This window comes from Rhamphochromis longiceps, linkage group LG13 (assembly GCF_057381845.1).
Source record: "Rhamphochromis longiceps isolate RC_006_pf linkage group LG13, R_longiceps_female_GT1.1, whole genome shotgun sequence".
Classification (NCBI taxonomy): domain Eukaryota; kingdom Metazoa; phylum Chordata; class Actinopteri; order Cichliformes; family Cichlidae; genus Rhamphochromis; species Rhamphochromis longiceps.
The window spans coordinates 8,847,242-9,357,826 of record NC_140569.1 but is presented as its reverse complement, the minus strand read 5'-3'; the positions used below and the strand labels follow the sequence as shown (position 1 = coordinate 9,357,826).

The following is a 510,585-nucleotide window of genomic DNA, read 5'->3' as shown; positions in this document are numbered from 1 at the left end:
AAAAGGATCATAAAAGCAGGAAGCTTACAACACAAGAAACAGATCTTTCAGATAGGATGTATCTACAATAAAACCTCCCCCAGCACAGAGTGGCTGGAGAGGTGGTCAGAGACAAAGGAATGTCTTGATCCTATAGTTTGAACTCAGACTTTACAAATTTAAGAACCACAATGACAACATTCAACAATTAGACTTAACAAACATGCATATTGTTTTCACTGTGTTTTACAGGTGATGTCATTTACCTCAATCATGAGCCGTACCAAGGCCTCTGAACACGTTTTTTTTTAACTCATTATTCTGGTCCATACTAAGTCTAGCTTCTTCAGACTTCTGCTTCAAATGTCTCCGCCTACCATTCATGGTTCACTCGGATAATTATATCTCTACTTCCCGTGGAGTGTTCTTCATTTGGCTGGATGTTGTAAAAGGGGATTGCTTTGATCCTGCAATCCTCCACCTCTGTTGTCTTCTGTGGATTTTCAGCTCTTTTTATGTTGCTGAGCTCGACTGTGTTTTCTTTTTCTTTTTTCCAGAGATTGCACCAAAACGGGGGATTTAGCCACTCATATAGTTTCCGCTAGGTCTTTGTTGGATTTACTTTATTTTTGGATGGCCTGTTTTATTTGTAATAAAATCACCCTTGACAGCATATTGTGGTTTCACAACGTCATCGCTCAGATTTTAGGAGATTACTGTGGCTTTGGCACCGTTAGGAATCAATTGTCTAATCTCAGAGAATTTGAAACATCCGTGACCACACCAACAGTCGCTGCTTACAGCTGACCATAATGGACCTTTAATGAATAAATTGTTCACTGAGATTGATTATCTATGTCAAGCAAGTTCCAACTCAGTGAAAGTTAATTTTCCCCTCATGAAATGAATTGAATCCGATGGCTGCCTTGAAGGTAGGAAATCAATCTGAGAACCTATATGGCTCTGCAATAATGTAAAGTGTATTCAATTTAGAATTAATGGGCTAAAACATGCACAACCACTAGAGTGGTGCTTTTAAACTTAAGTCTTATTCAACTCTTGAAAATGCACTAATCAATATTTTTCTCTAAAGAAGATGGATAATATAAGTGTCGTGTAAAAGAGTCACCAAACTCTACAGCTGTATGCTACTCTGTGGCTTTTGGTTAATACATGTCTGTATTCAGTTGAAGTGTGAAAATATGCACAAAAGGAAATTGTTGATTCATAGAGAAGTACTTTTTAAGCAAGAAGACTTTTGTACTGTAGAATCGTTTTACTAGCAGACATAAACAGGGCGAAGCCCCCTTTTCTGATGAATTGGGAGGATGGTCTTCCTGCACTAGTGACGGCACGATAAGGTACAGAAACTTCAGGCTCACTCCACTAACCAGAAAACAACACTATAAATCACGATGCTAGCAAGAGCCCCCCACCCACCACACACACACACACACACACACACAGAGGATTGTTGCCATGGTGAAGTGGGAAGAGACATCACCTATTACAGGGAGATGTCCGAAAGGTGTAGAAGATGAAACGTATGCCGGACGTGAGCTGCTCCCCCAACTTTCTGACCAATTATGTTAACATTCTGTTTTTATACAATAAAATACACAATACAAATGTTTACTGCTAGGGTGAGGCATGCTTTAGTCCCTTTCCATTAGTATCTACTCAGATCAACTTGCTACGTTTTTCAGGGTTTTCCATTAGGTCATAGTACCTGGTACCAGGTACTTTTTTAGTACTTGTTCAGCAAGGGTTCCAAGTGATCCAAGCAGGTACTAAAATGTGACGTGGTCAGACTGAATGCCACCATGGCTGGTCAGTAGCGTTACTTGATAAGTCATGAGAGGATATCATTCACAAAAATCAAAACTGCCTATTTTGAAACCCAGCAGCTAAGGAAATGGCTACAAAAAAACAACGCAGTGTTCCCTGGGAGTGAAGAAAAGCCACGAACTGGGCAGCAGGTATATCTTCACCTTGACCTCCATCTTTGTTGTAGTGTTTGTGTTGCATAGTGATTATGTTATGGGACGCGACATAATTAATTAATGCTATGACAACAACCACGCACATTTGGAGGTGCTAACTTGTAATGGAAATGTTGATCTGAGTCAACAGATCAAGTCAAGTCGCTCCGAGTAGGTACTAATGGAAAAGGGACCTTTGTCTCTTTTCTGAAAATTTCTGAAAATCTCTCTCCGCTTTAGCCCCTTTATTTTTTACGAATGTGTTAACCATGCCTCTGTTTCCAGGGGCAGGATCCTTTTGGGATTCCTGCTCTTCGTCCCAGCACACCTAGTGTTAATGAGCACACCTGTGATTCATTATGTGATTCCACTGCCTCTACTTAAATGGAGAGAAGCCCTTCATCCAGTGCCTGATCATCAATCATCACCTTTAATGTCCATCTGTGCTGGAAATCCTGCTATGTTTGTCTTGTGTCTTGTGAGAGTTGTTCTGTTTGTTGGGTTGCTATTTTGCAGATCTGAGCCTGTGCAGAATTAAGAGCATTTGCCTCAAAATATTGTTGCATATTTCCTGCTTGTAGATAAACTATTGAACTTTTATTCTAAAGGACCCACATTTGAGTCCACCTGCGTTAATCCCCTTGACCAAATGATATGTTTGCTCCCTTGCGATGCTCTACTTTGCCACCTTCAGTTGCTGTTTGTTTTTTCTGCCTTCAGTTTTGTATTTAATAACTGAAAGCATATTTTGGCTTACTCCTGGCTCTAACTCCTCGACAGATGTTTGTGTAACCCCTTGAATTAAAGCTGAAAGCCTCCACATAAATTACATGTTGAATGTATGAATTAAAATCCACTGTAGTAATTTGTAGAAGCAAAGTTACACAAATTGTGTCTCTGCTCAAGAAATGATGGCCCTAACTGCGTATTCCTTCCCTGAGTTTGTTACACCACCTTGAACCATGTCTTTGGTTCTTTGATCCTCTCTCCTCTATTTCTCCTTCCTTTCCCTTCTACCTTCTAGCTCTCTTTTTCTTGGCCATCTTGCTCGTCTTTCACCCTTTGGCTTGGCAGAAGTTGATCACCAAGTCCTCTTTTCTTTGATTTGCAGACACCCACACATGAACACGCACATACAAAGCATGATCTAACACATCCACTGACACAAATACACACAGAGTACACTTAGACAAACGTGCACACTCGACAGCAGGTTACCATGTGTCAGTGACTGTTCTCTGCTAAGAGGCTGTGGGCGATGTGATGATGTCGAGTTACTGTGGCGATTATCTGTTGCCTGGGCAACGCTTTCACAACAACCAAATGTAGCGTACAAGCACGGACACACGCTAACGCACACCTCTACTCAGGACTGGAGAAGGGAGACGGGAAAAGCAACATAGTCTCACTTACACAGACACACATGGAAGTCCAGACATAGGTGCTCTCAAATACACCTGTATTTACTCCCACATAATCGGAGCCTGCAAAGTGGAGTTAACGTACTTTAACAGAGAATGTTTAAGTTGGAGGCGCCTATGAAATGTTTTTCCATATAGATTCCACCAAGTTTAGATAGGTAGAGAGGCAAAAGACAAAGGTAAACATACATAGCGAGCAAGATAAGATACAGAGTTGTTTATTATGTACATGTTGTAGGTCTACAAATATCGACACATTAGTATAAATGTGTGCAATTATGCTATATCTGCTGGAAGTATGCATAAATACCACTGCCGAGGTGAACAGGTTCAGTTTCTCATCAGCAAGATTAAGCGAAACAATTAAATAAATATAAAACTCCTGTTCTCTGAAACTGCAAAATATGGTTTTGGCATTGGATTCACCCACTCAGAGCCTTTCTAGTTGATTATAATGTCAGACATTCTTATTAGGGTTGAGTAGTTCAGGAGGGGTGGGTGGTCTGGGAATGGTGTGCAATGTAAATGTTAGGATTGATACTGATCCTTTGTGTGTGTCTGTGCGTGTTTTATATTTTATTTTTATTTTTTGCAAAGATAAGGTAACTGTGTAAAATAAGACAGTAAGTCCCAGTAAACATGACTGCAATATTTTGTATAATCACAACAACCGTAACAGCACTATCCACACATTTTCCACTATTTGTCTAGATCCAGTAACACAAGTGCATCATTACTGGCCAAGCACGTGAATTATTACACTTTTTCCAAGTTCAGTTGGAGGACACCGGCGGGCATGTAATGAAATGTACAATTTTCTAGCTACAGTATAATCACTGAATTGGAAAATATAACACTTGTGTATGCAAAATTGCTCAGCCCTCTCTTTTTCCTGTGAATACCAAGATCTATGTGATGTAATATCTCGAGCTTAGCCTGTGTGCATCTGTTCCAGGATCTCTTCTTGGTCTGAAATGTACCAAATAAGCCTAAACAACCTCAATTAGCTTCTTCTCTTGTAGAGGAGCACCAGTTTTACCCTGACTCACCTCTTTACTTTATCTCAAAGAGTGAGCCCAAGATTCCTTCAGAGAATGCTCATTTCCACTGCTTGAATCTCTGATCTTTTTCTTTTAATCACTACTACATCTTGAATGTAGAACACAAACTGACCAGTAAATAGACAGCTTCACTTCCTTCAGCTTCACTTCTCACCACACCAGACCAGCCCGTCTTCTGCTCCAATCTTCTCACCTGAAGGCAAAACCTGAAGGTACTTGAACCTCTTCACTTCAGGCAGAGACTGATCTCTAGCCTGGTGTAGGCAGTAAACCCTTTTAAGATTGAGAACCGCAGCTTCAGACTTTGATGTGCTAATTCTCATCCCAGCCACTTCACAATCAGCTCCCTGAGCATGCGCTTGAAGTCATCGTTCGTCAAAACAACAGGACTACACCTTCTAACAGACAGTAAAGATGAGATCTGAGAAATGTAACAAATGATAAAGGTCAGTTCATTGAGAGACTTTTACAAAAGAGCAATATTTAAAGTTTAAAATGAGAACTGGTTACATTATTATCCTGAAAAACAACAGTAGGTTGAGTTTAGATTGTATGCAATTACCGGATTGATGTTCCTAGAAAAATAGCGAGCTCTTGATGATGACGATGATTGTAATAATGCTTGTTTCGTAGCCATTCTGTTTCTTTTCTAAATTGATGAATCAATGACACCCTCGTCCCCTGAGATATGTCCTATTTTTTGATGTTTTTATGAATACCTGGTTATAATAGCAGCATTTTACCTTGCCAATAAATGGGCCTGAACAGAGATGAACAGCTGGAAAAAGACAGTGCGCCTCAAGGATAAAAACACAGACTGACAGAGTCAGGAAAATTGATTTTGAAAAAAAAAAACGGACAGTTAAGAGCAGAGATAGAAAGTATGGAATGAAAGTTTAAAATTAAGCAAAGAGAAACAGAGAGTACAAAAACACAGTGTAAACAATAAACAGTTCATGAGAAAAGATGCTATGTGAATAATTTCACTTTTAGATGTCCTAATACTCTATAGTGTATATGAATACCCATTTGTGCTTACAAAGCCAGTCAGATTTGCATTAATTTGAATAATAAAGTCACACTAATTTGATAGCCGCTGAAAAAAGGGGGGAAAGGAAAAGAGGAGAGGAGAATAAAACAGCGAGAGAACTAAAACTAATAAGACAGCATTAGCAGAGAAGAGTCGAGTAAGTGGAACTGCAAAGTGTGACTCATCTACAGTTAGCAGGACCTAAAGCTCGCACACACAAAAACCCATTAAACACTTGTGCTACAATCTGTCATCACTATCATCTCTTATTGTCTATGTAGCTCACACGTTTTATGTAAACACAAAACTATAATCACTCTCACATTTTTATGTCCAGCACTCGTTATTTTGCCTGGATACATCTTCCTTCAATTCAGTTATACAGAGATGCATGCTCACACACTCACGCCAACACACCCACACATAGAAATCCTTACACTCTCCCTCTTGTCTTGACATTCACGCAGTGCTGCAGCTATACACCAGATAAGGGCTCCTTCCTGCAGTCTGTTCGCCCACCTACTGCATCGCAACGCCACAGTACGGAGACAGAAAGCATCTTTTCAACCTTTCCAAGCGAGACACACTTGAGGGAGAGTGCCATCTCTCCTGTGAATGTCCCCTTTTAGCGCATGGACTTCTTGTCACATACATAGACAAAGCTGTCTTGTGCAGGTGGTGGACTGGTCATTATGCTTCTGACCTTTTGAGACAGACTTAAAAGAAAGAATGCCATGTAATTTCAGCACACTTTTCTGCAAGCCAAAGGTCCAAAGTACAAAAGAGAAAAGAAAAGAAAATGCCAGTCTTTTGAAAAGATTGCCTAAAAGACTTTAATTAAGACATTTAATTAATCAATGGAAAATACATGAACATATATATATATGATATATACTTTATTACAAAGCAGAATTTGTGCCAACTGTACCACAGAAATATGTTTCCTTGGCTATAATGTTGTTAATTCATAAATCATTTCTATTCATTTCTTATCCAGGCCAGAGTTGGATACAGTACATTTACACTGTAAGCCATCACAATTCACACTGTACCAGTGTACCACCATAGGACGTGTGTGAAAGGTTTTGATTCCTGTTTTTATCCAGTTACTATAGTAGCAATCTGGAGTTTTAGTTGTTGTGCTCTTGATTTTTTTTTTAACCTCTTTTTCAGAATTAAATGTTTTTTCTGCGATCCTCTCTTTCGCTTCATTTTTCAGTTGTTCTATGCTGAGCTCAAGTTTTATGTTAGTATTTCAGTTCTGGTCCAGATATCGTTTGTATCATTTTAAATCCCTGCTCCCATTCCTGTGTTTCTTCTGTTGATTTTTGGTTTTGTTGGTGTTTTCTATCTCATCTGAATTTCAGATCGGCTAAAATAAATACTTGCTTGTAGAATTCTTCCTGTACTTTTCTCAGAAATTTGTTATTGATAACTGTTAGTGCCCTTTTGGTGTATTCAATTCTGAAATTAAAACTTTGACAATGTAGTAATCATGGGGTGTTTTTTCCTTTGTATAGTGTAACTGTCCTACTGGGAATGAACTTTAATAGGTTACCAAATGAAATAAAGTATGAGTGTAAAAAAAAAGTATCAAAAAGAAATCAAGAAAAACCTTTTGCAATCAATTATTTATTACTGTTCACAGACAAAAGGTGACCCATTAAAGAGGGTATCAACACAAAGAAAATCCAATTCAACAACAAACAAAAAAATTCAAAGCTCATATTCAGTCAAGGCTGCTGAACTTTGCGTGGTTCACAGCACTGCAGACAAGTCTGTGGAACTTACATTTTGCTTAAGCAATATTTTTTGATCTAAATAAATTAAAATAACTTAAGAACGATGGGTTATTTTATGATGCCATGATCGCAGAATTTTGATTATCAGCATTATTGGACTGAAATCTTCTCAAGGATCTCAATTCAGATCTTTGTGTTGGTACATTTCCAAGTGTCCTTCATCCTTCCATCATCCTTCTGGCTGAAATTTGGCTGATGGCCCCTCTGCTTCAACTACAGAAACAGGACAATGAGCATTGAGGTTGGGCTGTGTTCGGTGGTCAGTTGTTTTTGTAGTGCACTTAATGTAGTCTTGCTTGTTGGCATGAGAGCATTAAAGCACTCAAAAAGGCAAGTTTAGGAACAGAAGCATGTATACTTCTAAAAGTCATATGGCTGTTGCACTTTCATGGGTTTGTAGCACTGTGCTAATTGGAATTAAGGCTTTGCTCTAGCTGTGATTCTACAATACTGAGTTTCAAACGTTCCTCTCCCTGTCTTCCTCTCCTTTCCATCATCACCTTTTCCACACTTTGTACTTCATCTGTTCCTTCAGCCTGGTCTTTAAGATGTACTCCTTCACTTTTTTCGATTCCATTAGCCACCCCTGCCTTGCTTTTACATCCCAGTTCAGTTGTTAGCACTCTCAGTCTCTCACTAGCCTTGTTAAAGTAGTTTTCCAGCTCTGCCACAGGACCCTTAGCAGAGAACAGGTGATCCAAGTATGCCTGAGTGTACTGATCCGAGGTGATCAGATCCAGGTTAATTGAGGAGGGCACTGTTGTAGAGGATGTATCAAGCCCAGAGACTCTCCTTCTTTTCCCTGTTAATTTAAGACAATTCAGTTAATGCAAATCCACTGAGACTGACAAAAGTAATTTCACTACTTACTTAGACAAAATCTACCTGTCTCAGTCTCTATGGTGGACAGAGGGATGGTCACACTCTTTCCTGTCTCTCTGTCGGTCACAGTGAGTCCAGTCATGGTGCCTTCTTCTGGCACCTCACTGCAGGGGTCAGATGCTGCAGGAAAACTCCCTCGACATTTTCCAACACACACTGTTTTAGACTTATAACGCCTGGAATGAGGAAAGTGGAGAGTGACGGGTTTGCAGGAAGAATTGGGATGGAAGAAGAAAGGACAGAAAATGTCAATCAAGTGACGCATTTATCTCTGAGTTAACACCATTGCTCTAAAGTTGTTTCATAACATATACTTTATAAAATCTTAATCAATAACTTATACAAACATCAGTTTATTTCCACAGCAGTGCAAGGATGTTACAATTTGGCTTTCGTAGTTTACCCCTTTCACTTATCTTATGTAAGGGTTTCAAGCATTGCCTCTCTGGTTTCAGATTTTTTTCTACTGTAAGCAGAAAGTCTAAATGCAGCAGAAAGTTTAGAGCTACATTTTTCTGACAGCTTGATTAGCGTTTTTGTGTTTCTGCTGTCATATTTAGAGCAAGCTAGAGAGGGTGTCTCATAGCAGATAAGCAGGCACTCAGCGGCTCTAGTATCCACTGTCAGGGTGCTTGTTAGGGTTCTGCTACCGCTGAAGTGTGGTGTGTTTGCTGTGTAACAATGCCTCAAATACTTTGTGACAGGCCTGTACATTCGGCCACAGTGTCAATGACTCATGTAAACTGATGTTGTTGTTGTTTTCCTTTTTAAAGTATCATTCCAAATATGTAAGTGTTGAAGTGATTGTTAAACAGCAAGGAGGAAAAGAAGAGAAATTTCTGAAAATGCTTTCAGCCTAGTTGAGATGTTTAGTTGACACAGTCATCAGATGCAATTTCTGAACTATGCTGTGCCCAAAAGTGAAGTTTTGGAGCATCTAAAAAAAGACACAAAGTCATCACATACAGCATTCTTGGCTGGAATGTTGTTGTTGTTAAAGCAGTAAAATTCTCCTCCCTGTCTGATTGGAGCATTTAGTGTTTTACCTGTAAGCAGGCAGGATCTGTGTGAGATCTTCTTTGTATTGCTGCAGTGCTGCCCTTGCAGACAGAGGCTTAGCCTTGCTCTCAAGGCGAGCCAGGTGAACCAACATTTGGGTGTGAAAGGATGCTCCGCTGGCCCAGTGTCTCAAAGACCTGAAGGAACCAAAAAAAACACTAATTGTGAGTCCTACTTCATCTGACTGGATAGTTCTTTGTAGAGTACTTCTTTCTTTTAGTCTGCTCTATGTAGTTAGTTATTTAACTTGTCCAGTATTTTTTTTACTCTATAATATCATCCTCTACTCTACTGTATTCTCTCACCTGGAGTCACAATCTCCCCCTAGCAGACACGTCTTCAGCTGGGTGAGGGTGAGGCTGAGCTGGGCCTCAAGTCTGACAGCATCCTGGATCAGCCTGCTTTTATCATTCAAGCTGATCCTACAGCGCTTCAGGTATTCCTCCATCACCTCCTGAAGCTCCCAGACTCTCTGCTGCAGGAAGAAATTCAAAGATATATACCTCAGTGTTTTAGAAGCAATTCATTTGGTGTTGACATCCTGCAGCTTTTTACAGTTATTCTTATCACCCTTAACATACAGTATTTGTAGGAGCATGCACACAGCTGGCTGAAATGTACTGTTATAAACCAAACTAAGTAACCCAGCTGAACAGGTAATGGTTAACACATTAAACATTCCCAGTAGATTAACAGTCTTTATTCTACATTTGGATTTAGTTACATGGTGAATTGTCAGAATATTTTTTTATAATATATAGCTATAAACATCCAGTGACTTAATGGTGCATTTATTCTTGGTCAAGAAAGGTCAGCTTAAGTATGCAAAAACTGTTGCATGGGTCCGTTTTACAGAGTAATGGGATACATGTAAACCTGTATAACTTCAGTTCAGAAACTGCTCCAAGAGCCAAGATTTGAATAATACTGATCAACACAGTGGAAATACACAGAGAAAGGATATCATCATGTATTGTTTGTATTGTTTTGCTTTTTATTTTCTATTATAACTCCTTCACTAGTTCCTTTAAGGCTTTACCTGGCATGACGATGATCCTGCTGACTTCCCTTTAACACCCGACTGTTTTGCTGATGTATATGCCATATCCATAACCATAGAAACCACTAATCCCACCAAGCCCGCCAAGCGTGGCTCATCTGAGAAAGTTGACAATCGACTAATCAGGTCCCTCAGGTAGGTGGGCGCTTTGTTCCCAATGTCGTTCTGCAACTGGGTGAAAAGAACAAACTTTTATAGCCTGCTGAGTGGTAACAGAAATCCAGCACACTGTTTTATATTATCTGCGTCAATAAAATTAACAGCTGTGAACAGCACCTTCTCGTCGTGATATTGGTCTGTGTAGGCTATTATATTCATTTGTAAATTCTTTACAGTCCCAGTAGGACTCCTTTTAAGTGTCATTTTAATCGCAGGTATCAAGGCAACAGCATCGTCCTGCTCGTCTTGCTAATATTCATCTGGGCCTTATGACTGAGTGGCTTTAAAGGTGATCAGTGAGCACTTTCACACTTAACACACAACACTGTGTTTTATTTTCTCTCTCTCCGTGCTATCTCAGTTTTCTGCTTTCATGAACAGCATCACAACTTTCCAAAGCTTACTGTCGCACTTTCTTTTAAAGCTCTTTAACCTGCTGCAGTTGTTCCTGGAGGCGGTCCTGGGAGACAGAGCTGTCATCATGACTGGCTAAAAGGAGCGGATGGACGACTCCCAGGTCAGGTACTGCACCACCTTCCAGCATGGCATCGTAGAGGAGAGAGCCAATAGCGTCCTTCACTTGAGAAATTTCTTCTTCAGTTGAGAATAGCTGCCCCATGGTGTGTTTTTGTCTCTTTCTTTCTTTTGTTTTAGTGTATTTACATCAACAAACCAGAAAATATCCCAACTTTATGACAGCATCTGTGGAAGAAAAAAGAAAGGAGGATAACAAAATATTCTAAAATTAGGGGGTTTACCACACCTTGCGAATAGCTGTACAGTCTACAAAATTCAAGACACAAACAACAGATCTATTTGACTCATGAGCTGTCACAGGATTCGCAAATTACCTCCAAATATCACCGTAATGTTTCGCACTAACATTCAGCAACGTTTTGGTCCCATCTGAGCTCTCTGTTACTGCAGTGACTTGTGTTTTGGGCAGCCGACCCTTCTACTTCCTCTATGCTGCAGTCGACTGTCACCAAGACAACACACCTGCACAATATTGCTCAGCAGTAAACCTAGAGCTCCGCCTGGCGGCAGATACCTGCAAGTGCAAGCTCGATGCATCTTCAGTAGCAGTGAGTGCTCTCAATACGAGAAGGTTTTTGGTTCCTGTCAGCATTTGGTATATGGAGAACCAAGGCCTCTGAGATTGCATTACTTTTTTAGATGATATTTTAAACTGCAGGCATCATAGTGAAGTTATATGAAGGACCTCCTGAAATAAGCCGGAGGACTTTGGGAATGAATGTAATAGCTACTCTTTGTGGCAGTGTTAAACATTGAAAAAATAGGCCAAGGTCTTTCATCTTTTTTTATTGAGCTAAATGGAACAATGGCCTTGGTAGTGGTGTGATACTGACTTTTTTTTCTTTCCTTTTTTTACCTTGATGAAATATGGGGCGAGGGGATTTGGGACTTTATGTAGTGTGAGTATTATTCTTTGTTAACTGGGACAAGGGCTTGTGCGCCGTCAGGTCAGAGTTTTGTGTATACAGCTAAATTAAATGCCCCACGTGGTATTGCAGACCTTAGATCAGGTCAGTGTCTATATGTTGATCATTTAGACAACTCACCGTTCCCTTTCAGTCGATTCACTCGGTACAACACGTAAGCATGGGATATCACACCCTTGCGTGTCCTGGCTGAAGAAACCCTTATTCACGCCTTTAAGGCAGGTGACGTGTGATGACACGCGCACGGCCCCGCCCGCACATATAGCCGCTGTCATCACAGTCATCCCTCAGTTCTTACGCTCTTCACCTCGCTAAGAACACCTCTGCTGAGTTGGGCTAGCGTTGTCTGCCGACTTAAACTTAGCTTAACTGCCCCTGTTGGTGTTAGCCTCTACCACGCAGTTGGTGTGTAGGCTGCCCGCGGAGCGCTAATTTCAAGTTTTCCTCATTGTCGGCCCAATGTGCCGCCGCTGCTGCGCCGGTCGGCCACGATGACACCTCAAGTGTTCCCGCTGTTTATCATTGTTGTGCCCCAGAAAAGGTGCCTCCAAAATGTATGAATGTACATGTTTCCATGTTACAATCAATAAAGAGTGTTGTTTATTCTCAAACAATCACAAATAGGCAGCACAGGCAGCCTGCAGGCAAAATGAGCCAGGTCAGGCAGGTGATGCAGTCCCCTGCAGACACACTGGGGGGCGACAACGCCCCGCCGACGGTGCTGCCGGTCAGCCGGCTGGCTGCTCACTTTCCTCAGTGGCGCGCTTGTGCTCCCTCTCCGTGGGTGCTGCGAACCGTTGCCATCGGTTACCGGTTGCAGTTCCGGGTCAAGCCGCCTCGTTTCCAAAGAGTCGTAAACACGACTGTCAACACCGAGGCGGCCATGATGCTCATAGAGGAAAAGAGCAATGCGAGTGGTCCCCGCTTCGGAGACAGACAAAATTTGGTACAGCCGTTTTGTTGTTCCGAAAAAAAGGGGGAGGGCTTCGTCCCATCCTCAACCTGCGAGTCTTGAACACATAGCTACCTACGTACAGCTTCAAGATGCTAACACTCAGACAGCTCTTGAATGCAGTCGGCCGGGAGATTGGTTTGCAACAATCGGTCTAACAGATGCTTATTTTCATGTGGCTATACACCCAAAACACAGGCAGTTTCTGAGGTTTGCATTCGAGGGCGTAGCCTACGAATACCTAGTGCTGCCGTTCAGGCTGTCGCTCGCTCTGCGCCCCTCAGAGAGAGAGGCATCCGCATCTTAGTCTACCTAGACGACTGGGCTCTTGTAGCGTGCTCCAGAGAGCAGGCGGAGACACAGCTCAGCTGTCGCTGGTTCTGTCACACATTCAGACACTGGGGTTCTCTGTGAACTTTCAAAAGAGCTCGCTAATCCCGAGTAGGCAGATTTCTTTCCTCGGTTTGGAAATATGCTCGCTGTCCAGCCGCGCACGTTTGTCAGAGCACAGAGTGGCCACGTTTCATCGCTGCCTCGCTCAGTTTCAGCTGGGACGCAGACTGCGAGACGATATTACGCAGCCCAGCGCCAGCTGCACATCAACCACTTAGAGCTGTTAGCAGTGTTCTTAGCTCCAAAGCATTTCCGCCCAGTCCTGGAGGGCCAGCATGTCTTAGTCAGGACGGACAATTCAACAGTGGTGTCTTACATAAACAGTCAGGGAGGAACACGCTCTCTGCTGTTATGATGCAGTGTTCATTTTCTGTCTCTAAGAGCCACCCATGTCCCGGGCCACCTGAAGCTGGGGCCGGACCTTCTCTCCAGGGAGGATCCTCTGGTGAGAGAATGGAGGTTACACCCTTTAATAGTGGCTCAGATGTGGGATCTATTTGGCAATGCGCAAATAGATCTTTTAGCTTCCTGGGTAAATACTCACTGCCCCCTGTTCTTCTCCATAATCGACCACGATGCACCCTTGGGCTTGGACGCGCTAGCGCGCCAATGGCCAGACGTGCTCCTGTATGCATTTCCCCCAGTGGAAATGATATCTTCAGTTCTAGAGAGAGTGCGTCGGCATTCCCATTTCAGAGCGCTAGGGCCTGATCTACTAAAGGCTTGTACCGCCACACTCTCCCATTTCAGTGCTCTATTGTGGATGTTTTGACATTCCTGCAGGAGCTGCTGGATAAGGGCCTTTAATTTTCGACAATTAAGGTTTATTTAGCAGCTATATCTGCTTGTCATATTGGCTTTGACGGGCTGACACCAGGTGCACATTCCCTCGCCATACGTTTTCTGAAAGGGGTTCGCCGGCTGAGGCCCGTGCTTAAGTCCAGTGTCCCTGCTTGGGACTTGTCTTTGGTGCTGGAGGCCCTTTGTAGCCCCCCGTTTGAACCCATTGAGTCTGTGGATATGAAATTCCTTTCATATAAGACTGCATTACTTCTCGCTTTGGCTTCGGCAAAGCGAGAAGTAATGCAGTCCTTTTGCATCTGACGAGCAGATGAGGATGCATTCTCTTTGTCCAGTGCGTGTGCTACGCACCTACATTGAGTGCACTCAGAATGTGCGTTTATGTGACCAGCTGTTTGTCTGCTTCGCTAATTGAAATAGAGGTAGAGCTCTGTCCAAACAGAGGCTGTCCCACTGGATTATAGAAGCTATCTCACTGGCATACGGCACCAAAGGTCTTGCTTTGCCCCATGGGGTGAGAGCTCATTCCACCAGGGGGATGGCAACCTCATCTTTTTAAAGGGGGGCCTGTAGCTGATATTTGTGCGGCAGCTAGTTGGGCATCACCGCACACTTTTATGCGGTTTTATTGGTTGGATGTTACAGCCCCTTCGGTGGCTCATGCTGTCCTTTCTGCTGGGTCTACCACTCACTAAGGATGTGGTGGTCCGATTCCGGTTCGGTGGCTGCTCTGCGGGGCGTGTATATATGTCCCATACTTATGTGTTGTACCGAGTGAATCGACTGAAAGGGAACGAATAGTTATTTCTATAACTTTTGTTCCCTGAAGGAGAGGAACGAGGTACAACACAAGGTGGCCCCACTGAGCAGTGGCTATATGTGCGGGCGGGGCCATGCACGTGTCATCACACGTCACCTGCCTTAAAGGCGTGAATAAAGGTTTCTTCAGCCAGGACACGCGAGGGCGTGATATCCCATACTTATGTGTTGTACCTCATTCCTCTCCTTCAGGGAACAGAAGTTATAGACATAACTATTTGTTAGTGTGTTGGGTTGCATCATGTTATTTTGGACAAGCAGCATATGCCATTTTGGATGCTGACTTTAAATGGAGTGGCAAGCAGACACGCCTGACAGCCTCTGTTGATCTTTATAATTCAGCGTCAAAAAATAGCAGATGGTGGAAAGAATTAAAGGTCAAGGTTTTGTTTTTGTTTTGGGGGGGTGAAACACATTTTCTTTTTTTACTGACAATATCACAAATTCAAATGCTTATTGTTGAGGTCATTGGTGAGTGTTGGCCCAGTGTTTGGTGACTATATAAGTATATCAGCTTTCAAGTATGATACTTTAAAGTTGCGCTAATCATTAATTTTTGTGTTGCAATATTATCTGTATAACAGATAATTAAATATGTTTTAAGTTTTTTTTTGTATTTTGCTTCAGTCTGACCAACCCTAATCAGCCTCGTTTAAAGCTGCAGATGGCAGTTGTTTTTATCAGAAATTCTCTGATGAACTCCTGTACCTGCCCAGCACAACACAGAAAACAGACCAAATTAGTAAATGGGTGGTGAACATTCGGCAGTTGGAAAAAAAAAAGGATTCCCTCAGGAACTGATGGAGAACATTGCCAGACAGCACAATAAACCACACATGCAGAAAACAAAATCATTTTTCAGCATCCACATGTCTGCTGTCCATCGTTGCGCTCTTCCCCATCACTTCTTCTAGCTGACAGTTAGTTGCAGTCAAAGGAGCTTGCAAAGAAAAGCGTCTGGTAGGGCTGGGCGATATGACCCAAAATTCATATCTCGATATTTTTTAGCTGGATGGCGATATAAGATGTATATCTCGATTATTTTTTTTTTAAGCCATAAGTTAAGAACAAAAAGAGAGTTCTTAGTCACACTGTGTCCCAGATGTCACACGGGCACTTTTATTTACATACAGCGTAGATATTACTCAAAAATAAATTATCAGCATTTATTAAATAATCATGGTCCATAAATAAAAGAAAACATTGTTGTTTTTGTGCATAACAAAAAGCTCACAATTGTGCAGTCAAAATGTAAACTAATAGACGCTGAGCATAATAACAAAGAGACAGATTTCACAGCTGCACCACCTCTCTGAACAGGTGCCATTTGTGGTCCTTATACACACACACAGTACGTATCACTCCGCGAGGATCCTCCTCTGTAGCCGTAATTCTCCGACAATCCATCAAGCGGTGCAGCTCCGTAGCTTAGCAAAGTCATATTAAAACATTTTTTGACAGATTGCTGAGCGCTGTGTACCACATAAAATCGGTTCGCGGTCAGTAAGCACAACCAGAATTCATACATAAGGCGCACTGTCGATTTTTGAGAAAAGGAAAGGATTTTAGGCCGTGCAGCCCCTCTGGGCTGCATGTCGTTAGCGTGGTTAGCTCGTTAGCACGGTTAGCTCGCTAACACGTTGACGCCGTCCAGCCCCACGCACGGTAACTCGCTAACGGAGATTTTCCGCTTTCATCTTGTCATTGCCTGCAGGTGAAGCTATGGGGGAGGCGGAGTTGTGTTCAGTGAAGGAGAGGCGAGGCCGAGTAACGTTGCGTAGAGACAAAAGTGGACGAAAGAGAGGCAAACCTGCGGCTCCACAAGTATAATTATAACGTAACATAGACTATATCGATATAAACGATATTGTCCCATCTTATATCTCGTATGAAAATATATCGATATTTTTAAAAAAACTTGATATATCGCCCAGCCCTAGCGTCTGGACTTCTTTAAGTTGCTTGAAGACGTTTCACCTCTCATCCGAGAAGCTTCTTCAGTTCTAAGGTCAAATGGCCGAGAGTCCCAGATTTAAACCCAGTGGGAGTATCCCCCCAAAGAGGGACAAAAGGACCCCCTGATGATCCTCTAATCACCTGAGCCAAGGTGTGAAAGCGGGTGTGGGTCCCAATCAACCAGGGTTTCGGGTGAGCTCATTGTGAAACCTGGCCCCACCTTGTCATGCGAATTCCTGAGGTCAGATGGCCCAGGATGTGAGTGGGCGTTAAGGCGTCTGGGGAGGGAACTCAAAACTGGATTATAGATGGCAGAGAGTTGGTGTCGTAAACCACCGCCTCTGTTCAAAGATGGTCGCTCATAGTGGACATAGATGGCTTCTTTCACTCCTCTTTCAAAGAGGAGTGAAAGAAGCCATCTATGTAACTGTCTGTGAGAACCTTCACAGACAGTTAGTTGCAGTGTTTGCTAGCTGAGCTCTGCCGCTGTCAGAGTGCGTCTCCATCTTACTCTCTCCCCCTCATGGATTCTTGGCACACTTGCAGTCCTCTGAGAGCAGTAATTATTTATCTGCATCATAAGCAGACACACATCAGCACTTAAAACAGGCAAGAATGCACACATACATGACACATATAAGTAATGAAATTTTCATGGTCTCTATCTTTTTTACACTCTCCTCTTAAAGATCAGACTTCCTCCTGGGAGAGAGGTTAAAAGGAAAGAAAGCAGAGAGAATAAAAAGAGCGTGTGGAGAGAGAAAAAAAGGAGAAAATAAAAGATAAAGCAAAGGTGGTGCTTATAAAAGACAGGAGTTGGAGGAGCATGACAGATGGACTCCACCTACCTTAATTAAACACACACACGCAACCATGCCTGAATAGTCTGGCCTTTTAAATGACAGCTCTCTTGAAATTGCGCTGAATATTAATCATCACATGCTGAATGTGTAATTTTAGGAGATAATACCACTTGAAACTCCAATTTAGTTTTTAATTAGAAAACTGATCATTCAATCTGTGACATTTAAGTCTGTGCGAGTGTGATTATAAGTCTCTTAATATTATTATGCGTGTGTGAAGAACAGGTGTAGATTAGAAAACGTGCCTAAGCGAAGCTTCTGTATGTCTTTTCCTATGTCATCGTGTCAGAAATCCACTCATGTGGGAGTGGATTTGTGGTTTAGAGCACGGCCTTTTATGGTGCATAATTGATCATTGTGTGACTGTGCTTCATGCTGTGTCATTAGCATCCACATAATGGCTGACATCTACACACTATGCACTAACTTTTTTGGAAAACTTGTATTTTGTTTTTCCAAACTTTCAGCCACAATCATTAGACCTTACCCAGCAGATGAAGCTCCATTTTTCATATGGAGTCCATTTCTGTTCATTCATGTCAGCTGATTAATTCTCTCTGGTCCCATATGATGGTAGTGACCAGCTATGTTGCATGGTTTGCTACCATAGTACTAAGAAAAATACAGGGGGCTGACCCAGAGGGGGCAGAATCAAAGATTTCTAGGGATAAGGTGGGACAAGAAAGCAGATGATTGGCTGTGGCGACCTCTAAAATGAGTAGCTGAAAGAAATAATGCTAAAAAAAAATGTGTGAAGTGGGAAACGCTGGCGCTCGGTCTTTCATTATTTATTAAGTTAAATGAAACATAAAATATGTTTAGTGCACAGCAAATGACAGCATGTATCACCATAGAGATGCTCTGATCATATTTGTGTCTCTGGAAATTTAACACTGTAATTCTGTGCTTATTTGCAACTGTAGCTGCACTTTTTATTATTCTCCTCCTATAATGTATTGTGTTCAAGAATCCATTAATAAGGCTGGCATTATAGAGCTGTAATAAAAAGCTTTCATTTTGTATGGCATATCTAAGCACATGGGATTCCTGAGTGCATCATTTTCCCATTTCTTTCTCCCATTTAAGAGTTTCACCCTCTTTCTCCTTCCATCTGACATTTTCTGCCTCTTTTTCTTCCTTCATCTGCCTCCCTCCTTCTTCCTCACTCTTTCCTTCCTCCCATCATTTATGGAGTGTGGAGGAGAATAAAAACAAGTTTAATGTACAGTAATACATCATGCTTTGACTGGTGTAGCAGGCTGCATCCATATTGTGAAGCTGTTATAGTCACTTAGCAGCTGCGAGGCTAATTATTGCAAATGACGGCTGTTGAAAAGAGTATTAATGTCTCCTTTCTACATGGCTACATCCCCTAGTTTGGGCTGATTAAAGTAGGCACATGCTAAACTTTAAAGAGAAGGAGTGCAGTAAAGAAAAGGGGGAGAGGGTGTCTTGTTAAACCCAGTAAATCCATCTTGAACTTTAAGTGAAGGTGTCATTGAGCAAAGGCGCTCTAATCTCCATCCTGCAGTCCACAAAAGTTTAGATCTAAGGCACTTTGATGTGCTTTTATGATTTAATGAAGTGGCTTTAGCAACAGCAACTGCAAACATTTACTTCCCAAATCTTTCTATGTATGTGATACAATTTTGTTTAATATGCATACAAGAAAAAAACTGTAGGCAAATCACACTTAATGAATTCATCTAGAATAAACACTGCCGCCTTAAGTAATATTACATCAATCAAAAGTTATTCCCTTCCTCACTGTTGTTATGAAAACACATTTACTCACCATAATTTGACACTTTGTCGTGAGCATGCATCACACCGTGATAGGTTACACCAGCTTGCCAACATTTGAGGGTTTTATAGCACAAGTCAGCAGGCACAGTACTGTTCATCCAATAAAGTAAAGGGATTAAATATGTTGGGGTCATTAAAATGTCACAGGAAAAAAAGGAAGATTAAAAAGACAGAATGTCGCAAGGCACGCAGAGAAACACAGATAAGAAAGGGATTTAGAGTAAGTGTCGAAACATTTGGAAAGAGGCTCCCTCTGTATCTCCTAGATAAGAAAAATAGAGACAATTGAATGGAACCACTTACTTCTGCTGCAGGATTTTATTAGTTTTCCTCTCAACTCTCAGTGGACACCTGCTCACAGCCGCCTCCAGGTAATGTACTGCGGCAGAGGTGCGTGTAAGTAATGTGAATGCCCAAACTCATGTGGAAGAAATGTAAAATTGAAAGTGTGTGGACAAAGTGTATGGAAGTGTATGGCTCAAAATACTGACTATGCATTTTCAGTCCATCTAAAGGGAAACCCTCTGCAGAGGAGCTGAGGGAGCCAGGAACTTGTGAGTTGTGTATGTCCACTCAGGCAGCATTCATGCCTGCTCTGTAGGAAGTTTCTGTCAGAAGGAGGGGGCACAGCGAGGGGGCGGAAGATTGTGCCTCAGTGCCTCTCTCCTTCTGAGATTGTAGAAAAATTTTAATAAAAAGTGTTTGGTTTGTGCAGGTGGTCTGGTCTGTCTCTAAACAGTCCAGGCTGCACCCCGGACTGAAGTTAAGTCCTGAAGTTAAGAGCCTGCTAGAGATAAAACCATAGACGAAGAACTGGCTGCTTCGGCATTTTTCTTTTTACCTAATTGGCCTCAACTTCAGGTCCTAAAATCATATTTGCATACACCTCAGTTGTCAGTGAACATTTTAAGCCCACTCGGTCGCGACAGATGGCTGCCCCTTCCTGAGCTTGGTTCTGTTGGAGGTTTCCTCCTTATTAGGAGGGAGTTTTTCCTCCCCACTGTCGCCAAGTGCTTGCTCATAGGGGATTTTGGGGCTTTTTTTAAAACCAACCGCTGATGGGTTCACTGGCATCAAATTCAGGACTCGGCAAATACAGTGGGGCAAAAAAGTATTTAGTCAGCCACCGATTGTGCAAGTTCCCCCACTTAAAATGATGACAGAGGTCAGTAATTTGCACCAGAGGTACACTTCAACTGTGAGAGACAGAATGTGAAAAAAAATCCATGAATTCACATGGTAGGATTTGTAAAGAATTTATTCGTAAATTAGGGTGGAAAATAAGTATTTGGTCACCTCAAACAAGGAAAATCTCTGGCTCTCACAGACCTGTAACGTCTTCCTTAAGAAGCTTTTCTGTCCCCCACTCGTTACCTGTATGAATGGCACCTGTTTGAACTCATCATCTGTATAAAAGACACCTGTCCACAGCCTCAAACAGTCAGACTCCAAACTCCGCCATGGCCAAGACCAAAGAGCTTTTGAAGGACACCAGGAAAAGTATTGTAGACCTGCACCAGACTGGGAAGAGTGAATCTACAATAGGCAAGCAGCTTGGTGTGAAAAAATCAACTGTGGGAGCAATCATCAGAAAATGGAAGACATACAAGACCACTGATAATCTCCCTCGATCTGGGGCTCCACGCAAGATCTCATCCCGTGGGGTCAAAATGATCATGAGAACGGTGAGCAAAGATCCCAGAACCACACGGGGGGACCTGGTGAATGACCTGCAGAGAGCTGGGACCAAAGTAACAAAGGTCACCATCAGTAACACACTACAACGGCAGGGAATCAAATCCCGCAGTGCCAGACGTGTTCCGCTGCTGAAGCCAGTGCATGTCCAGGCCCGTCTGAAGTTTGCCAGAGAGCACATGGATGATACAGCAGAGGATTGGGAGAATGTCATGTGGTCAGATGAAACCAAAGTAGAACTTTTTGGTATAAACTCCACTCGTCGTGTTTGGAGGAAGAAGAATACTGAGTTGCATCCCAAGAACACCATACCTACTGTGAAGCATGGGGGTGGAAACATCATGCTATGGGGCTGTTTTTCTGCCAAGGGGACAGGACGACTGATCCGTGTTAAGGACAGAATGAATGGGGCCATGTATCGTGAGATTTTGAGCCAAAACCTCCTTCCATCAGTGAGAACTTTGAAGATGAAACGAGGCTGGGTCTTCCAACATGACAATGATCCAAAACACACCGCTCGGGCAACAAAGGAGTGGCTCCGTAAGAAGCATTTGAAAGTCCTGGAGTGGCCTAGCCAGTCTCCAGACCTCAACCCCATAGAAAATCTGTGGCGGGAGTTGAAAGTCCGTGTTGCTCGGCGACAGCCCCAAAACATCACTGCTCTCGAGAAGATCTGCATGGAGGAATGGGCCAAAATACCAGCTACTGTGTGTGCAAACCTGGTAAAGACCTATAGTAAACGTTTGACCTCTGTTATTGCCAACAAAGGTTATGTTACAAAGTATTGAGTTGTATTTTTGTTATTGACCAAATACTTATTTTCCACCCTGATTTACGAATAAATTCTTTACAAATCCTACCATGTGGATTCATGGATTTTTTTTTTCACATTCTGTCTCTCACAGTTGAAGTGTACCTCTGGTGCAAATTACTGACCTCTGTCATCATTTTAGGTGGGGGAACTTGCACAATCGGTGGCTGACTAAATACTTTTTTGCCCCACTGTATGTAAGTGGATGTTTCATCATCAAGTGAGGAATCGTCCATTTAAATCATATTTTCGAGTCATATTTAGTTGTATATAAATTTGATTTGTGGGGCACTAAGGCCAATCACAGACTAATTTGGACAATTAGGAAAAAATACATTTAAAAAATTGGAAAAAAAATGGATGTGCCAATGTCTCATATAGGTTTCAAATAATATACCATTTGATTTCAGCATATTTTTCTTACATTTGCAGTGCTCTTAGTGTTATATTCTTATGATTCTGTTCATTTTATGAGTACATTCTTCTGCCTTGCTTCACATCAGAGAATCGGCAATGCATTAGCCTGTCTATATACAAAAGGAAAACTACAAAAATAAAAATATACCGGTAGGTAACTTTCAGATTAGTAAAGCTATCAATGGATTCACTGTGCCCATAGTAAAAAGACTTTATTTCATATTATGTTCAAGTCAGTTGTTATCCAATTTTAAAACTATAAAATATAATAATGTCTATTTTTAGTTTACTTTGTTAATAAAGATTTTTGGGGGGATTTTCAGAAACACTAACATTATACATAGCAAAATATGAAGCAATCCTCTAACTCCCATTTACATACAGACCTGTGGCCAACCTTACAAACCATTTTGCATTTTTTCTAGCTGAGGCTTTCAAAATAGATAACTGGTGATTGTCACAGTGTAATGTGGGCAGCTGCCTGCCTAATGTAACTTAACATCTTCACAATATTTTACACAAAATGAGCAAATGTATCTTTGTTTCCTCAGCTAAAACAGCTCGGCTGCTGTAGCTGGTATTTATGTTGAGAGTGACATCTGATTTAAAAACAGGGAGCAAAAGACACTGAGTAGCATATCTGTCATCATAGAAACAATGCCATAAATGTAAGGAACAAAGGTCAAAGTCTTCATGTGTATACATACACAGACCACATGTGCATACTGTTGTCCAAATAAACTCACAGATATATATGAAAACTCAAGTTTGTGGCGTTAAATTTGTATTCTAATTTTAAAAATGTAATACACACCTATAACTTTTCCCCCTGTGCAACAGAGACCCCTGCTGGTGGGCAAACGACTGGCAACAATTAATGACATAGTTCCGTTTCCGGTGTAAACAAACAAGCCAATATGGCGGCTTTCGTAGTCAAACAAGACTCAGCAGACTGTTGCTAGTAGAGAGCGTCGCTTGTTGAGATTTGACACATTTTATAACATGGATGAACCGGGAAGTGGTGGGAATGTGGTTCGTTACTACTGCACGGCCGGTAACGGTATGGAGGCTTTTTTAATCAACGAGGTGAAGACGAAGCTAGCGGCTGAAGACGTGAGTGTTAGCTACATGCAACAACTAACAGCTACCCCCCCCCAACCCCAACCCCAAAAAAAACAAAATAAAAACCTCGGGGTCTTCATGATTTAAAAGCCTTTAAGAGACAAATATACGGACGCTCTTTGTGTGGAAAGAAAAGGGAAAAAAAGTCATAATTAACTTCTAATGTTGATATTACGAAATCTTTTTTTATTTATGTTATAGGAAATATTCAAATTTACAGCAAAGTTTTATTTAAACGTTTTAGTCAGGCTTTACGTAATTTTGTGATTGTCGCTGTCACGCGATGTAATCCGCACAGGGTTAAAGCATGCGTACAGCCTCAAATATGTACATACACTCCTTCAATAAGTGTTGGCAACAGACACATGGTTGAAGGTTGGCTGTTCCATCCAGACCGTGATCCAAAAAACACATCAAAGCTGGTTTTGGAATGGATAAAGAATGATAGAATTAAGCCTCTAGAATGGCCATCCCAAAGTCCTAACCTCAACCCTGATGGAAATTTGTGGGGTCTTTTTAAAAGTCAGGTCTATGCCAGGAAACCAACCAGTTTAAATAACCTCTACTAATTCTGACAAGAAGACTGGGCAGATATCTAATTAGAATTATGCCAGAAGCTTGTTGGCTAGCAAAAGTGCTAAGGGACATTTAATCAAATATTAGAAGGGCTAATATATATTTATTTGAGCCTGTATGTACGTTTTTGAACCTGCTTGGGTTAGAGAAAATACAAAATAAATTTAATCCTGTGCACCAATTTTTTTTTAAAAGTTGTTAAAGATGTACGCTGTACAATCACTATGGAAAAAGAACAGTTCAAAGAAATCATCAACAGTCCCAAATTGCTGCCCATGATGAGTGTATGCAAACTTCTGATCACAACTGTTAACATGATCTGAGCCAGCTGTTGTCTCAGTGTGTAGAGAAACTGTTGGCCATCCACATGAGTGGTTATCAGTGTTCAATCACTACGACCAAGCCAAAGTGGCCTTTCTCTGAAGGTTAATCTACTATAAGACGGGGTTAAAAATTAACTTTTTGATGAAAGATGTAGAAGAGCTCTTAAATGTGAATGTGGACTTTTGCATTTAGGTGTGTCAAATTCCAGGTAAAGTGTTATTCAGCTCTTCTGCAAAGATCAACAGAGTTAGTAACCTGAAGGGTGCAGAGAGACTCTTTCTTCTGTTGAAACAAGACTCGCCGGTGAGTCTGTCTGCCCACACCAGCACAGGTAGTAGCCTCAAACTAACTCCAAGAACCTATACATACAATTAATACAAAAACATAAGCAATACCATTCAGTGTTTACATACCACTTCTGAACTGACTTCTGTATCGCGTTTTTTGTAATATTTATAGCAAAGGCAGCCTCTGTGCTACAGTCCAGACTGTTGGATGACAAGAATCAGTGGACCAGTGCTGTAATGACATGGAGTCGACTGCAGGGGGAGCTGACAGGCAGCAAAAACACCATCAAAACATCAAGCCCTGCCCTGGGAGTGACAAGGAAGAGGGAGGATGAGATGAGAGGGAGTGACGAACAGAGCAGAGAGGGGGAGAAGAGCCTTGTAGAGTTTAGAAGTACAGGAGGGGAGAGGAAGGAGGAGATTGACAAACAGAGAAGTGGTGGACAAAATGGAGTATCCACAATGGCACAGAAGAGAAAGAGAGATGAGGAGGAGGAGGAGAAGGAGAGGAAAGTGGCAGCTTGGGACACAGGCATTGAGAAGACTGTAGAAAAGGGGAAGGCATGTGAGGAAGAAAGGACGAGAGAGGAAGAAGCAGAGGGGATGTTAGAGGAGTTTATCGACTGTACACATGGAGCATACGTCAATGGGGGAGGACCAGTTTGTGACCACACAGCATCCAGGCTGGAGCACCGTGGAGCAAGTAGCAGCAGGAAGATGGATGACATAGCAAAGGATTTCACTGAAGAAAGTCAGGAAAATGGTAATGCAATGGCAACATTTTATTTTTGAGACGGCTTATACATCAGTGACTTCTGAGGTTAAAGTCTTTATATATTTATGTCTCCTCGTGTTTATCTCCATATGAAGTGAAGACCACCGGAGAAAAAAATCAGACACTGCTGACAACCTGTGAGGATAAACCAGAGCTGCTTTCCTGTATCCCGGTCTCCTTCAGGATCAGCTGCAAATGTTCTGGATCTCTGTCACGATGCTTGGGCGCACAGGTAGGAAATGTTAAAGTCTGTGTCTCTGCTTCTTTTTACAGGTGTTTAACAGAAATGAAGTGCAGGGGCAGCATGATAGCTCAGTGGTTAGCATTAACTGCACCTGGGTTTAAAGTAGGTATGAGTCTTCAGTGTAAAGTCTCAAAGTTCTCACAGTGCTTTGAGCAGGTTTCTCCAAGAGCTCTAGTTTCTCCCACCACTGAAAAACACGACATGTTAATGCTACCACAACACTCACCACAACTTATGTAAGAATAAGTTATCTTAACACAAATGTTCAGAGATACGAGTTGTCATTTCTCCTCTAATAGTTTATCGGTTTAACTTACCCAGACAAAGGGTGTTGCGGCAATAATTGTTTAAAAGGATATATACTTTTAATCTCTCTATATTACTAAGTGCAATCCCTGGGATCCACATAGAAACAGACATTCATATTCAGTGGATATGTTCAAAAAAATGTTCTACTTTTGTGTGAAACAGGAGGTGAGCAGAGTGATTGGAGCAGGTCTGAGCAGACTGCTGGGCTGGAAGGCTGACTTGAAGAATCCACAGTTGGAGGTAATCAGTTGTGTTTGAAAAACAATCTGTTGGATTGCACTGATTATAAGTTCAGTTAAGTTTTGTCTTACAATAGAAATGTTTGCAATATAAATAGTCCATCTGTAGTTAATTGCTTTGCAGAGAGTCTTGCCTGTCTTTTCTGGCACTTCAGCTGTAATATTATCTATTGTTGTTGTTGTTTTTCTGTAGATAAATGTCCATTTGAGTGATGACTACTGCCTGCTCGGGATCCCACTGACCAGGTTATTGACAGTGATGTTTTACATTTAACACAGTAATATACATCGAAGTCTCAGTACAGCAACAGACCTCTTATACATTATGCAGTTCTTTTATTGTCACTGCTTATAATATGCTCTGTCTGTTACAAGTTTAGCTTACTGCTTTTTGCCATTAAGACCCACAAATGTTTAGTCAAATGACTTAAGATGAACCGGTCTCTTTAATATTATATCTGTAATTAATTTGATAAGAAGTAATAAGTTGAGTCTTCTTTCCTTCAGGTTGCCTCTTGCTAACCGGAGCTATATAAAAATCACAGGACTAAGGTCTACAACAGCCTGGGCCATGGCCTCACTGGCTCATATACAGGTGTATATACTACTGTACACACAGCTGTTCTGTGCCTGTTGCAGGTTATGGTTTGAATACTCATCATCATCATCATTTATTTATATAGCACTTTAAAACACACCTGGTAGACCAAAGTGCTGTACAATACTAATATGCACATAGTAATAAAACCAGACATAGCAATAAAATATATATATATATATATATATATATATATATCAGTTACCCACAGAGTTAGCAGCAACTGCTCAGCTGACCGAAGGGAACGAGTGGGTACATGGGGCTTCAACAAGTCAGACAAATAAACAGGTGCCAGACCATTTAGAGATTTAAAAACCAATAAAAGGACTTTAAAAGGGTCCTAAATTCAATTGGAAGCCAGTGTAGAGAGGTCAAAATCGGAGTGATGTGATCAAATTTCCTTCTGCCAGTTAAAAATTGTGCTGATGAATTCTGAAACCATGACGGAGTTATATTATTATGTGCACAAATAAGAAGGCATCATCACATCATGCAAGCAGAGCTCTTCCATTTATGTTTGTGTAGCAAAATGATTTGCCTCTAGTTTTGTTTGTGGTTTTTACTGTAAATGGGTGGCGTTCCCACTCCGGCTCAGGGAAAGGTTTTTGGCCCAGGTAGAGGTTTTACATAGGGGTGCAGGAGATTGACAGATGGAGTAGAGCTACATCTGCTGTAATGTAGGTTCTGTATCTGTCTATTGTGTATTGTAAACACCGAGCGTAAAAATGAAGCTTTTAGTTTACCCTGTTGATCTACACCTCACCTATGGCCATGAGCTCTGGGTAGCCACTGAACGAATGAGAATGCAGATACAAGTGGTGGAAATGAGTGTGACTGAGCTCTCCCTTAGAGATAGGGTGAGGACTTCCACGATTTGGGAGGTACAGCTGCTTGGAATTTGACTAGGATGCCTCCTGGGCAAGGTATTCCAGGCATGTTCTACCAGGAGGAGGCCCCGGGGTAGACCTAGAACATACTGGAGAGATTACATCTCTTAGCTGGCCTGGGAATGCCTCAGCATTCCCCCAAATGAGCTGGAGGAGGTGGCTGGGGAGAAAGAGGTCAAGACTTCTCTGCTTAAGCTGCTGCCCCCGTGACCCAGCTCCAGAGAAGCAGTAGAAAACGGATGGATAGTTTAGTTTGTTTTGCCTATTTGGAGCTGGGAAGATTTTTGATATTTACTTAATTACATGTGCTAAAGTAACAACTTTTACTGTAGCATGTGTTTTTACAAAGTGAAAGTACTTTGGCTAGTCTACCACCCCCCATCTGATCCACTTAAAGAGCCCTTAGTATGATGTTAGTTGTCTGTCACTTGGCATTCAGTGTGGTGAACCAGTCACAGTCATACTTTTTGTGGTTAACCAGCTGTATGCGCTGTATGCTGTGTTCTGTTTTCTAGCCAGGCTTCCGTGTGGTTGACCCAATGTGTGGGGTGGGGACCATCTTAATAGAAGCTGCACAGGAGCATAAGGTCAGAAAAGAAATCATGTACTGTTGATCTTTAAAGTGTAGAAATGTTTAGAAAAGTTTGTTTATGAGGTTTAAAAATCCCTGTTTCTGGGATTTTCAGGATGCCTGTTTCCTGGGTGTGGATATTGATGAAGCACAGCTGCAGAAGGCCAGTGAGAACATAGCATTTGCTGAGTTGGAAAACAGAATAAACCTGCTGAAAGCGTCGTCTCTGGGTAGGTCAGCTGCACACAAAAAGAGCAGTAAAGTAAGCTAAATATTACATTATTAATACATGTCTTACTTAATTGTATTAAACTAATGTTCTCATTTAAAAAGAGGGACAGACGTTAACTTTTTAAATCGCACCAGTTGTAAATCCAGTGCAATACAAGTGGATTTTAAGGCGCACGACAGATGGCCCTGTGTGCATGAATGAATCTAGTCATGTGTAAAATTAGCCAGACATGTGAAAATATAGATAAACATGAAAAAATTATAATGTGCACATTTCTTTGAATGTCACATATGACATGTTCAGTCTTATCAAACCTGACTGGCGTTACTTATATGAGGTTAGTCTTTATGGTATCTTAGAGTACATTTCTTTTTTTAATAGAGGAATTATATCTTGATAAGACCGACCACCATAAAGTAGCTCACATTTTCACATTTTTAAAAAGGATTAAATTATAAATTGAATTACTATAAATTAAATTTTAACTATATTACAAATTCATGTCTTTGAGAAGTTAAATATTGAATCTTAGCTCCTGAATTTTCACTGTGGATGCATGGCTGCATTTTTTGGATAGGACTCAGTGAGTGGGAGGTTAGTGTGAAGCCTGTTGTCGTATATTAAATTACCTCTAGGCTTGTTTGTCCTCCTCTGTGTGTGCAGTACTGCCTGTGCCCAGTGCCACTGTAGACGCTGTGATCTGTGACCTGCCATTTGGCAGGAAGTTTGGCTCCAGAATAGACATGGCTGCCAACTTGCCACTCATCCTGACAGAGATGGAGAGGTTTGTTCCTATGTTTGTCGGTCTCAATTGTTTCTTTTAGAATTGTTTGGCGAAACAGAAAACATTACTTGTTTTCTCTGTGAATGTGTGTGCACTGTGGATTTTTAGCTTGGGAGTCACTTTGCACATCAGTACACATCCTAAGCTGTCTTATTGTTCTGTTTTTTAGTTAGTTAGTTTTTTTTTTAATAGGAAAAACTAAATTAATGCATAGATAAAAATGTCATAGCCATTATTGGAATAAGCATTGAAAGATAGAGATGCAACTATTATAACAAATGTTTGTGTCTAGAGTTCTCCGTCCTGGTGGTATCCTGGTGCTCCTCCTGAGTCCTCAGTTGTCCTGTCTACTCAAAAAACTTCTAATACAATATGATACTGGACCAACATCTAACCCTGAAACAAAGCCTCAGACTGGGATGCAAAACTGCCCATCTTCTTCCAGATCTCCTTCTAAGAAGCAGACTTTCCAAATCCACTCTGGGGTCAAATCCTCACCAAGCCAAGAAACCAAGCTTCAACACAGTCTGCCTTTCACTGTGTCCTCATTGAAGCATCAAGCAACTTTCAGAGTCAGCTTAGGAGCAATAGATGGACTTATTCATAAATATGTCAAAACAGACTGTTGTGTTTTCAGGGATGTTATGTTTTAAGGCACTTGGTTTGATTTTCTTTGTTGCTAACATGTAAAAAAAAAAGTGGCCATGTTGAAATACCACTGTGTTTTAACCGCTCTGTAACATGTTTTGGTTTGCTTACAACTTTTTAATTGTAAATGAGATTTCCAGGTATTTAAAATATGTTTTGGAAGCAGCTGAGAAATTATTTTTGAAAGCTTACAAGTAAAGAAATTTTGATTTTCCAATCCTCCAGCAGTGCTTGACCTCTAATTTCTAAAATCCTGCCCGTGGCACTCATTCCCAAGCTCACTTATTCATTGATTATGGTTATCTTTAAAAAGCAACTCACAAATGTTGCTCAGTATCTCAACATGTTCATAAAATTGCCAGACACTGCCTTTTTTTGCATTACTTTTTAATCAAACTGTGATAAATTGTGAATTTCTTCTCAACACTTTTCAGGTTAATAACACTGGCATAGTCCCCTGCTTTTTGTTTTGCTAATGGGGGACCATTCCATGGTGACTGTATGGGTTTTTTTTTTAAGAGTTTTATGGCAGAAAATAGTTTACTTTTTAAATCAATTGTGTGTTTAACTGTTTCATTATTTGCTAACACCACTGGAAAATATGAAATATCTCTAAAACGGTAACAGGAAAAGATGGGATTGTTTTTCCCTGCATCACAGACCCCCTCACTGAATCATAAAGTTGCCATCTGCCACTGTTTAGCCCTGCTTAGCCCAGTTTTACATTAAGGGAGCCAAATAATGCAGCCATAGAGCTTAGTGTTTTTCATTCATTTCCTTTCCCCTACAGCTTCCTGTGTAAATCCCAAAATCTGACTTTATTTTCATTATATAGTGAAATCAGTGTAGGTTTGGATTATAATTTGTATTTTTTCTGCTGTTTCTTAATATGTATCCATACAAGCAACTAGTGAAGTAGTAAGCAAATAGTAATAATTTAATTGCATTTTAATTACCATATTCAACTACGAAATCCGTTTCCAAACGCATTAAAATTTAACAACACACGTCTCCCCCATCAGACACCATGGAGAGGGTACGCCATGATGTCCATTGCGCATGCCCAATGCGCAGTGGAAGCCATGTTGGAGCTACATTGGATTCAGGCTGGGATTTTCTGACGCCGTATGTTTTTCTTTAAATATCTGTTTTCGTACATTGTTGGGGTTCGTAAACCGTGCGCGATCGGCGCCGTAATCGGCAGTGGAAATGATGAACTCCAGTGTCGACCTGTCCCGGCGGAATCCACAGGAGGATTTCGAGCTGATCCAGAGGATAGGAAGCGGCACATACGGAGATGTGTACAAGGTAAAACTGCAGTGCGCAATCACATAGTTCCATTTTCGGACACAGAGTAGTTAAACACCACCAGCGTATTTACAGTCTTGTGGTCCTACAGTGGTGTTATAACAGTAACGAATCGTTTCTATAGCCATAAGTGGGCTGTTTCTAATATGCTGTTACCAGAAGGTTTTTGTTTTGATGCTTGTTGGTACAGTAATTACTGTGCTACTCATGTTATAATTCCATTGTCGGACACACAGCAACTGTTTGACTTCGCTTGTGTTTATGGTTGTTATTGTCTTGGCCTTTTTATCCATGCTTGTTTAGAGATCCGGGTTACCATTATGTTAATGTTTTCTGGCTGCTAACATGCCTGGGTTAAGACTTAGTTAACGTTTAATGTAAACCCAACGTTAATTCTTGGTTTGTTGAGCACCGATCATATTTACCTCCGTGTAAGTGAGTTGTTGCACAAATTGTGCTACGTCGACGTGCTTGTTTGTACTCGCTGGACTGTGGCTGTGGTCTAAATTGCGTTGTGAATAACAGCAGTTAATGTTAAAGAAGAAGTAGGAGTGGTTGATGCTTGTCCGGTAATAGACCTGCAGTAGCTTAGCTGTCCGACAACGGACTACTAACTTGATAGCATCAAGAAGCTAGCTGGGACGTCTTGATGCTACATGAGAAAACTGTCGCAAGTAGTGAACATGCAGTGATTTGTTACCCTTACACGAACACACACTAAAAAAGAGACTACCTGATAGTTTACTGGCTGTTTGTAGTATCGTAGAGGCTTCGCAAAACATGTTAAACCTGTCCGCGTATCCCGGACAGAGACTGACAGCTGCCTTTCCTTTGGCTAAAGCGCTCAGATCTGACCAAGCTACAACAACAACAACCGTGAAATAACCACTTCATATTGTTGTTTTTCACACTTTAACGTCAGTAGGCACTCGTCGGGTCATTTTTAAAGAACTGTGGTGCTCATTTTTATGTAGGCTGTGTAATACAGTTGGCCTCTTAGTCACTGGGCTCCACACTTTACCGAGGCCCAGTGCTGGGAACCCAAAGCCTGTAATCCAAACTGTAAGGAAGTTCCTGAATGCTGTGCAACTCCATCATAGTCTCAACGACTGTGTCATTGTTCGTTATATGTAACACAAAACAACAGCAGTAATAGCCACGTACCACAACAGAAACACAACAAGCTGGTCATGTATCATGGGAAATGATACAAAATATGACAAAGTATCCACAAATAATGCTGCAGTACATGAAAACCAATGAGAATATGTAGGACAGGATACTGTAACTCTAAAACTAAGAACCATGGACATAAAAAAGTAAACCTATCAGTCTCACCCGTTTGATCTGCCCTCTGTAGCAAATCAGTAAGGTTACAAAAGTTAACCATCTATACCCTCAGTTATGTATTTGTTTGTGTAATAGTCACTCTGTTGTGGAATTTAACTGCTGTGTGAGGGAGGCTTTTTGTGGACGGGAGATTCATTAAACACGGTAATAGGACTTGATGATGTTTGGTTAACCTCCAGGGTCTTTGTGGTAATTACAGGAATCCTAAAGACTAGAGATATTAAATGTTTCCAGTCTTTTTGAACACGCACAGTCTGTTAATTTCAATCCTAAATAGTCCATCATATGCATATTATATCCTTATTTATTTTGTGTGCGTTTTCACAAGTGCCCCTCATACCCGCCCACCGTCCGCTGCTCCTAATCTTGTTTGTTTCTAATTTAAGTTCAGTATCTTGCCTTGTTGTAGATAGGTAGGTTGGCATCTCAGACTTGATTCCCCTTCCAGGCCTGGAACAAGCAGCACATAGCTGATTAATGTGCACCAAAGTAACTTGAAAAACAGTTATAAAGGACAAAAATCACACAACTACACAACTTAAATATGGCAGAATTATGAGTTAAGTTGTAATTTCTCACTGGAAGCAGATTAATATGTTGATAAGGATGCTATACTGTAGAAACTATGATCATTATGTAGCTAAATGTCTATTTCATTGTTTCAGCAGGAATTTACTGAAAGACCTGAAACCTCTGGATGTGCTTCTAAGCACCAAGGGACATGGTAAACCTCACCGATGCCTATATTTGGTTCTACCACTGTGTGAAAAAGTGTGGCTTGGACAGGAATGTTTGAGCAGGAAATAAAGCATGAACTCTGCTAGCTTGTTTTCTCCTCTGTTTGTGGACCTGCCACTCTTTGTGTATCTGTTAGAAACTGTAGGAGGAGCATTGGCTGATGTTGAGACAGGCCTTCTGTGTAAAAGATCACAAATCTGAGCCTCACAAAAGAGAGTTTTCAGGGTGAATTTGTGGCTCAAATTTTACAAAGAGGGGAACCCGTATTTTGTGAAACCACCACCATGGTAGTTAGTAATATATGTAAAGCGAGCCATTTCAGGTCAAATAAGCACCAAGGGTTCAGGTGTTTCTCCCAAAACCCAGGTAAGGATGGAGGAAAATACCTTAAAATGGTGAACAGTCAGTAGAACTACAAGTCTCTGTGTCATATGATTAAAATGTTTACCTTCAAAGTAAGGTGACGTAAGGTAGACATAAGGGTTGTGGCACAACCCTGGGGCTGTGTAGTAAGTTGGGACAAGTGAGTATTTAATGGTGGTCAGTTTATCCGCATTTAACACCACATTATTTCCCCAGAAATAAATAACAGAAACTAGACACAGGATTGGTATTCCTGAACGCAAATCCTCCACGTATCGTTACTGGAAAACAGCCTTCCTACTCCTCTTGTATTAGAGGTGACAGTTTTGTCTGATTCACATATTAAGCTCCTTCTCACCTTCGTGGATTACACTGCCTTTTGAAAACAAAAGGTATATTCAGTGTCAACTTTCATGTTAAGAATTACCGGAACATGATAGCAGTAAACTGCACGCAGCACACTTATGTTTGCCAGTCTTGTTGGTGAGTCAAAGATAAGCCAACAGAAAAAAAAATGACATTGACAAACCGAGCTTTCTCTCACTACCATTTTTATTGATTTGCCACTTAATTCTGGGCGAGCGGTGGAGCGACTACACTCTTCTTTTTAAGTTCCACTTTATCATTTATACTGCTTCAATAAATGCAAGTATCAGCTCAATATGTTGCTCTAAAGTCATAAAAAGAAATCTGTTCCAGACGTACTACTGCTGTACCTGCCCTCACTCTATTTGCGTCAACAGACAAAGCACAGACCGAGTATTCATATGAAGGCTTATTTTGTTTGAGAATTTGAGATTGTTGTGTTCTCACGAAACACTTCAAGAATCTGCAAAATATTAGATATCATGTAAGAGGTTAGCAATGGTATTATGGCTGTTTACCTTTTTTTAAACTGATTTTGAGTCCGTTTACTAGCATGGACATCTGCATATGCCAGAGTCGACATAGTTATTTGTGTCTGGTTATTGACACTGAGAAAAGCAGAACGTTTTTTAAATGTATTGTGGGGAGAATTTGCGTTTTAAAATGGCCTTAACTTGAAACTCTGCATTAGGATGTTGGAAAACTGGCGCTGGAGGAAGTCACGCAGTTGTCAGAAAGAAGACTGCGGTGTGGTTCGAGTCCTTTTTTGAGGTTTATGTTTTGCTTTGTCTGGTTTTTACTTCCCTTGATTTAACCAGGAAAGCTTGTGCTTCTTCATTCTGTGCATTAGAAAATGATACTTAACCAAAACATTCAAATGTGATAGCAAGGGATCCTTTACAGCAGCGGCCCCCAACCTTTTTTGCGCCATGGACTGGTTTATGTCCCACAATATTTTCACGGCCTTTAAGGTGTCGCGGATAAATACAACAAAATAAAACCAGTACCGGTACCAAAAAAATAAGATGTATTCATAACACACGGGAAATGTCCCAGGGAAACCGAGTTAACGATAAAAACGATAAAAAAAATAACAATAAAAGCTGATTTAAAAACACCAAAAACCATAATTTTCACACCCGAGCCTCAATTCTCAATTCTCGTGGCCTGGTACCAAACGACCGGTCCATGGCCCGGGGGTTGGGGACCACTGCTTTACAGGCATCCATACACAATGTGTTGGGAGTGATAGGGCCCGTCTCACTACTGCCATCATCCAATGTGTGAAGATGGAGACACCAAAGGCGAGTGTGTATCTGCGACACACAGTTGAAGCTGTATTACGTGGCTTTCTTTGCACATTCACTTACTTTTTTGAAAGAATGGAAAGAATGATATCCATATTGGTTATAAATGTGACAGTAATAGTTCCCCTGCCCTGAACTTGTGTGTGTGGCACAGTTGAGTCTCCGTAGTATAGGAATGCAGGAATCTTCGCTTCCTCCATGTGTGTGTGTTCATGTCCTATTGTTTCACAGCAGTCTAACAGAGGAAGACGGTGGAGCGGTGAGCCCCAGTGCAACACATACACACAGAATAAGATGAATGTATCATCACCTGCATAGTCACGCAAGCACAGATGGCTGTAGAGTCACAATTGAAGCTGCTGGTCCACAACCATCCTGTTTTTGTCCTTGTTCCTTCAGTTGTTTTCTCACTGTGGTGGAGTATAAAGACTTCAGAGTACATACTTTCAAGCAATGCATGGTTTGTGAAGTACGTTGAAAATTTTAGTTGCTATCCTGTTAATCTACTCTGCAGGATTTTGTCTCTGCGCCACTAGTGCTGCGAAGTACCGATAACTTGCATGTTTACAGGGTAATTAATAATGCAGTGCAGTGGCAAGGAACTGGTAATAACAACACTGTGACTGTGCTGTCATGCAGCGTGGTAGATACTGTAGTTTGGTTTCCTGTTACAGTAGGTATAATACAGATGTGATACTTTCTGCTTCTGCATATATGCGAGGGTCTGAGTGATGTCAAATTTTAAGGGTGTAAATGTGGCTCTGTGAAGGCATCCACATACCAGTCAAATTGTCGTGGTAAGCCAGCACTGCCATTATGTTGCAAGAGTACTGTGGCATGGCAGCTAAGCATCCATGAGGTGTCAGTAGGTGTTAATCCTGGCCTTAATGCTGCTGAAAAATGCTAATGTTAAAAGTTTGTTGCCTGCAGTCAAGCAGGGATCACATTAAAACCAAAAAACACTGCGTTTCTGACAGTTTTGTTCACTTCCTTGCACAGCGCAAGTCAGATCATTTAGTTGGTACAGGGTCTTTTATTTTGAAATTGGACTGGATTTTCTATCTTCCTGTCAGCATCTTTTCCTATATGTAGTTGACAAAAATGGAGTAAGAAAGTGTTATTAGCTTTACAACATGGAGAGATACTTCTAGGGTGCGTCAGAAACATACAGTAGTTTGTCAGGTGGAGGCAGAACCATTATCTTCAGTGGGTGCGATCAGCTCTGTCAGCCTCATCCGAGGTACAGGACGACAGTGTATTCCTGGGATTAGTGTGTGATCAAAGATTTTCAGCGTAGACATAATTGCCTTTCTTTTAGGGAGTGCAAAATTAAAATGCTTTGTTTAACAGATGAATTCAGAGCTCTTGTGCAACACTTTGTAATCCTTGCTCTGTATAGACTGTCAAAATTGACATGTCAGTCTCCTGTTCAAAGCATTTTAACTATGTAAACAAATCAGCAGCCCACTCTGGTACACAATATCTTGAACGAGGGTGTAACCAGTTATTTAAAGTTCAGCTTAATCAGGTTAATACAGGTCCATGCACAATCCTGTAGGCTGGAGTCGATCATTTTATTTAATCCTAAATGAGTAATAAAAAGAGTCTGCCAGGATTAGCTGTTGGTTTGCACAATCCACACAGTGAGTGGTGTGACTCCAGTTGAGCACAAAAGACGTTATGGTGTGATGTGAGGAAGTCTGTGGGCCTTCCCTTGTAAAGCAGCATATTTGCTGCATTTGAACTGGAAAACTTCCACTCAGCAAGTTTTGCTCTTTTGAATTAAAGGAGCTGCTACTGTTACTTTTTGAAGTTGTTTCTTACTTGATTTGACTCTTGTGTTGCATGTTTTGTGATGCAGCTTTTATGGTTTGTATTATTTTTGTCATTTCAAATACTTGGCACTAGGGCTGTGCAATATGACCCATAATCTCATATCCAGATATAAGAATTCTGTCGTCCCGATAACGATATAAATCACAAAAATGTAACATTTTCTGTAAATTATGTGAATCTCGGGCAGCTCGTTTTGCGGGAAGTGTTTCCAGCTGCGCGTCATGTAGCTGGACTCCAGTGTTTTAACCGATGCATGAAACATAAATTTTTAGACATAAGTTGTAAAGGCCGCCGTTTTCTTTGAGTAGAAAAGCCTGTTCTAAAGTTTGAGTCTAAGGTTTATTTTTTAGTACCTGGCGGCTCTTTTTTAAATTCTCATCATCTGCTCTTTCACGTGATTCAGTTTATTTTGAAAAGTCTCAACAGGATCTTGAGCTTTATTGTGAAAGGTTTATGTGGAACATAAACAAGCGGACACGCGATGCTGTTACCGTCGTTGTTGCTAATCACAACGCATAAAAACAGGCGCTTGTCCGTAGGTAGTGTGGTTATATTACATATAAGAGAAAGAGAGAACTTTAAGAAATTAATATAGCCACTACAGTGACCATCAAAAGGATGAAAAAATATTGCCGTAAACAGTTTATTTTGCGACACCACGAAACAAACGATAGCGTAAAATGAAACGATAGACGTTTTTTTTTATCGCCATCCGATATATATCGTTATATAGAACAGCCCTACTTGGCACTTTAAATGCTTAAATTAAATCAGGGCAACATTAAAGCTAATGAAAGGCCACAATGAAAATAAAGAGAGCTAGTTATTACATTGGACTTCCAAATATGTGGCTCCTAGTCTCTTTGCTTAACTATGACACAGAAAGAAACACAAAGCGCTATTTTACCACACTTGGTTAAATGCCTTTTTGATGGCTTGAGGAGTAATACAGATTCCTGTATTCCTGGCAACAAGCTCAAGTTTTCAGATGCAATGGACTCTGTGAATTTGCCTCATCTTTAACGGAAATGTCTGTTTGGATTGGGTTCTATTTGTGCTGACTGCCACCTACACCAATTGTTTTAAATACAGCAGGGGTAATTTTACGCTCTTCAGCAGTAATATGTCACTGAAATTTATAGGCCCCTCTTTACTAAGGACTAGGAAGGCCTTAGATCTCTGTGTTGTTTGGATCATCTTGTTGATTATACTTGTGCCAGAGTACAGCGCTTTTGCTGAAGTTGTTCAGTAACTCCTGGCACCGTAATAGCAAAAGCATCAAATCCTATTTCAAGATGTGATGATATTGAGTTCTTAACCCTGGCTCGGGCTAAATGCCAAACTCCTGGAAGGAATTTTTATGTCTGTTTTGACGATCGTTGCTTGTGTTATGAATAAATGTACTTTTTCTATTACTCCACTAACACTGTTGCTGCATACACATAGTGCACATATTTATGCAGACGTTTGGGTGGGTCGGACTTACAGCGGTGTGTGAGGTGCGTGGTATGCAACTTCACAGGCTGACACTAAATGTTGATGCCAGTGATGTGAATTATACTGATAATTTGCAGCATGCATACATGGTACAACTTTGAGTGCTTAAAAAGAAAGAACGGTTGAAGTGGACTTGAAGTTCTGGGTGATTCTTTTTGTGTGTCTCAGCGCTTATGGGTGTTCTACTTGAATGAGTGGGTATTTCGTTAAAAAACAGGTGTACAAATTAAGCGCACTCAACTGCATTTGGCTTTCACCTCACCTGTCCCCGCCGCCTGGGGCCATGTGTTTGTAATGGCTCAATGACGTCGTGAATTGGACTAAACTTTGAGTAAACAAGCTATGGAGCCAAAATATGTTACTTATGGAACACCATCTTTATAAACTTAACTTGCAGACTAATCAGCAAGTTGGTAAAGTTAAATCCAAGAGTAATTGTTTAAAAATTGTGTAAGCTTTTTATGTTTTTCCAGTATGTTTAAAATGGTTCAAGCTTCATCGCTTAACCAGCAGAGGAAAAGATCATGTTTGTCTTTTAAAAAAGTAACAATCTTAAGGGAGAATTAAGATGTAAGTTGAGTAATTAATGTTAATGAGCAAACTAAAAGCAGAAACTCTTAAGTCATGAACTTGACATTACTTAATGCACTGGTTATCTTAAAGTTCAGTGAAGCGTGGTGGTAATTGGAAGGACAGCTGAAATCGCTTGGAGAAATCTTGTCAAAGGAAGTAAATGGCTAACTACTATTGTAATTGTTGCCCCGGGCCAGGCATTAACTCCAGCGCTTTTGCAGTGGAGCTGCTCAGTGGCCTTTAGCAGAAGGAGCTGATTATACTGGATCACTCTTACATGGAAGTGTGTTAGTTTTTAATGGACATTTTTTCACCCTCAAAGTTCGAAGAAATTAGACAAAGTGAAGATGAGATGGTAACTGGGTATAAGATCATAACTGCAACGAGTTTACGGAGACAGGAGGGGATGGGGATCTGAAGTGCTAATATGGAAGGTTATGCAAGGTTAAACTGTACCATACAGTATATGTATGGTACCATACAGTACAGTACCATACAGCACAGTTTACAGGAAAGAGACATGTAGACATTTAACCAAGATCTGGAGATGCCTGTCTGGGCTGAAGATCATTTAGGATAGATTGAGTAAAGTTCTAAAATCATTGTGTGTGTGTTAGTGTGGCACATCGGTTTAGCACAACTGCAACACTGTATCTGTATACAGATATTGGAGCAACATTTCTTGCAATTCAGGCTACATAATTACAAGGGAATGTCTTGCCTATTTCAGCAAGACAGTGCCACACCACATTCTTTTTGTATTACAACAGCAATGCCCAAAGCAAAAAAAAATGTCCGGGTGATGAACAGGCCTGCCTCCACCCTTGACTTACCCCACTCACTGAATAAATACAATTATTCATTATGAAAAGAGCTGAACTGAGCAGCTGATACCCTGAATCATGAAAGGAGGGGGAAACCGCTTGAGCCACAGTCTGCCACCAAAACTATGTGTATGCTTTTATGAGAATTTGTTAGATGTTTTATTCCAACACTGACTTCTTTTACTTTGTAAAATTTAGAACCACAGTGTGCTTCTGTGTTGTGGCCACTGTAATATTTCAGGAAGAAAGAGGTTTTTACTAATGTTCCTGCCTAAACTTTGGTTTTTAAACAAATGATCAAACCTTCAGGCCCTTGGCTGCAGAAAGATGGAATACCCATCAGTCAGTCCCAGCAGCAAGCCTCTAAAATTGAGTGTGGCCGTGTTTTTGCCACCAACAGAGGCACCGAGCGACCATGAGTCATCTCTGGTCTGTCTGAAGACGCTCTGTCTCTGCTCTCCACTCTGCATCCATCTCCTCCTCTCTTTGCTTCTCTTTGTCTCTCCCACCCTCCCCCCGCTTTGTTTTGATGTGGATCGGTCTTGGTTCCCCTCCTTCACTTGAATTTTTTATTTTTTTTAAATCCTATAGTTGGATAAAAATAAAATTCACGTGTCTGTGTTTTGGCATTAACATTGTTTTTTCCTGTGGTTACCCCTTAAATTTATTTTGCCATCACTATTGTGTGACCACAGTGCACACTACTGAAGTGATCTCGGTAAAGTTTGAGTCATTGTTTGTGCCACTTTGTTTTGTTTTCACTGCTCAGTTCTGTCAGCACCTTATGCTTCACAGCATCTGACACACAGTATCCTGGTGGTGATGGAATTAAACCAAGTGCAGTGCCAATGAATTCTGGGGACACACCCTTGTGGTTTCATTATAGTGCAGCTACACACCTGTAAAGTTTTGTGACTGAGTCTTGATGTTCCAGATTCCTGCCTAACAAGTCTTGACCTTTTGGCGTTCTTCTTAGTAAAGCATCCGAGCGGTTGTGGCAGCACTAATTTATTCTGCTACACAGGTGCTTGTGTCAGTGCAACAACACAATTGCAACTTCATAGTTTGGTTGTTTAAATCATCGTGTGTGTGTTGGCTTTTGCTAGTATGGTCGGGTCATGTGTCAGAATTTCAGAATTTTTTATTTTTTTTTTAAGTGGCGAGTCCCTCCCTTATGTTTCTGTCTGGCTGTACTCTGCCTTTGTGGTAGTTCTTGTGTAGGTGTCCTCAAGATCTTGTTTTGCCACAGACAGATGGACTGCCATGGTAAAACAATACCTGCTGTGATATCACAGCCAGTAAAAAGAACATTGCATTTTAAATTATTCTCATTTTGATACTTATTTTATTTTTATTTTTAAAGGGTTTTTAATTTTATAGTCTTTTTATGTTAAAATGTACACTTATTTTACTCTCCTATATAGGCTAGCTTCCCCACAAAGTGACCATTTAGGACAATAAAGAGAAAAACATACTTAATAATGTTTTATCTGTGATTGCAGCGTGCAGGGAGCATCATTTATTAGTGCAAACAAATGAAGGACATTTATCATCATTTTTCCAACGAGCTGCTGTCAGTGATGACAGACTGCCCGATTCAAAGTGCGAATCTGTGGCCACAGAGTGCCAGCAGCACCATTATAGTGCAATATCAGTACTACAGCATAAGTCAAATGTGAACACAAATCTGGAAATGTAAGTAAAAGCATATCATAACTGCTTATAAATTTAGTTTAACAATGAATAAAGTAACTTACGTTGTAGCTCTTCAGGATCTTGCATAATATTGTCTCATAATCCATTTAAATTAAAAAATATTTGCTATTTGAGATTTTGCATCCTGGGTTGAGCTTTTAACCAGCTGTTTCCGGGGTTTGGATTGGCATCATATGAACTCGTATAGCGAGCTTACGTTTGGGCCTCACATCAACAGCTGCTCATATCACATCCTCGCATCCATAGCGTGGATGTACTCTACACTGTGTTTTTGCTCAAGTACTGAAACAAGTTCGATGTTTCCACCCTTAAGCTTTTTTTTTTTTTTTTTTCTTGCATATTTTGCGCAGCACTGTTTTATGTTGAAGGTCTGTTTGAAGCCAAACGACTTACATACTACTTGAGTAGCTCCCGTTTCCTTTTTTTTTTTTTTTTTTTTTTTTGTCTTAAAGGTACTAAATCATTCTGGGAGGCTGTCACCCTGCTCTCGCCCTATGTTTGTGCTTGTGTCATTATTTTGTGTACTAGGGAATGTAAATGCATGTCGCCCTAATGTTAAATTAATATGAACTTGTGTCAAGAATCAGAATGAACGGAGATGTTGATGTCATGTTGATGGTGATGTCCCCCCACCAAGCATTAAGACTCAATAATATTCCAAAAGCCGATGTATTAGATCAATGTCACCATACTCCTAGGTTGTTCATAGTATTGAAGCTCATTTTTCCTTCCCATGTGGAATGTGCTGGACTCTTTTCCCCATTCTCTCACACATACAGTGCTGCTTCTATGTCACACAGGCCACTGGGCATTTTCTTGCCCTGAGTGAAGCACGCAATTCATGCCTCACCCAAAAGAAAAAGAATCTTTTTCCTCATGTATATTTCATATGTAATTCCTCTCTGACCCCATCAGCACTCCTGCTAAATGTAAACAACAGTCTGCTATTTATAGAAAATCTGCCTCTGTACTGTCGTTCCCCTCTTTTCTGACTTATGCCAGCTTTTCAGGAATTTAGGAAAAACAAGTCCACACATTCCTCCCCCATCCTGTTTGTGGTTTAAAGGGTTGCGAATGAGTAATGTCAGAACATTTTTTATTTGCTATACTGGCTACAAACAACTGATTTTGAAAAGTACGACACAACCACTCATGACAAAAAGGCACCAATTATATTTACCGTCAATATTTGATGGTGGCATTTTTGTGGATTCGGTGTTTCTATCAGCTTCCTCTCAGCTGATTGAAACTCATCTAATGAACATTACAGTTTTGTCTTTCTTGTGCTCTGAAGTGCAGTGAAAACAGTTAGGGTTTCTCTCTATCTGCTCTCCAGTTCTGTCACGTTGTACCTTGATGTTGCTTAAACAACTTTGCTTAATGACTGCTGTTCATGTTCAAGCCTACAATGACTCACGTTCCTTCTTGTCATACTTTAGGCTCGTAATGTAAACACAGGAGAGCTGGCTGCTATCAAAGTCATCAAACTGGAACCCGGTGAGTTACCTCATCTTTGTCTCTCTTACTTTATCTCCCTTCTTTTTTTCTCGCTGTATCCTACTCCTCATGTTTTTGAATTCCTCTTTCTACTTTATTTTCTTGCTGAATCTAGGGATGTGCGCAACCAGCTGACTAGACGTTTAAAACTCGACACCCTTGCTAGTTGGCACCGGAAATACCAGTTGGTTAAACATGTTATTATTATATTATTAAACGTACAATGACACGTACTGGTTCAGAAATGTTAGGACACCCTCTGCATTTCTGTCTTTTTTTTCTTTTCTTTTTTTAAAAAGGCAGAAAAAGACAAATAGTATATGTCTGTGAAGGTTCTCAGTCATCCAGGTCATCGTAGTCTAAGGAGCTTGGAAAGAAAAGCGTCTGGACTTCTTTAAGTTGCTTGAAGACGTTTCACCTCTCATCCGAGAAGCTTCTTCAGTTCTAGGGTCAAATGGTGGAGAGTCCCAGATTTAATCAAATAGCATACTTTCTTTTTTTCTCTCGTTTAAATGACGAGTTAGTCACCTGGCGCATCATTAGGTGTTGTCCTACTTATGCTCTCTTTCAAATCCTTTACCCCACTTTTTCTTGCTAAATAATAGTTCTTATCTTCGTGTCTATTCCTTTATATCCCCTATTTTTGCTTTATCTTACTCCTTGTCTTTCCATTCCTATATCTTGCTCTTCATCTTTGTCTATTCCCTTTTCTGCCCCTTTTTGTTGCTGTCCAGTTTGTATTTAGTGTGCGTATATATCTCTCTTTCGCTCGTAAGTCATTTTCCTTTCTATGTTTTCTCTAAGGATTCACCAACAGATTGTTATTTTAGTCTGTGAAGTTCTTCATTACAAACCTCTTTTCCATACTATGCCCTCTTACCCAGCACTCACTGATACTTGTGCTTTCCCCCCCCCCCCCCCCCCCCCTTAACTATGTCCTTTCCCTCATACAGGTTAATTTCCTTGTCTTTTTCTTGTTTAAATCGGGCATTTCATTTAGTAAGTAAAATATTTGAATAATCCAAATAGTCAGCTGTTCAGATGCCCTTTCTTTGGGTAGATAGTGAGTTTTTGTCATTTTTGACATTAAAATATTCTTTCTTTCTTTTTTTGTGGTAATAGATGTCATCTGTGCTTTTGCTTGAGTCGACCCTCCCTCTTTAAGTAGCGATGATGACACTTTAGTTCACTTTACTTTACTTTACTTTTACTGCCCAAGCGACAGTGAGGCTAGACTTAGAGGCTTTTTATAACCACCTAGCAACAAAGGTGCAACTCTCTCTCCCTCCTTAGAGAGAGGAGATCAAGCCAGGAGATCTAGAGTTCAATCTTAGAAGCAATGGAATTTTATTTGGCCTCCTGATTTCTGATGTTGTATTTTTTTTTTTTTTATTTGTTGTTTTTTACTTGCTAATACCAATTTTTGAAAATTCCAAATTTCAAATCACACCAAATACAAGGTAAAAATAAACTTTTCTTCAATGCAGAATTGTATTTTTATAACTAAATCAGTTATCAGACTTTACAGTTCCCCTAAACTGCACAAGTTACACGATCTTCACTGTTAAACATCTCTGAAAGTAAATAATAGAAAAAATAAAGGAGTTAATGTACACATAATTTACCTTTCCAAACAAAAGCAGGTGTAACAGATTTCTATAAAAACACAAATGTACGTTTCTTGCATCATTTAACTTGTTTAACTTACATCATTCACCAGATAACAGGGGAGCAACCCTTTTCTCTTTTTCTTCCACTGCTCATACCGAGGCTCATATTGAAGCTACATGCTTTGCGGTTCCATCTGCACGCCACGTAGCTTTGGCCACTTTCCTTTTGTTATCTTTGTTTTTCTTCTTCAGTTTAATTAATCATCTTCAGCTCTGTGACGATACTTAATTTAAGTTTTCATGCCAGTTCACTGATGATCTAGTTTGGCGAACTTTGCATCACCCTCACTCGCAGCGAAGAAGTCGCTAACAGCCACAGGCAGACACTAACAATGTGTGGCTGCCCGTATGAGTGTGCAATATTTGCCAGTGTCAGTTTGCACATTTTGCACATGCATGAAAGGAACTGGCTCATAATTGGACATACACGATGTTGAGCAGCTGGTTACCAGTCCAGGCTAGGAATCCTGAAAACTAGTCTCCATCTGATCAGTTGGTGCATCTGTAACTTTGAATTCATGACAGCTGATTTGTCACTAACAATATCAAGCCCAAAAAATATTGTTTGGGGGACACTGCTAGACATTACAGGACAGCTGTTAAACTATATCCTACCAATGTGTATGCTATGTATTGTTTTGTTTTTTTATAGCATGTCATGAATTCAATCTGCAGAAAGTCCTATATAAAGAAATACTGTTTACTTACTTGTTTAATTACTGTACAATTTATGATTTTGGACTGATGAACTGCTTTGCTTCAGTTTATGCTCTTCTTAGTGGTTCAGACACAAGTGCAAGAACAGTCTGTCAGAAACAGAAAATAGCAAACAAACCCAGCCATCTATTCTGTAAGTCATAACAATGCCAAGATGCATACTAAATGATCACTATAATAATATTGTGTGTGTTTTTATTGAAGGTGAGGACTTTGCAGTCGTGCAGCAGGAGATTATAATGATGAAGGACTGTAAACACTCCAACATCGTTGCCTATTTTGGCAGTTATCTCCGGTAAGAGAGTGTGTGTGTGTGTGTGCCAGATGTGGAGTGCAGTATTTTCTTATGGTTATTATTAGAGTGCATTTAATTGATATTTAAGTGACTCATATTTTTATTCGAAAAAAGTATGAGTGTCAGAGAGGAAAAACACAAGCTGGTGTAAGATAGATCGAAGGAGGCGAAGGGCTCATACCTTGTGAGTAAATGTAAACATGCACTTAGACATAGTTCTCTTTGTGTGTGTGCAGAAGAGATAAGTTATGGATCAGCATGGAGTACTGTGGAGGTGGTTCTCTGCAAGATATCTATCATGGTAAGGACACCCAGGCACAATGATTCAAACCATTTCATTTTTACTGTGATCTTTGATAGTCTCTTTTCCCCCCTCATGCCTTCTGTCTTTTTTTTAATCTAATATTCCAGTAACCGGGCCTTTGTCAGAATCACAGATAGCTTACATGTCACGGGAGACCCTACAGGTAGTGTCTACAGTACTGATAATGTGTGCCAGATTAAGATTTAAAATTTCATCATCTTTATCATGTTATTGTTGTCTTATTTTATGAGTAATAGTAACGGTAACGTCATTTGCTGTGTAATTCTATTTGCAGGGTTTATACTACCTGCACAATAAAGGCAAAATGCACAGAGACATTAAGGTGAGTTTGGAGAAAAAGGCAGTGGGCAGTGATTTGTTCATAAATAAAGTTATAGTCATGATTAATTGTTAAATCTGATTTCTGAAAATCTACATATTGGCTCTACATTTACACTTTGTGAGTAACATAGCAATCTACTTCAGCTATTAGGCTCATTTTTAGTTAATTAGGGTCATTCATTTGGTTCAGTAAGGCTGTTTTTTGCATTATTATTATCATTATTATTATTATTCTTTTACACTGGGACTAAGCTTAATAAATGCTTGGGAAACCTGTTGTTGGTGCACAACCACATATATTAAGCATGTGTTTGTTATAGGAAAAATGAATAGTCATTCCCCACTAACAGTTAAGTCAATGACAAAGCACTTTGTAACTGTTTTGCCTTTCAGATTATACTTAGTAATACTTATTATAATTAGTAGTATTATTTAAAATTTAGTTGAAGTGTAAAATTGTGTGTTTTATCCTAAAGCTCAGTATATTTTGTTTTTGTTGTTTTTTTCTTTCCTTCCCCTACAGGGAGCCAACATCCTCCTGACAGACAATGGCTATGTGAAACTAGGTGAGAGAAACACGCAAGGCCTGCAATTACCTTCTGCTTCAACAGACTGAATCTGAATGGCCTCATTTGCTGACTTGTTTTTTTTTTCTTTCTTTTTTTCTTGGCCTCTCTGCTGTTCCTCTTTCACTTTGTATTTATTTCTTTACATTCTTCCTTTTCATTACATTCCTCTAATTCTATTTCCCTTTATCCACTTTTTCCTCTCCTTTTTGTTTTTTTCTTCTTCATTATTCCTTAGCTGACTTTGGCGTATCAGCCCAGATCACAGCGACCCTAGCAAAGAGGAAGTCATTCATTGGAACACCTTACTGGTAAGTTGTTTATATTTAACCAAAAGCTTCACTGACGTTGCATAGGGGTACGCAGGTAGAACAATAAAAATAAAACCCAGCAGGACAGGGCAAGGCAAGCACTTTTCATACAGAAGCAATTCAGCAATACAGAGTGCTTTACTGAGGAAAATATGAGACAAATGCATTAAAATTATAAAAAATTAATGGAAAAAAATTACAATTATCAAAATAAAAATTAATGATTAAAATAAGGTAACAAAATTGACCTGAAAGACTTCTAACCTTGCATTTCTGGAGCCAAAAACAATTACTTGAGCCTTTTCATCGGTGAGCTAAAGGAAGTTCTGGCTGATCCACTCACTGATTTGTTGGATACATTTACTCTTCCTGTTCTGTTAGAGTGCTTTAATCCATTGGAATTGATGGCAGTTCAATACAATGCTTGCTGCTAATGGGCCAATGTTGTACACATAGGGATTTGTCAACTAATGTGTTTCTCTTCTTTATTATATTAGCTGTTCTTTAATGCAAAAGAACAAAACCCAGAAATAAATAGTACTTGTTAGTTGTAGAGAAATCATAGAGCTGCATTTGAGGTTGGGAACTTTCTGTGCTGCTGCTGGGAAATACTGTACAAAGTTCATATTCTGTTCTTGTGTGTAGTTGTGTAACCCATTTGGATAGTTGATCATTCCTCCCTCTTATATGCATCTTGTTTTCATACAGTCCTTCTGTCTTGTTTCCTTGTATAGGATGGCTCCTGAGGTAGCAGCGGTGGAGAGGAAAGGGGGTTACAACCAGTTGTGTGATATCTGGGCTGTGGGTATCACTGCAATAGAACTGGCTGAACTGCAGCCACCCATGTTCGACCTGCACCCAATGAGGTAGGAGTGTGTGCGGGCTGTGATGATGCAATAATAGTAAAGAATGTTTACAATATTATTTGGAAGATTTAATTCTTACCATGTATCTCTGCATGTATTTAATAAAAGTCAGAACCACTGACAGACATTAATGTTATTAGCTTTAGATAATTTTTGTGTGACAAGTCTAAAGGGTTACTTTACAAAATGTTGCTATATTTATGTCCTGGAGATTTTAATCTTTATTCTATTCATATATTACACTGGCTTTAGTCATTTGGAGTAGATATTGTGTATCAAATTGGCTTTATTACTGAATGCTAGGAAGGCATGTCTTTCTACACTGTTAAAGGTGATTTTTCTCATTTGTATTTCTTCTCTCCCAACAGGGCTCTGTTCTTAATGACAAAGAGTAATTTCCAGCCTCCTAAGTTGAAAGATAAAATGAAGTGGTAAGACTGTCATGCTTTTGCATATATGTTGGTCTTGCTCACATTTGCTATAGATGTAACACCCAGCTGTTTAAATGACCAGTTTTTATCATTTTACAGGGCTAAAACATTAAACCTTTTTCCTTTTTTCTAATAGGACAAATAACTTCCACCATTTTGTCAAACTGGCTCTGACCAAGAACCCAAAAAAGAGGCCCACAGCTGAGAAACTGCTGCAGGTGAGGAAAGTTTAACTTTCAGACATTACAGTCCATCTCCAATCATATTTACATGATGTAAAACAAACAAAAATGATAGGGCTTCCCAGTCAACTTTTATGTTAAGTTAGGAAACTAGCCATGCTGACAAAATTGCTCAACAGTGTTTATAAATATCAAAAGCCATTTCAGATTTGGCAGATCTCCTTTCTGAGGCGGTCTGATGGATAGCTTCCAGCTCTGCTGCTATTTTTTTTGGTTGCTTTGTGGAAATCCTATTCTGGCCACCTGCATGTGGGCTCTGCAGGTTTGTCATGAACCTAAAATGTGCATATATAAACTACTGTGTCAAACTGACCCAGTATTCAGTTTTTAAGGCGCATGCCTGAGTGAGAGCAACCACACAGCACTACCACACACTATGCAGTTTTTTGTGCAGATTTGTTGCCTGCAACTTGGTTGTTTTCTTCAAAGTGAAATTCAGGTTAAAGGGTTGCTGTTTTAACCCAATGTAGTTCCGACCAGTATCTCAAAACACACAGTGAAAAGGTTACTTGTAAAGCTACACTTTAATGTGTTGCATCACTGCCCACGAGCCATACTTTAAGGTTGAAATTGGCCAAATTTAAAACAAGATGCCCAAACAGGATGTGTGATTACACCTCAAGCAAGCAGCATTAGACTTCCAAAATAAGTCTACTAAAAAATCCACTGTTAAAAAATTAACCTTTTGCAATATTTTTTTTTCCTCATTCGATCAGTCCTCAATATCTTTTAAAACTTCTAAGTGGTCATGGTGTCATGTATTATATATGAAGCGTTCACATGTGTACTAGGTGCATTCTGTGATGTTAAAAGGTACTGTGTATAAAAGAAGCTGGAGCAACGTGATACATGATGCATGAAGCAAGATCTAAATAATGGAAGGAAAGCATAAACTTCAGTTTGCTTTGTAAGCATCATTCATCACTGTGTGCTACAGCAGTTAGGGCTGTTATTTAAACGGCATATCAATTTGTCAGCACCCTAATGAGCTGCTGGATTAGTTGCAGCTCTGCTTATTTAAGAATCACATATTACCCAGTACAGTTTATTTATTTATTTTATATTTTTTTGGTTTAAAAATGTGCCATTGGTGATGTCACCTGGATTGATTCCAACTCTTGTTTCTCTTCCAGCACCCTTTTGTTTCCCAGCCTCTCAGCAGGACGTTAGCGATTGAGCTGCTGGATAAATCCAACAACCCCGACCACAGCACCTTCAACGACTTTGACGATGACGACCCTGAGCCTGAGGTAACCTTTGACCTTCAGGATTTTCTGTTAAACCCAAAGTTTTGTCGGGCCGAGCATAAATGTGATTGTGTTTTACTCGATCATGCTTCTTTTCTTCCTCAACTTCCTTCTGTCTCCTCAGTTGTCCTTTCATTAAATTCCTTTGTCATTCACAGCTTTTTCTCTCCATGCTTACTCCCTCCTTTCTTTGTCACATGTGAGTCATCTTTCTGCTCTGTCTTTCCCTTTCTTACTCATTCCTTTTTATCCACTTCTTCTTTTGCTTCTCTCAGATTTATTTCTCATTTTCTGTTTTTGGTTCACTTTTGTTTTTCTCTTCTTCTTTTTAGCACTGCTTGTATCGCCCCACATTTTATTTTCCTCTCCTGTCTTCTATTCCCCATCCCTGATCCTCTGAATCCTTAGTTTAAGTACAGGGGTCACTTTCTTCCCATAAGTCCCGGTGCTCGACGTGCACCCCGTTTTGCAGCCCGTCGGAAGGTACTACTGTTCCTGCAGTGTCTGCACTGATGTCATTCTAACACAAACTCTTCTGACTGTAGTTTTTTTTTTTTCGGAGGGGGGGGGGGGCAGGGGGGGAATAGGACTACAGAACTGAATGAATAAAAAGTAAATTTCCAGTTCAGTTTCTGCTGGTGTTGCCGTGGAAGTCGACATTGGTATGTGAAACAGTCATTTGATAGCTTACTGTGGCGGTTTCATAGACCTTTCTGTTGACATTCAAATCAGCTGACTTTATACAACTGCATCACACAAAATTGCGTCATTATTCTTATTCTAAAATTTGCTTATATCTTATGCACATTTTACTTGAATGCTTTAAGTAATGAGATTGTTAGAGATAAAAAAACAAATTCAGCTTTGCTCCTAAACTTTAACATTTTCAGAACACAGTTGAAGTTAATGATTTAAGCCACAACTGCACAGCACTCATGTGTGAACAAAATAGAAAGATAAGGGTTGGCTATAAGGAAATTCCGGTGATTTATTACTTACTGGGTTTTACGTCATCTCTGTGTAGTTGTGAACAAATAAAAGGCCATAATAGGATAAGGTCCACTGTATTTCTCCTAATAATTTGGGAAACTCTTGTATTACAGCAGCCAAAACATTAAGTAGAATAAATCATTGGATCATTAAAATAGAATAAGATAAAACATTATGGTAAAAATGTCACAGATCCCAATTAAAAACAAAAAATAATTAAGTAAAAAACTTTAAAAAACAGCGGTAGAATAGAAATGGCTTCATAAATGTAACAAATTATAAAGTTTATATTATTTATGACTGACATATAGTGACTATAGGCAGATAAAAGTAACCTTCCAACAACAACAACTGGCGACATCGGTGAGAATCAAAGGGGAATGCAAGAAATCGGGTCAGTTTTTCACTAGCACCTCAACTTGACTCTACTTTGCTCTACTCAGTTTCAGTTGTTTTCCATTACAGTTTTATACCATTTTAATGTCTTATATGTATGCAACACAAATACAACACAACCATGGTCTAGCTCCCTCTGGATTCTGTTGTTTGCACAAATACATCTGGATCTTGTCATTGGACCAGTGTTGGTTTGTGTGTAGCCCATTTCCTTATTTGCCATGTCTAAAAAAAAAATAGCGGTATTATTCTTGCGCAGGAGTCACCCTCATGACTCATCCAGTGACATTACTTCCTCGCCTATCAGTGGCATGCAGTGTTTTGACGTCACATTTTCAGCTCAACTTGGCTTGCTTGGAAACCCGGCCAAGTCGGCACTACCACCAAACAGAAAGCCCTAAAAGTCAACTTGAGCGGTTGCTAGTGGAAAAAAGGCATAAATAGCATCACTAAGGATCTTTTCCATTCACTTCAGTTCTGTAGCACCTGGGATGATAAAGAAATGCCTAAATTCATAAAGATGGCTTCAAAAATATCACATTGTCACTCTCTCTAGAATTATGTTTTTAAGTATTAAATTCATACACAAACTCATGGAAAAAAAACCCTCCAACATGTTGATGTTTCAAATATTAGACAAAAGAAAATGTAGTGTTGTGGAAGGCCAAAAGGCTGTAGGTTGCTAAAGTGTTATAGCTATGGACGCCATCTTCACCTGTCTTTAACCTTTCAGGTATTAATCGTGGTTTGTGTCTAATGAGAATGGACTATGAGAATAATTGCAAACAAGCAAACAAAAATGTCTGTTGGAGGAGCCGAGTTCTAAATGTTGCTTTGATTGATGCATGGTCTTTTGTTGTCTTGGTTTGTCTTCCAGTGCTTCATAAGCATGCACTGAGGTTGCTGTGTCATTAGATTTCTGTGGGATGGAGTTTGGATTTTATTTTAAATTAACAATAACTGTGGTTCAAAATAAGAATGGCCAGCTGCACTCATGACATATAAAATAACTAAGTACCGTTTTCCATTTCAGCATTTAAACCCTGTTTTTCCGCTTGTATTAAGAATGTAGATCATCAGATGATGATGATGAGATACTGTGTGACAATCTCTCTGTTATAAATCTTCCAATGTAAAGAGGACTTTACAGCTTACAGGTATCCAGTGTTTGGAACCAAAAGGGTGGATGAATGTTTTTCCTCTGACTGTGTTGCTGTTGTTTGTTTTGGTTCTTGCAGTGTGTGTGTGTGTGTGTGAGACTCTCTGTTTTTGCTGTGTCATCAAATCCCACCCACAGGAAATAGCAGTGGGATTATGTTTTTGTTCTTAAACCTATTGTGATCTTTCCAAATCTAGTGCAAACCACTACACCGAGTGTCCAGAGCAGCTTTGACACTGTCTGCTCTTCTTTTTATTTCCTGATAGTCCCCGGTTCCTTATCGTATCCGCTCCACCAGCAGGAGCACCAGAGAAGGAAAAACACTGTCCGAGATGAAATGTGAGTTGCTACAAAAGGTCAATGTGAACAAATACAATGTCTTTAGTATCTTTTTCCTCCTTCTTCAATAAACTTACTCAGTATATATATCTCCCTACCTCATGATATTCCCTTTCTCCCATCCTCCCCTCTCTCTTATTTTGCCTCTCTCAGTCGATCAAGTGAAGTTTGATAGTCTTTTGGAAAAGGAGACACAACCTCATCATGAACCGGTGAGTTGATCACATTATGTTTGTATGTGTGCGAATGAGATGAGATTTGTGTGGTTGTTAATTAACCAGTACCAACTTGGCTGTCCCTCACCTAATCACACATGGCACCTCCACCAATCTATGTTTTTCTCTGTCTGTGTTGAACCAATCCTAGTTAAATATTCTAAGGTTTAGGAATGGCATGTTTCGCTAATTATTATATGGGTATAACAACAGAATTGGCAGAAATCTAATGCCCAGTTGCATATAAAATCAGATTTACAGTAACCAGCAGGCTGTTGTGAATATATCGTAAAGAGAGTAGTCCCTGGTGGATCTTGTGCTTGCTGGAGGAATTAAAAGTCCAATTTGATCTGGAATGTTTTGGGATTCACCAAACCCTGAAGGCTGTGGCTGAACAGTGTTATTGCAGTAGCTTAAAATACACAACCCAGCTGGATAAACAGCTCTATGGATTCATTTTAATGAAGTTGTAACTGTAGACCTCTTGTTATTGCTGTTTGACAAACACAGGTATGATTTGTCAGTAGTAGCTTTCTTTCGCTACTGGTTGGACAGAACTCAGTAGAATAAAAGTCGTGTTCTTGGCTTTCATTTGCATAAAATTTGTAATTTATCTTGGTCAGATTATGCTCAGTTTTGGTCAAAAAGTTAGCATAGGTTCTTTAAAAAAAATCTTTGGCTGAGCTATGATTTCTTGATATTTTTTCCCAGTATATGTTGCTCCCCGACTTCCTTTTCACCTTTTTGTCCTTTCTTGCACGTCTTCCACTGTCCCCACCCTCTTAAAGTTGTCTTTGATAGTTCACCAAAAAATCTAACCAAACCTTTATTTTGTCGTCTCTTTATCTTTTGATCTATAAATTTAGATTAATGCTATCATATTAACCTCATATGATCTGTAATTCATCTTTTATCAACAATCATTCATCTGTCCATTAAATTTCTACTCTCTTTTCAAGGGAACTCTGGCAGCTTGCATTACATTTGTCTTGTGACATGTGTAGATTTTAGCTTTTAGCTTGTAGCTCCAAGATCCATCCAGTGAGGACTGCCATGCTGTTTTAGCATTCATATTATAATATTTTGATCAAAAGAGACTCTGTGCAAGTATTTTTTTTTCTCTCTTTTTTTGCAATAGTGGCCAAAAATCAAACAGACCCATAGTAACAGAAAGTACCTCTAAAACGCTGATCACAAGTTTACGGACACTCATCATGGGCTTGAATAACTTGGTAAATTCTGGCTTTTAACATGAACTGTTCTCTTTCCAGGATGAAATGATTGTACAGCATATGTCTTTAATAACTTAACAAAGCAAGGATTGAGTGCACAAGTTTGAAATATTTTTGGATTTCTTTAATCCACACAGGTTCTAAAGTATACATACACACCCACTAATATTTGGATAAATGTCCCTTAGCAAGTCAGACCTTTTGGTATCCATCAACCGTCTTCTGGCTGAATATTTGACCATTTTTCTTGTCAAAATTGGAAGAACTCATTTAAATTACACTTTAGCAGCATGATTCAAAGAAAATGTTAATAGCCTAAACGTACCAGGACATCCATACCCATGATGAGTGAGAAATGCATGTGTGGAAATACTACCCAGAATACAGCTGGCTACCATTAGTTGTTTAATTTGTATGTAGAATGTTATGAAAAGTACCCATATTATACCCTTATTAACTTTATATTTTGTAGGCTCACATATATGCTGTTGTAGCACAGTTTATTATTTTCTCTCCATTCCAAACCTCCATCTATGTTTTAAACTCACATCTGTCTCCTCCTCTCTTGAGATTATTATTCAAATATACTCTATCCTTTTCTTGCCAAGTCAAGCACCTATTAAAAACTAAATAAAAATGGCCTTAAGCTACGTACACACTGGAAGTGATTCATAGTGACCCATAGAAATAGAATGACATTTGGCGACTTGAAGCAAATAAAGACAACTTAACTCTTGCTGAGTTGAAGTGGGCGGGACACAAGATAAACTGTTCCCAACTTCCAGGCAAGTGACTGAAGAATACCCTTGACTGACATATGACCTGGTAGTAAACTATAGAGAGTAACTTAGACAACCGGAACCTGGAATGTCTAAAAGCGATGAGCCACCAGCTTGAAAGTGATGTGCGACGAGCGAATCATTTCCAGTGTGGACACAGCTTTAACCCAAACTCATTTTTCACAAGTCATCCCTTCCCTCCATATCACCATTCCTACCTGTTCCCCACCATTATTAGTCCAGGACAGGTTAATGTATTAACTGAGGTCTCTCTCGCTCTGTCTTGCTGACCAGTGTGATTCTGAGCCCTATCTGGACTGTGTTGAGGAGCTCTACTATACAGCAAGATCTAATCTGGTAGTACACCTTTAGTCTCTCTTTGTTTCAGCCTCTCCATCTCTCCAGCTGTTGGCCCATTTATTTTCAGTCTGTCAATTTTTAACGTCATGCTTTATTTAAAATATAATTTAATTTTTTCTCTCCATCTTGCTCATTCTTAAACTCTGAAGGATGAGTCCTTGTCCTACTTTTGTCCTTTTTCAGAGCTCTGAAACTCTCGGCTGCTCGATGTCCAACCTGTATATTTGTTATTTCACATTGTTGATCCATCTCTTCTAGTCCACCCGTCTGTTACTGCCCATCTTTATCTTCTGTTTCCAGCTTCAGCTTTTGCCTCACGAGCTGGTGTTGTAGTTGTCATAGTGATTAGAGTCGTTAGTGCTATTGTTGTTGTTGTTGTTCTTATATATGCATAAAACACACAGATTGGCACACAGAGGTATAAACACAGGGAGGGACACTACAGTGGAGAGGCATGTTACTCAGCAAATGTCTAGTTGAGATGTATTGAAGAATTGTGACAGAAGGGTAGCTTTCAGGGGGGAAAAGCATATTTTGGGGAAAGTTGGCTAACTTTTCTAGTATTTTCTCCTTTTAAAATCAGATTTAACTGGACTTCTGTACATGCAGTTTTTATGTGTCAGTAACCACTGAATTAAAAGTTTGTTCTAAAGTGCTTCAAAATGACTGCCAAGATACCTGCCAAGTCGTAAGACTTACTTCAAGAAAGGCTTTAATATAGAGGAAGATATATCAGGTTCAGCAGTGGAGCTGCAGCTCTAAAGGCTGGTAGTGGTGCAGTGCCTTGCTCAAGGACATCTAAAGGAGATTTAAAATATATAAAAGGCATGTCTGCTCAAATTTATTAGCACATACACTTTTAATGTGTGTTCTATGGTACTCAATATTTCTTTTCCATATTTCTGATGTTTCCACAGAATGCGCTTCTCTCATTTGTAAAGTGTTGCTTATGTTTTTCTAACCTCTTGTAGTTAACCAGAGTAGCGAGGCCTTGTTTTTTGCTTTGTTTTTTGTCTGTTAGTATGCGTGTTTCTTTGTAGTTTCTTTGTAGCATTGGTGTTTTGTGTCTGCTCATCTGGAGTGCGCATTTCCTCTTGCATGCTTTTTGCTTTCAGGCGTAACATTCAAAAATATTTCTCTGACAAGATGCTGCATTCACATTGTGGTTTTTATGTCACCGATATCCAACCAGAATTTCATTAGTTGATTTAAATTCAGGACCGTTGTCATAGTGCTGAATTTATTGTCAGCCTGCAGAATCATAAAATCTGCACAGCTGATTCTTTATTAGCCCGCACACTCTCAAATGTGCTTTATGACAACATAACACTTTTCTTACCAAAGTTATCTAAAACATTGGTTCCCAATCCACGGTTTGCGAGTCACTTAGGCGTCCACCAATGTATCTGATAACTGCTCCAAAAAGTTACTGGTGTACTTTACTGTACTACAGATACTTTGTATTAGGGGTGTCACTAGGGCTGTTCGATATAACGATATATATCGGATGACGATATAAAAACGTCTATCGTTTCATTTTACGCTATCGTTTGTTTCGTGGTGTTGCAAAATAAACTGTTTACGGCAATATTTTTTCATCCTTTTGACGGTCACTGTAGTGGCTATATTCATTTCTTCTTTCTCTCTTTCTCTTATATTTAATATAACCACACTACGGACGGACAAGCGCCTGTTTTTATGCGTTGTGGTTAGCAACAACGACGGTAACACCATCTCGTGTCCGCTTGTTTATGTTCCATATAAACCTTTCACAATAAAGCTCAAGATCCTGTTGAGACTTTTCAAAATAAACTGAATCACGTGAAAGAGTATGCAGAGTATTTATGGATGAGAAGCAAAAAAGAGCCGCCAGGTGCTAAAAAAAATAAACCTTAGACTCAAACGTTAGAACAGGCTTTTCCCTGCAGCACGCCGTGTAATAAATACTCACAAAGAAAACGGCGGCCGTTAAACTTATGTCTAAAAATGTACAGTTTCATGCATCGGTTAAAACACTCGACTCCAGCTACATGACGCGCAGCTGGAAACACTTCCCGCAAAACGAGCTGCACGAGATTCACAGAATTTACAGAAAATGTTACATTTTTGTGATTTATATTGTTATCGTGACGATAGATGTCTTATATCGGGATATGAGATTTTGGTCATATCGCACAGCCCTAGGTGTCACTAAAAATGTGTATTGATTGTTTGATTGATTTAGAAAACAAATATGTTAGTAATGACATATAATAATATTAGAAATACGTTTGTAGTTGCTCTTTGTGCATGCTTCTGTAAAGTTATGGCTTCAGACTCTGTCATACATTTGTGTTTTTTGTCATTTTACCCAAGAAGTCAACACAAAAGAGCAAAGCTTTAGATAAACTTGACCAATAGAAGTACTGCTGTCTAGATATTGCAGAGAGACTTATTTCTATCTTGTTACTGTGACTATTTTGACAAAGATAATGAATTGAGAAAATCCAATTTTAACATTATATGCCTCCTTTAGAGGTGTTGAATGCATTTGGAAGATAAAACCTTTTCGTTTAGTCATGTTTCCAAATACAAAAATACTGTAACTGCAGTCAACAGTAGTAACAGAATGTTCAATCGAAAGGACAAGGAGCACATCACAACCACCGCACTACAATATTTTACATTAGTGAAACCTATTTAATGATAGTTAATAAAAATGATTAACGTATCTACTGTCCTGTATTTCTTGGATTGGATTTTAGTGGAGTTTGGGTTTCTGGGTTAATTCATAGCTGGTAACTTCAGTAACCGACAGCATGTTACATTTTCTGTCTTTCCCTCAACTGTTTTGTGAAATAGTGCATGTTTTCACCTGTTTGTGACCTAAAAGGAACTTGTTTCATCTAGAAAATAAGTCATTGACTCAACAACAAGTCAGTGCATGAGACCATAATGCAAAATTTTAGGGTTTCACAAGCCCAAACGACAGGGAACCACTTTTTGGAAACAACTTCTGTGTTCTATCTGTGAAGCCAGTACTAGCAAAAATTAGCAGGATGAGTAGGATGATAATGTTTCTTTTCATCATTGTTTAATGATGACATTGAAATTAGTTACTTGGTGTGCACCTAATTATTGGTCCTTTTCCTAAATGTGTCAAATGCCAGACTTGTTTTGTGGCTAACGCCCGATGATTAATATATGTAGTATTGGACCACAATGTGAGTTCAGCAAGTGTCAGCTCTGTATAACTATAAATACCCATATGCTCACCATATACATCTGTGAATGTCTGTGGTTATGAATTATACTTCAGGTGAAAGAGCTTCTTATTGTGGGTATGATTTCCAGCAGGCTGCTGTAACGGTCACCACAGCTGCTACAGTGGCAGCGTCTGCAGTCATTTGGCAACTGAAAAGGGCTTCAGTGATGGCCACAACTTTAAACGTGGTTTACTGCCTCAGTTGGCCAAGATCTACAGCACCTGTTAATATATGTATAAATGAACTATTTATGAAGGGTTATGTCACAGTTGTAATCTAATTTGTCTTGTAGGATTTGCAGCTGGAATACGGTCAAGATTCATCGCGTTTTTTGGGAGGAAACAAGTAAGTCTGGCTTGTTTATTTTCTGTTTTTAAACATTTACCTCCCCCTGGATTCTCTTCTTTCATTTCATTGTCAGTTGCAGCTATCCTTCATTTTATTTTATTTTATTTTTTAAATTTTTAATGTCTAGATTGAGCGAGGATGTAGACAATAAGAAGACTTGGAATGTGAAGAGATTTTCTGTTGTGCATTTCAAAGTCTGTGCCAACTTTATGACACTGTCTGTATGCAGCTTTCTGCTCACAAGCATGCATTGTAAGCAGAAAGCTGAGGTTCAGATAAGCACAGCAGAATGTCCTCTAGACTGGGAAGGACTAAGATTTTATTCTCGATACACAAAATCAAAACCTGGGTACTTTTGTCTTTCTTTTTATTCTGTCATTTGTGCTTTTCCGACTTGTCAAACAGGAGTCTTCTCAAATCGGTGGAGGAGGAGCTGCAGCAGAGGTGAGTTTACTCCACTTTGGCGTCCACGTTCAGTGTCTTGGATCTGCTGGTGCTCTAACCACGCCTACCCATGAGCCAATCATTGTTTAACGGCAGGACTAATGAGGCCAATCACATGCAACTAATGCTATAGTAATTACTTCAGGCTGTCTCACTGCTCTCGGCGTTTTGGATTCTGCTGGGTTTTATTTCCTCTCAGGCTTGCTTCTTGCTTTGTTCTCATTAGGAAATGGCTGCGCTTCATAGAAGCTTCCTGCAGAGCATGGCTCTCACACACACATGCACGCACACACCAACAAACATGTGCAGTCACACATATGGACATAGAGTTTTAGCCACTGGGTTTCATTTTCTATGGAGAAATTCCTCTTCACTGCTCAAAAGATAATGATTGCTATTTATGTGCTTTGCTACTTTTGGTGAGTAAGTCTGATATGAAAAATGTGTTTCACTGAACTCTAGATTAGCTTGTACATTATTAGGCATCAGGTACAAAGTTGTCTTAAATATTTCCCTTAGATGTTAAACAGCAAATCTTAATAGCAGGTCTGCTGGATGGTTGCTTTGCTGCAGGAACATGTTAGCATTATTGTCTCTAGGCTAAAACATCTAAGGCTACAAAATGTTGTGGCTTTACTTGGAACTTAACACGTCCAGGTTTTCTGTCTTTTTGGCTCCTTTATTGATCAAAGGGTTACTTAACATCTTTGAGGTTTTTACATGTATAGTCACGTTAAATAAATATGAAAAATAACCTTATCAGATGTTTTAAATTGATGAACAGCAACACGTGATGTATGATGTGTCATTATTTATTTAACAAAAACTAAGACGAAACCAGAGGAAGTGCGTGAAACACTAAGTAAACCGCATCTGGAGCCACCTTTACCACCAATAACTTGAAGCAGTTGTTTTCTGTATGACTTCATCAGTGTCTCACATCATTGTGGCCATTGTTAAGTTCATATTATTATCTTAAGGTTCTACCACAGCTTTTCAGTCAGGATTGGACTTTCACTAGGTCATTGCAACACCTTGATTTTGTTTTTTAGTCATGCTTCTGTGCTTGGGATCACTGTCCTGTTTTTTTTTTACCTAATTGTGGCCAAGCTTTACCATATTTGATTCTACAATCCTTTGGCATACCAATGAGTTCATGGTTGGCTCAATGACTGCAAGATGCCCGGGTCCTCTGGCTGCAAAATAAGCCCAGGTCATCATTGGGCATGGAAGTTTTTATGCGTTACGTTGAAGTCATGTGTTTCTTTTTTTTTGTTTTTATCTCTTCAAATGTAGAACTGTGCATTATGGCCAGACATCTACACTTTGGTCCCACCTGTCCAAAGAAAATTGGTTGGAATGTCTTGTGGTTTGTTCAGATGCAAATTTGCAAACCTAAGCTGTACTGCCATGTTTTTGTTTTGGAGGGTTTTTTTGCCAGGAGAAAGAAGAGGTTTTCTCCTGGTAACATTTTCAAACAAGCAACACTTGAGCAGTCTTTTCCTGATTGTAGTGTTATGAACTTTTGATGTTTAACATGCAGGCTGAGTGCTGTAGAACCTGAGGTGAAGCTCTTGGGGTTTCTTGCAGTTTCTCCGAGCCTTGCATGATCTGAGCTTTGGGTGAACCTGCATCCACTCCTGGGACGATTAGCAAGCTTTTAAACGTTTACTTTTTTGAAGGTGCTCATGCTTGCTTATCATCATATATTCAAGTGCATTTAATTAGTAGCACCTGGTATCTACACTCTTTTAATTGTTGTGGAAGCAGTAACGGCGTACTTAGTCCTTCACATACTGCTTTGGTATTTTGTATTAAAATTATGACATGGTTTAATATGTTATGTGTTGTTGTTCATCAGAGGTTATATTTACCCATTTTTAAGACATGCTAAGGGCCAAATTATTTTTATTATCTCCTGATATGTAAAACATTAGGATAGAGAGAGTTTCAAACAAAGGCCGGGTTTCTCTGTCCTTGGGATAATGAAAGGACTTTTACCAGTATTTGAGAATTTGATATAATATAATATATAATATGATTTAAAAGGTTACGCTTACTGTTGACGTGTGTAGATCTATAAGGACTTAATGGTTCAAACTGGACCGCTGGGTTTGAAAGTGTCTGGTTGTGGAAGTAATTAGTCCTCAGACCGTTTCTCTTGGTTGTTCAGATGAGTCATTTTGCTGATTTTTGTGGATCGCAGTAAAAATTGGGTCATGCTTTTATTTGAACCTATTCAGTCCTTTCAGATCTGCACAGGGTCAGGAGTTCAGAAGTAGTTTGTGAACCAAGCTTCACTCAGCTTTCCCTCCCCTTCCCCCTTCTTCCTCTGTCCTCTTCTGCCTCTGCCTTCTGTTGTCATCCCCTATCTCCTTTGCTTGCTCCCTTTCTCCCCTGATCACTCCTCCTTATGCCCCCTCTCCCACTCCTCCTTTGTCCTTTCTTTCCCCGCCCCCCTTCCTGTCTTCACCTCCTCTCCCAGGGGCCATGTGGCACACTTAGGGGATGATGAGGATGAGGATGATGATGGTGCAGATGATGATGAAACTCACACTCAGTAAGTTCCCTCTCAGTCTTAGAACTGGAAGCCTCTCCAAATTCTTCTTTTCCCATCTTTCCCTCACTTGTTTCAGAGGAAAGACTGAGAAGGAAGACAAGGAGTTAAGGCTTCCTACCTTTGCCAGTTTCATCCACACATCTTTATGGAGCACACCCCACCATCACGCCACATACGCCACCTGTTTGTGTGTGTGTGCCTGCTGCCTGTGTGTTGTCCACGCTTTCTTAAAGCTACTAACAGTAACCCTAACCCTAAATGTTCACCAAGAGGCTATTGATATTTCCTCATATATTCTTTCAGTAGTAGAAATGTAATAAATGGAGAAGTGTAGGTGTCACGCAAACAACACAGCATTAAAATACACTTTATAGCTAAAGATTTGACATGATCTATATGGATCGTTGAGCCTGAGTTCAGTTTCATTCTTTAGATAACTGATGCTCATGACCTTGTCCTCTTGTGTGCCGTTGTCTTGTTTTGTTCTTCACTGGCTTCGCCATCTGTGTTCCTTCTTGCTCTGTGTGTGTATGAGTGTGTGTGAGATCACACTGCCTTCTGTCTTATCTTGCCTCTATAAAACTGGAGATCTGGCATCCAGCCTCTCCCCTCAGTGTAAAAGCCAAATGTCTGCGGCAGGCCAGAGTCTTTTTCCCCCCCCTTTTTTCTAGACAGATATTTTCCACCACCGTCAGAGAGGCCTTTTGTGCTTTATATTATAGGATTTTCCCTTCAAGTCATATCCACAACACACAGTGCTGTGATTGCACAAATGAAAATAACCTGAATTCCTAAAGTGGCTGCAACCTGTTGTGCTGTAGCAGTTTCTAGCTTTTGTAGTTTCTGTTGTGGTGGGGGGGAGGGTTTTTTTTTTTCTCTCAAGGTTTTTTTTTAAGGTGTTTAAGAACGATAAAAAACAAAATCTTCTAGCCAAACAAAAAAGGAAATTTCCTCCAGACAAAGGAACAAAAATATTTAGTCCCTCAGACTCTATGTAAACAATATAGAGAAAGTGTAGCCGAGGGGTGGGCAACTCCAGGCCTCGAGTGCCGGTGCCCGGCAGGTTTTAGATGTGTCCTTCATCCAACGCAGCTGATTCAAATGGCTAAAGTTCCTCCTCAACATGTCATGAAGAACTCCAGAGGCCTGGGAATGAACTAATCATTTGATTCAGGTGTGCTGACCCAGGGTGATATCTAAAACCTGCAGGACACTGGCACTCGAGGCCTGGAGTTGCCTACCCCTGGTGTAGCCGATGCAGAAACGACTTGAACCTGCACTCTGCTGGGACTGTTCTGGTTCCAAAAAGGGCTTCCAGTTTTATACAAATCTATGGAAAAATAACACTTTTGACTCCTTTGCTTTGAGACGTTAGACATTAATTAAACTGGAGACTTGATGAAGCGTTATTAAGTTTTATTGATTAAGTATGATGTTAATTCATTAGCATTTTAGTGTGAGAAAGGATGATAAACTTGGGTGTGCTTGTCATTGACAAGTCTGTAGCCAGTGAGCGTACAGTATCCGTTGGTTTCTCAGTCTCCAGTTTAGTTTGAGAACACAAACTGTTGCTGATCACGAAAACACTCAGCTTAAGCCTTCACATCCAGACTTGACGACCAACGGATGGTCCCCAAATCAACTTAGTTACTGAGTAAAAGTTAAAGTTAGGAGCATTTGGATTACATAGACACTAAATTTTGAAAATCTTTAGTGTAGGTATCAAAAATTCGAATAGATTTTGTTTCTTTTCAAGCATCTTAAAATAATTTCAGTTGCAAATAAATTCCCTTTTGCACATCCAGCATTTTAAAGTTTTAAAGTTATGATTTCAGCTTTGTTGGTGTTTTTTGGTAAAAAAAAAAAAAAGTATCCATAACTCGAAATTTTGACTTATTAACTTGATATTTCAAGAAAAGTAGCACTGCCAAGCAGTAATCTACGTGAATGACATCATTTCCTTGTTACCCGGAAGCTGAAGCCCTCAGCTACAAATGCTACAGCTAAGCTACCAGTAAGTAAGTCATGAATGCACAAATTGCTGAGTATTTTCAACGTGGCTTCACAAATGATGAAATCCTTGTGCTGAATCACATGGCGTTACTATCAGCAAACGTACTCTCAAAAGCACCAGTTTGTTGCGATACGGTTTTGACTGCGCATTCCTCTGCGCCATATCCTTCCAGGTACAAGAAAATGACATCATTCATGTAGATTACTGATTGGTAGAGCTAACTCGAAATTTACTCAAGTTACTTTTCTCAGAATTTCGAGTTGATAAGGGAAAATAACTCGAAATTTAGAGTTGTGGATACTTTTTTATTTTTTTTTTAGTGGTGGAAACGGGCTTCCATATTTTGGTCATAATCTGATTGCATAGTCCTTATCACCAGCCTTGTGTTTAGCATCAGTGCATTCTAAGAGAGCTGCTTTCTTCCGGCTTTCTTTAGAGATAATAATAATAATAATAATGGATACTTTATTGATCCCCATGGGGAAATTACTTGTTTTTCTCTGCATTTGACCCATTCACTCAGTGAAGCAGTGGGCAGCCCACTAAGCAGGCGCCCGGGGAGCAGTGTGTAGGGACGGTACCTTGCTCAGGGGTACCTCAGGGTAGCCGTTAAGTGGATTCGAACCGCCGACCTTCCGATCATGGGGCGACCACTTTACCTACTGAGCTATCCCTATCCCTGAGATGCTTTTATGTGTACTGCACCCATGCGTGGCTTACCACCTTAAGTGAATGTGTAAACTATGTCAGTCACAGATTAGTTTTGTACTGATAAAGTTTACACTTTAAGCTTCTTTAAGGGGGGGGTAATCTTTTTCTGTGTCTCCCACTCAGCTTAAATACTGCAACTTCTTTTCTTGGTACCCCCATCTTCATTTTTCACTGTGATTGGCTCCCAGCCTCTCTCCATTCTGATTTGTGTGCTGTGATTGGTTCTTGTCCATAACTTAACTACAACATTTATAAAATGTCATGGATAAAGTCTCTGAAATTGTGCTGGTCGGAAGGCATAATTGCAATTACTCTTCTATTTCTTTTCCTTAAAAAAAAAGATTTTAAGAGGTGCTTTAAATGAGAGCAAGACACAAACTCTAATTTATTTACACTAAACATAAATTTTAATTTTAAAAGTAATACTTTTACTAAAATATTATTAAGTTTGTCAGTATCAGCGCTATCCATTCAGAGGCTTTGCACACGCTGACCCTTCTTTGTTTTACTGTTGTCTAAAGTTCTTGTCTTACTTTATATTTCGTGGTTAACCTTTAATGACCTTTCTATTATATCAGTTTGTGTGTAAGTGGCATTGGGCTGTGGTTAAACCTGTTATTTGAGCCTTTGATTTCACATTCAGTGAGCCTGCAAAATATTACATCTCATCTGATCTGGGTTCACAAATGTGTCAGCATATTTTTTCGATTATTTTTAAAACAAATCCGACAATTTTATTTTCTATTTCCAATAAAATGGTTGGGTTTGGGGTTTTTTTTTTTTTTTTTTTAGGAAAAACTCTGGATTGTAATTATGCGTTGAATGTAATAACTTAGCTTATAAATGGCTTAAAAACGGCAAGTCAAACCATAGCTTCAGTGCTAACATTCTAACATATATTTATTGTTTCCCATATATTTCCTGGTTGTAAAAAACGGCAGCTGTCTTGAGTATCTTGTCACAGATTTTTCCCTCTTATTCTTCAGTAAATCAAGCACCATCATGAGGCCAAGGGTCCCACCCCCACTTCCTCCTAAGGTAGGAAAAACCGTGTCTGTAGTTAGCAGAATTTTTGAACTAGTAGCAATTTTAGTGCTCAGAATATGTAATAAGTAACTGATTTCTTATACAATCTTTTTCTTCTTCTTCTTCTTCTTCTTAAGCCCAAATCCATCTCCTCACCCCATAATCAGACGGATCAAAAACACGACGACAGCCACTCACACAGTGAAGATGACGGTGGAGGGGGAGGGACCATCAAGCGCTGCCCAGTACCAGAGACGCCGAGCCCCGCCAAGCCCGCCTCCTATGTCCCCCCGCGTCCCCCGCCTCCGAAGCTGCCGCCCCACCGCCGCAGTAGCCTAGGTAACGAGAGCCCGAAGCTCAAAGACGTCGAAAACTCTGCCACAGAGGATGATGGGAGCTTTAGGCATTTCTGGGAGTGGCTCCACACGCCTCACACAGAGGAGGAGCTGGAGGAGGCATGGGAGGTTCTCAAGGAGGTGAAAGAGGAGCAGGAAAAACAGGAGGAAAAGAAAGAGAGTAAGAGCAGCTGATTTGGTAGCTGGGTAGTGTCCGCAGACCCTGTCGTCCCCTGCGATTGGTTGTGTGGTCTTCCATTAGTCTTTCCTTGTAGTCTGATTTATTTGTTCCATGATTCCATTAACAGTAATGCTTTTTTAAAAGTTTTTATTTGCTTTGTTTCTTCCGTTCATCAGCTCACGCTCAACATGATTGTTTGTCTCTAAAGTCATTTTTGTGAAGACTGATTGGTTCATCCAATCCAGTGATCCAAACAATCAAATGCTGCTAAACCACTCCCCCTCGCTTCTTAGGACAAAGGAAGAGGAGAAAACATAGTCCTGGCTGACTGGTCCAGTTTTGATTCTTTTAACAAAAAATTATTCTGTGCATTGTCAGCTCTCACTTTCTAAAAGCGGCCTATTAGGGTCAGTGGAGGTTAAAGGTTTTCATGAAAATGAGCTGTTGTGTTGTTAGATTTTCACGTGAGGCATGGATCCCAAAAGCTCAAATATAACTTATTTATTTTTTTACATTTTAAGTTTCCAATTTTAATCTCAAAGTAGTTTCTTAACTCTCAGAATATTAAGCCCTTCATTGTCCTCCAATTATTCTTTCCCCCCCCTTTTTTGGCCTTTAGTGGCCCTAATATGTCGTTGTAGACATTCTGACAATGAAGTGTTTTTTAGTTAAATTTGCTGTTTCATGTTTCTTTATACGAGTTTACAGATGCCAAATTATAACTGAACTTATTAAACAGTAACAGAAATGCCAAATTTTATAAAAGTTTGTAATCCCGTTTTATACTTTAGGCAAGTGACTAAATCCCCATTCTAGTGTGCCTTTTAAATGTTTGCATTGTTGTTGAGCATTTCGGGTATCTCAGTCATGCTCTGATTTTTTTTTTATTATTGTGTTATATAGTGTTACTTTGACTTGGAAGTGGATAAGTTGAGCAATTAAAATTTGCTGCCACCTATGACCTAATCTCAGGACAGGGATATGCTTCTTTGGATATTATTTTTGCCTTTTTGATTTTGCACAGAGAATGTAGATCCTGCATATTTTTAAGTTTATTTCTCTAGTTTTTTGATTGCGCTTTGGAAGCTTTTACAGTAAAGTGTTACATTTAATAAGCAGTATATGGTAGATATATTAACCATGGTGTTTTGGAAATAATAACAGTTCAGTAGATTGAAAGCATAGTGTAGAATTGCACAGTCATGCTGGAATGGTCGTGCTGTAGGCACGCTCAGGTGAAAGTTGAACTGTCTTTGACGATATGGTTATGGCTCTAATCACGACAGGAAGCAACATTCGTGCGTAGCTCAAATGGTTTTGCCGTTAACTACCTGTCATTCGCTGGTTACTCGCTGGGGTAGTAAAGGAGAGAAACTGATCAATAATTGACTGCAGTTTGTGGTGCATTCACACTCCCCCTCGATCATGACCATATTTGATCCTCTGTTTTCTTCCTGCTGGCCTGCTCCTTCCCTCCTCCCCCCCCTCTCTGCTCCCAATAGCTTGTTTTTGTTTACTCTTTAATATTAACACTCCTTGCTGTCTTTAGTCTTATAAATTAAATTGTTCTCATTAAATCAAGTGTTTTTGTAGATGCGTCATGTTTATTTTGGCTTTCTTTGTTTTCAAAGCTTCACATGCGCACACACAGTCTCTCTGTCTCTTACCCGCTCTCTCTGTTTCCTGTGTCACTCAAACACAGTAAGTTGTGTCTGTTGTGTCTGTTGTTGTTGTTGTAGGTAATGGGCTGAACTCTCCCCACAATGGCGAGAGGGCCAGCCCAGCAGAGAGGCAGTCCACCATGCCACCTAGTGTCCCCATACGGAAGGACAAGAAGGATGTTCCGGTAAGCATGCAGGAGTGGCTCAAGGACCCACAGAGGTCTTGAGGGAGGATGCAGAGTGCTGCCATTGTTAAAATTATTAATAATCGGCATAACACTGTGTGGAGAAGAAAGGCCAAGTCAGGTGAAATGTATTGGGTAGTGTTCTTGTCAGTGCAAAGCCAGTGAAGGATCCTGACCTTTGTTGCTGTTGCAGCTCTTGCTGATCATCACTGTTTTTTAAAGAAGAAGTGGAATTTGGGCATCTCCCAAGTCAATAATGGATTATAAATCAGGGGGAAAATAAATTCCATAATGTTCAACCCTTGAGAAAGTTTAGAGGAGTGCTGTATGAGAAGTTATGCACCTAGATAGCTTCATCTACATACTTGTCAAACTGAAGCACCAGATGGGTGTACTTCAAACTATGACTAATAGCTTAGTGAGCTAATTCAGCTACAATTCTTTTATTTAAAGCATGTTTTAAGTGCACTATAGACTATCTGCTGGGAGAATACATTTTATATATACAGGTTGTTATGCTCATATATATCATCCAGTCATTTTATTATTGATGTTTTTAATGTGTGTTTGTGTTTATCACTTCCTTAGAAGCCAATCAGTAATGGTCTCCCCCCAACACCCAAAGTCCATGTAAGTATGGGTCTTTTTTGCTTTGTTTGTTTGTTTTTAAGAGAAAATAATGTAGTTGAGTTAATTGGATTAGTGTTGTAAAGACTTCTTGGCATTGCGGATCTTTTTGTTCCTATACAAAAGTTTTTTTATGTGCAAAATATTAAATGAAATGAATTTACTCATTTGGAAAAAAATGGAAAACGAATCCATAAGCAAGTTAAAATATTACTTTTTAGTGTGGAGTGTCTCACTAAAGGCATTTAGATCACAAGGTCTCCGAATCCTTTAAATTAAAAAAAAATAATCTTGAACTTCTTTCTTTTTCTCCCGTTTCCAGATGGGTGCGTGTTTCTCCAAGGTGTTCAACGGCTGTCCCCTCAAGATCCACTGTGCCACTTCGTGGATCAACCCTGACACCAGAGGTAACCAACAGGAAAACACTATCAAAGTTTATTTTACAGGTGTTGTTTTCACTTTTCACTAAGCACGGATCAAATGCTCTTTTGTGCGTTTCAGACCAGTATTTGATATTCGGAGCAGAAGAGGGAATCTACACATTAAACCTCAATGAGCTACATGAGACAACAATGGAACAGGTGAGACTAGAAATCGGTAATTTAACATAATGCTATATACTTTCTGAAAACAGGGTATATTAGTTGTAATGTTATACATGTGAGATAGTCCAGTCTTTGAATCAGACTGTTTTAAATGTTCTGGCACTCTGAGATGCTCAGATTACTTTGTGTCCACCTGCAGCTCTTCCCTCGGCGGTGTACCTGGTTATATGTCATGAACAACTGTCTTCTTTCCATATCTGGTGAGTTGTCGAACATCATTATGATAGAAGTGTGTGGCACTTGACTGCCCTTATTACTTTCACCCATTTGTCTCTGAAATTGTTCTTAAATTGGATCATCGGCGCATGATTTTTGATACAATGTGTTTTATTTCTTCAAATATGCTTTTGTAGCTTGTATCGTAGGTCACTACTATTATTTCCTTTTAACTGTTTCTTCTATATCCTGTTTCATTGCAGGAAAAGCCTCTCAGCTGTACTCCCATAGTCTAAGCGGTATGTTTGAACAGGCCAGACAGTTACAGAAGTTACCAGTAGCCATTCCCACGCACAAGCTGCCTGATAAGATAATTCCCAGGTAACTCTACAACTAAAAAATCTAAGCTGTGAAATATTTATAGCCTCTGTTTCCTTGTAGTTTTTTCCCCCCTACATAAATTAAATGTCACTCCTGCTTATTTTAACTAATTTAAATATGTTTTCAATAAAACCAGAAGTTTGTGCCAGTTCAGCTCTATATTTGGATCATATTTCTTTATTATAGGAAGTTTGCTGTGTCCAATAAGATTCCAGAGACTAAAGGGTGCCAAAAGTGCTGCGTAGGTGAGTTTCTGTAAATGCTGATTTTATATTTTCTTTTGTCGAACACCTGTTTTTGTTTTTTAATTATGTTCTGTGACTAACTTTATTTAACTGTATCAAATTCGGACTCGTTGCATGAAACTACCTCGTGTTATCTTGTACTGTCCTGTGTGGTGTTTGTGCAGAACAAAAAATAGCACTGAATTATAATTTTTGTGCAAAGAGGAAAAATTCAAATGGATTCATGGTCGTTGTTGTTTTTGTGCAGTTCGTAACCCATACACAGGTCATAAGTACCTGTGTGGAGCCTTCCAGTCAAGTGTCATGCTGTTGGAGTGGGTGGAGTCAATGCAGAAGTTCATGCTCATCAAGGTCAGTTTTGAATCTCCCCAAAAATCAAGATAATGTTCATTTAATTTAAGCTCCTTTCCTAAGCACGTTTTATTACACAGTTACAAGAAAGAAAATAAGTATTTGCACACGCAAGAAATTTTTCCACAATGCTAGCAGTTTTTGTTTTCAAGATTAAAAGTTTGAAAAGACCAAGCACAGTGTTAATTTTGCTTGGCCACGAGTTCTGCAGTCCTGGCAGATCAGCTGATATTGGTGCCAGTCAGTCAGCAAATGGCTCAGCTGATTCCAGTCAAATGATTTTATGATTATATCGAAATACAACACATAGCTTTCTAAACTTTTTTTCCTTTTCTATGTAACAGACTATTGACTTCCCACTACCCTGTCCGTTGGAGGTCTTTGAAATGTTGGTGGTCCCCGAACAGACCTACCCTCTCATCTGTGTCGCAGTCAGTAAAGGAACTGAACTCAGCCAGGTGGTCCGATTTGGCACAGTCAATCCCAACTCTACCTCCTCCTGGTTCACAGAAGCAGGTGAGAACACCGCCCGGCTCTGTCAAGTTAAACCAATAACAGTTTTCTTTGGTGGGAACAGCACGAGAGCCAAAGTAATCCTCTGCCTTTTTCTCCTCCTCTGCAGAAACCCCACAGACATGTGTGATCCATGTCACTCAGCTAGAGAGAGACACGATCCTAGTCTGCCTCGACAGTGAGTCGCTAATAGATTTTAACTCATCTTACCCATTTATGATCTTTTCAGGTTCAGATTTAGAAGGTATTAACACTTATTTTATTAGTTTTACCAAACTGTTTCCTCTGTCTTTTTTTGTTTTTCCTACTACAGGGTGTATAAAGATAGTGAATCTCCAGGGTCGGTTGAAATCCAGCAGAAAGTTGTCAGCCGAGCTCACCTTCAACTTCCAGATTGAAAACATCGGTAAACAAAAACAGAAAGACTACATGGCACGGATATCTTCTAGTGGGTTACTGTTGATCTATAAACAAACCTTAATCCATATTGTTTTTCCTTGGGGTTTTTTTCTTTCCTTTTTTTATCCAGTTTGCCTCCAAGACAGTGTATTGGCGTTTTGGAGACATGGCATGCAGGGACGGAGTTTCAAGACTAATGAGGTGAGATTCATACTGAGCACATTTAAGAGTAAAACACGCCCTTCAGGTGGCCTCTGTGCGCTGTAATAATGTTTAGTCCGCAGCATCAGGGTGTCTTATTTAATCTTACTTTATTAGGATTTTGGGCCTTACTGTGGGTGCTCAATATAGCCTCAAAAAAATCACATCACAGTAATTCAAGGGATAACAGGGTGTATCAGTTTCCATTTCTACCCAATATTTATGTGGCCTTATGGATAGTATCATAATTACACATTCTTACATGGTTGCAAACCAGGATTAAATGCACATGCAGTCTGTCAAAACGCTTCACTCTGACTATCTGTCTGTTAAGCAATGACGCATCAACCGTGCTTCCAGGTCCAAACTCTGCTACTGTGTTCACTGAGGCTGTCGCCACTTTAAACTGTTGCAGTGTTTTGTCTCTTGTTTTATTTTGCACAAGTCTCTAAGAATAATCAGTGGTCATTGTCGGTCTCTGTGGGTTTTTATTAGCACTATTCATGTGCAAAATGTCTTTAAAATCACTTTTTAAAATCTTAATCCTTTATATTAAATCATTAGTGAGTATTTGGCAAAAGTCTGATGAGACATCTGAGTCAGATCATCAGTGTTTTACGGCATCATTTAGCACCTCTTCTGCTTTCTTTCATCAGATCACTCAGGAGATCTCAGACAGCACACGCATCTTCAGACTACTGGGATCAGACAGGTGAGAAACACTTACCTGCCAGCATTTCCTTACAGTTTCATACCTGTCACACACACATGGACACACATTTAGGTCTCTGTTAACACTCTCTTTAATGTCTCACCACTAAAGACATGATGACTGTAGAGAGCAAGAGGCTGAGGAAAAAGGCCTCAAACTTCCCAGGTACACTCACGGGTCGCTGGCCACAGACGGCCCAAAACTTCTGCCGCTTTCTATCAGAACTTTCAAATCCTGCTTGATGCCAGATGATGGTGATCAGGAAAATTCAGAGAGAGAAAATATGGGAATTTTTTTTGATTAAATGATGAGAGAAGAGACACCAAAATTATATCTGGTCTGATTCCTTCCTGCTTAAACTGTCAGATGCCATAAGTTCTTTCAGTTTAATGCTGGGGTTGTAGACCCTCGACAAAGCACCAAAACAGACATACTTGTGTAGAGGCTGGATCATCTTGGTGTCTGTTTTCTCATTACTGAGGCTGAGTATCTTCAAGTTGTGATGTGTGATTCTTTGGGTTGCTCTGAAAGAGTACTAACAGCTTTCTCACAGTTTTCCTCCGGGTTAGGAGAGTACTCTTAGCTTCAGAGTAAGTCATGTTTCTCTACTGCCTTTTTCCAAATAACAGGGTTTTTACAAGCTTGGACCATATCCCGTTTATTTTTTGTTTTGTTTTGTTTTAACACGCTAAAAAACCAGCTGGGCTGTTCTTTCGTCTGGGAAAGGGTGAATTGTTTTGCTACCTTGACTTGAAACTAAACTAGATGTTGTGTGTGTATGTTTTATCTCCGTGTGTGTTTTGTGTTGCAGGGTGGTGGTGCTGGAAAGCAGGCCTACGGACAACCCTACAGCCCACAGCAACCTCTACATCCTGGCAGGCCATGAAAACAGCTACTGAGACATGCACACTAACATACGTGCACATAAAACACGCTCTGTAGACATCCCAGCATTAGTACAGGAAAGGGAGCAAGCGACACACTCATCCCAACTCCACTTTTATCCCACCCAGCCTTCATCTTCTCCCCTGGCCCGACTAGCAGTGTGTCTGGGAGATGTTCATCAGTGCACATGCGGAATCCCAGTTGCAGCGTTTTATAAAGAGCTGCAGTGTTATGTGTATCAGTGAAGTGTGCGTGTGGCGTTAGAGCAGTGGGTTGTAGACCCGTTTCTGACAGTGTCAGGGTTTTAAAACTCTTGGCCTGAGGCCGCTTTAGATCGGGATAGCCAGCTGGCCCCTACCCTGGATACATCACCCTGGGAACAATGTCTAGCACGGAAATTTGACTCCAACACTACTTCTACTACTACTACTTCTACATATGCTACTAACACTACTGCTACTGCTACTGCTGTTTGCGCTAAAGCTTCACAGAAGGGCCATCTTGCACAGAAAGCCTACCCTTCTTCTTCATTGCTCCTCCTTCCTTTTTTCCTTACTTGTCCCTTTTTTTAAAAAACGACACCTTTATTTATTTTTGGCATGACATGCTTTTAACAACCAGGATGAATTTCCTTTTTTATTTGTTGTCTTTTTAAAAAATAAAAAAGAGAAAACCAACTAAAAAGCTTTGCCACTTTCCCTAGCATCAAATTCCAATACTCGTCACCACACAAGTGCTTAATTGACCTCTATTTAATTGTTGTAAATATAAGTGTAGTATTATTTTTGACAGAGACGAACACTAAAAGGGTTGTGTAGATAGGTGTGCGTATAGTTGGTCTGTACAACTGTGGAGACGAAATGCGAGACAAATAGACACGTTGCGACAGCAAATTCACTCCCTAGTTCCTTGATCATGTGACCCCTGCAGTCTCACAGACGAACATCTTTAGTAATCTGATATTACTCTTCTCATGGCTTGGACCTCAGGATCAAATTGAGCGAACACAGGACACCGATTGGCCGTTTTTCACTCTCAGCGCGTCGCTGTCATGACTTCCTGCTTGTTTTCATCACGTGACCGTCATCAGGGTGGACGAAAATGATCATTTCCGCTCGTTTCATTTTGTTTCTTCTTTTATTTTTTAATCAGAAATCTTTGTTTATTCTTCAGCAATATATATTTTTTTGCTATTTTTATTGAACCACTGGTGTTACAAATTTGCACAGAGAAAAATGTATTTCATAAACAAATGTGATGTCATTATAATATATGACCTTGTGTGTGTATGCATAGTGTGTATGTGTGTGCGCGTCTGTGTGCGTAGACATAGAATATGCACATATAAGAGTGTCATGTACAGATCTGGTCTTTAACAAGTGACAAGTTTCTGGTCACTTTATTAAAAAAAAAAAAAAAGCATCAGCAGATAAGAAAATACAAAAAGAGCTGGATATACAGTCATTTAATTATATCTGGTTAGGCTGAAATCGAATTAGCTTTTAGCCCATTGGACAGAAATAATGTGTTTACAAAGTAAAATGCAGACCTGAATCATCTGCAGCCAGCCTGCGTTCCACAGTCACACAGAGACTGAACAGAGACCCACCGCCGCTGATCACTAGAGAAAAGTTAGCCCTAGTGTTGTCTGACCAGTTAATTAGCTGGTTGCTAGGTGAAACTGGTCACAAAGAAGTACAACGCTTTTACAGATTTATTAGACCACCACCCAATGTAAGGTTTATGCCACAGCTGCTTTACTGTTTTATAAAAACTGTTACAGTTACAGTTATTTGCTCACATTCCTGAGCAGAAAAATTAGTTGTTGAATGTTTAGTTTGATTCAGTGTGCAGGCTTAAATTTGGGTATAAAAGCAATAGTTGCCTCCTTTAAAAAATGGTGTTTGCTGCGATGAAGCACAACTTAATTTGTGGATCTACCATCCAAACTATGGGTAACTGCAGCGGTGTACTAGCAACCAAAAGCAATCACAAGACGTTTTTTGTGCAGCACCCTATTTGTAACCAGTCTCGGCTAACAACAGTCTGAAATCGCCAGCATCCAAGTGATTTCCAACCGGTGAGCCACCGCTGTAACACAGGCAACTCTAAACTAAAACAACATGGCTGATAGGCTATAGTACATTTCACTACACTGAGCAATAAACAGTGGTGGGTTACCATTATCTGACCTCAGTGAAATAATGCAGTAACAATAACAGCATGTATGTGGTGTTAACAGTGCATCCACATCCAAATATATTACTCTCCATATTGTGGTATTGAGTGGTGTAGCCTGTAGCGTTATGAATAATGGTCTGCTGGTTTAAATATGGTGCAAAGGCTTGCTCAATAATCCAGTCAGACTCATTAATAGAAATTTCTGTGTAACACCTTTTTTTTCCTGTATTCCTGAGAAATATTTGCAGAAGTTTTCATTGTCAGCTGTGACTTTTTTTTAAAGACCCATATCTGTATGAGAGCTCACACTACATGCATGTAGATGCGCACTGTCTATGTAGGAGAGTCTACGTGTACCATTTAGTTTTCCAAGCTGTGACACTAGAGGTTCCTACTGAGGACACCAGTGTAGATGAACCCGAGATACCGTGCGTAATCCTGAAATCTGAGACATTTGCCTGTCGAATGGTTCACGTTCTCAAAGCTTCTCTCCGAATTTTTTTCCCCTATATTTATAGGCTAAAGCAAATAATTAAAAAATGCAGTAAATTGATCAAAATGAATATAAGCGACTCTTTATCAGATCAACACGTGACACTGAAAATTGAAAATAAAATTTATTACAGGCCGCAAATCCTGCTTCAGCAACCTTGTGGTTTTTAGTGCATCTCTGTCCCAGAGATGAGGCACAGCAGCGGCTGCAGCATTGTCTTTTAAATTTTCACGGGAAATGATTTCATCTGTCACAAGTCTGATTAAAGAGAAATCTTGCCATTCTTTGGGACTGACAGTTGAAAGTTTCACCACAGGTGGTAATCTGTTACCACCTGTAAAGAGTAAAACCACACAAACTATTCATAACGTTTTCATCCGATGTATTTGTGGACACATCTGGAATCATCTTACTAGACTCCAGTTCGCTGTAAAGCAATAGGATCAAGTGCAGAACGGTTGAACTCGGCGTGAGAATAGAAATGCTCTGCCCTTTTTCTTTCAGCAAACAATAACATGTATCGATTTTACTATAAATTGCCTGCAAAGTGCATTAGTGTCCCAGGTGATTGATTTAGCCATTAATGAATACATGTGCTTCCTGCCAACAACCGTGATTATAGACTGGGAGTCATTTCATAGCTGCAGCCAAGTCCTTTATTAAGTTATTTAAGCCAAACAAAAAAGATTAAGCCACAATAATCATATTTTTACCCTTTAAGTTATGAATTCAAGTTGATTGATTTTCCTCACTTGAGTGGTTGAAATGCCAGTGTCATCATCAACCCCGCATGACCAGCCTCTTAGCGAATCGTACTATTTTAGAGGGGAAATGAATCAAGCACTCCGAAAATATTTCACTCTTCATTTTTGTAATGCTAAAATATGTTGTTGAAACTTCCTCTGGCCATATTTAGAAAATCTACCTCGTGGTATCTAGATCAAAGAAAAAAAAAATCTAATACTAAAGACAGCCATCAGCAGCACATGAGGTTAGCGTTCAACCATGTTCTCTAAACTGGCTCTTAACTGTCTGTGTCCTTTCAGCTGATGTGTGTAAACGGAAAAAAATTCATTTAGCTGAAAATGGCTTTCTCAGTGTGAGGTTTTCTCAAAATAGCCATCTCAAATAATTCTTAAATATCTTAACACTTCTATGTATCCTCTTAGCTGCACACCCGACTTCTATAATGTTTCAACATGGCTGGAAAAAAAGGGGGGGGGGGGAGCTATTCCTGCACCCCTAACCACCTCTGCCTATTCTTTCCTGTTAAAAACATTTAAGTTTGGGAAATCTGTCTATTTAGCATAACAACAAAGTTCATGTGGGATTGAATGATGCTCTGTTTTCTTCTTTCTGCCATCATGCACACAAGCGTAATCTATAATCCTTAGAGCAGGTGCCAACATGGCCTTCCTTTGTGGGTTTTTGCTGAAATGTTAAAAGTGTGTGTTTCATAACCTCAACTGGGCCTGGATCAAATCGCATGTAGAATAAGTCACGGAGACGTTTAATGTGCTTGGAGTTGGGGATTGTTTTCTCCAACAGAAGAGATTTCCCTACCTGGTGCCCAGAGCAGATTTGCGAAAGCCGTTTGATCCGGGTCTCATCCCTATCTTAAACAAAACACAATACGTCACCTCTGTTCTGTGGCTATTTCATCACCTTTGTCTTCTGTTTTCATATTGCAATGCATATGTTATGTAATGTATATAGTGTAAAATAAAATGGGTTTGTTTTACATACTGTATAATTGCCTATATTTTGTTTCAGAAGTGTAACAGATTTATGAGATGACAGGTTAACACATTAAAAAGATGGAACTGAACCATTTGGGTCTTGGCGTGGTCATTTTGTGGTCACAATTCAGTGAAGGTCGTTTTCACTGATGACGTGGTAGGAAAGGCACTTTGTGTGGCTGACGGGGTTAAATGTGGCTGGGTGGCATGTTACAGCTTTCCAGGAACCCTCAGCAGAACAGCCATTGTTAATGTTGGAAACACCTGTGGCATTTATACTGTGACAAGTCATAAAGGATGCTAGACCTCACCCAATTGTCAGGCAGACAAGTGAAGCTTGCACAAAAACTGGGTCCCTGCAACAGGAGACTGGGCCTCATTTACTACAGTATTTGCATGAAAACATTCGTACCCTGCACAAAAAATGAGTTTGCATGCAAGTTTGGATTTATGAAGAGTGTGTGGCAGCCTATTTTGTTGTCACCACCATGCCTATGTTAGTAAGTCAGAATCATTCGTAACATATAGGCTTGATCAAGCTCCGTACAACTGATATTATCGTGGTGATGAAGTTGTAAAAGAGAAGTTCGCATCTCTAAGACAAAAAAAAAAGGAGAAAGTCTGACTGTAGAAGTTAAATAATAGTGTCTGATATTCAATGGTTAATGTGAAAAACAACCTGACAAGGAGAAAACGGGTGGAGGGCAAGGATTGTGTAAGACATTTACTGCAGTAAAAGAAAAATTTACGAAATGGTGCCAAGAAATTATTTTGTAAGCGGCCTGTACACGCAGGTTTGTGCATACAAGCTGTAAATTAGTAAATGAGGCCCAGTTACCTCAAGCATAGCAGCAAAACGTCTACATTATGGCTGAAGAATAAAGTTTCAGAATTATTGCTGGAAAGGTGGCAACAGTGAATCGTGGGATGTATTTAGTTTTTAGTGTCACCAAAGTTTGTCTTCGTAGTTTGAGATTGTCCAACTGTTGTAGAAAGTTGGGAGTGATATTACTCTGTTTTCAGACTGAGTGTTTTAATCTTAGTACTTAAAAAATTAGGGGAAAAGAACCAGATTCCACAAATTATACAGTCTGGACCTTTATTCAAAATTCTGACATTCGTCTTTCTTCACAAAACAATTCATAGAAATAATCAGCACAATGACAAAAATGTACATTACTGTCTTTCAGCAAAATGTTTAATCACGAACAAACATACACAGATTTTACCTGCTTAGTATTTGTTCTCCTGAGTATATGCAACAATGTAATTCTGGGTATTGCTTAAAATCATTAAGAAGACTGAAAGAAAGAAAGATGAGCTGGAGTGAAACTGTTTAAACGTGCGATACAACGTTTTTGTCAGGGTGGAAAAGAAAAAGGAACATGTTATAGAGGAAAGAAATGGAGTGAGACTTTTTACAGTGTGGGGCACCATTCATCACACATCTAATGTTAACTGACACAAAATTATATTGTTTTTAACCATGGAGTCCTGTTTAATTTATGTTGTTTACTGCCTGTCTTTTTGCTAGTCTTTCGCTCTACAGCTTAACATAATAACACTGAATATTAGCAAAAGAGCTCAATGTTTACTGTATAACCGCATCATATTTCCCTCAGTGTGAAGGATTTTGTAATTGAAACATAAATCAGTTGCTTATATCTGTACAGTGTTTATACAGCGTCTATAAGTTTTAAAGAAAGGAAAAACAGCCTCTATTTTCTCTCATTAGTATATATGTATGATGTACATGCATGTATTATACAGCATCTTTGTTCATGTGTCACAGTGCCTGTTTGCAGAGCAGTGCTCATACAGCTGTGCCGCGGTTCATCTCCAGCTGGACCAGTTTGGGGTTTTTCCCCGGTGACTCATATTCACCATTATTTTGACTTTCTGGTGTCTTCTCACCTCCTTTCTCCTTTTTCTCATCACTAGTTCTGTTAGGAGGAAAGAAAAGGGTTTAAATTGAATACATGTTTTTCCTTTCAATCTTGCCTTCTTTTTGGCATCTTTGTTTCTTCAAGTTAAAGAAACTGCAGTGCCAAGCCAGCCATGTGTCTAACTCCATGATGCTACACTATCTTTCTTACTTTTTCTTGAACAGTTTCTTGAAAGAGCTCCTAAAGCCTCCTTTGTCTTTGCGACTCCTCTCGCTGAAGGGGGTGTGGTTACTGTCCTCCGTCCCACTCCTCCACTTGGACTCATCGCCCCATGACTGGATTCCTGTGTCCTGATGTGGTTGAAAACAATATTTCAGTATTTACCAAGAAAATTAAGAAATAATACTAAAAATATGAATTTCATGTTGTCAGGTTCTGTGGTTTTAATGTTAAAATGTAACAGGCAATTCCTGTACAGACATGATAATAGTTCTTTAATAATAGATGTTTGCTGAAACCCACTATGCTGAGCAGTCCATGAAGATCAGGGCTCTGCTTGTCATTGTCCGCTCTGTTCGCCAAGGGAGTCTGGACCTTACGGGAGGGGGTAGAACTTCCTTTGCTGCCTTTACTGCTCTGGCGCTCCAGTTTGGCATGGCTGCCCAATCCCACCCTTTGGAGATGGTCTGATAGAGGTCCACTATCCAGACCACTCACTGTGTTCTCCATTTGCAGCCCATTCAGTGACTTAACAGCAGAGATGGCATACATGTCGATTATGAACATCTACAAAAATGATTCTTCAATATTTTTATATATCTCTTACAAATAAACTCACCTTGCTCTTACGTTGGCTGGCCTGAAGGGGGCGATGCTGATTGCGACGCATAAGAACAGCTTCGTCTGGAGAGACACAACCACGGTTGGGCAGTTTGCTATAACCATTCCCTTGGCTTCCTATGTTGCCAAAAACATCGCGGGTAGTCGACACATTTGTTGCTATTCCGTGATGTGACGCTGGGGGGGCTTTTGGGCACTTCACAAAGGCAATGTCAATGGAGGAATCAGAAGAGGCAGAAGAACAGCGGTCCAACATAGAGGTGTCATGAAAAGAGCCTCCATCTTCTTCATAGAGGTTCTCCAGCCCAGGGGGATCTGGAGGAAGGAGAAACTCTCCGAGGGCATCTGCCAGAGCAGATCCCGGCTGAACCTGGCGGAACTCTGCAGGTCTGGGAGGCAGATGATGCTGGCACAACATTGACCTCTCAGAGGGCTCACTTTCTGGGATGCTGCCAAGACCTGAAAGCAAAAAAACAAACAAACAAAAAACTGAATTGTTGACTGATGTAAAATAAGAACCAAAATGACAAGTTGGGGAAAAGGGAAGTTTGGGAAGTTTCATCATGTCCCAAAAATAAAATTACTCTGGGGAATCATCTGTCTGACGCTGAATAAAATACTGTGATAGGAGATGCCCAAATACTGCTTTGGTTTTGTATTTAGGTTTTCTTAAAGAGGATGTGGTTAAAAAAAATAATCATCAAGCCATCAAGCCCCAATCAAGCCACAAACAATGGATTTAAAACTATATAATGTAAAAGTTGACCTGGGACATCAGATAGATACCGATGAGTTTAACTCAATTGTGCCCTGGATTTTAATTTTACTTGACTCGGTTTTTTGATGAAATTGGTACTTCTTATTCAAAATGTGCACAGTGGTAAGCCAGTCGGTTGGCATGCTGACACCAGAGCATCCTGTGCGATAAACATCCTTTGTAGTGGCCCTGTGTGCTCACGTTTTGAAGCTACACTTTTAAAAAAAGTTCATGATGAAGTATGAAGTGTTGTCTGAGGATGTGTAAAAGGAAAGGTGTTAATTCCTGCTCCAAAGGGCTGCATTTGAATGCTGGGAGAGAACAAATTGAACTTGAAACATTCACTTTCCCACGCTGTAAAACTCCATGCCACTATCATTGCTCTAGTCCAATCATCTTTCTGTTCTCTTCTTCAATCAGCCTTTAAATTGCAATGCTCAACTTTCAGTCTCTCTTGCAGTCTCCTTTGTGCAATCCACCTCCTCCCCATTTCCACCTCACCAAAGCCCCCAACTTATCTTCATTACCGCCAGCATCTACACTCTGGGGGGGTCCTGCCCTTTTCCATTCTGCTGGGAATTCTTTATTTCGTTAAATCACGCTCAGTTCCTTCTAATGATCTCCTCTTATTGAACTATTTTACTGACCTGTTGGTTTGTGGTTCCGTGAGTCCAGCTCATGGCTGAAGAAAGGGAGGCGGGAGGGCCACTCTGCATCATAGCAATGAGTTTCAGTTTCTTGGTCTCGGTCCCAATCTTGGAAACGGTGCGACTGAATCTGTTCCAGGAGACACTGCTTTCTGCGCCTCACCTGGTTGGCATGTTCCCTGCAGTGAAGAAACGAAGAAATAAACTTTGTTTACAGCAGCACCCGACAGCTTTTTACAGAAGAAATCAAGAAATACTGAAAGGTTACTGGACTGGTAGGAAAACATGGCGAGTATGTAACTGCTTTTATACCTATATTTTTTAAATGAGAAAGCAATAACAAATATTAAGCATTTATGTGTGTCTGTTGCTTTCCAGGAATAATCTACTTAGCTTTAACTCTTATTCATTTATTAATGTCTAACAGAAATGTCTGAGTCATGTAAACACTACATTAAATGCCCGGTAAACTGAATACTCACAGCATTGCACTGCTGCAAGGGTACGGTGAGCCAGTGTTGCTGGCTTGAATCCCACTCTCTACTGTCTTTAACAGCTGTTTCATGGTAGACCTGCAGGGGTGCACAGCACAGAGAACATTAAGCTCCTTCACACTGAAAATGTTTTGTTTAATGTTTGTTTTAAAGTTGATATTTTTCGAAAGATGGTAATCCTGACCTCTTCACCTCCTTGCGGTTGAGCAGCAGAAGCTCCTGATTGTGCTGGAGGAGGTGGTGGTACTGTGTAGTAAAAGCCCTGAACTGCTGTATGCACACCAGCAGCAGATAGTAGTCTGGATGCTCTGCATCAGTCTGCCTAAGTAGTCCCTACACACACACACACACACACACACACACACACACACACACACACACACACACACACACACACACACACACACACACACACACACAGATAGACAATTTAAATATTCATACATCAGATTTAATCTTCAGTCGTAATAATACTGAGTTGTTAATTGTCGTTTTATTTCTGTTTCTGTTTACTGATAACCTTTTTCTGCATGGTTTCAGAGTATCATATTTGTATCAAGTTTGTGTGTTGCAGGATATGAACATATAAGGACAATTCTGGCAGTGGTGTTGATCCAACCTGTAAAAGCAGCAGGTACTCAGGGATCCTCTGAACTGGCTGAAGCAGCAGAGTGTAGAGGGAGGGTTTGGATTCATCACCTGTTATGTCACTCTGATAGCAGCACCACACAGTCAAGCACAATGCAGCACAGATGGACCAATCAGCATCAAAGGGAAAAACACAGCAGGTGTAAGGACTGTGAATTTCGTCATTTGTCTGAAGCTTTTATATAAAACAAGGCTTGAAATGAAACTTGACAGGGTTTCCAGATACTTAAGTTACCTCCACTCAAGCAATTCTGAGAGTATCTGAGAGTTAAATCAGAAATCGACAGATATGCTGGCGTTTCTTTGGTGATATGAGCTGTAAGTTTCCGGATTTTTTTTGTTTTTAGAAGTATGCTGGTATTCTTTTTCATCCTGTCCTCCCTGCTCTGCCCCGTCATGTTACATTCTGTGCTTTTAAAATTAATATCAAAACCTGTCATATTTCACATTTTTCTGTTACCTCAAGCAAGGCCGAAGACTTCATGGAGCTGGTGGCCAGCATGTTGACAACTGACAGACAGTCTGGAAGCTCCTTCAGGTAGGACACATAAAAATCCAAGAAATCACTCTGGAGGAAGAAGGAGAGATATACTGCCTGAGTTTGCATGCTCTTTATATACACTGGAGACCTTCTGCATTTCTCTCTACCTGCATTTAGTGCACGAAACACTTCCCTGCACTATCAAATCTGCACAGATTGGGGTGACAGAGTGCTGAAGGAGAGTCATGCTGAGACACACTCGTGGGGATGCAAGACTGTACAGGGAAGCTACAGCTGGGAGTACGGCCAAGTCTTTAGAGCACTGGCAGACACCTTGGAGAAGGATGAACTGAAAAAGCATCAGACTCGTGGGACACCCATCCCATAAATCCAGTTCATCTAGCAGGGAGAAAAAACACTCTCCTCCAAGAAGATCAACAGCACCCTCCTGCAGACTGCACAGGTATGGGATATGAGGGTGAACCTGGGGAATAAACTATACTTCCACCTGACAATATTCTGACAAAGGAAAGAAGATGATCCTAATAGGACTGCCAGTCCCACTGGAGGATGGATGCAAGGAAACCTCTGTGAGGAAAACCACTAATTACCATGATCAGGGCTAACAGTGCAGGATGGCAGATCTGACTGTTCTCAGCTGAAATTGTTGCAGAGGTTTTCACTGCTTGGGCTGTTGGAGAATGGTTATTGGTCTGGAAGTAGCAGGAAGAGAGTGGATGATAGCAGCACACAGGTTGGTGGTGGTGGTGGTGGGGGGAGCATCTTGCTCTAGAATCGGTGTGAGCTGGAAGCCAGGAGAACGATTGGGATAGACCTGCCAAGAAGGGGACCTTGTGCTCATTGAAGGTTGGAAACCATATGATTGGATCGTTTTATGACTGAAAGCTACAGTCACAAGTTAAGAGACTAAAGACATAAGCACTTTGCATATATGAATTTGAATGTGTTTATAACCCATCATCACACATTTTACACCTCCAACCTTCACTGTCAGATTAGTGTAAACAGTTCTTCATTGAATATATTCAACAAGGTGCTGGAGCCATTTATCAGATGTTTCGGTCTGTATTGACATGACAGCATCTCACAGTTACTGCAAATTTGTCAGCTTCTCATCTATAATGTAAACTGGATGGAGCGTTATCCTGCTAAAAGCAGCCATCAGAAGATGGTACATTGGTTATAAAAGGGTGGACATGGTCAGCAACAATTCTCAGCTGGTACTAAATCGCCCAAGGCATGCCAAGCAAATATCCCCCACACTATTACCAGACTACCAACAGCCTCAACAGTTGATACAAGGAAGGATGGATCCATGTATATATATTGTTCACCAAAAATTCTGATCCTGCATCCAAATGAAACAGCAGCAATTGAGACTCACTGTGACGATCCTGGGTCAGTGAGCCAGCGTTTTGTGTATTATTATTGTATAATTTATTTTTGGTTTGATTTCTAGTGTTTAGTATGGGTTTAGTTCTCTGCCAGTCTGTTTCCTGTTTTATTTTGAAGGTCAGTGTCTCAGGTCATTGTATTCTCTTTTGTGTCCCTCAGTCTCGTCAGGTTTGATTGCTCCCAGCCGTGCTCGCCTTGTGTGTCTCATTTTTGTGTTACTGCCTTTTGTATTTAAGCCCCGTGTTCCCCGTGCTTAGTGTCACGTCGTATCCTCATTCTGCCCTGTGTGTTTAGTTTCCAGTCCAGTTTCCAGCCCTCCTAGTTTTGTTCTGTTTTTGACGTTTGCCTGAAATAAAGCAGTGGACTTTTGAGTTTAAGTTCTTCCTCCAGGAGTCTGCATATTGGGTCCTTTTTCCTGCCTGCCGGCACACAGCCATGACACTCGTCACACCAGGCAATGTTTTTCCAGGCTTCTATTGTCTATTTTTGGTATTCTCATGTGAATTGTAGCCTTATTTTCCAATTCTCAACCGACAGACCACCACTATATATTCATCTGCTGTTTCAAAGTTTGATATGTTGTGCATTCAGAGACACATAACTTGATTGTAACAAGTTAGTATATCCTTCTTATCAACTCAAAGCAGTCTGGCCATTCTCCTCTGACCTCTGACATCAACACGGCATTTTCACCCAGAGAACTGCTGCTCACTGGATATTTTCTCTAAACCCTAGAGATGATTGTGTTGGAAAATCATAGCAGATCAGGAGTTTGTGAAATACTCAGACCAGTCTGTCTGGCACCAACAACTATACTATATACAAAGTCACATAAATCACCTTTTTTCCCAGTCTGATGCTTTCTTTGAACTTCTGCAGGTCTTGACCAATTCTAAATGCCTAAATACACTTAAAAGATTCTTATATTATTTCAAACATAGCATAGAAAAACAAACTGCGCAGGCTAAGAAAGCTGAAAAGGAAGTCCATGAAAGATAGATTCAGATAACTGATATTGAATCAACACCTTATTAGAAAAATGGAGGGAGTGCATATGTAGCATTCACTGCCTGCTGGTTTAAAAGATGTTAAGAATTCAAAGACTTTCATTTTATTTACCAGTAGATGGTGCTCACATCAAAAAGGACAATATCCACATTTCGTTTTGCGCTCTCATTCTGTGTTTACCTCTTTACTTGTAAGCCTCATGAATATATCTCCCATGATGCCTTGCCACTGGCATTTGAGCACACGTTCTTGAAGAGTATGAAGGAGCTCAAGGTGCTGCTGGATCAGAAACCTCAAAGAGCTGGGAAATGGACTAAAAGTAGAACAAAAGGCAGCAGATGTTATAAACATCAACATTCCTACAAAACGTGAGAAAACCTGCATTTGTGTCAATTAGTGTGCCATCTTGTGTGGCAGACATCTGACAGCAGGATAAGCAATTTAAAACAAATACAATCATTCACAAATAACATTTGACCCAGTTCAGCGATGGCACCATTTCACTGGCACTTTCAGTCATTGGGAGCACGTGTGCTGAAGCTAAGCAGTGATTGCATTAACAAGCTGTGTGGAGTCTCTTTAACAGAGTGTCTTTTCTGGTGTTTACAATGTGCCTTTATTTAATTTGTTTATTTCCTGTTCACCCTTCACTGCAAGCACTCAAATTAGATCAGGAATATATTCTTGCGAGTGTTGATTTGTGTGTCTCTGTGTGTGTATCAGGTAGGGGTTAGTGGTGGCTGGGACATTTCTTCTTTCCAAAAAACTGCTTTACATGTCTTTTTCTTCAATTATCAGTCTGAATCGAGCCATCTTAGGGTGTCAGCAGGCTTTACCGTTTGTCTTTGGAAGTGAGGGCTTCTGATCCGTTAAAGGAGATGTTTGCCTTCAGAAGCAGAGAAAGGTGGGACACGTAAACTCTCTCAGACTCCAGCAGCTCCAAGGCTGCTCTCTGTCTTTTATCTGCACATACAGAACACAATCTACTTTAAACTCTGAGAATAAAGAGGATTATTCTATAACCATAAAAGACAGACAACTGCAAAGGGGGCCAGGCTTACTGGCTGGCCTTTACTACCTGTGTATAATATTTTTTGTAATATGCACCTGTTATAAAACCTGCCATCAAACATAAGGCAAAAGCTGGTTAAAACACCTTTTTATATGGTCATGTATGTTGACTAAAATCCCATTTTAACAATTATATTTATATATTGAGTTTTGCTTAAATTAAAAAGAGTGGTGAAACTCCTACCCATAGTTCTGTCTGGAGGTGGTAAAATCCACCTACTTCTGCCTTTAAACTTCCTCTGACTACCAAGTAATGCATGATTCAGGATGTAAAAAGAGACTGTGGTTTAGTGGGTCCGTGCATAGATATGTGGACTACCCGCAGTAGTATGTTTATCAGCAGAAACAGGTGTATTTCTTACTTATTTCAGTCTGACTATTGGTCTCAGGACAAGATCTTTGCTGGTCCTGCTCAGACGTGGAGGCTGCAACACACAAACACTAGTATGAGCAAACTGCCTCTACGAGCCGGTCATTTTCTCGCTTACACTCTTTGCATAGTAAATGTTGAAATACACAGACTCACTCTGAGTCGACGTGGTGCTCCTCGGCGGTGACCCGCTGCTCTGCATATTGGGGAAAAAGTGCTGAATACCACTGAGCTCTGATTGGCTGGGCACACAGATGTGTTCATCACTGGATGCTGTCAGCACATCAGCCTTGGAGCTCTTTCTGCTAGTGGCCCGATCAGCACAGGTGAAGGAGAATTAAAAAGAGCGCTTATTTGACAAAGTTACATATGAAAGTTGAACTTTTTGGGTCACCATTAGGGAGCTGAGTGGGATGATTGAATAATTACTGTGAATAATTTTTATATGCGTGTACATTTATTAAAACTAGCACCTTTTTCAAAATGTTGCAGCCCTACCTGTGTGGAACTGACATCATATCTTTGTTTTCTGAGTGCAGCAGTTCTATCCTCTTCTGAACATCTCTTTGTCTGCTGGAAATGTCCCTGATGTGGAACAACGCCACATTCAGCTCCTCCTGCAAGAAGATTAAAAGGTGCCAGTAGTTTTACTTTGGTAGACTGGGAAAGTCACTATGCTGAAATGGGAAGTACCAGGGTCAGATTTTAAGGGGAGAATTTGGGATTCAAATCCAAAAGAGAGAATTTCTCGTATGCATGCACATTAAAAAAATATTAGCAACATAGTCCACGTTGAACTGCCTGTTGAAAAGAAGTGTGAGAGTCTAAAAGAGTTGCCTTCCTGCCTAATTAAATTAGTTTACAGTTCAACAGAGTCCAAGTCAGATGTTCTAAATTATGTTTCAGAGGCCACACCAAGAGTAGACTGTGTATGTGTGTGTTTTTACTGTCTAGCTTCTCCAGCACCTTAAATGTGTTGAGCGTGTTCTTGAGGCCCATTATCTTATCATCCACATCAGTCTGATGGGCCTGCAGCTTCTCTTCCAAACCGTGGTCCTTTTGACGCAGCTCGCACAGCTCCCCCAGCGCCGCCTGGAGCCCCTCGCGCAGCTCAACCATCAGACCCCACAGCTGCATCACAAGGAGCAGTTTAACATGTAATGTTTTCACCAGTGTGCTTTGCTCCAACTTTGTTACAACTTTGTTACACTTGATTCTTTGTGCTTTTGGTGCGTTTTGACTTGTTTTGTGCTGTCTTTTAAACCCTTATCATTATGTTAACCTTTCCCTGATTACATTCCATACATAGAGAAATCTTTATCTTGCTTTGTTTTTTCTCTGCTCTTCCATTCTCAGTTTTCTCATGCATAGCTGATTGAATTTACTTAACGGGCATAATTGAATCAGCTCATGGGAACATTACATGGGTTTTGCAGCTCTCTCTTGTCCTATCTTTCCATCGCTCTCTTGCTTTTCTTTTTCTCTTGGTCATGTGAAAGGCATCAAGCAGGAAACTCAATAGACCATCTGTCCTGTTTGCCTTATTGCTCTTATTCCTGTGTAATAGCTGACTATGCGTCTATACACCTGGAGGCTACAGCTCTAAGGAGTGGCTAAATAATGATTCATAGAAGCATCTGCATCTACTGCAATGCATAGATCTTAGTATTTACTCGTATCAGCTGCCAATATTGAGTTTAGTTAATCTGAATAAGAGTGTTATTTAAATAATACTTAAGAGAGCATGATGTGCTAAAGTGAACTCAATTTGGAGACTGAATTCTTATACTGTACAAGTGAGTCCTGTACTATAAATTATTCATAAAGTATTTCACATCCTCTGTGAGTAAATAAGAGCTTTTGTTAAAATGTGATGAGACCTGGTGCAAATTTAAAAGAGCCGAAACTTTATTTTAAAACTTTGTAAACAGCATTTTTCTTGTGTGCTCTGTTCACTTTTGGTAGTCCATACTCATTGTGATGAAAATGCTTCACTATCTCGGGCAATATGCTGTCTTCTGATTTGGGTTATTTGTCTGCAGAGTCCAACATTGGATAACTCACTCTTCTTGCTCTTTGTTTCACTTCATCATAAAATAAAACCAATCAAATATTCTTAAATTTAAAAAGTGTGAGGCACAGTGAGTCTAAATGCCAGCACTGGTTATGTTGATATCTTGAGCAAAATCTACTCTAGAAAGAGCACAGCGTTTGCTCAAAGTCACCAACACAAAATGTATTAAAAATGTAAAAAAAAATAAAATATAAAAGTTTTACTATTTAAAGAAACATCTTGTTGCGTCTTCTGATAAATAGTGACAGAAAGGCTCGGTTGTTAATAGACAATTTAAGTCACAAACCAAATATTATGTAATTTATTGGTAACTTGTCTAAATGAGCTTGTTCTGATTTGATAATAAAGCTGGGATTATTCATGTTTTTTTTTAGCTCACCCATTATGAGGCATAAACAAATAAATATGAAGTGTGAAGTGTTTAAAAGTTCTTGATTACCTGAGAAATCCCCTGGCTAGCTTCTTCAACATTTCCCTCTGTATCTAAGGAGAAAACATGAAAAGCTGAGTGTGGTGTCCACACAACATCTGCTAAATTTCTGTGAAAATGTTGATTGAATCCACAGACAAATCCACTGTTAAGCGTTTGTTTGTTAAGCAAGTATGGAAAAGGCATGAAAGAGGTTGCCACAAGAAAACCCCTTTTTTCCCACCACATGTAAATTAACAGTTTATTTACCTTTTCTTTCTCAGACATTTAACACATCATGTAAGATTAAGTTCAAAGAAAAAAAAAAGATTAAGTTCAAAGAATTTCTACTTGTTACATCATCGATAATTGGCATCGCTAACAGATTATTTATCACACTTATTCAGGACAAAAGACCACAGAAAACAGGTTTGGTTCATGCATCTCAAAAATTAAAGTAGAATAAATATAAATTACACAGATGATATTCTATAAAATAACAAACTTTTAATATATTTTTATATACAAGAAAAGTTGCTCCTCATATTATCTGACTCCAAAAAGTTCAGTGAGTTTCATGTTTTGTCTTGAATCATAAAATTCGGCGTAACTGTTAAATGCTCTGAATTACAGAGAATTGTGATCATGTAATTTCAACAAACTGTAAACGTCAAATGAATTTCAACCCACTCAAATAAAGTTTAAAAAAGCCTGCGCCGTGAGCTTTCTCTGTCGTGTGATTAAAGTCATTAATGTCTGCATTAAACTCTTTTCATCAACCCCAGTGTAACCTAAAGTTGTATCCACATGTGGCAACTTCAACCAATTACAGGGAAAGTAACTGCTGGTGATGCAAAGTGGGCGGGATTTAACAAGGTCCATTCACTCCAATGGACCTTTTTTCTAATAGCATTCACTTACTCAAGGGCTCTGTTCAAGGCAAGCGAATTACTACCAATAAGAGAACAGGATACCCTTGATTGACATAATGTGGTAGTAAATATATTAGAAGGTTACCTAGGTAACGGGTAATCTGAAACCTCTGCACACGGTCGACTGTAAAGCAATGCACGACAAGCAAATTGCTTCCAGCGTGGACACAGCTTAAGAGCTTGACTACCATGCCATATGTCAATCAATAGTATTCCTCACTCTCATTGGTAGTCACATTGCTGGTCTTGAAGTCTATCATGAGCCATGTTCACTTCACATCACCAGCATCTTTTCATCTGTAGTCGCTTGGTGATCACCACATTGCTGCAAATTGCTTTCAGCATCACGGCAGCTTCAGACTTAGTGTGTGAATTTATATTATTCACCGTTCAGCGTGTCTGCATTTCCTATGTTAAAGGTAAAAAAACAAAAACATTGCAGTGTGGTTCATGGCAAATATTTCATGCATTTGGGCACAGTTGATGGTTATAGAAAAGTACAATGCTTGTGTCTGTTGCGAAAATGTCACAGGTCGAGGCTACTGTCAAAACTGCACGGGGTCATACGAAACACGTTTTACATATATCATCATGCATAAATGATGAGGAGCATGAGCACAATATGAGTAACACTTCTCGTCCGTGAAAGAGCAAAACAAGGAATGTGTCCCACAATGAAGACTCTCTGTCAAATTTCCTCTGGCATTTTGAGTTTGTGCTTTTGGCTTCAGCTGTTTCAGGCCAAAAAAGTTGACGTCAACATGTTACATCAACATCTGTCCCACAGTGACCTCAACAGAAGATGCAAAAAATATTTAAATTTATTGCCATCAGGAAACCAAAAGGATTTTGTGACATTTTGATGTTGCTTCTGCACTGTATGTCTCATTTGGTAACAAGTAGCAACAACTGTCTGGATAGTAAGACATATTTTTGGTATAGCATTGGACTGCATGTTTAGTTCATCTCATACACGCTGGCTTTGTTCTCCAAACAAACCTAAATCACAGCTTGCGTTCAGCTGGTAACCAACAATCAGGACAAAAAGGTCAAAGCTGCGTTTGGTGTACTTTAGCGTTGATGTGAAACAGCAGACATTTTGGCTTGTGAAAACAGGAAACAAGCAGGAGTAATTGATAACATTAAAATCATCCACATCCCATTTAGGTAAACCCTTCTAAGGTTCTTGACCCTGCTTGAATTAAATGAAGGATAATTAAAATTATTTTTGTAGGTCACAATCTTGATGTACTGTTAAAATAAATTAAAATAACTAAATAATCCCTGTTTAATACCCATATTAAATACTTAAAAATTAAGAATTTTACAAAAATATCATAATGTTATTTATATGTGTTCACCAGGCTTTATGTTTAAGGTTTGTTTTACAACACTACTGCTGCTCATTGGTTTTTATCCCTGTATCATACATCTTTGCAGATGCAGCTGGTCCAAGAAAGGCAAAGTAGCTTTGTGGCTGGTTATGCAAATTTTGGTATCACAGCCCAGTAAATATTTCAGGACTGATTGAAATGTAAAGGAATGATGAAAAAAAAGAAGAAAATCTGATATATGCAAGGAAAAAAATCATTTTGAACTGCCAAAAATATTCTTTTTGGTTTTGCCCTGTCTTATTAGAAAAAAAAGAAAAAGAAAAACTTTACTAAGCGTTCCTTATTCTTTTATATGTCCCCATAAATTTAGTATATTAACCTGCTGGTCTGAAAACACACATAATAAAGAGGATATCTTGAATTTTGACAAGCTGTAAGTAGCAGTTTCTAGACAAAGACTAAGCATTTGGTTTTTGAAAGTAAGAATAAACTGAATATTATGAATATTAGCTGCAAATACTTGTCTGAAACATCTCTTCAGAAGTTTTTTAAATGCTCATTTTACCTTCTGTCTTCTCCTCTGTTTCTGTTTTCTCACTCTCCATGTTCAGATAATCCTGGCCAGTCTGGTACAGTGTACTTCACAGCTGTCCAGTTCTGAAGTCCCTTTTCCAGCTCTGAATGACCTCACTCTGCTTCTCTGCCTCCCTCTCTTCTGAGCAACCCTATCTCTCGCTGTGATCGTTCACTTTCTCTTGTCCAAAGCATGTGAGTCCTATGATTTCGCTTTCGTACAAAAAGGTCCTTGTCTCCAGAGAGTGGAAGGATGGAGGGGAAAGATCAGGAGGAGAGAGAGAGAGAGACATTTGTTCATCATAAAGTCACATACTGTAGCCAACTCATTAGATTTAAGGAGGCGTGACTGGTTGCTAATGAGGATAGTTTACACAGCTGCACTGAACAGAGAACGCCTGAAATGGACATTCCAGTTGTTGTGGTGCATATAGGTGCTGGAAGTAGTGTTGTAGTCTCATGCAATATATGGTCTCACTCTAGGCCAGTTCTAATAAAGTGTCTTTTCTACTCCTTTTTTAAAAGACCACTTAGGGGGAGGGCAAAAGCTTTAAACCTAAAAGTACGCTACAGTATATCTTTTATTCACTTGATTTTTAGCTCCATTTTGGTCTCAACCAACCCTTGAGGGGCTTTTTGGCTCACAAAACAGTGAGGCCTGGGAGCTTGAGGGTCCCAATATCTTTGCTGTTCCTAGGACTGTGCTCTTCTGGACAGTGATCTTTATATATTTATGTATAATATATATATAATATAATGATGGTAAATATGAGGTGAACAAATGTTGTACTTGGAAGTTAAACAGTTGTTGATGAGGTTAAAGTTTTGCATAATAAATTATTTTATGTCAACAATTTACCAATTTTACAGTTTTAACCTGATTTGTAAAAAAGATTCTATCTATCTATCTATCTATCTATCTATCTATCTATCTATCTATCTATCTATCTATCTATCTATCTATCTATCTATCTATCTATCTATCTATCTATCTATCTATCTATCTATCTATCTATCTATCTATCTATCTATCTATCTATCTATCTATCTATATTATTTTTCTTACAAATCTAGTTAAAACTGTAAAATTGGTAAATTGTTGACATAAAAAAATTATTATGCAAAACCTTAACCTCATCAACAACTTCCAAGTACAACATTTGTTCCCCTCATATTTAGCGTCACAGCTTTTTGCTGACACGAGCCTGTGTTTGTGTTCCTGTCAGCTCTGTGACATCACCGTATTGTAAGTCTGTCTTCATGACTGTCTGCTTCTTGTCACACAGAGAGTACGGTTGTCTGTCTTTTCTCTCTCGCTCTCTGTGTCGGAAACAACAAAGCCTGGAGACAAACAGCTCAGCTGCTCCTCATTTCAACAACAAACCTGTGTTTGAAGGTTACATCCTTCCCACACATCATCTGATTCTGTGGTTACATGTGAGCATGTGGACGGGGAGTGTAATGTTCATTCCTCTCTACACAGAAACAAAACAGAACTTGTTTTATTCACCAATAATTGAGTTTGGAGAAAATGCCATTTTAATGATTTGCTAACTGGACCCTAAAAATCAATTTATTTGCAGTGTCACAAAGCAAAAGTTCAAGTGTTACAAATCTCATGTTTTAATATTGAAATTGTAGTAAATCTAGTGTGTCTCCTCTGTGTGATGACAGTTAATTTGAGTAAATGTACAGAAAGTCACGCGATACAGCAGTCTGTGAAACATGTTTGGTTTTGGGGATTGGATTATGTTTTAATGCAATCTTTGATGGTTTTTATCTCGAACTTGGACAGGTTTCACGATGCTGTGATGATATCTCTGAGCCATGTTGAATTCTCCCAATTCTTTGAATCTTTGGGCTGAAGGAGGGACAATACTCGGTGTATCAATGCTCAATCAACAATCATTTATTTCCATACAATTCAACAGTCAGAGCATTACAACGTCCGGACGGGAGAGATGCTACCAGAGGGTCAGGCACATGTCTCAAAATGGTGACGGGTTGCTCAGCTTTTTATAGTCTCTAGTGGCCCCCAGCTAGTCGTAAAAGCCAAAACATCACATTTTTTCTCTGTTACAGCGCCTAAGTTATGACCTCGGCAGTTGTTTCTCTGCTTTCTGTAAGGTGGGGGTGTGGAATGTGGTCTATCTATCTCCCCTGCTATGGTTAATAATAACATGTTCCAGTCATGAGTGGTATCAAAAGTCTTCTCCACTGTAGCATTTGGCATTCCCAATAATATAACATGATACCTTAATCAAAACACAGTTAATATAGCACAGTTTTCTTGATGCAAACATCAGTAACTCAAAATCAGCAACCACAGTGTTAAGTCTGCAGTTCATACTTATGTGAAGCTAGAGTCTCCTCCTCCAGTCTCTCTTATCCTCCTGCTCCTGAAAAAACAAAACAAAACAAAGCGAAGCATCCACCCTTCTCTTGTCAGCTGGGTGAATTGTTTATGAATTGTTTATTGGCATTTACTAATCCTAAAGTGGGTGCAGTCATTGTCTCAGTATCAAGTCAGTCAAAACTTTTAGTCGTCAGTCCATCACAGTCCATTCACATGCATACCTCCATACACATTCATACCAGATGTTGCTGATAATGGAGTCTCCCGCGCAACCTATTCGAGCATCCATCACCAGCAAGATGACGTCATCATTTTAAAGGAAAACAATTCCTTGTTGTTTTTTGGGCCGGATTGACTCGGTGCAATCCTTTTAGACTCAGAACTTCTCAGTGTTCCCTATAAGTGAATTTCTCCCAAGCCAATTACAATCATGGAGAAGCACACTTTGCAACTGTTTTTGTAAGAATATTTCATAGCGCTTTAAATTTCAATCTTTCAGGCCTGGTTTAAAGAGCTGATTGTTAAATCATAAACTCACAAAATATCAACATATCACCACCGGTGGATCACACCTCTCAGATGTTTTTTCTCCAGTGCACTGTAACAAAAACGAAAACAGACATAACCAACAAAATACTACTAAAATAACACAAACTAGGGCCCGTTGCAGACATGTCCAAGCATAAAACTATCCCTCTCTCGCTTACGAGAAAGAACACAAGCCAAAGCTCACTGATAACATCAAACTAGCGCTAAACAAAACCAAACAATCAACCAGAAATTCACAGGAACATTTTGCTTCCTGCCGGGACAATATTGTGTGGGAATGAGAACCTCAGGTGCCGTAACACCTTTTGTTCCTCCTTGAATTAAAACTCAATCACAGAAAATGCCGTACTCCGACCTAAAACTTACACTATTAATTCATCATTTTCACTCTGTGCCACTGTTCCTCATCAGGGCTGTGTGAAGCACAGCAAAGAATTCAGTCAAGGCCTTGAGCCATAAACAGACATCACGCACAGACATTGTTTTCATAACCAAACCGTTTTAGAGCTTATTCCTAAAATCTACATAAATGCCTTCTAGGTGACATATAACACATTCTAAGTAATCAATGGCTCCTCATAAAAATTATGCATTGGGATGTTTGTGTGCAGCATTTTGCATATCAGCATAAGCAAAGCATTCTTCATTGCATCAGCGTGTGTGTGTGTGTGTGTGTGTGTGTATGTGGATCACTTCTCAGTGAATCAGCATTCCAATGTGTGTGTGTGTATGTGTGTGTGTATATGTGTGTGTGTGTCATTTCTCACTCACTCAACGAGTGCACGTGTTCATGTGTGTATTTCACTTCATTCTGAATCTGTGTGTTTGGAGACGTGTGTGTGTGTGTGTGTGTGTGTGTGTGTGTGTGTGTGTGTGTGTGTGTGTGTTTGTGTTCATCACTTTCCTGTTCTGGTGTTCTGGGTAAACCACGGCCTGAAGCATGCCCTGGGGTCCTGCCCCCCTCCTTTTTCAGTTTGTTTGCGACCATTGCTGCTGCTGCTCAAAATTCAGTCCGTCCTGGTTCTGACCCCAATTGGGGCAGTCCTTTCTCCAGTGTCGATGTTCACCGCAGGTGAAACCTGCATCTTCTTCTGTGTTTTTGTCCATTCTGAGGTGCCTTCTGACCTCAGTTACTCCTCCTGTCTCGGTCACGCCCTTTTTCGCCACCCGATCATCCGTGTTGGTCCATCACTGTCCTGCACAGTGTGAATGCAAAGTTATCAAGGTCAGCATTCTTTCGCTCGGCCTTACTTTTCATTCGGGCTTGGCGGGCGTCTCGTCACAGCTCTGTCAGCTGACGCAGTCTGGGAATTTTTCCCCCGTGTAGTGAAACGGGCCTTAGGTTTAGTGCTCTCCGTCTCGGCTGCATGAGATCACATTCCTGCAGGTCTGTTGACATTCTCAGGTCGTTGTTGTGGGTCCAGCTGTTGCAGCATTTGGTCAGTGTCACGTATGGGGGAGAGCAGGAGTCCAGTCAGCCTCGGCTTTCAGGGCCGGCAAAGCAGCCTGTAATTAAATATGTATAGAAAAAACAAAAACAAAACAAAACAAAAACAAACAAAAAACAAAAACAAACGAACAGGAAAATGTTGTTGTGTTGGCTGTGTTATTCAGAGGGGAGACAACGGGGCCAGGCCCTGTGTCAGCCTTCTCTCCCCCTTTTTTTTGTTTTTTGTCTCCCGATATAATCAACTCCTAACCCACCAAGTTGACAGGACAACACCGGTATATGTTAAAATTCTTAAGATCATGTTTAAAAGCCCAAAAAGGAACTTTCTTTCATTCAGTAATCACTTTTATTAATCAATCAACAGAAAACATGTCACAATTTGAATCTTTTAACCACTAAATTTGTTGTGTCTTGCCTGGTTGGTTAGACCAGTGTTCCTTTTTTTTTTTTTTTTTTTTTTTTTTTTTAGTTAAATTGTTGTCCTGCAACCCAGAGGGTTTCTTTGTCAGTAATGTATAGACTTCATCATTTAAGTATGTTAATTTTTCTTTAACCTTGCTGGAAAATCTTCACGTGTTCATGAGTGTAAGCTGTTTCTTCATTGCGTGTATGTGCATTTGTATAAAAGCAGGTTAATTTTATCTTTTCTCAAACTAGGCGTTACCTTAAAAGGAGCCTTTCTCTCAGATTTCTCTGCTTGTGTGTGTTTTTGTTTCACCTTTTTGTTGTGATGCTCCGGACGCCTTCCCAACCTCCACAAGTCCGTTGGCCCCAATTTTATGTGTTAAAACTTCTCTTAATTTCTCCTCTAATTCTCTCCTCGCTGTTGTCTTTTTCACAGCTGCTGATTCGTGCTGGGTGTGGTTCCCATTACCTATAATTTTGCTTCGGCCGCTGTGCTTGTGGGGGCAGTTGGTCCAGGTCCGCAGCTTCCTGTATTAACACACTAAGAGATTTATTTTAATTTCATTTTCATCACTTTTAAACCGATAAGCAGGCAACACGCCTACCTTGACAGCGTAAACTGTACGCCAGTCTCCCAACACATTCCTCTCTCTACTCCTCTATAATTCTCCACTGCACACCTCTTACTATCTCTCCTTTTTATTTTTATTACACCACAGAGTAATACACCCAATTATGCCCGTCTATCTCTATGTGGCTCCAAATTCCCTCTTTATTTTAATTTCACACTCGTCAGGGGACAGGCACACAACAATTTCAACCACTGAAACGAGGAATTCAACCTTTTTATATTTCTTTACTAATCTAGACTCAACGTTTGTTCGCAAAATGTGTCTTGTTCTAGTCCGGAATAAATGTGAACCCGTGATTACACGGCCGTTCCAGTGTTATTTCCGTGGCTATGCGGGGGCCCTCACCTCCCCAAGTCACCACCTCAGCACCCGGACGACGCCGGTCCTGGCCACGCGTCCACGGACAGGAGGGTCGCTACTCCATAGGCAAATGTTCCACAGGTACACTAGGCATCAACCTTTGATCCTAAAATGTGTATTTGCTCTAATGTCCTCCTAATCAAACACATCAACCGTCACTGTCACTGTGTTCACGCTTCACACTCCACACAAAAAACACACTCAGAGCGCGCCTCACTCACACTCTCACTCAGTGCGCGCTTTACCCACAAGACAGCACCCAGAGCGCGCCTCGCAGCTTCACACACACTCTCTCACCCAGAGCGCGCTTTCACACTCACCCACAACACTTTTCCTCAGCGGGAATTTTACACAGAAACCTCTGAGCTCAACTATTAGATCTTCTTAAAGCACACTGCACCATAGACCAAAATACCCCTTTCTCTGCGCTTATGACCGCCACAACGGGGCAAAGTCGCATCATAAAAGTGATGCTTGCATCCCCGAAGTTATACCCGACATCATAAACCAGGTTTTGCTCTATGTACTTCTTGGCAAGTAAAATTTTACTTTGTTTTATGACCGCAGCCCTTAAAAAAAAACTCGACTGACGCCACAAACCACCGTCAAACCTCTGTTCAATGTACTAAAATTAGCACCAACCACTACTGCACTTCACGGCCGCACCACCGGAACACGGCCATATCATAAACCAAACCTACGGACGTGTTTCGCTCTCGCGTTGCCAGCGTTCAACCGCACCGTGAAGCCAGCATCTGCTTTTCCTTAAATCAACTTCTATTTCATGGCCGGCAAGAGCCAGGACGTAACCGACACCATAAACAAACTTCAAACCTCGACTTCAATGTACTGAACTAATGGCCGCGTCTTCAGAAGAAATTCTAACGTATTATTGCTACAGAAGCCAGTATTAGACAAAATTAAATGTGGAAGGTAAAGTGGCTGCAACTAGTCCAACGTAGTATGTTATTAGTATCTCGGTAGAAGCAGTTTATTTAACACACTGGAATTCAGCCTCAACTTATGTTGTTAGTATCTTGCGCCAAAAACCAGACACCGACAAATTTACTGTGAAAATACATGTGACTCAGCGAACAGATTAATTTGGAAAGCCCAATATGCACATTTGGTATTTATAATACAACAGGCTGTGCTTACCTTTTTATTTTTGGACCGGTCCTCTGTTCACCTCGCCTCACGATCTCACCAAAGGTCAAATCTGCACCTCCTCAGCACACCAAAGATCCGGGTCACACGGCACCAAGTTGTTGAATTCTCCCAATTCTTTGAATCTTTGGGCTGAAGGAGGGACAATACTCGGTGTATCAATGCTCAATCAACAATCATTTATTTCCATACAATTCAACAGTCAGAGCATTACAACGTCCGGACGGGAGAGATGCTACCAGAGGGTCAGGCACATGTCTCAAAATGGTGACGGGTTGCTCAGCTTTTTATAGTCTCTAGTGGCCCCCAGCTAGTCGTAAAAGCCAAAACATCACATTTTTTCTCTGTTACAGCGCCTAAGTTATGACCTCGGCAGTTGTTTCTCTGCTTTCTGTAAGGTGGGGGTGTGGAATGTGGTCTATCTATCTCCCCTGTCTTTAGACACAGAGTCTCCTGCTTACAACCTTCTCTTCATGATTCAACAATTAAGCATGTCAAGAAAACAGTGTAACACATTCCCAGCAGATCAAGGATACAGAGTGATGCACATTTATCTAATGAACTAATATGTGAATATGTTCTGTTAACTCAAAAGTATAATGAGAACTAAACTACATACAGCTCACACACTCTATATTAAAGGGTATAATGTGATCTACAGCAGTATTCTAATTCAACTACTTTGATTACATATATAAGGTAACATATAATAACAGAATAATCTAATAGCCATCATCACAAGATGATCTTCTTTAGAAAAATGTTCTTTGGTATTGATCTGAAGAAATAATGTCCTCCAATTGTCATATTTATTGTGCAAGGAAACCACTTCTTCGACCTTTTCATGTTCATATGTTTTACATTAGTTTGTCTGGTGCAGGGATTACAGCACAAAAACTGGAAAACTTTTTTCAGGCACTAATAATAAGTAAGCTGTTGTGTCCAGCGTCTGACTCTAATAGAATAAGAGACTCGGTCAATGAGGAGCACGATGGAAAAAAACTCTTTAGTTATGATAACTGACTGAGGTTAGATTATTATCTGGGCAAAACAACTGCTGCACAACCTCACAAATGCTAGAATTTAATTTCTCTAACATGTGTATGCATTCATGGTAAAAAGAGAGTATGTCCTCCTTCAGTTCTAAGGTTTTTGTGTATCAGGACATATTGAAAAAAAAATCACCTGGTCCTTACCAGGTTCTAACAATATTTAAACACAACCTCAGGTGAACAGCAACATTATAGATTACCCTGTATTGTTATTTATTTGACAAAAAACAAGCCAAAATACTAGATGCACCACACAATTCAGCAGTAAAACCACATTTAGCAGCAATAACTTGAATTAACTGTTTTCTGTATGACTGTATCATGGCTGTATGACTCTTCTTTTCAATGTTGCTTCAGTTCGTTGAGACTTGCAGGCATTCATTCGTACACAGCTCTTCATACAAGTTTCACCACAGCATATCAATCAGATGAGCTCTGAACTCTCACTGAGCCATTGCAAAACATTGATTTCAGTCTTTTCTTCCTGGCGACCGTTCTAAACAAACCATTCTTGTTCAGTCTTTTTTGTCAGCCTTTTTCTAGTTCTGCAGTCATGAACTCTAACGTTTAACATGGTAACTGTTGCATGTAGTTTTTTGTAGTTTCTCTGGCCTTGGGTTGAATTTGCAAGGATGTTCACTCTTAGAAAGCTTGATTATGTGAACAATCCATCTCACTGTAGCATGATGGACTTTGAAGTGTTTAAAATGGCTTTGTAATCTTTCCCAGCTTCAGGCCTCCAAAGTGCCCAAAGTTTACTATGCATGGTCACACTTGCTAATGGTCACTTAGTCAACTGCACTTAATCATCAGCATCTGGCTGCGTCATCCTGCTTCTGTAAGGAAGCACTGTGTCATGACATGTAAAACTTTAGAATTAAAAGAGGGTGCACTTGCTTTGTTACCATGACTGCATGTGGTATATGGGAGCTTTTTATCTTGAATGAGAAGCGATTGATTTCTGGGCATCTGTGTAAAAAACACTCAAACTGAGAAATAGGTAAAAAAGTATCCAGGTTTTGAACCGGTGGTTAACAAGCTGCTCTTTTCAGTAATTGTTAATGGTTCTTCACTACACTTTAAGCATATATCTTTGTCCTTAGAGGAAGGAACTATACGGTGTATTTGCTTTCCAGAGTCCCAAGCAGGTTAATCCAGTCATACTTGCAGTTTTGGTCCTCTAAACTATTATAAACATCTTGCACTATGACAATGCCTCAAACAGTCCAAATACATGCATGATAAGTTTATTGGTGAGTCTAAATTGTGCTTTACGTGTGAAGTGCTTTAAAGTGGTTTAAGTGTATACATATTTAGCCTTAAAAGCTGGAAAAAAGCAGGAAACTGGAGTGGCTCAAGATTGGGAGTTCGCCTTGTAATTGGAAGGTTGCCGTTCAAGCCCCGGCTTGGACAGTCTTGGTCATTGTGTCCTTGGGCAAGACACTTCACCCGTTGCCTACTGGTGGTGGTCAGAGGGCCCGGTGGTGCCAGTGTTCAGCAGCTTCACCTCTGTCAGTGTGCCCAAGGGTGGCTGTGGCTACAATGTAGCTTGTGGATGACTGGATGTGTAAAGTGCTTTGGGGTCCTTAGGAACTAGTAAAGTGCTATACAAATACAGGCCATTTACCATCTAAAAAAAGTGCACCTCTCATCCAAGAGGTTTTTTCGTGTCAAAAGGTTAGTGGGTCTCAGGTTGCAGTGGAGGTTCCCTTTGAAGGTTGTCCTGAGGGTTGCTGATCCATTGTTATTTATGTGATTTATCACATGATCCATGAGCTGCAAAAAAAGGCATGTGTCGTTGCCATCACTGTGAGAATCAGTGCGAGACCTTACCAACCCCATTATTTTGGTTACTTACATAAAAAACTACAGATAAAGGTTTTGTGCCACTGACAGTAGACTATGACTAAAGTGAACAGAAGATGTAACATCATTTTTCTTAGCCTGTTTTACTGTTTTGTTAATGAAGGCCATGTGTTAAGAATAACTTATTTGTTCTTAAACAGATCATTTGGATGCTTGTTTTTTATAGGTCAGCCCTCTTGAAATCAGATTGGGGCTGTATATGGCCTATGAACCGACAACAAATCATTCAGAATTAGATTTTTATTATTAGTTTAAAGCTTTATTTAACTTAATTAATTTTTTTTAAGTCTACTTTAGATTAGTTTGCTTTCAGATTAGATTCACATTAGATGCTTGTTTCTATGTAGCTTTTATTACTTGAAAAATGTCTATTTTAGTTTAGATGTTATTTATCTTCTTCGGTATTATGATGTTTGTGTGGTATTTGTCACCAGCAAGATATAAGAAGTTCAGAGCAGGCATTACAACAAAAACACAACAATTCATGTTAACTCAGTTTGAAAAAAAAAAAAAATTAACAAATCGGACCACAGTGACAGAGACTAAAATTAAGGGCAATTCCTGTTTATTTTAATTTACATGAAGGCATTTGCGAGAGTATATGCATGTATGTTGATGTGCTCCCTGAGGGTGTTTTATTAAAACTAAACAAATCCTGAATAAATGTTCATGCCCATATTTGTAACCACCTATTCCAGCGTCATTGTGGTATTTTAAAATGCTGTATCATCAGCTTGAAACAGACTGACTTCCTCAGAGCGCCTTGATCATCTTACAGCACGTTCATTGATAACCACTGGTTATCAACAAAGAAGATAACTTAAAATTCCTGGGTAATCATTCATGTGTGGATTCAAGTACCAAAAACTGATACATAATCTGTTTTAATATTACTGTTTACTATTTGTATTTTCAGTGTTGGCAAGAGTATTTATTTTTGGAGGAAATACGACTGAAAAAGTCGACTTCCCTTTTCGATGGCTCTTAGTGTAACATCATGCATATTCAACCATGTATAAGTCGACTTGACTACATTTCTTTTTTATATTAAAAAGAAATGTCATCGTGGTGTCTAAAAATTAATCAGCCTGAAACGCACCGGCTTAAACGTTGCTTTTCTTTTTCAAAAAAACATAAAAATGAACTGATATTGTAAATAATTTATTATGTATTATTTATTTGCGAGTTTAGTCAATTATTTAATGATGTATTTGTTTATTTCAGTTTGACACTCTTGCTGAAAGTTTTTACAGCACCTCCTCAGCACCTTCACTTGAATAAAACGATCTCTTCCGGTCCGGTGATTAGCGTCACGTGACGGGTAGTTGCCGAGTCGAGCTCAGCTGACAGGCTCCAGGGAAGTTAGCTTTCAGCTTGTGATGCGGTAAAGCAATCCAACTAAAAGCTGATATTTAAAAAAAAAATGGAGCGGTACGGGTCGGACGTGGAGGTCGACGAGCAGAGGACTCCGCTGATTCGCCGGGGACGCGAAGAAGTCCAGAAAGGTGAAAGAAAAAACCAAAGCATTCAGCTAACGATGCGGGCGCTTCGGTCGTTTTGTGCAGCATATGTTTGTAAGAAGCCGCGCTGATTAACTGGGAAGAGGCAGGAAAGACACATACTAACAACCCGAACAGCACAATTTTATCGTTAAAGTGGCTGGTATGTCTGACTGTAGTGTAAACCTTAAATTTAGAGTCGTCACTAACATTATAGAAGGGTTGATTTACTGAATTCACCAGCTGAGTGTGCATTTTTAGGTGTTCATGGTATTTTGCCATCTAAGACATTTAAGTTGGTCATCCACACCTGTGTGTAAACGCAGTTTATCTTTTAATGAGCATCGGTCACGAGGTTAGGCACGTCTGCCCTGGAATCGTATCATGAGACGTGTCTCTGATATGAGTCATGTCATACCTGCATACCCACTGTCAGCTCGAAGGAAAAACGGGTTTTAATTAAATGCAGTGGTTTAGCTCTGAGAAACTGTGCATGCAGTGAACTCACAGTCCTGACAGAACTGACAGGGCAAGTTTAGGTTTGCCAAATGTAAACAGGATTTACTGAAATAAGCTCTGTATCATTTTGGATAAGTTCAGTCGGCTGGATAAAGGAGACCCATTTTAACAGTGACAGTGGTGTGTACTATCAGTCGTATCAGCAGGTAGTTGTACTATATGCAAACTAAATAGACTGATTAAATGGTGAAGTGTAGTTATGAAAATAAGGTTGTGCTACAAGTTTGAGAGCTTTAACGTTGTTGTTAGGTTTGGCTTGTCATTTACTCATTTTAAGGCTGATGGTTTAATCCCCGGTTGCTACATTCTTTCTGCCAAAGTATCCTTGGGGAACCTCCTGAATCCAGAGTAGCTTAGTTCTGAAAATAAGACTTAGAATTTTGAGATTTGATGGTATTATTAGAGTTGACTTACAGATGGGGCTGAGACAGGATACCAATGCAGAAATGTATCATGATGCCTTATCAACATACTGATGCTAGAAATTGATATTATTTATTTAAAATAAACTAATTAGAATCATTACTTAAAGGATAACCAAATTCAATTATAATAATACAAAAGCACAGCATAAAAATATGAAAGGTTTTTAAGATTTGACTTATTAGGATTATGTTGTGTTCCTTTTGTTACACGGATGTTGTGATATTGTAGTATTAATACACAGACCATACGTGCAAACAGATGATTCACACTGCTGTCGTTTCTGTCCCTCAGCTCCAGCATGCGGTTCATCACGCTACGCCCTGGCATTGCTTTCCTCTTATGGCTTCTTTGTAGTCTATTCATTGAGGGTAAACCTCAGTGTGGCGATGGTGGACATGCTCAACAACACCCACCAATCAAACACCAACCACAGTGGCACAGTGTGCCCTCGCCATTCCAACCCTGCAGTTCGCAAACACAATCACACGGTGAGCCGAAATTTGACTGCAGCTATTTAATCCCACTTTAAAGTGTGTCCTCCATAGGTTTAGTCAATTTTAATAAAGTAACAATGTAGCTTGGGAGTATGTTTGCCACCTAAAGTCTTTCTAGGTCCTGAAGTTAGATTTAAATGCAAACCAGTTATATAGACCTGTTGGATTCTCAGTGGAAGTCAGTCTTTTGGTGTATAATTTCATGTACATGTAGAGGTAACAGTTTACTGATTTTACTGATAAGATTTTAAAGTTAAGGAGTTACTATTATTTGCAGGCTCCTTATTTTTATTCATGTCTGTCTGTAGGAAAATAACATACATTAGGCAGAATTATGTGAACGGGGAAACATAGTTGGCATCCAAGACTCAGTACTTTGTAAGTCTTGAATTGACATGATATCAATATCCTAAGCCCTGAAGTCCTAAAGTTTCTAATCTATCCCCTCATAGGCCAGTGTTTACAACTGGGACTCAGAAACACAGGGATGGATCCTGGGCTCTTTTTTCTACGGGTACATCCTGACACAAGTCCCTGGGGGCTACCTGGCTGGCCGCTTTGGACCAAAATGGCTGATGGGCTTTGGGATCCTGGGGACTGTAATTTTTACACTGCTTACCCCTGTGGCTGCTGACCTGGGTGCAGGCTACCTCATTGCTGTCAGAGTGCTGGAGGGGATTGGCGAGGTAGGGGATCAGAACGAAGATGTTGAAAACGGAGCTGAATGCATTTGTGCAGACCTGTTTTATGAACCATAATCACTATCTGTGCTGCAGCCATAAGATTTGCAAATGGCAATAAAATTCATGTGACAGTCCTGAAATGGTTTCCAGGAATAGTTAAGCTAATATTTGGCTATGCTTAAGTGTCATCTGTGCACTTCTCTTAATGTTCCTGATGTGTTTGTCCTCAGGGTGTTACATTCCCAGCAATGTACACCATGTGGGCAGCCTGGGCCCCACCGCTGGAGAGGAGCCGACTTCTCACCATTTCCTACATTGGTAAGACTGCAGCAAGAGCTAGACTGTCAACATAAAGACAAATTGCACTTTTAGCCTATTTTATGCATTTTTTTTTTTAATTTCAGCCTACAGCTGATCACTTGAAAAATATTACATTAAGTAAAATATGAGCACTTGGCCACACTAACCTTTATCATGAATATTTAAGCTGCTGGGCTTAGGCTTCTCTTGCAGACCAGCATCTGTCCTTTAACTATTCATGTCCACCTGCCACTTTCTGTTTGTTCTTTCTTCAGTAGTTACACAAACCTACTTATTTTCTCTTCCCAGGAGCACAGCTGGGGACAGTAATAAGTCTTCCTGTATCTGGTGAAATCATCTTTTACCTGGACTGGACCTATGTCTTCTATATATTTGGTAATACATGTAAATTATACTATTGATAGTCGAGTTTAGGAAGATTTGTTTTAAAGGAAAAAAAAAATTCTTAGTCTCACAGTTACTTTGTGCAGTAGTTGCTCTAAGACAGGGGTCAGCAACCTTTAACACCCAAAGAGCCATTTGGACCCGGTTTCTACGGAAAAGAAAACACTGGGAGCCGCAAATACTTTTTGACATCTAAAATGAAGATAACACTGTGTATATTGTTTTTTTTACCTTATGCTTTGTATAAACAGCTATAGTGTGTTGCTTATGAAATCCATGAAGTGCTACGGAGAAAATTACATTTTATCTATGTAATGAACACATTTTTAACCCTTAAAAAATAATAACAAAAAAGAAAGTCAACTAGTTGATGGTCTCTTTTAAATGAATTAAAAAGCTGAACTTATCCATTAGCAAACAAAAACAGTGAGCCGTCATCCTTATATCGCCTTCTGGGCTATCGGAGTGTAGCGTGGCCTTGACCAGAATTTAAAAAATAATTGGAAAAAGCACTATGCTCCTAAAAAATTAAAAATAAATATTTTCAAAATATCTGCATATTTGTTTAACCTGGTTAACGTGCTTCGCGGGGCATGGCTCGCAGTGCCGCTGCAGGAGAGGCAGACGTACCTGAGTGTCATCCACAATCACGCCTCACCGGCTTGCTCTCTCTGCTGTTGCTTGTATGTGTCGGGCTGTGAGCTGGAAAGCTGCAGCCGGCTGTGCGTGTGAAAAGTGATCAATAAAGAGATGCTGAAGAGCATGTTCATGTAAACATCGTCGGGTCTGCCGTGATGTGTTTACAATCGGACTTCTGCTCCTGAACCTCTGCGCGCAGCGTCTGCTGTACGATAGGGGCTGTGCGAAGTCATTTTCATCTTTACGCAGGACTGTAAGCTGTCGTCTGTGAGGCGTGAGCGATGTTTGTTTTTAACATAGTTCATGGTGGAGAATAGCTGCTCACATATGTATGTTGATCCAAAGATCGACACTCCACAAATTAGGCATACTGGTAGGCCGCTCTCGTCAGAAGTAAATACAAATGAATCTGCCCAGGCATCATTAAATGTTGTATTTTATTCAGATATTTTTCTTTTCTTACATTTCTCCATACTTGGCCTACTGAGGGCTGAAAGTCTCGGTAAATGCACAGCGTTTCAGCGGGTATACCGGCTTCCACGAGTGTGACGCTTATTTTGAGCGACGAAAAATAATAAAATATAACTTTATTCTGATCTTGAAATACAAAAATAATCTTCCAAGTTAGAACTACAAGTTTTAAAAAAGAACTAACACAAATAAAATCCACTTCAGTTAAATACTTATAATTTATTTTTCCAAACCATGCAGAGCCGCAATATAAGGACTAAAGAGCCGCAGGTTGTCGACCCCTGCTCTAAGAGGTGTTTTGTACAAATTTTACCTCAACCTGATTTCATATTTTGTTTATGTGAGTTATTTTTAACAGATTTGTCAGTTTGTTGTTATTATTTAGAATAGCATTCTTTGATAATGGTTGGTATTGTGAATTCGTCAGTGATCAATTTGCTTAAAAACTCTGTTGAATTCACATTGCAGGTAATTTTTTAAAAATCTTGTCTTATGTAAACATGCTACAATGCCTAACACATACTGTCAGCTATGCTTAAAGAGGTTCTTACGTATCAGTCTGAACTCAAATGACTTGTTTGTTGATTAGTCAGCACTTCTTCACAGTGCTGTTTAGCAGCTGTCTCTAGCATCTGTTCCTCTTTGACAGTGGAAATAACAATTTAGAAAATGGAAAGAAGAAAATGTATGCATAAATGGAAACAATGCAGAGGTCTGATTTTTTTTTTTACTTGGAGCTTTTACTTCTACCAAACATATGTCAGATGTAAAAGTCCCTTAAGGCAAGACAGAGATAATGAGATACTCAGACTTCAGTTCAGTTTCAGGAACAGACAACCAAACCACATTCCACATATTTGCTTACTGGATAAAGGCACTCATATGATGGAGGATTTATGCTGGATGAGTGTAGGTCACCAGTGTTGCTTTGTGGTTTGCTCAGGTGCTGTCGGACTGGTGTGGTTCGTCCTGTGGGCTTTTTTCGTCTTTGACAGCCCGAATACCCATCCACGAATATCAGAGCAGGAGAGACTCTATATCACCTCCTCGCTCAAGAATGAGGTAACAGTAGTAACATGATAACAGGTTGTAAATTTTAAAAAAGAAGCAAATTCTCTTACATTAAAGAGCAGCTTTAATATACACTTATTGCATTGCTCTTAGTGCTTGCTGCAGCGTGTTTGCAGGCATTTCCAGTCCAGTCCAGTTATCTGATTCTAATGTTACATAATATCAGTGTATTTCATCATTTTACTTTCTTATCTGTTCTTGTCAAAATACCTGCCATGAATCTGCATTACTGGCACTGCGATGGTGAGCATGTAGCAGCTGGGAGCCCTAGTATGGCTGGATAGACTGCAGTGGCTTTAACCTCCTAGGACCTGGCGTCCACATATGTGGACATCACATTTTGGGTTATTTAGACCAAAATACTCAATTTTGCTCTGCAAGGGCCTGATATCCACCTACAAGGACATTATACTGCTACTGTTCTATCAAAATTTTAAACTAATATCCTCAGATGTGGCTCTTATTTTTCTTAAAAACAAAATAAGGAAAAAATTCATCTGGCATTCATCTGGCCCCAATATGCCCAAATATCAAAGAGAAATTAAAAATGCATGCTGTGGAAGAGTTCGGGTCTCAGGAGGTCAAAGCTTCATCAGCACAGCAGTGACATTTTTTGCGCAGCTTCATCTTTTCTTTAGTCTTTGGTGAACATCAAGGTTGTTGTTTCAGATGTGTTTTCGAAGAAATTCTAATGAACTTCTTCTGTTATTTCTTCATCCTACTTCTACATTCGCTTTGGTCCAGCTGTCCACCTCGGCGAGCAACATCCCCTGGCGATCCATAGTGACTTCGATGCCGCTGTTGGCCATTGTTGTGGCTCACTTCTCTTACAACTGGACCTTCTACACCCTCCTCACTCTGCTGCCAACCTACATGAGTGACATCCTGGGATTTAGCATACAGCAGGTGAGAAACCACATTAGTTTAAATCAATACCAGAGTGACTTTAAAGAGGACTTGCTCTCATTTTAAGCTGATTTTTATTAGATTTTTTTTAAATTCTGGAACTCTAGAGTATGAGTCCTAGTAAAAAAATGTATGTGTATTATTTATATGAAGCTCTTATGGAGCCTTTTGATCACAGGGATTGTAAATACATACACTAACCTCTATATCTGATACTTTAGCCATGCTTCATAGGAAAAGCCATAATTGCAATAGTAAATATTTAACAGAAAATATAGAAAAGCACGATAGATCCCCTTTAAACTTGGGACAAAAGGTTAGTTTGTTTAGAACTCCAGGGAGATGAACCAGTAAAGTAGAAATGACTAACTGCAATACTAAAACATTCAACATCCTTGGTTAATCGTTGTCTTCTGAGAGTACATGAAAAAGTAAAAAATAAAGTCTCCCAGTAATGAAATGATTGTAATTGTCTGTTCCCAACAGAATGGTTTTCTGTCGGCTCTGCCTTACTTGGGATGTGCTGTGGTCGCTGTGCTGAGCGGCCAAATTGCCGACTATCTGCGAGAAACCCGCAAATACCGCACTGTCATTGTCAGGAAGTCCTTCACCCTCATTGGTAATTCATGACAGTCACTGCTGAATCCTCGACTTTTAACTGACTGCAGGCTCTTGACATCAAAAATATTACCAGTATTGCTACTTCACAGTTGTGTTGTTTCTGTAGGGATGATTGGGCCTGCAGTGTTCCTGGTGGCAGCAGGTTATACAGGCTGTGACTACACCTTGGCTGTGACCTTCCTCACCATCTCCTCTTCTCTCGGAGGAGTGTCGGCATCTGGCTTCAACATCAACCACCTTGACATTGCTCCTTCGTAAGAATAACACCTCAGAAAACTGTTGGATGCTACTACTACTAATAATAATGATAATACTTCAGTCATTTTAATTTTGAATCATTTTCAGTGTGAAGATGAGAGATTATGGTTATAAATGTGTAATTCAGTGTATCTTCAGGTTCAGATATCTTTGACATATTGAAGTTTCCCTCTGGCCTGTTGTTATCAAGATAATAATTTTAGGCATCAACATAGCCCATGAGATAATGGAGGATATTTCTTTTTATAAATATAATTACATTTCATTATCAGTGTAGCAACATTATGTACTACATAGTGCTTTTATCGGGTTTATTACTCAGGACTTAATGTTTTTATTTGTCTCTTTAGATATGCCGGTATTCTCCTAGGAATCACCAACACCTTTGCCACCATCCCTGGCATGGTGGGACCAGTCATAGCAAGAGCTCTGACTCAGCAGGTAAGAAACATGTTCAGCAACGATGTAACTAACCAGTCCTTTTTTTTGTTTGTTTGTTTCAAAAGTAAAGTCTGGAATCTAGATTAAACATACACATAGAGTACACAGTATCTTTATAGCTGCGAGTAAAGAGGTAGTGAATGGTAGCAGTAAACTTTATTGGATTTTAATATGTAGTGTGCTGCTGCTTCATACAAAATGAGGACACTCTGGGTGTCTTGACAGATGGTATCCTTACTTTAGCATAATGCTTCATTTCCTCTGTAATTGGTTTAGTAAGTACAGGATTAAGGTGTTTAAGGTTTGGCCAATAGGGGGCACCAATAGTCCTAGAAAGGTAACTAAGTGTTACATTAGACCGGAGAAGAGCATACTACATACCTGCATGCTATGTTCAGTCAGTTAATCCAAATTATATTAAATCTGTAATCGTATGTAATCATTTTACACCATGCACGTGACAATAAAACAGCTTAGTAGTGATATTTAATCAAATAAGGCCTTTTCTGTATGTTAACACTAACTGTGCTAATGGTCCTCTAGAACACCATCGAAGAATGGCAGATTGTTTTCTACATTGCTGCTGCCATCGACGTGTTTGGGGCAATATTCTACGCTGTGTTTGGTAAAGGAACAGTGCAGTCCTGGGCTGTCCACACATCTTTTTATCATGCAGACTGAGACATGAGACCCTTTCGGGTTAAATTTTCAGATTTGTCCGGTGGGCAAGTTTCAAACATGAGCTCATTTGGTGGGTAATTTAAGGGAGAGATGTGTTCTAGCTGTATTCATCATGGTCGGATAAGTGTGTAATTGCCATGATATCTTAGAAAGATGTTCCTTAATGTGGCTGTGGGTACATGGTCTTGAAACAGATGAGCCCAATGTCGGTGATTTTAAAAAAAGAAAGTTGTAGCTGTACCTACTCAAATATATTATTTCTCAGAGGAAGAAATCAACATATGCTTTCCCAAGAAGTATCAGAGGAAGCTTTCATTATGAAGCCAAACGGGCTTGCTGGTATGTGGAGGGGGGGCAATGAGATTAGTTAGTTATGAAGCTACAGGCTGCATAACTAACTATAAAGGCCGGCTAATGTACATCAACTTTGATATTTACAGATAATAATGCATTTTAGATATTAACTCATTATAAATAAGCTATGGAAGAAAATCATTCCACTGTAGGTGGTTTTGTGGATTCAACCTGCTATACCCAATGGTTCCTTTTTACAGAAGGGACAGTTTTAAATGCCTCAGTAAATCCTTAAGTTTTACATCCAGTACACACCGATGCCCACCAAAAAATTTTTTTTTTTAAAAATCTGTTACTTTGTAGCCCATAATGAAGTGCCAGTAGGCTTTATAGTGAATTTTAAAAATCCCAAACGTTTTAAATTCAGCATTATGACTATAGTGTACACTTTTTTCAGGGATGATGCCTTAAAAATGTCTCCAAGCATTTTATCCTTTTTTCTTAGAGAAATGTACTTTTTTAAAAAATGATTACTTGTAATATGGTGCAGTGTCTTGAGCAATGTTCCCTCTAAGCTGAGCGCGTGAGCAATCGCGCACTGCTGACATGGTCTCCCCACACAGAAAATCTGTGCTGCGCACAAAAAAAAAAAAAATCCAGCCTGAATTGGAATGAAAGTAAATACATGTATTTATTTTATTTTGCTGATTTTCTATGCGCGGAGACTGTCAGCAGTGCACGATTGCTCACGCGCTCAGCTTAGAGGGAACAGTGGTCTTGAGTTTTCAGGTTCACAAGCCAACTCTTATTTGAGATAGCAGGATTTAACGTCACACGGGTTATGATCTCTCCAGTACATCTTATTAATAAAGGGACTTGGCTTTAAATTATTCCCCGAATTCTCAGGTATCTTAAATCTTACAAGGATTTAAAAGGACGTTTGTTTACTTTTAAATTTTGATTAAGCTTATCACATGGAGGCATATTTCCTCAAGTTTTAAGTGTCAGTGTGGTGATCGCCTTCTTTCAGTGTCAATGACAGATTTATTTTTTTCATCATATTTGCACACATTATACATTATGTACAATTTTCTTTCATACATAATCTCAGTTAAGAGGTAAATCCAAGCTAAGCTGTAAGGTTAACATTTTGTCTTTGAAATTTCCGAATATGTATAATGTGCCTTACTGCTTAAGTTCAAAAGGGATCAGCAATGCAGGCTCATTCTTTTGAGTTCTTTTTGTTACTGACTTCATTTATTTCAGTTGTTATTGTGCTTTGTTTGCACAGAGAATAAAGGGACTAAATTGTACTAAGTAAAAATCATTGTAAAATTCCTCTTTCAAAACATTTGAGAGAAATGTTTTAAATCGCTGTGGTATAAAGACTGTGTAAATCAGATCTTGTGTTGGGGTATTATTTCTTTATCTCCTAGAACACCTTTCACATTAACTAAGAATAATGTGGTTTTACATACTTAATAATTTTAAGTAGCTCAAAGTTGCCTAAAAACGAGCCCTATGCGACTTAATCTGCTTTCTCTCCCATCATCTGCCTCCTTCTCAACCTGGCATCTTCCTGTCACACCAACCCTCTGCGTGTCTTCCTTCACTGCACCCACAAACCTCTTCTATCCTCTACTTTTTATTTTTGCCTCTTACGTCATTTCCAAAACGCTCAGCCTGAGCTGTCCCTCTGATTATACTAATTTCTAATCCTCGTCGCTGGTAGCATCCTCTCAATCCAATTTCCTAAAAGACTCAAAAAACTTTGAGTTTTCAGCCTTGACTTGTTTTATTCTAAAGATTAGTAGATTACATTTGGGGACCAGTCATACATTTGTGAGGGTTTAGAGCAGGGAAAATGCCAGTTATACTCATGAGAAAAAACATGGGGGAAAAAATGGCAAACAAATTAGTCAGGTTAGTGCACAGGTTAACCGTTTTGTCTGCTTTTAACCCTCAATTCCTGCACCCATTAAGTCAATTCTCTATAGTCACACAATTGTCCTTAAAAGGTGATACTGCTTAACTAAATATACGTTTGCCTGGAAGTGAAAACATGGAAATATCATTTAACGCCTCTATGTTTAACTGCTATTTTTTAATGCCACTGCACTTTAACGTAATTGGCAGAGACGTTAAGCACATAACGTCTTTTAATCCAACTAGAGAGCGGCTGGAAAGGTGAGCCCTTCACCTGCTGCTTACTGCAAACCTTTAAGAGCGGAGCTGTCACTCATTCCTGATATCTCAAAGTCAACTAATGATAGCAAAGCAACAATAACGACAACTGCCTTGTTTATGTATACTATGCTAATTATTAATGAATGCAAAGTCTTGAATTTTAAATGCGCATTTTCCTTCCCTTGAAAAGCCACGATTAAGTTATGCGTCGGGAATTACCGATCATTGAAGCTTTCTGCAGACATTAAAGCGCATATTAACTCGCCGGTGTGTCCGACAATGGATGCTGATATTTGTGCCCTATAATAAACTCGTTTACGTTAACTCGTCGTTGTGATGCTGTGCAACGGCGGGTGCGCGCAATTACGCAACACCCCCGCCTGTCCTGCGAGCTATAACCGGATCAGCGTCTCCCCTCAGCCTATCCGCGCCTGCAGCCAACCTGACACCGGCCAGCTCTCAGGTACGACGCAGTACACGATATAATGCATGAAGTGGACTTTATTTTATCGATTTATTTTTTGATGCCAGCAGTCAATTATCTGGGCCTGTTTTTATTTTTAGCGGTTCTGTGTGTGGGGATACTGTGATGCAGGACAGGCGGCTGGTAGTTAATGCGCATCCAGGCTTCAGTAAGCGGGCAGATAACAGAACATGGCGGAGGGTTGACATTTCCGTTAATTCCTTCAGACATTAGATTTAGTGCAATACTTTAGATTTTTCTGAAGCTCCGCCCTCTGTTTCTATAGGTTTATTTTTTTAACCATCTTTTAGAAGTGAAAGCGCACTGCGGCAGCCGCTGTGACGTTATCTGTGAAGGATGAGTTAAACGCGCGCATGTAGATGACTGTCCTTGCCCTAAGTTCACCTGAGCAAGATCATGTGGGGATACATATTACAGTTGGATTAAGCTACTTGACGTTCAGCCTGCTGCAGAGTGCATTCAGACTAAATATGTCACACGGGTTTGGTTAAACAAAACTTCGCAGTGCATGTGTGAAGCCTAATGTTCAGGGTCATCACCCCGTCACCCCCACAGAGTCTTTAACAGTACCTGTTTCCCTTTGCGTGAACCTGTGCACAGTGCACTGCAGTGTCTGAGTAATGGCTGCTACACTGTTAGTAGACTAGACCTGACAAAATGGTGGATTCTGGCTGGGAGGGAAGCTGTACTGAGTCTGTGGCTGTGAAAAAGAGGATGGTGCTGTGAAATATCATCTGAGCTACCTGGATGTGTTGGTGCACAGAGTGGTGAGAACAGGAGAAGCATGTGGATGTGAAAGAGGAGAGCAGGGGTGTGGATGGATGGAGGGATAGAGTAAGAGAGGGAGGAGTGTTGTGTGTTCTGTGCAGTTCACTGATATCCTCCCTAGTCCTCGGAGTCTTCTGAGATGCTAAAGAAAACACGTACTGACAATCAAGAGCCTTCTTCTTAGCAAATCTGAGCCCAAGTTACTTTCACTTTACTCCTTTGAGCAGTATTTTAATGTAATTACAAATTCTTCCTGCACCAGCTGAGATTCCCACTCCAGTATTTTTCCACAGAGCCATGCAATACCTTGAATTTCTGCCAGCATAATGTTGAACCCTATGGTGTTTAATTACACAAACAAGTCTGGGCTATTTTCCACCATCAAATAATATGTTATTCACTCACAACAAGCCCATTTCACTATATGTCAGTCACAACAGCTAGTTCATCAATCCATTGCTTCCTGACTGTAACTTAACCCTGGCTTTAGCAGACAGACTGCCTCGTGACTTCTGCCAGCTCCAGTCATCATGGGAAAGGAGAAACTCCACATCAACATCGTGGTGATTGGCCACGTGGACTCTGGCAAGTCCACCACCACAGGCCACCTTATCTACAAGTGCGGAGGCATTGACAAGAGAACCATCGAGAAGTTTGAAAAGGAAGCTGCTGAGGTAAGGAGACGGGAGAGGAAGACGACCTCTTTAACTGCCCGCCGCTCTTCACATATTAAGGCAGAAGCCATGCGGATCAAATAGAAATTGACACAATAGAAGCTGTTTGAGTTTTATATAATTTAAAAGAGATTAAATTGTTTGCAAAAAAGTCTTGAAGGTTACTGTTGCTTGTGTCCCAGATGGGGAAAGGATCATTCAAGTACGCCTGGGTGCTGGACAAGCTGAAAGCTGAAAGGGAGCGTGGCATTACCATCGACATCTCACTGTGGAAGTTTGAAACTAGCAAATACTACGTGACTATCATCGATGCCCCGGGTCACAGGGACTTCATCAAGAACATGATCACCGGGACCTCTCAGGTGTGTAACATGAGGATGCTAGGCCACTATGAAGTATATTAGCTTCTGTATTGCATGTTTTAAGGTGCTTTTGCAAGCTTGTGTACACAAAGTGCATCACTTGCTATTACATTGAAGTATTTCATTTGCCATTAGTGACTATCGTAGATGTTGAATTTGGTGTAGAAATTATTACAGTACATTACATTACAGTATTAGCATCCAATAGTGGTAGTATTTCAAAGTTACTGAGGAATCCTACTAAAGCTGCATCCACTGCATTTTTAGGCAGACTGTGCTGTGCTGATTGTGGCAGCTGGCGTGGGAGAGTTCGAAGCAGGTATTTCCAAGAATGGACAGACTCGGGAGCACGCCCTCCTGGCCTACACTCTCGGAGTGAAGCAGCTCATTGTGGGAATCAACAAGATGGACTCTACGGAGCCAAACTACAGCCAGAAACGTTACGAGGAGATCGTGAAGGAAGTGAGCACCTACATCAAGAAGATTGGATACAATCCTGACACGGTTGCCTTTGTACCCATTTCCGGCTGGAACGGAGACAACATGCTTGAGCCCAGCCCTAATGTAAGTACTAAAACAAAGCATAGTTATGCAAAAGCCAGGATGTGGCCCATCATTTGAATATTCATTTGTTTGACTGGTGCCGTGGATAGAAAGCTGTAGCTCAATACAGCTCTTGGACAAACTCAAACATGATCTGTCAAAGAATCTAAAGCGAACTTTTTCTCTAATTTCCCTTTCAGCAGCTATAGATATAAATAAGAAGTATTTTTCTTCAACATGAATCATAGTGGTGTTAGCTAGGGAAAAAATAAAATGCAACTTTCTGCTAGTTAAATTAACTTCTTCATAAGATCAAGACGCGTCATTCATTCATTTAAAAAGTGACAAAAAATGTCCTGGAGGTTAAGAAACCAATAAAATGTTCTGTTATTATTTTCATTTAGAATTGAAATTATTACTGTATAAAATTGTGTATTATTATTTTTTCCTTCTTTCCTCTAGATGACATGGTTTAAGGGATGGAAAATAAATAGGAAGGAAGGTAATGCGTCAGGAACCACACTACTGGAGGCTCTGGATGCCATCCAGCCCCCCACCCGTCCAACAGACAAACCTCTACGTCTTCCCCTGCAGGATGTCTACAAGATAGGAGGCAAGTGGTGTACAAATAACATATGGATAAACTTTTAAGATACTTTGGGAATAAAGGATAGTTATGACATTTCAAAACATGGAAAACCACATACCTTTTTCAGTAGAGAACTGAAACACTTTTAGTTTGCTTTACTCTGCTTTACTCTGACCTCTTTTGCAGGAATTGGAACAGTCCCCGTAGGTCGTGTGGAAACGGGATTACTGAAGCCTGGAATGGTGGTGACATTTGCCCCTGTCAATGTGACTACCGAGGTCAAGTCTGTAGAAATGCACCATGAGGCACTGAGCGAAGCCCTACCCGGTGACAACGTTGGCTTTAACGTCAAGAACGTATCTGTCAAGGATATTCGCCGTGGCAATGTTGCTGGTGACAGCAAGAATGATCCACCACAGGAAGCTGCCAACTTTACTGCTCAGGTAGATACAAGATTTGGATGTAAAAAATCCAATTATAGTAGAACGAGCACATGACTTAAATTCATCTCCATCTAATGTCAGAACTATTTATATTCTCAATCCTCAAGGCAGATAAGAATGTGTTCAAATAAGACGACAGCAGAAAAACTAGAAATAAAAAAAAAACAAGAAAGCTTTTTTTGCGGTTATTAATAAGGCACTGATGTTGTCCCTTTGCTTTGCAGGTGATCATCCTCAACCACCCAGGCCAGATCAGCGCAGGTTATGCTCCCGTGCTGGACTGTCACACTGCTCACATTGCCTGCAAGTTTGCAGAGCTCAAAGAAAAGATTGATCGCCGCTCTGGCAAGAAGCTGGAGGACAACCCTAAATCCCTAAAATCTGGAGATGCTGCAATTGTAGATATGATCCCTGGCAAACCAATGTGTGTCGAGAGCTTCTCTGAATATCCTCCCCTTGGTGAGTTCAAGTAGTTCCTAGAGTTTCAAGAGCTTCCCTCATCAAAAGGCATCGTGGCTCCACTTTGAAGTCATGCGATATTTTATGATGAACTCAAACGTCTTTTATTCTTCTTCACTTTGCAGGTCGTTTTGCGGTGCGTGACATGCGTCAGACTGTGGCTGTCGGCGTGATTAAAGGTGTGGAGAAAAAGGTCTCCACTACTGGTAAAGTCACCAAGTCTGCCCAGAAGGCCCAGAGGAACAAATGAATGTTGTGCTACTCTGCCGACCCCAAGGTCTCCCAAGGCAGGACATCAGTCATCCAACTTCATCCTAGAATTGGCTACTTCAACTTAATAATTAAAGACTGGTTAATCATCACAATGCATCGCAAAAGCATTCGAAGGAAAGAAAAACACTTAGCTCTTTAGTCCTTGAGGCAGCACTCCTGGTTCCATTTCAGTGGTTAGATTACCATTAAGTACAGTGTAACATCAACATGTTTCAAATGTGTGCACTGTTGATTCGCGTCATGGAAACCCTATTCTGTGCTATTTAGACATCTAATAATTAGAGATACTGCAACCTATCACCTCTCTAGTTCAATGGAGTGTAGGTTCTGAACTCTTTACATGATATTATATGTTGTCCTGCTTTTAGTGTTTGTTTGCAACTATATGGCGCTCTCTAGGAGCAAGGAGTCATAACTGTGTCCTTCTGTGTAGTGGAGTAGTAGAGAATTTGTTCTGTTTAAGCTTTAAAAAGAACTTAAAACAAAAAAAGGTCAAAAATTGTCCTCCCAGGACTCTAGTCCACATGTGGACTCTTAAAGCACTTTGATTGGCATTTTGCTAATTTTGCACTTGCACTTGTAGTTTAAATTGGCATAAGCTATAGCACCTTATTGTAAGATGGCATGAGCCTCTTTGTAACATTAAACGTATTTCAACCAAAATGTGCTGCCTTTAGCAGTTTTTCCCCCCTTCTGTGTAAAGCTGTGAGAGCAACAGTTGTGTTGAAGTTTAAGATTCTTAAAATATGACACAATATCTGCAATACACCTTTCTATCCACAAGATGTAGCTATTGATATAGAAATAAAAGAGAAACTAATAAGAATTTCAAACAAAGATCAAGTTTATAAAATTGCAGGCACAGTGCTGTGTCGGCACCTTAGAAGGCTATAGCCTCACCCTATGGCCAATAGCAATCATCCAGGAAGTAATAAGCCCAGCACTCACCGAGTGATTGTGCTATTACACAATACACACAGCATAGCATACGTGAGGACTACATGCAATAGGACCTGCAGAAAAGCTTTCACTCACAGTTTACATCCGGTGAGTATACGTCAAAGGCTGAATCAACATAAGGGCAGGGTGTGGCAAAGTAAAGGGGTGTGTTCTCATACAATAAAAGGACGCACTAAGGATTAATCTTGCCAGACAAGTTTCATTCATTACACTGTCATGGCTGGGAGAGGGAAACCGCGCAAGCTAAACAGTCTCGACGCTGAGTGCACTAAAGTAAGTTTTCCTGATTTAACAGAAGGGAAGCAGAGTGAAAAACAAACGAAACAGAAACCAAAGAAAGCGGAGCAGAAAAATCCAAACAAAGCTGAAGAAAAGGTTCCTCCTGACAGTGCCAGAGGAGAATCTCAACACAGCAGAGCGCAGAGAACTTGTGCTACCAGGGCCAAGTCGACAGAACAACTTCCACTGGAGAAACTGGAGAAAAAGGAAATTCCAAAAACCACAAGAACAAAAAGATGTTCTGACAGGACAAAATCACAAGGACTTGAAGAGGAAGTAAAGCCAGAGGGTACCAGAAAAACAAATCCACGTGTTAGGAAGGCCAAACCATCAGAAATGACTGAGATACAGCTAAAAGATCCTACAGAGGATTCTGTGGACACTGTCAAAGCAAAAGCCTGTGGCACCAAGCCAAGATTAAGAGAACAACTTGATGCAAAGATGCAAAATGAGCAATATTTTGAGAAGATATCAAAGGCAGAGCAACAGACTCCAAAGAATACAAGAGAGGCTTCAGAACAGACCACAAAAACCGAAATATGTGCTGGCAAAGCCAAATCACCACCAGCAAAAGCCTGTGGTGCCAAGCCAAAAGTAGAAGTACAATCTGTTGTGCAGGATACAAAGGTTGCACCAGGAAAATCTGAGGACTTAAAAAGGAAAGACATGACCGAAGAAAAAGCTTCAACAGATTATATCCTTAAGGAAACTCTGAAAAAAATGAAAATTAAGATGATTGACAAAGTAAACGCAGCAGAAGTCATAAATGCGATAATACAAAATATAATCAATCATTTAAAACAGAATACATTAAGCTTTAATGACGTACAAGAACCCCTAAAAACAGGAAGCTACTATGAAAATCTAAAGGTAAGGTTTTACACTCTGAGTTCCCGCAATTAACTCAGGACAGGATTTGTGGTCCAATCTGATGTATGACTTGTATGTTGCACAGATTTGTAATCCCGATGAATTTGACGTCATGCTGCCCATCTTGGTTGATCGGGTGAAACTTGAACCATTTGGAATTGATGGCGCATTTTACAGTGTGGAATTAAAACGTGGCCAGAAGAATCTGGAAAGATTTCTAGAAAATGGCATTTTATCTGCTACCAAGATGCTCAGTGAGTTCAGAGAAGAAGTGAAGAAATGTGTCAAGAATTTTACTGGTGAGTATCAAAGTTTAAGTTAGTTTTAGTGAAATTTTCATTTTACAGTAAAAGAGGGCCTGAGGAGGAATTCAATTTGACAAGGCCTTTAATTTAACATGCTTATTTATCTATGCCTTCTATATTGTAACATATTAATATACAGCATCCAGTACCATAGAATGTCTGGAGTTAGGTTTTGTTTGTTCTTTCAGAATGGAAGGTGGACAAGAAGAAAAAAGGCTGTCCAGCAGTGACCCTGACCACATATGTACAATCAGTCCCAATTTCGCTGGATGTTGTTCTCTGCCTTATGGTTAAATCAAGCTGGCCGCCTTTCACAACCGAAGGCCTTAAAATAAACCACTGGCTTGGGGATAAGGCTAGGCAGGAATACAGAAAAAAGCCGTATTATCTGGTCCCAAAATATGAAGGCAAGGGTACAGTGGAAAGTGATGGGGTCCTTAATAAAGGTAGGTTTAACCTCTCTCAATTAGTGAATAATAAAAAAAAAAAAAGAATTATAATGTGATTGTGAGCCACTGAACGGAATAGATAAAGTTTTTGTTAACTGCAGTAGAAGTGAGAAAGGACACAGTATTATAAGACAACTGAATCCTGGTTAGAATGTTTGTGGCTGACATTGTTGTCAGTGTTGTGCCAAAAAGTCATTTTCAATGTTTCTGTGCGTTTTCATGTGTATTACCGTTGCTTACATTGGTAAATAAAATGTAGTCAACAGGATTTATGAAAGGGTTATATATAAAGTAATGGCATATGGTTTCAGAGGGTTTGGCAGTTATATCGTAGCTACGGTGTAGGTTTCCCACTGAAGCAGAAATCCCCTTTAACACTTGACCAATGTTACTACAGTTCAAAATGTGCAATTTTCATGATGGTATAAAAAGCTTAAAATTTCCCTGTTCTCTTCTGTCATCTCTGACATACAGATGTTTGGAGAGTTTCATTCTCTCACATTGAGAAGGCCATCCTGAAAAATCATGGATCAAAGAAGACTTGCTGTGAAAAAAGTGGAGAAAACTGCTGCAGGTTAGAACAACATGCTTATTACCAAATTGTTGCTTTCTGGTAGAAAATGAACACAATGGCAAAAAAAAATAAAAATTCGTCAAACCATTTGGTGTGTTGATGTTTGGTACTATGCAATGGACCCAGTCAGTTAGTTAGTTACATTATGTATTAAACTAGGGCTGCAGCTATCGATTATATTTGTAACGATGTATTCCATTAATTAATTTAATGGATTAATGGATTATTCCATTTATCCATCCATCCATCCATCTTCATCCGCTTTATCCGGGACCGGGTCGCGGGGGCAGCAGCCTAAGCAAAGAGGCCCAGACCTCCCTCTCCCCAGCCACCTCCTCCAGCTTATCCGGGGGAATACCAAGGCGTTCCCAGGCCAGCCGAGAGATATAATCTCTCCAGCGTGTCCTGGGTCTGCCCCGGGGCCTCCTTCCGGTGGGACATGCCTGGAACACCTCACCCAGGAGGCGCCCAGGGGGCATCCTTGTCAGATGCCCGAACCACCTCAGCTGGCTCCTTTCGATGTGGAGCAGCGGCTGCTCTACTCTGAGCCCCTCCCGGATGGCCGAACTTCTCACCCTATCTCTAAGGGAGAGGCCAGCCACCCTTCGGAGGAAGCTCATTTCCGCCGCTTGTATCCGCGATCTCGTTCTTTCGGTCACTACCCACAGCTCGTGGCCATAGGTGAGGGTAGGGACGTAGATCGACCGGTAAATTGAGAGCTTCGCTTTTACACTCAGCTCCCTCTTCACCACGACGGACCGGTGCAGCGTCCGCATTACTGCAGCTGCAGCCCCAATCCGTCTGTCGGTCTCCGGCTCCCTTCTCCCATCACTCGCGAACAAGACCCCGAGATACTTGAACTCCTCCACTTGGGGCAGGAACTCATCCCCGACCCGGAGTGGGCACTCCACCCTTTTCCGGCTGAGAACCATGGCCTCAGATTTGGAGGTGCTGATCCTCATTCCCGCTGCTTCACACTCGGCTGCGAACCGTTCCAGTGTGAGCTGGAGGCCCTCACCCGATGAAGCCAACAGAACCACATCATCTGCAAAAATCAGAGATGAGATTCTGAGGCCACCAAAGCGATTTATCCATTAAATTGATTATTCCATTAATCCAATTAAATGGATAACTACTTGTCTTATTAATGAGCAATAACAGACATTTAAAAGAGAAAACAGGTCTTTCAAAATTAACTGCTTATTAGTTTCCACTTTAGAAATTGCAAAATGTTTTGAACTGCATAAATCTGTTAAAAACAACAACAGAAAGAACAAAACCCTCTGATTGTATTTATGCACCATATTAAATTAAACATTTTAAAGAAAACATTTTCTTAAATGCAAAAATATATAAATACTTTCAAGTACTCTACAGAGTTTTATCTCCTTGACGAGGTAGATTTGTTGTGCGTTCATGTTTCCGAATTTTTGTGCATCTGTGTGCCTGCGTGTTTTAAGTGTGAGAGGTCAAGCAAAGAGCGAGTTTGTATCTGTAGGCCTTTAAAAGAGAATGTGGTGGCTGCAATGAAGGAAAGCGAGAATATCAGCATTCCATAGTTGATGGAAAGTTTGATGTATACTTTCTGTGCTGCTGAAAACAAACGTTATAATGGTGCAGGTGTTACTTAATAGTAATAATAATTCAGTGTCCAGAGTTTTATTGGCCCATGTACATTTTTATTGGCTTGTGAAAAAGTGTTTCTTTATATTCTCAAATATTAATGCAATTTAATTAACACATTATTTTATATAATTTCACCTTCAATCTGATAAATGTTGTGAAAGCCCTGAAATTAATCTGGTCTAGTAAACCTCATGTCCCCCCTTTGCTTGCTGCAGGTATTGCTTTCGTGTACGGCTGTCGTCAGCCTTCATTAAGCTGTATAATTTAAACATGGTATCAGGCTAAGTTAATAGTTTGTCTGCATGTTTTAATACAACTTCTGGAGGCTTACTGCAGAATTACGTTAAACTGTGCCAGCGTTATCATCACGGCAGCTGTTGTGTTATCGATGTTTTTGTTGAAAACTGGGGGCCTCATAGGTTTAGTGTCGGCAGACTCTGTAGTCATTCGCTGCTCCTAAATATGTTTCTATTACAGGTTTGCTTTTCGTCACAAATGCAGCTGACATGCTATCTCTAGACATTTATATCCATCCATTTATATACACATATATTTATATCTCAACTCAGGAAAGTAGGCAAGCTCAAGAAAATGTTTGATATTTTTACCTAATATGTTGTGTACATTTAATTATCCAAGGTTCCCAAAATCTCTGTATCTTTCTCCTTGCACACAGGAAGTCCTGTCTGAAACTCCTAAAGCACCTGCTACATCTGCTGAAGGAAAGGGACTCTTCATTTGACAAGTTTTGCTCTTATCATGCCAAAACTACACTCTTTCATGCCTGTTGCTTGCGAACTGATGACAGCAACTGGAGAGAATCAGACCTGAGCGATTGTTTCCAGCTGCTCCTGGACGACTTTGAACGTTACTTGGAAAATGGTGAACTATGCAACTTTTTCATTCCAAGTCAGAACCTATTCTCTGGTATTGGAAAGTGCAAATGTCTGTCCAACGCTATCAGGAAGGAACGTCTGAACGGCTTTCCTATTTTCAGGGAACAACTTAAAAATGGACATTAATGCACATCTGTAAGACTTTTGTAAGTGCTATAGTGTCTTGATGCATGCTCAATCAAATGCTGCATCCAGATGAACAGAATCTTCGAAAGTTGATTCTGTTCATCTGGAGATACCCAGATAGCAAATATCCATTGAAACAATGTTTAGTTAATATCAGTTGATTCCACTGAAACAACATCAGAATTTGATATTGAATCAATGTTGAACGCTGATGTTGATTTTCCATCATTTTTGCACCTTTGGTTACTATTGAAACAACAATAAAATCATGATTAAAAATCAGTATTAAACAGTGGTTTAATATTTGTATCAATACTAAACCACTGCAAATTACCAGCAATACTTAAACCTGCTAAAAAGACAACTGTATATGATCCACAAATAGGAAACCATTATATGCTGGACATTATCTTACAATTTGTCATGTCCATAAAAATATCCCTATAATATGAAGCATCTGGCATTATGTAATAAAAAATGACAGACATCTCTGTGTCAATAACAAAGGATCAGATGATGGATCAGATGAAAAAAATCAACATCAGTTCAACGTCTCCTTGCCATCTGGGTAGCGTTTTCAGACGCTATGAGATTTACTTACCTGGATGATTGAGCATGAATCAACACAGATGAACAGAAACAACTTTTGGGGAAGTCCTATAGTGTTTACAATGCCTCAATAATTTACAACTTTGAGTTTTGTGTTTTGCAACACATTTATAAGAAATTCTACTAGTACAACTGAGATTTAGGGGAACAGTAACTGAAGTACTAATATACTTTTATTACGTGTTTTTTTTTTTTATTATATTCTGAGTCAATCCTTAATATATCGCTTAAATGTGTTTTAATATGTCAGCTATTAATCAGCAAATTACATTATCTTTTCATTGTCCATATATATTATGTATTATATTTTTTAACTGACTTTTTTCTGAAGCCAGATGATACCTCTTATTTGTAAAATATATACCTTAGAATGGCACTCTAAGTCTGGTCGGAGCGGCACGCTTCGTTGTGCGTAACTATTTTTAAATCCATGTAGAACTACAGGTAAGCTAGCGAAATAATTTTTTTTGTATATGAAACCAGAGGAGTTGTAAATACATCTTATGCCATCAGTTTGTCCTAAGTCATGGTTTCCTTCCAAATATAGCTTTGGAAAATTTGCATAAAAAGCGCTTGCAGCAACAAAAACATGATATTCCAGAAACACGCGATCAGCTGTTCATAACACGTCCTACGTTGGAAAAGACGTCAGCGTGAACATGGCATGTCCACACCTGCCGAAACAGGAAGTGACGTCACGTTCACGGAAAATTTAGTTTGGTGTGTTTCTTTGTTTTTGTATTTTTTTTTTGTTTGTTTGTTACCTTCGGGGCCTTTATGCCTATGCTGGTGTTTTTAAAAGTCACGTTTGACTTTGTGCTTTTCTGTATCGCTTCTGGGATGCTTAGAACTCAAATTGCACTGCTGGAAATAGTTTATTTCGATGCACATGCTGGGTTTTTTTTTGCAAATTTGTATTATAATATTTTTCGTTTTTCCTGCAGTACATAATAATTGGTGTATCTCAAGAATAAAACTATGAAGACACTCAAAATAAATTTCCTGTGGTGGGAAACTATTTTGTGCAACTTTTTTGTATTTACAGTTTTGAAGGATAAACCTCTTAAATTTCTTTAACTAGAAATATATGTAAAAAACAAAAGCGATTTTCAATTTTTTTGTAGTTTATTGCACTTTTTTGGCAATTTATGTAGTTACTATTGACTAAATGCATACATGCTATTAAATGCCATATTGTATTGATGTATAGCAACTTGAAATGCTCCCAAAAATGGCACTACAGCATGTAAAAATATAAAGATAAGCTCTGGCGGACTTGGTTCTATGGTAGATCTTAAAGGGTTAACTGGGGCTGAGATAGTCAGCATCCATACACAAAACAGCAAGCCAACACAATCTGCAAAGCAAAGCAGAATTCAGCATATACTTGTTTCTACTCATTTCAGATGAGACTGAAAAATAATATCAGAATTCATAACAGAATTTTATGAAAGCACAGTTCCCATCATCTCAGCTGTTTTTTCACACTGACTGAAGAAATGTAAGCAGGAAACCAAAGTCTGCTCACAGGGCAGAAAAAAGTTGTGATTGATAAACTCACAATTTTTCATCCTGCTTATAACAAGTGCTGACAGGCTCAGTTTTTGCACTTCTATTTTAGATTTAGCTGTCAGAGTCACATAATACATCTGACTCATTAAGTTTTGAAATACACATTTTTATAGGAATGAACAGCAGTGTTTGTGCTTAGATCTTCCTTTGAATCAGATCTCCAAGTAAACCGATGTGGTCAGCAGACTAAACATCTTGAGCAAGTAATGCAGACAAGCTGTTGAGCTTAACGCAAACCATCACTTCCTGTTTGGAAAAAAATATATATTGTCAAAAGACCTGACTTTTCTCTTTTTCCATGATATTATTATTTCCCCCCCAAATTATGAGCACTTTCCCCCAAGTGTCCATGTAATTTCTGATCAATAATATAGGCAATTAAGAAAGTAGATTCAATTATTACCACAATTCTATGGTTATTTTTTCAAGGAACAAGCCAATAATTAATGCACAACATGTCATTTCTTTTTAAGATAACAATTTATTAAACTTTCCACAACCAAGAGATAACATAAAATATTCTGAATGATAACAGACTAATAAGTTTATGGCAGAGAAAAATGTGCATTTTAAATTCTTTTAAGAGAAGAAAACAATTAGGTGCAAGTTGCCAAATGATCATAGATATAATCCAGCAAGCAAACCTTTCAATAACAGAAAATAAAGAACTGAAATGCACATTAAAAAGAAATAACACAGGTAGATTGAGACCTTGCTCCAGCCTGTGGAGAAAAGGATAAGAAAATGAACATTCTCATAACCATGTGAAATACAGTAATTTGACTGTTAATTCCTGTCAGAGTAAGGTGGAGGAACATGGCGGGAAAACTTACATGGACAGCTCTGTATTAGAACCCCCAGTTTTGGCCGCGGTCTGTTCCACCATTTCTTCTCCCTCCTCCTCGCCCCTGTCCTCCCCTTGGATTGGACATTTCCTTCTCTTTCTTGTGCTTTTGATACCTTTCTGCCATAAGCAACAGCTCCTCTGGGATATCCTGCAAAAGGATTCGTTAAGACTATCAGTTTTTAGCTGGAGGGAATTTGGATGGAAGTCTTTGATAAGGTTCTTTATTACTCCGTGTCAAAAGGCTCATTATGATGGGAATCCTCCTGTGTGTTGGAGAAACTGTGGACACCAACGAGCACATCACACCCATATTATGTGGGACTGTTCTTTGCTACGGACCTACTGGAAAGACATTCATGGTACATTACAAGGCATTTTTGACTGTACATTCCCTTTGGACATGAAGACAATCTTTTTGGTTGTATACCGCAGAACTGGTCTAAAAATGATACATGTCTGTTAAGAGCTTTACTTGTTGCAAGTAAGAAATGGTCCTTGCAAGATATACCGACCTTGTCATTATGGTGGGAAATTACGCTAGAGATTTATAGGATGGAGGAGGTAACAGCTTATGTCAATGACAGGGTGGGTTGGTTCCATTTGTGTTGGGATAAGTTGGTCCTATATGCCAATACCCATAAGCCGAATCTTCTTTTCAAAGCTTGAAACCACCAACCTAGCTAACTGGTCACTCCCGACTGTTTTTCCTTTTTTTTTTCCCTTCTCTTTTCCTTTCCTTTCGTTTTGTTTTGTTTTTCCCTTGTAAATTGTGTTGATTAATGCCTGTAATCACCTTCGTGAAGTAATAGTTTAGAAATAAAGAATTTAAAAAAAAAAAAAAGAAAAAAAAAAGACTATCAGTTTGTCAGCTGTATTATAATACAAATACACATGCACAGAATTCTCAGGAATTATGTTACATTTTGAAAAAGAAAAAAAAAAAAAAAAGAGCCTACTCAATCAAAAGTGTATTTATGTCAACACAAAATATGTTTTTGCCAACCTGTCCTGCTCGCTCCATGATGGGAATTAGCTCAGGTGCCATTCTCCAGTTCTCTCTTGTCACCAGGGTCACAGCAGCACCTGAACGTCTGAAACGAAACATGCATCAACATCACAAGCTAGCATAAGCACAGCCTGGCAGTAAAGTCTGCATGCACACTCTCTTACCCTGCTCTGCCAGTGCGACCTACACGATGAACATATTCCTCGATGTTACGTGGGAAGTCAAAGTTGAAGACGTGTGTTACGTCATGGACATCCAACCCTCGAGATGCCAAATCTGTGGCCACGAGGATACGAACTCGACCTGGAAAAAGATACAACACTTATTCTGTCATAACTTCGATCCAACAGCCTTTACTTGTGGTTGTCTTTAGTTTAAAATAAGACTACCAGCTACACACAAAAATGTGTTTCCATTTTCTCTGCTAGTGCCATGCAGACTATTTTTCAAAGCACTTTTCCCTTCACGTTACATACCGTTTTTAAAGTCCTTGAGAGCTTCTTCACGGTCACACTGTTCACGGTCACCATGGAGACTCTGCACAGCCAAACCTTGAAGGCACATATCACTGGACAGGTCATCAACTCTGATGTTGAACAAAAAATGGAAACGAGCAAACACAAAGGACACGCGATTAAAGTGGGTACCAATGCTGATGTGTGTTTATCCAACTGTAACAGTGGTGAACAGCCACAACTATGAACCAACTCCGCACTTACGCAAGCTTCTTGCCAACAAAGATGATTACTTTTTCCTCCGGTTGCATGTTTCTGATGAAGTCAAACAGATACGACTTTTTCTCCTCTTCGCGAACAATCAGCACTGTTTGCTGCACCGTGTTAACAGCCTGACAAGAATAGAAACACAGGAAGCATGTAAACAGAATCCAAACGGGCATACGCTATTTAGAACTTTAAAGTAAATAACATGTCTGCCAAGAATAAATGAACAAATTCTCAACTGTCAGACATGCAAAAGTCAGACAGAAACCATCTCTCCAGTATCCAGCTAACTTTTAGTTTTTAAGTCACTAAACAACCATGTGAAATACAGTAGTTTGATTGTTGTTAATTCATCCTTCTTACCTATCCTAGCTGTATTTATTTATACTCCAGAAAGAACCATGAGGTCCAGTTCAAAACTAATGTTAACCATTCCACGGTCTAAACTTAAATCCTGTGGCAACAGAGGCTTCTCCATGGTAGGTCCCAGACTCTGGAATAGTCTGCCTCTAAATATTAGTGCTGTGCAAACCCTGGAACATTGTAAATCTTTACTGAGGATACATTTTTATGGACTGTCTTTAGCACATGTTGACCCAAGCATTTTGTTTTAACAGCCTTAGTCATTGTTGTTTTAGTTATTTGTATTGTATTATTCTTTCTTTTATATTTTTATTTCATCATTGTTGTGCATTTTACTTATTTCAATTGCATTTTAGTTTGTGAAGGATGAGCTGTTGTAAATGTGCCATATAAATAAACTTATACTTGACGACCTTATGGTGGGACAATATACAAAAAAAATAGTCAGGAGATTTAAATCACTGATTGGATTCATTTCTACTTACAGCCAAGTCCAGGGTGCCCACATAAACCATCATGGGATTCTTTAGGTAGGATTTGGCCAGTCGTCTCACACCTGTGGGCCAAGTTGCACTGAAACATGAGAAATAACGGGCATAGAAAGGTTGTTTTAATTTCCATACATACATTATATTCTACAACTCTGGATGAACACCAACCAATACTTGATAGTTTTCATGTTTAAAGTCAACCATTTAAATGCACTTGTTCCTGAATTGGATGTGTTGTGTGTTCATGTGGTCAGTTTCATCATTAACTGATGGCAAATTGTTTATACCTGGTCATGACAGTCTGTCGATCTGGACGGATGTCCAGAAGAATCTTCATAATTTGGGGTTCAAAGCCCATATCTAACATACGGTCAGCCTCGTCCAGCACCTTTTTAAAAGAGCAGTTACTAAAGACAGCGCATCTCGTTTTCACCACACACACAACATGAGTACACCAAATATACTAAATAAAACCCACGTACTATGCACCATGTGTCAGCAGCCAGTAGATTACATGTTTACAAGCCTCAAGTATACAAGTATAATTTTCTGGGCCCAAAAAAAGCCTGGTTGATTATGGTGTAAACCAGCGGTCCCCAAGCTTTTTTGCGCCACGGACCGGTTTATGCCCGACAATATTTTCACAGACCGGCCTTTAAGGTGTCGCGGATAAATACAACAAAATAAAACTAATACCAGTACTGAAAAAAAGAAGATTTATTCATAACACACGTGAAAAGACCCAGGAAAACTGACTTGACGATAAAAAAATAATGCTAAAAACCGATAAAAACCCTGAAAACCATACATTTCACCCCTGAGCCTCAACTCTCGTGGCCCGGTACCGGTCCGAGGCCCGGGGGTTGGGGACCAATGGTGTACACTGCTAGTTTAATCTATAAGACTATGGCACAAATTACTAGAAACTTATACATTATAATATAAATCCATCCATTGTACGTGCAAGTATGCCTACTAGAAAGGGATACTTTAAGTCTATCAGAAATCAATCAAATTTCACAAACAACAGTTTATCTGCATACAGACAGCTCTGATTTTACCTTCTTCTTAATTTGATAATCCTTTCGCTGGCTGCAGATTAGAAAAGTTAAAACACATTGGTAATTTTAGATTTAGTTTTAGATGTGGATCCTTGCTATGACCTGCGCAGATATTTCTACACCTATTGTTTACGCATTTAATTAGGCTTCCTGTCAAATGCTACAAGAACACTTTCATGGGCTTTTTTTCTACACTGTGGACCAACACAAGCTTTGAGGAAAGCAAACATGCATAGACATAAAGAGCTGACCAAGTAGGTTATGGAGCGGAGGTTGATGAGCTCATTCATCTGTAGGTCATTGAGGCGGCCGGGTGTAGCAATCACGATGTCCACGCCATCCCTCACTAGGTTGATCTGGCCTCTCCTATCACCTCCACCATAGATACAGATACTGAGAGAGATGCAGAAGGAACAGTCGTTATCATGCCCTCTCTACATCACATGATCATTGATTTTCATTTATTTTTAGTGACTTATGACCTTTTGTAACCCTTATAGCGGTACTTGTTGCACTCTGCTTCAATCTGCAGGGCCAGCTCTCTGGTAGGAGTTAGCACTAACATGCCTGGACCATCCCGCTCAGCTCTAGGTCTACTCAAAGGACAAAAAGATAAAGATTTAATAGAGGAAGAGGCAAAATTATTGTAGGTATCCTCTTCTGAAAGGAATTGAACAAAACAGCGCTATCTATTATTTGAGAACGTGGCGCCAGTTACACTCAGATTGTGCTAAAAATAAGGTTTTTCTACACTCACACAGGCTGCCCATCCATGTGGATGAACCCCGGCAGCAGGTAGGCCAGTGTTTTCCCTGTTCCAGTCTGAGCGATGGCTATCAGGTCCTCGCCACTCAGTAGCACTGGCCACGCTTGAGACTGAAGAAATATTAAAAACTATATTTTAAAAAGTCATCATCATATATAACTCCACATCTGGTATAAGACTAACTTTAATGTTAGCATGTGAGAAATAAAATAAATAAATAAAGATTACCCAAAATCTTTTATATGGAGACTATGCAAGAACAAAAACAACATTTTTTATGATATATATAAAAAAAAAAAAGATACGTTTTAAAATATATGTTTAGGTTAGTCGCATGTTAGAAACCTCCTGTTGAAGAGACAGAAACTGTTTATTCTGCAACTGAAAAAAACTCCAAGAACATATTGAAGCAAGTATGTATTTGTCATTACTGCAACATCATGTCAGCAGGCTTGTGCTTACATTGTTGTGCAGTGTGGAGCTATAAATAGTGATTCATTGTACAGAACTGGTTGTTCCACTACATGTAATATTGCTTTCAATCTGACCAGATTCCTACTGTGAAATGAAAGTTAAATCTGGAAATGAAAGTTAAACTTTGAAAGAGAGATGGTGTTTCATTTCCCTATGTAGCATACCATCATGAATTCTGATGTGACCCAAGTATGAAAAGAAAGTACTCCAGAAAGTACTCCATGGCGTAGGTTCAGTGTGAAGGGCGGGAAATGTTTTATTACTGTTAATAAAATTATTTATAGCTCATCTTGCCCAGTGCTTACCGGTAGGGTAAGATTGAGTTTCTGTCTGTGCCACTGCAAGGACTTTACCCTGATACTGTAAATAAAATTAAACTGAATCCCCTGTGGTGGATGAGAACAGATAACGAAATCAGTCTCTAGTGCATTCTGTGTTTATCCTTTTATTAAACGGTTACTGGCTCAGTGGCTTGCTCTCTATTTCTGCTGCCATCCCAACTACTTGCTCATTTCCATTCTCTACATCTTCCGTTGTAATAAAAATGAAATCCAGCATGACAGAGCTCACTGTAATTACATTTTGCTTATTTTATTGCGGTATACTCTTTGTTGCTTTCGTTCTGCTACGTGTACCCGAGATGTGGTAATACACAAATTTCCCCATGTTTGGATAATTTAAATCTTATCATACATTAGGTGCTCAGTCACTGAAGGATGCTTCAGGCATGTGAGAAGCAGGGTAATGTCAAAACCTCTCATTATTTATGTTTACTTTGAACAGTTTCTTTAAATTTTGATTAAAAACCCAAATATTGTCTGTTCCAAAACAAGTAACAACCTACACGGGATGCTCTAGTCACCACTGGTTGATTTTACAAATGCAGATTTAACTTTTTTCAATTAAAGATATTTGTGACCTTGAAACAACAAGCTAAACATTTCTGAGGGCCTCCGGATGTCTGGAGTTTTGATCTCCTCCATACCTGCTTCATGCCCTGGAGGACGGGGCTATGGCGGCCCACACCCTCTAACAGGTCATTACATGTAGGAATCTTTTAAAAACAAGCGCGTCCATGCTCACAGGTGTACACACGGGTGCTCACACACACACACACACAAACTACACCCTTTTTGGATCCTACCTTAAAGCACACTGTGCGCTGTCGATCTTACGTGCTGCACAATAATGTTTTACATTTAGTATTTACTGTTATATTGCCATAGATCATCATGATGTTGTTTATTCTATTGCTCTAGTCTTCTTCTGCTTGTTTTCTTTTTTTCTCAACAGGTGATCCAGGAAAAGAGGGGGGAAAAAAAAAAAAGGGGGTGATGAAGCAGATTTTCATTGTCTTTTCTCTCCCTCTCTTTTCTCCTTTTTCTTTCCCTCTCCTTCTGTTAACTTTCTTCTGAACTTTTCTTCTTGTTTTTCTTTCCCGTCCCCGAGTCCAGTCTGGCCTGATTACAATAACTTAGAATAAAAATAACTAATAAAGATCAAATAAACTATGACAATCAAGTGGGCCAGTATAGCAAAAGGCCCACTTGGGAAAGTAAATCTGTTGGGCATTTTTCTTGGCCTTCAGACAATAATTCTGATTGCTACAGTGCCAGACAGGACACACACACACACACACACACACACACACAAAAAAAAAAAAAGCATACAGCTTTAAGTGTTTAAGGTATGCGCTAACTAAAAGCAAAGACAAGATGATAGTTTATTAAATTTTTAATGAAATTTGCAGATTGTTTCAGTGGAGTTTAATAAACTCAGTCCTCTGCTCCTTGCTCGCTCAAATATAACAGTACACTGGAGTAAATTCTCTAACATCTCACACTTCTGTTTAATCAGTTTTCGGTTTGACGTTTATTCAGCTGTGTAAAAACTATAACTTTAATCTGAGCCAAACCAATTTACTCATTTTTAAGTTATCCGAGTGACTTATATATCATGTTTAACCTGAGTAGCGAAAGACTGCGGGGTCTGTGTTCGCTGTTCTTGCCGGCTCTAGTGAGCCTTGACCTCCCGGTCAGCTTGTCTCCGAAAATGTCGGAGGACTTTTGCAAATATGCGATGTCTTGATAGATTGAACAGACATTTGAAGTAAACACAACTACATTCTCGCCTGAAAATATCTTAAGTTTATTTTGTGACGCAGAAAGGGTAATATTAAAACTAAGTAGCTGCCGCCATTGCTGGAAACTGGAATTGGCTGAGCTGCGTTAATTCTGGGATGAGCTGGGCCACAAAGGATACACCCGACCAGTCTTTGAAATCTGGGGAAAAGTAGGACGCATTTGCCATTTTGAAGAGTCTTTGAATTTGGACAGCCTTCATCACATCGCTGTCACGTAATCGCCCTTTTAATGTGGCCTACGAAGGATGCAGCCCCTGAATTTGGACACAGCTACGATACCGGAGACTGCTTCTTCTTTGGCGTTTAAGGTCAGCTGCCATCCTTGTACATGCATTGCTGCCATCTTCTGTTTCAGTCTTAAATCCTACTATCCTACTGGGGCGATCGTGGCTCAAGAGTTGGCAGTTCGGCTCGGACAGTCTTGGTCGTTGTGTCCTTGGGCAAGACACTTCACCCGTTGCCTACTGGTGGTGGTCAGAGGGCCCGGTGGCGCCAGTGTCCGGCAGCCTCGCCTCTGTCAGTGCGCCCCAGGGTGGCTTTGGCTACAATGTAGCTTGCCATCACCAGTGTGTGAATGTGTGTGTGAATGGGTGAATGACTGAATGTAAGTGTAAAGCGCTTTGGGGTCCTTAGGGACTAAGTAAAGTGCTATACAAATACAGGCCATTTACCATTTACTTATTCCTGCGTCTTTCAGGATCTTAGAAAGCTTCAAACGATGCGTCGACTATTAAATTAGTCGTCAACGATTTTGATAGTTGACTAATCGTGGCAGCCCTGTTATATAGCAACTTCAGTTAGTGAGAAACTGGAAGTAAAACTTAGAATTACGTTTAACACAGTGAAAACCTTTAAAAATGAAAAGATTAGATCAAGGAACTCAATGAAAGTTGTATTGTGTGTGTGCGGAGAGAAAAAATGCAATTAGGTTTTTTTTTTCCCCCCCCTTCTTAAAAAAAAACAAAAAGAAAAGAAAACTACACATGATGCCACCTACAACCGATTTTCAGTTCTGCTTCTTGGAAAGACTACAACAGTTACTGGCTCAGTTCCAAGAATTTATAATAAAATAGGCTGAGTTCCTGTTAAAGCTGACACTAAAGTCAAACACTGGATTTACCCACAGCAGAAACAGGGCATGTCACTACAGGTGCATATGTCATTGCAACACACACACTAACAGATTTGAAAGTTTTTGTTCCCAAACCCACCTACAACACATTTACACAACATATAAGGTAAAGAATCTCCCTGGTTTACCAAGAAACATTTTACACATAAAACAAACTAAAATATTTGGTTTTACACACATCTGAGAATTCCAACAGAGAGATTTGTGCTAATTCAGATTCATCTGATTTGGCACATTCAAAATATTTATCATTACAACTTATTAATAAGTTTATAAGTTTAAATATGGTTAAACTCATAAAAAACAAACAAACAAACAAACAAAAACAAAAACTGCTATGGTGCCACGATCATACCTGGATGGGGGTTGGTTTGGTGAAGCCAACCCGGTCAATGTTTTCCATGATCTCTGGATAAAGCTCAAAGGCCTCAAGAAATGTGCGACAGGGATTGGGAATTTGCCGTTTCTCTTCTTCCTCGTTCAGGTCATCCACAAAGATATTGTTGTTCTCCTTCCTGAGGAAAAGGTGTAAACAAACATGAAAACAGATTCAAAGTACCAAGTACCATGCTAAACGCAGATGAATACCATGTGTTTGGTTCCAGGTTAAATATCAGAAACATGACAATAAATTGAATAACTGTGTATTTTTTTCCATCCTCTTTTAAAAGGTGATCAATTGTCAGTGTCAAATTTATGCCATTAGATAAAAAGCACATACAAAAATAAAAGCACAGACATTAAGGGGAAGGTGCTCCAAATTCAAAATGTACCAAATATAAAAACGCCAAGAAAGTCAGAGTGGGAGACTCCACTCAATCAAGGGCAGACTTTAGAAAGAGAATGATCACAGGCACAACCCATAAAGCCAGAGAGCAGAGTTCTAAAAAGTAGTTATTTAGATAAACCCACCACATACCCTTCTTGCTGAGGAAAAACAGTCCAACAAAAGTAATGTTACAGCAGTTTTTGGATGAAAAATCCAACCACTCGGAGACTGTCCGTCTGTATTTGAACTAGGGATGTGCGCGAGTAGTCAACTAATTGTTGCTAATGTCACCAGTGGCTACCAGACGTACTAGTCGTTTAATGTAACTGTCAACATTTTAATTGATGCCCAAATGCTGGTAAATTGTTGAGTCTTAAATTTTATGGAGCCACCTGCCACCAGGTGGAGCACTGTTGTTGAGAAATGCCACAGCTCTGTTAACCTCTGGGCCTTGCTCATGAGTGAGCGGAGCCGGGGATCAGAGGGATTGGTGCTGACCAGATGGCTTCAGTGATGCAAACGCTGTCTGTTACGGTGAAGAGAAACCTAAGTGTAAAAGCAAAGCTCTCAATTTGCTGGTCGATCTACCCTACCTACCCTCACCTATGGTCACGAGCTCTGGGTATTGACCAGAAGAACCGAAAGAATGAGATCATGGATACAAGCAGCAGAAATGAGCTTTGTTCTCAAGTTACGGCATTCATAAGATTTTCAGAAAACCTAACCTCTGACCTTAAGGTCAAGGTCACTGAGATACTCAAGATTTTAGTAGAAAGACTTCTGCTATAAATTGAGTTATCACATTCACAAACTTAGGTTACCATGCTGACAACAATACCTTAAGTCTTTTATGGCTGGTGTTATAACATCACGAAAAGCACAGAGGAGATCTTCCTTTCTGAACTGGCTTAAATTTTGTTTATACATGTAAAACCCTGTCATATGGAAGTACATGGACATATGACCAAGAACCACTAAGATTTACCTCCATTCACCAACTTCCTCTGCTGTAAGCACGGCCACACTCGGTGCCTCAGTGTAAAACTTCTTTTTGATAGGTGGGATGTCTGAAGAAAGCAAAAATATCACAAAATAAGTTTAGCTTTGGATAATTATATTTGCAAATTTATGTTTACATATTTGAGGGTAACTTAGCATTAATAAACTGTACGATTTTAGCCATTTTATAGGTATGGCACATGTGCATGGGGTTCACAATTTCCATCCCCAACACCAAAAAAAACAAAAGTCTTTAACTTTAGCGCACGGTTTAATTTCTAATCAATTATCCTACAATAATGCCAAATTAAGCTATATCAATAGCTAAATAGTTTTGAATAAGAAGTCATGTGCCCTTTTGACAAATATGATCACTTACCCTTCCACTTGAGCTCCTTATACTTCTCCTTGTTCTCCCGGATGGCGTCCCAGTCTATGGATGGACGGTCCTGGACAACATTTGCAGCCTGCAATTCAGCAGTAGACCAGACAGAGCCATTCTTTTCCCCTCCACATCTTCCTCCATACTCTTGTCCTCTGCGAGAACCTGAGAAGAAAATCCATATTTTCATAGTCATTCACTAAGAATCAAAAATTCATATCATTCATTTCAAACAGTTAACAGATCATCTGCAGAGGATTGGCTTATTTGGAAAGTTTCAGTCAGGTTTCAGAGCCCATCACAGCACAGAAACAGCTTTAGTGAAAGTTACAAGTGATCTTCTTATGGCCTCTGACAGTGGACTCATCTCTGTGCTTGTCCTGCTAGACCTCAGTGCAGCGTTCGTTACTGTTGACCATAATATTATATTAGAACGATTAGAGCACGCTGCAGGTATTACAGGTCTAATAGATGCCAATTTGTTCATCTAAATGGAGTCCTCTTCGCACACTAAGGTTAATTATGGAGTTCCACAGGGTTCAGTGCTAGGACCAATTCTGTTTACATTATAAATGCTTCCCTTAGGCAGTATCATCAGAAGACATAGCAAACATTTTCACTTTACATTTTATCCATGAAGCCAGATAACACACCTCAAATAGTTCAACTGCAGGAATGTCTTAAAGACATATAGACCTGAATGGCCTCTAATTTTCTGCTTTTAAATTCAGATAAAACTGAGGTTATTGTACTCAGCCCTGAAAATCTTAGAGATATGGTATCTAACCAAATTCTTACTCTGGATGGCATTAACTTGGCCTCCAGTAACACTGTGAGGAAGCTTGGAGTCAAGCCAGAGGTTTCTTCCTGTTAAAAGGGAGTTTTCCTTCCCGATGTCACCAAAGTGCTTGCTCATAGGGGGTCATATGATTTTTTGTATGTAGTATTGTAGGGTATACCTTACAATGTAAAGCGCCTGTTAGGTGACTGTTGTTGTGATTTGGCGCTGTATAAATAAAACTGAATTGAATTGAATGCAGTGCAGTAATGAAATGTGATACAACTGCGTATCAGCAAAAGTCAGAACCTTATGTAGCAATCTATGGGACAAAAGCTCAGGTATACATAACATCTTGCTTCAACTGACACAGGCTTCTTATTTAGGTACAACTCTCACTATGAGCAAAATAAAGGTGGAATTAAATGCTGTGAAGGAGATATTCAGATTTATGTTAATCTCAGAAATATAAAGGTTGGGTCAGACAGAAAGCAAAACAAATTCTTGTCCACTGTATTAACTTAAAATGGCTCTAATTTACAATAAAAAAAAGTATATTATGTAGTATTTGTACTAAAAACAATTTCCTTTTTTGGTGAATTAAAAAAAATGTTAGTGGAAAAAATATTAACCAAGAATCCCAAGGAAAATTGTTTTGAAAACATCATCATTTTCTAAAAGAAAAGAAATTCAAATAAATTTCACACCATTACAATATTGGGAGTTGCCCTCTGCCACCAAGTCTTCGATCATCTCTTTGGCCTTCTGCTGTGCTGCAGTGGACCCAAAAATGACTACCTCACCTTCATAACCTCCCTTGTTTATCTGAAAACACAAACAGAATAGTAACAAAGACGGTATAAGGATAACATCTTACATATTTCCTGTGCACTGAATTAGTTCTGATATTCACATTTTTAGTAAATTTGGCTGCGGGATTTTAAACTTCTCACTCGTTCTAAAAATACTACCATTTTGACTCATCTTCCCAATAAGTTTTCAATATATTTTGTGTTCAAGCCTTTTAGAAACAGAGCTAAAAACTATATCTTTTATCATTTACAGTCAGTACCAGAAGTTACCATTGGATAGCAACTTTGATGGTTTGATGGCATTTTAAACTTCATGCACTCAGATTATAAGTGTTTCTAACACTTATAATCTAGCATCTATAATCTGAGATTTGAAAATACACATGGGGGACAAAATATTAAGAACATTTTAAAATATATTGCAGTTCTGAACACCACACACACACACACACACACCATAATACAATTTTTAAGACCACTTTACCGATATTTGGCAATTTAAAATGCCTTTCCCCACCTTTCAGAGCCATGACATATTTCCCTGAATATCATTCATCTTCTTGTTTACACTCTGCTTGAATCAGCTGGTTGTTGATCATTACTAACAGAGAAGATAAACAGTACCCTCTGGTGGACAAACTATGAAACATCACTGATAACATGGTTGAAGGGCATTTCTCCTGTCTTTTCTAAAATGTTTTGATTTACTGGTTTTCATAATGCAGATAGCAACAGACTGGTAAATAGCCAATATCAGCTGATACTATCAATGGAAATCTAAATCTTTTAGGCATGTAACCTAAATAATAAAGTAGAATGATCATTTTTTAAGTTAAAAATGAGCAAAAAAATGTACACGTTTTCCCAATTTATGGCAGAACTTTATTGGATTTTAAAGGTATGGGCCCACCACACACAAACTGGTAGGTGGAAGTTGGCAACTACAATATTCCCTCAGTCTGCTTTCTTGTTCCTTCCCCAAGCCAGGTAAACCCATTTAAAGAAAACCTCTGGAAAAGGTTGACAAATCTATATTTCAGCAGTTCACTCTGAGCATGCTGACATTTTGCTCAAGCTTATGCCGAATTTGAGCTTGTTAGCGAACATGTTGAGAATAGGCTGGTAAACCTGAGATTGGCCCAATTTTTTACATAAGTTTTGAGTGTGTGCTTTGCTTCTTACTTCGGGTGTTCAGTTTTAGAAGGGAGTTTGATTTAGCGCCACAAAGGAATTTCTTAGGAAATAGGAAAGAGGAAACGCATTGTTGCCCAGGCACAGCATTGTTTGCCCTAACACCTCTCCCAACACACAAGCACCCAAGAACCCAAACGTGATACAATGAATTCATAAGAATTGGAAAAGGGGAGGGGACAGAGTGGAAAGGGGATGAAGGGAAAAGATAAGTTAATGAGAATCCATTCAAGGCTCAAAATTGTGTTTATTGTCATCAGGGCATTATCAAGTCCAAGTTAAATAACCATATCTAAACAAATTAAAAGTTCAAGCAGTTTTTGTTTTTCGCTTCTAAACTGTGATTTCCCATGATTTGTTGTACTAGTTTAACACAACATCACCAACTTGCCTTAATTCTTGCGCCAGATTTCTCTTGAAGTTCACGGATTGTGGCTCCTCCACGACCTTTTAACAGAATAAAATGTGTTTTAGAGTCTAAACCTGCAGAACCTCCAGGGTATAGGCCAACCTCATCACCTACACAGCTTCTTCGCGCGGACCCATCAAATCTAAGCTAACGCTAACAACACAACTAAATGCAGCTTTGCTAAGACTGTGAAAGACTTGTTACTGTAAATTTCATCTCCGCATTAATTCTGACAACGTACCTATTACTCTTCCAATTGAAGTAGTTTCCACTGTGATAGTCAGAGGCCGGGAAGACTCTTCTTTGCTAAACGTCGTCTGTCGTCCGGGGTCTCCACGATCACTTCCACCTCCCCACTTGTTGACCTCGGGACCCGGGCCGCTACGATTAGCTCTCCTCTCCCTTGGGGCTCCAAATTTGGTTCCATTTTTCACACCGAAAACAACATTTTCCCTTTGACGGTCATTACATGAAAATTTCCAATCGGCCGAAGCCGGTTTTGTAGCAGGTTTGTAGATAGCAACTCCGTCCTGGTCGTACTCATCCTCCCAATCAGACATTTTAAGCTTGGCTACCCAACAGCTACCTACGCACTACTTCAGTAAGCGCAATTAACGGTCGAACAGTGAATTCGCGGACGGCGCCGCGTTAACGTCCTTCCCGAAAAGTTAGTTTTTCTAAAACTTTTTCATAAATTTACATCAGACGTGGCTTAAATTGTATAGAAAATTGTGAAATTTCAGATAAAAAGAATGCCTAAGAAATATCCATTTGTTAATTACCCTACCGTTTAGAGAGTTGAAGGCTATAGATTCACAATGTTCCTTTGTCTTCTTATAAATAAGATTAAGAATTTCCACCAAAAAAGACACAAAAACAAAAAAGTTCAGATAACCTGTACTTTATTAATGAATAATAAAATTCTTTGCATTTCTCATCCAGAGAACATAGTGTGCACTTTAATAAATTAATTTCAAAGAAATAATAAAGTTAACATTATCAAGCTTTAAGGCCAGTTGTGTAATAAATTATCGTTCAAGCAATACAGAAATGGTATTATTAGCCATCAAAGCCATATAAAGTCTGTGACCAAGGCGACATAACTTAAGTGAACTGGATGCCCAACTGAAAAGCAGGAGTTTGACTTCAACTATACAATATGCATAGTCTGTAGGCAAACGAGGCCTTTATAGCTCCGTGAAGAAGAAAAAAATAATAGGAGGATTCTCAAGCAATATACCGACAGCAAAAATAGGCATGTTTTCTTTGGGAGGGGGAGGGCAACAATTGCAGTTTTTAAGGTTGTCCCATCTGTGTTTGGTGTTTTGCTTCATTGTTGCTTATGGATTTGGCCTGTTCTCATTTTTAACAAAGCTCAATCAATAGCTACAACTCAAATCTATGTCAATATTACATAAGCATAAACTACAATGTCACATTTCCAGGTCAATCTCAACAGAAACACACTGTGCTTTCATGATGACAATATATTTTATCATACCAGAACAACTTCTGCATGGTCTATAAAACACTTTAAAATCAGTCTACAAGTGTTAGCAGTTGTCATTTGTCAGAAGATAATACTCGCTATATTCTTTTATAGGATGTTAATATTCTAAGAAATGCACTTAACTCTCTGGGGATATAACAGAAAAAATGATGAATAAAAGGACACGAATAGCACAAACAATACATTTTAAGACTTCTGTGACAACATACAAAACAAATCAAAATGACTAACAAAAATGAAGATGGCTGACATAGTTTTTGTGCATAATTCTCATTTAAACACCAGTCAACCTATCTAAAAGAAAGAAAGGCAGCAATACAAACACTGTTTATTAAGACACTTTCAAGACACCAGTTTTTCAAAAATCTAACACTGAAAACATACAAGCCTCTACATCTCCTTAAAGATTAAATGTACCATAATATAAACGGTCCACTTTAGTCATTTTCGAGATAGTGACAATAAAACCCAGAATGGTTAAATATTCTAATTAGGACTGAGGTGAGTGAGGATGAAGTGCGTACCAACATCCTGGTGAAAAGAGTCCTTATATAAGCCACATATAATCTCAATCTAAGATCAGTCTTCATCAGAGAAGTCACAGAAAATATCAATGAGGTTTTTCTAGTTTGATCACAACGAATGGCCTTTAAATGTTGTAGTTTTGTCATAAAATAGTAAGTGGGTTATCCACATAAGTAGCAACAGAGGTTTTAACTTCTATCAAATTAGTTCAGATAATATTGATCATGTAGGCAGACTTTGTTCGTACCGTTTTGTTAAAAGTTTGGAGCAAACATTATTTTGACATGCAGATGGAGGTCTGAGTCACCAGGAAATGCATGAGCACTTTTGAATTACAGCTTAGACATGCAGCATCTCATGCTTGGCTGAGAAAGCCCACTTAAAAGTCTACCACAGTTCAATATTCAATACAGCTGCATCCAACTTACTGGGCTACTATCCAAACCAAGTGGGAGAAATTCCAACACTTGTTTTAAGTCAGTGCTGATAGGACATTTCTTCCCATTAGGTCTGCTGCATTCAAATTTAGTTACAGTTTGCTGACAGATTAGACCAACAATCCAACCACATCAACATTAACAAACACTTCAGCAATTGTAGGAAATGAAGAAAACGAGATTTCTGTAGTCTGCACACATGCAACCCTGGTTCAACCTTTAAGTTTTTATACTTCAGCTGTTTTTCTCACACCAGGCCTCACCCTTTATTCCCTTTATTTATATTTCGTTTTTCAAACTGTCCATGTAGTGATATGTATGAAAGCATAGAGTAAGTAAAAGATGAAATTTTAAGTTGCCAAAGACAGACAGTGAACTAGCAGAGTGAGTGACTCTCTGCTTCTTCCAAGAAAAGTTCTTAGTCAGTCTCAGCTCTTTGTCATGTTGGCCTTTCTTAGAGTAGTAGTAGTTATTGTTAATGGTCACAACTGTCAGTGTTCTGTCCCAAGTAAAAGATTAAAAAAAATGGTTCATAATAATTTAGTGATAAAATGTCATATTTCATCTGTGGTAATTTATGTTAAAAAAGAGAGTCATTTAGTTAAAAATATGTTCTATACAGTCAGCATTAGTTTTTCTGTATCTTATTTTGAAGGAGTAATCTGTGTTCGCAATGCATTGTGGGAAGCAGACGCTGCAGTCAGTCGGGAAAAGCATTGTACAGAAAACCTGCCTATCTGTGTTTAAACTTCATCTCCTGTGGCCTGAATCTTTATATACACCATCGAAAGCAATGGCTGTAAGTTTATTACATGTTCTGGTTGTTTTATATGTTTATAAGAGCTGATTTAGAGATCGTTTTGTGAATGTGTTTGTGCCAGGAATTAGCCTTATCCCAGAAGCGGATTTTGCTTAGAGCATGGTCTATTAAAACATAGCAATGATGCTAGCGATCTAATTTGCATATCAGAGGATTGTTAAAACTATTGTTTATCATTACTTAGCAGCTAAGACTAACTTTGATACATGTTTTCTGTCACTAACTATTTCTTTTGTGCATTTATTTCACAATGTCAAAGAGCTAAAGGATATTTTATTTTCTGGTTTATTTTTTAGTTTCACTCAGCACTTTCATCGAGCTATTCAAGCTACAGTTGTAAAAGATTGTAAGCCGTCGAGAAGACTGTAATAAAGGAGCAAGACGCTCAGTTTCCTGGCTCATGAAAATTGAGTTTGGCTTGCTGTTGACCTGCGTTAACATACACAGTGTATCCAACACGTAGCGATAACAGTACAGTGAAAAGCCACGTCAGCAGTTGGTGGAAGATAAAGTTTATGCCACAGCGATGGATGCCCACGGGGAGAAGGCAGAAGAAATGGCTAACTCAGGAGACAAAGCACCATCAGAGGCTAGCTCCCGATCCAAACACTCTGGCTCCAAGCGCTCATCTTCCAAGTTGTCCTCAAGGTCCAGTGTATTGGAAGCAGCCATCTTTGCAAGAGCTTCTGCTGAAGCTACAAACGCCAAAGCCTTGTACAGTAAGAGACAATTGGAAATTAAAAAGCAGCAAGCAAATCTGGAAATGGATTTACAGATGTTAGAGATAGAGAAAAAAGCTGCAGCTGCTACGGCAAAAGCAGAGGTTCTAGAAGCTGCCGCAGCTGTCGAACAAGAAAAAGGAGAAAGTTTAAAAAGTTCAGTCCCACCACAAGTTATCAGACAGAGAACTATGGAGTACGTGCAACATCAAACCCAGCTAAAGTCACATCCGGCTGAAGAAGGAACACCTCAAGTCAAACTGACAGCAAAGGCGCCATCATTCACTCCAAGGAAACCAACCTCCTCTCCACCTGTACTCTCAAAAATGTACGTAGAGGAGGAAACTTTTGACCCACCAAGAGAGTATGTCGAGCCGAACAGTCACCATGCTCCTCACAATAGTGATGCACCTATGGCTGACTTTGCTAGGTTCCTTGCACGCAGAGAGTTAATCACAACAGGGCTCTTTAAGTTTGATGACACCCCTGAAAATTTTAGAGCATGGCAGTCTTCATTCTTAAATGCAACTGGAGGCATTGATCTTACATACAGCCAGCAGTTAGATCTCCTAGTCAAGTGGCTCGGTAAAGAGTCCTCAGAGCATGTTAAAAGAATCAGGGCTGTTTATACCACTAACCCCAAAGCTGCCTTCCAGTTGTCATGGGATAGGCTGGAGGAGTGTTATGCTACACCCGAAGTAGTAGAGAATGCCCTGTTTAAAAAACTGGACAGTTTTCCTCGCCTTACAAACAGAGACAATGTTAAACTTAGGGAACTAGGAGATTTGCTCCTAGAGCTGCAGGTTGCTAAAGACGAAGCCTACCTCCCAGGCCTCGCTTACCTTGACACACCACGTGGGGTTAAGCCCATAGTGGAAAAGCTGCCTCCAGGCTTACAAGATAAATGGCTCCACACTGGTTCAAAATACAAACAAAAATATAATGTGACGTTCCCTCCATTCTCATACTTTGTAAAGTTTGTCCAAGAGGAGGCAAAAGCGAGAAACGATCCAAGTTTTGTGTCATGCAGCAGTCAACCCCTCAACAAAGGTGAGAGACCACCATTCAAACAAATTAGCTACAAATCACCTCTAACTGTAAACAGAACAGAGGTTGATACAAGTGCTTCTGCTAGTATCAGAGAGGATGATCTAACACGTTATTGTCCAGTCCACAAGAAAACGCATCCTCTAGCCAAATGTAGAGCTTTCCGGATCAAACCACTACAAGAAAGACGAAACATACTCAAAGAACACAAACGATGTTTTCGCTGTTGTTCTCCCATGCACACAATAAAGGACTGCGACCTGAAGGTCAAGTGTGAGGAGTGCCAAAGTGAAAGACATTGCTCTGCCATGCACCCTGACACGGGTCAAAAACCCCAGCCGGAAAATGCACCTGAACCAGAGCCTCAGCCTCAAGACAACACTCTACCCAAGGTAACGTCACGATGCACTGAGATCTGCGGTGAAGGCTGTCCTCCGCGTTCCTGCTCCAAGGTATGTCTAGTTCAAGTTTTCCCTAAAGGTCAACCAGAACGGTCTGTTAAGATGTACGCCATTCTTGATGATCAGAGCAATTGCTCGCTGGCGCGTCCTGAATTCTTCGAGCTATTTGGAATCAAGGATAGCCCTCTGACATACCATATGAGAACGTGTGCTGGTCTAACTCAAATGCTCGGCAGGAAAGCAGTGGGGTTCCAAATTGAGCCTGTAGGTGAAGGCCCACGTCTAGACCTTCCTCCTCTCATTGAATGTGATGAGATAGTATTTAACAGAGATGAAATACCTACACCGGAAGTCGCTCTTGCCCATGCCCACTTGAAACATCTGGCTCCTCTGATACCTAAGCACGACCCAGCTGCCCAGATTGCAGTTCTACTGGGCAGAGACATCATACAAGTCCACAAGGCACGACAACAAGTCAACGGACCCCACAATGCTCCCTTTGCTCAGCGCCTAGACCTAGGCTGGGTAATCGTGGGGGAAGTATGCCTCAATGCTCACAGGCCAACGGTCAATGCCTATAAAACCCACGTGCTCTCCAACGGACGTCCATCTCTCCTCACTCCTTGTCCTAACAGCATGAAGATCAAAGAAAAACCATGCTATGGCGGGGAGCACAAGAGTAGCTTCTTAAAACGCAGTTCGAAACCCAATGCAGCAGAAGAAAAGCTTGGAGAGAAAGTTTTTGAGCGCACAGAGTATGACAACCAGCATGCCCTGTCCTTTGAGGACGAGACCTTCCTTAAGATAATGGAAAAGGAAGTCCACCAAGATGGAAACAATAACTGGATTGCTCCTTTACCATTCAAGTCCCCTCGCTTGCCACTTCCAAATAACAGAGACCAAGCGCTGTCTAGACTCAACTCACTGAGACGCAACTTAACCAAAAACCCTCAAATGAAAGAGCAGTTCTCAGAATTTATGGACAAGCTGTTTAAAAACAACCACGCAGAGATTGCTCCACCCATTGATGATAACACTGAGTGCTGGTACCTGCCTATTTTCGGCGTATATCACCCCCAGAAGCCCGGTCAGATACGGGTGGTCTTTGACTCTAGTGCCGAGCAGTCTGGTGTGTCACTCAATTCAGTGTTATTAACGGGCCCTGATCTCAATAACACCCTCCTTGGTGTCCTGATTCGGTTTAGGAAAGAGCTCATTGCAACCACTGCTGACATTCAGCAGATGTTTTACGGGTTCCTGGTTAGACCAGACCACAGAGATTATTTGAGGTTCCTGTGGCACAAGGACAATGACTTGTCAAAAGAGGTGCAGGAGTACCGCATGCGGGTACATGTTTTTGGTAATAGTCCGTCACCAGCGGTAGCCATCTATTGCCTTCGAAGAGCCATCCAGGAAGGTGAGGCAAAGTTTGGAGCAGACACAAGACACTTTGTCGAGAGACACTTCTACGTTGATGACGGGCTGATTTCGGTTCCCACAGAGTCTGCAGCCATCGATCTACTCAGGCGCACATGTGCATCCTTAGCTGAGTCTAACCTCAAGCTCCACAAAATCGCCTCAAATAGTGTCTCAGTCATGCAAGCATTCAAGCCAGAGGATTTGGCCTCCGGTATTAAAGACTTGAGTCTCGGCGACGATGCTTTACCGGCCCAGAGAAGTCTAGGAATGTGCTGGGACATTAACACTGATTCATTTACCTTCAAGGTAGCCGTCAATGACAAACCCTATACCCGCCGCGGGGTTCTCTCAGTGATTAATAGCATCTTCGACCCCTTGGGACTAGCATCGCCAGTGACAATCAAAGGCAGACTCTTGTTACGCAAAATGTCAAATGGAGTCCAAGATTGGGATGCTTCTCTCCCCCAAGAGGAGATGGACGCATGGGAAACGTGGAAAATGTCCCTCCAAGATTTGAGCCGCCTAAGAGTGCCGCGCTGCTATGTACCAGCCTCCCTTTCCATGTCCACTTACACTGAACTGTGTGTCTTCAGTGATGCCTCAAGCTGGGCTATTGCAGCAGTAGCATATTTGAAAACAGTCAATGCAGAGGGACAATGTGAAGTCGGATTTGTGCTTGGCAAAGCAAAACTTTCACCCCAACCAGAACCGACAATACCTCGTCTTGAGCTTTGTGGAGCAGTTCTAGCGGTGGAGATGGCGGAGCTCATTCTGGATGAACTTGATCATAAACCAAACACTGTAAAATTCTACTGTGACAGCAGGGTGGTTCTTGGGTACATTTGCAATGATTCAAAGCGCTTTTATGTCTACGTACATAATCGAGTTCATCGTATACGCCAGTCCACATCCCCTGAACAGTGGCATTATGTTACATCAGAGCAAAACCCAGCTGATCTAGCAACCAGGTCAGTACCTGCATCGCAGCTCATGGACACTATGTGGTTTAAGGGACCAGACTTCCTTTACAAACTACATGAACCAGAGACGAATGAATCGTTTGAGCTGATTGAACCTGAAGTGGATGCTGAAATCCGACAAGTTAGTACCTTTGTTACTCAGATTCAGAAGAGCGGATTCACACCAGAACGCTTCCAACGCTTTTCAAGCTGGACCTCACTGGTACGTGCCATTGCTTTCTTAATTCACCAAGCTCGTTCTCACTCATCAAGCAACTCGTCAAATCATTCATGCAGGGGCTGGCATAAATGCAGAGAACCACGCACTCCAGAGGAGATGGATGCGGCCAGTAACCTCATTCTCCAGTCTGTTCAAAGGGACGCTTTTCCTGATGAGTACGCTGCTCTACAAGCCAATCAAACCATCCACGCCTCTAGCCCCATTGTAGCCCTCGACCCATTCATGGGTGAAGACCTCATCAAAGTTGGAGGTCGCCTCGAACATGCTTCATTGGACCCATCGTTAAAGAATCCAAAAATTCTGCCAAGCAAGCATCATGTGTCAAAGTTGCTTGTCCTGCACTATCATGCTAAGGTTGTGCATCAAGGAAGGCAGTTCACAGAGAGTGCAGTTAGGCAAGCTGGACTGTGGATTGTAGGCTGCAAAAGACTGGTCTCATCCATTATCCACCGTTGCGTAACATGCAAGAAACTCAGGGGGAAACTAGAGACTCAAAAAATGGCAGATCTCCCGCCTGAAAGACTTGAAACATGCCCTCCATTTTCGTATGTTGGGTTGGACGTGTTTGGCCCATGGTCAGTGGTTACTCGACGCACACGAGGTGGCGCAGCACAAAGTAAGAGGTGGGCGATACTTTTTACGTGTATGACTACAAGAGGTGTACACATCGAAGTCATTGAATCTATGGACACTTGCAGCTGCATAAATGCAATACGCAGATTCTTTGCAATAAGAGGCCCAGCCAAACAAATGCGGTCAGACAGGGGCACCAACTTCATCGCAGCAAGCGTGGAGCTTGGCATGGCACAACCAAACAAGAACCCTCCCGACATTGTCAACCATCTTCATGCCAACGGTTGCACATGGGAGTTCAACCCCCCACATGCTTCTCACATGGGGGGCGTCTGGGAAAGGATGATTGGGGTAACTCGCCGAATATTGGATTCTATGCTCTTGCACAACAAACACACCCGTCTCACACATGAGGTGCTTTGTACCCTAATGGCTGAGGTATCGTCTATAATCAATGCAAGGCCCTTGGTCCCTATTTCGACTGACCCTTCCTCACCATTCATACTCTGTCCTGCAATGATACTGACCCAAAAGCAGGGCGTTCCTTCTCCACCAGGAGACTTTTGTGGAAAAGACTTGCTCAAGAACCAATGGAAACAAGTGCAAGCACTCGCCAATGGTTTCTGGAGTCGCTGGAGAAACGAATATCTCAACACCCTCCAATCAAGGCGCAAGTGGCATGGAACACACCGCAATCTTCAGTCAGGCGACATTGTGTTGTTGAAACAAAATCAAGCACCCAGAAACGAATGGACAATGGCTATCATCACAGCCACCTTTCCAAGCAGTGATGGGAAGGTCAGAAAGGTCGAAGTGAGGACATCTTCCCAGGGAGTCTCAAAGACTTACCTGCGTCCCATTTCGGATGTTGTTGTGCTCTTAGAAAAGGAAGTGACTGATAAAAAGTAGTAGTGGCATCAGTAATGCCAGGCGGGGAGTGTTCTGTCCCAAGTAAAAGATTAAAAAAAATGGTTCATAATAATTTAGTGATAAAATGTCATATTTCATCTGTGGTAATTTATGTTAAAAAAGAGAGTCATTTAGTTAAAAATATGTTCTATACAGTCAGCATTAGTTTTTCTGTATCTTATTTTGAAGGAGTAATCTGTGTTCGCAATGCATTGTGGGAAGCAGACGCTGCAGTCAGTCGGGAAAAGCATTGTACAGAAAACCTGCCTATCTGTGTTTAAACTTCATCTCCTGTGGCCTGAATCTTTATATACACCATCGAAAGCAATGGCTGTAAGTTTATTACATGTTCTGGTTGTTTTATATGTTTATAAGAGCTGATTTAGAGATCGTTTTGTGAATGTGTTTGTGCCAGGAATTAGCCTTATCCCAGAAGCGGATTTTGCTTAGAGCATGGTCTATTAAAACATAGCAATGATGCTAGCGATCTAATTTGCATATCAGAGGATTGTTAAAACTATTGTTTATCATTACTTAGCAGCTAAGACTAACTTTGATACATGTTTTCTGTCACTAACTATTTCTTTTGTGCATTTATTTCACAATGTCAAAGAGCTAAAGGATATTTTATTTTCTGGTTTATTTTTTAGTTTCACTCAGCACTTTCATCGAGCTATTCAAGCTACAGTTGTAAAAGATTGTAAGCCGTCGAGAAGACTGTAATAAAGGAGCAAGACGCTCAGTTTCCTGGCTCATGAAAATTGAGTTTGGCTTGCTGTTGACCTGCGTTAACATACACAGTGTATCCAACACGTAGCGATAACAGTACAGTCAGAGTGTAAAAGAGTTCGGCGGATGTGCATGTACATGTGATTGCTGGTTTCACCACGTGCGTAGAAGCTGACCAATGAGTTAGAGTGAAGTAGTTCTGGCTGTGAGACAGTTATTCAGCATTCTTCTTCCATTATCCTTTAATTTGTAAAGTGAAAAGTTAGACTCGAAACTGTGTTTGCTGCTGAGTCAGACTCAGCAAAAATGTAAAATTGTTGGACAGTAACCGTTTCTCACAATGCGCCCCATTATTTGATTGGCATCTACAGCTTTTCCAACAAGTCTGGATCTAGAAATAAAATTAGGATTCCTTCCAAGATTCCTCTTCAAATTAAGCATCTTTTTCTTTAATTTATGATAGTAAATATGAAAAACTTGGTCATTTTTGTATAAAAACAAAATATTGTTTTTCCAGTAAGGTTATTTTCATTTTTGTGTATTGATTGTATATTTTGTCTTACATGAGTATGGCCACTTGCATACATACGTGTACATTCATTTACTGTATAGGCTGTAGTAATTTTAGTACCCTATGAAAAGTGTGTATGCAACTGGGAATAAAAGTGTTAGACAAAATATCAAAACATTGTTCATATAGAAAGGATTTATTTGTAAAACTTGCAACATAATCTGTTTACTGCCCTGTAAAAATATTTTAAAAAGTGGCTTCACCCACAGTGGTGTTTACATACAGTATGGAAATGTGTGTCTGTCAGTAAGTGTGGTTATGCCAGCTGTATGTGTGAGGACTGACTGAGAAACTCTGACTTTCCTTTTGGGTGAGGTGCAGCCTCCTCCACAGTCTTTAAAAGGTCTGAGGTGCTGCTTCCAGGTCCCTGTGACAGGAAGTCGAAATGTTCCTCTGATGTTTGTAATTTGCACTCTCTAATAAAGAGTTTTGTATCATCCCAGTTGTTAAGATCATCATGGGCAGTGCTGCGTTCGCTACCATTGCTGCTGCTGCTGTTGTTGAGTGCAGAGGAGAGACCAGGGGCACGGTTGGTCAAAGGTTGACTGAGGTTCTGCACAGAGATCGACTTCCCAAGACCACCTTCCCAGTCTGAAGCCCTCCCATCTGGGCTCGAAGAGAGAAGCAGCAAGGGCTTCACCTCAAGGCTCATGTGCCTCCTCCAGACCCCCTCAGCTTTCAAGCCAGGCTTCTCCCGCAGCTGAACCGTTCCCTGGCCAAAGGCTGCCTCGTTGTCACCTTCTTGGTCAGAATCCACACCGCATCCTACAACAACAGAGGGGCCAGAGCTTTCCTCGTCCACTGCCACTCCATCTGTCAGATCATCTGAGATCGGGTCAGCAGGGCATCGGAGGTGAGAGGGATGTACCATAGGGGGGAGTTGAAGAGTGAAATTCCCCGTCGAGGAAGGTGGGGGCGGCAGATCAGGGAAGTGTGCTTTTTTCGGGGTACCATTGGTGGTGACCAAAGTTGGATAAGGGCTATCAGGGGGCAGCAGAGGTGATGGGGAGAGCGAGGCTGTGGATGGTGGATAGGATGGAGGGGCTGAGTCCGGAGGAGCATCATCATCAGCTGGTGCCAGTATGAGCCGCAAGCCTCTCGGGTTGGGATTGAGAGAACGACGCATGCCGCCACTGTTGTGTCCTCCGCTTCCAACAGGCTCACCTCCCTGATGGGAGGGAAGATCCCTGCCAATGATTGAGGTTGGGTAGTCCGAGTTATGATGCTGGTTCTCCAGCTCAAACAGGGGGAGGGAGGAGAGGGTGAGTGCTGAGGGGCCTTTCTGTAGGACTTGGCGGTAAATATCCAGCAAAGAGTCCAGCTTTGATTCAATGGAAGTTACCTAGGCACAAAAGAAAAGAGAATAAGAACCAAGGCTGCAAGAGCTGAATACTATTCTGTAAATTTTCTGGGGGTTTCCAATACAGATAAATTGATACTGTTAAAAGGAAAATTTCACAGGTATTGGTCAAGAGCCCAAACAAATCACCAACAATGTGAGGTAATAAAAGTTTATGAATGCATTTTACATGCATTCTGTGTTCCTTATTTTTTTTTCTTAAACCCACCTGCCTCTCCACCTTACACACACGTCCAAGCATGCTCATGCCCTCTAGGGAGTCTCCATCTGGGTGCAGTTTGTCCCTCATTTTTTTATCCACAGGAATCTGGCCTTTTCCCAAGATCTGATCCACCCTGAGATACACACATACATTAGGATTATTATACTAGAAAATAATGACGTTGTAATATAAGAAGGCATCCCTGCTGTATTTCAGGTTATCTGCAGTCAGACAACAAACCTAAAGCAACGGAAGGCTAAGGTTAGGGTTAGTAAAAAAAAACCCACACATGGCTTGAGTGAATCAGTGCTATAGTATAAAAACAACTATGGAAAAAAAGGAGGAAAATCTATGGGAAACTCAATTTTAGGATCGGATGTAATACATTTTGTAGCAGTTTGTTTGTGTTTGCATTTTTTATTTATTTTTATTGAATATAAAGCATATTTAATAAAAAAAAAAAGCTCTGAGTGAGCTGCTTCTTGCAGTGCTTGATTTAAATTATTGTCAGATTATGTCAGAGTATTCATTCAATGGCTGTCTTTGTTCTCTGACAGTTAATTATGTTCAGTTAGTGAAGTTAATTTCCATACTTTGAGTTCCAAAGTAATGCACAGGTGCCTGTTTTCACTCAGGAAAAAATAAAAAGCACATCCAAACCGCACACAACTGCATACAAATCAGCAGCATTCAAATACAATAATGTTTCTACTCTCTGATGAAAGGAGAAAGAATGAAGTGTGGAAATACAGATGAGATCTAATGTGATGTCAGACAGCTGTGTTTGGGTTTGTTTGCATTTACTTCAAATATTTATGTGTCAGACACGGTTAATAAAAACCTTACCATGTGGATGGAGTTTAACATATTAAAATCATCAAGTTTTGGGTTAAAATAAGGAATTGAATTGTACTGGAATTTAATTTGCCTTTCAGTTATTGTCAAAACCTTCTGGTATTAAGTACATGTTCTACTGTAAACTCCAACCATCTGGTTCTGCGGGAAGGTTAATACATTTCAGATATTTTATATCTGCTCGCAGTAACCCGATTGCCACTGCTATAGCACTTATTAGCAGCTATGGCTGCATGTGGCAGGATTTTAAAGTCTAAAATTAAATTAAGTGAAATAGAATAACCCTGAGCCAGAAAGCTTCTTCATGTGGTTGCTGTAATAATAGTGTAGTGCAGGAGAGGACATATTCCTTGGCTGGGTGCGACCAGAGTCTGCTGCACTGGCCAGTCTGGAGATAGGAAAAAAACTGGATCAGGCACTTCTCTCTGACTTAACACCATGAAGCTTTAAGCACAGGTACATAAATGAACAGATACACACAGAGGTGAAGGATGGCATTTTCAAATGAATGATTTTTTGTTTATGAGGCCGCCTAATGCCGACTGAAACACAGGTCGACTGGCAAAAAATAGTATTTCTCTACAAGGTGATTCCTAAAATGCTTTTAGTCAAAAACATGGCATGTTTCAGCATGCTGTGCAGTGTGTCCTGCAATTAAGGAAACTGGACAGATAGAGGACAAAAGAAGAAGCGGTAGGCCTAAAACCATATCTACAGCAGAAGAACAACATTTAAATGTCTATCATTAACAAATAGGAAAAAAAACTGTACAAAGACCTGACACAGAACTCAAGATTTGCATCGAGCCCTTCAGTTAATCCAGCTATTGTTTGATGTTGCCTCATCAAAACCTATCTCAGTAGAAGGGTGGTAGTCAATAAGCCATTGCTAAGGAAGGGAAAAAGGGAGAAAGCAAGAACTGGTGTTATTGAGTGATGAATCCAAATGAGAAAAGTTTGATTCAAATTGTCAGCGGTCTATACTGAGGAGGTCAGGAGAGAAGAAAACACTGACTGTACACCTATTTATAAATAACGTGGTGGAGGCTCTGTCTTGATTTGGGGCTGCATTTCAGTCACTGGTGTTGGGGATCTTATCAAAACTAAATTACAAATGCAGATGAGTACCATCAGATTTTAATCCACTGTGCAATACCATGCGGAAAGCAATGGCTCAATTCATCAGCTTGACGATGATCCCAAACACACTGCTAATGCAGTCAAAGCATACCTGAAAAGAAAACCACGCACCATCATAGACTGTAGGATCATCTGGACAGAGAATAGAACTAAAGGCAGCCAACATCCAAAGAAGAGATTTGTAATGTCCTTCAAGAACCTGGAAAACTATTCCTGAAGACTGCTTTAAGAAAATACTAGAAAGTTCACCTAGAAGACTTCAGTCTGTGCTGAAGAATAACGGTGGTCATAGTAATGTGTGGCATGAAGCTATGTGTATGCCATTTTGACAGACTTTTCACCTAGAAGGCCTGTGTTTTCTATGTGTCCACTTATTAAGTCAGTGAAATGATTACTGCACCAAGATTGCTTCAAGTATTAAGATAAGTTATATTTGTACATTTGGCTGAATTAGTTCAAATACATCTAAGCATATGCAAATTCAAACTGGCTGGCAAAGTTAGTAGGGAAGCGTTTGGCAGAAGGATCAGAAAAGGGGGTGAGTCTAACCCCGGTGTCGACCGTTTCCTGCTGGTCTGGCTGTAATATAAATGCAGGGAGGGAGAGGAAAAGGTCTTTCCACGGCTGCGCAAAGGCCTTGGAGGAGGACCCACTACAGAGTCTAGTCTGGGAGAGAGAGGGAACACACATCTACACATATGTATTTAGTTTGGAAAAGAAATATGTACTTAAAAGAATGTTAAAGTTTAAAGTTAATTTATAATGATTTTCTGTGACGTGCTATATAACCTATAGCGTTAGCTCGAATTGCAGCAAAATCAACACATAGCAGCTCAGGTTATTGATACATCTATAAATTCCTTGATTTTGAAAGCAGGAACACAGAAATCTGTCAATATCAATCAATGTGCATGCCGTTTCCTGACCTGGTCTGAAGGCTCTTGATGCGACAGAGCATATCCAGGTGACCTGCAGAGTACTGCTCAATCACGTCCTTCACATCATACGGACGCAGCGTCTCCTTAAACTTCTTCTTTGCTACGTGGAACTTCATGATCCTATACATGCAAAAGACAAATACACACACAGTGATTGCTGGGAGTCAATTTAAGTGAAATCTAGGGTGTAATTACTAAACACCACCATTAGGTGGCAGCAGTAAGTTTGAGAAAACCTACAGAGAGGTTCTTGTGCTTCACTGTTGATCTTTTCTTTTTGGAGTGTAACAAAGATAACACAAAATTTCAAATACTTTCTGAAGTATCTGATGGAAAACCAGTGCGTAATGGCGAATTTGTGAAACCTGAGTGTAATTTTCTTTCTCCTTTTATTTGGTGAACAGAGCCGCTGCTGAGTAATAATATTGATCCAGGTAAGGAGATCTATGCCTCTTGGTTCATTTAGAGTCCCCAGTGGTTTCTGGTAGTTTCCCACTGCCTATTTTTCTCACTGCCTAAATGGAAGCAGCAGTGACAGATGACCCTGTGTAATAACAGCCCTGACAGAGGAGGGGGTCTCCAGCCCTCAACCCGACACCCTGGGAAAACCCTGGGATCTGGCTACCCATGGAGAATGGCCTGCTGAGTGTGCAGACCAGCCAGGGTTAGGTGGCAGCAGCATAGCTCGTAGATGGGAGTTTATCTGTGCAACTGTATGTAGATCTAGAAAGAGATGATGATGGTGATAGAGGGGTTTAATAAGCTTCATTATACAAAAGGATGATATAAAGTCTTTGCATGTAAACCCCTAAACTTGACAATAATCCAGATCAGATAAAAGAATGATTGAGTGGATACTGTTACTGAACTATCAAAAGGTTGACAGAATGATTTCATTCGCTTAAAGAGTGGATTACAAAAAGATTCCACTCAAACTGTTACATAACTGACTACTCTCCATTAGGCCACAATGATAAAATCTGGTAAATGAAAAATCTGACATAGAAAGAATACAATTGAGTTTAAGATCAATTGTAAGATACCTCAGAAATGCATAAACAAACTTATAGCAAATGCCTGGAGAAACAAATGTGAGGTTCTAAAGGGGTTGTAAGTATACTTACAACCCCTTTAACCATTTATATTAAGTGCATGTGCTTATTTTTCCATAATTCTATATAAAGATGACAACTGAACAGAAGGAAAACAAACAAACAAAAAAGCATGGAACAAAATGCAGGGATACTAGCAGTGGCAACAACTATTTGAAGATGGAAAACTGAAAATCATAATTTGGCTTTTTATCTTGTATCAATAATTCAGAGCTTTTATTAAGGGCATGCCAGGGGTTTCAGGTTTTCACACATGATTCATTGTCTTTTTATTACTGAACTATTATTGAACCCCTGCCTTAAAAAGCTGATAAATGTAAATTGTTTTAATGGTTTTTAAATGCTGAATTTATCCAGTTTTTACCTCGTCAACAATCTGTCTCTTTATTATATGGAAACAATCGAATTCATGATCTATAAAATTGAGGCAGCAAAATTTTAATTCTTAGTAAACCATAGAAAATATAGAAACTACAGCTAAGTAGGCCATTTAAAAAATACTTCATTCATATATGAAATTAGACATTTGCACAATGAAAAAAGGTGAGAAGAAGCGGTGGAGTGAGAGAGTCATCTGGTGCTAGTAGGATAAACACTTGTTCACAGGGTGCCGGTGCCAGTGAAAGAGAGCAGGCTCAGCGAGAACACATCTACACACTATATTCATGCACTATAGCAGTCATAAATACGGGTCAGTGCCGTCACATTACCAGTTGATTGGGAAGAAACTCTTGACTTTAGAGAGCACAGGAGAGGTAAAACTACTAAGATAAAAAATAAATATGTGATCAATAGCAGTATTATTAGTTCCAACATGCAGGACATATATGTAAAAGTAGACAATAAATCTACTCAACAATTTAGTTGGATTGCTGATAAAGGGTAATCTCAAACTTCATTTCAATAAACCATTATCTTTTATAACCAATTATAAATAATGGGTTTTATTATTAGCACAAACACTTTAGTTAGTCTGATTAAAAGGACTAATTTAGCATTTTGGAAAATATTCTCACTTGCATAATTGTTAAAATTAGTACAATTTAGCATTTAGCAAAGAAAAATACTAATAACATCATCCTCTTTAATTTTAGTTATTATTACCGTTACAGTTTCAGCACCAGCAGCTTGTTACACACCAAGTGTAGACTTTGGAAACCTGGTGCTTCTGTGCAAGAAACTGCAGGAACATTTTCTGGCATGTCTTGCTTCAGAAGCCAAAAAGAGCTCATTTGCCACTTTTTCATCAACAGCAAAAAAAAAAAAAAAAAAAAAAAAAAAAAAAAAATACAGCTTAAGTAAGGGTCAGCCAAATAGCATCACCAAATCCCTACTAATTGATTTTCCCTGAAATTGCTTAACATTCGATTTGAACTTGATTTTTTCCTATGCCTGCTTCTGAGAACTACTGGTATAATATTCTGAAGTCTACTAATTAGTTGACTGTTGGTCTGCTGGCGGGTCTTTGAAGTGCATGTGGTAGTATATAAAGAGTTTCAGCGTTCTGCTCTATTCGTAGTTTAATCAAATATTTCTGTTAGGTTTAGACTTTCTGATTTATTTTCTAGTGCTTCAGAATTATTTGGCACAGGGTTAGATCTTTGCATGTTGTCCTTGTACCTGTACTGCTTCTCTCCAGCTACCCCAGCGTCCCTCAGCTTCTCTGCTGGTTAAGTTAACTGGCAATTATAAATTGCATTTTCTCTTCACTTATATTTAACTTCCTATTTTTCACCTGGTTTTCTGTTCCCCACCTGCAGAGGTTCTGCAACCAACCAAAGACTCTACGCCCCACAGTTTAAGAACCACTGGTATAATATATTGCAGCCTGTAATTTAGCTAGCTATTTGTCTGTTGGCTGCTCTTTAAAGTGCATATATTAGACTAATCAGAGTTTCATGGTTTTGTTGAATTGGTTCAGACCGTTCTCATCCCCAAGGCCTCAATTAAAGCTGTTTTGTTAAAAGCTTACGTGGCTTATTAAGTCAGAAGGTGTCCTTTTGGTGGGTTGTGCTCTTATGGCATTAGTGAGATGGGGCTGTCACTCCCAACTCATCAGCAGGTTTGCCAGGAGCATATTTTAAACCAAACCCCAATCTTTTACTGAATTTAGTTTTCAGTGCCTAAGCCTAACCAACAGATGACAGTGAAAGTAACATGTAAAAAAAAGCTAAAGAGAAAAGCACAAAGGTCCCAAAAGGAAATCTGTGAGATCCTCTTTCCTTACAAACATGCAGCTGTCACTGCTCCAGCCTCCTAATCCTGACTTTGTAAGGACCATTATCTATGGTGACACTGACACAGCTGATTCTAACGCACTAAGACTCATGTATACTGCAGAGGCACAAAGACATCTCAAAAAATGGAATTATATTATACCCAGGGATCCAAATGTGCGACGTGCAACATCACTGCAATCTCCTACCCCTAACAAAATGATGTTTCCATTATTGCTGCTTTGAACTAGAGCTTAGAAATAGTTGTAGTTTCAGGGTTAAGAGTATATGATAGAAGATAAAGGTAGCCCACCTGACACCACAGATGGTTTGTGCACTGCTTTTAAAAAAGGCCTAAATTTGAAATTGTAATTTTGTTGCCATTTTTTAACTAGACAGCAAGACAACAAGTGGGTAGAGCTCGGGAGTTATCATCTTCACATTTACCAAAATATGTGATTTATTTTATCAATCTTGCCATCCAGTTCTCTAAAAAGCAATTATATATCTAAAGTGTTAAACAACAAATGAAAACAAAAGCTGTGAAAAGTGAGACGTGACTGAGTTTTGGCACCTAATGTGAGTGAAGAGGATAATGGATAAAAGCACGATTTTGGAAAGCTAACTGCAGAAGTGACCTCCCTATCTGTCTTATTTTTGTAATAGTACTCCCTATTTTCGACATTGTAAGAAAATTCAATAAAATCTTCTTGAGTGTGACTGCATATTAGCATCTGAATGTGTTTTTGCTGGTTCTTTCTTCTTCAAAAAAGAATTGCTCGCCCAAAGTCTTCAAGCAGTTTGGTGATTTGGGGTTGATTTTGATTACCTCATAAAGCACTCATAAAGTTTATTTGGAGCAGGACCTCACCTGACAGCTCTGATGACAGCCTTGAGAGGTGCTGATAGATCCTCCACAGTAACATCGCAGTGGCACCCTCGCTCATCAAAGGATTCCTCTGTGGTCATGCCTGTGTCCACTGAAAGAAACAGAGTGTTGAGTCATCAATAAATGTTGCTCTGCTGAAAGCATCTGCAGTCTTGAAACTCAAAAACCTTTTGCAACTTTCTGCAAGCTGGAAGAGAAAAGAGTCTGTGAGAATGTTTCCGAATGATACTATTTTGACTTTTAGGAGGTGAAAATCTATATTGTGTTTGGGATATTTAAGACAGGAACAAAGAAACTGACATATTTTTGCCACCTCCGCGATATAAGATGGAAGAGGAGGGTGTATATCCTTGATACTACCGATAACAATTAGAGTGGGAGATGTGGACCTGAAGAGGACTAAATAAGCATTATAAAATCATCAATTTCAAAATTCTATGGAACCTCAAGTTATAGCATTCACAAGATTTTCAGAAAACTTGACCTCTGAACTTAATCTAAAGGTCAAGGTCACTGAGATTCTAACTTGTCCAAAATTTTTAACAGATACACCTGTGGTATAAATTTGAAGCTGCTATGCTGCTTTGTTCTCGAGCTATCACATTCACAAACTTGGGTGTGGGTGGATGAGAAACCCTGGCTTGTAATTCAGTCAGGTTGTGGTCAGGACTCTGTGCAGGCCAGCCAAGTTCTTCCACACCAAACTCGCTCATCCATGTCTTTATGGACTTTGCTTTGCTCTGCTTGTTAGAACAGGATGCGACCATCATAAATGGTTACCACAAAGTTGGCAACATAAAATTGGCAAAAAATGACAACAAATTAAACTGGACATAGCAATAACAAATAATCAGCTATATTAACAATGAATTGTAATGTATGGATTTCCTCAACCAAATTTTTACCAAACTATAATTAACCACAGGGCAAAATGTTTGTTTGAGGAAATGAACAACCTTGGCACAGGAACGATGGCATAGAAACTTGGAAGAATGGATTCCACTAAATCTCTTCTAATCATATAAGTCTGAGTGCAAATGTCACACAGTCAGTTAAAAGACTGAACCTGAAAGGAGGCAGGGCAGTGATCCAAAACATATCTCGAACTACTTCACAAATTTAGGGGTAAGATAACTGGGTTTTCAAACGTGCTACAATACTGTTGAATTTATTTTACTTAACTTTTTTGGGTTATATTTAAGGTAATGTCTTGAAAGGTGTAACTCCACAGGGCATTTTACATATACTCCCATATTTCTTCCATATTTCTCTGAAAGTGTCATTTGTCAGATATTGGTTTGGTTGGTTACAGTAACATTACAAGCTCACCATCTGGGACAGCTGTACGAGGCTGGCTCTTCAACCTCAGAGACGGCCTAAACCGGGTCCGATCATTGAAGCTCCAGCTCTTCTGCACTTTGGCAGGGCTGCCGCCCATCAGTTCTGTGCTGCCCACCATCTCGTTGCCAGGGGAACAGCGTTGGCGGTCATTCATGGACGTCTGCCGACTCTTCATACTCTGACCACGAGGGCTCGCCATGCGGACCCGTTCCTTAAAGCTCAACTTCTGACTGCATGGAGGGAGAGAAGACAAGAGAGAGAGAAAATAGCAGAGGAGCAGAGAAGATGACAGCGGATATGGTGAGAAACATTCATATCAGTAGAAAGGAAAGAGGTAATATAGTAGGAAAGTAGGAAAGATGTGCGAGAGAAAAGACACGGGGGAGGGGGGGGGGTAGGAGGGACAGAAAGAATGATCAGATATAGAGAGGAAAAAGTGAAGAATGTGAGTTAAGGATTGAAGTGACAAAGAAAGAGCTTATGTGTGACACAGATTGGGGTTCAGAGAGAGACACTGGGAGAGAGACAAAAAGGGGATGCTGTCAACACCTATTTCCCCTCAGAGAGTGAGAAGAGTTCAGAGCTCAGACAAAGGGCACTGTTCTGTCTTTTCCTTTAGACCAAACATCATCCATCCAACTGACATGCCCAAAACACCAGAACAGTGCCAGACTGCCTACCAAGCCACCAAAAACAAACCCTCAGTGATCCTGAGGTGTTGTAATCGTCATTCGCAGCTGAAGCATAGTAACATTACCGTCATCACCACGGTCATTTTTAATCGACATTAAACAAATGACACCATTATTGAGAAAAAGCCTCTAAAATTTCTAGATGGTGCTTGATCTTTTATGTTTTTGGACAAAATCTTAATTTAGATTTTATTTTCTTTACTTGCAAAAAGAACAAGATTTTTCCAAGACGAATGTTGTTGCCAAATCGCTTCCAGCATGGTAATTAATAGTCACAGGTAAGTCTACTAAAACCAGTATCAAAAGGTTAATCATTAATGAGGTTTTTTGAAGCATATAACTGTTTAATGTAGTTATTTATGATCACATTTTCACTTTTATTTCTATTAAATCAAACAAACTTGGTCTTCCTCTATCACCCCAATTTTTGTCAGGCTAAATAAATACCTAATGATATCACAAACATTTAAAAATGACAAACAAAAATGAAATTCATGACATAATGTTCACATCTTTGGAAACCTTTAAGGGGCTGCTGGGTATGCAGAAAGTTCAAAATCAATGAGATGCACTGCAGCAAACTATTACTGTATGCTTCTTGGGCAAATTGATCAGCATGCAATGCAGCAGATCGATGAGAGAGATGCAAAGCTCCAGCACAATTTCCATGCCAAAAAAAATCATCTTTTTGTTCAGACCACAGTATCTCACCTGAGATTCAGTGATCAATTTACCAATTTATCTACTATTGTTTCTTGAAACTTACAGACCTGTGCAATATTACCATTCCTTTCTCTTACTTGTGTAGCAACACAATTCAGTGCTGCAATGCACAAGCTAAAACTATAAATTATCACTGAGCAATACAGTAACGATGTGATATTATACACGTACTGTTATTAATAAACAGAAATAAAAATCCAATATTGTGGACTGAGACAAATAGTTGGAGAGAAATAGATCTTTTTGTGTTATCATAGTTTCCATCATTGATTGGCATAATGATTTAAATGGGAGGTACAGCAGTAATGTAACAGTGACGTTAACAGTAAATATAGAAGAGCTACATATATGCTGTTGAGAGATAATTTAGGATAACAAGCCCAGATCCATGATTTCCTTATTTTATTAAAGTGTCTCCCTGAGAAACTAGTATAAATATCCATAATTTGCAATTAAATGAAATCAAATTAGGAAAGAGTCGTGACAAGCAGCATGCCATAATGTCAGTTTATTGAATCCTTTTAAGAACAAAAGGGGTTTCAACATGCAATTTGTTTACTGCTGCAATTTTTTTCCTTAATCATATTAAGGAAAAAAAAAATTGGTATTGCTTTTGAAAATAGTACCTTGTAAAACAAAGTCTACTTCTGCAATGACTTTAGGTGGAATTCCCTTTAATTTTTAATGCAGTAACAAAGACTTGTTTGGGATAGACAGGCAGCAGGCAGCAATAGTCAAAGAGACAAATTCCTTTATGGGATAAAAAAATAACCGGGTAAGGAAGCACTGTAAGAAGGCAGTTAAGTGGGGTTCTCTTTGTTCTCCTCCATGCCATTAGTCATTCATTCTCACAAGTTACTCTAAGGGCTAAGGGCAGGGCAGAGAGGATGCTGGGTAGTACTGTAGGTACCTCCTATATTTCCGAGAATACCTTCTGAAGAGCCTTCCATTACTTAGACCCTTACTAGAGCACAAGGGACAGATGAATGAAATGGAGGGAAAGGGATGGAGAAGAAAGGGATAAATAAGGGAGGATATTAAACCTGGAGCAGATTTCAGCTCACAGTGGAGAAATTCTCTACAGTCAATATTGATGCACAGCAAACACAGGGGCAGGGGATATAATTCAAAGAGGGATGGGAATGGGTATAACCACCTGTACTCAGTTTTCCCTCACTTTTGGGAAGACAAACATATTTACAGTACAAATCCAACAAATTTCCTGTCGGTGCCATTGTTGTTGGATCCCTGAGCTGCAGAGCTGGAGTCAGACTGGACATTTATCAGAATTTAAACTGACAGTTTATTAGTACAAAGTATGTCCAACTGAATCTATGTGCAAATACTGCATCCAATACAAGCAAACCAAATCCATATGTTCTGTCTCCTCTCCTCCGTTGTCTAAAACTTTAAATTAAAAGCTGCCATGCTTGCCAGTTTATTTGGCCCAGTTTGAAGTGAATGCTGGTTTTTCAACAGTGTTGTGGAATAAATAAATATTTTCACATGAACAGTGTCATTGCAAAGAAATGTTTTCTTATCAGGAAGGAGGTGAGTCGGCTAGAGATATAATTTCACACTTAAATGATGAGAAATAGTTCTCTGGTTAAAAATAGACAAAGGAAATGTTAGAAAAAAGACAAATTCTTTGGAAGTCTACCTACTACTATCAGTGGGATTGAGTTATACTTCACTGCACATGGAGGTATGAACACACACACACACACACTCTCACACACACCTGTCTATACGCATAACCTAATGATTAAACCGCCGTTAATCTTTATTTCATGTTTCTTTTCACTGCCAATATCCAGCACACTTATGCTCAGCATGATGCCTGCTGTAGCACTTTGTGGTGCGCCTAATGTTTACTACTGCTGGTGTTTACAAGTCTGCTTACACAAAAACCACCAGCCGTTTACCACGGCACCTACCGCCGCCAAACAGCCACAGTTGGCAGTCTGTAAAACCACTAATAACAGAGAGTGTTATGAGTTCCCTTGGTGGAGGAGAACATTTAGAAGAGAAGCAGTGTCATAAAAGTGTGCATAATTATGATTAAACGAGTGTAAATTGTTTCTAAGAAAGGAAAACCTAATTAAACACAGTCTTTTAAACAGAAGGATTTCTGGGGAATTAATGTTGTTGTGAAAGCAACAAAGCCTAATTAAATGCTATTTTGTTTAAGGATGAGAAGCACATTTGCTTGTGTGTTTGACTGAGAGTGTAAACTGTTTTTTTTATATACGTATGTGTGGTGGTGTTTTAAGTTTAAATGCCTTAAAAAGCTGCTGTCTCAACATAAGGTCCCCAAATGTTGCCAAAGAAGTGCTGCACTGTAAAAATTATACTAGCATAATTAAACTCACAAATCTTTCTCTGTCTTTTTCCCCTCTCTGAAATCCTCTATCTCCCCTCTCCTCCCTCTTTTTCAACTTTGGTCTGTCTCTTCTAGACTTGTGTTTGATGAGTTATATAAATACAATCCCAATGGAAAATGTGCGTCATGGTACAGACATGGTACAGGCTCCTGTGTTTGAAGAAGGGTGTGCGTTCATATGCACACACACACACACACAAGGGTGTGCGTTCATATGCACGCACACACACACACACACACACACACACACACACACACACACACACACACACACACACACACACACACACACACACACACACACACGGAAAAGACAATCACCATCACAGTTTATGAACTGAGATAGAAAATTGAGGTAAAAAAAATTGAAAGAAAAAGCATTCTGTTGTTTCACAAGATTGTTTGAAAGTAGCACTTGTTTGCTGAGCAATTGCTCATAATTAAAAAATTGTCTCCATTACCACACTTCTGCCTACCTGACTTTTAAATTCTGCACAGTCTCTGCACCATATGTGTGCCTGCATGTCTGTATGTGTGTGTGTGTGTGTGTGTGTGTACCATGTTTACATATCTTTATGGGGACCAAAACTTGAATACTACTACACTTGTGGGGACCAACAGTCCCTTATGGGGACAAAATGCACGTCCCCATGAGTTTGAAGGCATTTTTGAGACTCAAAATGTGGTTTTACAGTTGTTCTCAAATGCTAAAACACAAAAGCCAATCCTCTAAACCAGGGGTGGGCAACTCCAGGCCTCGAGGGCTGGTGTCCCGGCAAGTTTTAGATGTGTCCTTGAACCAACACAGCTGATTTAAATGGCTAAATTAGCTCCTCAACATGTCCTGAAGTTCTCCAGAGGCCTGGTAACGAACTAATCATGTGATTCAGGTGTGTTGACCCAAGGTGAGATCTAAAACCTGCAGGACACCGGCCCTCGAGGCCTGGAATTGCCCACCCCTGCTCTAAACCAAATGACCGGTTGTCTAAACACATTTACTAAATCTAGCCATCATTTACCAATATCATAAACACATGTCACATGAAGACACAAGTCACAGAACACAATCCTCCGTCGTCATAAATCTAAACACATCTTGCCTTGCTAAAACACAAGTTGCAAAAGAACTCTGCTCATCTTCTCAAATGAAAGCTCATGTGATGCAACATGCTTGCCACAGTCAGCAATATTTGAACACAATGAACAGACCTGGCGTCATTCATTACACACAACGACTCAAAATTGAAGACACCTGTTGCTAATGCTGTGACCACATGTATAAAAGCAAGTTCAGAGTGCACAGTATGCCGAAGATTCCAAACACACAATGGATGAAGGCAGAGTCAGGGAAGAGGAAGTCGATGCAGAGGAGGGAGAAGAGCTGGCCCTGGAAGAAGAGGAGCAGGCCAACGAGGAAGAGGAGCAGGCCAATGAGAAAGAGGAGGAGGCCAACATGGGAGAGGAGAACGTCCAGGAGGGAGTGCAAGACAACCTCGCACCATCATTACGGACGAGATGCGAGCAACAGTCATTGACCGTGTCATTGTCCATGGCATGACAATGGCTGAAGCAGGACTAAGAGTCCGTCCGAACCTGAGTAGGTTCACCGTGGCCACCATTATCAGGGCATTCAGACAACACAACAGGTATTGTACTCGTTTGCTTTCTTTGTCACAATAAAGTTTTACAAACCTGTGAAAGTAGTCTATTGGTTTCAAATCAGTTGTGACTGTATTGTAACACATGCCAATTGACAACACATGTTTCTTTCTTTAGAGTTGAAAGAATGCCACATAGAGGTGGGAGGGTTGCCATATTTACAGCAGCACAAGAAACCCTCATTGTGGATATGGTTCGTGGGAACAACCTCATCAGACTCCGGGAGATCAGAGACAAAGTCATTGCCGATAATGTCAACTTTGAGAGCATTGACGATGTCAGCTTGGCCACAATAGACCGAGTTGTCTGGTGCAAAAAGACGCGGATGAAGCAGGTCTATAGGGTTCCCTTTGAGCGCAACTCTGCGCGACACAAAGACCTACGTTACGAGTATGTGCAAGTAAGTATCCATGTTCACAGTACAGTTAGTGGACATACTGTGTTGCTCAGTGGCCTACATTACTTCTGGACAATACTGTGCTACCTGATTGACTGTTGTTCTGAACACCTGTGCACTTTCACATTTTCACAGAGGATATTACAGTTGGACGTGATGACCAGACCTCATGAGTACCTCTTCCTGGATGAGGCTGGCTTCAACCTGCAGAAACAAAGGCAAAGAGGCCGTAACATCATTGGCCAAAGAGCCATCACTGAGGTCCCTGGCCAACGGGGGGTAATATTACCCTTTGTGCGGCCATGGGTTTGGAGGGGCGGGCATGCTGTCCTTGGGTCTTACAACACCCAACGTCTCCTCACCTTCCTAGAAGAGCTAAAAGACATCCTCCTGGACCGCCAACAAGACCATCCTGGGCCCGCACATCACATTTATGTGATCATTTGGGACAATGTCCGCTTCCACAGAACAAACCAAATCAGAGAGTGGTTCACCACCAACAGTGACCACTTTTTAAACGTCTGTCTGCCACCCTACTCCCCTTTCCTGAACCGTATAGAGGAGTTCTTCTCATCGTGGAGATGGAAGGTTTATGACAGACAACCATACACAAGAGAGAACCTAAGGGCAATGGAGCTGGCCTGTGTTGACATCCCAGCGGAGGCCTTCCAAGGATGGATTTGCCATTCCAGGGCGTTTTTCCCGCGGTGCCTGGCAAGAGACAATATAGCAGGGGTGGCCAACCCGCGGCTCTCGAGCCGCATGCGGCTCTTTGCCTGGTTTCATGCGGCTCTTACGTTCATATCAAAGTTTATGTTTGTGTTTTGATTTTTTTTTATGTTGTTGTTTTAAAATGTGCGCGTTCGCTTCGCTTGAGTTCAATACGGTATTTTCATCAAATGCGCATGTGTGTGAGATGAAAATACCGCAAAGTTTCCCAGTAGGAGCAAGTTCGCCCTTAAAATGGCAGGAAAAAAATGCACAGCAAAAAGAAAATATGAAGATGAACACAGGACGTTTTTAACAGAGTGGGAGAGTTTATATTTTTTTGTTGAACGCAATGGTAAGCCATTCTGCCTTATATGTCAGACGTCATTAGCGCATTTCAAAGCTTCAAATCTTCAGCGCCACTTCAGCTCACTCCATGCTAACATCGACCAGGAATTTCCAAAAGGGACTGAACTTCGCAAGCACGAGTTGGCCACTTTGAAAAGTCAGGCAGAAAAGCAGATACAGTTTTTCCAAAAATTTACGAAGCGGTCAGAGACCATAACGCTCGCATCCTATCAGCTGGCTTGGAACATTGCACGGGCTAAAAAGCCATACAATGAAGGGGAGTTCGTTAAAAAATGCCTCAGTGATGTTGTTGAAATCTTGTCTCCTGAAAACGACAAATTAAAACGCATGGTATCAGACGTCCAACTGTCCCGCCACACTGTTGAACACAGAATATCGGACATTAACACGGCTATTGAATCACAGTTGCACTCTGACCTTCAAGCATGTGAGTATTTTAGTGTCGCATTGGATGAGAGTTGTGATATACAAGACAAGCCTCAGTTGGCAATATTTGCACGGTCTGTTTCAAACGATTGTGTGATCAAAGAAGAACTCCTGGATATTGTGCCATTAAAAGACAGAACCCGTGGCATAGATGTGAAAGAAACCATGATGGCTGCATTTGAAAAAGCAAATCTGCCCATAACGAAATTAACTGCAATAGCCACGGATGGAGCACCAGCCATGATGGGATCTGTGAACGGGCTTGTGGGGCTGTGCAAAGCTGACCAAACTATTCCTGACTTTTGGAATTTCCACTGGACAGACTGAACCTGACCCTGCAGGGTAAGTTAAAAATGCTCCCTGACCTAGTGCAAAGTGTGTTTGCGTTTGTCAACAAACTGAAGCTGTTCAAGACACATATTCAAAAGGGAGATTTAACGCATTTTCCCACTCTGCTAAAAGCCAGCGGGCAAGTCGCCAGTGCTGCCCTGAGTAAGCAAAGAGCCAGATATGCAACGCTGATTGAAAACTTGCACGAAAGCAAAAGTAAATGCTATTGTAGATTATTATATTCTTGTTTGTGGACTTGGTTGAACTGAGAGTTTGTGTGTGTGAGACAGTGCACACAATGTTCATTGTTGAAAATGACTGGCCTGTGGTTTTAGTACTGTAGGAGTCCATTTCTGTCATTATCATGTTGGTGTGTGACATTTACAATAAATCTGGCTGAGCAGAGATGTGTGTGTGTGTGTGTGTGTGTGTGTGTGTGTGTGTGTGTGTGTGTGTGTGTGTGTGTGTGTGTGTGTGTGTGTGTGAGAGAGAGAGAGAGAGAGAGAGAGAGAGAGAGAGAGAGAGAGAGGGAGGAAAGGATGGGTGATGTTCATGTGTGCCCATGCGTATGATGTGGCTCTTTGCGGTAACACAGTAAAAAAAAAAGTGGCTCTTGGTCTCTGACTGGTTGGCCACCCCTGCAATATAGCCTGCGATGTGGATGAGGTGATGTGGCCCGATGCAGCACAGCGACATGATGCCGCACAGTGATTGTGGTGTGTGTGGTGTGACTAACTTCACACCCTGATCATGTTTTCAGGAGTATTGTTGTTTGCAATAGATTCTGTTTTTGTGTTACAGTAGTGTACGTACATGCAGGATTTTCTATAGATTTATACTCACAAATCTAAATGCCTAATCCTCTGCAGAGATCTATGACGATCCGTTACTGTATGGTTTCTAAAAATATGTAATTATGAAACAAAGAACCTTCTCACAAATTGAGCATTGTGTTTTCAATTGTTTTGCTGTAGTGTGTAATGATGTGTATATTGTTTACATTTTTGAAAGCTTCAAGCTGCTCTTTTGGTGTGAAAGTTTGAGTTTTGCAGTGGAAAGGTGTGGTTGTGTTTATGTAGCTTTAGAAAAGGGTGTTGTGTTTAGACATTGGGGAACATGGTGGAAACATTTGAAATGTGTTTTAGCATTTGAGAAAAACCATAGTGTCATGGTTACAATTAGGTTATGGTTAGGCTAGAGTTAGGCATTCATTTCTGATGGTTAGGGTATGCAGGTAGGGAAAGCATTATGGCAATAAGATGTTCCGACTAAGAAATGAAAACAAGATTGTGTGTGTGTTTCGAAACCTGTCATTCAGTCTATTTCAAATTTGCTAAGTATATCGCCTGGGCCCTGAGGAATTTCAGTGTCTGTTGTTGTTTGAATTGAATTGATATACCTTTATTAGTCCCACAAGGGGAAATTTCATATTGTTGGGTTGAGTGCTAGTCTCATTTGTGACCTCTTAATTATGTCACTGTTTTAGTTCAAATCAATGAACTGCAATATATTAGCAGAATTTCCTAACAGTGAAAATAAGTAAAGGGTGACACTGCACATCTGGTTTTCTTTTATCAGAACAAATCAGCCTTGATAATCATTAACTGTCCACTATTGCTCATTACCCTTTTTATGTTGTATCATAACACTGCAGCACAGCCTCTCTTTTTGAACAGTTTTTCTCCTCTCCAATTCATCTGGGCAATATTGTACATTTAGCATATGTCAAATCAAAACTATGGCTAGATTCTGTTAAGTAATGTGAGGGCAAATAAGGGTTCAGTCATTCCATAAATCAATAAAGAAACTGAGCCTTTTGTCTCTGCCTTTTGATGTCAGCTGCAATCTGCAATAAATGTCACTAAACAAAAAAAACCATCCATTTCTTATTTGTCAACACAATCAAATGACAAACGAACTAAGACTGGAGTAAACAACCAGCTAATCCAGATAAGAGCAGAAATCAGTCTATAAAATGTGTAAGTCATTAAACAATCGTCTAAATAATCGAACAATTGTATCACATGTTAAGTTGTTTACGTGTTTGTGTCTTTGTCAGTATGAGCTGAGAGTCATACAAACCTGTAAGTAGCCTCGCCCTGCTCTTTCCTTTAAGGGTTAGTGGGGAAAAGAGGAGAAAAAGGGAGAGAAATCAGTAACCCAGCAGATTAAATGAGGATTGTAAAGATGTTGCCATTAATGGATATGGGAAGCATCAAGCCAAAAGGAGGCAAAAGGAAATAAATTTGAGTCCAATGGTTTAATTACTTTCATCACATGCAAGCAGCCATGCACCACAAGGCTAAATGTTAGGTAAAGGATAGACATGGAAATCAGAAAAGTACAGTCATGGTTTTTTAGGACTCTATGAAGTCCTGAGAAAAAACAAAGTACACCCTCACTGCTTCTACAGTAACTAAGAGGATAAGTAGCAGCCAGGTGCATGTGACTAACTGATCATCAGTAAGTGTGACCACCTCTATAAAAGAAGTATTTTGGCAGTTTCCTGATCTGGATCATTCAGCTACATGTTAACACAATGCCACAATCTTCTCAAGAGTAGATTTCAAAGCAAATTCAGCGCAGAGTTAGACCCTGCAATGATCAGCAAAAATACGCACAAAAAAGAGCTACATGTCAGACTCTACAGGCCTCAGTAAGCATGTTAAGTTACAAAAAACAGCTAAAAATCTATGGCTTATTTAAAGTGTTGCCAGAGGAAAGCCTCTTCTCTGTGAAAACATTACAACACCATGGTTTAGCTTTGCAAAGTTGCATCTTAACAAACCAAAAGACTTAAACAATTTAATTTGGAAAGACTAGGCTAAAGTGGAGCTGTTTGGCCATAATGCGAAGTGCCATGTTTGCAATAATCAAACAGCATATTACCACAAATACGTCGTACCAACTGTCAAGCATGATAGTGACCATGGCAACTCGCACTCATTGAGTTGACCATAAAGTATACCAAAGTATTCTTGAGTGAAACATGAGGATATCTGTCTGACAGATAAAGCTTACCCTAAACTGGGACACGCACCAGTGCAATGATGCCAAGCACAAAGTAAATCTATGAAATAGAAAACAATCAAGGTGCAGTCAAAGTCCACACTTCAACGTGAATGAATGATTCAATTCACATAGCGCCAAATCCCAACAACTGTCACCTGAAGGATTTTTAAACAAATGTCCACAAACCTCACAAACTGAAAAATTCTGAAAAACATGTGAGAGGCAGATGTGAATAGAAAATGATTAACTTAAGTTACTGTTTCTGAAGGTGGTTCTCTGAATCATGGGGTGTACTTTTTTTTAACAGGATTGCATACAGTCGTGTGGAACCTTTCCCCCCCCCCACAAGACTGGTTGTATACTGGCACAGCTTCAAAAATGCAGGACAAAACAAATATTAGTACATCGCAAAACTCACTCATATTCATGCCAGCTCAATATTTCTGTCTGACTTGCTGAAAGTAATGTGCTAATTTTACCCAGGCTGAATTCATAGTTTAATTAAACATCAAGTCAGCTAGAATTTGAATTAATGGCATCTCATAATCTTTGGCATCTGTTAAATTTGTGCTACAGTCCAAAAAATTTAAAAAGTACTTTCTTTCTTTTTAATGTTGAAATGACCTTTGCCTGCATTTTCTTTTAACCTGTCTGGCAGGCATTTTCAGCACTAAATATTTACAAAATGTACTCAATCATCAGACAAACTGTTAACAAAACACATCAGCAACCATATATGTTGCACACATAAGATTTGACAAATCTTATGTGTGAATCTGAGGATAGTGAAAGTTATGCCATCAGCAAAACATTCCAGAGTTTGGTATGCTTATGAAAAAAAGAACGTTACAATGATTCATAACAATGAGTTATGCAATGAAACAGCAGCCAAGGTTACACCAGAGGAGGTGAACACACACCAGGTGAGGAGGAAAAGATGAGAAGGAGGGCTGAGCAGCAGAGGCCATGATTGTAAGTCTGTAAGTTGTTACCTACTTGGCGGGGCTGCAGGTATGCAACGCCTTCAAATGAGGCTTCCAGGTAGCAATGGAAACCGAGTTCTCATCAGCAGCATAACTACGCCAGACACACTACGTGCAGAGTCAACAGGATAAATAAAGTAATGATAAATCGAACAATAAACGGAGCAAAAAAGGGGTGAGGGAGGATCATATAGGTTGGGTAGGAAGTGAGAGAAGAAAAGTGAGGAGGGAAAAAGAAAAACCTGATTAGTTTTCGGGGGGAGTGTTGATGCGGTGCGGTTGGGGGATGTTGAAGGGAGGTGGGGCAGTGATGGTGGTGGTGCTGGTGGAGGGGATACATGCCTGAGGGGGGGGAGAGCGCTTTGGTAGTGGTGCCAGGTGGCTCTGAGGTAGGGACGAGCACCGTCGGTGGAGTACATACGCCAAGCTGCCTGGGTGGGGGAGGAGCAGAGATGGACAAGACACAAACACATTCACATGTGCACACGCACGAACACACAGAAATGACACAAACTTGGTGAGGAAAAATAGACTGAGGTTTATGTGAAAACGTAACTTCCAGTTTAAAAGCCTGTAACCACCTGGCAGATATTGTGGAGGTTGTCCGTACAGACATGAAGAGTAAATTGTGTCATTTACAGTCACTGTAGTTAATTTGACATAGTTTCTCAAAGATATGAACAAAAGTGTGAAACCAGTGTTCTAATGCTATTCCATATTAACTTCTACTTAGGCAAGGAGTTTTTAAACTTTTGTCAAAGCAATGCTAAACTACAGAGACAGAGTGCAATCTGTTATATATGTCTAAAACATATCTGTATAAAATGCAAACATGGGCTGAAATGCTAACAAAAAGCATCAGGTTTGCTGGATTTCACAATATCAAAGGATTATTTTAGCACCATATGGCTATTAGCTGTAGGAAATCTAATGCTAGCTGGCCTAAGAAATATAATAAAATTAAAAATATCTTGGAGGCCTACCTTGGAGGAATATACCAGATTGTATTTGACCTATCAGTGAGAAATGTGCCTTCTACCTACATAAGCATGTTGACTCTCAGTTTTCCTATTTTTGCTTTTAATATGGTCTTTATAAAGGTCATACAGTCATTCCTGTATTTATTTTTTTTAATTTCAGCAGCTTTTAAAAAACATTTGGGTTTCTTTAACCCGTCGTAATACTTTCACACAAACATCTGCTCTTAGGCATTTATCAGTTTATTGCTGGCAGATGGAAGTGACAAGGAGACACAGCCGCCTAATACAAAGAGTGTGGAGGCTTCTTGGCATTTAGATAGATAGATATAATTTTATTTCGAACATGCAAATATAATTGAAATAACAGCAGAAAAAACAAAAAACAAAACTTAAAAATCATCAAGTTTTCATGTATATATCTATGTCTACAAAATATATGTGCTTTTAGTTTAGCATTTAGGCTAAACTAAAAGATTAGGACACCTTCTAAATTCAGTGCAGGAGAAATATTAAGTGCAACAGACTGTTTAAATTTATCTATGGAAATCGCGTGTTTGCTGGTAAAGTTATCAGCAAGTTGTAACAGTGGGGCAGGATGAGACATCAGTGTGTTTAGGGTGTTTGTCAGAGCCAGTGATGGACACAAAGTACTCTTTATACATCATCTTATTTAACTGAGCCGGTCATACAGTCTTCTATGCCAGATTAACAGTGAACCTAATTCAAAAGTAATAACTGATGAGGCCACAAGCTGTGTGCCACCTATCTTTTAAAGGTTGCTTCCTTTACATCGTCAACCATAATTTACTTGCAGCTGACTCAGCCTCCTCAAAATTGCCAGGTATGGTTACAAGATTTCAGACATGACTTGGAAAACCCAAATATAAACACTTCACACAGACAGGATGGAAAATTAACACTGACCACCTGCCAAACGCTAGTCAGTTTTGGCTGCTGATTATTATGTGGACAGTTTTTTATCATTTATAGATTCAATCTTGTTCTGAAAATTACACAAAAAGTTATTTGGCAAAACGACCATGACAGATGTTGAAATTTCGAATTGACCAGCTGTGAAGGCTTGAGGACAGTAGTAATATTCTGTTATGCACACACAGAAAATAGCGATTAAAAGCAGGGAGAGCTGCGTGAGATGAGGGGAGTGAAGCGACAGAGTAATGACGCCGTCCACATATTTAACACTTCACAGGTGCTTCCAAGTTTCCTTTTACCTGTTGAGGAAAATGTTATGAACTTGGCAGATAACAGACAGTGACCAGATACTTGATACACAGCCAGTAAAAGAGGAACAAGACCAACACACTGGATTAATTGTTCACTTAGTGGGTTATTAAGGATCAGTTGGGCTCCAACTGGATTTCGTCTATGCTAACAACAGATATTTATACATAACAAGGAGATCAGACAAAACATTGGTTTGATTTAATGAATTATTCATATAAATATTTATGAAAACTTTACCCATATCATCCGACTACTTATTTGGAAGGGAAAAGCACCCATACCATGTGTGTGCATACAGTGAGAATAAAGTGGATCCATAATGCTATGTATAAATTATTTACTCATTTATTTTCATCAGGAAGATGCTGTCAAACAGATGGCAAAGTATCTAAGAAATTGTATCTTAATGTTACCATTAATTATTCACTAAAACACATGATATGCACCGACATATGCTCTATTTAGAACATAAAGAAATTACAACGGCATTCCCTGAGCTATCAGGTTGATATTAAGACCAGACTGCTGCATGTGACCAACAGTGAAGTTTAGTTTCCATTGTTTGTATGCTTTAGATTTCCTTTGGTTTAGTTTGATTGACATATTTACATTACTATGAGATAGTTCTTTACAAGCATGACAATGATCGCTCGGTTGCTTCGTCAAACGACTGACAGCGGATATGGGACAATGAGGGAAGAAAATGCAAGACTTCTTGGCCGCATTTGTAGATATCCTTGGAAAGGGAAAGATCTTGTCAGGCTACTATGACAGTCTAGAAACCCCTTCATTAAGAAACAGATGCAAATGATGACAGACAGTTTGGGTAACAATTTAGATTTCCAGATTTCCACTTCCAAATATGCAGTTTTAAAACTGGGTCAGCAGTAGAGTTTTGGATTTAAAGTGTGAGGAAGTTTTTGTCTAGCTGTGTCTAACAGTTGGCGAACTTGATACTATCATATTATCATAACTGATACAGATTAGAACAACATTCGAAACAGCAGCGTGAGACTCAGACGTTCGAGTTTGGATTCTATTACTGACCGGAAAATTTCAGAAAGTAGTGCAAGGTAGTTCGTAAGATAGGAGAAGGTAGACAGAACAGACAAACGCCTACACAAAAACAAACACATGCAGTCTCACAAATACATGCAAAAAAGAGACACACACACATTTAGCTGCGCACTTCAGGGAACACACTCCACAGCAGATATTTATTGTTCATTAGCAAGCAATGCAGCTGGTCTTGTCTATTACAATAAGTGATAGTTTGAAGGAGCGTCCGCCCAGGGAATGATCGCCATGGAAACGGCTCATAAATCCCAGCAGTGTGTGTTGCAGTTGGACCTGAGAGTCGGCAGTGTGCCTCACACACTGTTAGTCATCACCAACTACACCTTGACAAGGCCGAGAAGAGCATAATACACACATACACACACACACTCACATTAAGTACGCTCTTAATGAAACACCCCTACAGTAATAGAAGTGATGCACACCTGCACTTCAACAAAGGGTAAAGAGTGGACACACTCATGCTTTTATTTAAAAACAGGCAAAACGGACGTGAACTACGCACAAATCCATGAACATTTTCACATAAAGGGAATTTTTTTTTCTATTCACACTGGTACTCAGCTGCTTCTACTGAAAAAAAACATCAGTCGAGGTGAGGTGTGTTTGTTCTCTGCATGTCTGAGTATCTACCTGGATGAGGCTGGCAGCTGGGTTCCTCCTTTTTTCAAAGTGCTTTTGTCGATGCTGCTCCTGCACCTTCAGGGCAAAGCCTGAACCTAGGATGCCCTATGTGGAGAAAACAAAGACACACACTGAGTTTAAACTTGAAGAAAATTCACCATAGAGAAAAAAAGCACCTGCTCTTATTTGTGTAATATGTACAGATTATTTTGAAGAAATACAGAAAGTGTAATCAGTCATTGCGCCACGATGTTTTACTCACAGCTGGCAGGGCAAAGAAGGAGATCCCCAGCAGAGCAAAACACGCTGATAATAACCGCCCCGTCCACGTCTGTGGGGTCTTGTCACCGTAGCCAATAGTTGTAAGGGTGATCTGAAAGTTCAGAGGACACTACTCAAATAATCATAGCCAACATCATTTTATTTATACAATTTAACTCACAGGATGAAGGAAATTATATTTTTGCACGCTGAAATAAAAGAGACTCAACGCTTTCATATACACAACAGATATGAACATCAAAGCATGCATCACATTCACAGTATTGTAAAAGCGTACAAGTACAAGTAGAGACTGAGATGTGCACGTTTATGTACTGTCTGCTTTTTGGTTTTACTTCCTCAAATTTAACTGATATTCTTACAAAGACTGAAAAGTGCACAGAAGCAGTTCACATTATTTTATTACATTTAACAAAAACATCTTGCCTTCAAGGTACCACATTCCTATCTACATGGCTATAGTATTATTTGTTAAACTTCATTTCAAATGAATTTCCAAATATAAGTGATATTAATAATTTTTATAATCTTCAATAACCGGTAAAGACAAGAGTTAATTACTTTCAAACAAATTTCTCAAATGCACTTATTAAACAGAATTAAAGAACACCAACATCTGCTGAATGGCACGCTGTGCATCTCCCAAATGTTCATATTTTTCCAACCAGGGAATAAAAGATTAATCAGTGTGAAGGAAAATATCCTCAGCATTTCGAAAGCTGTGTGAAATGCAGGTTCTAAATCTGTGAAACTGGCTTCTGGATCTCTGTTTTTTCACCTTAAAATTAAATGTATCTAAACTTGAGCTTTTAGCAAGTATAATACTACAGTTTTTAGTGTCTATCAGACAGAATCTTCTCCAAGGTCGCAGCATGTGTCATTCCCACAAGCCGAATAGGCCAGTCGCACCTGGCCGCAGGAGAAAATTGACTTTATTGATTGGGCCGTTTCTTGTTTGTGTGTTGTCTGTGTCCATATTTTCAAAGGAGGAAACAATGCGGTATAGCCAGCCAAGTGTGAATTTAAAGACCATTCTTCCTTGTTTTTGTATTGCAGGTGTCATTAAGGTCACAGACAAACTATGAAAAGAAATATGTCACTGCTGCAAGATCAGAGCGACAAAAGTTTTCTTTATTTTTTGCATGTGAAAAAATTATGATGGGTTTGGAATATTTTAAGAGTTAAGAGTTCATTTTAAGAGTTAATACAAATGATTCAGCTGTCATTCAATTAAGTTATGGTTATTTTAGCTGAGACTTCAGGATGTCACAAACAGGACTAAAATAATTTTAACCGGCTGTGTTTTACAGCATGCCGTGTGCCAGGTTAGTGTGCATCTCCATGTGCTCACCGTGCCCCACCACAGAGCATCAGCGTAGGTGGCAAACTCCTTGTTGAATTCTTTCTCCACCAGATAGACCAAGAAGGAGGAGAAGATCAACACCAGAAACCCTATATACCAGGCAGTCACCAGCTCCTGCAAGAAATACAGATAAAAGATCTTTATATTTTCATAAAGATGATTTCTAACCTTGTGCTGCAAACATGGTGAAAGATATTGATTGATTTTTTCTTTTGAATATAATCGCTCCCTATTGAGATTTTCACCACTCCACATAAGTCAATAAGTAACATTATTATCTTTTCCCCACTTTTCAACTTGGTTTGTGGTATGGAGAAAAAAAACAATATTTTTCAATGAAAATTTGGTCAATTTAAAGTTCACTGCACCAACAGTGAATACAGTACAAAATAAATATGAACATAAATGCATAAACAAGACGGATGGTCACAATATCAGGAGTACATGCAACTGGCAAATAAAAGAAATTACATCTGCATATAATATATCAATCAGAACAGTAATAGCATACTTTATAAAGTACCTGTGAAAATGGTGATTAAAAACTAGCACTAACAGATTGTCAGGTGCCATATAACAACTCAACAACATTGCATTGATGCTATTTTAAATAAATGTGACAGTTTCCAATTAGCTCAGTTTGCTGATGTAAAATCTCACTGCAAGTTTCAAGTCTTACAGAAGGATGTTGGCTTTGAAATGATTTATTTATTTATTTATTTATTTTTTAACAAGGTTTACGGAAATGGCGACAGGCTGCTCACATTAAATCAAAAGTGGCCCTGACGAACTGCTCTGCTGCCCTTTTAAGCAGGTGAGACTGCAGCTATATTGGAGTAGGTACTGGGGCCAGTCCAAAGAGCAGCTCAGCAGTAGAACGAGCAAGTAAAATGTCCAGTCACATTTTAGACTTCTTTGACAGCTAAAGTTACTTAATGCTTTCAAGCTTTTAAGTTAAGGTTTGTGTAAACAGTCATTCCAGTAAGTCTGATACAAAGTAGTTTAAAGCCAGCTCCACTTCAGCCGCAGAAACAGTCATAGGTTTATTTCTGTATTTGAAATAATTTAGATGATTAATTACATTTTGTATACTATATTCGTTTAATTAACATACAACAGTGATTTGTAATACACAATAAAAGAGGTGGGTTGTTAGCAAATGTAGCAACACACACCATTAGCAAACCTACAAAATCAGGCCACCTAGTGATCTAGACAAACACACACAGATCCAAACACCTCTCTATATGTTTAGTTGTAGATAGACTCCTGAAATGACTGTTAAAAAAAGCCCTACCTTACTATGTGCGTAAACTACAGATCCAAGCAGTTTCCAGGTCCCTCCCCTACGGTCCATGCGCACCATGCGCAGGATCTGAAGGAAGCGAAGGCTACGCAGCGCAGATGTGGCAAAGATGTTACCCTGGCTACCAGCTGAAACCACAGCAACTGAGGCGATAAGTACGATGATGTCTGGGGAGTAAAAGAGGGAAATTAAAGGTCATGGGTTTCACAATATTAGTAACAGGAACTGTGGTTGACTCACCTACTTTCTAAATCCATCCAACCTGCCATCCGTCACCTTTAAAACAGCTACTTATTCGCTAGAAGCTGTTGTTTTCCTTTTATTTACATGTTTACATAAGTCTTTGTTTGTCATTATATCTACAGCTTTAAGATATCATACGTATTTTGTCTCACTGAATTTCCCGAGAATATTGACGTCTTCCTTGCTTGAACACCAAAGTAAGAACTGAGAACTGCAGTCTTTTAAAAATGTGTGTTTTTATGTTCTACCCATAGCTGTGACAGTGGTAACTGTACCTGTAGTAACTAAGGGAAGACAAGTTTTATCAACATTGTTGCAACAAAAGTATAACTTCCTACTTATGAACCTGTTTATATAAGAAACTATATGTAACATCACAGGGAAGATATTAAAAGAACGCTATACAAACACAATTAAACTGTTTGGAGTTGTGAATGGCTGCATCCATAAATTGTACAGTTACATAGCAACATCTTCACACAGACCTACCTATGACACAAAACGGTTTTCTGGCAAAGCGGAGACGTCCCTGCCAGCCTCGATAGCGGCAACAACAGCCAGCACTCCATATTCGGATGATGTACTCCAGGCCAAACACTACAATCATCACAAACTCCTGCAGGATGCATACACAATAATTCACACACTTGAACCTTGTAGCATCATAAAAATAGTCAAACACCACAATCATCACAAACTCTCGCAGGACGCACACACAATAGTTCACGCTTGAACCTCGTAGCATCATAAAGATAGACTTAAAAAGTTATTCTTTCAATAGCTTTTTTCAAAAAGTCAAAAAGGTAAATCTGTAAAAAAAAAAAAAATCATCACTTACACTATAATCACTGTATATTTATGCATTTTAATGAGGGTAATTTAAAGTCACTACATGAAACAAGTTGATGTTCCTGACAGGAAAAGAAAAGGTGCAGTTAACAACATTGTTAATGACTGTTTACCATTAAGGTGAGCCAGGCCCTTGTTTGTTTGTTTTTTTCCCCATAATGCAGACTGATTCACTATTCAGACTTACAGTGATAATTCAGTGTTACAAGGCCATTAACACGGTTAATGGCTAAACTTGTGCTTTTCTTGCTTTGGTAGTAAAGATGTCTGTAATAAGAAAGACAACTTTACTGCAGATACTTTGACTCATCATAACAGGGAAAGCCTGTTTAAAGTCTACAGTGCTTCGTTTTTTGTTTTTTGTTTTTTCCAGATAAGCGACTAACAGCTGGACTAAAGCCTGCCAAAATATTTGTTTTCAAAATACTTGTTTTCATGCTGATAATTAGCCACAATTATAACAATTCTTTGAAAATATAAACTTTACTTTGGAGAATGTGGCCAATGTACTGGTCCATGTCCACATTAATGCTACAGGAGATGCTCAGCCATGGAAACCCATGATATGATGCTCCTAGTGCATTTTTTGTGTTGCTGTAAATGCCAGAGGTTTTGAAATTTCCAGTTAATGAGTCTTCAGAGCATTGGGACTTGGCGACCCTGCTCTGTAACTTCATGGCCGAGTTGCCCTGGTTCCATCAAGGCTTTAACTTTGCAATTATACCATTTCATTTGATCGTGGAATATCTAGGAGGGAGGAACCTTCACAAACTGATTATTATTGATCTGATTATTAATATCTTATTACAGTACCATGCTCCAATACTGAGCTCTTTTAAAAGATCCATTCTTTCACAAATTTTTGTAAAGGCAGACTGCATTGCTAGGTGTGTGATTCTAATCACCTTTGGGACTGAAACAATTGAATTCAAAGATTAAGAGGTGTGGCCAAACACTTTTTTCAACATACAGGGTGGGCCATTTATATGGATACACCGTAATAACATGGGATTGGTTGGTGATATTAAAGTCCTGTTTTTGGCACATTAGTATATGTGAGGGGGCAAACTCCTCAAGATGGGTGGTGACCATGGTGGCCATTTAGAAGTCGGCCATCTTGCATACAACTTCAATTCAATAAGAAGAGGGCCATGTGACTCATCAAACTTATTGGTAATGTCACAAGAAAAACAATGGTGTTCTTGGTTTCAATGTAACTTTATTCTTTCATGAGTTATTTACAAGTTTCTCTTTGTTCACAGCCATTGACATGTCGAAGAGGTTAACACGTGAGGAATGGATCGAAATTGTGTTGATATCTGGTGAACGTAGTAACCGGGTCATTGCAGCAGATTTCAACGCAAGACACCCTACGAGACCACCCATCTCCCATGCTACAGTCAGCAAACTGCTTGCTAAGTTTCGTGAAACTGGACGCAAGAAAAACTGTCACTAATGAAGAAACATCAGTGGCTGTCCTAGCTTCCTTCAGCAAGAGCCCACAGCGTAGCACTCGCCGCATGTCACTGGAGAGTGGCATTAGTCGAACATCCCTTTGGCGGATATTAGCTATACTCACAAATGGCACCCTTACAAACTCCAGCTACTGCAGCATCTCAACGAGGATGACCCAGATTGGCGCACAGAATTTGCAGAATGGGCAAAACAAAAATAGGAACAGGACCCTCAGTTCACGCAGAAGATTTTGTTCAGTTATGAGGCAAACTTTTATGTGAATGGTGAAGTTAACAAACAAAACCACCGCTATTGGTCTGACACTAACCCACATTGGATGGATCCCTCCAAGACTGTTGGACCAACAAAAGTGATGGTTTGGTGTGGTATATGAGGTACAACGATAGTGGGCCCATTCTTCATCAATGGAAACCTCAAGGCCACTGGATATTTGAAATTGCTACATGATGATGTGTTTCCCTCTTTATGCACTGAAGCTGGCACGTTCCCTGAGTTTTTCCAGCAAGATGGTGCACCACCACATTATGGGTGCCAGGTCCGAGCATAGATGAACAGTTTCCTGGAAAGTGGATTGGTCGTCGTGGGCCAGTTGAACGGCCCCCAAGGTCTCCCGATCTGACCCCCTTAGACTTTAATCTTTGGGGTCATCTGAAGGCAATTGTCTATGGTGTGAAGATACGAGATGTGCAGCACCTGAAACTACGGATACTGGATGCCTGTGCTGGCATTTCTCCTGTGGTGTTGTTTTCAGTGTGTGAAGAGTGGGAGAAGAGGGTTGCATTGACAATCCAACACAATGGGCAGCACATTGAACACATTTTATAAGTGGTCAGAAACTTGTAAATAACTCATGAAAGAATAAAGTTACGTTGAAACCAAGCACACCATTGGTTTTCTTGTGACATTACCAATAAGTTTGATGTGTCACATGGCCCTCTTCCTATTGAAAAAACAAAAGTTGTATCCAAGATGGCCGACTTCTAAATGGCCACCATGGTCACCACCCATCTTGAGGAGTTTCCCCTTTCACATATACTAATGTGCCACAAACAGGACTTTAATGTCACCAACCATTCCCATGTTATTACGGTGTATCCATATAAATGGCCCACCCTGTAGAGTATCTTGCTGTTAAGAACTTTGACATATGAAACATAAAGTCATAGTCAGCTTTTAGCTAAAATCTAAAGAGATGAACCAATAAAGGTTAAAAAAGTGACAAAACTCCAGAAGGTCACTGTGCTTACATAAAAGTGTTATAAAGTAATTACTCAGTATAACAGAGTAAGCCAACAGGATACCCCATGTTAATCAGTGAGCTTTACAAGGATTTAGAAAGTCTGCTTTTCAAATGTATGCTAACCTTAGCTATCTGCTTTCTTTTCACTTTTCTCGTGCAAGTCTCATAACTGGAAATAACTGTTCCTTTAAAAAATCGGACCAAATCCAAATAATAGGAAGAAAAAATACTGTATGCCACTACAGCTCCACTAACAAAAAGTAGTTATATAATATTGGTTATACTGTGTATAATGGTACACTGTGTGATCTGTCAGTCATCCACAGTGAGCTTCACCATGAGCACTTCATGAATATCTCTGCTGTGCAAAAAGTAAAACTGTTTTGTGTTATTTTTGCAATATCTTTTATTTTTTCATCACTATCTTAGCTGACAGATTTGTTTTCTGCTCAAGCATGTCCAAGGTACACACTGTTAAAACTGGCTGATTTAACAAACTGATTTAGACACACACACACACACACACACACACACACACACACACACACACACACACACACACACACACACACACACACACACACACACACACACACACACACACACACAGAGTTATTTTACTGCATGACTTTATCATAAAATCATATAATGTAAACCCACCTATTGAGTCCAACTATTTGTATGAGTGTGTGTGTCTGTGCATGTATGTGTCAGTGCAGGTGCATTTGTGTGTGGTTGTTTTCTTGTGTGTCCTACCAGGATGAGCAGGCAGTGCGATGAGAACTCCTGGTGAGCAGGGATGGTGGAAAACACAGAGAGAACTAGACATCCGAATACCAGGATAAACCTTTGAAGACAAAACAAACACACACACACACACACGCACACGCACACACACACGCACACACATATTAATACAAAACATATATGTGTAATAAAGGTGATTTAGATCTTTGTAAAGGTTTAGACTCGTTAGCTCAGGGATTCTCTGGAAGTGATTATTTTCCCCCCACCAGGCTACAATCTGGATTTAAACTGTTAAGAGCCTTATTAGTTTCTGACGAAACAATGTTTACAGCTTCAGCATCTTTTATTTTATTACAGCACTGTAATTTAGTGAATGGAGGGAAGGCAAATAAATGGTTATCACAGTAACAATAAGGCCTCAAAAGATTGTAAATACATTCTGTTGTTGACTAGTTATCCTAGGGTTATCCTTTAAAGGGGAGCCATTATATTAATTTCCAGCTTAATATATTTATTACTCTACTAGAGCAGGTTGGCGTGATTTCCTGTTTGAAATGAGCTGTTTCTTCCTTCTTCAATGATCCTTATCTGGTCTACAATGGCCCTTCAGTTCATTTCAAAGCCCTTTCTGGATGGATGTAAACTGCATTTCGTTGCCTTGTACTTGTGACGTGTGCAATGACAATAAAGTTGAATTCTATTCTGTTCTAATTCTATTCCGTTGTGATCTTATCTTAGTTATTGATCTTAGTTATCTTAGTTAGTGATCTATCTTAGATATATCTACTCTCACTTGTATCATGCAGAGCCAAGAATACAAAAATTGTGTGAAACTGAGCATCTAGAGCTCGCTGGTTCATAGAGATTATATAGACACTGAGCTTAGTATTTATATTTCACAGGAAAAAACCCACACAGAAACAAATAAAAAGCTAAAATATCAATATAAAGGGGGGTCACTGGAAAATCTGTATGTCAGAGCTGATATCCCACAATCTGTATGTCAATCCAAAACTGAATCCAGTCGTGAATAAAAGTATTTTGTAATTTCTTCTTTTTCTTCTTCTTCTTCTTCTTTTGGATGCTCCCTTTAGGGGTCGCCACGGCGTATCATCTGCGTCCATCTCACTCTATCCCTAGCATCCTCCCCTGCCACACCAACTTTCTGCACATCCTTGTAATTTGATTTCTGATCGTTACTGTAAAGCTTGAGTCATAATCAGAGTGGAACTGTGGGGTATGGATCTGGAATAACTCTAACGTACTCAGAGTAAAAGCTCCAATTTCTAATGCGTTGTTTCAAATGACAATATAGACTCAAACTACATCACTGGTGCCTGCAAGGAAACCACTCAGTCTCTTGTACAGTAAGTCATATGGCAACTTGGTTAATGAGCAAATACAAATTAAAATTCACAAGGCAGCTTCCAGGCAACATATGCACCGACTAGCAGTCCCAGCCTACTGTTCTTCAGAGTAACTCTGAACTGTTTTTGTTTTTTTCCAAGACGCCATCTGTCTTTCTGATATTTATGTGTTTATGGTCTCATTCCCACAGATTTTTTTAAAGGTTTCTTTTCCAGTCTTATTCCCTTTCTCATTTTCGGGACCCTCGCTCTTACTTGTCTCTTTAATATACCAAATTGTTTACTGGTCCCTCCCACACTGTTTCCCTCCTCACATCCCATCCTCCAACTGTAATCTCTCCTTCCTTCAGCCTTCTGTTTCTCTGGACGCATTTTATTTTCTCTCTTCTGGCTTCCTTGTATAATTGATGTCAGGATTTATTTTGCATGGGATCCACAAGGAATATGAAAAGTGAGGTGAATGCTCATGTGTGTACCTGGCTGCATGCTTCACAGCAGCAGAGGACTGATGGTTCGAACTTCCAGCACACATCTGTATCTGATACTGGCTCCTTGTCTAATAGCTCTTTACTGTCATGCAGACAGACAGAATGAAGAGCACATTTAAAAACAGCATCCAGTTGTGATAGAGAAGTTTGTGTGTTGTTGGTGTGTCTGTGTGTGTAACCAGAGATCGTCAGGATAACTTGTTAAGAAGTATTTAGTATTTAGTATTTATTTATTTATTGTCATTGTCAAGAACAATGAAATTGCGTTTGGGGCTTCCATACAACCCCAAAAAAAGAAGAAAATAATAAATACCCCTTAAAACCCAAGTGTACATATTTAACCCAGTGTGACTCCAATGCAATAAGACAATCCTTAGCAATAATGTTCGTAGAAATTCAGACAAAGACCTGAGAAACATGACAAAATACAACAATGCAACCCATTCAATATTATTGTACTGTGAGATATGATATCAGATATGATAGTTATCTATTTAAGAAAGAGGGGGGGGGGGGGGGGGGGGGCAGGAGGGGGAAGAGAATAAAGATATGATGCACCAATGCAGACCAGTTCATTGCTATTAAGAAGTTGGATATGGTTATTGTCCGTGAGAGGGGGGCAGAGAGTTCAGGAGCCTCACAGCCTGTGGATACAGGCTGTTGGCCAGTCTGGATGTTCTGGCCTGTATAGACCTGTACCTTCTCCCTGAGGGCAGCAGATGGAAAAGGTGGCGCGCAGGGTGATGTTGGTCCCGCAGGATACTGTGCACCCTCCTCAGACAGCGAGTGGGGAAGATATTACTGATCTCTGGCAGAAAAGTAAAAAACCAGGCATAGGTAATCCTTTAGACCTGGTCTGAAACAGGTCAGGTTTTAACATGACTTTCCTAATGATTTTTGTTAGGCGTTAGCAGTTTGGGAAGTGTCCAAGCTTGCGGTGGATCATTTCTATCTCTCTGCTCCACCTCGTTCACTGCAGTGACAACACACTCCCAGGCAATGTGTTTGGTTTTGTTTGCCAACCCACTAATTTGACCACTAAAAATGATGTGCTGACTGGCTTCAATCAGTCAGCTTATCTTTGAAAAAATGTGCTTTTCCTGTTAGGATCATGATCATTCCTAACTCAGTCCAATTCCATTTAAGAAACTAGATGGCAGGTTATGTCATTGTATCAGGACCAATCAGGACTGAGGACTCTCCCATAAAGGAAACCTACCTGTGGTTAGACTCTCACTCTCTCCTTGCTGATGACTATTTGGCACACCTGGGGTGCTGCTCTTGAGCAATTCTTTTGTTTTTAAAAGGTTTGTGGTGGGAGACAGAGGACTAGGTAATTTTCACATGTAGGTTCTTTTCTGTTAGACACAACCTAATGGTCTCTTTCCACATTTTGTACAATCTTGAATAATTTTCTTCACTTTCACAAGGACTCAAAATTATTGTGGCTGTCCCGTTACTCCCTCCGTCCAACCAGGGGTCATAACAGTGGCTGTCAAGACGCCACAATTACATTAAAACTTGACTGAAAATGAGTAACTACATGTCTTATAGAATGATGAACCCAAATGTGAACTTTTGGTTCAAATAAATATGCCTGGAGGAGATCAGTAGAGCTGGCTACAACAGTGTAAACAAAATTATGTTTTTATGAATGCAGTAAAGGATCGTCACATTTTGATCCACCATGTAATACTATTTAGAAAATATCTGCTTGGCAACAGCATCATCAATGATCCCAAACATAATGGCAGTGCAGTAACAGCATAATGATGGAAGAACACACAGTGGAGCACTATCAGTCATGAACTGCCAAGAGCAGTGAGGGATCATGATGACAGCACAAGATGCAGCAAAGATTCAAAGAAGAGATTTGGACTGTCCGTCAAGACGCCTGGAGAAGTACTCCTGAAGACTACAAAAACACTTTCTGTAAAAGCAGTGTGGGATGTTCCAGATCTCTTGTTTATGGAAGAGACCAGATCAACTTCCCTTAAATGATTGGATGGATGCATTTATGTATATGTACTTCTACCACTCCTCTCCTGTCTCATTTATGTTTACTTTATGGAGCAAAATATATCCTAGCTTGTAACACATCCTTCAAGTGTGGCTATTTAAAGAATTCTCCCTCTAATGTTGCAGCACAACATGTTTTTTCATTGCTAGAATGCTATGAATGCTTGTTTCTTTAAATTATTTATTTATTTAGGCTGGTGAGTCCTGAATTTCAGCAGGAAATTATGAATATGAAGACAAAAGAGTTTCTGAATCATGTGCACTGGTTTCAACATTTTAGAAGGTAATATCGCAGAAGTTGGCTTGTAACTTCAGAGGTAAGCAGTAGTGCTCTTCTTTGTCTTGCGATCTAGCTGACCTTTCAGCCAATCTGACACCTTTTGGAAACACAGATAGCTTCACTAAACACGCCACTCTGAAAATTGACTTACAAAAGTTTTTCAGAGATACCTAGAGTCTGCATGCAGTGGTGTATATGTAGGCCTTATTCCACACACTACGTTTTAGAAACATAAAAATGCATCACTAGCACATTAATTGCGTGTTTGCATTGGTACTCTTTGTAAGAGCATGTAATTTTAGAAGCAATGACATGTACAAATTATACTGTGATGTGATTTGAAATTGGTTAAAGAATTTTTCTCCAAAATTTCTTGACTTAATAAAGTGAAGCCTGGCTAAATTTCAGTGTCCAAATGTAATTTCTAAGGCTATTTTGTATTAGACAATTGCATATTTTCAAGATGTTTTTATTTTTCATCCTCATGTTTCAAGTATATTTTCTTTCTAATAACATTTCAGTACCAGGCTTTTAGTGAATAAATAAAATGAGTGAACGGTTTAGTGTACTGTGTGAAAATAGAGCAATGAGAGACCTTGATTACAGCCTTTGGCAAAATCAGAGTGAATAGCTCCTGCAATTTACAATCGGGGACTATATGAATAACTTTGGAAACACACGTTATTATTCTTTGATGTTTATAACAACACAAGCAGAGGCATTCTCGATGAACGCTCCACGCTATATTTACAATGGCAGCAGTTTTCATTTTTGAGGAGAGGAGATGCAAAGATCACCCATCACATCAGACAGCTCTTTACCATTTGGTGGACAGGTACTGGATCTGTGATTTCAGTCATCAGATGATTATTGTTTAGACATGCTGATGAGAAGAAGGCATGACTGCGGGTTTCTGAGTCAACCGTGTGATTATGAATAATGAAAAAAGTCTAATGAACTCTCGGCTTTCTGTGTTTAAAAGTGGCATAATTTTACATCACTCATCTGAAATCAGCATAGTATCAACATCCAGGAACAGTGTGTGTTTTCCATCTGTTGCATCTCTTGTCGGACATCGGTTGATGATGAAATTATTCAGTGGATGCAGGCAGACATGACGAACAAGGAAGAACTGATGAGAGATATAGTTGATAACAGTTCCTTGGTGAATTTGCCACTTTTTAAAAATAGCTGCACAAATAAAGTAGAAGTGCTGAGATCTGTGTAGCTCATTCTGAGAAAGCTGAGTGTGCAGCAACAAGTATGTATTCAGTACAAGTATCTCAAGCAAGGCTCTCTATTAAATATATTTTTAGTTTTCGTTAAGGCTATTGAGAAAATGCTGATACTATTGCGAATAACTTATAAAACAGATGTTTCACTTGCTGGGCCCACGTCCTTATTTTATGTTTGACAGCAATTGGTAGATAAAGGTTAAGATAAAGATAAAGGCTTGGACATGAATTGAGCTGATGTTTGGGGAAGGCCTTGAAGCTGACTGGCAGTGGCTCCCGGGCCGATCCTCATGTATTAAATAGAAGTGAAGAAGTTAAAGAATTAAAAAGGGCAGGGAGGGTGGGGCACGTAAACGAGAACGAACAGCTTGTAGAATTGGGGGAACATATATAGATGAGAACTGGAAGGAGCGTGTTTGGAGGTGTGGGCCTGCTCCTGAAATTCAAATACTTTATCTCCAAATGTTTAACAACACATTGTGAAAAACAGATCCAGTGGTTTTAAAGCAGCTACTTGTCTCAAATTATATAATTAAATTAAAAAACTTGTGATCCTGACTTTGAGAATTTAATAGATGTTGGCAGTTGACTAGCAATGCTGAAACTTGTCCTTGCTTGAAGTCATCTTCATGTAAGTGTTTGGAAAGACATATTTTTAGCATTTGCAAAATGCTCCATCGTATGGCATTTCTTGTAAAGATTGAACAGTATGCCTCTGTGTTTAGTATGAAGACTTTAATGTTACTGGCTCAGTTTAAACTAAAGAATTAGACGTGATGATACATATTTGCATAAGTACAAGTTTTCCATCACCTCATAGCTCAATATCCAACTCAGGCACAAAAGCAATATTAATTAATATCAATATTAACCTAACAGGCGATTTGTGTGTCGTCTCATATATGGTTCATATAGTTGTTGTTGCTAAAAACGTTGCTGTTTACTGACATTAGCACCAAATGTTTAGAGTCCATTCAATTTCACAGTGTTCCTCTTCAGAACATTTGTGGTGGATGTCCCAGTTTGTTAAATGTCAGCTAACTTTGTTTATTAGGTTGCTCCACTGCATGCTGGCCAACTTCTGCATCACATTGTCAGACCAACATGTGGTTAAGTTGGTGCTTGACACTCTCAGTAGAGGACTGCAGGTTTGATAGTTTGCCCCCCTTGGTGCATATGACACAGACTTATTTACTGCTGATGAACATCTGAGGAACTGCACTACTGTACACACACACACACACACACACACACACACACACACACACACACACACACACACACACACACACACACACACACACACACACACACACCGGTAGATAAAGAGCCAAAAGAGATGACAGAAAGAGATGAAAAAGCAAGATGAGGGAAAGAAGGAGGCATAGTCAGAAAGAAAGACGGAGCCAGGGTGATTCTTTGCCAGCAGTCTATTAGTTAATCCCTGTGTTTATCCAGTCGAGTGCAGTATCTTACCTGATGATGGCAGTGATAAAACATACGGTTTTATTTCTAAGCAACTACCTGACCAAACACAGCCGGGCCAAGGACATGGCGCTGCACGGCTCTACAAGCCTGTGAAAGAGTTGCAAGGCTTTCTCCATCGAGCCTTTCTCCACTAAAAGAAAAACGCAAGAAGATGTAATAGTCGATCTTTAAATCTCAGAAGTCAAATATATAGGTGGATGGAAGATACCATCTCATGTCAGGAAGTATAAGAAAGGCCTAATACAAGGGCATGAACCAAGCTTGAAGTGTAATATTCAATTCAATCGATCTACAAAGTATGTAACTTTTAATCCTGAGCTGATAGATTTAAGGGTCACATGTTCTAATATGACTCAAATAATATGTAGGAAATAAACCCTAGAAGACTTCTCAGTGATCTGTTTTGTCTTCTTTAAATGTTGCTGAACTGAACAGCCTCCAAACAATGATAGACTCTATATACAGAACTAAAGAGCACGGACTCCGGTTGCAAATAACACCACTAGTCCAAGAATGCCCTGCTAATTTCCGGGATATTTTGGCTTTACTTCTGTACAGTGGGAGGCTGCATCGTGATGCATCGTCCATCTTTATATACAGTCTGTGGGGACGACACACTCCAGCTGCATCTGCGTGCGTCATTTAATGCCAGTAACGTCAGTGACATAAAGAACTACGAGGCAATGGAGATAAACTGCTCAGCATGTGCCAGTTCACAGAGAAAATTTGATAAACCTCCCACAGTGGGCACAGCAGATGCTTTGACTGAGGAGATTTTATATTACACACACACACATCCATCTATACACATATGCAGTTTTTTTTTATCACCTCATTTTTTATTTGACAGAAATACTTCTAATATAAGACTTTTATATAATAATCATATCATATTCATATTATTTCTTTAGACATAGAGAGCTGCACCAATGTCATACAACAGAAGGAAGCTATTATTAGCATAAAATGATTGTTTATGGAAAGAGAATTGGCAAAGCCGTGCGGGTAGAGGTGTTATTTAGTTTTTGCTTTCTGTATTGATTTGACTTAGCGCACAAGTTTAGAAACAGATTTAGAGATGTCTCAACAAATTCACGACATCAATCCAAACTTTTTGTGCAAAAGGGAATTAAAGGTAACTGCACAGTTCAGATCTGCGACATCTAAATTTGGTATGTCTGAGCATCCCTCTTCACCGGTTTACCAGTGGATTAACGTGCCACATCGCCACATCTAGAAGCCATGTTACTGCAGCAAAGAGAGACAGACAGAAAGACTTCAGAGACGGGCGCAGAGAGCAAGAAAGAGCCGGACAGAAGCCAATTTTCCATGATGTGGGATGCACTGAAGATGGGTGACTGGTGCGAGAATACTCGGAAAGCTTTCAGTGCGTGCGTGCGTATGTGTGTTTTCGTTAACTAGACACAGACTGACACATTGTTGAAGAAAGCCAACAGCTAACGGGGTTCATAAAAAATACTGGCTTATACACACACACACACACACACACAGAGACACACACACACACAATACACGAGATTCCTATCAGCACCCATTTCAGCATTTAAACCACTCCAAAACTCCCGTTCACAATGCTGTGAAGCAGATGTCAGAGGCAGACAGTGAACCAGAGACCAAAGGAGAGTTCAAAAAGGAGAGAACGGTAGACAAGTTTATGTGACAAAACTGTATCCTGCATTGAAAATCATATATATATATTTATTTATTTTAAACTATTTGTTTCTCTTGAACACACAGCCTCATAAACAAGAGTGATGTCCCTACACTGACAGAGTGGGAAAGGGAAGGGGTTCAGCTTCTGTGTTTGATTTCCCTTGGACTTCGACTCAAAAGACTTCCGCAGGCACAAGCATTCTCCACTGCAACCACTGAACATCCAGGGTATGGACATTGAGGCTGTGGACAGCTACAGGTACCTTGGTGTTCATCTGAACAACAGACTGGACTGGACTCATAACTCAGACGCCCTCTACAGGAAAGGGCAGAGCAGGCTGTACCTGCTGCGGAGACTCAGGTCGTTTGGGGTGGAGGGCCCACTCCTGAAGACCTTCTATGACTCTGTGGTGGCTTCTGCTATCTTTTATGGTGTGGTCTGCTGGGGCGGCAGCATCTCTGCTGGGGACAGGAAGAGACTGAACAGGGTGATCCGAAGGGCCAGCTCTGTTCTAGGATGCCCTCTGGACCCAGTGGAGGTGGTGAGTGACAGGAGAACGGCGGCTAAGCTGTCATCCCTGTTGGACAACATCTCCCACCCCATGCAGCAGACTGTGACAGCACTGAGCAGCTCCTTCAGTGGGAGACTGCGGCACCCACGGTGTGGGACGGAGAGATTTCGCAGGTCTTTCCTCCCCACTGCTGTCAGACTCCACAACAAAGACTTTAACTGAACAAACACACACATCCACACATGTGCAATAACACTAAGTGCAATAATCTTTTCTGGCATCGTTGTATTTTTACTCAGTTGTATATAGCATTCGTATTCTATTTTTATCTTATTGTATATTTTTATTCTATTTTATTCTACTGTATATAGTATATTATTTTATTCTATTCTGTACAGCTGTGTACTGTATTTATTCTTATTGTATTCTAATTTTTGCGTCATAACTTTTGCACTGTCCACTTCCTGCTGTGACAAAACAAATTTCCCACGTGTGGGACTAATAAAGGTTATCTTATCTTATCTTATCTTATCTTAAAAGCTTTTTATCATTTGATTTCTCAGAAATCAGAGCGCACATAAACACAGGCTTATCCAAACCTCTGAGGCAAGGAAATTAGAAGCACAAATCTGCAGTTGCTGTGTAGATAAAGACTCTGAATTATCTATTTTACAATAATATCTTTGCTGGCTGTATAGATTGAGTAGATACACTTTCCTCTTTCTTGCTGTGTTCTAAAGACAGACACTTGGCTTAGCCAGCTGCATTATGCACGTTATGACAGAAAATATCACACCTTTGTGTATTTGGAAATCCACCGGGCTCAGTGGGTAGCTTTCTTTAATGCCACTTGATTATGTGCAGCATGTGCATGAAGGCTCATTACTCACACCCAGCTAGCTGAGCCCAAAGAGGACTATAATTGATCAAGTACAGGGCCTGTGCAGCTTAAATGAGCTCAGTTAAGCCAAGACTACAATATGGTTTGTCAGGAATTAAGTCTGGCTTTTTGTCTTGCAGTTTTGAATCTTGGCATTTTATGTAACTCATTTCAACAGCACATTTACTTCCTTTGTTTCTTAGACAGGACTGCAATTTAAATTTTATGACTAAAAGTTTAGTTTGACTGAGTTCATTTTTTTTCTCTTTAGCATTGTAAAACACTTTTTTGTTGCATTTGTACTTACACAATAGGCAGTAACAGGCCTTGTTGAATTTTACGTATTTATAATCACAGGATATTGTGTAGCGAAAAACAGGGCTGAGTCTAGCTTGCTATGTTTGAGGGTGCAGCTAAAATAAACCCTAGGCAACCTGGATGAGACAAAGACAGGAGGTCAGAGCAGACAACTTTGGTCCCTGTTCAGATATTCTCGTCTATTTTTAAAAATACGAGTCCTGATGAAAATAAGCGTAATAGACAAGCCATCTGAACTAAATTAAAAATAGTACCCACAGGCTTTAGAATAGAAGTCACTGCAGGAATCAACAGTTACCCATATCAGTTTGTGCTAATCAGCACAAAAACAGCTACAACAGGTAAAATGGAAATACAGTGAAATTTAGACACAGATCAAAAAAGTTGCTTGAGTTAACTGAAGTAGATCATGCTTTTGTGTATGTGCTTCTTTTGTTTCTATGTTTGTTTTTATTGCATCTCTGTGCCACATCTCTCTCTGCAGTGGGAAACTCTGGAGGTGGCAGTAAGCTGCTCACCCAATCAGACATTTGCAATCATTCTTGTGATTTTTCTGTTGCCTTTTCATATTTATTTATTTATTTTTTTACCTTTGATTTAGTAGGCAGAATGCCCTGTTTGAGTGGGTTGAGTCTTGCCCTGTCCGTAGAACAGGCTTATGTGGAAATGTGAAGAAAAATGCACTGAATGAAAATCCATCCATTCGCTACCGCTTCTCCTTTTCAGGGTCGCTGGAGCCTATCCCAGCTGTCATAGGGCGAGAGGCGGGGTACACCCTGGACAGGTCGCCAGTCTGTCGCAGGGCCAACACACAGGGACAGACAACCATTCGCACTCACATTCATTCACACATTCACAGCTAGTGGCAATTTGGATTTTCCAATTAACCTATCCCACAAGCTGCATGTCTTTGGACGGTGGGAGGAAGCCGGAGTACCCGGAGGGAACCCACGCAAACACGGGGAGAACATGCAAACTCCACACAGAAAGACCCCGGCCTGATGTTGGAATTGAACTCAGGACCTTCTTGCTGTGCGGCAACAGTGCTAACCACCGTGCCACCGTGCTGCCCGAATGAAAATCTAATAGTATATTTTTCTCCATCAGTCTTAATCCGTTTAAAACTGTTTTTTAAATACTGTAGCAGTGCAAAGCTATAACAGTAAAGTAAACAAATGTGTATAAAGTACAGAAGTGTAGCCATGTTAAAGCCAAGTTAGAGTCTGAAATATTTATACTTTTAAGGTACTTACTGGAGAATTTTATTTATATAATGTGTCAGGATACTAAGTGAGAAAGTTTGAGCCTCTGGCAAGGCTCAGTTCAACTCAGGGGCCTAATACCTAAGGTCCTCGAGCATGCGATACATTTTCATCAGTGCATATGTTAACTGAAAACTACGTCTTAAATCTGTATTCACCTTCAAAATACTGTATTTCTTGTAGTATATCACAAAACCTCTTTATGAAGAAGATGAGTTTGGTTTTAAAGGCTTAGAAATTAACAGCTCAGATGACTGACTGATAATTGAACAGTTTACTTGCATGATGAGCAAATTAAAAAGAACACAGAACAAATAAAATCAAAGCATGAAACATGCCAAAAATTGTTTGCAAAAGCACTGCTGCTCTGGAACTTTGGAACGGTGAATAAGGGAATTATTAGAGAAGTAAATCTGGGCTGTTGAATTGCTTTGGTGGAGTCAGCTCATTAGGTCAACAGATGGCCGACTGGTTCCCTTAGCACAGACATAGTGAAAACCGAACTGGAGAAGCTGACTCAGCGCAACTTATGTCAGTACAAGTGTGAGAGTTTGTACTTTATGTACACACTGCTTATAGCTTTTTGAGTTGAGTGAGTGTGCTTATGCATGCATATTTGCTATCATTTTTACACTCGGTCCAAGCACATATCCAGTGTGTCAAACACATGTATCAGACCACACAGCTCCATCTGTTCTGCTGTCTAGGCTGCAGGTTTTGAACATTAGGCGTTTTGAGTATGGGTTTCTGTTTACTTTTTTTTGTCTTCAGTGTCTGTGAAGGTTGATGTAAAAGCTCAAGAATGATGATGTGCCTTTGTGAAAACACCTAAAAAGATGTCTGCTGTCACACATTTATATAAGCGTAAGGTTCGTTATGAGGAGGCTAAACAAAAAGAATCATAACAGATAAAGAACATTTTGCTACTAAATGTCTTCATCTTTCCTGTCGTTTCTACGGTATATTTTACTGATGAGTTGAACAGTTTACTGCGATATCTCAAATTTCTGAGATTTTGCTTTCTACTTTTGCTGCTGCTTGTGATTCACTAGAGATGTGCTCCAGTTAATGCCAGTAAAATTCAATTCCTGGGTTTTTTTACTCTTTTTTTGATTAGAAATTCTTAGAGGCACCACACAAATTCTTGAACCAAAATAAAAACAGAGCAAAATGATGGGTAGATACTGCACCATTGCATGGTTTCTTATGAACCACCTCCTATGATAATTACATTTTCATCCTCATTAATATGACTACACCTTTTATTTCACGTGCTAGAACAGATATCATGATGATGATAAGTAGTCAGTGCCATGGCTGAGCATTGTAGTGTATCAATTCTCTCAACACTCTCAAAAGCAGATTCAGAAAGTCGGGGTTTTATACATTAAACCAGGGGTCACCAACACGGTGCCCGCGGGCACCAGGTCGCCCGCAAGGACCACATGAGTCGCCCGCGGGCCTGTTCTAAAAATAGCTCACCATAACAACTTACCAGTAAGCTGCATCTATTTTTATTTTTTCTTGCTATTTTTTTTTAATCACAATTGCATTGGCGTTAATTTGTTAGAGATAATATATAAAAAAAATGTTTATTATTAAATATTAGATCATGATCTAATATTTAGTGCTAGCTGGTCTCCACGGAAACAGTTGCCGTGAAGACCAGCAAAGGCAAAGGTGAGGAGATGAGGAAAACATGGCGGAAAAAAGGAAGAAAACATATAATTTTCACAGTGAATGGGAGGAAGAGTTCTTTTTTACCACTGTGAAAGATTCATGCGTGTGTCTCATTTGCGGGGCAACTGTGGCAACGGCAAAGCGGCACAACGTGGAGAGACATTTCCGAACGTGTCACACAAGCTACCATGCTAACTACCCAAAGGGCAGCACACTGCGAGCGGAAAAGGCCCGCGAATTAAAGGCAGGTTTGAGCAAACAGCAGTCTTTTTTCACGAGACCGGTGAAAAACTCTCAAAAAGCAACCGAAGCCTCATTTAGAGCTACACATTTCATGATTAAGAAAAAGAAGGCATTTTTAGACGGGGAGTATTTCAAAGAAGCAATGATGATAATTGCAAAAACTGTGCTTAAAGATGAGAAATATGGAAACGATGTAATCTCCACTCTCTCTGATGTCCAGCTGGGGGCAACTACAATTGTTAGAAGAGTGTCGGCTATGTCCGGGAACTTGGCCGATCAGTTGGATCAGGAGCTGGCAAAGTGCAGTTGGTTTAGCATCCAGTGTGACGAGTCCGTCGACAGCAGCAGTACAGCACAGCTGATGGTCTTTATCCGGATGGTATTTGATGGTTTCTCCACAAAAGAAGAACTTCTGACACTACTGCCGCTAAAGACAACAACGAAGGGAGTTGACATCTATAACGCGGTGAAGGAGTTTTTCGCGAAGAAAAAGGTACCGTTGGAAAAGCTGGTATCAGTGACTACCGACGGGGCTCCTGCTATGATCGGCCGACATACGGGATTCATCGCTCACTGTAAAGGTGACACAGAGTTCCCAAACTTCATGCATTACCACTGCATCATTCACCAGCAGGCGTTATGCGCAAAGGTGATCGGCTTCGAGCACGTCATGACTCCCGTCGTGAAGATCATAAACAGCATCCGCTCCAGAGCTAAACAGCACAGAACATTCAAGGTGCTATTGGAGGAGCTGTCAGCTGAATATGGTGACCTGCTACTACATACGGAAATCCGATGGCTCAGCAGGGGACGGATTTTGCTTCGTTTTTTGTCACTTTTGGGTGAAATCAAGGAGTTCATGCAATCCAAAGGGGAAGACACATCTCTGCTGGAGGACACTGAGTGGACACTTGACCTTGCGTTTTTAACAGACATTACTGGGAAACTGAACCATTTGAACTGTGAGCTGCAAGGCAAAGGTAAGACTGTTGCTGACATGATAAGTGCTTTAAATGGATTTAAAGCCCAGATGAACATTTTCTCTGTGCATTTACAGAGAAAAAAGGTGCTGCACTTTCCCTCTGTGCAGATGGTGCTGAAAGACAATGCTTCTGCATCTGAGACTTTTGACAAAGTTGCAGAAAAGTACACTCAAGTCATAAACCGACTTGGTCAAGAGTTTGAGAACAGGTTTTGTGACCTTGATCAGCTTGAGCCATGTGTCTCATTTGTTTCCAATCCTTTCATGAATGTGGACACAACATGCATTGCTGAGCAACTAAGTTCAATGTTCAGCTTGGATGCTGGACAGGTGGAAATCGAAATTGTAACATTGCAAAATGATGTCCACCTCAAAGCCTATCTGGGTGCACCAAACTTTTGGTGCCTTGTTGACACAGAAAAGTACAGTGGTGTGTGCACAGCAGTTATGAAGGTTGCCAGCCTGTTTGGTTCAACCTATCTTTGTGAATCAGCCTTTTCTGACATGAACTTCATCAAGAACAAACACAGAACACGCCTCTCCGATGCACATCTGCAAGACTCACTCAGAGTTGCAGTGTCAAGTTATACCCCAGATTACAACACACTGGTGAACAGCATGTAATGCCAGGTTTCCCACTAACAGACAAAGAAAGCCATATTAGATGTTCTCAGTGGCAACATTACAGTGTCATGTCAAAGTTGAATTTAATTATTGAAAAACAAATGTGTTTGTTAAGTGTAACATGTGACAATTTGCTTTAAAATGCTGCCAATTTGGTGAAAAGTTCTGTAAAATTTGAAAGTTGATTTTTTGTATGTTACATACATACAAAAATAATGTATGTAACAGTGCATGATTTGTTAAAATTTGTTAGTGGTAAGTGAAAATGTTGTAGAAGTGATCACTTCAAAATGTAAATACTTGCAGAGATATATGGAAATAAAGCGTTGCATATTGATATTTATGTTTCCTACCTTGTTTCCTAATTGCATTCTTTATAATTATGGTGAAAAATAATTAACATAATTAGTGTCCGTACATAGATGAATATCATTAATTATTAATGATAACACATAATTAAGTTAAACTGAGGAAATTTGTTATTTGAGAAGTGTGTGTCAAACTGGTAGCCCTTCACATTAATCGGTACCCAAGAAGTAGCTCTCACTTTCAAAAAGGTTGGTGACCCCTGCATTAAACCTATAGAACGATGGTAAATAAAGGCCTATTTTATTCTAACTTCTAGTGCAAGATTTATTAAACTTTACCAACAGATTATTAGCTGTTTCATAACTTGCTCAAGCTTAAGGCTCATGTTATGTGTCACTATTTTGATTGCAACACCTTAAATAACAAACAAATACCTGCCCATGGTACAGTAGTGGTTGATCTGATTGTGCTGCTGGCAAATTCATAAACGTAACCACAATGAGAAAAGTTAAAAAAGTGGTGTTAGATGTTGTTTATATAAATAGATAGATAAATCTGAGATTAAGGAACCATGTAAACCATGGATTCTCTAAAAAATAAGAATTCCACTGCACTGATTAGCACTGTTTACATGTGCTGTGGTTTAGTTACATATGTCTATAACTTGCACCTGACAAAAATGCATAAATTGAGATGCTGGAAAAACGTCTGATTTTGTATCCTGGACTAATTTTGCATGACTTGAAATCACATGGCTGCAAGTATGTTCATAATGTACGTTGTGTTACGTTAAATCTAGTATCATATCATACTGTATTTAAACTTGTCATTTTTTTACATCTTGATAAATAGAGCCAACTTTTATAGATCACCACTTTTGGATTAAAACAAATCAACACTTTCCACTACTGCAGTAAAGTTGAGAAAGTTTTGCACGCAGTGATCCCGTTTTTGTCCCAGATTCATTTTTATGATTCATTTCATAAATGCTACTGTTTTACTGGTAACAACATACAAATCCTTTAACGCTATATAAAACTATACTCTTTAATTTGCAATATTTCTGTGCCTACACACGGCACATTTATGCAAAGCCAAACACATTCCCCATTAAAAATTAACAACTAAATACTAATGACAACAGCTAAAAATGAATAAAGATGTGCAGATCTGCTTATTAGTAATACACCATTTACTTACTGGTTAATGGAAAAGTCAATCAACAGAGAATAAAACAGCAACATTTGGCTGTTTTCCAGCAGTTAATACACGAAAACTTAAGGTAAAAAAAATCAATAGATTAATTAGCCATGAAATACAGGGAGTGCAGAATTATTAGGCAAGTTGTATTTTTGAGGAATAATTTTATTATTGAACAACAACCATGTTCTCAATGAACCCAAAAAACTCATTAATATCAAAGCTGAATGTTCTTGGAAGTAGTTTTTAGTTTGTTTTTAGTTTTAGCTATTTTAGAGGGATATCTGTGTGTGCAGGTGACTATTACTGTGCATAATTATTAGGCAACTTAACAAAAAACAAATATTTACCCATTTCAATTATTTATTTTTACCAGTGACACCAATATAACATCTCCACATTCACAAATATACATTTCTGACATTCAAAAACAAAACAAAAACAAATCAGCGACCAATATAGCCACCTTTCTTTGCAAGGACACTCAAAAGCCTGCCATCCATGGATTCTGTCAGTGTTTTGATCTGTTCACCATCAACATTGCGTGCAGCAGCAACCACAGCCTCCCAGACACTGTTCAGAGAGGTGTACTGTTTTCCCTCCTTGTAAATCTGACATTTGATGATGGACCACAGGTTCTCAATGGGGTTCAGATCAGGTGAACAAGGTGGCCATGTCATTAGTTTTTCTTCTTTTATATCCTTTCTTGCCAGCCACGCTGTGGAGTACTTGGACCCGTGTGATGGAGCATTGTCCTGCATGAACATCATGTTTTTCGTGAAGGATGCAGACTTCTTCCTGTACCACTGCTTGAAGAAGGTGTCTTCCAGAAACTGGCAGTAGGACTGGGAGTTGAGCTTGACTCCATCCTCAACCCGAAAAGGCCCCACAAGCTCATCTTTGATGATACCAGCCCAAACCAGTACTCCACCTCCACCTTGCTGGCGTCTGAGTCGGACTGGAGCTCTCTGCCCTTTACCAATCCAGCCACGGGCCCATCCATCTGGCCCATCAAGACTCACTCTCATTTCATCAGTCCATAAAACCTTAGAAAAATCAGTCTTGAGATATTTCTTGGCCCAGTCTTGACGTTTCAGCTTGTGTGTCTTGTTCAGTGGTGGTCGTCTTTCAGCCTTTCTTACCTTGGCCATGTCTCTGAGTATTGCACACCTTGTGCTTTTGGGCACTCCAGTGATGTTGCAGCTCTGAAATATGGCCAAACTGGTGGCAAGTGGCATCTTGGCAGCTGCACGCTTGACTTTTCTCAGTTCATGGGCAGTTATTTTGCGCCTTGGTTTTTCCACACGCTTCTTGCGACCCTGTTGACTATTTTGAATGAAACGCTTGATTGTTCGATGATCACGCTTCAGAAGCTTTGCAATTTTGAGACTGCTGCATCCCTCTGCAAGATATCTCACTATTTTTGACTTTTCTGAGCCTGTCAAGTCCTTCTTTTGACCCATTTTGCCAAAGGAAAGGAAGTTGCCTAATAATTATGCACACCTGATATAGGGTGTTGATGTCATTAGTAGAGATGGCACGATACCACTTTTTTATGTCCGATACCGATACCGATATCATAAATTTGGATATCTGCCGATACCGATATGAATCCGATATAGTGTTTTTTAATCAACAAAACTGTTTTTTAAATATCTTGCTGCATTTTGTATAAGTTCATACTCAAGTTTAAAACAACAACTACACTAAAGCTATTCTGTTATACCTGTATGCAAAAAAAAATATTTCATAGTTCAGCAATACTGATCAATCTAATAAACTTAAACCTATACCATCCTCCCTATTCTGGTATTTTAAAGAGTACTTAGCATAAATATTAAGCAACCTAACTAATAGGGTTCCAACTCCCAGCAACAACAAAAATAAATAAATAAAAAATAGGGAACCACCCCTCACGCTCCACCTCATGATGCTTAATCGACGTAATCAACCTTAATTTGATGCAGTGTGGAAAAAAAATGCACAGAAATCAATTATTTTTCAAGAAATATTAAATAGATTCAACATCTTTCTTCAACAAAATTGCAGACTGCACAGATGGTACCTTCCCAAAGGAAAAAGTACTATAGCTTACTAGGGTATATATTAGACTTAACAGTTACTATATGCAGTAATGGACTTCTATTCATTTTACATCAAATTAAAACTTTGGGTGTCAGATAATTATTTATTAAAAGCTAGACATTTTAAATGAGAATAAGAAAGAAAAGTATGTCTTTGTACCCCCTTTTCCCTGTTAATGCCCTATCGGCCCCCCTGGCTAAACTCAGCTACGTAGAAAAAGATCCTCGAGTAGAAAGTAATATTAAATACATTCTAACAACAGCTGATCAAGCTTAAACGTGCTGCTGTTGTTCAGCCGCTGGTTTCCTCTTTCTGGTGCAAAGTGGGCCAAAAGCAAACAAGAGACACGGACTCGCGACAGAAAAGCCGATCAGCTGATCGTTAAGCAGTTTCATGATTGAAGTAGCAGCCGGAGAGCGAGAGGCAGTCGCTCGTTAAGCTTAACGCAGGAATGCTTTACATTCAGAGATGGACTTACACACTTGCTTTACTTCTCTCGGGGATAACTTTGTCGGAGATGAAATGCCGGGTTGCTAGCGAAGCTCCACATGCTATCCAGACCACCGATAGGTCCCGCATGCCACAGCCGCTCTATCACGTGATGCATACTGCTCCGACGTGCTAACGTTCTGAGGTGAGTTACGGGGTGTTGCAAGTTTTGTGAGGTGCTTTCGTGATATTTAATGGATCGGATTACATTTTTTTTATTTTTCTCCGATATCCGATCCAGTAATTTAGGTCAGTATCGGACCGATACCGATACGTAATATCGGATCGGTCCATCTCTAGTCATTAGACCACACCCCTTCTCATTGCAGAGATGCACATCACCTAATATGATTAATTGGTAGTAGGCTTTCGAGCCTATACAGCTTGGAGTAAGACAACATGCATGAAGAGGATGATGTGGACAAAATTCTCATTTGCCTAATAATTCTGCACTCCCTGTATTAACAATGGAATAGCAACTTGCCAAGTAAAGATTTTTAAGCTATTTTTGAAAGAAATTGCGTCAGTCAACAGTGTCTGGTGTATCTATTGGATCATTCTTGGCTGCAGTACTGGGTTCTTCCCATTTTTCCTTTGGGATCTCTAAAAAAAGAAGCATTTAAGTCTTTTAATGTGCATGGGTAATTTATAACGTGTGACGTTATGTATTTCCTTTCTTTGTTTTTTTTTTTTTGCATTTAAAATGGAAAGTCTATGGAAATCAAAAGAAATAAAACCAGTGAAATGAGTCCTAACATTTTAACTTTTATCTATTACACAAGAGTGCTATCTTATACCTCTCACAGAGAAAGTGAAATGGAAGAACTAATGAGGGGGAGGGAATGAAATACTGCCTACCATTAGTGACATGAGTATTAGATAAGAGGGATGAAGTGTAAAAACCTCGGTTTCCTGTGCATACTTGACTGTCTTTGGGCTCCATATATCTGTGTTGCTAGTAAAATACAGGCTGGCAGGTTGTGCTGACTGCGGGACTCTGATTTGTACAGGGTCACTGCAAGAGGCACTACGAGGTAAAATACGACATTTTTACAAGTTGGCTTGAAACTTGCTCCAGTACTGCAGCGGAAGAGTGTGGAAAGCATGTGTACATGCAGACGCACATGTTAAGGCAGTGGCTCCCAAACATTTTCTGCAGGGCCCTCCTTTTTGTGGTTAGAAATCATTTCAAGGCCCCACAAAGAAATGCGCTCTATTTGTTTGGAAACTCCTACAGATTTGTTTGGAAGCGTCACTGCATTTAATACAAAAGTCCAACTTCAGTGTGAAACATTATTTCGAATATAAAATGACAAAAAAAGACACTTTTACTGGGAAATCCGTGGCATTGGGATAAAACACCTGAACTCACCACACTAGCGCGCTGCCAAAACTTGTGCTTTCAAAGAAGTGGTCACAATTGCTAATCAAGTGCATTTGATTAGCAGCACTTGGTTTCAACTTACCCTCTTAATTCCTATGGGAACACTAAGTGTACACTTCCTTTTTTCAGAGGATTGCACATAATACTAGGAAAACTTTGTTTTTCCCATGACTGTGTGTAGGTGCTAAATGATGGTGTGGTGAAGAGACTGACAGATAAAATATGAAATTAAAGAATTATGGTGAAATGGGAGCTGTAAGATACCTCATTTTAACCAGAAGAAATGCAGAAATTCCATCAGCCAAGAAGAACTGGAATTCTGGGAATGTCCTAATCAGCCAAGCTGATGGCCTCCAGATAAGATGGATAATCAGTGATGGGGACAAATGGCTGTTTGCTGATAGAAGGAGATTGGAGAAATGTGTACCGGAATGACACCCATTTAAGCAGATCAAAAGCTCCGGCTGGGAACCCTCAGACTGCTGTTTGATGTCTGATTGGTGGGGAAATTGTGGGCATTCCAATGTGCATGTACGTTTGTGTATGATGTGTGTAACATATTTGTTTATGATTGAAGGCGGGGTATCAGTGAGATGTGTTTGCATTTTTTTGTGCACAAATGTGTAACGAATGTGTATAAACTGCTCAGCACGCCGCATCTGTTTCTATCCTGTCTCCCTGTGCGGTAGCCTGCATGAGCTTTATCTGCATATTAATGCTTCACATCTTGACTAACAATGAGTAGATAACTATTATTTGTACATTTATATTATTCGTATGAATATTCTCTTTAATCATTTGTTTATAGGTTTTTGATTTCTAACATTTTGGATGCTATACAATTAAGTGTAACAAACTTGCTGTCAAGCCAAAATATTTGTGGAAATAGGATAACATTTTAAAAGAAAAAAAATGATTCTGAATATATTATATAAATGTAGTAAAGTAAAAATAGTGCCAATTCTTGTCATGAAGGTTTTTTTTGACTATTTGGAGCAGATTTAAAGATGCAAGAATGAAGAGCCACGTACATCTTTTGATGTACTTTATGGTATTTATCTCTCTATCTCTCTTGCTCTTTACATAAACAAATGGACAATGATTCCAATATTGTAAATACTAGTAATTGCTAGTAAGTTTTAGACTTCAAGCTAGATGTGGAGCTATGAATGATGATAATAGGTTCCCTTTAAACAAATTCACAGTCATGTGTTGCACACACTAAAGAAGTGAAAAATCCTAAGAAAATATTTTATAGTCAAGGTTGCCGAAAATCAAGATTGTACAAATGTGGAAGCCTTTAAAATTCAAATGAAGGTATTCATAATCTAACTCTGCACTTTTCTGTTTAAATCACTCAATAATTCAAATAACTGTGCTGTTTTTATGAAATACACGTTTGTTTGTAGAACACAGGAATGTCGATGGGGCACTTTAGTTTTGACCTTTGGTTCATGAACAATTATTGTCTGTGATGTTGAAATGTGAGCGGTGATTCTACAGTGAATATAAAACGAGTACAACAAGTCGAATAAGACAGTTTTTGTGGATGCTGCATCGTCCTGGCTGGTGTTCAGTCTCCTCTCTTTCACCACACACACACAAACACACACACACACACACCTCCTACCCAGTTCCACAGTCCTGTGTCAGATCCCAATCATTATTTCAGCTGATTGCATGTCAATTCCCATCAAGCGCAGCCCGCGAGGCTCTTGCTCACCCTGATTAACGCTAACCAACACACAGTGCAATGTCTTCAGTATGTGTCTTTTTCCCATCAGTTCCTTCCCTAACAGCTGTCTGTTTTTCTTACTTTCTTTTATTGCTCTATTTTGTCCTCTTGCTACTTTCTCCCAAGCTTCTCCTGTCCTACGTTTCCCTTTGTTTGCTTATTTCTTTCTTTTGTTATGCTCATCTTCTTCTTAGTAATTATTACCACATTGACAGTTTCCTGTGTAGTTTGACCACAAATACTTTAAATCCAAGTATTCAAAAAAAGGTGAACGCTTTGTTTATGTAATCACTCAGACATAGCAGTAGCTAGCAGACAGACCAGTGTATTGCAACAAATTTGATTTAGAATATGTTTTTTGAAGGCCTCATTAGTTCAAACTGTCTTGGCTCCCCAATTTTCAGAAAGTATTGAGTAGTCTGTAGCTGTAATAGTAATGTAGCTTCGCTGAATAGCCTTGAAATGCCAACAATGGCGCAAGATTAGAAAAGTAGCAGGTGAAAATTGTTTTCTGGAGAGTTATCCCATGCAGGTTTTAAGAGAAATAGTAGGTGTGAATGTTTTTATTGGAAGAAAAGCTTTAGTATGATTAAAAACATGCTGTTCACTCACAGTGGCAAAATGATTTTTGCGCTGTTCTAGTGCGTTATGAGAAACTGTTGTGCTTACAATACAAATAAAGGGCTGGAAAGACACCTTGTGAGAAAAGGTGCATAAATATGCATCCATAATTTACTATTGTTAAAACAAATGACATAGCTGAGGCACTGCTATAGCGCAGTGTTTGAGTTGAGGAACCGTTGAGGAAAGCCTACTGCAGAGTCGCAGGTCTGTGTCTGCCGCAGGCCCTTTCCTGCATGTTGTTCCCCTTGATTTCTCTCCCATCTTTTAGGCTATTATAAGTCTACACTTATACTGATTTTTACATTATGGGACTTTTGGCATTATTAATTGCACACTGCAGATGGGGGAATATCGTCCTATAAATACACCCCTTGCTGCAAATCTAACAATGCTACACAGTGGTGTTATCTGCTTTCAATCTACAACTTGAATTAGTTCGTCCACATATTGGTGGGATGCCATGTGGCCATGCAGTTACAAAGAATGCAACGCAGTATGAGCTAGTGAAAACGGTCCCACTGTATATAAAAGATGGACATGGCCACTGTGACATCACCTGCTGGTTAATGAAATCCTGCTGCGAAGGCTCAAGCTGAGCTTTTTCACTGTTGCCATTTTGGTACAAGACAAGACAAGCGAGGGCTGGATCTGACTGTGAAATCGAGTCACACTGTAAGCACATTGCACATGTTTATCCTCCTTCCTAACTGTAAAAGGAAGTTCATGTTTTATTTGATAGTGTAGCATGGGCCTGAGATATGATGCTGTTATAAGGTACAGTGAGTAAAGAACAGCTAAAAACAAGTAATTTTAGCCGTTTGTTAGGAGGTTTCTAGTCAACATGATGATGGCATAATATATGATATCAATAAGAAGCATCAGGAGTCTACGATGTACTTGTGTACCAAGTTTGGCTGCTCAGCTCCTGATTGTGCAAGAGGAGTTGGCAGACAACGAAACAAACACAGTCAGATTTTGTATATTATAATAAGATGACCTGAAACTAGCAGCTATGTAGTGAATCCATATGTAGTCTATATTTTCCCTGAGCTGACTAATGTAAGTCCAAAAAAGCCCCAAAAAAATACGTATTAAAATTTCCAGTGTCAAAACTTTAGATGTTTCATGCAATGGACTATGAGAAAAAAAGAACATTTAAAGGCATTTAAAAAAATAAAAACAAATAAACAAGCTCTGTAAAAATGTACATACAACATCACAAAATGTGTAACCAGCAGGTTCATTAGACACTGTTGCTGGGGTTCTGCAGAAACACTCACACAGACTATTGTGGCTGCATGCTTTCACACTTGTGTTTCTGATTTAAGCTGTGCCCAGCTGTTGTATATTGACAAGACTGCAGCCAACAGTGTGCGTCTGTGCGTGTGTGTCCAGGACTGCTAGCTATTTCCTGAGCTGTCTGTCATGATAGCAAGTGCAGCTGCCTTTCTCCATGCTTCTATATAATAGAAATGACTGACATTTGACTGCTGACTCCTGCGTACATGAGTGTGTATTTGTGGGAGTTTTAACTGGGACAATAAGGGATTATGTGTAGCACTAATGAGCATTTGCTGCAGCTACCATTACCCACTCTAATGTGTTCCCCTTTTTGCCATTTCACATGAACACTGGTTTGCTTCAATTTCCTAATTATCTAATTTATACCATCTTACAACTAATGCAGTATTACTGGAGGGTGGCACCACACACATTTAATATAATCATTTATCTTCTCCTGCAAAAAAAAAAGAAAGAAAAGGAAAAATAGCCGTGAAAGAATATTAAAGAAGCGCTGAAAGTTTGATGACTGATTTTTCTTTCTACAAGGGATTCAGCTGGTTTTATTCAAACAAAGTCTGCTTGCATAATTTCTTCAATGTGACACAGGCAATAAAGGTTTAAGCAAAACTGGCAACAGATTTAGAGATATGCAAGTTTATCTGTCCTAATATTATGCAGATCTCAAACTGGGGATGTCATTATTTGCTGCTTTATTTAAATACAGATGGGTTTGGGGGGAAATTCTTCACTGAGTAAACTTAGTTGTTCTTAATGTTGGATTATATTGTTTACAGAGGTAAATAGTAAGCAAGATATTCTTAAAGTTTTTTTGAGATTACTTAACAGAAATGTTGTAAATTTTAATTTTTGTCTGCACCTATATTTTATCAACTGAGAGGAGTACAAAGAAGTGAAAACGTGAAGGTCAGAGATAAAAACTCATCTTGTTTCTCCTCACCTCAAGCCTCATTTCCTGATCTGACAGACAAAAACATGCACAAACAAGCGTACTTATTCCTGACATTTTTGCAAATATTTAGTGTCAGCAGATTAGACAAGTTGCCTTCACGTCTCCAGACAGCTGACAACGAGCCAACTACGCAACAACAAGTCGCTATAAGCTAACAGTATGCCAGCTAATGTTAGGTTCGAGTGCCCTAAAAGTCTTTCCTTCTGATGAACGCTTTGATTGCACTCCCTCATTTATTTAATATAGTCAACAAAGTTCAACAAAGTTAGACCCACTTACAAGAAAGTTCCACTAACGTCACATAACAGCAGCGCTTACTGTTCAAGATATCCTCAACACCTCAGTAAGATTGTCATCAGACAGAAGTGAGCTTCACTGACTCATCAAATCTTCTCACAAACCTTTTACAGCCTCCTTCAGAGTAAATAGATGTGGACACCAACTGAGGTAAACAGCGGACCGACAGCCTACACTCACTACTGATGAACGCCTGAGAGCAGCTACTTGAATCGCGATGTGTAAGAAGACAGAATTCAGACTGCAATCTGCTAACATCTACCGGAGATCATTTAAACACTGTAACTTTAAACGACTGTGCTGGTCTTGCCTGATGCCAACTTCACAAAGTTTATCTCATTTTGGAGTTTAAGTTTCTCCTGGTTGCACTTTACCATCCAATTTACCGCATCCCACACTTTTTCAGCTTGCTAGCATCATCATCAGTGACTCGTGACCTATCACACACTACTGTGTGTTTTTTTTAAAACAACAAATGCGACCTTGACCTTCAGCACAGTTTGATTGAAGACCGTTTAGTTCAGTGGTTCCCAAACTTTTTTTGCTAGGCCCCCCTTTGTTTTACAAGAAAAATGTTGCCCCCCCCTCCCGCGCGCACGCACAAACACATCCTCCAACCACACACACCCATATTTTGCTCCATTGCGGTTTATTTCACACCTCAAACATTTAGTAAACAATTAAGCAAATACAAGTAATCTGCAATAATTACAGGTAGTGAGAAAATAAACTACTAACTCTTTTACGCTGCGTCCACACCTACACGGGTATTTTTGAAAACGCAGCTGTTTCGTCCACACGTAAACGGCGTTTCGAATAACCGAAAACTGAGATTTTTTAAATCTCCTTTTTTGCGTTTACGTGTGGACAAGGAATACAGAGTTCGTCACGCAACGTCAAAGGGATGTGCCTTTTTTCACGTCACGCTGTGCGCCACGTTATTGTTTACATTGAGATAATTGCAGAATGGCAGATAGAGACAAAATACTGTTAATCTGACTATCTGCAGGTTTTACACACTTACATATACACACGCAGTTACTGTTCCTCCACTTAGAAAGGCAGATGCGTCACGGTGTGATTATTTTACATGTAGTTGTTTTTTTTTTCTGTGTAATAATTTTCAACATTGCTATCAATACATTTTTCAAAAAATGCCTCTCTGTGCAAAATGGGTTTAAAAGCATAAACAGCTGTGGGATACTGTTTGTCCGTGATTTAGACAGGGGGAACAAATCGTGGCAATATCAGCCTGATATTATTTGTATCCCGCTGTAACTTTACTGTATAAAGAGCTAACATCTCCAAAATGTCAGGAGTAGTTAGTCATTACAACAAGTGTTTGTGAACTAAAAATCAAGAATGTGGGATACTGTTTGTCTGTCATTTGGAGAGCCCAGCGCGTGCTCCCGACGCAGGGGAAACCAATTCTGCAGGGGAGACCTACCTCGGCACTTGTGCAGGTGAAACCAAAGAGAAGATATGCTTCACCATATTTTCTAGTCTTTGGGTTGGAAGGAAGTTGGTTTGGAAACATATTCAGCGATGCTTCACCTCCCGCTTTGCGTTTGTGTGGGAGCCTCGTGCTAGCAGTGTCCAACTGTTGTTTAGTTTTGTTTGTTTTTTTTCCCTTTTCATACCCCCCCCCCCCCCCCCCCCCCTGCAATGGCTCTGCGCCCCCCCTAGGGGGTGGGCCCCACACTTTGGGAAGGTGTGGTTTAGTTGATCATATGTGTAAGTTTGACTACATTCTGCCCAATACGGCAGGAGGAGAAGCACATCTTGTGAAAATGCAGTGAACAGACGGATGACAGATGTCTAGCCATAAGCTCATTGGTCTTTCAGCTGGATGAGCCAACAAATGTCTAAATTATGACCCTCCACGATTGCTTGTGTATTTCATTTCAGTGTTGGAACACAGCTATAGAAATCTGTGATATGGAAGGTTATATTCCAACATAAAGAGATTACCAGACATTTTAATTGCTATTACAGTTAAAACATACAGCTACTGCATTTGCTAATTTTATCTGTCTTTGAACTTCATGTTCAGTTATTTAAACGCTTCAGGCTGAGTTATCTAACAAAAAGAGAGAAAAAAACCCAACCATCTCTCAGTTTTTAATATGAGGCCCTTTTGGCTAAAATAACCTTTTTTAAAAGCAAAACTTGGATTATTCCAAGAGATTTCCAAAAGAAACAAGAGACAGAGAGGGAAGGAAAGTACATGTCTGCGTATGTGTGTGTTTGTCTGTGTGTGTCTGTACTGAACTGCTCAGCAGTAAAGAAAGTTAAAGTCTGAGAAGAACACAGAGTGAAAGCAGCACATACTGTGTTTCCATGCATTTGCACAAGTCAGTGTGAGTGTGAGTTAGGGTGGTTTGATCTTGTGTTGGAGTGTGTAAAGAGATTTTCCATCCATTAATGTGGCCGCACACACACACACACACACACACACACACACACACACACACACACACACACACACACACACACACACACACACACACACACACACAAAGAGTGAGTTATGCACAGCTCAGGGGAAGTCACTATAAGATCCATGACTTTTTAGATAAAGACAGTTTTGGTAGTTTTGTTTCTTCAAACCAACACAGTAAATTGTAAATCAAACAGTCAAGATGTTACTGAAATGCAGACTTTTAAGGAGGAATTTTACAATATTTTCTACAATAAGTTCATAATCTGTCCATCAAATTATGGTCCTGACTGTAACTCAACTTTTTAAATACTGTTCCAAATGTATCTGTATTATGTCCCACATTTAGACACTTTTGGTTTTTCAGTGAGTGAGTAATATGTGTGTATATTAGCTCCTCATCTACTCATCATTTTTCTAAAGTGGATTTGTGCCAGTATGTCTGCTGATAATACAGCATGCAGCATATTTGAAATTAGTTTAATATGTTTCCCTAAGATTGCAAAAAATGTAATTTGATCCAAGAAAACATTTTTTCCATCTGGTTAACTTCACAACTTCTCAAGCTGCCAGTGTGCCCTACTCCACTAATTACAACCATGAGAAAAAAACTCACAGACTAATTAGTGTTGCCACACTGCTAGTTCAAGCTTTGGGAGCTCAATTAACAAATTTCAGTGAAAAAGAAAAGTTTTGATTTTATTTCATTACTGATACAAAGTAGTGTGAATTTCTTTTTTTTTTCAAAATTTGTGGATAGTTTTTGAAATGTGACCTCATTTTCAGTAACACATAATTAATCATGCAAAAAAATTGCACTCATTGCTGACTACTAACAATCTCTATGTGACGATTGTGATGCAATTTTTCCTCACTTTTTTCCATGTGTCCATCTGTTGGTTTGTTCTAGCCCTAACCTGAGCAACGGCAGAGGTTTTTTTTTTATGTTGGTTGATTTGTTTGTTTGTTTATCTGCCAGTTTTTATGAAACTTAATAGAAATGGTGAGCATTGTGTTACCAGCAATTGTTTTCCCAATCAGTGTATTTAACTAAACATGTAGATATGTGTAAAAGTGTGAAGTCTCAGTGGTGCACAGTGTGTGTGGATGAGTGTAGGTGTATGTAGGTGTATGTAGGGTGTTACATAAGGAGGAGAGGACAAAATAACCTAACAAACCAGCAGGATCATGAGTAAGTGGCAGCTATCCAGAGAGAGAGAGAGACTGAGAGCAGACTAAAAGAGCAGAGGGGTTTAACACAAAGGAAGTTCAACACAGCCAAGCTTTTGTAGCGTCAGTTGGCTCGGCAAAACCTAAAACTCCAGTTGGGGATAAAAGGTATCACAACGGCAGCTATCAACTTTCGCTGATAGGTCGGGCTTTTTGCTTCACATAAGAACGGCCATTTCACATGTCAAATGACTCTTCTTCTGCGCAAAATGATCCCCATAATTGGAGCCTACTCTAATCACAAATGTTATCAGATGATGATAATGATGGGAAAATAGTGATAAAGATCTATAAAGAACATAAAAAATTAAACCAGTAAAATGCGTCAATACGTTTCAAGTGCACTCTCAGTGCTGATGTTTATCTTTAACACACCAGCTATACATTACAGTCTTTAATCTGTGTATATATATATACATATATATATATATATATATATATATATATATATATATTAGGGGTGCAACGATATTCGTATCGATATTGAACCGTTCGATACAGTGCTTTCGGTTCGGTACGCATATGTATCGAACAATACAACATTTGTAATTTATTTTATCAACTTTCCTTCTGACAATGCTGTCTGTGTTGAGCGCTCAGTGAATCTGCGTTCGACTACTCCGCCTAGGCTGCACTGTCGAGTGCAGATCCACTGAGCGCTCAACACAGACAGCATAGTCAGGAGGAAGAGCGCAGGGCAAGCTAGCGAGACAGAAGTTAAGCTCTCCTTGCAAGATGGACCTCTCTCACCCTCATTCAGATCTGGCGTTTGGAATTATTTTGGTTTTCATGTGACGTATGACCCTGAAGGTAAGCGAGTCATGGACTAAAGTAAAACAGTATGTTGGATGTGCCATGCAATGCTTAATTACATTGGTGTGAACTAGTGTGTTAGCGCAGTTAGCTCGTTAACGTGTTGGCCGTCTAGCCCCATGCACGGGGCGATCGGCGGTAGCTCGTTAACGGAGATTTGCCGTGTTGTGGCGTTAAGGTCATTTCAACGAGATTAACCTGAAAGCACTAGTGGGAACACAACGAATATGACTGCACATTTACGCCGACATCATCCTAGTGCAAAGACAAAAACAACAAGCATGCTACTAACTTTAGCCGAGTCATTTAGACAGCTGTTAGCACGTGATTCTCCTTATGCTGCTGAGAATATAGCCCAGAAGAAGCGGATAGTATAGCTTTTATTTTGGAAAGAGACATTTCTCTGTAATAAACTCTCTTTTCCAAAGATGAGTGATTCCTCAATCAGATACAGGGCTTGCAAAATCGCTAGCCCGACGTCCCGGAGCTAGCGATCTTTCCAGTCGGGCTACAAAAATCTCTCTGCCCTGCCCGTCAGGCTATTGTAGGAAAAATATATGTCAATGCTTTTGCATTCTTTCAGAAATGTAGCTGGGTAATTATGTCATTGGCATCGGTGAGCCACTGTCAATATGTGACATATTGAAATCGCGTTTGAATTTGCGCTTGTTTTTTTGCTTTCACTTTGCAATGACAGCACTGATCTGTGAGTGATGATAATTTGTGCACCAATTCCTCTGACATCGTCTTATTAATCGTTAGCTTACTATGCAAACATGACAAGTGAAATCTCCCGCAGCAAGCTTAAACATGTGAGAGGTTGATCGCGCAGAGAATCGCTGAGCTTATGTGAGTCCGTGTGTAAAAGTAGCAGTATATATATTTTAGTTCTGCTGAGCCAAATAAGACAGGTCGGGGTGAAGAAGTGACAGCCAAAGAAAAGCTTACCACAAAACGGAGAAGTTATGACAAATGAGACTATAAGGCAAAAAGAAAGTGCAGCTTTATGGTTTCATGGACAAAAGAATTTCTGTGGCTGCAATATGACGAGCTAAATAACCAGGGCTGCACATAAGTGGTCCGCAGGTGCGCATTCGCTGTCAAAATAAAAAACGCGCACAAGGGTTAGGGTTAAATTTAAAAACTGTACTTTTGAGTTAAAATATATATTTATCATTTTAATAAATGACAAATTAAAAAGGCATGAACATTTTTTTGTATCGAAAAAATATCGAACCGTGACACCAAAGTATCGAACCGAACCGAACCGTGAATTTTGTGTATCGTTGCACCCCTAATATATATATATATATATATATATATATATATATATATATATATATATTTTTTTTTTTTTTTTTTAAAGGGAATTTTAATTGGTTGAACAGGTATTCTTGGTGTGTGTTCGGTGTTCTACTACCTCCAATTCCAGCAGAATCAGCTGCAGATGTTCCTCTGATAATACGACACACAGTTTGCTCTTCATTCAGTGGTTTTGGTTATAAAATGTACTCCTTGACATTCCCACCTCTCAGGTGCAGCCACTCACAGCCCACCCAGGCTGTTGTTGAAAGTAAACCGAGAGGAGGAGGAATGATGATGATTTTACCACTTGCTAGATGTGGAATTGTTAGAGGTCTCTCATTGCCCTATTATTTTGTTTAATGAGCGTTACATAAAAATATATCAAGAAAATGCCAAAATTTTGCTTTTTTAATTTCTCAGTTTGTAATGTGATACATGCACATATGGATAAAGGTGGATTAGAAAACCTGGGGTAAAAAGAGCCAGTTTGTAACCAGCTTCATGAAACCACTTCTACAGAACTGCTAACCTAACCTTACTGAAGCCTGATAACATGAAGATAAACTGACTGAACCCATCTTTTTTTTAACATACAGGCTGAAAATTTGACTAATGCTAAAATAAACATGAATTGAATAGGACCTCGGTGGTCCCTGCTTTGTATTACCTAAGCTCCGCCTTTCAATGTAAATGTATAAATTAGACCTCTTTTTTTGGTTCCTGGAAAAAAACTGAGCAAAATTCCTTAAATCTAAAGTAAATGTAATCACTGTTTCCCTGGAGGCATCTAATCTGCGCAGTGAATGTTTAATCATGGCTGTATGATGTGACTGTAAGCTGCCTACAGCCTTGTAGCGGAAAAGAGCACTACGTAATGGAATATTAGGGGGTCTCATGTCTGACTTACTACTGTAGCTGTGTTTCATCTCTTGCTAAAACACACACACAAACACTGTAGTGGTGTCTGCAAGCTGCTTGTGGTCTGGACAGCATCACAGGCTGCGGTCAACACTGCAGTGTCTGGGTTATACACAGTTTACACTTGTCTTCAAACACACACATACACATGCAAAAACACACACACATACTGACACCAAATTCAAACTGTCGCCATGTAACAGAGCAAAGGTTTGTTTTACAGTCTTCGAGGGCAAGTAAAAATTCACTTTTTTGATGTAGCTTTAAATTACTAATTCAACACGGAGCATCTTATAATCTGTGCAAATTACAGTTATAAAACCCTGATTCAGATGACTTCAATTCATACTGTATATGTTATTTTTCCAAATATAGCCATGAACATGTGAATAAAACCAGTGTAACTGTATAACTTGGTGGTTTTGTTACTTCTGCAGTAAACTAGCCACCCTGCATTTTACCTTATGACAGCGGGGATAGGCTCCATCCATCAGCACCTTTGTATGTATGTATGGACGTGGATGTGTGGAAGAATTGATTTTCTTTTTCATAGAGCGGTATGAGTGTTTGTACACAGTTGTTGCACCAGGCTGTTCTCCTACTTCACTTCAATGCCATTGCACTGTTTTCATTTGACAGGTACAAAAGCAAGATTAAAAAGTTTTAGACTTAAGTTTCCAGTTCTGCACATCCAAGTACTCAGATTATTCATCTCCTATTCTTTATGAAGTACTCTTTACCTTAATGAGTAAAAGTTACTGTGAAATGTCTTCAAACATTTTAGAGAGAATTTTGAAAGAATCACAACTGTTGATCAAAAAGTCGACAAAGTCTTGGAATTATCCCTCAATTCTTCAACATTTACTTTTAAGTAGCCAGACTTTCTTATAATCTTGTACTGTACTGTGGTATAGACAACTTAAAATGTGATGTCCACATATGTGGATGCCAGGTCCTAGGGGGTTAAAATCCAGCCCTTGTACTGGAAAAACGTTTATTTATTAATTAGTTTGCTAAGTTAATTAGTTTGTGGGGATAGGTTAATTGGATAATCCAAATTGCCACTAGGTGTGAATGTGCGAGTGAATGTGAGTATGAATGGTTGTCTGTCCTTGTGTGTTAGCCCTGCGACAGACTGGCGACCTGTCCAGGGTGTACCCCGCCTCTCGCCCTATGACAGCTGGGATTGGCTCCAGCACCCCCCGTGACCCTGAAAAGGATAAGCGGTAGCGAACGGATGGATGGATAGTTTGCTAAGCCATTTAACACCTACCTATGACTCATTGAAACATAAAAAGGCACCTAACTCACGGCATGAACAAATGTTCTAACTGCACATAGAAGACAACTTAGCAAAGATTTTTTATACTATCATTTGTTTTCTTTAGTTGAATCTACAAAATCTACAAGTAGCTATTGGCAGAAAATCCTGTCGCTGTCATGGTGTGCAGTGTGTCCTTAAAAAAGCTTGAGGAAACTGGACAAGTGGAGAACAAAAGAAAGAGTGGGTCTGGCCCTTCTGTTGATTCAGCTACTGTTTGCTGAAGCCTCATCTGAAAACAGTCCCAGTGAAAATGTGGCTGCGAAGAAGCTATTCTCAGGGATGGGAAACAGTGAGTATGCCAAATTACACAAGAACTGGATGGAAAATCAGTGGTAACAGATGTTATACAGAGTGTCTACAGCGATCTATAAAACATGGTGGAAGCTCTGTCATGGAACAAAAGGCAGCCAACAACCAAGGAAGAGCTTTGGAATGTTCTTCAAGAAGCTTGGACCACTATTCCTGAAGACTATTTAAAGAAAGCACAAAAAGCTCAGACTGTGTTATATCACCTTGTTAGAATTGTCCAAACTCTATTTTTTCCTTATACACTGTATTTCTATATATGTTTGTACTTGTTTCAATAAATGTATTCACCTCTTTCCAATTTAAGGAATTAAGGGTTGATCAAGACTTTTGCACACCGCTGTAAATAAAAATTCAAACCATGCAGTTCTCGCAAAGTAGACGATTACCTCTACTCCAAGTTGCTTTTATAGATAGCCTCAAGTGGCCATTCAAGGAACTGTACTTTTCGGTTAGCGCTAGCTAGGAACCCGACTTCCACACTTGGAGCAGCTGTAACTCAGGAGGATCATCTACAAATTGAACGTGGTTCTGTGGCTCCCTTAGTTCATTAAAGTATCCTTGAGTAAGATGCTGAACACCAAATTATCCCAGATTTGCAACTGTTTTGTAAGGTAAAACAAGGAACCAATTATAAGAAAAATATACAATTTTTAAAAATTGTATTATTTGACAGTGTGGGTCTAAGTATGCATGCCCTGCAGTAGCCTAGGGGAGCTCTATCCAGGGTATGCTCTGTCTCCTGCCCTAAGACAGCTGAGATACTGTGGTCTATAGATAGTGACCGTTAGAGTAACCAGAGGATGACAAACGGCGGCACAAATCAGGACCAGTATCTGTTGTGTATCCAGCTGAGACAGGAATTCCTCTACAATCACTGCAAATTACACATGCCTGTGTGGGGTAAAAAACATTGAGAAACCAGGAGACAGAAAAAGAAAGACTGTGCATGAAATGAGTGAAAGGTCCTATTTATCTATCTCTCTGTCTAGACAAGGTATGGTGGTAAAGACTCTTTTGGTTTGAAGGGTCTCTTTATCAGTCCTCACAAATGTCAAGCTATATTAAAAACACTCCCAGCAGCATTGTGTACGTCTTTCTGTGTTCCTGTGTGAGTTTCCTGTTATGAAAATGTCATAACCACCTTCTTGTATAACAGTCTGAGGGCTGTCTTGCCTCTTAAGCAGTATCTCAGCGGCTTCTTTGGAGGTATCAGTCGCTTCACACTAAGTGTATGCAACAGGCAGGGTGTGGTAGTGTAAAGGATATACCTTCTTTTTTTAACTGCCCTACATTCTCTCTGTCTGCACATGCGCACACGCACACACACACACACACACACACACACACACACAATGCTGTCTTCATGTGAATAATGAGCAGAAATTTTGTTTGATCTTTGACCCTCGAACTTTTGTCTCTATGCTGGCTCATAGCTCCTCTTCCCTTGAAGATTTGCGTGTGTGTGTGTGTGTGTGTGTGTGTGTGTGTGTGTGTGTGTGTGTGTGTGTGCCTAAGTGCTCGTTTCTCCCACAGCATCTGGAACATATTCCGACTTCACCACCGTTTATGGTAGAACCATCACCAGCAGGATGCATGGACATCTTCGGAACTCCCGGCCCCCAGCTCTCTGCTTTTAAGAGCTACTGAAAGAGAGGCCCTGCTCAGGGAACAGCAGGACAAACTGTGCCCCACAGATGCATCCAGTCATGGCCCTATTTACCAACTTTCATGGCTAGAAATGACATGGCGCTGGGGGGGGGACACTAAACCTTATGGAGCATGCAGGTCCTCCGAGTCAGATGGAAAAAGTATTGACCTGGTAAAGTTAATCTGCTTTTAAGTGTGATAATGAAGTCCACGCCCACGTCTTATATATCTTCATGCCTAGTTTGTTTGGGATTACGTCACTGCACAGTAGTCACTAGAAGAAAAGCTCAGATTTGCCAACAAGTGTTCACTGTGCTACATAAATTCTTCAAGTAAATGGACATAAAATGAAACTAAATGTACCCGGAAAAGCCGCAAAGCTTGTTTGTAGTCATGTCAAAGTACTTGTTAGAACACAGTGAAGCACTTTTAAAGCACTTGTAAAGTGGTGTAAACATCATAAGTCTTTGGTAATTGTTGCCATGGGAAAATTAAAAAAGTACAGGAGAGGCTTGACATAGCGGAACAGGCTGGAGCGTAGACACACAGGCTCTAACTCAGTGTGTAGTTAAACAGTGAACGTCAAAGCTGGATGATGTTTCATTTAATTACATGTAGTGTTGCTTACCGAGCGTTCCTGATTTATCCTGTTCAGCCTGTATATGAGTCTTGAGTTAGTTGTGCAGGTATAGGAATTTTACACTGTAAAGTATTTGGCTACTACTATATTAAATACTGTGTACTGTTAATATTATACTGTAGTAATGTGCAAAAGTTTTGAGCCAATTTCCATTTCTTTATATTTTGCTAGAAAAATGAGAAGAAAAAAAACATACAAACATACACGGGAATAGAGTATATAAAGCAAACAAAAAAATGAGTTTTTATAACAAGTTTGAAAGTTAGCATATGGTATGATCACATTAAATTCTTCAACACAGCCTAAACTCAACATTTCTCGTCATTTCTTTAAGTAGTCTTGAGGAATAGTTCCCCATTCAATACTTCGTAAGACCTGTTGCCACTGATTTTCAGTAAAGTTTTTGCATAACTTAGCCTACTTCACTAAAAATCACTAAAAAACACTAAAAAACGAGAAAGTCACTTTGGATTTCAGCATGGAGGTGAGCAGCTAAGAAAAAAAAGAGACTACAAAATATTCAGTGATTAAAACTAAATGAAATAAATTCCCCTCAACAAAAATAAGCACAAATATATTAATACATATTTTTTCCAGTCTGAACCTCTTTTTGTTTTGCTACATGATTTAGAGAATTTATGGAGAGACGAAGATGTTATGAAATCCAGACAACTAACTTTATCAACATGAATTTGGAAAATAGCTCAAAATAAATTTGGTTTGTTTGTCTTTGAATCCAAAAAGCAGCAAGCACTCAGAGTTACCAGGGTGTGCCTGTGGCTTTTTGTAAACCAAACAAATAGACCACCCTGAGACAACACTACAGCGGTTAAATGCTGCAGGTCCCTTTTCGAAATAGCCTGTATTGAGAGCAAAGCACTCAGGTTTGAGGTTTTGCTTTGCTATTTTCAGTATTTTATGGACTTATTTGTTTATTTCTAGCTGTGGTCTCCAATGAACTCGAGATAACCCCTTTGGCAATGAAGCACTAAATGCAAAGCTTTGTCTTGTCAACAAGTCTGTTTGGATACTTTTCTTTTGCAGATTGGGCTTATTAAACTTTAACACTTCCAAGGAACAAGAGAGTCTGCCAGGGAAAGGCAGAAGGAGGATGCCGGGTTGTGTCTGTGCTGGAGTCAAAAATTTACATGAAATTAAATCGACTAAAGATGTTTTCTTTACACTCAGTGATCTAGTGTCCTGCCCTTTTCATTTTTATATTTGGGCAAGGTTTTAAAATTGACTTACAATTACAAGAACTCTTCTGTTCACATACTATAACGGGAATAAGAAGAGATGACAAAATGTGACGTAATGTGCTATATTATACTGCTATCTCTTAGCAGAAATAACATTTTGAAGTGGTTATTGGGGAGTTAGAAAACATGTTGCCTGTGAATGATGTGTCTGCCTTTCAGGCAGAGCCCATCATCCCTTATTTCTCCTCAGTTGACAAGAAACATCTCAATCCACAGCTTCTAAGCTGTGGTCTAAAATTGGTGGAGTAGCAGTTTGACACTGTCATCAGTAAAGCTTTGCTGACTGCATGGCTACAAAGTTTGTTCACAACAGTTAGATGGCAACCCCCATATTTATATACACTACTATAGAAAAGTCTTGAGCCAACACTCATTTCTTTATACTGGGAAAAGGGTGTAGTGATTTATTGAAACATGTTCTAACATATACAGCAAATGCAGCAGGAAGACACAGCATATAAGGCAAAAACAGCATTTGTACAATTAATGCAAACAAAACAAGCTTGTAGTGGCCACCTTTATTCTTAAACACAGCCTTAATTCTACTAGGCAAGCTGTCTTGTAATTTCTTTAAGTAGCCTTCGGGAAAAGTTCTGCAGGATTCTTAGAGGACATCTCAAAGCTCTTCTTTGGCTATTGGCTTCCTTTTGTTCCATGACAGAGAGACTCCATCATGTTTTACAGATGGTTATAGACACTCACCGGACTGACACCTTCTTATCTTCAGTCCAGTTCTTATGTAATTTGGCATACCTTAACCTTTTCTTCCTATTCCCTCTTTTTAAAGAATAGCTTCTTGACAGCCACCCTTCCACTAAGACCATTTCTGATTAGTTTTAGGCAAACAGTAGATTGACTGAAGGGCCAGATGAATCTAATTTTTTTCCCATTTCTTAAGAACATGACTGTCAGATATTACTTTCTTTTTAAGCCTGACACTTCTTCTTTTGTCCTCCAGCTTCCTCAAACTTTTTTAACTGCACACTGCACACCATTCCAAGTGCAAACATTCCCAATTTTTAGCTGGAAGTTTTTTGGGAATCACCTTGCTGGTGCTAAAGAACTCTTTTATGCCTATAAAAGACATTATTTTTGGCATTTTTCAGTCGTTGGAAGCAAATTTTGTATTTTTATAAAAGGTAACAAAGTGCCCAAAGATTTTCTTTTGTCTGGAAACAGTACTTAGAGGATGAACCAGTGCTGTTCAACCATTCAAGCATAAATGGTTAATGGGTTAGTACTGAGAGGCCTAAAAGAAAAACAAAATCACAAGAAATTGTGGCTCCCTGGAAGCAAAATAAAAAGAACGGAGAGGCGGCCCTGTATTGACAGACTAGCTGTCACCTGTAAATATTAACAGTGTGACCCAGTCCCTGTAGTATTTAAACATCCAGATGTAGTTACTTAAAAGCATCCGTCACACCTGAGAAATCCCAATTTCATTCATTCCATATGTTCTTACACTATGGTGCTAGGATACTAGATTGGAATTTAAATAATATCATGGCTTCAGAGCCCGCTCAGATCCCAGCTTTTTGAAAAAAGTCGGTGCTATATGAGTCACAGACTGATATGTGAAGGTGTGACTCATTTTATTAAGGCTGCAAATATCATGTGTTTCTCAGAGACAGATGCTGCCGCTGGTTTTCACAGAAAAAGCCTCTGTTCTTTCTGCTCTGCAGTGCCAGTTTATCAAAATGGTACTAACCGAGGAAATAGCTGGAGTGAGCAAAATGATAAAGATTACTCACCCACTTTTGTGTTATTCCAAAATGTGAAAATTTGTTGTAATTGAGCCTGTACAGGACATGGCCTAAATACATAATTTTTCTGCTGAGAAATATTGTATTGCACACTGTCAACAAGCCTGTGGAGTGTGACTGGTGATCTCGTTCAAAAGAGAAATCCACAAGGTTCCTAACTTCTGCTTTAACTTTAGTATAAACTATCTTTGTTGTTGAACTAAATTAGAAGCATAATGAACTAACCAGAGAAGCCTCAGCCTTTCAAACACCATTGTGATTTCTGTTGACGTTCTCCTTCATCGAGCATTAAATGGCACTTTCGCCAATTTCAGTGCCACATCAGTGACGTGTCCTACTAGCAAGACTAAGAGGCAGTGAGCTCAACTCAATGTTGATTTATCAATGTACAATTTCTAGCATTTTTTAAATTTACATTCCTGCTGAAGAGATGGCAGACGAACATTTTCAGTGTCGGGCATTTTGAGCTGATTAACTGGAACATTCACTAAAGACATCGTGCAGTGTACATTTCTTGTTGTGTAAAATGCTGAAGGTAGGACTGCAGGAAGGTCTTACAATGAATGAGTGTAGGGAGATGGCTGAAAGAAAATGGCTCGCCAGTGAGCTCACGTTCTAACCTTCAAGAAGGTAGATGGATTGACATTTACATATTGTTCTTCTGGTCTAATCCACCACTAGAACTTTGCTTTTATACAATACATAGTGTATAGGACTTTTCCTACAACACACACTCACTCAGGCACAGCATTTGGGGATTATTTGTGGTTTATTGCAATGATTTGCAAATCTGAAAAACCCAAATTTTATTGACAAAGAACACAAACGCTACTCAACAATCCTGGGTCTTCTTTATGATGCACTGAATGTTTTCAGCTGGTGAAAGACCTGAACTGCAGAACGTTCAGTTAAACACCTGGACTCTACTACTGCAAAGCCACGTGGCTGTCGTGGATGCAGTATGCTGTTTAACATTGTCTTGCTGAAATGTACAAGGTTTTCCCTTGAAAGAACATTATGAAGATAAGTACAGATGTTGCTCTAAAGCCAACATATGTTAAAAAACAAAAATCCTCTGATTTGTCTAAATAGAGAGAAATCAAATTAATGCCATGCCCGGGAAACTGCTCACAGACAGCCATTTCTGGAAGTGATCCTGAGCCCATGCAGTGATCTCCATGACAAAGTCATGCCTCTTTTTGATGCAGTGCTGCCTGAGGACCCAAAGATTGGGGGCATCCAGTACTGATTTTTTTTACACAGAGAAATTTCTGCACATTCTCTGAATTTTTTAACAATATTATTTATTATAGATAATGAGATAATTAAAGTCAATTTTACATTAAGCTACGTAAATATGAAATGATTCCACAGTTTATAAACACAGTATTTTGCAGGTTGTTGAACCTCTGATCACCTTTAGTTCAGAAAATTGTCTCTCTAAGGGTTCTTCTCACACCTGCTGCGTGAAAAAAATTGAACTTGTACAGGAGTGAGCGTGGTAATCACGCTTGAGTGCAGATCAAAACAACTACGTCGAGCCCTTTAGGAAGAAGGGGTCTTATTATGAATGTGATCCGAGCCACCTACCAGGTCTATTCTGCAAGTTTGAGCTAAATACCTTCCTGTAGCCAGGTATGCTTTGCATTCTGGGATGCAGCAGTATACCACAGATGTGTAGCACACAAACTGTCAGGTTAACATCTATCCATGAAATTTTATGTAAATTCTCCATGTTATTTTCTAGGCCAGAGCGCAACATCTTCTGTCTATATTTACTTTTACTGCTCCAGTCCCAGAGACATCTGACCAATAAGCAGATTAATTATTCTCACATGTCGTGATACAAATGTATCACGTGTAATAATAATACTTTTCTATGCGATTAAACAAACTATAGGTGTGAAAAACCTCTAAAATCCTCTTTTTAAACTTGAATCATGTTACTGGTCTGTTGCCAGTTGACGTAATTAGTCGTAAGATTCTATTCTATTCAATTTTATTTATACAGCACCAAATCACAACAACAGTTGCCTCAAGGGGCTTTATATTGTAAGGTAGACCCTACAAAAATACATACAGAGAAAAAAAATCCCAAATCACATGACCCCCTATGAGCCAGCACTTTGGCAACAGTGGGAATAAAGATGTCATTAGATATTTTCTATCTTCAATAAAAAATATAATTTAAGTGCAAGTTTTCTTTTTACAGTTTAATTGGTGTTTTATATTTTGTCTATATTCAAAAATTATTTTATCTGTAGTTAGAAAAATGCACAAAACACTTTCCAGGGCATGACAGGAATCCAGTGAAAAATGTTTATAGGTCTACTATCCCCTCAAAAGAAAAACTCAGAAGCAGTGACTCACTGTGTCCATTCTCAGTTAATATGTATTTATGTAGAGCTGAGTGGCCAAGATCAATTGAAATCCATTATTCTGGGTGACGTAATCCTAAAACAAAACTGATACAGTCCTACAGAACTTTTTTAGCCCTAATGTGTAATTTCCTGCACACAGCCTTGGAACTAGCGAATCTACCTCGACGTGCTGTTGGTGAAGCTTCTTCTGTTTTTAGAAAAGATATACAAACAATATCATATGACAAGCTAACATAATTAGCACTAGCCAGCGCTGAGGGTGGGTAATAATTTGTAGCCTGTTATTTCCTCCTCTGTGAGTGAGTAGTTATGTCTTCTATGAACTACTCTCTGCCGCCTGACTCACGGAGATGGATTCATGGCAGCAGCTGCTCTAAGATTTCAGCCATCAGTGCACTCACACATACTGAAACACACCAAATGTAAACACATACAAAACCTTAGTCTCCAGAGATACACACAGGCGAGACTGGATTGGTATGTACAAGCACACGATGTAAAGGATTATCCCTTAGAAAATCTATTTCTAAAATAACCTCTAATGGCTCTTTTTTCCTTGGCAGCTACTTTGTGAAATTGTTTTTTTCTCCTCTCCACTATTCAAATATTAAATTAGAAACCACATTCAAGTAAATACACAGTACATACACATAAAGCATACACACAAGTGAAATCATTCAGTTAATGTCTATCTGACTCAACACTTTTTCTTGATGTACTGAGCAAAAAAAACAAAAAAACATGAGAAATAAAAAAAGACTGAATGAGAAATTCAATAAGGAGCTCTTTTCTTCTCCAGCCAGCTGGCCTTCATTTGTCTCAGCAGCTCACACTCATTCATCATCACAACCAAAGTGACAGGGAACTCCCCTTATGTTCTGTCTCCCAAAATCGATATGCCCTCTTCATAATGGCAAACAATGTACTCTTCTTAGTTTCCCCCATACTCATTCATGATAATCATAGCATGATGTCAGTCAAGAGAACAACAGACATGACCGCATCAAACATTTACATCACTGACTTCCCCGTCATAACTTTGAAACAAAAACAAATCAACAACAGACTGACGAAACAAGATGTTTTTATGAAATTACTCTTGCACCAAGGGTCAGAAGATGTCCAGTAACAGAGAGTAACGTGTGCTATGTGTAGGAAATGCAAGTAACTATCACAGATTCTCTGTAGACTGCAATGAACAGACTACATTGGTTTTATTTCCATATTCACACCCAGTTATAGATCACCAGAATGAACAAAGGGTAATAAAGTTTTGAGCCATATTGTTCCATCATAACATTGGAGAAAATGATGAATGGCACAAGCATAATTTCACATTTTCACAAAACACAACATTTATCTCAGTCACCACTGATAAAACCTAAAGGGGTTATATATTTGTATATATAACAGGTGATCTATTAATGGTAGCAAAATGTTTTCTATTGTCATACTTTTTGTCATAATTCTTCATTTTTCTCTTTGGCATTTCTACTCATTTCATTCTCTCCATCCTGCAGAGGATTTTCCTTACTGGATGTATTTATAGCTGGTATTCCTGTCAGAGTTGAGCTCTGAATATGACAGTCACTGTGGATCAGATCAAGTTACATATAAATTCATGTGGACTGACATGTTTTTGGAATCGTTCAAACTGAACAAATCCTCCAACTTAAAATCTCATATAGTTTCTTTTTTATTCTACCTGCTGATACAGCTTATACAGAAGTGTACCAGCAGCAGGAGATACATATAAAACTGTTAAAAACTCCACTTCTAAAAGAAAAAAATATTAATAGCAGCAATCTGGCCTCCCTGTGTCTCATCAGCTCATGGTCATACATCATCAAACTGCAGCGATTGCTCATCAGCACAAACAATTAAAATGATGGGAACAACCTTTGTGTTCTACTACTAAAAATAAATACTATCCTTCTTCCTTTTTGCTTATCCCAAACTTAATTTCTGTCAAACCGAACAGGAACTTAAACGCTTGTGTAGGTCTTTTTTCCTGCTTTCTCCAAAAGCTCTCCAAAGCTCTTCAATGCTGTGTTTTGTTCTCTTCTTTGTTAAGATGATCCCACATTGCTTCAGTAATGTTCAGGCTCATTCTCTCGGCCAGTCCATGACTCATAGCGAATGATTGTGTGTTTTTCTATTCATGTATGTTTTTACTGCACTGGTAGTGTGTTTGAGATCATAGCTGCTTTGCAGATAATTTTGCATTGTGGATTGAAATATTTCTGTCCTTTTCTGCATTTGTGATTTTATCAATTTTTACGAGATCCACAACAACACTGGCTGGAATGTGGCCCCAAACCATAATAGAGCCCCCGCCGTGTTTTAAAGATTGATATAGTTAGTTTTCTGCTTTTCTCCTGATCTCCTCTGTAGATACTGATGAGGACCAAAACTGTAAAAGCTCATCAAGCCGTCAGTCCAGTTCTTGTGTAATTTTGCATAGCTCAGCATTTTCTCCCTGTTCTTCCTTAAGAATGGCTTTTGGTGGCCATCCTTCCACTGAGACCATTTGTCATGAGACTTTTGCAATTAGTCTCCGGTTCTGTGTCAGGTCTTTTCTGGATGTGTCAAAAGAAAAACTTGGAAAAATCTTCGTAAAGCCTGGAGAACGATTTCTCAAGACCACTTTAAAAATAAATATAAAGCCTGACTACTTGAAATCCCACAAGAAAAGAAGTAAGGGGTGACTCAAGAGTTTTTGCACAGCACTAAATATAGAAGTGCAGCTTATGGAGGTGCAAGTTATGGAGTGGTTATTGCTAACACTGATTACTGACTGGACCCTAAAACCTCTCCACAAAGACAGAGTTTGCAGCTGTGTGACAACTTTCTGATGTTTGGTAAGTAACTCCTTATCACATTTCTAATCTAGCCTCATATTCGTGTGCTTTTTTCCAGGATGCCGTGAAGAAAAAACCTTCAAAACGAACCTCAAATCAATTCAGTTTAAGACATTCGCTCAGCTTTTGCTTTAGTTTGAAATTTTAATTATACTGTCAGTATTTGGTTAGGTTTAAGCCCTACAACTATCTGGGGAGTGATAGACAGTAAATGTAACCGTGATTAAGTTAAGGATTTGTGGTTAAGGGTTTTGAAATTAAAAAAACACATTAAAATTCAAACTCATCACATTCATTTTAGACATTTGGGGGCTCTTAGCGTCACTCTGCCCTGCACAATTAAAAAATGTGCAGAAAGGACATCCACTTCATTACATATTAAACCCTGTTATTCCTGACCAAGTATCAGTATGTGAGAACTTGGGAGTGAGAAACAATTATGAGACCTAATTTGAAATGCTCTTTGTCCCGTCTCCCTCCCCTAACCCCCAGCCGGTTGTGGCAGATGGCCGTGCCTCTCTGAGCTTGGTTGTGCTTCAGTGTTCTTCCTCTTAAAAGGAAGTTTTTCCTTCCCACTGTTGCCAAATACTTGCTCATAGGGGGTCATCTCATTTTTGGGGTTTTGTATTGAAATGTCTTTACCTTATAATATATAGTGCCTAGGGGTGCAACGATATTCGTATCGATATTGAACCGTTCGATACAGTGCTTTCGGTTCGGTACGCATATGTATCGAACAATACAACATTTGTAATTTATTTTATCAACTTTCCTTCTGACAATGCTGTCTGTGTTGAGCGCTCAGTGAATCTGCGTTCGACTACTCCGCCTAGGCTGCACTGTCGAGCGCAGATCCACTGAGCGCTCAACACAGACAGCATAGTCAGGAGGAAGAGCGCAGGGCAAGCTAGCGAGACAGAAGTTAAGCTCTCCTTGCAAGATGGACCTCTCTCACCCTCATTCAGATCTGGCGTTTGGAATTATTTTGGTTTTCATGTGACGTATGACCCTGAAGGTAAGCGAGTCATGGACTAAAGTAAAACAGTATGTTGGATGTGCCATGCAATGCTTAATTACATTGGTGTGAACTAGTGTGTTAGCGCAGTTAGCTCGTTAACGTGTTGGCCGTCTAGCCCCATGCACGGGGCGATCGGCGGTAGCTCGTTAACGGAGATTTGCCGTGTTGTGGCGTTAAGGTCATTTCAACGAGATTAACCTGAAAGCACTAGTGGGAACACAACGAATATGACTGCACATTTACGCCGACATCATCCTAGTGCAAAGACAAAAACAACAAGCATGCTACTAACTTTAGCCGAGTCATTTAGACAGCTGTTAGCACGTGATTCTCCTTATGCTGCTGAGAATATAGCCCAGAAGAAGCGGATAGTATAGCTTTTATTTTGGAAAGAGACATTTCTCTGTAATAAACTCTCTTTTCCAAAGATGAGTGATTCCTCAATCAGATACAGGGCTTGCAAAATCGCTAGCCCGACGTCCCGGAGCTAGCGATCTTTCCAGTCGGGCTACAAAAATCTCTCTGCCCTGCCCGTCGGGCTATTGTAGGAAAAATATATGTCAATGCTTTTGCATTCTTTCAGAAATGTAGCTGGGTAATTATGTCATTGGCATCGGTGAGCCACTGTCAATATGTGACATATTGAAATCGCGTTTGAATTTGCGCTTGTTTTTTTGCTTTCACTTTGCAATGACAGCACTGATCTGTGAGTGATGATAATTTGTGCACCAATTCCTCTGACATCGTCTTATTAATCGTTAGCTTACTATGCAAACATGACAAGTGAAATCTCCCGCAGCAAGCTTAAACATGTGAGAGGTTGATCGCGCAGAGAATCGCTGAGCTTATGTGAGTCCGTGTGTAAAAGTAGCAGTATATATATTTTAGTTCTGCTGAGCCAAATAAGACAGGTCGGGGTGAAGAAGTGACAGCCAAAGAAAAGCTTACCACAAAACGGAGAAGTTATGACAAATGAGACTATAAGGCAAAAAGAAAGTGCAGCTTTATGGTTTCATGGACAAAAGAATTTCTGTGGCTGCAATATGACGAGCTAAATAACCAGGGGTGCACATAAGTGGTCCGCAGGTGCGCATTCGCTGTCAAAATAAAAAACGCGCACAAGGGTTAGGGTTAAATTTAAAAACTGTACTTTTGAGTTAAAATATATATTTATCATTTTAATAAATGACAAATTAAAAAGGCATGGACATTTTTTTGTATCGAAAAAATATCGAACCGTGACACCAAAGTATCGAACCGAACCGAACCGTGAATTTTGTGTATCGTTGCACCCCTAATAGTGCCTTGAGGTGACTGTCATTGTGATTTGTTGATATATAAATAAAGCTGAATTGAATTGAATGGTTTGCACTGTCGCCTCACAGCAAGAAGTTCTTAGGCTCAAATCCACCGGACAGCTGGGGCCCTCCTGTGTGGCGTTTGCATGTTCTCCCCAGATACCCTGGCTTCCTCCCACAGTCCAAAGATGTGTGTAAGGTTAACTGGTGATTCTAGGTGTGAAGGTGAGAGTGAATTGTCTGTCTCTCTTTGGCAACCTGCCCTGGGTGTACCCCGCCTGTTGACAGCTATGACAGCTGGGGCTCCAGCCCCACTGCAGCCCTGTGTTAGATAACTGGAAAAAAACATGGAATTCAATATAAAACAACATACCTCACCTGTGTTGTTATTTCATTGTTCAGGAGTACCATGCTATTAGAATTACATTTTGTTTATTTCTTTGTTCTAACAGTGGGAGAAACTGAAACCCTAAAAAAAACTTGCACAAGAACCCAGGACATGGTTCCTCTAAGGCATCAGTGCTGCCACAGTAAGTTATTAGAGAATTATAACACTGAGCTTTTTATAGATGACTTGATATTTGCATTGGTGCTAAAACAAATTCCACCTTCAACACTCTCAAACTTGGGATCAGACAATCTGTGCCCTACCTACACTCCTAACAACATCTCTAATATTCTGGTGCCAAACTTAAAATACCAGTATCTGAGTACTTGCTATGAGTCCCTCTTTTTGCCTTTACTAATTAATGTTTCTTTTTTTTCAATGAGCAGCTTTTTCTTTGTCCACTTTAGGAGCACACCTTTCACTTTATTAAAAGCACCTTATCTGGCACTTTATTTAGCATCGCATCGAAGAACATACGCACACAAGAAGTTTATAATATGAATGAATATTTATTGTGTATTTTAAAATTAGTTGGCAGCCTTTGTTCTAGGTCCTGCACAGCTGCTCCTCATCAAGAAATGTGGTGGTTGTGAAGTGGAAAGGTTGTGGTTGAGAGCAAATAAAGTGAAAGGTAAGTGTAAGGGAGTGTGGGGAATCTTTTCTGCTTGGTTTTTTGGTGTTTTTACAATCATGGGTATGCTGTAAGGATAAAGTGTAAAATATTTATTAATATGAAAATGTAAAATGTATTTATGTATTTATCTATTGAAAATGATGTATTGTATAATGTGGTGGAAGGTTGTGATTTGAGAACTCACCTGTTATGGAATAATGGTTTAGCCTGTGACAGTTGAACGTATTTAAGGCTGCTGGTTGTCATTAGATGCAGTGAATTGTTTTGTGAGGAGAGCTATACTGTGAATAAATGCCTCGTTCCACTATACTTGTCTTGGTCTGCCTCACTGTAAATCCAGCCACAAGAGGCCATCCTGTTACACTGTCCCTTAATTAGAATTTCCCAACAGTTAAGAGAAATAGAGATTTATTTTTAGTTTAAAATATTTTTGATCATAAGCATTTAACTTTAACAGTTTTTATGATACTTATATGGCATTTAGCATTATGACCCAACAGAGAGGACACTGCACAGTGGGGAATCACTGTTCTATCTAATTATTATAAACCTCCCGCACAGTAGTTGAAACTAAGAGCTAACTGTGATCATTAACATCGCAGCACATTTCTTTGTATCTGAGTAATTTACATGATTCCTGAGATGCTGACAATTTTACTGTATGTGTATTCAAGGATTATAACAGCAGGGATGCAGTTGCACACACTTACTAATTATCTAATTCACACACTATGCAAACCCCATATAAATGGGCATGCGCTCAAAGTCAGACAGTCTGATAAAAATGCATACTCACACTGTACATGACAAAGTGCAGAACAAACAATAGCCTTTCTCCCAAGAGTGAGGGTGAGAAATGATTGAGTGCATGGTCTTTCTGTTGGCCCAAACACAACTAAATTGCATCAGTCAAAGGTCAATGCTGAACCCTGACATTGTCTGTTCATGCTTAAAACATCTATAAACATCCATAATGCTGCTGGTATAAGGACAGGCTTAGTGGGGCAGGACAAACATCAGCCTCCACCATGTGAGACTGTATCCCTCACTTCTTAACTACAATGCCAACTATTCTAAGCTACTGTAAAACTCAGCAAGAATCAGACAGTTTGGTTAGTTTGAAAAGCTGTAAAACTCTAGTAAAAAGAATTATGAGCCTCTGAGAATTTTTACACGCTTCAGCTCAGATTTTTTTTCCACTGATAAAAGTAAAGACAGTGACAAAAAAGTGAGCAGAAGAAGACATATGAAGGAGAAAAGCACAAGACTGGAAAATGTAAATCTGCATCAGAAGGAATGATGCAAAGATGTACGTATAGTATAGTACGATAGTTTTCTGCAAAGACAAATGCACACACTGCTACACAAAGGCGTCATGCTCATTCAGGTAGGAAGAAAAGAAATGAAGAGGAAACAAAGCAAAAAAAAGAGATAGAAGAGGGCGGACAACAGCAGTGTCACGTGAACGTGAGCTCACAGACTGTTGCCTGGTGCACCCATTGTCCAGTGGGTAAATATAACAGAGTAGCCAAATTACGCCATATTTGTCACTGCCACCATAACGGGCTTAATGATATTTACAGGTTTCAGACGAGTGCACGTGCTGATTTCATGAGAAATCCGCATACACTTAGCTAGCAGTGTATTGATCAGTAGCCAGTGCCTTCATATGGTGCAGATGAAAAGGACTGGTTGAGAGAATCCCATAGAGACAGGATGTTATTTCTGGACTCCATATCAGTCAGCTCTCTCTTCCTGGTGACTGCAATATTAAAGGGAGGCAGGCAACTGGTGGCATGAAAAATGTACGGCATCATTAGGAATGACCAACGGCTCCACAGAAGGGAGAGAGAGGGGTAGGAGGATAAAGCTGGATCTTTACACACTGTAATTTTGCAGCACTCTGGGATATTACTGCTATGCTGTATTATTCTGTCTTTTGTCAGTTTGTACTTTTTTGTAAGACGTTTAAAACATCAGAACACATTGCACTTGTCACAGCAAACGTGCAGTTTAATTTTATATTTATTTATACACAGAACAAAATAGCGACTAAGGCACTGTCTACATTGACGACATGGTGGTACACCTGTATCTAGAGGACAAGTACCAAATACTTCTAAATGTAGACACAGGTTACAATTTGACGCAAGAGTCACAAAACACCACCATTCCACATCAAGCGGTTCAACCATGCATAACAGCCTTCTCTTACTTTTGGTGCCAACAGCAAAATCCAGCTCTTTATTCAGATGCCAGTAGTCATACACAATAAATGCAATGATGAAGCAAAAAATTCCAAAGAAGAAGAAGCAATCAAAAGGCAAACAACATGAATGGGCACTTATTCAACAATCGGACTATTAGGAACCCAGGCAAATAAGGAGTGATAAATGTGGAAAAACAGACTAGGTCAGCAAAAGCCCAGAAGAATGTTGGAGAGGATTACCAAAACAAGTGACAAGTCAACGTGGCGACTGAAAAGTGAACAGCTGGTATACCTGAACTAACTGAACTGACTAATGTGCAAGCAAGACAAGTAAGGACTGCAAAATAAAACAGGAAATGATGCAAACTCAGAACCATCACAATACTGAGCTTTTCAATCTTCAACACGTATGTCTATCATAAAAAAAATAGTTCCATAATGCTGAACCTGAGCACTAATAACTCCTCCATTAAATCTTGATTACAGCACAGCACTTCACTGACAGTTTGTTTTTTCCCGTATATGAAGGATTGCGCTTCGGTAATTATGCATTTAGCAACAGATATAATCTCTGTTACAGCTACAGCATCAATAATCATCTTTTTCATAAGATTAAAAGGCAATTTTTGATTTGAAAATGAACTAATTTCCCAGTAAATTATCTATTCGGCAAACACAGCCTGTGTTAACGATGCCTCTATGAATGCTTTGCTAGAGCAAAAACTGTCCAAGCGACAGAGTGCAGACTGCATTGACATTTGTGAGAGCACAGTCGTTAGTGGACAGCTGTAAAGTCAGGCAGATATACTGCATATTAGGACAATTAATTCACTGAAACAATGGCCAGTCAAGAGAGTAAAGCGGTAGGCTCTAAATGTCTTCTGTATAAGTGCTACAAATACATTATGCTGTATAATTCCTGCTTGCTCAATGAACTATAGGTAAGGTGCAACAAAAACAATTTAACATCTTTAACTTTGAAATAAAAGAAGTGGGATGCAAAGTGTGAGGCTGCCATTGTCCCAAAGAGGACCCATCAAATTTTCATGATTATTACAAAGGTACAAGTGTGTCAGCCTTTCCCCAGCAAGACATCAGCCAGCAAAAATATTATTTGCTCTGCAGACATCCAATTAAAAGCCATAATGACGTTTGGGACTGGAGTAGGTAGCAAAGGTTGCTCTAACACATAACCTGCTTGACTCAATTAAAACAAAAGCCTGTTTATTGTGGTTACTTTTGACTGGTGTGAAAGCAATTATAACTTGGTATGGATTAAACAACCTGACAGATGCAACATGCAACCAAGGTTTCAGTTGGTGGTTTGTAATTTCAGCATGAATTTGAAAGTTATACTGTTGTTAAATCCATCTGCTACTTTTACTGTTTTCAAAAGTCATCCAACAGCCTATAGAAACAAAATGTCATCTCTTATGTTGAAGATAAATTAGCAATGGACTGGTGTCCTATCCCGGGTGTAGTCTGCTTTTCACCAACAAATTTCAGCTGGGATAGGCTCCACCCCACCTTTTCCCCTTGCTGGACAAGCAGTTATGATGATAGATGGATTGAAATACACATGAGCATCACGATGCAGGATTTTCTCTGATACCAGAAGGATTTACTGAGCTTGCTCAAAAAAACTCGAGTTAAACATTGTGACACAGTAACATTCACCCATTATTTAATAGTGCAATTATTAACTGACCCTTTTCTGTCTGTAAATCATGACCTAAACAGATAACCAACCTACAGCCTCAACTAGTATGATTTGGATTTTTCCATGAACTCTCTGTTAATAGTGACAACATGACTGAGGACATTATGAGTTGCTGCATGACTTAATGGCAGTCACAAGATTAGATTTCCACTTGTGGGTCTATTTATGATTGATATAACAGGAATTCATGTGACCAAAAAAAAAAAAACATGACTAAGTGGTAGGCATTGTTAATTTATCTAGTTGGTTCAGAGCAAATTAACTGGTGTAGAAGGACCCTAATGTAAGCCAAACAGATACTCAGTGAAGTGCCCACCTGGCAGATGCAGGGATTGGTTGCCAGAAGAAATTGATTTTCCAGAAAGAAATGCAGCAGAGACCCTCCCCACTCCTGGTACTTTGCTGCATAACAGGCACTTCCTGAGTTACCATCATGTTAGTAATGGGCATAAATAACAAGAAGCAGAATTGTCCAGTATGGATATTGCTCACTGGCATGACAGGTTAACTGGGCTACTGCTTATATGCTATATCACTCATACAGGTAATATCTCAGTAGCATATTAGGACTCAGTCTTGAAATTCCTAGTTTAAGGACCAGTGTTAATGCATGCTTCACAGAGACTAATGACTGACTGAGAAGAGAAACCACAGTGAAATCCATGCAGTTTTCATTTTCACAGCTGAGATTGGGTCATTACTGCACACATACTGTGAAGAGGAGATTGACTGTGTATCCATGTGTGTTTGTGAAAAATTTGCCAAACCTGCCATGAGTGTACACTAGTATCTTATTATTACAGAGTCGGGAAACTATAAAGCCACTGTACAATATGTGAGACATTGAATATGTAATTCTGTGATACTACAAGGCAGAACAGTGTAGCAGATGCGAAAATGCAATTAACATTTAAATAAGGGACTGTGAAGGTCAGAAACAAACTCAGCTCAAGATGATGAATCTGGACTCCATTTAATGAGTGAAAAGAGTGTTCTCAGGCTCGCACTGGTACGCTTACACACAACAATCAGCTATACAAATGAATGTCTTCCATTAGCTTAGCTTGTTCTTGGTTCCAATACGATTGCTGACCCACCCATAGCATCTTCATAATTAAAAGAAAATCCAAATCATATCAATTAAATCTTTCTGTCAGCAACATATTCAACATACAAATAAGTCTATTTAGTCCACAGAAGAGATTAAATAGTTACCTCTGTGTAACAAAAAATTATTTAGCCATTTTATTACTTCCCACACTGAATAATGAGTAATTAGTAACAATTTCAGACCAGACACATCAATCAATATGCTTATCAGATTCAGGGGAAGATAGCGTCTATTACAGTTGTCATGCCTGCTAGCCTGCTGGTCCACTATATGCTTAACTCAGAAAAGCAAACCATTGTTCATTCATTCATTTTTTAGAGTTGCCAAAGATGCATGTCTTTGGATTGCTAGGGTGAAGCCAAAGTACATGTATAGAATCCATATAGGCATAACTCACAGCAAAAAAGGCTCCAGATTATCCAGATGACCAGCAAGTTTGTACCATAAACTTTGACGCCATTAGGCGACAGAGTGAACAGCTGCACCATCATTCTGTTCCATAGCAAACACAACTAAGCTGACATATTATATATTCAACTATACACATTCACTGATAAATGCATGAAAAGTACAGCCAGGCAGACAACAGCACTCTTGCAAGGTGACAGTGGAATATTACAGTCTCCAGCAACACTCTTGAGTGCATGACAGTAAATAGTGCAATCGGGATATAGCTCTTCGAAAAGAAAGGTAAGATGGTGGTGCACAGTCATTTGTGGTTACAACAACCACAATGTTCACTTGTGTCATTGAAGAACCTCATAGTATGGTTGAGTGGGGTCCTTCGAAATAGCAGAGGCTGTGTGGATGCAGTGTGACTGGGAGATGAAGAGGTGGATAGATCCCTATGATGTATATATGAAATATATGCCCTGCAGGGCATATATTTACTAGGGGTGCAACGATATTCGTATCGATATTGAACCGTTCGATACGGTGCTTTCGGTTCGGTACGCATATGTATCGAACAATACAAAATTTGTAATTTATTTTATCAACTTTCCTTCTGACGATGCTGTCTGTGTTGAGCGCTCAGTGAATCTGCGTTCGACTACTCCGCCTAGGCTGCACTGTCGAGCGCAGATCCACTGAGCGTTCAAAACAGACAGCATCGTCAGAAGGAAGAGCGCAGGGCAAGCTAGCGAGACAGAAGTTAAGCTCTCCTTGCAACATGGCAAATTGAACCTCTCCACCCTCATTCAGATCTGGCGTTTGGAATTATTTTGGTTTTCATGTGACGTATGACCCTGAAGGTAAGCGAGTCATGGACTAAAGTAAAACAGTATGTTGGATGTGCCACGCAATGCTCAATTACATGGGTGGGAACTAGTGTGTTAACGCAGTCAGTTGATTCATGTCCTACACAGTTCTTACAAGTTCATAGAAATTTCTGTTCAATTAGAACCAAGTATTTGAGTTGATGATTGTAATTTTTATACAATGTTGTAATTTGTTTTTCAACACTTTTTTGATTAATGTTTTGTTTCCTTTACAATATTATACTTTAATATATAATATTGTAAAGGAAACAAAACAGGAAACAAAACATCAATCAAAAAATTGCTCTCTTTTTTATTCGGGCTACTTACATTTATTTTGGGCTACCAAAAACTGAAGAGTCCCTGCCCGAAGGGCTACCAGGGATTTTGAAATTTTGAGAGCCCTGAGATATATTTATTTTTTAAATTACTTTTGTTTCAGCAACATTAAATTTAAAAACTGTACTTTTGAGTTAAAATATATATTTATAATTTTAATAAATGACAAATTAAAAAGGCATGAACATTTTTTTTGTATCGAAAAAATATCGAACCGTGACACCAAAGTATCGAACCGAACCGTGAATTTTGTGTATCGTTGCACCCCTAATATTTACATCTATGAATTGTTTATTCGGGTCTGAATCAGTTGATAAAATATGTCACTACGAGCCATGAAAGAATGTTCCCCCCAGTCATTGGCCAGAAGTATCTTGGCAAGACAAATAAAAGTAAATAATGGAAGAAGGAGCTGTATACTGTATACTTGGATCGAGGTTAGATAACATTCTTGTCATTCTCATATTCTCTGAACCTGGAGATCCTTTGGAAATGAGCCAAGATCATTTCCCACAAAGGGTCTCGGTGAGGTTGTTTTGGTCGCGCCTGGGTGTGATTACCATGTTCACATCTGCCCAAATGAACCATACAAAGAGGGAAAACAAAACAGAGTTCACTATAAATAGAACTGAAAAGAAATTACACTGCTCTCTGACTGATGGACTGACGACTGCAGCCTGGCAGGGAGTGTCTTCAGGTTTTTATGAAGTGCAGGGATTGTTGTGTTGGCAAACCAGGTGACGTCATTGGAGATCTGATCAGGACAAGATTTTACTTTACTACTTTATCTTAGAATATTTTTATCCTCACCTATGGTTTTGTACGCAGCATTTTCTGTTTTGGACTCTGTTTTCTGTTCGATATTTTCCATTTGGCGTTGTTGTAGTTTTCAGTTTGGACATTACCTTTGTCTCGGTTGTGTTTTCATTCTGATCTTGTTAGTTATTGAGGTTTTCCTGTCCTCCTATGTTCCCCATACCTAATCTGTGTTTCTGCGATATCTTCTGTGTCAGTTTTGTCTTTGCGTTTACTTTGGGCCGACAAGCTCATGAGTCTTAGTCTCTGTCTCAGTGTTAGTTTCCTGTTTTATCATGATAGTCTCTTGTCTCACATGTGTTGTGTTTAAATTTGCTTCCCTCTTGGTTGTTAATTGATTCTGTTTACGTGTGCCTTGGTTTCCCCAGTTGAGTCTCTTTCCCTGATTACCTTGTGTGTATTCAAGCTCTCAGTTTTCCTTAATTCTTTGTTGTGTTGTACTATTTGTCTGCCTAAGCATTTGCCTTGTCTATTACCTGCTTTGGGTTATTTTTTAGCCCTGCTTCCTTCAGCTATCTGGATTTGCTGCCTCACATAATAAAGTTTGGTTTTTGTTTATTATATCCTGTCTCGGAGTCTGCATTTTGGGTCCAGATTTCCATAACCACGACACCTAAAATGAAAAATTCATATACAGAAAGAGATTTTGAAGTTGTACTCTCATTTAGAAATGACAAATAATTATGTCGTTTATGCCCTAATTGCATTATAATAGTACGTCTCCCCCTCCTTCTGACATACTCAACATTACTCTCTGGGGCCACGAGGAAAAACAGAATGATGGATGCTGGTACTTGAGGAACACACAAACAGAAGAGGATTGCGAGGTATTTGTTAAAACAGCTGGAGGCAGGAAGTGTAACCCAATAAGCAGAGTTTAGAATGAACAAATCAACTCAGATCCTCAGGTACAACACAAAATACACTCAGCTCTTTTGCTGCCTGCACAGTCTCACATCTCTACTGCAGTTACAGATTGTTTGTTCTGCTGTATTTTTTGTACTGTAATGTGCAAAGAAAAGAGCAGGGAAATAAAAGCGTTGACGTAACCAAGTATTCTCTCCTCTCAGGGTTTTGAAGAGGAAATCAAGTGTTCTGAACTGAGAAATGACACAGCACACCTCAGTGCTTTGCTCTACCTGTCAGTCTACACACAAATGCCTAGGGGTCCATCATGCTGTTATTCAGTCACACCAACAAGTTCAAATAATGCACCATAAACTAGGTCAGTGCAGTAATTACATGACTGAGAGCTATTTATATGAGCATTTTACTACAGTTATGCTTAGAACTACACTTTTTGCAGTTTTGGCATTTTAGTTCCTGAAACCTAATCAAACCTGAGCATAACATCTTATCTTATTCAAAGTAACTGCAGCAACAAGATGCATGATGGAGAACTATGACGTTCAAAGAATGCCAATGCAGAGCATTGATAGAAGATTTTCAAAACACCAAAGAAGCTGGTTCTCCTGCATCTTTGTCACAAAGCGCCAGCCGAACCACGAGATATAAAAGACATCTGTCATCCATTCTCTGAATCACTTGTCTAATCTAGGGTTGGGATGAAACCATACTGTTTCATCTGTTTGATGATGGCAGGTATAGTCATCTATCCATTCATCTTCTTATTTAATTCAGGGCAGTGGATGGATGCAGGGACTCAACCTTGGGGGGGGAGCCTATCACAGTGGTGGCAGGTATAGCTACCCATAATATGCAGGAGGATTGTAGGATGTAGTGAAGTGCACTTATTTTTCTTGATGTATCTTATTCTGTATCTAAAACATGAATTGAAGTATTGCATTTTTAAGTGCCCTGTTGGGATGAACCAGAGATATTAATGGCATTGAACCATGTGATTCTATAACAATTTGCACATGAGTAATAGAAATATAGCCTTTGGGGCTGAAAGCTTTTCAACTCATTTTGGGGCCAAGTTCTCCAAACTTTTAAAGTAATTTCTTTAATCAGATTTGCCCAAGAACATTTACAAGGAGATTTTTATTTTCAAGTGTTAACGTTATGACTTCCTGTCCATTTATTTAGATGGTGCATTGATTTCCTTAGCCTGATATAAATGCCTGGCTGTTTTACTAAGATGGCAGCCTAGTGGTAAGACTTTCATCTATAAGGACTGCAGACTTCTTTCTCTGGCTCTTAGTTTACCCTGTATTCCACTTCAGCTCAGCAAGCAGATATAGTCTTGTAGAACACAGAGCACTAAAGATACTTCTGCAGCTTTGTATTGAAAAAAAAATCACTAAACATTTCTATAAAGAGAAGAGAAGCACTGATATGCACACCATTAGTCAGTGCTGCATGGTTTGGTTTTTCAAGAGTGGCACAGGAGTTGAGTCATTATGGTATATACTGTACAGTAAGTTCTGAGCTGCGTGGGAGCAGCAGGGATCAGACTCAGAGAATGAATTCACTCACACTTCAAGGCTAAATCCCCTTTCCAATATTACAGGGATTTATCATGTGAGCTGCAGAAAGTGTTGGGAAAAATTTCACTGAGGTAAACAGTGCTGAGTGCTGGAATAAAGTACTGGAGTTTCAACTGCCTTTTCATTTTTATTGATTAAGTAGCTCTGTATTTGTTTGGTTCAGTCTGATCCACTGTATATTCTAAAATGAGCATTAACTTATTGAGAATGTTTAACATGTACATTCAGAATAGATGGAGTGCAGGTCACTACAACTCTGCCATGTCCACGTCACAGTGCAGTTTATTTACAGAAGAAGATTATAAGGAGGAAGAAAAGGGAGACAAAGAAGACATTCACTGGTCAAAAGTCTCTCTTACTTGAAGCACTAATTATAAAATAATTACGAAAGCTTTGTATGATAGAAGCGTATGATGTCTACAGAAAAGTAGACAGAAAATTCAAAATGAACCCTGAACATATGTGTTTTTCCTACTAAACAGTGTATTTTCTAATTGTAGAATTAAGCATGTATGGTGGACTAAATATACATTTCAGGTTTCAGCAATTAAGTGAAATCAACTTACAACTTGTAAATAAATCATTGCATTGTTTTTATTTACATTTTACACAGTGTCCAAGCTGTTTTCGGAGTTAGGATTGTATATTGAAGTTTAGTATACTTTATAAAACAGAATTATTTGGGGTTATATGGAAGGATACATACTAGACTATTTCTTAGTCAGGTACAGTGACTTTCTTGAGGCTTCTTGTCACTCTCTGCAAGAAAGCCTTCACACATATTTCCTCCATCTTTAATAAGCCTTTTGCACCTTAAATACCACCACAGAATTGCTTTTGTCTTGCCACCATTTGTTCCCCAACAATCAAGCTTTTCACAGCCCATGGTTGTACTCTGCTAGGCGGCTCAGCTGGGGCTCAGATCAGCAGATTTCCTGTAAGAAATAATCTTCTCTCAGAAGTGATTTCATATCTAATTGCTTTTATTGACTCAACAGCTCTGAACTGGTGGCTGCCTCATTGGCTTCCTGAGTAAAAGCATCAGGCATAGAAGGAAAGAAGAAAGATGGATTTGCTGGTGTCATCAGAGTGGCTGGCAAGTAAGACTTTGTGGCTAGATGATCTGATTGACTGTTTCAGACCTTGGCACTGCATGGCAACACTGAAAAACAATCTAAAGCGGATATTAATTTTGAAATGTTTCAAAATCTTTTAAAAGGTTTAATATTTAATGGGAAAAAAGTTGACATTTGTTTAGCGTCTTCTAATTTATTTAAGTAACTACGAAGTAGCATGGAGCAGCTTGGTTGTGTTGTAAATGTCTTGGCCACTTGAAATTAATAAGCTAAAAAAACTTAAGCTTACACACAGTCCATGTGTGTTTACTGGCAAGTGCATTGATCTTTTGTTCGTTTGCTCTGTTTTTAAGCATCTACACAGACCTCACTCAGCAGGCCAAGTGGTGATCAATTGAACTGCCCCTCTTGAAATGGGTTTGTCATCACCATGGAAATGGCTAAGGCACAGGGGGAGTTTAAGCTGGACAAGCTGTGAGTTAGAAAAAGAGATAAAAGGAAGAAGTGTTCATCTTTGATATCTGCAAGAAATAATGAGTGTGCAAGACAGCCAAGTGAGTGCCCCCCAGGGCAGGGATAGCTCAGTAGGTAGAGTGGTTGCCCCATGATCGGAAGGTCGGGGGTTCGATTCCCCTTAACAGCTACCCTGAGGTACCCCTGAGCAAGGTACCGTCCCTACACACTGCTCCCCGGGCGCCCAATGGCTGCCCACTGCTTCACTGAGTGAATGGGTTAAATGCAGAGAGCAATTTCCCCACGGGGCTCAATAAAGTACAATAATGTAATTTACAATAAATCTGGTCAAGCCTTAGTAAATTCTGCTTTGCCAGTGTAAGTAGCCATGAGCAATCATGACAGAGGACCTTTAACCATCAATATGATTAATAGTGCATGCAAGCATAAAAGTACATAGGGCACAAAGCCCATTTGTACTGAAATATAAACTTCACCTAATGTGAAATTCCCATACCTACAAAATGCTAAATACCCACACCCCTAACTGGTTGCAGCAGATGGCTTTCTATTCCTGAGCTTGGCTCTGCTGGAGGTTTCTCCCTGTTAAAATGTAGGTTTTCCTTCCCACTGTTGTGAAATACTTGCTAATAGAGGGTTGTCTGATTGTTGGGGTTTCTCTGCATTAACGTAGGGTCTTTACCTTACAGTATTAAACCTGTTGAGATGACTGCTATATAAATAAAACTAAAATTAAAAATAAATTTGTTCTACCAGCAAATATGTATTGGATGCAAGTACCTCAACCCTGTGATATATGGGGTACATAGAGATTGGCACACCTTTAAATACAATCACCTCTAAAATTTCCACCTTGTCACTTTTTAAAAAATTGATTATGTCTTGATTTAATACATATTTATTATCGTTAGCTTTTCACACTTACCTTTAAATTATCCCCCCTCTGTTCTTCCCTGTGAACTTTTTGTTGAAGTTCTCCTGTTAATAAGACTAATGCGGGAGTGTGATGTTTCTTCTGGTGTTTTCTTAACGTGTGGCCTTCCTCCTTTCAAAGTCAATTGATGCTCATTTCTCCAACCTAGACAATGATTTTTTTTTAAATTGTGCTTTAGTGATACAGTTATGGTCGGAAGTTTCCAGACATTAATGATGGGCATAAATGTCATCATAATTAGAGCTTTTCATGTTTTCTGTTTTTCCAGGATGAATGATTTTATAGCAAGAAAAGTATACATAAAGGCTCAAATATAATCATACACTCATTTAAGTATTTTAATAAATGCTGCTGAAGGTTCTGAATGTCTTTTAATTTGAAAAGGCGTATTAAGTTCTTGTCAGTCATCATGATTGACTACAACTGTAGTTTCTCTTTGCGAGCATAAAAAGGATTTGTTTGATAGTGCTCATTAGTTTGGCCAATACAGTCAACAATGGGAAAGTTCAAGTAACTCAGAAAAGATTTACAATGGGGAGTTGCAGATTTACACAAGTTGGGAAGAACTCCTGGAGTCATTTCTAAACAACTGCAGCTTCCAAGATCGCCAGTTCAAACAATTGTATTTAAGTACAAGTTATTCTAATGTGTCACCACTTTTCTAAAGTCTGGAAGAAGAACCGAACTATCACTCCCAGATGAGAGGAAATTGGCTAGGATGTTCAGGAATAACCCAGGAACCACCCCGGATCAAGTCTTCCATGAACCATAAACAGCTGTCTATATTGAAGCAAGTTTTAAATCACCACTGAGAGCAAGAAAATTGACACCTTCAGACTTGGCTGAAATTTGCAGCTGCCACATGGAGAAGCCAAATGCCTTCTGAAGACTACTTCTATGCTCAGATCAAACTAAGGTTAAGTTATTTGTGGTGGTAGCATCATCATTATCAGGGGCTGTTTTGCTGCCACTGGTACTGGTACATTGCACAAGGTGGATGGAATAATGAAAACAGAGAACTACATCCAAGTTCTTCAACTCCATCTCAGATCAATAGCTAGACAGCTGAATCTACGACACAGTTAAATGTTCCAACAGGACAATGATCCCAAACGCACATTACAGTTGGGTTGGCATTTAAAAAAGCAAGGTGACATTAAGCTTCTGACATGGCCTTCCCAAAGCTCCAACCTCAACCCTAATGAAAATGTGGGGACTACTCTAAAAAGCAATTCCGAGTGGTCAAATATCCAGTTAAGATTATGCCAGACGCTTGTCAATGGCTGCCAAGAGCACCTGACTGAGATGCAATTTACTAAGATGGCGGCGCGCACAGACGCAGCGGCCCGGAGCTCCTACACTTTTGGTGGTACTGTGTATTATTTCACACAGCCTGGGGTTACTTCAATACAACAGAGATGATCTACTACAACTAAGCCGTGGAGATCTTCAACTAACATCCGAGTATCTCATCCCCCCGGAGATCGTTAAGCAACCCCCGGGGCTACCCGCAACAGCAAGCCGCAGGAGGAGACGTTGCGAGCGGAGGCAGAAGAGAGGCAAGCGGGGAGGCCTGTGGGCACGGCTAAAGACTAGTCCGTTTAAACCACCACTCCCGATCATATTCCTCTCCAACGCCCGTTCAATCCGTTACAAACTGGATGAAATACGACTGCAGATCGCCACTCGACGGACTTTTAATAACTGTTCGTGCATGATTTTCACTGAAACCTGGCTGGACAGCGCCATTCCCGATGCGGCTATCGATCTAGCAGGCCGCACCGCCTATCGAGCCGACAGGTCTGCGGACTCGGGTAAGAAGACTGGCGGGGGGCTGTGCATCTATATTAACAACCTTTGGTGCACGAACGTCACGGTAACGGAAAAACTGTGCAGTACAGAGGTAGAACTGTTGGTGTTAAAGTGCCGTCCATTCTATCTCCCTCGGGAATTTTCTGCCGTTTACATCTGCGCTGTTTACATTCCACCAGATGCTAATGCTAAGCTAGCGTTAGCACAATTGAGCAGCAGCATCAATAACAGCCTGGTAGCACACCCGGACAGTGTCTTTATTGCGGCTGGGGATTTTAACCACGCGGACCTGAAATCTGTACTTCACAATTTCCACCGTAATGTGAAGTGTGCTACCAGAGGAGATAGAACGTTGGACCAGGTGTACACCAACATGGCGAATGCGTACAGAGCCCAGGCTTATCCCCACCTGGGTCTGTCAGACCATCTCTCCCTTCTGCTACACCCAATATACACACAAAAGATCAAGAGCACTGGGATTACAACCAAAACCGTGAGAACATGGCCGCAGGACGCTATTCCGATGCTTCAGGACTGTTTCCACTGCACAGACTGGGATGTATTCAAGGTGCAGGACACTGACAATCGTGTCGCATTGGACAGTTACACCTCCACTGTCTTGGACTACATCTGTTTCTGTGTGGACAATGTAACAACTTGGAAACGATTCTGTGTGTTCCCTAATAATCCACCCTGGATGACACACGGAGTTCAACAACTTATTCGAACAAGGAACAACGCTTTCAAATCCGGGGACCAGGAGGCATACAGTGCTGCCAGGGCCAACCTGAGAAGAGGCATCAAGACTGCCAAGCAGCAGCACAGGAGGCGTATCGAGGCCAGGTTTGAGAACAACACAAACCCAAGGCAGGTCTGGGAGGGCATCAGGGCTATCACGGACTACAAAAGAAGAACACCATCACCCTCAGCCGACAGTTCTACTCTGGCTGAGGATCTAAATCTCTTTTATGCCCGTTTTGACAGGGAGAACACCGACCCTGTCCTGTCCCCTCTCCCCTCAACCAACCCTGCTCCGGTCCTGAGCACTCATGAGCTGAGGCGTGTGTTCCGGAGCATTAACACCAGGAAGGCGGCCGGGCCGGATGGAGTGCTGGGCCGGGTGCTAAAAGACTGTGCTGCGGACCTGGCGGACGTCTTCACCTCTATATATAACACCTCGTTGTCCTGTTCACTGGTACCATCCTGTTTCAAAGCAGCAACCATCGTTCCCATCCCAAAACAGTCAAATGTCACATGTCTGAACGATTTCAGACCTGTGGCACTCACCCCCATTCCCGCCAAATGCCTGGAGAGACTGGTCATTAAACACATCAGAGCTGCTTTTCCACCATCCCTGGACTCGCACCAGTTTGCATACAGGGAGAACCGGTCAACCGAGGATGCGATCGCCACAGTGCTGCACACATTACTGAAGCACTTGGAACACAGGAACACCTATGCACGGCTCCTCTTTGTAGACTACAGCTCGGCTTTTAATACCATCCGGCCATACAAACTCCGTCCCAAACTCCACCAACTGGGACTTAACTCCTCTCTGTGCAACTGGATTGTGGACTTCCTCACTAACCGTAGACAGAGTGTCAGAGTGGGTAAGAACACCTCTTCCACCCTTGTGGTCAACACCGGTGCCCCTCAGGGGTGTGTTCTGAGCCCTCTGCTATACACTCTCTTCACCCATGACTGTATTTCCTCCTGCGCGTCCAATCTCATTGTTAAGTTTGCAGATGACACTACAGTGCTCGGACTTATATCCAACAATGATGAGACAAACTATAGGACAGAGGTGCAACAACTAGAGTCATGGTGCCACGACAATAACTTGGTCTTAAACACCAAAAAGACCAAGGAGATCATTGTAGATTTCCGGAAGAGGGGTCATAACAACCATCTGCCTCTCTTCATTGGCAGTGAGGCGGTGGAGAGGGTGAGCAGTTTTAAATTCTTGGGGGTAACTGTGACCGAGGACCTGTCCTGGGGCAACCATATCACCTCAGTTGTACGGAAGGCCCAACAGCGCCTCTACTACCTGAGGAGACTGCGGAGCACACACATTCCCAGATCTCTGATGTTGAACTTCTACAACTGTGCCATCAGCAGCGTTCTGACGTATGGATTTCTAGTGTGGTTCCCCAGCTGCACCAAGGCCGATCAGCAAGCACTCCAGCGGGTGGTGAAAGAAGCTAGCAGAATTATTGGAACAAGTCTGCCAGAGATCAGTAATATCTTCCCCACTCGCTGTCTGAGGAGGGTGCACAGTATCCTGCGGGACCAACATCACCCTGCGCGCCACCTTTTCCATCTGCTGCCCTCAGGGAGAAGGTACAGGTCTATACAGGCCAGAACATCCAGACTGGCCAACAGCCTGTATCCACAGGCTGTGAGGCTCCTGAACTCTCTGCCCCCCTCTCACGGACAATAACCATATCCAACTTCTTAATAGCAATGAACTGGTCTGCATTGGTGCATCATATCTTTATTCTCTTCCCCCTCCTGCCCCCCCCCCCCCCCCCCCCCCCCTCTTTCTTAAATAGATAACTATCATATCTGATATCATATCTCACAGTACAATAATATTGAATGGGTTGCATTGTTGTATTTTGTCATGTTTCTCAGGTCTTTGTCTGAATTTCTACGAACATTATTGCTAAGGATTGTCTTATTGCATTGGAGTCACACTGGGTTAAATATGTACACTTGGGTTTTAAGGGGTATTTATTATTTTCTTCTTTTTTTTTGGGTTGTATGGAAGCCCCAAACGCAATTTCATTGTTCTTGACAATGACAATAAATAAATAAATACTAAAAATACTAAGGATTGTTTAGCCAAATATTAGTGGGATGTACGGATATATTTGAGCTTGTGTGAATTAGAAAAACTCTTCAAACTTAAAATGTTAAAGATGCTGTACAATCTAGAGAAAGAGCAGGTCAAAGAAATCATTAAAAGCCCCAAAATAGGGGAAATATTTTTACCCGGTGGGGTTTGACACAAATGTGCTGCAATCGTTGAGAAGGAGGGGTGTTTTTACCAAAAAACTGGGGGTACAGTTACATCAAGCCACTCAACACCCTCCAGCTCCCCCGCCCATCCACGACGCCATCAATACGTTTTGATCTCCGCCACTCATCTACTTCCAATTACAGAAAAGGATTAAAGGCCAGCTGTATTTCTGAATGGTGGTGTTTTTGTTTTGCTTTGTAGCATTGGACTCACTGCTTTTCTTAATTATGAATAATAAAAGTGATTCATAATGGAAAAAGCATTACAACTTCACACGCACACAGAAACTGAGTCAATCACACACACGCACACACTGGCTGCCAGAGACGTCAAGTTAAAAGAGCATTTCTTGGCCAGCAAACGCTATTTTCCAGCAATTATTTCAAGATCGATGGAATAAAAAAATGTTTTTCTTGTTTCTGTTAATGCTTCCCAACACTTTTGTCACTGAGACAGTAAGAAAGCCATTATAAAAAGATATACTAGCACAGTACCTCCCACTGTGTCATAGACAAACACTCATTCGGTTTAAAGACTGCATTGAGCCTTGTCGTTGCATGAGAGAACATCTGTGTCACTGTTGTGGTAACAGTGATAGTAAAACTTCTATCCTCTTTCATATTTCTCCAACGACCTCTCATAAATAAGATGAGCATGAACTCTGAAATGCAGATTGGACTCTGTCAAAAAGAATCATGCGAACATTGCGTGCACCTCCTATGTTCTTTTTGGTCATTATTAGTTTTGTTGGAAATAATTAGTCACACTAGTAAACAAAAGTATTTAAAATGTTCTTTTGCCTTTCAACAAAAGTAATACAGGTTTTAATTCACTGACAAATACACACTGTTTGTAATATACTGAGAAACTAGCAATTAGGTGCACTGTGTTACCTAACTGGTTTGAGTGGAAAACACTCCTAGGGATACTTTGATACAGTATAAAACAGCTTTTTTGTTAGTTATCTTTTATATCTATGGTAGCTGCTGTAGCTGACTACAGTAGTCATCCTCTGAAGGGGAAAACTGCAAACCTTTCAGATCCCTTTCAGGCTTATAGAGCATTTTAGAGAGTTTGATTCTTAAATGATTTTTGCTACAGTGCCAGCAGTAGAGAGCCTATTATCCCCTCACTTTTAGCCTCTCTCCCACATTCTCAAAGTTGCAGATCACTACCTGTTTCTATTACTTCTGGACACTCTAAACTTTTGTCGTTTTTTCCACAAGCTTCTTGATGAGACAAGAAAGCTAAAATTCGAGTCCTTTGCATTACTTCTGATTTAGTTTCTGTACCACTAATAGAGATAAAATACAGTAAGATGTGTCTTACTGTGCTTACCTCGTTAAATTTCCAGCACTGACAAAAAACTGCATATGTGGAGGTAATTCGATATATGTGGACATCTTTGCTTGTTTGAGAAATACGATATGTGAAATTAAAATGTGACTATTGTCGCTTGTAGTTGTAAATAGCATTTGATCACTATCAAAAGTGTTAAGGAGACAGATTTCAAATAGAAAGAGAGTTAAAAGCAACCAACACTTTGAAAAGCAGCTTCTCTGTTGAACAAAGTGTGAAAAAACACTAAAAAATCTTCTTTTTCTAGTTTTCTGCCTGTATGCTTTGGACAAATAACACTAAACCTCTTCATTTCCTCGTGTTTTAGAGAAGAAAGAAATTGCATATGCTGCTGGCTCACCTACGTGAACACAAAATGAGGGGGAAAAAAGTGATGCAAGCGGATAATGATAACAGAGCAGACGCGAGGAAGGATATGATAAGTGACTGCATCAAAGGAAGAGGAAAAGCAGATGACGTTAGCAAACACTCCAGATATTGCGAGGTGGCTCCTTATGATCCAGAAGTGATGACTTGGACAGTCTATATCTGCTGGCTGGAGCGGAGCCGAGGTCTAGAGCAGGTCTTGTGTTTAGTGTCTGTCCTAATTTCTTTAATGTGGCCATGTCTACTCTCAGTGCACCATTTACCTTAGAAACCCTCGGTCATAACTTATCCGCTGGCCTCCCCAAAATATGTCGTCTTCCCTTCCTCGCCTCCTCCTTTCTTTACTTAAGAAGGTTAGGAGACAGAGGGGAGAGAAGACATTTGTCACTTGACTTGTCATGGTGAAGAAGCTCCACACTCAGTCACAGTTTGCATATCGTCGCATTGGCATATACGTGCGTGTTCCTGGTTCTGCGAGTATGGAAAATTTATAGTAGCTAAAGATTTTGGACCAGGAATCTTTGTGCGACAACTACTTTGTGTGTGCAGGGTTCAGTACTTGTAAGATTATGGTTGTGGATCTCTCTGCAGAAGTGTGACCCAACTATGAGTGTTCAAGCTGCATGGATGTGCACTTTTTTCCCTTCATATATTCATACACAGCTGATCTTCAAGGTGAATGAGATCTGTGCATCCCCAAGCACAATATTTGCTGCTCCAATATCTCTGCAGACCGGGGTCAGTGTTAGCCCTACTGCATTATGAGTTCCTTATTGGTTTTAAGAATGGTTATATAAACTTTGCACAGAAAATTGCACCACAGAGAAGCCTTTAGTTTCCAAAAAGGACCCGACAATGCAAGGTTTTACATCTACAGATAAGTGCCAGGAAGCCTAACTCCTTTTCAAAAACAAAACTGAGTCTAAATAAACATGTTTTCTGCACATATTAGCCCATTTTTCCACAACTCTGTCCTTTGGCAGCTTCTCATGTTGTTATTTGGTTTAGCAGTTATTCAGAAGATCTATTGATTTTAGTCAAATGTTCCAAACTTTCGTGGTTCCAGGTTTAGTGTTTCTCTTGCTTTGATCTTGTGAAGCGGGAAGCCCTTTTAGGGGGAACTTTTTTTGATATAACACGTCTCTATTGTGTATTGGAATATAAACACTTGATTTGTACCACTAAATATGTTTTAACTTCCACAGTAGGAAACTGGCAGCAGGCCTCACATTAGAGGATGGAGCCATTTTCCTTTCACTGTTGCTTTACAGTCCATGCTTTGCTTCTGCATGTTTTACAGTCCTGGTTCTTCCACATTTTGTCAGGCTGGCTGGCATGCATGCTATTTCTTTTCTCCTGCCATATGTGCAACTTCAGCTTCAGCTTGTTTTCTGATCATACTAGTGCCCACACATCATGTTACACCCAAAATATCACACAAGTAACTACATTTGGAGTCAAGGATGGGTGCACAAAATAGGAAGTGTTCGCCCACATATCCACACTAGAAGTCGGATATTAACTGCCATCCACATTTACTAGCAAACAACTTAAAAGTTCTTGTAATCTTTAGTCATAATCCTGTAGTTATGATTTAGAGACACTTGCAGTACTTGCAGTATGTGCTTTAAATAAACTGCTGTAGCTGTATCCCCTGTATTTTCCCAGTGTGATTAAGTATATCAGTTCACCAACAGCACAAAAAGGCCAATATAGCAGTAAATTTAAAGGATCAGATAGATAATACCATTTTTCCAAAAAACAACAACAAGAAAAGAAACCTAATTTTGAGCTCATCTCAAGTGGTTATTTTGAGATTTTTGTCTCCACCCCAGATAAAGGAAGTTAAATGGGATTTCATGATATCCAAAGCACTAACATTTAAAAAGGAGTTTGTCTTTTGGGAAATAAAATCTTTAATAAGCACTTTAAGTGACACAGGCTCTTCACATAGCTTAGCAAACAAGTATTACTGGCAAACTCACTACTAACGCGTGACAGGGCAGAGAAATTTCTTTTATATTTTTCTGTTCTGTGCTGTTCTTGTCTCTGTTATTTCGCTCTCAGGTCTGTGCTTTATTTCACTGACTAAAGAAGAGAATAGAGACCTTTTAAATAACTAGAATATCACCTGTCAGTTAGTAGGCCCATTAGCTTGGTTGACAATATGTCCAAAAAACTCATTCATTTTATTGCCTCAATTGTCATACATGTGAATAAATTATACCTCCTCTGTGGAACACTTCCTTTCCCAGAAGTGGATGGTGCAATACAATGAATAAGCTACAGAAAGACTCTTGGTCAGTGATACAAACATGAGTCACTAATGTTTTCCAACGACAAAAGTTCCTTTGAAATGAAGAGATTGTACTAGAATGTTAACTTCTTGCAACATTTCAGCATCATGTACACACCTGCTAGTAGTTATTCTTCTTTTTTTGTGCATAAAATGATGAAACTAGCCCATCTACGAGTACACAAGCAAGGATGGCTGAGTCATGAAAGGCATCCAGCATAAAATCTTTACCAAATCGAATATTTGGATCAATGAGAATTTGATTTTAATATTGGATTGATTGACGACGGCCACTAGTAGAAACAATGCTACAGAAAAGGATGCAAGGCATGGGGGGGGGCATGTTCTGCTGTGGCGAGCACTAACCTTAGAAGCCAGAAGAAGACAAAAGACGGAGGAAAGTTATGAAACTGAAAGGTTTGCTGATTTTCTTGAGTATATGCCATGATTACCTTTTAAATCCTCTAAAACTGACGCCTAAAGAGGCTTTTTCAGAGTAACATTCAGCTCGGCTGTCACACACAAGTGCAGTTTTTTTTTTTTAAGCAATACTGTGCTCTAGCAGTCATTCCTCTGAAAATCCATTAGACTCAACAGCTGATATCCATCAGCAGCGCTTATTCTAAGTAATAGAAAACACCTGTGCAGACAAAAGCAGGATAATACTGGACACCTTCTAACGAATATGATGGCCTTATAACCTACAAAGACTGAGAACATAAAGGTCTACGTTACATGTAAAAGAAAGCATAATAGCACCACCGTAAATCCATTATGGTGGTGCTATTATGTACTGCATCTGTAATGTGTAGGAAGCAGAAGAGAGAGAGAGAGAGAATAGGGGGGATTGATTGAACTGGGAGCTGGGTGCAGAGTGTCATCTTTGGCCTTTGGTCTTATAAACAGCCTCATGCAGAATTGAATGTAGTTGACATTTAGCAAGTGTACAACACAGGCTCACAAATATCCCTTGTGGTTAACTACTCTCACGATCACCCTATCACATGGATGCAGTGCTTTCTATTGCTTTATTGGATTTATTGATGTAAATAATTAAAAGAAAATCGAAAAAATTGGCTAAAGCAGTATAAAAAAGGGCAATATTCAGTTTTACAGAAAATCATGAACCTATAATGGCAATCTTTTTACACAATATCAGTTTCTCAGTTTAAATGTTACGGTTATCATTAATACTAGTAAAACACGATATCCCTAATCTGAAAGGTTGGTTTCTTACATGCAGCTTTGTTGAGTAATGCGTAGATAAGCTCAGGGCTGCACAACATGTGTGGAAAACAGCACGTGTGAGTAACAGTGACATGAAACAGATAAGATTAACCCTTGTGTTCCTGTTTTTATTAGCCATAAAAGATTATGTACAAATACTTAACAGATGTTAACAGATGTTTGCATTGGTTGGAATTTATCTCAATTCCAACCAATGCAGACCATATATATATATTTAATATTTGTAATTTACCTCTGTTAGAGCACAACAGTGCCACTAGTTTTTTGTTATAAAATGTGTTTTTTTTTAAAGAGTGAAATCAATCATAACTAAAAGTAGTTGTTTTTTTTTATCTTGAACAAACATAAATGAAAGGTCTCTCATTACTATTGATGTTTACTTCTTTTAACTTAATTAGAAATTGAACAGATTCATATCAGCAACACTCAAAGAATAGCCTATTCATGCCACCCTATAAAAACACACAAGGGACCTGAAACCGAATTTAGATCATTTCCCAATCAGGACACTTTTCTAGGTGGCAGCTATGATCAAAGGCTAAAATTTAGATTTGATCTCCTGCACTAAAATATCCACCCTTTGTGTTGGCCCTTGTTGCACTATGTTGGCAACTATGTGGGATGCTTCATTCCTTGGGCACGAAGGCCCATTCAGACCATTCACTTTTTACTGACACCCATAGTTCTCCCTTGTTGGCTACTGGCAGGCTTGTCATGGAGGTGACTGATGGTCAGACTCATTCTTGTATTCACAGTCACTGTCAGACTCTGAGTTGATGGTGCTTTAGCTCACCTGGCTGAATAGGTTACTTATGCACTTTTAGACTTCTCACTGCTAGAGCCTGAGTTTGAATCTGTTTCAGACAATTTCCTGCTTGTCATTCCCGTTCACTCTCACCCTGCCTTCCTGTCTACACAGTATTATCCATGTTCTAAAACCCCTTCCTCCCTATCATCTTCTAAATCTTCTCTCTCATGTAAAATGTTATCATTTTTTCAAGTATAGAATTTTGTCAAGCTATTTATTTGTTGTAGTCCACCTGTTGATTTCCAGTGTGACAAAATATAGTGGTTCCTGCAAGACTGAGATTAAAATATGCAGAAATGTGGGAGCAAGCAGGTGGAAGTGCAGATTTTGGAAATGTTGGAAACAGGAATAGCACGAACAGAAAGACAAAAAGAGAAGATGCATGCAGGAACACATATACAAACAACAAAAAGCATGAAGGGACACAGCAGCTCTACACTTATGGCCCATGGGTACAGTGGACCTGAATGCCACATGTAATATAATCTGCAGGGTATTAAAAAGTTACAAATGTGGAGCTGAAAAAGTGCATTTGCATAAGTTCTTCACAGACGATAAGTCATAGGCAATGATTCTGAGATTGAAATAATAATTAATTGTGTAATTTTTCTTTGGTAAACACTGAAAACAGCAGACCTGAACGTCACACAGCGGTTAATTATAAAACAGTACTGATTACTCACATACATGTCTCACTTCCTACAAAATCCCCATTCCACTACACTTCATTCAGAGTAGAAATGGAGAACTCCATTACTTGACAAGCGAATGTAAATATACTCTACAAGTATATTTCTAAGTTTAAAATTTGCCACAGTACGGCTTTGTGAAGAGATTTAGATGATCCAATTCAAACTGTATGCACACGCACAGCGAAGGAGAGAGAGTCAGAGAGAAAAGGCGAGCTGGCCGATCCACATATATTGTCACACACGTCTACTCAGTCTACTTGCACAGATCAACACACAACTGCACTAACCAGTCAACTGGGTCTACTTTAGCTTAATCGAATGGTAAAAGGCTCTGTCTCTCTTCGTTTCTCTCTCGCACAGTCATGGTAAAAAGGTGTGATGTTATCCAAACAGCCAGCTGTCTTGTTGTGTCAGGATGGCTGTTCTGTTGGCTGCAGGCCTGGGAGAGGGCTTACTTAGATAAAACAGACACTCACTCTACATTAGACTGACTCCCGTCAACGGCCTAGACCCAACACATGCAAAAGCACACACACAATGACTGTGAGGACACTCACCAGCATACACCCAATAACCCTAACCCACTTATGTAACAACAACTAAATGCTTAACTCTTCCCCTAACCTTAACCTAAGTCTAACCTGACTGTACAACCGCGTCTGTCCTCATGCACGCCAGTGCAGACACATCCACAGTACAATGGTGTCCGATTCAGAGTCGCTGAATCTGAAGTTACAGGAAGCTTCACACACATGCATTCACAGGGGCATTCTCTTATTTTGGATTCAAACACTTTGTCCAGACATAAAAACACACAAGCACATTTCATTCTGTGCAAAATAAGTAGCTGGATTTTTGTCAGAGCTAGGTCGCCAGGGGCAACGTGCTTTAGGGGGGAAATGTAGTTTTGTGGAGTCATGTGGTAGAGTGGTTTGAGATACCCAGGCAGGTCTTTGTTTGCCTCCGAGCCCTTGCTGAACACTAAAGTAGACAGTGTTTGCAGTTGGGATCCTGAGGTTCTGCAACCTGGCAGAGGAAATCAGAAGCAGAAGCAAACCCTCCTTTATCATCCTTTTTTAATATAACTAGAAAAACTGTTTCAGACTTGTTGCGGTTAAAAGTTGAGGATTTTGAACGAAACAGCTTCAGTTACTCTTAATATGGAACCATTAGAAATCCAATAGGAACACATAAGTTACAAGAAAAGACAGAATGGCAACAACTGCATTATGTATGTGGTACGGCTGAAATCATCGTCAGCTATTTAGATTGTTATACATATCATTCATGTTTTATGTAAATATTGATCAGCCTATAAATCATATGTCAAAATAGCTTAATTACTACTAAACATGACTTTGAGCAGTGTTTAAAACTACACATTTACACAGTCACTAAAAGAGGAACGGGCGCGGCTTTACAAATTTTGTTTTAAACTGTAAACATAGAAACTATGATGAAAATTACTGAAAAAACAAGGCAATCTTTTTGTCACGGTCCCTGTGTCTGCCCGGTCCACACAGCTCTCTCTTGCATCGCTCTGCATGGGCGGAGCTCACCGTGGGTTCCCGCCTTTGGCCCGCGCACCTGTGACTAATCACTCACCTGTGGCTCATCCGGTTTTCCGGCCACTACTTAAAGCAGTGTCTCAGAGCTTCTCGTTGCTGGATTATTGAGTAAAACACATTAGTGTAAATCCCAGCTTTGTGATCTTCTGCGTTTCTTCGTGGTTTCCTGGTTGTAACTTTCTCGTCTCCTTGTATATACATTCCCCGGACCCGTCCTGTAACCCTTCAGTCCTGGATGTCTGAGCGTGAGTATACAGAAGTCTGGCGTGACAAGTGTGGAGTGGATTTTCCCCCAGAGTGGTGATCGTTGTGCAAGTGGGAAGAACCTGTTTTCCTGAACCTTCCCGTGGATCCTCGGAACCCCTGGATCCCCCCCTCACTTGTATTTATTGCACCTGGTGTCTGTAAATAAAGAACTGTTTTTATTATATTCTCAGCCTATGTTTGAGTCCAACCTGCCTGCCTTGACAGTTCTCAAAGGAATGATGTCCACACCTCATTTAAGGTTTACTTAAATTACAGTACTTCCATCTTTAATATACAGGCTATGGCTCAGTGGCAACACATGTTTTTGACTGTGTTTTGTATAAAGCAATTTGCAACTTGAGCTTTAAAAGTGATTTAGAACTAAAGATTATTATTATTATTGGAAATGAAGGATCCACCCATCCTCCTTATTCACTTACACAAACACTAAAATGTAAATAAGCATTGATTTGGAGAGGAAACCATGATTAGGAATAGCGTTTCACCACGCTATTATACCCAAATGTCCACACACTTGAGCCTAAAACCCATCTCTTTCTCAATCATTATGATTATCAAACTTTTTTTAATCAGTTATAACAAGTTCCAAAAAATCTTATGTGTCACCTAATCTTTCAGCTTTTTCTTCATGAGATCATCATTTTCATTAGTAATAATAATAATAATGGATTGGATTTATATAGCGCTTTTCAAGGCACCCAAAGCGCTTTATAATGCCATTATTCATTCACTCTCACATTCACACACTGGTGGAGGCAAGCTACGGTTGTAGCCACAGCTGTAAATATGACTGTAAATATGGCTGACAGAGGTTCAGATACAGGTACAAATGTGCACGTGCAAGAGAGTGTTTTTACCCACCCCCCCTCAAAAAAAAAAAGAAAAAAAAGAAAAGAAATAGGAAAGAAGACCAGGAGCAAGAAAGAAAGAAAGACTCTAACAGACCTCTAACAGAAAATAGATCAATCTGTGACCTAAATCAGCCTCTGCTGGTACCTGCTGGACCTGCAACAACATTAATCAAAACTACAAAACTCTCCTAAACATTTATTTCATTTATGATAAAACTAAACAGTGTTATTGTGGGGGAGGGCTGGGGGTTGTGGTAACATATGCAAATACCTCCCGAACAGAAAACACAGCAGGGTTCATCCTAAGCTACAAGCCTCAGCCTGCAACTGTAGGGAAGCAAAATATAGCTTATGGAAAACACTTTACATTGACTTTATATATAAATCTAGTTTGACAAATTGTGCGGGAACAAAAGAACAACTGAGCACATGATTAGTTGTCAAGGTATTTTAATATACAAAGGCAAATTAAAGTATCTTCCATAAGTTAAATATTGTTTGTTTTATTTACTTAAAAAATGAATACCCTTCCTGAAATAACTCTGAATGGAATTTGTGTCTGCTTGTTAGATGAATGCGTAAACCACTGCACTGTGGAGACACCAAAATCTAATAATGAATGAATTTCATTGTTTGCTTGCACAAATCCGTTTATGTTCACACACTCGAGATTCTTGTCTCCAGCAGCTGTTAAAATAATTAAACCAATCACTGAGTTGCTTAACCACGTGCTCAAAATCACTTGTTGAATGCACAGCAAATTCTGTCACTCTATCACTAAATGTTTCAACGAATTACACCAAACACAATTACCTTAAATGAAGTGAAGAAAGCGAGTGCTGTTTCAGGCACAAAACACCTGCCTTCTGCCACACAACAACTTCTATTCAGCTCAGCGATTATTCAACACAGATTGTGCTTTAAGGCACTGTATTTAAGCCATCAGTATTCTCTCTTCTTCATCAGTATGCTGCTGCACAGCTCACATACGTACTATTAGTTTATGTTCCCCGCGGTGGAAATCATTATTGTCACTCCTCAGTCCCTGCTGAGCTGACCTTTATGCATCCATGTGATTGTGTAGGGATTGATAGGTGAGAGGCCCAAAGCCAAATATCAACTCGACGTATTTTTGTCCATTCCTCACTTATAGTCACATCTATCAGCTGGCTAGGTGAAATCAGATTGGTGTTCTTTCAATTTCTGGTGAAACAAACCATAGCGGACAACCAATGTGCCGTCCGTATAGATCATGCAATAGTCTGTTTGGGTGTCAAAGTGAATCTACACGTATCAGAGCTGCTGTCCCTCATCTGTTAACCTAGAGCCAATCCCTTATGTAATCCCCCACTTTGAACCCCTCCATCCCTCCTACAGTTACACTGTCCCCATACACCACCGTGCACTACCTTTAAACACTTCTCTGTGACTCCTGACTTCCCAAGCACCCTAAAAATACTCACCAGACAAAGATGATGGACAGTACTCATTTCCTACGGTGAACACAAGTCATGTTCTGGTTCAGGCTTTTAATAAAATAAATGAATCAAGCTTGTCTCAGTCAGTTGCACAAACACTTGAGATTCTTTACTCTGAGCACTTAAAAGGGCAGGCATGGACTGAGGCATCCAAGAGGATGGGGGATGGGGGGCTTAAATGAAGTCAAAATGTTGCAGGAACACCATTTATCTATTTCCTTCTTTAAAGAACATTTTCTATGTCAATGTCCAAAGGAAAACCAAAATAAACACGTAGTACAGATGGACAAACGTGTGATATGACTGCTGATAACAGATTGTGAAAGTCTGACTTCTGTCTTGAGAGGGAAGCTCTTGCTGCTTCTGTCTCTAATGGAAGAATTGTAATGACTTCACACAATAAGCAAAGCCAAATCACACGCCTACTCACATTAGCTCTGTGTCTTCAGGGAAAGTGAGAGAGCGGAAATAAAAATGAGCATAAATAATGCTGGGTTTATTTTGTACTCATGTCGCATTTCTGTGACATGCCTCTTTGCTCCTCAACCCATCCATCTCTTTTTCTTAGTCGTCTATAGCAGTTGGAATACTAACACTCAAGAGGTTAACCCGTCATGAACTCAAAAAAGACCTGAAACACCTGCAGTCACTCTAGTTTGCATAAAATACAGTAGATTTAACGTATTGTTTCAAATGTATTGTTGTTTCCAGATGTGGTGTTTTATTCCATTTCTGATGTAATCCAGTTACATGATGTAACTAAAACTTTTTTTTTCCAAATCCCACTTTTATTCGAGTATGGGAAATAAGGTAAATAATCTGTATGAATAATAGATAAATCCATACAATACATACAATTCTATTAATCTACATCAATTTTACTTTGGCTAATGCTCGCTCTCTCTCTCTCTCTTTCACGCTCTTTCTCGCTCTCTATTCATATATGGACATATATATATGTGTACACACAGTATATATGTATACTGTGTATATACAGTGTATATATATATATACATATATACTGTTTATATTGCAATAAAACTGGTGTGTTCTTTGTTCAGAATCCTGCATTTGTGGAGTCATTTCACCTGGCTGCTAACACAAATTCACATGTATCTGAGTCTTTCATGAAAAGGTACCTCAGCCTCAGAGATTCTGAGAATTTATTTTTAACAATAGCACATGAACAAATTTAATTACATACTGTGGTTATAAACAGAAACACTTTACAGAGCTTTTTCCTCAGCTCTGGAAAAAACTGTCTGTAAACTACAGCACAGCAAAATTTACGCCACCATGTGCAATCTGCGATCTTGAAGCCTTTGAAATGTTTGCTTTGAAGATGTGGACCAGGTCTGCCCACTTGCAGTCAGCTGCTGTTAATGGTGATAAATTTGCAAAAATTGCAAATTTGCAAAATTTGCAAATTTATTCCTGTCTTTAAAGAAAGAACTTTACACTAAATAGAAATTCACATTGACTGCTTACATTCTGAGTCCAGCCTGGATCGCATAGATTTGAAACAGAAATTCAGAAATCCCTCTACAAATTGTAGATGTTGCAGAATGGCAATTTGACTGCAAAATGGCATAGGCAACCTTGCTTTTACATTATGGAAATTAAACCAGAATACAACCAGCTGGCCACCAAGTCCTCTGCTGCACAGACACATGTGAGTGGGTTCGTCAGTGCAGAATGACTGATTGTAATCTGTTGACAATCTGTTTAGAAATAAAACAGCAACTTGCCTCTGTCTCAGAGTGACTACTGTCAGTCTGCAATAGTGTGACAGGTTGCCTCCCACCAGGGGACCTGTGCAACTGCCATGCAATCAAATGTGGTTCCCCAATGTCTGGGTGACCAGCTGTTCACTGCAGCCACTTGTAATTAGTCACCAAAAGCATATGTAAATAAATAAATAATTTAGCGCTGCCCTGTTTTCCCTCTAGTGAAGCTATTAATTAATTGTTTTTCAACCTGGAAAATATCATATGGCTAGCTTCAGTGCTTAAGACACAACAAGAACTTAAAAATGTAGGGAAAAAGACATCAACATAGCCAAGCACCAAGTTTCAAACTTGCCCTGTGTGCTCTGAGGGCCTGTAACTTGACAAATTTTAATAGTGAAATTTTTGCAGGCTTCACTAAAGTTATTTTCTGAATCAGCTGATATTAACAATCTAACCCAGTGTAACTGAAGTTGTTAGCAGAACATTAGAAGCTAAATTTTAAATCAACTGGCAAGCATATTATGTGTTCAGCTCAGGATAAAAAACATAAAAAACATATCATGGAAATACAAAACAGTTCCCAACCAGACTGCGATATCTTCATTTTGCTTGTTTAGTTTTATTGAAAGGCCAGAATACAAGCAGATTAGTACAGCTACGTACAACAAGTCCATCAAGGGCAATTAACTAGCAGATATTTTATTGACATATCACTGTCTTGTCATTCAGTGAAATTCCTGCTTGCTCTTCACCTTTTCTTTTCTCAGCCAAACCCTCCTTCTTTTTCTCTACTCTTCCATGTCTCTGTTTCAACTTTCAGCACTTTCTTCCAATTCTAATTATTTGTCTGTGATGGCAAAGTCCCACGTGAAACAAAGAAAGACATGAAGCAGGCACCTGTTATTCTTTCTCGAGGGAAACTTACCAATATGGGTGAGCTAATACTGTTCTGTCTGAATCAGTGTGTCACCACTGAAAAATGTGTATGACTACACTGATAAATTATTCACAGTATGTGTTGGCTTGAGCTGGCTCTTATGTTTTTGCCACAATATACTTTATGTGTATATATGATCATAAAAAGTGCACAGACAAGACTGAACTGCCTGACATACGCAGAAAACCTACTGAAATATTCACACATTGGCCCTCATGGCTATACTCCTATGCACAACTCATAATTCTTGTTTTGACTTTCAGGGGCACAAAGAAAGGAGTCACTGAGGGGAAAAGCATTGAGCCCCCTGTGTGTGAAGGGGAAAAGTGAATAGTACATGTGTGAAGGGACCCTCACTCAAGCAGAACCTGTCTGACAAAGTGAAGTAGACTAAAAGATTTCAAAAAACAGAACATTATGGCACAATCTAAAGAAACTGTTGTAAAACAAAGTAATTGACATCTATCTATGGAAAGGGTTACAGAGCCAGCAAACCACAGTGAGAGCCTCTACCTATTAATGTAGAAAGCTTTGAACAGTGGTGAACCTTCCCAGGTGGAGACCAGCATAGCAAAACTACTCCAAGAGTGCATCAACGACTTATTCAGGAAGTCACAAAAGAACCCAGAACAGCATGTACAGGGAGTGCAGAATTATTAGGCAAATGAGTATTTTGTCCACATCATCCTCTTCATGCATGTTGTCTTACTCCAAGCTGTATAGGCTCGAAAGCCTACTACCAATTAAGCATATTAGGTGATGTGCATCTCTGTAATGAGAAGGGGTGTGGTCTAATGACATCAACACCCTATATCAGGTGTGCATAATTATTAGGCAACTTCCTTTCCTTTGGCAAAATGGGTCAAAAGAAGGACTTGACAGGCTCAGAAAAGTCAAAAATAGTGAGATATCTTGCAGAGGGATGCAGCAGTCTCAAAATTGCAAAGCTTCTGAAGCGTGATCATCGAACAATCAAGCGTTTCATTCAAAATAGTCAACAGGGTCGCAAGAAGCGTGTGGAAAAACCAAGGCGCAAAATAACTGCCCATGAACTGAGAAAAGTCAAGCGTGCAGCTGCCAAGATGCCACTTGCCACCAGTTTGGCCATATTTCAGAGCTGCAACATCACTGGAGTGCCCAAAAGCACAAGGTGTGCAATACTCAGAGACATGGCCAAGGTAAGAAAGGCTGAAAGACGACCACCACTGAACAAGACACACAAGCTGAAACGTCAAGACTGGGCCAAGAAATATCTCAAGACTGGTTTTTCTAAGGTTTTATGAACTGATGAAATGAGAGTGAGTCTTGATGGGCCAGATGGATGGGCCCGTGGCTGGATTGGTAAAGGGCAGAGAGCTCCAGTCCGACTCAGACGTCAGCAAGGTGGAGGTGGAGTACTGGTTTGGGCTGGTATCATCAAAGATGAGCTTGTGGGGCCTTTTCGGGTTGAGGATGGAGTCAAGCTCAACTCCCAGTCCTACTGCCAGTTTCTGGAAGACACCTTCTTCAAGCAGTGGTACAGGAAGAAGTCTGCATCCTTCAAGAAAAACATGATTTTCATGCAGGACAATGCTCCATCACACGCGTCCAAGTACTCCACAGCGTGGCTGGCAAGAAAGGGTATAAAAGAAGAAAAACTAATGACATGGCCACCTTGTTCACCTGATCTGAACCCCATTGAGAACCTGTGGTCCATCATCAAATGTGAGATTTACAAGGAGGGAAAACAGTACACCTCTCTGAACAGTGTCTGGGAGGCTGTGGTTGCTGCTGCACGCAATGTTGATGGTGAACAGATCAAAACACTGACAGAATCCATGGATGGCAGGCTTTTGAGTGTCCTTGCAAAGAAAGGCGGCTATATTGGTCGCTGATTTGTTTTTGTTTTGTTTTTGAATGTCAGAAATGTATATTTGTGAATGTGGAGATGTTATATTGGTGTCACTGATTTGTTTTTTGTTAAGTTGCCTAATAATTATGCACAGTAATAGTCACCTGCACACACAGATATCCCCCTAAAATAGCTAAAACTAAAAACAAACTAAAAACGACTTCCAAAAACATTCAGCTTTGATATTAATGAGTTTTTTGGGTTCATTGAGAACATGGTTGTTGTTCAATAATAAAATTATTCCTCAAAAATACAACTTGCCTAATAATTCTGCACTCCCTGTAAAGAACTGCAGGCCTCACTTGTCTCAGTTAAGGTCAGTGTTCACGATTCAACAATGTGAAGGACACTGGGTAAAAGGCGGAAACCAGTGTTGACCAAAAAGAACACAAAGGCTTGTTTCACATTTGCCAAGACTTTCAGGAAAATGTTCTGTGGATGGTTTGTGTCCCATTACATATAAAACTAACACAGCACTTATTATTTTTAAAGTCACACCCACAGTCAAAAGGGGGGCGCAACCAACTGATAGATGTAGAGGGCACTTACTTTTTCACATAGTGCCGGTTAGGTTTGGATAACTTTAAATCATAATTGGAAAACTGCATTTTGTATTTGCTCTTCGTCTAATGTATATATATTTTGATGATGTGAAACATGCAATGGTGACTAAAAACTAAGAAATAAGAAAGGGAAAAACTAAACTTTAAACTTTCTAGACCACCAAAAGATAGGGATGCAGATTCATATTACAATCATATATTAAAACAATAATTTCTGCAAATACACTTATAGGTGTCCTTGCAGAAAGTTAAATTAGTAGATCAATACCATGTTTATGCATGTGCATATGGAGTTCAGTTTTCAGTTTTCAGTTTTATTTGTCATATGCAAGTTAGCACAGGGTCAACATTGCAATGAAATGTGTTTGACGAGCAGCAGTCACTCAGCAGCATGATACAGTAGGAGAAAATATAATAAAATAAAATAATAAAGAAAATAGAAAAATAGTAATAGTTCACGGCGGTCAATGACTTCCTAAATCTAATTATAATAACTTTATACAGAATGCATATTACATACTTTGCATACTAAATCATTCTAATGGCACGGGTGCATTTTTAGTGACGTAGGTGCATGTGTGCACATGAGCGTAACATGGATGATTGTGTATTTGTGAGAGTGCTTTTGAGCCATGTTCTCATTAAAAGAGTTGACAGGGTAATGTCCGAGTTGTGTGCGACAGGGGAATGAGGCTGGTGTAATGTGTGCCCAACTGAGGTGCACTCTGTGTGGGCAAGAGGACCAACAAGCTCAGCCTGTCTCCATCCATCAGCGCTGCAGTCTGCTCTGCAAAGTGGCACCTCCGCTGATGTACGAGAGGACTGCTGGATGACTAACGAGCAGACATACATTGATTTGGACACACACACACACACACACGCTCTCGCAAAAAGACTAACCGACACATAGTGCATTCCTACTCATATGGTCACACACATACACACTCTATTCTCCTCCTATTCACTCTGTTGCTTCTTTATATCCATGTCACACATATGAAACTCAGACATACAAGTATGCACTTTAAAAGAAATGCAATTTTTTTCTCACTCCAGGTCTTTCTCTCCCAACCTATTCAAAACACATACACACACCTGAAATACACACTTGCTGTCTGACCTGCTTGAATGTCACAGTATATTTATCACTGCAATCCCTTCTGATCTTCTTCTCACCAGTGAGCTCTGACTGATGTAGACGACTTGTTCCCTGATGACACTAACATCAAAGTCTGATTCATCAAATCTCTCCACTCTGGCACAGACTAATTAGCTCACTTCTTTCTTCTTTTTTTTTAAACACATTTGCAAGCGTGATTAACACAGGAAGACTGAGGAGAATATGTGGTGGGTGTAAATAAACCGATGGTCATGGGAATCATTACATACTCTTTGCAGTCAGAAGACGTGAAATGCTCTGGGTTACAAGTGCAGTAAGAGTGTAAGAAAGTATGTGTTTATTTATAAAGTGTCTTTCACCGACGCCCGGTTACAAATCACTGTACACAAAATAGAGTCAAATAAATAAGTTAATTAAATGCCATAAAAGCAATACAAAAACAAGTTATCATGCAGAATAGTGGGCGTCGATGGGGAAAAAGGGGTTTTTTGATGATCCATTGTGTGTCAGGAGTGATTCTTCGCGTATTAATCATCAGTTTAAATAACAAACTATTCTCATTTCTCCCTACATTTTATTGCAACTCATTCCTGATGCATTGAGGTGGATCGAATATCAGCAGTTAGCTAGACTGTTAAATCTGGGGATTCAGGAATAGTACTGTCAGGTGCTATTTATCTATTATCTAACACATACGCTGTTAGAGGATTGTTGATTAAAAAGATGATAGGCATCTTATTATGAAATAATGAATACTGCAGTGCCTGTGAATCAAACTTTAAGATGGCTTGGAAACAGGTCTTTGTTGTAGCTGAGTGACATCACAACAACATAAAACTATAACGTGTTACTCTAACTGCTGACACACTGAATTTTATGCAACTAGATTTTATGATGCTGAATAAAAATTAAACTTTTCAAACAGATGTTATGAAGAGGAAGGAACCACTTATATGTGGACCACTATAGGTCCAACACTGACATATATCTCTAAGAAGCTTAAAGAGTTTCTTTTTTTTATCGAATTTGTTCATTTTGAGGGGAAATCAGTGTGTGGTATATAAGTAAATCTGTCTGTTATTTACTTACTTCAAAACTGACTGCACCAGATCGACACTCATCTCAAATGTCCGTATGATACACTTCCAAGTCGGATATTAGCAGGAGACAGTGAAGCATAGAAAAGCCAAAAGGGGAGAAAAAGTTTGTTACAGTGAATTAGTTACTTTAGAAAGCTTAGGATTTAATTGATAACCACATCACCGGGTGAAAAGGTGTCTTTTCTATAGCTCCATTTGGGCCTAACTCCTAAATATGTTCTTTGACTTAATTTTGGAGGAATAAAATTGTTCAAATAATTTGTAAATCTGTTGTTGACATGACCTTCACAAAGTTATTACTTCTTTGCTATCCATCTTTCACTGTGTTTGCAAATCTTGCATAAAGGCCAGTATCCAACTGTCTAGACAGGATGCTGGTGCTGTTTCTTTTTCACTCTTTGAAATCACACTTCACAGCCAGATGTTACCTTTCTTTTACAACACACTGAGTCGACAAAAAACTGCCTATATGTGTTTTCATGCATAAAAAACAAAACTTAAATCCCTCCCACATCACCACTTCCTTTATGTGATAACAGTTGGTTTTTTGTTTGTTTGTTTGTTTGTTATCTTCTCTTGCCTCCTCTTCATTCCTCTTTTCATTGGGCCCTGAAAGACAGACAGCCAACTTGTGACCTGGACACACAATGTGTCTGTGATATGTTACATTACCCAGTGATGACCAAGTACCCGCTCACACACATACACCAAACATCTTTAATAGGGTAGCAACTCTGTATCTACTCATGCAAACACCGGATGGCATCCTGACAGTATTTATACAGTCACCCACATACGCACGTCCCTCCTTCTGTTCACCCTATCAAATAGATCCTTTTGCATCTTCCAGCATTTTCCACTGGGTGCTGGCCAACCACCTCCTTCCTACCTGGAAGCAAGAGGGAACCTAAACACAGAGACCCTTTTATATGCTCAGGTGTCTCAAATGTCACCATGATCTCAGGAGACAAAGAGCAGCCTCTTCGGGATTCCTTTTAAGTTCTTCAAATCTGAGCGCAATTTTTTTTTTGATCAGTGCACCTGCAGTTTCATGAGTGAGAAAATACCCTCTGAGTACAATAACTGTTTGAGATTACATATATTATATAAAATTCATGTTTGATGATTATTGTATTAAAGATTCTAAAGGACTTTTCCAATACAAAAATCTTTAAGGTCTAACCACAATGTACTTCTAAAGGAGGATTACAAAGACTAAGACAAAGACAAGTGTTGAATTCTTCTTAATTTCTACAGAGGAACAATATTCCACAATATATGCATGTTGAACACTAAGTTACTAGATATTTATTATTTTATAAGTAATTATTTTTTAGCATCATAAATAGCCAGCAACTACAATTCCTCTGTCCAGCCTTGGGTTGCATAATAAGACATTGTGTTGAATCAGTAACTACACTGGTATTTCTTTTGCATCTGCTACACTCCACTCACTGCCTATGTGCTGACAACCAAACTTGGACATGGTAGGTCTGAGTAGGCAGTGCACTGATACCACAAGGGGAAAAAAACAGAAATCAACATGAGATGATTAAGAAGTCATCCAAAAAAAGTCAGTGATAAGTAGAAAATCTTTCTGTCTTTTTGTTATGCCTGGATGGGTTCTCTCTGCATAATATGGCTTACTCTAACAGTCCAAAGGCATATTTGCTACATTAAATGGTGGCAGACAAATTAACTGTAGGTCTGAAAGGCATGTCTGCCTTCACTACATCCACACAACCTCCTCGGAAGTCTTCCTCTTTTTCTCCTGTCTGGCAGCTCCATATTCAACAACCTTTGTCAAATATATCCACTACACCTCCTCTTCACATGTCCAAACTGTCTCTACACCACCTTGCTAACTTTGTCTCCAGACTGCTCAACTTGAGCTGTCCCTCTGATACACTCATCCTGGTGAGTCCCAATGTAAATCTTACAACCTTCGACTCTGCCACTTCCAGCTCCACCTCATGTCGTTCTGTTTGTGCCACCGTCTCCAAAACATATATTATAGCAGGTCTCACTGCCATCTTGTAAACTTTCCTTTTCACTCTCGCCGCTATAATTCTGTCATGGTTTAACACAAGTAGGTAGCCAAAAATGCTGAGATATGTACTAACCTTCTGCAGATAACATTAAAAGTTAATTTACAAACCACACACACAAAACAGAAACCTAAAACTGCAAGGTTTATGATGGATGGATGGATGGATGGATGGATGGAAGGAAGGAAGGAAGGAAGGAAGGAAGGAAGGAAGGAAGGAAGGAAGGAAGGAAGGAAGGAAGGAAGGAAGGAAGGAACAGAAATTGCACCGCCTTGCAGCAACAGCTTCCTCCAGCTGGACAATGTACTCCACTGTGTATCAAAAACATCCCAGAAACTGATCGCAAACATGACAAAGACCCCACGGATGGTTTTGACTTCCAAATTCCCCACATCCAAAGGTGATCAAACATCCCCAAGTCCAAGCCATGTAATCGCTACACCCTACCCAGTGCCTATAGGATATGTCTGACAATGGTGGGGTGTCTCATGCTGCCTCAAGAAAAGATCAAGCTTTTTTGGCGACACAGGAGAAACAATAATATTAAAGTCAGGTTTACATTGGTAGACCAATGTATATCACATACAACATTTAATGATTTTTTTTTGTCCATTATAGTAAATATTACATTGCATTAAAAGTGTCCCAGTTCCAGTTAAAGTCAACAGTTAACGCATAAGCGACTCAGTACAAGCCAGTCTGGTTGAAAGATAAAGTGGGACAGAGGTTGGTCATTAGAGAAGGTGTCCATCCACCTGGCAAATCATCAGGCGATGTTGACATTTTACCTGTCAGCAGACCAAAATGACCCTGGAATCAATTGCTGTTGCACTCACACCATGTGTGACTCATTCAATCTCACACAAACTCTGAAGCGTTTCTGCAACTCGTTTTCAGACACGAAAACAAAAACATGGATGCTTGTATCATCTTAAACTCACACAAGAAAAATGAATAAATAGATCTGAAAAAAATAGGTAAGACATTACTTTCATACACACTAAAACACATGCACAGGAAGGAATCATCTTTTGAGTATAGAACACAAATGCAGACTGTGGCTGGAACCCATTTTAGCAAATGTGATTAGCCCAACACACGCCATCTCATTAAGAGATTGAATCTTAATGCCAGCAGTGTTTCAGTGTGGGAGCATTATTTGGAAAGAAATAAGCCCAGATGCTTATCAGTGTCTTGATATCTGCAGCCCATCAGCAGATATCAGGAGCACATCAGGGATTCCTAAGGAGTGTAGTATACATACTTATAATTCAAATACCTACACACACCATTCAGCTGTTTTCCTACGCATCTGTACGGTGTGGATCTACACACACACACACACACACACACATGCACACGCACACACAGCAGCATCTGTTTCAACATAAGTGCTTACTAATTAAACGATCAAAGGAACTTTTCTTTTATAAATCATGCGCTTTGTGCTGTTTGTGTGTTGGTTCATCACTTACCACGTGTGAATGTGTTTGTGAGTAACACATGTGTGAAGCCATGCGATTCTAAGTTTGTGAAGCCATACATCTACATCACACTGTGGACAAGTTGCAGCGAGATGCTGCATTTACACACTAGCTTTCATTTGTGGTCTAGATGGATCAAAACTATCCGCATTTGAAGAGTTTGCAATAGAAGATGTGATTTGCTATATTCAATTAAAACCAGACTTCAAAGTTTAACTTCAGTTACGCGTGAAGATTCATTAATTCAATTTTTTTTTTTTTTTAGATCAGTGACTTAAGTTTATGTATGTGTTGCTCAAAGGCTTCAAAGGTTTCTTGGGTAACAGAGCAACAAGTTAATGACCCCGGACAAACTACACATGAGAAGAGATCTAAAAACTGACTAACACCAGAAGTGGTGGCGGCAATTAGAGAATCTGACATTCAGATGGGCGTTGTACAGTAAGACACTTTTAAGATCACCGAACTCATGCACATTTCTACTCATTTTGTTGCTGTATTGCCTGATGCTGTTGTCTGTCTAGCTAAAATGTCTGTGTGCTTGCCTGCAGCTTTATATATATATATATATATATTTATATATATATATTTGTTTTTTTTAATCACCAATGCACAGACCCAGTGGGGGGTAAACTTAGGCCTGATAGACTGCTGCGCTTCCAATACACTAACGGAAACCGTGAAGAATAAGTGCAATTTTTTGTGGCTAGAAATTCAATTTGCACAAAAGTACTTCCATTATTTCAAAATCATCAGGCCTACCTCTAAATCAACGAAACGCTATTCTAATCAGGAACCATACATTTATTTTGACTCTTCACGACAAAAATTTGCAGTATTCTAATGCATCTACCTCTTTTTACACCTGCTTTTTTTTTACAATAAGTAAATTAAATCTGTAATTTAACCTACTTTTGCCCCTGTCTTTTGCTTTGTTAGGTTTCTGTTTTCTTTCTCCACCACTGGACATTAAAACACATGTTTTCTGACACGGAGGAGTATTTTTTTTCCAAAGCTCTCTTCATCTCACTTAAGCAAATTGTTTGAGGCTTTTAAATCATTTCATACGTGCAGCTGATCCAAAACTACTAAAGTGTGGGAGGCTGCAGTCGTGAGTAGATGTAACAACTTAACCCCTGCGACCTCAGTTGTCCTGCCTGTGCAAATAAAACGTCAGCATCCGGCTGTGGAGCCCCTCCTCTGACAGCTCCTCTTCCTTCTCTTCACACGGGACTTGACTGGCACAAGGAATGGATCCAGTGTTTTAATCTGTACCCATAACCATGCTGACACTGGTATGTGTGTGAACGAGTTGCATAGGTTTACTGCATAGCCTGTGTTTAACAGAGAGAATCAAAAGCCACCACAGCAGACAGTGAAATAAGAGCTACTTCCAGAAACCCTTGCTTAATCAGTGCACCAACACCACCTACACACTTCTACTGACAGGTGATCTGCACACCAAAAAGGGAAAAGCAGAGACGAATTTTTGAGGGTTGTCACTGTATATGAGTGCTCAAAAAGCTTTCTCTAAAAATATGACCACAACTGTTGGATGTGGATAATAGATACAGTTTACAGTACGTGTGTGTCATGTTGATAAACATCCTAGGATTCGTAAGAGCAATCCATCCATCCATCCATTCGCTTATCCTTTTCAGGGTCGCGGGGGGCGCTGGAGCCTATCCCAGCTGTCATAGGGCGAGAGGCAGGGTACACCCTGGACAGGTCGCCAGTCTGTCGCAGGGCTAACACACAAGGACAGACAACCATTCACACTCACATTCACACCTAGTGGCAATTTGGATTATCCAATTAACCTATCCCCACAAGTCTTGCATGTCTTTGGACGGTGGGAGGAAGCCGGAGTACCCGGAGGGAACCCACGCAAACACGGGGAGAACATGCAAACTCCACACAGAAAGACCCCGGCCTGATGGTGGAATTGAACTCAGGACCTTCTTGCTGTGCGGCAACAGTGCTAACCACCGTGCCACCGTGCTGCCAAATTGTGATAGTTTAGCTAGATCTTGACAGCTATGAGCAAGAAAAGCTTTGCTTGAATGTTAGCAATAATCCATGGCTAATGGAAACTGCATGAAGAAAGAGGAAGCTGGATGCTATTTTTTTTTAATCAGAAATTTTGATCATGAAGCATTTTCACACCAGAAAAATAACCAAAAAGGAAGAAAAAACAAGCTGTGGTCAGTAGAGGACTGGTTTGAATTTAAGAACTGCAACATGTCAGCTTTAAAATTGTCCCTTCAGGGCTTTTCCCAGTGCCACTCTCTGTAGAAAGAAGTGATGAAAGAACCAAGATCATGCAAGGGAGCAGCAGTTATTACATTTTTCCATTTTCAGCTGACAGTCTGCTGCTCATCTTAAAGAGCTCAAAAACTGCTGGAGCTACCAATAATGTCCTGGAGGATAGTAGCATTGCACTGTGTCTGCTTTTTCTGAACACTAGCACACATGCTTGTTATATTCTAACCTTTTCAGCTTTGTGTTCTTAGTCTTTTCTGCACACCTGGAGCAACAGGTGGTCACATTCAAAAAGTAACATATTCATTCCATTTAAATGTATCAACAACTGGCATAAGACCTTCAAGATAAATAAGGTTAAATCAAAAAGTGTTTACATGATTTTTTGACATGTTGGATGTTTAGAGGAAGATGCAAACATCTTCCATAGAGAAGAAGAAACCACAGAGAGTGATATATAAATGTATCATGACCCAAACTGATCATTATCATCAGCAGAAAAATCAATACAAATTTTGATATCTTGTGTGTTCACTTTTATCCCTGCCTAACAAAATATTTTACTGATTCAGCTTTCAGAGGTGGGGAACTCCTATTCAATCGGAAAGCATAAACATGAGATTCTAAACGACTTGTAGTGTTTAGTTCTGTGCTGCACAAGCATAAGTACTCACACAAAAGCGTGGTAAACAAAAGCCCATTCCCTCGGTCTTTCCAAAACGTTGTAGAGGTAATTCTGGAGCCGCCGGTAGCGTGCGTTTCTGCGGTTGCTCTGCGCGCTGTAGGTCAGCGGCTTCCCCAGCAGACTCAGGCGGGCGCCCTGTTTCCTCTCCGCTCCCACCGCACCTGCCGCGGCTGGAGACAGGAGACCGTCCCCGACACCCACAACGTTATTCATAGTCTGCCGTCCGCACTCCACATCTTTTAGTGGGTAGTCCTGCCCCCGACGTCCAGTCGAGGTCTTTAGCCAGATCCCGCTGCCGCCGCTTTCGTCGCCGGTATGACTTCGCGGCATGGCATAACTAGCGCAAGCGTGGAGTGCGCTGGGAGACCGGCAGGCATTCACGTGTGGCCAAGTGCTTTTGGGCCAGAGGGTGTGTGGCTACTTTGACTTTCACTACACACTAAGTACAACAAAGCAGTGGATGAAGAGTTAAATAACTAATCTATTGGCTGAACAGTTTCACGGTCTGGCTTGGACACTTTGGCCATCTGCGCGAAGCTGAAGAAGAGTTGGGTTATGAAGGTGTGGATCCATCGATACATTTGACGGGGGGGAGGGTTCTCCCACACTCTCTTTGTTACTCAACTCACTCTCACGCCGGTTTGGCTCTTTCTGGCAAAGTGTGTGAAGCCTGCCGGTGCTCTGCTAGTCATGGTGCTCTTTTACGCATCAGACGGGAAGGGCGCAGCACCACCCGCGCCACGAGATTATTAGATGTCGTAAATCTGGACTTGAACGATAGCAGATTTTCAATCTGGGTGATAAATGTTAACCGAAGAAACGTCAAGAGAGATATATATGCACCGATGACGCAGATTTTACGCAGGTGATGAAACTGCCCAATAACCCCCCAAAGAGTGATCACTGTGCTTGGTTTATGTAAGAAAATGCATCAAATAGCAAAATAAAGATACCTTATCTACAGCTAATAACATAGTTTCTTTGAAACGCTTCTACAAAGAAAGAAAGTCCCTCTGGGGGTAAGACTTTCAGAGGAAGTTAACTATGAAGTAGTAGCCTGTAAAGGGAAATACTAAAGAGTGTACAAGGATTAACCTACACACATATGCCTAAATAAAACTTGAATGACTGCTTACACTTAAAGGAGAATGAACAGCACATTAACATTATTACATACTAGGAGAAACAGAGTTTACAGTAAACAGAACTGGACTCAGCAGCTGTAGACAAGATGGTCCGCTCGGTCCAAAACTATTTCCGCCCAAAACAGAATATGCTTTGCTGGTAACAGCTGCGTCACGCTCTTCCCTACTGACCGATCACGTGACCCGTGGAGAACTACTGCCTTATTTTCCACCTTTACTGGATACATCCAGTTAAATGTACACGATGTGTTCTCGAAAAAAAAAAACATGAATTAGGCTTGAATTTAAGAGCTGTAATTAATTATTTATTTAATTGCTTGCTTGCCATAATAACTTAAACAACTCCACTTCGGTAGCCCTGAAGCTGAATGGTTTTTTACTCTAAACCTTCTATCTGATCACTTTTCACTAACTTCTTTTGTATTTAATTACAACTAAGTATTTTCAGGCCCAACTTAACAGCTTTTGTATTAGTAATAGTTGTAGAAGTGATGGCCATCAGTTTCCACCACGTTAGCTAGAAAAACAATACAGTTATTATTCGCGTACATGGCTTGTTCCAGTTCCAATCCAAGCCTGACCTCTAGTGGTCAATCATAGGACGTACGGGGGTTACCCACTTCATGGCCTGCGCCACAGCGTCTATCTAGACCAGGGGTAGGCAACTCCAGGCCTCGAGTGCCGGTGTCCTGGAGGTTTTAGATGTGTCCATTATCCATCACAGCTTATTTAAAGGGCTAAATGACTCCTCAGCATTTCTTGAAGTTCTCCAGAGGCCTGGTAATGAACTAATCATTTAATTCAGGTGTGTTAACCCAGCGTGCGATCTAAAACCTGCAGGACACCGGCACTCGAGGCCTGGAATTGCCTACCCCTGATCTAGACGTTCTTGAATTTTCTCATGAATATTTCCATTTTATCGTGGTTTTGACTTTTGATTGATTTGATTGAGCATACATGAAGACATTTTCTTTCTTTCTTTCTCTCTGGTTTATCCCTATCAGTTAAAGTGTTTTATTCATATTTATTTTTTGATATAAATCATGGCTGGAGGAATGATTTAAAAAGAGGAAAATGTAATTTCATGTTCAATTTTTTATGAATATACACTACAGGTCAAACGTTTTAGAACACCTAAATTTTTCCAGTTATTTATTGCAATTCCAGTCGTAAAAACCCATGAATGGATAGCTTGAAATGGTACAAAGGTAAGTGGTGAACTGGCAAAGGTTAAAAAAAGGGTAAGTTTACCCAAAAGTGAAAAATAATGTACATTTTCAGAATTATACAAAAAAGGCCTTTTTCGGGGGACACATAATGGGTTAACAATTTAAAGCTGTTCTGCAGCAATAGACGTTGATCAAGCCTTAAAAGCTGGTCTACTAATTCCTACAGGTGTTCCAACTTTTCTGGATTACTTACAAGCGCCTCTGTCTGCATAAAAGCAGTGTTGGAACATACTGTGGTACCATAGCCTCGTGAGCATCAGCTGAACAGTATTGTACTGCAGAAAGTTGTGTGTTGCTACCAAAATGGCGAGAAAAAGACAATCAACAATGGAAGAGAGACAAAACATCATAACATTTAAAAATGTAGGTCAGTCCTACAGAGAAATTGCAAAGAATCTCAAGGCGTCAGTGAGTACAGTTTCCTTCACCATCAAAAGGCACTCAGAAAATGGGGCAAACTCTGACAGGAAGAGGTCTGGCAGACCCAAAGCCACAACTGAATCAGGGGACAAGTTTCTAGGAGTTAACAGCTTGCGTGATAGGGGGCTCAACAGCTTCAAGCATAGCTTAATAGTGGTCGTAATAAGCAAGTCTCAGTTTTAACTACAGAGAAGACTTCGAGCTGCAGGTTTGACAGGATGAGTTGCAGCAAGAAAGCCATTCCTAAGATGCCAGAATAAGACAAAGAGGCTTGTCTGGGCCATGAAAGACTGGAAGAAGGTATTATGGACTGATGAAACAAAATTTGAAATCTTCAGTTCATCACACAGGATCTTTGTACACCATTGAGTAGGCGACAGGATGGTTCCACAGTGTGTGGCATCAACTGTCAAACATGCAGGAGGAAGTGTGATGGTCTGGGGCTGTTTTATTGGATCCAGGGTCAATGACTTGTACAGCGTGAGAGGCACCCTGAACCAAAACAGCTACCACAGCATTCTGCAGCGGCATGCAACACTCTCTGGTCGGCCCCTAGTTGGTCAGGGGTTCATCCTACAGCAAGATAATGATCCACAACATAAGTCCAAGCTATGCCAGAAACTTACTTAGGAAAAAAGAACAAGACAGTAAGCTTGAAAGTATGGAGTGGCCAGCATAGTCTCTCCCATCGAGCTGGTCTTGGGACGAACTGGAAAGAAGAGTGAAAGCAAAGCAACCTACATGTGCCCCACATTTATGGTAATCTCTGCAACAGATATGAGAAGAGCTTTCGATTTTTATTGTAATGTGCCACCGGGGTGTTCAGCTGTTATATCTGCCAAAGGTGGCTACTTGAGTCAAAGGTTTAGAATAAAGTTTGGTTTCTAAATTGATTCCATGATTTCTTTTTTAACTCTTATTGCTTATTTGTACTATGCTTTCATTTCAGAGCTCAATGAGACATTAAACTGCATAATTTTCAATAAAAACCTGAAAAAATTGGGGTTTTCTAGTGTATATAGATAACACTTCTCTTTTCAATAAATAGATTCGAAACTACTGCCAGCTAGACTAATGCTGTTTACTGTACACTGACTAATTTCAGTCATTCGGCTCTGTGAACAGAATTTGAGACCAGGTTTGTTTCTTCGTGCATTTGGGGGTTAAAATTCAAACTGCTTCATTTTAAGGGTTTTTGTGACGATGTGTCACTTTCGACGCCTAACCCAAGGAGAGCTGTGCGCGGTGTTAAGAGTATTCAAGGATTAATCGGTCCTTTGAGGATCACTTTAAGTGCTCCGCTGTCTTAACTGGCACGACTTCAGGACCAAGGACAGCGAGACACAAATTTTACATTGGTCGATGACAACGTAGATATACATAGATATAAAGAGAGAGAATAGATGACCTATTATACTAGCAGCATTGGTTGTGTTGCAAGCAAACAGTGACGATAGGTGAGAGAGCGATCGAGAGGATGGTGGCTATAGTCGGTGACAGAGTGTGTATAGAGAGAGAGGGAGAGAGAGACAGTGCAACGGTTGGGATTAGGTTTATATTCTGGAGGTTGGACGGGATTACGCAGCGCAATTCCCCGTGCTGCGCGGTGCTCTCTGGGATTCACCACACGGCATTTCTCAGTTTCCACGAACTGATCGACGATCCCTCCCACACCCCGCGGTCCTCCTGAGATACACTAGCTATATGGAAACATGGCCAACGTTCCGCAGATCGTGAAAATTGGGATTTCACTGAAGATGCTTCCTAACAACACAGCCGTGTACTTCAAATCCGACGGGACCCGGTTCGGACAGACCCGAACCATCAAGCTTCTGACCGGGTCGAAGTACAAAATCGAGGTGGTTGTTAAACCAGGAGCGGTCGAGGCCACGTAGGTAGCCCATGTGGATTTTCCTGACCAGGTCATAACCCAACCAAACTGCTAGGAAACCTATTAATCCAGGGAGGCAAATATCACGTCCAGATCACCATATTCTAAATCTATATTCTATTTTTGGAAACGCAAAGATCATTTCATTTATCAAAGAGCGTCGCTGACATATTTTCAGGCATTCAGATAAACGTTATTGGAGGATGGCGATAAAAGCTCAGAAAGCCTTTCAAATAATGAAGATTTTTCCTTCTGTCTGATTTGCTATTTTTGATGATATTTTCCCTTTAAATAATTATTTCTATAGCGACCTGTGGGGTTGTATGACGTTGTTTTACGAATATTTTATTAATCCTCCCTGAATTTACTAAATATTGGGACTTCTTTGTCGTATTGTTTGTTTCTGATTTAATGTATTTCCCATTTAAAGCGAAATAGCCTGCACTACAGCACCACTGCTTTTCTGCTTCATCTGCACTGAGAGTAATTAGATACATGTCTTTGTTGTAACTGACCAAGGATAAGGCAGACGCACTGATACCACTGACTTTAGCAGATATGCTGAAGAGAAGGCAAGTGCAGATTTTAAACCTGCAGTCGATTACAACGATGTTCTGATGGTCTCTGTATTTTAGGCTTGATTTTGATTTTCAAGCCTAAAATACAGAGAGCCTAAAACAACACACCCCTTTTCCTCTTTTAAGTAGCTTTCAATAATAATAATAATAATAATAATAATAATAATAATAATAATAATAATAATAATAATAACTGAATTAGAAGCAAGCCTTGCTGGAGCGCTCAACGGGGTAAAGAGACTGTTTCCAAGTTCAACGTTCAAAAGTTGGATTTTACGTGGAGCACATAAAGGCAGCATAAACCCCAACTGGCTGCACGTCAAATCCCCCGCAGATTAGGACTCCAGTGTTTGGGCTTTGTGGCACCGCCCTCCTGGGATTTGCCTACAATTCATGATTATGTAATGTGAGTTGTCGTACTCGCATCTCCCAATAAGGATTAGCGTCGGATATTTAACTACCAGGATGTAAAAACATCACTGAAGGAGCACTCCAATATAAAACTAGGTCACACACGCAGTGATGCATAGGTGGTGTTGAACTGAATGTGGGGCAAGCCAGTGAAGCCCAGCTGTAGCCCTATTTCACCAACAGATTTGTCAACACAAGGCTCTCTCTCTCTCTCTCTCTCTCTCTCTCTCTCTCTTCCTCTGATTTTCTCTCTCCCTCCCTCTTTGTGTAAAACTATTTTCATTCATGCATTTCATACCTTTGCTGTTTTGTGATGATTCTATTTTTGCTGTGTGATCTGGTCAATGCAGGTCAATGAGCGTGGGTGGGGTGACCTTCCCCCTGGAGCAGCAGTCTAAAGACCCACAGTCTGTGGTCTATACTGGCCTGTACGAGACAGAAGGTGTGGCACATACCAAAAGTGGAGAGAGGCAACCAGTTCAGGTCAGCATACAGGTATGGATACACTGTGCACAGCACAGAGGTGGAAGAACTGTTCTCGTGTGTTTAGGAATTATGTTTTGATATGAGCTGGTAAAGAAACCTGATGAAGAGCTTCCCTGTTCCCAGTAAGCTCTTTAAAAAAAATTCTAATTCTTTAACGATGGTTTTATCATTCATGTATCTTCAATTTGGATTTTGGTTCTCTTGATTGACTTTTTATCAGTTTTGCAAGTCATGTTTACAGTTCCACTCATTTTAAGACGTTAAACATGGTAGTGTTTTGTGTTTTTCATTGTAGCAACCAAGGCCCTTTTTGGCTCCAGAAATAACCAGATCATCTATTTATTCTTAATTTGGATGCATTTAGACTACTTACCTGGTCTTCTTAATATATCTCTAGATCCTCCACCAGCTTTGTTGTGTCATATCTTACAATTACTTCAACATAATAATAACTGTGGCACACATTTTTACTGAAAATAGGAATAAATGGGATGGAGACAGATTAAAATCAAAACCTGCTGATAGAAAGATTTGGTCTTCACCAGCCCTTTAATCACCAAGTGATCTCATCTGTGTTCAGCCACTTCACCTCATCTATATCTGTGTTTCATAATGTTCTTATAATCCTGAGATTAATGTCAAGTGATGGTCTTACCATGCCTGTTTATGTTGTCATGGTTCTGGTTCTGGCAGTGTTTCTATGGTTACAGAGTATCTTGATAGCCTCATTTTTTTTATCCAAGGTTACCAGGTAGATGATGAATGTTTTGAGGGTGGAAATATAACCTATTTAGGGTTTCAACTCTGCTCTGTCTTCCAGTGAACAGTAAAAATATCAAGTATTGAATTTCCTGGAGCCCATGGTGATGTTTTATTCTTAATCAGCTTTGCGAAACCCAGAAATGTCTCTAATGTTCTAACACAGGTGGCTAAGAAATAAACCCAAAAAGGTTAACAGTGACTGCGGTCAGTTGTGTGTTAACAGAGTTTGTTAATACACTTGGATTAAGATTGGAACTTAACACTGAACTAATAGAAGTAATTCTGTCAAACTTTCTACTATGTTTTATGCAAATGAGGACCCAGATGAAGGACACATGAGGCAGGAAAACACCAAAATCCCAGTTTAATGCTAAGCTGATTCAAACTCACAATAAGCCAAACGGAGAAATCAGGAATCCAAGAATACAGATGGACTGACAATTTACACAGGACATACATATTCATGTGTGTGTGGGTGTGTGGGTGTGCAGAGAGTAATTGAATAGACAAGACTAATTAAAGAAGGAAAGACAATCACAATGGAGGGAAAGCAACCTCATGATATACAGTGAGTCTCAGCTGGTATGTCCTTGATTCCTTTCCTGGCGTTCTCAAGTCTTAGGCCCTTATATGCCTGAGGGAGAAACATGACATGTGAGGAGTTGAGGCATTTAATCAAAAAGAAACATTATGTTAAAGTGATTTTAATGATGTGTGGCACAGCTGCATCACCGGTCCATTGATTTGTGATAGCCTGATACAGTATTTTATGAGCGTAGGAGTACCTAAGACTACTTTTATATTTACACCTACATTTAAGCATATTCACAACTTATATATTATATATTTATATCATATCTCAGTATTTGTGTAATATTACTGTTGTGATCAGAAGGCTATATATATTCATCATGGTCATGAATGTCATGTTAATTTTGAACTTTTAATTACTTTTTCCAGGGTGGATTGATTGTAAAGCATATGTCTTTAATGACTTCAAAAAAACAACAATTAGATGCACAAGTTTAATCATCTCTGTCCTTTTCTCACTCCACATGCCACTGCCATTCTTGTTAATAGCCATCGATTACTGTAATTTACTTCTTTTCGGTCTTACTCTAAAATCCATCCACAAGCTCCAACGCATCCAGAACTCTGCTGCCCATATTATCACCAGGACCCCTTCTATCCATCACATCACTCTTGTCCTGCAGCAGCTTCATTGGCTCCTGGTCAAATATCGCATCAATTTCAAAATACTTTTGTATACGCTTAAGGCAATTCATCATCTCTCCCTTCCATATCTCTCTGATTTGGTTCAGATCACCATCCCATCTCGGTGTCTCAGATCTTCTTCTTCTCTTTCTCTCTCTGTCCCCTCTCCCCGTCTTGCCCATCTTTCCACCATGGGGAGCAGGGCTTTCAGTTGGTCTGCTCCTCGACTCTGGAATTCCCTACTTCCTGATTAAGGAAATATCACTTTCTTCTCTCTTTAAGTCTAGACTCAAAACTCACTTGTTCAAATTTGCTTATCCCACATAACCTTTCTACTCTGCTATTTTAAATTTGTTTTATGTGTTGTGCTGTGTACAGTGTCCTTAAGTGTTCTGAAAGGCGCTTTCAAATAAAATGTATTATTATTATTATTATAAGTTTGAATTTATTTATATTTTCTGTAATCCACACAGAGTCAAAAGTATATATATAAATTCTTCTCTTGTGTCCTCTACCAGAGGCCTGGGAGCTTGAGGGTACTGCGCAGTATCTTAGCTGTTCCTTACTGCGCTCTTCTGGACAGAGATCTTGGATGTTGTTCCTGGGATCTGCTGGAGCCACTCACCTAGCTTGGGAGTCACTGCACCTAGTGCTCCGATTACCACTAGGACCACTGTTACCTTCACCCTCCACATCTTCTCGAGCTCTTCTCTGAGCCCTTGGTACTTCTCAAGTTTCTTGTGTTCCTTCTTCCTGATGTTGCTGTTATTCTGTATCGCTACACCTATCACTATGGCCATCTTCTTCTGCTTTCTGCTTGTCTACCACCACTATGTCTGGTTGGTTTGCCACCACCATTTTGTACGTCTGTATCTGGAAGTCCCACAAGATCTTAGCTCGGCCACTCTCCACCAAAATCTATCTCAATTTTGGTAGCCATAAACAAGATCCTGGCATTATTATGGCTGGATATTTGACCACTGTTTGTGACAGAGTTGGTAGAGTTCATTTAAACTGGTTTGTTTGCTGACATGGACTGAGCTTTGATGTGTGTTTCCAGTTATTGTCCTGCTGGAACACCCAACTCTGTCTAAGTTTCAACCATCTAGCTGTTGATTTGAGGCAAGGTTGAAGAATTTGGAAGCAGGTCTCCTCCTTCTTTATTCCATCAATTTTGTGCAATGTACCAGTAATAATGGCAGCAAACGGCCCCCAGATCATGATGTTACCACCACTGTGTTTGACGGTTGCTACAGTGTTCTTAGGTTTGAAATCCTCATCTTTATTCCTCAGAACATACCTCTTCTCACTGCAGCCAAAGTAGCTCAATCTTTATTTTGTCCTATCAAAAACTTTTTTCCAGAAGGCAATCCGCTTGTCCATATAGGCTGAAGGTGTTGGATTTTCAATTAAATTTCAAGGGGCAGGTCTGTACCCTCTCGCTCCACAGTGACATAAAACTTTTCACTGTGAACAGTGATGCTGGTTTTCCAGCAGTTTGCAGTTCATGGCAGGCTTGAGCCTTGGTAGTAGTTCCTGAACATCTCAGTCAACTTCCTCTCATCTCAGGGTGACAGTTTTGGGTATTGGCAAAGTAGTGACAAATCCAACTAAGTTTTAATATATAGAATTGTTTCAACAGGTGATCTTGGACTCTCAAATGGAATCGCAAATCTCAAGAAGACCTTCTTTCTTAGACTTCAGTGAGCTCCATGGACTATCCCATTGTTTTGAATATCCAGTGAGTGCTGTCAAACAAATAGTTTTTATGCTGGCAAATAAGAAGTTAATCGGCCTTAGCCTTTGCCAAGTTAAGACAGTTTAACTTAACAGGTTAAAGTGATAACTTAAAGAACCGTCAGCACCCCATGTATATATTTTATCACATGCACTGCCCACTCAGTCACAGCTTTTCATGCACCATGGATAAAAACACTTCCCTGAAGATTCACTTTGTATCTTTAATCGCAGCTTCTCCAGCATCCTCCGCTTTCCTTGCTCAAGTTCCATTTTAGAAAGTGTGACATCATTGAAGATGGTACATTTTTCTTTCAGCAAGCAGCACTACATAGATTTTTATGGCAATGAGAACACCTAATGCTAAGATTTTACATGAAAATACATTAATATATATTAATAAATTTAAAGTTTCTGGTTTTCTGGCAGTAAAATGAAATATAAATACATTATGAAATACTGTGTTATTTGTGTCTACATACATTTATATGTGTGACCCATCTGTTGAGTTCACACGCTGAGGCCTATGGGATGATCTGGTGTGTGTGTTTGGAAGTGTGTGTGTGTGTGTGCGTGTGCGTGTGCCTGTGTGTGCATCCATCTGTGCTGTCAGTATGCTCCCTTTTCACTGCATCTTCAAATGATTTTACACATGATGCAACAGGAGTCTGTGCCTTTATAGAGAGAGTACCCATGCATGTTCCAGTCTACCACACTGCATGTGCTCTACATCATTGTGTGCGCCAGTGTATGCACACAGTGGTACATCTGCTTCTGCTTCAGTTCACAGAGGCGGGAATGTTTGAAACGGTGTGGCAGGTGAAGTACTACAACTACAACAAGAGGGATCACTGCCAGTGGGGAAACAGCTTCAACAGCATTGAATACGAATGCAAACCCAACGACACGCGTACGCTCATGTGGGTCAACAAGGAGATGTTTGTGTGATGGTCTGAAAGATTTTTTTAAATCATCTGCATGTTGTTTTGAAATGAAGACAATTCTGTGGTTTTACTCTGTTTTCTGTCTGTCTGCAATCTGCCAATATCGGAAAAACTAAAGGTATTTGAAGAGAAAATGCAGGATTTCCCTCCATTATGCCCTCAAGAATGTGTTCAGGCTCCTGCTAATTCATTTCTAATGGTTTGAAATATAAAATGCAGTGATGTTTCCAGTCTTTTCGCATTTATTGAGGCTAAAATTAAATGAAGTTTTATGAGGCAAATATTTTTTTTCACATGCAGTTTTTTTGTGACATCTGGTAAACCCCAAGTGTGACAAGAGTTACATGTATGTACATTGGTGTATGTGTGTGAGAGTGCCTGTGTGTTTAGTTACAGTATCTGTTTACATATGGTGCTTGTACAGACGTGCATGTACTTTGAAGCTACTGAACGTCTACAGAGAGTTTCATTTCAAAATCCAAACTTTCCACAAAAGGAAACACAGAGCATTCTAGTGTGGTTAAAGAAATTCTTCAGACATGCCTAAAAATGAATTACATCATTCTCTGTCTGATTTAACAAGTGCAGTAATTTATACAAGAATCAAAACAACTGTTTCTGTCACTGTAATATAAATTTAGAATTCAGTTCGGTTCAATTGAATTCAGCTTCATTTATGCTGTGCCAAGGCTGAAGGCTGTTCTTATTATCCAAACAGCTGTTTTGTTGGTGCTGTTGCCATTTTAAGTCATTATTGACTGCTTCTATGCAAACTTTGGTTAGTTGTTGTTACCCAAAATCATAACTGTCTTGTTTGATAAATGTTTTCAGCCCATATCATTTTGCAATGGATTGCACTTGTGAGTCTTGTGAGTCAGCAACCATGAAATTATCGAAACTTTGCTGTCACACTTCGAGTGATTTTTAAATAGTCCCAATTTTGGAATGAAACCCTCAGGGTAGTGTTGTGGATCACTGTGTTTTATCATTTGTGTAATACAGTGTGGCAAATAGGAGTTTTGGATTTGGGTGAAGTTGTGCCCCTGTCTAGTGTATGTTTATTCTCTCTACCTCTAACAGTGGTCCTTGCCACGGATATTTGTGCATAAAGACAAATAATTTATTTGGAATATTTGGACCATTTTGTTCTATTTAATGTGGTAAATATATGATATTTTAAAAAATGTATTTTTGTACAGTGAGTGGACCATGTGAAATGTTTTTACGTTACTGTGTGTACTTTGTAGAAATGACAACTATTTTCAATTAAATACTTTACTTACCTATGCAAGAAATTGGTGTCAAATGTGATGTTAAAATTTTTCTGTGGTGAAGTTTATATTCAGTATTGTTCTGACCTTTTTTGTGATAGTGTTGACTGTTTACATTGTAGACATTAAAATGAAAAATCTTTTTGCGTGGCACACTCATTCTGTGCTATGTTTAAGATTAGGAATAAAACTTTGTTATGCAGCAATAAGCTTATGTTGCTGGTGGGGAGCGGGGGGGCTTTGCTTAATGGACGGAGCATTTCTTCTCCAATCTTCTCTTTTCACTTTCAGTGTGTTTTTCCCACTGTCACTAAGTGCTTCGTCATAGAAGTTTGTGTTATTATTGGTGTTTCTTTCTAAAACTGTAGGGTCTTTACCTTACAATATAATAGACCTTGAGGTGAATGTTGTCGTGAATTGGCGCTGTATACATTTTTAAAAAATGGAATGGAATTAGGAACAAACAAAGAATCCATGCACATCCTCCGAAAAAAGTATAGTACAGAAGAAAATGGCTGACACAAAGGAAACCATACTGCAGAATCACATTATGTGCATACTCGCACAAAACATATTGCTGTTGTTTGGGTCATGTTTATAGGTGATTTATTAAGGCGTTTGGGGATAAATACAAGGATAAGACAATCTAGAAACAAGCACATTGTCAAAAAGAAGAATTTTGCATAAACAACATGAAATCATAGACCCATTCTGTCTAAGTGGTTCAGACTATTGGTGGTGTAAATGTGAGGGGGTATTTTCTTGGGATACCTTGGGCTCCGTAGGACCACTAAGCCTTATTTAAACACCACACTCTACCTGAGTATTACTGCTGACCATGTCCATCCCTTTATGACTACAGTGTACCCATCTTTTGACATCTTGCTGCTTCCAGCATGATAATGTACCATGTCACAAAGGTAAAATCACCTCAGACTATTTTTTTTTAATGTGAAATTAAGTTTGGTATGCTTATCTGGTCTTCACACTCACCAGCTCTCAATCCAGTATTGCACATTTGGCAAGTGGTGAAACAGCAGGTGCATATCAAGGAGATTCAGTAGGTGAATCTGCAGCAACTGTGTGAAGCTACCGTGTCAATATGGAACACAATCGCCGAGGAATAATTCAAGCACTTTAGGGCATTATAGCAAAAATGAACTCCATGTAAAACTTGGATATACTGAGGTTCAGGAGACGAAGGCTAGATTGGCCACTTCTTGTAGTACAGTCATAAAGCCAGTTGGGGGAGCACGTGCACAAACTTGTACTCGAAGCAGGAATACAAATAAATAAATAAATCGATAGACCCAGCAGTTCCCGGATGTACAGTACTGCTGCACCTCCCCCCCTTCGACTTTTCTCTCCTCCCCTCCGCCACCGCCTGCTTGTCAAACCGAACCTCCTCCTCCGCTTACTGTCCCCTCCCAGCGGGTCTCCCTCCCTTCAGCCACTGCAGTGAAAGCCTCGGTGAAGGAGAGAGAAACGGTTAAGAGATCCTGAACCTGGGTGTAAAGCCAGGACGAGAGCCGAGAGCACCTACAGCGTATTTTTCTTGTATTTCTCGCCACAGCTCGGCGGCCTGCTGACTTCTGCTGTTGTAACCTCCTTTTCCGTTCACATCGCTTGGATTTCATCATCCGACCTGCAAGATGGTAAGCAGCAACGACTCTTATTTTCAACCTCCGCCGACTGGTGAACACACCAGTGGACAGGCCTGTGCTTTAATGTGTCGAATATAGCTCAGTTTTGACAGGTTCTCGCTCGTAGCGAGCGTTCCGCTTTGAGTGAACGGTCGAAAAAACGTAGAGCTGTGGCGAGAAGGAAACGCTTTTCTCACCCACTTTTGGCTCCCTGTCGCGCTCTCTGTGCAATACCCCAGGGCTGACAGTAGCCTGCAGCTTGTGGCCCAGATATTTTTTATCCCTTCTCGACATAGCCTACACTCTTATTAGCAACTAGGCCTGTGCAAATGAGTTTTCGAAACAAAAATACACGCTTATTAAGCCTAGGCTGGCGACTATTTGTGGCACATTTCACACAGCAGACAGGAAAATGTAACGGCTGCTTATGTTAGGTCTTTGCTCCTACTATATCGCACTGCATTCAAATATATAACATCCATCTCGGTGTGTTTTCTAGATAGCATGGCGCTGTGTTGATGGTTGCAACATTGTTTCGTCTGAGCCACTAAACTGTGATAAGTGCAATAATCGGCCGAGGCTACATTTGTATCATTTCTACCTGTGGTTGTAGAGGAGGCTTCCATAGTAGGCCACAGGCTTGTTCCTGCAACACACACTTCATACGATTGTTTGGTGTACGTGTGTGCCTATACATCGAGGATACATCGAGGGATATATATATATATATATATATATATATATATATATATATATATATATATATATATATATATGACTTGCTTCTAAAAACTGTAACCCAAATGCTTTTTACAGTAGGGTTGTTAAACATGTGGCCCGAGGACCAAAAGCAGCCAACTAGAGGGTCCAATTCCACCCACCGGATAGCTTTGCAAAGACATTAATTACTCTCTTTATTTCAATAAAATGCACTGCAGTTCTTGGTCTGGCGACGTGATGCCAGCATTACTACACAGGAGAAATCATGTATGCAAAATAGTGGAAGTATTTTTAGATATAGCCAAATTTTTACAATTGTAAATGCATAAAATGCTATTTTTTTTTTTTGTCTATTTACAAAAACTGGACATGTAAGAGTTTTGTGCCTATTTTAGATCCACTGTGATCTGTGAATTGTAATGTACATGTAATGACGGTTGGACCTGCCAAATATAGTAAAATGGATGTGTTGAAATTCATTTGTTTTTACGTATTTATCTTAATTACACCTTCATTTTACAATTGATGGTTCATCGAATGTGAAAAAATGAACATTTGAAGAAGCTGCTTGTAGTTCTTTGCACTTATAAAAGAGAGGAGACATTTAAAGGGGTGTTTTTCATACAGGCTATTATGCAATAGTTTTACTGGTCTGGCCCACTTGAGATCAGATTGGGCCCATGAAAAAAGTGAGTATGACACCTCTGCTTTACAGAGCAATTATAAACTTAAGAATGATTAAATTAATTCCTATTTTAATAAGAGAAGTAGTTAATTAGTAGTAGTAGTAGTACATAAGTAAATAAATTGTGTAAGCATAGGCTGATATAGGGAAAGAGGAGGCTAAGGGGGATGAAGGTGGGTCCTTCGATGGCTTTGAAAAATCCAGATTGGGGACAATAACTGAAAATGCTTCGTCGTCTTCAGGTTGAGGTAAGTACCAGGAATAAAGAGCAGTGATTGGTCATTAAATAGGCTGACCTTTGCATATTCAAGGCTAAGCCCCATATATAACCTCTAACCCAAATGTTGTCCCAAAAGCCTCATGTACACTACAGAATGACTGCAGACCGTATTTATTGACAGTTCACCCATGATATAAAATAAGCAGTATCAACCACATCAACACTAGCTATTGGTCTTATTTATAATCTGTCTAGGGAGGGAGAATTTCCTGTTTTCTTGTTGCCTGGAAAAGGAAAAATTAAAATATTAATTCTTAATTGGGTTATACTAACAACATGCTAACATGTTAGTTCATGCTAACACTTATGACATCTAAAAAGTAAACGGTTATTAGAAACAGTGTTAACATTTTCTTTATCTTTTTCTTCTATAAAATGTTAACCAAAGTCAGATAGTTTGTCATGACTTGGCTATTATTAGACCTTTTTTTCCCCCCTTCTTTAATCTGTGTTATGCATATTGACTTAGAAAATTCAATCTTGGGAAGGCTATTGTGTAAGTACATTCCCATTTGCCACTGCATTGCTACTTGACGTAGTATGTACTCACCAGGTGCATATTCTTCCTGATAATCAAGATTAGAGAAGCAAAACCTCACTTCTGTATATTCTAGCTGATGTAAAATCACCAATTCTACAATCTCTTTTCACTAAGGCGGTATGAGGGTTGGTCCGGAGCCAGTGCTTAATCTCGAAGCAATTTGTCACATAATGACAGCAGGATCTCGCCATTAGAACTTTGTCAAGGCGGTATCAACACTTTTGCAGCTTTACAACTGAGAACTACTCGTGTCAAACACTAGAGGTGGGATTATTGTGACCAAGTAAAACTTTGTGACCATGTTGATGCCAGTGTCTAATGTAATTTAAAAAAGAGGGAAAAAAGCAGAGATTTGGTATGACTGTGAATTCAGAGCGGTGTATAAGCCAATGAAGTCATTCCTGCTCTCATTTTGTCTGCAATTTTCATGTTGTCATGTTGAGACTCTGCATTTATACACATCATTGTAAACAGCAGTCGCTGTTTATAGATTGCATTTGCATGCAGAAGCTTTGGTTTGAATATGACCGTGTTGCACATGTTTAGTTTAATTAAGCATGCATTTATAATAATCCTGACTGTATGACCGCAATTGTGTTTAAAAAAAAAAAAAAAAAAAGAAGATTGTAAACACCTGGTGTATATCATGCCCATGGATATTTGTAAAATGTTTATTCAGCAAAATTTTTTATTTTGTGTTTTTTATTTGTAGTGCGGCGGTCTAGGTAACAAACCACAAAAACAACATTGTGCGTATGTAGACATCTCATTCACTGGTTTTGCTGCTCGTTCTTCTTCTCATTGAAAACACAAGAGGTGTGATTGCGGTGGTTTGAGTCCCTTGCTTGCAAGTACATAAAAGGAACTGTTGTCCAGTCTGTTGGTAGAGTTATTGCTGTTTCTTTTTTTATTGTAAAGAAATAAATGAAATTTCCTGATCTGACACTTCACCAGCCCGGGCCTAGGAACATGTTTGCATTATTGCAAAGAGGATATTTGGAAACTGGGTTATTAGAAGTGAGTGTTACTCATACAATTGCTAAACAACTCTAAGGGGCCTACATCATCCCTGACTTTAATTCTGCATAAATTAGCGCAGAAAATTTGCATCTGTAAATAGAAAGGAATTCATAAATCACACACAAAAACCAGCTATTAAGAGCAGCATCTCATTACTTGGGGGCAGCAGTAACTGGGGGGTTCTTTACTTTGTCAGAGGAAACATTTTTTCCTGTGTATGCTTACCTTGTTAGATTTGCCCTGCAGCAATCTCAACTATCAGACCGTGGATTGTCAGGACATGCACGTCCTGCAGGCACTGTGGCAACCTATGGCTTGTCAGATGTATTCTTCTCAGCCGCAAGGAGAGGTTGGGGGCAGGGACGCGCAGTTGCTTAAGCATGTAGTGGAATGATCTGATGCTAAGGGGACCATATGCTGCCTAGCAATCAAGCGCCACCCACATAAGGATTGAGCTGTAGCTAATGTAAAAGAGATAAAAGCCACAGTGAACCACCAACAGAAGTGATGATCAACACTACGTGATCCACACAGCACTTCCAACCAGCCCACTCAATCTGGATTTATTCTCCTCACTGGCCATTGCATCTCTGCAGAATCCATGGCTTGCACTGGAGCCAGCAGTCACCAGCATAAGCTAAACTAGTCAGTTTCTTCAATAAACACCTATTTGTTTGGAAATCTATGTGCACAGTGAAAAGAAAAGTTTATTATCATTCAGAACTTACCTCTATAACCATTGGTAGGAACTTGATGCTCAGTGGATTTGTGGTACTAGAAACAGTTCAATAGAGCTTAAAGGTCAGATTTTTTTTTTTTTGTTGACTTACAGAGGGTGGTCAGTATGATAACTTTACTCTTGGCAAGAATCTATAGCTGATTGATGGCTTTGGGGATGATTTTTAAATCACATTTACCTCATCAGCATTCAAGGCATCAAAAGTACTACATTTAATTAACCTCTAAAAGCATATTTTGCACACTGTCAGTGGTAATAATGGAACCAACAGTATGGGGCTTCATTAACTAATAGCTACTGTCTTCAGCATTTTATCTGCCCTGAAACAATTTACCTGCAGTGGTCCATAGGTTTAGCGCATTAATGTAATCTCCTGTTGCTGGCTGAAATGATGATTTTGGTTGCCTAACCCCAATACCTACTCTTCACGAATGTGATGGAGAAAAATGATTGAAATCCTTAATAAACTGCTGCAATATATAAAAAAGGAACATCATTTGCTTTTAGGTCTTGTAACTTACTTGCATTGATACTCCTGCTGAGGCTACCGTTGAGGCTAGAGTTGCCTCCTGAATGAATCCTCACAGAAGTAGTATTTGTTAGTTTAAACTAAAATGCTACGTTTTTAAGATTTTGAAATTATTCATTCAGTAGCAATTCTAAGAATATATGAATCATACTTCAGTGTAGCCAGAAATAACCTTGCATCTCATTTAATACTACATGCTTTGTTATGTGAAACTCCAGGCAGGTCAGACGGTAAATGAAAAATATATGTAGCCACCTGTCACCCATCAACTGTATGCACTATGGCTTTGAACCCAAGAGTGTGGCATTTTGTCTGTACATGGGGCGTGATGAGCAAATGAAAAAAACTGATAACTCTCACGATTATATGGTAGCAACTTTTCCGTTATCTGGTAGGTATTATACTTTTGCGTGATGTGATGTTCTTCACTAATTGCAGAGCTAGCCTTAATCATGCCATGCTTTGTCATCTATTTGACACCTTGATTTACAAAAATAAATATAAATAAGAAAGAAAGATGTTTTTCAGTATTTGGCAAATACAGTGTAGTTTTATCTCCACTGTGTTAATTCATAAGAAGATTTAGGCATTGTTAGTTTACATAGAATTATGAGGCTTTCAAAACCCTCAGAAGACAGGCCCAAACCAAGGATAGAAATGGCTGAGAGGATTAGCCCTGCTGGAGTTCCTTCAGGCTGCTGAGATTGTGGTAATTATTTTCATATTTGCACTTGACTCCTAAATCTTGTACAGATCCTCACCACATTTGCAGACAGCCACACGCATCCATGGAGAAACACACACACACATTCTCATAAAAGCAAGGATAGATGCAAACACGGCAACCAAGACAATATTGCAAAACACGATTACAAAGGTGAGAGATGATGGAGATGAGCAGAAGAATAATTGAGTGCCTCTTCAAACAGACAAATGGATTCAAACTAGCAATGGTTTATTTTAATTCTGGTCTATGTAACTGAGCCTCTTTTTTGTTTCTTTGTTTTTTGGGTGTTTTTCTTTTCTTCTTAAGAGATCATTCTCAGTCAGTTGGTTATTAGCCTGGATTTTGCCTGCTGTACAAAGTTAGGCTAAAAAAATAAGGGTTAGAAGTCTATTTAAAAAGCAGTCTGAAAGCACAGCTCAGCTCAGCTCTGCTCTCTGCTGTGAGACTTGGTAATGTTTATCACAAAGCTCGGCTATATGGTAAGCTTCATACTTACAGACACATTTGTGCGGAGGAGGGGAGTCTTGTGATCCCTGAACTAACCAAATAAGCAGAGCAGAAAGAAAATGCGCAACAAATAAACTGACAGCTCTGCACACACACAACACACTTTTTCCACCTCAAGATTAATGGATCAGTAACTTAAATTGTGTGGAAACGTAATTCAGACACACCAAACCATACACACACAGATGCCTTTACATGGAATGCTGTTTTAATTGATTCCCTGTGTCCACATCCACACAGTGCACATAGCAGTTCTTTGCTTTTGAGCGTTCTGGTTTTGTGAACAGTAATTTTGCTTCTCACAAGTTCCCATAGATCTTAAAGACAACATCAGTTGCATATTTTTATCTAGCCAACATCCCCACTCCTAACGTACTGAGACCTTTAAGCTCCATAACAAAGAGAAGGTGTTAGAGAACAGTCGCGGGTGGGGACCATTGTAACGTTGCATGAACTGGACCTCTATTGTTTTTCTTGTAGGGCGGCAATCATGGTATACTACTTCTTACACTGAAACTTTGTTAGTTAATTCAATTCAATTTTATTTATATAGCGCCAAATCACAACAAAAGTTGCCTCAAGGCGCTTCATAGATACAGAGAAAAACTCAACAATCATATGACCCCCTATGAGCAAGCACTTTGGCGACAGTGGGAAGGAAAAACTCCCTTTTAACAGGAAGAAACCTCCGGCAGAACCAGGCTCAGGGAGGGGCGGCCATCTGCTCCGACCGGTTGGGGTGAGAGAAGGAAGACAGGATAAAAGACATGCTGTGGAAGAGAGACAGAGGTTAATAACAGATATGATTCAATGCAGAGAGGTCTATTAATACATAGTTAATCACCCATGTCTGCATACGCTTTAGTGGCTATGTCTTGGTGACATAACTTCTTACTCATTGGTGTTGCTAAACTTAACCTTTACCCTAACCATAACCGCAGGTGTGTTAATTTAAAGAAAAAAAGGGGTTTCCTTTAAGTACTGGGCAAACGGATTGCCTCATACACATGTAGCCTGCAAGCTAACGATAATTAAAGGGAAATAAATGGGCACTAGGTAGAGTGTCAGTCCAGATTTCATCCTTAGCCACGAAGGTCTAATACATAAATACTCAAAGCAGAGAATTAAAGCCAAATCAGGGATCTTTAATACTTGAAAGCATTCATTTTCAGGGCAGCCTTTGTGTTGACTTGAAATGTGATAATAGCTGCTGTGATTTCAGACTCACATTGGTGGCCAAGCCAAAGACTCAAAGCAATTCTGATTACATTATCTGCTGAAAGTGTCATCAGCAGGGAGAGGGTGCAGTTTACCCTAAGGAATCGTAAGAAGCCAGTGAAAGAAGCTCACATATATTGTCTTGTATTCAGTAGGATTTTCAGATTTTTTTTTCTTGCATTTGGAGTTACTTTAACGAGCAATAACTGATTATTAATGCATACTATTGACTGTCTTTCGCTTGTACTGTTTCAGTGTTATGCATTATGAATGTATAACTAAGAGTGATAATGTTTTCATCTAAATTAAAAACAACCTAGGCAAGAAGTATCGATTGGTCCAGTTTCTCTTAGTCTAACGTTTGTGGTGTTATGCACAATATCTCATGCACCACCGTTAGGATTCAGCGAGTGATGTGTGCCTCTGCTTTGTTCCTGCATTTTCTACGCTATGCTAATTTGCCTAGAGCACACACTGCAGTGTTGATTAATTTTTAGGATTTATGCAAGTCATCGCTTCATTCCAGCATGTTCTACATTGGGCTCGCTGCACTCAGGGCACCTCAGTGCAAGTGTGTACGTGAGTGTTACAACTCTGATTTAATCACAGTAGAAAAATGTGAAAGTTTTTCGTATCAATGATATCATTTTGTTTTATTGTTATTTATGTAAAACGAGGAACTGATTTCTTGTCAGAAGTATTATTTTTCAATCATTTGAGCAGGGAAGTGAATGACTAGTGTCACAGCCTCATGCTGCTGCTGTCCTTTTGACAGAAGGTTTGAAATCCCAACCCTCACAAAGGCTTATTGCAGATGGTTCTATGTGGAAATCTGCATACAGTTTTAGTTTTGTGACTGTCTTATTGTGGCCCACCCTCACCTTCTGTTTTCAAGGCTCAATTTCATAGATTTTTGGGGGGCAGCATCGGTCCATTTTTTGCTTTTAAATTTCTTGGCTGGCTTTTATTGCACTTTAAGTTACAAATTGTCATCAGCTCCATTAACATTATCTTCACCTGTTTCTCCTCTGCTCTGTGCACACACACAAAAAATTCATCCTTTATTTAGCAATGAAAAAAAAATATTTTTAGATCTTATATCTATAGAGGGAGGGCGGCCAATAGTAAATAAAACATTGGAACCTCTGCTGTACTGTTCACCTGTTTATGACTTCATATGACTAAGTTTTCTGCCTTTTAGAGTAAATTAGAAATGCAGTTTCTCGCTCACTATGCACCTTCTTATTGTTTCAATTTGTTATGAGAATATATTCTCACATCTTGCCAAAGCCTGAAAAAAGTCCTCCAAGTCTTTAGGCCCATGTATTGAATTCGTCACTCACTGATGTTATTACTGGGCCCTGTGGGTCTGTAATTGGCCAGATTCTTGTGCCGGTCATTTCTTTGCGACTCAACCGGCCGTGATGCCAAGCTCTTCATTATACAGAATGTGTTTTGTGCGCTGAGGCCTAATTGATTCTGAATGAATCATGCATTATAAATGAGCCAACACTAGTCTTTCTCTTGTGCCTGTGTTCTGGTCTGTGTATGTAAGATGCTTTTTCATTTCACGTATCACCCTCCCCTTTTCTGATTTTTTTTTTTTTTTTATATTCATCCATCTGGTATCCATCATGAGTATTTATGGCTGAACAAGAGCTGCCAAAGTGGTTTATTACAGAAGACATGACAAGAGTTACTCCTGACCCCAGGAGGTAGGCCTTAGTAAGTAAACCTGTAATCCTCAAAACCAAATCTTCTTTGCAGTAAGTCTATTTACCTCCAGAGACCCTATAGCTAACACTGAACTGAGAGTGGCTGTTAGGGATGTAGTTAGAAGTATGCTCCTCAAACATTTGCACACCATTTTGTTGAGGTAGTTATTACAAAGTCTGCTTTTTTCATTATTTGTTTTGTTTTAGAGAGGCTTCCTAAATGTCAAAAATGACATAAAAATGTTATCTGTTAATCCGTTTTGGTCCATTTGGCTCTAAAAGATTTACAAGATTTAAAAGCCATGAACAAAAAAGTGACCTGTTCTGTTTAACCTGGATCATCTTTAGTTTTGTCATAGCTGTTTGTTAAGTCTCATGGCAGGTAGAGGAAGCACTGAGAACCTGTCCTTGAACTCGAAGACATTTGCTCAAGGCCTTCAGTTTCAAATGCTGTTGAAATTTTTAAGCAAGTCATCACATTTCTGTAAAGCTATGCTATTCTGTAGCTGAGTGAGCGCTATATAGGGGAGCAAACAAAAGGACTTTTCCCTACAGGATCAATAAAGTATCACATTGTCACTATTACAGAGCCACACAGGCAATGGGACACCCAACCTCAGTAATGGTGGAGTCATGCGCTACGCATTGGAATTCAATCCCTTAAACTGGCAGCACCCAGCCATTGCCAACTTGTTCCAGAGAGAAAAACCATGTCAACCTCTAATCATAACTGACTCCACTCTGATAGGGTGTCAAATGCTAAGGCGTTCTCCTGGCTAATCCTGTGTCACCTCTTTCTCCTCACTGCTCTTAAAATACCTCAACTTCTGTGAGGTAAGTCTGCTGTTACACAGCAGCACAACAACAACCTGGTGTATGACATAACTGGCTCTAGTTTGTGTGTTGTTGTTTTTTTCCTCTCTAATCAATGTGAATAATGTGAGTAAATTATGAGTAGTGCTAATAATATGAGTACTACTTTAATATTTGTCCTGGCAACCAATTGTGAGATCTAATATACATTCATGCTTCAGCATAGTTAAAGCTCTGTTTTGCTGTCAGATGTAAAAATAATGCCTATGTATCCTCAAGATCAAAAACGGTAGGATTCTTTTCGGCAGTTCATTTACATTACATTTACCAGTGTCAATGTCTTGTGCTGAATCACTGACAGTTACCACACAGTGCGCCGTAGTTAGATTTCTGTCTGAGATTATTGGAAAACATCCTTGCGTCATTGAAACAGGCGATGATAACATCACAAGATCAAGGCAACTGCAGTTTTTAGAGCCAGGTGCCACAGTTCTCTACTGACTGCAAGGTCCCGAGGCACGATAGATGTTGCCCAGTTCCTGCCTGATGGTAAGATAGTAAATGGACTTTTTTTAAAAAGAAAAATTCAGCCAATCACACATACATTCATACAACTGCTTTTTTTTCTGTACCTAAGATCAAATTCAGACATTACAATTTTCTGAAATAGGAATTAAAAAGAATCTACTGTATTTTATTTTAATCTTTTTTTAATCAAATTTATTTTAATCTAATATGTTGAATATGAAATGGTTCTAATGGTCACCTTATACAGCGTTGATACACTAGTTGTGGGTTAATACTACCACCTTAGTGCCCATACAGGCCAGCCTCCCCACACTCACAGTGTTGTCTTTTTATTGTTAAGTCATAATATAGCCTAGTTCTGTTCATCTTTTTACACTTAGGAATTTCCGCCCTCTGTGCTGTGGCAGTACTTTTGTCCTGGCTATCAGAAATGGCATTGAATATTGAATTGTTTCAGATATTATTAGATTTTTTTTATGTAGTGATCTAGTTTGCATTTGAATAGACTACCCATAATAAAAATTCATAATTTCAACTGTTTGAGACCGCATTTGCATTTATATTGTTGGCAATCTTATTAAGTTGGGATCAGATCTCACAGGAAAGAAGTGTTTCTTTGACTTCCTGTAGAAACAAAAAGCTGATGGAAACAGTCCGACTTTACTGCAGCTCTTTGTCTCCACCCCCTGTTGGTGCCACCTGCTCTCATCCACTTTACAGGCGAGGTGGGGTCTGCCTGGAAAGTGTCCCTACTGCTCTTTTTTTGTCAGACTTTAGTGGAAAGGACATGGACCACCACTCACTGAATTATTTTTATTTATTTTTTTACTGCTATTCATGGAATTTGAAAGATTCTGACTGAGTGGTACCATCAGAAAAGAAAGATCACATAGCGTTGTAGGTCGAGTTTGGCCTTCTTTGATGGAACTGTAGGACATTTGTGGCAACGTGGGCCGTGTAGCTGTCAGCTGCATGTTCCCAACTGATTAACCTTACCTCTCTGCTTCAGAGACTCCTCATTTGTTCTCTCTGCCAGAAATCATATTTGGGCTGAGTCGACACTTCACTGTTGGATAAGATGGGATGCGCATGTGGCTGCAGCCAATGCCACACACTGCCATGCAGAAGAGCCAGGGACTGCGGGATTTTCTGGATGGCATTGTTCTTTTGAATATTTAATGCAGTGCGTGATTCATGACTTTGTTTTTGTTTTTTGTTTTTTAATAATTTTTTGGGGCTTCAGTTAAACATTACAAATTCAGTGCTAAGTCGTGTTTTTGCTATAATGTAGAATAGTAAAGATTGCAATTTGTGTACAAAAAACTTTACATGGCCTTTGGTGTACTGTTTGAAATGCCTTTCTTTGCATTATCTGGTAAGCAAAATCTTAAACAACAGTTAAAGATCACGGGTATCACGAGAGTGTGTCTCAACTTGTTAACGCAGGCTTTCTTGGCCAAATCTATTTTCATTATTCTCTGGTAATAAATGTTCATTTTTTTTTCTTTTCAGCTGTAATGCAAAACATGTAGAAGATATTTATTCATTTTCTGTATCATCCATAAGTTCCTTTGGTACAGTGACACACAAAGTTTGCATTGAAGACATTTGTATATAGCGATGTGATCTTAGGTAGCTTTATTGCACCCCTTCATTTGGTTTTATATATTTGAACCACATTTGAAGAAGTTCAAATATATAAAGCCTGTTCCCTCTGCTGAGGATCTGTCTCACTAAAATAATTGTGCTGCTAATGACCAGGTGAAGCGGAGCTCTTCTTTGTGACACTGAAAACACTGAAAACTCTGACTTTAGGCTCTAAACTATTTCACCCCCTTCATATGAACCCCCATAACACTTCTGTGTGACAATGGACGCCCCTCAGTCTTAGTGCTTTTGGATCTATCATCGGCATTTGACATGGTTGACCATAATATCTTATTAGCGAGACTTGAGCACACTGTAGGCATCAAGGGCGCTGCCCTGGATTGGTTTAAATCCTATCTCTCCAATCGGCTCTCTACGGTACATCTGGCTACATCCTCTTCCTCGGCTGTACCTGTTTGCTGTGGTGTCCCCCAGGGATCTGTGCTGGGCCCTACCCTTTTCTCATTATACTTGCTTCCTTTAAGTGCCATCTTTGAGAAATACCATATTGCTTATCACTATTATGCAGATGATATCCAGCTCTATTTTGAGCTAAACGACGATCTTGCTCTGTCTCTGAATAGCCTCCGAGAATGCATGTCTGAGGCCAAGAAGTGGTTGTTGTCGAATTCTCTTATCCTTAATGAGAAGAAAACCGAGATTATGATTTTTGGTAGTAATGCCCTTCGTGCCAAACTCCGGGATGCCTTTGGTTTTCTTAGTTGTTCTCTCTCTGATACTGTCAGGAATCTGGGTGTCTTATTTGACAGCTCCTTTTCACTTGACAAACAAGTGTCTGCTGTTGTCAGATCTAGTTTTTACCAGCTTCGTCTTATCTCTAAGGCTAGGCGCTATATCCCGCATAAAGATCTCGAAAAGCTCATCCACGCCTTTGTAACGTCGAGGCTAGACTATTGTAATTCACTTTATTGTGGTCTCCACTCTTCCCTTTTACATAGATTACAGACAGTTCAGAATGCTGCAGCTCGCATTCTAACCAAAACCAGCAAGTTTGCCCACATTACTCCTGTCCTTGCCGATCTGCACTGGTTGCCTGTCAAATATCGTATTCAATTTAAAATTTTGTTGTTTACTTTTAAAATTACTAACAACACTGCACCCAGCTACCTTAAGGACCTTTTAAACCCTTATGCTCCTGCTAGGGCTTTAAGGTCATCGTCACAGTTACTGCTGGCTCAGCCCAGATCTCGACTTAAGACTAGAGGTGATCGATCGTTTGCTCTTGTTGCACCTGTGCTGTGGAACAATCTCCCGATTGGCATCCGGGCATCTGATTCTATTCATTCTTTTAAATCACAGCTTAAAACATATCTTTTTAAACTTGCCTTCTCCACCTTTTAATTGCTGGTTTGTTTGTTTGTTTGTTTGGTTGCTGTGACCTATTGACCTCTTGTATTAATTCCCTCCTATCTTTCTATTGGTGTCTTTTATTATGGTGGTACAGCTTTTATCTTGCTATTACCCATGTGCTGTAGTCATTCTTATTGGTAGCTTTTATCTATGAACATAACTCGTTATTTTTTATTTTTTTATCCGTTATCAATGTTTGAACCTTTTATTGTTTTATGTAAAGCACTTTGGTATGCCCAAGGCTTTTAAATGTGCTCTATAAATAAAGATTGTTGTTGTTGTTGTTGACTCTGGGTCTAATAGCACTGACTATAATTTACTAAATTAACTTCATGTTTTAAACAGCTGAGGAATGTTATGTTTATGGACTAATGTACAACGAGAAGGGATTTTGCCAGTGCCGTGGCCTCCTGCTGCTCTTCAAAAAAAAGACTGTAAGCTTAAGCAAATTTTGAGTTGACTTCACTTTTCAAATATAGAGGCTACAGGACATCGTTTACAGTGTCTATGGTTACAATCCATTACTTTGAATTTAACAATAAAGCCATTCATTTTCAGTCTTGATTCTGGATCTTGGCAAGATGAGCTGGCAAGATCGGTTACGCTTCCATCTCTTTTTTTCTTTTTCTTTTTTCTGGAATTCCTGGAATTCTTTGTGTTAGATTAAATACACAAATCAAATATAAACGCATAATAATGTCCTGTTGGCCGCACTATTACTGTCACTGATAAAATGTGGTATGAAAATGAATCCTGTACCTAACAAAAATCACGTGGCCTTATTGTGTGTTGTCTTTCCTCGTAGGTGACATTGTTTGTTTGATCAACAAGGAAGCAGTCTGTTTTGTAGAAAAGTATTTGTACATGTCTGTGCTGCGCTAACTTTTAATTAGTACACATATGCTGAAGAGTTTTCATACTCTTATTAATAAAAAAAAAAAGAAGAAGTTCAGAATTAGACTGTGCAGATTGACTGGATCCTATTGGCCATCTCAGAAACTGCTGCAGTCTGGGGTCTTTAAATACATTTAACTGATATGAGTGAACTTGTTACTGTTATTGCACATAATTTAAAATATTTGTGCTTTTGTGATATTTTATTACAACCTAAACTGAACGTTCTGCCTTTCTTCTTTCTTTAGGGAAATGAAGCCAGTTACCCCCTGGAGATGTGCTCACACTGTAAGTAGCTTAAATCTTTGCTTGATCTAATTGTACAAAACTTAGTTTACTAAAAAAACGTAAAAAGAAAATACTTATTTTGATACGTTTTCTGGGCTTTTTGACATGACTAGTAAATAACCAATATTTTGATGACTCTCCAGTAAGGAGACAGTGTTCATTTGGTGTAAAGGGTAAAAATCAGTACTACAAATTGGGTTTAACATCCAGTTTACAGAATTTGAATGTCCTCTGATAAAATGCCATTCATTGAATGTCTGGTGTTTCTGCTGATCTGACTTCCTCTGGGTTCCTTTGGGTTAAAAATCTTTATAATTAAAAATCTCTTACAGTATTATTTTAACTACATCATATCTTAGCTGCTTTTTATGATTTATCATGCATAAGTGCTGAAATGGTGAAGACTTTGTCTTGAAATCAGTCTCTTATGCTCTTTTTACATCTACAAGATGTCTGCCTGGTAGACAGACATATTCAGGTTTATGAGCTCAAGAGGAGGAGGAGAGCTGAAGATATGACTCACATTTCTTCTTTGCTGGCCTCCTTCACCTTCCCTACCTGATGATGCACATCCACACAAGCTCATACTGCTTTGTGTTGTTGAAAAGTCCTCAGAGATGCAGATTTCTCACCAGCTCTCTTTGGTGCAAACTGCACATTTTTACACCTGCTAAAAGGGTGCGCTGCTGGATGTGTTTAATGAGTGCTGAGACTGTGACAGGTCCCTCGTAGTTTAGGGGTACTGCTGTTTAGATTGACCTTCAGACAAGAACAATCATTTTTGCATCAGGATTACCGAGGCTGTTGTGAGTTTTGGTGTCACAGTGTAAAAAAAGTCTTGTATGAGGCAGAATTGGATTAAAATAAACTTCTTCTCCACAACTATTATTGTATGTTATAATCTTGATCAAACCAGGTGAAGCAGAGATGGGATGGAGAGATATAGGAAGGGCAGGAATTTTAGTAGTAGTAGTTTTTCTGCAGGTTTTTTCATATTCAAGGAACATGCACAGGGATTTTATTAATTTGCAAGTATTGCAGCTGGGGATGACTTTGCAAAAACAGACGATTTGCTTGCTTTATGTTTAAGTTGCAAATTATGAGTTAATTTGTTTTAAAGTTAATTTGCTATTTTATTATAATTATATTTGCATAGCATGCTTACCATGACAAACATACGCATAAAAATATTCAAAATGACATTTTGAATATTTTTTATATTTTTAATGCCACAGTGCATGTGGACTGTGGCTTTTCCATACTTAGACTGTCCTACTGTAACATTGTGGGGAACGGGACCTTGGCCTGCCGGGCCTTCCAGCCATTCCTTCCCCAGAATTATACCACCATAATGAGGGAGATGAATTTTGGCTGATGCATGACCCTGTAATGAACCCATAAAGGAACTCTGTATTCAGTCCAGGATATTAACAGCTTCCCTGTCCTTGTCTTTGTCTCTCTTTAGCTACATTTTTCCTGGTCACCACTGTCTAATTGTCTTTCACCTTCTCTTTAAATGTTATCAATCCTATTTGCTGTTTGTTTTTAAATGCGTTACTTAGGCATCAAATACAAACACTGACAAGAAATGCCAAATTGAGAATGCAATACCCGGATGTGTTTCTCCTATTGCTCCGATGGCTCCATTTGTGTCATGGTTACACAGACATGAGCCAAAATTAAACTTGGGTGACCTCCCACATTTAAGGCCTGTTCTAGATCTGACCATATGCATACATCAGTGATATAGCAATGATTGAGTACAGCTAGCTAGCTACTGCTTGTTTCAGCCAAAAACATTTTAGGTGGGACGTGTATATAAGTGCTTCCTAGATCACCAAAATCTGTGTGACCAACTGTCAGTTCAAAGTAATTAGTAATGACAAAACTGTTTTATATGTGTACAGATACACATAATATGCAGACATGTGGGAATTTAGGAAAGAGAATGATGATTTCCTCCTATATATTAGGCATTGTTTTTTTTTATTATTATTATTATGTTAGAATATATTTGCTTCTGTTATTATTGTAAAATTTGCTATCCAACTTATTTCTTAGTTCAGGATCCTTCTATTTTTCCTTTTTATTTGTTATTTTATTTTTTCCTCTCTCGGTCCTTCACTCGCTGTCTTCTCTCTGTCTCACCCTGCACTGACAGAGCAGCTGTTCAGCTCATCAAGTGCTTGGACAGGCAGGCACTTGACTGGCTGCTAAGAAATTAGCTCTGGCCCTCTGGTCAGAGAAATTCATCCTGCTGCACCTTTACTGCCCCACCGTGAGACTGATGCCCGCTCACTCGCACCTGCCATCAGACACTTTCTAACTCTGTTTGTGTGGAACATCAACATGAATTTTTCTCCATGTGTCGCACTGATAAGATGGATTGTGAAATCGGGTCACGTTCCATGCACAATCCCACTCGCCCCTCCCTGGCCACATTGATCAAAACTCGCCCTGCAACATGAGAAGCAGGGCTAGTCGAACAAAAATGCACCTCTTGTATTTGAAGGCTTGTGTTAACTGAGTTTTTTGTTGAAATGCCACATGAAGAAAGTACAGCAACATTAATAGGGACTCTGGCTGACCTAAAGGGCTCGAGTCAAGTGAACAGTAGATGTCAGTAATTATGGGAATAATTGTGCCATCTAGCATGTGGCTTTGACTTGCTGCTAATCATTTAGCCTACTTTGCAGACATTACTGAGATATTTGTGTGTTGCATTTCAGCCTGACATGATTTTTGTCTCTATTTTCTGTGCTGGAGGATGAATTTCTGAAAGGCCTGTAGCCTCTTTTCAATGCAGTGTCTCACCACTGCTGGCTTAAGCGAGCTTAGATCAGGCAGAATTTAATGGCCTACTTGTAACAGTGTGCAGTGTGTAATTAGACAAACCACACGGACACACACCTCCTCACACATCCTTTTGCAGTACACTCTGCTAAAGTATATGCACGCGCCCACTCTGTTCCGCCACTCTGTTCACCCCACACACACACACACATAACCATGAAACCCCCCTCAACGCTTCATGCTCTCAGAGAAACGCAGCAGTGAGTTTGAAACCATTGCAGGTCTGTCTGCAGCCGCCAAAAATAAATGGCGGGCGACTTGCTGGAGTTCCTTGTTGCTAGGGGTTTCCCTGAGGGTGGGAGCCTGAGCCTCTGTCGGTGGGGGGTAGTGGGGTGAGTTGGGGGTTTTCTCATGACAGAACGGCTATAAATAAACACCATCAATGCTTTGCCCTGTCCTCGTCCTCAGTTTGGTTCATGCAGGCAAGCTGTACATTGTTGGTGCAGCCAGATAAATCAGCCTAATGCACAGAGTGCTGCAGCTCTCAGCTGTATAGCCTTCTCACACCTGCTGTCTAAATGAGATAAGACTAACGCAGTGTGAGAGAAACACTGTATTTTTTTTTGTGTGTGCTTTTTTTTTTTTTTTTATTTAGTGCAAAAATTGGACTAAATTTTTAAAATTTTGACAGATAAACCAGAAGTCTTGCCTACTGCCTACTCCATCACACTGCTTTAAACTGCCTGCTGTGCTCAAATTTTAGTCTAAACGCAACCTGAGTTGAATTACATTTAGCTGACCACATGGGTGTTGACATAGGAGTGAGTAACTGTGCATATCAGCTAACTTTCTCAGAGCCAACATTTTGCATGTAAATCAAAGGTTTAGCACATATGTAATAAATGGTTGCTATTTATGTAATAAATGCAATGTTATGTATCTAATTAGAGAAACTGAAACAATGTCAGTGAGAGCTCCCTAACTGGGAATTCTGCGGTATTAAAATACAGTACACGTGTGCACAGAGATTGAGAGGGAGGTAAACAAATGTGAAGAGTAACAGTTGGCAGCACTTCTGCAACATAGAGGGAGCTAATACATTTTCAAACAGGGAGGAAAATCCTGTGTTTGAATTTTGACAGTCTGTCCTAAGAAACAGCTTGTGACATCCTGCATGTGGCTTTAACTTCAACCTTACAACTGATCACATCACCCACCAAAATGCTGCCAGGCTGTATACGTCATGCAACACCGCTCAATCAAAAATGACAGAGAGGGTTTTTCATCCATATGGCCCCTCCCTGTTTAAAAGGCAGGATAGCAGATATGAAATATGGTCTTGATCAAGAGAATTTGTTACTGCGTCTGTAGTATTGGGCATGCAATGCAGGAGGATCGTCAGAATTCAAGCGGAATTTTTGTTTTTTTCGCCTTCCCCACCCAGTGTTACCTTCCCATGAGTTTAAAACTCCCAATCTCTAGATTGGTCTGCAGTCCTGTTATCCCTTCAGCAGTAATCTTGTCTTTCAATATGTTCTCTGGATTTTACACCCTCGTTGGCTCACAACAGCCCCTTATTGGGGGACAGTGTGATATTTCATCCAGTGTCGAGTGTTATTATTGAGCTGTGCATGCGACCTTTTCATATTTGCGAACCCTCACACCTCACCTTGTGTGCCTTGACAGCTGTATATGGCAGAATGTGCACTGTGATCCTCACTAACATGTCAACTGAATTTTCACTCTGCATCCCTCCCCTGCCCCGTTTGCCTCGTTTCAGGTTAGCTGCGTTAATGGAGTCACATGTCTCCATTAATGTGCAGGGTGAGCCGTTTTTAGGGCCGAGCATGCTTAAGAGGACACACTCATTAGTGATATTTTGGGAACATTGTGTTTTTTATAATTAAACAAAAATGGGGTGGAGAAGCCAGTCGCACTTAGCAGATTTCCATTTCACACAGCTGTGCCGCTGTCTGACTGCTATCTTGTTACAGTTAGGTAGAGCATTTAGTTTGTGATCAGACCAACCTTTTGTGCAGCTACTCTGATAGACAGTTTCATATAAAAAGTACCCTTTGTTGCTTTAGATTTATTCTTTTATCGGCTGAATTTGCATTTTCAGATGACTCGTGATATGCGCGCTGTGAATTTAACAATGTTTGACACGCACAAATACACACATACCTCAAGAATGCCACTAACCGTACAGGAGGCCATGGAGGACGAGCTGTGTGCTGTAGACCAGAAGGAGGACCATTTGGCCGACCTTAGCAGATTTATTTATTTTTTGTTAAGTAATGCTTATGTATGTTAGCCTCCTGTGTGCCCTCAAAGGCTGATGACATCTACATATGCATGTGTTTTCATGCATACACCTCCCGAACAATTATTTAAATATTCGTGTGTGTGTGTGTGTCTGTTTGTGTGTCTGTGTGTGGGCTACGTTAGGGGGCTAACGGGTTCCAGTTGCCTAGTAACACAGTTAAGGGTGCATACAGCGTTTATGGAAGTAAGTGTGTGTGTGCTGTGTGCTGTGTGGTGGAGTATATGAGATTATCATAATCATCTCACAGTTACATTGGGTCTCCCTCAGAGATGCTCATTAGCAAAGCAGTGTGAGGATCCTCTGTGACTATGGAGACCTCAGAAAAGCATTTTTCTTTACATAGGAAAACATTTTTGATAATATTTCAGTTAAACTTCCTTTACATGAAAATGCATCCAACAGTATATTATTCTGCTCGAAATAAATGTAAAGGTAAGCACAGACGTGTCATTTTCAAACCATCCCTATCAATTTCTGTAAAGTGTAAAAATGCCAGAGTGAAATCATCTTGTTGTCAAAGGTGTGCTGTATATGAACTAATGTATAAAGTAATCTACTAGACACTGTCATCATAGCAAACATGTAGCTCCACTACACCTTAATCCACAGCAGATGTACGTGTTTGAATGCGAGTTTGCAACATCACCCACCTTGTTGTGTTTCTCTGCTGCCAAAGACAGGCTTTAACATGCAGGTCTGATGTTGGGCTTAGATGCATGACTCTTTCTTTTCCCTATACAACCAAAGGTCGCGAAGAAGGCAAGTGAATAGCAAAAGTGAAGGTTGAAGGTTTTATCACATGCTTTAATAGCCAGTCGCTCAACAGCATCCTGTTTTGTGTGAAATCGAGTAAGATGTGCCAACCCATTCAGGAAATGTATGGTGTATTATCTTATCTCAATCGTTTATTCTGCAACATTACTTCTCACTTTTCTCGTTGATGGTAATTACAGGTGTTGTTGCAATTTAAAAAAAATGAATAAATAAAATCCAAGAACATTTCATCTTATCATGGTGGCTCTCACACCTAGGACGCTTTCCCATCCAGCGTGGTCATTTCAGGCTGGATGTGACCACTGCCAGTCACGGTTTGTTCCAGCCTTTTTGGGAATCAGTTGTTGTTGCTGTCGTACGCAAACTATGCCTCATTTGCAGCTAGATTTGGTACACATCATTGTGCCACATTTTAAGGTTTTTAGCTTCTGTAATGGAGAGAGGCTGTTTGTAAAGCTCAGAAATTCAACTTTCTTCACTGCGCTCACTTTTAATCATACTAGAATGAGTTTGTGTAAGAACATGAGATAAGAATAGTTAAATTGATGAACCTTGTTTGTTTGTTCATCAGCTGCTAAACCTCCAGCTCCCATATGATTTCAGGAATCTACCACTTGACCATAGCAGATGGACCCATATGTTGGATAAGTCAAACCAATATGTTTTTACATTTTTAATTTTGGCTCTGTAGGTTCCCCTCTGTGTGTGAATCTAGCAGACATGGGGCTTGTTGGTGTGACACTGGAAAAGGAAGGCCGATGTCCTTGCTTCCATGAATAATACATGGACCTACTCACTCGGCAGGTCCTGACAGCAACAAGGGATCTGGATCCAGTGTTAAGATGTTCCCTGCTTAGCGGCTGCGCCAAAGTTTATGTGTTGTAAATGTCACAGTACTTTTTCATCAGAACTGCATCCAGCTTATCCTACTAACCTGACTTTGTAGCACAAAACGGAACTTAAACAGAGACAGGGAGTTACTTTGAGGTTACGGTTTTGTGAACGGTTTTTCCTTGTGTCCTTACAAAGCTGAGTATGGAATTCTGAGGCAAGTAATTATTATTCTTTTTATTGAGGTCCTCCTTTTGCCTTCAGAACTGCCTTAAATGGCATAGATTCAACTGCATCACACAGTTGCTGCAAAGTTTTAGTTCTTCTTTGCACATGACTAACGACCGGAGGCGCCTTTCAGTGTGACACCAGCCTTTGGAACAGTGTGCCACTACAAATACAACTAGTTGATTCTGTGGACCCTTTTAAAAAGCAGATTGTTTAACAAGATTTCTGTTAAGAATAGGAATGGGAATCGAGAACCGGTTCTCTACAAGAGCCAATTCCCAGTAGTTCAATTTCTTGGAATTGTTAGTTTGAGTGCCTAACGATCCTTTTTATTGGTTCCACCTCCACTTGCACTGTAGTCAGCTGATTTCTGTTTGTGTGCCAAAGGAGGAAAATAGTGGCAGAGTCTGCAGCGTGGATATGGCCATTATGTTTATTTTTATTGCACAAAAGGATGAGAGAGTGGTGTGCAAACTTTATCCAGGATGGAAACGGCTGCATTATGTACACATAACTTTGGCTCTTTGCACGCAGAGAGCATGCTAACACTGAGCTAGATAAGACCCCAGTATGATGTTAAAGCTGAGTGAATTCTGACCCCAGCCCAGCAGCCAGACCCTGAACTTCAAGAGATGACAAACTAATGAGCAGTCAGGCTGCAGCCTGCACCTGTAAACATACCTGTTCTTTTATCGTAGAGAAAATAAAGCATTTGTAGTGTTGTTTTTGTGCGATGATTTTTTTTATTTTTTTTTTTTAAATTGATGTGTTTAAATTTTCATGCAGATTCAACACTCCCTACTTCACCCATCATTAAACTCTAAAATTGACAGTCTGATATTTGGTGACAAGTGCTCTGTATTTTTAAAGTTACTGATGAACTAATAGAGAGGGCTGCCCGGAGTTATTCTTTGCTATTGGTTTTGATCTAATTTGGAGAACGTGGAGTGTTCAAGATCTATTGGATGTGTGTCAGAAGTATCTATACTAAGATTTAACACCCTGAAAAAAGACCTGTCCGGCTGTGTGACAGATTATCTCAAACATGGCTTTGATTTACCGTACTAACACAATATGGTGCCTATCTGTAGCATTGATACCCCTTCACGGGCTAAATGGTTATGAGCTAAGATGGTGTCATCTGCTGGGCACAGGAAACAGGAGGCCGCTGATAAGGAAGTGTTTTGTGTCGCAGGACAGCCGTGTGCTCGCCTCTGATAACTCGTGCCTGGTAGACACAGACACCCTGTGGTCTTTATCAGCTTGTGAATGTGTTCTTGTGTGTAGATTTGTCATATCGGGAACATATAAGTGAAGTGAACCGCTGACCTCTCATTAGAAATAAATCTGGGTTTTCAGATGTCGTGGATATTTGATGCAGACTAACGTCTTGATTTGTTAAACAGGGGAAAATCAGAGTGGCTTTGACATCATTAATTTAAATGTACACATACTTACACAGCACATGGATAGTTTATTAACAGTGTAATAGTAAAGATGCTGAAAGCTGTAATGAGATTGCTCACGATTAATTGGCACAACTGACTAATTAATTGATCTGCTTATTGTTCCAGCTTTGTAGTACACCATATGGCAAGCATATTGCACTGTGCTTTGGAGACGGCCTTTATTTGGAGACATTCTAAGTGCTTTGAATGGATTTGTACATATTTTTAGTCTCCTGGGAAATTTGACATGCGATTTTATATTTTATTTCCAAGGACCAATGAACAGAGTTCTGTAGTTGAGTCATTTACAATATACAATGTTGTTACTGTTCTCTCAGTGCCCTTTGAATTTTATTGGCTTGAAGGTGCTATAAAAATTCAATTTGTGATCATGTGACTGTCATGTGCTTTATTATTAGAAAGAACACAGAATCACTAACGGTCAATAGAGGAGCATTAAATCAAAACTTATTGGCTCACGGTGTTGGTCTAGATGAATTTTTTCATTTATCATGATGATGAGATACACATGCTGCAGGGACCCATAAAGAATATTTATAAAGTGGATTTCAACAGTGTATTGTTTTTCTTCACGTAAAGCTTTGCTTGCAACCAGCAGTGGCTGCTGCTGTGGTCATGTCCTTTCCAACTTTCTCAATCTGTCTTTCTCTCACTCCTTTATTCCTCCCCTACTCCTCCACCACACTCGCACTCTGATTAGTCATCGAGCTGATGTAGCACAGCGTGTTCGAGCTCTGAAACCCAAAACACAACCCACACCCGTCTCTCTCTTTGCATCGTATAATAGAAAGCGGAACAATAGGATAACATCCTGTAAGAATCCAGACATTCACATGTGCATTTAGAGCTTCGTAGCCAAAATATGAGATGTGTATGTTCCCTACATTGCGTCAGTTTGAATGCAGGTTCTTACTCTTCTGATGACAGTTGTATCTTTAGTGGTTATTACATTTCACTAACTGTGCTCACATCAAGAATTACAAGAAATTCCAACTGTAACTCCTTACAGTTACCACCACAAAGCTTGTTCTTCCTAAGTCGATCTTATCTTTGCCATTTAACTAAACTGGATGGCCTTGTGGAGGAAATTAAACCTGATCGTGACTAGAATAAGTTCATAACCTTTGTCACACCTCTTGATTGTGACTCTTCCTTCTGTTAGCTGTTTGTGAAGTTTAATAGACACCCTGTGCCATTTAGCACTCATATTAAAGTGGGTAAAGTAGTAGTAGTTTGTGGTTGGCCAGTATGATCACCTGACTCTCTGTGAATGAGCTTATATAGTAATTAACAACTGGATTTGTGATTGCTTGTGGATTACTACTACCATTGCTCAGTATACTGGCCGGGGAGTGGAGACTATTTCTCATGGCAAGGGAAGAAAAGATCCACCAGACCCCTTATGATAAAAAAGCACAAGTAGACAACAAAGGCTGTAAGTTATATTTATGTACTCGTCTCTGTGTCGCTCTTCTGATAACTCCTCTGTTACTCCCTCCTCCACTCTTTCTTGTCAGCTCTCATTTCTCTGCCTTTTACTCATTTTTTAAAAAACATCTACATCCATGGCAGTGTTTTCAGAGCAGGAGCAGTTTGCTTCATGTTAGGTTTGCTACCAAATGGAGCTTTGTTTTGTAGTTGCATCTATTTCAGGTATGGCTAGAAAAGAGCAGAACAAATTGTACCATGCTTACTGTGGGTCTGCAGCTAGTAGCAGGTAGTCCAGGCCTCTGCAGGCTAGAAGTAGTGTCCTTGACCTAGTTACAAGTGGTGACCATCAAAATCTATGACTACATTTCATGCGGAGATTTATAATGATATTTATTTGGTAGCATAAATATCCTCTGACTTAGTGTTTTTGTGTGTTTGATTTATTGCTCTTTGTTTGGTTTTGTTTGCTCAGTCTTGGGCTAATGTTGTTGCAGGTGCACAGTGCACTATGCATTTGTCATTGTCACTTTTTAGCTGTTTTTTCCCCTCATGCTCTTGTATAGAACTTGGGCCTGTCAGGCACTTGACACGTGCACACTTGTGGTTGTTTGCTCATAATTTTCATTATCTAACAAGATAGAAAATGCCATCAGCTAAATGTCTTGAAAGACAATGTCTCACCCATGTCTTCTCTTGCTTTTTCTTTTTGTCCAGTCGATGCTGATGAGATTAAGAGGCTAGGGAAGAGGTTTAAGAAACTCGACCTAGATAACTCTGGCTCACTCAGCGTGGAGGAGTTCATGTCGCTGCCAGAGCTGCAACAGAACCCACTGGTGCAAAGGGTTATCGACATATTCGACACAGATGGGAATGGAGAAGTGGACTTTAAAGGTATGCAATAAAGCTGTCTGCTTGTGGGGATTTGACTAACAGTAAAAAAAATCCTTTACACATTTGTGACTTCAGCAACAAACCTGGTTCTTAAGTGGAAGTTTGCTTTGCTTTCATTCTTCTAGTTTACTCATGGTTTAAGTATTACTCTCATACCTAAACACATGGAATCAATAGATACTGCCTGCTACAGGGGGCCTGGTGTGCAGTGAGCCAAAAAAAGCAACAACATAGGAGGAGACGTGCTGCAAATTCATTTTTGATAGTGACTATTCATATTTCACCATTATGTAAAGCAGTAGCATCCAGGCTTCCTAAAGATATGTGCGAAATAGCCTACAGTACATAGCTTGGGTCAGCCAGTACAATAACTAAGAGTAATACCACTGCAAATATGGCACATATTGTAGTATTTCTTTGAAGAAATACTACAATATGTGCCATATTATGTGCCACATCTAAAAAAAACAAAACAAGACTGAATAAAGTTCCTTGAATCCAACAAGCTCATTCAGCTCCTCTCCGTCTTGTAGAATCCAGCATCCTGTTCCACTAATAAGACCTGTTGCTGGTTTTCAATGCTAAAACCATTTATTTTATTTTGTTTCCAGTCCATTAAAATATTCTGCCACCTGCTTTTAAGGTCATTTGCATTTCAATGGGGCACAAAGTCCACATTCTGAACACGTCATTCACACATGATGGGGAATTGCCCCTATTGCATAAAGATAAGGATTGCTTTTATTGGTCTGCATGTTTACAAATGTGCCACTATCTTGGAAATTCAGTCATAGTGCAGGCTTAAAAATAGCCCAGGTTCGATATCTGTGGACTTTGCAACCTGGACATTCTTCTGTACAGTAGTAACACTTTCCACAAAAAAAGAAAAAAAAAACATATATAGAGAGAGAGTTAATGAAAAGAATTATCATCATAAAGTTCAAGTTTAACAAATGAACAGTTCAGAACAGTGTATGTCTTTGTCTATAAATGAGCTCTTCTGTGTTTTGATAATAAACTTGATGTTGTTATGCTTCTGTATTGTGTAAGTTTTTCTTAATATACTATTTAAAGAGCAAATTCCATAAAATCGAGATGTTTCTAAAATGCCATGTTGAAGTCAGGACTGTGTGGGAAGCCTGGTTTAGCTGTAAACCTACAGCACTGATTGCTGTTCTGTTCTCTTTTCTCACAGAGTTTATCGAGGGTGTTTCACAGTTCAGCGTTAAGGGGGACAAAGAGCAGAAGCTTCGATGTAAGTAAAGCTGCTTCTTCGCTTAAGTCACATGTAGCCATGGGTAGTAGAACAAGTTTCTTATCCTCAAGCACATCCATTTGTTTTGTTGCTTTGGGAGTAAAACCAGTCAGGGGCTTTGTCCCCTGTGACTCCCCTCTTCTGTTTGTCTCACGTCACCTTGCTGCTGCAACACAAATTCCCTTGGGGTAGTATGTCCTTTATAGTGCACAGTGTTAACCTTTTGGGTCACCTTTCATGAGCTAGTCAAGTTTTCTTTTTTAAAAAAAGGGAAAAAAACAACCATTTAAATATTAAAGAAGAGTTAAAGACTATATATAATAAAGGCTGATTGGTTTAGACTTCCAACTACCTGTGCTTCTGCTCCCTCCCCTCCCCATGCCACTCCCTGCACCACAGTTGCTTTTAGGATCTATGACATGGACAAGGATGGCTACATCTCCAATGGCGAGCTCTTCCAGGTTCTGAAGATGATGGTAGGCAACAACCTGAAGGACACGCAGCTCCAGCAGATCGTGGACAAGACCATTATCAATGCAGACAAGGACGGAGACGGCAGGATATCCTTTGAAGAGTTCTGTGCAGTAAGTCAAAGCCCTCCTGGGGTATTTTGGGGTGGTGACATTTGTGCTGATGCAGCCTAGTATGTTGGAAGCAAATGTCAAAGGGGCGGAAAACTCTGGAAACACAAACACTTTTTGCTTAGGCTCAACGGCATTGGGTTTCAGTTTCACACTTCCTTGTTGAAATGTGGTGTCAAGGGCTGTAAACATAGCCTGGTGTGTACTTACGGCATTTGTAGGAGGATCTGTGTCATCCAGCAAATTTAAGGTCGGCAGTGATGAGCGTTATTTGGTTTGTAAAAGCGCTGACCCAGATCAATATTCTCATTGCTGTCGTACTGATATGCATAAACTAACTAGAAAGTATGTGGCTGTAATTATCTAATTTAAGATCACAGATGCAAATGAAGTTCTCTCAATACAATTAGTGTCATCTTGTTGAAAAGTGTGATACACCGACTCGTCTGTTGTCGGACCCCAGTGGAAATGGCTTTGCTCTGAGACATATTCTAAAATGAAAGACTCCACTTCCAACTGACAGACATGAGCCCCACATTTGACAGCTATATCTCTGGAGCCATGAACTAAAATGGCTCTGTCCTCGTGGGAGTGTATTTTCAGAGTGGTGCAGGAGAGTATTAGATCAGTTTTTTTTTTTTCTTACTGAAGCAGTGCAGCTCAAACACTTCAAGGTTCAAGGAAAAGGCTCCATGACATGATTTTATTCTTGCTTTGTAGTATTAGCAACACTGTTGTGTAAAAGTAACAACGGAAGAGAAAGTGTGTAAAAATAAGAGAATAAATTTAGTAGATTTTCTCAGGATGCCGTTGATCCCATTGTTACATTTCGGCATTTCCACAGCAGTGTTACAGCGAGAACTTGTTGTTGATGCGGTCACTCATAGTGAAACTGACATGCTTGTTGATGGTTATGTGGTGAATGAAACGTTACCAATATGAAATCACTTTACAATGAGGTGAAGGCCGTATATTCACAGGTAATGTACAGTAATCTGTTTACCCTCTGAACCAACATGTTTATTTTTAGTCAGTTAAAAATACACTGAGTTGTTTTCTCAGTATATAAGGTCATAACAGGTTACCTTTTAATGGCAGTAATAAAAAGATGACAACTTTTTAAAAATAGCAGTACCAAACATTGGTGTTCTTCTATTGTGCAGGTCAAAATGTTTTTAAGGGGCCATCTTGTTTGGGCATGGGTGCCTTAACCTGAGACGGATTCTGTTGCAGGTCTCTTCCTGGTAAAAGGGAGTTCTTCCTTTCCACTCTTGCCACATGTTGTTCATCAGAGATGATTGATTGTTAGCTTCTTCTCTAATACTTTTGGCTTTTTACTGTTGAACGTAGCACATATCAAAATTTATTCATAAATTTTGCATATAAATATAAAGCTCGGGTGCTGTTGTTGTGAATTGGCACTTTATAAAGAAAACTAAACTATGTGAACTTTAATGCTTACCTCCACAGCACTAACAGCACTCTATTAAAGATTTTCTTTTCTATTCCTTCCTTTCGCACTTTCATCCAGGTGGTTGGTGGCCTCGATATACACAAAAAGATGGTGGTGGATGTGTGAGCGCTCTCCGCTTGCTGAATCCCCCCCTTTGTCCTCGACTCTCGCTTTCTCCACCATCTCTGAAGATCTGCTCAAGACGTCCGGCAAAACGCTCTCTGTGTAAATCAATGGAAGTATTCGCTCTCTTTCTCTCTTTTTTTTTTTTTCTTTCTTTTCTCTCTCTTTCTCTCTCTCTGTGAAGCCACTTTTTCTTTTTGAGAAAAAACAAAACAAAACACAGGCCTCGTGAAGCCAACTTTGAAGTGTTATTGAACTGTAAATCCTCTCAATAACCCGGTCGTAGCACTTTAAGAGACTGAAGGACATCTATTTGTAATTCGCAAGAGCATCTCCGGTTTTGGATGAGGGGGGGGGAAGGGGATGCGGTGAAGAGGCTGGTTGGCTTGTTCATATTTCATCCTTTCATTTTCTTTTTTTCTTTTTGTTAATTGTTATTTTTGATATTTATTTTTTGTTCTTGTTTTTTATAAAGAAGAAAAAAAATACAAGTATATCTATGGTTGTCTCGTGAGGGGAAGTGTGTAGTGTATTAACACTTGACTTGCAGCACAACTAGAAAGTGTAGGGTATGAAGTGCCAACCAGAACATATCCAGAAAACCAGTCCAAGTTATTACCCATCATCACAGCAGTCATTCATGCCAGACAAATGGGCTCGTGACGCTTCCAACTGCTCGACTACGAGTCATATTAGAAGCAAATCAAAATAATTTTTTTTTTTTTTTGTTCTCCATTTTAGCTTACGCACGCAGTTTTGCAGACCGGTAAAGCTTCCAGTCACTCCTAGGAAAGCAACTCCAGTTTTATTTTCCTTTCTTTTTTTGTATTAAGAGTGGTAGTTTTATTTATACTTAAGAATGTGTTTATATTGTTGGAGATAATCGTTGTTTCCTGTTATAAAATTATAGATAGAAAAATTAATGCCAAGAAAATGTCTTTTGAAAAATAATTTGTGGCTGCAAACTGATACATGGTTTACTCTTGTGAAGCATTTTGCATAGAGCAGTGTGCATCTTTAAGACAATCTCCAATGCAAAGATTAGCTCTGCACTCACACTGACTAATGAATGATGGTGGAATCATTAGTATTTCAAGACTTTAATGTTAGGAACAGAGGCTGGACAGACTTGGCTTAGAACTGAGAGTGAATAATGGTGAGATTACAATTTGTGCAAGGACATAGCAATTTAAGAGACTTATCTGCAGGCAGCGTGTTTTTTTTTTTTTTTTTTTTTTTTGTTAACCAGTATGTGTATATTAGGTAATCAAAGTGTGCTCAGCTTATTTAACCGTAAGTGGAGATGGCTTTGCCTCCGCTTAACAATGAGCCCTTCTGAATACGTCTCAGTACAGCACAGGATGGGTCAGTTTTCTTCAGCGCAACACAAACACTTAAAATCTTAACATGTTGGCATAACGAGTGTGCAATGGGTAGACTGTAAATTGTAGTTTTTTTTTCTTTGAACGTGTACATTTCAAAAGTTGGCTTCTTCTCCCACTTTTTTTTCTGTCACAATCAATTCATTTTCTCACCCTCTGACCTACTAACAGGGAGAAAAAACATAACTTCAGCCAGATTTTTATTTTCTAGGGAAAATGCTTCCTACTGCAAACAGCATTGGGATAGCTTTGGTTTTGCTTTTGGAGGTCAACTGCTGGTTTGAACAACAGTTTTCAGTCAAGAGATGTGCATCTGGAGTGCTCTATTTTTCCCCTATCCCAAAGCTCTGCACGGCTTGGGCCTCCCTGTGCTTGCATGACATGGAAGTATATTTTTTGTTGTGCATGTAGATCAATTTTTTGAAATAATCCTCTTGTTTACACATGGATGGTGATGTTAATATATTTAAGAATTTAATGGTATACAATATGGATGTTGCCAAACTTTGGTAAATGTACACATATTATGAGAGGTAATCCAACTGAACTGAACTACATGTAACTTTTTGTATTTTACCCGGGTCAGCGAGATGCTTCGATTCCAGTAAAAGTTGCATATCTGATCCTGTCTCAAACTGCCACACACTGTACTCAGCTTAAAGGGGAAAATTTGATGTTTTTTTTTTTTTTCCTTTTGTATATAAGTATTTGTTAAATGCAGTTCTGGCTCTCTGTTCTCTGTATAGTTCAGACCGCGCTTTAGTTTGTAAGTGCTACTTTTCTCTGAGGGACTTGGGTTCTTTTTAGTTTGTGTGGGGATATGAGAAGATTTAAGTTTGAGAACCTTTTTTTTTCCTTTTTCTGCATGCTGCATCTTATGCTGTGGGACTGTTGGAAACTTGATACTGTATGAAAAATAAAATTTAAATAAACTTTGAAATGTTGAAAGTATTCTATTTGACTGTCCTTTTTTTATTATTATTATTTTAAACCTGACCAAGATGTGACTGACTAGACTTGTATCTTCATTCACCAGGAAAGAAGAGTACACACATGCTTCGTTTAGTTTTTTTTTTTTTTTTTTTTAAACACATTTGCACAAACACGTACTTTCAGATATCCTTATTCCCTTAATGCACGTATCATAATTTTATTAATCATATTTGATACCAGCTGATTCAGAAACCACGAGATTACAGAAGAACCCGAGGTATTAGTCCAAAGGGCAGTGACGGTCTCAACACAGATCCCACATAGGAATTCCACCAGCCAATAGGGGAAGAGAAATACATATGGTAACCAATCAGGCTTCAGGTTTAGAATCTCTCTGCAGTCCTGCTAGCCACCACTCGGATGTTGCCATAGACCTTTGAAGGTGGACTTCCTGTAGGGGCAAAAGGGATTTAAAGGTCACTTCTCAGCACTAATGTGTAAACAAAGAGTTCAATTCCAAATATGGTTAATGCTAGATTCGATGGATTTGCTGTCAGGTGACTGATGCTCTGAACACTGGCAAAGGCTGCACAGCAGTTAAATAGGTTTGTTCAGGACTTGGCTAAACTGTTTGTTCAATGTTTTAGGGTTTTTCTTTAAGCTGACTGTCAGCTTATAAAAAAAAAAAAAAGTAAGAAATTCGATTTTTGCACTCCTTACGGAAAACATTAAGTGTTATAACAGGTCTTTTTAAACACCTGATTCAGAAAAATGGCTTCATTCCAATGCTTTATTGCCTAGCCTCTTTTAATTTAGGCACTTTTACTGCTGCATTTAAGTATATATCAAAATTGAAATCCATAAAAGGATTCACAGGGGAGTCTTATAATCTAAATTTCAATGTTTAAATGAGTACCTCAAAGTGAATAAATTAGTACTTGTACTTCTCCAGGAGTAACGGTATTTGAGACAGCAGAGTGTCCAACCAGCTCATCCAATAAAGCACCACCTCAATAGCATCAACCACATGATATACTGTGCTATAAAAACAATGCTCGTCTTACCTAAGATCAAGTTGCATATCGCTGTCCGGGCCATCTTGATATTCTGGAAAGATCCTAATACGTGAACTTTTCTGTAGACAGACAAAGCAGAGTGTTCGCAGTTTCAATGAACAATGAATACAAGGCACATAACTAGAAAACATACTGCAGGTATGGATGTATGCGAAAGGTTGTTTATATTGTCTTTAGAGTACCCACAAAAACATCTGCGTGAAGAGGAAAATAGCATTTGTGTGACAAAAACTGTTAGTAAGTAATATATGATAGTATGTTTATGCACTTATTAACAAACCAAATCAGGCCAGTTTATTTTATTTTTTTAAGTTTAATCCCAAAGAAGTAAAGCTCTTCTTTACAGAGTTTCTTTGCAAGATCTGTATTGAACTCCAATACTTATCATGACTAAAACAATGCAAGAGAAAAAATCCCAATCTAAATGTTTGATTAATGCTGCAGTGAAACCGTATCAACTTCAAAAAGGTGGCTAAAGAAAATTAATGAGGGATTAAGAAGCAAATGATGTGAAAAATTAATTAGTAATTTTACTGTAGCATATCAAAATAGTGGATTTACTCACGTGTCTGCAAGCACAATGCGAGTCTTTGTGACATTTTCAATGGTGAATTTGGTTTTTCCTCCCTTCCCTGCTATTCTTCCAATAGCTCTGGATAAGTGGTCTCCCTTCAGAGGTTTCACTGCCAAAACATGGGAGAACAATTAAATAGATCTCGAGAGGTTGAACATTGTATTCTTCATGCAGCAGGGAAAGAGAACTGGTAAGAAATTATGACGACTCTAACAGCAGCCACAAGCGCTACGGAGGTGGAAACTCACCGTCTGTGACATCAAAGCTTTCAAGGAAGAGCTCATCTAATCTAATGAGAGCCAGAGCATCCTGAGGGGAGAGAGTGTGAATGTTACATCACGAGTGACAATCCAGCAAGGCTCAAAATTAACAATAAAATACTGTGACAGCTTCTAAAGATAATTTACACATTTAGACAAAGCAAAAACAACTACAAGTCACTTTATGGAGGCTACTGACAGGGAGGAAACTTTTATTGTATTAACAATAGATTATTTAACTACACTGAGCTGAAGTAAGTTTCAGTCAAGTGTCTCTACCACTGTGCCAAAACTTGACTTTTGGCTTGACAAATACACATTCAGTACAAAAGCAGTCAGGCAGAATTAAAACATGCAGAAAACTCATGTACTTACTTCAACCTGAAATCCAAGAACAAATGCTTTAACAAAATCAGCTGCTCTTTGGAGTGAGGTGATGTCCTGTGTTTCTTTACATGTCTGAAAGAAAGAAGGCATATTAGTCATATCAGAGATGAAATACTGTATATAAGCATTGTAATAAATAGGCTCACCAAATCACCGAAGTCTACATGAACAGGAGAAGCTTACCTTGATTTCAACATTCCTTGTTTTGAGGTTGAATCTAACTTGAAGTTGTAGGTTCTCTACAATAGGAGTGAAAATCTTCAGCCAGTTATCTTTCAGCGGTGTGTATCTGTGAGCTGGAACTGGGATTTTGCGCATCTCATCTGATCCCTTAAAAAAACAAACAAACACAAAGAACATTTCTGATCATACGGTGTAATGTTAGCAAAACTACTCTATGACATTTGGTTAGGATTTATCAGAAAACATCTTTGCTTTGTAACCCGAACTCAAAGCAATGCTGCAACTAATGTAACATGTTTACGATTGTTTAATGTGGTAACTTTTTTTCCACTTAACTGTCTGATCTTTAAATCATCAGGAAACAGTGAAAAAAATGTCATCATAACAGAAACCACTAATCCACAACAGAAGTAGAAAGAGAGATTGCAGAGTACATATAAACAGCAACCCCGGGTTTCTATTGTGCCTGACGGTGCATTTAATTACTGAAACATTCATATGCACGCTTAATTTCAAAGTTTCTAATTAATCCTCTGAGTACTGGACTGATATTAACCACGAGTAATTTATGCGTTTTGTTTTCCTAACTGTATTTTTGCTTTAGTAGACAGTGCTTTAAACAGTCAGAGTACTGTGAAATCATAAGTATTATAATAACAGTCACGACCTAAACACAGTATTTGTTGTGTATTTGAATATTCTACTTGGGCAACCACACTACCACAACAGCAGCTTTATTTAGTGTATTCACATGACTACACCGCGCGTGCGCATAATAGTTAATGGTTTGGTCGGGGAAGCTACTTTGTAAACATGACAAATAACATTAAATGTACAGTTATTGGTATTTATTTGACAAAACCGAGAGAATACACAGAGTCTATATATGCACGTGGTGTAGTTACCCGTAATTTGTCTCCTGAAATGGGCGGAAATTGCGGTCGTTTGCTTGCCACGGGCTCCTCTGTGTCCATGCTCGCTCCATCTTGTTCACGTTTTCGCTTCTGAGACTTTTTTGACTTAACCTTTGTGAAAGAATCGGCGTCATCTTTGTTCTCAATGGGTACTACAGAGTCCGGGACTGGGTTTTTGTCGGTGTCCATCTCGAAAAAAGTTTTTAAAATCAGACTTTGAGTAGAAACCTAAGCAGACTGTGAACGGAGACGCGTGAGCATGTCCTCGTGGGACGAAAAGGACCCAAACAGCCACATCAACGACGCCTGTAGATTGAGAGGTAACAAAATTATTTTATTATAACTATCTATGATGTCTCTAGTTGTCTTTAGAATTGAATGCAAGCTGTTTATATATTTTTGCATATGATTTTTGTACCAATGTACATAGATATTTTATTGAAAGATACGCATTTTGTCAGGCATCTGTTAAGGCAGCCGCTCGCTCAGCTGTACCTAGTTTGTTTTGGAAGAGAGCGACAGTTGTCTAGTTTTTCACGCCGATATCAGTGTTTCTTATAAAAATGTCATCGCCGCTGTCCAAGCCTCAGATTATTACGCATATTCAGAAGAGTTTGAACTATACGGTTTTTGACAGTAAATGGATTCCCTGCAGCGCGAAGTTTGTCTGTCTGGGAAACTTTCCTAGTGGAACCGGAGTGATTCAAATATATGAAGTTCACCAAGGCGAGGCTCAGCTCATAAAGGAGGTACATTAACGTTCTACTCTTGTGGGCCTTTGTTCCTTTCTTTTCTCTCAGATATTTCATACAAACGGCGTACAGAGCTAGCTAGCCCGTCGAAGAGTTCTAGAAAAGTCTGGCAAGGGTGTTTCCATGACAACAATTTGAAGGCAGCCCGTTCATTATTGTTCTACTGTAGATTATCCTATAGTTGGCATACTTTATCCAGATTATACTTAAAAAGCAAATACTACAGCATCACTTGCAACGATTAAAAGATTGCTACGCTGTCACCAGTGTATCGTACTACAAACAAAACTTACTGTTGTAGTTTTGCGCCATGGGATGTGTGCCAGGCATCAAGATACAGATAAAGGAGAGTAAACGTAACAAAACGTGTATAAACATGATTCTTTTATACTTATCTTGCCTGTTTGTTTCAAGTGTAGGTCATTTTGCTGCTAAAGCTTGAATCAAGAGTGCCTACATGATACAGTGCTGTGAAAAAGTATTTGCCCTATTCCCAATTTCTTATGTTCTTGCATATTTGTCACGCATGTTTCAAATGATCAAGCAAATGTTAGTATAAGACAAGAACGTCTTAGTTAAGGTCAGTGTTCATGATTCAATGATAAGAAAGAGAATCGGTAAAAATGGCATCTATGGGAGAGTTCCGTAGTGAAAACCACCGCTGACCAAAATGAACACAAAGGGCCATCTCACGTTAGCTAAAAAAACAAGAAAACAATCAAACATGGTGATGTGATGGTCTGGGGCTGTTTTGCTGCTTTTGGCCTGGACGACTTGAATTAATAGGTTCAACCAGAAAATCCTAAAGGAGAATGCCTGACTGTCAGTTTATGCCCTGAAGCTCAAGCTCACTTGGATTATGAAAATACATTTTCACTGCACTCCTTCCACACTGCTTTTCCATTATATGCTGAATTGTCCCATTCACGAAACTAAACAAACTCTTACCTCTGTGATATGTTTCAGGTAGAGAAACCTAAAGCTATAAAATGTGGAACATTTGGGGCCACGTCTCTTCAGCAAAGACACATAGCAACAGGGGATTTTGATGGAAATCTCAATATATGGTATTGTATACACCAATTGTAACTGTTGTACCTGTAATAGCAAGAATCAAACTGGGAAAGCAAGGTTTAAATTCTATTTTTAACCAAAAAACACTTGTTGTGTTAATTGTAGATCTTATATTCAAATCCCAAAGACAGTTATAATTGGAATGGAATAGAAAAAATGTAATGGAAATGTTATTTTAAAAATCTGTTACGTCGACATTAGACTTATTCAGTACTGATGTGCTGTGGTTCACAGGAATCTAGAGACCCCGGATGTGCCCGTATATGCTGTAAAGGCCCACAAAGAGATCGTGAATAGTATTGATGGTGTTGGTGGTCTGGGGATTGGTGATGGTGCGCCTGAGATCGTTACTGGAAGCAGAGATGGTAAGAGCATTTAAAAAACAAACAAACTAGATTGTAATTACTTTTCAGTGCAATGATAGTGGGAAAGTAAAGTACACGAAAATAAGACTAGATCCTACATGATTGTATTTTAATAGGTACAGTCAAGGTGTGGGATCCCAGACAGAAGGATTCCCCTGTAGCCAACATGGAGCCAATGGAAGGAGAAACCAAGAGGGACTGCTGGACTGTTGCTTTTGGTTTGTAAAATATTCTTCAGAAACTAAGTTGATAGTGCTGGTGCTTCCCCTACTTCCATGGTGTGCAGAAAAGAACATAAGGTCTGAAGAGGTTAAGGCTCCTGCAATAGTTGTGGTAGTATAAAGGACACTGTTACAGCTTGTGCCCCTTAACAGGGTCCTCACAGAACATTATTTTCTTGAGGACCGAAGTACCAACATCCACAAGTAAAGTTTAAAAACATGCTCTCCACTTTATCTGTATCCACAGAGACAGGACTGTAATGCATTTTTGATAGTGATAAGAACTGATACAGTCATAGGTTATATTAATTCTAAGAAGCAGTAAAAAAATATTTATCATATATTCTATTGTGTACAATTTGAGGGATTTCTTTATACTTAGTAAAGGGGATTATTTCTCTGAATTTTAAACAGCAGAACAAAGCCCAAATTCCAGCTAGTCCCTTGGTCAAAGGTACAATGTCAGGAGAGAGTATTCAAACTCCAGAGAGAAGCACCCTGTTCTGGGTCAGACAAAGGACACTCTGTGAAGCAACAATGCTAACCTATCAGCCACCATAAATAAAGCTGCTGTAATGCACTGCACCTAACCGATAAGACATGACAAACAAAACTTTTGTTTTTGTTTGTTTTTCATGTATACTTTTTTAAGAACATCCTGATCCATGCCCTCCAAACACAAAAGGTGCAAACAGATGGTACAGTGGAAAAAAAAAAAAGCACATGAGCATGAACACCTATGGAAATGCAGCCATAAACCTATGTTGTGCCTTTGTGTTTGTTTTCAATGATCTTTCCCAGGCTTAAAATATCCTTTACATTTACATTTCAGGTCATGCCTTTAATGATCAGGACCGCTGTGTTTGTGCTGGATATGACAATGGTGACATCAAACTCTTCGATCTGCGGAATATGTCTCTACGGTGGGAAACGAACATTAAAAATGGGGTGAGGTGAAAGAAAAAATTGTCAGTATGTGGCATATATACATTTTCTACTTTTTTTTCTGATTCAACCAAACATGAATCAAAATAGTTAAAGCTAATGCTTTTTTTAAGGGTTGAATTCTTTTGGCACATAATATTTCCTTTGCACAAATAACAGATTTTGAACTATAATGCAGACAAAAACGGTGTGAAATGTGGAGACAGAACTGAAAATGACTTCCCACATCATTTACACTGCACATAAAACAACAGGGCAGTCTGAGGTGAATACTTCCTCACATGCCATAAGCAGTACAAAGAATTGCTCTGATTTTATTACATGGCTGTCTCTTTCATTCAGTTCCTCTTGTGTATAAACCTGCCAGAAGTCATTATGCCAAGTTCAACACATTCTACTGCATGGTAAAATCATTTGTGATGGAGCTTTGCCATGTGGTAAATATCCAGGGAGTGACTCATTTCTATTATTTTTTTTTTTCTTGACTAGGTATGTTGTGTGGAGTTTGACAGGAAAGACATCAACATGAACAAGCTGGTGGCCACTTCACTGGAGGGAAAATTCCACGTTTTTGACATGAGGACCCAGCACCCTACCAAAGGCTTCGCCTCGGTTTCTGAAAAGGTAATTAACCTGGGTGGAGTGACTCAGATGGATGTTTGGCTGCTATGTATGGGGAAAATGTCAAAAGGCTATTAGAACTATTATTGTTATTGTTACATTTGTGTGGTATAGAAAGAAATGGGGGCAAACGGCAATTTGACCGTTTTTATAGCTGGAAGTGTTTGGGGTCATGTTTGTCTAACTACCTTTGTGTAACCGGCCCGAAAAATGAGACTGGGCATGTTAGGGAAGAGATGTGTGGCTTTCTGTGGGAAAACGCTGGAAAAACTACACTTAAACCAGGATTAGTGCACGGCCAGCTTTCCAAGTGTTAGCTAGGCCCAGGAAATCCAGGGGCCTGGCTTTCTAAATATTTGTCCAGTTCTTCTGAGCAATCAACAGTTGGCACACCAGTGTCTCCAACCATGAGTCATAAGGTTCCACCAAGAATTTCAGACTAAAATACAACATGGACTTTACAAGGTTCAAGGTTCTTTATTCGTCACATGCATAGTTATACAAGTATAACGCACAGTGAAATGTAACCTGACATTTCACTGACACGCCCCTCGACTTGTGCAAGGGGGGGGGGGGACATTATATATATATATATATATATATATATATATATATATATATATATATATATATATATATATATATATATATATATATATATATATACACACACACACACACACTCACTCTCACTCATTAGGTGAATGTGCAGTAGTAGCATGTATGCAGCAAGCAGGTGAATTCTGTACATTAAGTGAATTAAATAAGAATAGACAATCTGACTATTTTACAAAATAGACAAAATGAACATATATAAAATTAAAGGAATTTGAAATGTACATTGTGCCGGTGGGTTTAGAGTGTCTAGAAGAGAGTCCTGTCTCAGTCACTTATAGATGATGTGAGAGGGTGAGGGGGGTTGGTTTAGGGCCCGAATGGCTTGGGGATAGATGCTCCTCTGGAGTCTCTCTGTCCTTGCCCGGATGATGCGGAACCTTCTACCGGATTGCAGAAGTTGGAACAGTGTGTTGCCAGGATGGGACGGGTCCTTCAGTATCTGTGCTGCTTTAGTCCGGCATCTCCTGGTGTAGGTGTCCTGAAGCGGGGGGAGACCAATCCTGCAGCAGCGTTCTGCTGTACAGATCACTCTCTGAAGAGCTTTTTGGTCCTTAACACAGCTGTTCCCAAACCAGGATGTGATGTTCTGTGTGAGGATGCTCTCCACAACGCCTGTATAGAAAATCCTGAGGATCTCAGGAGAGACCCTAAACTTCCTCAGTTGTCGTAGGTGGTACAGGCGCTGCTTAGCCTTCTTGGTCTGGAGCTGAATGTAGGCAGACCATGTCAGGTCTGAGGAGATGTGGACACCGAGATACTTGAAGGACTGCACCCTCTCCACTGGAGCACCATTGATGATAATGGGCTTGTAGTCTCTGTGCTGACTCCTTCTGAAGTCCACCACCAGCTCCTTGGTCTTGCCAAGGTTCAGCTGGAGATGGTTGTCCTGGCACCATGACGCCAGATTCTTCACTTCATCCATGTAGGCCGCCTCATCGTTGTTGGAGATGGCGCCATTAATATCATGGTATTGATGGTTATTATAGTCAAAATTTCAGTCATTTTCAAAGCATCAAGAGCAGCCTCTTTCACGTGGATTCCGAGGTTTTTCTGTTTCGCTTTTTAATGTCCTTTCGTATGTCTAGATATTTTGTGTGTTTTAATGCAAAATATTTTTTGGTGGAGATACTTCGCATATGCAAAACAAAAGCTTTTTCAAATTCAGTTTGTCCAGCTGAAGCAAGGAAAATGAAGCATTTTTGGCAATGGAAGCAAGGGAAAGATGCAATGTCAGAGATCGGACTATTCCACTGATGATATAAATTTAACTTGTGTTTTGAATTTAAGTCTATACCAAAGAAGAGTCAAAACAGGAACCTCTAAAAACAGCACAAGTCACACTTTGTGACTGTTATCAGTCTAAAGTGGTTGAAAGGTTTTCTTTACAGTCTTTCGGTACACTTTATGTACTAAACATGACTCTTCTGTTTTAGGCTCATAAGTCGACCATTTGGCAGGTGAGACATTTGCCTCAGAACAGAGACATCTTTATGACCACAGGAGGAGCCGGCAACCTACATCTATGGAAATAGTAAGTAACCAGTCAAGTCAGTCAACAGACACCATGTTCTTTCCTGTAAACTGTAAACTAACCATAATTTTTTGTGTTTTGATGTCATTTCCAGTGAGTATCCTGCTCAGAGATGCAAGAAAGACTCTGATGGTGTTGACGTAGGTGTAGCTGGATCTGTCAACCTCTTACAGAATGTCACTCTGTCTACTCAGCCAATTGCCAGCCTGGACTGGAGCCCAGACAAGCAGGGCCTGTGTGTGTGTTCGGGTTTTGACCAGTCTGTCCGTGTACTTATTGTCACTAAACTCAACATAGTTTAACAACTGCACTGCATAAAAGACTTTTTGTGATCTGTGCAGCCTAATATGGGAAAAACAAAAAACAAACAAGTATCTGTAGTGCTGCACCACCCATGTGTAAGTCACAGGCTTAATGATGAGTAGTCTTTTAGTAGAAGACACCAATTTTCTACTGCAAGTCCTGGAGACTGCTCATGTCCATTTCAATCAATACTCCTTTAAAAAGTATTTTAGATTAACTGGGAAACTTGAGTTTGGCCATTTCTTCCCCCTATGTTAAATGATATCCCTAAAAAATGTGTATTGTCTGGCTGAGCCCTGCAGATGATATTATCCTTTACTGCAGAGAAGTATCCCTGTAACGCAATTATACATTTCCTGTAAAGTCTCTATGTGGATGGAAAAATAACTGTAGCCTCTGGCTTGGAATTACTGTGGGATCAAGATTTATTTTCTCTCATCAATTTCTGTTTTTGTAGGAGGAAACTGAAACGTTTTCCGTTGTTGCACTGTCAGTGAACATTGTTGTAGTTCACTTTTGTCTATTGTTTAAGTTGTGGCTTTTGACATGACATTTTTAAGAGGTGTTTTTCCTAATTAAATCTGTATTTGAATAAAAAAAAAAGATTTCTCAGTTGCTTTAACCAAATACAAATGGCTTATTTCATACTGCAGTAGTAATTGTAGTCAAGATAAGTAGTTTTGTTTATGAACACACAAAGGCCCAAACACAGTTGCACATCACCCCTTTGATTTGCATGCTACTATAAGTGTTAGTGTGTCCCATTTCTTTTGAGGACAACATTAATGGTCAATTACACTTTGAAATTAAATATGGGGGGCCATTTAAAAGGCTAGATGGTGAATACCCTACCATATGCAGCAGCCAGGGAGAAGAGACTAGAATTAAACTCAAGACTCCGAATTTATTACATCAACACAGCAAACAATCAAAAACATCATATCCAGCACTTGAACTTGAAGAAGTTCTGCAGATCCTCATCATCCTCTTGTCTGTTGTGGATCCCCGCGTAGACGGTCTTTAGCAGCTTGGTCTTAGACTTTCCATCCAAAATGTGAATGTAATTCTCTATGCAACCTGCAAACACAACCACAGATTTGCATAACAAAATTAGTTCACTCACACTGACAAAAATATTGTAGCATGTCATATTGTCTGGGTGTGTCTGACAAAATATTAAATATCTTTATATAACTACATTATATCCTGACTTGCCCTGTGGCCACAGTTTATTTGACAGCAGTCACCATATATGTATTACTATTTAGTATGCAATATGCCATCTATCTGTCAATCACACCAGCTGAATGTGATACATCTCTATAAATAACACGACATGGCATGTCACATGGGTCTGGCGGCATGATTTCAGTACAACACATTTGGTAAATATAGTCCAGCTGCCTATAAAGAAAATCATGGTAAACCAGTATTTTTTTTACACCTAAAAATGTATCTGTAGCTGGCAATCTTAATAAGCAACACTCACACTTTATAGGTAGATGCTCCCCATGTCCATTCAAAATCATTAAAAAGTTATTTAACTAGACATTTTGTTTAAACTCTAAAGGTTTCTGTAAATAACTTTTTACTGTTCAAGTCTGACTTTTTCCAAAGCTAATACCACGTGTTTATAGTATTTATAATAATAATAATAAAAAGTAATCACTTAGGCCCATGACTTTGCCATAAGCTATGAGGCTGGGGCCAAGCTGTGGGTGGTCGTACTGCTCCTCAGACATCAGCATGCGCACAATCTCTCCTGTGATGAAGGCATCCTCGAAGTTTTGCTCAGCCACAGGCTTCAAAGGGAATTTGCAGTATACATCCAAAGCAGCCTGAGGGTCGGATGGCTCCAGCAGCTGCGCAAGCTCGATGTAGGCATCATGGATCTAAACAGTCAGTTCATTAATCATATTTGATCTGCACTGCATTAAACCAGATAAACACCAAGAGCATGAGACTCTTTGAAAATATATAAACCACAACTTTTAGAGGTTTTCTAAATATCGAAGACATGTAATGGGAAATCTTTTTCCTAAATGTTCTTGAATGACTATATTCACTGTACATGAGATGTATGAAAGTATTTACTCAGAAATCTCAGCTAAATTTGAATCAAATGATCAAATAATGACATTTTATTAGTTCTATATGAATCTCTCCCTCATATTTTGAATGTCTTGAATTATACTGCACATTTTCTTCAGACATAATTGAGATCTTTTTTTCAGGCAAAGATTTATGAACAAAGGGTAACCGCTTTCAAGTCTTGAGCACGAGACTTTAAAATCTGAATATATATAGTTTAATTTTCTAGTCCAACAGCAGAACATGTGGCTATTCCACAGAGTTGGTGGGAGAAAGAACATGTTAATAAAATCCTTACTTAATGTGACTATTGTGAAACTTTGGGAAACGCTTTAAAATGCAAATATAAAAGATAACTGACCTCTGGTGCCATTGCGATGACCTCTTGGTATAGCTGTTTTGCTTGGTCCTGGGTGTTTGAAGATCGCGAGTAAGCTCGAGCCAGACCCAGTCTTGCTGCATGAGATCTGCGGTTCATCAGACTGGACTCATGGATTTTGTCTGTCACAGCAACTGAACAGAGATTGTTTTGAATCCCACATTGTACCCATTTAATGTTCTTGGAAACCAAAATCCTTAAGTAAAGAAAATTTGTATATTTATGACAGTGGTGCTAAACAACTAATGTCAAATCATCTGCATTTCAAGTAATCAATACCACTGTTTTGCATGTTATACCTTCAGTTAAACAGCATTATATTTGAACTTCTTAAACAGAAAAATGTATAAGCCCTCTTTTATCATCAAGATTTAGATTTTCTCTGTGTAGTTTTTTTTTTTTATTGTAGCTTGCAAAACCTGTTCACACCTCACCAAGAAAGGATTTTCAGTTTCCCAGACTTGCCTCTGTAATGCCTTACCCTCAGCTTTCCTCAAAGTATCAGAGAAACTGTCCTGTTTAGACTTGTTGAGCGGGAGCTGAGGTTTAGTGTTATGACCAGAAAGTTTCACCCTATCTGGCTTGGCAGCTGCTCCAGAACTCCCCCTACAGGAGAGAAAGCATAATACAGGCTCTCTAAAAACTTATTTAATATTCAAGTGAAAAGTCTGTTTTTTTGTTAGTTTGGTTGTTTGTTGTTGTTTTGTCTTTTCATATAGCAGACCCAGAGTCATAAATGGTAAAAGGCTGTTTTTGCTTCATACGTAGGAAGCAAGGCAAAGCTATACAGGCTATAAATCCATAGGAAATCATTCATGCTATGACAATGGGAAAGGGAAAACCATCTAAACCATGTATCTACAAACACCTTTCTCAGTACAAACCTGGCTGCAGGGGTTTTGGCTGGATTCCGGACAGCCTTCCCTCCCCTGGTGGGAGCTGGAGCTGGTGCTTTGGTTACAGCTACTGCTACACACCTAGAACCTCCCCTGCTCTGCTGCACTCCTCTTTTTGCCAATTTGATGTCACAAGTCTCCTTTACACCAGCTGGTTGGGTGATGGACTGCTTGGCAGCTTCCTTAGTTTTAACCTCCACCTTTTCCTGCCACCACTTTTGTTCTGAGCAAACAGGTAATGGTGAGGAAAAGTTAAATTCCAAAAAGGCTACATTAAAAATGTGTTAAAAACACCAGCCTATTGGAAGAAATAACAGAACATTCATTGAAACACAATCATCAGTTTGATAGAAAGTAATAATTCTGGCATGAAATACAAGCACAAGACATGGAATATAAAAGTTACATGACCACCAGAGATGTCAATGAAGTATGTTTGCTAGAGAATATCAGGTCCTTTTCATTCATTATCCTAACATATGCTTTCTTGCATCCCCTCTCCTCCCATAGCAAGGAAATTGTTTCCTAAAGACCATCACAGGAGATCTTCCAGTTCCGTAAATGTACCTGAAGGACATGAGGGGCTATGATTACCATTTTGGGGGTTCTATGAAACAGGTTTATGACACTGACCTTTCCATAAATTAAAATATTTAAAACGAATTCTATATGACTAAAATCAACACTGGCAATAATGCCACTAAAATTAAGATACATTAATCAATGAACATATTGATAGGTTTGTAGCTTGAACCCATCCGCTGGAACGTTGAAGACAATATAATTACACTGCTAAGCAAGACACAAATAGGCAAAGTTCTTCATGTTACTCGTGCACGGGAGAGACCGGACAGAGCGCCGTCCCTTCGCTTGACCCCAGTCGCTCTCGTCCGTCCTCCCGTACCACTGTCCTTTTATTGAGGTTACATGAATATGCATAGGTTCATTAACATACGACGTCTACATACAAACAAAGAGTACCTTGCCTGTGTGTGTGTGTGTGTGTGTGTGTGTGTGTGTGTGTGTGTGTGTGTGTGTGTGTGTGTGTGTGTGTTGCTGATCAAAGGGTCAAACATCCTTGGTCAGGAAGAGGGTAGACTAGACCCCCCCCCGGTGAGGAAGTCCAGCAGTTCATCTAAACAGAAAAGCACTTAGACTAGAACAGACGTAGCTACGTTAATCCTACCATAAAACAATTAAGACAAGGTACGAACTTTCCCATGCTCCCAGGATATAGGTGTGCATTCTAGTGTGGAATACACACCAAGCCTCTGTAGCCTGTTAAAGATCACACAACTTATCACTACACAATTGATTATACACCTCTAAGCATCTATGGTTAAATATTTCTAAGCATAAATGACAATCAACAATACAAACTCTAACACATATCTTATGAGAAAAAAGACAAGAAATTATAATATTAGAAGTTCTGTGGACATTCATATCATTCAGTGATGCAGCTGTGAACCTTCTTAAGTAACTAACATAACTTGAGACCGACACTATGGAGGCAAGGATTTTTCATTTGGCAGCTTTGATTCTTGCATCTTGGCATCGCTTCCTCTCATCTCTCTCACATCCTTGCTGGGAGCAAGAAATGCAAGTGAAGGAAGTGAGGAGGCACATTAGCATAATGAAAAGGACCCATGGTGTTGCCAGCAGCCTACGGTGGTGACCTTCCTCCCACTTGTAAGGTGGAGGAAGCTGGTTCATCTGGCTGGGGTCAGGCCTACAATTCTGCTTTATTTTTATGTAGTTTTCTACACATTACAGGTAAACCAGCTTTATTTACCTCACAAGTGAAAAGAAGTGCACCACTGCAAGCTGCTGGGAAAACCATCTTCTCTGGAAAAGCTCACTTTAGTTAATGTACAGAGACTCACTGGTCAGCTGTTCAGGTGGCTCTCCAATCTGAGTCTTGAGTTCCAGCTCAATGCTGGCCTGGAGGCTGAGAAAGGCATCACTTATAGCTTCCTTTGACCTTTCTGAATTTGGGTTATTGTCGTACTGAGCCAGCTGTGCCAGACCCAAGAGACAAAGGGCATGGCTGTCACGCGGTGTGGTTACTACTGCAAGGTGGCACGTCTTCATGCACCAGCAGTAAAGAAACCGGAAGAGAAAAAAAGTCTGAATTATGTCACACGAAACACTCTTGGATATTAACAGTCACTCTATGGATTAGGTACCCTGCACTCGTAAAAAAGAAAGCTCAACATACCCTTTCCTGCATGTCAAGAAGTTCCTGACAGGGAGTGATAGAGGTGTGACGTATTAGAGCTGTGAGGGCCTGGCATCTTTTTGCCACCAGAGACTGCCTCTCAATGCCAGTCTTAGCCTGGCATTCACTCTGCTGGGTCAGCCTCTGCAGCAGGGCAAAGTGAGCATCCAGCAGCACCCACTCCAGCTGCCTGCTCACCTCACCACGACGTACACACTGACTCACACTCTGGGTACTCAGCATTGCCACACTGAAGCAGTCCAGCACAGAGACAAGAAGACAGTGTTTTTATGTAGTGGTTAAAACAGCTAAACTGGCTTCTACTCTTAAATGACAGGACTTTTCTTTGGATCGCACATTCACTGCTGAGATGAGTGAGACAGCTCGTTAGAGCCAATATCCACTGCAAACCCCGAATAATAAAACCAGCAAAAAATAAAAACTCCCAAAGTTTTGCATACATATGATAGACCTGTTCAGCACTCATGGCCTTTGTGCATAATGTGCTTCTCTGCTGCAGTTGCCCCAGAGTAAGAAGGCCACGTAGGAACTGTGTGTTGCGGCTGGACAGAGGGTCCGATAGATCCTGCTCCTCCCAGCTGTAAACAAAATCATAAAATATATGGCAGTACAAGCACGAAGCAGCCATTATAACTCTATAGATGACACAACTTAAAGTGTATCAATGTGCTTCTGTAGATGATAGTGGTCTCTTTCAATCAGTTACCTCTCCTTTCAACAGGCTTAAACAGAACAAGCTGGTATATTATTGTTGCTGTCATGGCCTCACACTCTCCCTCTCTCACTGAATATATCCACCTCCACCTCCACCACACACACACACACACACACACACACACACACACACACACACACACACACACACACACACACACACACACACACACACACACACACACACACACACCTCTTGCTGCAGCGCTGGCTGATAAAGTGCTCCAGTCCCTGTTGTAAGAACAAAGCAGCCTCCTTCTCTGCATCCTCAGAGGCTTTCTGTTCCTGCAGTAGCAGACCCAGGCCTGCGAAGAATCTGGAAAAAAGAAAGGCAGCACACATTGAAGAGCTCTGATCTAGTTTTTAGATGTTTAGAATCTAGACCCAGTTTACCCTGTTTAACAGTCTAATCTTAGAAAGGTTATATGATAGAGGGCTTATCATGGAGTGAGAATTTAAGAAGGAGAATAAGGGCTTTTTCAAACCTGCTCTTACACAGCCACAGAAAGGATGCGCCAAATTCTTCACAGAAAAAATCCAAAAAATTAGACAAGCAATTGGTACATCAACAGCAGATCCAGAATATGTACTGTGTCCACCAAAAAACTGTTTAAACACCATGAAACAGTTTCAACCTATTAACAGCAAAGACCTGGAGGACATCTTAGGTCAACTGAACTCCTCCTCTTGCTGTTTAGATGTCCTGCCAACAAGTTTTTTCAAAAAGGTCTCAAAGACTTTAGAGTCAGACCTGTTACAGATCGTCAACTTTTCTTTATTATCAGGTGTGTTTCCAGAATCACTAAAAACTGCTGTAATCAAACCTATACTGAAAAAGGACAATCTTGACAAGACACAAATGAACAACTACAGGCCGATCTCAAATCTCCCGTTTTTAAGTAAGATCATTGAAAAAGCAGTTTCTCAACAGCTCAGTTACTTCTTAAAACAGAATAATTGCTACGATGCCTTCCAGTCAGGTTTTAGACAGAACCACAGCACTGAAACCGCTCTGACCAAAGTGTTTAATGACATATGTCTGAATACAGACAGTGGAAAAATGTCAGTCCTAGTTTTACTGGATCTCAGTGCAGCATTTGATACAGTTGACCACAACATATTACTCAAACGACTGGAGAACTGGACAGGTCTTTCAGGAACTGTACTAAACTGGTTCAAAACATACGTAGAAAACAGGAAATACTTTGTATCAATAGGTAACTTCACATCTGAGCAGACAAGTATCACATGTGGAGTTCCCCAAGGTTCCATCTTGGGACCCCTTCTGTTTAACATCTACATGCTCCCACTGGCACAGATTATAAACAACAACAAAATAAACTACCACAGCTATGCAGATGACACACAAATATATATCACAATGTCACCAGGAGACCGAGGCCCTGTACAGGCTCTTGGTAAATGCATTGAGGAAATCAATGACTGGTTGTGCCACAATTTTCTCCAGCTAAACAAAAACAAAACTGAGGTAATAGTCTTTGGCGCCAAAGAAAAACGATTACAGGTCACCAGAGAACTTCAATCTATACATCTAAAAACCACAAACCAGGCGAGAAATTTGGGTGTAGTGATGGATGCAGACCTAAACTTAGAAAAACACATTAAGACAATAACAAAGTCAGCTTACTATCACCTCAAGAATATTTCAAGGATAAAAGATCTGATGTCTCAACAGGACCTGGAAAAACTAGTCCATGCATTCATCTTTAGTAGGCTTGATTACTGTAACAGCATCTTTACAGGTCTACCTAAAAAATCAGTCAGACAACTACAGCTCATTCAGAACTCTGCTGCTCGAGTCCTCACTAAGACCAAAAAAGTGGACCACATCAGTCCAGCTCTGAGGTCCTTACACTGGCTGCCTGTCCGTCAGAGGATAGACTTTAAAGTTCTGATGCTGGTCTATAAAGCTCTGAATGGTTTAGGACCAAAATACATCAATGACCTCCTGACCCAGTATGAACCATCCAGATCCCTCAGGTCATCTGGATCCGGTCTTTTATCAGTTCCCAGAGTCAGAACCAGACACGGAGAAGCTGCATTCAGCTTTTATGCTCCTTATATCTGGAACAAACTCCCAGAAAGCCTCAGATCAGCTGAAACACTCAGTTTATTTAAATCCAGGTTGAAGACTCACCTGTTCTCAGCTGCATTTGAATAAAGCACCAAATCCACACTTTAAGCTTAAATTTCAAAACTCACATTTAACTATTGATTTTATCTACTGTTCTGATTTTATCTGTTTTGATTTTATATACTGTTGTTTGTTTGTTTGTTTGTTTGTTTGTTTGTTTGTTTGTTTGTTTGTTTGTTAATTAGTTAGTTAGTTTATTTGCTTGTTTTAATCAATTTTAAATCATGCTTTTTATTTGTTCTTGTTTCTAATGTCTCTGTAAAGCACTTTGAATCACCTTGTTGTTGAATTGTGCTATACAAATAAACTTGCCTTGCCTTGCCTTGCATATTTTAACCTCTCTGTATTTTGTTCTTGATTACCAGAAACTCAGTAGCTGAGCAACAGATTGTCAAACTCTTGCTTTTAAGCTGTTACCAGCAGACTAAATAATTGTTAGTATCATTTTTCAGTGGACCTCTGTGAGTTTCAGCATTGATTTTCTGGCTTATATCTAATCTATTTCTATCTATGTCACAGTGACATCACAGTGAGAGCTGCACAGCTTCCTAACTCTGCAATATTTAATCAGCTTCTTTAATCTAGTTTCTTGTTACTATTACAAGTTACTATTAGTATTACAATATTTTTCCTTCTTCTACTACCGTATGTACAATCCTGCAAACTGACCTGAGTGCAGGGTGTAGGGGTCGTAGGGCCAGCCCATTGTGAAAGTGCAGCAGGGCTTCCCTTTCCCTCCCTTGCAGCAGCAGCAGCCTTCCTGCATGGAGGCTGTACTCCCAGCTTTCTGGGCACAGAGACCAGGCATCCAGGTACTTCAGAAGGGCTCGGTGGATATAGCTCTCTTTATCCTGCATAGTTGCACTGATGTCCTGCAACCACCAAGTCCAAGTTTATTGATGATAAGTAACAGTCATAGATGCTTAGACTAAAAACAACCATACAGAACAATATCTATATTTACCATGGTAGTGAATGCAGAACGGAAGTATCTGGAACGATACTGATTTCTATAACTAGCAATGAAAAACATCAAGATCTTCAGCTGAATAAAATTCAGCTCTGTGACGACTTAAGTGTGTTTGAAGAGCCTGTGGAAATGTTAACAGTAATATTCTGAGATGCTGAACTGAATATTGTTTACAAAAGGGTTAGGGTGGTTTTACATTCTAACAGATCACTCATAAGTCAAAGAGAAGTTGTACTGATGTTAGGAAGACGGCGATAGTCTGTCTGTACTGGCCCCTCACTAATCTTTTTCATCACTATCAGATAAAACAGTTTCCTCAAGCAATAGAAGCAGAGGTACTGACAGCATATGACACAATTACCTTGCCAGTTTTCTTAGAAAGCCAGATGTAGAGAGTCTGAACATAGTCTGCTTTGCTGGACTGTCCCTGCTCTTTGAGCAGATGATACTCTTTATCCAGAGCCTGCAGCTGGTTCTCTACTGTGGGTGTTCCAAGGAAACCGTGCAGTTTACACACAGCCAAGATGTCATCCTGATGTGCTGTTGATTTGGCATCACTTAATTCATCTCTCTCTTTGTCAGCCTTTGAGTTGAAACATGTGAGGTTCATTAGCTTTCAACTCAAAAATCAACAAGACAACTGATTTACAATAAACTGGCAAAAAAGTACTATTTTTATATTTTCTGAAAGCTTTGTCACATTTCATAAACTTCCACATGCTTATGAATAATGAAAGTGTGTACTGCAACATCAAAGCAATGTTGTTAACTGACATTTCAGCTGTAATTGACCATATATTTTAATTTAAAATTAGCATGTTATTTACTATGCAATTCTGATTAAAATAACCTTCAGTAATTTTTTTCATTGTTTTAATACAACTAATATGCTGCATAGAGAGCTTTTATTTGTGTATAATAGTACCACACCTTCCTCTGTAGGCTGTACATCTCTGTAGCGTAATGGTGCTCCTCCAGCACGAGACCCAGCTGGAAGTGAAGCCTGGCATCTCTGGAGTTAAGTCTGATAGCTGATGCATAGTGGACAGCAGCCTGCTCCAGGCTATGCAGAGGAGACTGGCCATCTTCATGGTGCAACAGGTCTCCTGTGGAAATGGGAAAAATAAAACACTGTTTTGTGGTACACATCTGACAGAGAGACCAGAGGATTTGCATATATATGAGAGAATTTGCATCTATATAGATTATATAGTACTGGCAAACAACATTTTTCATCGCCGCAGGATGACATTACATTTAAGAGTTTTAAAGACCCATTTAAAACCCCCTTCAGTTCAAATGTAAGATCAAACCAAACTTACAATAGACTTCCTATCTACAATTTTACCATAAGTGTGTCTAGTTTAAGTATTTGGTTGAGCTTAAGAACACTGTCTAAATGTGTTTATTAATGTGAGAAGAATAAAATGCTGTTGGCTGTTGTTACCACTAGCAATTTTATTGATCTTACACATATAAACATAGCTTGAAGTATTTAGAGAAACTGATTTAATCAGTACACAGCATGCATCATGAATATTGGCTTTAGTTTCGAATTTTATTAAGTAATTAAGCCCTTTATAATCCGCTGACTTGAATTTAACTATTTTTGTAATTCTTTGGATTGTATTTGGTGGCATGCTCAAAACGCTGTCAGCAACCAGCAGCAGTGTAAACCTGATGATCGTGTTTTGTTCCAGGAATTATAAAGAATTCAGCACGTATCATGTCACTTAGTAGTACTTAGTAGTAGCAGTAATAAAATTCATATGGAAGTAAATCTTAGTACAGCAATTTTGACTCTCCAATTTAATACATTTCATTCCAACTGTATTGAGTATCAGAAAAATAAAAAAATCTTGGATAAGGTATTGTGTGCTTTGTGAAGTGAGCTCATTTTGAACAGTTTATTAAAGGACAGTTTCATCCAAGCATGAATACTTCACAGCACAATGCATAATGAAAACTAAACAGACTCTCCCATCTAGCTGCCTTCTCTTTACCGAGTACTGGATGCGCCTTTTGCATGAAATATTGAAAGAGAGTATCTTCCCTTGGCAAGTGCGTCCTTTTTCTGTCCAAGTGCACTGATGTCAAGCTTTTAATTGGTTATATTCCCTGGTACATTACATAATCCAACAAGCAGACCCATTCAGCATTTGCTGTTTTATAACTGATATATGCTACATAGCAGAAAAGTCATTTTAGCTGATGAAATTTTTGAGTCTGACAGAAGCATTGAGCTAATGTTAATGTGCAACAAACAGTGTCTTAAAAATGAAAACGTTTCACCAGGCCACATGAAAAATGAAAGGTCAAAAATCAACACTTTTTACTAACAACCCTCATGACACTCATTCTCATTTTGATACTTTTCAGTCACAAAAAAATTAGCAAGGCAAAGATAGCTGAGAAAACATGAGCACAAACTTGAGTGTGAGTGTCTGGCATGTCAAATAAAAGAGAACGCTTCAGAAGTAGCCACTTAGCAGCCTGTTTTCATGTATTTTTTATTAGCTTTAAGCTGAGCTGTGTTGTCAAGGTAAGGCAAGGAAAAAGTCCCTTTGCTCCAGAGTATTTTTAAATAATCAGTAAATAGCCTGTTTAAAAATAAAGGCAACTACAGACATTCGGCATTAGGGCAGATGGAAATTTGGACAGACTAGTCAGCACTTTATAAAAAGTAACAGGTGAAAAAATGCATTTGGTTTTTTTTTCTGACTTTCTAGTTTGTATTATAATAGCTTTACACTCTTGTCTGACCCACATTTTGTTTTGGATCACCATCTTACAATGCAGCATAATAATTCACAAAGTGTTAAAATGTAGGCGTGAAAGTGCTACATGCCTGGCTTTGGCAGATGTTGCCTGTAGAGTTTCAGGTGCTCCTGGGCCAAAGCACACAACTTGTCAACACTGTCTTCTGCTGCTGTCATTTGTAGTCTTTTCTCCCGGTTACGAATCTGTAGTAGAAAATAGACCAAGCAGGAAAGCTTAAACAGATACAGTAGGAGTAGTGATATGAGCCATATTATAACTTATACTTTTCATTTGATTAAGTGGGTAAACTATAAAGGTCTTCGATTTCCCACATTCACTACAAGATAGAACTATGGCAATAAGTAATTTTAGGTTTTTAGGTTTGCTGTGTATCATCAACATCAGTCAGAATATTAACTAACTGGACACTGAAAGGAATATCCAGTACAGCTTATTACCTCACAGGTGTGTTTGGTCTCTGTCTCCAGACATTTGGCTGATTCAAAGTGCTTCTTATACCAATCTGTCTCTGTTACATCCTAAAAGAAATAGTATCCTGATTATATCACAAATAAAGATTTTATAAAGTGCCTTTACCAGGTTCCATTGATAAAGCTTCGAACTGGACTGACAAGGTGGCTGTGCTGAATATACAGAACTGGGTTTGTCATTCTAGCAATGGTAAAATAACAATTACTGAAATGTAAAAATTATACATGGTTAATAAAAACTACTATTTTATTGACTCGTTCACCATAAACGTGGTCATTATTTTTACTATGGAATTCAAACTTGCGTTTACTCACAGTTAAATGGAGCACTGTCTTGTAAATAAAGGATAAACAGTGTCAAAGTCAGCGATTCTGGCAATGGAGGTTACTGCTTAATCTTTTACACTGACCTTTGCATCTAGGTCCCCAGTGGGTTTATGTAAACAGTCCAGAATGTGTGACCCAAGCTCAGACAGTTTCATCGTAGTGTCACACCCTTTGTTTAAAAGGGGAAAAAAGCTCATTAGAGGTGGACCGGGATGGATTTAGCTGTCAGGTTATTTAACAAATCTGTAGAATTGCTCCCCATGCAACCTCCCCCTAGGCAATGTGTCCAAACTAGCAATTAGTTGACTCGATGAAAGCATGCTCCTGCACTCTCGATATTTTACCTGCATCTTTATTCAAAAATGTCTTTCAGTCCATCTGTCCCTTCGGGTGCAAAAGGCTTGATAGGCTGAGATACTGGGCGGGTGTTTCTGGGTCTTTTTGTTATGGTCGTATCTTTCTAATCGATCTTTGTCTGTGGCTGCTTCTAAACACGTTTTCTTCTACTTCTCTTCATCACAGTTTGCTTCAAAGTTCTGTTAAGGGGCATTTATAAAGCATATTAAGGTTGAAATGTTGTATATAAATAAAACTGCCATTTGCAATTTAAGGACATTTTCCTTCACTGCTATGAGAATGACAGATGATCAGTTATGTATGTCTTTTAAGCCATATTGTGATATTTATCTTGGAAGATGCTATATAAATACAATTTTACTTTATTTGTACTTTTACCTAAATTAAACAATTTAAGAGAAGCCTTGATTATTTAGAAATACACACCTGAGTAAGCAAGCCAGATCTTCTGAACATAAAGGCCTGATATAAAATCCAGCCTTTGTCCCATGACAGTTAGTGGCACAAGGTTTTAGTTAAGTAATAATACCCCCTGTCATTAGAGTAACATGATCGTTGTCTACAGTATTACATCATGTTACATGATAGTATAGCTTGTGTAATCACTTCTGCTAAGAGGTAAGATACCTGTCAACAATGTAGCTGTAAGCATTTTCTATAGGTGTGGAAATAATGAAGTAACTCAAAGAATCCATATTAGGGCAGTGGCTTCATTTGTTATTCATTGATGTGACATTCATTGTACTAGAAGTTCAGGAATCTACTAGCTCTCTTTAAGAACAACACAACCTCCTCCTATCTGAACATCCAGAATAAGAACATCCACTCTTGCCAGTAGCTTTAAACTAATATGTTTGAAATGCTTCACCTCTGTGAAAAAAGAAACACTTGACCAAGGCAGCTGACATCGTCTTGTCAAGGTCCAGTTCAATAACCTTCCAGCCGTCTCCAAGAGGACAGTCACTAAGTGGGTCAACTTTTGACCTTCGGGCAAGCATCTCAATATAAGGCCTTGAGAAGATGCTCTTTGGTTCACTACAATTTAGCAAAATAACAAATGTGTGAAAGGTGATTTGCTAAATATTATACTATTTTTTTATATAAAGGAAACACATCATTCATTTGCAAATTAATATTCAGCATGAACCAAAGGATAAGTAATGGATGTGACTATTGGCGAATATGTTTTGCAATATGTGTGAGTTGTTTCAAGACTTACCTGTGACTGATAGACAAAGGCCTGTAGAAAGCACTTAGCGATACTGGGCATTCATACTCCAGCTGCTGCTTCACATCAGTGAAAGTCACAGGCACAGGAAGCAGCTCTCGAGTCACCAACACTTTGTACACCTGAAAAGGTGAGAAGGTCATTAGGTATATAAAGCTAACTACTCCCTTACTGACAAAAGGTTACCACAGATAAATGTATGGGTACAAAGCAGATGGATCCACTCATGTGCAGGAGTTATTAGGATGTACTAGCAGAGGATGTACTTCCTGAGGCAGCTGAAGAAATTCAACCTGCCAACACGGACGATGATGCAATTCTACACCGCAATCATCGAGTCCATCCTCACCTCCTCCATCACCGTGTGGTACGCTGGAGCCACTATCAGGGACAAACAGAGACTGCAGCGTGTTGTGCGCTCTGCTGAGAAGGTGATTGGCTGCAGACTCCCATCTCTGCAGGACCTGTACACCTCCAGGACACTGCGGCGTGCAGCTCGGATCTCAGCTGACCCTTCTCACCCTGGACACAGTCTGTTTGACCTGCTACCCTCAGGCAGGAGGCTCCGGTCCATTCGCACCAGAACCTCTCGCCATAAGAACAGTTTCTTCCCCTCTGCTGTTGGTCACATGAACAATAACCGTATGACTGTTCCCACCACTAGCTCATGACCCTACGCTGTGTTCACTGCATGATTCCATGTTTTGGCACTGATCACCACCTGCACAAAAACCAAAGAAAGAAACAAAAAAAGCAACATTTTACAACTTCTTTCTACGTAGCACTTTTAATTCTTATTCTCATGTATATATCTCATGTATATCTCATGCATATATCTTTCTACGTAGCACTTTTAATTCTTATTCTTACTTTTATTTTTTCATGTCTATTTAAGCGCAATTTATGACAGCATGTTTGCACTGAAGCACCGCAGCAATTTCCTAATGTTGTAAACCTGCTCAACATTTGGCAATAAAACTCTTTCTGATTCTGATTCTGATTAGGGCTCCAACAGAGACCTTTAAAAAGACTCAAATTCCTAATAAGTTTCATTACACAGAAGCAAAAGCTATGCTAAAAGCTTATGAAGTTTAAAAATTAAGAAAACTATATGTTATCAGGTGGATAATGATGAGTTTCAAAGCATTTCAAAGCTAGGATGCATATATAAAGTTTGACCACTATCCATGTCTTATTATACCTGTGAAACACTGCCATCTGGTGAACAGACTGAAATCTCCACCACTGTGTCTCCAAAATTCAGAGGGACTGGTTCCGAGCTGCTCACCCCATTTACTGTAACTTTAATGCGTCTGTCAGGCACCTCAGGAAGGAGTGTCACTGAATTACAACAAAAGGGAACAGTATCTGGAGGCAAAAACCCCCAGAAAAGCACATAACAATTTATTTTGTAAACTGAGAAATACTGCAAACCTTTTATGTCTCTGCATTTTTAAATAATATTCACTTACAAAGTAGCATATTTATACATACATTTACATACATGTGTACTGCTGCGGCTGCTTTTGTGTATCAATTGAAATAGAAAACAAAACAAAGAATTATACATTTCACATACAACTTCTTGTTTAACACAGATAGGCTGTACTCACTATTGTATTCAAAAACGTTGGAGCAAAACGCGGGGTGAAGTGAAATATCTCCTTCCAAAGCCAGGTTACTGAGCTCTGCGATCTTTGCTGACAGTTTGGTGATTTCCACACTGTATTTCTTTATGGTGCCATCCTCAGCTACCACCTCGATTCCTACTCTGTTCAACCCATCTTTCAGTGTAATCGTGTTAGACCTATCACCAAAGAGCTGAAATAGACATCACAAGGCTAAATTAGATGCGAAAGAGACTTGAATTGAGAAATAGAAGGCATAAAGCTTGCTCACAATACTATATGAAGCCCCACAATCGCTTGTCATCACGTCCAGTGTCACTTCGTTGACGCTGCTCTCCACAGTCACTTTGTAGTCTGTGACTTCAGGTGTGAACGATGGACGGAGCTTCCCAGCAGAAACACAGAGCTTCTCTAAATCACAGTTATCCATGATGACTCGGGCGTCTTCTTTATAGCTTGCTTGGGTTGAGCTACAACAGTCCCAAAACACAGCACTTAAACTGCTGTCCCATCCCAGCGCGCTCAGTTTTATTTACCACACTGACGCCCCACGTTACCACAGTAACATGACCACTTCTGTTGTATTTAGATATTAAGTTACTACTACATATGAGTATTTTAAATACATTTGGGCATTTAATAGGAATGAAAACAACAGCTGATACTTAAATAAGTTTTTCGTTTAGACCCTTTTTTTAAAAATTGTGCCATAAGTCAATAATAAGGAGCGTCGATTTAGAGAATACACACGGTTACACAAAAACGGATATTGTTATTAAACAAAATATAGAAAACTGCAAATAAAATTGTTATCACGCTGAAAAATTTTTTTTAGCTAACGATAACTAGCTGTTCCACTCATCCCAACGGCAGACGGCAGTAGAGGAGCGAAGAGGAAAACGAAGACGACTAGGTCACAGTTTTAACGTCATTTCCTGTCGGCTAAAGCGTGTTGTCTGCTAACAGGGTAAATATGTGATTTTGTTTTGTTAGATTTAATTTACAGTGATCCCGTTTTGCTATTAAATCAGTAATTAGTAACTTACATCTATCCCTTTTGTCACTTTCCTCAGCTTATCTAAACGTTAGTTTGGTTTCCTGTTAGCATTGTATGCTAGCTCTCTCCCTGGACATATTGCTATTGTTTTTCTGTTCTTCTAATGAAAAATAGTCCTATAGGAAAGTTACACGACGTTGTAATTATTCAATTATTTTACAGAAATATGGCCGCAGAGGACTACCCTCACGAGATAGATGAACAGCTCACGGGCTTCGACTCGTCAGTGACTTCAGTTAAAACCATCTTGGAGCAGTTGATGTCGATGCCTAGAAATGACCTGCTGCAAAAGGTAGGCCTAATACTATTATACACATCGGGTACTGTGGTCTTTTTGTTGGCTTAGATTTGTTCTTGTGCGTACCTACTATCTGTATACACTCGTGCACTCACCGGCCACTTTGTTAGAAACACATGGTCAGATACTTGGTAACAGATTATTTAATGTGCCAATAGCTCAATCAATTTAGGAACGTGAACATGGTCAAGAAAAACAACTGAGATGGGGATGAAACATGGTCTTAGTATTTCAGAAAATTGTGGATCTTCTGGGATTTTCCATCACAATCATTTCTATGGTTTACATACAATGGTCTAAAAAAGAGAAAATATCCAGTGATTGTCTGTTCTCTGGGTGAAAATGTCATGTTAATGCCAGATGTTAGAGGAGAATGGCCAGACTGCCACAGGCTCATAAGAAGACAACAGTAAGGGTATGCAGAAGAGCATCTCTGAACACACAACACATTGAACATGGCAGCTGATGGGTGACAGCAACAGAAGACAACAACAGAAGTGCCGGCCTACTTAAGTATTGTTGCTGACCATGTCTTTTCCTTTATGACCTCAGTGTATGCATCGTCTGATAGCTGCTTCCAGCAGTGTAACACTCCATGTCCGTAAATCATCTCAAACTGGTTTCTTGCCATGACTATTAGTTCACTGTACTCAGATGACCTCCATCGTCACCAGATCTCAGTGAAACAGATTGTCTTTGGGATGTGGTGGAACAGGAGATTCACCTCATGGATGTACAGCTGACATAGCGGCACCAGCTGTGTGATGCTATCATATCAATATGGACCAGAACTCTGAGCAATGTTTCCACCTCCCTGTTAAATCTATGCTATGAAGAATTAAGGCACTTCTGGGGGCAAAGGATGTCAAAACCCAATGCTAGGAAGATGTACCTAATAAAGTGGCTAGTGTGTTTATATTTATTTTCTTTTATAGAGCAAAATTTTATTCAGTGAAACAATACTGCATTGAATATGTTACAAATACATTTAATGAAAAAAGTGATACTAATCTGTCGTATGCAGGAGGCTATAAATAAAATACAATTTGGTTCATTAACAGTTGGATCCTCTGGATCAAGCCAAGCTGGATCTGATGTCTGCCTACACCCTTAATTCATTATTCTGGAGTGAGTTTTTTCCCTATTTTGTCTAATCTTTATATCTTGTTGAATATAGATAAATTTAGCGAAAGCATACTGAAGAGACAAATACATTACAACTTTTCCATACATGGATGTCATTTTGTGTGGAAAGTGTGGACATGTGGCTTTATTTTTTATCTTACTCAGTGTACTTGGTAACACAAGGGATAAATCCCAGAGAACATGGAATCAAACAGGAATTGGTATGTGCCATCTATCTCTGACTTATTATTTGCTCACATGGATTCATATGTATTGTCTAATTCCTCAGTAACCATCCTGTTGTTTCAGGAGCGAATAAGGACATATATGAACAGAGTGAAAGAGATCACAGAGAAGAAAAAAGCTGCCCGTCTGGATAAGGGAGCTGCTGCACGCTTCGTCCGGAGTGCTCTTTATGATCCTGATGATAAGGATTCTAAAAAAAAAGCAGCAAGCACATCTTCAGAAACTCCTCCATCAAAGCGTTCAAAGCAGAAATGAAATAAAGAAGAAGCTGCAGAGTATGTCAAAGTGCAAAAGATCACGACCTTTAAGGGTGATGAACACTGGGGTAAAACATTTTGGTCATAAGCCACATTTGAAGGCTAAGGTTGTCTGATCAACAATTACACAAGACAGCTAAACAGAACAATCCATCATCAGGATCATAGCTTGGAGTCGTGTAAATTTTCATGGTTGACCCGCAGCAGTCTGCAAATGTGTTTGACAAGCAAAAGACTGTAGTTGCTACGTTTGACACGTCGTCTCAGGGCAGTCTCACATACTTTTGGATCTTGATGCTAACAGCTGCTCTAGGTTTGAAACATGTTGTAATGTTCTTGTAATGTTGCGCTGGTCTAAATCTTTGTATTTTGAAAGTGATTCTAGGAATCAAAGTTTCATTTTTATTTTTTTTTTAAACAAATGCAATGTTTTGAACATCATCAAGAAAATGGTTTTGTGAGTATAATGCCTTTAGCATAAAAATATTCACCAAAAATACAGTGTTTAAATTATTTTCTTTTATACAGTTTATTGTCAGCATGGTGCTGAAATGTGTAATAGTGTCGCATTTCAGGAAGCAAGTGCAGGATGTGAGCCTTCTGCTCAGCTGTCTGTTTCCTCTGGTCGATCTGAGAGAGCGTGGTGGTTATATAAATTGACCGTATGATACACTGCTGATCTATCTAAGGCAGTGGTCGGCAATTAATTTTCCTAAAGGGCCACATGAGAAGCTAGGATTATTGTTGAGGGCCGCACCATTGAGCTTACAGAAAGCTAAAATTAATACTGAGCAGAATTGAGTTCATCTTAATATTAATTTTCTCTTTTTGAAGGCTTATTGTTGTTTTTGTTTCTTGATAGTCTTCCTCAATAGTCCTTCTTTTAAGATGAGATAAGATAAACCTTTATTAGTCCCAAATTTGTTGTGTCACAGCAGAAAGTGGACAGTTCAAAGTTACAGCAGCAAAAATAATGAAATAGAATGAGATAAAAGAATAACATGCTATATAAAATAGAATAAAATACTATGTTGTCAAAAAAAATTACACTTATTGGTATTGCGTGTGTGTCTGCACGTGTTTGGTCAACTCAATGTTTGGTCTCTGTTGTGGAGTCTGACAGCCGATGGAAGGAAAGACCTGCAAAATCTGTCTGTCCCACATCATGGGTGCCGCAGTCTGCCACTGAAGGAACTGCTCAGTGCTGTCACAGTCTCCTGCATGGGGTGGGAGATTGCATCCAACAGGGATGACAGCTTAGCCACCATTCTCCTGTCACTCACCACCTCCACTGGGTCCAGAGGGCATCCTAGAACAGAGCTGGCCCTCCGGATCAGCCTGTTCAGTCTCTTTCTGTCCCCAGCAGACCACACCGTGAAATATGGCTGAGGCTACCACAGAGTCATAGAAGGTCTTCAGGAGTGGGCCCTTGACTCCAAAAGACCTGAGCTTCTACAGCAGATACAGCCTGCTCTGCCCTTTCCTGTACAGGGCATTTGAGTTGTGAGTCCAATCCAGTTTATTGTTCTGATGAACACCATTCAAAAAGCTTCTTCAGTTCTAAAAGCTGATCGGTAGTATATAACCTCTACTGTTGTTCTAATGAAGGTGGTTTCAACATGCCTGTGACTCACAAGTACGTCCAGATTGTTCAACTGCCCTCGACTCCCATTCACTTTAGATCAGTGGTCCCCAGCCCCCGGCCCAGTCTGTGAGTCGTTTGGTAACAGGCCGCAAGAGTTGAGGCTCAGGTGTGAAATTTGTGGTTTTCAGAGTTTTTACTGTTATTTTTTTAATCGTTTTCATCCTTAACTCCGTTTCCCTGGGTCTTTTCCCGTGTGTTATGAATAAATCCCCCTTTTTTTTTTTTTTGTACCGGTACTGGTTTTATTTTGTTGTATTTATCTGTGATATCTTAAAGGCCGGTCTGTGAAAATATTGTTGGACATAAACTGGTCCGTTAAGCACAAAAGGTTGGGGATCGCTGCTTTAGATGACTGTGACCCAGGTGAATGAGAATCTATACAGACAATCCAAACATCTCAACAGTAAGTAGTGAAAAAGTCAATAAAACCAGCAATTTATATTACAGAACCATGCAACAAAGCAATAATTAAGCCAGTCTTTACAGGCAGAATATCACATGTAACCCAAACTGATTTCCTTCTGACGAAAAATACAGTTTTTACTTTCATTTAAAAACTTTCAGCACTAATAATGAGAGTTAAAAACATGCAAATATTTTTAAAATTCATTTCTTGAATGAAACACTTTTAACACTGACATACTAAAAACCCATATGTTTGTGTTTCACCTTCTTGGTCAAAGTAAACAATACTGTAGAGCTCATTTCATTAGAATAATAGGACAAAAAAAGGGTGAAACTGCATTGTACTAAATAACAATCAAGCAGAGGAATATTTAATTCACGATAGCAACTTGTATCGGCCCTCACGTCGGTCAAACTGGTGACCTTTTGATTACAAAGTGGCCTTTGTAACCATGGCAAACAGTGTTGTAGTTGGATGGCTGCATGGTATAAGCATAGGCTGTAATGAGACTCCCCCTTATAAAAACCAATGTCACATTTGATAAAGGCACCCATATAGCTTCCTTTTTCTAATTCCCTCTGGACAGCCGAGATCTTAATCTTAATGTACCCTCGAGTCACTGCATCCCTCTAATCAAGCTCAGGAAACAGCGAGGCAGTGAGTTAGATTCTAAGGAATGTATCATTTCATTCTTTTCATCATCTTTCCTTTTCTCATCCTCCCTACAGCAGCGTCCAAAAATGACATTTGTTTAGCCAAAGCCTCCTACTCCATTTTTTTTTAAAGTTTTTCCACCAAGTTGTTGTTTCAAACTCTGTTCAAAGACATGTGTCAAACTTTGCCTGATGAACAGCCCCGTCTGCATATTGGAAAAATATGGATTTTTCTGCTTTTTCCCCTCTCTGTTATGTTCGCCTTCAAATGCCCTCTTCCACACATGTGCTGAGTATAAAGGAGTTAGGTCACAGTGCGAGCAAATTTGAACAAACAAACTCTCATGTTGAAATTGTGAGCCCTAACTCGTTCCAAACCCTGATTTGTCCCGCGGTTGTTTATTTATGCTGTTTGTGAGCAGCTTGCGGTGAGGAAGTTTATATTACGTGGAGTGAAAGGCATCAGACCAAATGACCTCTTCAGGCAAGATGGCGTTAGAGGCAGCCTTTGTTGCAAACACTGTCTCCTAAAAGGATGGAGTCTGCTGACAAAAGACTGTGTTAACCTGCTTTAAATCACAGAGTTTGAGCTGGATTGTCAGTTACAAGATGTTATAAATAGGCTACACTATGATTACAGTGCTGAAATCCAGAAGCCTCAAATAATGTCTATGTAATCACTAGCCAGACTTTTTATTGCATTGCCTCTAATATCCTGGAATTTATCATTTGTGTCTCATCAGATACATTCGGGGTGTCTTATCTATTCTTTAGAGAAGTCATAAGTTTTTCCTGGGGCACAAGAGAAAATGTATTTCTTCACTTTCACCTCTCTTTTCTTGTATTTGGTGCTTTTCAGCCCAGTATAAAGTACTCATATTTTGAGAAAGGGAATGTTAAAAAAATGAGGAAGAAGTGAACATTGTTTTGGTCATGTGTTCTAGTTCGAGAATGGAAAGTCGGGAAGATTTTTTTTCTTTTTTTTTGCCTTTAAAGCACCACGCTGCAGATAAACAATGAAAAGCACTGACAAAATGAGATCCAGAGTTTATTCTTGACCTAAAATCATCTTACCACAAGGTCCAATTTAGTAGCTGTTCTGGAGCTTTCAATCACATCGCATTTTCTTTATCCGAAGAAGGGCTTGCTGTCCGCGTTAAATGCTGAGATTCAAATTTACAATTGGGATGATATATACAGAGTATGTTTTTAGTAATTTGAATTGGAGGTTAAATTGTATGTGCATGCATGCCAAAAAAAGAATCAGTCTCAGATGGGCACAGGTGCCTGATTGAAAACCAAAAGGGTTTGTTTAAAAATGCTATAATTCACAAAAACACAATTATGTTGCATTTCATAAGGCTGAATGTGAAAACCTTTAAAATCCCAAAGTGCATCACCTACACAGACCTGGAAAGTCATTTCATTGCAGCCTGTGTTGCAGAGAATGATGGGGCATATAAGCCCACTAGGACAAGCTTTCTCTGGAATAGCTGGGTGAAATGTCAGTGAATGTGAGAGAAGGATTGCATCTATTGCCGCTTTATTCCATCTGACACACCACAAATTCCATCCAGTCATTTGTGCCACTTTCTGTTCACAGACCTGATGACAGAGCCGCTGATTAATCGTGATAACAATGTTTTTGTTTTAGCTAGCCCCCCAGCACAGAGACAAATTGCTTTTTTTCAAGTGTCAGAAGGTGAGACAGTTCAGACCACCAAACTGTCCAGCAGAGAGTGGGGTCAGTTCCTTCTATTCTATTTCTTTAAGTTCTGTTAATCCTCTCTACTGCTGAAATAACCAAAAAATAATTCATTTCCCTTTAAAAGCTAATAACACGCTTCTGGTCAGAACACCTACTGAACTTGTGAACTTGCTATTTCCTTACCTAATGTTTCCATCTAAACTCAATATATTTCATTTGTCATTAGAAACTATAGTACAGTTTTGTGGAGAAGCATTAATAGGCAAACTGTCAATGCTAAATCTGGTTTCCATTCATTTCTCTTGAATTTTTCGAAATGTGACACAAAAACAGCAGTAGTACTTGGACAATTTCATCAAGGACGCAAATTCATGATTTACCTTTCTTCACTTCTTTGTGTCTATCTACACTTTCCTTCTCTGTACATCCCAGCGAGATTTAGCCATATGATACTGTGACGCCATAGAAACCAAGGCCTTGAAATCCTCTCGCTAAACACATCACATCACCATCACACTTCATTGTGTTTCCATCCTTAAAATGACGTTACTCCTGCCAATGAAGAGAAAAAACTCTCCCCAGAAATACCCCTCATTTACTGAGTTGGGGTTGGCCTGTCATCTGTCAGGTTAAAATGAACTATTAGGTTTTCTTTGTGAGTAAATGTTGTCTTTTCTCCCAAACCAAGTCAAAGTGGCATCTGTGATTGTACTGAGAAGTTCCAACGTTTGAATGTTTCTAAATGTGAAATAGGAAATTGCTTTCAATGACCTTTTAATAGATAAATAAAGTTTTGAAAATGAAACAGTCTTATTAAACTGGGCTTATTTATTGTCTTTTTCACATGTGCAGACCAGGCTTAAGATGAAGTCAGTGTGCTGCAGACTCTGTGGCCATTTGAAGACCTCATCTATTACTGTGTCCCAATGTTTACCTCTGGCATGGACCTCTTTTTAGGAGGCGGAATGTATCACCCCATATGGCTGCAATGTGAAATCGGGGTTTTTCCCCTTTAAACCATGGCCTTCCGATGCATAAAGCCTCAGGATAACCGTCCAGCCATCAAAGAGCTGAACGCGAAACCCTCTCTGAATCCTTTGCACACAAGCACGCATGAACGTGCGCACAGTCTCACACACACAAACGCACATACAGAAGGAGTTAGGCAGCTGCAAGCATGCTGTGAAAGCAGGAAAACACTGACTGTTACACATGTTGAGAGACGTACAAAAGCACACAGAAAATGGATTGCATGTGCATATATGTACACTCAGAGTTGATTGGAGGTGTGTAATGGATTGGATCCCCTCGTAATTCCTGGGATAGCGTTGTCTTCTAGATCCATACAGAGGCGGATGAGACCACAGCTGTTTGGACATAAATTTCCAGAGGAATGCCTTAAGTCTGAGCCTTCAGCATAAAGAGCATGACTGAAGATTCCTCTGCACATGACAAGTGATCACCCTAAGGATTTTTATTTTGTAGCAGCCATGTACAAGGTCACTGAATCCATTGTGTCTGTTCTTGTTTAGTACTAGTGCACAGTGTTACATGTGAAGCCAGCTACCTTTGCAGGATGAGGTGAGTCACAGGTTGATGGTATTAGCGTGCAGACGGGAGCAGGTCTCCTCTGTTGTATATAAGACTCAAACAGCTGGGGCAGGGTGGAGAGCAGCTGGCCAGTCTCATATAAAAAATATGAATTTCACTCTCCTCTCTATACAGTAGCTAATCCTGGAGTCATATAATCATACAGGCTTGTAGGTTTACAGGAATATTTGGGGTAGATTTGGTTGCATGCGGCTTGTAAGTGATTTTGCTTTGCCAACTAGGAAAAGTTTAAGTATTGTTTCTCCTTGGATCATATGTCTTTATTAGTTGATATTGCAGGGCCACATTTGCCACAGCTTTCACTCTGCTTTCCTTTTAAGACACTGTAAAATTTGCTGTGATAACAATATCATGTATGAGTCACTCTTCTTAAATTCATGTGGGTTATTCACAAGCTGTTTTTAGTGTGCTCAGCACTTTTAAAACTAGTTGAACGTTCATTTTTTGGCGTATGTCAAATTAAAGACCCTGCTGGCATCTAAGTCCCGTGGATTTCTAGACTTACATCCAGATACGGCTCTTATAAAGATTGAAGTGAACAGCATTTTGTTTTCATCTTTCATGCATGCACTATGATCTTGAACAGAAAACTAAACTGAATAATATTTTCCTCACACTGGGGAAATATCCACATGCTTGTCCAAGTTACAAAATCATCTCTGCACTTGCTGCATTTTATAATGCCTCTGTGCAAACAAACACCACAACAGCAACATCTCTTGTTCCTCCTAAGTCTTCCTCGAAAGAAACACACCTGCTGGATATGAACAGCTAGAGAGTCCGCTCTCCTTCGCGCACGCTATAGTTTCCTCTTTGCCTCAATAAAATAATGGGGTTTATAGCACATCAATAACCCCTCTCATCCCGCTTCGCTTGTACATTCAGAGGCGAGGTTTACAGCTACTGTGGGGCGGAAGGCTGCAGGCCTGATGTGAGAGCCTGGGGCTAACGGTAGCACCGGGTACTGTAAAGTGATGAAGGGCCCCCACTTTTACGATGATGTGAATGATGTAGCCTGAGAGAGTAAAAAAGCTTGTGAGAGCAGCAGTCTGTCCATCTACTGTACTTGACTGGACTGCTGTAAAAAGAGGAGCTTGTATGTTGTGCTGCTTAATATTTACACCAAGTTTAAGTCTTTTTGCAGATGATGTCAGCACAGAATTAGAATGTAACCTAAACCATTAAGTTAGCTACATTTTAAGAGCTATTTTTTGTTGATTTAACCTTTGTTAAAAACATCAACCCCACACCTGTTGTATACAATTTTTATCTGTCCAATTAAGAGGAGATGGGACCGGTGAGATATACTGACTTTATTGCCACACCTGTCCGTACAAGATTCACAAATATGAGCTCTGTGAGTTGCAAACCTGCAATAAGCACACATGATAACAACGCAACATTAGATTAGAGGAAAATTATTTTTTAAAATACCAAAACAAATGATTATTTGAGGATTCCTTTGAGTCATTTAGCTTTTTATTCTGGAAAACACATATCTATGATATCGTAGTAGTGATATATTTAAAAACTGAATGCATACTTTGTATTTTCATAGCAACATTGCTTGGCTGTATGCATTTATGAAAAGATCCAACTACTAGCCCTATAAATCCAGGTGTATCCTATTTGATAGATCAGTGTTTGCGAATTGAAAATGTCAATATATTGTACAATACATTTTCACGCAATAAATTAAAAACAATGCAGGATTTAGCAAAATATGATAGAAATGAAACTCATATAAGCAAATTAATATTTATTTATTTTTTTAAAAAACGCTTCATTTTCACAAAATTAAAAATTTCCAGTAATTATTTTGTGCTACAGGCTTAACATGCTACACAAATCCTTCAGTCTTCTTCTATGAATCATCACGTTGTTTATTTGTTTTTTGAAGAGACAAAAAAAATAACGTTTACATTTGATTTAATTTGACTAAACTGTTTCCCCCCATATAAGCTGACTGTAAAGCCACTTGGGAGTCTCAGACGGGGCACTCTTTACTTTAAGTCCCCCAAAACAGCCACAGGGGGGCAGTCAAACACAGCAGTACAACCCCGTCCTCTAGTCCGGCTTGAGTGGCAAGCTGAGGTTTGCTTTTCTTCCCACCACAGAGCAGATCAGAGAAGATTAGCCCTCGCTTGGCCAGTAATCACGCTTATCACACAAGAAAACGACAACAATACTGGGAGTTTAATGACAGAAGTAATTGTTGTGGAAGTCCCGCGTTATGCTGCGGTGGTGTGATGAATGACATCCGCAATGCACCGTGCTGTGAGGAGATTGCTGCTGCATGTTGTTATTTAAACCCATTTGTTATGGTTGCAACTTCCCTCCAGGGTTGTTTAGCTAAGAGAAGTTTTTTTTTCTAATTAAAAGAAAAAAGTTTTGATTATTGATGAATTGTGATTTTATGGGAGGATTTCTGAAGGTGGTCTGCATGCGTTCTCGTGCTTTTCCTACTTCTTTAACATACACAGACTACACAGTTTACATTTTAACTGTGAAAGAAAAACTAGTGTTTGCAGACATAAGCGGGAACATAATGATCTTTAATCCGCCACAATTTCATAGATAAAACGTAACGTGTATTCAAAGTGCTTTTGTATTTGCTGACTACACTTTACCCTTAGTTGTCTGTTCTGCATGGACAGTATAATCAAAATGCATTGAATAGAAACTGAAAACATGAATGACTGTTGATATAAGACTTTCAGTTAAAGTCCAATCGCATAAATCCCCTAACAGTGAATGTAAAAGGAAAAATGGATGTCCTACGTTCCACTAGCTTCAGGCAGTAGGGGTTAATCATGATCTAATACACAGCCACTGCATGCTTGGATTGACATCAATTGGCTGTTTTTTCTGTAGCTCTGCGTGCATATCCATGTAATTGTGTGTGTGTGTGTTTGTGTTTAAAGTACTTGATTGTATCTGCACTGGTGTGCCTGATTGTGTGTTCTCTAAGTGGAGTGCTTTTACTTGTTTTACTGTAGCTGTATTGGTGTTAATGTCGGTCTGTATACATGCACGTGTGTGACAGAGATTAGCTCTTTTCAGGGACGGTTTGGTATGCTTCATACTGAGACAGCTGCAGTCTAGACTGTCATTCTCGCATCACTTCGGGCTTTAAAGACAAACAAGGAGGATATGCAACCTCATCTGATAAGAGGGGTGGTAAGAAGATCTGCTGATGACTTTTCCAAACTAGCATGAAAAGGCAGCCTTGGTGTGTGATACAGAAAAGTTGTTGGGCAGGCGATGATTGAAATGCAAGAGCTGTGCATAGAAGTGAAGCTCATGCTTAGTTTTTGTTTACACAATATGATCTCTTTTACTTTTTTGGCAACTTGATTTGCATCAGAAAACTTGACACTGTACTGGATTTTAAGAAAAATCTTCACAAACAAACTGATTTTTTTTTTTTATTTGATCATTGAAGGCTCTGAGAAACTTTCCAGAGCAGCCAGAATAGGAAATGCCAGACCTAAGTCAGAGGCCTGCTCTATCCTATTATGGCAAATCGAAGCAGAATGTGTCATTAGCTAAACGAGTGCTAGTTTCTCCTCTCAAAACAGCAGACAGAGGGCAGCCTCTGTCCCGAACACTCTAGTCTTCAAAGGCCCCCATTATACTTCAATGGAGGGTAAACAGTGGCTCCCAAAAATGACGGTCTCCAGAGTTTAAAGCAACATCGTTTATCACCCCTGCCAGCCGGTGCAGGTGTGACCCCATTCCTATGCCCTCACTGAGAGCGCAGACCGGTGGGAAAGTATACCTTTGTGTGTGTGCATGCATGTGTGATCATGTGAATGTAATTTGTATCTTCTCCTTCTCTTCATCAGGTTCACTTTATGCACAATCTGTGCTCTCAGTTTGGTAGTGTGCATGTGACTTCCTACATTGTCTCTCATATTCTGTGCTCTGTTCTTTTCTTTCCTCCAAACATTCTGTGAAACATATGTTGGAAGAAGAGCTGCTAGGTGTGCTTCATTTTGATGGAGAATGCATTACTGAACTTCAGGAGCTTGCTTTATCTTGATATAATGCCGACATTTATCAAACTTAATAATGCTACACGTGGCACCTGAAATTTATTATTGAGTGGTAAAATATTTTTGCAGGATTTGGATTCTCAATAGCTATTAGAATCAGTATTCCATGATGTCAGTTTGTTTGAGGCTTTGGTCTTTGCCAGGTTAAGGAAAGTAGGGAGTATCAAGTTCATGCAGGGTTTTTGCCAGTGACCTGAGTTTCCACATATTCCTGTGCTTGTGATTTCAAATTTTTAAAACACTTTATTTCAGTGTTTCGAGGAGACATTTGTTTAGGTTTAGGTCTTCCAGGGTTGTTTTTGATCTAACAGAGAGTGTGACTAGTTCACATTTGCCAACTGAATTGCAGAAACATGCAAACGCAGCAGCGAGTCGGATCTGTTCTGACTGGAAAATGATGTCCAGTGGAACACAAACGCCATGGAGAATGCCGTGATAGCCACTTTATACGTCCCTGCAAGGATCATTTGCATATCTTTAAAGAAAGACATCATGAAAAAATAATGAATTTAAATTTAAATTTATGTTCTTTTTTCATATTTTCTGTTCTTTTTCTGTTACATTTGTTTGACACATATGTTTACTTTTTGTTTGTTGTTTCAGCGTCACTCCTGCTTTTCCAATGTGACTGTCTGCCAGGCTTTTAAATTGAAAGAGCGAGACAGAGAGAAAGAGAAAGAAAGAGAGAGAGTCTGACAATCTATCAAAAGTCAACTAAGCATGTACAGCACGGCTGATAAACATCAACCCTACATTCATGAAGTTTTATGTGTTCACACCTGGGACCAGCTCTGCACAGCCTCTACTTTCAGACACAGCTTTACAGGAGCAGTTGACTTTGAAACATTTGGCGTTTACAGACCTCGCTTTGGATAATTCTGATCCATTCATTGTGGCCATCGTTTAGCCTTGAAAACTTGGCCGTGGCTAACTATAATGAAAGTTGGACAAGTTTTCATTATAGTTATACCTCATTTACCACCATTTGCAACTAAAATTATATCTTTGCAATTATTTTTCTTTTCAACAATCAGCGTCTGTTAACCTTAACATTTGCACAGGAAATGTTTGTTTAAGCATTCTAAATGGCAGCTATTTCAAGGAAGTGCTACTCATTCACCTTCTTTAGCCACATTTTCCAAGATAGTCCAAGGAGTGTGCTGGTGACACCGCGGCCAAAGTGCTTCTTCTGTAACGTCTCAAATGCATGTGTGCCAGCCAGCTGACCACAAGTGATCCTGTCTTTATCTGTGTATGGGTGCTTTATCAAATGCACGCTCTTAGTTTAGTTTAATTAACACAAAGCATGTGAGCAGATCCTATTGGGGTCAAGGTGATTGAGCTGACTGGGCAGGTGGAAAATCAATGAGATTGGCTCGCACAGAGCAGATCGACCACTAATCAAACATGGACACTATTGATTGACATGTTTACAGTGGAAGTCTGTTTAACACGAGGTTCATGTGTCGGATACACATTAAGTGAGCTCTGCTTGGACACAGTATCTATATTTAGTTTTCAAATACTGATTAAAGATTTGTTATTCCATTTTGTCGAGATAAACCAAAGGAGTGAGGTGTTAGGGAAAAAAACAAAGTGTATGTGATTTGTCTGGGTGTCAGAATAGTTTAGAATAGTAGTGAATATCGTTATGATTTTATATTAGTAAAACATAGATACACAGACTCCAAGCTATGAAGTCACCCAGTGCTCACCATGACCACCAATCTGATCATCTTCAGAATTCACAAGCCTTCAAGGAAAGACGAACCCGGTGATGCAAAATTGTGTCATTTTTCATCATTTTACTTTGCTGCTCAGATCAAATATGAGCTGCAGCAAAAACACCTGAACTTTTCATGCATGCCTTAGGCATCGTAAAGGAGACACAGAAGATAAGGTAGTATGGGAGAGTGAGGCAACAGGCGGAGACGAAGCAAGGAATTAGAGACAGAGAGAGACAAGGGGAGACCGACTAGGGAGTAGATTAAGTAGCCTTGAAAAGACTGGCTTCCCCACACACATAAACCCCCTGTGAAAACACAAGCTAATTATTAAGAAAACAAAGAGTGAACTGCAACGACGTGCCAACGCACACAGATCCCCGGCAGAGTAATTGTGCGTAAGCTATTTGGGCTGAAAACAGCACAATTTGGTGCTCTTCCCCAGCACAGCCGAGCAGAATGAACAACAGCTGTTCCTTGGGATGGGGTTTGAAAACAAGCTCAAGGATGGATTCTCTTTCTTCTTCTGTTTTTTGTTTCTTTTTACTGTGAATCAGCAGGGTCCGATGATAGACAATAGCCATTAGAATGCTTTTAAATTCAATTATTTCAAAACACTGACAAAATAAGTAGACTCTGCTGATGTATTTTGTGGGATTTCTGCTTCATTTTCCTCTGCTAGCATGCTAATGCTACAGTAACCAGAGGTCATTAACAGAAAACAGTTATTCTGCTATAAAGGGATCCTATCATCAACGTGAACGGCCAAAGCTCATAAAAGCTTGGCTTCATAACACTGCCATCACTGCCAGTGCAGATCTGAACGTGGACAGGGTTAGCAGGAGTTGAAAAAATTCTCAGTGTTTTTGAATAGGCCCTGAATGTTTCTGTATTGCCTTCTTTCATGCATGATTAAGTTATACAATCTAAGAGGCTTTTTGCGCGTCCCCTGTGCTTTTCCAATCTTACACAGTATCAAAATGATCTCTGTCTTACACAGCTGAGCATATTACTTCCAATCTCACTCTGCATTTTAAGCGTTAAGGGAAGTGTCACTGGGAATTTGATAATGCTCAGCAGTGCAGTGAATGCCTTGGTGGAGAGCCATGTTTTGAATTGGTTCTGAAGCTGCAGCCTTAACCTTAGCAAGACGCCAAGTGCGTGGTTCCATTTGATTTCTGATGGAGTCAAAACAATTGATGTCAGCTCGTGAGAAATGGTGGTAATAGTGAGTCAAAGAGTCATTGTTTCTATTATGTGACCGGGCTTGCTTGAGTTAGCATGCGGAAAGCTGGTGGTGGTGAAATTAGTTCCGGTACAGTTATTGGAGTGTTTTTAGTGTACGTCTTGTTGTTTTACCTGTCATGGCGTCTGTCTCTGTGAAGCACTTTGATGCCTGCCCATTTTTTAAAATGTATTTTGAGGGAATTTTACAAAGTTTGATATGACAGTGATTGATGATGACAGAAGATTTAATACTGCATCAAGGGGTCATCCGTAGGCTGCCGGAGGGAGATTTTAAATGACAGTTATGGTTGTGCAACTGTCTGCCTCTCACTTTTCTACACACACCAGGTCTCTATGTGTCCTAATGGAAACTATGCAAGACTGCTAAGTTGTATGTGTGTGTGCATTGTGATGTCTGTGTATGTTGGAAAGAGAGGAGCACTAACACACTGTTTTCTTAGAGACCTGTAATCTCCAGACACTGCGCTTTCCACCCAAACATGTTCTGTTGGTTTAGGTTGCATGCATGTGCAGAAGTCATGCAGACAGTTACACACATAGACTTAATGGCACATGCACACATGTATGCCCAAGCACAGAGAAACACACATTTATTTGACAAGCATTAGCACGCTTTCATTTATGCACACATATGCACACACCCATAAGCACTTTTAAGCATGTACACTTTCTGGCCCCATATAACTCTGATTATATGAGCTATGGCAACAATTAGATATAATAGGCAAAGATAATTACAGCAATTTTTATACTTACGGGAATGATTAAACGCCAGCAAAATATGCAGTGAATTATGTTTTAAGTAGCATGTGGCGGTTTGTTTGTGTGTTTTATCCGAGCGTGTGTTTTCTTTATCATCTCAAGTGTCAGTCAAAGAAACAAAGTCTGCCAATTACTCTCAGCTTTATGGACAGATAAAAGTAGTTTTGGATAAGCTTTTGCAAATTATGTGTAAATCAAGATGCAAAATCCCCATGTTCTCACTATATTAGACTTTATAGAGTAATTTTATAAAGTTGTTCTAGTTCTCACTTTATTTAAGGACTTTTCATCAATTATGCAAAGAGACTTGCAAAAAAATGACGGCCTTAAGCCAGATGAAATAAAACAAAATCTTTGTACTTTCAAAATAAGTCATAAATGACCCTTTTTTAAAATTAGAAGCCATGCTGTGTTTGTTTTTAACTGGAAACGGAGGAAAAAAGCAGAATTACCTTGTTTATTAAACAAATACAAATGCTGGTTATAAAACTTGCAACACCTACTAAAAAGAATTAGGTGTTGCACAAAATACGTTTTTTTGCTAAAAAGCAGATATTTAAATAATTAAATGTCTGGTTTATTGTAATATGAAAAACAAATCCAGGATTTGATCACATGCAGATTTTGTCTGAGATAATCTGAATTGAATCATAAAATCAAAAAACAAGAAAACCAACATTTTATCTAATCGTGTTCTTTGATCCGTTGTATCTTCTATGGAATCGGGTAAGACACCATACTTACACAATAGTGATGCATTGGCAAAGCGTGTCAGCCCAAACCCCACCACACTTCAAGGCCAACAACAGGAGAGTGGGTTAATAATTTATGGATGAGGGTGTAAGACCACCCAAAGACTGGGGCCTCTCACAGCTGCTTACTGTGATCACATGAGAGAACATACACATGCACACACCTGCACTGATACAAATGTGTGTTTTGAGATATGCACATGCATGTACCAGAAACAGTAGCAGCATGTAGTAATTAACATAACATTCTCGGTACCATTTTTCTATCTTGGTGGCTAATAGGCTGGAACTGATACAACAGTGTAAGACTATAGTATGACTAGAGACTTAATAGGGAGTTAAAGAACATATATAATGTATTTCTTTTGTAAAGACATTTTGATTTGTTATAGTGAAAAGCAAGATTGAATTGAATTATTGAATTACTAATTAGGGACGTATTCCAGAACTATAAAGCATACCTGTAAAGAGTCGTTGTCTGTATCACCAAAAAGCTAAAACAATGAACAAACAAAACTTTCAATTATAGAATTAATAGGTAAGTTTAAATATTAATTAGAAAAGGATTACACCGACCTCCCAAATAAAGAAAATAGCTTTTTATTGACCTGTTGAACAGTATTGCTATATTTAACATGATGTAATTCATAATAAAATCCAGTCTCCGTTACAATAATGTTATATAACACACGCTTTGTCTGCGTGGTCTTGGCTAAGCATTTGATACTTGGCTCAGGCCCTGTGAGTCAGTTTTATCAAAGCACTTCTACTCAAACATTTTGTTAAGAGTCAAGCTCAGATTAGCCGACTTGTGTGTGGAAAAAGCATATTATCCATTAAGAGTTGTAAAGCAGCACCCAGCCCACTCCTACAGCCTACTTACCAAAGCACAGATTCAAAAAACATCCTTGAATAGACATGTAATCTGTAAGTCTCATGCACACAGATATGCTTATGCTCACGTTTCACCTGGCACACACACACACAGACACGTACACAGCTACAACCAGAGGTAAGTTTCTGATCACTGGACCTGCTATGGAAAAGATAGCTCTGCTGGCCCATGAAAAAAAGGCTCATCTCTGTATTGTGGAACCCAATCGCTCTTGTAGTGAAAGAATCCCCCAGACAGTTCACCTGCTTCTTTTCATGCCGGCAGTTCCTGCAGACGAAGGATCATATCTGCCGGGAGAGGGACGGGGATTAACTTTTCCAAAAGAAAAGACAAGGACTGGCAGTTTAGATGACTCTTTTCTTGAAAACCAACTCGCTTTGGCTTCAGGCACCCTTCTCATCCTCTTATCCTCTTCTATTCTATCGCTTCCATCTTCTCTCCCTTAGGCTGCATTGAAGGAGACCAAAAAAAACCAACATGTAATTGGAGTGAGTCTGTGTCTGTGCAGGTGTGTGAGGAAGCATATGTTGCCTGTGTGGAGCTATTATTACCTCATATTTTTATTTATTTATTTTTGGTATGTCCGCATTTATGGAAGTGCATTGAATGTGCATTTCGGCAAAAACTCTTATATGCCTGTGTGGTTCAGGTCTAGGGCTTCTTTGATCCTTTAAGAGCCTGGTGAGATAGGAGCTGTAATATCTGCCAGTGCTGCGTTCTGTGAAAGGTCACTGGGGAGGTGGAGGTGCAGAGAGGGGCCGGGCCTGTTGTTTCCTCTGGGCCAGACTTCACTCTTTACAGCATGTCTACTTCTCTTTTACAACTCCACCAAGACTGGAGCGGCTCTATGCCTGAGGTGGCACACCAGGGGAAACATGTCAATGCTCTGTAGTGTTGCTGGAACTGGGTTACAAAGTGATGGATCAGAGGAATAGGTTTATTGTGCACTGTGGGGTTTGTTTAGCTTGTGAGCCCACTCCTCCTTCACCTTTGTGGGTTTCGCTGTTTCACTATCATATTCCAATATCACTGACTGTGATTGCTCGTTATTGGCAGGGATGAGTGCCTTTTCGCAATTTCAAATAGTCAGTAAACACTGCACCTGCTGGGAAAATGTAAATGTCTTTTTTCTGTTTTCGTTGGGGTTCTCGCTTCTTTGTTGGTTTCTCCCCTTTCACTATAAAATGTCTTTTACTTGCTTTAAAACAAGTAAAAGACATTGAAGTTGGAGGCGAGCCATTTCTGAGTTTTAAAAATGTTCTATGTCTCACAAAAACGTTTTCTATAGATATCACTTTGATTTAAAAATGATGTCTGTAAAAATGAAGTCCTGCTCAGTGGAAAGAAATGATATCTTTTAAATCAAAAAAAGCTTTTCTTTACTCATCTAAGACTCTGCATTGTTTTAGTGAAATATCTGGCTCACTTCCAGCAGACCAATTCAGGTTTTTTTCTCTTATTGAATTTCACGCAGGAGCGATATCATAACCACGGAAAACTGACTGTTACCTAGAGGGCTCAGATGAACTCATTCATCCGTGATACAGTGACTCACACACGTCTCCTCTGCCTGTGTCTCACTTTAACTTCATCTCTTCATCTTTGTGGCTGTCGAGCGCTCTGCTAGGCTTTGGCTTTTTTTTCTAAAGGCCTGTCCAATGTTTTATATTTAGAAACAAAGTTTATTCACATAAACACAAGTACATTACTTTCTATTACAGTTTGCAAAGCCTCCTTTTCACTTCAAATTTTATTCTTGCAAGTCTCACTGCTCTTACTCCCAGTCGGTTTTTCTATCTGTTCGATACTTCAAAAATAAGTCAGAACACCTCCCTTCCATCTGATGCCTGTTTGTCTCTCCTGAAATGATATCCAGACAAATTCCAGTTTGCGCTTGATGAAAAGGGGCCCATATTACCCCTTTTAAAACACATTTGTTGTACAAATCAGAATTAGTAGATATGTGCTTGTGCATTTTCATTATATATTTACAAAACACACACACACACACACACACACACACACACACACACACACACACACACACACACACACACACACACACACACAGGATACTTATACATATTTTAGATACATATTTTAACTGCTAATTAACTGAAATATCCAATCAACCAATCACATGGCAATCAGTGAATTTAGGCATGTAAAGACAATCTGCTGTAGTTCAAACTGAGCATCAGAATGGGGGGGAGAAAGGAGATTTAAATGATTTTAAAAGTGGAATAGTTATTTGGGCTGGACAAGCTGGTTTGAGTATTTCAGAAACTGCTAATTTATCTCTTTTTACTCTTTGAGTAAAAAAAATGCCTAATTGATACCAGAAGTCAGAGGGGAATTGCAGGAAGCTGATTTTAGCTGACAGGAAGCCAGGAGCAACTGAAATAACCACTCATTACAACCGGGGTATGCAGAGACCATCTATGAACACACAACACACTGAAGCTTGAAGCAGACAGGCTACAGTAGCAGAAGATGACACTGGTTTCCTCTCCATACAGTATCAAATAGAAACAGGAATTTTAGGCTATATTTCACATATGCATTGTATAAGAGAAGATCTGAATTGATGACTCATGAAGATTCAGATGCTAGGGCCAGAATGTGGTGTAAACAATATGGTATGATTGATTTTTTAAAATTGGCTAGTTCTGTATTTTAATTTGCACATTGTGTATTCGGCTGATTATTCAGCATAACTGATATTTGAGCAGCGATGAATGCTTTTTTCCCCCTTTACCTTACTAAGGCAAACTGCATGCATGTTTTAAGCTTTTCTACTTTTATGGATTTTTATGTGGCACAATTTTCTATTTGAATTGAATATTGCTGGAACACTTTTTCCATGTAAACTGTTACTTTAATCTGAGTGAGTAATATTGCTGTTTTCTGGTTGTGTTTGCAAAAATGTGGCAAGACTATGTGAAAGTATGTGGTAATGTGCTGTGCAATGTGATTAAACCGCTGTGTGTGTTTTCTATGAGCTGTGACCACGCATACTTGTGTATTTCCCACGTACTAAAAGCGATTAATCTCAATATAGTTAGAAAGTTTAAAGCCCAGCTTATCTTCACGCTTCTCTGTCACTCATCACACACAAGAGGGAGTTTATTTTCGCATTGCTGCGCTCAGATTAGTTTAAACTGTGTAAGCTGAAGAGCGACTGTAGCTTTGTTGGGGAGTGTAATATATCTGGGTCTTTGACCTCGAACAGATAATAGTAAACACAAGAGGATTGTGTGTCTCAAAATGTATTCTGCAATCATGAAACCATGGCTGACCAACACAAGCACTTGTTTACAGATGCACTTGTTTAGAGGTACTCAAGGTCTGCCTTGAGGTTTAAGGGAATTTGCAGTGTCAGCATGTTGTGATTGTGCTGTCACAAAAGTGCTGAAAGTCAAGTTAACTATTATTTTTATTTCCCTTACTTCATTTTTTTTAAACCTGTACAGTAGAATTACAATCTGTAATGCAAAAGAGAAAAATAAAGTTTTTTACGCAAATATAAATAATGATGGGCCCATGATGTCAAAAGAAATAATAATTGCAATTATGACTATTTGTACAGTATTTATAAATTTCGTTGCTAAAGTGAACTTTCTGTTAAATAAAAGTTAAAATTGTATCATGTGCAAAATCTATTTGTGCCTTTGTTAAGAGAGAGCAGAGTGAGTACTATTGAAAGTCTACTTATTTGCAGTTATTTGTGAAATGTTTACTGTGTATTAATATCTAAGGTGATGCATGTGACATTTCTGAAGGGAAACCTCTGAGTATGCACACACAGGAGATCTTTGCCCACATCACGTCTAACTGAAATCTATCTTAGCCCACTCCTGGCTCTTCACAGGAAGCTGTCATCTGCCTCTTTCATGCTAAATGATGACAGACAGAGCAGCTTGCCATAGCCTTGCTTAATATCCCTCTTCAAGCCTTGGGTTTCAACCTGTTTAAGGTGTTCTTGTTACACTTTTTTCTGCTGGGTATGCAGACAAATGCCGACGGCCTGTTCTTATGTATCACAAATGTTGCTAATTCACACACAACCATAAGAAGACAAAGACTATAATAAGTTCAGCAGAACTGATAGAAATAGACTTGGTCAAAATAGATCGGGTTTGAGTCAGCGTTATTTAACCATTTGCTTTTTTGTTTGGTTATTTGTTTGTTTTACATAATGACAGGTTCCTTGCACCAGTCTTATTTTGCAGCTGAGCATGACTTGCTTCGTCACCGCTGTTTGCCATGTTTTTTAAGACACTCTAGCACTACAGGTTAGAATGAATAGCAACTAAAGTAACTGTAGCTCTCTCCAAACAAAGCATGCACGTCAATATCCAAAGAGAAGTAAAAATATCAGCATACACTCTTGTCCAATAATTGCCCTTTTGCAGGGACTTAATCATTTCTTGAGGAAGCTCTACAGCTCTCCACGATTACTTTGTTTTTGCGCCTCTGTCTCAAAGTAAGACCAAACATGGTTACATGGAGTCAAAAATCTGGCCTGTCACAGTTCTATCAATGTGACATTACTCCAAAATAAGGCTGAAAGCGGAGGTTTGCAATAATCATAATTACTGAGGGACTTAGGAGGCTAAGCCATACTGTTATCCTGAGATAAATTCTAATCAGGCAGTGTTTGATGTTGGCCACACATATCATTATTAAGCATACGTGTGTGTATGAGTTCAGTCGTTAAAAATTCATCAGAGAGCGTCATTGTTTTTGGAGGACTACATATGGGATAATTAGAGCAATAGTTTATATCTACATAAACAACTGCCTTCTGGTGCAGAGGGACTCGGCTTTAATGTCAAACAGACAGGGACAGAGGCATTGTGGGTGTATGCGTGTCTTTCTGCTTGTCAGTTAGTGCCAGATGACCGTACGTGTAGTATGCGAGCACATGTGTGTTTGAAATGTGAAACAGGCAATGTCAGTGCAGGCATTTAAATGCATGTATGTGTGTTTTGTAATGAATGTGTGTTAGGTGTGTGTGTGTGTGGGTGTGTGTGGGTGTGTGTGTGGGTGGGGGGCGGGGGTGGTGCCATGTTAAATGTGAAACAGACAGTGGCAATGCCTCAGTGTCACAGAGGGAAAGGCGTGACCATCTAAACTGCCCCCTAGAGAACATGAGAATCCATCCCCAGCCACCACTTACTGTGTGTGTGTGTGTGTGTGTGTGTGTGTGTGTGTGTGTGTGTGTGTGTGTGTGTGTGTGTGTGTGTGTGTGTGTGTGTGTGTGTGTGTGTGTGTGTGTGAAAAGGTCAGGTGATATGATTGCTTTAGTGTAACACCAGTTGGATTCTTAACTTAAGAACAAATATGATTTCATGTCATCTGTTTTCTTTTTTTGTTTGTTTTTTTAAATAAATCATATGTTGTCCTGGATGTTGAACATTTACAACAATCATTTAAATCTGAAACGCAGTAATTACTATAATTCCCATACAATGAATACTTTAGGTGGAAAATACTTTGACTATGTTTTTCCCCCTTTGTACTTGTACCTGTACTCTGATCTGATCTGTTTTAAGCTAATCCTGTCAGATGGTTCAAAACTGCTCAATGAATCCTTTCTGTGATGGAGACTGGTGAAGGATGGTAAAAAAAAAAAAAATAGACCGCTTGGTACGAAGACAGCTGTGTTATATAAATGCTTAATAATGTCATTCTGTGTTTCAAGATTTAGATATTTAAAATGGGAAAGGAGAGAAGAACAGCATGTAGGAAATGGACCAGGTCTCTGCAGTATCCTTTTGGGTTATGGGTTACCTACTTAACCCAGTGAGCTATATTGGTGCTTTCAAGCATTATCAAGCTGTCACAATCCTGGGTCTTTCACCCAGCATTTTAAATTTGGTTACCGTCTCCTGATTCTTTTGCAGTAAGAGATGCTTCAAGTTCAAGCTTTGTACTGTTTAGTCTTGAGTTTAGTTCTTCCTTGCACCTCTGAGTTATTTGTGTTCTCAGTTCATGGTTCAGTTTTTTGTCTTTTGTTTCTGTGTCAAGCTTGTCTGTAAGTCTCTGTGTTCTTACTTCTTTTATTTTGGTAGTCCGTTGTCCTGTGTGCGTTGTGTTCAGTTTTGCTTCCCCCTCTTTAGTCTGGTTTTGGCTGGTACATCTCGCTCTACGTTAGACTGCTTTTCTTATTATTATCTGAGAGGATCTTGATGGTGTGGATCCTTTTAAAAAGCAGTTAACAACGATTTTGATTTCTGTTAAGAATTTTTTTTATTAAAGTATTATTTATTTATTTTAAAGCTACCTGTTTATTTGACTGTTTCAATGAATCTTTTCATCGACTATTGACACGTAATGTTTGTGCTTGTTTTAATCTTTTGTGTACAGCTCTTTGTGACCGCTTGGCTGTAAAAAGAGCTTAATAAATAAACATTAGTTACCTCACTTACTTACTTAGTGACAGCTGTGTTCCCACCTGTGGCCTGTTCCCTTGTTATCTTCTGCATGCATGTATCATCTCAGTCTTCCCCTCTCCTTTGTTGTATTCTCCCTTTTGCTGTGTGCTCTGTGTGTTCCATGTTCCTCAGGTTGAATGTAGTTTGAACTTAATTCTTGAGTTCTTGATTTTTGCCTCATCAAATTGTTTTTTATTACTTATTGTCAGAGGTGGCCAGTACAAATACTTCGTTACTGTACTTAAGAACAATTTTCAGGTATCTGTACTTTACTTGAGTATTTTTTTGTTTCTGAATACTTGTTACTTTTACTCCTACATTTTTAAAGAAATTAGTGTACCTTCTACTCCTTACATTTTCAGAACAGGCTTGTTACTTTTGCTCTAACACATTTGTTGGGAGTTATTATTTCCTCACTATGAGTAAACACATGAATGGTAATCCTGTTACCATTAATCACCAAGAGATAAAAAAGAGATTATGTGTGCCAAGGTCAAGAGTTAAAAGTGAGGTGGTAGTTTTTTTTGTTTGTTTTGTTTTGTTTTTTTGCCATAACACCGGAACGACTGCAGATGTCCTTACGTTGCGGTTGAAGCGGTACTTCAGCATCTAGCTAGCTCTACAAAAGAGGAACGAACATAAAGTGAGTGACTTTTTTCAAGTGTCCGGTAATTTCAAATGCAGTGTTTCCATCAGCTCAACAAACATCAGCCAACACACAAACTGTTTGTCTCACAGTGTGTTGCTAGCTAAAGGTCTGTACTTTAGCTAGCTGCTGTACTTCACAGGGAGATAAAAGAAAAAGCGCTAACTTGACTCAGAGATGGAGGAAGATAAGAAAGGCAGGACAGGAGAGGAAGAAGAGAGGTTAGATTTAAAGGTAAGGATGCTCAGTGGTGTTTGATAAACTGAATATGTAAAGCTTACATCTAAGTCCTTGTGTTTTTAAATCAGATATTGGGTCTGTACATGTGACATTACGTCATATTGTGAAACATGCTGCAAAACAAACTGAGGTAGACTAACTATGTTATTTAAAGGCTGCCTGAAAATCCTCTGCAGGTTAGTGCAGGATAAACAGGTTAGTTTGCTGTACTGTGATGGACTTAAAGTAAAGAACAGTGTGTGACTGGTGCACAGCAGCTGTGGCTTCATTGTCAGAGTAAGCTTACATCAAGAGTAGAAGAAATTCAAATGATCTTTAGCTGATGATGCTGAGATCCATTCACTGAATTCCACTTTTATACCACCTTTGCACCATCTAGAAAAAAGTCAAACAGTTTACTGTCAGTGTAGAGAATGGAAATCAGCCAGGGCAGCTCATGAAACATCTGCTGACATCTGGTTGAATTAACTTGTGTACATCCACAAAGAGCAGCAGGTCAGCTGATCACAACCTGAACACTAAGAAAATCTACTCAAGCTCGCAGTGGAAATTATTGTCAGTTGTGATTCTTTTCCCCACGCTGAGCCATTACAACCAATTTTAGAGTCCCCCCACCTGCTGAATCCAATTTTAGCCCCTGACTGTACACGCTGTCCCATTTAGGGGCAAAGTCACCCTCTACAATGTAGGCAAAAGAAAATAGATATATATTTTTTAATTTTCTTCTTCTTTTCCAGATTCAAGCTGAGTATAATTAGGATTTTAAAAAAGTTAAAGTTTATATTCCAATCTACTGATATTATTTAGTTTTTATGTTTTTGCACTGATGTAACCGAAGCCTTGTCATCTCGTCTCTCTGTAATCTGCACTGGATAAAGCAGAGATAACAATAAAGTTTACTTTGACTTTACTTGACTTATTTTCTCATTATGTCAATATAGCACAGGATTCAGTTAGCTTCACACAAAAAGAGCTACTTTGTACTTTCTTACTTTGAGTACATTTCAGAGCCTGTCCTTTTTCACTTTTACTTGAGTAAAGAAGTCGAATCAGTACTTTAGCTTTTACTTGAGTAGTTTTTAACAGTAGTATTGGTACTTCTACTTAAGTACTTTGTACTTTTCTTTAATTCAGCAATAAAGCTGCTTTTCAGTTTTACCTTTGTGAGTTAAGTCTTGCATTTGGGTCCTACTTTGCCCGCCACGCAGCGAACCCTGATACGCCCTGCAGTATCATCCAAAATGATTCCCGACCTCTTTAATGTATTTCTCTCTGATTTCGCCATGGAGGCAGTTTCACTGTAATGTTTTGCAGTATTTTATCAAGATCTATTGGAGAAATCCTAAATGGCGAGGTACACAGCACAGTGAAACATAATCACACCCTGCTCGTCAGTTATGCATACATGTGACTTTGTCCCCAAAATGAAACCAAGTTGAAGGGCTGCTGTTTTGACACATTGGACGATGAGTCACAATGAAAGCAGTCCCATGATCTTGAGGAGAGCAGGCAGTAATAAATCAGATTTTTTTTTTAATCTTTACGGACGGCATAGCAGAACTTTACGATCATGTCACATCTTATATTTCCTTTTAATGTGTTTGTGTCTCCAGTAGATGAAGGATTAGATCTTATTTTGGCTTGTTAACCTTGGGTATAACTCATTTGTTAGATACCAAACAAGAGAACAGACTCAGGGATACAGTCGAGTTTGCAAATTCATTCCCTGGATTGCTTTTTTATTATATTGGGTTTTAGTAGTAACACCATGCTTCCTTTCCTGTAAATTTAATCTGTAACCACTTCTGCCCTTCAAACTTTTTTGTTGTGTTACAAAGTTGTATATGGTACACGATGGGTATTCCTATATTGTGCATACGTGTGGAAGTTTATGTTTGCACATTTCCATATTTTTAAGAGTTTCCTGCTTATGTATTACGGTTTTGCATTCTAGGTTTTGTTTGGCTTACAGTCTTACGCTGCATTCAAAGATCTGCTGGACTGCTTCATGTAGTTTTTGGCGGTTTTGGCAATGCAGTTGTGCACAAGTGTCAGTATGTATGTATGTAAGAGTGTGTGGCCTAGGAATGCATTGACATTTACGCTTGCCATCACATCCACAAACACTTCCCCAGGCCTTTTAATCAGTTTCGCACTGGCCTGCATGAAATGGTGAAACACAAGTGTACCTTTTTCTTCTTGGGAAAATCCCTCCACTGTCGCATTGTGCTTATAACAGCGAGTTTGCAAAAATGTGTACACAATAGGCAGGGGCTGTGTGTCTTTGCATCATCAATCTTCCGTGCATGCTTTGTTTATAGGCGGCAACTTGACCACTACAAATTAGATTAAAACTGGGAAAGTGAGCAAAAGACAAAGGAGGGGTCGAATTGCTGCACTTCAGACGATAAATCAGGGCAAAAGTAGAGCTTTCATTTTGTCGTAAACTTCGACAGCAATGCGGTCTTGGGGTGAATGCATGTAGTTCATCCATTTTTATTATGTTGCCATATTCTTTATTTGTCTCTCACACCCCACACTTTATGTTCTCAGCAATATTTCATTTGCTACCCTGACTCCCTTGTTATTCTAGTCCTGTCCTTCTGACTTTCATGTATTCTCAAACAATAGTTCCCAGAATAAAGTACAATAATTTATTTTTTTGGGGGGAGTCATAAAATTTTTTAAATATCCCGCGGTATGTCACGGCATGTTTGCATTTTTAACTTTAATGTGAAAGGGAATTAAATAATTTGGCTCAATATAAAGTGGTTTCTCTTTACATCGTCAGTGTCTCCCTTTTGCCACATATTCATTTTATGACATTAACCCGCTGCAGACAGCTACTTCTTGCACAGGGCTGTTGAATAGGGTTATTGTGGCTAGTGAATGCAGTTGCAACCAAAAATCCAGATATTTCTCTCAAAAGTAGGAAGAGACTAAATCATTGTGCTGTATTTCTTGTTTGTATGTGTTGCACGACATTCTAAAGCCGCTGCCACAGATTTCATACCTTCATTTCCATTCATTTCCATGAAAATTAGTTTAGCAATGAAACACTGAAAACTTCAAACATAAAGTGTCAAGAAGATATCAGCAGATCAGATCATCACAGTCTGTTTTCTGTCACTTCCTACAAGCAGAATGAGTGGAAGCTTCCTCTCCAAAGAGCCTCAGGCATACCTGCCTCACCCAGAGTCAGACCATATACACGTAGAGTGGAAGTAAGGAGATGGATGATCTTTGCCTTGAGAATGTGAGGTGAGACAGAGGAAGCTAATCTGAGAGATAAAAGGCAGTGCGACTACATATCTATTATTATCTTAAAATGTGTTTAGTTTTCAAACAGTTAAAATAGTTTTAGTAATGGCAAACATGCAATAGATCTACAGTAGATCTACCCGGCTGATATTCATGCAAAGTACAGGGTGGGCCATTTATATGGATACACCATAATAACATGGGAATGGTTGGTGACATTAAAGTCCTGTTTGTGGCACATTAGTATATGTGAAGGGGCAAACTCCTCAAGATGGGTGGTGACCATGGTGGCCATTTAGAAGTCGGCCATCTTGGATACAACTTTTGTTTTTTCAATAGGAAGAGGGCCATGTGACACATCAAACTTATTGGTAATGTCACAAAAAAAAAACCAATGGTGTGCTTGGTTTCAACGTAACTTTATTCTTTCATGAGTTATTTACAAGTTTCTGACCACTTATAAAATGTGTTCAATGTGCTGCCCATTGTGTTGGATTGTCAATGCAACCCTCTTCTCCCACTCTTCACACACTGATAGCAACACCGCAGGAGAAATGCCAGCACAGGCATCCAGTATCCATAGTTTCAGGTGCTGCACATCTCGTATCTTCACACCATAGACAATTGCCTTCAGATGACCCCAAAGATTAAAGTCTAAGGGGGTCAGATCGGGAGACCTTGAGGGCCATTCAACTGGCCCACGACGACCAATCCACTTTCCAGGAAACTGTTCATCTGGGAATGCTCGGACCTGGCACCCATAATGTGGTGGTGCACCATCTTGCTGGAAAAACTCAGGGAACGTGCCAGCTTCAGTGCATAAAGAGGGAAACACATCATGTAGCAATTTCAAATATCCAGTGGCCTTGAGATCTCCATTGATGAAGAATGGACCCATTATCGTTGTACCCCATATACCACACCAAACCATCACTTTTGTTGTTCCAACAGTCTTGGAGGGATCCATCCAATGTGGGTTAGTGTCAGACCAATAGCGGTGGTTTTGTTTGTTAACTTCACCATTCACATAAAAGTTTGCCTCATCACTGAACAAGATCTTCTGCGTGAACTGAGGGTCCTGTTCCAATTTTTGTTTTGCCCATTCTGCAAATTCTGTGCGCCGATCTGGGTCATCCTCATTGAGATGCTGCAGTAGCTGGAGTTTGTAAGGGTGCCATTTGTGAGTATAGCTAATATCCGCCAAAGGGATGTTCGACTAATGCCACTCTCCAGTGACATGCGGCGAGTGCTACGCTGTGAGCTCTTGCTGAATGAAGCTAGGACAGCCACTGATGTTTCTTCATTAGTGACAGTTTTCTTGCGTCCACATTTTGGCAAATCCAACACTGAACCAGTTTCACGAAACTTAGCAAACAGTTTGCTAACGGTAGCATGGGAGATGGGTGGTCTCGTAGGGTGTCTTGCATTGAAATCTGCTGCAATGACCCGGTTACTGTGTTCACCAGATATCAACACAATTTCGGTCCGCTCCTCACGTGTTAACCTCTTCGACATGTCAATGGCTGTGAACAAAGAGAAACTTGTAAATAACTCATGAAAGAATAAAGTTACGTTGAAACCAAGAACACCATTGTTTTTCCAAGATGTATCCAAGATGGCCGACTTCTAAATGGCCACCATGGTCACCACCCATCTTGAGGAGTTTGCCCCTTTGTGCCACATATACTAATGTGCCACAAACAGGACTTTAATGTCACCAACCATTCCCATTTTATTATGGTGTATCCATATAAATGGCCCACCCTGTACATATAATGTTAACACCAAAGAGTCTGTACTCGCTGCCATTTTGCACACATATGCACATCCCCCTGCCTGGTTATGGTGATGATTCAAGCAAAGAGTTTTCACTAACCCTCACCAGCTGGCCACCCCGGCACCACTCAGGTCATCTGCCTATTCACACGCACACTGACTCACAGCCTCAGGCATACACATGCATGAGCATGCAGCAAGCAGGCGAACAGATATATACAGTGTGTCTGACCAACATTATGACATATGGAAATGCAGTGCATATACACCCATACCTTTACTCACATACTTTCCTACAATATCCAGACTCTATATATTAACATCAGAATAATGCACTTTTTGAGTAGCAGTGGTGAAATGAGTGTGGTGCTTTGCTGCTCTCCTTCTGGGAGACTAAAGGCCGCTAGGGAATTATGAATGGCCAAATGGCTGCTGGTAACAACCACCACACTGTCAGCATTCAAACCTTTGGGACTTCATTATTTGTAATAACACAGCATTGTAAATATATTGGGTCTAAATGGGGACTTTGCTCTTGTTTAGCTTCTCCACCCTTTATTCAGTTGAATAAACCAGCAGGGATACAGCGTTCAATAGAGCAGCATTATTATTTTTTCATTGTAGAGATAATTTACAGCAATAACTTTAAATCCTGTAAAACTGGAAATAGAAAGAGAATGATCTGGTAAAAGGAGCTATTGCAATTATCTTTTTCATCAAAAGGGTTTTAAAAAAATGTATATTTGCTGTGGATACGAGTTAAAAACATATTTCACATCAACAAGTTCTGAAATATTTACACTAACAAAACATGACTGGTAAAAGTCAGTTTGGGCCACAGTAAACTGAAAAGCAAAGACCTGTTTGGACCTGTTTTCACACAAAAACTCAGTTCCCAGAAAAGACATTTTCCAAAGTTGTCCTTTCTCACACAACAGGTGATAGACTGTGTGCTATTAATGGGAGAGATGCCTAACTCAAACAGAAAGGAGACAGGACATTCCCTCACTAGCTGTGAATGAAGAAGGAAGACATTACGCACATGTAATATCAAATCAGACTGTGCCAAACATATAAGTTCTCACACATTCAAGGTCGAAATGTATGCAAAACTACAAACATATGCTGACAATATTCTACAGAGAGAATAGAGAGACAGTTGAAACTTACAGTTCATAACTGGAGTGCGACAGCATTGTGTTTTTGCTGCTGACCACAAAGGCACTTTGGTCAGCAGCCCTGTTCTCTGAGCTCTTTTCTTTGCTTGTTTCTGTCTGCCTCTTGAATGTTAGCTTCAGCTTTAGAATTAGTTAAAATGCCAAATACAATATAAATACGGGAACCTGTTTCAGTTCCACAGTGACACACATGGTACAAGTAAAATCGACCTCACATGCAGTATGAAGTTTCACTTTGGTGAACTGCACTATAAATTTTACTGACCGCTTTTCTCTTCATCCTGAAACACTGTTTTGACTATGCAAAACAATGAGTGAAATTCAAGCACCACATAAGTCATATAAAACCAAAGAGCTGGTTTCTCTGCAATGCTCTTCTCTCTGTTTTGGTTCCAAGTGTGGCCAGAGTTCTGGGTCTGATTTCAATCTCCAGATACTTTTGCAGTGGCCGGGGCTTTCAATGTCAGGGGAAAAAAGCGAAATACTGTAGAAAAAAACACTGCGAGACGTAATCAGATATGCCATATGACATTTTCTTCCTCCAAACTCAAAGCACTAGCTCTCTGACACACAGACGCAAAGAAATGTGCTCACGTGCATACGTTTGGATGCAGACACAGTGTGCTCAGCAGTCTCACACAAAGCATATGTAGACATGTGCACAATAACACACAACTGCTTTCACTGTCTGCCTGTCTACCAGAAAGTCATAGCCCTTTTCCGGAGACAATCCTTCACTGTTTCCTCCAGTCTCCTAATTGGCTTTACCCAGACCCAGCCCACAGACTTGAGTCAGAAACAATTAAAAACTCCATTTATATTCCTGCAGTGAGCACATGAGCTCCCACAGCGGGTGACTACACACATCAGCCCTCATCATCTGTGTGGGATTTTAAACTTCAGGCTGTTTTCTCTATTTATTTGAACATGGCCAAACTTGAAAGGTTCGTGCACTGAACAGAGAAACGCTCTTTTTGATCACACGAGTAATCTGTAGCTCGTCCAGCGTTGCCTTTTCAAATAAATATCTGATTCAGAAAATATTAGCTTTTTGAGAGGCCTGTTTATTGTTTAAGCTTTCTGAGGCTTAAATAGTAAGAAAACACTTTGGCTTTTTCTCGCTGTCAAAAGCCAGGGATTTCAAAAGGCGGTCTGACAGATGTAATAACCATTTTATAAATAAACAATCTCCATTCTCCATCACGCCGAACTGGCCAGTGGTGGTGCTTTTGGGACAGGTTTGCCCTAGCAGCCAATTTTAGAACATACCACAAGTGTATAAATGACAAAATACTAAGAAAAGAAAATACGTGAACTAGCAAATCTCTGTCTCACCCATGTAACCAAACCCAGAATACTGTTGTAGATTTTTATCAGTCCCCATTTGGTTTTTATTTGTAATGTGGGCAGCGGATTCTGGTTTAACGACAGGCATGGATCAAAAATAGGATGTGGCATCATTTGATTTAGAGATTCAAGTTTAAGCTGTCAGCATTACACCAGTGATAGTGATCAGAGTCTTTGCTGTACTTTCATGATCTGGTCTTGTCACTTTGTAAAACGCAACCTGAGGCGCGGGGCAGATCGAGGTGCATTGGCAGTCGAAAGACAAGGAAGTGATACCTGATCGTACTCCATGTCAAAATATATTATCATCAACATCGATGCCTCGGAAGAGGATATTCACTTGACAGCATCACTTACCCCGTATTACTTTTAGTGCCGTTGTAGGATATCTGACTCCTGAATGGATTATAATCAAAGATGCTCACTGCTGCTATGGTTTCTTCAATAACTAGAAAAAAAGTATCTATACAGACCACATAGACAGTGCATGCAAGATACACAAAATGCAAGCTCAATAAGAGTTAGCAAAAGAACTTTGCTAGAGATAAAGTAAGGTTGCTGTTTGTGGCTGTGCATGTGTAGCTATAATATATGAGGTGTTTGTAGAGATGAGCCTTGCATGCCAGGAGCCACAGCAGGTGCAGCACATCTCTGGAGTGCTGTGTCCTAGTATGTCCTGGGTGGGTGGTTGGGTGGGAGGTATCTTTCCCCCCCACATCATCTCATCTTTCTCCACCTCTCCTCCCTGTTGATATAAATAAAAACAGACAACTCACCACAAAGCAGCAGGGGTCCTCGGTAGAAAAAGAGGCAAGTTATCCGGTGAGGGGCATGAGTGGATTATGAGGAAGCAGTTTGACTTTCTCTGTGGTTGTCCAAGGGCGCTTGTGCAGTGCAAAAGGCAGTCATTTTGATTAGGCATTATTAGGGTTTATATGTTTTATATTACTTCGATTGCAAATGCTTTCATATTTGTTTCCTAGCTTAAATAATTAGAATTGGTTTGGGAATGTTCATGGTTGGCAGGACATTTTGGAGTCAAACTTGTGGTGGTTCTTATGGTATCCACTAATTTTCTTTAGCTGATTTCTGTGTTTCAATTTCACTGTCGTCATTGTTACTGTTAGCCTTCATTTTTCAGCATCTTCATGTTTCAGTGTCGCTGTTTTTTTCTCTCTCTCTCTCTCATTGGGTTATTTCCTATTTTATTTCAAAGGTTAGTTTTTTCAAGTTTCTTGTTGTGTTTTTACTTCCTGTTTTTTTGTCTTTACCTTTTTAGTGATTTTAGATTTATCGTTTCCACCTGTGTCTCATTTCCATGTAGGTCTCATTACTCCTCTGTATCTATATAGAGTCCTGTCATTGGCTTAGTCAGATTTTCTATTTGCCCTTCACTGTTCATCAAACCTTGCGAATACTTGTTTTCTGTTCGTGGGTTTGTGGATTAGCAGTAATTCACCTGTGTGTACAAAATAGCCACATCAATCAGTTTTTTGATAAACATATATGTGTTGTTAAAGTGAAAATAGTATAGTCAGGGCAGGAGGTTGTGGTGGCTCCCTTATGTTTCTGCAGGAAGCTCACCTTTCCTTCACCTGCTTTGCTTGGTCACTGTGAGTTTTGGCCCAAGTGCTAAACTATAGGAACCTATCTGGTATATGGCTATAGTGTTCATGTTTCCAAGTAAGGAACCACAGACCGCATAAAAGACGGGTGTTGCCACCACAAGGACGCACACTGCGTTTCAACTCTGCATTTTAAAGCCCGATCTTTTGTGTTTCAGTCGCCGTTGTATTGAATATTTGAGTTAGAAGGGTGGATGGATTGCTAAGTTATCTGCTAATGCTATCTAGCTTACCAACGACGGACACATATCAGCTAATTAGTATTAAGTAAGGAATTAATACCACTTTAGAATTTCACTCACTGAAGTTTGTACCACAAGGTATAATATTAGTGAGATAATCCATTAAAATGTCCCCAAAATAACCAAAAACAACACACACAGATGTCCAGTTTAATAACTTGAAGTAGTAGATGAGGCCTAGTGGATGCTAGTTGGCTAATCTGGCACCTGTTGATCAATATAGCCACACTGCTAAGTCGTTTATTCAGGTAGTTTAATTAATTTTAAGAATCACAATATTCAGAGCAGTTAGAAGTGGGGAAACAATGTATAGAGGCCGAAGCTGTAGTTTGTATAATTGTCTGTAAATATGAAACAAGTTTTAAGATGGGAGTTTATGGAGATCGACTACTTTCTGGAGGCAATCTCAAGTGGAAGAACTACATGCTTTTGCAACTTCTGCACTGGTGATATTTTTCAGTGCCCCTTGTGGAGAACCAGCACACAATGACAAAAAATTATTAAAGCAGTCGGGAGAACTGCACTGCCTAAACTCATCAGAGTCACGTACACATCACATGTAACATCAATAACAACATTTTTTCTTTTTTGCTTTATGATAAGGTTGCCAAAATGACATGTTTGTGCTTTAAAGGTTTACTTGCTAAAGTAAGAAGGGGAATTATTTCGTATTAAACATTACTGACTTTATTTAGTTGATTAAAATAATGTACTTTTTGTGTGTTAAGAAATTAAACCTTTGAAAAAAAAATGAAGACATCCCGCTTTGCCATTGGGAGTCCTGTTATGAACTGCTGGAGAGTATCAAAATCCCCCTTCTCCAGTCCTCCATTTCACATATATCTTCACCATCTCTATTTCTCTTGTCTGTTCCTCTTCCACCCCCACACCTTATTTTCCCTCCTTTTCCTTCCCTACACCCTCCGCAGTCTCCTTCAGTAATGGATTACATGTCTCCACTCAGCCTTTCCTGTCCTCAGTGAATCATGGGGCTGAAGCCAAGGGTGGACTTGAGGGTTAGGTGGGAACACCAGCAAACCAAGGGGAAACTCTAGATATTGGGTTACTGTGTTCTTAACTTCAGATATGATGTAGGGAGTGTGAGTATGGGTGCGTAGTGGGGCCTTTCAATGTCCCACACATTCATCGCAGCATGAGATTGGTGGGGAAGTATGGGATAAATCTGCAGTGAGAGGGAGGAACAGACAAGAGGGTGATGGCGGAATGATTCAAGAAGGAGACACCAGAGCTGCTACTATATATCTTACAGACTGTAAGCACATTTGTGCTCTGTACTGACTTTCAATCCATTTTGCATGAAACAAGTCCTGTTATCCACTTGCCAAGTCTTGGAATATCATCATTATCTACTGGATTGTGTGTCTTTTTAAAACCAGTGGATTTCACTCAACTTAAATTTCACACATTACACTAAATGTAATAATGACTCTAAAACCTGAAAGGCTGAAGCAGTGCTGAAGAATCCATGTCATGAAATTGTTTCTGTTGCTTGCATATCTTCAACATCAGCAATGTCATGTGATAATTATTTGCTTTGTCTGTGCAGTTTTATGTCTGCAGTATTTGTCCGGGACAGCAGGACTTTGTTGGCTTTGCTCCTTTTTTGGCTTTGGCTCCTGTACATGTCAGCCCCAAAGCTAGATGCAGCAATGGATTTTTTGGGCGGCTGTAAAATACTATTACGGTGGAGTGAGGACAGCACTGAAAGCACAGCATAGCTGTAGTTCATCGACTAACATCTTAACTCCTCTTTTTTATCCCTGTAAATCAGGCTAGTCAGCGGCTTAAGTGCCTGACACTGCCAAGGGACGCACCATTCAGACATTGTTGAGAAGGTGGGGGGATGACTGAGCGAGTTGAGAAGACAGAGTTGTTCCATTACACAAAATACCCATACTGAACTTGCTATGAGGTAATGTGCAACATGAAGTCTTTAATTTTCCACTGGATCACAGCACTATTTTGCTTCAACACCATCTGCAATGTGGCAGCAACCCAACTCTATAAAAGATTTTATATAAATAAATCTTGTTGTTTGGACTGAATCTAAGACTAAGAAGTCTCATAAATTTATATTACAAAGTTAAATATATATATGTTCTTATTGTTTAAGTTCATTTTTGTTTGTTTATCTTGACACTTTTTTTGATAAGAGGCCAGCCGTTTTTTCAGGTTGTTATTAGTCTTTACTACAGTTAGATCCATTTAGAAATACACAGTATTGCACAGGCAGCGGGATGGTACAATGGTTAGCGCTGTTGTCTCACAGCAAGAAGGTCCTGGGTTTAACGACACCATCATGGGTCTTTCTGTGTGGAGTTTGCAGGCACTCCGGGTTCCTCCCACAGTCCAAAGACATGCAGTTGTTGGGGATTTGTTTAAATGGTGATTCTAAATTGCCCATAAGTGTGAATGGTTGTCTGTCTTTTTTGTGTTAGACTGGCGACCAGTCCAGGGTGTACCCTGACTCTCACCCTCAGACACCTGGGATTGACTCCAGCCTCCCTCCCGCAACCCTGAATTGGAAAGGTGGAAGAGAATGGACGGACAGTATTAACATACTTTCAGAAGCTTTAGTAGTTGAAGTAACAGTTTTCTGTATTTGTTCAGTCTCTCATATCATTGTGGTGGAATTTTGGCCCCATGCTTGTTAGCAAGAGTTCATTTATATTTGAGGGTTTGATGCACAGATTTCTTTAATGCTCGGCCACAGTATTTCAGCTGAATAGAGACGTGGGCTCTCACAGCATCATCCCATCACCTTGAATCTTTCGTTTTTGAGCCATTCTATTGTAGATCTGCACATGTGCTTGGGACCATTGTCCTGCTACATGACACAATTTCAAAAAGGTTTTAGCAGCCAGACAGACGGCCTCACATTTGACTTTAGAATACTTTGGTATACAGAGGAGTTCATTAGCAACTCTTGTGACTGTGGCTGCAAAAGAAATCACCGCTTCCCCACCACCATGCTCGACAGCTGAGGTGTTTGTGCTGGTATGCTGTATTTGTTTTTTGTGAAATGAGGCTCTATGCATTGTGTCTAAACATGTCCATTTTGGTCTTAAGTATCCAAAGGATATTGTTGCAGAAATGTTGCGGTTTGTTCGAGTGTAATTATGCAAACTAAGCTGTGCTGCTGTTTTAGAGTCAGCAGGCTGTCTGCTGGCAACCCTTCCAAACAACCCATACATGTTCAGTCTTTTTCTGGTTGTACTGTCATGAATTTTAAGATTTAACATGCTAAATGAGGCCTGTAGAGTCTGAGCTGTAGCTCTTTTTTGCCTTTTCAGGAAACCCACAGCTCACGGATGTTTTGTCAGATTTGATTATATTTAGAGGTACAAGCCAAAACTGACTTTATTATCAGCGTGCTTGAAATGATGTATAGGATCAAAGTAACGCAGTGTTCAACCAGCTTAAGTTTGAGAGTCATTATTTTTGACCCTGTTCTAAGCACTTAGTTTTTATCAGTATAAAGATTTTGTTATTCAGTTCTTTTCTTCAGACAGAAATAATACTTTGCAGTGCACTGAATTCAGCATGCTGGCTCATGGCCTCTGCTGAGTGGATATCCATCAATATTTTTCATATACAACCCTCTTTCCAAATAAGCTGGGATGCCAAATCAAATGAAAATTAAAACAGGATGCAGTGATTTGCAAATTGTTTTAACCCCAGATTTATTTGAAAGTCTTAAAAGTTCCAGAAACACCGTCTGGGCAGCTTCATTTAAGGACTGAGGCAAAGTGGAAAACTGTCCTGTGTCTGACCAAATGAATTTTGAAGTTCTTTATGGAAATCACAGACGCTGCATCCCTCAGGCTAAAACGATAACATTATCCAGCTTCTTATCAGTCCACAAAACAGTATCCATGATGGTATTGGGGTTCATTAGCGCGCACACAGTATACTGCTGCTTTGTGAGTGGGGAAAAGAAAAGAGGTAATGTGTCATACTTTCTCTGTGTTGAAGTTACTACCATTAGGGCTGAGGTACAGGGCATTGCCTTTCCAAAGATCTTTTAAACCTTCCAGTATAACTGTTGAATAAATCCAGGTGATATGAGATGTGTGTTGCTTGTAGTTTTGGTGCTTTAATTCCCGCTGTTAAATGTATGTGAATGGATGTCTTTTATAGTGATTTGCATACCGAATAGTAGAAGGGTGGATAGTTTTACTCCACATTTTTTCAACACACCCAGTCATTTTCTGACAGCCAGATCGCGCACCCACCCAGGTAACCTTCTCGTTTAATTTGGCTGCTTGCATAATTCATCATGAGTTTGTCTGACTTATCCACTTCATGAAGGTTGTCGGCCATCCCGCTTAGAATTATGAAAACTCACCACATTCCTTCCCAACTTCAAATGGTCAGAAACCGTCTACAGTGCCAAAATCTCTGAAACACCCAGCCCTTAATGAACTCACATATGACTCCCCACTATTTATTACCTGTGGAAAACATGAAATAATTAGTTGACTTTCACAGCGTTGGGGGCTGTGGTCTTTTCATCAGAGAGGTATGAGAGGTTGCATCAGTTAATTGTGCCCTTTAGCTATGATAAAGCTCCACTTCTCTTTAAAAATGATGGAGCCTGGTAATGGAGTGTACAGTGTGAGTAGTGGCTGTCATTACATAATACACTCCCTTATTATTTTTATTATACTCTCCAGATCCCAAAGCAGAATTTCTTGATGTGCAGAAGTTCAAGCATATACAAGTATACGTCAGAGTACTTTTAGAGGAGAAATAACAAATGAAAACCAAGTAAACATTATAAATGTTTCTTTTATTATGCATGAAATGTATCTCTTGCCATATTGATACTCAATGGAATATTAAGTAAATTAAGTATAATTTTTATTACAAATTTCCTTCATAGAGTTGACATAACTAAAGGCAAACACAGTAACAAAAAGACAAAAATTAAAACTCCCTTATTATAATTTAAACACAAAGACATCAGAAAGAAACAGAAAGGCAGTAAAACCCTAAGAATTTCAAGATATGCTTTATGAATGCTGAAAAGTTTCCTCATATTATTATTATTAGTATTGGTATTTAGGCTGAAAAGCAGTATTGAGCACAAAGATCAAGTGTGAGAAATAAACTGGAGGTGCGTTCACAGCCATTACTGTACAACAAGAGGTCGTCTGAAGTTTTTTCAGTTGCTTTGGAAGGCTATAAAATGGATGCTAATGAATTGTGCTTTCCAACTTTGCTTTCTCTTGCAAAGCGTGCTGCGCCTTTACAAGGCAAAGACTCATTTTTGTTCTTTCATTTCCTGGATTAACTGGACTGCTTATTAAAGTGTTGGCTTGATGTCAGTGACTCTGTAAAATAAAAGAAATCAACTAGATTGAGACATCTGTCCTCTACAAAATGAGCAAATAAAACGTCTTTATCCAAATTGTTTACGCCACTCTTTGAAATTAAATGTTCGTATCATGGAAATACACTGAAAGAAGTAGAACTCACCAGATGTATCTGAGTAATTCGTGACACATTTTAAAGAATAAAAAGGAATATTGACCTTGGAGTCCTGAGAGCTCTGTGCCTGACATTCTCAAACATGACTCAGAGAAGAATTAAGTAGCCCATTTTAGGTTTTTGGGATTCCCCTTTAACCACCATGGCCATCATACTGTTTTATTGTGAAGAATGGGCAGTGTGTAAAGCCCCGATGTTTCCTATATGCTGGAACTGGTTAACCACACAGATGTGCGGTAAATGAGGTGTAGAAAGAAGAAACCCCCATGTCCCTCTCTCCCTTATTTTCATCTCTGAAATATTAGATTCGTCTTCCCTTCTTGCGTTTGAAAAACCTTGGGTTTCTTTTGTGTTCTTCACTGTCCACGTTTAGAGCAGCTCAGTCATTTTGATTTGTACCAAACACAAAAACCTGCAGTTGGTAATTATGCATAATTGCAAAGATCCACAAAAGGATTTCCTAATAATAGTGCATACATGTTTTGTCAGGTTTATTGCTATATTTATGTGTGACTGAGTATTTCAAGTCCAGATTTTGGCAAATGGAAGGCTGTGAATACCTGGAATGAAAATTGCATTATATCAGAAATTAGTATGACTTCACTGAAGAAAAACTTAGAACAGTGAAAAGTTGCCAGACAAGCGTTATTTTCCACAACCTGGGTTTATACTAATTACTTATTAGTATTTTCACCCAGCTTCTTTATGTGACCATTCATTTGCATGATTTGTGTTTTCCACTCCTAACCACTTGTTGCATGCAATATTAGTGGTCATCAGTGAATGATTCCTTAGGATAACCACGTTAAGTGGAATAAATGCAAAATTAAACATAAACATGACCTAATACTTTTATTCTAAAATCTGTTTGCACTAACAAAATGTGCTTTATGGAACAAGCATGTTAGATTATTGTTAATCTTTTCATCAACAATTTCAAAAATGTTCAAAACCAGCTTTTCTCATCAGTCCTCTCTGCACCGGCCAAAAGTCTGCTTCAGACTTTCAAGGTTTAACATAGAGGCGATAAAAGTTTCCAATGTTCTGGTATGAGTGTGAATGCTATTTGATTGAAACAAGGTGGCATGCACTTGATTTAACCCCTGAAAGGCATGTCTGTCCAAATTCTCTCCTAATTTGACTAATCAGAGTCTGGCCTGTCACAGTGACCTCCAAAGCCAGAACAGCCTGAGAAATATGTGCCTTGACTGGCCTAATGACATTTTACACGTAATAAACTTGCTCTTGGACACCATTTACCACTACAGGGAGCTGGTCTGAATTTGACATGACTTTTACAAGGCCCAGGGTAACAGCCTTTCTTTAAACTGTTTTCGCCTCGGGTGGAAGTTATAGTTGGTGGTGCATTGTATACATCTGATGGGTAGTTGATGATGAAGATATATATATGTGGTGTCACATTTTTCATGTACTGTAAGGAGAAGGTGAAGCTGAGAATAATACTGGGTAGAGTTTTGTTTTGTTTTGTTTTCAAATGAACTGTTTTAATCTTATGGCATTTGATAACTATGCTCCTTATTTTCCTTCATAACCTGGAAGTAGTGACCACGTCAGTCATGCTCATTAGTCAAAGATTGCTAACGTTCCTTATCACTTCTATGTTTAAATCTGGAGGAAAAGTCTAATTTTGTGATTTAATCTGGTAATACAGGTGCATACATAGAAATTTTGCCCGGTGCAGCATTAACTGTAATAATGATTGCAGCATTTACTAACTGTAATAATGATCCTAATGACAAAGAGCATAAAAATGACAGACAGAGAAAGAGAGAAAGAGTGAAAGTGACAGAGGGAAAGGAACGAGTGCACAGGAAAATTGACCCCCCAAAAAGCTGCCATTGTAGATGATGAATTCCTCCCTAATCGAAACAGTTTGCCCAGTCGCCCAGCTGGGCTTCATGTGCTTTTGATTACTCTCCGCCATTTAGTTCCACAAAATTACATGCTGCCTAATGGCCTTTTAATGGTTATAGGTTTCTCTGCTCTTTAATGAGCCTGCACCAGTTGGTTGCTAATGCCCTATGGAAATTTGGCAAACATCCAGTGTGGTTAAGTATATTTCCCTCCAGTTTACAACTTTGTTGTGTGAAATCACAAACAAGGAGGCTGGTGTGAAATGTGGAAATGCTGCTCTTGCTTCTCCTGTTGGGTTGTTTTGTTTTATTGTGGAGCAGCTCCATAATTGTGTTATTAGGCATTTGATTGTTTGCACTCTTATGCTTCCTATAATTTTTCCGAGGTGATAATGTGGCAAATGTTCAGTCTTTGCACACATTTGCAACTCACACATTCAGTTTGGTCAAACAACGCAGCATGCTGAGATAATTCAACGGTAAACAACAGATTAAGACACACGGGAACAGTAAGCATAGCTCGTGTCTCAACTTTTTAACAAGACATGTAAACAGTGGGAGGCTCCCAGGAACCAACGCGTGTCAAGTGATCAAGGTGACAGAGTTCACCCTCTGAACTGACCGTAATCATCGCCACAGTCATTACTGATGTGTTTGTGTAATTTTATCTATGCGGCGCGTCTGTTTTTGTGTCCTCGTGCACGCGTACATGTATCTATGTGTGTGTTGGTGCCTTAATGGGGACATTAGCAGCTGCTTTTTGATGAGGCCCTGTTTACTGGACCTAATTAAGCAGAAAACGGCCACACATATCCCCTGCTAAAGTAGGACCCCCAAACAGATGGCCTGAGGCCGTCTGACACCTTGCCTGTCCTGGATACTCAGCAGCTAAATACAAAAGAAAACAAAACACACACAAATAGTAAAATGTCATCATCGTCTAATTTGTCATACCGTTTTAGAAGAAGCTCTATTCATCTTCCTCTTTGCTTTCATTGTATTGTTTCAAATGTGGCCAGATAATGACATAAAGTAATGCAAAAGTAGACTATGTTAACACTTTGCTCTACTTTTTCAACATTTCTGCTTTTCTCCTTAGCGAGCAAAATCCTCTGTCTCCTAAAACAAAAAAAAAGAAAAAAAATGTGCAAAACTGCAGTTCCTTGAATGGCCACCGGCTCCAAAAGGAAGTCAATCCCCACATACTGTCCAACTTTACAACAAAAAGCATAGATGTTGACAGCTGGGTGTCTGTAGCTAATTTCTCCCTTCATAACAGGGTGCTTTTTAAAATATATATCTTTCAAGTATTTTGAAGTTTTCTAGAAAAAAAAAGTAAATAAATAAATAAATAAAAGTAGCCACTTTTACCAGTTAATGTGAAAAGAGGATGCTGTTTTTTAAAAAAACAACAAAAAAAACCCAGCCTTTTTGCAAATATATACCCGCCAACATCCAAGTTGTACATGTTTGTCTAATCTTACCCAAGTTGCCAGGCTTTCTATGATATGAACCACAGGCATACTAGGTACATACTAAATAAATTAGCTGCCGTCTCCTGCTTAAACATTTCAACTGTCTTTACTCAGAAGATGGTTTAAAAAGTGAGGCTTCAAAAACACATGAGATTAAATAACTGAGTTGGTGCGTGCAACTCTTCAGGTGTGTCTAATAGGGAGTTTTTGACTTAGCTGGAAAGATATCAATCGTTGCAGGCTTCAGGAAGTAATCGCTCATATTTGAAAGGTAAAAACAAACAACACATCTGTCAAACTCTAGGCAAGTTAGAGTCATTTTCATTAAAAATTTTCTGAGCTAAAATTGATGAAATTGATTAGAACTTGTTGTCAGTGGTTGTAAAAATGAGATCAGTTCTACAAATACCAATACCATCTACAAAGTGCAACACTAGAAAAGTTGAGATATTACAGAACAGGTTTGAATGGAGTTGAGAGATGAATATTTCCAATATACTTTGCTATGAAATCTTTGGCAACATTGTTCTTTTATAAATTTTACTAGACGAAAATTAGATACAGGTCTTCTGAATTTTACTTTAGTTACAGAAGCTACAAACATTTTTCAGGCAACTGATGAAGTGACGGGCTGTGTGAAGAAATGTATAAGATATGTAAGGATTTTTCAGCAATTTGAATCATAGTAAGTGTGGTACTAAAGTCCCAGGAAAAAGCTGAAAATCATGAAGAGGACTGTGGAATAGAGGACTTTTTGCATATTTTTACTCAAAAGTTGTGTGGCTGAACTTCTGTTTTTTGTCTCACACTCACCTCTTGGGGCTATTACCCTCTTCATGCTCCTATTAAGAACTTGACAGGTCTTGTGCAAAAACATTCTGCCTAGTTGCCTCAAGGAAAAACTCTGGGATACGTCTTCCGCTTTGTTATTCCAATACTGCTTTACCTGTCTGGAGTCTGACAGAGGCTTACCTGAGGGAATGTGCAGGACTTCTCCCGACACTAAACGGATCACAGAAGCAGCTCACTACATGCCTCGCTGATGAAGGCATCACCACATAGCTATGCAAAGGGAGAGATGAATCCCCGGACCGCAGGCACTGTCATGTTTTAAGAAGTTTTAACTATTACAACGGTGTTCTGAAAGGCACTCGTGGAGTCTTCGGGTATTTTGTTTAGAGCACTACCAGCTGCTCTACTTCAATTATCTACCACTGTGTAGCAATTACTATAAAAGTTACTACTTCACTACTACTGACTTTATGAGGCAGGTGTTGCTGGTACAGAAGATCAGGTGCTGTAGCTAAAACTAAATAATCTCCATGTCTGCAAGTTTGACTGTTATGGCACATAGACTTAGAGTTTTATACATTATGTGAGTTTTACTTGGTGTTAATGATTACTAAGGATTATTTTGTGTTTGAAACATTAAAATTTTTTATGCCCTTGAGAGGTTACATGTAAAACGTTATTTGGACTGTCCTTACATTGTATCACTGCTTTCAGGATGGTGTTCTCTGGAACTCCAACTGTGACTATGATTGCACTGTTTGTGTGCTAGCTTAAATGTGTGTGTTTGTGTGTGTGTGTGTGTGTGTGTGTGTGTGTGTGTGTGTGTGTGTGTGTGTGTGTGTGTGTGTGTGTGTGTTGGTGGGAGGTAGAGTAGTACTCTAGAGGGCAGCATGAGACCATGCAGGATCTGTGGCAGCTCTGTAATTTTTTGCAATTGGTTGGTAAATGGATGGTTAAGTGTGGAGTTGAGTGTTTTTATTGTACTGTGGCTTTATTAACTAGACATAGATATAGCCCTACAAAGACAACAGTTTAAAAAAGCAAGAAAAAAAGACCTGCAAAGAGACAGAAGCTAGTTATCAGGGGTGGATGATGTAATTGTGAGAATTTATTGATGGAAAAAATGTAATTTGATTAAAGATGTAAAATAAAGACTCCTAAACATCTAAATAATTTATATTGATAATTTGTACAATATGTATATTATGACATACAGTATCCCAGAGAAATCCAAGCATGATTTGTAATAAAAAAGGTCTAGCCTGGTCCATGAAACCCACATTCATACAGTTCTACAGCATGTTGAGAATAAAAGCTGAACCTCTATTACGGGATTGTCTGCTGTCATCACAGTCCCAGAGTAGACTGAGGATGGCTCGAAACCTGACTCTGCTGTTTGTGAGTCCAGGGACGAACAAGCAGGATCAGTGTAGGAATGACAAGGCCGCCGAACATTGTGAACCCGCACAAACAGTCTTTGAGCCTGTATCCCCTGCCGACAACATGCTATGTTTTAACATTATGTTCCTTTACTGTGTGCGCATCATCAATCACTATATCAAAGAGCAATGGAATGGCATCGGGTGATACAGTATAAGGCCGTGTCAGTAGCCTCCTGTCAGTTAAATTAAGGAGGCATATGAAGTTAATGGCACATAGTCACATGATTGTTTTAACATGGCCTGCTGGGGGCCACTGGGCAGCTATTGTTTTGGAATTTAAGGGAACACTATTTTGAGTATGTGTACCATCTGCTTAATTACTCATGGTGGTGAGTGAAGCGACATTACTGATTGCCGGTTCACTGTAAACTGGCAAAATACTGCATGCTCCAGTTGTATAAATATAATATAAACACTCCCCATTTTGCACCAGACCTCTCACAAGTGCAAAGATACCAACATAACTGATTATATTTGGGAGAAAAATAGATCAATGACACATGTGGAGAAAATGGCCAGGGTTTGGCAAACGCCGTGGCCATAAACAGGGTGATCAGTGTGTAAATGTCACCAGTCTTGGGAGCTGCAGAGAGCTTTTAATTTGCTAGCTTTTATTACCTATCAGAGAGACAAGATGCCTGTCATGTGCTGCCAAATCCACTCTACATGTCTAAATGGCCCTTGACCTTTTATACTTGAGTTTACAGCTTGGAAAACCTAGCCACACAGCCCATACAGAGAGTAGCCCATATAACTTAGCATATCATAAATTTATGCCCTGTCAAAGGCTAATCTGAGGTGCTGTTAAACAACTTAATGTAAGTTCGGAGCCAAAATAAAATGCTTTTGGCACACAGTCTCACAGAGAAAATCTTATGCCTTTAGAGGCTATGTATGTGAGTGTGCTTCACTAAACTTAAATATTTCTGTGCTCTATGTAGAAAGTGCTCGAACATGATGATCAAGGAAAAATAAAACAGTTTAATATTCCCTACATATATAAAACCAGGAATACAGCTATAAAAGTGGTAGACATATTGTCACAACAAGGATATCAAAAAGCCTTTTTTCACTCTCACTGTTGTGTACACACATATTCCACACTGACATACTGTATGTAGTTAAAATGAATGGAAAATGGTGGATTAATAGTGTGGAATTGGATGTAGTCCCTGCTGAGAATCTATTACCGTCAAAGTCAAGCAACACACACAATCTTCAATTCATTTTAGAGGCACAAATTGAGAAGAGTCAAGCAGAACAATGAAATTATGTCATATATTTATTCACACACGCACGCACGTTAGGCATATCAATAAAAAGCATAAAAGACAGATTTAATTTCAAGAGCATCAGTACAAAGCAGCAAATGTCTTGGATACACTTTAGATTACGTCCGGGCTTTCATATTGAATAATAGATCTAAGCAGCTCTAAACTGTACTCTTTTTTTTTCTTTTTCGATTTGATTTGATAAGTTGCCTAGCTAAATTTAGTAGCATGTAATCAAATCTTGCTAATCTTGTTCCATAGTCGTAGATGAGCGTCCATCTTATGACCACTAAGCTTTCATCTTGTGATCGTAAAGCTAATATTAGTTTTCTGTGTTAACAGCGTACTTTTGGCTGCAGAAGCTCAAATTAGGGCATTGGTTTGGCTTAAATTAAAAAGTATTAAAGCTAATTAAGGTTGTTAGTAAACATTACTGTTCACTGTGACGATGTTAAAGCTTGCACAGATTGTGATTCTTATCACAAAAGATAAAATTAACCTGTGCTTCTTTGTAGCAGAATACATTTTATGCCGTTCCAACGAGCACATCTGAAAGTAGACGCATAGTGTTTAAAAACGGCACCTTGACTTTTAACAGTGCATCCCTTTTTAGCAAGATACTTTCCATGGTGACCTAATGGGCTGAATGCTGTTTGTCTGAATCACTCCTTTCAGTTAGAGGGGACATTAACAGCTAATGCTATCCCGTACTTAACTGTGCAGGAGGTAATGAAACCTTGAGATCACAACACTCCCTCTGCAGTTAAAGCTCCAACATGGCTGCCAGGCTATCACCGTATACCCTTGGAGGAAATCTAGACAGTGTGAAACGTCAGTGTCTCATTCTCTGCTCACACATGGCAGGTTTAAACTTCATCATCATGGACTTCACTGGGAGTTGGTCTAGTTGTTGCTCAGCTGGTGTGTTGGGCAGTGGGTTCCACCATGCCAGTAAGTGTAGCGGGTAGACTCACATTCTTTTTCCAGCACATGGAGCTGTAAAGTTGAATAGTGACAGTAACGTCACAGTGGTCTAATAAAACTTTACAGAGCACATATTGCAAGCAGGAAAAGGGAACAAGTATAGCAATTACATAACAGAAACATATGCACTTCAAATCTTAGATTTATCTCCATCTAGTAGTGTTAAAAGGCCAGCTGAAACTAGTCAGCGCTCTTTGATCATCTAGTGAGTTAACGGTTAGACCACACAAGTATGTGCTCATAAATATATACTTAGCTGGTCAGGAGTCAATTAAAATTTAGAACATGACAAGATACACCTCCTGATACTTTCTGGCACAAACAAACTCCTCAGTCTGTTTAACTACGAATTCAGCACATGATCAGCATGGAGGCAACTTTAGTCAATGTTTTTACAATCTAAATATATATAAAATAATGAAAAACTAGCATTATTCTATTATAGTATGATCAAATGAACACTTATAAAACCAGTAACCACAAATTTGAGTAATCTGGATGGGAAGATCAATGTAATGCTGCACATGTTATTAATAAGAACGAAAAGCAGATAAACAATAGTCAAACAATTACAAGTCTGAAAAAAGCTTCAGCAGATGAGGATTAAAGGATCTCAATGCAATGAAATCTTTCTGTGAAACATTTTAATTTGTTCTACCTACACATTTGGGGATTAAACTTCATAATGAACTGATTAGAAAACACTTGATAAAGTACCTGTGGTACGCTGGTCAAGTCAACTTATTTATGAGCAGATTTAAAAGCAAGCAAAGTGCCGTAGAACTAAAAGAATACAACAATTGGACGAATTCAACAGCACAATACAGAAAACAGACAGATAAGGAAAAAAAACATTTCAGGACTCAGTCTAGTTTAAATCCCAAGGAGTAAAAATGATTTTTCAAATGGATTTTGAAGAAGTCGGGTCAAGGTCCAAATTTGAAGAGGCTGACTGATCTAAACCTTTAGTTGGAGCTACAACAAAGCCCCGATCTCCACTGTGCTTTAATCTGCTTACAACCACAATCAATACTGAACAAAAGTCTGGAGGCACCCATCATTTCTTTATATTTTGCTATTAAAATGAGAAAAAAGTGTAGCAGTTTACTGAAACATTAGCAAACATACATGGAAATACATTATATTACACAAAAACGTTTCTAGTGTGAGCATTTTTAACCAGCTTGAAAGTCAAGTTTTAGTATGCCTTCATTCTTAAAGACAACCCCAATTCTCTTAGGCCAATTTCTTTAAGTAGTCTCCAGGCTTCCATGTCCCAAAGCACTTCTTTGGTTGCTGGCTGCCTTTTGGTCCATTCTCTATCAAGATGATCCCACACTGCTCCAAAAATACTGAGGTCCAGACTCTGGGAATTTTCCAGAAGGTATTGAACAGAGGATCAAAAATCCAACACTTTTGACAAGATCTCTGAAATCACTGGCTAAAATCCAGTTCCAAACCATGACAGTGCTTCCACCATGTTTTAGAGATGGCTGCAGACATTCACTATTGTACCACTCTCCTGACCTTATTATTTATTATCCATAATATTTAAGATGTTTTGAACCAAAAATGTCAAATTTGGATTTCTATAAGACCTCTTTCCACAATGTAAGTCCAACTGTTATGTAATTTGACATATTTCAGCTTTTTCCCTCCTCTTTCCTTTCCTTAGGAATGGCTCCTTGACCTTCTCATAGGACCATTTCTCACAGGGTTTTAGTGAACAGTAGCTAGATCAACTGAAGGAGTAACTGTGTCTCTAAAACCAGAAAATGACTTTCAGAATCTATTTATCTGCTACAGATAGTTTTGTTGTTCTTCCACTTCTTTTGTCCATTTGTTTCCTCAGATTTTGCAATGACACAGTGCATGCTATGCTGAGCTATGCCACTTTTTTGAGCTAATGAATATTTGGGAATCACCTCAATGTGCACAAATACAATTTTTGGCTGTCAAACTGTTTTGGGAAATTTGTGTTGATTCAGCTACAGAAATGGGATAAAATATGTGTTTTGCAGCATGCTAAAAAATGGTTCATTGCTAAATTGTCTGTTATGTGTAGACAGTACACTGATTTATCCCTTGAGTTAGGAGCTGTTGTGCATAAAAGATTCATAGGTCAGTGTTAAGTGGCTTAACAGAAAAATGGTCAGGTGTGAGGACTGCACTGAAACTGAGTGAAAAAGTAGCCAATGTCCAGAGGCTTCTTGAATGAGTGATGCACAGTATTGTACCTGTGGTAGTGAACACCCCAAAAACATTACTTATAGCTAATACTTTGTTTCGATCCATACAGATATAATCTACCAAGCCGCCTACATATGTTGGCAGATTCAAACTGTAAAATTAAAGAGGGTTTCATTTCAGCTTAGCCCTGCTGGCTCAGCACTTTCACTGGTCAGAGGAGGTGTTAAAGAGGGAAGGCAAATCTGTGCTGGCGTGAGTTACATGAGCTCTGATACTTAGTGTGGCTGAGGATTTGGATATAAGTAGGAGCAGAGTGATGCAGGTTAAACGGTGATGACTCTGGATGGATTTGTGACACAGCAAATAGCTGTTTATGTCCTCTTTAAACATTTTAAGATTTCAACTACTTTCGTGGGTTGTATGTAAAATCTATCAGCATCTGTTCCTCGTTTTTGGAATGAGGACATTTTAAAAGCATTTTTAACCTTTATATTTAAACTATATTACACCCACAATTTTGATGGTTGTAGAAATTGGAGCTCCTGGAGAAACCTCACGCAAACACAGTTGTGCAAACCTCATGTAGTGTGATCGTAGACTGCTTATTTGTCGTTCCTAGATTTTTCAAAATTGAATGGGAGGCAGAGCCGTTGGCTATCAGGCTATGGATCCAGCTCCCAGTTTGGATTTAGGAGACAGATTCCATCTCTACTCTTAAGATTAGGCTGAAACTTTTTCATTACTCATTGCTCTTCACTCTGTGAGTTCATACACCACTACTGTATATAATAACAAAGATTTTTTAACTTTGGCTCTTTGTTTTATTGTTTGCTTTTTGTCCTGTTTCTCTTTGCTCTTTTCTCTTTCCCCTAACCCTCAACCAGTCATGGTGGACTGCTGCCCCTTTCCTGAGCCTGGTTCTGTCTGAGGGAGCAACCAAGTGCTTGCTCACAGAAGATCGTGTGATTGCTTTTTGTCTTTTGTTTTCTAATGTTGTGGGGTTTTACCTTACATTAAAAATGACTTGGCATGACTGTTGTTGTGAGTTGGTGCTGTGTTTACAGATTTGCCTTCCCTCTTTAACGCCTCATATATATATATATATATATATATATATATATATATATATATATATATATATATATATATATATATATATATGTATATATATATATATATATATATATATATATGTATATATATATATATATATGTATATATATATATATATATATATATATGTATATATATATATAGATAGATAGATAGATAGATAGATAGATAGATAGATAGATAGATAGATATTGCTTTTTTTATATGTGTAATCTTGTAATCCTATTGGTTTATGCTAGAATTAGCAATATGATCGGTGTTATGATATGCTAAAGTGTTCAAATATTTTCATGTTTTTATTCCCCGTGGTTACTGCTGACCACACTCAAAACTAAACAAACAAAAAAAACCCAACTTTAGTTAAAAATGTATGTAGCTCCTAACAAACAGACTGTTTTACACTAAAGTGTGGAACTCCTTTAACCAAAAGTCATCAAAAAGCATACTCAAAAAATTAAATGAAATCTAACACACAATAGTGTATTTTGGGAGGTTAATGGCTCGAGTTGAGTCACTTCAGTGTTTTAGAATCAAAAACAGTTTCTTTGGAGTTACTTAACTGGGTGGAACCAGTTGACATCACTTTTTTAAGTAAATCAAGTAAATCCAAAAGAACATCTTTTAGTGCGCAGTATTCCATTAATATAACACATATGACTCAAGTAATTCTTAAAAAAAACACTCATTTGTTCTATAATCCTTGAAAAGGGGATTCTTTAAAATCAAAATTATTGAGATTTTCTTTTCCCTCTTTCCTGTTTTTGAGCGCTCAGTCAAAATATTCCTAAAATTTTATTCATTTTGATGTGACTGTTTGCAGTCCTCTGAGACTTCTCACTGGACTTCTCTAAATTCCTATTAGTTTGTTCAGTACAGTCGACCAGTGACAAGAAAATGTATTGCATGCTTGCCGTGCTTCACATATTACAAATATTACCTGTGAATAGTAATGGATCATGTGCCAGCTGGGTTACTAACTTACAAGTAACTATACAATAAACACACTGAATCTGTATTGTTTTATATGTATAACAAAAACACAACTTTACTTAAAATCATTAAAAAACAGTTTAAATACTCTAAGTATTAGAAGACACACGGTGTAACGTGCCAGTTTGCCATATCAACTGTCGGCTGAATAAAGGCACCTTCAGCAGTTTCAACACTATGTACTGTACTTTGGTTTGAGGCATCAGCAAGACAGGTGGCAGGAAGTTATTTCAATAATTGGTAGTAATATCATCAGCTCCCACTCCTGACACACTTAAACACAGACGCACACACGCTGATAACTGCTCACAGGGTGTCAGTGTATCTCAGCATGCAGTTTGGATGTCTAAAATAGACCCCAGCACAGCTGGGGCTGCACGAATAGGAGGAGGAGCAGATTACTAACTAGTGTCTGTTTGCAAATACTCATACCAAAGCTGTCTTATGTGGTTTTCATGCTCCATGTGCTGTCTCCCTAGACTGATTCATGCAGAACCATGCTTTAAGTTCCCTAGCAGAGATCAAGGGCAGATGCTGGCCCACTGATCAAGGGCAAAAGTTGGCATTCATTGTGTGCTTGAGAATGTTGCACCTGTCTAATAGTTATGCACATGCTTTTCATTTGATCTGCATGTGCTATTGTTACAAGTTGCTGAAACGCTTATTGAGGCAGTTAATTTCCTTGCCATCTAATGAAGGACGTGGAACTGACTTTTTTTTTTGCTGCCAGAGCATCACATGGGGGGGAACATTGTAAATGAGCAACTGGCTGTCTAAAGGTAAATAATAATAATTTTAGGTCTTATTTGTGCAAACCTAACGCTTCTAGTTTAACCATAAAAATATATTTTGCAAAAATGTATCCATCTCGGGAAGTAAAAGTTTAAGCCACAGCGTTGAAAATACATCTATGAACTGCTAAAAGTTACATAAATATTTAAGAAAATCTATTGCCTAAATTTGCTTCCTCCATTCATTCAAGCGATAAACTAAAACAAAAGTCTGTTATTATCGCCTGTTGGAATAGTTCCTCATTTCCTGTTGAGAATTCCAGCATTCCCACTCTGCTTCTTAAAAGGAGCTTTTAATCACCGAGCTAAACATCTCATCGCTTTATTACTTTAACCCAGCGAGAGTGGGGTGAAAAAGATTTTTAACACTTTACATTTTCCACTACAGATGTGGTTTATTTTAGTGAGTGACTTCAACAAAGGAGACATTTTGTTTGAGTTCGAGAAATTACAATGGAACAATTAAAATAAATCTTGAGGTGAACTTCCATTAACCTCGCCTTGGTTTGGGTTTCAGCGCTCTGGTCCCCAAGGATGAAGGCCTTCATTTGATTTATATCATCCTCCCCTTTGCCTGAACTAAAAGAAGGGGAAATAGTTTCACCGAGAACTCGGCTGTGTAAAACCCCTCCCATTTTCTGATGGGTACTTTTTGGTCTGCTTCGAAACTTCCATTAGTTGGGCAGTAAATCTGAGATCATGGCTGTTTTGGGATTTTTTTCTCAGTTTTTTTGGTTGCTTTTTTGTTATTTTAATAAACCAAATAAAATAAGAATTTAGTTTAAATTTTAGGACTGGACTTTTTTTTTTTTTTCAATTTTGCTTTAAAAATACTATTTTTTAAGCTATAATATTTTCTTTAATTAATAATGCTCTGGTGTGAAAATGTAAAAACATGACATGACACGTAAAATAAAAAAAAAAGGCTACAGAAACTAATCTCTAAACAATACAAAAACACAAAATACTGTGCAGTAATTTAGTTTTCTTTATGACTTTTTGGAAACATGGAACTGTAAAGAGGCATTGTGATGGTTATTCCAGTTATTAGACTTTATTTGTGGTGAATGTGTGAGGCACTATCCAGTGTAGCTAGTAATGGGCTGACATGACCAAGATGTCTGTAGCAATTAATCACACTTATTAGGCACGATGAACTGCTCGCCAAGCTAGCTGTTAAAATGTTGAACACAGCTGCAGTCGTGTGTGAGCAAGCAGCAGGCTGATATCTTGCTATATCTCAAGGGGAAAATGCCATTAAATTCAGGGTATATAGATGAGGACATGCAGGTATATGTTACAGTAATAAAGAATTCAGGTTTAGAAGGTACAGCAGAAGCAGACGAAGAATATTTTTTGCAATAACGATTGGTTTATATCACAGATATAACATGAAAATATGAAAATTGGAAAATGAAAAATATTTGCCAGCACTTTCTTGTAAATCAGCACTTAAGTCAGTGCTGCAAAACCAGTGACTCCAAGCTCACATGTACAGACTGGACATACTAATTCCTGATCAAGCAAGCCACTGATTAAATGGTAAAATGTAGTAGTATATATAATAATGGTATAATAAAAGTAATAAACACACAACGTTCCAGCTATTGAAGTAAAATCTGCAGGAACATGTCGTGATGATTCTCTGTAAGAGAAGTTTAAAACAAATGTCAAACTGAGACGTTAAAGTTTAAAAGTCTAAAGGGTAAATGTAAAATGAAGTTCATCTAGTCTTTTATATGTCTGTATCAGTATTTAAATCAAGTGTGTTTATGTTTCGAAGGACACATTGATGTGGTCAGAGACAAGTCTTTTGGGAAGTTGGCTCCTGTGATTGCCGTCTGCTGATGTAAACTCTGTTCTGTCGGTTCATGTTTCAACCCAGAGGGCCAAAGAAGCAGGTCTGTGCCGAAACTTATAAACACTCGCATGCCGACCCACAGTGTGGAGGAGCGTACCTCTTCAAACACAAACATGGAACAACATGCACAGATCCAAACGCCTGTGAATGCACTCTTTATGTGCTGTAGAGTCACAAGGTTAGTTCATCAGAGTCGGTCATTAATTCTGAAGGCTGAACAATACATAAATTAGTGTGTTTCCATCAGACATTACAGTTTATTTAAACTGATTTAACAGTTTTAATATTGTGGAGTTCCTGATGTAGCAATTTGTGATTTTAATTATATGTTTTATGGGCTGTTTCCACCTACTGTGTATCAAAGTGCCAACACATTTGTAAGTTGTAGGGTTTTTCCCACCAGTCATGCATCTCTAACTTGACACCTGATTCAACCATAGCATTCAAACACGAATTCCTTTTATTAATCTCTTATATCTGAACATTGTGTTGATCCAGTGCTTTGATCACTTTTGAAAACTTTTCCAAAAAACCTTCATTAATAAATCTTCCGCGTCAACAGCGCTTTCTCTTTCTGCTTTAGCCAGAGTGTCACGTTATCACATGTAAAGCTTTGTTTAAGTTTTGTTTTTTCCAAGATAATGTATGGGCATGTTTCTGTATTCCTCCATTTCTCTCTCTGTGTTTATCTAACTCTCTTCCTTTGTCATGCTGTGTGCACGTACAGTATGTGCGTGTGAATGAGTAAGGCACAGGTGCAGCTGAGGAGTATAGTGTAACGAGGTGCCCCACGGGCAGAGGATCGGGATTGTGTTTCAACACTTTCCGTCAAAGATGCAAATAAGGCAATGAATCAACATTTCCTGCAGTGCATCCCCTTTATCTTTGATCAACCTCCTGGCTTTTCTTTCACTGACACATGCAAATTTGCATACACATTTGCACCACTGCTACAAGCAATAATAATAACACTCCCAGAAAACTGATGCAGCTGCTACTGTTAATCAATAATTTCCTTTCCCGTGTGAGGTGTTGTGTGTAGTTAAGTAAGTTACATCCGCTGAGATCATGCAGAATCAACAGTAGTGAATTCTGCAGTTAAAAATAAATAAATAAAATAAGGCTGTGTAATATATAATATATAGTGGGAATGAACCCTTTTGCCTTCAACATGCCTCCAGATTTTACTAGCTCAGCCTAGTTGTTGACATTTTTATTAGTCGTGGCCACTGTGGTTATCTTTTCGTAAATCAAGTGTATAAGGAAAAAAGAAAGCTCTGCATGGCTGCACAGCTCTGATTCAACAGGTGCAGCAAGTAGTAAAAAAACAAAAAGTCATGATGCCAGATATTGAGCAAAAAATAAATAAAACAGTCTGACAGTCAGGATGATCCCGCTGAAAGTGCTAAATAAATTGATTTTATTTTACTTTTAGAAGATCCCACCTCTCATAGTTTTCCCTGGACCACTTAATATCTATCAAGATTATCAAGATTGTGTTTTTAACAAACATCAGTTATCTCCCCAAATTAGGGGTGGGTTTTGATAATCAATTTATCGATTAAAATCGATTCTGGCTTGGATAACGTGATATCGATTCATTAAAATCCTGAATCGATTTTTTAATATAAATTAATTTTGCCCAAAATGCCAGAATCTCAGGTTAATCCACACAAAAGCTAAAACAGTAAATGAGAGCAGGTACACGGATTCTGCACAAAGACGTAAACACAAAGCGGATCAGAATCAGTGAGATGTCGCCTTTCTCACCCGACAGCACGGACACGGTCGGGGCTGAAAGCCGACATCTCGCTGATTCTGATGTTTCGGCGGGTCACGCTTTATGTTTTCGCCCTTTTTGCGCTGATTCTAAAGCTGTTAGTTTTATCTCTCTCCAAACAATATTGACCGAACCAGCAGCAAAAGAAGATCCAAACTACGCTTCACATAAACATCGTCATGAATTCCCTCTGACTTTTGCTGTTTTGCTTCCACCACGATAAAATCCCACTTCATGCACAGCTCTTTCTCTCTCTCGCTCTCTCTGTATAGAACAGTTTCCCATCTAAAAATCTGTTTTCTGCATTATTCGCTTGCTTGTTATGCACAAGTCTACTGTTGTTTACAGCGCTGTTTTTTTCCCTTTTACTTAGAAAACCTAATTTCTGTCGTTCAATAGGCTACTGAACAAATTTAAACTTTTTAAAATTATACAAAATGCAAAACACTTAGCTGTGTCTCTGATAAAACCCCTGTAACTTCAGAGGTAATGTTCATATGTTGATTAATGGTTTTCTTTCGTTTTTGATGTACTGCAGAATATTTTTATAAAATCCCGGACAGGAAAATCACCTTCATGTTTTTCTGTGTTTTATCTTCAGCTACTTTGACACAAAGGTATCTGCTGTGATGCTCACACCTTTGAAAAAGTCTTGCGAGTGTTGAATCGAATCGAATCGTGGATCGAATCGATTCGGGACCTTGTGAATCGGAATCAAATCATTCTAGAAATCAGTGACGATACCCAGCCCTACCCCAAATATAATGTTATGTTAATGATTTACCATTGGACAGTGGAGGAGTAGCTAAATCAAAATGTTTCCTGTGAATAATTTGCATCATACTGAGCAAACAGGTATACTGGCTCAATGTCAACTTAAATTCTTCATATTGTATTAATTTGTGTCTTTTCTCAATACTGGTTTTTATTAATTGGCTCTTTCTTTCTAAACTGTGCGGTTTATTAGCCAACATTTTTTTTTTACTAATGATACCACAGTTACCACCATTGCTCCTACTTCTGCATGTCTTTTGGCTATCCGCTACCTCTGTTACTTGTGTGTCACATGTGGTGTATGTGTGCTTGCATGACTTGTCATGTGAGAAAGAAAATATGCAGATATGATTTACAGTCTGCTCTTGGCTCCTGAAACATGTGTCACGTACAACATGCCGCTCATACCCTAAAGTGTGGATATGTGTATAGTGTTTAAGACACCTGATGGGAAACCATGCAAGGACTCTATTATATCTTACTGTGTGGCAGACTCACAGAGTCATTACTGTACGAGTCTTTACTATAAGTGAAAAAATAATTTGAAATGGCTCCGTAGCAAAGTTCGTTAGGTTGTGTGGTGGTTGGAGTAATAGCCTCCTGTCCTGTTGTATTATTGTTGCTCCCTTCAGGGTTTAATGTGTGATGTACACCCAAAAATACTCCACAACATAGCTGCATTTTCAAACAGTTGAGGGGAAAAAAGGAAGCTTAATTTAAAGCATGCATTTTTGTATATCGGTGCATTTATTTGATTTACAGCTGATCCCTGAATGCTATGCATCTGATGCTTTTTGGAGGGAAGTAAGTGGACAGAGAGCAGAGGGAAATTTAGTGGCTTGAGCTTGGGTGCTTAAGCGCCTATCTCTCGTTTATCACAGGCAGTCTGGGCGCAGCAGTCACAGAAAGTGTCTCCACTCACATTTAGCAACACAATTTACCTTTGCCACTTTGCATGCAGAGTCTATTTGTCACTTTAATCTGGGTGCTGTGCATTTATCTTTCTTCAGTCACTTTAATGCATATGGCAGTTGGCTGAGGCAGTGTGTCAACTCATGGCTGCATCAGGGCTCTAATGAGAATTAGAGGCAGATTTTTCACTAAGATACATGAGTTCACATTCACATTTGCACAAACTCACATACTGACCATTTCACAGATACTATCATAGACATGGAATCATATACAGTACATAAACTTGTGAGACACAGTAATAACTTTTATCTAATACATTCCTGGTGGAGAAGGGCAACATAGTACTTTTATGTTAATGTCACAGCAAAATACCTTCATATGCATAAATATAAACCAGACTGTTACATATGCATCATATACACACATATCTATAACAGCATACCAGACAATATAGGACATTTGAGATCTGCTGTAAGCAGGAAGAAAATATTCAACTTAAAAAATGTTTAAATGTCAGCATATTTTATTCAAAATTACATTGTGATTATATTTACCTACAAATACTTAGAGGTAGGTACACAAGAATAAGAGGGTAACAAGTAAAATATGCAATGCACAAGTAATTTTAGGAAGTACAATGTATAACTTAAGTATTGCAAAACTCCAGGTATTTTACAGGAAATGAGACTAATTGTTCTAGAACATCCATCTTGCACCTCAACATAATAAATATGAAATAAAGTAATGTGTGTAAAAAAAAAAAAAATGTAAAAAGGCAAGATTAATTCACTCCATGATAGTTAGCTAGTGGTGGACCACATCATGAAGTGTTACCAATAATTAAGCAAAGATTTCTGATTATTATTTCCTGCATGTTACATTTAAATGCTTGCATCAGTTTTAGCGAATGCGATTTTACAGATTAAGTCTCAAAATTAATTACAATATTTAATAACAATAACAAACCAAAAATTGGGGAAAATTGATGGATAATAAAAATGAAGTGTTGTTACTTTGTAATGCACTAAAAAAATTTCCATCTTCATTGAGGATGTGAAAAAATATCCACTTATCAGTAAAATGCCAGATGTCATGATGTTAGATAAGATTTGAATAATACGAATGTCTTTTGCCAAAACATGTAAAATATTAACAGATTTCCCATTTTTTAAAACAAATTTCAATCCTTAAAGTCCACCACCTTGTGTTCCAGAAGGATGTAAGGCCATCTGAATCCAGGTCAGCCTGCTCCACTGATAATGCTGTCTCCTTCTCTTTGATTTCCTGTCTGGGACAAGGAGTCATGGACCATTTTCGCCAGCCGTTCAGTCATATAAATCAACCAAGCCCAGACAGTGGGACTAACATTAGACAGCCCTTTTCCGCAAAGCGCCAGGAGTAGTTACAGCAGGAAAAAATCATGTGATTTGGGGTTAAAGGATGCTGCTGTAAATTTGGTGAATCTGCCTCTCTTGGTTTATGAAAGTCACAAGGAAGCTAAAAGCAAGACAGTCACGGAAAAGAAAACATGCTTTCATTTATCTTTGTTTCAGCGGTCAAAAGCAAAGAAAGCACAAAGTCAAATCTATAATTCTATTCTAACCATAATCTTTTTTTTATCCTAGTATGTTTGTGCATTAATAGTTTGGATGCGTTCCTTCAAGTGTTGATTGATTTGTTCATCCTAGCCTCTATCAGCGGTCATTTTGGGCAGGTGCAGAAGTAGACCAGAGCAGCTGCTATGGAATCGAGGGAGAGAAAGAGAAGGCAAGAGAAGAGGAAAGAGAGAAGTTTCTTCTGACTTGCTGCCATGTCATGTAGTTCTCCCATAAATCTCTGTCCCATAGAGAGGGACAGGGAGAGAGAGAGAGAGGGGGGGGGGTGAGAAAACAGCTTGCGTTTGCATTTCATTCGCACGGGTTTCTCTCCATTCTGCCCTTCCTCCCCTCCCCTAGCGCTGTTTATTTTCAGCCCTCCACATACTCCGAAGGCCTGAGAAGTAATTATTTCATAAAGTTACACCTCTGCTGTCACAGATGACCACAGTTGGCCAGCACTTAAAAAGCCTGAGCTAATGATTAATGTTTGAAGGCAGGCAGCCAGGGAAAATCACGGCCTACCTCAATTTGTAGAAATACCTTCTGCATGACAAATAGATGGAAGGGGCACCAAGGGCATCAGACGCAGAAAAGCGTTACATATCCTGTTATTATCATATAAGGAAAATGTATTAATTCCCATAGTTTTATATATAAATGTATCTTTTTTTCTGAGACTTGTGCATTCACCTGCCTCGCAACATACTGAAGTAATAGCAGACCGTGAAAATGTTTCTCATTTTGTGTGAACTTTTGGGATCTAAGACTTTGTAGACGTTGAGACCTGTTGTTGATCTTTACTCTTTCCTGAAACAGCAGTGACTTCTGAAATAGTTTTTATAAGAATAAAAAAATTGCTTGTCCTATATTTTCCAAGTTATGCTCTTGCTTGTCCTAAAATCAGCATACCTCTTTGTTTAAAATGCTGCATCTTTAACGTTCAGTAAAATCCCATCCTACGCTTGTAGTCAGTTTAATTTGACTCAGGCCAAGAGGATTGAAAGAAAGCTTTAGATCATGGGTAATTTTTCAAAAGAGGGAAAGCATCCAGTGAGCTGCAGCTATCTGGGTTGGGTATCTTTTAAGCACTTACCTAAGTATTGTTGCTGACCATGTCCACCTCTTTATGACTACAGGGTTTCCATCTTCTGGAGCTGCTTCCAGCAGGATAGTGTCACAAAGCTCAGATGATCTGAAACTGGTTTCTTGAACATGACAATGAGTTCACTACTCAAACGGTCTCCACAGTTACCAGATCTCAATCCAATAAAGCACTGTTGAGATGAGGTGGGATGGTAGATTTGCATCATGCAACTGCAGCAACTGGTGGTGCTGATGAGCCAAAATCTCTGAGGAATATTCCCAGCATTCCAGGAATGTTTCCTCATTACATGTATGACATAAACAATTAAGGCCCTTCTGAAGGCCAAAGGGAGTCCAAAGTGACAGATCTGGACTTTGTGAAACTGTCTTCTAGCAACTATCACTCAGGCTCATCAGGTTTCATGTACACTATATCAATAACAGGAGTATAAAAGGTTTGATGCAGTGGTATTGTAAGTAGAGATTAAATGCAAGTCCAGTTGAGTGTATTTTAGCACATCCTTCACTTTTTGCGGTTTTTGCTTTAAATCCATATATCCATGGATTATTTGTGGGGCAGGGAGAGAGATTATGGCTGGATGTCTGTGAGATCTGATATAGCAGTGTGCATACATATAAATGCTGTAAATATATATACACATATATATACTGTATATGCAACTGTAGATACAGTAAACCTATACAGACGCACACACCATCAGACACCTATCTATCAGCAGTGCATGTCAGGATATGTTCAAGACCATAAAAGTATAGGGACACAAGGGCGTAGTCAAGCCTGTCATGATTTTCAGAAGTTATAAATAGAGGAAAAGCCAGTAAACATTTATGGAATGGCCGTAAATCGCCTGCAGCGTAAACGTTTTACAATAAGTTGTGTTATCCTCGCAATGTCATTTGAATGCCCTTTAGTGGTGCGGCCATTACTCATCCAGACCCCTCTGTGGTTTCAACCCGTGCTGCCATTGGTCGGCTCCGGGGTCCTCCAATGAGAAAACTCGATTTGGGTGGGAGTAACATCCGCTAGGCCCTTGCTGTCCACTCAGTGACATCGTGATGCATAACCATTAATCTAGGGTTGAAGTGTGAAATGAAGGGGAAAGAAAATGTTATCATCTCTTAAAAATATCTGTGGGTGCGAGTGTTTGTGTGTTTGTGCAACAAACACACTGCTGTCACCACAGAGGATTACTTAATTTTCGTACTGTGTGGAACTGATGAAAATGTAAAAGGAGCTCCGGCTCTGGAGAGATTAAAAGTGTCAAATGCATTTTATATACATAAGGAGGAAGAACAGTGCATCATTTATGTTTTGATTGAAAATATGAGTTTTGTGTTGCTCAAATTTTAAGTGTGATTTACTGATAAATTATATGACCCTTCATTTGAAATATTCTTCTACCCATACACTATGAAGTGAATTTAAAATTAGTATTGACTGTAATATTTTATTGCTAGGTAAGTGAATAAGTAGGTAAACTATACATAAAATGCACATTTAAACACGGTTCTGTACAAAATATGTATATTTTTAAATATGCACAGCACACACCACACAATGTGTTTTCTAAATCCTAGTTTCTAAACATGCTATGTGTTCAGTCAGCAGCAAAGCATGATGGGATTCTTCTTTAGCCTCTTTGCTGGTCCTGAGCAGTGATGGAGTGTGTTATGTTTTAAAAGCTAATTAGCGTCACTAGCAGTATCAGGAGCCATCAATCTCAGGCTCAGTAAATAACCAAAATGGACCAAATAACCGAGTTTGGCTGATGATAGTGGATGTAGCCTTTGTAACTAATGGTGGTCATTAACCTCTCAATGGCTAAATAATAGCATCTTAATTAATTTGATTCAAAGGGAAAGTTTGTAATAGAATTTAATTATATTAATGGGGGGGAGGCCACAAGGTGGACAACAAGAGAACTGGTAAACAGATACATGGACACAAACTCAGATGTGATTACATTCTTCATGTCGTTTGCATGTGTGTGGCTATATGTGCAATTTTACCTGTGTTTGTGCATGTACATACACTCACATGCAGACACACAGGACTCTTTAGATTTATGTCACGCCTGGCTGGCAATTTGTCAGCATAGAGGCTTTAAGGAATTCATAGAGACTTCAAAGTTGATGTTAACTTTAAGTCAAACAACTTCACAAAGCCGATTGTCCCCCCTCAGCCCACATTTCCAACCTCTTTTAATTAAAAGCAATTTATAATCAGTCACAACATTTAAGTGACTGAAGCTCATTGTTTTATTACACGCCAACCTTATGTCAAAAAGCCTTTTTTTCAGAGAATTTTTTTAACATTTTGATTTGTTTTTTATTTGTAAATATAAAATTAGGTAAAATAAACGAATAAAACTAGTAAATTAAGTACATTAAGATTGTTGCTTTGGTTAAAATACACCCTTTTAACAATGTTATTAATGGCTTAAAGACATAGGTGACATGGATGGAGACATGGGTGCTCAAGTGCCCCCAAATTTTATCAGAACATCTCTAAAAATAACTACTAAAAGTATTAATAATATCATATTCTAGTATTATTTTGTGGAATTATATTGAAATGGTGTATTTTAATAAGTTATCCATTGACGTGAAAGAATGAAAACATGTTTCATGTCCTGTCTTCTGTGCGCTCACACAGAAGCAGACACTTTATAAGTCACAGCATTGTGACTTATAAAGTGTCATCACTTGTCATCAACAATAAGACTTTTGATGCTGTGACAGAAAGAAGATAAAGAGGTAAATTTAATGACACAAATCAGTGATGCAGATTTAAAACACACCTTAACTGAAATACAGCAAAAGTTCAAACTGTTCTGATAATGCGGGGACAATGCTGTGACTCATAAGGTGTCTGCTAATTTTTATTTGTTCTCTAAAAACAGTCAACAACATTAGCTAATGTATCTTAAATCACTAGAGATGATTAGTTAATTTTAACCTTCTGGTCCACTTGTCTGCTGGTATATTGCGAGTTGCCAGCCAAGGAGCTGATGTGCTTTAATGTTTTAGTGTTTGGTGACATAGAGTCACCTGGATCTGTAGCAGTCTGTATTCAGTTTGAATATTGCTATAAACTGATATAGCTCAGTTTGTGACTTAGATGTGTATCTTCTGTACAGCAAGGGGTTTCAGACTGTATTCCAGTGGAAACGAATATTACCCCACTTCTTGCTCCATTTTTAACCTCTGTATAAAATGTTCGTAATCACTATGGTCTCAATTGCTATTTTAAAGTATTCTTCAATAGATCATTATGTTCATTTTGGAAATTTTGATCTCATTTAGAGTACAGTAGATTAAAAAAACACAAGGCACGCTTCAGGGTGTGGCTACATTGTGATTAACAAGTCATTACCATATGAATGTGAATAGTGTCCTTAGGTTTTTATTCAGATCATCCTATCCCTAGTACATGGAGCAGGATGATGACTCTGAAAATGCAAGACTTCAATCTTCAAAGTTGAGTTTCAGAAATGAATGTGTGATATCAGAGTAGACAGATTCATCCTAAATATGTGTGTTTTGTTTAAGGCTTTTCAAGCACAAGTAAACCGTTGTTTCCAACAATTTCCGATGTAATACAGGCGTTAAAGCACAACAGGCTCTTTGCGTAGTCTGTCATGTGTCACATAAACGAGTATGACTGTAAAATAAAATAATAAGGCACAGTTTGGATTTTATCAAGCAAAATATTTTTGTAGCCTGAAAACACCACAGTCTTCCTCGGTCTTTAATTTTGCTTTGCTTTTTTTGGGGTGGAAATGGCAACTTTTGTGCACCGAATGGCGATTATTGTAAAATAGGCCTCATTGCTGAAAGCCTACACATGGCTGTTCCCTGTTCACGCAGGGCACATAAAGCACAATCAGAAATTTTCATTCCTGTTTAGGTGATGCTTCTATTCGAGGTGATTTGCTGTAACACTCACAGTGGATTAAAGCCTATCTACAAGCAGAAAAAATCGAAAATTTTACAACCACCGCCTGCTGTGGTTTACTATTCCTGTCGCTCTGCTGCCGAACAGATAAAATGTCCTAATTCAGTAAATTCAGCCTCAGTCCACACATACTAAACCTTACAGATCCTGATTAACTTTCTATATCTGCGGCTGTCTCGCTCTCCTTTTACTCTTTTTTATACCCTCTTCATCTTCTTTCGTCTAATTCTACTTTTCCCTGCTTATAGCCCTCCTCTCCTCTCTTTTATCCTCCTCTTTCTCCTCCTCATCCTCTCCTTCTTCTCCGGATATAAGTACAGCCAGATCTATTACCAAGCCCTGCGGATATACTGAGACAAAATGAGAGACTTTGATTTTCTAATACCATTAGACTATATATAAGTGAGTGTGCGTGTGTGTGTGTGTTTGGGTGGGGGAGTGTGGAGAGCCGATGGAGGACTCAATAAGAGAAGAAGAGCTGAGATTTATTAGTGGGACACAAGTCCAAAATCAATCAGGTGATTGAATCAGGATATTATTGGTCGTAAATTAGAGTTGTTTATGTCAGAAAGGGGAAGGAGGAGAGTGGAGGAAGAGGCTGAGTGCGGAACAAGCAACAGCAAGGTAAGCTAGTTGGTGAGCTTATCTGATTCTTTATGTCATGACCAATACATGGCCCCAGTCGTTAGCCTCGCTGGAATGCCTTTTTCAGCAATACGGTCTTTTATAGTCTATGAGAAGTATAGTGCGTACTTTCTTATCCTGGTTCATTTTATTTTCAATGTTAACATTAATCCTTGTCTAAATACGTAATGAAAAAATGAAATTAAAAAATTAATAAATGTGAACTAAACTCAGTATATGGATAGCTAAATGATACAGAGACTAAATGAGCCTAAATATAATTGAAAAAACAACATTTCAAGTACCACAGCTGGTTTTACCTTTTTTTTTAGAACACAAACACCATTCTTGGAAATTAATAGCATCTCTGGCTAATAATACAATCAATATTAAAACATATCAATATTCTTATTATTCTATAAACCATGTTTCACCCAGCTCAAAAATTTACAGATCAATAAAACACATCTAAATTATACAATCATAGCATTTCAAGACTATAGATGGTTAAAAAGATATATCTGGTTTGTTCAACTCAGATCACTTAAAGCCTCTATGCAAGTCAAAACTCTATTGGAAGATATTTTGTGATATGGTACAATGTCAACATGGCTAAAACACAGGGTGTAATGAGTTGAGAGCGTTGGTTCTGGTGAACACAGATTGAAGCACGTGAAGTGTACACATAATATACTCTATAAGGAGCTTGCCTATAGCTTTGAAGTTTTGTTAGTCAAGTGAGACTATGTTCCCATGAAAAAGAGAAATGCCCAGGACTCCCAACACAGTTCACAGTTGAAACAACATCTAATAAAAAAGAAGAGGGGTGATATAAAGATAAGGCCTCGTAAATATAAACGGGCCAAGAGGCTGATAAAGACAGAGAGAGAGAGAGATGGAGGCTGAACCTGAGAGGAGCACATAATAACATGGGGACCCTGCAGAAGAGATGAATGTCCAAACAGGAAAGCTGGCTTTCCACCTGGAATTAACATGAATCCAGATTGTGTCTGGATCTGATGTACTTTAGGTAGAATATATTTAAACCTGGCTTTTTAACATATACACTAACACATGATTTTGTTTCCCTCACCAAAACACAGATTATGCGATCACTTCCCCACACAATATTAAAACTACATGCTTCCTGACTGAATAATTGTGTTACATGATACATAATCATGTAAACATGTTTCCCCACAGCTGGAACAAACCGATCCACATGTACACAAATTGTATTCGTTTTAGGCGAGCATATCTGTTTGGATTATCGTTTGTGTATTTGTATCTACTCATGATCACAATTCAGTGATCTTTTACTCATTTGACTCTGTAAAAGACACACAACAAAAAATCACATGGTTGTTTTGTACTCAAGGGAGCCTAAACACATCGGTTTAGAATAAGCCTAAATTTATCCAGTTTATTTACTTTTTCCAAATGTTTGCTTCAGTGTGCGGTGATGTTAAGTCTAACCTGTTACCACTATTAGCACTATTATAAAACAAAGCACAAACAAGTAGAGCTGTGTTAATAAGTGAAGGTGTCAGCTTGAGTGGGAACTCACCTCAAAAACAGATATGCTTGTTCAAATAAAGAGTTGGTCGCACTGTGGTAGTATTACAGAAATCCAAACCAGTAAAAATCTGGCTGCCATTATTTTACCTGTTCATATCCAAAGTTGCCTTCTGTGCTTCACATACATTTTTAATCTCTAAACTTTCTGACACTTTTTTAGTGAATTTACTTGCAAACCCTGCCATCTGGTACTCACATATAACATCCACAGTGTTTGCAAATAGTCCTTGAACCAGCTCTGGGTCTCATTTAGAAATTCCCATGTCAGCATCTCCCAGATGTTGGGGAAAAAAATCATCTTTTTCTTCATCATTACAGAAAAACATTTCTTCAATAGCTTTTGAACCCTTGTATGCTTTTCCATTTTTCCTAATCCACTTTCTCTGTCCTTCCCGGACTTCCTGTTAAGTCTTTACTTTTTCTAATGTTTCCTTGTTTTCCTCTACCACATCATCATGTTTTTCAGCATTGAAATTCACCATTTCTACTCCCCCGCAGTTCCTGTTTTTGTAAGCACGCCTGGTCATTTGATGGCCAGATGTTTCAATGAAATGAAAGTAGATTTTTGGTCCCTGGGATGTTATATGTGCTGGGACTTAACTTTAGGTTATCTTCACATTTTACAGATCAACACGTCACATACATTTTAGGACAGAATAGAATAGAATAGAATGACACTTAACTGTCACTGTATACACATAATGAAATTATGCACACCAACTGTGCAGGAATGAAATATAAATAATAAGACAGCCACATATATCAGCCACAACATTAAATCCACTGACAGGTGAAGTGAGTTACACTAATTATACAGTCACACTGCACCTGTGAGGAGGTGGGATATATTAATCAGCAAATCAAATGTTTTGGAAGTATGACAAGAAGTAAACATAATGATCAAAGCAATTTTGGAAATGATAAGACTGGGATAGCTTTAGGACTTAATTAGAACAACTCCAAGTTCAACATTTAATCTCAAAGTTCAAGGTCCTTAACACCTTAGTGTGGGCAGTTAATGTGTCTTATTGCACGTGGGGATGAAAAGCTATCAAGCAGTCTGAGTATCTGTGCCAACCACAGACCATTGTTTAAAAAAATGAAGAGAAATGAAGGACAATGGAGTTTTCTGTGTGTCTTTTACCTCATGTGGTCAGCCAAGGTGTGTGTGTGTGTGTGTGTGTGTGTGTGTGTGTGTGTGTGTGTGTGTGTGTGTGTGTGTGTGTGTGTGTGTGTGTGTGTGTGTGTGTGTGTGTGTGTGTTGTTACCTGGGGAATAGATAGCAGGATGCACTTTGAAAGAAGACAAGCTGACAGAGGCAGCGTGATGCTCTGAGTGATGTTCTGCTAGAAGACATAAGGTCCTTGCTCTCTTGTCATTCTTACTTTATTGTTCCTAATGACACACACTGCTTCATTGTAATCATATGAATTGAATCCTTCAAAAAAAAGGAAAGACTGCACACTACAGCACTCCAAAGTTTTTCTGAAATAGTTTGAGAAGCATGAAAACAAAGTTTACAGTGTTTAACTGTCCTCCAGATCCTCCGGATCTCAATCTAATTGAACATTTGTGTAGATATTCATGATAAGCAGCCAATTTTCATCCTCAAGGCATGAACTGTATTTTAGTGTGTAAGCCTTTATAAGTATGTTTTGGTGTCTAAACTTACTCAGCGAGTGAAAGCAGTGAAAAGTGAAAGCTAGACAAATCAGTCAATGAAACCAAAGAATAGTACCAAACACTGAGCTTTGTACATGAACCACAGTCTCTTGGCTGACAAATTCATGTGTTATTTATAAGAAGTGATCTGACATTTTTTTAAGTTTTAGATGGCTTAATAATATGTTACTGAAAAGTTCTGACATTCCTTTTTTTCCCTCTTTCTTCTTTCTTCTCCATAGCCTCATCTCACCCTGGGTCCTTAGTGCCTTCCATTCTCCCACAGTCTCTCCTCCCCCCTCATATCCCCCTCTGTCTCTTCTTTACTCTTTTCTTTCCTTGTCTGTTTTTGTGATCCACTTCTTTTCCCCTCCCTTCTTCATTTCCCTGCTCCCTTTTTTACCCTCCCTCTTTCTCCATCTGTAACCAGGCTTTATCAGTCACAGTAGGGTTATTTGTCTATCAGTTACAAGAGTGAGTCTTTGCCAAGAATGAGATAACAGTGGATGAAACCATGTGGCGGTCCTCTTTCCCTCTGACTCTCTCATCTTCCACTCTGCTTTGTCTGTTCTCTCTCCTTTAGCCTTCCTTATCTGGCCCCATTTCCTCTGTCTTCATCTTTGCTCCCTTTCCCCCTGTTTGCAACATTACACGCACATGCACGCACACACACACACACACACAGACACACACACACATATTCCCTTCCCTCCTTCTCCCCTCTGTCTTCTGTTTGTGTTCATTAGCCCAGTGCAGCAGGCATGGATCTGGTTGAGGCCTGAACAGGAGAACACTGCTCTGGCATAGAGCCTGGCATTGACTGTGATCCTCTGTTACGCACATACAAGCGCACAAAAAAATGTGCACATATACTTGAGACATGCACGTGCAGGTTTTGAAGCTACAGACACTCCAGCACATACATGAAAAGAAACTCAGCCAGAAACACAAACATGCATGTAAGTACAGACACGTATGTGCAGACTTAAAACCTCCTTCGAAACCCGCATGCACACACACATACACACTTACACACATGCAGGCCTCTCATCCATCCATCTTAGCCCCTTGATTAGATTAGGCATTATTAATGGAGGGCCTGTGAGCTGAGCAGACAGCGGGGTCACACTGAGTTTAATTCCATTCTCAGATAACTTCATTTGGCCTGATGCGATTGTTATTGCCCCGGTGCTAGATGTTTATAGGAAACAATAGCCCCCATAACACATCCAGACATCCTATTTAAAGAGGGTCAGCCAGGGGCACTGGATACAGCAGCTCTTCTTCCTGCCACGCTGAGTCCGGTGTTGTGGCTGATTTAAGGGGTTGGCCATTTCCCATGCCAAGGAAAAAGAGGATTAAAAGGCATATTGAAATATATTACCTTTGCCGCGTAAGCATGAGCACCATAAATGCGCGCTTCTATGGCGTATGGATAGGCAAGCAAAAGAAAGGGAAGCGGTGCTGGAATTTTGCGATAATCCTCGGTATGGCTTTCAGCAGGCAGTAAATCTAGTTTTTATTGGTTTGTCACAGGGAGTTCTCTTACAAAGAATAAACATTAAGCATAGATGGCACAAATTTATTATGTGCGGTCGTCGACAGGGCGAATAAAGCTGTCGAAGGGGAGGCGACAGAGAGAAAAAGGGGAGATTGATATGCATGCCGCATCAGAGCAGAGAATGCAATTAAACTGGAAGTGTCGGATTTTCGTTCTGAACAGCACATACGTAGATAGAAGCATGCTCATCCAAGTGTGGGAAAAGATGATAGAACATACTCACTCTTTAGAAATCTAGTATTAGCAACCACACCGCTTGACCGCGGTTTTGAAGGGAGATGTACGGTGCCCTCAAAAACATCCAAAGGCAAAACCGACTTGTCTAGCTTACTGCTGAAAATTCACTTCCCCCCATTTAAGGCGAATGAGGGAAAGAGGTGGACATCAAATGAGCAGCTCTCTTTATTTCAAAACACAGACCACATTAATGGGAGCCGGGGTTTCACGTTGAAACATTACAGCCTGCGGAGCGCCATTCGTTGGTTTTCATTTAGAAATTTTTACACCATGTCACGTTAATGTTACGGCCACTGACTTTTCAGTCATCACCTCATCGCGGCTGAGGTAATGCCTTTTAGTATGAAACCAGGGGGTTGCAGGAAAAGAGCGAAAACAATGAAAAAAGACTGGAAGCTATCCAGGAGCTGTTAGAACAAAGCTTATCATGTATCATATTGCTGCTCCATATTCCTGTTAGTGTTAGCATGCTGCTGATGGACTGTCCTGTGCGGGTGAGTTGGTCAGTGCTGCAGCCAGAATGGAGGCCCCCGCAGATCCAGTTTCCCTGTGATGGATGGCTTTGGCTGGAAACTCGGTGGAGCTATGACCCTGTTGATTGCATGCATGTTTCATGGGGTGATGCCGTGGATTGTGGCTACAGCTCCCCTCTCACCCAAACCTACAGTGTCTACACTGGGCTTCCTCTTATTCCTTGATACTATCACAACTGCCTTAACGGCCAAGTGTGAGAAATCTGCAGCAATTCCTACTAACCTTCACAGCACAAACTGACATAATACCTTAATTATCATAATTTTGTTTTCTTAATTGTTTGCTTGATTAAGAAGGACTAAACAAGATGAGGTTCTATTGTTTGATATATAAGTATATGTAAGGTTTTGCACTTTTAGATTAGACTTGGATAATTAGCATGTTTTTGTACAAACTAACGGAAAAGAAAAACCTGTTTTCCTTTCTCTTATATCAAGACTGCATTACAAGTCACCAAGGAATGCAATTATCAAAACCACAGATCCCTTCGGAGGATCACATTTCCTTTATTTCATTAATGGCCATGTTTGACTGACTTTTTAAATAGACTTAAATTGCACAATAAGGAGGCTATGAGGGTAGAGGCTAGAATGGTGTGTTGTTCTTTGATATCCTGAACAGGTGCAAGTAAATAAGCCCACTTTAGCTCGTTCTGCATTTGTACATGATTAAAATAAACTGATTCTGGCTCTGAGATCCATGTGGTGGTACAGAAGGGAGAAAGGGAGTTCTAGTTTCTCCTCACACCTGGTGCTAGCTAGCAGCAGTGCCCAACCCTTCAAGCACTGCAGGAAAGCCGACTCACCGTGGACCGTACAAGCTGTTGGAAAACCCTAGGTGGCCATAAGGAGAACGCAGTGTAATGTATCACACTGCTGGTGCTATTGGAACTGGAGGCGTGCTGGGCTTGCGGCAGACGGGAAGAAAGTTAATCACTGACTTAAGGGCTATTCTCAAAAGTTTTTTGTCCAATTTAAAAATGGAGGAAAACTTAACGGGGCAAAACATTTTTTCCACTGTGGCTTGAAAGGTTTTCCGTTCAATTATTATCAGAATCAAAATTTAAATGAGCAGATGAATCCTTAAAATTCAACTATTTTGTGCACTGAAGGTTCATCCTTTAGCTTGATGTAAAACAAATATTTCCTATGTACTTTTATGTCACTTAATGTGCTTTTTAACATTATATCAGTATAGTAAGTCCAGTAGTAGTCAACTTACAATTTTATTTTCAAGAGAAAAACAAAACTAGGTCTGTCCATCAATTCATTTTCCCAGTTCAGGGTCATTGGCAGGCTGGAGCCTATACTGGAGCATGCCCCTTGACAGGTCTATCACTCGACTAAGCACATAAACAAAAGTTAGATTGTTTGCATACTTTATAACATTAGAGTTTGTGTGGTGTAAGATCACTCACAGGCTAGTCTGCATTGTTGTTTGATACTGTCTACTTTCTACGTGCAATGTGCCGTAATTGATGGTTGTATTCCAATCACGGGCCGTAAAGCTGTCATCATCAGTCTGGGCTGCCAGAGGTCGCTTCCTCACTTCTCCCTCTGTACTGCCTGTGGTTTGTGTGCAAAACAAACAGCCGATAACAACTAACCTTTGATAAAGGAGTGGTATTTTAAACTGAGAGGGAAGTCGATAATGACTTCTTCTAGGTTTATGGAATGATAGGTTACAGTGTGTGTACACTGTGGGGAGTGGGAGATGATCTCAACATGGCACTGATTACCAGTAGAGAAAGAGGACCCTGTTTGATTAGTGTGTGTGTGAGAACAGAGAGAGAAATGTCTTCATGTTCAAGGTAAGGCTTTTATTCAGTGACTACACAGCACTGTGGAGAGAGGTCTGGCTGTGTAAGGCTATTCAGCCTCTAAATCACTTGGCAAGCGTGCATGTCTTGTGAGTGTGCATGCCTGTGTTGTATTTATATTCCATATTTGTATTTATGTGCTATATAAATGTGAATAAAGTTTATAATGTGCATGCTGTAGTGCATGCCTGTGTCTGTGTGCATGAACTGTATATAGCTGTGCATGTTTGTGTGTATACGTGTTAGAGTGAGAAGCCTAATGCCTCTGTATTCATGGAGCTGAGGAGGAGCATCAGCCTAAGTGGCAGGAATGGTACATAATGGAGTGGCCATGCTGAGGTGAATAATTCATACCTGGATGGGAGCTCAGACGAGGATATCAAACATATTTATATATTCACATATTGCATGGCAGATGAAGGCTAAAATATGCTAGAGTGCTTTATTAGCTGCAAATCTATGTCACTAAAAGGCCTTTGTTTGAGTGAGATTAAAGGAGAGTTTGGTAGGATACTGAATACTTCTTTTCATCTTTTTTTTTAATCTTATACAGCTATGCACGGCCACTTGACTATATAACATATGATGCTTCTCAATTAGAAATATGATCTAGACATTTTTTAAACTTAAAATAATTACTTTTGCCATTGCAGAAATATGACCTCGGACTGTTGCTGACTGGCAGCTTTGGTCAGCATGTTATGTTATGCAGTTTTACAGATAGGTTTCCAAAATCTCCATGTTTTCATGCAACACTTTAGTCATTAGTTATTATTAATCTCTGGCTTTCTTCCACAGCTTGCCTTTTGTCCCGTTTCCCTCCTCTCATCCTGAACCAGTCTCCGTAGATGACTGACCCTCTCTGATCATGGTTCTGCCGGAAGGTTTCGTCCTGTTAAAAGGGTGCTGTTTCCTCCCCATGTCGCTTAGTGCTTGTTTCCAGGCTGTAATCTGGTTGTTGGCATTTTCTGTTAAAGTAGGGTCTTTACCTCAAAATATAAAGTGGCTTCAGGTGACGTTGTGATAAATAAAACTGAATAGTCACACAAATGTACAGATTTATACAAAACTTATTGGATTAAAAAGGTTCCTGTTCGTTATTTGAAATTCTACATTTTCAAATCTAAAAATGTTGCTGTTATTCGTATTGATTTGAGTGGTACGGAAGCTTGTTAGCAAATATAAATTTTGAGATAATGACCTTAATTTTGTTTTGTGTTTTGATGGCAGAAACAATTTTTCATTATAGACAAACTGCTGAGGCAGACATAATGAAATTACAGTGAAAAACACAGAAGACCCTTGCTGTCCACAGTTTGTGGACTTTCAATGCCTTTCTGATTCTGCCATTATCGTACTCTAGTAGTTTTTATTGCTTAACTTAAACTGACCAGCAAGCACTTAGAATGACGTTTTTAAAGTTGATTTTCAGATTGTCCATCTCTGTGCTTTGTCCTTGGGTAAGACATCTAAACACTTAACTTGCTCTTTGCAGCTCTGACCCCTCCAATTTAATGTGTTTATGTCTATCTGATGGGTATGTGGACAAACAAATTCCTAATTACCCACTGTGGAATAAGGTGATCAAGTGCTCTAAGAAAATCTTCACGTACACTTTAAGAATCTTTATAGGGACATGTAATGTGCAAATCCATTGCTTTGGAATGGAGGAAAAACAGCATTAGCCCAGAATGAGAAGGCATGAATATTGCATCAGAGCTTTGTTATGCTCAGCCTCTCGACTCTCTTAATGGTGCACTTTACCAACTAGCTATGTCCATTAAATGAGTGCGCTTAATGTGAGTGTGTGTGTATGTGTGTGCTCAGGGAAAATGTGTGTGTATGTGCATGTGTGTTGGGACCCTTTACTTATAAGTAATGTGGCATTTGCTTTCGCACTGCTTCAGTTTTATGAACACATTTGTGTACTTGGCTTGTGTGAAACCGATGCAATCTGTCCAAAAATGATGTAATAGCAAATTTTTAAACCTTAAACAAATTATCTTAAAACTTTATGGCTTCTATTGAATTCAGCAAAACTACAAATGCACCAAAAAAACAAACAAACAGAGAACCTGAGAAGGAAATGTTACATTTCAAGTCACCTGTGTGAAACGACACACAGTGAGCATCGACTGGACCTGCGAACGATCAATAATATAATTCCCACTGCTTATCTTCTGAGATAACGGTGATGGCTGTTTGTTCAACTTCTACAGTGACCTCTCCGATGTTGCTTCTCCTTTTTCCCCCCCCTTAAACTCTTTCCCCGTGATCAAGGTTGGGAAACTCAATACCCCCAATGCACTCTGTTTTCACCTGGTCGTCACGGTAACCCAAAAACACAAGGCGGTCATGAATGAAATTCCTGTGTGTCATCAATCACTGGCCAACAAAGACAGGATTGTTGTGGTCTTTGAGTGACGCGGGGGGAATGTGCTGGCTGAGGTGAGGCTGGAGGCTTTGTGCAGTCTGGACTGGCAGGCTCTGAGCTGAGACCTGGATGTTTACACTGCTCCCCTGATCTTGGCATCGATTCAGGTTCACTTGAGAAATAGAGAGACTGTAGACGAGAAAGACCCCAAGCTTTTGACATGAAATGACCGATGTTAATAATGCTGGGCATTAAGTAGTGATAAACCTTCAAGGAAACTGTGTGTTTTATATTTAACATTGTTAGAACAAAGTTCCTTTGGTCTGCAGAAATCTCTAGCTTCCACTGCGACATTCTGGCCTGTCTTCATGTTCTGCCACACCTATGAACGGCTCTTTGAAGCTAAAGACTTGGTTTTAGGGTTTGGGTAAAAATTACGTTTGGATTCAGAGTGGGTGGCCAAAGTTTACCTCTAATGTATAAGTTTAGAACAATGTCCTGGGGATTTCATTTAAAGTAAATGTCCTCATGAATGTGGATATACAAGAAAGTCTACTCTATGTGTGTGTACTTAAACACATGCAAATCCATAGGAACTGGAATGCAGTACGATAACATGCTTCAACATTATGACATGCAGGTAATGTAACACCCAAAAGCAACTGTGTATGTAGACATTTCCACAACATTTCTGTTTTTTTTTCTTTCTTTCTTTGTTTTCTTTAAGGTCTGTTTACCAGCAGGCAACCAAAGCCTATTCAACAGTTCAAAAATGACTGACCCATAGGACTCGGGTAACACACATTCTGCACATTCAGCTGCAGATATCTGTTAATAAAGATTTAATCTGTAAAACATCTAATCTTGCCACAGACTGATAGCTGCTGTAAATGCAATGCAAATGTTTGTGTTTTGAATGGAAATCTTTTCATTCATGCCATCACAGAAAGATGCTACACAGCGGGTGAAAAGTGACCCCAAAGGTGTACCCAGTGTGTTTAAATGTGACTTAACCAAACCTCAGTATGTTCTAAGGTGAGAATGTGCTGTATCGGCAGGTGTGATCGTTTGCCTAAGATAAAACTGTAAGCCCATAAGCTTCATTTTTACTTCAGACAACTTCCAATCCCTAAATCTCCTCCCTCAGTCTCATTACAGTGTCAACACTCAGGCTGCCCGTCTTTGCCTAATCATGCATCCATCCTAAACCCAGTCATTAGCATGTATGAATGATAAAAAGGCTATCAGGAAGAACGACCATGCGCCATAATCCCCCTCAGCGTCCTTGCTCTGTAACACTGGGAATCTGGTTGACATTTCTGCTGCTCATTGATCCATCTTGGCACATTTGGGTTCTGGCATGTCTGTGATCAAAGGAACAGTTTTCCTGGTTTAACAGTGACAACAGCAAAGAGTTTCTACTTTTATTATGTCAGTTCGTCCATTCACTACACATAACATGGTGGTAAAGATGAAGTGACGCCTCACAACAAGAAGGTTCCTCGTTTGAATCCCGACTGTGTGTGGAGTTTGGATGTTCTCCTTATGCCTCCACGGGTTTCCTCTTGGTACTCCTGCTTCTTCCCACAGTCCAAAGATATTTATGTTTGGTTAATTGGTGATTCTAAATCAGCCATTAATGTTAGGTAGATAAAGTGCTTTATGAGTGTATGGTTAAAATGTGACTTGTAGTCTAAAGCACTTTGAGTAGTCGGTAAGACTAGAAAAGTGCTATGTAAATTACATTACATTATCTGCCATGCTGATCAATACATGTATCTCTTATATCTTTCACCTGCCTGTAACTTGGATATTGCTTTTTATCTACTTACCTCCGGTACTACCTGATATTTATTGTCTTTTTATTGATTATACACTATTTTGTCTGTTTGTAATTTAGTTTAAAGTTTACCAGGAAACTCTTACAGCTGAGTTTGAGGATTAAACAAAAATGCTTTCATTAGTGAACTTTAGATGAGCTTAAGGGTGGATTTTGGAAGTTTGGTCAGTGCTGCTTGGCTCAGACTTAATCCTAAACTAAGCTAATCATCCCCTTGATCTAACTCCAAAATTAACATACAGTCTTCAAAATCAAATTTAACTTCTTATATAACTTATATAACAAGAAAAACGAACACCATCGAGTGCACATTTCTTAAAATGTTGAAATGTTGCTTTAACTGAAAATTGGGTAACAATGACAAGGAATCTGACAATGTTAACAACCCACATGTGGATCATTTTCAACCTGCTCTGTCACTAACAGCTAATTACAAATACAACACAGAACCAGCTATACCTGCTATTTACAGTACAATGTAAAACACACACATTCACAGGGGCAGTATTAACATCACTGCAGAGTTGTCTTACAATAACAGTGACCTTTCCCCTTACAGTGGGTTGTTTTTCTAAAGCTTGTGGTCAATTTAAAGGCCCCATTTCCTCCATTTCCTTCATAATATCATGGCAAAGAATAGGGGTCAACACCTCCACTGTTTTTCTGCAATACCTGCTTAGCTGAACTTTGACACAAATGCCACACAATGCAGACACAGATTCCCACACTGATACATAAACACAGAGACTTTTCCCTATACTAAAACTTCATATAGTCAGGAGGAGCAGTGGCAAAATCCAGGAGCTCTTCTCCTTTCCTTCTGATTTACAGGAGCCAATATGTTCAAGTTTCCTTGTTTTCTCCACCGGGACGTCTAGCCCTGACAGTAAATCTCTCTCACCAATACTCCTCCATATGGCTGCATGAAAATTTCATTGTGGAGAGTCTGAGGCTAAAGGGCCTCAACAAGCATGTGTGTGAGAAAGAGAGAGGGGTTTCTGAGATGTGGTGATTTGGTCTTGGGTGGCATTTGTACTGGTGGGAGTTTGTTGTCATGTGGCTGCTGTCAGTATGTCTGAGTACTGTGATTGTGTTTACACCTGAACACAAGGTTTATAATTTATTGCAGTGCCATTTGTTGCCTTAAGGAACATTTGGTTTGCAAGATTTACTCTGAATTCTGCCCATCAAACGTAAAGTGATTTTTAGGGGATCACACATCACTTTTTATATTACACACTACAGGGTTAGGCTGTGTGTGTGTGTGTGTGTGTGTGTGTGTGTGTGTGTGTGTGTGTGTGTGTACTGCTTGACATTTTAATTTTCCAGATTTTTGGGGAACACTTCGTCATCTGTTTTGAGTTGAAAGAGAACATAAGATTGCAATCTACGTAGCATTCAGTCGCTAAGTAATTGCTGTGTTGTAGTTTGCGGGAATAATTAGCCCTCATGCAGTAACAAATTCAATTTACTGCGCAAAAAATCCTTCAGATGATGGTGGATAAAGTTTCAGCCACACAAAACTCAGCTGTATTTTTTTTTATTATGTTCCAAAAATTATCTAAACTTCCCGGTATTTGTTGCAAGTGTTGAACTCCATCCATCTGGTTTTGCAAGCTGAGTAAAACAAACATTATTTGGAAATTCTACTCAGACTGTTGGGCTGCAACAGAATCACCTGGAGCTACTGAAAAAGGCAACGAGTTTAAACACGCTGTTAAGCCGTGGCTCAAACGATGCGATGTGGGCTAAAATCAAGAGTAAAATTTCATACATGGACGTACACGTTACTTGTGCAATCATCTCTGCTGCTGCAGACTTACTCTCAGGTCTTCAGGGATACAACCACACTAGAGGTCACTGTTGTAATTCCAAAGGAAAAGAGGATCAATAGCAAAAAATCAAAAGAGAAAAAAAAGAAATGGAATAAAAATGACATTATTCCTAATGAGGTTTTAATTCTTAAGTTGCTTACTTATTTAAATTAGTTGAATGTTACTGAATACACTATATGAGACTATATGAGTCACACTACATGTGACTGCTACTTTTCTTTTGATTTTATGACTATTACTCCCACAAAGAGAATTTTACTGTTGAGTAAACCTGTTAGCAGAACTTGTTTTGTGTGTTCATATTTTTTTAATCTGTTTGAAAAAAATAATATAAATTATTATTAAATTCATTTAAAATAGGTGCCATCTTCACTCTAAAAAACTTGTGCTCTTGTTTTGAGTCATTTGAGTTAGTTTAAGTCCGTCAGAGAGGGGAGAGAAAGCTCTTCAATATTTTAATGAATGTGGGCTAAATGTGATGCCACATGGCCTCATAAATATACAATGCACTTCTAATACACCCTTTTTCATCACACTGTGTGCTGATATGAGAGTGTGCCCATATGTCTGTGTCTGTGGATGTTTTGTGTTTTTATTCAACAGTACTGTTCCACTTTGTTTGGATAGCCATGCTGGCAAAAAAAATGACAAGAAGATTTTATATTGTATCTGGATTTGTTTTCTTTAGTGATGCCCTAATTTTGCTTCCAATTTTTTTTACACTTTAAGAAACCACTGACAAGAAGTATTACACATCTTGAAATTGCAACTGGTTGTCTTTGAACTTTGAACACATCAACTGTGACTATTTAAGCACTCATTTAACAGCATATCTAAGACTCATTATAAAATGGAAAACAAGCACTTTGTCTTAAATCCCATATTTCTATACTTAAAGGGGATCATCACTTCACATTGCACAACACTTTGTAGACAGCAGACGTTGTAGACTCCAGTTGTTAATAGTTCGCCAGTAGTGGCCCCCCCCCCACACCCTCTAGCAGATCATTACATGAAGGAACCTTTTAAAAAAAACAAGTGCGTCCATGCTCACAGGTGTACACACGGGTGATCACACCCACAAACTACACCCTTTTTGGCTTCTACCTCAAAGCACACTGTGTTCTGTTGATCTTATGTGCTGCACAATAATGTTTAATATTTAGTATTTACTGTCATATTCCCATATATCATTGTGATGTTGTTTATTCTATTACTCTTGTTCTCTTCTGCTTGTTTTCTTTTTTCTTTCTCAGCAGGTGATCCAGGTGATTGATATATGCATTTTTTTTTTCTGCTCATTCTGTTGGTTTTTGTTTTTTGCCCTTCTCCCCCGTCCCTCTTCTCAGCTCTTTCTCTTTCTTTCTCCCCTTCTTTCCCCCAGTCAAGTCTGTCCCGTATTCAGTAAATGAAAATAAAATAAACAATAAAAGGTGAATCAAATGGACCATTACGGCAAGGCTGGGATGGTCAATTTGGTAAAGCAAATCCGTTGGGCATCTTTCTTTGCCTTTAGACAACAATTCTGATGGCAAAAGAGCCAAACGGGACAGGCAAAAAAAAAAAAAAAAAAAAAAAAAAAAAAAAAGTTCGCCAGTAGGAATGTCACCAGAATAATAGGTATGGTACGTATGGATTATAAAATTCTGAAAACACTACATTACTCATTCTTCTCAGTACTGTAAGTATTGTAGGCAGTGTATATACCAAGTATGATTGTCAAAAAATGTATACGTGATTACTGATACTAAAAATCACTATAAGACTGGAAACTTATTTGCAATAGTATTGATGCCAACAGTGCCAACCTGGCCTCATCCAGTTCACACAGCAGCACTGCAAACAGGCGAGGACACGTCCCCTCCCCTCACTAGCAGCCGAACACGCAGCAGCCCAACAAACTTAACGAAGAATCTCAAAGACTGACACCCAGGAGGAATTTCGTGAAGTCAGTAAAGCTCCCATTTCAACAACATTTAAGTAGTAGTAACTACTCCCTTGCCACAGAGTTTCCCCACGGGGTAGCATTGCATAATTGATTTGGCTATTATGCTATTTTTTGCTTCCTGGCACAACCACAAATGGGATTTGTGTCTTCAGCTGGAACTGAACCAGCGATCTTTCCCACTTTGCATCACTACTGGTTCTTTTGTCTGTCGTCACTTGAAGTCACTGAGTGTCATTTGGGGCTGTCTTTTCACCAAGTGTGGATGCCCCTGTACCCTCTATTATGTTAATGACTGTGGGACAGTGTATACTTAATGCCTTATAATCATACCAACGATATCTAACTACTTAAACCTTATTTTTTAAGCATTTTAGGTAAATCCACACATTTTTTTTTGTTAATATATATGCTAAATTTGGCATGGCTAGTTGAAAATGTCCAGAAAAGACAGAAGCTAGCATGACAACACAGCCAAACACTGAGAAACATCATTCTCAGTAAGTGCACAATTCACCATGTGCAAGTTGTGCAGATTGAGACACCACTACACTGTCAAAATTTATGTACTACACAAGTAAGTATGTAGTGTAGGAGTCTACTGCATGAAAGCATACTTAGCCAAGCATCTGAACCAAGGCATGCTGAGGGGCTTAAGTAAGCACAGTATCTTACAGGATGAAATTAGTGCATTTTAGTGGCAAATAAAAAAACAGAAAATGGCACAATTGTGATTCAGTTAATAATCTCACTAAGTGCACCTGATCTTCCCAACTTGCTCTACAGTTGAGCAGCATCCCTTCATACTGAATGCACTACATAAACTTTAAAATATTTTTGAATGTAGAGTGTACTAATGTAGCACAGAGTGATACATTGTGGGTTAACATCACATTAGCAAATGCTATGAGCCCAGTTTTTGAGAAACACAACAGGATGAGGGAAAATGTCCTATTCGCAAGTATATTGTTTAGCTGTGGAACATATGTATGAGGTTGGACTTGTAAAAGCTAAATATTAGACACTTTCTTTCTTCAGTGTTATTTCATTGTCATCAGTACCTGCTGCCATTACTTAAGTTTGTTTGACTGGCAAAGTTCACACAGGGGGCATCTCCAAGTAAACAGTGTCAGGTTACGTTACTGTTACGTCTCGACAGAACTGTCTGCTACCTCTAGCTAGTACTAGGTGTAGTTTGAGCGATGATCTGTTATATTTATGTGTGGTAAAACAGTAATGTGGTAACATGTAGTTAGCCTCGATTAGGGTAAAATATGTTCCATCTACTTTCATTGCAAGAATCTCGGCACATGCATATTGCTATATATTGCTGACCACACTCAGGGTATACACCTTATGAGTGAAAATAAGCAAAGCATTCTCTGAAACACTTTTAAAAATGACTGAAAATTGTGGAATAATGTTAAATGGAAAAGGTGAGGATTTTGTCATGCATTTATCCACAACTACAGGTATAAAAAATATACAGTACAACTACAGCAAAGCGGCTTTCTACTTCCAGTAGGGAGGCCTTTGCGCCAAATGAGTTGCTGCTTCTAGATAAACGACAATTCAGTTATTGTGAAAAAAGAAACGTCAATGGGATCTAATACTTTAGTTTATTGCACTTGATTGGATGTAATGGTTAAGGCGATTTATGTTAATGCTACAAAATTACTCTGTTCTGTTTTTTATACTGTTCAGTACACGTACATTTAAGGCAGACTGTTGTATCTTGTGTCTTTACAGCTTTGGTTTCCTGAGGACAATCCCTCAGTATTGGACCACCAATGCTTCCTAGATATTTTTCATAACAACCATGGTCAGGATTGGTTTTGCTCTTAGTATCATATGCCTCTTATTGTTGTGGTCTGATTTTGGTTTAAGAGGAAATGTTGGCAAACAGCTAAAGAAGAAAAAATGATGTGGTGGTATCCCCGAGGATCATTTTGAAACTTAATAGATAAGAGTAATAATTTTAAGCAATGGAAATCTGTCATTATGTTTTAGCAAAAAAAGAAAAAAAATCTATTGCTTTTGGCTGCTATGTTCAATTATTTCTTTAACAATGGTGACAATTTCCTTGCTGACCCAAAAATGTTGAATGAAAGAATATGAGAAAAATCAGAGTGCAGATCTCATGGAAACACACATGCCTTCATGCACACATAAAAGTGCACAAAGAAGCATGCACGGGCAAGCTTGCACACATTCAAATGTAGCTGTTGCGTGTGGATGAACACACACACACACACACATGTGCACGCGCACATACACACTGAGCTCAAGTTCTGTGCTTGATTGTCTTACCATCAGTCATTCTACCAAGTGGTAATTGAAAACATCTCCCCCAGCCCCTGGCACCCATTACAAATAAGACACACTGGGGCTTTCTCCACACAACACAAAGCATAATAACAAATAGAGGGAGAGCGACTAACAGAGAAAGAGAAGCATGCTGTAGTTTTTGGCACAACATGAAGAGAACACACTCCCAGTGATTGGTGGAGGGCCAAATCCATTTTTCCAAAAAGGGAAAAGAAGAAATATATGTTTCCCTGACAAACAGACGAAGCACTTGTCCCTGGCCGATTCATAAATCGTTATATTCTGAGCTCAAGTCTTTGGAAAGTCTATTAGTTCCGGGTGTCTTCTTATCCTCCGGTTTCTCTGAAATTTGAACATGAAGCACACAGAAAAGTCAACCAACACAGAGATGGACAAATGAAAAGAAACAGCCATAAAGCAAATAACTGATCTATAAATGCCTTCATAATCAGGCTCCTCGTATGCCCAGTGACCTTGTTGTTATAGTCAGAATTTGGTTTTTTTTAACACATGTAGGATCCAAAAGGAAATTAAGGTGTCCTTACATTATTCTTCATTTGGACCAACAGCTTTTTTGTTTGTTTAGTTTTAGGTTTCAACATGCGGAATTCCTGACCTGCAAAATTCACATTGAATAATAGCTAGGATCATTTTATCCTCAAAAATAAAAGAGCTTTAAATTAACAATTTATATTTTGTACCGTCTTTTGGTAATTTTTTATTCAGGTTTATGTTTTTATAAGCCCGTGAATGCTGTGGTGTCTTCATGCAACATATTTGTTCCTCTACAAATAAACTAAAAAAAAACATATTGTACAGTTCTTATATATGCTTCTATACAAGGCCATTCCAAGCACAGAAAAAAAGCATAGTTTTCTGTCATTTACCTTTAAATATCTTTTTAATCAAGCTCAGTCAGGGCTTTTTTTCATAATGTATCTTGTGAAAAGAGATGATAAGTCAGAGACCCATGATTGACAGTTTTAGATTAAAATCAGTGCAGTAGAACAGACATATCTGATTCTACGGCTTACATCAGCTGTCCTTATTGTGCTGCACACTGCTCTTTCTTGTCAAAACCTGCATCTCGACCGTTTGCAGCACAGTCAGAGAAGAAAAGGAAAAAATAAATTACGGTATTCTTCCATATAAAATAATATCAAATCAAGAATGCATGGTTTACAACAAATGGCATGTGTATGTGGAAATGTACCTCCTGGAAAGATGTAATAAACACAGAATTATTAAATCACCCCCACGCTGGGAATAAAATTCCTCTTAGGGAATTTAAAGACTGTATCACTCATGTGATTTACAAGTTATCATGTCCCTGTGGCCTACTCTACATTGGGCAAAGCAAGCAACCTCTTAAACAGCAGATATGTGAGTATAAAATAAAATCTGCAAAGACATACCCTCTTCATTATATTTCTGTGGGATTGAAAGCTGGTGGCGTTTGTTAAGTTACAGCAAAGAGAGAAACGCTTTGGATGCACACACTTCACACCACATGGAGACAGTGATGATTTCAGTGGGAAATTCTTTTGGAATTCTTCAATGGATGAATGTGTCTGGAGATCATGTCTGTGATCACTGTACAGTACAGTACAGCTGAGTGCAATCTTAATGGTGCATTGATGGGAACCATTAAAAAAAGTCAAATGTGATTAAGTTTGTAATATGCTACCTTTTTGCAATTTGTTAAAATTAAAATAAAATTGCTTCTGAAGACCAGTTTTCATAACAGACCTCTAATGACTTTCATATTTGCTTGAAATTCTTGCGTTCACAAACACAGTGCAAATGAACTCAACACAGAGGAACAGAAATGCATAGATGCGCGACTCCTACGCATACACGTAAACTTTAATGGACCCACAATGCTAATGTCTATCACATGTCAGACTTATTAAAATGCATGGTGTTTGTCATGACCTGGAGGTACAAAAGTAGACGACACAAGATTTAATTGGCATCTGAGAATAATAACACCTGGAAGCTGCCCACGTCTTGTTCGTGTGGCCAGACTGCATTCCCCACATACACACCAGCACCACCATTCAAAACAAAGGCTGATCAGTGAAGCAGAAAAAAAGTGAGAGGAGGTGGGGGCAGAGCCGGGTGAAGAAAAAAGGCGAGGCTGACAAGCAATGATTGATGTTCGCCCATCACGCGAGGCCTGACACTCATCCCTCTCCCTCCCTCCATCTTGCAACAAAGTCACCAGTATGTGTGTACGTGGATGGATGGATGTTTTCCAGTGTGTGTGTTCCAAACTAAAACCCATTCAATCAATAAAGCAAGGCTCTCTGAGTCGCAGGGCAATAGCCAGATTGCTGACTAGACAGAAGAAGAGGCGTAGGAGAGCACATTTCACATGTAGATTAAAATCCCAGCATGGTAACCTTTAGCGTGGGTTGCATGTGGGCGGTTGAGTGGCTGTGTAGTGGGGGGGTTTGCAGCATGTAAACAGGCCTTATATGTCAAGGTGGCATGTGTGACACAGAACAGGCTTGTTTTGATAGTATTGATGGAGAAAACCACGGTTGAGGTGATTCGTTGGGGGTACTCTGCTTGGTGTAGATGCAAGAAAACTGGCACGTATAACCAAATAAAAACTACACTTAATTTAACTCGAAGAATGAAAAACTACAAATCAGTTATGGCTGCACGAGTGATTCTTATATTTCAGATGATGCAAGCTGTTCTGAGATTTCCCACATCCACCAAAGCAAGTCCTTGTTTGCTTTGACTGCATTTGTTTTCTGCAAACAGAAGCTGAAAATGTGAATCAAAGAGCTGGTTTTGTTATCCATGCACAGCTACAGCACACACAGCACAGAAGATCCAGGTCATGAAAGCCTTTGCGTGTGTTTCACCAAACATTCAGTTTGAGGTCTGTTGTGGAAAAATGTCCCGGGCACACATGGAACGTGGCCTCCTGTAGCGGGAATAGCAGTTTGTTTGGGGTAAACAAAGGTGGAAGGTTGGTATTCACAACAGTTCTCAGTGTTGAATCAGCATTTAATACGCCAGCCAAATGTCCTGGGCAGAAACATCATAGGTCTGATGATTACCAGCAGGGATGCAGCCAAAATAAAAATACACAAAAACCTGATGGATCATTTTGAAAACACACAAAAAAGTGGCATTTCTTTTATGTTTGTAGTCTTTTAGGGCCTCATAATTTTTTTTCTGCACACTTTTTCCATAAATATGACCAAACCATGACTTTTGTTTTTCCAAACGTAACCTACTAATTTTAGTGTCTAAATCTAACAAAGAAATATAAGACTAGTCTAGTGTGGGATTCAAACTCTAGTCTCTCATGTGAACCTCCTGTGATTGCACCTGCATTATCTCTTTCTTCCCAATGGGTATTTTCCAGTTTGTGTCCATGAGCACAAATCAAAAATGTCATGATTATTTCACAGACTGCCATCAGGCTGTAGTGCAGCTGTTTTCTGTGTCCATATTGACTAAAAATGTGGAAGTTGTGTCATTGAACAAGATTTAATAGATTATGTTTTGTGTTTCAGCAAGTATAGTGAAACTGAACCTTTACGTAGCCCATCAGAAATGTGAGAACAGACCAAACCTCGAGATCTGTGCCTAATCTATCTTTTATGCATCTCTCTTTGGAAGTGTACAAGACAAGAACACACACAAATACAAATCCCAGTATAGAGCAGAAAGTTGTCCAAATCCAGAGCCTACTGCTTTCTGTTTTCTCTCTCTGATAAAGTATAACACATAGAAGAGGCTCATATGTATCGCAGATCGAGGCTCTCGCCCAGTTATAAGACTTAGGTTATGTTCAGTAATGTACTCACTTTTTCTAGCTCACACTCCCAAACACACTAAAAACCAAACAGCAAGGAAAAGAAAGGAATGCCAACACGCAGCAATGTTTGTAGAACAGACTTCTCCTCAAAGGCAAATTGGGGGTCCCCAGTCAAATTACTCGAGCTGTTTCCAAATGCAAATATGTGTTACCAAATCAACAAAGCAACTAAAGATGCAAATCGAGAGAGTGCTGTGCTGCTCGTTTAGCATCTGTTGGGAGGCAAAAGAAATGAAACATTTCCATCAAGACTTTGCCCTGTGTTTTCTCCGTTGAGAGCAAGACGCAGATTTGTATGTTTTTGTTTGAGGATTCAGTTTTGCATGTCTTCACAAGGAGTCGGGGCCTTGCTTGGCAGCGTGGGAGTACACCAATCGGGTAGTAACTGAAACTACCTTGTTTTTGTAGGGCTAGTTAGCTGCCAAGTCTGCAGTATGTAAAGAGGGTTGGGAAACAGGGGAGACATCTGAGCCGAGATGAGGAGTACACCCCTGCAGCTAATATGCTCTACCCCAGAAGGGAGGTTGGAGTTAAATGTCCAGGGCGAGTAAGCCTGAGACTTGGTGTTTGGCATTTGTTCAAGGAATTTATCATTCCATGTTCTGTGTGTGTGAACTGTTTACTTTTCTACATACAAAAAGAGGTTATCTATTTTGCTATTTTTAATTTGTTTAATTCAAATGAGAAACAAGGGTAAATACAAATGATCAATGTGAGTGATAGTGTTATGTTGGAAGGGTTGAGATTAGAGTTAGTCTTGGGACTGGAGTTGAGTAAAGGCTACTGTTGCAGTACAGACAGCAGCAGTACTTCAGTTTAAAAGTAGTTTTTTAAGGCAAAGAATAAGAAAAATACAGTGAAGACTGCATGTAGGAAGAACAGAATGTTTTTGAATCATTTACATTTGTTTTGGCTTTTTTACAATACAAGAAACACATCCATACTCTGCGTACACTATAATGAACTTCCTTCCCTCCTCTGAAGCAAGTCTTAAATGAGAGCCAGATGATATAGCAGTGCAGAGACGAATATCATTAGCTAGTCACCATCAGCTTGCAGGCACAGGCAGGGCCCAGCATGACCCTGAAAAGGTCACAACAACAGCTCGTGTGCGTGCGTGTGTGCAGTGGGTGGGAGGCTCTGGAGCAGTGGGGAAGCCTGGGACCTCTATCCCACAGGAGAGGTCAGCTGGCAGGTGCTTGTGCACTCCTGTGTGTGTGTGTGTGTGTGTGTGTGTGTGTGTGTGTGTGTGTGCGTGTGTGGTTGATCTGCTTTGCACATTGCATAGGGAACCCCTTGGCCCCAGCAGTCTTGCTTTCCGTTGCATTTTCCATGGTGTGTTTCTGCATTGCATTTGTGTGCGTGTGTGTATTAGTTTGGCAGCTGGAGTTCCACTCAGCTGGCCTCTCTTTATGCAGTCCTGCTTCAAATAATGAACTGTGTCTCTGCACAGTGGGGGCCATTTTTACTCAGGAGCACACAACTCACAGAAGCTAGCGCCACTTAACATTTTAGCACCTAGCTTATATATTGGGTCACTTACTGAACAACAAAGCAAAAACTAAGCCTCCAATTACCTCCAGATCCTTAAGGCCCCAATGTAGAAAGGATCTGCTGCCTCATTCTCTCCAGACTTTTTAATATCAATCTGCTTATAACTAAGTGGTCGAAAGCTAATAGCTAGCTTCAATGCTTCTGCTGCTCTTTTTTTCCTCAGGGGAAGATTTGGCACCTCACTGTAAAGCCCAGCAACAAAATTACCTCAGCCTAAACCTGTCAACAGACCATTACAGCCCACGTTGACTATTATGGGCTGGGGAGAAAAGGGCCAAAGCCATTGTAGCGCAAAGGTGTTGGCAGATATAGGCTTGAGGAATGTGGCAGCGGAGATATTTGTTGGCTGTGTGCAAGAAAGTCTCGCTTCTCAAAACAAAGTAAAGTCTGCAGCCCCTTATCAGCATGCTTAATAGAGCATGAGATCTATTTGGATGAAGATTAAAAAACAAAAAACAAAACAAACAACAACAACAACAACAAAAAAAACCCAGTGATAATCCAGCTTGAAAAGTGTACAAGTTTAGGAATCTAAGAAAGTTGAGTTGACTGCAGAGCTTTCAGTGAGATAATAAATCCTTCACAAATAGTGTTTTTTCTATTCCTCTGTTCCATTCCAAAGCAATGATTTAGATTATAATAACAAGACGGTTCGGTAGACAGCTTCATCCTCCTTATTGCTCTTAAGTCTGAGTGCCATTGACCTTTACATGACTTTTTAGCCAACAAAATATATCATAGTGATTAACTACTTGCAAATTAGTCAGACAGCAGAGTTAAATAAACAACATACTGTATAAGTTCTGCCCGAGGAGGTCAAAAAGTGGTGAACAGTAATATCACTGCAAGGGATGTATGTTTGTCTTCACACCAAAGCTTCCAATATCTTAACAAGACGCAAATACACTGTTAAAATCCTTTTACGCAAATGTGACTCCATCTTTAATGCCGTACAATCCATCTTCTTTCAGTGAATTTCCAAAGAAATCCAGTTACAAGGTAAAATACCGAGCAATGATTAAAATAAGTGTCCCAGCAAAACGGCACAAATAAGTCTAAACAAGTTTTGAAAAACATGACACCTCTTTCTCAAAGCATGTTCGACACTTAAATACTGCCCGATGATGCTCACTGGCTTTCCATCACTGTCCGGTGTGGATGGAGTACTGGAATTTGGCAACTACCCTTTGAATCCCCCTGTGGGGAGGGCAGTCATACCTGGGGGCCCATGAATGGAGCCTTCAGGTAAAGCACTGTTGAAACAAATCTTAAGCTGCCTAATGACACGCACCGTGAAACTCTTCACAGGTCATTTACGCTGCTGACAGGCTGCTGCCAGAGTACTGCACTACACCTCCTCCTCCATCTGTGTGTGTGTGTGTGTGTGATAGAAACAGACATGACACAGATATACAGACTGATAAGAGAGAAACAGCCAGAGATAGAGTGTAAGAAAAGGTGAAAAAAACTGATGTATGTGTGATATGTATTAGTCATACTCTGGGAGGTAATCTGGGAGCTATGAAAACACTGTTTAGCCTTTCTGCAGCATGGCCTCACAGCATGGGAAAACGATTAGAGATGCTATCTCCACTGGCCGCTCAGCACTTGGTTGAGGGAGGCAATAGCTACCTCAGGTCATATTTCTAAAGATGTTTAATTTATGTTTGCTGTTCTTGGAGTCTGTTTTGCGGCACAGTGAATGCACTTAGAAAACCTGGCTTCATATTAATCTGCTGCAAGTGTATTGGTAATCCAGCACACTAGTATGCCCCCAGGTCTCATTACTCACTTCCGCAATATGAACCCCATGCTGGGAGAAGAGCAGCAATAAGAAGAAAAGAAAGGAAGGGATGAAGCTAGTGTTCGAGCTTGAGTTTCCTTAAGCAGTAATAGCAAACCAACTATTTAGACAGAGTCTTCTGTACAAGCCATAAGTGAGAAGAGTGTGTTGCATCAGTCGGTAGTGGAAAACCACCAGTTATCCCAGCTGTGGGTGGGTTTTCTGGGTCATTTTTGCTTGGTTCTAATTAGATAGTCATTAAAATTAATCTAATAACAATAGAATGTTTCTGTTTTGCATTGGGGTCAGCCCACATCAATGCAGTATGAGTCATGTGAGCTAACGCGAGAAGGGCTTTAACAAGGTTAACTAAATAAAATAATAATAATAATGATAAAATAAAAATAATAAAAAAATGCCTTACTAGAAATGTTAAAATGTGAAAGTTACCATAAAAGTTAAAAGTCGTGCTGACAAGAATGATGAAACAAACAGATCAACAAGAACATCTGTGGTCTGAAACATCAGCCTGTCAACTAGTGTCTAAACTTGCAAACATCCCTTAGACAAGTAAAAAGAGAGGAGTGGTCATTCAGATCAAATGGGGCAAAACCCCACCTGTTGAAACATAGTGTGGTTTTGCTTCATGTGAGTGTAGATCTACATTCAAAGTGCTGGAAAACAATAGTACAAATATAGAATATAGAAAATTCAGATAATCAGAGAGAAGCAGAGACACACACACACACACACACACAAAAACCCTAAGGAAAGACACTTTTGATAATTAGGGTGTACACACAGCAATTGTTGTAGTCTAAATAATTTAAACTGTGGGGTCAACAGAAGACATCTGTATAAGGAAGTGACATCAAACCGAAAAGCTGCAATACTTTCTGTTGCCGACATCATTTATTTTCAAATAAAATGCCTGCAAAGATAAGGAATCTCTGTTTCACAGATCAAAAAGCCAGCACAGACACACAAACACACACAAAAGCTCCTTCACGGCAGTTTTTGAGGGCACAATCGTTGACTTTACCAGCACAGAGGAAATCCGAGAAGATTCCTTTTTTCATATCTTTCATCGGTGCAGAGCTCAGGAGTACTGTGATGAATGACAGTTTTGATCTACTTTATATAAATGCTCACACATCAGTGGCGTATGGTTGGATTGAGCCAAGAATAGCAGCCTTTCAGCTGTCATGCCATGAGCATTGTATTCCTAGTTATCGTTGCTGATTTTTTTATCTTAAGAGTAAAGTAAAAGTATCAAAGCTTAAAGTAGTCCTTTACATTTTGTCTACCACTGTTTTTAGAGTGCTTAAACATGCAGCTGTGAATATCCAAATGATCTCAACTTGCCTTTTCAGTCGTTTTTAAAGTACAGTATATTTATTCTACTTGCTGAATAGACTTCTTTCTTCTTGCTTGTTTAAGAAATGACTGTTTTCCTAATAGATCAGATGACACAACACAAATCTGTCCGTCATGCACTCTCCCTTTCTCCTAAATTGCTACCACACCATCCTGCACCCTTCTCCATCTTCAATTAGCGTCTTCACACATCACTTTCAAGCTGCAAACTCTCCTCTTCCAAAAATGAAAACATTCACATAAGAATAGACAGTTTAAACAGGTGCTATGGTAACATAATCGTCACTGGGGCAATTACTGCCTTATGCCTGACTAACAGCCATAAATCATTCTCCCTCTACAAAGAGAACGTTGTGGCTCTCCACTCCCATCCAATAATCAGAAATTGCTCCATGTATGGCATGACGAGCGGGTGCTGAAACAGCCCATTCTTCTGCTTGGCGGACAATATTTTGCTCTCTATGGCGACATTACTGGGATCCTTCAGCGAGCTTGATATTGTACCTGCTCTACACCTGTTAGCTTTAGCCAAGGGTTTCATCAGATAGTTGAAATAAATACTAGTCATCATCATAACCATAATCATAGTCATAAAAACCAGAGGCCTTTATGCTGTTGCCAAATTGCCCTGCCATCTGATTTACAGTCAAACTGGGCGGGGAGGGGAAAGAGATAGGGCAGGGAGGTGGATGGCGCCTCTGAATGGAATAAATACTCAAATACACACACCTGCAGACCACCCGTCTCTCTCACACACATATACACACACACACCTGGGAACTCTCACAGGCATGTAATGGGTGGGAATGGTCGTGAAGGAGGAACTCTGAGGAATTCTCTCGGGATTACAAAGGCGAACATTGTACTACCCTCACGCACAATATAGCAGCTGTGTAGAATGATAAGGAGTCAGAAGACGAATTAGCTTTCATATTAAAATAATCCCTCATGTCTAATAACAACAATATTCTTCATAGCGAGGCTACTGCATGCTCACAATGGTTCTTCTTTCTGGGCAGCAACTTGTTGAAAACAAATTTGAGTATTTGTGAAATGGGCCCATCATATCTGCTTGACCTGTCAACAGCCCTGAAATACATAGAGGTTACAGTAATGGACGCCAATAACTCCAGTGAGGAGGCCGTCTGTGTAAACTCAAAATCCTGAGCAGCTGTTCAATACTACAGGGGTGTCGTTGATGTTGCAAAAAAAAAAAAAAAAAAAAAGCCTGAAAATGTGAACGAAATTAAATGAAACTGCTACAGACCAATAGCAGCCAACTGTATTCTGATTTATCACAAGACATGAACATAATGAAATTACTGGGGGAATGAATACAGCTACGTTTATCATGCTGTTTTTAAGCAACAGGTACTGGAGTCAAAAGTATTAGGATATATTGAAGCAATTAAGTAGAAACAAAGAAGTCTATTTGAAAGTTTTATTTGAATTTGTCACCTGTATGTCCCAGGTCTGCCCTTTACAGCACAAATGATTAAAATATGATAGGAAAATGTAGTGTGAGTTTCTCATCTTTCTCATTTTCATCCTGTCCAGATATAAAAACAATTTCAAGCCTTGTTTTTCTTTTTTTACTCGTTAAACTTTTTTGAAAGGTGCATAGCATAGCTATTACAGTACAGTTTGCCAGCGGAGGCCACAACGCTGTCTTTACAGTACAACTGTTGATGCTGACCTGTGCAAAACTGAAAGGAGAAACACTGACGTGAGCAAAGAAAGCACAGAGGAAACACAAATAAGAATCATCTATTAAATGTTCAGCTTGGCCTCAAAGCAAAGATTTTGTGTTAGGTTGTGTTGATATCCTTTTATTTCTATTTCTAATAAAGTAAGGCTTTTTTCATTACAAAGTTATGAAGACGAATGAATATTTCAAGTATGCTTTAAAAGAACTGTCAGGCACTTAAGCAGTCTTAGCAGACCCATAAAGCAGAGAACACAGCAGTTAATGCTAATGTTCGCTTTAAAGCGAAGGCATCCATTTCTTATGGATAGCTTCAAAAATACACTGTTATGTGTCAGCCTTTGATGCTACAATTTGAAAAGTGACACAGAGATTAAGCTATTTACTTTTTAACAAAAGCAAAAAGCACCAGATAAAAATGTTCTATCCAAAATTGGCTTAAATATCAGAAAGCAACAAACAGAGCATTTGGATTTTTTTTCCATGCTCAGTGGATGTAAACTATATTTCAAAGTAGTGAAGAAGTTTTTCTTTACATTGTCACACATATGAGATTCTGTAACAAACTGTTCCTAAAAAATGCTTACCATGAAACACATTACATTAGCAGCAAAAACAGCCAGTAGTAGGTTCTATATGTGCGGAAAGCTAAGTACATATCCCGGGATCAGGTCATGCACTGAACTATCAACAGTCCTTCATCTTGGATACAATAATCAAAAAACAAGAAATTTCGAAAAAGGGCTGAACCACTTGTATGAAATGTAGAGTGCATTAAGTTGCAAAAAATACTGGCAGGACGAAGTCGCTCTATGGCTTTGTGGCGGTCTGCATTCGCAGTCGCCTCCTGGCCAAAGCTTCCTGTTTTTTCCTCTCAATCTCTGCAGCAGAGCACTTTCCTGTCATCTGGCTTGTGACAAAAACTGGAAAGAGGGAAGAAAAGTGAGAAAACTGAATGAAAAAGAGACAATTTCAGCTTGGTTGTTGCATGACCTCGAGCAAGTTTTCATTTCTAAACATTAAACATCTGCTCATTTGGAAGAACAAAAGAACCCCAAAACATCCAAGTCCAAAGACAAATAAATAAATAAATAAAATCTGTCCACAAATTCATTGGCAATGATGCTTGCTGAGGTTTGGACCCTTGACAAGATCACAAATTAAAGCCACAGTGCACAGTTTACTTGCTTGGGGGGAAATGGTTAATGTGCACATGCACCGAACTGTCAGTGATTATAAGAACAACATGTGACATCTGTTTTACTTGTGAATTTTCAGTTAAATATCCATTCTTAAAGCAAATTTGATGGAATAGCCATGGCAGACAAATGCATAGAATTAAACAAAACAACTAATGGGGGTGTATTCAGTTACTGGACATTTGACTGAGTCTATCAAAGCAAAGCCATTCTATCTAGTTTTAGATTTATTTGTGTTGTTTTTAAGAAAAAGTATCCGTACATAACACTCTTGGTGGCTTTTTCCATTGACAAACATAAAATCCTGTCTTAAAATATTATAAAATTTTCAACCAATTCAAAATTTTTATTCCTATTATCTTTGAATATACAGTTTAGCACAAAGATTTTACACATTTTAGATGTTTAGATTATTCTCATGACACAGTACTATCAGAGCCTGACTGGTGAAAAATTAATTCTTAAGCATAACAACAAGTCCAGCCATACAGCCAGAGTCATAAAGAACTGTCTTTTTGGCAGAAAGAAAACACATTTATTTAATATATTTTTCAAGGGAGACCTGGCCAGGACAAGGACTCCAGCAGCAGATGTTATGGCCCCCACACAGCACTGATCTCAGCAATAAAGAAGTCAATGTAGGATTGCTTGAAGAGACATGAGACACTGAGACAACTTAAATCCATAGAGGAATTGTGGCAAGCTCTCCAAGATCTTTGGAACAGCCGATCTGCCAACTACCTTGGAAAAACTGCATGCAAGTGTGAGAACTGGTGCTGTTCTGGTTCAGTTTAAAAAAATAATTATTATTTATGAATTATTTTGGAAAGCACGCCCACTATAAATACCCTAGCCTTTTATAAAGTCGCATACATAATATACTTTGATACAATTCGGTGGTAATTATCAAAACTTAGACATCATACCTTTGGTGCTTATGGCTGCTGAGTCAGATAGATTTCTTTTGAAAGCTGTGTGATGGCTCTTGGCGTTGTGTACTGCTCTGGCCATCACTGGATGTTGCTTCATATCCACATTAGCATTTCCAGCCTGGAAAGTTCCAGATGAATCCCCGCACTGACTTAATGTACCCAAATTTGTGTGGCTTCCTGGGAAGCTTTGAGACATCTGTGATTTTTTGTTGGCACCCTTCATGGGAACGTTCCATCCTTGGAAGTTCACAGTTTCATAACTAGCCCTTGGTAATGAGTTAGAACGAACAAAAGCACAAGGTGATTGTCTGTTAGTGCTGGCACCGACGTTCCCAGACCGAGTCATGTTGATGGGCTGCGGCCCTGTGGTTTTCCGTTGTCTGTCTACATCAATATCTTGTTTTTCTTGGCAGTTACCGGAGCTCACTTGGAGCGACTGACTGTTGGCGATCTTCTCCACACTGTCACATACCTGGTAGAGCAGTGCGTCATCATCCCTATCATCCCACAAGCTGTCTGAAATATCTTTAACAGAGTGTTTTCCTAAAGAAGCCCCTCTGTGATCATTAGTGACCTTGTCAGGTTGAGGTGTAGTGGATGTCTTTGCAGTTGCAGATTTCTGGTCAAACATCTGTGGCTTGGGTTGTATAACGGTGAAGTTGGACTTAGTGGAAACCTCTTTGGCCATCTGTGACCGCAAGTTGGGGTTTGGCTCTAATTTGAAAGTGTTTCGGTTGGTAGTCTTCAGTTTGGGACAGAGTTCCTGGAGTGTCAGTTTTGTTTCAGAACTTTTCACACTGCAGCTAGGCTTGCAGTTTAGGTTTGAAGGCTTGTGTGCAGGGATTGCATTTGCAATGGGTTTACGAACAGGGGTAGAGTGAGTAGTGTTTGTCTTAGTCTCAGACTGAAAGGTGGTGTTAGGATTGGTGTCATGTTGCTCATTGGGCTTATGGGTCATCGCCAGCAAAAAAGGGTCATTAAGTAATTCATCATTCTCCCAGTCATCATCAAAGTCATCACAGTTATTTGCACTACAGCTATTAGTTCCCTTTTCTTCAGCAGGATGTGCAGCTGTGCCAGACTTTTCAGCTGATTTGAGCTCTGATTGTTGGTCTTCGGATAAAGCTGCATTCACAGGTTGGCCTCTTATTTCCTGTGAACAGGTGGATACTGCAGAGCCACGGCTTAGCCATGCACTCTGAGTGGAGCAGTCAAACAGAGCATGCAGCTCTGCCTCTATCTGGTCTGGTGCCGATGGGTACTTTAGGTCCTTCAAGCTATCATGGAGTGACGATGGTTTCAGTTTTGTTTCAGAAGTGTTCAGACATTCATTAAGATTGATCACAAGGCTTTCTGAAGTTTCCTTATCTTGCTGCATGCTCTCATCAAACTGCCTGGCGAGTTTCATGAGGTCCTCCACACTGCTTTGCCTATGTAGACAAAAGGAAAAAGGAAGAAAGACGCTTATGAGCACCCATACAGGCTGCATATGGTGGTACATAATAACAATCTATAGGGACAGTATTTTGGTCAATATATTGATTATTCACCTAGAGGATTTCTTCCTGAGTCTTGGCTTTTGAATCTCTGGTGTGGCGGGCATGGCACTGTCACCGATCCACTGCAGCAAAGAGGAGTCAGTCCTTTCTGGTTTTACATCCTATAAAAGAAACAAGCACAAGGTTGAAGTGTGTTTACAGATATGTGCTAGAAAAGACTGAAAGTCTACCTATAATAAATAATAATTTAAAAAAATACTTTAATCTTAATAACTGTACAGTACTCTGTTTTTGTAACTATTGTCCATGATGTAAATATTTTTTTTCTGTAAAAATTGTGTGTGTTTCTGTTCTGTTTGTATATGTGCTTTTCTTCTGCTGCTGTTACAACCACATTTCCCCTTGTGGGACAATTAAAGGATTATTCTATTTTATTCTAAATGAAATTTTTTTTTTATTTTATTTAGTTTGTGATTAATTATATTTACCATGGCATTTAGAAATAACCATTTTTGCCAAATATCAATATGAAAATAATAAAAAGCTGAAAAAACAACAGACCTTTGGAGCAATGCGGTTCACAATATCAGATATTTCCACAGCTCTAGTGTTCCTGAGTCCTGAACCCAAAAAACGTGACAATAACACACATGATAGAAATTAGCAAAGTGGTAGAGTCATGATGACTGAAATGAAAAGCACAAGCTTACAATTGAAATTAATCTACTATAAAAAAAACCTATTCAGAAATCGTTTATGTTGCCATTCATTTAGAACCTGCTGATGAGATGTGCCAGCAAGTGTGAGCTGAGTGTCGGTGTTGTTTACCAGTATGAGTCTGAGTGGGAGATGTGGAATCCCAGATGATATCTTGTGAAGGTTCCACATCTCCTGGAGAATCTCCATTAGCCAAGCCGGTGTATCTGCTGCAACCTCGATGCTGGGGACTTTGAAAATCTGTGCACAGAGATATCAAGTGCCACATCAAATGAGCTAAAAATAAATCATATTCAACTTGGTAACGTTAAATTTACTTGCATGTATTTATTTAGCACCGAGTCTTTAGTTACTTTAAACTTTATGTTAGACATATCAGTAAAGACAAACAGGAGAACAATAAAAGATGTATCGTGATGACAGTTCACACATGAACAGATTCTCTTAGTGTAGTCACAGTTAAAGCCATAATAATATTTATATGATAATTTCCTGAAAAAAATACTTGCTGAACACAATATAAAAACTGGGAAAATGTCTGGTCAAAAACTTGTGTTTTGAATCTTTCTATTTTAGCAGCTTGAGGAGGATACATAATGGTCATTTAAAGCCTTGTCTGATTTGAGTCACTGCAATATAGCATTACAAGAGGGCTGGCTGCATTAAAAGGACATATTCCAGAATGCATGCAACATGTGTTTGTCTAATTAAAACAATCCAGCTATGAGCAAACAATTATTTAGATAAGATCATGCATCATATCTTAAAAGATATTCGAACATGTGGCAACACTTTCTGTATATTCGGAATGCAGTTTATCCTTCCTAGACAGTCTCAGTACTTTACAACTGGTTAGAGTGGAATTAGTGGTGTGTCTATGGTGAGATAACACAGCCAGCTGGCATGTTGTCACTGTCAGTCGCTCGTTTTGATCACCTCATGGCCGCCTTTACTCTTCTGTGTATACAAACACTTGTTATGGTCTTTAGTTAAGCTCGCGTTGAGCCGCAGATCGTCGCCTATATTAACAGACACACAGCCTCACCTTTAGAGACGGGCGTCGTTGTCGTGTCAGGCATCTGTTTTGCTGCTTTCGTGTCTTGTGTTTTTTTGTAGCTGAGTTTGGAGACAGTCCTCCACAGTTCAGTGAACTCAGCATGCGTCCTCGCCTCTGACATGGCTGCACAAAACAGCGGCGGCAGCAGCAGCAAAGCCAACTCTGCGTTACATCGTTTCTTCAGCACTTTCCTTTGTGGCTTTCAACATTGCAGCTAACAATTTGCCTTCGAGAGATTCAACGTTTCTTTGCAGTCTTGTTGTGTTCGCTCGCTCACTCAAAGCTAGCCGCCATGTTTGCTTGTGACGTCACCAAACCTACGGCTGCCGGGTAGTTTTTTCGCAGCTCGTTTGACTTCTGGCAAAGCTAAAGCCTGTGACAGGTATGTACGAAATGATTTCTCCGTGTCCTGAAATATTCTTAATAAGTTATATTTCAGCTCTGTAGATATATATTTAAAAATCTACTGTATAAATATGATTAGGTTTACTGGCTAAAGTTCACCACTTCATTCTCCAATTTTAAATTCAAAATCTAGGCGAAGGCCTTCTCTTAATTCCACTATATTTACGTGTCATATTCAGTTTACTATTCTAGCATATAAAATACAATTAAGACTACATTAAAAGAGTATAATTGTGTGTCGCAAAGCGCAGATGGGCAAAATTAGTTAATCTTCTCACAACGAAAAAGATTATTGAAATACACCGAGATACTACAACATTAGAACCGCCGTTTACAGAAAAAACTACCCCTGAAAGCACACTAAACAATTCACAGCAGCCATTTTTATATGAAATTCAAGGCAAACATGAGTGGTACTAATCACATTAATAATTACATTGAAAACGTTGCTGTCTTTTTCACAAAATCAAGTTTAGAAAAAACTTTTGCCCTGTAGCAAAACCTTCTAACCTTCTACCATCTCTACTGTAAAATAATTCATGCCATTTATGTCATAATGTCTCTGTCCAAACTCCCCAGATCATGTTCTACTGAACTCCCTCAGGATGCATGGGAACAAGCCAAATCCACAGAGGCTTCACTCTGCAACCTGCAGGATCGCCAGGATCGCTTCTCATTTTTCTGGTGCCAGAAGCCGCAGGGCACCATCAGAGGTCCATGCCCTGACAGGTCAAAGCTGTTTTGGTGGCAAACACGATACTGGGTAGGTAGGTGGATTAATGTAGTTATTGTTGTTAATTGGTGTATTCCTTGTGGTAATGCACCAGAAATAATAATTCAATACTTTTGCCTCCTTGGGATTTAGTTTTACAAAAATGTAATTTGTACTCTGTCTTGTATACTATAAAATGGTATGCCCCAATGAACAAACAAAAGGGGGAAAAAGTCATGTTTTACTTCCTGGCAACATTATTCAAGGCATTGTGTTCACTTTTAGAGAGTCTTGAATAATGTTGCTCAATGTTACCATTGGTCAAAAACAGATATTACAAACAACTTGTTTATTTCAAAGGTAGTGATAGCCCAGAAAGGGATCCTTAAATCTAAGTTTGGAAAGGCTGGTTTAAAGCAGTACAGTAAATAAATCAGACAGCTGATTAGTTGTATCCAAATGTTTTTTCCAGAAATGTAATTAACCTTTTTTGGCATTTTTGGACCACTTTTACACTTTACACCTGTCTTTAGTCAAAAAAGACCATATTACATGGAGTTTGAATTGAAAATAATACACATAGTTATATTTCTAGACCTTAAGATCGAGAGTCAGGGAAACTATTAAATACAGTTTTTATTCTGGGCACAGGGCCATGCTTCTTTTGAGCCAAGGTGGCTGGTGGGTCAGGGGCTTATCTTTTGTTTTAGTTTGTTAGGGAGTCAAAATCCGCGTCCAAGATTTTTTCTCAGATGAATTTGAACTTCTAATTAAAATACATCAGTCAAATGTGACATAAACACTTGCGCTATCCAAACACGGACACTGCCTTCACACAGCTTTTCTGACCTTTTAGCGTTGTCTCAGGCTGTTTTTAATTCAACTTTGTCTTGATTATCATGTTTTTGTTTTTTGTGAGGGCTTTCTGGACTTGGAGGACTTGTTAAATATTCAAGACTTTCATTCAGGGCTGTTCTACATAGTTTTTACAGTTATTGTTACCTATTACGGTATTCAGTCCGAATGAAATGAGTCAGGTCTTGGAATTTGTTTGGGACTCAGCTAGGCCTTAGTCATATCCTTTCTAACTATATTTGGCTTTTTACTGAGTGAACATCAGAAATGTTGGCTTTTTGCATGCATACGTCATGGTCGAATGAATAATTACTTCAGTGGTAGCAGGTTACTGACGTACAAGTTGATGACTCCTGATTATTCATTATGTTTCTGAAACTGCTCCATGTTTCCACCATCATCATCTTCTTATCTCTGAAAGCTGAGAAAAGGAACTACGTGATGAATGGTGCTGTGTTTATTTAACCATGTCATGCGTGACAGAGTTTCCACTGAAAATGCTGCATGACTCCATTGATGAAAAATTAAATGTGTGGTTTAAAACAAACACACACACAAAAACTGGAAACTCCCCTGTTCTTATTTCTGAAAGGAAATTAAACTTCTGACTATAGACTGGTGGAAATTTTATTTTTTAGTCAATCACAGTTGATGCTTCTTCTTGTGAAAAACATCTATTTCACCAAAGTTGTCAGAGGTTCTGCTAGTGAGGATATGAACTGTCATCAATCAGTTCTCGTGTGTTTAACTCTTTTCTATATACTTGCAGGTTTGCAGAATGTGATTAGTTCAATCTTGATTTGATCTTATTCCTATTCTGTAATCCAAAAGCTGTCTTTCTGCTCCTAATTTTAAAACGTTAATGCAACTGAACAAATATTTTACATAGAAAATAAATGTGGATTTTTTTTTTTACACATTTTGTAAAATTCTGCATAGCAATTTCCAAAATAAAGCACTAGATGGTGCTTGTATACCTCCTTGGTATTTCGTGTGTGTGTGTGTGTGTGTGTGTGTGTGTGTGTCTGTGAGGAGTAGAGGGTTGGGAGGGGATACAGTAACTAAAGTCAATATAAACTGAATGCAGATTTTGTAGAAAATATACACTGAGTTGCTGTGGTGCTGGAATATTATTTAGTTAAAACACACACACGCTGCAGTGAATCACAATGCTTGATTATGCTTGATTCTGCTTTGATTGTTTTCATTTGGAAGCAGTTCATCAGCATAGGGAAGCCAATCAACTGTGTTTCTTTGATTTAAAGCCAGAAACTGTTATGAACAGACGACCTGTAGTCCTGTCTTCGACTTTCCCTGTTAAAACATAATTCTTGTTCCATCAAAACATCAGCAGATATTCAGCCACAACTAACGATAAGATGCATGTTAGATGAGAACAGCTACAGCATATGTCATCTTTGGGGCACGCTCATTTCATTTAGCGATTTTAAAGTGCCAAGTATTTGTTGTCAACAAATGTGAAAGTTTAAAACATTCTTGTGGCCCAGATTGGTCAGCTTTGTAAAAATGGTTGTTTACTCATTAAAAAGGCAAACCCTACAGTATGCTGCACAGGCAGTCAAAACGTGGATTGCAAGTGGATTTCTTCAATGCAGCTGTATTTAAAATATTACACATTGTTAAAGCTGTGTAATAAGTCTGATTTTGTGTGTGTGTGTTTGGTCAAAAAACACCTAAAAGAAATTTGAGAAAACCTTTGATTATAAATTTCTGTTGTGTAAATTGTGAAAAATAGTACTTTCTCAAATCTAGAGAGCAGAATGTAAGTAATATTTGCATTTCCTCAATGAATGTCTGAAATAACATTTTCGTCTGTTACCTAATCCATTTGAGCACCCTTATCTAAAAAGAAAAAAATTGTCTGTTGCGATGCCACACACTGCACACAGCATACAGCACATTTCTGCCTGTAGGCCATTGTCATGTTAGTGGCGTAGCTGCTGTCAGTGTTAAAGAGGTTAACTGGAACCGCCAGTATGGATGTAACAGTGATTTAATCAACAGTTAGCTACATTTCATGCCTCTCTTTAATGCATTCAGCTAATCTTGGGGGTATCCCCATTGCTCTGTGAAGCGAGCTGTGTCATATCACGCTGCCACGAAAATCCACACCCGGGGGGCGCCGTCTCCTGCCCATCTAAAAGTCACTGTAACACCCTCTGTCACACTGAATACTAGCATTTCTCAGAAGTGATAGTTAGACTGGGGAATAAAGGGCATGGACGTGTCAGCTTGAATTTGAATATGAGGCATCAGCTTGCCTTGTGTTCTTTACCCATTCTGTCATCTCTCCTCCCCCTGCAAGCTTTTTCAAGTCGTGTAACAGCAAGAAAAAAATAATTGCCAAAGCCTGCTAAAGGAGACGAGAGGAAGAACATTTTAGTGTGGATTCTATAAGCCTTGTCTCATTCTTTCCCAGAAGTCTGTCTCCTCAGCTAACTACCTACCGCCTTCTATTTATTGGTTACGCCTGGGTTGTTTAGAAGCAATTAAGGAGCTAATTGTTGAGATTTCTGAGCACTGGGTATTATAGTAAAAAGTAAAGAGCTAATGGCTAATTGCCCAAGCAGCTGCTAGTGTTTATGAAGGAGGAGCAAACATGCCAGGGGATCTACCAGGCGTAGACAGCAATGAGGACAAGGAAGGGCTTGTGTGTGTGTGCGCGTGTGTGTGTGGGGAGGGGGTGATCATCATTGCTGTGGATCCCAGGGATGGCTCACACTGGGCAGCTGCCAGTTGAGTGAGAGACGGAGGAGAATAAAAAGCTCAACTCAGAAAAGTGTCTGCATAAATAATAATCACCTCTTATGGCCTCTGGTTCTGCATCTCCAAGGAGTCCATTGTGGCTTCTGTGTTTGTATGTGAAGGGTATATCACAATGTTTATGCCACCCCCTTCATCCACCCACACCCTCCAACTTTTCTGCCAGACCCCCCCCCCGTGGGCTAGCAGTGCCTCATGGATGACAGTTAGCATGTGGCAGGGCTCTCTGAAGTGGAAGGGATCCAGGATGCTGGCTTTCTGTGCCAGCTTCACCAAGCTGGGATTTCACCCATTTCACAGTGTCTGCCAATGGCAGGGACTGTGAATGAAAGCATTTGAAACAATGCCTGGTTCTGCAGCGTCAGATCAGTGGGCTTCAGCAATGGTTAGATGCAGCCTAAGGTGGCTTGGCTTCTATCTGAAAGAATCCCAGCAGCCCTTTTGGTCACATGAGGCGAAAAGGAAGTGCTAAAGGGCATCCAACTGCACTCTACTCCAGCGGTAGATTGTTGAGATGAAGAGGAGGAAGAGTCGAAATGATCATCAAAGCGAGGCAGGCATGGTTGCATTTTGATTTGGCTTTCTTGCTCTGTTTATTTCAGAGACTGGTATTATTTCAGGACTCAGAATAAGTTAAACATTTACTTAGCAGGCTTCCAGTTCCTGTCAGGAGCAGTAAAAGCAACAAGGTTAAAAAAAAAAAGGCTTATTGCTAAAACTATAAAGTGAGGTCTTCAGGATGGCCTGCTCTTTGAAAAACATTTCAACAGTCAGTCCAATGACAAAGACATCATCAGTATCACCCAACTATCTGATTGACAGGCAATCTTTAGAGTGGCATGGAGAAGGCAGGGATTATCTCAGCAATACATTTATTTTAAAATTTATTATTTTTTTCTTCCTTTTTATTAGGCTAACCTCCAAAACTTAATATCTGTAATGAAATAACATAATTTTAGTATATCCAATTAACCTCTGTCTCGACCCCCTTAGGGCTTCACTTAACATAGATTCAGCTAAGGTTGTCTTGACTGCAGCTTTGCTCTAGGTGTTACAGTTTAGGTGCAAGACCTTTCTATCCTGATCTCTGTATTCACCATTTATAGGAAATATATTGCATTGTGGTAAACTTATCCATATGTGCTCGGTCATGTAACATATCAAGGCAACATCAAAGCGGGACCCATTAAGACAGAGCAGCAGTTGTGGAGGAAGGCTAAAGCAAGAGAGTACAGAGGGGCGGTGTGTCTGCGTACAGCACACTGTAGCCTACTTTGACTGCTCATTTATTCTGTTTATAATAGCAAAGGCGATGATAAATGTCCCACAGAGTGCACATGTGCTAAAATATTCATCAATTGGAGCCCCCCTAATTTGTGGAGGAGGAAAACCAATAAATTCAAATGTGAGCGGCAGTCATATTATATTTATATGAATATGCAAGACCACGGGTAGGACATTAAGATTGATCTGATATGTATGTGCTTTTTAACCAATTCTAATATAATGCCTTGTGTGAGATGGACATGTGTGAGAGGAAGGTGGGAAACAAAGTGGGCTATGCTTTCATGAACTGCTGTGATGGAAATTCAACCACATCCTTAATGATGTTTCTGAAATTTCAGGGTTAAATCTTGAACAATTGTCACTGATTAAAGGAAAAGTGGGAGACTGCTCTTTTCTCTTCATTTTTATTTTCAAACATATATAACAGCAGAAAAGCTGCCCCACTGGTTAAACTTAATTTGTCATTATTATGGCATCAGACATTAAACCACATGGCTTTGAAATGCTACTTGATTAGTCACTTTTCTCCAGAGCTGCACAGAATTTTTCTCACCATGCAGCCTGCGTAGGTTTTTGAATTTTCTATTTCTCCTGCTGTATCTGCTGATATTTTTGTTCTTTGCCTTGTCCTTTGTCTTGTCTGCTCTCTTTTCTTCTCCCTCTGTTTTTCTCCCTGTGTGTGTGTTTTTTTTCTCACCCTTTCTGCTCAGGTGTGTGTGGGCCTGGAGGAAGATGAGGGGGAGGAGGGAAGGGGGGGTTCTCTATGCTTGTACCCTGCAGAGCCACTCTCTCCTGGGGTAAGGATGACAGGAAGTCAGCCAGATGGCACGGAGCAGGTCTGCAGCATGTGACCTCCTCTCTGGAGAGGCAGGAAACGAGGAGGAGAATAGGGCCGAGTGAAGAGGAGGTGGAGGAGGCAGCATAAGATTAAGAAAAGGAGGTGAGGAGATGTAACAAAGATGCTGAGCCAAATCATCCTCTTATATATCAGTGTTAGCATTTGAGCATAGTAGCATCAGGAGCTTGTGAGTTGCACAATATATAATATTGTAATATAGAAATCAATAATATTTTAATAGATTTAGGCTGTTTTTTTATTACTGAATGATGCTGCAGTTTTGTTCAGCACAGAGCCAGTTCTCTTAAGCATAAAATAAACAAGTTCATACTAGTTGTAAATGCTTTGTAGCCAAAGCCTTGCATCACCTATTCTTCTGTACACTATGGCAAAATGTGTAAGTTACGTTTGATTCTCCAGAATTAACATTACAAAGTCATTTTTCATTTTGACTTTTATTATTGTTATAAGTATCTATGAGGACATTTTGACAAGTCAAAATTACCGTTAACAATTATATGTAATCCAGTTTTGACCAGTCACAATTATAGCTACAAATATCTCAATCTTCATTCATGAGTAACCAAAATTCTTGCAATGCTTCCCATTGGAAAACGGTGGCAGTTGCTGCTCCGGATAAGATAGCTGTTAATAAGATAGTTAGAAAATGCCATGAGATAGACAAAGCCTTATCATCTAGGAATTTGTGGGAAGTGAGAACTTCATCCATTAGAGAGTTGTGGTAGAAGTTTGCAGCATAGTGCACATACTTTATCTCCAGAAACACTTGAGAACTTAATATGAAGTCTGGATGATTTCCAAACTGATCACTCATTCTGGAGTAAAAAAACGTGTCAACAGCAACAGAAATGCTCAAACTTGAAAATGTTGAATGTTTAAACAGATTCCCCTCAGTTTGTGTCTCCCATCTCTCATTTTCTGCAGCTTACAATGTTACAATGTTACCCTGAAATGGTCGTGATGTTGCATTGCTGTTGTACGCTTCACAGACCAAATTGTGTGCAAGTTACATAAAGGCTTAAGCTAATTAATTGTAACTAATATTATACCGAGTAGAGACCGTTTGTAAGGTCATGCTATTGTTACTACTAAATTTGTGGTATTTTGAAATCCCTAGTGGTCATTGTCATTTTAAACTGTCATTCTTATCTTCATACCCAAAATTAAAGATATTCAGTTTTAATATTTAACAGCACAGTTTGACTTATAGAACTCTATAAAGGTCCCAGAACTATTTTAAAACAGTTGTTGCAGTAGATTCTATATGTGCTAATAAGTCCCATGAAAATGGGCACTGTAATTATTTTAGTCAGTTGTTCGTCTTTCATCATTATCTTGGTACCATAAACAGTCATTAACGCAGTAAATATTTATTAATATACACAATCAAATGGTCCCAAAATGCACAAGTAAATAACTAAGAATTGATTAAAACTATAGATGTTTGCAGAAAGTATATAAAATATGTGAATCTCTGTGTATGTAAGCTGAAATAGTACTTTTATAAGTACTCTAAACTTTTCATTTGAAAACAGTGTATTGTTGTGATATTTTTTTAAGTGTTGCACAGGAATTTAGAATCTGTGAGCTCAAAATCTATGAATTTGATTGCAAATTATATATGTGACTGCACATACAGATAACAGAAACAATACTGGAACTTTTATTATTGCTTTTTAAAAAAAAAACTTACACAGAAATGTAAAAATCCTTGGTGCTGTTCGCACAGGGGAAAAATTTAGGAAACAAATATACTATAACTCAAACATCAAAAGCTAATTTGCATCTGCTGTGCAGTTTTCTAAATTCAATCCTTTCCAGAGTCTGTACGGCAAAAACTGCCAGTTTGGTGACCTGAAAAAGACACAACTTAATTTCACCCAGCTGGAAGTCACATCACAAGTTAACAGCTCCAATTTGGTATTGATCTCCGGAGTGTAAAAGGAAAAATAAATTGACAAATTTCTCCACTTATTATTATTAACATTCCCATGCACTCACAGATTTGCTCATCACATTGCACAAACTTCCATTTCATGCACAACTCCCAGTCTGCCCCAAACCAACCCCGCCCCCCTCCCTGCGTTCCCCTCCTGCTTGGGGTTGCCTTTGATCTAAATTTGGCCTCAGCAGAAGATGTACACAGTCATTTTCATATGGAGGCTTTGAACACACTGATGGAGGGCCCGTTGCCGCTGCGTTCACTTTTATCCTCCGAGCCTTTTTCCCTTGGAACCCTGTGAGCATATGGCGAACATCCCTCACCGGAGTTTCTTACAACAGGAGGGGCCGCCCACTCTTAGCATCTCCTATTCCCCGGGTCCTTCCATCACCCTGGGTTTAGAGATGTTGGGAATTAGTTACACTAGTAGAGCTTTAGCAGACGACGCTTACGAGGCAAAGTTAACAGACACAAGAGGCTTTTAAAAATCCAAATGTCAGTGAACCTGAAAAATGAGCAACATAAAGATAAATGTGGTAAATTGATATCTTGATCTCACCCACCTGCTCCTCTTTCCTCTGAATGAGTTTCTGTGTAGGCGGCCATCCAAGCGAACCAACAGATGATGCATAAGTTACAATATTAAATATCTTCAATATAAGATTGGAAAACTAGATTTGCCTATCACATTTTTCATTTCTGTAAATGTGTTCTGGGACATGAAGATCACCTTTCTCACTCCGTTCTTTCACTTTGCTGAAACAGAAACCTACCCATTGTTTGCTGACACAGAGCTACAGTCTTTTGGTCTACTCGTCTCGAACCGAGTAGCCGTCATCTGCTGCCAAAATGTCCGTCAAGAGACAACGACCAAAGCAGATCTGCTGTATCACAGGCTTGTCGTCAAAAGCTCAGGCTGAATGAATAGCTTTTGAAAAACGATGTTCCCTTGTTTCTCCGGTGAGGGCATGTGTGGTAGGACAAAGATTTTATTGTCACCACAAAGCACTAATGAAAATTTGGGGTTTAATTGGGAGAAAGAAAGAGAGCAGCGCATTCCTACGAAAATAGTCAGAGAAATTAAATGATTACTTTATAGCTCTTTAAGGGTTTCTTGGTGAGATTTTTATCAATGCTGCAGGCACTTTATGGTGTTTTTGGACTGAAATTCACAAATATTAACAGATTAAACAATAAAATAGCAATTGCATTTGTAATTACAATTAAAATGTAATTAGCACTGCCTAGACAGTCATTTTATATCCTTGGTTTCTGAGGACAATGATTTTCATCTTTCAATTGTTGCATCCAGTCCTTGTGAGAGCTGTTACACTCAAAGTCTGTGAACAAAAATACATGTGTTCTCCGGAAGGGATACTGCATTTATCTCATTACCATTTCTTAAATGTTTACAGCCATTGTCTTCCTTTACAGTGCAAACACCATGCTGTCGGGGTTGTTTTCCTGCTTTTATCTTAAATACATTCTTTCCAGATTGTTCAGCCCTAGAAACTGGTAATTACCATATATTATCACCTCCACAAGCTCCACCACTAGGGTTGCCATGTTTGAGGTAATTATATCACTCCCAAGTTGTCTGTATAACCACTTAACAGAAGAAGCAGCCCTGTATTTGTGAGAGCTTTGACACAAACATGGAAATGTTTAAAAAATGTTCCTTAAGCCTTAGGAGGTGCACAGAATATCTGAATATTTGAAATTGGTCTGGGCATTATTGCACTGATTCCTGTTCTCAGTTTGTCCTGAGGCATTAACAACGTGCTCAGTGGAGAAAAAAAAGTCCTTGACCACAACAAAAGGATTATATTGAGGAGATATACAGACACGGGCAATAATATGAGCAACCGAGATTAGCTGGGAGGATAGGTTTATTTACTTTCAACACACGGTTCAATTTAGAACTTAGGCCTATGTTTAGTTACAAATTCTAAATAGAAAATTTTGCCTTATTACAAAATCTTTGGAGCTGTCAAATGTAATGACACTAGAATTGGAAGATAAATTGCTTAATCAACTAAAGAGCAGCTTGGGAGTTTAAAGGTTTAGTTCACCTACATGAATTATGTCTGTTCTTTTGAACAGTTTTTACCCACTGACACCACTGTTTCATTGAGGTGGAAGTAGAATTTTGGGAGGCAGATACTTCACAATGTGACCAAATAAAAAACAAAAGTCTTGTGGGTCAGGACATGTTTTATACTTAGATGGTTCCTAGTTTAAAAGAATGACTTTTAATTTGACCTGAAATTCTGATGCATTTCCTCAACAAGTTTTCTTGGTTATCTTTTTTCATTTGCATCACTGGAAGGCTTCTATACTTTTACAGGCAAGATGTGATGTTCAGCAGCAAATGTTTTTCAAACACAGTTTTGGACTGAAGCTCTAGCGTCTCTCTCTATATATCTATACTTATAACTTAACCTCACTCCTACCCGTGGCCCATTTGAGGGTTGGAGATTGTAAACAGCACACCCATGTTGAGACACATCAGACTTTTTCTGTGCACCACAGACATCATTATCATTCCGGCGCTTATTTCAGCTGACTGTGATATTGTGCTGCGTTTCCGTGTTTGGTGTTGTCTGTTTCCATCGCGCCAGCTGTTGGGTTATTTATAACTGTGGTTGCTGATCTAAATGAGATAGTAATTAGGTAGCAATGCTTTTGAGGAGACATCCATGCCTTCTCATCCATCCCTCCTTCCCTCCCTCCTTTCCTTCCACCCACCCTCCTCTCCATTCCTCTATTTTGCCCTCACTCTTACGCTCTCCCTGCTGTCCCCAAGCATACCAGGAGACAAGCGGGAGATAAAGGGGAGACTTGACTTCACTGAATAATTGAAGGGGTTTTTACAAGTGTAACAGCTCACTGTCTGACCCCATAAAGGCACCGCACAGGGCCTTATCAGAGCTTAACAGAAATGCTCACATGCACATCCACACAAATACACATTTGATGTCACAAGGCCACAGGCAGAGCCAAAAAAAAGAACTGTTTTTGACTGGCTGTAGCAAGCAGCATCATACTGTTAACATGCCACTGACATGCTAAACCATCACCTTATACCTCTCCAAAGAGGAGAATAGACATGAGCTACTCTTGTGATTTCAACAGACATCAGACCATCCCATCCCCCAATCTCCCTGTCATTACAAAAGAAGGCAGAAACATGCCTGTAAGCTGCATTCCCCCTACCCTTCCCAAGTGAGCGCCCCTTTACCTCATGCTAATTTACAACTTTCAAAGCTTGTAAACTTTATCTAATTATACACAAGTCGATAGACTCCCTCACCCAGCTTTTTGGCAGGTTGCAGTGTTAATTTATGAAAAACAAATCTGAAATATGCAGATGTCTTTTGTTTGAAGCAGCTGTTTGGTCCTGTTGCCAGGTTTCAATCAGGTCGTCTCTAGGGATCCCTGCGTGTGCGATCTGTGGCCAAGGCCCCCGTTTGATGTCTGACAGGGACGGAGAGATGAGGCATAAGTGCGTGTGCTCACCCGCATCTACAATAACTGTACATGGTGTCCACACACTTAAACAGCATGCCATAATAAAATATTATAGCATATTTCTGGTCTTTTATCAAATAAATAAAGTGTGGGACTAAATCAAAAATACATCTTTCTTGAAACAGTTTTGTGATGAAAGGAAACTGCTACAAACATCAAGTGGCTGCAATGAAACGCGTCTTTGTAAGTGTTTTTTATAATTCACGTTCAAACTGCTATCATGCAAGTTGAGGTGTCTTTTTTGACCTTATCGACTCTTGCCTGTATCTCCAGCGGACCCAGCAAAGTAGAATGGTTTCATTTTTACTTCAAAGTATGAAAAGTCCCGTTTGTTTTCTAATCTGAATTAGAGGATATGTTTCAAAGCTGAAGAAACGGAGAGATGCAAAAGATGCTAAATTTTAACCATCGGGATGCCATGGGACATTTACATCGACCGTGTTCTGACAAACGCTGTCAGCCGAATTCATTGCTAATTTATGGCGCTCATTAAGTGACGCGGAACACACACAAAAAAAATCGGCGCAATTATCATTTATCTTGATATATTATTTACTAGGGATCATTTTCCTGCTTGGTTGGGGACTGGGGTGAGAGAGATAGAGGGGAGGAGGAATGAGAGGAAGGGGGCGAGGGAGGGAGGACCACAGGGGTTTGGAGACAGCTGGCGTGAGACAGGCAGAGAGAAATATGGAAGACAAGAAAGACAGTGTGATGAGGGTGTTTGATGTGATTAAATGTTATTCAAGTTTTTTTATATAAAAATCTTATAAAAAAAAACCTGAATTTGATGTGTGCCTCACTCTCTTACCACTGAGTCCATACGTGCAAATAAAATGCTTTGTTAGCACACAATCTGATGCCTAAATATGGGCTTGTGTTGCATATGATCATCATTCACTTGTTTTAGGTGCATTGTCCAATGCAGCTCATACAGCAGCGATCACACAATGCCACAAAATGTCCTGCTAGGAATATGAATTAGGCCGATATGATTGGTACTATGTTTAATAGTTTAATCTGAATTATTTATTACTGCATTCATTTTGACACAGTTTTAATTACTAGGTACAGCCAGTATTGGCAGCCTAATGGGAGTTTGATGTGGAAGCACATCAGCTGACTTGCTTTACAACTAGCCCTTTCTACTAAACAGAGCTAAAGGTTTTGGTGTCTCATTTAAGTATAATCTGACAAACAGTTAGAACCACATTTTGGATATCATAGGTAATAACAACTGTGTGGCTTAATGTGTCCCAACATCTTTCTGTAGATGTAGATATTTTCATTTGTAAAGATGCATGCCACAAACAAGTAAAAATTGTGAACTGAGATAAAAACCTAGATTTTTTTTCCATGTCAGCACTCATTCGCAGCAATGCTTTCTGTTAAACTCTTGTCAATTCTTCTTTTACTTTTCCAAAAGACATGCAGATGTCTTTTTCCAAAGACATGCAGTTTGTGGGGATAGGTTAATTGGATAATCCAAATTGCCACTAGGTGTGAATGTGAGTATGAATGGTTGTCTGTCCTTGTGTGTTAGCCCTGCGACAGACTGGCGACCTGTCCATGGTGTACCCCGCCTCTCGCCCTATGACAGCTGGGATTGGCTCCAGCACCCCCCGCGACCCTGAAAAGGATAAGCGGTAGCGAATGGATGGATGGATGGATGGATGGATGGTTTCTCTTAATTTCAGTGAAGATATTTTAAAGACAAAGATAATGTAAAAGATCCCTCACAAATGATAAATGGTCCGCACTCATGTGGCATTTTAAATTAAATTTTGCAGTACTATGAACTGCTTCATGCTGTTGCCATTTACTTATTCACCCAGATTTTAGTAATAGCATACAGTAAACAGTCACAGTAAATGGTAACATGTACATCAGTTAATTGCCTCTGAAAATTACCAGTGCAGATGAGAAAGTGGCTGTCTTTTAAAGTTTAAGTTGTGTTTCACAGGACTGTGAAAACCTAACTACACCCTGTGATTCAACAGGTTTTATAACCACTTGTAGCAGATTAACTGGATTATATGTATGACTATCAGTTTCTGACATTACTTCAGTCCTCTGAGGTTTACGGTTTATATTTTGTTGCTTAGTTGCTGGTGTGCTTGGGAACATTGACGTCTGGCATTACCCAATTTCAGCCACTTTAGCTGTTGGATGAACATCGTCACATTTGCCTGTTGAATATTTGTATACTGTGGAGTTCACGGTTGACTCCGTGACTGCAAGTTGTCCGGGACCCGTGGATGAAAAGCAAGCCCAAATCACCATTGTGCCACCATCGTTTTTCAAATTCAAATTCAAATTTTATTTGTCACGTACACAGTCATACACAGTACGATATGTAGTGAAATGCTTGGACAACTGCTCGTGACCTAAAGAAAACAAAAAAGGAAAAGGCTATGAATAAGATAGGAAATAAATATGAAAAATTAAAAAGGGTAAATTTAACTAAGAAGGAATAAAATATAAATTAAGGTTAAAAATGAAATAACTGTACAACACAAATTAGAATGAAGGGTAAATTTAACTGGGAAGGAATAAGATAAAATATATAAATTAAAGTTGAAAATAAAATAACTGTACAACAAAATACACAATATAGAACTATATGTGCTTGGTATGAGGTGTTTGTGTTAAGATGTGTTTGTTTTTCATGCTCTGCATTATGGCCAAATATCTCCATGTTTCTGGGAGATGTCCACTACTGGGAAGACTGGTATTTTGTTAACACACAACGTTATGCTCCAGACCAGCAAACTGCTAAAACGTATGCTTTTATATAGGTGGGCACCAATGACAGTCATTGGTGGCCACACCTGTTATTGATTAAGTAACCAAGTGAATTTGAGCAGTGTGTAATTTCTGCAGTGTGTAATAGCTGTAGATTGTGATGGGCATCACTGTCATATACTACAATTTAGTGTAATCTGCTATTGGAGTAGCATGTAGTTTCATACTTTAGTGCAAATGAGAATGATCAAATCTTCATACAACAGTTGAGAAATTGTCCCAATTTTTCTTTGATGCCCTGACGTCAGAGCTGGTTGTTAGTCATACAGGGAGTGCAGAATTCTTAGGCAAGTTGTATTTTTGAGGAATAATTTTATTATTGAAAGACAACCATGTTCTCAATGAACCCAAAAAACTCATTAATATCAAAGCTGAATGTTTTTGGAAGTAGTTTTTAGTTTGTTTTTAGTTTTAGCTATTTTAGGGGGATATCTGTGTGTGCAGGTGACTATTACTGTGCATAATTATTAGGCAACTTAACAAAAAACAAATATATACCCATTTCAATTATTTATTTTTACCAGTGACACCAATATAACATCTCCACATTCACAAATATACATTTCTGACATTCAAAAACAAAACAAAAACAAATCAGCGACCAATATAGCCACCTTTCTTTGCAAGGACACTCAAAAGCCTGCCATCCATGGATTCTGTCAGTGTTTTGATCTGTTCACCATCAACATTGCGTGCAGCAGCAACCACAGCCTCCCAGACACTGTTCAGAGAGGTGTACTGTTTTCCCTCCTTGTAAATCTGACATTTGATGATGGACCACAGGTTCTCAATGGGGTTCAGATCAGGTGAACAAGGTGGCCATGTCATTAGTTTTTCTTCTTTTATACCCTTTCTTGCCAGCCACGCTGTGGAGTACTTGGACGCGTGTGATGGAGCATTGTCCTGCATGAAAATCATGTTTTTCTTGAAGGATGCAGACTTCTTCCTGTACCACTGCTTGAAGAAGGTGTCTTCCAGAAACTGGCAGTAGGACTGGGAGTTGAGCTTGACTCAATCCTCAACCCGAAAAGGCCCCACAAGCTCATCTTTGATGATACCAGCCCAAACCAGTACTCCACCTCCACCTTGCTGGCGTCTGAGTCGGACTGGAGCTCTCTGCCCTTTACCAATCCAGCCACGGGCCCATCCATCTGGCCCATCAAGACTCACTCTCATTTCATCAGTCCATAAAACCTTAGAAAAACCAGTCTTGAGATATTTCTTGGCCCAGTCTTGACGTTTCAGCTTGTGTGTCTTGTTCAGTGGTGGTCGTCTTTCAGCCTTTCTTACCTTGGCCATGTCTCTGAGTATTGCACACCTTGTGCTTTTGGGCACTCCAGTGATGTTGCAGCTCTGAAATATGGCCAAACTGGTGGCAAGTGGCATCTTGGCAGCTGCACGCTTGACTTTTCTCAGTTCATGGGCAGTTATTTGGCGCCTTGGTTTTTCCACACGCTTCTTGCGACCCTGTTGACTATTTTGAATGAAACGCTTGATTGTTCGATGATCACGCTTCAGAAGCTTTGCAATTTTGAGACTGCTGCATCCCTCTGCAAGATATCTCACTATTTTTGACTTTTCTGAGCCTGTCAAGTCCTTCTTTTGACCCATTTTGCCAAAGGAAAGGAAGTTGCCTAATAATTATGCACACCTGATATAGGGTGTTGATGTCATTAGACCACACCCCTTCTCATTGCAGAGATGCACATCACCTAATATGCTTAATTGGTAGTAGGCTTTCGAGCCTATACAGCTTGGAGTTAGACAACATGCATGAAGAGGATGATGTGGACAAAATACTCACTTGCCTAATAATTCTGCACTCCCTGTATAAATGCCGCTCAATTCTCACTATAATTAAGTTAATGAATGTTGTGCATCCCCGCCTTGTTTTCTTTCTCTACCATTTTACATTCTTCACTTCCTCTCTAATGCCATGTTTTTTGCCATCTGTGTTTCTCCATATTATCCAGCTTGCCTCCTCTAAGTCAGTCTTGACTGTTGTTCTTTTCCATCCCTTTTTTCTGGAGGTCTGTTCAGTTATTGTCTGCAACTTTTTTCTATACTTCCTTTTGATTTCTGTTCCACCCTTTTCCTCTTTCTGCATCTCCCAAGTTTTTACCCCCTTTGTGTCTTGGTGACAGATGCCTAATTGAATGATGAATGTCCTTTTATTATGCTCTAATTGAACTGCTGTGATTTTTTTATTTTTTTTTATTTTTTTTATTTTTTTGGATTGGCTAGTACTCATGCAGCTGGGCTTGTCTGATTGGACAAGCACATCGTTACGAGGGTTCGGGGGCATGATGTTGGTTGGGTTTCCACTACTGCCAGTGAGTGGTGGCTGGTGGGAGGGGCAGTGTTACTCTCCATCTGTCTCCTCACACACACTTACACAAACACACACTAATAATAGTGATGAGCAACCTACACACACCCTCACTTCATCCTGCATTCTCACCTCTCACACAAGGGAATGATGTGGGTGTGACAGACTGCACATGCTCCTTTGAATCTTAATAAATTATGCAAATGCCCACTGTTCAAGGGCCAAATATTAATTATGAGCATTTTTCTGTATTTTACTGTCTCCACTATGCCCTTGTGATCTTGTCTTTGTACTTTTGTTTAGGTTGATGTTACTCAGCACAACCCCCAATTCAAACAGCATCCCCTAATGCTTCACCTATTCTACCCAGGCAATGTCACACATGCACTCAAACACAGACATGTATCTGATGTCACACACCAGCAAGGACACATACGTAGATTTACGCACATGTGACCAATGTCCAAACACGCATAGACATGCATTAAAAAGCACAAACATGCATACACACTGGTGGGTGTCCTGGACTGGCCCTGACCTGACAAGCAGGCGATGAAGATTAATGCGTCCTCTCTGAGTGACAGGCTGGGGAATTGAAGGGCAGAGGGCCTCGTTAATCAAAAGCCTGTCAGGTGCCATTCAGACCCTCTGAACAACCGCAGCTCCTCTAACACACATGCACACACACACACCTAAAAGCCCCCACAAACATAAAGCTTCACAGAAGCAAACCTACACACATTCCTTGCCATTACAAACTTAGCTCTCTTACCTCCTTTCCCTACCGCATCCACTTTTCCACTCGAACAAGCCTGCGTTAAGCACAAGCAGACTTAATCATGCATTGCCAGAATTAAAACTCATTCCTCAGATCCAGGCTGCCAGCATGAAAATAAGAAAATCAATCGGGCGTTTGGCAGGCCTGCCATGCTCAAAGACTACAGGTCTTTTCCGTATTCATTTGCAGAGGCCTCCAAGCTTAAGGGACTTGAGCAAGGCCGGGCTTTATGATCATTCATTATAAATTACCAATAACGCCAAGGACCAGAATCATTACTGACCAACCATTAATGATTAATATCCTAATTCTCCCAGAATTTCTTGTATTTAGAGCTGAGAAAAAATTATTGGGAGGGGAGGACGTATCTGTATTATCTTTGGTTAAATGAGCCGACTTAATACAGATATTGTTTAAGCAGAAAATGGGAAACGTTGCAATGGTTTTTCAGTGTGGTTAAAAGCTTACGTCTAAATACTATGGTTTCTCTTACATTTCACCTATTAAATCCAACTCAGTGAATAAGGATAAGCCTCGGGATGGAATTTCACAGTAAATACAAATAGGACAAAAACAATAGAAAATGAGCCTAAAGTTAGACATAGTAACCGATGCATCTCCCTGGGACCATGTTTGCATAGTGAGGATGCTAGCTTAAAAAGTATTCCTCACGAAATCCAGGAGTTCAGAGAGGAAACAGTAGACTGGATGAAGCGAAGGGGAAAATTTATGAAATGGAAGCTGTATTCCAGGTAACATCAGAGATAGTCAAGCGGCTAATGTCTGTGAAGGTTCTCAGTCATCCAGGTCATCGTAGTCCAAGGAGCTTGGACAGAAAAGCATCTGAACTTCTTTAAGTTGCTTGAAGACGTTTCACCTCTCATCCGACAAGCTTCTTCAGTTCTAAGGTCAAAAGGTGGAGAGTCCCAGATTTAAACCCAGTGGGAGTTTCCCCCCAAAGAGGGACAAAGGACCCCCTGATGATCCTCTACCTAATCACACGAGCAAAGGCGTGAAAACGGGTGTGGGTCACAATCAGCCAGGTTTCAGGTAAGCTCATTGTGAAACCTGGCCCCACCCAATCATGTGATTTCCTGAGGTCAGATGGCCCAGGATGTGAGTGGGCGTTAAGGCGTCTGGGAAGGGAACTCAAAACTGGATTATAGATGGCAGACAGTTGGTGTCGTAAACCACTGCCTCTGTTCAAAGATGGTCGCTCACAGTGGACATAAATGGCTTCTTTCACTCCTCTTTCAAACCATCTGTCCTCTCTGTCCAAAATGTGAACATTGGCATCCTCGAAAGAGTGACCTTTGTCCTTTAGACCTTTGTCAAGCGGCTAATGCAGCATCAAGCTAATCTGGAGGTCATGCTGACTGATTAAGAAATTTGAGCATAAAGCGATAACTTGAGTCTATGGAATACCCAAATACAGACATTACTTTTACTTTTTTGGGGGTTGAGGGGACACAACTTGTTGAAAAACGCACTTGACCCTTCCCACGATAAAAAAAACCCTGGAATTAAGTGGGCACATTAAGCATTATTAGCCAAGCTTAACATAACACAAGCAAGGCACATTGTGTGAACTTGATGTAAACCTGACCACTTGATTGTGGTCAAGTTCAGGAGCTACCCTTTTCTCTGTTTGAAATCCTTCCATTGAACACTGAAGCTTTTGTGGTAACCAATTTAGGAATCTGTGAACAACAACTTAATACTGATCTACTCTTCCAATTTTCCATTTTATTCTAAGGAAATGATGAAGGCAATATACCTTGATGAATACATGTTTAGTGGCCTTGATATCTGCTTGTAATATCCCACTGATTGGACATGTTGCTTCCTGAACACCGCCACAATTTACGAGTGAATAGATGTAGTAAATAGTATCAATACTATGGAAAGGTTTTGTGGAGATGCGAAGTGAATGACAGTGGGATTTTATTTCTTTCTTTTTACTTTTCCCCTTTCTTCTCTTTTAACACCCACTCATGAACTTATTACCCTTTCTGTACATTTTATCTCTTCCAAAATGTACAAAGTTCCCATGTTTTGAACTGTCTATGGAGGACAGAGAATATGACATTATACTTGGTTCTGTTAATTTTCCTTGTAAACATAAACTGCCGTGTTAAAGTAAAGAACTAAGAAGAAAGTATAATGTGGCAGCAGTATGTAATTATGCTCCAACAAATGTACCTATGCAGTCCTTATGATAAAACATTATATTCCTCAGCATATTTATCTTTTTATAAAAACCAAGGATTAAATTCGTTCGTTCTTAGTCTTGACAAATGTTAAACAGTAATAAAGAAGAGGACTTTTCATAATTTTTCTCCCAGCAGTAAAACTAGGACCTTATACTGCATCTCTTTACCTATTTCTGAATCATTCAGTGAGACTGCATTCGTTTTTGTAGCCTGCTTTTATTAGCTAATGGAACTTAATATTTCATTAGCTATTAATGGAAATCCAGCTTGTAATTAGTACTGTGTCAACGATATATGGGCATTTATTTTCATTAGCCATCAGAGCAAGTCTTTTCATCTTCATTACAACCTCTTTGCATCGTTTTTCACTCTCTTATTATGCCTTTGTGTTTGTTATTCACTTGCTTGTTATGCAGTGTGATGGTGATCCACAGTTTTGGGGCAGACAAACAAGCGTGGCCACCTTCTACAGATCTTGAGTGGTCCTAGAATAACACATTGGATTTATTCTAATCTCTGAAAGCACAGTTTCTAAGGGGCTCCTCCTTTTCAGCTTGTTTGATTCAGGGAACGCAGTTGGTGGCTTCTCAGATTATTAGTGTTTCATAAAGACTGATGAAACCTATTGCCTTTTCCATTCTCAGAGATGAGCGAGGCGTTAAGCAAATTGTGTTCTGATCCTTCAGCATATAAGCTCTCCATCTAAATGACAGTCGTTAACGACAGACCAAGATCATTGACCTTTGGACACTCTGCTTACTGTAATATTATTCCAAATGTCATGCCCCCTTGTAACATAGTAGTTATGCCTGTAGATGGTGTTTTGACAAGAAAAATTACTAGACTGAATATTGGAAGTTTGAAGGCTTTTATATATGTATTTAAACTGATACATGATAACTGTTCTAATCTTTGTCACAAATATTCCATCAATATAGCAGGTCTGTACAAGGTAAGCTTGTGCTATAACTTGCCCAGACAGTCTTCCATATTTTCAAAATGTCCTTTTTTACTTTCAAACTGTCGTGTGATTGTCAGGAGTTTATTGCCGCTCATATCTGGAGGAACAGCGATGACAGTTTCCAGCCAAAGGCCTCAAGAGTGGGCATCATTGTAAGGCAGCCATTGCTCTTTACCATGGCAATTCATGGGGCCGCTATTTCCAGTTGTATTATCTTAATTGTCCTGGCAAGTATGTTCAGTGGTTATATTATCAATTTATGGCCCCTCTTGCCACCCCATTAATCCAGCCGTTAAAACACTGTAACCAGTGGTTCAAACTCTGTGAGAGGAACATAAACCTGTCCCAGGATTGCCTGTGGCACTGGAGGCAAGATAGTGATCCGACAGGAGGGAGGGGTACAATTTTTCTTAAACATTTTTCTTTAGGTGTCTTGTCATAGCTGGAGAAATTGGTCGGCATTAAATGATTGTATGTTGAAGTAGTGGCAATATAGGGAAGAATAATTTCTACATTTCAGTGTTGTCGTTGCACTGGATAAGTTATCATTATTCATCATTCCTAATTAAGCAATGAGAATATATCTCTATGAGTTGTGAGACAAGGTTATGTAAGCACATTTTCTCTCTGAGCAAGTGATTTGCTCTAAAGCAAGTATGTCACAAACAGATTATTTGTCTTACTTTTGAGTGGCTCAAACAACAAAGCATTTTACCAGACAAAACAAATTATCTCTTGACTTATAACTTTGTATTTTCAGGACAGTAGTTTATTTACTTGCTTTATCAAACATTTAACTGTATATAAAGGAAGTTATTCCCATAAAACACCAGCAGTCATCCATTGAAATAAATAAAGTGTACTGTCTCTTTAGATAGTCACCTGTCTTGTCATGGTGAAAGTAATAGCTAAAGGCAAGGTGCATATTAGGCAACAATTAGAAGCTCCTAAAAAGACTGGTAAATGGACTTTGAGAATTAAGGTTTAACCATTAAGATTTTACTGTTGTGATGGTAGAAGTAGATTCAGTTATATTACATTGACTGAATTTATATTATTTTATTTATTTTATATTCTTTACATATAGTACATCATTTTTTCCCCCATTTTCATACTTATCATATATGCAGGCAATTTTGGGGCTCTTACTAAGAAATTTGACATTCAGCAGCATTGAACCATCGATCATTGATTCGTGGACAACCCACTCTACCTTCTGACCCCAAGAGTCTTGTGTATATTGAGATCATTGCTGATAGAACTCATGGCTGCTGATGGTTAGAACTGTGAAAGAGACATACACTCTGCCTCTTGGTAATGTCATATGCCACGGGTTAAAGGTCCAATGCCTGATCCAATTATAGGCTTGTCATATACTGCACATGATCCAGACAGTTGTTCTCGCTCATACACTGCAAGTGAACTACAAGAAAAAAACGATGCTTTAAAAAACAGCAAGATAAGCGATTGCAGCACTCATTTTAGGCAGGGATATTAATGTTCATATGCATTTATCTATTAGCAAACACTATTGTGTTTAAGGTTATTTTTATGCTCTATTTTTAATTTTTTGAAAACTGTCTACCATGTGGTTAAAGAGATTGTTTTAATAAACTTTGGAGATACAAAGTTTTAGTGAAATGCGCAAATTCGGGAACATGTAGCCTTTATGGGAGCTGTTTGTGTGGGGGTGGGGGTGTCTGCATGTACTATCTATTTTGCTTCCATCTCGCTCCAACCTCTTCGCGTCTCCAGGCTGAAAACTGCACCAGCAGTAATTGCCTGACCTTTACGGCAGTGAGATAGTCTCATTAAGCCTGATGGATAATGATGGCGCCTCTCCATGCTACGTGAACTTCTGTGATAATGAAACAACAGAACAGCCCTGCTGCTCCACCCAGGGGGTCATGGGAGAAGGCTGATAACCCAGAGAGAGCAGCCCGTTGCTGGCTAACGACAAGACCCAGAACTCCCTGTAGTGTCACCCTTCTCCCGTGCGTCCACATGGGAGATGGTGGTGTCATGGTAATGTGCTGTTACTGTCTCTATTTTCACATTCCTTCCCTTTGATTTGAGACCTTGATATTCCTTGGCTGGTAAATCTTCCCAATGAGGAAGATAAGTCAGGGGGCAGTTAGGAACTAGGAGTTTATATGCAAATTAAAGAAGAAAACTGACATCACTTTGAACTGTAACATTTACCTGTGTCTAAGTATAGATGCAGTTTTACCAAATGGTGAGGTTAGCTTGTTGCCCTGGCCAGTCAAAATAATCCAAATTAAAAATATAAACTTGTGAAAGTAAGGTTTAAAAGGCCATCAAGGTATTTAGATGGATTGAATAATTACATATAGGATTTAATTCATTGACAGGAAACAAAATATCACAGACATTGCTGTGTGATCGCTATGTGATCAAGAAGTAAGTCAGTCAGATGTCAAACACGGTGTGACGGTGTATACAGTGGGACTCCTGAGAAGAGGTTTAGTATCAAGTGTAACTGAAAACATGGTGGTGTAAAAAGCTTTCGCTGTGATAGATGATTATCTGTATTTGAAGTGTGTGAGGCTTGTTTTTCAATATTGGGCCTGTTGTGCTCCACCGTCTGTACAAATCAGGGTTAAACTCTTGTTTGAGAATCATAATAATTTAGATGATAATTGTTTGTTCAAAAAATTATATGTAGTTTATTTTAATCAAGACTAATTTGAGTGATTTAAAGCAACATCGCAGAGTTTTTGACCTTTAGTAAAGGAAATGGAAAAGAAACAGAAAACATGATTTGAAGTGGTTACTGCTGACACTAAATAACTATATCCTAAATGCAACATTTCTCAAAAGCCATAAAGTATGCGTATGTCTTTTTTTTTTTTTTTGGTCAGATGTCAGCAGGTGTCTTAGTGGAGACTTGAGTGTATAGTTCACTTTGGGGAAGGTTGATAGACTTTTTCTTTTTTTTAGTTTTTGGTTTTGCAGTTGTGTCTGAAATGCATTATTGAAATATCAGAGCAAAACTATAATTGGCTTAATACTGCACATCAATCCTAACATATTTTTATATAAACCCAGCCCGGGGTGGCTGATTTTCATCAAATTAAAAACCGAGTCACAAATAGATCTGAAATAATACAATAACAGTTGTTTAGTATTCCAGTTTCATTCATTACTCTAGGCATAATATTTTTCATAAATTCATTCCTAAACTAATATCTCATTTATGAGAAACTCTAAAATGAAAGCTAGGATGTTACACTTTTAGCTTGATAATGGTGTATAAAAACTCCATATCACACCGACCGCTCATTTTTATACTCTTAATTACCTTCACTACATTCTGTCCACCAATACACCAATAGGCACCTCTGTAAATTTAATCTGAAGCTGTATTAATAGATAACTTATCTTAAGCATGACCTTAGCCAACTCATTAACTTGTTTTCTACTGCAAGGTCTAGCATTAGCACTTTTGTTATGGAAGCAGACACACAAGCACTTGTTAAATATAGAGAAGCATAAATATTTCGTAAACTACTGTGCCCTGGTATTGATAAATAAGATTTCGTCATCGAACAGGAGACCTTGGAAATGTAAAGTAAAATAAAATGGCAAAAAGGTGAAATTAAGAGAGAAACATGACTCTGTCATTCTGTTTGTACATAAATGGAGTCTAGTAAAAAGAATAGGCTTTTTTTGGACCACACTGAGTGTTTTCAACAATTAATTTTCCCGGGAAAGTCTTAAGTTGCAATAAGGTGCTGTTGTATCATAGGACAGGTCTTGAGAGATTTGGGTGACTGGGCTGGGGGTCGACCAGAGGGCAGAAGTCCCAGTCATGCAGCTAAAACCAGCAGGGGGTGCTGACACCCTGATAACCATGTGCTAACTCCTCTCCTTCTCTTCTCCTCTGAATGTGGTTGTTGTGCACAGTTTTTATCCAGAATGTGTGGATTTTGAAGCTTGGTGAACTTGGTGAACATAAACTGGCTGCACTGTGTTTAGAAAGGACATGGGGCTCATTAATAAGTAGTGGGGGGGTAACTCAAAACATCAAGATGTGGAAAATATTAAAACAACACTTTACTTTTTTACTTCTAATGATTTGGTTTCTACATGTCATAACTCAAATAGAAATATATTAGGAGGTGCTGAATTTGATCTGGCAGATTCTCATTTTATTAGCTCATTGTGATTTTGATTCTTATTGATTTTCTTTTTCATTTTGTCTTACTGTGCAACAGAAAAGATACGTTTATCTATATCTGCTAAATGTTATGTGATACCCATCTCTCAATAGTTGATTTATGAGATTAAAATAGAAATCAAGATATTCTGTACAAAATAATTATGTTAATAGGTTGAACAACCACATCGCATATCCACTTTTGAAATGTTTAATTACAAAATGATAATTATGAATCTGAAATGCCCTAATTATTAAAACGGTGTTGCCGTTCAACCAATAATCTTTTTAATTAATGTTGGAATTATTATACAGTTGAGGGTTCAGATAAGAAAACATGTCTGCAGTCTAAAGTATTTGAATCAAAGAGTTTTTATAAATTTTAATAATGTATATTTTAATGATTGATATATATATATATATATATATATATATATAAATAATTCAGCTCATCAAATTTATTACAGAAATAACTTGTACTGCTACATTTTTCTATCAAATTAAAATGACAAAAACACTGATAAGTTTGAATCTTTCTTGTGGTTTTGCCCTAAACTTTCTGCATTAAATATGTTGATTGAGTTGCACAGTAATGAATATTAAAACTCTTGGAAGTTTGTGTTTGCAAATAATAAAGCGAATTTATATTGTGCCATTATTCAAAATCAGACTTCCACGATAGTATAAATAAAAATGTCAAAATTACATTTTCAATCTCACTTTGTAATATTGAGCTTTGTCTAAACTCTTTTGAATTTGTAAAAAATAAATAAATGGTGCAATGTGGCAATATTCCATATGTAAGTAAACCCCTGAGTGAGGGCTCATTTAAACTGGAGATGATTTGTATTTATTATGCTAAATTCAATATTCTTAGTTAAATGTTAAGCTGTATGCATGTATGTAAACTCAACTGAGGCCTGTGAACCATGGCAGCTTCTGCATTAAGAGCTGTATTGAAAGACAAGTTGTGTTCATATTTAGCATAAAAAAACACATGTGCAATACAAATTAAGCTTACTAGCATTAAAATGAATAATAATCTATAGCGGATGAATAAAAAGATAGAGTTATCTTATATTTATTCTGCCAGTACTGCTTGCAAGAGATGCACTTGATTTCATTTTGGAGTTTTGGTCTCTACATTTTGTGATCGAATATATAAAACTATAAATCAAATTGATTGTGATAAACACCTCTGTGTTGAAAGCACTTTCTCTACAATATTATCTAAAAAAACATTGTAGAGTTTGACCTTTTTATTACATCAGATTTTTGTTTATACTACTATATTATATTTTACTTTATTTAATCTGAAAATGAACAAATAATCTCAGTGAGATCCTCTCATGCCATTCACCCTGTTCGGTTCAAAAATATACTTTAAAAAAAAATCTTTCATGTACTTACTAATTTTGAGCATCATATAAAATTTTCAGACGGAGATTTTCACAGCGGTGCTTTAACGCTGCATCATAGCATGAGCTCATGTAGTGCTGCTGTGAGGCACTGGGCTGTACAGTGAGTGCTGTGTGTTATGTGCCAGCTGTGGGAGTGGGTGGGCAGGCGGTGCTCGAGCCAAGCCAGGCAGGCTGGAGTGGATCAGCTTTGTGATACTGCAACCCCCCGGGCCTCACGCCCAAGGGAGGGGTCACAAGTTCAACTCCCCCGTCTGCTAGGAACACAGGAACCCTAGCCTCCCATTCATGTGTGTATGTGTTGTTAGTGTGTGTGTGTGTGTGACTAGGTAGCAATAAAGCCAAAATTAGTCTGACATATACAGTACCTGTGTATGGTATATTTGAATTCCACAACATTTTTTAACACATGATAAAAGGCAAAGACCTGTGATATACACTACTTTAATTATTTATTAAATACATTTCTGGCCTCGAGTCTCCAAGTCACTCGTCCTGTTTGTGTTTCACATCATCTCCAATCTATTTCAACATGACCAGGGTGTGTACATCATCGCTCTGGTGAAATAGCTGTGTTACAAATGCCCCCTAGTTTCCCTCAGAGGACAGCATGTAAAACATTTCAGGACCTCTGTATATGTGTTCAGTCTCTCCTGAGGTGAAAGAAGTGGTGGAAATACTGTGAGACAGACTCTTTTCAAACTGTTGGATTTGACTCGCCGATGTGCGCTTATGGGTTCAAGGTTGTCATCTGTCACCATCTACGAAATGCCGCCATTTTGACTTTCACATGAGGTGCTAAAAGGAGATTTAGAGTGGGTAAGCCCTCTTTTGGACGCATCCATTTGGGTAATTGTGATATTGTAACTTGAGAGAAACTCAAAGGGGAGTTGCATTACATGAGATACTGTGACATTGGAACAATGAAAGAGGTTAGAAGCTAATCCATGTTGATCAACTGATAATGATTGCCTCCAACTTGTATGACTGCATCTTAGAATAATGGCAAGCCTGTGAAATTCACTGCTGGACAGAGTAGCTCAATGTGTCTCTCATGAAAAATTAGTTGGTTTTGTTTTGTTTTATCAGTGGTCTGGTTCATTTGTTCATCTGTTAGTTGAAGCAAGCTAATATTTGTGGTTTCTGGCTTCATGGTCTGCCTGAGACCCTTTTGATAAACTGCTCAGGTTCTGAACCCACAACCTTTAAGTGAATGTATTTATAAGAAAATCATTATTACGTGTTGCTGTCACATGTGATTGGTAACTTGGTGTGATAAAAAATTTTGTCAATTTAATCATAGTCTAAAAACTTTACTGTTTGACCCACATTCGCCTTATTATAGACATCTAGCATTAGTCAAAGGTTGTTTTTTTTACCCTTGTGTCAGAATATGGATCTGACAGCTTCAACTATCCATTGCACACAACTCCTCCTCCTTTCAAAGGAAGCACCACGCTTACCAGAGGCACCTCTGCAGTGATAGATATCCACAATACTTCACCAACCAGACCTTTGCAAATAGAATACCCTGCTGTGCTAAAGAAAACAATGTGTTTCTGAGGAGTAAAATACTATCCATCACCAAGTCCGTTAGGACTGCGAAAAGGGAGTGAAGGAGGAAAGACAGGAGGCTGGAGAGTGCTGTGGAGGGGTAAAGGGCTACCTGGTTTTCACATCAGAGGAGTTTAGGGGAAGGGGGATTGCGAGGCCTCAAAGGCTCACAAGCCATGAGTCTGGCATTGAAAGGACCTCACCATTCACACTGCTTCTCCTGTTGGTGAAACTCTAGCCTGGTTCAGGCACTGCCACAACAGAGCCAGCTTTAATCAATCATCAGCTGTGGCAGAGGTGACAGGAGGCATTCTAGGAGATTAATTGTAGTCTTTAATTCAAAGCCTGATGTAACCAAGGAATGGCTCTAGCGAGTGTGATTAGTATGTGGCACATGGGGGGTAATAGTTTAAGGGTTAGAGAGCAGATAAGCTAATGGCCTGGAAACTTCTAATAAAATACAATTGCTTATTCAAGGGCTACATCAGTGGGTGATTTTTAAACCACGGCGTGTTTGGAATTAACATCTAGGTGATATCGCTTTAACATCTCACCCTTCTTTATTCATTTGCAATTTATTAGATAAAAAGTTAATATATTAACTTGTTTCTGGATATGTATTCACATTGCAAATGATTGTTCATTTTGGTGCGCAGTGTGTCCAGGCTAAAGGCCAGCATTTGGGCAGAAGCATCTATCTCTAATTCAGCTTAAATTCAGTATTGCCACACTTTGGTAAGCAAAGGGCTAAAGACATAGTAGAATAATTGCCAACTGGTTTGAATATCATGTTTGCAACTATTTTATCATAGCAGGTATGAGGCTGGGCTATTTGTACACTTGGACAAAACTATTGACTGACTTTTTTTTCTTTTTATTAAACTTTCTTTAGCCTACTGTGCAGTCTTCTTCGTTCATTATTACCCACATCTAAAGACCCCTGTATGGATGACAGTACCTAGCCTTGTCTTCCTACGTTTGCCCTTAACGACCTCCCGTCTCATTTCCTGATGGACCGAACCACCCCCAAACCAAAAACATTACACTGAGGTGTTTTTTTACACCGACCTGTGGGGACGGGCAAAGACACCTCAGTCATTACCCATGATAACTAATCTATTAATGTTGAATGATAGCCTCATTAAAAGGTTCAAATATAAGTCTAAGCTTATGTGTTAATGACATGTTAATGCTTCTGTCAATTATAAGCTGGGGGTAATGACACCTGCAATGAGAAGATATCAGTGGTTGAAGTCAAACTTGTAATTCTATCCCTCGAGAGGTTAAGTGGAGCGTTGATCCCTTGGTGGCAAATGGAAGATGAATGTTTCACTATGGTTAAGAGTATTACACTCATCTAATAGTTGGGCAAAGTTAGAAGAAAATGAGAGTGAAGTTTCATGTAGTTGTTGGAATAGTTTCAAGAAAGAGAGCAGATTGGAGGTTTATGGAAATTAGGAATATGTCCTGATTTCATTGTTAAAAGATACAAAAGAGGCACTACTGAATTTGTTAAATTAGTTTTATAATGGTTCCTGTGTCGAGGGGAGCTTTGACAAATCACGAACCAGAGATGCTGGTTTAAAAGTTGTGGGCATTTAGCCTTTAAAAAAGGGCGAAAGACTTTCTTGAGTTGCATTAAGGGAGGTGTGGTCTTAGGGTGCAGTTCTTTTAGAGACTGCATACATTTTGTACTTTTTGTAGATGCATATGCATGCCCTGTGTAAAACAGTTGCCTAATTGACTCAGTTAAAGTAGAATAAAAATAGGGTGGCGACCTCCTTGTGAGCAGGCGAAACTGCTGGTTGCTCGGTGATTGCATTGTGATGAGCGTCTAACACCCTGAGCCTCTGGGCAACCACTTTCAAACCTGCAAACCTGTCTCCAAACAATTGAGGGCCAACTTGGACTGACCTCAGTCATTTTCAGTCAGTTTGGTGAAAGTTTGACATCTAATTTAGACAGGCAGACAGACGGCCAACCTGTTTCAGTCAGTCCAGTCTCATGAAGCAACTTTTCTGTAACAAGTCCCTTTGATTAGATTTATCTTGTTGGCAAGTGGTGTATTTTTGTTAAATTCAACCAAATTCAGTTATATTATATTGAATTTCTGTATTTATTGTTGGTAACAAATTTGCAATTTTCACTAGAATATAACAGTTAATTTTCATACTATCATAAAGGGATTGATGCAGTTGCCAGCTGGACCCCTTTCAGCCTCCAAGTGATTCAGAGAGATTTTGTCTTATTGTAGTTTTATCACCATCCTAAGCACCAACTACTTTGAAGATGCCAGCTGACTGTGAGTGGTCGAAGACCTGATCCCGATCTTTGAGACGACCATTTTAAATGCATCAAATTCACTGCACGTGTTTGCAATAATTTTAGTCACACTGCAGTCTTTAACCACTGTTTCCCTAGTTTGACAAACCAGATAACCTTACACTTTTTCTGTGTTTGTGCAGGTACAAAGCCAGTTCTGCCTAGGTGGCTTTTGAGAACCACTTAACATTTTGGCAGGTTAAAGAACTGAATGTTATGTAGTGGTAGTTTACTTATTGCAAGGAAATTATTCCAAACAGAATCTGGAATATGCATCTTTGAAATCATATTTTGGAGACCACATATTTGGTCTCCAATTTTGTGCCTATTTTTCCAGCACAGTGCTGTGGCTAGCTTTTTGGCAACAACATCAGTCTTCTCTCAGTGGAAATTTATTGGACTCATTCTAGATTAAGCAACAGCAAGGTATCAGTAGAACAAAAAAAGATACACGATTCAGCTACAGGTAAACTAGACATCCTAAGGGCAAAGCAAGTGAGTAAAGAAAAACTTTAGTCCACTGAAGTTTAACTTTCTGGGTGATATGCAAATTTTAATCACAAGTAATTGGATTTGGATTCAGATTTATGTAGGATGTTTAATCCTATCTGTAAAGGTATGACACCATCCTGGGCCTCCCTGATGCAGGCCTGTCTCCATGTCATATGGCGTTCATATCATCAGCCTGTGCCAGCTGTGCGATCAGTGGGATTGATCTGCTGGCAGCAGGAGCATATTCATCAGTCTTCTCTCTTTCCTTCACTCTTTCTCTCTGACAGTCTTGCTCTTCTCTTATCCCTGTATCATTTAAGCCCCACCTCTCTGTCTCTATCCCTCTATCTTTCTCTCTACGTCTCTCATTGCTTTCTTTCTGGCCTGCAGACCATTTCAATGTGAAATCATGGTTAATGCTCCATGACAATCTGACACAACGCACAGTCCAGGCCCTACTCCATCTGGTTTCAATTTAATTTGGTCAGAGAAGTGGGGGTGTGTGGTGGTAGCGAAGGGATGGAGGGGTGAGATGAAGGGATGGAGTGCTGGGTACTGGTTGGAAGGGGGGGAGATGAAAGCTTGGCATGTTATTCTCCGCCGAATCGTCTCACCATCCTTCATTCTTCCCAAATTGCCCTCTCCCCTCCTCACATATAGTATTAACTCCCTCCCAAAAAGTTTAAAATGATAGCTGTTCGATCAAAGGTCTCCAAAAATATGTTAAAGATCTGTAAGGGGAAAGGGCCATGAGGTGGCTCATTAAAACCATTAGAAGAAGAGTGTATGTGTGTGTGTGTGAGATGGGGGTGTAGGGGTGGGTGGTGATGGATCAAACAGTGTTGAATGGACACAGAAGGGCTTTAGCCTTGGTGCAAAGAGTTAATGGGGACATCTTCTTGCAGTTTGGAAGATGGAAGAAATGAGACCATTACTAAACAGCGGACCTGTTAAGAGCAATTTTCCTAATTATAGGGAAGGATCCATGTGTCAGTTGCGACGGCAGACATGTCAACCCATCAGGTTGTGGAGACGGAAAGTGTTAACTCTTTAATGTGACTAACTAACAGCCTTTGCTTAGGCCAAGGCTTAATGACTTAATGGAAGTAATGATCTAAGGAAAGCCATATGCGTTAATGCTGAAGGGGCCACAGTAGTGGTGCCAGAGTTCAGTAGAACAGTGGATGATGGGTTCATTGTCTTTACAGAGCATGGCTGTGAAATCTAAATATTTTACCTTACTATAATTTGCTTAAACAGCTTATAGATCCCATGAAATCCTTCAACATAATTCCTGTTCAAGCAGGTTGTTGGCCTGCAACATTAACAATGAAGGATAATAAAGTTTATACCAGTGTCTCAGTTGCACTATAAGGCAGTTTGACTTCACAGGCAGAAAAGCAGAATTGGACCAAAATTGTAACAACTTTCACAGCTGGGGGTTTAAATTTGTACCTACAGAGGTAATGTTGCATAACCTTATGGTTTTCACAGATTTGTTCTGATACTGAATTATTTTACATTTACAATGTGTGTACAATTTGGAGGTTCCATCTGAAGTTATGCTCAATAGTTAGTTTAGGTGATGGGAAACTATTTATTTATGTTTTGATACAAAGGTGTGCTGTTGATTCATTTGTCATTTGGCAAACTCTTATTAATAATTCTCCAAAATAAATTGAATAAATATAAAGTACCTTTCTTTTGCACTTTCATTAATTCAAAGCAGCAGCAGTCGCCAGTATGGTCTAAGCTTAATATCAGAAACACTGCTAACCCCTATTTAATGAAATCTTGCAGTTAAAAACAGTGACAATATCATACAACATTATATAACTTTGCCACAGAGTAGTACATGTGATGATGTTGCATGTAGGCAAACTTCACACTAGACTTGATTTCTTTTTTCAAGATTTTTTGGCTTTTGACTTTCAAGTTAGTTTAAAAAAAATCTCTGTTTACATTTTCTTAACTATGATTGTGTAACTGAAACAAGGCTGTTTCAGTATTTAAAAATCTGAAAGTCTTTTGGTCTGTATCCTGTCATCATGTTTGAGTGAACTTCAAACTCCTTTCTTTCTTTTCATTTTCTAATTTGAGTATTGCATGTGCTGAAATATGCCCTGTCCTTCAGTTCTTCATGTATACAGTCCATGAAAGGAAGCTGTTGCTCATTGGATTTGTTGGCCAAGGCACAAACTCCCTAAACCTGCTACAGAGCAATGGCTGCTTCTGAAAGGCAAGCATGCAGCTGTGGCAACAGCACCTTGTTTCCTTATAGAGGTCAAGAATGCATGCATGTCTCTCCTTATCCCAGTGGAAAGAGATGGAATAGACCTCAGAGATCGAGGGTAACAGAGAAAGAAAGGGCAGGATTCCCACCTCATCCATCACTCTTCATGCAGGGTCTGCCTCTTCACCTCAGCCCAGATTTACACACCACCTCTCATATATTGCTTTCTTTATGGACTGCTTTTCACAATAGTGAAGGGATCAGAGAACGCACCAGAAGAAATTAGTTCACGTCATCTCTCGTTTATGATGTGTTTAACTAGTAAGAGCTACTGAAAGGAGTCTAATTTGTGCAGCTCTATATTTCTGCCCTGCCCATTTCTTCCACTTCAAGTCAAATACTCTCTGTCATTTTAATCTTAGGTTATCAGGTCAATAAAACACGGTGACCTCGGCTAATCATAAAGGAGTCGATGCAGGAGAGTAAGGATTGATTAAGTTTATAACTCGATTTGAACTGCATAGAGTCTCGACGATAAAAATTGGAATGAACACAAATCTAAAGCAAGGACTTAATCCAAAGAAAATCAAAATGTAAAGTAGACATTTTTAATAGCATCTGTTTTCATCATGAGAATGTGGTCTTTTGACTGGATGACTATTGATGTCTTTGATCCACAGCCTTGCATTTTCATGAGTTGTATGGTTGAAAGCACAAGTTGAAACTGGTGTTCAGCATCCTGTTAGGGCACATGACATTACCTCATCTTCTCCCCAGTTCTTATCAGATCCTTTTGGTATTGCTCTCCACTACAGTTAAATTAAACAAAGTTATCAGCTAGCTGATGTTCAGATAGAGTCCACCAAATTGAAGCCATACCTTGGCAGTGGATCCCCACTGTTAAAAGTAGTATTGTGTTCCCTTTAAATTCAGAATTTCCAAGTTATCAGTAGTAATTTTCAACTGGAAAGCCGCTACAGGTCAGACATTCACCTCAGAAAGTTAGAGCACCACCATGAACCCTGACTTTACAATCCAAGATTGCGGCAGTGCATGCAAATAGTAGCAAAACTGTAACACTTGTAATCTGCGCAGCCACTGTTGTGTATTTGTGCAGTCTAAATAACCATACAGAGAACAAGCAGCAGTGTTGTTTTTAAGCATATGAAAGCAAGGATTGTGCTGTATTGCTGGTGACACATGAATAGCTCTGCCTTGCTAAGAAGCAAAACAAATCCTGTTTTTCCTTGTTTTTCCGACTTTAGCACTGGAATGCGCTCAACTTGGAGGTGACATCACTCCCTGCTCTGACATCCAGCTTCTGAAGTAAGCTGCTTACAGATACTTGTGAAAAAATACACTGGTTAACATTAAAGTAGTGTTTCAACTTCACTAAAGTCAAAGTGAAATGTATAAGCTCTAAAATGCTCTCAACATATTAAAAATAAAGTAGCTCTTTGGAGGACGTTTCTATTAACCATTTTTGTGCAAAGCTAACTGGACTTCATGTTATATTAATATGATTTAATACCAGGGTCCTGTTCTCTCTTTCTTACTTCTTCCTTCATCTCTGAGGATAAACTTGGTGCACTTTAACTTTCTTTTCTCTCACTAAGAACTGTATCTTCATCTTGCAGACACATTTTGTGTGTTTTCTGAAATTTGCTCACTTATTGTTTTGTCTCTTTCTTAACTACATAAGTCATCACCAATGATGAATGCACCAGTGGGTTGGCTTTTATATGTTATCATCATCCCAATTTAGGTTCAATTGGGATTGATATTGGCAAGGCACACACAGTAACAAAAATAATAAACGATTTCCCTCAATTGCGTTAAACAAGCCTGTTGAAAATGTAAAAAGCAAAAGGTAGAGATATTTGAGGTAAAATGTAGGGACTAAAAGTGAAATATTCTCAGAAAAATAAATACTCAAGTAAAAGACAGATGCATAAATATTCAACTTAAGTACAATAACAAAGTATTTGTACTTAATTAGAACTTTTTTACTTTTCATCTCTCCTTTTTAATCATTATGAAGCCCCAAAGAGCCTGCCAGCCACTTACTCTATTCTGTGTTCAAAGATTCACTTTGTTTGATAAGCAACAGTACATTCAGATCAGTAATCACATTTACTCAATAAATAGACTATTTTAGTCTCTTTACAATCATCCACTTTACTTTCTTCCTCACTTCTTCTCTTTTCCAAAACAAAAAAATAAAAATAAAATAAGCTTTTTTTCGTTGTTTTTAACAAATTATTTGCAAAAATGCAGGACACTGAAGCTAAATCCAGCTGACCTTATTATAGCACATTTGATGGTGCACCATGGTGGCCTTGTACCCATATACCCACACTGATGCTGCCCATCATCCAACCTGGCAGATGGCTGGTAGCTTGAACAGCTTTCTGGTGTTTAATTATGATCGTAATCAAGGGAAATAAAGATCAATTAAAGCACAAGTGAAACTAATGAAACGCGAGCGCCATGAGCGGGCGGACAGTTGTCCAAAATGTTTCTCATAATAAATGCCAACTGAGTCCTAAGAAAGGATTAGTGTGAAGTGCTGCCTCAAACATAAAACACTGGTGATGATGGCCTATGTAGAGGAGTCCTGTTTGATATAAATGCCATTGTGTTCATATTATAGTCATAATCTCAAACATTTGCCCATAAGTAATGTCCATTTTAGTCCTCTCCAAAGCTGATATAATCCAGCATTACTTTCATAAATGACTTTAGAGCTCAAGCAGTTACTTGTAGAATGAGACAGAACTGTGAAGGATGAACAGTAATGGTACTGGAGAGAAAAAAATTACTGTCTTGTGTTTAAAAAGTGCAAAAAAAATGCCGATGAGTTTTAAGATTCTCATTTGCCCTGACTTTGAAGGAAGTTAGCACATATTTTGCAATTTCAGTTCATTTACTTTTCAAAGATAGAAATAGCCAGAACAGCATGGGGCTTCTGGCAACGGTTCAACTGCTTTTCACCAAGCTGTGCGTCATACTACGAGGCTGCACAGTCCATCTGAGCAAGATGGAGAGGGAGGAAAAGAAAGGACAGGAGTGGGGGATGAGACGAGAGGGAGAGGTAGAGGAAAGGGGGAGGCCTAAGTCGGCAGATGCCACCACTGTGGTCGTGGCATTGTGTGATATTAATAGTCCAGAGCCACATTGTGCCAACTTTATTGGAAATGTGAGGGATGCCTTGCTGTGCCACCATCACACGCTAGCATCAAAATGAAATGAGAGGGGTGTGAAAAATCTCCCAGAAACAGTGGAGATTTCAGGGAGAGTAAATGCTGCAAGGTACTGCAATAATTTAAAGCCATTTTAAAAACCAATACGAAAAAAAAGTACTTGATGTATTATTTAAGTGTGTCTCCCCTGTCAAACTGACTTTCCTTTGTTGTCAGATGTTGTCTGGAATTTATATTTTGCAACTCCATTTTAAAAGAATAGTTATCTTAGGTCTGCCAAGAAAATGTTATGCTGAAAGTAGGTTGAAATAGTTGGCTCCATGTTTAAACAGCCGACAGTACATTTTCTGATATATTGATATGCTCTTTTTTTTTTTTTCAGGATTGTTGTGTTTTATACTACTGATTGTTGAATAAAGCGTCAGTGTAAGGAATATGACAGGAGCCAAAATATCATGTATATAAATTATATTGCCAGGAGGCAAAAGACATGCCTATTCATAATTCTTCAGCTGGAGCAGAACCCCTTGCAATGATGAATGACTTAACAATATTATCCTAAACAAAAGCGGGGTAATTAGTGACATTTCCTTTAAAGCTCAGTGTAGCTCTACAGTTTTTCAAGAGCACAGTGCTGCAGTTCAGAACAGTAATGGCATAATTTATCTTTTCAGAGACGGCAGACATGTTGCAGCTGATTAAATCATGCTGGAGTGAAACCAAGTCTTCTGTGATACAAGATCAGAGGAGGTATGTATAATTGTTATAGCCATTAAGCTCTAAGGCTGTATGGGCTGAGCATACAAAATGCGCTCACATATGGCAGACACTGTAGGTTTTGTACCATGACCAAAGCCATATGCTGCCACCCCAGCTAACCTACCTCAAAGTACCTTTTGTCTCCTAGTCATAACAAAGAGCTAACAAAGGTTAGCTTAAACAATAACACAATAATAATAATAAGAAAAACTAATTATATCTAGTCATAAAATATGCCAAGAAACTAGTTTGCAGGTGATATTTTTGTCACTTAGCAAGCAGATTCATCAGGGCAAGCATTTGTTTTTGGATTTTAACTTTCCCAAGAGAATTTATGTGATTAATAGCATGCATGACTATTATGTTATGAGAAAACTTGTGTAGAAAAGTTACACTTTGGCTTGAAGATAAAGAGAGAGGCAACTGTTTGAAATGTATTGGTTTTGTCCTCATGAGAGCACAAATGCACACACTAAACTTTATGACTCTTTGGCTATTTAAATAGTTCTGTGTGTACGTGTGGAAATGTATGTCATTTGAGAACCTTGAAGCTTCATTTGCAATCACGCCAATAAATATTTAACCCCGCTGTCTAAGGATTCAGCAAATTGTGAAAAAGTATCAGCAATCGTGTTACCTTTTGAACATTCATTAACCTCTTATATATTTCAAAAACTTAACCTGGTTCAGTTAGGAATAAAGAAGTCCAGTTCCAGCTTTTGGGTAAATAGAGACGTAGTTAGCCATGGAGTCCAGCTCAGCTGCATTTGCCAGCTGATGCCCTACTATGCATTTCATATAGTAATAATTATTTAAGCTGCTTTAAGTTGCTTACAGCTCCTGAAAGCCACTTTGAGACTCCCTTTTATCCATCTTTTCTGGTGTCTAACTTTATCAGTCGCTGAACTGATGTGTTCCTGCTGTTGTTCCCACTTTATTCATTCTGTGTATGCCTGTAGAAGAACAGGGAGTTCCCAGAACAGAGCCGTAGCATCGAATATAAATTACTGCACACGGAGATAACAATTTTCTTTGGACTAGATTAGTCGCCACTAAAGTCATATTCATTAAAGATCAGTTACTAGAAGCTAAGTCTCCCAAACAAGCTTAATCCTGCAATGAAAACTTTTTGGTTTGTTTGTTTTTTTTCAGTGAAGATAAAGTCCTTTAGTTTTGTTCTGACAAAATCAGTTTACATGAACGACAGTCCTCTGATGTCTCTCACAGGACCCCCTTACAGCTGTGCAGTATAAGACATCAGCCCTACAACCATTATCCCTGAATACTATCCCTGAGTAATTCAGCCATGCATTACTGCCCCTTGCACTCTGTTTGGAAAACGCAGTAATGAGAAAAGCTATATAATGCCTCGGTGATCTTTGGTGCTGAAAAAAAGGATCTATTCTTAAGTAAGAGACACCATAGACGATAGCTTACTGGGTGTGTTTTCCCACACATTTGATGTTAATAGCCGAGAGCCCTAAAGCCAAAAAAAATGGGGTAAAAAAACCTTCAAAAGAATTACTTACATATTTTTAGCCAATTAGATATTTCTAATGTTACTTTTGACGTACAATTCTCAGCCGAGCGTCCTCTGTCAGAACAAAGGAAGGGAATGCATCGGAGTCTCTTCCCTCTTGATCATGCAGCGATTTTCAAGGTGTAAACACGAAGCTGCTCTGGGAGAACATTTCTAGACGGGGGAAACGTTGGCAGGAGTTCAGAGGAGGCTTTGTAAAGTAAACCAGATTTGTTCAGGGGTCTGTGATCAGTTTATTTTCCCAGTCCCCCAGCCTTTATGCTAGGCCTTCTTGTAATTGTCCTCATGTTTCAGCTAATTTCACATTTCCAGAGAGAATAAGGGAGGGATAATGGGAAAGAGGAAAGAAATCTGGCAGCTTGAAGGAGTAACACCCTTAGATTTTTTTGTTGATGTCACTTGAAATGGATTTGGGAGTGTTTAGAGTCCATTGCACCACAAAACCTCTGGAGCTTTAAATACTTTCTAGCATTTCTTTCTGTTATTGTGGAAATTACTCTCATATCTACATCCAGAAATGTAAAACAGTCATCATTTTTAAGGAAATTTTCTCAGATATGAAATGCTTCTCATTGCTAGCCCATACAGCTCCTCTGAAAAAAAAAACAAAACAACCAACAACAACCACCAAGCAGCAAAGTTATCAACACCTTCTCTCAGAAATGTGTCTGCCTGCACTCTGAAACCATTTCAAAAAAGTCACAAAACTTTTCAAGGTCTTCTGTCTAAGGTTTCCTTTGTAGTTCTCTGGACAGATTAGAGTACATAATGTGAAATTCAATGAGGCATGCATACACATCCCATGCACATACAGGCCAGCCTAAAACAGCCACTTAGTCCACAAAGATGATGTCACCCCTGTTTATGCTTAACTCTTCCTGAGTGTAGATGACGTGTAGTCTTTCATGTTTAAAAATCATTGCTATCTGTTTGTTTTTTACTTTTATTTATTAGGCTTCTAATAACTTTACAGTATAGTCATTATAAAAATGTATATGTATTATTTTGCTGCCTGCCAGAAAACATATATGCCCACAGCACAAACATAAGAAAAAGTCAGGATCAAGGTGTAGATAGGATGTTCTTATCCAGGTAGAAATAAAGTATTTTTATTTTTAATAAATGGAAATCCATATTGTTAAGGCATGGTTATAATGCTGAAACACATGGTTAAGGTTTGGGAAGAGTTTTAATTACAGTTTATGGAAACCCAAATGTTAACTGCCTGTTTGTGACTGAATGGTAACTCATTTTTCAGGAGAAAATTGTGAGGTTGGGTAATTGTCAAATGTGTTTGTAATTTGTAGGACACTGGGCTGTTTCACGAGGGCTGGTACTGAATAATATGACGGGGGGTTATCTTGAAACAGTGATCCTCATCTTGATCCTGACAGTTCTAACAGTGGGTGTTTTTTTATAAACATCACAAACTGCTGGTGAGTGTTGCCCTTGAGATGCTTATAAACAGAAACCTTTGTCTTCTTTGAGATACGGTACTGTACAAAATTCTTGAGCTATCTCATGTCTTTATATTTTTCTAAGAAAATGACAAGTAGGTGCAGTAATTTATCAAAATGTGCATGCATAAATAGAAGTGCAGGGTATAAGTCAAAAACTGAATTTGTACTTTTTTAACAAGCTGGTATTGCACAGTGGATCAAAATATGACGGCCCTTTTCTGTGTTCATAAGTCTGTTAATTTTCAAAAGATCTCCAACACCACTGGCTAACATGCAGCACCGTGACAGAGCCCCCACTGTGTGTTACAGATGGCTGTAGACACTAGCTTTTGTACCTTTCTCCTTTCCTGCTCTGCATGTATTGATGACCATTCAAACTAACTAACTGACTTTCAGTCAGTTTTGTCTGTTTCTCTTCCTAGCCAGTCAGTTTTGGCACTATAACCTATAAACACAGAGTTAATGAAACAGAAGCTGGTCTGTGGCCTAAAACAAAATGCAAAGCTCCTAGACAGAACACCAACCGTAGTCCTGAGAATTGAATCTTGTGTGTATTTTGTGACAGCAGTGGCTCAAAGAAAGCAGTCTTTAAATTATTTTATTGTTAAATCATCATCTAATAAACTGGCAAATTGATACAGTTAGTTGATCAGGGCTATAAATCAACAACCTTGTCAGTCCCATAAAAACTATATTGTGCTGCAGGGTTTTTCAATGCTAGCATTTCACCCATGTGTAATAAAGATATTTCACAGACTTTTCCATATATAGGTTTACCAAATAGGAATCATATTTAGGTCCTACTAAGGTAATGTCTACATTACCTGCTTAATTTAATTAGAAGCATTTAATTGACTATATTTTTCACAAATCAAAGCACTTCCTTTAGGGCTTGGATCAATATGAATAAATGCCATATAAATGCCAACGCTCGTCCATATCAGTTAAATCGTCGACGGTGGTGATCTCAGCTCATACACCATGGTTGTAGGGGAAGGAGGCAGGAGGGAGAATGCCTTGAAACAGAGGGGAGCTTCTCTGAACCATTACCCATCAGCCCCTCCTCTCTCACAGGGCAAATCCCACGGGGAGAGAGGGTGTCCACGGAGGATACGTTGTCTTGTGTGAGTTAATAGGGGATTAGAATCAGAATCAGAATCAGAATACTTTATTGATCCCTGGGGGAAATTATTTTTTGTTACAGTGCTCCATTTTAAACCAACATTAAGACAAGACAGACAATACGCTAACTAAGAATAGTACAATATATACATATATATACATACATACATACATACATAAGTCACTTATAAATAAATATTTGGAAAAGAAACATGTGTAGTTGTAGCAGCAAACAGTGTGTTAAGTGGATGCGTTGTACAGGGAGATGGCCACAGGCAGGAATGATTTCCTGTGTCGTTCAGTGGTGCTTTTCGGTAATCTCACATGTTAACACATGTTAACATCTATCTCACAGTACACTTGGCCAAAGGGGTTCTGCTATAGGGGTTAGCATATGAATAAGGAATAAGGGGTTGATTGAATAGCGGCTAGGGTGAGTGAGAGCTGCCACTCGAGGTGGAGCGATGGGGTAGATTGACTAGGATGAGACACAAAGACCTAAATCACTTTTAGAGATGGAAGAGGAAATATCACACTCCACTGAAGGATTTGTCTCTGCCGCCATTACAGGATTTGAAGTGGGGAAAGTGGATTTATAAATTATTCATTAAAAGGTGAATTTTAAACTAGACCATTTGGTATTTTGGTCCATGTTCATTGTCAGGATGTTCTCTTTAACTTCTTGGTTTGAATTAAAACGACAAAAAAGGTCATTTTTGACTGGGAGACCGTTTTTGTTTCCAGTTTGCTTCTCATCAGTTCAGGTCAGAAGTGCTCCTATATTTCTAAAAATGATTTGTAGTGGTTTGTAATAGAAGGTGCTTGTAAATCATGTCAACAAGAATATTATTGTGGGATTTAAATTGGAGGACTTGGTGGTGAAAATATTACACTAAACCTTGTCAAAACAGTCCACGGGTTTAACATGTGCTCTCTAAAGCATTGGAATAGTTGTAGTTCTCACAGAGTAGTTTAGATGGAAGAGTTTGTTTTCCCCAAATTGTATTCATCTTAGTGTTGTCCTGAGACCTAGTGATGAAATTGACATGCAGCACAGACATCAGCAGAGCTCTCTGGGGGAGCAAGGTGTTTATTTCCTGAAGGTCAGGCCTTTTGTGTGGAGAAACTTCTTGCCAGATGAGATAGGGAGTAAATTGCAGATCTATCATTCACTCCCTCCCTCCTTCTCTCCCTCCTCTTCCTTGTATTCTCTACCTTCCACCCAGTTTCTCATTCTTGGCATTCTCTTCTCATTTTGCTTTCTAATGTGCTCTCTCTCTACTTTTCCTCATATTTTCATCTTCATCCTTGGCCATCTATCACCAAAGATTATTTGGAATCACCTTCTCCATACTCTTTGTACTTGATTCTTCTCTTTTCTTTGCCTCTCACACATTCTGTCTCTGCTTCTGTGAAATCAGTGGAGGAACCCTTGGCACGATCTGTGATTTATAGCTCACTCTGAGCACACCCTTATCAGGTGCAGGCAAGGCTCGCTGTGCTGCCGCCTGCATCTGAATGACAGCGGAGAACCAGTCGCATTATGCTTTGCAGCCTCGCCTCCTGCATTCTGGACACTGCAGATTACATCTAGCTCCTTGATTTATGGACGCCATTTTGGCTCCTGAGAGGGACATGAAGGGGAGTTTAGAGGTTGGGGGGTATAGGATGGTGGATGTGGTTTCCAAGGCCAGCGTCTTGGCCAAAGATAATTTTGAAGGGAACCTCCTGGAGGTGTATTTCATATGCATATGTGTGGATAAAAAAACACGATGTGTGTTTGTGCATTGTATTCATGTGCATGAATCTGTAGGAAGGTGTGATTTATCATTTTGTCAGGAGGTTTTCTGCTCAGGTATTGACAGTGCCTATTGTTAGAAGCAGAATGGAGGCACACTGACATTAAAAGTTCAGCATAATATCAAATAAATATACCTTTTATTGACCGTTGATGGTATAAAAGGTTTTTGCAGATACTAAATCCTTTTTTTTTTCATCTTTCTGTGTAATTGAATCATTGCCATGTGCATCTCTGGAGATAAGATGTTATTTGAGAGAATTATTTAAATAAAAAAAAGTGTTAGCTAATGTAATTAACAAGGAATTATCACAGCTGCAGTTCTTTGTAGGAAAGAAGTAATTATGTAATCTAACACATTAAATGAGGAAAATGAGCATCACATCTAAGACTTAAACACAGCAGGCATTTTGCATTGACTCTACTTAGTGATCTGTTTTCTTTTCCTTTTTTTGGTTACTGTTGTATGTTAAGAAAATTCAGTGAAATGACACTTTAGAGCAGAAGCTTCAGTGATTAAAAAAACAACCCACAAAATAAAACCAACCTCTCTGTCCATCTGAGGCTGCTTCATCCCATCATTTCTTTATTTATGTCCTATATGAAATGACACATTAAAGTTAAGTGAAATAATTACTTGGGTCATAAAAATGATAGTTTTGGTTTAGTTGTCCAGACAGTTAGATTTCAGAACTGGTTATGTCTCTTTTCCTCTTATTGTGGCAAAGCACCACTTTATTGTTTGCTTTGAAAAACATTGTGCAGATGACCAAATTCCTCAGCCTATGACTAAGTTTAGAATTCAGAAAATGAGACTCGCCAAGCAATTCCACTCAAATAACTTACTTGTCTTTGCTACCGCCATTATCTTTATAATATACACAAATAAATATAATTCAATTATGTGAAAGATTACATTAGAAGATGCCAAATATAAAAGATAAAACATTTGTGAATTGTAGGCGATGGTAATGCGTAGAACTAATAAAGGCTTAATGTATACACCAGGCTGTGACCTTTCTAGTCTTCCCGCTCTCTCGCTTGGGGCTGCTTCCATTCTGCAACAGCTGTGAATAAATGTAAATATACATGTAAATGTCATTCTCTTGCAGTGAAGTTCCCCTTTCCTGTGTTCCCTGACCAGACCTGTAAAATGGCCGCCAATGCAGTCTCCAGTGGCACGCAGCTTACTGATAAATGTCTCTCTGAATACATTTCTACAGCAATGAAAACCGAAGGCTTTTAGAGGAGGATGTCTTGGTACAACCAAAATAGAAGGAAGGTCTAGAAACCCATAGGAATGTTGCCTCGTGTTCCAAAGGCAGAAAAAAAGCTCTGGCTTAAAGTGGGTTTCATAAGGACTTGTTGTTATGGTTCTTGCAATTGCCAAGCGGCGAGAGCAAAGTGGAGATAATGTCCTTGTAGCTCATCAGACTGTAGAAAAGCAATGTGGGCAGCAATCTTAGTGGACAGATGGCTAAGATGACTAAAAGTCACGCCGCAAAGCACAGATCCACGTCCTTGTGTTTTTATGAACATATTGCCTCATGTAAATAGAGATGTAGATAATAATATATATATATGTATATGTACAAACGGATACCTGGCCAATAGGACAATAGAAATTACAAAGTATAACAAATAATAATATATCAAGTAAAGAAAATGACAGAGTTTCTGCTCTAAAGTGTCATTTATAAGATCATATTGTGTTGACACTCTACAGTCTGTTTATATCTCTCTCCGTGTATGAAAGAAACATACAAAAACTAAAAAAAAGGTCGTGGAAAACAGCCCACTAAGTGTATTGTATCATGTTCACAATCATTCAAATTCACGAGTGTCAAATGTGAAGTATCAGACCTGAAAATAATGATTGTTTTAAACTTTTGATTAAATGTGCTGTGGAAATGTCAGTGTGTGCCAAAACCTCAAACCCCTGGTAGCTAACCATAGTTAATTCTTTTTTTCATATACATGAAAAAAAAAATTACTAGGCCTGCATTTACCACTGATACTTGCCCCATGTGGCATATTCTGTACTTTGCTTCCAAATACACATAGCCACACACATCTTGATAATACGTAGACACAAGACACCTTGAAATAGATAGACAGCATGAGACCAGTCACAAACTATACTACTCACCTATCTCTCTCTCTCTTACACATTCACATGCACAAACACACACAAAGTGGTACCAGGCAAGACTTGGAAGGGGTCCTGGACACTGTCATGGGTCCACACGTCAAATGAGCCAGGGAGCTGAACAACAACAATAACAACAGGAGTTAGAGCATATGGGGCTTGGTACCAGCTGAGAAAGGCCACAGAGGTCTGCTGTGTGTGTGTATATATATGTGGGTGTGTGTAAGAGAGAGGAACAAAGAGTGAATTAGCGATAATAACTGAATTCAAGTGCCTAGAAAGTAGTATAAAGTATATTTGGGAGAGTGGGGGCAAATAAGACAAGACTACTTGTTTTTTCTAAGGTGTTCGCCGAGGAGGCAATATAAGTAATATAAACGTGTGTATTTGTGTCAGTATAAAAGCAGCTAAGAATAGGAAATGTTTGGGTTCCCTGAATCATTTGCTAACATTTTCACACAATTCATTTTATGTGAAAAGGTTAGTTAAATAATCAATTGGTGGACTGACAAGTAGCATTTTTATAAACTGACTTGATCAAAGATGTCAATTGGCACATTATCATGGTGGAGGGTTACATGGCTTACATAGCTCCTGAGTGATCCCAGGAGCTATGTCATTTGGGGTAATGAGCCCCTGGTGGAGTCCTAAAAAATACTGGCTTAAGGGGCCAGAGCGAGTGCAATTCAAAGCACTCTGAAGAAAACATCTAGACAGCCACCAGCCTCACCTGAAACAGTATTCCCAGGGCCCCGCCCTGAAGCAAGGCTTGCAGGAGAGCCTTGCTGGGAAATGCCTGTGGCCAGGCGCTACTTCATGGGCAGCAAACAAGCCACATGGGTCAACCCATCACCTGCAGATTCAGAGCTTTGTGGATTACGTCTCAGAGGCTTTGGCGGTCCGGTCCCAGGGTGCCTGAACTGGCCCTAGGAGAACATGAATCCTCAGTTGTGAGGAAACCTACTTTAAATCTTAGAGATTTAAAGGAGGTATAGTCAAGCTTCCCTGAATGTACAGGATGGGTCTCAAACAAATCTGTTGTGTAGGGGCTGGACTTTAATCCACGCTGAAGTTGTCCGCATCAGAGGTTGTAAGCTGTGGGTGGATATACTCCTGGAGAGGAGGTCTATAGAGGAGGAGAGGAGAAGGTTGTGTCTTTAGAGTGGAGAACAGCCTCTGCCATTATCATACCTAAGTTCCCAGCCTTCCACAGGACTGGTGCTGGAAGGTCCCCCATCTGATGACTGCATTTTCCTACTAGGGATTTCAACATATAATGTTCTTGGACTTGCGATCTACTTACACTTTGTTTAAACACCACGTTCCAGCATAAGGATGTAAAAAAAAAAAAAAAAGACTCAATTGAGCCCAGATACACCTTGGGGCATAGTTCCAATGCTGAGCACGCACAGCTTCAGGCCTAAGTTTATTGCACCTATCTGGGAACCCCTGAACCAGATGGTGGACACCAGAAGTAAAAAGAGCCATCAAGCTGAAATCTAATGTGGTTAAGTTCAGAGACTTTGGAAACGGTCCCAGTAACTGCTTTGGCAGTAGCTGAAGCAACAGTTTGTGTTTGCAGGAGTTTGCAAGGGTAACAGGAGGACAACTTGCCCATCAGCAGAACGAAGGTTACTGGGTTAATCAATACAGTCGTTGATGGCTGTGCCCTAGGATTGGATGAGTTTCACTCCAAGTTCTGCAAGCCGGTCTTGTTGACAGAACACGCTGGATAGAACTGACATTCACTGGCATCGGTGTCTCTTGAGCTAGTTTGAAGATCTAATGCATTTTTATCATGTACATCTTCAAATTGAAGCTTTAATTTTTCAAAATGGTGGATCATATAATTTAATAGTTAATCAGAATACCCAATCAAGAAATCAACCTCTAAAAATAAGTTCTTGATCTCAAATAGTAGCTTGGTGATTTTTGCAATGAAAGTGCAGATCTCGATTCATTATTTAGACCAGAATGCATATTTTTAATGAAACAATTTCTGTGATTTTTTTTTTTTTTTTTTTACTTTCTCCCTTGAAGAACTTTGAAATAATGTGTATTAGTCTATGTATATATCATTTTAAACATGCAGTACAGTTACCAATGGCATATACCACCACAGAATGACCAAATGAGAGCAATGGGTATATTCTGAGTGTTTTAATATAAGTCTCATAAGAAGGAACTGACTTTCATCAGTCATAAAGATTTTGTTCCATGACATTCTGCCTACAAGCAGAAATACATTTCAGCTACAAGCCATCAGATATTTGTTAGACTGGAGAGTAGAAATCAAAACTGGACTTCAAGTACATAGCCTGAGCAATAAAGTAAAAGTCAGAGAAATTGTGAACTGCAGAGGGCAAACACTTTAAGGCAGCAGATTAAGGAGCTGCAGAGCAGGGATTACCCACCATGAATAAAATAGCACCTGCTGGGCTGGTGTTTATCTGCCTCCTTGCTCTGTATACACACTCTACCACACAGCACTCACAATAAATACATGTCTATGGCAAAGTCAGGCAGACTGAAGCAGCGTACATGTACACAAAGAATTACACCGAGAGTGGAAACACGTATTCAGATAGACTAAGTTCAGGTGGACATTGAGTACTTTGTTCTGTAATTTTGTGCTGTAATTATGATTGCATGCACACTGTTCTCCTTTCTTGTAATTTGAATCTTTTGGATGGTTTCCAAACGATTTGTGAGATTCTCTTTATGTTTTCTATAAAACGTGATATCATTGCAGGTGGATCCGTTGTCACTAAGTGAAAGGTTTTCTATTTCTTTCATTCTGTCATCATGTCATTAATGCACATTTATAAAAATATTGCTTTAATTAATATATTTTCAACACTACACCTGCAGAAAGTAGTAGTGCTTAAAGTGGGCATACATTCACCCAGAGTTAAGTAGGGTTAACCAAACATGAGCCAAAACACTAGTATACTGTACACACTTGGCCTGTGATTTCATCTGAAAGGCCCACTTGTAATGCTATCACTCTCAAAGTCAATTTTTGCACTTTTGCTCTTATAATCCCAATTACAGAGCTCATTCAAAGTGATGGATAATGCTTCTCGTAGTGCCTAGCGAAAACAATTTGGCCGCTGTACTTGGGGAAACCTAAGAGGCGAGTCACGCCACACACATCATTTTTCAGCTTACATTTACAGGGCTCGTAAGAGCACGGGTTGTAAAGTGACTTATACACACACACACACACACACACACACACACACGTAGGAAAATATTTAGTATACACATCCAGAAATGCATACACTATTATATATTGTACATATATTTATTAGTTTCAGGTTGGCCATTCTTGTATTTTGCTCGTTTGTGTTGTTGTATTTGCACATCTCTGTTGCTTGTGGGGCTCGCACACAAGAATTTCACTCACATGTGCTGTGCCAGTGTGCCTGCACATGTGATGTGACAATAAAAGTGATTTGATTTGATTTGATTTGATTTGACTTCTCAGTGAGTTGATTTTGGCCAAAATGGGCACTATGGTCAACACATACACACATACACAAGCAGAGAGTGAAAAGAAAAAAGTGGAGAGAGAAGGGAAATAAATAAAATATGAAGAGAGAATACAAGACACTCAGAACATTTAGGGGTGAAGAAAAAGGCAAGATCATGAAACGTTGAGTAAGGATACAGACAATAAGAAAGGAAAACCAAACAACAGACCAATGAGAGAAAGTAAAGGTTGATGTACCACAATTGCAGGCTCCAGGCATCATAGCTTAGATTGAACCTTTCAGCAAGAGGCTGGTGTGGTATAAGGTAAAAAATGGGCTAGTTACACCAGGTTCCTGATGACATGAGTCCTGGGAGTGTGTGAAGTAATTCCTGCAGCTATGGTTAGCTACCAGGGGTTTGAGGTTTGGCACACATTGACGTTTCCACAGCACAAGCATGTTTTCATGTGATATACTTCTGCTCACTATGTGAGTTTGTCCGACATCTAAAGTTTCCCATCTAATTGTCAAATTAATATTTTCTAACTTTTCAAATCGTTCAGTTAACAAAATTCTGTCAGCTGAGTTGGAATAAATACATTTAATTAAATTAGACTGCACCCAGAGGAAAGAGATGATTATAAAAAACAAAATTAAATCAAATTAGACAGAAACACATCAACAAGAAAAGTGGGAAAAAAATGTCTAAATGTTGCTTATTACTGAAAAGAATGTTACTGGTCATTTAGGTAGTGGACACATTTGCACTGAGACAGAGGAAAAGTGGTTCCATAAGAGTAGGGCACAACATGCATGACATAAATTATAAGTATGATTGATTTAATTAAACTACTAACAAATGACCCCTCTGGATCAAAAAAGATCTGTGATTCTGAGAATTAAAGGAATTTTCTTGATTGAACAGTTTTGTATCGATCACTGCAAAAATCCTACATTTCAGGCCACTATGATGCTGAAAGGATAATGCAGCACTTCAGTAATAAGATACCACAGCATGTGGATGGTCCAGGTTCAGCGTTCATTGCCAAAGTAGTTTTTGCCTAACTTACCACAACCTCCCACAGATTATGCAGATCTTGTTAATAGTCTCACTCGGGTGGTGGTGTTGAAACTACAGAATATCTATTGTTATTGACAACGCAATTAGCTGATAATGTGGTTATCAGGAGTTAATAGCAAGAGTTAATGTGCTACACCTAGCCTAATGGTGTGAAATATTATAATTATTTTTTTCTTTTATTTCTTCTATCGATAATCTTTTTTTTTAAAATCAGTTTCTTACTTCTGCCATCATCTACAGATTCTTGCTCTCTCATGTAATTGAATCTTTTTCTTTCCCCTTACATCTCATTGTGTATCATTGTGGCAGTTCTCTCGAGCCTTGTGTTCCGTTTTTTTTCCACCGCTGCCTTTCTTTAAGCCTCTCTTCCTATTGTCTTCAATTGACTTGAGTTGTTTGTCTCCCTATCTGTCCCATTTTTAGCCCTTCGCCAAATCACCCTCCGCTCCATATCTCGTCTCCTAATTTCCCTTCACCTATAATTTTATGTTTTAACACTCTCTACTTGTTTCCTCTTCCTCCATGTTCCGTCCCCTTTAAAATCGCCATGACCTTATTTTGACTGATATGAGTCTTTTATTAAGCCCCTTATCGTTCCCCTTTTATTGTCACTGTTATTTTTAATTATAATGATTACTTAACCAGGTAGGCCTGATTGAGATCAGAATTTTCGTCTTTTGCAGTGACCTGAACAAGAGAGCAGCAAAACATACTCCCACAAACTGTACTCCCTTATCTCCTCTTGGTTCTTCATCTTACTGTATTTCCCACATCCCTTCTACTCGTCTTTTTACTCTTTCCTTCCAACTCTCCCAGATTTCAAACCCCTCCTCCTCTCCACGTCCCTGTGGCCGTTCCCCAGGCTGTTGGGTGTGGAGGGCGCTGGCTGGCGGCGTGATGGATGACCATTAAGGCAGCTTATTGGAAACAGTCTGATTTATGGGCAAGTGCTGCCTCGGCCTAATGGCTTCATTTCTTTCTGCCGCCACATGATGTCACAGCCAAGGTCACCGCGGCAACGGCCCCCCTTTGTTGTGGCTTCGCTCGCTGATGACCTGAGAGGGATAGAGGGATGGAGAGGAGAGAGAGCGAGAGATGAAGGAGGAGAGAGAAAAGGGGGTTTGAGGTTTGTTTGCGAAAGGAGGGAGGTGATGTATGAGTGTGTGTAGGTGAAACGGGTTGCATTTGCAGAAATGCTTTAGAATGAATTCTGTTTGGTATGGAAAATGAGTTTTTACTGCTTATCCTTCACCCTCTTCTCTAAATTGTCCCTTTTTCTTACTCTACCTTGGTTGCACTTCCTCTCCATTTTCCTCATGCTCTCTTGTGCTCAGTAAATTGAAAACTCTTTCTCCCCCCTCTCCTCCTTCGTCGCTTTCTCTTTCTTCTTTTCCCTTTCTTCCATACCCCAATGACAGAATACGATAAAACACAGACACACACACACACACACTCTCACACAGCTTTACGGCCTTCCCTCAGACAGCTATTACTCACTTCTACTTTAAATGAGTGCCGTCAAATATATGGGCCCGCCATTAAGAAGCCGATCAATAAAAATGCCATTAGGGGTGGAGTAAAAATGCTGATATTAGTGAAGCTCAAAACAAAATATTTGATTTTCTGTCTGATAGTTAGTGAGATGGGGCTCTTTGAAGAAGCTTTGAGCAGAGATTGGGTCAAGGGGATGTGGGTTTGCATGGTTTTGGAGGTGTACCGTGTCTTGCAGTCAGTTCTTTACCTAGGGATGTTTACTTGAATGTCTATACCATATTCCCATCTTCTAGCCAAAATTTCTCACCAGGTTAGTCTGAGCAGGTGGCACTCTCCACTCTGCTTGAACGTTGTGGACCATTTTACCAGCCCATTATGTTTTTATTGATAGATCTAATTAGCTTATACAGTACAAGTCTAAGATATAACTTATTGGATATAACTTAAATGTATCAAAAATACTTTAAGAAATGATCTTTGGTTATGTTTAAGTTTATACTCTATGTAATTGCATATTTACCAGTGATCTGTAGTCTAGTAGTCTAATAGCTGTTTTATCTTAGAACGCAGATATTTTATATTTAGATGTTAAAGTTGTAACAAACCCGATGTTTTCTTCACTATAACTGTGACGAAAAAGGAAATTTGTAGTTTTTAAAGGGTCCTATTTGATTAGTTTCTTTCTGTGAGTGTTTATACTCTGTGGCTTGCTCTAAATGCCTGTGCATGTGTGTTTTCTAAAATTAGATCAGCGTTTGTCATGTGTAGCATATAAGAACATATATGTGTGTAGGTGTGTGTGTGTGGGGACGACTTTTTACTCATTTGTTTTGTTTAGGTTCGTTTTATGCGCTCTGGCTCGTGAGTTTTAATCACTGTGTAAATACAGAAGTCTGACTTCATTGGTGATTTATTTATTGACTACAGACGTGGAGGGTAGACCACTGAGTTCTGGGAACCAGAGATTCTCGACCTCTACAGGGCTCATGCACAATGTGTGTCACTGTGTTTTACTTTAAATGGCTGTTGAGACACAGATCACAAACTATTTTGTGTTGCTTATTAATTGCAGAAGAGTTCAACAGTGTGCAAAACTTCAGTATGTACGTTTTGTGTGGTCATAATGGTCGGAACATTGTAATTCTGTATTTATATCGTTAATTTTTTTGTTTCAAAACATTTTGTTAACCTGGTCAACATGCACATATGCACTAAACTACATAAGATGTTAATCATTTAAATATTTAACGCCACACCTTGACAGAGATATTTTCTTTGATTTTATATTCCAATCTTTCCCACGACAGTTGCAGAGAGCACACAGAGAGTCTTAAACAGCCTGAAATGCTCATTTTAGCCCAGTATTCACCTGATTTTACATGTGGGCAACACACACATATTACATCACATTAGTAATCCCCGTTTTTGCCCATGTGCTGTTAATTTAACCTGCTGCTGTTTGTTTAGCTGTCATGACTGATGTGGTCTTCCTCTCCTGATGTTTATGGTCACTTGTCTGTTAGCTTTACTTTTTTTATTTGGAAAGGTGTGTCTGGTCTACAAAACAGCTTCTAGACATGAAAAACTGTCCAGAATTGATCCAGTATGGCAAAAAAACCCACAAGTATGTAACACAGATGTGAAAAGGATATGACTGTATTTGAATTTGAACACGATTCTGTGGCGTACGCTCAAATATGGTTTCTTAGGTAATGTTTTATATAAATGCTATTATTACATTTGTACCAAACTTAGAGCTGATATAGAACTTGTTGTGTGGACAGTTATAACAACATGAAATAGTATTTAAGTTGGCATTTGGTGAATCAGACACGCACATACTCACACAGAAATATAAGAAAACGGTTCATGCTCATGTTTAAAATTTATCTACCATTCTGTCTGACACATCAGCAAATTTTTTTCAGAGATGACAAATTATTAAAATAATATTTTCAAGGATATGTATGTAAACCGCTGTGTTTAGAAAAGAGCACCACGGAAAACAAAGATAAGAATAAAGAGTTTAAGTTGCAGGCTAGTATATGTTGAAAATAACATGTGAGTAGGTGGTAAAGGTGTGACTGCAGACGGGAGCAACAACACTCCTAAATCTCAGGCTGCTGCCCACCACGCAATTCTCTTGATAGGCAGCACAGTATTCTTGTGATTTATGATGAAACCTTCTCTCAATTTATCACGGGTGGCAGGAATGTATAATTCAAAACATTTTCTGTTTTGCTGCATGTGTTGGTTCCCTCCATCTCACCACACCTAACACCTTTCCATCATCACTACACACCAAACGTGCTCTTCCCTTTTTTTTTTCTTTTCTTTTTTTTTTAAATTTGCTGAATGCACACACAGGTATTTTAAATCATGTGTGGCACGTGAGTCATTGTATGTTTCCCACTGAAGACACCTGGTGCGGGAAGATGGCACTAAAACACGATCAAATGTTCCAAAAACATGACAGCACTTCCCTCCCTCTGTGTTTGATGTTCATTTGACTGTTGCTCTAATGTTCCTGTGTAGGTGAGTATGTGTGAATGATCCGCGTGGATGAGCATCTGTGTTTTTCTTGTTTCATACATTCACTTCATGTTTTTCCATCAATCGCTACCCTTTTGTGGTAGAGATGTTTGTGTGCTTCAGTGGTTCCAGGAGCTATTTTATCAAGGGCAAAATAATGCAGTGCAAAATAATCCTGGTTGAAAAGAACAGACAAAGTGCAATTAAAACACTCCTGTGAAGACAGCATCCAGGCACCCAGCAACCTCACCTGCACAATACTTGGAGCCCACCTTAAAGCTGGGTTTTGTGGATGACCGAACAGAACACACCCCCAGCTGGCTTTTAGGGGTGTTGATGTCATTTATCTGGTGAAGAAGGTGACTGAATTTGTGTTTGCTTTATATCAACCCCTCCAATACCAAAGTCTGCTGATAGCAGCAGCCAGGCCTTATCTCAGTGGCAAAGTACAGATTGATGCTGCTCATCTGTGGGAATGGGGCTTTAAAAGAAATCTACCCTCTGCTCCTTCCTTACTCTTTCACTGCTGATTCCTTCTGCCTTCTTCAACCATGATATTCACACAGATCCAGCCAGCGAGCCACTTCAATAGCTCTAAAAGCTCTAGTAAAACAGGACTCAATACCTGACTTACATTAGACAGCTCATGAAGATAATTCCCTATAAATAGCTTTGCATACCTTGAGACTTAAAAGGAAAATCTTTACTGTAAATTTCAAATTTTGTGTTGTTACATTAATAACAGATAATAACTTAAATGTTTAATTATCTGGAATGTCCTCTGAAAATCAATGATATAAACTATATGAACAGCTTTCTTTTCTGTTCTGTCTGGTTTTATGAACATTTAACCAAGTATTTTGGTGATAAACACTTCTGAGCTGACCTGGACTCACCCTCAAGAACTTGAATATCTCTTGCAGTATTCGGTCACATTCTTCCTGCGAGGATTTTCTTTGGAATTCATAACTGCCATTCCAAGAATATCTGGAATTTTATACAAGAAAGTATTCCTGTAGCTGCTAATTTAGAGAGGGAAACAATTATGGAAGCATGGCTGATCAGAACAAATGCTGACTCAAGATGCTTGTGTATGCCCAGCAGATATTTGCTGACGTTATACTTCAGAAATGTGTCACAGTGTGGTCATCAGTGCTTATTGAATTGCTAATTAGTGCCTAATTCCAAATCCCTGTGTAGATTATTAGTTCAACACACTGAAAGAATGGCCATTTATTGTAAAATACAAACCCAAACCCAAAGTTTGATGAGATTGTTGAATGTAAATGATTGCCATTAAACATATTCAATATAGCCAACATCCCCTCTGGTTGTATGGCAGCACCATGTGGATAGCTTACGGTCTACTATGAAAACTATGTTGTGGAGCACGTGATGGATATCCAGTGATATGTGTTTCAATTGCATGCCCCATCCACTTATTTCCCATGGTGCCCTTGGAAGGTCAGTCAGCAATGGTGCTCCAAGCACATTCACACTCACAGACTAATTTTGCATCCTTTAATATTGCATGGAGCTCATTTAGAGGATGTGGGGATGGGGTACAATATACACGCAGACATGTATGCTAGCATGCAAACACATCTATTGCTTTGTAATTTTCTTTCTCAGCAGCTCTCGGGGGTACATTTTAGGATGCTGCAAAGGGTTTTGGATTTATCTGGTTACACATGGTTGGTGTCTTTGGATTTATTTGTGTGTGTTTATAAATAATTGTTTTTGTGTCATCTCCATGTATATACATCTGCAAATTATGTATGTATGTTTGTGTATATGCATATCCCCTTGTTCTGCAAAAAAGTAATGCAAAAACCTCTTCTGCTGTTCTCTTAGTCATCAATCAACCTGGCACTTTAATTTATGTGGCACTTCTGGCTGCATCGTTGTTTATTTTGGGGGAGAAGAATATCACTGTTGCGCAGCTCTGGGGAGAAGTGGCTTTAGTTAGGCAGCATACATATTGCTTTTTAACCCTTTATGGGCTCAAAGAGTTTTCCTGTATTTTCTCAAAAGTAAAGCCACATTATTCTGTGGATATGCTTATGAAAGAGTTCACACTTATTTTTGATAAATGTCAAAAGTTAGTGCCTAAAGCTAGGCGCCTTCTCAGAAAAAGTTTCAAAAAAGTAAATAAATAAAAATAAAGATTTCCTGCTGGCTCAAGTATAGATCTGGTATAAAGTAAAATATCTAGTGTAGAATCAAGTAATTTGATTGTATGTGATACCTAAGGTTAGCAACTTAGCAGCTTAACATGAAAAATTAGATCCGGCCAACCTGAAGATAAATACAGCAAGAATATTTGACCCACTTCTGTTTATGTATTGTGGAATCAGTCAACAAAGGTCACGGGTTATAAGTTGAGGGGTCAAGGAAGTCATGGCTAGATGAGGTCAGCATGAGGTTACTTCCGTTTGGGGATTCCAGACTATTCCTGTCCATCATATAAGGCAATCCAGAAGACCTCTTCCACCCGGAGCCTCTGCTCAAGTCCCTCATGTCAGAGTGATGTACAGCAGAAGGCAATAGATGCTGAGAGTGCAAGAGATTGAGGGCAGTCTGTTGGGAGAAAATGTGCACACACACAAAAACGCACATACTCAGTCTCTCACTTGCACACAGACACACACAGAGACACACATACCAGACATTGAGTGCGAGGTTATTTTCAAAATGTATGTCCGTAGCTGCAAAATTATATTATTCATATGTGATAAAACACTAGAAAGGTTGATTCAAGCAATTTTCCTCAAAAAGCATTTTTTATTTATCCGCTCATGATAATGTAGCTGGTATTTAAAAGTTAGTAATAGACTGTTGCAAAATTTGGTAGCACTTTATAATAATGTCACACTATTAACAATTATTAATGTATAAGTAATTCATTATTAATATAGGATTATTCCTCCTTTGTATGCCATTTATAAATACAAATATATTATTATGGCTATGATTATGATTATTACTAGCAGTGATGTAGTGGTAGTGATAGCTATACGCACTTACACGTACATGGTGTTATAGTAACAGATGGATAAATATATCTGTATATATAAATGACATATCAAGGAGCGGTAATGATATATAAATGATGAATTAAGCACTCGCTAATACCTTAATAATACCTGCCTGATGCCTAATAAAGTGACATTATTATAAAGTGCTACCCAAAATGTAAAATTATTGGTAGTTATTAAAAAAAATGATGCTAGGGACCTTCAGCTTTACTACTTTTTCTATCAGCCAATTGTTTTTTTTTTGTTTTTTTTTATCTTTGGGGGCTTTTTTGTTGTTGTTGTTCTTTGAAATATTCAAATAATATAAATCTGTCAGATTTCATCACACATGCACTTAGCTGTTATAGCCTGGAAGGCAATCTTCACTTGTGTTATGCTGTAACAGCTTAATGAATGTGAAGAAGGTGATGCAGTGAGCCTCCCCTGTTTTATTGACTGCGTGAATCACAGTGTTCACTGTTGCTACCAGCTAAATGCTACATGCTACGTGCTAATCTCCAGAGTATAACTTGATACAGGCAGAGCAGATCTCTCCACCCTGCTCCAGGGATCTTTATCTTTGCAACGGGATTGAATTATTTCTTCTTGCTTAGCTGGAGGAATCGAGTTACAGTGACCATAATGCACAACAACATACTGCTATTGTCATAGACATGTGTTAGATTAGCAGGGTACACAGCAAGATGCTAATTTAGCAACAAGTCACATGCTACACTTACTATTGGAACTATTAGAGGGAAATCACAGTGGCACAGAAAACCAAGCTCAGAAGAAGAAAAATATTTCCCATATTCTTTCGACAAAGACATTTTCACAATGGCTTCTAAACTTAAGAGTACTGTGTGCAGCTTTATTGATTTTTTTTTTTTCCTTTTTTTTTTTTAGCAGTGTCCGGGAGATGGCGCCGAGAAAATGAGGTCTGGCTTGAAGGTTTATGTCCTGCCACAGTTAGAAGGAAATGTGAGCTGAGGATTCAGCTGGCCTTTTATTGTAAATGCGCTCCCTCTAGATGGGCTTAAAGTGTCTGTTTTCCTGGCTATAGGAGGGGAATTAAATATGAAGGGTATCAGTAAATGAGCAGGAAGACTCCAAACGAGTGCTTAGGGACAGTTTTCCATTATTGTCATCTATTATCCCGGACAGATAGCGATATCGGCCTTTGAGTCGTCGATTTGCAATCCACTGCACGTTGGTGGCAGGCTGACACGTTATGGGTTATGTGAAAACAAAATAGCACAGTTAACTCTAGGGATAATTTGGGCTATTTTAATCCAGTCAAATACAGAGCATTTACAACTGATGCACATTGTAAAACAGTACTCCAAAGCGGCGCAACAAGGCTTCCAGTTCATGATTAAATAACCATCTGGTGTTGAACTGTTGAATGTGTACTGCTATACAGTTCTCCATATTCTCAGCTATTCTAATCTCTCTCTATGGCAGAACATGCTGGGCATATTTGGTAATATTCAAGCAAGTCGAAAACATAAAATGGTGTGAAATCTGATAGATTAACCTATGTCTGATGGCATTAGATTAGATATTCGTAAGATTAAGTAAAGCTTTGACCAGATAATCTTGCCAAGCATTCACCACCTTAACGTCACGTTACTCTTAAGTATTCTCACTTTCCTGTGTCAGATACTAGCTTCGTTTTGAGCTCACCGCTGCGTGGCCGCTGTAAAGCATTGGTCTGTACACAGACAGTCACTCTGAATAATAGGCATGCAAGCCATAAATGTCAGCCCTTTAAATCACACATGGGCCAGCACTGTGTCTCAGAGAGAGAATCCTTCATCACTGCTTAAACTACAGCCGCCCATTTATTTATTATGTGTATGTTTATAAATCACTAAGGAGACCCCGCATTCCTGAAGCCTGTAAAAGTGAGTGAAAGAAAGAATAAGGTGTACATTGGAAAGAGAGGTTTAAAAAATAAGCAGGGTAACATGAAAATGTGTGAAGAGTGGTACAAATCAACATAATATTTTATTGTTTATATTTTCAGAAATGACAAGAAATATTTTCTAAAAACTTGTTGTTTCTTTACACGTCGCATGGAATTCTTATTTTAATGTTTTTGATTTTTATTTAATAAATTTTAATTCAGTTCATAAGAATCTGCTGTCTACCTGAGGAGTTTGTTGATGAGGAAAATGTTTTCACTTTCCAACCAAATTTAGGGATTTTTTTTTAAAGGGATTTCTTTTTCTAGATGTTTTTTGTAACAACCTGAGAATTCTACTTTAAACTTTTCAGTCTATTTTCAGTGTTGTTTAGACATCTGGAAGGGAGATCAGTTTCTTACTCAGGTATATTAACAGTAAGTTTTTATAGTAAAACTATGTTGGATACTATTAAGATGTAAGAGGATAATTAAAAATGTTTTTAAAAATGATATTTTCCATACATTTGCTGTATGTGTTTAAGGTAAATTCTAATCTCAAATTGTTTTTTTGTATGATTTTAATTTCTCTTCATCTGCCCAGATGTTTCAGTTAGGTAAAGCCAAGAAAATAAACTGACCAGTGCTGTGAAACCATTATTCCACTGTTTCATTAACATCTTAGTAAATACATGCCATTTGCAGTTACTCTTACCTATTCACTATGCTTTTTGAGCAACATAATCTGTAGTATAGAGAACTAAAAATCACTTAGTTTCTAGTGGTTGCAGTCAGGTATTTATCTAAAGCATTATGGTCCACTGATCATTGAGGGGGCTTGATGGTCCTCGTTTACAGTGTTCCATGAAGGGCCTTTAATCATAGTAGTACAATAGAAAAATGTTGAAGTGCACAGTATTATGAAGTTTGATTTTGCACAGATGTGTCTGTGCCAAAAATCCATTCAATCCATTTATGATATGGATATGGAAAAGTTATGTACATAACCTACATAGTCTAAGTGAAAGACATAACACATATTTTACTGTGAAAGCTATAACCATAGACTCTATACACTGCTTCACCAGTGATATCATACCAGTGTCTATGAAGTGTTTAGCTACACCACCATTCTCCTGAGACTAGCACACTTTTTATGGACAATTAATATTAACACAGAAATGACAGTGAATTCCCCGGCTTCACCCAGGAGTGTCTCTCCACAGGCAAAAAAAAAAAAAAAAACTCCACTAAGACTACTCGTCTGCAGATCAGTCAAAATAAGCCAAATGGGTCTTTCATCCTTTGCTTTTACAGTCTTGGAGATTTATGATGTACAGCAGTGAGATGTACAATTGCCCAGTATATGTATATGCATGCTTTTAGTCTTTCATTCCCCCTCATAAAAGACGACACATTCCAAGATTTTACTCAACCGTTGGTTCCTTTACGTTTTCCTTGAGGGTTTGAGACGGCATTTCTTTGTTCCTTTTAATCAAATACTTACTTCTGTCTCTAAGTAAGACACAAAAAATCACAGCCATTTAAGATGCAGGGATTTGCGATGTTTTGACCAAATGTTTGAACTACATAAAGGAAATGATCCTTGTGTTACAGGGAACAAATATGGCAATGCATTTAGAAACAAAGACAAAAAAAATCTTTAAAACATATCTGTACACTTTCTTTCTTTCTCTCTCTCTCTCTCTCACTCTCTCACACACACACACACACACACACACACACACACACACACACACACACACACACACACACACACAGACAGACAGACAGACAGACAGACAGACAGACAGACAGACAGACAGAACAGCATTCATTCTCACTGGGAAGTGTATACTTCCATTAAATACACAGTCCCTAGTCCACTTTCTCTTTTCCCAGGCTGCTTTATTTTCCCTCAGGTCCTGTAGGGAGTTTGATTTTAGACTCAAGAAACCACATCTCATCAGCTCCTTAGAACCTGTGAGCTTTTAGCTGTGAACCCCCTCAAATTTCAGATTTGGCATTAGTGTATTTTTGTCTGGAAGTTGTGGCCTTAACCCTTGAACTCTTTACCACTGGGTGCTTGTCAGATTGCCAATCTTAGACTGTTCCCTCAAGCGCAAATAGAAAGTAAAGTAGAAATAGTATTAACATTTTGTTTGGTTATAGCCACAAATCCTCAACTTCAGTTTAGCTTGGATCCATAAGTTTTGAGCACATGTGTTTCTATCATAGTTGTTGATGCTGATAAAGCAATGCATCAGTCACTTTGATTAGAAGTCATTTAGAGTTGGAGCACAACTGTAATTCATTGGCCTAGTCACACTAGAGTAAAAGATCAGGTTATCACCCTCCTTGTTCCTTGGTAGCCATCAAAAACATTGGTGGCTTCCAAGTGATTGCATTGACTTTTCTTTTTGTTTTTGTTTTTTTGCATTCGGTAAAACCCTTAAATCTGGTCAACCACTAATAGCAAGGCGATTACGCAGGTCATCTTGGTGTGAGTCGACCTGTCTGCAAACAATCAGTCTCAGAGAGATTGGTGGTTTGAAAACAATTGTCATCTAATTTATTAACGCTGACTGATTGATTGTGACGTGTTGACATCCTGAGTCAGTCTGCAGTGTGTCTTTTTGCAATAGGTGATTTGATTCAGCTGGTTGCCAACTGGTTGTATTCTGGCTATATTCCTATATAAAAGCAAGGTTGCTGTTCTACAGTAAATCACCATCCTGCAACAACTATGTCACTATTTGTGGATGAATTTCTGAATTTCTCTTTTAAATCTATGTTGGGACTCTGAATGTAAGTAGTTAACGTAAATCACTGAGTTTAGATATAACAGATTTGCACAGCAAAGCAAAGTTGCTTTGAAGATGGCAAATCACAGCAAGTGGTCGCAGACTTGGTCCCGTCTTTGAAGAAACTATTTCAAGAGCAGTTCATTGCACACAGACAGTTTTTTCTAGTATGACTATTGCATGAACTTGCAAAGCGTTCAAGTGTAAGGAATTCAGCATATGTAGAAATCTGCCTTCTGCATTAAAACTTCATTCTTGAACTACTTAGTACTTGAACTGTTTTCCTCAAGGCTACTTGACCAGTACATATGTATGTCAATACATACCCTGGCCTTTTCTTAATTGAGACATATCTGTATTGAGCAGACAAATCTACAAGTCACTCACTGAATATGAAAAATGGAGCATGGGAAGGGTGGGAAGAGAGATCAATGATATGGATCTGCATGTACAGACTAAACCCAAGCCTCCATCCTGTGTGTGTATGTGCTTGTGTCTGCATGTGTGTATGTTGCAGGTTCTGCAGCCTTATTGGACATCTGAATGAGTAATGGTGTCGTCTCAGACTGGGTAATTACCACCAGTGCTCGTTTATTAAAAAGGGGTTGGAGAGATGGAGAAAGGAGGATGGTGCTCTGGTGCTGAGGGAATGTGGGCTGAATAGATAAAAAAAAACTGGAAATTTTAAAATTATTTTATATATAATTCATTTTAATGTCCATCAAATCTACATTTGAGCCCTTTCAGTACAAAGATTTAATGCTTTATTTAGGTCCCCTGTTTGGGGCTTTAGTGGTTATGCATAACTAAAGATTACCTTTCTATATTGCCCTTGTTAAAGAACAGTTTATCTTAACTACCACCACCTTACATGTTATTGATTTTAAGTTCATATTATTTCATCTTGCTAAAGAAAAACTATCCATCACTAGGGTTGGGACTTGATACGAATTTAGAAATACCAATTCCATTATTGATATCATTTATTGATTCAATTCCTTATCCATTTTCTTGTCTATTGTCATTGGGTTCTCGTTGGCTCCGTTTTGAGAGTGACCACCATTTCTAAGCACCAATAAAGAAATGACATTTATGCTAATGAATTGCATACCGTGGTTCAAATGTTTGTGCATGTTTGTTAAGGTTTTTCACCTCTTTGTTGTGGTCAGTGTTGGAGTTGTTACTCAAAAAGGTCATTATTACACAGATCACACAAACCACTTCTCTTAAAAAATAATGCAGTATGTCATTTAATTATTCCAGGGAAAAAGTTGTTCGTTATACTACAGTGGGGCAAAAAAGTATTTAGTCAGCCACCGATTGTGCTAGTTCCCCCACTTAAAATGATGACAGAGGTCAGTAATTTGCACCAGAGGTACACTTCAACTGTGAGAGACAGAATGTGAAAAAAAAAATCCATGAATTCACATGGTAGGATTTGTAAAGAATTTATTCGTAAATTAGGGTGGAAAATAAGTATTTGGTCACCTCAAACAAGGAAAATCTCTGGCTCTCACAGACCTGTAACGTCTTCTGTAAGAAGCTTTTCTGTCCCCCACTCGTTACCTGTATGAATGGCACCTGTTTGAACTCATCATCTGTATAAAAGACACCTGTCCACAGCCTCAAACAGTCAGACTCCAAACTCCGCCATGGCCAAGACCAAAGAGCTTTCGAAGGACACCAGGAAAAGTATTGTAGACCTGCACCAGACTGGGAAGAGTGAATCTACAATAGGCAAGCAGCTTGGTGTGAAAAAATCAACTGTGGGAGCAATCATCAGAAAATGGAAGACATACAAGACCACTGATAATCTCCCTCGATCTGGGGCTCCACGCAAGATCTCATCCCGTGGGGTCAAAATGATCATGAGAACGGTGAGCAAAGATCCCAGAACCACACGGGGGGACCTGGTGAATGACCTGCAGAGAGCTGGGACCAAAGTAACAAAGGTCACCATCAGTAACACACTACAACGGCAGGGAATCAAATCCCGCAGTGCCAGACGTGTTCCGCTGCTGAAGCCAGTGCATGTCCAGGCCCGTCTGAAGTTTGCCAGAGAGCACATGGATGATACAGCAGAGGATTGGGAGAATGTCATGTGGTCAGATGAAACCAAAGTAGAACTTTTTGGTATAAACTCAACTCGTCGTGTTTGGAGGAAGAAGAATACTGAGTTGCATCCCAAGAACACCATACCTACTGTGAAGCATGGGGGTGGAAACATCATGCTATGGGGCTGTTTTTCTGCCAAGGGGACAGGACGACTGATCCGTGTTAAGGACAGAATGAATGGGGCCATGTACCGTGAGATTTTGAGCCAAAACCTCCTTCCATCAGTGAGAACTTTGAAGATGAAACGAGGCTGGGTCTTCCAACATGACAATGATCCAAAACACACCGCCCGGGCAACAAAGGAGTGTCTCCGTAAGAAGCATTTGAAAGTCCTGGAGTGGCCTAGCCAGTCTCCAGACCTCAACCCCATAGAAAATCTGTGGCGGGAGTTGAAAGTCCGTGTTGCTCGGCGACAGCCCCAAAACATCACTGCTCTCGAGAAGATCTGCATGGAGGAATGGGCCAAAATACCAGCTACTGTGTGTGCAAACCTGGTAAAGACCTATAGTAAACGTTTGACCTCTGTTATTGCCAACAAAGGTTATGTTACAAAGTATTGAGTTGTATTTTTGTTATTGACCAAATACTTATTATCCACCCTGATTTACGAATAAATTCTTTACAAATCCTACCATGTGGATTCATGGATTTTTTTTTTTTCACATTCTGTCTCTCACAGTTGAAGTGTACCTCTGGTGCAAATTACTGACCTCTGTCATCATTTTAGGTGGGGGAACTTGCACAATCGGTGGCTGACTAAATACTTTTTTGCCCCA

At 39.4% G+C, this 510,585-nt stretch overlaps 18 protein-coding genes across 36 annotated transcripts; 11 read left to right on the top strand and 7 right to left on the bottom strand.

Annotated features, from left to right (window-relative positions):
- Positions 1-7,089: 7,089 nt before the first annotated feature.
- LOC146655352 (uncharacterized) lies at positions 7,090-11,404 on the bottom strand. Its single transcript, XM_085428582.1, has 7 exons — positions 11,287-11,404; positions 10,869-11,137; positions 10,256-10,447; positions 9,522-9,691; positions 9,204-9,353; positions 8,161-8,333; positions 7,090-8,077 (listed from the first exon to the last, which is right to left on the bottom strand). The coding sequence occupies exons 2-7, from the start codon at positions 11,052-11,054 to the stop codon at positions 7,683-7,685; spliced, it is 1,266 nt and encodes a 421-aa protein (XP_085284708.1). The 5' UTR covers positions 11,055-11,137; positions 11,287-11,404; the 3' UTR covers positions 7,090-7,682.
- An 11,918-nt stretch (positions 11,405-23,322) lies between these two features.
- thumpd2 (THUMP domain containing 2) lies at positions 23,323-30,224 on the top strand. Of its 2 annotated transcripts, XM_085428072.1 has the most exons (11): positions 23,323-23,524; positions 24,626-24,764; positions 24,893-25,483; positions 25,591-25,727; positions 26,211-26,288; positions 26,481-26,533; positions 26,795-26,882; positions 28,288-28,359; positions 28,459-28,573; positions 29,239-29,359; positions 29,652-30,224. In XM_085428072.1, the coding sequence occupies exons 1-11, from the start codon at positions 23,414-23,416 to the stop codon at positions 30,010-30,012; spliced, it is 1,866 nt and encodes a 621-aa protein (XP_085284198.1). In that variant the 5' UTR covers positions 23,323-23,413; the 3' UTR covers positions 30,013-30,224. The 2 variants fall into 2 exon arrangements, with proteins under 2 accessions (XP_085284198.1, XP_085284199.1); XM_085428073.1 differs by having other exon boundaries at positions 23,372-24,736.
- Positions 30,225-31,081: 857 nt separating this feature from the next.
- Positions 31,082-78,130, top strand: LOC146655350 (mitogen-activated protein kinase kinase kinase kinase 3-like). Of its 8 annotated transcripts, none has more exons than XM_085427451.1 (35): positions 31,082-31,315; positions 43,325-43,382; positions 45,974-46,064; positions 46,301-46,365; positions 46,476-46,531; positions 46,664-46,711; positions 47,234-47,276; positions 47,515-47,587; positions 48,322-48,453; positions 48,822-48,884; positions 49,021-49,102; positions 50,260-50,376; positions 53,185-53,257; positions 53,411-53,469; positions 55,778-55,840; positions 59,381-59,433; positions 59,842-59,880; positions 62,366-62,440; positions 66,152-66,203; positions 66,329-66,530; positions 68,447-68,553; positions 69,142-69,183; positions 69,503-69,587; positions 69,682-69,761; positions 69,925-69,985; positions 70,205-70,322; positions 70,509-70,567; positions 70,815-70,918; positions 71,263-71,434; positions 71,541-71,609; positions 71,745-71,837; positions 71,961-72,031; positions 72,688-72,743; positions 72,855-72,908; positions 73,555-78,130. In XM_085427451.1, the coding sequence occupies exons 1-35, from the start codon at positions 31,217-31,219 to the stop codon at positions 73,640-73,642; spliced, it is 2,802 nt and encodes a 933-aa protein (XP_085283577.1). In that variant the 5' UTR covers positions 31,082-31,216; the 3' UTR covers positions 73,643-78,130. The 8 variants fall into 8 exon arrangements, with proteins under 8 accessions (XP_085283577.1, XP_085283572.1, XP_085283574.1 ...); XM_085427446.1 differs by having other exon boundaries at positions 66,329-66,707; XM_085427448.1 differs by lacking the exon at positions 55,778-55,840 and having other exon boundaries at positions 66,329-66,707.
- A 993-nt stretch (positions 78,131-79,123) lies between these two features.
- Positions 79,124-96,066, bottom strand: arhgef33 (Rho guanine nucleotide exchange factor (GEF) 33). 7 transcript variants are annotated; one of them, XM_085427436.1, is made up of 19 exons: positions 95,332-96,066; positions 94,366-94,456; positions 92,974-93,217; positions 90,173-90,216; positions 88,626-88,790; positions 88,158-88,276; positions 87,816-87,964; positions 87,652-87,714; positions 87,055-87,181; positions 86,399-86,531; positions 83,774-83,881; positions 83,285-83,377; positions 82,850-82,998; positions 82,654-82,743; positions 82,172-82,350; positions 80,766-81,226; positions 80,450-80,674; positions 80,138-80,277; positions 79,124-79,984 (listed from the first exon to the last, which is right to left on the bottom strand). In XM_085427436.1, exons 3-19 carry the CDS (start codon positions 93,011-93,013, stop codon positions 79,855-79,857), a joined length of 2,415 nt encoding a protein of 804 aa, XP_085283562.1. In that variant the 5' UTR covers positions 93,014-93,217; positions 94,366-94,456; positions 95,332-96,066; the 3' UTR covers positions 79,124-79,854. The 7 variants fall into 7 exon arrangements, with proteins under 7 accessions (XP_085283562.1, XP_085283567.1, XP_085283565.1 ...); XM_085427441.1 differs by having other exon boundaries at positions 87,816-87,961; XM_085427439.1 differs by having other exon boundaries at positions 92,974-93,212.
- An 8,069-nt stretch (positions 96,067-104,135) lies between these two features.
- slc17a5 (solute carrier family 17 member 5) lies at positions 104,136-113,928 on the top strand. The gene is made up of 11 exons (XM_085427434.1): positions 104,136-104,323; positions 105,554-105,750; positions 106,209-106,442; positions 106,670-106,757; positions 107,049-107,135; positions 109,198-109,316; positions 110,070-110,231; positions 110,718-110,850; positions 110,959-111,106; positions 111,461-111,551; positions 112,095-113,928. Exons 1-11 carry the CDS (start codon positions 104,242-104,244, stop codon positions 112,230-112,232), a joined length of 1,479 nt encoding a protein of 492 aa, XP_085283560.1. The 5' UTR covers positions 104,136-104,241; the 3' UTR covers positions 112,233-113,928.
- Positions 113,929-114,077: 149 nt separating this feature from the next.
- eef1a1a (eukaryotic translation elongation factor 1 alpha 1a) lies at positions 114,078-119,957 on the top strand. The gene is made up of 8 exons (XM_085427435.1): positions 114,078-115,176; positions 116,459-116,639; positions 116,822-117,001; positions 117,269-117,565; positions 118,007-118,157; positions 118,320-118,576; positions 118,801-119,035; positions 119,161-119,957. The coding sequence occupies exons 2-8, from the start codon at positions 116,496-116,498 to the stop codon at positions 119,283-119,285; spliced, it is 1,389 nt and encodes a 462-aa protein (XP_085283561.1). The 5' UTR covers positions 114,078-115,176; positions 116,459-116,495; the 3' UTR covers positions 119,286-119,957.
- A 526-nt stretch (positions 119,958-120,483) lies between these two features.
- On the top strand, positions 120,484-127,004 carry cgasa (cyclic GMP-AMP synthase a). The gene is made up of 5 exons (XM_085427603.1): positions 120,484-121,417; positions 121,503-121,716; positions 121,911-122,168; positions 122,646-122,745; positions 125,048-127,004. The coding sequence occupies exons 1-5, from the start codon at positions 120,485-120,487 to the stop codon at positions 125,391-125,393; spliced, it is 1,851 nt and encodes a 616-aa protein (XP_085283729.1). The 5' UTR covers position 120,484; the 3' UTR covers positions 125,394-127,004.
- Positions 127,005-128,051: 1,047 nt separating this feature from the next.
- On the bottom strand, positions 128,052-142,510 carry ddx43 (DEAD (Asp-Glu-Ala-Asp) box polypeptide 43). The gene is made up of 17 exons (XM_085427557.1): positions 142,161-142,510; positions 141,902-141,957; positions 140,215-140,332; positions 138,727-138,894; positions 138,334-138,415; positions 136,935-137,094; positions 132,822-132,940; positions 132,547-132,657; positions 132,316-132,457; positions 131,291-131,391; positions 130,998-131,085; positions 130,147-130,274; positions 129,904-130,013; positions 129,592-129,730; positions 129,425-129,512; positions 128,408-128,569; positions 128,052-128,296 (listed from the first exon to the last, which is right to left on the bottom strand). The coding sequence occupies exons 1-16, from the start codon at positions 142,477-142,479 to the stop codon at positions 128,423-128,425; spliced, it is 2,076 nt and encodes a 691-aa protein (XP_085283683.1). The 5' UTR covers positions 142,480-142,510; the 3' UTR covers positions 128,052-128,296; positions 128,408-128,422.
- Positions 142,511-145,056: 2,546 nt separating this feature from the next.
- On the top strand, positions 145,057-150,703 carry LOC146655344 (uncharacterized). Its single transcript, XM_085428866.1, has 3 exons — positions 145,057-145,190; positions 145,508-150,613; positions 150,696-150,703. The coding sequence occupies exons 2-3, from the start codon at positions 145,738-145,740 to the stop codon at positions 150,701-150,703; spliced, it is 4,884 nt and encodes a 1,627-aa protein (XP_085284992.1). The 5' UTR covers positions 145,057-145,190; positions 145,508-145,737.
- Positions 150,704-152,312: 1,609 nt separating this feature from the next.
- kcnq5a (potassium voltage-gated channel, KQT-like subfamily, member 5a) lies at positions 152,313-276,401 on the bottom strand. 4 transcript variants are annotated; one of them, XM_085427432.1, is made up of 17 exons: positions 275,567-276,401; positions 185,955-186,045; positions 182,123-182,249; positions 181,382-181,557; positions 180,073-180,198; positions 178,702-178,812; positions 178,449-178,544; positions 174,756-174,944; positions 174,527-174,621; positions 172,601-172,627; positions 165,157-165,210; positions 162,820-163,061; positions 161,473-161,581; positions 157,262-157,393; positions 156,885-157,001; positions 154,348-154,474; positions 152,313-154,121 (listed from the first exon to the last, which is right to left on the bottom strand). In XM_085427432.1, exons 1-17 carry the CDS (start codon positions 275,905-275,907, stop codon positions 153,036-153,038), a joined length of 3,246 nt encoding a protein of 1,081 aa, XP_085283558.1. In that variant the 5' UTR covers positions 275,908-276,401; the 3' UTR covers positions 152,313-153,035. The 4 variants fall into 4 exon arrangements, with proteins under 4 accessions (XP_085283558.1, XP_085283555.1, XP_085283556.1 ...); XM_085427429.1 differs by lacking the exons at positions 165,157-165,210; positions 172,601-172,627; positions 174,527-174,621 and having other exon boundaries at positions 156,885-157,025; positions 162,820-163,057; positions 174,852-174,944; positions 275,567-276,396; XM_085427430.1 differs by lacking the exons at positions 165,157-165,210; positions 172,601-172,627; positions 174,527-174,621 and having other exon boundaries at positions 162,820-163,057; positions 174,852-174,944; positions 275,567-276,396.
- LOC146655343 (uncharacterized) lies at positions 167,929-172,587 on the top strand. The gene is made up of 2 exons (XM_085428793.1): positions 167,929-169,392; positions 172,578-172,587. Exons 1-2 carry the CDS (start codon positions 168,416-168,418, stop codon positions 172,585-172,587), a joined length of 987 nt encoding a protein of 328 aa, XP_085284919.1. The 5' UTR covers positions 167,929-168,415.
- Positions 276,402-280,005: 3,604 nt separating the features above from the next.
- On the top strand, positions 280,006-287,668 carry cnrip1b (cannabinoid receptor interacting protein 1b). 2 transcript variants are annotated; one of them, XM_085427854.1, is made up of 3 exons: positions 280,006-280,262; positions 281,602-281,746; positions 286,235-287,668. In XM_085427854.1, exons 1-3 carry the CDS (start codon positions 280,084-280,086, stop codon positions 286,397-286,399), a joined length of 489 nt encoding a protein of 162 aa, XP_085283980.1. In that variant the 5' UTR covers positions 280,006-280,083; the 3' UTR covers positions 286,400-287,668. The 2 variants fall into 2 exon arrangements, with proteins under 2 accessions (XP_085283980.1, XP_085283981.1); XM_085427855.1 differs by lacking the exon at positions 286,235-287,668 and adding an exon at positions 285,357-285,539.
- A 1,398-nt stretch (positions 287,669-289,066) lies between these two features.
- Positions 289,067-318,177, top strand: ppp3r1a (protein phosphatase 3, regulatory subunit B, alpha a). The gene is made up of 6 exons (XM_085427408.1): positions 289,067-289,321; positions 303,492-303,531; positions 314,098-314,274; positions 315,470-315,529; positions 315,929-316,113; positions 317,642-318,177. The coding sequence occupies exons 1-6, from the start codon at positions 289,319-289,321 to the stop codon at positions 317,687-317,689; spliced, it is 513 nt and encodes a 170-aa protein (XP_085283534.1). The 5' UTR covers positions 289,067-289,318; the 3' UTR covers positions 317,690-318,177.
- Positions 318,178-320,202: 2,025 nt separating this feature from the next.
- Positions 320,203-323,689, bottom strand: pno1 (partner of NOB1 homolog). The gene is made up of 7 exons (XM_085427406.1): positions 323,387-323,689; positions 322,482-322,628; positions 322,287-322,370; positions 321,900-321,960; positions 321,643-321,760; positions 321,066-321,136; positions 320,203-320,452 (listed from the first exon to the last, which is right to left on the bottom strand). Exons 1-7 carry the CDS (start codon positions 323,582-323,584, stop codon positions 320,385-320,387), a joined length of 747 nt encoding a protein of 248 aa, XP_085283532.1. The 5' UTR covers positions 323,585-323,689; the 3' UTR covers positions 320,203-320,384.
- Positions 323,690-323,877: 188 nt separating this feature from the next.
- Positions 323,878-330,428, top strand: dnaaf10 (dynein axonemal assembly factor 10). Its single transcript, XM_085427405.1, has 8 exons — positions 323,878-324,144; positions 325,114-325,214; positions 325,456-325,586; positions 325,703-325,804; positions 326,640-326,755; positions 327,242-327,376; positions 329,425-329,522; positions 329,617-330,428. Exons 1-8 carry the CDS (start codon positions 323,959-323,961, stop codon positions 329,822-329,824), a joined length of 1,077 nt encoding a protein of 358 aa, XP_085283531.1. The 5' UTR covers positions 323,878-323,958; the 3' UTR covers positions 329,825-330,428.
- Positions 330,429-330,554: 126 nt separating this feature from the next.
- On the bottom strand, positions 330,555-346,749 carry LOC146655337 (uncharacterized). The gene is made up of 20 exons (XM_085427404.1): positions 346,335-346,749; positions 346,049-346,256; positions 345,637-345,803; positions 344,427-344,557; positions 344,076-344,242; positions 342,934-343,019; positions 342,491-342,571; positions 342,121-342,235; positions 340,203-340,378; positions 339,634-339,855; positions 338,972-339,174; positions 336,341-336,463; positions 335,874-336,011; positions 335,413-335,662; positions 335,078-335,279; positions 333,180-333,414; positions 332,777-332,901; positions 332,278-332,429; positions 331,495-331,717; positions 330,555-330,902 (listed from the first exon to the last, which is right to left on the bottom strand). Exons 1-20 carry the CDS (start codon positions 346,491-346,493, stop codon positions 330,763-330,765), a joined length of 3,303 nt encoding a protein of 1,100 aa, XP_085283530.1. The 5' UTR covers positions 346,494-346,749; the 3' UTR covers positions 330,555-330,762.
- Positions 346,750-346,890: 141 nt separating this feature from the next.
- c1d (C1D nuclear receptor corepressor) lies at positions 346,891-349,543 on the top strand. The gene is made up of 5 exons (XM_085427409.1): positions 346,891-347,030; positions 347,283-347,412; positions 348,480-348,546; positions 348,709-348,764; positions 348,853-349,543. The coding sequence occupies exons 2-5, from the start codon at positions 347,287-347,289 to the stop codon at positions 349,042-349,044; spliced, it is 441 nt and encodes a 146-aa protein (XP_085283535.1). The 5' UTR covers positions 346,891-347,030; positions 347,283-347,286; the 3' UTR covers positions 349,045-349,543.
- A 90,468-nt stretch (positions 349,544-440,011) lies between these two features.
- LOC146655335 (uncharacterized) lies at positions 440,012-445,994 on the bottom strand. The gene is made up of 6 exons (XM_085428127.1): positions 445,682-445,994; positions 444,748-444,876; positions 444,481-444,539; positions 443,971-444,080; positions 442,415-443,850; positions 440,012-441,212 (listed from the first exon to the last, which is right to left on the bottom strand). The coding sequence occupies exons 1-6, from the start codon at positions 445,812-445,814 to the stop codon at positions 441,100-441,102; spliced, it is 1,980 nt and encodes a 659-aa protein (XP_085284253.1). The 5' UTR covers positions 445,815-445,994; the 3' UTR covers positions 440,012-441,099.
- Positions 445,995-510,585: the final 64,591 nt, after the last annotated feature.

Bases quoted from the DNA above. Each gene is read 5' to 3' on its own strand.
- LOC146655352 (XM_085428582.1), bottom strand. From the start codon at position 11,054: ATGGGGCAGCTATTCTCAACTGAAGAAGAAATTTCTCAAGTGAAGGAC. The intron at 9,692-10,255 runs GTAAAGCCTTAA...TTCTTCCTGCAG, and splicing joins CAGGATCATCGTCATGCCAG to CAGAGAGTCTGGGAGCTTCA. The intron at 8,078-8,160 runs GTAGATTTTGTC...TTAAATTAACAG, and splicing joins CACCATAGAGACTGAGACAG to GGAAAAGAAGGAGAGTCTCT.
- thumpd2 (XM_085428072.1), top strand. From the start codon at position 23,414: ATGGATGAACCGGGAAGTGGTGGGAATGTGGTTCGTTACTACTGCACG. The intron at 25,484-25,590 runs GTAATGCAATGG...CTCCATATGAAG, and splicing joins TGAAGAAAGTCAGGAAAATG to TGAAGACCACCGGAGAAAAA. The intron at 29,360-29,651 runs GTTTGTTCCTAT...GTTTGTGTCTAG, and splicing joins ATCCTGACAGAGATGGAGAG to AGTTCTCCGTCCTGGTGGTA.
- LOC146655350 (XM_085427446.1), top strand. From the start codon at position 31,217: ATGATGAACTCCAGTGTCGACCTGTCCCGGCGGAATCCACAGGAGGAT. The intron at 59,881-62,365 runs GTGAGTTTACTC...CTCCTCTCCCAG, and splicing joins GAGGAGGAGCTGCAGCAGAG to GGGCCATGTGGCACACTTAG. The intron at 66,204-66,328 runs GTAGGAAAAACC...CTTCTTCTTAAG, and splicing joins CACCCCCACTTCCTCCTAAG to CCCAAATCCATCTCCTCACC.
- arhgef33 (XM_085427436.1), bottom strand. From the start codon at position 93,013: ATGGAGAGTGAGAAAACAGAAACAGAGGAGAAGACAGAAG. The intron at 90,217-92,973 runs GTAAAATGAGCA...TTTTCTCCTTAG, and splicing joins AACAGAGGAGAAGACAGAAG to ATACAGAGGGAAATGTTGAA. The intron at 88,791-90,172 runs GTAATCAAGAAC...CTTGTGATGCAG, and splicing joins CTAGCCAGGGGATTTCTCAG to CTGTGGGGTCTGATGGTTGA.
- slc17a5 (XM_085427434.1), top strand. From the start codon at position 104,242: ATGGAGCGGTACGGGTCGGACGTGGAGGTCGACGAGCAGAGGACTCCG. The intron at 105,751-106,208 runs GTGAGCCGAAAT...ATCCCCTCATAG, and splicing joins TTCGCAAACACAATCACACG to GCCAGTGTTTACAACTGGGA. The intron at 111,107-111,460 runs GTAAGAATAACA...TTGTCTCTTTAG, and splicing joins CACCTTGACATTGCTCCTTC to ATATGCCGGTATTCTCCTAG.
- eef1a1a (XM_085427435.1), top strand. From the start codon at position 116,496: ATGGGAAAGGAGAAACTCCACATCAACATCGTGGTGATTGGCCACGTG. The intron at 118,577-118,800 runs GTAGATACAAGA...TTTGCTTTGCAG, and splicing joins CTGCCAACTTTACTGCTCAG to GTGATCATCCTCAACCACCC. The intron at 119,036-119,160 runs GTGAGTTCAAGT...TTCACTTTGCAG, and splicing joins CTCTGAATATCCTCCCCTTG to GTCGTTTTGCGGTGCGTGAC.
- cgasa (XM_085427603.1), top strand. From the start codon at position 120,485: ATGGCTGGGAGAGGGAAACCGCGCAAGCTAAACAGTCTCGACGCTGAG. The intron at 121,717-121,910 runs GTGAGTATCAAA...TTGTTCTTTCAG, and splicing joins ATGTGTCAAGAATTTTACTG to AATGGAAGGTGGACAAGAAG. The intron at 122,746-125,047 runs GTTAGAACAACA...CCTTGCACACAG, and splicing joins AGTGGAGAAAACTGCTGCAG to GAAGTCCTGTCTGAAACTCC.
- ddx43 (XM_085427557.1), bottom strand. From the start codon at position 142,479: ATGTCTGATTGGGAGGATGAGTACGACCAGGACGGAGTTGCTATCTAC. The intron at 141,958-142,160 runs GTACGTTGTCAG...TTCTGTTAAAAG, and splicing joins TTCAATTGGAAGAGTAATAG to GTCGTGGAGGAGCCACAATC. The intron at 131,392-132,315 runs GTCAGCTCTTTA...TCTTTTAAAAAG, and splicing joins TCCGCTCCATAACCTACTTG to GTGCTGGACGAGGCTGACCG.
- LOC146655344 (XM_085428866.1), top strand. From the start codon at position 145,738: ATGGATGCCCACGGGGAGAAGGCAGAAGAAATGGCTAACTCAGGAGAC.
- LOC146655343 (XM_085428793.1), top strand. From the start codon at position 168,416: ATGCCACATAGAGGTGGGAGGGTTGCCATATTTACAGCAGCACAAGAA.
- kcnq5a (XM_085427432.1), bottom strand. From the start codon at position 275,907: ATGCCGCGAAGTCATACCGGCGACGAAAGCGGCGGCAGCGGGATCTGG. The intron at 186,046-275,566 runs GTGAGTACTTAT...TTGTCTTCAAAG, and splicing joins TTTGTTTACCACGCTTTTGT to GTTTATCCTGGTATTCGGAT. The intron at 157,394-161,472 runs GTGAGGTCCTGC...TTGCATGTATAG, and splicing joins GCTGTCATCAGAGCTGTCAG to GATCATGAAGTTCCACGTAG.
- cnrip1b (XM_085427855.1), top strand. From the start codon at position 280,084: ATGGCCAACGTTCCGCAGATCGTGAAAATTGGGATTTCACTGAAGATG. The intron at 280,263-281,601 runs GTAGGTAGCCCA...TGGTCAATGCAG, and splicing joins CCAGGAGCGGTCGAGGCCAC to GTCAATGAGCGTGGGTGGGG. The intron at 281,747-285,356 runs GTATGGATACAC...TTGTTTCAACAG, and splicing joins CAGTTCAGGTCAGCATACAG to GTGATCTTGGACTCTCAAAT.
- ppp3r1a (XM_085427408.1), top strand. The intron at 314,275-315,469 runs GTATGCAATAAA...CTTTTCTCACAG, and splicing joins TGGAGAAGTGGACTTTAAAG to AGTTTATCGAGGGTGTTTCA. The intron at 316,114-317,641 runs GTAAGTCAAAGC...ACTTTCATCCAG, and splicing joins CCTTTGAAGAGTTCTGTGCA to GTGGTTGGTGGCCTCGATAT.
- pno1 (XM_085427406.1), bottom strand. From the start codon at position 323,584: ATGGACACCGACAAAAACCCAGTCCCGGACTCTGTAGTACCCATTGAG. The intron at 321,961-322,286 runs GTAAGTACATGA...CTCTCCCCTCAG, and splicing joins TTCTTGGATTTCAGGTTGAA to GATGCTCTGGCTCTCATTAG. The intron at 321,761-321,899 runs GTGAGTTTCCAC...ATGTTTTGGCAG, and splicing joins AAGCTTTGATGTCACAGACG to TGAAACCTCTGAAGGGAGAC.
- dnaaf10 (XM_085427405.1), top strand. From the start codon at position 323,959: ATGTCATCGCCGCTGTCCAAGCCTCAGATTATTACGCATATTCAGAAG. The intron at 324,145-325,113 runs GTACATTAACGT...GATATGTTTCAG, and splicing joins AGGCTCAGCTCATAAAGGAG to GTAGAGAAACCTAAAGCTAT. The intron at 325,805-326,639 runs GTTTGTAAAATA...TTTACATTTCAG, and splicing joins CTGCTGGACTGTTGCTTTTG to GTCATGCCTTTAATGATCAG.
- LOC146655337 (XM_085427404.1), bottom strand. From the start codon at position 346,493: ATGGATAACTGTGATTTAGAGAAGCTCTGTGTTTCTGCTGGGAAGCTC. The intron at 344,243-344,426 runs GTAAGTCTTGAA...GCTAAATTGTAG, and splicing joins CCTTTGTCTATCAGTCACAG to TGAACCAAAGAGCATCTTCT. The intron at 333,415-335,077 runs GTGAGTCTCTGT...CTGTTTGCTCAG, and splicing joins GCCACCTGAACAGCTGACCA to AACAAAAGTGGTGGCAGGAA.
- c1d (XM_085427409.1), top strand. From the start codon at position 347,287: ATGGCCGCAGAGGACTACCCTCACGAGATAGATGAACAGCTCACGGGC. The intron at 348,547-348,708 runs GTGAGTTTTTTC...TATCTTACTCAG, and splicing joins CCTTAATTCATTATTCTGGA to TGTACTTGGTAACACAAGGG. The intron at 348,765-348,852 runs GTATGTGCCATC...CTGTTGTTTCAG, and splicing joins ATGGAATCAAACAGGAATTG to GAGCGAATAAGGACATATAT.
- LOC146655335 (XM_085428127.1), bottom strand. From the start codon at position 445,814: ATGTCAGAGGCGAGGACGCATGCTGAGTTCACTGAACTGTGGAGGACT. The intron at 444,540-444,747 runs GTAAACAACACC...TTTTGGGTTCAG, and splicing joins TCCCACTCAGACTCATACTG to GACTCAGGAACACTAGAGCT. The intron at 444,081-444,480 runs GTCTGTTGTTTT...TTTCTTTTATAG, and splicing joins TGAACCGCATTGCTCCAAAG to GATGTAAAACCAGAAAGGAC.